The sequence below is a fragment of the Acinonyx jubatus genome, chromosome D1 (assembly GCF_027475565.1).
Source record: "Acinonyx jubatus isolate Ajub_Pintada_27869175 chromosome D1, VMU_Ajub_asm_v1.0, whole genome shotgun sequence".
Classification (NCBI taxonomy): Eukaryota; Metazoa; Chordata; class Mammalia; order Carnivora; family Felidae; genus Acinonyx; species Acinonyx jubatus.
The window spans coordinates 86,217,162-86,704,748 of record NC_069390.1 but is presented as its reverse complement, the minus strand read 5'-3'; the positions used below and the strand labels follow the sequence as shown (position 1 = coordinate 86,704,748).

At 42.0% G+C, this 487,587-nt stretch overlaps 5 protein-coding genes, 3 long non-coding RNA genes, 1 other non-coding gene and 1 pseudogene across 15 annotated transcripts; 4 read left to right on the top strand and 6 right to left on the bottom strand.

The window, feature by feature from the left end:
- Positions 1–2,441: 2,441 nt before the first annotated feature.
- Positions 2,442–44,598, top strand: ST14 (ST14 transmembrane serine protease matriptase). Its single transcript, XM_027036924.2, has 19 exons — positions 2,442–2,765; positions 26,028–26,187; positions 26,534–26,661; positions 26,868–26,938; positions 28,063–28,220; positions 28,438–28,473; positions 28,701–28,941; positions 31,002–31,141; positions 31,499–31,596; positions 32,595–32,704; positions 32,795–32,925; positions 34,161–34,265; positions 34,591–34,701; positions 34,819–34,932; positions 35,251–35,373; positions 36,184–36,370; positions 42,645–42,919; positions 43,700–43,836; positions 43,955–44,598. The coding sequence occupies exons 1-19, from the start codon at positions 2,685–2,687 to the stop codon at positions 44,114–44,116; spliced, it is 2,568 nt and encodes an 855-aa protein (XP_026892725.1). The 5' UTR covers positions 2,442–2,684; the 3' UTR covers positions 44,117–44,598.
- A 5,572-nt stretch (positions 44,599–50,170) lies between these two features.
- LOC113593252 (uncharacterized) lies at positions 50,171–54,116 on the bottom strand. 2 transcript variants are annotated; one of them, XM_053203860.1, is made up of 4 exons: positions 53,948–54,116; positions 53,566–53,709; positions 51,654–51,866; positions 50,171–51,245 (listed from the first exon to the last, which is right to left on the bottom strand). In XM_053203860.1, exons 1-4 carry the CDS (start codon positions 54,090–54,092, stop codon positions 51,166–51,168), a joined length of 582 nt encoding a protein of 193 aa, XP_053059835.1. In that variant the 5' UTR covers positions 54,093–54,116; the 3' UTR covers positions 50,171–51,165. The 2 variants fall into 2 exon arrangements, with proteins under 2 accessions (XP_053059835.1, XP_053059834.1); XM_053203859.1 differs by having other exon boundaries at positions 50,171–51,866.
- Positions 54,117–61,432: 7,316 nt separating this feature from the next.
- Positions 61,433–130,176, bottom strand: ZBTB44 (zinc finger and BTB domain containing 44). Of its 3 annotated transcripts, none has more exons than XM_027036925.2 (6): positions 130,036–130,176; positions 90,851–91,924; positions 74,288–74,372; positions 72,448–72,611; positions 70,840–71,140; positions 61,433–68,760 (listed from the first exon to the last, which is right to left on the bottom strand). In XM_027036925.2, exons 2-6 carry the CDS (start codon positions 91,866–91,868, stop codon positions 68,478–68,480), a joined length of 1,851 nt encoding a protein of 616 aa, XP_026892726.1. In that variant the 5' UTR covers positions 91,869–91,924; positions 130,036–130,176; the 3' UTR covers positions 61,433–68,477. The 3 variants fall into 3 exon arrangements, with proteins under 3 accessions (XP_026892726.1, XP_053059833.1, XP_026892727.1); XM_027036926.2 differs by having other exon boundaries at positions 68,615–68,760; positions 71,057–71,140; XM_053203858.1 differs by lacking the exon at positions 90,851–91,924 and having other exon boundaries at positions 130,036–130,168.
- Positions 130,177–130,696: 520 nt separating this feature from the next.
- On the top strand, positions 130,697–186,745 carry LOC113593254 (uncharacterized). Of its 3 annotated transcripts, none has more exons than XR_008290556.1 (5): positions 130,697–131,098; positions 142,320–142,391; positions 150,646–150,709; positions 165,182–170,589; positions 176,016–186,745. It is a non-coding gene; the product is annotated as an uncharacterized LOC113593254 (long non-coding RNA). The 3 variants fall into 3 exon arrangements; XR_008290557.1 differs by having other exon boundaries at positions 130,697–131,728; XR_008290558.1 differs by lacking the exons at positions 165,182–170,589; positions 176,016–186,745 and adding an exon at positions 151,541–154,730 and having other exon boundaries at positions 130,697–131,728.
- Positions 144,780–145,071, bottom strand: LOC113593253 (40S ribosomal protein S29-like; annotated as a pseudogene).
- On the bottom strand, positions 186,333–207,469 carry ADAMTS8 (ADAM metallopeptidase with thrombospondin type 1 motif 8). 2 transcript variants are annotated; one of them, XM_027036927.2, is made up of 9 exons: positions 206,273–207,469; positions 198,056–198,295; positions 197,114–197,249; positions 196,277–196,444; positions 194,999–195,300; positions 192,510–192,693; positions 189,928–190,100; positions 189,631–189,806; positions 186,333–187,533 (listed from the first exon to the last, which is right to left on the bottom strand). In XM_027036927.2, the coding sequence occupies exons 1-9, from the start codon at positions 207,452–207,454 to the stop codon at positions 186,963–186,965; spliced, it is 3,132 nt and encodes a 1,043-aa protein (XP_026892728.1). In that variant the 5' UTR covers positions 207,455–207,469; the 3' UTR covers positions 186,333–186,962. The 2 variants fall into 2 exon arrangements, with proteins under 2 accessions (XP_026892728.1, XP_053059832.1); XM_053203857.1 differs by lacking the exon at positions 196,277–196,444.
- Positions 207,470–224,451: 16,982 nt separating this feature from the next.
- Positions 224,452–252,084, top strand: ADAMTS15 (ADAM metallopeptidase with thrombospondin type 1 motif 15). The gene is made up of 8 exons (XM_015067253.3): positions 224,452–226,102; positions 237,994–238,126; positions 238,644–238,811; positions 239,045–239,328; positions 244,890–245,067; positions 246,108–246,289; positions 246,395–246,570; positions 248,538–252,084. Exons 1-8 carry the CDS (start codon positions 225,146–225,148, stop codon positions 249,310–249,312), a joined length of 2,853 nt encoding a protein of 950 aa, XP_014922739.3. The 5' UTR covers positions 224,452–225,145; the 3' UTR covers positions 249,313–252,084.
- Positions 252,085–259,159: 7,075 nt separating this feature from the next.
- LOC128311896 (uncharacterized) lies at positions 259,160–322,126 on the bottom strand. Its single transcript, XR_008290555.1, has 3 exons — positions 321,869–322,126; positions 267,388–267,521; positions 259,160–259,239 (listed from the first exon to the last, which is right to left on the bottom strand). It is a non-coding gene; the product is annotated as an uncharacterized LOC128311896 (long non-coding RNA).
- Positions 322,127–336,939: 14,813 nt separating this feature from the next.
- On the top strand, positions 336,940–337,045 carry LOC113593275 (U6 spliceosomal RNA). The gene has a single exon (XR_003413366.1). It is a non-coding gene; the product is annotated as a U6 spliceosomal RNA (small nuclear RNA).
- A 69,433-nt stretch (positions 337,046–406,478) lies between these two features.
- On the bottom strand, positions 406,479–413,528 carry LOC128311695 (uncharacterized). Its single transcript, XR_008290191.1, has 3 exons — positions 413,286–413,528; positions 411,274–411,366; positions 406,479–407,826 (listed from the first exon to the last, which is right to left on the bottom strand). It is a non-coding gene; the product is annotated as an uncharacterized LOC128311695 (long non-coding RNA).
- Positions 413,529–487,587: the final 74,059 nt, after the last annotated feature.

Below are 487,587 nucleotides of genomic sequence, written 5' to 3'. Positions count from 1 at the left end.
ATGGAGGAGGTAATATATCAGGATGGGCTAGGTTTGCCGCAATGTTGAATGACCGTGAACTCTCAGTGGCTTCACGTCCCGGAAGCTGACTTCTCACTCATGCTCCATAGCCAGTGCTCATCGCATCTGCAAGAGTCTCTGCCCACTGCAGCCCCTTAGGATCACAGGGTGATGGAGGTTTTGTCTGTACAAGTACCTCACTGGGGAAGAGGGCTTGGGAGTGTGTATTCCTTCCTTAGGCCCCTACCTGGAAGTGGTGTTTATTGTTTAACATTTCCTCGTCCACAGCTAGCCATGTGACCACACCTAACTTCAAAGTGGAAGGAGTGCAATCCTCGCCTGTGCCCAGAAGGCAGAACGCTAAAAGCCCTCAGTGAATAACGACAACACACTCATGATTACCGTGGGAGACTTTGTCCCAATGTGCAGAGATGAGTGTGAAGGAGAAGGGCTTGTCAGTGCACAAGGGCCTTTAGGAAAGGTGCACATGTCGGAAAGTCTGGTTTCAGGGACAGGGTCCAAACAGGAATGCTGGGAAGCAAGCTTGCAAAGGAAGACAGGTCACACTGTGAAAGCCATGCTAAGGAGGCTGGATTTGATCCAGGAGACACTGAACGTTCTACAGAAGCTGTGGCTTCGGAAGAGTAACTTGAGGGGCTCCTGGGTGGCTCAGCCAGTTAAGCGTCCAACTCTAGATTTTGGCTCAGGTCATGATCTCACGGTTCATGGGTTCAAGTGGTGCACTGGGCTCTGTGCTGGCAATGTGGAGCCTGCTTGGAACTCTCTCTTTCTCTCTCTCTCTCTCTCTCTCTCTCTTAAAATAAATAAATTAAACTTAAAAAAGGAAGAGTAACTTACAGGAGGGATCAGAGGATGGCAAACTGGAGACAGGAGATCCATTTGCTCTTATGTAAATCCAGGAAAAGGGTGATAAAGGTTTGCTTTCAAGGGGTCTTCTAAAGGAGGAGGAAAGAAAAGAGCTATACATATAAGCAACTTGAGAGAAAGACTTGACTGGATTTGGAACTAATTAGATACAAGGTATAAGAGGGTGGACAGTGAAAGATAAGTCCAAGATTTTGAGCCTAGGAGACCACTGTTACAGCTAGAGAAAGAGTGGAAGATGGTCAAGTCTGGAAAGGAAGTTTGGGGTTTGTTGTTTGCAAAGTGGGAATTTTTATTTTACTTTTGTTTCCCAGCACCTATAACAGTACTTAGCATATAATATGTGCTCAATAATATTTGTTGATTATGTAATACCAGTAGAGCACAAATGGAGAAGTTCCCAAGCAATTATTACTGTTTAAAGTCTTTTTTTTTAAGTTTATTCATTTATTATTCCAGAGAGAGAGAGAGAGAGAGAGAGAGAGAGAGAGAGAACAAGCAGGGGAGGGGCAAAGAGAGGGGGCGGGGGAGACACAGAATCCAAAGCAGGCTCCAGGCTCTGGGCTATCAGCACAGAGGTGGATGTAGGGCTCTGAACTCACTGTGAGATCATGACCTGAGCTGAAGTCAGATGCTTAACGGACTGAGGCGCCCAGGTGCCCACTCCCCCACCCCCCGCCCAGCAATTATTAATGCAGAATTGGGACTCCTTCGTGATGTCAGTAAGAGGAAGGCAGATTTACCTATTTGAAGCCATAAGATGAGATGAGTCGTCAAGAAAGTGTACAGAAAAAAGGGGGGAGGCTGAAGAGATTACTTTGGGAACCTTGACATTTAGAGGCCAGAAAGTAGAACCAGAGTCCAGGGAAGGTGAACATTTGAGGATGGAATCAATCAGTACTGGCTGCTGCAAACAGGTGCAGGATGCTGGGGACAGGTAAGATGGCGTTTGGTGGAGCAGCTAGACTCTTTGGTCACCCACCCAGGGAAAGGTGGACACGAACGACAGCAAGGGCCTCCTAGCAGTGGGGGACAGGTAGCAACAAGCCACGGGGCAGGAGGGCAGTGGCTGGAGGGGAGGCTGGGTCAAGGGGCGGTTCCGGTGTTTGTCTGGTTTGGAAGGGTTATAATTGAGACCTGGTCATTTAGCAAGGTGGAGAGGGATTGAAGACGCAAGAGGGAGGGAAAGAAACCATGGGTGGCATCCAGGAGGCGGATGGAAGGGTCATCCCCCAGCGCAAAGGGCCACCTCTAGGAGAGGGAGAGAGCGGGGTGGACTCAATTTTGTTGCTGTTAGGTACTCACCGAGGGCCCAGTAAGCGCGGGGCACAGTTAATGCTCATGGCCACCACCGCGCAGGTCTCCGGGTCTTACTTGTCCCTCACCTCCCCGCCCGTGGCCTTGTGTTTCCCTTCGCCCTGAGGGGAGGAGGCAGGCCCCGAGGGGAGGAGGCAGAGCGGGGCTCTGCGCGGGGCGGGAACCGGCGAGGGGGCGGCGGGGCCTGGGAAAGGTGAGCCGGCGAGGCGGACGGACGGCGGGGCGGGCCCCGGGAGGCCACACCCTGAAACTACCTGCCTGGGACAGGAAGAGTGAGGGCGAGAGCGACCGCCGGCGGCCAGCACGCGGGGTTGCTACCGGAACTCGGCACGCCCCGCGCCCCCCGTGTCCCCCGCGTTCCTAGCGCCCCGGTGCGCCCCTGTGCGCCCCGCGCCCTTCGCGCCCCTAGCGCCCCGACGGCGATGGGAGCCAGCAGCCCGCGGGGACCACGCCTCTGAGACCCGCGACCGACCGCTGGTACCATGAAGAGCAATCGGGCACGCAAGGGCGGAGGGGGTTCCAAGGACCTCGGCGCAGGACTCAAGTACAGCTCGCGGCCTCAGGTTGGCGAGGGGCGCGGCGGGCTTTGCGGGCATCGTCGGGGCCCGGGAAGCCACCGGTGTGGCCGGGAGCGGGGCGACGGGAGCGGGCGCCGAGGGCCCGGGCGCTTTGTCTTGGCAAAGGGAACCGCTCCATTGCCCATTTGTGGCCCGGGCGCTGGCCGGCCAGACAGGTGGAATTTCCTGTTCGGCGGGTGCCTGGCGGACCTTTGGTACCAGCCCTACCGCGCGCCAGCCGGCCCAGGTGGAGGCGGCAACCCTCGGGTCCTTGGAGACTCCGAGTCTCTCCTCCAGCCTTCCTGCCCACTCGGTCCTCTCCCTGACCCGAGAAAAGGGCTCCATCTCGGTCCCTCCATTAACTCCGCACCCTTAGTGCACATCTGGAAAGGACCATGGGCGGAGGCCCGGAGTGTGGTGATTTGGGCTGAGTAAGGATGGTTTCCAGGGGGCCCTGGGGTCATAGCCATCCTTGGTCGCTGCGGGAGTTCGTTGTTTTCCTTCCTGGTCAGAGGGCATTTTGCGACCTTTGCAGAGGGCTACTGGGAGACCAGAGCTCTGAGTGCCATAGAGCCTGGTGCTAAGGACCCCAGGGTTGGACTTGTCTGGCCTTCTCTAAGAGGGTATGAAGCCCTTTGGGAAGGTGATTTTGTGAGAAGGGATGTAAGAACATGTGTCTTGAGCCTTTTGGAAGATGCCCAAGCAGGAAGCTCTTGTTTGGCAGACAAAATCGCTGGAGACCTTAAACCTTGATGTAAGAGTTGGGGATGGGTTGGTGCTTTATTGATGGACACACCTAGTGGCAGTGCCCAGGCAGGACTAGCAACCAGACCTCTGCCTCTGTCCAGCTGGGACCCTGGGTTTCCCTGAAATGCCAGAGAAGCCCAGGTCATGGCTGGCGCTGGGTGGGTGCTGGGGGGGGGGGGTGCGTTTTGTGAGGGAGCTTTCTCTGCAGGTGAGGGGTGGCTCTGCATGGCCCGCACTCTTTCTACTCTCCTGGTCCTGTAACATCTGCTGCCCCAGGTTGCGCCATTGCTTCACATAGGCCAGATTTTGTAGCTCTCTGAAATCAGTTCCTTTTCTCCAAGCAGCATCTTGACTTACGACCAGATTCTGGGATTGCTGTGGCTAGCTGGACCACAGATAGCAGCTGGGCTTGGACACTCTTGTTTTCTCCATTTTTCACTTCCTATGTGGAAGGAAGCATGGATAGGGCAGCCAGCCTGGAGCCCCGGGCCTGTGTTCCTGCAGAGGCTCCTTGCTCGAGGCGGGTTCCCCAGATGTATGCCTTCTGTTTTCCTTTCTGTAACGGCCATGTTTACGAATCCTTGATAATTACGAATTGTTGATAATTGCCCGTTGGGGCTCTAGACTCCTGCCTCCTCAGCAGAGGGCCTGCTGTTTAGTATTTGTTATTTCAGGGCTGGCTTGTTTTTTTTTTCCCCCCTCAACTTCCCTTTGTGGGATTCTGCAGTCTTCCTCTGTGCTGCCTCTCTGCCCACACCCCCTCCCCTACCGGGGGCTGGGCCTGGGGCCCATCCCCACACTCCTGTCAGCCAGCTTTCTCTTGTCCCATGCAAGCCCTTGCTCATTTTCTCATCTTCTGTGAAGCTCACGCATTCTCTATTCCATTGGGTTCTTCCTTCCACCTCTGATTCTGTGACTTTTCTTCCTGCGGGTCACCCTCTCTGTCTTTTCTCCCGCTGAGCTCCATTGAACCACCTCTGTACCTAGTCCTGGGCTGGGCACTAGGAGGGATGGAAGGTTCTCAAAGACAAAATAAGATATGATTGTTCCCCTAAGGAAATTACAGTCTTGAAAGCCATGCTAAGAGAGTTGTGCAAAAGTTAGATGTGGTGCAGTGTGCCCTGAAGAAAGTAGCTTGCTGTGCCCAAAGCTCATTTTTGTTTCTCCAGGAAGTCATTGAATATTCCTTCCCATTCCATGCCTTAGCAGAATGCCACTCTCTGGATCACCCTGCAGTGTTTGCAGTCAGGGTCTGCAGACTCTGCCTTGACCTGTTCCCTGACCAGGAGGTGCAGCTTCTGCCCCAGGGTTTGCCTGGCTGGGTCATGCTGAGCCCCACCTGGGGACTATTGTTTCCGAGTTCCATGTTCTGGCATTCCCATTCCTGCACGGATGGAGAAGGGTCGGTCTTAAAATTCTTGTATGTGACTGCATCCTTCCCAAGGCTGATGACTCTGGCCCCTGCCCTACCCAACCCTGTTCCCAGTAAGTAGGAAGTGGCCACCTCAGTGTTCCCTACTGTCTCTGGGGCCCTGATGTGCACATGGTGTTTGGGGATCGTGTGAGCTCTCCCTCCATGAGAGCAGGTGTACAGATGCCAATTATTATGGCCACCAGTGAGAACTGGGAAGCCCACCTCACTGACTGTCTGGGCCCTTGTTGTGAGTATCTGGGCCCTTGAGTGTCTGGGCCCTATTTGATGGAGCTATAAAAGTGCTTTGAGCTCCATTGGTTCCTTCTCAAGTCAAGATTGCCCTGGGTAGGAGTCAGTATCCCCCAGGCATATGGAGACCAGGATTGGGAAATCAGGTGTGGGGGCTATTCAGAGTCATCTCTTTGGTAACTGGTCATTCACTCATCCATGTAACAAATATTTATTACATACCTACCTACTGAGCATGTGCCAGGTACTGGACAATGACACTTGAGAGAGATCCTAGTCCTATAGCCCCTGCCTTCAAGGAATACCCAGTATAGTGTGGAATATGGGCGGGAATAAGTTCTGTGGAATAAGTTCTGTGTGTATGATAAGTGCTAGATTCCAGAGAAACCCAGAGTGGGCACCTAGGAAACAGCTAATCCGGGCTTGAAGGGTCAGGGTAGGGGAATTGGGACCTGAGGCCATCTGTGAATTCTGGAGTGTCCACCATGGAGCTAAGACCTGGTGCCTCTGCTTTTCTAGTGGGTGATCTCAGATGTTACCTAATCTGAGCCTCAGTTTCTGTGGCTATAAAATGGGGATGACATATGTGTTACAGGTTTGTTGCAAGAATTAACAGGGATACTTTACATGAAAGCCCTTTGTAAGTTGCAGCCTGGTGTACAGATCACACAGTTTTGATTTCTTTTTTTTTATTTAGTATTTTATTTTATTTTTTAAATTTACATCCAAGTTAGTTAGCACATAGTGCAACAATGATTTCAGGAGTAGATTCCTTAATGCCCCTTACCCATTTAGCCCATCTCTCACAACCCCTCTGGTAACCCTCTGTTTGTTCTCCATATTTAAGAGTCTCTTATGTTTTGTCCCCCTCCCTGTTTTTATACTATTTTTGCTTCCCTTCCCTTGTGTTTATCTGTTCTGTGTCTTAAAGTGCTCATATGAGTGAAGTCGTATGATATTTGTCTTTCTCTGACTAATTTCACTTAGCATAATACCCTCCAGTTCCATCCACGTAGTTGCAAATGGCAAGATTTCATTCTTTTTGATTGCCGAGTAATACTCCATTGTGTGTATGTGTGTGTGTGTGTGTGTGTGTGTGTGTGTGTGTGTATACCTACCACATCTTCTTTATCCATTCATCTGTCGATGGACATTTGGGCTCTTTCCATACTTGGCTATTGTTGATAGTGCTGCTATAAACATTGGGGTGCATGTGTCCCTTCAAACCAGCACACCTGTATCCCGTGGATAAATGCCTAGTAGTGCAATTGCTGGGTCGTAGGGTAGTTCTATTTTTAGTTTTTTGAGGAACCTCCATACTGTTTTCCAGAGTGGCTGCACCAGCTTGCATTCCCACCAACAATGCAAAAGAGATCTCTTTCTCCGCATCCTCGCCAACATCTGTTGTTGCCTGAGTTGTTAATGTTAGCCATTCTGACAGGTGTGAGGTGGTATCTCATTGTGGTTTTCATTTGTATTTCCCTGATGATGAGTGATGTGGAGCATTTTCTCATGTGTTGGTTGGCCATCTGGATGTCTTCTTTGGAGAAGTGTCTATTCATGTCTTTTGCCCATTTCTTCACTGGATTATTTGTTTTTTGGGTGTTGAGTTTGATAAGTTCTTTGTAGATTTTGGATACTAACCCTTTATTTGATATGTGTTTGCAAATATCTTCCCCCTGGATTTCTGAGTTGGAAACAGCCTGGAGACAACAAGAAGGTGATGTAGTATTGGTAGGAGGAGTGTGCAGAGGCTGAGAACTAAGGTTGTCAGCAGGGCACTGGCCTCCCAGAAGTGCTGGCCTGTCCCGCTGAACACACGGAATCTCTTTGGGAGGAGCTGGGAAATGAGACCACCCTTTATGCAGCTTCTATGAGAAAAATCCTTTTACGGAAAAGAAATGTGTGCCTACGACCTATGACTGACTCCTCATCCCTGTCTTCCTCCCTCCCATACAGAACGAAACTTTAAAAAACTTACTTCTTCTAGGTTCTCTTGAGCAGGTACTGGGGCTGTCTGGGATGCCCATGTGCCATGACAGTGTGTGCAGTGGGTGAGGGCACAGCAGGGGAGGTGGGCAGTTCTTCAGGTGGGGACTCACCTCCCAGGCAACCTGCCTATCCCAGGGTGCTTCCTGGCACCTCAGTCCTGGGAAGACCTGGACCTTCATGGCCTCACTTAGGGGATGGGAAAACTGAGGCAGAGAAGACAATCCTAGCTCGGTAGCTGCCTGTGTCTGAAGCCTAAGTTGTGTAAACCTGTGAGGACCCTCCGCGGGTGGATCTGCCCAGAGCCGGCTTGTTGGTGGTGACGATGCCATGTCAACACAGCCTCCCTGACCTGGGCCTGTCACGCTGCACCCTGGGGGGTGTGGCTGCCTGCCCTGTGGCTGGTGGCCGGTGGCCACTGTGATGCTGGAGTTCCCCTGGTGTCACTTCCTTCTTGGGCTTCTGGTTCTGACCAGATGGTTGGCTCATGTCTCTCCTAAGAGAGAGAGTCTGTTCTTAGAAGAAGACAGTGTGACAGAGCCACTGGGCCCAGGGCCCAAAGATGTTGCTTCTGACATTGTGCATATGCTACTGGAGTGTTGAGATCATTGCTAGCATTTGTTGATCATATACCGTGTATTATACCTCTCAGTGTTATTATTACCCTTTTATAGGTGAGGAAAATGAAGCACAGAGAGGCTAAGCAACTTGCCTAAGGTCACAGAGTGAAACAGTAGTGGGACTGGAATTTGAAGCCAGGTAGTCTGGCTCTGCTCTATTCTCTTTGGGCCTCCAGAGTGTAGGACGGCTGTCAGTCCAGTGTGCTCAGGGTGGGATGGATTACTAAGGGTGAGAAGGAGTTTGGTTTGGATAAGAAACTGGGTTTTGCTTGTTAGGATGTTTCTGAGGTGCTGGGGACTTACCAAAATTATAACGGCTGATTAGTAGACAGGAATGGGAACTTCTGGGCTTCTCCAAGAACTCTCACTCTGGCTGGCAGTGGTGAGAAGGTACTTGGGGTTTGTTCAGAAACGTATTTGGGGTTTGTTCAGAGTTCATGGATAGTAATTGCCTCTTTTTCTTTGTAAGAAGTTTTCTAGACACAGGTGTCTACTAAAATTGCTCTCTTGGAATCCCATATTTTCTGAGTTTGCTTATTCTGTCCAGGCTTGGCAACAAAATCTTTAGAATTCTTGTGATAGGTGGCAAACTGGTCAAAATCTTGAATCCCTGGTGTGTCTGAGATAGTGAGGATCGTGAAAGGTAAAGAATATGATCACAACTGTTTCTACCCTCACTAAATATGTGTATTTGAATTCAGTATCTTTCTCTATCCACACAGCAACTCTGTGAATAAAACCACCCAGTTTAAAGCTGAGAATACTGAGGCTCAAAAGGTATGCATAATGACCCAAAGGCAATTAGAGATAGAACAAGGGTTCAAACCTAGATCTATGTGACTTCAAACCCTACATCTTAACCGCCAAGCCATTATACAGTTGTATTCCAAAGATGACGGTCATTGATGCATATCCCCAGCAAAGTACTGGAACACGTCATTAACCAGAGTGGTGAGCACCAGGCGCCGACACACATCCACGGAAACCTCTCACACCAAACTCGTCTGGTTTCCCCTTTTGATGAGGTTACTCATCTGGTAGACCAGGAGACTGGCTGGAGATGTGATTTCAACAAGGCTTTGAACAAAATGTAGCTTTATTTATTATACACATTATTAAAAATCATAAAGGCAATTTTAAAATGAAAAAAGGAAAGATTCACCTACCTAAGCCCACAAATAGGGTTGTTTACATTCTTCACGCTTCTTTCCACGCCTTACCTTACGCATATGTTTTATCTAGTTCCTTGTGCACACACAGTTTGTGTCCTGGGGAATTGCTGTATCAGCCTTTTATCTGCTTGGCGTGGCGGAGGCCTGGGGGCTGGTGGGCAGTGGGGTCCCAGTAGGTTGGTTGACTGTGCCTAAGAGGGTCCATGCATGGATCCATGTCACTGTGCAGGGGCCTGGGGTCTCTTCCTAACTCCCTCCTCAGTTCTGTGCCATTTCTTGTTTACTAACAACTCTGTTGAGGTCTTGGAGCATTTGCTTATCAGTTTTGTAAATGACACTCTTCTGGGAGGGGAAGGCCGATACCTCGAATGACTTAATTCTGAGTCAGAAGGAGCTGGACAGCCAACGTGATGGGGTGGCAGGAACAGAATTATGTTGATCTGTGTTAAGAGTTAAGTGCTGTGCTTAGTGACCACCCTAACAGTGGAAACAAAAACCACCTCCCTCCCGCAGCTGAGACGTGAGGAGAGTGAGAAGGAAGAAGCAGGGCACCAAAATAAATCCAATATTTTGAGTCAGTGGCAAGCTCAGTAAAACCCAGGCATGTTCTGTGGTTCCCTAAAATGTACAGTAAATTCCTCCTTCGTATTTTTGTTTGGTTATACCTTTTAAAATTATTATTTAAAAAGCTAATATATGCATATTTCAAGAATTTAAAAATGAGGGAAAGTACCCTAGAGAGGCATTTTAATAATTTGGTATTGCCTATGCATCTTTCTAAAAAAAAAAAAGTTGCTTTTTTTCTAAATACAAAAGTTGCTTTTTTTTCTAAGTTGCTTTTCTAAATACAAGGAAGGTGTTTTTTGTTTTTTGTTTTTTTTTTTTAAATCAAGCAATAGCAAAATATGCAAAGTAGAAAGTGAAATTCCTCTGAAATTCTTTCCTCTGGGTTTTATAACCCCTCTGAATAGTTTGGCTTATATTCTCTCACAGTCTTTAATGCATAGACTAATATTTATGTGGATGTTAATATATGTGACATGTATTTTCCCCAGAATAGAATCATAATGTAATTCCAATTCTGTAGCTAAAGCCATGGTTGTAATCAGTTAATGCATCAAAATTTATTAACCCATGCTGGGATTGTGGAACAAGACAGCCCCATTTCTCCATCCTTAAGGAGCAGTTGGTTGACCTTGGGACAAGGCTGGGACTGGGGGGTGCACAGGGTGCTGGGGAACCCTTGGGACTGAGTTTAGTCACCTGACTAAAACCCACGGGGAGAACCCCTCCTTGGGAATCTCTCAGGGAGACACCTGAGTTGAGTTTAGAGGGATGGAAAGTGCATATGAACTTTTTGACTTTTTTTTTTTCATTTAACATTGGATATTAGAGTTTTTTCATGATACTTCCTACTCTTTGAAAACCTGTTTTTGATTGCTGCATAAGCTTTCATCAAGTGGATGTATCATCATGTGTTTATTATTATTTGTATGTGCAAATTGAATGCATTAACGGAAATAGAGCTGTCAGGATAAGGTATGTCATTGACGAATAGCCCCTGTGGAGACCACACTGGTCTGCATTTGGAGTATGCTGTTGAATTCTGGGCACCGTGTCTTAATGGGGATATTGCTGTGAGGTTGAATGAGATAGCCAGAGGTTTAGAAAACACATTGTTTGAATAACTGAGTGGAGCACGTTTCCCCAGATTAGGAGCAGACTCTAAGAGCACCATTGCTGATTGCCGATTTGGATTATTTCTAGTATTTTCGAGTATTTGGGGAGTTGCCCCCAGCTGGAGAAATTAGGCCCGCTCTATTGCAATGCTAACGTGTAGGGGTTATTGTGATGCTGAGGTTGGCACTAAAGGAGAGTGCTATTCTGCCCCGGAAAGGATGGCCCTGCGAAGATGGGAGGCAGGATGACACCTACAATTTGGCCCAGCTCTAGGAATGTGATTCCAAGGACACCGTCTCCCAAGTTTTCACCTCTTTCCTGTTCTTCTGCTTATGCCACTGGGATTCTGGTTCCTGAATGTGGACTTGGGCCTCCAGGTGCCTTACCGTCAGGCTGTGCTTTCCCATTTGCTTATCCAGGCCTTTCATCCACACTGACCCTTAGGTTTATGGCTCTGTTACCATGCCTGAGCAGAGGCTTTGGGATCTAGTCAGCTCCAGGAAGCAGGTGGACTTGGGCTTTTCCACTCACTCCTGCAGGTCCTCGCAAGGTGAATGGAGAAGCAGTCAAACAGACTGTTGTGCCTGCGTGCCATGGAATACTACTCAGCAGTAATAAGCACACGCTCTCGGTGCATGCAGTGACTCAAATGATTCTCCAGGGAATCTTAATGAGTGAAAGAAGCCAGCAGTCTTAAAAGATTATGTCCTGGATGATTCATTTATATAACATTTTTGAAAGGACAATTTTAGAATGGGGATAGATCAGTTGGGGAGGGGGCAGGGAGGAGGTGGGCACGGTTACAAAAGGGCAGAAGGAGGGATCTTTGTGTGGGAAACAGAACCGGCCATTATGTTGACTGTGCAGGTGGATATAGGTCCCTATGCTGGTGATCAGTTATGTGGAACGTAATACGCACATGAACGAGTACAAGTGAAATGAGAAAGCTAGGTCAGTTGTGGTATTATACCGGAGTTTCACAAGATGTTACCGTTGGGGGACACCGAGCAAAGTGTACGTACAAGGGATCTCTCCATGTTACTTCTTACAACTGCACGTGAACATAGTTATCTCCATAAAAAAATGCGGTCAATGAAAAAGCACCAGCCTGTGAAATCAGCCTGTGAAATCGGCTTTTTCCTCTTGTTTAGTTTCGGGTGTAATCTCTGGTTGTGCTGCTGCTGGCAGATGTGTCTGCTCCCTGAATCCCGTGACAGTGGTGGGGGCCAGAAAAGGATCTCAGGAGAATAAGGATGGGGCCCAGGCAGATTCGGGAGGATCAAACAGCCAGGGGAGGGGTGGGGGCTGCTGTTGGTGTTCTCTCCCACGGTGTGATCTGGAAGCAGAGATGGAATTCTCAGGTTGGAATCACAAAGGTGTTGAGTCCTGGGGGGGAACATGTACTTGAAAACTAGGAGAGGAAGAGCCTGGGAGAGTCCAAACTTAGGTGGGGCTGCCTGTAGCAGGTGGCCAGGCCAGGGCTGACACCAGAGTGCTTGTTGAGGGAGGGGTGAGGAAGTGCGGGGGTGCTGTCAGCAAAATCCTGGGATGTGGACTGAGCGCATTCTTTCCCCTTCCAGGGGTGGATGGAGGTACCTTGGGATACAAATCTGGAAACTTTCCTGAGCCCTGGCACCTGGGAGATTAGCCCAGCTTGCCCTGGGTAGGCTACCCAAGTGTGGCTATGGAAAGAGAAGTCCCTCAATCGGCCAACCCACCAATCAAGTGCTACCTCTGGGCAGCGTCATAGAGGGGGCTGGGGAGAGAAGCAGTATGAAGAAGAAACTGGGCTACCCTGACTCCCTAAGACTGCCTGTTCTGCTTAGCGTGGCAGTGGGGTATCATTGATGCCAAGTGGGTGGTGCAGGTCATAAGGAGGTGCTGTGGATTAAGGTGGTTTATGAAAGTTTCCTGGAGGGGCATAGCCTTGAGCTGCATTTTCAAGGGCAGGTGAGTTTGGTAGGTGGTAAAGGAGAGCTGAGCCATTCTGAGTGGGCAGGATACGAGCAGCTTCCTGGCTCCTTACAGATTTGGAGGCTTCCTGGCTGGGGGCAAGGTCAAAGTGGGGGGAGTCAGCACCCCTAGACCAGCATTGTAGGGGTAGGAATCCATATGCAATGTTGGTCAAGACTTTTTGCCTCTCAGGCCCTAGACACACGTTGTGTCACAGGTAGAGTTTTGTAGAGTGTTCTTTAAGGCAGTTACTCTCTGAACTTCGGTGTGCACATCTGTACCTCTGTGGGAGAAGGGGTGATCGCTGACCCCCTGAGAAGCAGCAGAGGGTCCTGAGAACACTGGCTTTGGAGTCTGGAATTGTGCCTGCCACTTTATAGCTGTCTAGGTTTTTGGGTGGCCCTCCTTTATGCATTTCCTCATCTGGAAATGAAACTTAGTTGTAGGCATTAGAGATAACCTATATTAAAAATGCACAAAGATGCACAAAAATCATGAATATGTTTGTGGTGGCCTCCCTTGTCCCTCCCTGAGCTGTGAGGCACGGAGGCGATGGGGGTGAGAGCCCTGGGAACTGTCAGGGCATCCCCAGAGCCTCTGCGGGCTTTGGCCCCTGGCCGCCCAGGGAGACCCTGTGGTTTGGAAACCTGTCACAGTCCTTGAGGACAGTGTTTCAAGGAATAGTCTGGACACCCCCTGGGTCCTGAGGCTACTTCAGCCAGTCCATTTATTGTTTTATTATTTTGAGGCTCTGCAAAAAATTGCATTTGAAATGGATTTTAACATTTAAAAAAATGTTTTGGAAACGACCAGAAACATGGAATACAGATGAGGCCTAGAATGTAAGTAGATGGCAGACTCCATGGCTTTGGTAGGTGAGTTGCCTCTGGGCTGTGAGCAGGTGCAGAGGTTCCTGGGAGGGGTTTCTTCTGTCCCCCTGGTCAAGAGCAGGAGGCCTTCCTAGTGCTGTTAGAGGAGAGTGCCAAGAGGGCAGAGCACCTGGGTTACCTTTGAGGCTGCACGGTAGACTTGTACTGTCCAGGGTTTTTTGATTCATTTTTATGTTTGAACTTGAACTCAGCTGTTCCACCATCCCAGAGGGAGGAATGGGCCTTGGTCGCTTTAGGCAGGTGAATGGATGGTGGGTGGAGAAATGAAAATCGTAGGTAGGCCTCTGTCATTAGCAGGAACCAGCTAATTATGTTTTACGACACCTCTACTTAGAAGGCTGTAAGGGGTTATTAACCCACTTTCTAGAGGGGAAAACTGAGGCACAGTGAGAAATATTTGCTCCAGTGGTTCAGGGTTCTCAGACCTGATCACCAACCTAGGTGATACCCACCCCATGCCCTGAGAAAGGAAAGAAGGGATTTTTATCTGGTGGTCCTGCCCCCAGTCTGTTTTCTGGGCCCTCACGGGATCTTGTAGCAGATGTGTGTGCTCCCAGGCCCACAGCCGTTGGGGCAGGGCCCAGGCATTGCAGGGAGTCGGGAAGGGGACACAGCGTGAAACCTGCAGTAGCCAGATACTGGCTGTTACAGACCTACTGAGTTTCTGTGCTGACAGAGCGCCCACGGTGGCTGAGTCAGCCCCCTGGGGACTTTCCTTTCTGCTCTGACCAGGTGTGCCAAGTTGCGATTTACTTCCTCCAGTACAAATTGTTGGCTGTGGGTCAGCTTTCTGCTCCCCTAGATGGCTTGGGGGTCACAGATCCACAGGTAGCTCCGGACCCACTTTAGGGCTCCGAAGCCTCACCCATTTCCCAGCAGCTGCTTCTGGTGGGGCAGCTGAAGACAGGGACAGAGTCAAAGGGCAAGGGTGAGAGGGTTGGGCACCAAAAAGGAAGAAGGGTTTAGGGAGTCCACTGCCAGCTGACTAGGCCTTGGCTGGGAGTGTGTGTCCCCGAGGAGCTCTGGTGGCAGTCTCGGGGACTTTGGGGCGATGCTTATACCCTAATCGTGGGAGGGTCCCAGGGCAAGAAGCAAAGTGCAGCCCCATATGGCAGGTTCCTTGCATCCATGTGGTTGCTTAAAATAGGGCGGGTGGAACTCGAACCTAGCTAGTTCCTCTCACAGCAATGGGAAGTGGGTGAGCCAGGCAGGTGGCCTCTAGGAAATGGTAGGTGGTGGTTCTCCAACCGTCAGGTTCCTAAGAATAACCTGGGGGTCTTGTTAAACTTCCAGATCTCAGGGCCCTGCCCCTGATGTACACTATCAGAATCTCCAGGGGGAGAGGCTTGGGAATCTAGATGCTGAGCAAGCCCTGTGTTTGTTTTATTTTATTCTTTTATAATTTTTCGTGACCTGACAAGTCTGGGAAATATTGGGATGGTATGATCATGGGAACTGTAGCTCCTTGTGGGTTTCTTGAGACTCCCGCTTCTGCGAGATCAATTGCCCCAGGTTGGTGAGTGGGTGGAGGATTCCAATGTGGGCTTTCTTTCCCTTCTCATTGTCCCTTTAGTCATCTTGTGATGAACAAATCAGGTGTCCTCTCTGTGCTGGCCACTGTGAAGTCCTTGCCCCCGGAGCCTGTACATGGGCTGGCTGCTCTCTGTCCACAGCTGCTGAGTTTGGAGAGAGCCCATCTAAGTAGAGACCCTTCTCCAGTGTCACCTCTGGTATCTCAATTCTGTGCACATCTGTGCTCAGCATCACCCAGGATGACAAGTACAGTTCTAGTGTTTGGAAGTCATTCCTTGCTCTGTCGTCTGAAGTGGCTTTGAGCCATGCTGTATTCCTGGGGACCCTGGCCAGGATCTAACTCCAACTGGTATCAGGGGGTGGCCTTGAGAGTTATGCTGGCTTTGTCTTTGTCCTTGCAAAGGAGGGCATGTATGAGGGCTACAGCATCCCTCCTCACCTTGGAAAACCATTGCAGATGGCCAGACTGTCCTTTCTTGCTTGAATCATCTGAGGGGTGTGTTTTGGTTCTCATGACTGTGGTGGCAGTGATGACATCATGGAATTGGGATCCGTCTCAGCTGATGGTGGGTATACTGAGCCACCAAAGCTATAAGTGAAGGGCACCCTGCCACAAGTCAATGACAAAGCTGACAGTGGCACATGAAGCCAACCACCATTGTCCTTATCTCAGGTTTAAGCAAAACACCTGTGTCTCCAGCCACTGATGTTACCTCTGCCCCTTGATCTTGATCTTCAACAGCAGAAGCAGATTACCAGTTGTTGTGTGATGTCATCCCAGGACTCTGAGTGACTTCTTCAGTGTTCAGTTTCATCCCCTGCCTTCTCATCAGGTCACACCCCACCGTGGCCAAATGAGGAACAATTAAAAAAAAAATGTCTGGCATGAAGATTAACTTTTTCCTCATCTGCTCTGATTGAAATCTTGTGTAGATGTTTGGATAGTCAGTATTATTTTTGCTGTTTATAAATGTAAACATTTACCAGTTGCTTTTCTCTAGCGAAGACCATGTTCTGAGCTACCAATGACAAATTCTGGCTTTGGATTTGCTGGTCCTTGGAGCCCATGGAAGGGTGGCCCTGGAGAGTTGGAGCTGGTGACAGGGGACCCAGGAGAAGTTGCCTTCCAAATGGAAGGATTTTTTTGGTTGACTTGGACACCAAGTTTTGTCTGCTTAGCATTTCACTTCCAGTTCTGGTGAATTTTTTACTTGATGGTAGTCAGGTGACTGCAAAAATCTTTCCTATATCATCAGATACCTTCTAGAAGTCATTGTTTTTGGACAGTCAGTGGCCTTGGGGAGGATATGTATCATTTGGATTTGTGTGCTTAAAACAACAGAAAGTAGATATTCTCCAGGGCTTATAAATCTCCCCTCATGGATTTCTGGACTGTACTCTCTATCTCCCTCCAGGAAGTGGATGGGAATGGTGATAATCTGATCTTGTCCCTGTAGCCTATCACCTGGGTTCTCCCCCTTCAGCCCTCCAGGGTTTTCATTGTGTGTGTCTGTGTGCTCCAAGCCCTTTATGTGCATCTGTCCTTGGGGAAACCATTCCTTGCTCCCTTGTCTGAGCTGGCCTTGAGCCATGCTGTGTTTCTGGGGACTCTGGTCGTGGTCTAACTTGAGCTGGCTGGTGGGAATTGGCTTCAAGAGTTATGTGGCCTCTATCTCTGTTCATGATAATCAAGCACCTGGCTTCACAGCCCTGAGTTTTTATGTGCACCTGCTCATGTGTTTACTTTTATGAAAGAGAGAAAGGAGAGGCAGAAGCAGGCCCTGGCATATTTTGTCTTCCATTGGCTTTATGGTCCTGCAGAGAGATGGTTATGTGTAGAGAGATGGTTATGTAAGCAGTTAAGACCTGGGTGGGGGTGGAGGGAGCTCCCTGCCACCTCCTCCTGTGGAGGCTGATGGACCATATGCTTGCCTGAAACCCCAGGTAGGCTTGGAAGGGTGTGGCTCTCGTCTCAGCTTTGCTGCTTTATTGACTTCACTGCCTTTGTGACTTTGGACAGGTCACTCCCTCTCTGTCAGCCTCAGTTTCCTTATCAGTAAAGTGACTGGGTTAGGCAAGTATGATCTCTAATATGCCTAAAAATGGAGTTGAGGGTAGGGTTATAAAAGGAAGCAGTCTAGTTACTGATTAGACAACATTTCTGGGCTGAAGGGAGCCCCAGAATTCACATGCAGGGATAACCCAAACCCTGCCATTGAGCCAGTCCTCATGCTGACAGCCTTGCTCCATAGTAAGCCTGGGGGTGGCCCCTGGAGTCCGCTGTCCATGCTGTCAGCTACTTTCCCCTTCCCAAGGAACTTGCTTTCTATTTCCCTTAATACCTGCTTCCTGAGTTCCTGGAGCTGATCACATTGGGACGCAGAAAACCAGGATCTAATCTGGGTCTGCCACCAAGTAGCTATGTGACCTTGCAGTCATCATCTCTCCTTGCCTTATCTATAGAGCGGGAGTGATGGCACAAGCCATGAATGATTCCAAAATAGTTGTGAAATTACTCTGGAATTTAAAAATAAACTTTTTTTTTTTTTTTTTGAAAGAGAGAGAGAGCAAGCAGGGGAGAAGAGTGAAGGGAGAGAGACAGAGAGATAGAGAGACAGACCATCCCAAGCAGGTTCCATGCTTAGCAAGGAGCCTGACTTGGGGCTCAAGCCTATAACCCTGGGATCATGACCTGAGCCAAAATTGAGAGTTGGGCGCTCAACCAACTGAGCCACTCTGTGCCCTGAAAATAAACGAAATAAGCTATTATCTTGTTACATTTCATCTAACACATGTAAACGTACACACACTCTATTCTGAGAATCTAGCCAAAACTTTACTGTTTTTTTTTAAACATGATTATTAAACAGCCAAGGACCATTGGACATTTAATCTACATCTTGAAAGAGAAAGGCAAAGACAAAGTTCTGAATGTAAAAAAATCTAGTTTCCTAAGAAAAAGCAAGAAGGTAGTGAATTCATAAAATAAGAAAAGGTGGCTGTAAAAAGCAACCATCATGAGGCTCCTGAGCGGCTCAGTTGGCTGAATGTCTGACTCTTGATTTTGGCTCTGGTCATGATCCCAGGACTGTGGGATTGAGCACTGCGTGGGGTTCTTTGCTGGGTGTGGTGCCTGCTGGGGATTCTTTCTCTCTCTTTCTCTTTCTCTCTCTACCCCTCTCCCCTGCTTGCACTCTCTCTCTAAAAAAAAAAAAAAAGTAACCATCAAAGAATAAAACATCACTCTTGGAAATGAAATACTGTATATGATTTTTGAAATAAAAGATTCACTGCCTTTATAATAAGGCTTGAGATCCAGTGACATTGGCCCTCCGGTTTTGTTCTTTTTATTCAGAATCTTTTGCATTTCCACATGAATTTCAGAAACAGTTCATCAGTTTCTCCAAAAAGCCTGCTGAGATTTTGATCAAGATCATGCTGAATCTCTAGACAAATCTGAGGAGAATAGACAGGTATATTGAGTCTTCCAATCCATGAACATGGGATATTACTTGATTTAATTAAGTCTTTTAAAATTTTTCTCAGCAGTGTTTTGTATTTTTTACCATACAGGTCTTGTATATTTCTTGTCAGATTTGCCCCCTAAGTATTTCATATTGTTGATGTTATTGTAAATGCTATTTAAATTTTTTTTTAAATTTCCAATTGGTCATTGATAATACATAGAAATATAATTGATTTTTGTGTATTAATCTTGTATCCTGCAACCTGGCTAAACTCACTTAGTATTTCAATAGTTTTTTTGACTTACAAAGCTACAGTAATGAAGACAGTATGATATTTGCATAAAGATGGACAAAGAGACCAATGAAACAGAGTGGAGTCTGGAAAAAGACCCACAGATATATGGATAAATGATTGAAAAAAAATTTTTTTAAGTAAACTCCATCCCCAGCATGGGGCCTTAACTCACGACGCTGAGATTAAGAGTTGTATGTTCCACCAAATGAGCCAGCCAGGCACCTCTTGGACAACTGATTTTGATAAAGGTGAAAAGGCAATTCAGTAGAAAAAGGATGGTCTGTGCAACAAATATGGTCCCAATAGCGGAACAATTGGATATCCATATAAAAAAAAAGAAACAAAGAAAGGAAAAGAAAAAGAGAACTTTCATCTATACCTTGCATCATATAAAAGAATTTTTAAAAGTGTTTATTTATTTTTAAATTTTTTTTAACATTTATTCATTTTTGAGAGACAGAGTGTGAGTGGGGGAGAGGCAGAGACAGAGAGGGAGACACAGAAGCTGAAGCAGGCTCCAGGCTCCGAGCTGTCAGCACAGAGCCCGATGCGGGGCTTGAACTCACGAATTGTGAGATCATGATCTGAGCCGAAGTCAGTTGCCCAACCACTGAGCCACCCAGGTGCCCCAGTGTTTATTTATTTTTGAGAGAGAGAGAGAGAGAAAGGAGCAGAGAAACAGGGAGACAGAATCCTAAACAGTCTCTGCAGTGTCAACCTGAACAGGGCTTGAACTCACAAACCATGAGGTTATGACATGAGATGAAATCAAGAGTTGGATGCTTGGGGCGCCTGGGTGGCGCAGTCGGTTAAGCGTCCGACTTCAGCCAGGTCACGATCTCGCGGTCCGGGAGTTCGAGCCCCGCGTCAGGCTCTGGACTGATGGCTCAGAGCCTGGAGCCTGTTTCCGATTCTGTGTCTCCCCCTCTCTCTGCCCCTCCCCCGTTCATGCTCTGTCTCTCTCTGTCCCAAAAATAAATAAAAAACGTTGAAAAAAAAATTAAAAAAAAAAAAAGAGTTGGATGCTTAACTGACTGAGCCACCCAGGTGCCACCATATAAATTAAAAAAAAAAAATTAACTCAAAATGGATCATAGGCCCAAATAAAACCTAAAACTGTAAAGCTATTGGAAGAAAACATAGGAGAAAATCTTTGTTGTTTTGGATCAGGCAAAGATTTCTTCAATACAACACCAAAATCACAGTCCATAAAAGAAAAGCTTGACAAATTGAACTTCACCAAAATGAAAAATTTCTGTTCTTCAAAAGACCCTGTTAAGAGAGTGAAAATACAAGCCACAAATTAGGAGAAAATCTTTGCAAATTCTGTATTTGTTAAAAGACTTGTATCTAGAATATATAGAAAGAACTCTCAAAACTCAGTAATATGAAGATAAGCAAACCAATTTAAAAAACTAAGGAAAAAATTTGAAAAGACACTTCACCAAAGAAGATAAACAAATGGCAGTTAAGCACATGAAAAGATGTTAGACATCATTAGTCATTAGGGAAAAGCAACTTAAGACCATATGAAACCCCACTATACATCTGTTAGGATGGCTAAAATAAAAGAGATTGACCATACCAAATGTTGGATAGGATGTGGACAATGGAAGTCCTCATACACTGTTGATGGGAATGTAAAATGATACAGTCCCTTTGGGAAACAGTTTGGCAGCTTCTCAAAAAGTTAAAAATACACCTGTCATACAAACTTGCTGTTCCACTCATAGGTATCTATCCAAGGGAAGTGAAAGCATATGCCAATATAAGGATTTGTACAGGAATGTTTATAGCAGCTTTATTTGTAACAGTCTCAAATTGGAAATAACCCAAATGTTCATCAACAGGTGAGTAAGTAAGCAAATTGTTGTGTATCCATATAATGGAATACTACTCAAAAATAGAAAGGAATGCACTATTAACATTAAAAACTTGGTGTGCCTGGGTGGCTCAGTTGGTTATGTGTCCGACTTTTGCTCAGGTCATAATCTCACCGTTTGTGAGTTTGAGCCCCATGTCGGGCTCTGTGATTACAGCTCAGAGCCTGGATCCTGCTTCGGATTCTGTGTCTCCCTCTCTCTCTGCCCCTCCCCTGTTCACTCTGTCTCTCTTTCTCTCTCAAAAATAAATAAAACATTTTAAACATTAAAAAAAATACATTAAAAACTTAATATCATGGATGAGTCTCAAAATATTGTGCTAAGTAAAAGAAGCCAGACAATAAAGAGTACATGTTGTATAATTCTATTTATAAAAAGTTCTAGAAAAAGCATACTAGTCTTTACTGATAGGAAGCAGGTAAGTCGTTGCTTTGGGACTAGAAAGGCAATCAGGGAGGAATGGGAGGGAGGCTAGAGTCCGAGGAAACTTTTGAAGGTGACAGATATGTTCATTATCTTGATTGTGGTGATGGTTTCATGGGTGTATATATATGCCAAAAATTGTATACTTTAAATATGTAGTTTATTTCATGTCAATTTTATGTCAGTGAAATTATTTTAAGAATTCCATTAAAGGTTCACAAGAATAAGTTTAAAAAATCCCAGAATAGAACCAAATGACAAAGAAATGTAAAATATGAGAGAGGGGAAAAGATACCAGGTAAAGATGTAAAGGATCTACTTTATCTTGAATTTTATCGTGATATATTTAGTTGTGTTTTTTCATTTCTCTTTCTTACCATTCAGTGAACCCTTTGCATTTAAAGATATGTGCCTCTCTTTAGCTCTTGGAAATATTCTTACAGTCTTTGATAATGTCCTCTACCAGGTGTAAGAATTTGGCTCAGGCTATGAGATAGAGGAGAACTAGGGAGGGGCATTGTTAGAAATCCCTAGATCCCCACCTCAGTCGCAAACAAAGATACCCCTACCCCACCAGTCCTCCATAGGGATGGGAAATTGATTTCTCTAGACTTGAGGACACTACGTGCAGAGGAAGGCTGTAGTGAGGAATGAAAAATAGCCAAAGATCTATTCTTTCACATGTTCCAGAATGCTAGTGCCTGGGTTTAAATCAGTGTATCCGGGAAATTAGAAAATGATTCTCTGGAGCAACTAAACCGTCCCATAGAAAAGAAACATAGCCTGACAGTTGGGAGTGCCCAGTAAAAAAAATCTGGATACCCACTTAATTGTAGCCTACAGTGAATCCATTTGTGGTAAGTGATGCTTCCAAACCACCTTTAGGACCTCATTCTTAAATATAAACGAATAACCAATCATCTTGAAGCATTTGAGGAAAGCCTTCAACATGAAAGAGAAAGCCAAAAAACAGAGAAAAGGTACTCAATAGCAGTATAAAGATGGGAAGATTTTGCATCCAAAATTCAGAGATCAAGAAAGAACTCTTGGAAATTAGCTAACAGCAGAAATGAAAATTTCAGTTAGAGAAGTTGAAAAACAATGAGATGGGGGTATCTGGGTGGCTCAGTTAGTAGAGCATGTGACTCTCGATCTCAGGGTTATGAGTTTGAGCCAATGTTGGGCATAGAGATTACTTCAAACAAACAAATAAACAGGTGGATAATAGCAGGAAAACAATAAGTAGAGAATCAATGTAATAGGAATTGCAGAAAGATAGACCAGAGAAAATGAAGGAGGTACACTACTAAGTGTGCAATAGCATTATGTCTAAATAACAATGTAAAGGGTCACCTGGGTGGCTCAGTCAGTTAAGCTTCCAACTCTTGATCTTGGCTCAGATCATGATCTCATGGTTTCGTGGGTTTGAGCCCTACATAGGGCTCTGTGTTGACAAGTGTGGAGCCTATCTGAGATTCTCTCTCTCCTCTCTCTCTGTTCTTCCCCAACTCGTGCTGTGCCTTTCTCTCTCTCAAAAAATAAATAAACATTAAAAATTAAAAAAAAAAACCAATGTAAATACCTTAATTTAAAACTACTTTATTAGTGGGGCGATTAAGCATCTGACTCAGTTAAGCATTTGACTCTTGATTTCAGCTCAGTTCATGGTCCCACAATTCGTGGGTTCGAGCCTCATGTGAAGCTCTGTGCTGACAGTGCGGAGACTGATTGGAATTCTCTCTCTCTCCCTCTCTGCCCTTCCCCTGCTCGTGCATTCAGTGTCTTTCTCTCTCTCTCAAAATAAATAAATAAACTTAAAAAAAAAACTTTATTACTAAAAATTGTCAAACATCATCTGAGATTTCAGTCATAATCACTGATCACAGATCACCATAACAGATACAATAATAATGAAAAAGTTTGAAATATTTTGAGAATTAGCAAAATGTGATACAGAGACATGAAGTTAGCAAATGCTTTTGGAAAAATTGTGCAGATAAGACTTGCTCAACACAGGTTGCCACAAACCTTCAGTTTGTAAAAAATGCTTTGTCTGTGAAGTGCAATAAAGCAAAGGACAACAAGGTATGCCTGTACAAGAAAGTTTCCCAGACTGAAAGATAGGAATTTCCAAATTCAAAGAGCAGGTGGAAAGCTCAGCGTAATGAAATCTAAAGACCCAATTCACAGCAATCCTCAAAGCTTTCAGAGAAAGGTAACATTATGAATAAGAAATAATGGATTTGTGCTGTTATCTTATTTCTCAAAAGCAAAATTAAAAGCTAAAAAACAATGAGCTTTCAAAATTTTAAGTGAAAATTATTTGAAACATATAGTTCTATACCCAGCTAAACTATCAGCAGATGCGAGTACAGAGTGAAGATTCTTCCAGAAAAATGCAGTCTTAAAAAATTTCCCTCTTGGGAAGCTACTGAACTATGTGTTCTACTAAAATGAAGTAAGCCAAGAAAGATGAAGATATGGAATCCAGGAAATAGGGGTTTTAACACAAGAGGGAGAGGAAGGAAATTCCCAGGGTGATGTTGAAGGAAGTTCCAGACATTAGCTATGGAAAAGGACAGAGGGCTCTAGAAAGGAAGCTTCCAGGAAAAAAATGAAGTGAGAGGGTATTTGACAGACTTTATATGTAGAAGGTTGGAAGAGTATTATGTAGCTTTTAGATTGTATAGAAAGACTTCAGTATATGTTAAAAAGACACCCAGGTAAATGAAATTTGGCAGCAGGAGAAACAAATTATTGTACTGGGAGAGAAACAATAATGAACAATGTTTTCAAAGACTAATACAGTTGACCTCTGAACACCTCGGGTTTGAATTGTGTGGTTCCACTTATATGTGTGTTTTTTTAAAAAATAAATACAGTATAGTACTGTAAATGTATTTTATCTTGTGATTTTCTTAACATTTTCTTCTAGCTTACTTTTTGTAAGAATACAGTATATAATGCATATAACATGCAGAATATGTGCTGAACAGTAAGCCTTCTGGTCAGCAGTAGGCTGTGAGTAGTTTAGTTTTGGGGACCCAAAAATTACATGTGGACTTTTGACTATGTGTGGGGTGGGTACCCCTCATCTCCCATGTTGTTCAAGTGTCATGAAAATATAGTAATTTAGATATAGAATGTGGATATAATTAAAAAAAACACACACAACTTTAGCCCTATAGCTATTGGGAGGATGGGTGAGAAAAAGAGAAGGAAGTATATTAAAATTCACATTATCATAATAGGAAGTCAGATGATTATATTTTAAATAGATGAATCAAGAGATAGTGGTATTTGCATATTATTTAGAAATATGTAGATAAATCCCAGAATAAGCAGCTTGTGAAAGCATTTTAAGCAGTTGTCTCTGAAGTGTGTTTCTTTCCTTCTTAGAAATTTATTTTATTGAGATATAAGAACATTGTGTAAGTTTAAGGTATAGAACATGTTGATTTGATTCATTTATATATTGTAATATAATTACCAAGGCAGGGCTAGCTATGAGGTGTGTTTCTGTATGCAGTATTAAAGTCACAGAAGTAACCAGTTAAGGATCTAAAATAGAAATTTCAGTATCCAAACATGTCAGGAGTGGGGAGACTCTTTTATAATGGTGAAATTAACAGGTGATGTTCAAATGTAACAAATCAAGAAATGTTACTTCAAGCACATCAAGAGTGTGAGGTAAACACCAGCAGAACCACATCTGGAAACTGTTGAAATGGCCACATCTGTGGAATTTGGGGGCTATTGCGTTTATTACAAACCCTTTTTGGAGTGGGTCTGAGGTAGTTAAACCTGAAAGGGCAGAGCTCCTCTCCGGGATTTAGGGCAGACAGAGTGTATGTTATAGGGCAGAAGAGTTTGCCTCTCTGTCATCAGGCGCCCATAGACACCCTGCCTGTCATCGACGGACACCCCGCCTGTCGTCTTATTCATGTCCCCTCTCTTCCTGGATAGCCCCGACTGGGAGGAACCTGGGTAAGCTGCCATCCTGTTTGTTGGGTGTTTTGTTTGCTTTTCCGGCTCTGGGATGAGCTTGGGTGTGGATTCCCGTAGAACCTTGGCCTCATGTCACCTTGAGATTCTGGCGTGGGACACCAAGGCGAGAAACAGTGGCTTGTTCCACAGTGGCACGACAGGGCTGCCCCGGTTTACTGCCTTTTTACTTGGGGCTGGTTAAACATTGGCAGAGCAAGGGCACCGGGTAGGTTGGCTGTACAGTTTCCGTGCTGCCCATAGGCTCCTGCCCACCCCCTCCTGCCTCCCCGCTATCAGTGGGGACTGAATCTGGCAGGGTCTCCCTGCACCAAGGCTGCAGGGCTGCGTTAGTCGGAGGAGGGGCTGCCTCTAGAAGCTCACACAGAGACCCCATGGTGGCCAATCACGGCCCTGGGCTGGGCCTGCTCTCCCCACATGCGGGCATGTACCTGCGTCAGAGATGATTCATTTAAGTGGAGAGTCTCCATGACTGGGTTTAGACAGCCTGTTTGTTTCATTTTTATTTAAACTATCAATTCTTGGGGCGCCTGGGTGGCTTGGTCGGTTAAGCGTCCGACTTTGGCTTAGGTCATGATCTCGCGGTCCGTGAGTTCGAGCCCCGCTTCGGGCTCTGTGCTGACAGCTCAGAGCCTGGAGCCTGCTTCAGATTCTGTGTCTCCCTCTCTCTCTGCTTCTCCCCTGTTCATGCTCTGTCTCTGTCTGTCTCAAAAAAATAAATAAACGTTAAAAAAAATTTAATAAAAAAAAAACTATCAATTCTTAAGCAGTACACGTGTGGCGCTGCCTTGACACTGGGATGCGTGGATGGGAAGGCCACTTCTCATTTCTCCTCGCTTTTTGCTCCAAGCTGGACCTAACAAAGTGTAAACATTCTTCCTGGAGCAGGGCTGGGAGGCTGTTAAGGTGAGAGAAAGTTTCTGAGCTGTGTTTCATTTCTCTGTTCAGAGCATGAAGGGCATTGAGGAAGGCGTGGAGTTCTTGCCAGTCAACAACACCAAGAAGGTTGAGAAGCGGGGCCCGAAGCGCTGGGTGGTGCTGGTGGCCGTGCTGGTTGGCATCTTCTTGCTTTCTCTCATGACTTGTTTCATGGTGTGGCACTTCCAGTGTGAGTAGAGCCAGGGGTTGGCTCTGGGGAGAGTGATGGGGAGGGGGAGGATGGTGGCTGTATGTCCTCTCTCAGTGGACAGACATAGGGGCCACCGGTTGTGGGCATGAGGGAGAGACGGGAGGGTGCAGCTGGGGGTAGGCAAGGAAGGGTCCAGGGCCCTGGCTCCCCTGGCTCTTCCAAGCCATAAGGGAGGAGTGTTGGCCCACAGGCTCATGCATCCACTGGCCTCTCCTGGCATTCACTCCTCCAGGGTTGCTGAGGGCAGCTTGAGGACAGTGGGGGGACCAGGGTAGCATGACGGTGTCACTTCCTCTGACCACCCTCCTTCTCTGGTCTCCCATAGACCAGAATGCGCGGGTTCAGAAGGTCTTCAATGGCTACCTGAGGATCACAAATGAGAACTTTCTGGATGCCTATGAGAACTCCAACTCCACGGAGTTCGCAAACCTGGCCAGCAAGGTGAAGGAAGCGGTGAGTCCAGTCCCTGGGCAGGGAGCCCTGCCCCTGGGGTCTGCCCTGGCACTCCCAGCCTCACCCAGGCTGAAAGAACACTGCTCCCTTCACTGCCGGATCCCTGGGCTGGCCGGTGGGTCCCAGGAGGGAGGGAGAGGCACGGGCTTGGGCAGTGGGCTATTGCTGTTCTCTGGCATGCCGTGAGCATTCCCTCTCGCCCTCAGCTGAAGCTGTTGTACAGTGGGGTGCCGACCCTGGGCCCCTACTACAAGAAGTCGTCTGTGACTGCCTTCAGGTGGGTGCCGGGGAGAAGTCTGGGTGGGATCAGTGCTGTGTGGTAGGTGGGCAGAGAGCTCGCAGCCTGCAGGGTGATGCAGCTTCAAGGTCTGGCATGGGGAGGAAGGTGCCATCCTTGTTCTTCCCTAGATGTGTGTACTTTAGCCCACAAGTTCTGCTGTCTCCAGGGCAAGGGTAGCCATCCGTAGGAGTGTCCCCAGGTGCCACGGGTGAAGACAGGTGTGGTGTGTCCTCCGTGTAAACCACTAAGTAATGGTGATGATCATTTGTTATGTTTCTAAATTTGGGTTTGGAAGGCTTGGGTGAGTCTTCATATTTTCCTTGCTTAGGCAGCCTTCAACATACTTTTTTAAAAATAGACTTTATCTCAAAAGTACTTTTGATTTAGTTAGTTTAATCTTTACGTATTTATTTAAAAGCTTATTTATTTATTTAAGTAATCTTTATGCCCAATGTGGGGCTCAAACGCACGACCCCGAGATCAAGAGTCATGTGCGCTTAAAAAAAAATTTTTTTTTAATGTTTATTTTTTTGAGATAGAGAGAGTGAGTGGGCCGCGGGAGTGGGGAGGGGCAAAGACAGTTGAGGAAGAGAATCCCAAGCAGGCTGTGTGCCGTTAGCAGAGTCCAATGCTGATTCAGAGCTTGATTCCACAAACTATAAGATCACGACCTGAGCCGAAATGAAGACTTGAACTTTAACCAACTGAGCCACCCAGGTGCCCCAGTTTAATCTTTATGAGTGCTGGCTGGCAGGTGGCATTCTCGTCCTCTTTCAGAGATGAGGACACAGACTCGAGAGTTTGATATTCAATGTGCCCAAGCTAGTGGTAGCATTGACAGCTCACAATCCAGGCTGCTTTCCCACTCCCAAACCTGAGCTGGCCCCAGAACACGTCTGGTTGGCGAGAGACTGTGAGAGTAGAGGGTCCAGAGGCAAGATCTTTTGCTTAAAGGATCGAAAGGTGGGCAAGCATAAAAGAATCTGAGGTGGGCCCTGCCTGGAGGAAGGTCTCTTGGGGAGCCTGAGCCATCGCATCTATATCCAGCATCTGGGAGAGTGTGGGGACAGGTGGGGTGCCTGGCGCCCGCCTGTGCCTCAGGCTCACCCCTCTCCCCACAGCGAGGGCAGTGTCATTGCCTACTTCTGGTCCGAGTTCAGCATCCCCAAGTACCTGGTGGAGGAGGCCGAGAGCGCCATGGCAAAGGAGCGTGTGGTCACAATGCCACCCCGTGCCCGCGCCCTCAACTCCTTTGTGCTGACCTCGGTGGTGGCCTTCCGTGAGTACAGGGACACTGGGCATGGGCATTTGCTGGGCCAGGCTTCTCTGGAGCAGGGCCAGGCCCTGGACCATTGCAGGAGGGCAGCACTCCCGAGCCAGTGCATAGAAGGGAAGACGGTCTGCTGGCCGGGGACCTCCCTTTAGGGGAATAAGGAAGCAGGATGAAGGAAATTGACCACAGTGGTAAATACTGTGTTTTCTGTCTTGTTCTTCAGCCACTGACCCCAGAACAGTGCAGACCACCCAGGACAGTAAGTATGCCCTCCTCCCAGAGAAGATGGATGTGGCCAGACGCCCTTTCAGTCAAGGGGGTCCCCCGAAGTCATACACATCCCCCACCTGTCCCAGGCTGTGAGAAGCTCCCTCTTCTGTCTCTTCTGGGTCCAGGGCAGCTTGGCACATCTCCCTGGGTGCACCCCCCAGGGAGGCTCTGGGTTGCTCGCCCCTACCGGCTCTGCCCTCTCCATCTCCCACACAGACAGCTGCAGCTTTGCCCTGCACGCCCGCAGTGGGGAGGTGACCCGCTTCACCACGCCTGGCTTCCCTGACAGCCCATACCCGGCTCGGGCCCGCTGCCAGTGGACCCTGCGGGGGGACGCTGACTCCGTGCTGAGCCTCACCTTCCGAAGCTTTGATGTCGCTCCCTGTGACGATCGTGGCAGTGACCTGGTCATGGTGTATGACACCCTGAGCCCCGTGGAACCCCGTGCCGTGGTGCAGTGAGTGTCCCGGGGAAGCAGAGGCGGGCTGCGGGAGCTCTGCAGCTGCCTCCGGAGGGAAGTGTAGCGTGGGTTGGAGATACAGCCTATGACTTTCAGGCAGTCGAGAGCAGGTGTGTGATCCTCAGTGTGAGCTCCCAGAGCGTCTCAGGGGGTGACTTCAGCCCTGGCAAGGGTGAGGAAGGCTCACTGGTCCCTAGATGCCAGTGAGCACGGCGCACTTCCTTTCCTTGCCAGAGCGGAGGTGCAGACTGCTGTTGTAAAATGCCCACTTTATCATGACTCGCTTATATTGAGGCCAGCGGACCAGGAGGAGGCTGCCATTGAAAAGATAGTTTGTTACTTATAGTTCCCAGAGTAGGGGGCATACAAGGCCACATGGGGAAGCCCCAGGGTCAGTCAGGAGGCAGAGGGGGCCGGAGGAGAACACAGGCAGGAGCCTTTGTTGTGGTTTCTGCCGGAAGGGCCAGGCAGGGCAGTGTATGCAGGTTTAGGAGTGACTGGTTTGAGTAATTCCAGTGGGTTCTGGGGCACACGTCTATCTCTAGTTGTCAGGTATCTGGTCGTGGGGTGATTAGGACGGGCGGATGGTGGCCTGGAGAGAAGAGCCCCATGGAGGAGGTGGTTGGGGTGTGGGCTCTGGATTGATTGGTCTGTATGTGAAAGGCTTCCCTGAGGGTGAGTTGACTATCTCTAGGAATTGGCGAGTCCTGGGAAGGGCAGTCTTTCCAGAGGCGGCGAGCCCCCAGCTGCCCGAAGCATCAGGCTTACAGGAAATAAAAAGGCATCATACACCTGCTGAGGAACTGGGGGGTGCTGAGATGATTGCCCCCCCACCCCGCGCTGTGGGGCTCGAGCGTGCTTCTCAGAACGCCATGGGTGGGCATGAGCTGCCCTCTCCCGAGCTCTCCCTGACTCAGTGGGCCAGAGCCTTCTCTTGCTGTCTGTGGAAATGAGCTGGGCAGACGTTTTGTGATAAATAATGGGCTAGAATTCAGGCTCCAAAACAAGATAGAACCATCTGCTGCCGTAGCTCAGCAGCTAGGACTCCAGCCTGAACACCCTTTTTGTGCAAGGTTTCTTCCCTTCTCTGTAATTCATGAATTGTACAACGAAATAAACACATGGCTCCGAAAGGAGAAAGTGGGAAATACACATGCACAGAGAGCACAGACCTCCATCATGATCTGGAAGTAATCACTGTTAAATTTGTGAGGTGTGTTCTTCCACGCTTTCTGCTATGTGTGTGTATGTTTGTGTATAGATTTAAAAATAGGATTTTACGGCACGTTTGGTTTTGCTGTCTGGTTTGAAAACTGAAGTATATCATGATGATCCTTCCAAATCAGTAAGCTTGCTTCTGTGATTTTAATGGTTGCATAACGTGGCATTGTGTAATGTACAATGAGCACAAAGAGGCAACGTGACACAGTCATTAGCTGTGTGGGCTCCGGAGCCTGGATACCCAGCCACTTATTAACTGTGGAACCTTGGGCAAGTTATTTCAGTGCCTCAGTATCCTTATCTGTGAAATGGGGATAATAGTATTTACTTAGTGGAGTTGTTATGAAGACTCCTGAGTTCTTAACATGTTCTTAAGTGTTGTCGGTGCTGTTACTGTTACTAGTATTGTTATTATTTAGCCCACAGTTTAGTGAATCTTCTGTGGTCAAGCATTTGAGGCTTCTGAGTTTTTGCTGTTTTTTTTTTTTTAATGTTTATTTTTGAGAGAAAGAGAGAGAATGAGCCAGGGAGGGGAAGAGAGATGGGGGGACAGAGGATCCAAAACAGGTTCAGTGCTGTCAGCAGTAAGCTTGATGCGGGGCTCGAACTCACAAACCTTGAGATCATGACCTGAGCCAAAGTCAGATGCTTAACTAACTGAGCCACCCAGGCATCCCTGTTCTCTGCTGTTTTAAACAAAGATAAATCCTATCTCAGGTCATTTGTGCGGGGAGGAGCTTTTAAATGACCCTTGGCCTTTTATGAATGGGACCGGGGTTAGGGACGCCTGGTTTCTGTCTGCTCTCTGTAACACATGCAACTTCTGACCCCTACAGGCTGTGTGGCACCTACCCTCCCTCCTACAACCTGACCTTCCTCTCCTCCCAGAATGTCTTGCTCGTCACGCTGATAACCAACACTGAGCGGCGACACCCTGGCTTTGAGGCCACGTTCTTCCAGCTGCCTAAGCTGAGCAGTAAGGAAGGGCCTGGTGGGGCAGAGGAGGGACAGGTCTGAGGGGCTGGCCTGAGCCCACGAGGCGCAGGCCAATCCCTTGGGCTGGTGAACTGGCTCAGGTCGGTGTCAGAGGTTTGAAGCTTAAGCCACAGGGCCTTTTGTCTCTTGTGTGGGTCAGGAGCCCTCCCTAAAGTGGTCAGTCTCCTAGTGCTCAGACTTTCTGGCCACTGGCTGTGGAGTGTGCCGGGGCCCTGGCAGGCAGCTTGAGAGAGTCACCGGCTGGCTCTGCCAGGGCCCCTCGGCCTACCTGCCTGCCTGCCTGCCTGGCCAGGCAGGTCCTTGGTCCTCAGGCTCTTCCTCCTGCCTTTCCTCTCAGGCTGTGGAGGCTACTTACGTGGAACCCAAGGGACATTTAGCAGCCCCTACTATCCTGGCCACTACCCGCCCAACATGAACTGCACGTGGGACATTGAGGTAGGAGCTGTAGGGTGCCTGTGAGGGCAGAAAGGGGGAGAGAGGGAGAAGAGGGAGAGGGAACAGGGGAGCAGGAGAGGGAGGAGAAGGGAGAGAGGGAGAAGAGGGATGCTCCAGAATGGCAAGTGAGGAAGGTCAAGGAGAGGGAGATGGGCTCCCTTAGCAGCCCCCAAGTTGCCGAATATCTAAAGCCTTGCAGAGTAGAGCAGGGTGGAGTAGCCTTAACCTTGTAACCTCCAGCAGACCCATATTCAAATGGTCTCAAATTCTAGCTCTTTTTTAACAATGTTTATTTATTTATTTTTGAGAGAGGGCGCGCGTGCATGTGCATGTTCACACACGCACACACACGTGTAGGGGAGGGGCAGAGAGAGAGGGAGAGAGAGAGAATCCCAAGCAGGCTCCGCACCATCAGCACAGAGCGCGATGCGGGACTCAAACTCACGAACCGTGAGACCGTGACCTGAGCCAAAACCCAGAGTCGGACGCTCATTCGACTGAGCCACCAGGGCGTCCCTCACATTTTAGCTCTCGATCAATGGCCCCCTGAGGGACCTTGGGCCAGTCACTCTACACCAGAGCCTCAGCTTGCTCCTAGGAAAGAGGAGAAGGAGTGGTGTCTGCCTGTCAGAGGTAATGTTGCCGATTGTGTGTGCAGCTTGGAGAAAGCACTTGCTAAATGACAAGTCTTGCCTCCGGGGCTGCCCACAGGCCGTCCGAGTCAGGGACCCATCTCTCCTTTCTTTCTTCGATGGTGCCAGGAGGACCACCAGCTTTCTTTAGGAATAAGAGTGTCTCTTGCCTCTGAGTCTAGAGGTTCTTCCAGCCGTCCAACCTGAGTCCCTCTTGCTGTGTGTTCCATATCGCCCATACGGGTCAGGGAGATAAAAACACAGCAGCCACTGTCCCCCAGCCCCCGTGGCCAGCAGCACGTGGCATCCTTGGGTTTAGGAGGGGGGAAGGAAGCGGCAGAGGCCCAGCAGCATCGCTCTCCTTAGGTGCCCAACAACCAAAACGTGAAAGTGCTCTTCAAGCTCTTCTACCTGTTGGAGCCCAACGTGCCCCCGGGCAGCTGCCTCAAGGACTACGTGGAGGTCAACGGGGAGAAGTGAGTACCCTGGGGCACCCAGTGCTGGAGGGAAAGGGGGCGCCCCGAACACTTCTGGATCCTCTTCCTACCGGTGACCGCCCCCTCCAGGTACTGCGGGGAGAGGACCCAGTTTGTGGTGACCAGCAAAAGCAGCAAGATCACTGTTCGCTTCCATTCCGACCAGTCCTACACTGACACGGGTTTCTTGGCCGAGTACCTCTCCTATGATTCCAGTGACCGTGAGTACACGTCTCCAGAAGGGGGAGCCTGGCTAGAGGGACTGGCCCACGATGAGCTCTCTGCTCTGTATCTTCCCAGCATTGTGCTCTCCTAATTCTGAGGTACCAGAGAACGCAAGGGGCATGTCCGGTAGCTTTTTGAGACAAAATTGCAAGGCTGCCGGAAATGCACGTATTGAAAAAGGTGGGCAGTGAACCCTGGCACACACCGTGCCCGAGGCCTCCTGAGTTCCTTTGAGCCGTCTGTCCCTCCGGTTCAGCATTACCACGACTTGGCGCATCTGTGCTTGCCTGTGTGGCCTTATAACACCTTCGGGAATAGAGAGAGAGGAAGACCCGGGAGAGAATACTGGGGCACGACTCATCACGCCCCCTGCTCCTAGCTCGGACAGTTCCGTGTTCTACACCTAAGAGATCTGGCAGTTTCTGCTGCCTCGAGTCTCACTGTCTGCTGTGCGCATAGCAGTTCTAACCTAGTCACAGTGATTTTTCGTTTCAGCCCCTACATCACACAGTAACCTTCCGGCAGACATTTTAATTATATGCAAGAACCCAAATTTCAGTTAAAATGCAACTGCACGGCTCACCACCCAAAATGCGATTGGATGAACAAATCCCTCCGATGAGTGATTGGGCTGCCTGTGCAGCACAGAGAACGGTCTCCTCTCAGCTCTGTCTGCTTCCCGATGCCATCAGTTGTTGGACATTCCGGTCTCAGAAACACTGGAATATGGGACATGTCTTAGAATTAAGGAAGTCCAGAGATGCAACTGGACACTTGGATGGGGGTACACATCATCCATCTGCCGGGCTACTGTTGCTCCATGTTGGGCATGGGGAGCCTGGCACCTGGGCAGGAGTGGGCGGCCAAGGACATGGGGCAGTAGAACTGAGAGCACACCCAGCCAGTCTCTCTCCGCTTTGTCTGCAGCTTCCTGGGGCTTGATCATCGGCAGTCAAGGCCCCACTCCCACCCCCCGCCGCCCCGCTAGCGGTCTGTGGCTAGCCTCCCGTGCCGGCTGTAGGAAACGCGCTTGCCGCAGCGTGGTGGGGCTGGGGGACCACGGCCCTGGGGTGCCGGCTGCAGCCTGCTCCTCTCTCCGTGGAGGGCCAGACGGGGAAGAGTTTTCTCTTTGGTCCTCGGTGTGGCTGTGAGGCTGGCCCTGAGGGAGGGCAGCCGGTGTGGGAGGCGAGGCTGGTGGCCGTGGACTTGAGGCCTGCCCTCTCCCCTGCAGCGTGCCCGGGGATGTTCATGTGTAACACGGGCAGGTGTATCCGGAACGAGCTGCGCTGTGACGGCTGGGCTGACTGCACGGACTACAGCGATGAGCTCAACTGCCGTGAGTCCTCTGCCCTCGTGCGCCTGGCTGCTGGGGAGCCGTCCCCATCTTTTGCTCCCCGTGTAGACATCAAGCCCCTTCCCTCCCTGTGCTGTTTGGAAGCCCTGCCTTCTGTCCGAGCAGGCACTGGAGTGTTTCTGCGCTAGTGGGGTTCGCTTCCATAGCCAGGAACGCAGAGGCACTCTGGAGCTGCCCCCTCCAGCAGGGCAGGTGGTCCCCGGGTGGCTGTCTGGTCACCCTTCCTGCCCGGGGGAGCTGTGAGCAATGACCGATGTCAGAACGAGGGCTCAGAGCCCAGCTGACCGCTGCCCTGTGCCCCCTTCAGAATGCAATGCTACCTACCAGTTCACGTGCAAGAACAAGTTCTGCAAGCCCCTCTTCTGGGTGTGTGACAGTGTGAACGACTGCGGGGACAACAGTGATGAGCTGCAGTGCAGTGAGTGGTTGGTGCTTGGAAGGGTGGGGGAGGGGGGGTGTCAGTGCCTGTTGGGCCTCCCTGCAACCTCAGCAGGGGGGCGGCGAACTGGTGCTGAGCGTGAGGCCCTGTCCCCAGGCTGCCCGGCTCAGACCTTCCAGTGTGGCAATGGGAAGTGCATCCCACAGAACCAGCAGTGTGACGGGACAGACAACTGTGGAGATGGGTCCGATGAGGCCACGTGTGACAGAGGTGAGACCTGGCCCAACCCACCTTGCTTTAGGGGCTTTCCTCCTGGTGGGAGCTGCCATGAGCACACTCACATTCCAAGTTTCCAAAGTTTAATAAACACAAACCACCCTCTCTGTGAAGTGTGACGAGAAAGTATGTCAGCGGGGAGAGAATCTTCCAGAAGGTGGAGAACCTTTGGTGGGCCTGGAAGGATGTGGGCATGGGTGTGGATGGGTACCGCAGGCTTGATAAGGAGCATAAGGTGGATGGATCATCAGGCTTCTGGTTAGGTGCTGCCATGGAACTGATTCCCTTCCCCTTGTACTCCTCCTTGAGCAGTAACAACTGTTGCCTGCACCAAACACACCTATCGCTGCCGCAACGGTCTCTGTGTGAGCAAGAGCAACCCCGAGTGTGATGGGAAGAAGGACTGTAGTGATGGCTCAGATGAGAAGGATTGTGGTGAGCAGGGCCGCTGCATACAGTTGTGCAGGTTGTTCACTGTGCAAGGCACATACAGAGGTAGAAATCATGCCAGTGCCTCAGTCACCCATCTCTGCCTCTGTCTACCTGGGGGAAAGGATAACTTTGCTGACTGGCACAGAGGCACTGTCCCATGGGCCAGCTCTGATCCTGGAGACAGGGCCCAGGGCAGCCAGCACATCAGTGCCTCTGTGGCAGAACTCGCATCCTGGCTGAAGTGTTGGGCTGGCCCCTGCTCTGTAGACCTGGCCCACAGTGCAGTGGCAAGTCCTGGCTTCCCCATCTTGCCTGGAGGAGGGGGGCACAGCTTACCAGAGCAGTCGGCAGGGTTTAGTCCCCACCCCAACCATGCTTCAATTTATAGCCTCATGTGTATTTCAGAGTCACTGGCCATAGGTTAAATCTGAGCACAGCTATAGCTGTTCTGTGACTTTGCATCGCCGCCCCCCCCTCCACTCTTCCCTCTGAGAGCTGTGTCCTTCAGCATTCAATGAGGACATCTAGGCAAATGACACTCAAATTAAATCTAAGCAAACCAGCAGGTCTCTCTGAAGGCCTCTAAATGCATTTGGGCAGGACTAAGGAGGTAGGAGCGTGAGGGTTTTGAGTTTGGGAGTGGGGAGGGGGGCCGGGAGGAAGTCAGTGGGTCTCTGAGGCTGGAAGATATTTGTAGAGGGTCCCACCAAAAGGCCACCACCCCACATGACCTCCCGTTGAGCCTGGCGTGTGGCCCCAGGGGCTGGTGCCCCTCCGTGACTTTCTGACCTTTGGGTTTTCTGCCCCTCCCAGACTGTGGGCTGCGGTCGTTCACCAGGCAGTCTAGGGTCGTCGGGGGCAAGAATGCAGATGAAGGTGAGTGGCCCTGGCAGGTGAGCCTCCACGCCCTGGGCCAGGGCCACGTGTGCGGGGCTTCGATCATCTCTCCCAAATGGATGGTGTCAGCAGCTCACTGCTTCATTGACGACAAAGGATTCAAGTAAGCCCTGGGCGGGAGCCACTGAGCAGGAGCAGGGAGGCTTCCTCTTAGACCCTAAGAGGTTCTCCTCTGTTTTCTGGGCTTGGAAGCCCCCTGTGTGTGTAAGTCATGGCAGAGTGGATAGCACGGGGGCAGGGCCAGGACTGGGGGGGTGGGAGACATCCCGGGATGTCATAGTGGTAATAATAAAACTAACACTTGTTGGGTACTCCCTTTCCATCAAGCAGTATCTAAGTGCTTCTCCTACCAACCCAGTTGGGCAGGTCTGATTACGTCCCCATTTTACAGAAACAGAGGTTCAGAGAGGTAAGAACATTTGCTTGAGGTTGTGCAGTTATGAAGTGGCACAGTCAGACGAGAGCCCGAGTGTGTGGATTCCAAGGCTTGTGCGGTTAGTCCGCACACAGGGACTCCTTGGGACCGGCTAGGACAAGCCTCACATTCACATTCCAGCTTTGTTTGCCCAGTGACCTTGGGCAAGTTATCCATGCCTGCTGGGCCTCAGGTGCTTTGGCAGCTTTGGTGACAGCATGAGTTCTTATCCTTGGAGTTCTGAGAATAACATGCTCGTGTTCCTGAAACCTGGTACACACTGTGCTCCACACATTGGAGCCTCAGGTCCCTGGGCAGACTCCAGCCTGGCCCAGGAAAGCCTCTAAGGGAAGGGTCAGGCTGGCATCTCAGAACGGGGTAAGCAGAGCCACAGTCTGCAGACCAGAGGGTTGGCAGGAGCAGGTGGTCTGCCCCGGGCCTCTGGCCACTGGCCGTAGGGAGTCTAGTGGGATGGCTTCCTCCTGGAGAAGCAGGCACAGGGGAGCAGACCTTGCAGGGAATCCCCGCCCTCAGGGCCTTCCTGCTGGGTGCATGCCCTTTGGACAGAGGCAGCTGTGTGAGAGGGTGACAGGACTGCCCTAGTCACCCTTCTGCGGGGCGGAGAGAAGAACCACTGTGCACTTTCTGGAGAGACAGCGCTAGGGCACCAAGTAGGCCCAAGGCACGGACGTTGAGCAGTGTCAGGCAGGTGCACGTAGGCATGGGTGATGACATGGTCTGTAGGGGGCAGGGTCAGTGTGGCTGTCCCCAGGGCCTTGCTGAGCTGTCAGAGGGCAGCCTCGTCCCACCTGACTGTCCTCTTATTTTACCACACTTTCCTCCACCCTGGGCAGAAGAGATTTTGTTTCTTTTTGGAGTGATGGAAGCTTACTTACAAATATTGTAAAATAAGCTTTTTGTCTTGGGATACAGACAGGTTGCAAAGACAGAATGGAGTTCCCGCACACCCTAACGCAGTTGTCCTTGTTGTTAATGTGGTGCGTCTGTCCCACACTGGTCTCTTCCGCTAACACCAGTGTGGGCTTTCCTGGTATCCCAGGGGTTTTATATCCTTTCTGGGGCAGGAGGTAGTCCAGGCTCCCACTTTGCATTCCCCCAGTCTCCGATCTAGGACAGTGGCTCAGTCTGTCTTTGTTTTTGAGATCTTGACGATCTGGAGGCCAGGCATCCTATGGAATGCCCCCATCTGGGTTTGTCTGCTGTTGTCATGATTACACTGGGCTTCTGAGTGTTTGGAAAGGATATCGCATCTTGTCAGCAGGCACATGATATCAACATGACTTACCGATGGTAATGTTGATCTTTCTCATTTGATTGAGATAGCACTTGCCGGGGTTCCTCACCATAAAGTATTTCCACCTTTATTATTAGGAAGTGAGCCAATTTGGAAGTCTTCTGTAAGGAAGATTTGTCCCTTCTTTTTCATTTATTTCTTCATCTACTTATATTCGTATGGATGCATGTATATTTACATTTTGGGTTGTAATCCAATGATACTACTTTGTTGCTCAAATTGTTCCAAATGTGACCATTGCGCTTTCTTTGAGGTTGGCTCCTGTGTCCTTTTGATCTGCCCTCGTTCTTTTGTTCTTTTGAGACACTTCCTTGCTTTCTGGTCCTACCAGGTGCTTGTCCGGGTCCAGCCCCGGAATTAGCCATTCCCTCAAGAAATGTTAGCAGGGAATAGTATTTAAAAAGTGAGACCAGGGTGCTTGGTGTCCTTAGTGATACCACAGTCCCACTGTTTCTAGACCCTCAGCAGGGTGAGCTAAGATATTCATGTACGGTCTTCGCTGAAGAGCTCACCCTGTGCCCTCTGTTACTTCTCCCTCTTTCTCTTGCTTCCTCACTGAATTTCTCATTTCCTTGTCCTTCATCTCTTGATTATCAGTCTGCCAGTTAATAGTGCACTTAATGCATTCAACACCCATTGTTATTAGCACTAGGAGACAACGATGAATAAGGTTTCCTCCCTGCACTTCCCAGGCTTCCCAGGCGAGGGGGATGACATACGGTCCGCGTGCTTGTGCACACATGAATGTATATGCACGTGCACGCGGTAAGTGCTATGCAGCAACCAGGCACAGGTTACCTAGGCCATGCGGGTGGGAGTTGAGAATTCTGCCCCAGGGCTGGGGAGGGAGACTTAGGAGTGCCTTTATGAGCAGGAGCATCTGATGTGAGTGTTGAAACGTGAGGGTGTTTGCAACTGGACAAGGTGACGCAGACCTTCCAGACAAAGGACAGGCGTGAGCAGAGGCAGGTGGGTGTGAAGTGTGCAAGGATCTGGAGTGTGGAGTGCAGTCACTCTGGACGCATTTCTGAGTTGGCAAGTGCTTGCTGAGCCTTACCATGGTTGAGAGGAGGCTACCTGGTTCGGTCCGTTCCATGACTTCTTAGCTGTGTGATCTTGGGCAAGTTACTTAGTCTCTCTGTGCCCAAGTCCGAAGCTTAAAATAGGCAGCCCTACATTGAAGGGCTGACTGGGGGGACGAAATGACTTGATGCGTTGGCACCGAGAAGAGTACTTGGCTTGGCCACCACCAGTGCCCTCCCAACCACACGGCCGTCACTGGGGCAGCTCAGTGGCTGCCCTTCACACCTTGTCTCTCGATGGCTGGTACGTGTGTGGACCTTCAACAGCTGGCGACTGAGTCTGCTCGTATAATCGAAGGCTGTCCTAGATGGAGGAATGTGGACTGGAGAGAAAAGACCAGTGTGGCTTTAGTTGGGGCTTAGCATGGACACAGGGGTGACAAGGGATGTCTATCAGGTGAGATGGCACTAGAGGGGAGGAGGATGACCCTCCCACTCTGCCCCCTCCCCTTACACGTCCCATCCATTCAACCACTGGCCCTTGCCTGCTAGACATCCCAGGCCTTCTCTACTCTTTCCCCCTCACATGACTGCTCCCTTGGCTCCCCAGCCTCGGTGACTACAGCCCCCTCTACCTCATCACCTTCTTCCTTCTTGGCACGCCTTTCTGTCTCTGCAATGTGAAGGTGGTCTTTCCAAAGAGCTGATCTGATCACATCACCCCCTTGCTTACATGCTTGCGATAACTCGCGGGATAAAGTGGAAATGGCGTAGCATGATCACCATGGCCGCATTCTCTGGCCCTGCCATCTCTCCAACCTCAGTCTCTGTCCTGCCCTTACACCTTCCATATATTCGATTTGGGGGGCTCCTGAGCACTGCAAACATTGGCTCTTGGTGACTGTGCTGCTTTCTCCCCCGCCCGGAGGCCTTCACTAGCCAAGTCCTATATGATCTCCAAGGCCTTCTTCATGACCTGCTTCCTCTCCTGACTCACCTCTTCCCACCCCATGCTCTTCCACAGCCTGCTACCTGTTCCTCTGGAGGTCACCCATGCTGTGCTGTCATGGGTGGTTTTTGTGGCTCCCTCCCCAAGTACACAGTGGATACAAGAGATCCTCTTGAAGACTGGATCTCATGCAATCTGGAACACCACAGATGGTTGGGAGAAAAAGTTAGAAAGGCAGAATTAATTCCTGGTTGGGGAGGTGAGGGCTGATTCGGCAGGTCTTGGAATCATCTTTGGCTGTTGGAAAGGATCTCACAAAAGCAGTTTTCAGGAAGTTCTCATCTGGCAAATTAAAGAGAGACCAGGAGCAAAAAGACCGGTTTGGAGGCCAGTGCTTCCGTCCGGGTGTGAGGTTCTGTAGGGAGGTGGCGGCAGGAATGGAGAGAAGGGAAGGATGCCCAGGTCAGCAGAGAGCAGGGGAGCTGGGCTTCAGCCAGGGATGGGGGAGAGAGACGGTCAAGGAGGACTGTAACGTTCCATGCCGGCCGGAGAGAAGGTGCCTTGCCTGGACGTTTTAGGACTGACCGCTTCAGTAGCCTCTTGACTTTCCTGAGAGGTTAGAGAAGATGAGGCAGGTCTTCATGCTTTCCCCCCTCATGCAGATTTTCTATTTTAAAGATATATTTTTCTGGGGTGCCTGGGTGGCTCAGTTGGTGAAGCGTCGGACTCTTGATTTCAGCTCAGGTCATGATCTCACGGTTCGTGAGTTCAAGCCCTGTGTCGGGCTCTGCGCCGATGGTGTGGAGCCTGCTTGGGCTTCTTTCTCTCTCTCCCTCTCTCTCTGCCCCTCCCCCTTGTTCTCTTGCATGTTCTCTCTCTTTCTCAAAATAAATAAACTTTAAAAAAAGAGTTATTTCCCCAATTTTTTATTTTGAAAATTTCTCAGACCTACAAAAAAGTTGCAACTACAATGAAAGAAAAAAATGACAGTGAACACTCTCATACCCTTTATCTGCAATTGTTTTATTTCTCTGTCTTTACACGTGCACATGCTTTTCTGAACTCTCTCTGAGTTACATGCAGCCTAACCGTGATGACACCTCTCCCCTAAGTGCCTCAGCTCGTGTCTCCCAAGAACAGGCAGAGCCTCCCATATACCCACAATACAGGGATCACCTCCAGAAATGACAGTGTTGACATGGTACAAGTGGTGAGCACTTCCTCCATGTTCTAGGTGTCCCCCAGTGTCCCCCAATATTGTCTTTTGTGTTTTTTTTTTTTAATTTAAAATCTAGTCTAAGGTCATGCTTTGTATTAGTCCTTAGTTCTCTTTAGTCTCTCAATTCTAGAACAGTTTCCCCAAGCCTTTATTTTTTATTATTTTTTTATGGCATTTTATGTTTGAAAAGTCCAGGCCAGTTATTCTGTAGAATGTCTCTTAATTTGGATATTTTGATTATTTCTTCATGGTGAGAATTAGGTTAAGCTTCCCCCCCCCACCCCCCGCCCCGAAAGCATTACACAGGTGATGTTGTGTCCTAGCCCATTGACGGGAATGGCTGGGAGAACACTGATCAGCTGGTTAAGGTGGTGGTCATGGCTTTCTCCATTATAAATGTGCCTCCCCCACTTGGTTATGAGTGAGTAATCTTGGACGACACTTTGAATCCGTGTGAATGTCTTGTTCCCCAGCAATCTCCTACTCTCTGCCTTTATCATCCGTCGATGATTCTTGCTGGTGTTGGTTGTTGCTATGGTAGATGCAAAATGTGATTTCTTTATTGTATTGCTTCTTCTGTATTTGTTAGCTGGTGTCTTTCTGTAAAGAGTAGCTTTCCTCTGTCCTTATAAAATTTCAAAATTATTTTTTAGATTCAGGATGGACTCCTGGATTCCCCTCCCCCTTTTATATTATTCAGCACATACAGTACTTGAATCCTGTGGTTTACTTTGATGTTTGGATGATCCTAATACTGGCTCCATGATTGTGTAAACACTTACTTCTGGTGAAACAAAATGTTCCAAGGTCACTTGATGCCTTGCTTGCTTCAGACTTGAAATCGACCATTTCTCCAAGGAGACTTGGTTCCTTTTAATGGAGAAGGATATTTAGAAACCAAGTCCTGGGTGTGCTGGGAATGTCATTGCTTTGGAGCCTTTTTTAGGAAAAATTCTGAGCTCTTATTGCTACTTCTGATAGTGCTCCCTCCTCCCCGACTCCTTTTGTATCTCCCTTTTCCCACACTGGAAGTTGAGGCTCCCAGCAACATCAGTGTGTCTTCCTGAATTGTTCAGACGGCCAGTATGCATGATAGAGTTCAGAATTGCTACACCTGTCCCACGACCAACAGTAGACCTAGTAAATGAAGTTCAGTCTACTGAACAGTCTGCTGAACCACTGTGTTAAAAAAAGTATTTCTGTTGAGTTCTGTGTTATTCCTTCTGTGAAAGATCAGATTGATGAGAAATGCATTTTTGGTAATCAGATTAAAAATGTCTTAAAAGAGAGAAACAAGGGGGTTATGGGGGCTGAGTGCCATGGCAGGAGACACCAGCAGTTTCGGCTGAGGGCTGCAGCCATGCAGAAGCCACAGTCCCCTCAACATCTGGGTGGTGGCAGTGACTTTCCCTAGGTCAGTGCTCTGCTCAGGGTCGCTGTCCCCGCTCCTCTCCCAGGTACTCCGACCATACCCTGTGGACTGCCTTCCTGGGCCTGCATGACCAGAGCAAGCGCAGCGCCAGTGGGGTGCAGGAGCTCGGGCTCAAGCGCATCATCAGCCACCCTTACTTCAATGACTTCACCTTCGACTATGACATCGCACTGTTGGAGCTGGAACAGCCGGCCGAGTACAGCAGCACCGTGCGGCCCATCTGCCTGCCGGAAGCCTCACACACCTTCCCCACCGGCAAGGCCATCTGGGTCACCGGCTGGGGCCACACCCAGGAGGGAGGTGAGCTGGCTGGGCTGGCCACGGGTGGGCTGCCCACCTGCCTCTGTCTGGCAGTGGGAGGTTGTCCCAAGGTGAAGTGGAGACTCGGCTCTGGCTCAGAGGCCTGGAGGTGCCTCTAAACTATCTGAGTGACCTTGGCAGTTGCTTAAACTCTGAGCCTGTTTCTTCACCTGTAAAATGAAGATAAAACACCTTCCAAGATGGTGCTCAGTGAATGTAAGAGCACTGTGGTGGGAGTCCTGTGTGCTGTAGAGGCAAGCTAGCTGTGCCCGTGTCAGGTCCTGTTGCAGGAGCCTGGCCTCCTCTGTCCTTCTGCTTCCATCCGAAGGCCCTGAGTTGGTAATTGTTATATTGAAAAAAATCAGTTATAACAGTACTACAGCACATTGCTAACAACCTGTAGAATAAAGAGAGGAAAAAGTAAACCCGACACTTGGCTCTCCTGCTATGAGACACCCCGGGGCCCCTCTGGTGCTTTCCGTGGGTCTTCCTGTTTTTCATTTTGCACACCTGTTCCCACGGCGAATGTCCCATCTCCCGTCACCTGTTGCCTGGCGGGTTTTACGTGTGTCGCCGTTACCCACAGGGCTGCACGATGTCCCCTCGCGTTGGTGTGGCATCAGTTCCTTGAACATTTGTCAGCCACGGGTATGGGGGGCTGTGTCGGGAGATTTGCTACTGAGGTCTCTGGAATGGGGCCCTGCCCATGGCCCTGCAGGTGGGCGCAATGGCCCCCGGGTCAGCACTGCCCCCCCCCCCCCGCCTCCCCCTCCCCCCCAGGCTCCAGCGCGCTGATCCTGCAGAAGGGCGAGATCCGCGTCATCAACCAGACGACATGTGAGAGTCTGCTCCCGCAGCAGATCACCCCACGCATGATGTGTGTGGGCTACCTCAGCGGCGGCGTGGACGCCTGCCAGGTGCGTGAGGGGCGGGGGCGGGCCTGGGGACTGGGCCCGGGCAGGGGGCAGGGGGCAGGGGGCAGGGGGCGGGGCCCGGGGCGGGGCGGGCATTCATCCGGCCCTGGTCTCCCCTCAGGGCGATTCCGGGGGCCCTCTGTCCAGCGTGGAGGCCGACGGGCGGATCTTCCAGGCCGGCGTGGTGAGCTGGGGTGAAGGCTGCGCTCAGAGGGACAAGCCCGGCGTGTACACGAGGCTCCCTGTATTTCGGGACTGGATTAAAGAGCAGACTGGGGTGTAGACGCAGGGGCCATCCGTTGGCCACCCAACGTGCACACTTGCGGGCCAAGGACACGATCGCTAAATCCACCCCTGACTTGGGCCTCCCAGAAGCCAGACTGTGAACTGAATCCCCAGGACCTCTGGAGAGGGTGAATTGGCCTGGAGAGCCCCTCTCCTCCCTCAGCCTCCAAAGCAAGGATGCGAGGTGGGGAGGGAGGACACTGGTGGTGCCAAGGGGCGGAGACTTGAAGACACAGCCTCTCTCCTCCAGCCCCGAGCTGGGCTGAGGCTCTTTCCCAAAGATCCAAGTCCTCTGCCTCTCCTCCCCCTGCCTCTCTGATACAGGAGCAGTAGTGTTGCGCCAGGACTGCTAAGATGAGGCTGATAGGGCGCTGTGGACTCCTAGCTTCACACTCGAAGGAAACCCAGGCCAAAGGACCCTGGAAGACACACCTAAGATTTGAATGTTTTTTATCAGCTCCTGGGCGGGGGGGGGGGGAGCTCAGTGTGTGAATTTGTGTGTATGAGTAAACTTTGTTTTTAGGTAAATATTTTTCTTCCTGGAGTTGATGGGTTCTCCTTCCTCCTTCCTCCTAACCCCAGCTGCAAGAAACTGGGTTTAAATTCCATTCAGCACAGACCCTGAAATCAGACCAAGAGCAGAGGTCAGCAAGGGGCTATGTTCTGCTTCTGAGAGCAGGGCCTGGTGCCCTGAAAGGTGGTATATACGACAGAGAGGGGGCTAGGAGTGAGGTATGAGGTGGGAAGGGTTTGTGGCCCAACCTGGGCACCCTAGGAGAGGGAGGCGCTGTGTCCCCAGATGAAAAGAGGAAGTAGGGCTTTCCCTTAGGTGGGGAGGTGGTCAGATGAGGTGTGTGTATGCACGTGTGTGTGTGCGTGCTTGTACATGCAGACATGAGGGTGTGCATGAACTCGAGGCTGTCCAGTGTGGTCTGAGCGGGTGGTCCCTGAGCCTAGCAGAAGGGATGATGCCTTGCTTAAGGGTTCTCACATCTCCAGTGCACCTTCTTTGACTTTTACATACTTATTAATTTAAAATATTCTCTCTCTCCTTGCTTGGAGTGACACAGAGGGACAGCATCAGTGATCTAGGGAGGGCTTAGGGAGTTCCCGAAAGGACACTGGAGGACCTTCTGTATGCCAAGGCACTATACAAGCTGGGGCTGGGGGAAAGGAGGGTCCTAGGAAGAGAAATCAGATGGCCAGTGTCATGAACAAAGACAGGGCAGTGTTTGCTCATCACCGTATGCCTGGCTTAGGCCTGGCTCCTAGAAGATGCTAATACCTATTTGTTAACATTGTTAATACCTATTTGTCTTTGCCCTCCATGAGTTTTGGGAACCAAAGGGAGGAAGATACAGTCTGGAGCGATCTGGACAGACTTCATGGAGGAGACGAGCTGCCCCTTGGATTTTAGCCTGAGTGTTTTACCCTTTGGAAGGAGGAGAGGTTTTGTCTTGACACCTGTGCAGGCATGCCTGTTGGGTTTTCCTTCCAGGGAAGGGAAAGAGCATCCATTTTTACCAAGGTGCGACAGGTAGAGGAAAGAAGATGTTGTTGGAAGACCGCTGTGCAGGTGGTGCCAGGTTGTAAATAGCTGACATTCAGGGAGAGGCCTCACCTGTGCTCTGCTTCCCAAGTACGCACGCCCCTCAGGCCGCAGCCTTGGCTCAGCTGTAGAAGTGGTTCCCCGCACAGTGGGGTTCGGGGAGGCCAGCCTGGCCTGTGCCAGACCACAGCATCCTCATTCTCCCACCATGGCCTAACATGGTCTTGCACACTCCTTCCCAGGGTCAGAAATGCAGGTAGGGTCATCAGAAGACTTCACTCTGCAAGTGCCTTTGTCCCCTAAGGACCCAGTGTCTCTCTGTAACCCCCTGTTCCAGTTTACTGTGGTTCCTCAGCCCCACTGTTTTCCACCTGGGGAGTGGGTTAAAAATACTGGTAGGACTCCTCTCCAGGAGTCTCAGGGGCGGGAGGGTGGTACTGGGCACATCATCTATGAGTGTGTTCCCACAGTGTGGCCCCTTTGCCAGGAGCAGTCACACCACCCGGGAAGGCTCATGCTGCACCCAGACCTCCTGCATCTGAAACTTTGGGGCAGGGCCCTGGAGTCTGTGTATTAGCAAGTGTTCCAGATGATTCTATGACCCTGAAGTTTGAGGGCCACCATTTTAGCAGGGTGTCCACGGGTAACAGCATCAGCCTCACCGAGTGCCCCCTGCCCAATGCCCAGGGCAGTGGTGTACAGGTATGTCCTCCACTCCTGCTGGGGTCTTAGTAACCTCAAACATTTGATGCCTGGAAGCTCGATGAAGTTGTCAGTTCTTTTCAAAAGACCGTGGAAGCAAATCCATTTACTCCTGACTGGAGATAAGAATGGCCTAAGAATCCTTAAGTAACGGGAAGTCAAACTCATCACTCTGAGGCTCCTTAGTCCACAGATCCATCTCTTTGGTTTCCTGCCAACTACCCTGACTCTCTATTGTTTTAGCCACCAATCAAAAACATTTGAACTAAAGCTTAGTGAATGTTTAATTCAACTGCATGGGCCGGGAGTCTGATCCAGATGTAGATTCTGCAGAAATAACAGTACATTTGGATTACTTAGGATGGACTTTATTATAGACACGGAAAGGGCCCAGTTAGGAAGTTGGGGAAGACTCAGAGCCGCAGAACCCACAGGGCCAGGAGGGAAGTTGTGCAGCCATCAGGGGGCAGCACAGGATTTCCCTTCTGGGCTGCAGACCACCCAGAGGGGGCGGGGCATGTTACAGTCACAAGGGGCCTGCGTGCTGCCTTCTGGGATTGCCTGAGGTGGGATAGGAAAGGACCCCAGGTCCAATGTTCTCAGCAGGCGGTCTTCCTGCTTTTCAGTTGGTTTTTAGTGCAATATAATTGGTGTCCTTTTTTAGGGTGAGTATCAAGAGGCCCCAGCACCAAGCCTTTCCTGGTTAGTCCTTCTGCCCCTTTGGTACCCCCATCCCCCTAATCTGCAGTCAGGACCCTGGCTCTCAGACGTTGGGCCCAGGAGGACATACATTCCCAGGGAAGAGTCAAAAGACAGCTTTCGAGAACAGAGGTGACCTATGGGTAGGAGGTGGGTTATTACTGAGGGTAGCAAGCAAGTGTGAAATATCATCCAATTAAACACAGCTGGTAGATAGCTGCGACATATAGGAAAGTGTGTTCTTACACACACACACACACACACACACACACATTTAGGGGGAGGAGCAAGGTGTGTGTTTTAGGGAAGAAAGTCCCAAGTAGAGTATGTCACAGGAATGTTACCTGGCTGTTACCCCAGGACACTCTCCCTCCCCAGGGGCTCTGAGGTGCCTACAGGCATGAATTTAGGGGGCCTCAACCCTTTAGGGATGAAATGATGCTTTTCGCCTTTCCAGGCTTGGAGTCACAGGTCGGGGTGGAGGTGGGGGTGGGTGTGGGTGGGTGTTTTGTGCACCTGCGGCCACATGTAAAGGAAATTAAGTCAGTGGTTCTCAGACATTTGAATTTCTTGGAACTGTGAAGTTGTAAGAGTGCACGGGCCCAACACATCTCACATTTAATAAAAAGCGTCTTCTAAGTGTTCTTTGTGCTTTGTCTTATTTAATGTAAACTTCACAACCCTATGGTCATTCCCATTGTACAGACAGAAAACCAGGGCACCAATAGTTTGAATCACTGGCCCAGGTCCCATATTTAGGACCTACCTGTTGCATCTAGGATTTGAGTGCTGGCGATCCGGCTCCAGAGTCGGCACTGTTAGGCCCTGGCCCACCACGAACTGTATTATTCACACACCATCATTTCATAAGGAAAGGACATTTTAACACGCAGAATGAAGGTAGGCTGCATGAGTCCCATTTCTTTTGGGAATTCTGACAAACCTGGTCATGAGCCCTTCCTGCCACACGGCCTATTTCCAGGCAGGGGGTTTGCTCTGGGCTGGTAATGCAGCCCCATCTGCTTTGCCAGCCTGGGTGGAACGTCTCTGCCGATCAGGTCCCTGTGCTCCGCCTAGCCACAAGCCTATCTCAATTTGCCCAGTGAGGGCAGTTGGTTGAAAGAGGGAAGGGAGGAGAGTGTTTGTTGGAAGAAGGTGGGGGATAACCACTGTCTCAGGGCAGGTCCCTGGTCACCGGGCCGGGAACCCTCAGGGCGATCATCAGGAAGGATGCTTGGAAAGCCACCAAATACCGCTGTGAATGATGAGCCCAAACCCCAAAGCAGGAATGGGAATATTTGTCACCTGCTTTTACATCTTGGCATTTTACCTAGAAGATGGTTCAAACTCATCTTCCACAAGGTGACAGACACTGGCACTGACAACAGGGAGCAAGTGGCCATTGTTTTGGGCTTATGGGGTGGCACAGGTTCTTGCCACCCAGCTGGTGGCCTGGCTCCCCTGGGTAAGAGCACTTCTGAGCTGGTGGCAGAGACAGAAGATGAGAGGGAACCGCCATGGGCGCATCGGGAAAGGCAGGATTGAGCCCTGGGCACCAGCTGCACGTAAAGGGGGGGCCTCTGTCTAGATTTTAGTCCTGGTTGTTCCCTGCCACTTATCTGTCACGCTAACTGCTTTGGTGGTCAGAGAGGGCCTGCTTCCCTCCTTTTCTTCTCGAGAGGGGTGGTATAGTCCCAAGTTCAATCATCCTCTCTGTCTGCAGCTTCAGACTATTTATTCTATCCCTCACCTCCTATTGTTTCCTGAAAAGTACTATCCAGCGTTGTTTCCAGGCTTCAGCGGAATCCATTCCATGGTCTGTCTGTTCCATTGTCTCAGAATCTTCCAAAAGGAGGAGGCATGTGTGTAATTTCCAGGGATGTAAACCTAACTTTCCCTTCCCCTTGGCTCTCCTGCTTCCCTTCCGCCACACACGTCCTTCACCTTGGAGGTCATCACTCTTTCCCTGCCCCACACCCTTATGATCAAGAATAACTCAGTGTCTGTGCCAGACCTCTCCTCTGGAACTTCATATGGACTTGCTTAACTCAAAAAAGAAATTCTTCCATCCGTAGCCTGTGCTCTTTTTCCAGAGAGCTGCGAGAACACGGTGGTGTGTGTGTGGTGGGGGGCGGGGGGTACTGGGAGAGGGAGGCTGGGGGCAGGGGAGGACGAGCGAGGTCCAGCAGAGAACGGTAGAGACGCTCTCTCTCCACAAAGAAGTGTATTCAGAGAACAGCTCCCAAAATAAATGGCATTGGATACCTCTTTGAATTTCATGATATGAATTCTGTCCAAATGCCTATTAGGACTGGAGAAATGTACAGAAACAGACTAGAAAAAAATGAGATCTTTGAAGCCTGTGACTTGCACCAAAAATGGTAACAAGCTTATTTATGTAAGCCAGAGGAAAGGATGAAGAAGGAAGTCATTAATTCAACAAGCTTTCTCTGGGGGCCACTCTGTCATTTGTGACCAAGGAGAGGGCAGTTGATTGATGTAGGAGGGGGACATGTAGGAAGCCAGTCTTGAGGGTCCTGAGGCAAGTCCAGGGCCTGGGGCGGTTCACATTCCTAGTAGGTGTGAGGTCACAGGGTCTGGCTACCTGCCCGGGCAGGGGAAAGGAGCCTGTGCCTGGGGCCTTTCCAGTTTGAGCCAGGACTTTTCCATGATCCCTCAGTTGCTCAGTGGGAACTACTTCCTGGGCTAACGATGGCCTGCAGGGCATCCTGGAAGAATCCCACCCTTCAGCCTCACAGTTGGAAAGAACCTTAAAGGTCATCTGGGCCAACCTGCTGTTGCCCAGAGACAGGCTTCTGGTGCCGAGGAAGTTGCTGTTCCTCCACCTGTCTTTGTACACCTGCCTCGCCAAAGGGTGTTTGAAGTTATCGTGCTGTCTTTCCCCTGCTGGATGTTGGCTCTGTGTAGGATCTGGTGGATCTGCTCCAGTGACATAGAAGTGTCAGTGACAACCAGCAGCATGTGCCCAATGTCTCATCTATGTCACCTAACTGCACGCTCATCGCAGTCCTGTGATGTGTATTCTATCACTCCCGCTTGCAGGAGAGGAAACTGAGCCTGGGGTGCACTGTATCTTGCAACCCCAGTTGCTGGCCTTAAGCCTGTGCACTTAATCCCGTACTGCCTTCTGGAACCAAGGTACTCTCCACCTGAAGCTTTGAGATGCTGGGTCCAGGACCTCTCTTGCTAGGTAATAAACTCACTGGCTTAGGCACCACCGTGGAAAAGGCTAAAATGAACTTTCACTAGCTGGACTCTGGAATGGCTCCTTCAGCATTTCAAAATCCTTCCCATTCCTATTTCTTTGGCTACCCCCAATAGCCCCTGGGCATTTCCCTTTCTCAGGGGCCAAACCATCTGCTTTCTCTTATTCCTGAGCCTGAGGCCAATGTGGACTGGAGGGAGAACATGTTTCCTTGAGTCGTTGGCCATGGGCAGAACTATGAGTTTTGACCTGAGATTCAGAAAGATCCACCTTTGCCCCTCATCTTGCTTCCCTAAGCCATGCATTTCTGCTAAATGCTGGTTGCATTTGGCGGAAGCTTAAGCAAAGGGCAGCAGAAGCCCACAGTGATGCACGTACCTTAGCTTGGAGCAGTGAGTGGAAAGGAAGATGGATAGAAATTCTGTTGGGCTGTGGAACATGTACTGGGCCCTGCTGAGCCCAGGGAAATACCCCTTGCTCAGATTTTTCCATCTCAAAAAAAGATCCACAAATTGAGCTTCTGGCAGGGTGGAAGTATTTCTGGATCACTGATGGCAGATTTTCGCTGAGATCCGGAGGAATATAGCAACCAGAGCTGTAAAGATAATTGTGTTTTGTTCTAGTTCAAAGGCTTTTGAAAAATAAATGAGTGGCTAGCAGTTTGGACTGTTTCACTGGGTATTTTAGACAAAAGTCTTTTAATTTGGTTTAAAAGTATTTTGTTAAGTTTAGGTTAGGGTTAGATTGTTTTGAATCCTTGCTCTGGGTCTTATTCTAGGTAAGAGCAGTAGGGGGCGCTCACACACCGCTTTTCATTAGATCAGTTGCTGAAAGGTCAGGCGTAGAGGTCCAGAAGGAAGTTTTGGGTGGTTCACCTTTCTCCATGACGTTCCTCCGGTCCAGTTAATGGTGAGTCTTGGCGAAGCATGGATGTAGAACTCCTGCGTCCCTCTGTGTGGAAACGCTGGGTTTGGGTATCACTGTGAAGGCCCTTTCCTTTTCTCTTCCCGACCCGTCACCTCAAGGTGTGACCCATAGGCAAGGGCTGTTTGCCAGCTGTTTTCTGCACACCCTGGGAGAACGCACCACACTTTATAGAGGCTGGCAGGCACTTTCAAGACCCACAAGTATTTCCTGAGCTCCTGAACTGGATGGCCTATCTCTGCATGTGGAGCAAGCCTCATTTATATGATCTTGGAGTGTGTTAAGGGTTGGAAACAGGCGGGAGTCTTTGGCAGATTCCTAGGCTGGAGCAGGTTTATGGGAAACCAGAGAGATTTGGGATCATGGTCACTGCTAAGGGGAACTGAGCATTTTCTTTTCTCTCTTCTCGGGGCCCTAAGAAGCTCCCCAGATCACCTTTCCAGAGCACGGATTTCATCCCATTTAATGTATCTGGGAACATTTCACATCTTTGAAGCTTTTCTTCTCCAAGGTTAAATATTTTTAACCCCTTCTGGCTTTCTTTACTACATGCTAGCTTTTCGGTCATGTTCACATCAGGTGCTGGGGAAGCTGATGGAAGAGCTTGACATGTCCGTGAACAGCTCACGATGAGGAGTTCCTTCATTCCTGAGAGTGAAAATGACAGAGGTAGGAAGTATGCTGAGGTTCATATTATACTTGGTTTTTTTTATAATTAACTATAACTATAAAGAATGCTATTCTTTTGGACCCATTTTCATGGTATGTACATTTATACCTCATTTATTCATTCTGAGGATACTGACTTCTTGCTATGGGCCAGGCCTGTTTCTAGGCACTTGCCGTACAAGTGATGATTCCAAATACCTCAGGAGGAAAGTGAGGCTGAGGGAAAGTTGTGTCACTTGCCCATATGCTGTGCTCTGAATCTCCGGACTCTGCACACGGCACTGTCCTCTCTGGTTGTCTACCACAGGAGGGAAGAAAGAAACCTTGAGAAGGTAGAGGCAGAACTGAATGTTCCATGAAAAGTTTGTCAAAGCCCAGCTACTCAAAGATGAGTGTTTGGCTCTGGAAACGCAAGCATATTTGTTCACACATGTTCCTGTGACCCGAGACTAACATTTATCTGGGACGGAGTCTGAATTGGATTCAGCCTTGACCCCCCCTGCTCCCCCCCCCCCAGATACTTTTCATTCTCCTTGGGATCAGTAATCCTCTTCTGTTGTGTCTTTAATTCATGGGAAGCAAGGACCACACTTTCATGTCTACACTGAGAACAGGTTATACAACTTAGCACACTTAAAAGATGGCCTGTTGGCATGGTGCGTGGGGAGAACGAGGGAGGTGGCCAGTGTTCCAGGGTTTAGGAACTACATCGTTGAGTGTTTTGCTGCTGGCTGGGGCCAGATGAGGCATCTGGTTCCCACTGGAGGTTGGGGTTGCTGGAAAGAGCTGAGCCGCTGGGTTTTCCTTTGCTCCTGGCTCTGCTCATCTCCTCCAACCCTGCGCCCAACATGCACTTTATGGTGGGAGAGGAGCTGGAAAATCCACTGACACAAATTAAGAGCTGGGATAAACCTGTGACTGTGAGTGACAGGGCCCAGGTGGGACGGGAATCAACCAGTTGAGGAAAAACCTATACCTGGTGCCTGGAAACAGAGGCAAAGGAGGGGTAAACTTTGGCTCTGGGATGCTGGTTGTTACTGGCAGCAAGAGGTGGCGTGCGAAAAGGGGGATGTAGGGCTGAATTAGGAGCACACTCATTTTTACCAAACATGAAAGGGCTTTTGGTCCCAAGTGCTACAGGGGTGAGGCTCAGGGCCCCATGGCCCCTCCAGGCCGGGTCTGGTAGTGGTCCTGGGGAGGGGTGGGGAGCACTTGAGCAGGTAGGAGTAATGGTTAGAGGAGCACTCCAGTGACACAAGGTGGGGCTATGGAGGTTCCCTCTGCCTGGAGCATACGTCCTCCTTGCTAAACATCTCGCCTTGCAGTGAGTGAGGTTATACAGATGTACGTCTGGGGGCACTTACAATGTGCAAGGCAAAGTTAGGATGAACTCTTCCTCAAAGCTAACCTGGGCCAGTCTCTGTCTTCTGGGACTGAAGGGAATCCCTGCTATGGACGTGGGAGGCCTAGGACATGCCGTGGAACCCAGTTCTGGGTAGACATTATGCGCAAGTATCCCTGGCGTATCCGGGTACTGGTGGATGAAGCAGTGCTTAGATTTTCTAGTCATGTGCACATTTCCCTGTTTAAACCTCATCCTTTTCACAACCTTCCCTGGTGCATCTCTTTAAAAGGCACTTTATACAGTTTTCCAGGGCAGTGATGTGCATCCCCTCACCTGTCAGGCAGCTCTTGATGAACAGCCACTTCGTGTCGACAGGGCATGACTTGTGGAGCCCATGTAGCCAGTGCCCCTGTAGGAAAGGATGTGTCTGTGTAGTTGACACAGGTCTTGGCGTTTGTTCAGGAAGACAGATTATGCCTGGAAACAAACCTCCTTCAGGCTTCTGTTCCACTTTTTAATCTCTCTGGCATCGCCTCAAAACAGAATACATGTGGGTGGGGACCCTGGCCCCCTGCTGTCAACATGCCAGGCAGGGACACACCTGCTTGGCACCCTTGCAAAATTTGCTGTCCCCTCACCTCCTTTAGACCTTTCCTTCTCCAGCCATCCATTCCACCTCCCATTGCTCGCCTGCCCACCAGCACCCTCTGCTCACCCCTTTTACTGTTGGTCACACCCCCTTCCCTAGTCCTCTCCCCAGCAAGAATAGAAACTCCACGAAGGCAAGACTGCTGTTGTTCTGTTGGAGTCTGTTCCTGCAGTGCTTGGAACAGTGTCTGGTGTAGCAGAACATTTGACATTTATCAAAGGGAAGCACAAGGAGCATTTTTTTTTAATTTTTTTAACGTTTATTTATTTTTGAGACAGAGAGAGAGACAGAGCATGAACAGGGGAGGGGCAGAGAGAGAGGGAGACACAGAATCGGAAGCAGGCTCCAGGCTCTGAGCCATCAGCCCAGAGCCCGACGCAGGGCTCGAACTCACGGACCGCGAGACCGTGACATGAGCTGAAGTCGGATGCTTAACTGACTGAGCCACCCAGGTGCCCCACAAGGAGCAATTTTAAGAAGTGGAATCAGGATAGGAGAAATGTCTCTAGACTTGGCAGAAGCAGAGTGCTGCTACAATGGGTCACCCAGCTAAGTAACTACTTGCATGATTACTCCTAGGGGAGAAAAGTCTTTCCTCAGCCTCGATCTGAGCTCAACTCTGGAACCTGGCTGAGAACTTTTCCTAACTCACCCTATTTTCCCTAAGACACAGAGTTCCCCCTCAAAAACAAAGAGAGGTTGCCTAAGAATTTGATGGGGTCTGGGGCTCCTGGGTGGCTCAGTCGGTTAAGCGCCAATTTCGGCTTAGGTCATGATCTCACAGCTCGTGAGTTTGAGCCCCACGCCAGGCTCTGTGCTGACAGCTTGGAGCCTGGAGCCTGCTTTGGATTCTGTGTCTCCCTCTCTCTCTGCCCCTAACCCACTCGCATTCTGTCTCTGTCTCTCTCTCAAAAATAAACAAACATTAAAAAAAAAAAAAAAGAATTTGATGAGGTCAAATACATAATATGACAGGCCTTGGAATAGAGCAGACACCATCCACTATTCAAATGAGGCCCTGGTTTAAGATCACAGGCCCACCTCTCACCAAACCCTTATACATACCCCTCGTCTAACCCTACTTCCATTACCTTCTTCCGGGCTCTTCCCTAAACTACTGAAGTAATCCCTAAGTCATCTCAGTGAAGTCTGTATGACTTCCTTCTACCTTGGTCGTTCTTAATCTTTTTAGAGCAAGCCTTGTTTCTCTGTCTGAAAATGTGCAATAGTTCTCTGTTTCCCACCAAATTAATTCAAATTCTTAAGGCCTTCTCTGATCTGGTTCTAGTCTATGACATTTTCGTCCACTCTTCCCCCTCAGGGATCTTATAATGCTTGGCAAATTAAGCTACTTTCATTCCCTGGACGTTCTACCACAGGCTCAAATGTTTCCTGGAGCAGCCTCCTGCTCTCTCATTTCTCCCTGAACCAACCCTAGACCATCTCTTTCTCCTTCAAATTTCCAAAGCACACTATTTGGTGTTTCTCTCGTGGCAATCAGTTATTTTTTTGTTTTATTTCTACAATTCTTTACTTCACAAGCCATTATCTCCTAAAGTCAGACTTCATTTAACCAACCCTGGGCTAGGGATACCTTGTTAAAAGAGACCTAGATATGGTACCTGTCCTAACAGAACTTAATCTCGTGGAGTTTAGTCCAACTGATTTTAATCAATTATCATTATAATAAAAAGCATGTTACGTGAACAGAATAGGAAGTCCCAATCTAGTGCAGAACGCCCTGGAAAAGCTTCTTTAAGAAGTGATACATAGGGATGGACTTGGTGGATCAGTAAACCAGACGAAGGGAGGAAAATGGTGGCAGGACCAGTATTTTAGAGAACGATTTGGGGAAATTTTGGCCAGACTGATGGCAATTGTTCTCAGAATGAAAGTTAATATTCATTCATAACCATATACAGCCTTATATTTCACACCTCCATTTAAAAATGAGTAAGATAGGGGCGCCTGGGTGGTTCAGTCAGTTAAGCATCCAAATCCTAATGTTTTTTAAAAATGTTTATTTATATATTTTGAGAGGGAGAGGGAGAGCATGATTGGGGAGGGGCAGAGAGAGAGAGGGAGAGAGAAAATCCCAAGTAGGCTCCATGCCATCAGTACAGAGCCCAATGCAGGGCTCGAACTCACGACTCTTGATTTTGGCTCAGGTCATGATCTGAGTTTGTGAGTTCGAGCCCTGTGTCAGACTCTGTGCTGAGAGCGCAGAGCCTGCTTGGGATTCTCTCCCTTCTCTCTGCCCCTCCCCCACTCTCAAAGAAACGTTAAAAAAAAAAAAAGGAGTAAGATGGGACACCTGGCTGGCTCAGTTGATGGAACATGTGACTCTTGACCTTTGGGTCATGAGTTGAGCCCCATGTTGGGTGTAGAGATTACTTAAAAATAAAGTGAGGCAGGCGCCTGCTTGGGTGGCTCAGTCAGTTAAGTGTGCAACTCTTGATTTTAGCTCAGGTCACGATCTCAGTTCATGAGTTTAAGCCCTGCATGGGGCTCTGTGCTGACAGCATGGAGCCTGCTTGGGATTTTCTCTTTCCCACTTTCTCTGCCCCTCTCTGCACGCATACTCTCTCTCAAAAATAAATATTTAAAAAAAAAATTTTTTTTAACGTTTATTTATTTTTGGGACAGAGAGAGACAGAGCATGAATGGGGGAGGGGCAGAGAGAGAGGGAGACACAGAATCAGAAACAGTCTCCAGGCTTTGAGCCATCAGCCCAGAGCCCGATGCGGGGCTCGAACTCACGGACCACGAGATCGTGACCTGAGCTGAAGTCGGACGCCCAACCACTGAGCCACCCAGGCGCCCCAAAAATAAATATTTTAAAAAATGAGTAAGATTCTGATATACACGGTGAAGTGAGTTGAGTTTTTGAGTTCTATTATGTGTCAGGAACTACAGGGAATACACAACAAAGACAGTCCCTGAAGTCAAGAATAGTCAGGTGCGGGAGATACACTTGTAATAACAGATGAGACTTGCGAAGTGGTTGCTACATGCAAAGTGCCATTCTAAGCATTTTACATATAACTCATCTAATTCTCACCACTATGTCATGAGAAGATTTATAGGACAGTGTGACTGAGAAATGGTTTAGTAGAGCTAAGCAAAATCTTCTATGGAAATAGCCAGACAGGTCTCTAACCCCAAACTGAAGCTGGGTGGGATTTGATGTTTGGACTGAGGGGTGAGTTCCTAGAAGAGGTGAAGCCTGACCCATGTCTTAAAAGTCCAATGGTAATCAGCCAGGCAGAGCAGGCTGGGAGGGGGGTCTGAGGGAGAGGGAGGCAGGCTTGAAGTAGGGCAGTGGCCTGATTAGAAAGACCATCGTAGGGATTTGAGGGACGGACTGGATGTAGCCAGCCTGGAGAGAGGGAAGAACAGTTAGGAGGCTGTTTGTGTTACTAGACCAGAAACAACAAAGGCTTGAACTAAGCTAGTAGCAGTAGGGATGGGAAGAAAAATGTTACCAGCAGAGGTGGGAAATGTAACCCAGTGGAGGTTATTAACTAGGTAAGAGTACATAAAAGAAAAAATGGACCAGTCCACATCTTTACAACAAGGTCACATGCATTTTTTTCACATAAGAAAGAGTTCACCTCTCTTTGAGAGAACTAGGTCTTGGCATAAAATACACAAAACACCCATCTGCATAATTTCCTATTTCCCAGCAGCATTACCCTCCCTCGAGTGTCTCCCAAGATGCTAGTGCCCAAAAAGAATCTCAGTGCTAGAACAGGCAGAACAACTCTCGCTTCTCTTCCAATCACTGTCTGAGAGCCCCCCACAGGTAAAGGCTCTGGCAACTCAAGACCCCTGAGGCTCCAGCCCTTTCTAGTGGTCTGGAGATTTCTGAGTGCATCTAATGCTCTTCTGTAATGGGTAGGAAGGGCACTAACTACCTATGTGGACCACAGATTCATTATTATCCTGCTTATCTCACTGGGTTTTTGAACACCATGAAAGTGCTGGTATTTTACTATTTTTTTAGTAAACTATGCCCAACATGGGGCTTAAACTTACAACCCTGAGATCAAGAGTCACATGCTCTACTGACTGAACCAGCTAGGCACCCAAAGTGTTAGCATTTTATAAACTTTAAATATACTGAAAAGGAATTTTTATTAATCTTGTAAGGTAGACTCATTTGCATTCAATAAAGAAAGTCTGTTCCTGGACAAAAGTTATCACACACACAAGTCCTACTATATGTATTGTTGATGCTTGGATTGCCCCGGATTTAAAATAGTCTATGTGACAACAGATGGAGCTAGAGAGTATTATGCTAAGTGGAGTAAGTCCACTAGAGAACGATAAATACCATGATTTCACTCATATGCATAATTTAAGAAACAAAACAGATGAACATAGGCATGCAAAAAAAAAAAAAAAAAAAAAAAAGGCAAACCAGAAAAGACTCTTAACCATAGAAAACAAACTGAGATCAACAATAGCCAAAGTATGGAAAGAGCCCAAATGTCCATCGATGGATGAATGGATAAAGATGTGTTGTATATATACAATGGAGCAATCAAAAAGAATGAAATCTTGCCATTTGCAACTACGTCGATGGAACTGGAGGTTATTATGCTAAATGAAATGAGTCAGTCAGAGAAAGACAAAAATCCTATGACTTCACACATATGAGGACTTTAAGAGACAAAACAGATGAACATAAGGGAAGGAAGGGAAACAAAATATAAAAACAGGGAGGGGTACAGAAGAGACTCCTAAATATGGAGAACAAACTGAGGGTTGCTGGAGGGGTTGTGGGAGGGGGGAAGGAGCTAAATGGGTAAGGGGCATTAAGGAATCTACTCCTGAAATCATGTTGCACTATATGCTAATTTGGATGTAAATTAAAAAAAAAAATATATATATATATATAAAATAAATGACTATTAAAAAGAAAATGGTATGGCGATTCCTCAAAAACATTAAACACATCATTACCATGTGATCCATCAATTCCACTTCTAAGTATATACTCTAAAGAAGTGAGAGCAGGGATTGAAACAGACATTTGTACACCCATGTTCACTGCATTATTCACTGTAGCCCGAAGGCAGAAGAAAGCCAGCCGTCCACCAACAAATGAATGGAGAAAAAAAACGTGGTGCAGCTATATAATGGAATAGTCTTATTCAGCAATAAAAAGGAACAAACTCCTGTTACCTGAAACAATATGGGTGAAATCTCAAAAAAGGCTAAATTAAAGAAGCCGGGCATAAAAGAGTAAATAGTGTATGATCCCCAATGAGGGAAAATCTGTAGAAACAAAGTCAATCAGCAGTTGATGGGACTAGAAGTGGCAGTGGAGACTGACTTTAACTGGGCACCAGGAGACTTTGGGGGTGATGGATATGTTCTAAAATGGAGTATAGGGGTGTTTGTACAACTGTATAAGTGGACTGAACTCATTAAACTGTACACTGGAAATGGACACATTTTATGGTATATAAACTTTCAATAAATTAGTTAAAAAACAAACTGAGGGTTGCTGGAGGAAAGGCGGGTAGGGGGATAGGTTAAATGGGTGATAAGTACTAAGGAGGGGACTTGTGATGAGCACTGGGGGTGCTGTTTGTAAGTCATGAATCACTAAATTCTACTCCTGAAACCAGTATTAGACTGTATATTAACTGGAATTTAAATAAAAACTTGAGAAAAAAAGTAAAATGGTCTACAGAAATTTTATTTGGTTGTTATCTTATGATGTTCTAAAGCCACTTTCCCAACAGAGTATCTCTAGAAAGCAAAAATCACTGAGGAAATTCACCTGAGGCTGTCCTTTTACTGGAGTGTGTGCTGATGTGTTGCTAAGCCTAACTATTCAGGATCTCTGGTCAGTGAGACTGACTCATTCAGCTAACGGCAGTCAGAAATGTTAGCTGTGGAAAAAATTAGGCAGGGATATTAAGAAGGGTGTGGGATTACGTGTAGAAGCCCTACAAAATAATTCTAACGCCAGCTCTGCCTAGAGCTGCTGACTTATGTATAAAGTGAATTAGATATAGAAATTTCAGTATTTTTTTGTAGGAAAATTCAATTAATCAGTTTAAGAAAACAACTGGCTTTCCCTTTGTCCCCAAGGGTGTTCAAACCTCAATTCAAATCAGTTTGTCGATGAGCAATTTCTTTCTAGATTGAATATGCCTATTGTTATCAGTTTCATCATCTGTATAGAAGTTTACCCATATAAAAAATGAATTACACTAAACTTTAGGATTTGATGTTTACAAGCAAGTTTTCCCCAATTTAAACTCTTCATGCCTGTAGATTTTGTTAACTTAGTTGAGTACTTAGAACAAACATTCCTGCTCAAAAGAGAACACCCAAACTATTAATTACAACTCTCAGGTGAGGAGACAAACATCTTTGGTTATTATTACATTTAGTATCATTCTCTGATAGGATTTTTTTCTGGTATGTAATTCATATGCAAATCAAACTGTAGGATGTACAGATAACCCTGCAACAATATGGGGTTAAACTGCGCAGGTCCACTTACGTGAATTTTTTTTGATACAGTAATGTAAATGTATTTTTTCTGATCCTGTTAAATTTTCTGCTCTCTAGCTTACTTTATTGTAAGACTACAGTGTATAATGCATAGAACATAAAAAATGTGCTAAGTGACTATAAGACTTCCAGTCAACAGTAGGCTACTAGTAGTTCAGTTTTTGGGAATTCAAGTTACGTGTGAATCTTCCACAGTGTGGTGGTCAGCACCTCTAAGCCCTGCATTGCTCAAAGGTCAGCTTTGTAATTATTTTAATTTCTACGTTTTGCATTTATGTATATCTCCTGTGGCTGAGGCTACTAAGGACCCAAACAGTTTGCTCACTTTGAATGGTTTGGTAAACAATTATTAAAAACATAACACACTCACTGAATGAAAAGACAGTGCTTCTTAAAATTAACCTCTGCCCCTCTGAATTTAATTCTAAAGTGATCCTGGTAGCTTGGCATCGATGAAATAATTTTCTTTGCCTGTTACTCTTGTTCTATAGTCCAATTATTACTAAAAGTCACATCAAGATGAATCTAAACTTAGAAACCGCTTCCTTTAGGCTCTCATAGGCGTGTTACCTATGCAAGGGCTGTTCCCCTCCCCCTCCTCCAAGTACCTGTTTTCTACTTTTTGGTTGTAAGACATTACTCAAATGTTGCCAACAGGTATCTCATCAAAAGTACAAATTCAGAAAGATTCAGGGAAACTTCTAAAGATGCAACCCACCCCTCAGGAAGTAGCTTTGCACAAGAACCTGAACCTAGTTCAATAGCTCCAGGAATTGATGACTTTCTCTAGCCTCCTTTAGATCTCTTTCAATCTTAAGGGATGGTATTTGTGGAATCTGTGCCCCTTCAACTCTTCTTCCTCACCCGGGAAGCTGGTGTGTGCCTTCTAATGTAAGATTCTCTGGTCTGTGCATACTCAGCGGATGACTTTTCTCATCTAATGTTGCTCAACCAACACCACCAACTCTTCCTTCCAGCCAACAATAAATAACAACAGTAGGAAGTTTTACTCCATAAAGCATTAATAAGATATTTTAATGAGAAAAAAATCTTAGTCTTATGTTTCTATTCAAAGACACTCAAAACTAATTTTTCCCTGCCCATCCCTTCTAAACTGCAACTTTGTGACCATGTAATAAAGGCCAGTTTAAAGATTTTTTTTTTAAAAAGTTTAAACCTTTTTAAAAAAGATTAAACAACCAGGCTAGCAAAAAGGTACTCAATACATACTTTCCTTATATCAAACAAGCTAATATTTCAGTACAATGTAACTATACAGAATATATACAATACACATATGTTCACAAAGCAAACACTATAGGCTCAGAACAGATTTGAAAAAACATGATATTCACATTGATTACAATAACTCTAAAAATGATTGTAACGTTGAAACGGCACTTAGTTTACAAAAAAGTCACAAAAATATATATATATATATATATGTATATATGAAGTCACCAAGAACTATGGTTCCTGTAAAATACTAATAGCCAGATACTAGTATATAAAATGTGAAGTTCTGACATTGTATACATTTTTAGGAAATAAAACAAAATCCAAAACCATTTTTGTTATTGTTGAAAGTCAAACATGCCAAGAAGTTATTAGCTATGGCCACTGTCACCAAGTACAGCCATATTTAAATGAGATGACAAGTGGATACAAAGCTGGTGAACTGGGGACTGGCACAGTTAAGAGAGTTGTACTGGTTCTAGGAGAGGGCTGAAGACATAAAAACACCCATCTACATAATTCACATTTCTGCCCCAGCATTACCCTCCCCCAAGGGTTTCACAAAATGCCAGTGCCCAAAAGGAATCAATGCTGCAAGGTAAAAAAGTTTCCCCCAGGCTTCTTTGATGTTGGCCTATAGGAAAATATTAAGCATGCATCGGCTAAACAAAGCAGTCACCCAACTGGAAAACTGTGGTGCAGCTTCCTCCCAGGCTGGTTGTACTAGAAAGTACTCCAGTTTTTAAACAGAGCCAGATTTATATGTTAGCTCTGTAAAATACTGAGCAACTGTAGCAGCAAGTATGAAATTACAGAAACAAAACCACAATTTTATTTAAAAATTCATTTCTGTGACATCAAAACAATTTTTTCCTTCTTATCTGTCTCCTGTAACCAGACATCAATTTCTTCTATCACTGAAGTATGGTCAATTTCAATTTCAATCTGACTTTCTCATTATGCTGCTGTGGAAAAAGACAAGTCCTAATCTTGGAAAATTTTAATTTACTCTTAAAAATGAGAATACAGGAATTTCAAAGTAAAAAAAAAAAAGTCTGTTCTAAAAGTATCTCACAAATATATATATTTAAATATTAAAATAGGTTACCTAGGATTTTTATAAAATGGCTTTTGAAAAGATAGTAGAGGCACAAAGAAGCCACAAACTATCTTCCAATTGGACATAAGGTGCCACAAGGGTGCCATACAAAGAGGCAGGCAATCTCTATCTGATGCAACAGGAGGCACCAGGAACAACAGAAATATCAAACATATTATTGGGACTTGGATCAAAACCAAATTTTACTCTGTTGAGGGCTGTTTTTTTTTTTTTTTTTTGATTTTGAAATATATGCATTAGAAGCCATCACTTTGTATAAGGAAGAAAATGAACAAAGATTATGATCTTACACCTTCCAAATACCTGGTGGCATTCATTTTAGGCACCTGAAAGATGAAAAGCAGTGCAACTTTCAATAATTTAATGGACTACTCTCAGTATGAGAGACTTTACATAGCATCTATCAACTTGAAAATTAAATTGATAACTGAAACAAAGCTCTTAGAGAAAACACACTTACAAGGTAATCATAGAAAAGGTTCTCTCTAGAAAGCAGAGGTTTCTAGGAACTGCACAAAAGGTTTTACCACCTTTAAATGAACACAGCTTCCACTAATGCCAACGGAATCAATGTATGTTAAGGGGAGATGGCCAGCTCCTCTTCAAGTAAGGAAGATTTATCCTTCCTTAGAAGGTGATGTACTTTGGTAACCTGAACATTCAATTACAGGATGATTTTTTAGCTTAACTGGATTATGAAATCTGGATATAGTTAGACCAGCATTTGGGAAAACAAGGATAATTTCATAAAAGTCATGACACTAGCCCCTCAAACCATCAAGCAGCAATTTTATCAATAAATCATCACAATTGAGCCCAAGGCTTTAAGTTTAATCAGCAAACTTAGTCAATTTAAAGAGAAAGGCAATAATCAAAGAATTAGATTTTATAAACCAGGCACTTCAAACTGAAATTAAAAATTTTAAAGTTAAAACAATTTTTAAAAAAAAAAATTGTTTTCAATCAATGGTCTCCACTTTTAAATTCTTTGTAAACTATTATGTGCACAGGTACCCTGGTATTAGCTGTAGCTTGCCCGGGCCCTGCACAGAGGAGGCTCTCTTCAAGTAGCACAAGCACTTTGAGGTGATTCTGTATTTTGGATACTGCCAAACTGAGACTCCAATAACATTGCCTGACATTTCTGCAGAGACTATTTGTAAAGACACAGAATTGTTTTTTCCCGTCACAAAAATAGAATCACTACAATGTAGTGGAAATATCTAACTGTATTAGTTTAGTATGAAGTAAAAAAAAAAAAAAAAAGTACAACTGTGATGTCACTAAGAGTCTACATTCCATAATGATATAAGCTTACTTCCTCCCATTAATAAATTTCAACATATTTATAATCTAAAAATGAAATATCCACAGAGTGTCTGTTCCTTAGTTGAACCTGGAAATTGGTTCAATTCCACTTTACTGTTTAATCTGAACCATTATTGCTTTTGGCAAACTCATCTTGCTGAGGACTTCCTAGATAAAAAATACCCTATATCACCACATTCTGTCAAGCAAAATGACACTAAAAGATAAAAGTGGGCATAAGCAAAATAAAAAATAAATTTAAATTTTGACCATTTTAGCTTAAAGCTAAAGGAGTATGCTTAGCTATAAATATTCCTCATAGATGTGTATATACTATAATAGAACTCTCCTTAATTTTGTTCCACTGCTTCAGAAAACAAAATCTAGTTTCTAATACATTCTTCTCTGTTACTTTTAAAATCTGAATATATTATAAATAAAGTATCTTATGTCAATAACTTATAGTGAAAATCACATTTATTACCTTTTAACAACTTTGGGTCGCTTCCAAACACAAACTTTACTAGCACCCGCCCACACCCCCCAGTTAATATTATATCTAGACAACTATTCTCCCTCATTTGGATGTATATTTCAGAGTTATAACTTCACATTTTGCAGATGAGTGACAATAGAGTAAGTGCCACATGAAAGTTTCTTGTTCTCTTCTTCATCAATTCACCAAATCTCAAACTCCTTTCTGTTACGATATTACAATTTAGGACTGTTCATTCCTCAAGTAATAACAATGATTCCCTCCATGTGGTAAAGTACAGAATTGACATTACCTTACACAATAATGTATTTTTCACGGACTACAAAGTTGAGAGACTAAAATTGATCTGAGAATCTTCAAACTAAAAGCCACTAAATAAGATAACTGGCTTCTATTTAGATGGAGTACAAGAATAAAATGAGAGAGCAAACAAAAGACTGAAAGAGTTAATACAGCTTCCGAAGGCTCCCAGGGGAATCATTTATACACTAGGAGAGTCTGGCTCAGTAGTTAGAACGTAACAATGATACCACATTAGACATGCTGACTAGTCCATTCCGTTTGATAAACTATTTTAACAAAATGCAAGTTTTTCTGTTTGCTTTTGAAACCAAAGAGCATGTGTCATAACACGGAACCAAATTACTTAAGCCGGAATGGTTTATATGCTGAAATGTTAATACGTAAAACTGAATGAGGTTATTTAAACATTTTAGTACACTCTGTCTCACTGAAATCAAGAACTTAAAAAAAAAAACAAACCTGGCAATATAATTAAATATGCAACTAATTATGTGAAATAAAAATTAAGATTACTTGAAATTCAAATTAAGAAAAATTCATTTAAATATATTTATGGATGATAATCTCCATCTGTTTCTGTTTATAAAAACCTTTAAAAAACCCAATATTAATCTCTTTTTTGAGAATTATTACAAGCATTCTCGTGCTAGATGTTTCCATTGTTAGAACGCACCCCTGAAAATGGGAAGAATGACTGCAGGAGATTGAACACCCAGTTTCATAGAAAGCATCTTTGCTCATTTCTAAAGTGTATCATACCTATTTGGTAGCATAAAAATGGAAAATAAATGCTTTTCTTGTATAAAATTCTTGGTTTTAAAAAGGCAATTTATCCTGCATCCTAAAATTTAAGCCCTTTAAATATCACAAAGTTACCCTCTTGGGCCTTATGAAAGACAGCTATACTTAAGTATTCTAAACTGGAATTTTTGTTTAGTTATACTGGTAATTTCTAATGGATGGGATAATGGAACTGGCTTTCATCTCTTTGCAATGTTTTCCATATATTCTGGTAAAATTATCCATTCAATTATCCCTCTCTCAGATGAATTTTAAATAAACCTAAATAACACTATATACAATTACCCCTTGCAGCTTAGTTTAAGCTAAAAATCCTTAAATTGTGTATCAAGCAAAATGGAGAGCCTCAATGAAAGAGAAAAAAGGCCTTTGTTTATATCATTTTATGTTAAATACTAATTAATTAGTTACCTGTATTGTTAAGATTTGGGGTACAGACAATAAACCAAGTATACATTTTGATAGTATATTCAAGTTTTTCATAAAACTTGGAAATCTGTGCAATTTGTAATTACCAATGAAAATCTAGTTTCCATTTGGGAAAGAATAGCCAGTGGTGGTAATCCTACATTCTGAGAACACAGAATACTTCAGAGCTGCCAAAATTGTGGGCTTTCTTAACACAGAGTTCTCAGGATAGGTAGGGGATATGCTAAAACACTTTCAATCATACAAATCCCCAAACAATTCTTACATGTTTATTTTCTTTAACCCTTATTTCTTTTTTTTTTTTTTCCTTTACTTAGTTATAAAAAATAACTCTTAGAACTGAAGGCAACAATGATTCCTGGTCATTAATTTTACCTATTCTTTGTTTTGCCCATATAAAGATTCTAAAATTAACTCTGAGGTTTATCCATTGGCCGGCATAACATTTTTCAAGGGTATGTATGACGTTAAAAATAAAAATTCCTAATTTTTCCAGCTGAGACACAGCAGTACTGCTACTAGTAAGTATTACAGTCTGTTGCAAAAAGCAAATTCAATCCTGTTAGTAAAGAAGCATAAATGATGGAAGCCCAGTATAACCTGTGTATGTTGATCTTCCTGTAGGTAATATACCTATGTTTGGGAGCAAAGGGCGGGGAAACAGGTTCAAGACTGAGATAAGCAGTTGGAAACAAGTTAAAACTTGACAGCAGAATTTGGAAAAAGAATGTTACCTGAAAAAAATCTTCAATGAGTTTACTTTCCCTTCCTTTACATTTGTGGGAGGAAAATCAATCACAGAATTAGCCAATTAAAAAAAAAAGAAACAATAAAATCACTATAACTTAAAAAATTAATTTTATTATTAAGGTCTAGCACCCAAACAAAATTCAGATCTTGTGTTTTGAATAAGAAACTATTTAGTTTCTTTTTCTAATTTAATCAGGTGTTTTCATAATTATTAACCTGTGGGTATATACATAGAAAAAAGGTTATTCAAAAGTTCATTGTTCATGGACTCATGAATATTTAGGATCAAGGTCAGTGATGCTTTAATGGCACCAGATGCAAAGTATACTCCAGTCCAGAGTATGATATAAATTTCGACTATAAATCAGGAAGTTTCATTTTTTTTAGCAGCAAAAGAGGTGATATTAATTTAAGGTTTTTAAGTTTTCCTTTAGACTTAGTTTTTTCCCCTAGATTTATGAGTCCTAGTTGATCAATTTAAAGCCTTTTCTCATCTGTTACATTATTGCTTACATTGTGTAAAAACTACACTAATCCTTTTAATAAACTTGTCAAAGTCTAAAAATATTTTCAAACAAAAACAATGTATCAGTGACACAGGGAACTTTGTAAACAATCTTAGTTGGGTTAAGAACATAGCCTTAACAGAGAATTCTTTTATTTTGTCCAAATCAGCACAATAAAAACATCCTCAACAATACATAAACCTATATATAAAATATAGAATATCTCCAATATTTTTCCTTTATATAATATCATGCCAGTATATGCAAGAGGGAGTACTGTTCATGGGGCAAGAGGGGAAAATGATTTAGGCAATGACCTAATTAGCCAGGCATTAACATTCAAAGACCAGGTAAACAACAATTTTAGTCAGAAAAACAGTATTAAGAGTTCCTATGAAGTTGGGATTTATGTACTTCATTTTCCACTCCTGGTCACTTCATGCACAGCCGGCTATTCTCAATCATGGTTCTCTGCCTTCTTTCACAGAAGAAAGATTATTTGGAGTGGTACTAAAGAAGTTCAGGGAAGGCCTATCCCTACACCAAATTTCACCATGAAAAATAATAGAAATGACAAAGCTTAAAAAAAAAAAAAAAAAAAAAAAGAATACATTGGATTTCAGAAGTATTTACCCTAATAATTTTTAAGAAAGCTTACCGTAAATATTTCCTAAACCAACAGGCTTTACAAAATATTGTACAATGTCCTGTGTATAGGAGTAAACATCTATTCAGGCTGTCAAATTCTGTTCAGTAATTTGTTTCCGGTGTACCCTTTCATCTCAGAAGGTCAACAATGATCTGAATTCTTCTTTACCTAATGATCTCATTAGCCTGCTTTTAACAGTGGAAGAAACTGATACAGGCTTGAAGTCAACTGGTTCTCCTGAAGTCTCATAGTTTCAATTATGTTTCAACATCATGTTGTTGTGCACTTACAGAAGCAATCTCTCAGTCATGAAAAATAAAACATCAGTTGTGGGGCTTACAAAGTAAAAAGGGAAATTCTTTCCCAAACCCTTTTTTGTTTAAAAAATTAAATTAAATTTAAATGTACAAGACCAAGCACAGGCACTTTCCAAAAACCAAAAATGAAGCCAAACCATGAAATTACTCAATGGTTATAGAAGACAGCTCTGATTTGGGGGGGTCATCTCTGGTTGCCTCGGCACAAGCACTGGTCTTTGGCTGCTCTGGCATTTCTTCCTCTTTTTCTGCCAGCCCACCAAGAGACCCCAAGGGGAAAGTGCTTTCACAATTCTGGGTCGAGGAGACCTGTGAAATTACAGGCATTTGAACAGAGGAGTTGCTTTCAAAACTGTGTTCTCCAAGATCATACTGAACAAGGGTCTCTTCTTGCTCCTGGTTTAAGTAGTCCGGTACTAGGAAATCACTAGATAAGAGGCAAAGGATGAAAGAGGGAGTTAATTTTGAAACCAGTAATAAATTAGCCACAATAAAAAGACCTGATTTGTAAAACAAGATTGGGATTTTTCATTTCTCTAGTTCTTGACTAATTATAACTCAGGATATTCAAATTTCTAAGCTTTCCTAAATATGAACCCAAGCCATCCATCAGAGCCAAAGTATATGAACTCTACTATCAATAGGATTAATTATCACCTTCATTGTCACTTTAGACCCCTAAGCAGCCTTTCTTGTTCTATGTAGAAGAGTTTCTGTATACAATTAGCATGCTCACTTAAGCAAATATCATTTGAATAACTTATGCTTAACTTTTCTTGGATTATATGCTAATTAAGAGGTATATAAACCTAAGTTTTTATTACTTCCTGGATATAAGTTAGTTAAGAAACTAAGTCCTTATGCATAAATGACAGTATACATAATGTACTATATAGAGAAATATAAAGAATAATTTGTGTGTATCCTGCTATTAGATTTAGTATATGAAAACAATAAATTCCATTTGAAGTAGGATTTGAAAATGAATGCCATGAGATCAGTTATATATTAGTCCTAAGGAAGTATTTATTAATACTGAAAATATTTAATATTATATTGATAGAATTAAATATTTAATTATTAAATATGGAGAGTAAAATATACCAAAATTTTAACAACAGTGGATATTAATCCTGAGTGATGAGATCAGAAAGTATTTTAATTTCTTATATTTTATACTTTCCTACATTTACTAAGTTTTCTACTATAACATTTTTTGTAGTTAAAGCAAACATAAAATATCTCTTAGATGCTTTAATTAAATCTTTATTGCTGGACTTAAAAAGTTCGTTCTACTAGGAATGTTAATAACTGATACATTTAAGAAGGTGGTTTCATAATCTGTCCAGTATTAATAAAAAAATTAAAATATGTTCATTTGCAAAACAATTTAAAATGTCCTATGTTTTATTTCTTAAGAAGTCTTCAGTGTTAGACAGGAAGAACAGAGGACAGAAGGTTCTGTACAGGGAAAATACAGGCAACAGAAGTGGTTAACTATGACACTATCTTAGTTCTGGACAAACGATGTTTGATATGATATGTATAATTTAGGTTTCGTGAGATGACAACCAGACACTCAGACATGAGTAAACAACATGAATGTCAGGTCTGAAGAGGAAAAAAAATCTGCAGGAATAGTTTGGAATTTATTGAAAAGTAAGATTTAAGAACTAAAGATGGTTTAAAATTTAAGTTTAGGAAGATTTCATTTTATAAAAAATTAAGGATTCCTACAGATGTACATATTTGATAAAGTATTAAAAAAAGACAACAGAGTTTTATATTTAGAGACCTCTGAAATGACCTTTAAAGCTTACATTTTATTGGTCTTTATGCTTCAGGCTTCTTCATTTGTAAAGAGACATGTTCAGTCATAATACTAGTTAGTGGTAGAGTCAGAACTAAAACCTAACTTCCTTAGATACTCTATAAATCAGAAAGGAATTCTATCATAAATTATTAATGAAAAGCATGAGCTTTAAATTGAAAGAAAAAGGAAATTTAATTGAAAATAATCATATCCATTATAGTTGCTGTTGAAGTTCTTTTCTTTATTGGTAAATATATATCCCTTTATATAGAATTTAAAAAAAAGAGAAGTGGTCAAAAGTTTTGACATCCAAAGAGTCTGAATTAATCCAGTACCACTAAGAATCATCTAACACGGTAAATTTTCCAATAAGGTCTATATTACTTTAAGCTTAATTATTGAAAATACAAAAAACTAAAACCCAAGAAACAAAAAAGACAAAGCAAGAGGTAAGTAGTCTACTTCTGTAGGGAAAAATTTCCAATACCAACTAGAAAAATATTTATAATTGTATATACCTAGAAGATCCAGCAAAATTGTATCAGATCAGGAGATGAGAGTATGGACAGTGGAAATTTAAAAGGAACGTGACTGAGTAGCCAGCAACCTGATAAGCATAGCAGGCCGCCCTGACAGCAGGGAAAGAGAGTTTAGTAAGCGGTTTTCCTGGCTCGTTTTTGTTGTGCGCCTCACCTGCTCTGGAAGTAGTTTGCTAGCTCTGACGCTTCATGGTTCAGACTCCTCAGGTGCACGATTAAATTTCCAGAGTTGGTGAACATGGCGCCACATGTTTTGCACTCGTAAATCCGAGGCTTGCGGATAATGTGCCGGGAAACCCTCATGTGGTGTTTATATTCCCCGAAGGAAGTGAAAGTGGCACTACATATCTGGCACCGGAAACAGCGTTTACCTTCATGCTTTAGGCGATGCATCTTTAGCGAGTAAGCCCTGGTGAACTTTTTCCCACAGCGGTCACACTGAAATGGTTTAATTCCTACAAAATAAGGCAGAACAAAGTATTATCTAAAAACAAAATAAAGTGAAAGGTGACAAACCTCACAAATTTCTGAGCTACAATTTTGTAGCAACAGGCAATTTAAAAAGGCAAAAATCACCAGCAAAAATGGATTCCAATTCAACATCTCAGAAAAGGTACAGAACATTTGAAAAGTCACTAGGGCTTTAAAAAAAAAAAAAAAGGGCATTAGAAGGAGAGGTGAACTAGTTAATATATACTCAAGTTGATTTCCGAATATTCTTCTAAATCATCTATTTTACAGACTTCAAAACATAACCACAGTATTTAAACAGAATCAAATCCCCATAAAACACCATTTCATTAAAGTGGTAAAGTTTATATTGAAAAGATGTGAAAATGTACCCACTCTTCATTACCTGAGAAATGAGAAGAAAAATCTCTGAACATAATAATCATGTTAGAACTATCATTTGGTGAATTGGATTTATGGGCATATTATGTAAAGTGATAGAAAAAATATGTAGAAACTAATATGTGAATTATGAAGTATATTAATTATCTCTTCAATTATAGTTTTAGCAAAAAAAAAATTAAAAACCTTCAAAATACAATCTGTTGATTTAAGTCATAGGGAACTGATAATATTAGCTCAGGGACTATTAGACCTATCTACAGAAGAGGAAAGCAAGATGACAACACAGCTGAAAACAGGAGCAAAGATTTCCTATACTCATCAGAGGTGTACCCACAAGAATTTTGTTGCCTTTTTGTGATCACTGAACTTAAATTTCGAATGTTTTACATGTAATTTATTTAAAATCTTTTATCCTAAAAAATGCTGCAAAGCTGATTAATCAGGGCACAGAGAAATTTAGGATGGCAGAATTAAAATTAAATTTTAAATAATTAAATGTAAATTTCTAAAAACACTTCTTATTTGGAAATAATTCCATTCATAAAGAGTAGTTACAAGAATAGTACAAAGAACAGCAATAAATACCCTTTTAGTTCCATTTGCTCTACCATCTGTACCTGTGCTTCTCTATCACACATATATACACACACCTAATATACCCAGTGCCTTTCATTTATGTCTACACATACACCCCACCAAGTTTTAATCCGAATACTTATGCCTGTGGCAAATGTATTAAACAAATAGCTTTCTGACACTGTACCATTTTACCAACAGACTTAGGCTTATCTGATTCTCAGAGACATATTTTTTAAACTCAGAAACATCTGTTTTCTATTTTTAACTGAGATTCCAAATGTAATGTTTCAAGTACTCATTTATGCAACAGTAGGGAAGACAACATTACCTGAGTGGATGAGCATGTGCTGTTTTAGGTTCTGAATACGGGTGAATCGTACCCCGCAAGTTGGACACTGAAAAGGTCTATCTGGACCGTTTGGACTTGGTCGTTCCGTACTGCTGGTAGAAGGAGCTATGTACAGTTGGTAGGGATACTGAACATTTTCCAATCTAAAAAAAGACCAAAGGAGGGAGGAAGATTCTGATTTTTAAGCTGAATAAACATTTCTGCACAACTTTAATGAACAAAAGAAAAAAATGACTTTTTGAGAGTTTAACTGTTAAAAGTTCCATTTATAGCAATATGAAAAACAATGCTGAATTGTCCAGAATGTCCAACATCCTAAGGACATACTATCACAGAATGTATCATAAATGGTTTTACCTTAGAAATTCTTAATCTCTTTAATCCTTTCCTTCCTACTACTGCTTCTGCTTTAATTTAGGCCCTCATCAACACAAGGTTGAATTAATAACTCCCTCTCTTTAGCCCCCAACCCCTCCAATACATCCTTCTGTTTCACAGTGATCTCTCTGATTAAATCAACACCCATTTTAAAATCCTGCAATGGCTGTTACCTTCAGAATAAAGTCTGAACACCTTTGCAAGGCATACAAACCTCCTCATGTTCTGGGTTGTGTACTTTTCCAGCCTCATTTCTTCTCATATTCCCCAAACATAACAAATACCAAGCAGTTCCTTCCTAATAGTTCTCTCTCAATGTTGTCCTTTTGTTCATTTAACTGATGATGATGCTCTTTAGAGATGGGTATGACTGGATAAGCGAGGTTTAGAAGGGGAGTTAAGAGGTCTTGGCCATGTTAAGTCTGAAATGCCCTTATATATCTATGTGGAGATAGATACGAAGCAGGGAGGGACAACTCTAAGATAATGACCTGGGATTTATGGGCAAAGAGATGAGGATTTGGCAAACTTTTTCTGTAGTAGGGCAAACAGTAAATATTTTTCACTTTGCACACCACATGATCTCTGTTTCAACTACTCAACTCTGCTATCCAGACAATACGTAAACAAATGAGCACAGCTATATTGGAACACCTGATTTACAAATAAAGGTGGTAAATTGGAATTGGCCCACAGTTCACCAACATTTAGATACTATTTAAAATACTACTTGGGGCGCCTGGGTGACTCAGTCGGTTGGGTGTCCAACTTCGGCTCAGGTCATGATCTCATGGTTTGTGGGTTTGAGCCCCGTGTCAGGCTCTGTACTGACAACTCAAGAGCCTGGAGCTTGCTTTGGATTCTGTGTCTGATGCTCTGTCTGCCCCTCCCCCACTTGTGCTCTGTCTCTCAAAAAAAAATAAATAAATGTAAAAAAAAATTTAAAAAACTACTTAAAAGTGATCATTATTTAGATAGATACTAGATATAGATACTATTTAAAAATGATAGGCCTGAGCAGTTTTAAAATGCCGAATAAACCTTGTATAGGTGGTCTACTTTATGATGTAATAATGCTACCTCTTTACTTTGAGAGAGAAAATGAGGTACCCAATAAACTACTTATGTAATTCCAAGTTAAAATGTTTGAATTTACAGTTGCAAGTACATCCTCCCTCTTTTAAAGTTTATTTTATTTTTGAGAGACAGAGAGAGAAAGAGAGAGACCAAGAAAGAGCATGTGCAAGGGGGTGGGGGAGGTGGAGAGGGAGGGAGAGAATCCCAAGCAGGTTCCATGCTCAACATGGAGGCAGACTTGGAGCTTGATCCCATGACTGTGAGGTCATGACCTCAGCTTATATGACACTTAACCAACTGAGCCAACCAGGTGCCTCGCAAGTACACCCCTTTATAGAAAATGACAGACTATGTTGGTACTAACCGATCATCATCATCTGCATGAGCATTAGTGCTAGAAGTGTTTTGAAGCGTAGGTAACCCTTCAGTGACACCTTCATCTACCGAACCTGTGAATAAAAGGAAAAAAAAGAGGATAGCAGTCAATACTTTGGTATATATAAGCCAAGCTATTAACTGCAATCTGTATCTCCAAGCCCATAAAACAAAGAATATAAAGAAATCTTTAAAAATAAACTGTATGTAAGACAACAGTCTTATATTACTATTTAAATTCTTTTAGGAGTGTTTCTTTGATAGAAATTTCAGAAACAAGCAGATAAATTCAAATGTAAACAAAAATTCACATAAAATTAAATAATGTTATAACAATCATTTAAGGAAGTACTACCTTTATTTTTGAAAACTTTATTGTGACATAGGACTTACTATACATAGAATTTTTATGTAGAATTAAAAAGACAGCTATAAAGTGAATGCCTCCTTGCGCAACCTCCACACAAGTTCCACTAATACAATGCCAGCATCCTAGAAGTCCCCATTTACCCCTCCCTAATCACAAACCCTTCCTTCCAAGAGGTAACCACTCTGCTGTCTTTTTTTTTTTTTAATCATTATTTCATTCCCTTTTTTCTTGTCCCTCTTCCTTTTAAAAGTAATTTTATCTCCAACACATGTACCTATAAACTAGAGGTTGGTTCTTGCTGGAACACAGCCACAAACCATCTAGGGCTGCGTTTACACCACAGTGGCAGAGTGGAATAACTGCAGTTATGACAGAGGCCATGTGGCAGCTAAGTCTAAAATATTTACTACCATGCCCTTTAAGGGTAATTGGCAACCCTCACCATCAACATACAGTTTAGTGTTACTGCCTGCAAGCTTTATATAAATTGAGTTACACTATATGTATTCTTATCTCCTCTTTCCTTCAGTATTATGAAGTTTAAACAGTTTGTAATATTCATAATCTATCCATTTCACTCTTAATGATGGGCAGTGCCAGGCTATTATGAACAATGCTGCTGTGGGTATTCTTGTACAAGTAACTTAATACACAATACATACATGCATGCCTTTTCTAGGATACCTATACTTAGGAATGAAATTGCTAGATCATAGGCTACGTTTATCTGACTTCATTAGAAAGTGCTAAACTCTTCCAAAGTGATAGTACTAAATTTACATCACTATTTCCAGTGTATGAGAGTTAGGTCATTCTATACCTCATCAACACATGGTACTGTCAGATTTTTAAAATTTTGCTAATTTGGTGGGTGTGTAGCAATATTTCATTTGTGGTTTGTGTTTTATTTCCCTTACTACCAATGAGGTTGAGCACTTTTTCATATATATACTGAACCCCGTGGTGGGTGAAATGCCTGTTTGAGGCTTGTTATTCAGTTGTTTGCTTTTTACTATGAGTTTTTTTTTTCCTTCGTATTTCAGTAATACAGGTTACAAATATTTTTGCCTCTTCCATAGTTTATCTTTTTACTCTTTTGATGACCAAACATTTAAATTTTATTTTTATTATTTTTTAAAAATAGGATTACTATGTATGTCAAGAGTTTTAACATTAAAAATTTTTTTAATGTTTTATTTTTGAGAGAGAGAGCATGAGCAGGGGAGGGGCAGAGAGAAAGGGAGACACAGAATCCAAAGCAGGCTCCAGGCTCTGAGCTGTCAGCACAGAGCCTGATGTGTGGCTTGAACTCGTGAACCATGAGCTCATGACCTGAGCCAAAGTTGGATGCTTAACTGACTGAGTCACCCAGGTGCCCCTAAAAATAGTATTATCCTTTATGGCTGTGACTTTTTGGTCTTATTTTTAAAAGTCCTGGGGCCCCTGACTGGCTGGCTCAGTTGGTGGAGTGAGAAACTCTTCATCTCAGGGTTTTGAGTTTGAGTCCCATGTTGGGTATAGAGATTACTTAAAAATAAAACCTTAAAAGAATAAAAATAAAAATTCTTCCTTATTTCAAATTATCTTATGAAAAATTTTTGTTTTGCCTTTGACATTTAGGTCTTTTTATTTATTTTTTTAAGTTTATTTATTTTGAGAGAAAGCAAGTGTGAGTGTGTGTGTGTGTGGGGGGGGGGTGGGGGCAGAGAGCAAGAGAATCCAAAGCAGTTTCGGCACTGTCCATGTAGATCTCACAGACTCGATCTCACAAACTGTAAGATCGTAACCTGAGCCGAAATCAAGAGTTGGACACAACTGACTGAGTCACCCAGGTGCCCCTAGATCTTTTCTTTAATCCACTTGGAGCTGATTTCATAATCAACCACATTTATTGAAGTCTGTCTTTTCTTCTCCGCTCTGCAGTGCTCTAAGTGCTCTCATGCATGGGTCTGTTTCCAGGTTCTCTATTAGTCCCATCTGTTTGTCTCAACTTATATTAATGCTAATCTTTAGTTACTAGAGCTTTTTAAATCTTGGTATCAGGTAGACCAGCAAGTCTTCTCATCTTGTTCATTTGCTTCCTGAATAACTTGGCTATTCTTGGCCCTTTGCATTTCTCTATACATTTTAAAATGAGCTTGCTAAACATAAATGGTTAATAATCATTCTATTCCCCCCTCTCTATTAGTTTGGAAATTACATAATCCTTCCCCCTTTCTTACTGGTTACTTTAGAAATTAGACACATAATTATCAAAGTCTCAGTTAAACAAAACTTTTGAACATTAAGGATCTTAGGACAGTTTAAATCCAATTTCCACACAATCTTATTCTGCAACTTATGAATTATTGAGATTCAATAAGATTCAATAAATTATTGTTACTCTTTTATGCAAGCAGCATTTACCTACATTTGTCCATTCACTTCACTTCTTCCTTCACTCTTCATTCCTTCTTATATTAGACCTTCCATCTGTGTTCACTTTGTGTCTGCCTGAAGTCTGTCCTTAAGAATTTTCTTTTGTGAGGTTTTGCTGATGAATCCTGTTTGTTTCTTTGAAAATATCTATTATTTCAGTTTCATTGTCAAGAGCTATTTTTACTGTGTGTAGACATCTAGACTGGCCGTTATTTTCTTTTAGCACACTGAGGATATTATCTCACTGGTTTCTGATGCTATTAAAGCGTCATACTTCTGAAGATAATGTCTTGTTTTGTCTTATTATTTTCTAAATTTTGTCTGTAATATGTCTAGGTTTGTATTTTTATTGTTCCTATTTGAGATTTGCTGGCCTCGAATCTATGGATTGATGTCTTTCATCAATTTTAGAAAATTCTCATTCTCTCTTCTCTTCTTAGGATGTCATCAAACCTCTGTTTGCATTTGCATAACCCTTATCCTCTTCTCCACTGTAGTTTCTACCATTGTCACTGTGAAGGTTAATTTTGTGTATCAACTTTACTGGGCTACGGGATGCCTAGATAGCTGGTAAACCATTATTCCTGGGTGTGTCTGTTAAGAACATTTCTGGAAAGACTAGCATTTGAATTGGTAGACTAAGTAAAGAAGATACTCTACCACAGTGGGGTATCATCCAATCTGTTGAGGCCAGAATAGAACAAAAAGTTAGAAGAGTAAATTTGCTCTCTCTCCTTGAGCTGGGGTATCCATTTTCTCCTGTTCTTGGACACCAGCACTTCCAGTTCATGGGCCTTTGGACTTGGGACTTATACCATCAACCCTCCAGTTCTCAGACTTTCAAGATTTGTATCGGAATGACACCACCGCTTTTCCAGGTCTAGCTGGCAGATGGTGGACTGTGGGACTTAGCCACCATAAATACGTGACTGAGTCCCTCCTAAGATATCTCCTTCTATATACCTATATATACCTATTGGTTCTGTTTCTCTGGAGGACCCTAAAATACAATACAGTCTCTCTCTGGGTAGCATTCAGGTGATTTGTTTAAATTTATCTTCTGATTCATCAATTCTCTCTTCTGCAAAATCCAATATGCTGCTAAAAGGTTGACAGAATTATTTTGGTTACTTTTTTCTTTTCTAGAAGTTCTATTTTATCCCCTCAAATGTGCTACAAGTTTTTTTTTATAGTATACTGTTGTCTGTAATTATTGTTCAAGCTTGTTTATTTCATTAAACCTAGTAAGCATATTTATTTTATATCTGTGTGCGTGAAAACTACGCCAATTTATTTCTGCTGCCTGTTTTTGTTTTCCTGTTGGTCATCTTTCTGCCGTGTTTCCTTGTGTGCCCTGGTTGTTTTTCACAGTGGTTACGGCCCTTGAAAAGGACTTGTAGAGGAATGATTTGCTTAGGTGAAGATGCATATACCCTGTTCCAGGGAAGCTTTGTTTGCTTCTTCTGCTAGGTTCCTGGAGGGCACTACTTAAACAAATTCAATGAAATTCCCTGGCCTCCTGGTGCAAGGAATAATCGGGATCTAAATCTGCAAGAAGGCTGGTCACTGGCCACAACTTCTCAGGGATATGTTTTTTACCCTTTTCCTTTCCATCTTCTAGTTTGCTCACTGCCAAGGCAGCTGTTTCTACAGTCAGTCCCCTGGAGACTGGAGGAAGGGGAACAGGTTTAGTTGTAGTAGGAAAGTCCTTTGGGGTCCCTACTTAGTGTAGAGAAACTTCTCTAAGACTTCACAACTTTAACATGCTCTGGGCCTTAACTTCTGTTTGCCTTGCTCTTTTAGTTAATGAACCAAAGCCAATTTGTGTTCTGACAAATGTCTTAGTAAACAACCAGTTTTAGTGCTCTGACATCCACTTACCTCTCTGGGTTGTGCTCCCTCCATCCCAAATTTAACCTGGTAGGTCCCTAATTATCCTTTCAAATACTTTCAAGGTAACTTAAGAAAAAAAAACAAAACCCACATTGCTGTTTTTAGTGGGAGGGGAGATCAAACAACCTAGCCTGTTCAAATCAGAGACTGAATTTGTCAATGTATTTATTGTATGCTGTTTCACCAAATGAAAAACCTGAGCTTGCTGAAGTTTTAAGAGCAAGCATGCTTTTGCTTGCAATATTTTAGTGAAAGCTAAACTGAACTAATTTTAACAGTTTGCATAATACAATATACATGTGGATATTTAATAAATATCATCTGTTAATAGACAGAATGAAATTTCCTTCTGATGAAAACTTAGAATCCAGTACTTCAATTTTCCCCTTTGGAACACTTGAATTAGTTGACATTACTAGGAAATGAATACATTTTCCACTTAAATAAAATTTTCCAAAAAAAAAAAAATATAACCTAATCCCTTTTGAGGCATCCAAACTTACTTTAGTAAGGGATCTGTGCTAGAAAATTTGTGACAATTTGCCTTGACTTCTTAAAAAAAGAATACTAATATAATTTGTTTCTTGATGACTCATAGCAATCATCAAGAACACCAATTATTATACTATGTTCTAATACACTGATAAAATTTTTGAAAGGAGACAGGACTATGTGCATTTACATTCATCCCTAACTGTATCCATATTCTTCCTGCACACCTCCTCCTCACCCCTCAACCTTACCCTTACTGGTGTGTTTAGCATTTCTGCGCATGCCTTTTTCTTTCTTTCTTTTTTTTTTTTTGAGAGAGAGAGAGCGAGCGCGCACACACACAGGTGTGTGAGTGGTAAAGGGGCAGATAAGAGAGTCTCAAGCAGGTTTCATGCTCAGCCCTGACATGGGGCTCAATTCCACAACCCTGAGATAATGGCCTGAGCTGAAATCAAGAGTCAGAGGCTCAAATGACTGAACCACCCAGGCGCCCCAGTGCCTACCTTGTCTGTTTCTCTTTCCCTTACTATCAAAGACGTTTATGCTTTTCCTTATGCCTACTTATCCAACTTATTCCAAATCCTTCTGATTTTTTTTTTAAGATTTATTTTTGAGAGAGCATGCATGTATAAGTGGGGGAGGGGCAGAGAGAGAGGGAGACAGGGGATACAGAGCAACAGCACTGACAGCAGCAAGCCTGATGTGGGGCTCAAAACTCATGAACCCAGAGATCATGACCTGAGTGGAAGTCAACCACCCAGGTATCCCTTTTTGATTTGTTTTTAATACAGCTTAGGAGACCTGATATTGTTGATTCTGTTTAAGAAACGTTCACTTGTCAATATTTCCCCATTCTCACTTTTTCCTTAAAGAAAAGGGAACTAAACATTAACATTTCAATCTGTCCTAGGATAAAAACTGGAAAATTCCCAGTATTTGGACCTGATCACCATGGACACACACAGAAAAATCTACTTTATAGTAGTATTCTGCAGTTATTCAGAGTGCTGGCAATATTAAAGGTTACAGGCAAAGACCTGCAAAAAAAGACTGGAGGTTGTGACTAGGGCAAGTCAGGATGACTGATCTGACATTTGCTCCTCACAATCAGATTACACTACTTCTAGGAGATAGTGCAGTCTTGGTGAGGTGGAAATAAAACCCACTCTGCTCTGGACTGATTCTAGCATTGTCAAGAGTTTGCTTAAAATGCTGGTCAAAAAGAACTAAAATGCAGTATAAGATACATCTAGTAGATGTTTCCTCTTAAAACAGGTATCAGTAAGATACCTCTAAGAGGTATGACATAGATGAACCCTGAAAATATAGGGGTACCTGCCTGGATGGCTCAGTCTGACTTTGGCTCAGGTCATGCATGATCTAATGGTTCATGAGTTTGAGGCCCACATCGGGCTCTCTGCTGTCAGCAAGGAGCCTGCTTAGGATACTCTGTCCCCTCTCTCACTCATGCACTCACTTTCAAAAATAAACATAAAAAAAGACAAAAAAAAAACCCCCAAAACCCCAAAAATATTACAGAAAGTGACAGAAGCCAGTCAGAAAAGACCACATATTGCATGATCCCATTTATATGAAATACCTAGAATAGGCAAATCTACAGAAAGTGTATTTGCATTTGCCTAGGGCTAGGGTGAGACTAGGAGGGAGTCACGGCTAAGAGTTATATGGCTTAACAGGGTTTCTTTTTAGGGTGATGAAAATGTTATAAACTTGGGAGGGGGCGCCTGGGTGACTGTCATTAAGCATCTGACTTCAGCTCAGGTCATGATCTCATGGTTCATGGGTTTGAGCCCTGCTTCTGGTTCTGAGCTGACAGCTTGGAGCCTGGAGCCTGCTTCAGATTCTTTCGTGTTCTCTCTCTCTCTGTCCCCCTTCTGCTTGTGCTCTCTCTCAAAAATAAAATAAAATGATAAAATAAAGTAAAATAAAATAAAAGGTTATAAACTTAGAATGTGGGGGGTGGTTGCACAACTTTGTGAATATACTAACAGCCACTGAAGTATACACTTTCATGGGTGAATTTTATATGTAAGTTGTATTTCTTTTTCTCTTCTTTTGTTTTAAGTAGGCTTCACACCTAGCATGGAGCCTAATGCAGGGCTTGAACTCACGACCCTGAGATAGAGACCTGAGCTGAGATCAAGAGTTGGACACTTAGCTACTGTGTCACCCAGGTGCCCCTTTGTAAGTTTGTACTTCAGTGAAAAGAAAACTTTTTTCAATGAAGAGGTTTTAAAAAGGGAAAACCATATAAATATTTTTTCAATTTTGTCTTTGTTTCCCTGAACACTGCTCTGCTTACTTTCATATGCCCAGAATCAGGTTTTGTCTGGTTCCTGATCAATGACAACTGTCCTTTAGCCAAGCCCTGAAATAAAAAGTTACACAAGCATTATTCTTATGGACCATCATAATTCTCAACGGGTTGTCTCAATCCAAAACTGCCATCTCTTCTAGGTCAAACATCTGCTTCCTTTATGTTTCTTCTCTGTAACACCAACTAGTACACTTATCTTTCAGCTGACACAATTCTACCAATGACAATTTGGAGCTGCAAGTGGCCATTTTGGGGGGAGCTTCTGACATAAACAAGACTGTTCACTTGAGATGCATCAACACTATGCAACACTGGAGTGGGGATTTTAAAAGGTACTGCCGTGGATATTTCCAATGTGTGCCTTTGCTGTCACTGACACAACCCTGGTAAAACCTGGATATAGACCAGGGCACCTGGGTGGCTCAGTTGGTTAAGTGTCCAACTCTTGGTTTCAGCTCAGGTTATGATCGCACGGTCTGTGAGTTCGAGCCCTGAATCAGGCTGTGCCGACAGCACGGAGACTGCTGGGGATCCTCTGTCTTTCTTTCTCTCTGCACCTCTTCTGCTTGCTCACTCACTCTCTCAAAACAAACATTAAAAAAAAAAAAAATACAGATGTCCTGTTCCTTTAAAAAAAAAAAAAAAAAAAAAAAAGCATGGCTACAAACCAAACAATGAAGTACACTTTTAAATACCTCCAAATGAGCAATCAATTTGTTCTGGTTATTGTTTATTTTTAGGGCATACTGAGGCTTACAATGCTAAAGAGCTACGCTGTAACGGTGGGGAAAAATTACTAGATTTTGTATTCCTGAGTGGGGAAATCCCAATTTATTCTCTAGTAATGGGACCACACATTCACTGGTATTATTATTGAAGAATTCCATAAATTTTATATCTTACTCATACTCTCCACTGTCCTTATCATCCACAAACTTCAAGAAAAATGAGGAGAACAAATATTAAGCAGTCAAAAAAAAAAGAAATCTTGTCATTTGTGACAACATGGACTGACACAGCATTATGCTATGTGAAATCAGAGGAAGACAAATACTGTATGATCTCACTTATATTTTTTTAAAATGTTTTTATTGGGAGAGAAAGATAGAGAGAATGAGTAGGTAAAGAGTAGACAGGGAGAGAGAGGATCCCAAGCAGGCTCTGCGCTATCAGATCATGACCTGAGCTGTAATCAAGAGTTGGACAGTTAACCGACTGAGCCACCAGGCTCACTTATATGTGGAATTTAAACAAACTGAGCTCATAATTAACAGAGAAGAGAAAAGATGATGCTTGCCAGAAGCAGAGGATTGGCAGGGTGGGAGAAATAGGTAAAGGTGGTCAAAAGGTATACATTTCCAGTATAAAATAATTAAGTCATGGGGAGGTAACGTACAGCATGGTGAGTATAGTTAATACTACATTGTGCATCTGAAAATTGCTGAAGAGAGGTCTTAAAAGTTCTCATCACGAGAAAAAATTATGTAACTATGTGTGGTAACAGATGTTAACTAAACATACTGCAGTGATCACTTTGCAATACATGCAATATCACGATTATATAATGCTGTACATCAATTATACCTGAATATTAATAATAAAAGAAAATATCCCTGGTCTAAATTAAAAGTTTTAACAGACCAAAAAAAACGGGGCAAAGAACCCCACAAGTGGAATGCTAAAAAAATTGAATACCATGTTTACTGTTTTCTTACTTCAAAACAAAACAAAACAAAACAAGGGAGTAAATGGATTCTAAAACTATAATCATCAAAGCACTTAAAAACCCTCAAACTTCCACAGCCCTAAGTATGGTAATACTTGATAGCAGAAGAACCTTGATAGCAGTAAGAGAAATCCTCTTTTGGACCCATAAGTTATCTCCTTAGGAGTTAATAACAGACTACCTTTTACAAGTGGGAATTTCAGTTTAAATCTTAGGTTCTAACCTTTGCCCAGCTGATATGAATGAATACTTTAAGAGATTTGCAACTTTATCACAAACAAGTACGAGCTGCATTTTGAAAACATTCACCAAAGAAGCTTCTGAATGATTTAAAATCTGTGGAGTTTTGTTCTTCTGGAAAAGATGCCACCAGAGAAAATTTGTCACTGAGTATCATGTAGAAAGGAATTGATAAGGTATTAACAACTGATTTAGCAGTAAAATTTCAAGGTGTTGTTCAGTAGATTCACATTTCCTAACTTAGAACGACATACATCACATCCTTCAAACTACTATACATCCGTTCCTTCTGAGGGATTCTCCAGAAGATACAGACTTCAAAAATGAACAGCTTTTTCCAAGATTAATTTTCTGATTCTTCAGTAGTCTTCTCTATCTATCCCTTTATTACTAATCACCACCAGTCCTGTCTATTACAACTAATGTGATTTCTCATCTTTATCCTATTGTCTTTGACTCCCTAAGATCTCATTTTGTCACTTAAGGAAAAACAAAACTCATAGGTTTTTCCGGACCAGAGCTACTCTTTTTTTTAAGTTTATTTATTTTTTTGGGAGAGAAAAAGATCACGGGTGAGGGAGGTCCAGAGAGTTGGGTGGGGGGCGGGGGGGGAAAGAGGCTCTGAAGCAGGCTCTGCACTGACAGCAAGCACAGAGCCCAGTGCGGGGCTTGAATTCACAAACCATGAGATCATGACCTGAGCCAAAGTCGGACGCTTAACCAACTGAGCCACCCAGGTGCCCCTTTAGCTAGTATTTTAAATTTAACAGATCACTGAATCCATTATCCTCTGTCGGATCTGAAAAAATTTAATATTCCTTTAAATATGCCAGAAGGTAGCTTCTCTTTTAATGGCCCATTGTATCATATTATATCTCAGCTCTGAGCCTTGTGAAAAAAATGTTCCTTGATCTGTCATCATCAAAATGCTTCTGCTGATGTCATTACAATCCCATCATCAAGGCCTATTCAATCAGAAAGACACTAATACTGGGGCTATCCTGTTTCTGATAGTCAGAGCTTGTTCTCTTCGGAGACACTTCAGCCTAGTTTGCAGAAACTGTTTTAACTTTAGCCAAGGAATTTGTCCATTTTAAGGAACATAAAACTGACTCACTTCTGTCATAATGAATGATACTTATATTAGCCCAAACTCCCCACCAGGGAGGGGCAGAGAGAGTGAGACACAGAATCCAAAGCAGGCTCCATCCATGCTCTGAGCTGTCAGCACAGAGCCCGATGTGGGGCTCGAACTCATGAGCTGTGAGATCATGACCTGAGCTGATGTTGGACGCTTAACTGACTGAGCCACCCAGGAGCCCCAAGGAATTTGTCCATTTTAAGGGACATAAAACTGACTCACTTCTGTTGTAATGAATGATATTTATGTTCCCCAAACTCCCACCACTAGGATACTACTTCTTATGTGAACATAGGGTTTACAGGTGCCTGCTGCACACTAATTTACCTTGTGTATTTGGGGTAACTGTTAGGGATTTTCAGATTTTAAAACTACCACATCAAACTGTTCAACTACGGTATGTTCCTGGTGGTCTTTTGTTGGAAGGCACTGACATACTTAATAGACAGGTATTACTATCCTTACCTTATAGTTATGGAAACTCAGTGAGGTTAAATGACTTGCTCAAAGTCACACATCTACTAAGTGGCAGAAACCAGTAACAGAATCTAGATCTGTCTGACTCCAAATTCTAATTTTTAATCATTAGTTATACGACTTCTCTATATGTTCAGTGTTGTAATTCTACCTGTAATTCTAGCTGCCCACTTCAAACTAATTATTTATTCACTACTGCTGAGAAAAATGTCACATTACCTCTCAATATTCTGACCCCTGTAACAATCACTTAACTTTTAATGGCAGATTTTAAAATTTAGGAAAAACTGAATTCCTTTAGCATAGCAAACTGTGGACTTTCTAGTGCTATTTATTTTGTCTTTGATACATAAAGATGATACTTCAAGACAAATAATTAAAAAGCCATATTATGAATTCTTTCTCACTTATATTTTTTCTTAAACTCTACCAGATATTGATGACCACCTTTTTGAGTACCAGGACCCAACCTAAATTTAGTAGTCTTTTTTCTCTTTTATTGCTGTATTTATTGATTCTCTAAACTGGGGATGTCCAATTTTACAACCCTATGCTGTGCAACTGGCAATAAAAGGAACTTAAAAGAACAAGTAAAATCCTATATGGATTAATTTCATGGATAATCAAATTATTACTTCAGAATTTTGTAATAATGGATGTACTAAATATTATATTCTCAGTCCCTAGGAAAGACAAACTACTTTTAGATATCTTCTTTAAATAAATTAGTAAGTAAAAGTAAATACTCTTATGAAGTATTCTTACGGAATATGGGAAAAAAAAGTACTATAAACATTTTTCCTTACTCCTGCCTACATACTTTACTTTTTTTAAAATTTTTTAACTTACTTATTATTTGATTTAAATCCAAGTTAGTTAGCATACAGTGTAACAATGATTTCAGGAGTAGATTCCTTAATGCCCATTAGCCATTTAGCGCACCCCACCTCCCACAACCCCTCCAACAACCCTGTTTGTTCTCCATATTTAAGAGTCTCTTCTGTTTTGTCCCCCTCCCTGTTTTTATATTATTTTTGCTTCCCTTATGTTCATCTGTTTAGTATCTTAAATTCCTCATATGAGTGAAGTCATATGATATTTGTCTTTCTCTAATTTCACTTAGCATAATACCCTCCAGTTCCATCCACGTAGATGCAAGATTTCATTCTTTTTGACTGCCGAGTATATATATATATATACACCACATCTTCTTTATCCATTCATCCATCGATGGACATTTCTGCCCACATATTTTGACTGCCTACTATAGCAATTTAACTTTACTGTAAGGCTTTGTTTTATTGTATAGATTTGAAGTTAAGATAGGTTAATTGAGAGTGATTACTACATTTACTGTGAAGGCAAGGAAAACAGCTTTTAGATTTGACTACATGATATTCGGATCATAGTTACTCACATGTCAGCTTTAAAATAGAGTCTACATCTTTGAGAGTATATATTGGAAGTAAATTATATAACTGATAGGTATATTCTACTGAAGTTCCTAACTTCTCTTAATCATGTTAGTAAGATAGAAAGGCAAAATCTGAACTGATTAGATATACTTGAGAGTGATAAAATCAGACTATTTCACATGCCTAGTTAGCAAGATATTAAGATTAATATTTGGTTTCTAAGTTCTCAGATAAACAATTAAAACAGTAATATTCAGGTACACCTGGGTGGTTCAGTTGGTTGAATGTCTAATTCTTGATTTTGGCCCAGGCCATGATCTCCTGATTCATGGGATCAATCCCCGTGTCAGGCTCTGCGCTGACAGCATGGAACCTGCTTGGGATTCTCTGTACTATCCCCCTCTGCCCCTCCCCTGCTAAGTAAATAAATATACTTAAAAACAGTAACATTCATTAAATAGTTAATTATTCAGAAAATGTTGAGGATTAAAGACTAGTAATTTAACAAAAACTCATATGAACATATAGCTAACATCTCCTGCCATCAAATACATTACTGAATGTGTGTTCACTTGAACCCTTCAAAACTATCTTGACTCATGTCCATCAACAGATGAATGGATAAAGATGTAGTGTGTGTATATGTGTGTACACATATACATACACAAAGCAATCAATACTGCTCAGCCATTAAAAAAGAATGAAATCCCACCATCTGGAATAACATGGATGGACCTAGAGGGTAAAATGCTAAGTGAAATAAGTCAGAGAAAGAGAAATACCATATGATTTCACCCATATGTGGAATTTAAGAAACAAAACAAAGAAAAAAAAAGAAAACCGAAAACACTCTTAAATATAGAGAACTGATGTTACCACGGGTGGAGGGGTAGTTTGAGTGAAATAGGTAAAGGGAATTAAGAGTACATGTATCACCCGAGGCGCCTGGGTGGCTCAGTCGGTTGGGTGTCCGACTTCAGCTCAGGTCATGACCTCATCATTCTTGAGTTTGAGCCCCCCGTTGGGCTCTGTGCTGACAGCTCAGAGCCTGGAGTCTGTCTCAGATTCTGCGTCTTCCTCTCTCCCTCTGCCCCTTCCCTGCTTGTGCTCTCTCAAAAATAGGGTACACGTATCATGATGAGCACCATGTAATGTACGGATTGGTGAATCACTATATTGTACCCCTGAAACAATATAACACTATATGATAATTATACTGGATTTAAAATAAAAAAAAAAAAGAAAAGAAAAATATGACTTGATCCAAATTCAGGAATATGATCTTTAATTGGTGCTGTGGGTAGAACTGTGTCTCCCTAAAAAAGATATATTCAAGTCCTAACCCCCGATACCTAGGAATGTGACCTTATTTGGAAATAGGGTCTTTGCAGATGTAATCAAGTTAGACAAGGTCATCCTGAGTAGGGGGGCCCTGATACAAGAAATGGTGTCTTTGTAAGGTAAGGGAGATTTGGTGCCAAAAACACAAGGAAGGCACATGAAGACAGGTATAAATCAGGGGGATGCAACTACAAGTTGAAGAAAAGCAAGTACTAGTAACTGCCAGAAGTTGGAAAGAGGCAAGAAAAGAATCCTCTACAGCCTTCAAAGGAGCATGGCCTTACTGACACCTTGATTTCAGACTTCTGGCCTTCTGAACTATGAAAGAATAAACTTCTATTGTTTAAAATAATCCAGTTGTGGTACACTTTGTTGTGGCAACACTGGGAAATTCATAGAGTGGGTCAAAATTCAAGAAATCAACAAAGTTAATACAGCATTCCTGGTTCTCCAATCTTTTGGAGAAATCCTCTTTATTATTTTTTATTGGCTTTTCTTTTCTCCCTGAAGATAGCTATTTCTTAAGGATCAGTCCTTTGGTTTTAGCTCTTATATATATTTTTTCCTTGAGATTCATTCGGTCACTGCTAAAAGAAAAAGACTCAGGGGCGCTTGGGTGGCTCAGTTAGTTAAGTGTGACTTCAGCTAGGGTCATGATCTTGTGATTCATGGGTTTGAGCCCCACATCCAGCTCTGTGCTGACAGTTCGGAGCCTGGAGCCTGGAGCCCGCTTCGGATTCTGTGTCTCCCTCTCTCCCTGCCCCTCCCCTGCTCATACTCTGTATGTTTCTCTCTCTCGAAAATAAACATTAAAAACAAAAAGTTAAAAAAGAAAACAAAAACAAAAAACCGAAACTGGAAATCTTCAGTCTTGATTTCACCAATCTTCCTTTTTCAACTGCTTTGTAGCATAACATTACTTGGACCATCACCCAAGCATAATTAACCAAATTGACCTTGTTGACTTATTCTTAAAACTAGGTTCCCACCTTCTTCCAATGATTTTCAAGTTATAGTAACTGAATTTCACAGACTCCTACCCATTACATAATTACCAATATTTTTTGTACCGTTCACTAAGAAAAAGTAACTGTAAAAGATTAATTATAATAAGACATTTCTATTTAGATAATATGAAAAATTATGACAAAAATCAATGAACATAAAATGTTATCACTATTTTTCTAGTCACCTTGAGGTCTCTAACCTTTCCCATTCCCTCAATCCCTATATTCAACATCATCAGGTAGTAATGATTCTCCCTTTATGAAGTCTCTCAATCTCTTAATATCCATTATCTTTATAGTTTTACTCTAAGCATCTTCATTCATACAAATACAACTAGTGTAACTGGTTTCTGAGACTGTCTCTGTCTAGCCAACCTCCACTGCATACCAATACTAAATTAATTTTCCTAACTATCTGTAAATGTGTAAATTTTTATTCCCTTTAAGGTAGACTCCTTATTACCACTAGGATAAAATTCAAACTTAAATGGCCTAGCTGTGACAGACACTGCTAGTTGCACACAATATGCATTCTCCAATTTTGTTTGAGGCAGTTATATACCCACTGAATATACATCTTCTCAAATTCCCTTATAGCTAGGGAAGACCACATGACATAATCTGGCAGAAGCTTTTTAGGGATTTCTAGGAACATCTGTGCTTTTCTGACACAAGCACTGCCCCTTACTAGAATATGAGGCTAAAGATTAAGCAAACATCATGTAACCATGAAGCAATAAATTTATCGATGAAACTGACCAACTAAGGATGGTGGATTATAAATATACAAGAGATACAAATATACAAGGAACCTAGGCCAATGATTACACTGTAAAGCCACCATACCAGTCCTGGACTTCCTACTTCTGAACACTTTATGGGATAAAAATAAAATCCTGTTTGGTCTAAGCCACTTTGAAGGGATCTGTTATCTGCAGTTGAATGCAATCCTAACTGAAACTTGTGTTTAGACTCTTCACAATATGCTCAACTGCTCATTTTGTCTTCTCTCATTATTTCCAATACTTGAAGGCTTCCATACTTTATTCACATTATTTTGCACTGAATTTGCCACTCACCAAACATGCAAAGGTCTTCCACACCTCTGTGCTTTTATTCATTTTCAAAGAAATGTCATTCCCTTTCCTGGGCAAACTTGTACTTACTAACTAAAATACATCTCGAATATATTAGTGTTAACTTGCTCTTTTTGTGGTGAAGCCTTAACACTTTGTTCATATCTCCAGCCTACTGCTAGATTTACACATCTGCTTTCTCAATTAGACTATTAAATCCTCAGTTGCAGAGACTGTGTCTTTTTTATCATGTATCCCGAACGTTTGGCACATGGTAAGTTTTCAGTAAATATTTTGAGAAAGAATAAAACACTAACTGGATTTTTAAAAACTGGTATATTTTGCATTGAAAATAATTCACAATTCATATGTAACGTAATCTGCCTTTATCTCATCAGAAATCGTTTAACTATTCTCTCTCGTTCCCAATCCATAACTTGTAAAAAAAAAAAAAAAAGTACTAATAGCATCTAAAAAAATCCAGTTATCATGTTTTATTCTTTTTAATGTTTCCTATAGGATCCAGCACAAAACTTTGATACAAAAGATACTTAAAAATGCTCATATTGACTTGAAAAACACAGAAAAACATCATGAAACACACAGAAGACATTATACCTATAGAGGAAGACTGTGGACTAATCAGAAGGTCTTCTTGGACTTGTTCACTTCCCGGCACTGTCTGCTGATCACTCAGTGAACTCTGAGATGCACTGACAGGCTGAGACACTTCCTCATGGACTTCCTCATCACTTAACCTTTCTACTTTGACCCGGACATCTTCTTCGGTACCCAGTGGCAAGGCAGTTTTTGTGCTCTCACAAGTCACATAATCAGCCATTCTTCTACCTGTCTCAGATGGGCCGGGTAATTCTAAAGTCCGGGTATTTTCTACCTGTTTAGACTTATCAGGCTGAATCCTTCGATCAATTCCAAAAGGAAAAGTCCAGGGAAAAGCTAAAGAAGAGTCAACTGGTTGATTTCTATTTTCTGAGTAGGAAGCTGAAGAATTCAATACCTGGGGAGAACTTGTTTGCGTGCTACACTTCACAGGACTTTCAGGAGACATAACAATATAGCTTTTGCGCTTTCTCCGGGATTCTCGGCAGACAGGAATGGTTCTTTCTACCACACTGCACTCTGAAGACACAGGAGAAATACTTCCATCTCGGGAAGTAAAATTGCAGTTTGAGTTATTTTCTTGTCCAGCATCTAGACCCTTTTCTGATTGGCTGTTGGGTGTATTCCATAAAATGCTTGATTTCATGAACTCTGAGCAGGTGCTAGCAACACTGAACATTTGCATATAGCTGGCTGCAGCTAGAACATCAATGATATTTTCTGTGTTAATTGACAGAGTGGCTGTGTACGCATATTCTAAAAGGGGTATAAAGCCAGTTACTGTAACATGATGCAAATCCAACACATTCTTGTTCTCATCCTCTGCTTGGCCTACAAGTTTGGTGCGAAAGAAATCACTGCAAGCTGCTAGTACCACCTTATGTGCCCGGAAGATTTTGTCCTGGACACGAATAGTGATATCACAAAAATGTCCATCATTTCGCAGCATATTTAGCTTTCCAAGCATTTCCTGGCTGTGGGAAGAGGAGCTATGAGTAAATGTTTTCACACCCATCTTTTCCTTCCTCTTCTACAGATGCTCTTCAAGGATGCAAATGAATCAGAAATGTCCTAAAAAATATATAAAATAAGCATTAATTGATAGTTTAGTGGTTGAAATAGAAGGTGGCTTACTTTATTTTCATGTAGCCACTGTGTTAAATAAAAAAGCTGAAGGATGGTAGTGAGAAAGTTCAAGGTAGAGAATATATTATTTTCTCTAACATTCCCCCAAACTCTCCTATCAGAGGAGTCTGTGAGCTAATGTTTAAAGGAGCTGGATAGTTTTAAATAATAATAGTTTGTATATAAGACAATTAAAGAGTGCTTTCTATATGTCAGACACTGTTCTAAATGCTTCACATTTGATAATTTAGTTGATGGTCATCTCTCTGTCAAGAAGTACATCATTACCCCTGTTTAACAGAAAAAGGTTATCTTGCTAAAGTCAGAAAGTTATTAAGTGGCAGAGCCAGGATTCAAATCCAGACAGGCTGGTTCCACAGCTTACCCTCTTAACATCGATGCTACATATATACTGTCTCTCTTAGGCTATAAAGTGAATAAATATAGGTGGTTAAGACTTCAAGTTTTAGAATGTGATAGGTCTGGATTCTTTCCTCAACAATTCCTCCATGGTTATTACAGGATTAAATGAAACAATATATACTGTGGTTAGCACAGCATTTGGCACTTTGTGAATGCTCAACAAATGAAACCAGTTATTATTGTTGTATTATTTATATTACTAATACATTAATAATTTATTTATATTACCAATACAATGAAACAAACTTTCTGGAAGTAAATTTATTTTAAAAAATGGTTAGAAATCAATCAGTTGATTGGATTTTCCCTTAAAAAAAGAAGTTAGTTTTGCCTTGACAAGATTTCACATTTATTTACTAAAAATACAAAAAACTGATACTCTCAAATAGTTTTAAATTAGCACATCTAATAATGCTTCAGTTTTTACAGCACTTTCTCCCTAACCTCTTTTTACACCCTCTATGTGAAGTCAGGAAGGCTTATATTATCCCCTTAGTAAAGATAAGAAAGCTAATGCTCAGAAAAGTTATGTGACCAATGAATGACAACCAAAGCGACGATCTGGATCCTCTGACTCTTAGATCACAGTATTTCCCAGTGTAAAAAAATATCAACAATGTACATCAGTCATTTTATCTGTGATAAATAACTTTTTTTTTTTTTTACTGTTAGTACTGAAATAAATGCAAAACAAAGCCAATTTGGAGAAATACTTATTGTAAGTCGTCTCTAGGTAAAAGAAGATTTCAAATGCTTCAAAAATACAACCATCAATTTTAAAAGATGCTACAGATGATGAATCTTTAATGGACCTGGAAAAATGTTTGCTTCTGAGTATTAAATGAATGCACAATTACTGATATAGAGTGAACACTCAATAGTAGTTATTATTATATATTTAGTGAAAAACGTGATGAAAGAGTATTTGTATCTATGCCACACACACAACGCAAGAGAACATGAGGTCTTAACCTGAGATTCATGAGTTCCCTAAAGGAACTGTATATAGATCCTTCTGAAACTGTATACAGAATAATGTATCATATTCAAATGGAATGTTCATCATCTTCAAAGGAATCATTGGTAGGAGTATGGATATTTATTCCCTCTGGTTTTTTTTTTTTTTTTGCACATTAAAAAAATTTTTCTTAAAAAAAAAACCAAAAAAACAAAACTCCAGCATACTGCTACAAAACCAGGGTTTCAGGTACTCTTGGTTAAAACTACGAAGTCATACAGAGTAGGTCTACTTTTTCCTTCCCCTTGAAAAAGCCTTCAAAAATGAAGATGGCAATCACATTCCATTCTTTCCTATGATTTCTCTTCTTCAAAGATCCCTAGTCCCTTTAAATGCTCCTTAAAATTTGCTTGCTCTCCTTGCTGTCAACAGTCTTCACTTTTTAATGTTCCTTTAAGACTGGTTCCCAGGGGGGTGCCTGGGTGGCTCAGTCGGTTGAGCCTCCAACTCTTGATTTCAGCTCAAGTCATAACCCGAGGTTCATGGGATCAAGCCCTGCGTTGGGCTCTGTGCTGGGCATGAAGCCCGCTTAAGATTTTCTCTCCCTCTGTCCCTCCCCAGCTCTCTCTCTCTCTCTCTCAGGAAAAAAAAAAAAAAAAAAAAAAAGTGGTTTTCAGAACTGTACACAATATGGCAGGTATGGTAGGATTATAACTGAGCATAACTTTACTATTTTTACCTCCCTTGTTTTGGGCACAAGTATTAGTAAGACTGAATCAGGATTCTAATAGTCAAATTATAACCAATTTTATTCACATTATTGAATCCTTAATAGTGGATTCAAGAGATGTGAGACACTTTATTATGTGAAGGGAGGTACACAAGTACAAATAAAACACTGTCTTTGACCTCAGTAAGCTTACAGGCCTCATGAAAAAGACATGTTCCTAACCAAGGTACAAAAGGTGTGCAGCATACACGAGTGAAAGCAACAAATGAAATAATTCTGAATGTACAAGGGAGAAGAGGCATCACTGAGGATAGGGCCTAATGAAAGTAGAATTCTTCCAGGTGATAAAGCATTTGAAAGGAGTTCCAGGCTATCATGGGATCACACAGTGATCTCAATGACTGCTCACCATCATGATGTGCCTCCCTGTGCAATCTATGCATTGTATTGGCAAACTGTTAATGGGCACCGTATGACATTCTAAATGTGAGCATGCACCTGACACTAATACAACACTGTATGTCAACTATACTGGAGTTAAAATAAAAAGTTTTAAAAAAATGTGAGCATGCAGAAGGCAATGTCAGTTCAAACATCAAACAATCCCATAAACATCCCTTTGAATGTTCTATGCAGATAAATGTGTATGTGAAGGAGAAAAAAGAAAAGAAAAAACCTAAAGCTTTCCAGTTGAATAAATATAAGGCCACTGAATATTCTAACATGGGAAGACAAAAGGTTCAATCTGAGACTCTTTCTTGTCTGATAACAGAAAGGATAAAAGTCATAAAGCCCTTTGTCAAGATAGCCAGGCAAGGCCACTGAAGTAATTATCTGACCATTATCAAAGATGAGTTCAAATACAAATCTACTTTATACACCATTCCCAAAGTCAAATAACCACGACACAACTAAGCAGCTAAAACTGGTCTAAGCAAACCACCGTTTAACATACTTGCTGATTTCTCTCATAGGAATGAAATGGAGAGAAAGAAAATGGGAGGACTATATATAAAGTTTTCTTTGATTTGCTGAACTATAGTAAACTGGTTTCTTTAAAAGCCTGGCTTATAAAGAGTGCTTGGTTTGATTGGGATCATGTGGTTCAGGGAGGAAAGCACATGCCTTCAGATCAAGTGACATAGTCTTAATCCAGGGACTATCTGCATGAACAAAGATGTCGAAGGCAGGGAATTAAATGGCATTTGGAGAGCATGTGCATGGGGATCTTAAAATGAAACCATTTCAATATTGGTTTGGGTAGAGGCCTCAGATACTGCTGGCCAAAGTGAGATGCAAGTCCACCTATGCAATAAGGTAGTAGAAAACAGTCTTTCAACTTTGAGTTATATTCACCTACAATGTTCAAAGAGTTAAATGTTACAAAAGGATTTTTGCAGACAGTCATCAGTGTGCTTTGAGTTCCAAACCCCATCCTACTCCCTCCTACTCTTCTGCAAGGCAAATGGGTTGAGACATGTTTGCTCTTTGTCTTCGATCTATGGAAAATGTATGTCACACTTGAAAAAAATCTAAACGGTAGAAGTCTGATTTAAAGTCTGGCCAAGACTAGGAAGTATGCTTATCATCTCCCAACAGTATATAAAAACAATACAGTAGAGTGGTTGAGAAGGGACTATGGAGCCAGAGTGCTGGGTTTGCATCCTGGCACTGCCTTTATGTTCAGTAGGCTGCTGACCTTAGGCAAGTCACTAACCTGTGCTTTTAACTTCTTCAACAGTAAAAAAAGGGATAACAGAATACACCTCAGAGATTTCTGAGGATTAACTGGTTTAATATATGTACAGTACCTAGCAGAAAATAAATGTTGTATTAAATATTAGTTGCTGCTGCTGCTTTTATTACTATTAAAGATCTTTTATTCTTACTCAACCCTTGCCTCTCTCAACCTGAAGAGGCCAGAAACCACAGTTAGCAAATGAAGAGGAATAAAAGGACAAAGAGGAGAAAAACCGAAAGAAAAAGGAAGCCAAACAAACCTCACTTTTCACTATAGGCCTATGGTACAACTGAGGTGGGAAAGGAGGGAATCCTTTAACTCTGAGTTAAGTTTATTAGTTCTTGAAAATAGTCAATTCCTGAAAGTAACCAGAAAAGACTTGCCCTTCAAGGAGCCGAAGGAAGAACTTAACACCACAGAATACACTTAAATGGACAATGGAAGACAAAAATAAAATGGATTATGAGTAGCTTCCACAAGTTATGCTTGTTCAATGTAATGGTTACACATATAAACTACAAAGCCTGATATAGCTAGCTGTATGGGAAGAGAGGAAGATGAAGATTAGACTGGGAAATGCCTTGTATACCATGCATTTATGATATGCATCTCCCAATACAGGTCTGTGGAAACTGAGTCTCATGATAAATTCGATAATAAAAAAATGACATGGACTAACATATTTTGGAGATACTGCAATATCATATATTGTGACAAAACTTATGATGAAACTACACTATTTGAAAAAGTCATCCATAATATGGATACTTTGGAAGCCAGAGAGTATAACCTGAAATTTTTATCAATTACGTAATTCTTTTAAAGAAACTTCTCATTTTCCCGTGTGTATATGTATATGAATATGTATGTAGTTATAGATTAAGAGCTCATTCAAAATTCTTGAATAAAATATTACTTAATTCCAATTTATACTAATGTAGAATTCATGCAGCACTTAAAAGTAATAAAATCTATTTGTGTAATAGTTTGCAATTTGAACTAGTAATTCAGAAATAGTTTCCTTCCTGCCCACCCCTCCCTTTTATTCCAAATCCCTGATGAATAGCATACATGCTTATGAAAGCAGTAAGCAGTAGCTGCTAAATCCTATGTGGTCATTTTGCAGTTGGGTTGAAATGTTTTTGACAAATAAGGTATATAGCCTAGTTGTAGAAAAAAAAAAGGTTTAAGTTAGACAAATCTTAGGTTTTGAATGCTGACTCTTCCAATTATAAGAAATGAATTAAATCTCAGTCAAGTTACTTCATCTCTCTATTCTTGTTTGCTCCTATGTAAAAGGAATAATGGAAATCACACTTCCAAGACAGTCAAGAGGATTAAATTAGCACAATTTCTGGTATTAAGTAAGCATCCAATACATGTTAGTTACTATTATTACCTCCAGAAAAAGTCAGAATAGAAGTGAAATGGAGATCAAATTTCATGTCTACTCTATTTATGACACAGATCATATCTTGAATTATGTTTATTTTGATTTAGAGATTGGCTGATAAAAATTATCAGAGGATGTGAGATTAAAATGGAGTAGCTCTTAGCATATAAAGTGAGAGGGCTGCCTAAAATGATAAAAGAAAAAGTGATGAAGACTGCTAATCTTGAAACTAATTTGGGAAGATGGGAAAACTTAATATTTAATAAGAATTTGCATGTTTAAATATTGACACATTTAAAACTGGACACTACCTCTCCCAATGATACTAACAAGGTTTTCATTATGTGAAAACTGAACTGAGATAATTTCATTTCAATCCTATATCCTAATTAAAACCAATCAAAGAAAGAAGGTTACGGAAAGGGACACTGATTTTAAGATGCCTCTAAGAAAAGGAATATCCAGCTGGAAATATATGAAGTTGTCTATACCAGGTGACTATCTACTCTGTAGCAGATGTTAACAGTAGGAGCTTTAAACATGTTATCACATATGACATAAAATGATAATCCGATTTTACAGAGGAAATTGAGACTTGGGATATTGCTTTGCTCAAGGCACTTATGTTTGTTTATGCCACTGCTAAGGACCTAATGAGATCTTATTCAATAGGTATGAGTAGCCATTGGGCAGTAGTATAGTTATATCTACATTTTTTTTGGTTATTCTGATGGCAATTCAGAGGGTAGATTTGAGGGTAGCTATCGTTAACAGTATGAGTATATGATAAAATAAAGCACCGAGGATAGAGAAAATACATCTAAGAAATATTTGGGAGGCAAAACGACCTAGGCATGATTTCCTATCAGGGATCAGGTAGGGGAGTAGCTAGGAGAGAAGAATCTGACTCTAGGTCTCCGACATGGGGGTGACTGAGCGGATGGTGTTTTCACCAAACAAGATAGAGAATGAAAAAAGAATGGTTTTGGTAGGGATTAATGATGAACAGAAAGAATATTTTGGTTTTAGACATACTAAATTTGAAAAACTTTTGAGAGGAATATTTGTATAAATTTATATATGAAATTGCCCATTCTGATCTGGAGTTCAGGGAAGAGGTTAGGGCTGGACCTATGTAAGTCACTGATGAATCTCATTCTATTGATTTTGTTAGAACTAAAGACATCTAAAGAACATGTAGGAAAGAATGTGAAGACAAGCTGTGAGAAGCTTGGGGCAGGCAGAACAAAAGGATTTAGTGAAAACACTTTATGGTATCTAATTTATTTTTTGATCCTGTCTAGTATCTAGCATAACATACACAGAAGAGTCTTTGAAATATGTGAATGGATAGATTTTATTTCTATCTGGTCTGGCTATATAAAGTACTGTATCTATAGGTATTTATTATCAAGGGTTGAAGGTAAATAAAAAGTTGCAATTAGAATTTATAAAATCTTAAATTTGAATTAAAAGTATCAGTATGAACTCATAATGAATACCTCTAGCACCTAGACTGGCTTCCAAATTCCATTTCCCACTAAAAAGAATCATGGCTCTTTAGAGAAATGGCTGATTGCATTTCTGGGCCAGTAAATGTCTACCTGGAACATCTTAACAGACAGCAAAGAGGCTTTTAAAGATAGCTTCTTTAATAAACACATGAAACAGGTTTAGATTCATGAGCTCATCTAACACTAGAAACAAAAGCAAAGCTAATTTGTCACCTTTAAAAGATGCTATTGAAACAAATAATTATTTTGAAAACTGATTTTAAAAGACAGGAAAGAATAAGGCATTTATCCTGGCTTTTCAATACAAATGGTATTTTTGGATAATCAAACAATATGAAAGGAGGCTTCTCTTTAGAAATGTTCCAGCTAATAAATGAAGGAATATCAGAAGTATAAGATAATCATTTTGCAACCCCCACCCCCAAATGAAGAGGTATTGATCAATGGTTTACAACTTGACAAAGGCAGTAAAAAAGACTGAACAAAACTTTAAACCCAACTATCAATTCACAAGAAATACAGCGGTGACAGGAACATGTTAAACTATACCACTGCAATGCAAACAGCAAGATCTAGATTATGAGAAACTCCATAGGACAAAAAACTTGTTTTTTAAAACTAATAAATAGCAAGGCGAAAAAAAGACATAAAGAGGGAACTAAAATAGGGAACTTGTAGATTAAAAGAGACTTAAAAGATTTTATGACTCAATCACACTGTGCAGAAGTACCTTATTTGAAACAAATGAACAATAATAAATTTATGAGATAATTGGAAATTTGTTTTTACTATCTGATATCAAGAAATTATTAATATGTAACATGACTATATATTTTATAAAACAGCTTCAGACATAATTCACATCTCATACAATTCACCCTTTTAAAAGTGTTTAAATTCAAAGATTTTTTTAGTATGCTGACATTTTGAGTCTAGCCATCCTAGTGGGTGTGAAGTGGTATTTCATTGTGGTTTTGATTTGCATTTCCCAGATAACTAATGATGTCAGGCGTCTTTTCATGTGCTTATTGGCTATTTGTATAATCTCTGGAGGAATGTCTATTCAGATGCTTTGTCCATTTTTAACCTGGGTTATTCGTTGTCATCTTACTGAACTATAATGTAAAAGTTCTTATATACTCTACATACAAGTTGCTTATCAGACATAGGGTTTACATACATTTTCTCTCATTCCGTGGGTTGTCATTTCACTTTCTTGACAGTGTCCTTTGAAGCACAAAAGTTTTAAATTTTGATGAAGCAGAACATCTATTTTTTCCTTTTGTTGCTTGCGCTTTTGGTGTCATATTTGAGAATCCTTTGTCAAATCCAACATCATGAGTATTTACCCTTATGTCTTCTTATAGTTTTACTTCTTACAGTTAGGTCTTTGATTTTTGAGTGATTTTTTTTTAATATGTGGTATGAAGTTCAACCTCATTCTTTGTATGTGGCTCTCCAGCTGTCACAGCATAATTTCTTAAAAAGACTATTTTCCCCCATTGAATGGTCTTGGCACCCTTGTTGAAAATCAGTTAAGCACAGATGTATGGGTTTATACCTGGATTCTCCATTCTATTCCATTGTTTTGTTTTGAATTTTTTTAAATGTTTATTTATTTTTGAGAGAGACAGAGACAGAATGAGAGTAGGTTAGGGGCAGGGTGAGAGGCAGACACAGAATCTGAAAAGCATGCTCCAGGCTCTGAGCTATCAGCACAGAGCCTGGCGCGGGGCTCGAACTCATGAGCTGTGAGATCATGACCTGAGCTGAAGTCCGACGCTCAACCGCCTGAGCCACCCAGGTGCCCCTATTTTCCATTGTTCTATATGTCTATCTTTATACCAGTAAAATGCTTTGGTCACTGTTGCTTTGTAGTCCCTCTGAAATCAGGAAGGGTGAGTCCTCTGAATTTGTCCTTTTGCAGTATTGCTTTGCCTATTCTGGATTCCTTGCAACTACAAAATATGAATTTTAGAATCAGGTTGTCAATCTCTACAAAGAGGTGGGACTGTGCTCAATTTGTAGATCAGTTTGGGGAGTAATGTCATCTTTACAACATTGAGTCTTTCAATCCATGAACATGGGGTATTTTTCTATATATTTAGACTATCTTTAATTTCTTTCAAAAATATTTTGGGGTGCCTGGGTGGCTCAGCTGGTTAAGCATCTGACTTCGGCTCAGATCATGATCTCATGGTTTGTGAGTTTGAGCCCTGTGTCAAGCTCTGCGCTGACAGCTCAGAATCTGAAGCCTGCTTCAGTTTCTGTGTCTCCCTCTCTGCCCCTCCCCAGGTCATGCGGTCTCTTTCAAAAATGAATAAACATTTAAAAAAAAAGTTTTACATTTCCTTTGTTAAATTTATTCCAAGTATTCTTTTTGATGCTACTGTGAATGGAACGGTATTCTTGATTTCATTTTTGAGGGTTCATTGTTCATAGTATTACTTTATAATTGTTATTATTTTCTAGGTTTAGTTTGCTCTTTTTCCAGTGTCTTCAGGTGGAAGGTTGGTTTTTAACTTGAGATCTTCCTTCCCTCTTAATATAGGCATTTACAGTTATACGTGTGCATCTAAGCTCTGCTACTACTGCATATAAATTTCCACATGTTGTATCTTTATTTTCATTTACCTCAGAATGTTTTCTGATTTCCTGTTTGATTTCTTCTGCGACCCACTGGTTATTTAGGAGTGTGTTGTTTTATTTTCACATATGTTTGAGTTTCCGAAACATTTTCCTGCTATTATTGATTTCTAATTTCACGCCATTCGATTCTCAGAACATACTTTGCATTATCTCAACCTTTTAAAATTTACTGGTTTATGACCTAGCCTATGGTCTACAATTGGAGAATGTTCCATATGCTATATGAGAATGTGTGTTCTACTCTTGTTGCTGGGTAACTGTTCTATAGATGTCTTCTAGGTCTAGCTGGTTTATAGTGCTTATTTCCTGGTGATTCTGTCTAGCTATACACTACTGAAAGCAGTATATTGAAGTCTTCAACTACTAATGTTGAATTATCTGTTCCTCTCTTCATTTCTATCCATTTTTGTTATACTTATTTGGGTACTGTAATTTTTATTTTCCTGATAAAATGACCCTTTTATCATAAAATGTCTCTAGCAACTTTTTGTAGAAGTCTATTTGGTCTGTTGTTGGTACCACCAGGTCAGCTTTCTTGTAGTTGCTGTTTGCATGATATATCTTTTGCTATCCCCTTTTACTTTCAATTTATATCTATCTTTGAATCTAAAATGTATGTCCTGTAGACAGCATATAGCTAGCTCATGTTTTTTATTCCAGTTTGATATCTGCTTTTTGACTGTTTAATTCATTCATATTTAATATTATTGGCATACTGGGTTTATGTCTGCCATTCTACTTTGTTTCTGTATGTTTTGTCTTTTTTGTTCCATTATTCTTCCTGTAGTGCTTTCTTCTGCATTAAGTGAACATTTTCTAATGTAGAACTTTAATCTCTTCCACAATTTTCCACTATTTTTTTTGTTATATTTTCAGTAGTTGCTCAAAAATTTACCATAGAAACCTTAAACTTATCAGAATCAGCTTCAGATTTTTACTAGAATAATGCTAGTGACATATAAAACATTACTCATATATAATTCTATTCACTTCCCTCTTTTATAGTATTGTTTATATATATCTATAAATGTTACAAACACATGGTTATGATTATTACTTTACCATCTGTAGTCATTTGTATATCCCAATAAAGCTTTGTTCCCACCTACCATTTTTGTGCTGTTACTGGCAAATATATTCCATGTTATAGGCCCAACATTATACTATATACATATTTTATAACTTGCTTTTTAAATCAGTTATGAGGAGAAAAATATTAATTTCTACTGTTTTTTATAATTACATATCTACCTATATCAGTGCTTTTTTTTTTTTTTTTGCATGCATGCATGCATGCATGTGTTCAAATTACCATCTGGGGTCATTTGCTTTCAGCCTTAGGTTTTCTTTTAGTATTCCTTGTAAGGCAAGACTGCCAGTAAGAAATTCAGTTTTTATCTATTTGGTAAAATATTTTGCTTTTCATTTGAGAAAGACAATATAGAATTCTTGGTTGACAGTTTCCTTCTTTGAAGGACACATTGAGTGTATTTTCCTTCCAACTGTTTCCTGGCCTCCACTTTTTCCTAGGAAGTCATCTGTTAACCTGAGGGAGGGTTCCATTATAGAGCTGTTTTCTCTTGCTGCTTTCAAGATTTTCTCCTTTTCTTTGACTTTCAGCATTTTTACTATAATGTGTCAGTTTATAGGTCTTTTTGCATTTTTCTTACTTGGGAGTTCACAGAGCTTCCTGGATGTGTAGATTACATTCTTCAAGAAATTTGGGATGTTTTCTGCCATTATTTCTTTGAATTTTTTTTTTCTGTTCCTCACCCCTCTCTCTAGTTCTTCTAGTATTCCCATTTATACATATGTTGGTGTGCTAGATGGTGTCCCAGATTTTTCTGAGACTATTCACTTTTATCTTTTTTTCTCTCTGTTCTTTGGTTTGTATAATCTCTACTGAGCTATGTTCAAGTTTCCTAAATCTTTTTCCTGCCAGATAATAGCAAAAAAAAAATAAATAAATAATAATTTTTTTTAAACTTCAGTTACCGTACTTTTCAATTCTAAAATTTCCATTTCGCTCTTTTTCACAGTTTCTATTTAATATTGGTATTCTCTATTTAATGCAAAATTGTCACTATACATTCCTTTACGTCTTCAACCATTATCCTTTAGTTCTGTGAACACACTTATAAATGGCTACGTTGGAGTCTTTTTCTGTCATATCTGACATCTGGTCTATTATAGGCACAGGCAGTTTTTGTGTTGCCTGCTTTCCCCCCAGTGTTTGGGTCATAATTTATTTCTCTGCATGTTTTACAATTTTTTTGTTGGAAACAGGACAAATCCAACAATATGTTGTAAGCAACTCCAGTTACTGTTCCCTCACCCCACTTCCTGATATTTATTATTGATATCTGCTTTATTTTTTAGTGACTAGCTAGATTTTTTAAAGTGACCTCTATTCTGCCACCCCAATACCCAGTGTTAATCCTCTGAGGTCACTCCTCAGGGAGGTGCATCTTTGGATATGTCCACAGTTACCAGACTTACAGTGATATCAGTAGGGCTCTCTTTTCCCTTACCACACTCAGATGTTAAATTCCACTAATTGCTCTGTTGTTTTTCAACAGTGACCTGGGGCATAAATTGCTCTATAAATTAATCCAAACCAATTATGGCTCCTTTGAGGGAACAGCTTCTGAGATCCTTGATTTGATATTTGTTGTGACCATAGGTCGTCTTATTCTTTTGGTTCTCTCCTGCAGACCATCCAGCAGTCTAGGCTGTAGGTTGACTAAATACAGTCTTTTCCCAATTGCCTTTCAACACAACTACTGTTCTTGAGAGCACCTGTAATTTTGAAGTTCTACACACTGTGTTTCAAATGAAGTCAGTTGTTTTGAGAAGAGATGAGGAACTGTTTCATGGTCTGCTTCTCCTCCCAGGCAAAATCTCTGAGACGAGCTCTGGAGCAGAGGATGGAGATAATGGCAAGCTCCTCTCTCAGCAATACCCCTGCTCTAGGTGTTGAGTGCTTGGTGAAGGGGGAATAATAACTGGTGGTCTTCTAGTTTTACTTGTCTGTTAAGGAACCATCACTTCATGAGCTGAGACAAGGATGACTGGGGTCCCAGTATTCTCAGTTGTGCCAAAGGTTCCATAAGTGGGGCATGGGTGGAAAAAAAAGGAGGCCCAACACATCAAACTTCACTCATTGTTACATTCATTGTAAACAGCCTAAACATACCAATTAAAAGACAGAGGACTATCAGAATGGATTGAAAAAAGACAGAAAGATGGAAAATTATCCAAATACACTATTTCTACAAGTTTCTACAAGTTTCTACAAGAAACGCATTTCAAGTATATTTTAGGTGGTATGAGAAGTGAGATAATTCGTTTTCTGAAATACCAAATAAAAGCTGTGCTGTCTAGAAATATGTATGAGCCCCCCCGCCCCACCCTCTCTGCACAATGGAGTCCCAAACCCTAAGACACTTCACTTCCTGACACTTCACTTTTCCCTGTCTTCCATTTCACGGGCTTATTTTTTGCGGGTTTTGCAATGAGCCTGTGCCAAAGAACTGAAGTTTCTGCATCACCTTAAGGAATGTACATTTGTTCCAATCAGACTACTTTTTGGCCTTAAATGAGCATAGGTGACTTCTGGATAAGGCTGTAACCTTTGTGGTACTCAGCCAATGAGGAATCAGGGGAGGGACTTGATGCTAGGAGATAAACTGCCTGCTGTAACTGACCTGAGTGTGCCTGTCCATCAGACACCTGCTCTTGCAAGAACATTGATTAAAGCCTCACTTCACGCTGCTCCAAGTCTCCATTTCCCTCCTTGATTGGAACAGTGGACTTATGTCTCACAGTGGGTAAAAGGAAACATAAACCGATCAATAGAATACACTAATCAATACTGAAATACTACCATATACTAATAAAAAAAAAAAAAATACTACCATATACAAATCAATTGTCCAGACCATGCTAAGCCCCACATTAGCAAACTAGAACTTAGCTAAGTTTCTGTGCTTGGCTCTTCCAGAAAAGTAAAGCCTAGGCTAACCAATAGCACTTGCCTGCTCAGTACAACCTGCCTCCAAGACTTTCCTTTGCTCCATATAAGGAAAGTAACCCGCTTTAACCAATCAACAAATGCCTACCATAAATTCCTCGTTCCTACTCATGTAGCCTATAAAACCTTCCCACTTAGTACAATACTCTGGAGCTCCACTCTGTCTCTATAATAGATGCTGCCCAATTCATGAAACACTGAATAAAGCCAACCAGATCTTTTCACAAGTTATGATTGTTGGATTTTTTCTTTAACACACTACAGATATAAAAAAGAGAATACTATGAACAACTGTACACAGATAAATTCAAAAATAAAGACAGACCAATTCCTGAAATAACTACACATAAAATTCAACCAAGATGAAAGAGATAACCTAAACAGTCTTATAAATGTTAGAAACTGAACTGAGAATTAAAACCCTCCTAAAGAAGAAATCTTCAGGCCCAAATGGTTTTACTATAGAATTCCATAAAACATTTAAAGAAGTTAACACCAATCATACACTCTCTTCCAGAAAATGAAAGAGAACACCACTAATTTTTTAAGTCCAGCCTTACTCAGATACCAAAGCCAAAGTCTGTACAAAAAAGAAAACTACAGAACAATACCCTTTGTGAACCTAGATGTGAATCCTCAAACATATATTAGCAAATCAAATCTACCAATACAAAAATAAAAATAAAATACCACAATCAAGTGGGGTTTATCTTAGGATTACAAAGCTGGTTCAGTATTAAAAAAAAAAAAAAAATCAGTCAATTTAATCAGTCATATTCACAGTCTAAAGAAGAAATACTACATGATAATTTTAACTGATACAGAAAATGCATTTGAAAAAATTCAGAATCCCTTTATGATAAACTCTTAACAAACTAGGAATGTAAGGGAACTTCTTTAACTTGATAAAAAGCATTACAAAAAAACCTACAGGTAACAGCATACTTACCAGATAAAGATTGGATACTTTCCCCCAAAGATAAAAAAAAAAAAGCAAGAAAAAGAACCAGAAGGAGGAGTGTGTATGTGCGCGTGTGTGTATGGAAGGAAAAAAATAAAACTGTTTCTATGCTGATGTGATTATCTACACCTAAGGAATCTTAAAAGAAAAAAAAAAGCCTCCTAGAATTAGTAAATGACAGGATACAAGGTCAACAGGAAAAAGTCAATTGTATTTTGATACAGTACCAAGAAAATAGATTATGGTTGCTGAGGTCTGGAGGGTGGGGGAAATTTGAGGGTGATGGCTAAAGGGTTCAAGTTTTTTGGGGGTAATGAAAATATTCTAAAATTGATCGTGGTGACGGATGTACAAATAAGTGAATATGCTAAAAAGTCACTAAATTCTGACACTTTAAATGGTGACTAGCATGTGTGGTATGCTAATTTTAAAACCATTGTAAAATATAACTGAAAATAAAAAATTTGTCAAGAGAGAAGTTGAACAGGAGAATGAAGAAAACAGGGGAAAGAATCAGTAAACTTGAGGAAAGAATAAAAATTACTCAATTTGAACAGAAAGAAAAATAGACTTAAAAAATGAAGGGAAACCAGGGCCTAGGAACTATATAAAAAAAGATCATTCATATCCTTAGAGTCCTGAAAGAAGAGGAGAGAAGATGGGGCTGAAAAACTATTCCTCTCCCCACACAAAAGAGGTTGAAAACGTCCCAAATTTGGCAAAAACCCTAAACCTAGAGATTTGAAAATCCAAAGAAGATATATCCAAAGAAATCCATGCTTAGATTTATCATGATCAAACTGTTGGAAACTAAAAACAAAGGAAAAATCTTGAAAGCAGCAAGACAGGAATGAATGACTCTTATTAGGGGAAAACAATTCAAATAACCAGAAAAATTTTCATAAAAACTCATGAGCCCAGATGGAAGTGGCACAACACTTTGCAAGTATTCAAAGAATCTGTCACTCAAGAATTCTATATCCAGTGAAAATATCCCTCAGTAATGAAGGGGAAATCTAGACATTTTCAGATGAATGAAAAGTAGAGAATTTGCTGCCAGCGGATCTACCCAAAAAGAATGGGTACAGATCTTGAAATGGGAAGAATGATAGAAAAAAATACAGGCGATAATCCTTCTTCTCCTCTAACGTTTCTACATTATGTTTGACATAACTGAAGCAAAATTTATAACACTGTTTGATGTGGTTCTCCTAGTATGTAGAGAAAATACTTAAGACAATTATAAACTAGAGAAGGTAAAGGGCCTTTAAAAGGAGGTAAGCTTTCTATACTTCATTCCAACTAGTCAAATGTTGACGTCAGTACACTGTGAGATGTTATTCATATAGAATGCAATACCCACGGCTAATTCAAAATAATCTATACAAAGACATACACTAAAAATACTATGGATAAATCAAAATGGAATTCTCAAAAAGGTAAAAGCAATACACAGGAAGGGAGGAAAAAGAAAACAGGGAAACAAAGAACAGAGAGAACAAAAATAAAGAGGACAGACTTAAGCCTGAATGTATCAGTAATTTCACTGAATAGTCCAAACAAAACCAATTAAAAAATGAGCTGGGGCGCCTGGGTGGCTTTGTCAGTTAAGCGTCTGACTCTTGATTTTGGCTCATGTTGTGAGATTGAGCCCTGCACTGGGCTCTTTGCTAGGCATGGAGTCTGCCTGAGATTCTCTCTCTCTCCCTCTGCCACTCCCCTACTGGTGCATGCATGCACACATTCTCTCTCTCTCTCTCTCTCTCAAAAACAAGAAAATAAATAAATGAGCCAACTACGTGCTATCCATAAGAAATTCACTTCAAATATAATGATATAGGTGAGCTGAAAGTAAGAGGATGAGAAAATATAAAACTCTACTTCTATGAAGTAGCTACTAGCCACATGTGGTTATCTTAATTAAGATTAAATAAAATTAATTTAAGTAAAATTAAATACAAACTCATGTGCATGCCACAATTCAACTAGTATATGTATATAAAAAAGCAGTTTTATTATATTGGTAATGTGCCCACATTACTGTATTTAGAAAGTTTTCTAGAACTATTATAAACTAAAATGCCTACATCATCTACGTTATTTTAACAGCAGTTAATTAAGGTTTCTTTTTCACTGTGGCAAAATATACATAAAATTTACTATTTTAACCATTTTTAAGTATATAGCTCAGTGGCATTAGGTACATTCCTGTTGTTGTACAACTATCATCACTACCCATCTCGAACTTTTTCATCATCCTGTACTGTAAATCGCACTCATTAAACAGTAACTCCTTATTCTCCATCCCCTACTCCCAGCCCCTGGTAACCATACTTCTACTTTCTGTCTCCATGAATTTGACTAGTTTAGGTACCTCATATAAATGGAATCATCCAATATCTGTCCTTATGTGACTGGCTTATTTTGCTTAGCATAATGTCTTCAAGGTTCATCCATGCTGTAGCGGGTATCAATTTTCTTCTTTTTAAAAGGCTGTACGGGCGCGTGAGTGACTCAGTTAAGTGTCCGACTTCGGCTCGCGGTCCGTGGGTTCGAGCCCCGCGTCGGGCTCTGGGCTGACAGCTCGGAGCCTGGAGCCTGCTTCGGATTCTGTGTCTCCCTCTCTCTCTGCCCCTCACCTGTTTGCTCACTCGCTCTTTCTCTCTCCCTCTCTCAAAAATAAAAACATTAAAAAAAATTTTAAATGCTGCATAATATTCCATTGTATGTATATACCATATTTTCTTTATTCATTTGTTGATGGACAGTTAATTTGTTTCCAGGGGTTTTAAATCCCTACTTAACTAATGAAAGCAATGTTTACTCCAAATTCAAAGAATATTCAAGCAGAGAGGAATCCTGGAGGTCATCTAATTTCACAGCCTTCTAATGTTATCACAATCATGAAGTTCTGTTATTTCACTGTATCATCTTGAGTAAGGGTGGCTACTGCTTTAAACTGTTTACACTTCTCTTTTCCAAGTTAGCAATTATCATCAGTATTTTAATTAATTTATGTAATTGTGACACACATGACAGATGTTCATATGTGTGATACACCTCCATGGGCAAGCCCAGATTTTTAAAAAATATTGTGTATAATGTATATATAACAAAATTTGCCCTTCTAACCATATTTTTCCCATGTTTATTTGAGAGAGAAAGAGACAGCACAAGCAGGAAGGGGCAGAGAGCGAGGGAGAGAGAATCCCAAGCAGGTTGTGTGCTATCAGTGCAGAGTCTCACAAAGGGCTTGATCTCACAAACCACGAGATCATAACCTGTGCCAAAATTAAAAGCCGGACACTTAACTGACTGAGCCACCAAGGTGCCCAGCCCTTCCAACCATTTTTAAATGTACAGTTCAGTGTCATTAAGTACATTCACACTGCTGCGCAACGAGCACAATTACCTGTTTCCAAAACTTTTTCCAATGGCAAGGCCAGATTTTGATGACATACAAAAGGGTTGCAGGGAACAAAGGCCAGTAGCATCACAGACTTTATTTTGGGATGATATTCCCAAACAGATTTTACAAATTATGTAAGAAATAAGTTCATCTATTTAAATATATCAAAAACTTCATTTTTATATAAAGAAAATTGATGAGTATGTTCGATCTCACTTATAAAAATTAAGCTCTTACAATAAGAAATCTTGATTTTTTTTTTTTTCCTGACTCTCTTCACAGATAATATTTAAAAAGGCAAGCACAGAGGCACCTGGGAGGCTCAGTCAGTAAAGCTTCCGACTCTTGATTTCAGCTCAGGTCACGATCTCACAGTCCATGGGATCAAGACCCATGTTGGGTTCCATGCTAACAGCGTGGAGCCTGCTTGGGATTCTCTCTTTGCCCCTCCACCCCCACCCCACCCCTGGCTCATGTGCACTCTCCTCTCTCAAAATAAGTAAACATTAAAAAAAAGGGGGGCGGGGGAGGTGTTCCTGGGTGGTTCAGTCGGTTAAGCTTCGGACTTCGGCTCAGGTCAGATCTCACAGTTTGTGAGTTTGAGCCCTGTGTCAGGCTCTGCTGATAGCTCAGAGCCTGCAGCCTGCTTTGGATTCTGTGTCTCCCTCTCTCTTTGCCCCTCCCCCACGTGCTCTCTCTCCCTCTCTCTCAAAAATAAACGTTAAAAAAAAAAGGCAAGCACTTATGTAGGTAAAATTTACAGAATTACACTGTATATTATGTTACTGCAAATTTTTTCATTGCATCACCTCTTGCTTATAGGCAATATGGATGTATACACTTTTCTTACTCATCATTCTCATTAAAAATTTATTCATGGATTGGGGCACCTGGGTGGCTCAGTCGGTAAGCATCCCACTTTGGCTCAGGTCATGATCTTGAGGTTTGTGGGCTCAAGCCTGGCTCAGAGCCTAAAGCTTGCTTCAGATCTGTGTCTCCCTCTGTCTCTGCCTCTCCCCAACTTGTGCTCTCTCTCAAAAATAAATAAAACATTTAAAAGAATTTACTCATGGATAAAATGAAACTGAAGTAACTATAATAATCACACACAACTAATTCGTAATTGTCACAACCACCTTAGTAAAAGTTCTTTACACAGGATGGGGCAATAAAGCCACGGAAGCCCCATTTCTTAAGCTCTAGCTTTAACTCACAATGGATAAAAAATCTATCACAAGACCTCTGGTAAGATCTGCTACTCTGAGGACCCTGACTAAAGTTGGTCAAGAACAGAACCTGTATCAACTCTGGAGATTATCAGTCTTTGTAGACAGACTATGGAGAAACAATGTGTTTTGATACAGTCACTCCTATATTGTTTTCACTCTTCTATACCATAGATATTATTCGTGGCCTAAACATTATCTTAGAAGTTAAAGAGGTAGCTCAGTTGGGTAAGTGTCTGACTCTTGATTCTGGCTCTGGTCATGATCTCACAGTTGGTGGGACTAAGCCCTGTGTCGGGCTCTGAGCTGAGCGTGGAGCCTGCTTGGGATTCTCCCTCTCCCTCTGCTCGCATGCCGAGGCCCTCTCTCAAAATAAAAAAAAAATTTAAAAAATTGTTTAAGAAAGCCCAGAAGGGTTAACCAAGTCAATAACTTAATGGAAAATGGAAGTAGAACCTAGATTACTTGGTTCTTGGGAATCTACTGTTTTGTACAAAATCAGTTAAAAACAGAACTTGGAGCCAGTATTATTAAATTGTGACAAGAACTCTTTCCATTGCTTTGGTAATAGTGTAAGAATAATTGTTTCCACACAGGAACAATTGTTCTTATTAGAATAAAATTTTTATCTTACTACTTCTAGAACTCCTATTCAATCTGTTCAAATTAGTAATGAACTATCCTGAAAGTGACAAACTGCTCTTATACAACTAAAAAAGCCAGACTCAGGTGGGAAAAAGTTAAGAGTCATTGCAGTAAATATCTTTCTAAATCGTCAAACTGATACAATGTCAAATTCTATAACAAAACAATGTCTGAAAAAAAAAAACAAAAAACTGCTATTGAGCCAGAATTGTGAAAGCTGAATCTTAGTCGTAATATTTGTTGTAAAACACTATGGAGAGAAAAAAAGTGTGAAAATACCAAACATTAGCCTATTCTGATGATCTGAATGTCCAGGGAAAATACATCTATCTACAGTTACAACTTTTCAATGTATAGGGACACCTGGGTGGCTTAGTCGGTTGAGCATCCGACTTAGGCTCAGGTCATGATCTTGAGGTTTGTGAATTCAAGCCCTGCATCGGGTTTGCTGCTGTCAGCCTGTCGGCACAGAGACTGCTTCGGATCCTCCTCCTCCCCCACTTGGGCTCTCCCCAAAATAAATATTTAAAAAACAACTTTTTAATCCATAAATATAAAAATCGACAATAAAGTCTTTTAAAAACACCATTAGCTTTAATTTTTTAATGAACTTACCAGCTCAAATCTTCCTAATAAACCATATATATATATATATATATACATACCTCACATCATAACTCAATTTCTAGATATGCCCTGTCTCTTTTAACTACAAACAAAGTTATAAGGATGTATGTTCAATCTTTTGACACAGCACTATGTATTAATTAAAAGAATTATAGTTTTTCACATTGCCCAAACCCGGTAACAAATTCTCCACCTCAGATATAGTTAAGCTTTATTAATTTCACTATACTTGTTACCAATTAATATTCTAATGTTGCCTGGAGACAGCATGTATACTAAGAAGCTTTGTAGTTCAGACAGATCTAGATCTTAATCAGGATTAAATGAGCATATGGAAAGCACACAATGCCTAGCACACAGTATGTACACAATATGGAACAGAACTGAGTAATAGATGAACTATCCTTACTGATAGATCTTTGACTCTTGTCAACTCTGGCTGAATTCCTGAACTTCAATTCTGGGTCTCTAATGACCAGCTAAAGCACTAGACAATTACTTCTGAATGTGTTTGCCACGTTTCAAATTCACCATCCAAAACTGAACTTAAATTCTCAACTGATATTTCATGGAGAATTTCTAATTTTGTTAACGATGGGTACTTTGAATTGCCCAGTCACCCAGAGCTTAAAATCTAGTATTCATTTTTTTTAAAATTTTTTTTTAACGTTTATTTATTTTTGAGACAGAGAGACAGAGCATGAACGGAGGAAGGGCAGAGAGAGGGAGACACAGAATCTGAAGCAGGCTCCAGGCTCTGAGCTGTCAGCACAGAGCCCGATGCGGGGCTCGAACTCACAGACCGCGAGATCATGACCTGAGCCGAAGTCGGACGCTTAACCGACTGAGCCACCCAGGCGCCCCTAGTATTCATTTTTGAGTCACCCCCTCGCCTCCTGTTAAAACCTGGAAATCTTCTCTCAGCTACCATCCCTTCACAGGCAAATTCAGAAAAATTATAGATACTTCCCTACTAATCAACTTTTATTGATAAATCAAAGTCATACTCAGGAGCAAGACTGTTAAATATGCCTCCTTCCAAGAGATGATATAAAATGGTCCTGCATGGTCATTTAAGTCTTTGCTCTCTTGTTTGCTCTCTCCATGCTTCATTTTGAAGTGTTTATGGATATTGTTAAATCCAGCAAAGTCAATAAACACCAAAAACCAGAAGAACGTTGAAAGTGTTGACAAACAGGTAATGGGGGAGGTGTATGGGGGTGGGGTGGGAGGGGGGCACCTAGTTGGCTCAGTTGGTAGACCATGAGACACTTGATCCTGAAACTGTTAAGTCTGAGCTCCACATTGTGTGTAGAGATTACTTGGGGGGAAAAAAAAGCTAAACTAAAAAAATTATATCTTTATATAATTAATTTAATTATACCTTAATATCTTAATACTGTTATAAAACCGTTTTGATGTTGTAAACCCTCTGAAAGGTTCTGAGGATTCCCAGGAGAGTCCCCACACCACACTATCCACTACTTTAATGTTTAATGTTAAATCAAGAAATGGTTAGAAATCTGCAGACAAGAACTTAAAGGCTAAGCAAGGTGAATGGGCTGCTTAAATTCTGATCAAGCCCAGAAAAAGTTGGTTCCTTATCTTCAAAGCTGCACATCAGAAGGTACTAAAATCTTGGGGCCCCAGGGTGACTCATTTGGTTAAGCGTCTGATGTCGGCTCAGGTCAGGATTTTGAGTTCAAGCCCCGCATCAGGCTATCTGCTTTCAGTATGGAGCCCTCCTCGGATCCTCCCAACTACTCAAAATAAATAAAAACTTAAAAAAAAAAAAAAGGACTAAAATCCACTGTCACTTAAGACCATCATAGAGGAGTAGTGTGTGTGTGTGCGCGCGCGCGCACATGTGTATACACATGCTATCTGCTTCAACAAATTTGCAATGTAGATGTAATAGCTCTATTTAGGTCAAAGATAGTCAAGGAAAATGTTTACCTGGCTAAGAGGAATAGAACCTGCTGGAGTCCCAGGAGTTAGAGCTGCTTATTTGAACAGCAACAACAATAAACAAGCACACAAAACTAGCCAGCTAGGTGTTTTCATCCCTGAATTTAAAGCCTAGAATTATGGGGGCCATCTTGGAACCATAAGGAGAGATACAACCTAAGGATAGCAAAGCAAAAAGTTGAGAACTTGGGTTCTTAATGAGGTCATTGAATTGCTGAATAACCAACTCTGAAGCTATCTTACTCCAGGATTTGTTTTGTTTTTGTGTGAAATAATAAATGTCCTCAATGTTTAAGTCACTTGATTCAGGTTTTCTGACCCCAAAATGAATATTCATATACAGATGTACTTCAACAGGCCCAACTGAATTCATCATCGTTCCTCACGTATGTGAAGACTTCCTCTTGAAGTTCTCTGGCCAATGAGACCACCAAAACAAAAGCAAAAGACCTGGGAGTCATCTATGACTTAAAAAGGTCACTCTCCCCAATATGTCTGTGTCCTAATCCCTGAAGTTTGCAAAAGTTACTATTATGGCAAAGACTTTACAGGTATGGTTAAGTATCTTAAGGAGATTGCCTGGAATATCCAGGTAGGCCCTAAATACAAACAACAGCATTCTTATAAAAGAGAGATAAAAGGAAATCTGACACCCATCGGAGAAGGTGATGTGAAGATGGAGCAGAAATTAGAGTATTGTGGCCACAAGCCATAGAGTGCCTGCAGCCACCAGAAGCTGGAAGAGGCAAGGAATAGATTTGCCCCTAGAGCCATATGGAAGCCACTCAGTAGGAGTGGGTACCTGCCAATACCTTGATTTCATGGCAGTGATAGTGATTTTGAACTTCTGGGCTCCAAAACTGTGAGAGAGTACGTTTGTTACTTTGTTATTATTATTAAAAAAATTTTTTTTAATGTTTTTTTATTTGAGTGACAGACCGAATCCCAAGCAGGCTCCACGCCACCAGCACAGAGCCCAATGCAGGGCTCGATCCCACAAACTGCAAGATTATGACCTGAGCTGAAACCAAGAGTCTGATGCTTAACTGACTGAGCCACCCAGGGGCGGCTCATTATTTTTTAAAAATGTTTATTTTGACAGAGAAAGGGGGGGGGGGCAGAAAAAGAGGGAGAGAGAATCCCAAGCAGGCTTCACACTGTCAGTACAGAATCCAATGAGGGGCCTGAACCCAGGAACCGTGAGATCATGACCTGAGCTGAAATCAGGAGTCAGATACTCAACCAACTGAGCCATGTAGGGACCCTCCTTTGTTACTTTAAGCCTTCCACTTTGTGATATTTATTACAACAGACACAGGAAACAAATACAACTTTTATCTTTCCCTTTTCTTCCTAACATAGACTTGGTCTCTGAAACCGATCTCAAATCCATCCTTTCCTTTCTTCATTAGTCATTGCTTTGGACTACTCAAACATTCTGACTGGTCTCCTTGCCTTTAGCCTCACCAACCTCGAATTAGTCCTTGACCGTTATTCAAATATTCTCTAATATAATCATCATGGGGCACCTGGGTGGCTCAGTAGGTTAAGCACTGGACTTCGGCTCAGGTCATGACCGCACAGTTCATGGGTTCGAGCCCCGCATCGGGCTCTGTGCTGACAGCTCAGAGCCTGCTTTGGTTTCTGTGTCTCTCTCTCTGCCCCTCTTCCACTTACACACTCTCTCTCTCAAAAATAAACATTAAAAATTTTTTTTCTAAATATAATCATCTGAGTCCAGCACTTACTACCTCATGCCTTATCACACAAAACAACTCTTTTTTCTTAAATTCTCATTTCAGAACATTTTTTTTTAAGTTTATTTATTTTAAGAGAGACAATGAAAGAGAATGTGAGTGGAAGAGGAACGGGGGGGGGGGGGGGGGAAAGGATCCCAAGCAAGCTCCGTACTGTTGGCACAGAGCTTGATACGGGGCTCAATCCCACCAACTGTAAGATAATGACCTGAGCTGAAATTGAGAGTTGAATGTTTGACTGAGCAACCTCGGGGTCCCACCACACGAAACTAAACAGTACACTTTGTTCTTTTCAGCACTTTCATATACATTTGATATTGATTTCAATATACAAAACCCTTGAGATAAGGCAGATTATCCTCTTCCCATTAAATTGGTGAGGAAACTGAAGCTGAGAAGAACTGACTTATTCAAAATCATAGGGCTAATAAACAGAAAACCATATCCTGATGCTAATCTTTCTTACTGTTTCATATCTCTTCACTCTACATTTTTAGATGCTTTAGGCTGTTCTCTTTCCCTTTCTACTCTCCAATATTAACTATTTGCTCCAAACTGATTTTGACTCATTCTCAAATTATATATAATTTCCACTTCTGTAGGTTTCATCCCTTTTTGGAATTCCCTCCTCATTGCTCTCAACAGGTCAAATACTACTTTATTTCCTCTTCCTTCTACCCTAGATTATCAGCAATACCTCTCATTAGTATGTCACTTTTTATTTTCTATTTTAAAGTTTTTATTGATTGATTTAGAGAGACCAACCGTGAGCAGGGGCAGAGAGAAAGGAGGCAGAGAGAGAATTCCAAGCAGGCTCCACACTGTCGGCCCGACTTGGGGCTTGAACTCACTAAAACTGTGAGATCATAACCTGAGGCAAAAGCAAGAGCCAGACATTCAACTGACTGAGCCACCAAGGTGCCTCTGTATGTCACTTTTTAGATTACAATATGCTTTCAAATATATTTTCTTTGGATCTTAAAGACCTTCTGAAGTAGATAAGGAAAACTCTTTAAAGAAAAATAATATCAGAGAAAATAAGTGGCCTAACAGGGGCTTAAAATCAGAAACTCTGACTTTAATTACATCCTGTCCTTACTTTATTATTAAGCTATGCTGCTTTTCCCTCCATCTAACTCCTGCAGTATTTTCTGTCTTGACCACTAATTTGGCAGTTGATATAATATCAATTTAGGTTTACCAGGGATTATACTCTGTCTCCTCTCCAAGGACAATTCCAATATATTTATGAAATCAATCATACCCGTGTTCTTTAAAAATCATTTCATAAGTGCCTGAGCTAGAACTGCTGTACAATAAACTGTATAATACAGTGTATAATTTGATCAGTTTTAACATATATCATCACTACGATCAAGATACGGAAAATTTCCATGACCCCTAGACATTTGTGCCTCTTTGCAATTTCTCCCTCCTACTCCTCTCAGGAACTAACGATTTGCTTTTCATTTTAGATTAGCTACATTTCTAGAATTTTACATTAATAGAATTATATAATATAGACTTTCTTATTTATCTGGCTTCTTTCACGGGGTATAATTATTGAGATTCATCCATGTTGTTGGGCTCAAGAATCTGGCTTTTTATTATTGAGTGCTGTTCTATTTGTATAGATATACCAGAATCTGTTTATCATTTAACTGTTGACAGACGTTTGAGTTATTTCCAGTTTGAGACTATTACAAATAAAGCTGTTATGAATATTTGTGTAAAATCTTTATGTGGACATTACATGGAGGTTCTTAATAATTTCTTTTTCTATACCATTTACATATTATCTTCTTTCTAGTAACACTAATTATAGTGCAGTGATTCTCACTGGGCATCCCTTTATGGCCACAAAAGGATCATTGCTCTACCTCAGTAGCTTATGTATAATAGATGATCAACTGTTTACAGATCTTGCTGTCTTCTAGATCCACATGCTACTTAAGAGACTGAGGTTGTGTGCATTCTATAAATGCCTAACAGAAAGGGCAATTAAAGAATGTTGGAAGAAACGTTTGTGGTTTATGGTGCTTATTTCTGGAATAAACATATTCTTTTACATTGAATTACATTATTAATAAAAGTGTAACTGCAAACAACAACAAAATAAAACTTGAAAGAAAATACATGAAGTAAAGAGTTTAACATACACAACATGCAAATATTTTATAGAAAACCTGTTAAAACAGCTGGTTTAAGAACAGAAGAGCCATAACTCAAAGTAAAAACCTCATGCTAAAATTACACAGAATATGAAGGAACTAGTGAAAATTGCTACCCAATTACTTCTCTCTCTAAAAACTTATTAAGTTACAATAGTATGTTTTTCACTATTATTTTCCTTAGAATCAAGATTTTTTTTCCTTTACAAATATTATAGTACCACAATTTTAAATTTTGTTCTAAGAAAACTTGTTATTCTGTTGTCAGTCTAAGCAAAACCAAATATATGTATTTTTCTATGAAAGGAAGTACACTTTTTAGAATGGATTCACATGAGTACTCATATTTGAGAACACTTTTACTTTCTCTGAACACTTATAAAGTATATGTGATCTTTAATTTGATGATGGTTTATTTTCCAATAGTCTTCCTTAAGTGTTTATTAATGTTTTCAGGAAGAATTTCAAAGAGATTTCTGTACCTGAGCTATAAAGAAATCATTTAACTTTTATAACTAGCCATATTTTATAATCAAACAAAGATTTCAATCATTTTGCTACATGAGGAAGTCCTTCTTAGTTCAGAATTTAAGAGACTGAGATTTACCTGGACTAAAACAATAAATCAGTTAAACTTGTAACACTCAACTATTAGAATTTCCTCTCATTGCTGGTAGCCAGAGTCACGCTGATTGTTGATTTCTGTATCAAGAGAAGTTAATATAGATTGAACTCACCAAGTGTCTTTATCTCTTTCTTGGCTCAGAATTCAGACAAAGTAGTTTTTTAAATTGTTATAAATGAGGAAACTAAACGTTAAATTAACTTGCCTGCAGTCCTATAAATAAATAAGAACAGGATTTGAACAGAGGTCTGACTAAAAAATTCAAATTCCCAGTCCCTTCCCCTATCCCATCATGTTGCCATTCACAAGGATTCAATCATAATACACAAGGAGTATCAGCTTTAACATCAATTCATTATTACTAGAAAGAAAGCTTGAAGTCGGGTCTTATTCACAGATCCTTACAGGAGCAAGTTAAATTCAAGTCAGTTTTAGTTAATTAGCATTTAAAGAGTTCTTTTTTTTTTTCCCTAAAGAGTTTTTAAGTGCTCACATCAACTACTGGAGTTCCAATGTGTTTGTTTTAAGATATGTACACAAGTACAGTGGCTTCACCCAACAGGCCTTTGCACTGCTGCCAACTTTATTTTTATTTTGAGAGAGAGAAAGCACAAGCAGGGGAGGGGCAGAGAGAGAGGAAGAGAGAGAGAATCCCAAGCCAGCTCTGAAATGTCAGTGCAGAGCCTGACGTGGGACTTAAACTCACAAACCCAACCATGATATCATCACACAAGCAGAAATCAAGAGCCAGACGCTCAACCGACTGAGCCACCCAGGTGTCCCTACTGCTGAACTTTAAATGTGTCTTATTATGAATTCAATCTTGTCTCCTCCCTGTCCAATATGTTGAAGTCTTATGCCCCACAACTGAGAATGTTACCTTATTGGGAAACAGGCTCTCTACAAAGGTAATCAAGTTAAAATGATGTAATTAGGATGTCATTATATAAAGGGGATATGACACACAGGGAGAACAAGTGAGGACTGGAGGTATACTGCCAGAGGCAAGAAGAAAGGCATAGAAGGGATCGTGCCTGGGTGAGTGGCTTAGTCGGTCAAGTATCTGACTTCGGCTCACATGATCCCATGGCTCGGTGCTGACAGCTCAGAGCCTGGAGCCTGCTTCAGATTCTGTGTCTCCATCTCTCTCTCTCTCTGCCCCTCCCCCGCTCGCACTCTGTATCTCTCTCCCTTCCAAAAATAAACAAACATTAAAGAAAAATTACCGAAGAATAGATAGTTCCCTCATAGGTTCCCTCCCTCAGAAGGAACCAACCCTTCCAACAATTTGATTGTGGACTTGATTTAACTACACTAAATTTTAACGAACTCAATATTTCAATTAAAAGGCAGAATAGGGGGCGCCTGGGTGGCTCAGTCGGTTGAGCGTCCGACTTCAGCTCAGGTCACGATCTCACGGTCCGTGAGTTCGAGCCCCACGTCGGGCTCTGGGCTGATGGCTCCGCGCCTGGAGCCTGCTTCCGATTCTGTGTCTCCCTCTCTCTCTGCCCCTCCCCTGTTCATGCTCTGTCTCTGTCTCAAAAATAAAAATAAACATTAAAAAAAAATAAAAATAAAAAAAATAAAAGGCAGAATAGGATTAAAAATGCAAGCCCAACTATATGCTCTTTATAAGAAAGAAATAAAAGGACACAGGTATGTTAGAAGATATACCATGCAAACAATAAAGACTGGCTGGAGTGATATTTTTAATATCAGATAGACTTGAAGACAAAAATATTACCAGAGATACAGAGGTGTGTAACAATAAGAAATGTGTGTGCACCTAAAAATAACAATGCTTTAAAATACAAGCAGCAAACACTGACAGAATTAAGGAGAAAGACAACCCGTAAAAATACTTGGAAATTTTAATACCCCTCTCAGTAACTGGTAGAATTGGACCCCCTTCCAAAAAAAAGTCAGTGAAGACATAAAAAGATCTGACCAATACCACCAATCACCTTGACTTGATATTTATAGTGCAGAATACACATTCTTTTCAAGTGTAACACAGTATGCTTATCAAAACAGATATGCTGGGCCATAAGACAAATCTTAATAAATTTTACAGTAATGAATGCACACAAAAGTGTTCTCTCTACATATACACAGAATTAGAAATCAATGAGTTATCGAGAAAACCTCAAATATTTGGAAATAAAATGTTGAAATAATCCATAGGTTTATTGAAGGAATCAATGAGGGAAACAGAAAAGTATTTTTTATTGAGCAATAATTAAAATACATTATTAGCATTTGTGGGATGCTGCTAAAGCAGTGCTTAGGGTAAAAATTATAGCTTTCAATATACATATTAGAAAAGAATGTCTAAAAAAAAAAAAATCAATGGCCTATGACCATACACCCTGCCACCTCCCATTAGGATGACTCCGATTAAATAAAAAATCACAAATCACACAGAAAATAACAAGTGTTGGTGAGGATGTGGAGGAAAAAAATCCTTGTGCACCATTGGTAGGAATGTAAGTGTAGTCACTGTGTAAAACAGTATTGGGGTGCATAAAAACTTAAAAATAGAATTATCATATGATCCAGCAATTCTACTTCTGGTATATACCCAAAAGAATTGAAAGCAGAGACATGAACATCTATTTGTATGCAAATATCCATAGGAGTATTATTCACAATGGCCAAAAGGTAGAGATACTACAAGTGTCTGTCAACAGATGATGGATAAACAAGATGTGATATATACATACAATGGGATATCATTTAGTCTTAAAAATGAAGGGATTTTGATAGGCACTACAATACGGATAAGTCCTGAGGATATTATGCTAAATGAAATACGTCAGTCACCAAAGGACATTGTATGATGGTGATATGAGGTTTCCAGAGTAGTCAGAGTCATAGAAACAAAGTAGAAGGATGGCTGCCAGGGGCTTAGGGAGGGAGAAGAATGGAAAGTTATTATTTAATGGGTACAGAGTTACAGTTTTGCAAGATGAGAAGAGTTCTAGAGATGAATGGTGGTGATGGTTGCATAACAATGTGAATGTATTTTATGCTACTGAACTGTACACTTAAAAATAGTTAAGGAAATAAATATGTAAATGTATATTTCACGGCAATTAAAATGAATCAGGGCGCCTGAGTGGCTCAGTTGGTTGAGCATCTTGACTCTTGATTTCGGCTCAGGTCATGATCTCAGGGACCTGGGATGAAGCCCTGCATTCGGCTCTGTGCTGAGTATGGATCCTGCTTAAGATTCCTGCCCCCGCTCCCTGCCCCCCCCCCCCCCCACCGGCTCTTTCCCCTACTCACACAGGTGCTCTCTAAATTAAAAATAAATAAAAAAATTAAAACAAAATTTAAAAAATCAATGGCCTAGGTTTCTACCATTGAATAGGAAATAGAGCACAGAACAAATTAAAGCCAAAATGGTTCTTTAAAGAGAATCTTTAACTACAATGCAAAATTGATAAACCTTCAGCTAGAATGATGAGGAAAAACAGAGGAGGAAAAAGCGGGTGGGAGATAACAAAAAGAAAACCTGGAAAAGATATGCAGAATGACCAGGATGGTAGAATATTCCAAAAACCAAGGGTGCAGAATATCTCAAGGAGTGGTTTTCAGTGTCAAATGCTGCTGATAGGTCAAATAAGATATAAACCAGTCTATTCAATATAATCACAAGGAAATACTGATGACCTTATAATAGCACATAGTAGAGAGTTAGACTGCAATTGATAAAGAATGTACAGAAATGAGGAAGTAAAAACTGTGAGTATAGACAATCCAATCTGAAGAAGTCTGCTTCTAAAGATAGAGCAAGGGAGTTCACTGGAGGGAAATAAGGGCTCAAGGGAGGATGCTGGTATTTTTATAGAATGGGAGAAACTAGAGAATGCTTTTCCCCCAGATTTATTATTTTTATTGTGGTAAAATATAGACAGATTGTTTTGATAGTTGTTGGAAAAGACTCAGAGAAAAAGGAAAAGTTGAAGATACAGGAAACAGTGATAACAGACAACACAAGGTCCCTGGACAGGGAGAAACTGGATTCAATGCCTGAGTGAAAAAATTAGCCTTAAACAGGAGACCCAGTGACAGGAAAAAAGAGTTCAAGGAAGGGTGCAGTTACAGTTTATAGGTGGGTGGTGACAAGTAGTGAGAGTTCTTGTCTGACAGCTTTGGCTTTTATGTTATTTCTCTTTGAAACTATAGGTAGAGGTAGAATGCTGAGAAGAGAGGAGATAAAGTACAATTTTGAGGAAAATGAAACATGAGAAATGTATGGAGATAAAAAATCCAGAAGGACGGCTAGGAGGTACTGAAAGACCCAAATAAAACTGGGAGACCACAAATTTGTGGTGGCAATAATCTATGGTTTTTGAGTTTTATCTCAATAAACTGTAAAAAAAAAAATAATCAATGACTTTGAATTGTTCTTTAAAAAAGAACAATAATCACAAGTCAATATTAACACTTATATAGTAGTCAATATGTACCAGGCATTGTTCTAAGTACTTTTTGCATATTAAAAAAACTAATTCTCACACAATCTTGGAATAGGTATCCCGTGGCATCTTCATTTTACCAATAAGGAAAACAAAGCACAAAGTTAAGGGAACTGGCCCAAGACCACACAAGTAGTAAGTAAAAGAGTCAAGATTTGAACCCAGTCTGCTCTTAACACTATTCTGTACTGGCTCTCAAAGTAAACCTAGTTGAGCAAAGTAGAAAGAAATGAGGAAGACATAATACCAAGTTGGCCAAAAAAACAGAGGCAGTGACTCCTGTAATACAAACAATTCTCACAGAAGTATGGTTTGTATAGTTTTATACAGCACGCAAAAGGCACCAAATATAAAAGCAACTGTGCTCATACAGTAACAGAAAGTCACAAAAAAAAGTGAGCAGTGTTGGCAGATCCAAAGAAGGAGAAAAACAAAGAGCCAAAAAAAAAAAAAAAAAGTAAAATTCAGGTAGTCAAAACATAAAAAGGACAAAAAGATAAAGTGGAAGGAAGAAAACATACAACACACACACACCAGTAAATACCACCAGTAAAAGAAATACTAAATGGAAGCAAAGTAGGTATGTCTGAGTCCCTGAAAACTCATACATTTAATTTTTCTGTTTAGACCAAAGATGTCCCAATTTTATCAAAGAGCACAAATAAAATATTTAATAGAAACTAGTATTGAATATGCTTGCTTTTCCTGCTAATATTGAGGATCAGACACTTAGCAAGTTAAGATCTAAATTAAGAGGAAATCAGTTAAATCTAAAGTTGCTTCAGAGGCCAGAGGGGCAGTTCCACAAAATTCTGATTCCAGAGATTCAGTCTTGGTTATATGTTACCCCAACACGTCTGTAGTTGTGCTGAATACATCCAAAACAATCAAAGCCAAATGAATAGCCAATTCCTTCAACACATAGAAATACATACATTTTAATAGCTGTAGGATAGCAATACAGAATACAGAAACTATAAATTGAGTGGGTATAAACCAATTGTAAGTTTTAAAAGCTATACTAAAAATTATTAAAATAGGAGAACATTCAATGTGGAAACAAGGACAATGTTCTCCAAGAAGAGTGACACATTTTCGTCCACCGGTTTTCACTATTCTAAGAAGAAATTATCAATACGACATACCATGATGATACAAGTCAGTCATTTACTCCACAATGAGTTATGTAAAAATGTGCTAAGTTCACCTTTGGCACTAATAATGTTAGTAAAGAAATTAATGTAATAGTCAATGTACCTTCAAGCCGGAGTATAATATAAATCTAATGTATACAATCACTATTTTAGATCCTGTGACTAAGAATCTAGAGACTTCCAGCTCATTGCCTAAAATGGGGTGATGTATTTCTAACATAAAGAACAAAAAAACCAACGTGGCTTTCAGTTTAACAGGGGATAAATTTTGCCCAATCATTCTTAGGTATCTGGAGAATCATCTGTTGCGGTCATCAACGTGGGACATTTAAAGTAAAAACACCCCAGGGGTGCCTGGGGGGCTCAGTCAGTTAAGTGTCCAGTATCTGGTCATCAATGTGGGGCATTTAAAGTAAAAACACCCTAGGGGGGCCCTGGGGGGGGAGGGGGGAAGGGGGCTCAGTCGGTTGAGTGTCCGACTTCAGCTCAGGTCATGATCTTACAGTTTGTGGGTTCCAGCCTGCATGGGGTTGTGTTGATAGCTGGGAGTCTGAAGCCTGCTTCAGATTTTGTGTGTGTCTCTCTCTCTCTGCCCCTCCCCTACTTGTGCTGTCTCTCAAAAATAAAGGTTAAAAAAATTTTTTTAAAGTAAAAACTCCCCATAAAGTTTATATGAAAAGTATGCTCAATAGCAGTCTACAAAATATCAGAAAACTACAAGGGGAAAAATATATACATACATTTGATATATGTAATATTTTTAAAGATATTAAAAAAACTATAGCCGGAAGGAGCCTAATTAATTAGGGATCCCCTAACTAATGAAGAAAACCCCTTTAAAAGAGCCTTTGATGCTTGACCACTCTCAGTGACAAGTGTTTTATCCTTTATAGGCTAGGAAGACATACTAAAAGTTTAAGAGAACCATTCTAGGCATAGAGGATATCGCTCGTTACTGGTTTTTATACAGCCATCAAAATTGTCTTATAATTACAATATACTGTTAATCACTCCCTCCAACATTTTATTATGAAAAATTTCAGACAAAGCAGAAATTTAAAGAACTTTACAAATGAATGCTTGCATAACCATACCTAGATTCTACCATTAACATTATAATACTTGATTTATCACATATCTATTCATCTGCCAATCCATCTAGCTTTCTGATGTTGTACTATGTAAAGTTTATTTATTTTTGAGACAGAGAGGGAGAATCCCAAGCAGGTTCTGCACTGTCAGCACAGAGCCCATACTGCGATCGATCCCACAAACCCAGAGACCAGGAACTGAGCTGAAATCAAGAGTTGGACTGGACTTTCAAACAACTGAGCCACCAAGGCATCTCCTAAACTATGCAGTTTCTGAAGCAAAGTCTGATAGTAATACTAAGGATGTATAATAAACCTGACAAGCACTTGGGGCTCTTGGCATGTAATCTTCAGTGTTGCTACAGGACAAACATCAACCATATAATTCCTTTAATTCATGGTGAATGAAAATATATTTTATTACCCGTTACATTTAGCTATGAGGTGTACCAAAGTAGTAAAATGCTAATTCTGATGACAGACTTGAGTTTGAAACCTGGATATCAGTTTCCTTACTTGCTAAATAAGATATTAGGCAATATCAAGAGTTAATGTGAAATTTAAACGAGATGTTGTATGCAATGTTTAGTACAATGCTGGCTTTTTGAAAGGGCACAACAAACGTTAGCAATTATCATCATTAGCATATTCGTCCATTCAGTCTACCCACAATAGGTTCTACTTGTTATGTAGTTATACATACCTATGCAATTATTTGTGGCATTTCCCTCCTACTTTGTGTTCTAATAATATTGGGAAATCTATTTTACTGAGATCAAAGAGAGAATGAGGGGGAATAGGTCCAAAGCACATGAATTCTCCATTTTCCCACTCCACTCCCTTAAGGAAATCTATATTCACTCTGTTACCAAAAGCAGTAGTGGTATACACGAGGAAAACACACTGGACACATCTTTTGCTTTTTAGCACCTGGGTGACAGGTGATTGATAAACTGCCTAACTGTGCTCTGCCCACTTTAGAGAACCACTGCTCCCTCCTAATCCCTCATTTGAACACATAATTATAATTTCTATAAAATTTTGCCCAATCCAAATAAAATGTGCTGTCGTCACTGATCACATGTCCAAATGCCTTTTATATCTGCAGAAAGCATATGTATGTCAATTTTGTTGTGTGGCATGCAAGTGGATGAAAGACACAAAACTTCCACCACCTACATACCTCTTTAAAGACATGATTTTCAAGTAGAAGCTTGTAAAAACAAGCTTGAAATCTACTTTTCTGCTCACCTTGGAAGATTAGTCTTAATGTTTTCTCTTTGCCAGAGGAATCAGAATCTAATTGCAAAACTTAAAATTACTCCTATATCACTTCAAGCAAGTAACATACTCTGTCTACTGATAAACCTTCTGCCGTTAAGATATATATTAGATATTAAAAGGTATGGCAAAGATAAAGAATACTTCATCTTAAAAATTAATTTGGGTGAGACTTCTTTAGCCATACTTTCAAAAAATTATTTTGTCTTTTGAACCATGTATTTTACATATTCAAAAATAAATACAACTCTAAAATAATAAATAAAACCAATGAACCATATCACATTGGTAGCTAAACAAACAGAAAAATATTCCAAGGGACTTCTGAACACCCTAAGTATTCTCCCATTATACACCCTTCATAGAATATATTCTAAGGACAAAAATAAGGGCAAAGAACTCTTAAAATTTGGGGGAAGTTTAATGATAGTAGAATATTGTTACGGTTATTTTTAAAATGACTGCATGTATACACAGTAGGATAAAGTTAAGTATGTTAATTCTATTAGGCACCAAGATTTTCATTTGAGACAAATATAAAATCAAAGAAGTCTGCTATGTTAAATCTGAATTGGATATATCACTATGAACGTATGATTGAATAAGCAAAAAACATTTTTCAGTTCTCTCCTCTGAAAGGGCCTCGAAGCAATGATATTCCAGCAGCAACGAATATGCCAACATCCTGATCTTGGTTTCTACATACCATTTCTCACCAAAAAGAACCAAGACTCCTTAAACAACCCATTCCAGATCCAGAGCAAAGAAAGTAACAAGGCAAGCGTAGGGTACCTTGTGCCAGAAAGCACCCCAAGAGTGCTTCAATGGCAAGCAGGAGTTAAAAAAAAAAAAAAAAAAAAAAAAAGACACAGGAGCCAGGGTGAAAGGGTTCCTACTGTCCAAACGTGGGGCAATTTCATCGAAAAGAAAAATGACTGTAATGGTTTATTCAAAAAAATGCATGCATTAAAACCCAGGAGTCCATAGTGTGTCATGCAAAAAAGGAAGAAAAAAATCTCATTTGCCATCATTGGGGTAATTATTTCTCTAACCCTTTACTCTGAATATTGATCCCTGAAGGGAAGAAATTAAGCATTTAGTCCACATTTTTTAGGAAGAACTTTAGTTTGCCCCTAGTTAATGATGAAAATCTTTCTTACAGAAAATCTCCAGTAAAAGTGATTTACTCAAAAGTCACCAAGGAGTGCTGAAATCACTAAGTAAAAGGTAGGATATTTGCTTGGTGTCAAAGTATTACCCCAAGGCTGTGTACAAATCACAAACAGGCAAACCACACCCTTATAACAGATTTGGTAGTCACCACTTTAGTGGTCATCTGGCATCACTAACAATGTAGCAGTCTGACATTATCTCCCTATTTATGAAGCAATATGAAGTACATAGTATTACCTATTAAAAATATTCTTGCCAAAGAAGTTTAACTTCAAGCTAATCAGTTTTTCTTTAGACTTAACTTCCAGTAACAGAAAATTCAAGGGGATAGGCGAATAAATTAAAAGCCACTATGAGGAAATAGGTAAGTCTCGAATGTGGGAGTATTTATAAGACAACTGCTTTGGCCAACTAAGTGTCAGAAAAAAAAGGAGATGGGTACTAATCTTTTTAAAAGGGACTAAAGGCATAATCATCAAATGCAAAGTATTCACCTTGACCAAATACTGAAAGGGAAAAAATTTCTCAAGGAGGCTTTAGAATAAAGGGGAAATTTGCATATGGATTAGATAATGATATGGGGGTTAAGTAGAAGACTGTCCTTATTTTAAGGAAATACATGCTGAAATATTTGAAGGTCCTGATGTTTACAACTTACTTTCAAATGTTACGCACAGAAAGACAGGGAGAAGACAGGAAACAATGTTACTGACCCTAGGTTGTGGAGTATTCACTATTTTTTTCTCAACTTCATAAGGCAAATTTTTCATGATAAAGTTAAAAGTGCACCTGTACTGAAAAGCAAGGTAGAAAATATTCCTACACTGGAATTATATCTGGGTACAAATTTCACTTCTAGTTGTGGGGCGTGAGGCAATTATCATTAAATATGTCTCATCTATAAAATTCAAGGAATAGTATCTAAGTCATTAGGTTGTCCTGAGAGTTAAATAAGACCACATATGTAAAATGCCTAGCAGTGTTGCACAAAATAAATCTGGTTTCCAGAATTAATGAATGTTAGCCTAAAATACGAGACTACAGGAAAGCATGATTTTCACATTGCGTGATAAGGAAACTACATTAGCTACAATTAAATATTATTAACCACTGGCAGTCAATGTGAAGTAATGAGGGAAATGAAGATTTATATAATGCTTTTTTTTAATCCAATAATTCCAACTGAAAGCCTAGGCAAAAGGAAATCACAAAATTTTTACCTATCCAAACTATTTTCCATCTACCAAACTGTTCAGTTTGTTTATGGTATTAGCCTATATCCGAATAAAACTGTAAGAAAATAAGTGGAAGCGAATTTCTTCCTGACCTCAATAATCTACTTATGTGTTGAAAAACTTAAGTTTTTGTCTTCATTTCTGTAAGTTCCAATAAAGTATACAATTACTGGTCCTTATTTTAAATTCCGGTTAAGATTCATAGAACTCACAAGGATGCAATTTCCTTTGATCAGTTCTAATATACTTGTCATTTCACTTGCAGGTAACCTCTTTTCCTGGTTAGGCCACCAGAAAATGACTAGATGAAGAGTGATCCTCAGGTAGGGAAGAAAAAGAGGTGCTCGCTGTTATTATTTTTTAAGAGTGCCATCCTTTTCTTTCCAGCACCAGAGAAAAAGCAGCAGGGGAGAGGGGGAAAACAGTGAGGTCTCAGGCTCGACCAGGTGAGAGGAGGTAACACCTCTGCCTTCTTTGGGTTAGGGTGTCGGGGCAAACGGGCATGCAAATGATGGGGAACACCCTGAAAGATCGGGGTGATTTCTCTTGGCGGGGGGGGTGGGGGTGGGGGGTGGGCAAGGCTAGTCTCCTCCCTGAAGGATTAAATGCCACCGAGGGGACCCTGTGGGGTGTCTCCCGGAGCGGATGGGGTAACAAGACCAGGCTTTCCTTTCCGTCCAGCGCCCAGATGGGGGACGCGTGGTGTCAGCCCCTCGGCGGGCGCACCCCGAAGACGCAGGCGGCGAGAAGTGTCTGGCCCAGACCCCCGCTGAGACCGGGCGGCCCTCTCGCCCTCCCCTCCCCATTACCTGCGGGCGGCGGTGCCGGGGCCCGGAGGCCTGGTGCTCCTCCTCCTCCTCCCCGCCAGGCTGAGGCGGCGAGGTGGCGGCGGCGGCGGCGACAGCCCGGGGGGAGGGGGCGGAGCGCGCGGCTCGCTGCCTCTCTCCTCCCCCGGGAGGCTGAGGGGACCCTATCTCGGGCCGCCGCGCCTAGGCCCGTGGACAGCCTGTGGCTGGGGCATGGCGGTACAACCAGCAGCGTGCCTGCGAGGTGGGAGAGTGCGAAGCGGCTGGAGGGAAGCACCCGCGGCGCTCAGAGGGGCCTGAGGGGAGGAGCGAAGGGGGCCCGGGGCGCCGCGCGCGGGCGGCCGTTGGGGGCGGTTGGCCGAGGGCAGGCGGCGGTTTGGGGAGCGCGGCGACGGCTCGCGTTTTTCTCGGCGGGGTGGGGAAGGGGAAGGGGAGTCAGGGGAGGGGAGGGGGAGGTTGGGAGGGAGCCGCCGCCGCGCGCGTGCGGGCCGGCGCCGCGGCCGTTGCCGCTCCGCTCACTCCAGCCTGTTTGGGGGCACTTTGTTTGTGTCCCACAATGCTCTGCGCGGGCGGCCGGGCTGGGGAAGGGGAGGGGAAGGGGAGGGAAAGTGGGCGGGGCGGAACGAGCTCGGAGGCGGGGCGCCAGCGGGGTGGGGGTCGGGGAAAACGCGGTTAAAGCGCAAGCGCAGAAGAGGCCGCTCCCGGTCGTCTGGACTAGAGCTGTGGGTGCCTTGGTGTCCTTGCACACCAGTGGGTTTTGACACCGTCTGTGCGTGTTTATGTATACGTACACGTGCGGATTTACATTAATATGCGGCATAAGTACTGCCCAATTTGTCCTTCCTCTAGCCGTCCCCACTTAACGCTGAGAGAAGCATTTCTAGGCATGGTTCACGCTTCTTGCATTTTTTTTTTTCTTTGAACTGAAAACGAAAGAAACTCCTCGTTTCTTGAGTGGTTTCTGTAGCGGGGCTCAAACCGGAACGCCCAGCCTCTTTCTCTCGGTGAGGTGGGTGAGTCAGTAGTCCGCCCATTTTTCACCCTGGGAACCAAGGCCAGCGAAGAGGTAAGACCAAACAGGTGAGGGACGCGGTCCCTTACTTTGTAGACAACAAGCCCGCGGCCGGTCTGCCCGATCCCGAACCGCCTTTGCACCCACTGGCATTCTCTCGAGGTGCTCTAAGATTGTTCTAGCATTTCTCTGGGCGATCTGGCAGGAAGTGCGGTTCTGAAATGACTGGAGAAATCAACACTCAAATCTGTCTCATTGCCCCCAAACACGGGGGCACCTAGAGCTGTTCAAAAAATGTGCCAATTCCTTACACAACTTCGAGTCTCATTTTATTACACCATCACTTCCTCGGGGCCTTCCCGCGGGGGGAGTGTGCGCTGCACCCCAAAGTGACCGATACTGCCTGAGGGATTTTAAAGTTCTTGGTCTACTGCAGAGTCCCGTAAAGTGTTAAAATACCCAAGACCCTAAGTGCTCGCTTCCGCAGGCCGGGCGGGACTTGAGACCCGGCGGTAGGAGGGGCGCTCACTGCAGGCGGAAGCGCGCCCCAGGTGCGTGGAGGCTGACTGGGTTGCCGGCCTAGAGGCCCAGAGCGCCTCGGGCTTTTTGCTCTGAGTACTGTGTTTTCCCACGCCTCCAGCTTTGGAGCCGAAAGACTTCTCTCCAAAGGGCTTTTTGTGCAAGGTGAGTTGACGTCCTGCTTGACGTGGAGTGGATTTTTTCTCTGAAATACTTGGCGGCATCTAACATCAACCCCTTCTCTAATCCCTTTGAGAAAAAGCCAAGCATCTTGGCGCCCTGATTCTAACCATTGTACTCTACTTGAGAAATAAAGGCAATGAAAATAACGTCTAATTTTATAGTCTTTTGCAGTTACAACACATTCTCAAGTATGTAAAATGTTTAATCCCTCATGGCAATTATACTAGATAGGTTTCACAATTATGCCCACCATCATTTTTATTATTCCCATTTCACAGATGAGAAAAGTCAGAAGGATGCGAATTAGGCCCAGCAAGTTTTGTGCTGAGATTTGCAGAAGGAGAAGGCAGAGGCTTAACCTTAGGAGAGGGATGGCAGCAACAGCAAGGATCTGGAAGGGGCAGGAGCTTGAGGCCCTGGTGGGGTTTGTGTTAGAGTGTGAGCAGAAGGTAAAAACCGAGAAGAGTCAGGGTGGGAATAAAGGAGTGAAACAAATCCCATCTATCTACCTAGGGCATTTGATAAGTCAGTCAGTAAAACTCATTAGGTAAACCTTGACTGTGTCTTAAGGGACCCAGGTGGCAGCTCCTTCAAAGGCTAGAGGAGTGGTGTTGACACACACAAAAATCTTTCCTGAGGTTATTCTCACCTCTCCTTTTCTCTTCCTTTTGTGCTTTTGAATTCTATATTTAAAAACTCGATCATCTCTCGCCCCACCTTCACCCCAGGTGCGGAGGATCAGTTAACCAACAAAAGGCTGTTGGGCCCTAAGGGCACAGTGCTAGATACTTGGAGAGGGTGTGAGAAAAAATACCGAGATTAACTTTGTAGGAGCCCTCTCTATGTTTTGGCTTTGGGCAGGGTCAGTTTCTGTGGCTACTGCAGCCTCCCACCTTTTTCTTCCTGGGCGAGAAGAGACTTGCCTTTGGGTTGGTGGAATAAGTAGGCCTTTCTTTGACAGTAGGTTAAATAATACTGCTGCAGGATTTTATGAAACCAGAATCCTGCTCACAGGTGAAACAAACAAATGAAAACCCCATGAGGAACTTTAATTATTAACCTGGTATAGATGATTCTGAGGAAATCAAGTTCCAGGGAGACAGCTCATTTCAGCCATGAGATGTTTTGGGGACCAAATTTTGGCACAAATGGCAGTTTCTTGTAGTAGACCCTTAGAACTGAATGGGTATTTAGTTTTTTAGTCCCCAATTTATTTTAGAGCTAGAATGCTTTCAACTCAACAGGAAGATCTCTAGTCTGACTTGGATAATCCCAGTGGAGGAGAGCTTATTACTGCACAAATCATCCTTGTTCTCTTATTAGATCATCCCAACTGTATTAAAAATAACTTGCTCCCCACCCCAAACTTTGCACCTCTTGTATTTTCATTTCATCATCCACCTAATTGAACTGATAGGGAAAAATCTGTTATAAGATGGCCAACAGGACTGATAGGGAAATTCCAGTCCCAGAGGGAAGGCCCTTCTGGGTTCTTCTTCCTGCCCCACTTGCCATGCGTGCGCCAAATTGTCACTAATACAGAAGTAACAGACTATAAATTGTTCCTTCTGCTTATGCTCAGGACTCAGACCCCTGGAGAGTGATCTCCTCTGAGCCCCTGGTGTGAAATAAGCCTCCTGCCTTCCAAGATCTCCGAGTGCCACTTGGTTCCTTCCCCAGGTGATCCAGACCAGGTTCCGTAACAGAACAAGTCATGTCGGCTACCGCCACTACATCGTGATTCCAATCCATTAACAAGTCTTGAATTTGTCCATTCCTGTTGCCACCATCCTAATCTAAAATACCAGTAGTTTGGGGGCACCTGAGTGGCTCAGTTGGTTAAGCGTCCAACTTTGGCTCAGGTCATGATCTCGAGATTCTTGAGTTCAAGCCCCTGGGGCTCTGTGCTGACGGCTCTGAGCCTGAAGCCTGCTTCAGATTCTGTGTCTTCCTCTCTCTGCCCCTCCCCCCCTCTCTGCCCCTTTCCCGCTCATTTCTGTCTCTCAAAAATAACAAAAAAATAAAATAAAAAATAAAATACCAATAGTTTGTGCCTGGAGAATTATAATATCACTTATTTGGTTTTTCAAATACCCTCTTTCTTCCCTTCATTCTCTATATGGTTGGCAGTATAAGAATGCATAAGGATCATATTGCACAACAATTGGCTTCCTAGTGTTCTTAGGATAAAGTCCCCAAACCTTTAGGGTTTATGACACAGTTCAATCTGGGCTATGTCAATATCTTCAGCTTCATCTGTTGTTATACTCTGTCAAGGAACATGCCAGTCAGAATTTTTCCCCCACATCTTCTAAAATGCCACACTCTTTCCGCCAATGCACACATTATTCCCTCTGTGTAGAAATACTTTCATTCCTTAGCTAATTCCTCTCAATATTCAGATCTCATTTATATATGAACTTTATTGAGGTGTAATTCACATGCGGTGGAGTTTACCCACTTAAAGTGTATAATTCAGTGGATTTTAGTGTATTCACAGAATTGTGAAGCCATCACCACAATCAATTTTTGAACATTCTCCTTACCCCAAGAAGAAACTCGTACACTCATTAGCAGTGATTACCACTGGAATTCTAATGACTCGTCATTGAACACTGTAATCCCAGAACCTAGCACAGTGTCTAGCACATAATAGGTATTTGATAAACGTTTAATGGATGAACAAGTTGATGATGAAATACATGAATGTGGAAGCCAATTTTATCACCTGGTGGAATGGCAGCTTCCCAAGACCTACAATGTCAGGGAAAAAGCTTGTGTTTCAATAAATGTACCCATTCCTCCCTAAGATGCCAGAATACCCAAGATTAGATTTCATCCTTTTTATTTTTTGAAGATTCTTCTGGTCTTTAGGATACAACTATTGGAACACAACTCATCTTCAGAAAGGGAATTTATGGTTTAATTTTAATTTTTTAATTCAAGGAAGTGGGCAGTGATTTAATCTTAATGCTTACGTCTGTGGTTAGTCCCACCTCCCCACCGGACACAATACTATTTTTCTCTTTCACATGACTCTCAACCAAACTTCTCAAAAGAATTATCTATACTCACTGTTCTTCATTTTTGAACTTTCTTCATTACTTCTCAACCCCTCTAATTTTATTTTCCCTTCACTCCACTAAAATCTTCTTAAAATCACCAGTTATTTTGATGTTGCTAATCCAAAGGTCATTTTTCACTGTTATTTTACTGGACTTTGGAGCAGCATTTGGTCTTGTTGACCATTCTTTCCAACTTGAACACTCTCTTCCTTGTCTTTACTGATATTCCCACTGTGTATCCAAGGTTGAGAACCAGTGTTCATACTATATTCCTTGGCCAGTGATTCTTAAAATGAGGTACTCAGGCCTACATACAGCATCAGTGTCATCTGTCAAATTGTTAGAAATTTAAATTCTTTTTTTATTATTTTTTAAAACTACAATTTATTGTCAAATTGGCTTATATACAACACCCAGTGCTCATCCCAACAAGTGCCCTCCTCAATGCCCATCACCCCTTTGCCCTCTCCACCCTCAATTTGCCTTCTGTATTTAGAGTCTCTTGTGGTTTGCCTCCCTCCCTCTCTGTAACTATTTTTTTCACCTTCCCTTCCCCCCTGGTCTTCTGTTAAGTGTCTCAAGATCTACATATGAGTGAAAACATATATTTGTCCTTCTCTGAATGACTTATTTCACTCAGCATAATACCTTCCAGTTCCCATGTTGCTGCAAATGGCATGATTCATTCTTTCTCATTGAGAAATGTAAATTCTTAAATCATCCCTAGGCCTATGAATCAGAAGCTCTGGGGTTAGGGCCCAGTGATCTGTGTTTGTATGAACTCTCCCAAGTATTTCGGATCAATGCTCAAGTCTGGAAACCAATGCCCAGGCAACTATTGATTCTTAAATGTATACCACTAGCCCAGTTCTGCCTACCCAGTTCCCTGTCTGCCTATCTAACTGCCTATTAGTTCTACTTTGCTTGGTTGTCTCAGAGACACCTCAGACTCAACATGTCCAGTCCAAAATAGAGTAATGGCCTTCTGTAAACATAGTTCTCGCTCATTGTTTTCTAAGTCACTGAAGGGTACCACTTCAGATCTAGAAATAAAACTCAGAAACCCAGAATCATCCCTGACACCTCCGTCATACACATCCTTGCAGGATATCCAGTTGTTTATCCACTTATGTCAATTTTGCTTTCCAAATTAAAGAAAAATAACTTCTTTGCAGTGAAGAATTTTACACGTATAAAATATAGAAGAGTTAAAAAAACATAAAAAATATATAAGTGTGTACCTATCACCCAAGCCCCCAAATCCAACCAGTGGCCAATGTTGCTTCCTCCATACCCCCAGCTATTTTCCCCTTCCCATATTATTTTGAAGCAAATTGCAGATACCGTATGTAAATATTTGAGTCTATATCTCTACAAAAGATAGAAAAAAATGCCACAATGCCATTATAATTTAAAAATAGCAATTATTTTATAATATAAATTATTTACATTTCCAATAGACTCATAAATATTACTATATATGTATAATTTGTTTCAGAGAGGAACTGGCTGATTTTGGTTGGTGTATCTTTTTTTAATTTTTTAATATGTTTTTCTTTTATTTTTTTTTTGCTAATTTTTTTTATGTTTATTTATTTTTGAGAGAGAGGCAGAGTGTGATCAGGGGAGGGGCAGAGAGAAAGAGGGAGACAGACTCCAAAGCAAGCTCCAGGCTCTGAGCTGTCAGCACAAAGCCCGATGCAGGGCTCCAACTCACAAACCATTAGATCACGACCTGAGCTGAAGTTGGACACTTAACCGACTGAGCCACCCAGGCTCCCCCATTTATTTTGATTTTTTGAAAGAAAGAGACAGTATGAGTAGGGAAGGGGCAGAGAGAGAGGGAGACACAGAATCTGAAGCAGGCTCCAGGCTTCTAGCTGTCAGCACAGAGCCCCAGGGGCTTACACTCAAGAATCTCGAGATCATGACCTGAGCCAAAGTTGGACTTTTTTAAAAAAATTTTTTTATGTTTATTTTTGAGAGAGAGAGAGAGAGAGAGCAGGGGAGGGGCAGAGAGAGAGAGGGAGACACAGAATCCAAAGCAGGCTCCAGACTCCAAGTAGTCAGCATAGAGCTGGACACGGGGCTCGAACTCATGGGTTGTGAGATCAGGACCTAGCCGAAGTCGGACCTTAACCAACTGAGCCACCCAGGCGCCCCTGGAAGTCGGACTCTTAACCAAATGAGCCACCCAGGCACCCCTGTTGCTGTATCTTTTAAATCTTCTGTAATTAACAGAATTTTTTTTTTTTAACATTTATTTATTATTGACAGAGAGAGAGAGAGAGAGAGAGTGCAAGCAGGGGAGGAGCAGAGAGAAAGGAGACACAGAATCCGAAGCAAGTTCCAGGCTCTGAGCTGTCAGCACAGAGCCTGATATGGGGCTCAAACTCATGAACCCTGAGATCATGGCCTTAACTGAAGTCGGATGCTTAACCGACTGCACCACCAAGGCACCCCAATCCTCTATTTTTTAAAAAATAATCTCCTATATTTTTGTCTCTGTTTTCCTAGTAATATTTTATTTTTATTTAAGGAAGTAAGTTGTTTGCCCTGTAGTTTTGGTCACAATCTGAATTTTGTCAGTTGCATCCCCATGGTATACTTAACATGTTCCTTTGTCCTCTGTATTTTTTATAAATTGGTAGTAAGATCTAGATGTTTTATTAGATTCAGGTTTAATTTTTTAACAAGGTGTTTTCATAGGTGGTGGTGTGTTTTTCCATTAGAAGACATACAGTGTGTGCTTATCTTTCTTCTAATGTAATCTCCTTTGTAACTGCTGTTGAGTAATGCCTGGAGAAATTCATTCATTAGGAGTTTTAAATGGGGATATAATTCTATCATTCTTCACATATTAGCTGCAATGTTTCTACAGAGGGAAGTTACCCCTCTTCAATTATTGGATTACTTAGTGGTTTAATTTATATAAGACAGCAGGATAGATACTTGCTTCTTTCCCTTTTTACTAAATATCTCTTAACCCCATCTACTCTCATTTTCAACTACTACCATCCTGATAAAAAATTCTTAACCTAACTTCCAAGATCTTGAATCTTTGTTATCCTACTCCTCTTACAAGGTCCTGAATGATCTGCTCCCTGCCTATTTCTCCAACCTCATTTTATACCTCTTTCCTTTTTTTTTTTTAAATTTTTAAGGTTTTTTTACTTATTATTAAGAGACAGAGAGACACAGAGCATGAGCAGGGAAGGGGTAGAGAGAGGGGAGACACAGAATCTGAAGTAGGCTCCAGGCTCTGAACTGTCAGCACATAGCCTGACGCGGGGCTGGAACTCACAAACTATGAGATCATGACCTGTGCTGAAGTAGGTCACCTAACCAACTGAGCCACCAGGCACCCCATTTTATACCTCTTTCTAGCTCCTTTTCTTACTATATCTGAGCCACACTGACCATTTTTTAAATTTCCTAAATCTTCAAGGTCTTCCCCATTTCAGGGCCTTTGTGCATGACCCCTCTGTCTGGAAAACTGTCTCCAACTTCCTCTTTCCATACTAACTCTTAAATTGCTTTCGTAAGGAAGTTTAGACTGGTATTCCAATTATAACCTCTCATATCACCTTCTACTTATCCTTCATAGCACTTCTCGTAGTTGTATTTATGTGACTATTTCTTTAATATTTGCCCCTGCCACCGAACTATTAAGTTCCATGAAGGCAGGGACCATGTCTCTTTGGGCACAATATTTTTTCCCTAAACTTAACTTAATGCTTGGAATATAGTATGTGCACAAATAATAAATGCTGAATTGAACAACATTGAATTGAAGTCAGATTTGGGAAAAATAAAATACTTTGTCTCTATTTTTAAAGAGCAAATATATGTAACATTTTTTGAGTGCAAAGTACCATTCTAAGTTCTTCTAATATTCACTACAACCATATGAAGTAGATATTATAATTATCTCTACTTCAACAGTTAAGGAAGCTAAAGAGAGATTTAAGCCATTTGCCCAAGCTCATGTAGATAGTAAATGTCAGAGTCAGGATTCAAATCTAAACAATCTAGCTCTAGAACCCAAGGCATCAGGTTCAAATCCTAATGTACTGCAATTTGTAGGAATACACTACGCAAATGTCTGCATTGGAGAGGAACTGGCCTTAATTTTTTGAATCCTAAATTCAAAAATCCCAACCAAGGGGCTTATTGGTTTAGCTCAGGTCAGGTACTCATCCCTGAACCACTCACCTAATTCAAGACAATGGACATGATAAGAACATGAGGCTTTCATGCCAGATATGTGGATGCTGAGGAACAGTTTCCAGGAGAATGGGGCATGCCAGGCAGACAATCTCATAGTAGAGTACACACATATTTCTTCCCATATATCCAGTTTCATAAACTCCCTTGTCTGCTATAATGTAATTTCATCACACAGAATAACAGATAGCTTGACACCTCTTACTGAGAAACTATTCAAAGACATCCCAGCTGCTACATTTATCTGATTCCCAGAATGAACAGAATCAAGTCTGGATATGGTTGTACACAATTTTGCAATCTATGGGCTAAATGACAAATTTAATGATCCTCAAAACAGTAGAGTCACAACCTTCGCAAAGGGTCTAAAATCAGCTCCTGCCATGTGAGAAATTACCTTGGGGTACTGGTAGTGAGAAGTAAGGGGAAAGAGGTGAGGGAGATTAACATACTGTGGATAAGGTACAAGTGGGCTGAAAGACCCATACTACCCAAATATAGGCCATACAATGTTCCTAATCCTTTTTTTCCCTTCCTGTGTCAGCTTTCCTCACCTATGGTGAGGTAATGAGGATCAGAATTGAGTTTGAGCAGGGGTCCAACAGACTGAAGCTACATGGAGCCAACAGACATACTTGTCTATTAGAAAGATTGCAAAGGCAAGTATACCTAGTCAATAGCTGTATTTCACAAATTAGCCTGGTGAGTAGCTGTGGATTTATTCCACATTTCTTGGGCAGAGGACAAGTGAGGCCAGAATGGTATCATCTATGGATGGCTGATTTAAGACCTCATAAATGTTGAACACTTAAAGTACCTCATGCATCTTTAGTGAATTGTGAATATTTGGTACATCTTGGTTCTTCTTTCACTTTGTAGTTCAGAACATGTATGATCTATCTCTCCAATATACCCCTCATGCCATTTGCTTCTGTACTGTTTCATCTAGCCTCCTTATTTTTTATTTTTCTTATTTTCTATAACAGAATTAAAAAGTCTTTTTTAAAAGTTTTATTTATTTGTTTGTTTATTTGTTTATTTATTTAAAGTAATCTCTACACCCAACATGGAGTTTGAATTCACAATTCTGCGATCAAGAGCTGCATGCTCTTCTGACTGAGCCAGCCAGGTGCCCCCAAAATTCTTTTTTGTTTTTTAGTTTAAAAAAATGTTTATTTATTTTTGAGAGAGAGAGAGAGAGAGAGAGAGAGAGAGAGGACACAGAATCTGAAGCAGGCTCCAGGCTCTGAGCCGTCAGCACAGAGCCCAATGTGGGGCTTGAACTCATGAACCATGAGATCACAACCTGAACCAAAGTCGGATGCTTAACCAACTGAGCCACCCAGGTGCCCCGCCCTGAAAATTCTTAATACAACAAATGCATATTACAAATTTAAAAATCACGTATAGTTAAAATTACCTTTGAAAATCTCTTAAATCACCGTAAAGCAAAATGTGTAATGTTTACGAGCCATATTGGAGGCTGCCACGCTGCCTCTAAATAAAGTCCAACACAGTGGATTTTTCCTCCTGTGTTGGAACAGATTGCTCTTTCTTCAACTGAGCATCAGAGGAAGTTGTTGGTTTCTATTTAGGGACTCTAGATGTGCACTCAGATTGCTAGGTGTCCACACTGCACCAGGTAGGAAACTGAGACCAGCTGAGGAATTGACACATTTATGTCTTCTCTCTCATGCTTACCCTGAACAGTCACTTGCTGAGTGAAATGATCTGATGCCTCTTTCTCTCAGGCCCACTTGAATTCATATGAATTAAATGTGTGTATGTTGTTCTAGAATAAAAACGTAAAGTAATGAAAGACAAACAGGATATTTATAACTTAAAAACCTTTAGAAAGAAGAAAAGAGAAAGCGACATACACTGGTCACAGCTACAGATTTTATCTCCTATCTTGCTGAAGAGTTGAGTGAAGGAGATCATAGGACCAGCAGATCTCATAGACATTCATTTGTTAACTCACCCCCTTAGTAAGGAATAATTTCAGTATGTGTGCCCCAGGTTCTGTCTTCTGGGAGAATTTCCCATGTTTATATCTCACAGGGCCATCCCTGAGAAAGAGCTTAGGGAGATTCCTCTGAAGAGGGAGGACTCGACTATTTTAGGGTGTACTTTTTGTTGGCATATACATTTGGACTGTGGCTTGTCTTAAGGGTTAAGCAATAATCACAGCACCCTATGCAAGGATTGAGGGTTTTTGTTTTTGTTTTGTCAGTACTTCTTTAAGACTTTAGTTAGCTGCCTATTGTTTTCACTTTGGGGGACGGTGAGTTTGTTAATAACCCAATCTAGAAGGCATTTGTGGTAAGGAGTGTAAGATGGCGATTTACCAAAGCTGTGACAGATGGTCATCTTTAGATCAATGCAATGCTGTCCAGTGATAGGTATTACAAAAATAGAATTCCCATAGTAGCCATCTGGATGGGGGGAAAGGTGTTCCCAATTCCCTTAAGTGTTTTCCTAATGCAGGCTTGTACTCGTACTACATTTTGCTAGTCAGTTCGTTCTTTTATTTTCCTAGATGACTATTTCCTAACATCTCTTCTGTCAAACCCCCAATACCTCCTTTCCTACTCTCACTCATAACTGATGACCACCATAACAATAATTACCACACATTTAGTGGCATAACACAACACAATGTATTGCCTTCTAGTTCTGTGGGCCTTGACACAGGTCCTGCTGGGTTATAAGCAAGGTGTAGGCAGGGCTGTCCCTTTCTGGAAGCTCAAGGGGAGAATCCATCTTGTCTTTTCCACCTTCCAGAGGCCACCTGCATTCCTTGGCTCCTGGTCTCCTTTTTCCATCTGCAAAGTCAGCAACTTTCTGACCCTTTTCCCATCATCACATGTTACTCTGGCCCAATCTTGTGTTTCCCTCTTCCACTATTTTTTAGTAACAGTTTTATTGAAGATCTAATTCACATACCATACAATTCACCTGTTTTAAAGTGTACACTCCCATAGTTTTAGTGTATCCATGGAATTGTTCTTCACAACAACCAATATAGAACATTTTTCATCATCCCCAAAAGACACCCTGTACACCCTAGCGGTCACCTTTTTGTTCTCCCCACCCACAGAGCCTGGCAAGCAAAAATTTTTCTTTATCTATGGATTTGCCTGTTGTGGACATTTAATATAAATGGAATAATACAGTATGTACTCTTTTGTGCCTGACTTCTTTCACTTAGCCTGTTTTCACAGCTCAGTCATGTTGTTGCATGTGTCTGTATTTATTTCATCCCTTTCTTCTGCTTTTAGGACTCTTCTACAAATAAAATGCACTTGTTAGGAAGAAGAATTTCTGTTGGCAGTACAAGGAAGGAAGAACAGGTATGGGAAAAACTGATGAATATCCATAAAAAAATACAGCACACTAACACTTGTTTTATTTTTATTTTATTTTGTTTTTCTTTGTTAGTTATTCTTTTCTGGTTGTTGACAAAATTTCCAAAGGATTTATCTCAAATGTAAAAGGAGATTTAGGATTTGAATTGCCATAGGCAAGGTATATAGAAGAAGTCCCTCCTTGCTTCAAAATGAGAACCAATTTGGAAAGCTTCCAGGTTTACCAATAATTGGTTTATTATCATAAGTTTATTGCATTCAAAGTTGAGAGGGCAACTGCTCCTATGGTTCGATTTTGATGTCATGTGGAGGAGCTGCTCCATTCCTTAAATTACCCTGTGTTGGAAGGAGTATATTTGCTTCTACAATGGGATTTTATATTTAGATGTCAATTCCTTGAATTTAAGGCAAAGTCTCCTTTTTATTTAGTGGGCTCACCAATATATATCTGTACATCAAGCATTTTTCCTGAACTCCACAACAAATAGCCATCTGTTCCTGCCCCACGATCATTTCACATGCAACATTTCCAGAGAAAAATGATTTGTCTTGCCCTGGACCTATTTCTTCCTTTGAGTTTCTCATTTCAGTGAATTGTATTACCATTCACCAAATTTCCCAAGGTAGAAACCTTAGTCTTCCCATCACCCATACCCAACCAGTAACTAGTCTCCTGAGTTGTTATCATGAATATTTGTTAATTCTTTCTGCCGGTCTCCATGGCCATTACCAGCACCTTAGTTCAGGCCCTTCACCAGTTCTCATGTGTAAGACTGGTGAGATGAGCCCCTCTTCTGTCCATTCTCCACAGTGTAGCCAGGGATACAGAGCTGATCACATGATTTCTCTTTCTAAAAGCTTGTACAATGTTTTACTCATTGCCCTTAGGATACAGTTCAAACTCCCATATAATGTAAGATATCTATTTTCTGAGCCTTGTCTACTCTCCAATATTTATCTTCCTCTCATCACCTTACCATCACCAATTTCATGTTATCATATTTTCCCAATCTGCTTATATTCTGCTTATATTTCCCAATCTGCATATTTTCCCAATCTGTTTATATTCTCTTTACTGTCTGTGTCTTTTTATGTATCACGTCTCTTGCCTGAGAAACCCTTTTCCCCTTTCCTCTGGCTAACTCATATATGTTGAGACTCAGGTTAGTCACTAATATCCTTTAGAAAGGATGTTTCCAGATATTTCCTGCTTGAGCTAAATGCTCCTACCTACGTGCTTCATAACTTCTGTATACTTAACCAATACCATGATACTTATCACATGGTTTTATCTGTTAATTTTACTTTATGTTTTTCCAAGCACATTATAAAGTCCTTTATGACAAAGACTATTTTTTTGTGTATCTTTGAAAGCTGAGAACCTGCCAGAGAGCTGACAATTGGTTAGCTTTCAATAAATTTTGGTTAAATAAAGGGATAAAGATTAAATGACATTTAATGAGTGGTTTGGGAGGGCTATGAAAACACATTTCATCCCCAGTATAGTTAAGTTTTTTTATTGTGGTAAAATACACATAACAGAAAATTTACCATTTTCACCATTTAAAAAAAATATTTATTTGTTTTTGGGAGAGAGACAGACAATGCAAGTGGGGGAGGAACAGAGAAAGAGGGGGACACAGAATCCAAAGCAGGCTCCAGGCTCAGAGTTGTCAGCACAGAGCCCGACATGGGGCTCGAACCCACAAGCCATGAGATTGTGACCTGAGCTGAAGTCGAATGCATAACCAACTGAGCCCCCCAGGAGCCCCCCATTTTAACCATTTTTAAGTGTATAATTCAGGGACATTAAGTACATTCGAATTGTGGTGCAAACGTTACCACTAATCCTTTCCAGAACACTTTCGTTATCCCAAACAGAAACTCTGTGTACATTAAACGATAACTCCCATTCTACCCTTCCCACAGTCCTTAGAAACCTCTATTCTACTTTCTGTTTCTGTGAATTTGCCTATTCTCGGTAACTCATAAAGTGGAATCATGTAATATCTGTCCTTTTTTTATCTGGTTTATTTCACTTAGCATACTGTTTTCAAGGTTTGTTCATGTTGTAGCATGTACCAGAATTTGATTTGTTTTTAAGGCTAGAAAACATTCCATTGTATATGTATACTACATTCTGTTTGTCCATTATCTGTTGATGGACACTTGGAGTGTCTTGCTATGAATATTGGTATACAAGTATCTGTTTGAGTCCCTGGTTTAAATTCTTTTGAATATAAGCCTAGAAGTGGAAGTGCTGAATCCTATGGTAGTATAGTTTATGTTTACCCTTGTGAGGGACCACAACACCTGTTTTCCAAAGTGGCTGCATTTTACATTCCCACCAGCAGTGAACAAGAGTTCCAACTCTTTTTTTTTTTCATAATTGAAGTATTTTTATTTTATGTACAATGAGTTGACACTAGGTAGGTATCTTGGATATCCTCAGTTAAGGTAGGTATCTTGGTTGACCCATTCAAGGAAGTTCAGTTTATCCAACTTAATGAAGCCTATATCCTTCGTGTCCTGACAGAAACACCAGCAGCACATATTGAGGCTGTATTTCCAGTTCAGAGCGTGCTGGTTTGAGCAGATGCAGCAAGAAATGAGAATGCTGGCCACATTTCCTCGAATGGCTCCAGTAGAGCTGCTGGTGATCCATCTTGTTTGCTTGGATGCGATGAGGCAAATGGCTGAAAAAGGTTCCAGTTTCTCACATCTTCACCAACACTTCCTTTTTACTCCCTCCCTTCCTCCCTCTTCCTTCCTTCCTTCCTTCCTTCCTTCCTTCCTTCCTTCCTTCCTTCCTTCCTTCCTCCTTCCCTCCCTCCCTTCCTTTCTATGCTTTTGAGCATGAACTAGTATCTCCTTGTGGTTTCAATTTGCATCTCCCAAATGGCTAGTGATGTGGAGCACCTTTACATTTGCTTGTTCACCAATTGTATATCTTTTTTGGATAAATGCCTTTTCAAGTCTTTTTCCTCTTTTTATATTGGTTTGTTTTTTGTTGTTGTTGAGTTGTAGGAATTCTATATATTCTGGATATAAGATACATGATCAGCAAGTATTTTCTCTCTTTTGGTGTGTTATCGTTTCACTCTCTTGATAGTGTCCTTTGAGTAACAAAAGTTTTAATTTTAATTTGGTCCAATTTATCTACTTTTTATTGTTGTCATCTATTTGTTTTTAATGTCATATCCAAGAAATCATTGCCAAAATCCAATGTTAAGAGTTTTTTTCTATATTGCCTTCTAACAGTTTTATAGTTTCAGCTCTTATGTTTAGGTCTTTGATCCAGTCTGAGTTAATTTTTACATACGATGCTAAGGTAAGGGTCCGGTTTCATTCTTTTGCATATGGATATCCAACTTTCCCAACACCATTTGTTGAAAGACTACCCTTTCTCCATTAAATAGTCTTGGCACCCCTCTTGAAAATCATTTGACCACAAAATTAGACTTTATTTCTTGGGTCTCTATTCTATATGTTTATACTTATACCAGTACCATGCTGTTTTGATTACTGTGGCTTTATAGTAAGTTTTGTAATCAAGAAGTGTGAGTCCTTCAACTTTATTTTTCTTTTTAATATAGTTTTGGCTGTTTGGGGTCCCTTGAGATTCTGTGTGAATTTTAGAATGGATTTTTCTATTTCTGCAAAAGTCATTGGGATTCTGATAGAAATATCATTGAATCTGTAGATTGCTTTTTGATAGTATTGATATCTTAATATTATTAAGTCTCCAATCCATAAACGTGGGATGTCTTACCATTTATTTCTGTCTTTAATTTTTTTCAGCCACATTTTATAGTTGTAAGTGCACACTTATTTTGCCTCCTTGGTTAAGTTTGTTTCTAAACACTTTATTCTTTTTGGTGCTATGGTAAATGGAATTTTCATTTTAGATTCTTTATTGCTATTATATAGAAATAGCAATATAGAAATATGCACTCTTTTTGACTGTTGATTTTTGTATCCTGTAAGTTTTCTGAATTTTTTATTAGTTTTAACAGTGTTTGTGTGTATGTGTGGTGTGTGTGTGTGTGTGTGTGTGTGTGTAGAATCTTTAAGGTTTCTACATATAAGATCATGTTGACTGTGAACACAGGTAATTTTACCTTTTTATCCCCCCCCCCCATGTGGATACCTTTCCTTCCTTCCATATTTTTTCTTTTCCCTCCCTTCCTCCCTCCTCTACCTCCCCCTCCTCCTCTTCCTCTTTTCCTCCTTCTTTTTTCTTCCTCTTCCCTCCTTCTTCTTCCTTTTCTGCTTCTCCCTCTCCCTTCCTCTTTTTAATGTAAGTTTTTACCCTTGTAAATGTCCCTATTAGAACTACTTTTGCTACATTCCATAAATTTTGATATGTTTTATTTTCATTTTAATTTTTACCAATGTATTATCTAATTTCACTTGTGAGTTCTTCTCCAACTCATTGATTGTTTAAGACTATGTTCTTTAATTTCCACATATTTTTGATTTTTTAAACGTCCCTTCTATTTTTGATTTCTAGTTTCATTCTATTTTGCTAAGATGATGCATTGGAGGCACCTGGGTGGCTCAGTTGGTTAAGCATCTGACTCTTGGTTTCAGGTCAGGTCATGATCTCATGGTTTGTGAGTTTGAGCCCTGTATTGGGCTCTGCTCTGACAGTGATGACAGCATGAAGCCTGCTTGAGATTCTCTCTCTCTGCCACTCCCCTGCTTGTGCACTCTCTCTCTTTCTCAAATTAAATAAATAATCCTAAAGATGCATGATATCAATTTTTTAAAATTTATTCAGAATTGTTTTGAATATATGTATGAATGCATATATATATATATGCTGATTAATGCATACATGCTTATACTTAATCTTTTTGATGAATTGAATCTTCTGTCAATATATAATGTCCTTATTTATCTCCTTTTTTTTATTATGAAATTTATTGTCAAATTGGTTCCCATACAACACCCAGTGCTCATCCCAACAGGTGCCCTCCTCAATACTTATTTTTCTCTTGTAACAGACTTTAACTTTATTTCTACTTTGTCTGATATTAGTATAGTCATCCTAGTGCTCTTTTGATTATTGTTTGCATGGAATATCTTTTTCCACCCTTCCATTTTCAGTCCCTTTATGTGTCTTTGGATCTAAAGTGAGTCTCTGGTAGACAGTATATAGTTGGATCATATTTTTAAATCAGTTCTGCTAGTCTATGCCTTTTGATTGGAGAGTTTAATCCATTTACGTCTAAAGTAATTACTGATAAGTGATGAATTACTAAATCCTATACCTGAAACTAATATCACACTATATGTTAACTAACTGGAATTTAAATAAAAAACTTGGAAGAAAAAAATAAAATAATTACTGATAATAAAGAACTTACATTTATCATTTTGCTATTTCGTTTTTATATGTCCTATAGTTTTTTTGTTTTTCATTTACTCCATTACTGCTTTCTTTTGTGTTTTGTTGATTTTTTTGTAGTGACATATTGTGATTCTCTTATTTCCTTTTGTTTGTATTCAATAGTTATATTTTTGTGACTACAATGATAATTGCATAAAATATCCTAAAGTTATAGCAACCTAATTTGAATTGATAACTTAATTTCAATTGCATACAAAACCTCCACTTCTCTACAGCTGTATCCCCCTCCCCACCCAACTTTATGTTACTGATGTAACAAGTCACATTTTTATATATTATGTACCTATATTAGTTTCCTAGTGCTACTCTAACAAGTTACCACATATTGGGTGGTTTAAACAGTAGAAATTTGTTATCTTACAGTTCTGGCAGCTAGAAGTCCAAGATCAACATGTCAGCAGGACTGCTTCCTTCTGAGGCTGTGAGAGACAATCTGTTCCATGCCTCTTACCTACATTCTGGTGGTTTTCTAACAATCTTTGGTGTTCTTTCACTTACAGAAACATCATCCCAGTCTCTGCCTTCATGGTCATATGGCATTCTTTCTGTGGGCCTGTCTCTAAATTTCCCCTTTTTATAATTACATCAGTCATATTGGATTAGGGCCCACCATACTACATTGTGACCTCATCTTAACTAATTTTATCTGCAATGACCTTATACAAAAACAAAGTCATATTCTGAGGTACAGAAGGTTAAGACTTCAACATATTAATTTTGAGGGGGACATAATTTGACCCCAAACAGTGCCCAATAACAGATTTGTAATTATTTTATGCATTTTTTCTCTTAATTCCTTTATCAGAGATCTTTATGTCTTCATAGAGCTTCAAGTTACTGTCTAGCATCCTTTCATTTTAACTTGAAGCATTTCTTGTAAGGCATTACCAAATGATAGTGAATACCCTGAATTTCTGTTTACCTCGGAATGTCTTAATTTCTCCTTTATTTTTCCAGGAAAGTTTTGGTGGCTATTGAACTCTTGGTTGACAGTTTTTATTCTTCATCACTTTAAACATTTCATTCTACATTCCTCTGGCCTCCAAGGTTTCTTGTGAGAAATTGGTTGATATTCTTATTGAGGATCCCTAATACTTGGTGATGGTTCACTTTCCTCTTGCCACTTTCAAGATTCTTTCTTTAGCTTTGGACAGTTTGCTTATAATGTGTCTCAACTGGATCTTTTTGAGTTTACCCTACTTGGAATTCATTGGGCTTCTTGGAGTCATAAAATTTATGTATTCTTGGACTTGTAGATTCATGTACTTCATCAAATTTAGGATGTTTTACATTATTGCTTCGAATAGTCTTTTCCCCTTTCTCTTTTCTCTTCTAGGACTCACATAATGTGGTGTTGGCATGTTTCATAGTATCCCACAGGTCCCTTAGATTCTGTTCACTTTTCTTCATTCTTTTTGTTTCTGCTCCTCAGACTCCACAATTTCAATTGTCTGGTTCTCAGGTTTCCTAATTCTTTCTTCTGTTTGTTCAAGTTTGCTGTTGGATCTCTCTAGTGAATTTTTCATTTCAAATGTTGTAATTTTCAGCTCCAGAATTTCTGTTCACTTCTTTTTTAAAATTTATGTCTTTGTTGCTGTTATTATTTTGTTTGTACATCATTTCCCTGGTTTTCTTTAGTTCTTTATCCATGTTTTCCTTTAGGTCTCTGAGCATATTTAAGTTTCCTCTAGTAAGTCTGATGTCTGGGTCTTTCAGGAATGGTTTCTGTGAATTTATTTTGTTTCTTTGAATAAGATATATTTTTCTGTTTTTATCTATACCTAGTGATTTGTTGCTGAAAATTGGAATTTAGCTATTATAATATAGTAACCTCTGGAGATCACATTTCTCCCCCTTCCCCAGGGTTTGATTGTGTGTGTGTGTGTGTGTGTGTGTGTGTGTGTGTTGTTGAAGTCTGTAGTAGTCTGTAGTTTTTTAGTGTTTTCCCAACTATTTTTGCAGAGGCCAATCCTCTGCATATGATCACTGAAGTCTCTGTGCCTTTAGCTGACATTTGGCACTTGTTTTTATAGAGATTTCCTTAAATGCCCAGAGCTCTTCCAGTGTTTGTAGATTGATTTTATGCTAGGGCATTCCTTCAGCACTTAGGTAGACTTGTTCTGAGGCTAGCAGTCTGCTCAAGGTGAAAGCTTAAGATCTTCTCAGACTTTTTCTGAACATGCATCTTGCTTAGATATGCATGTGGCTTCCTAAATTCTCCCATATATTAATTTCCCCTTAATTTCCCAGTTGCATCCCAGGTTTTCCTCTGTGCCTTAAATAGTCTGTTGTGTTTCCACTTGTAATCTCTTGCCCCAGAAGTCTGTGGGTCTGTAGTCATCTTGCAAATTTATGAGTAGTGTCCACTGCTTTTCCTGTATGATTTCCGAGTTAGACATAACAGAGACAAGCTCCTTACCACAGTCCTTTAGGTATCCACCGGACAATTTCGAACAGATATACACACTAATTTGCAAATAAGGTCTTCCCTGCTCCTTCCAGTTTGAGTGATAGTACTGGGAACTAGGCTACCACCACTTCAAGACCAAAACCACTGCCATGCTGGGGAGGGGTAGACTAAGGGTGAGTAAAAATGCCACAAAACTTCCCTACTGTTTGAAGATCACTTTTTATTATTATTATTATTATTATTATTATTATTATTATTATTATGTGTTTGGTTGGTGGCTGTAAACCTTTGAGTGTTTCCAGAGATCCAGTAAGATTGGTTTAGTTTCTGCTTTTAGAAAATATTTCTGTGGGGAGATGAAAGCTTGGAGCTTTCTAGCTGCCATTTTGATGATGTCTTCTTTTTCAACATAGTTTTGCCTTCACTTGGACTTTGACCAAAGGACATTAGAAGCCTTGGCATGAGACCCAAATGAAGGTGGGTGCAGTCACAAAAAATGGGAACAAAGACACTCTTAGCCACTATAAGAAACTTGGAATAAGAACTTGTTTGGGTAGTTAAAGTTTTATAGAGAGGAATCCACTAGGATATTGGATGACAGTTGAGAACAGATAAGCTTCTGAAATGTTCTGTCCAGGTAGTAAATTGCTCAGGGAGCTGGTGCTTGCTGACAGTATGGGACAGCTGCAGTTACATGCTACAAATGGTAGGGTCTGTTTCTGGATGCAAATTGATTCCAGCTCATGAAGGGTTTTGAGCAATGCCAAAAATGATCTAGTGGAAGAAAATGTGAAAATAATGAGATGGCTGGTTCTGGTGCTAAATTAGAGCCTCCCCTCAGGGCTGAGAGAACCTGTCTAATCCAATTCATTCCCAATGGTAGCTGTCATATCAGTTTGTCCTAATCCTGACTGTGGTTCACAGCTGTATCTCAGAAATGACTTGGGAAGGTAAGCCTTTAGTAATTGTCTCCATCTTTCCATTTCCAGCCTCTTTCTCCTGCCAGTAGCACCCCTACCTCTCCTCTCAGTCTTCTTCTCTGACTACTTATCCTCTTTTGCCTCCTACTCCCTCAGTGAAAATAATACTCCAAGGAAATAATCTGCTAAATGAATTCACATTAAGGTGTACATACTGAATAAGACTTGAGTGTAAACATGTTCAGGGGCTGTTTGCATTTTAACAGCAATCTATACTTCAAGATAAAAGAAAAAATGTCTAATTGTGAAGCTCTAATTGTTACCTGTTCAATAGGAAAAAGAATTTTTAGAGGAGCTTGTTCCAACTCAGTATTATTCTGTTTCCTAGGTATTCACTACTCCAGAGCGCATGAAGAAATACAAATTATAAAAGAGCTTTAAAAAAACAAATTTGTTCTCCCAATGTGCAATGAAGCTCTGGGGCTGATTTGAGTATATCATTGCTGGATAACAAACTTTTACATTCGTCTAGCCAGAGACACCAGGGATAAAGCCAAGACCTTGATTATATTGAGAAGTTGAGTCAAGGAGATTTTCACCTTGCTATAGGAAAAGCTGATAAGAAATAATAGAACAATCTAATTTAGGATCTTGAATATTTTAAAGGATAATAAGCAGCCTCCATTCCTTTTCATGGCCTTTTTTCCTGTCATCATCAGAGAATTTTCTTTGGGATACGGTATACAAAGTGGTCATTGGGGGGAGTGGGTAGTGTCAGTGCTAGAAAAATGGGTACCAGGAAGTAAGAGCTAAGAGTGGGAAACACTCTTCATCATGATTGAATCTAAACTCTCCTAGCTTCTGTTTCTTCCTCTGTAATGTGGGAACAATAATATCTATTGAAGAGAATTAGAACTCTTTTGATTGTAAGCTATAAGAAGCCATGTTGAACTAGGTTAAGTTGGGGGGGGGGGGGGAGGAATTTATAGGCTTCATTCTGGATGTCCAAGGGGCATTGGCTGGATCCTGAGACCTAAAGAATCCCTTCAGAACTTTCTGGCTCTCCATTTCTTAGCTCTACTTGTTTTTATTTGGATTTATTCTCACACCATTGTAATTTTGTGTCAGCTAAGAAGATCTGAAAAAATGTATCTATCAGCTTAACAATTCTAACAGAAAATCTCATTCAGATATCAGTCCCAAGGAAGATTACATTGCCTTGCTCAGGTTAGATGTCTAAACCCTAGCCAATCACTGTGTGGTGGGATTTGTTGATTGGCCAGCCTAAATCATATGTGTAACCCAGTGACTTGGCCAGTATACCATAGATCCTTTCCAGGATCACCTTGCATGGAGGGAGAATTCCCTAAAGGATTCAGGAAGCAGAGGATGGGAAAGTATGCTGGGCATAAAAATATTATAGCTATTATAATCTATCCAACCTACCACTACAGGTTAAAGAATCAAATGAGCAGATACAGGGAAGCTGTTCATAAAATGCAATCATAATTAAAACTTTTTATTCCAATGATGGTAAATACCATGATCATTGAAATCAAGAAAGCTGCACTGTATAAAGATGGCTTTATTATTATTATTAAGGATGGGAAAAGATGAACCATTCAACATCTGGTGTGAAATAACTGGATAGGCCTCTGAAAAAAATGAAAGTAGAAGCCCTACCTCTCACACATAACACATGGATTAAAGATTTAAATGTAAAAATGAAACCATAAAAGTACTAGAAGAAAACATGAGAAAATTCTTTTATAATCTTGGAATGGGAATGGTCTTCGAATCATTATTCAAAATTCTGAACTCATAAAAATATGACTGATGAATAAAACTACATCAGGGGCGCCGGGGTGACTCAGTTTGTTAAACATATGACTCTTGATTTCAGCTCAGGTCATGATCTCACAGTCATGAGATGGAGCCCCGTGTTGAGCTCTGCGCTGAGCATAGAGCCTAAGATTCTCTTTCTCTCCCTCAGCCTCTCTCTCCTGCTAGTGCTGTCTCTCTTTTTAATTTTTTTTAATGTTTATTTTTTGAGAGAGAGAGAGAGACAGAGCACAAGTGGGGGAGAGGCAGAGTGAGAGAGAGAGAGGGATACCAGAATCCAAAGCAGGCTCTAGGGTCTGAGCTGTCAGAACAGAGCCTGATGTGGGGCTCAAACCCATGAACTGAGAGAGCATGACCTGAGCCGAGGTCGGATGCTTAACTGACTGAGCCACCAAGGTGCCTCTCTCTCTCTTAAAAAACAAAAACAAAAGAATGACATCAAAATCAAACATTTGTATGGTGAAAAACATCATTTGAGAAAAAGTCAAAAGGCAAAAAACAAATGGAATAAGAGGCAGTAATGCATTGGAGATGGCCTGCACTGGCTCACAGGAGCTGATTATTTAATTTTCAGGAACTTTGAAAGCTGATTATCAAACACAGCCATTATTTAAAATTAAGTCATACAGGCTTATAATTAAACACAGAATGTTACAAACAAAGGTAAAAAATACTCCAAATGCATCACTTTCTAATTGTTTAACTACATTTTACTGTCATCCATGCTCTTGAGGTTATTTATGCGTATTGTGTCTATACCGTGGAGATATTATATAATGGTCCGCTGCTGCACATCTCTTTCCAATTCCACATTTAGAGATGTCATATTGGTAGCTTGAAATTATCTGTGGTGGGAACATTTACATCATGGAAGTTGCCAAATGCTGTGAACCAGGGCATATTTTCCCCAGAGACCACTGTTAAACATTAACCAACACAGCAGTGGAAAACAGTTTTTGCAACTCACATTGCAGAGAAAGGGCAATCTCCCTATATAATGTGTTCCTGTAAGTGAAGTATAAAAATACTATTAACCTAATAGAAACATTAGAAAACTATGAAGTGTCCATTCTTAGAAATAAAGTGCTCTGTGTCATAAGAGAAATGCAAATCAAAACCATCCTGAGATACTATTTTTTTACCTATTAAATTAACAAAACTCCAAGTTAAATAAAACTCTGTTGGCAAGGCTGTGGGGAAACAGACTTCCTCTTACATTGCTGATGAGGATATAAGTTTGTATAACTACTTTGGAAGGCAATTTGGCAATATATATGTAAAATTACTAATATATCAACTATCTGACCCAGCAGCTCCATCTCTGGGAATTTACCCTATCATATAGTATAGAGCGATTTTGTTTTCTTTTTAATAGCAAAAGATTGGAAACAACACAAACGTCCATCCACATAGACTGGCTTAATAATCTGTGGAACAGTCAGACAATGGAATTAACTGGAGCTGTAAAAAACTTTAAGTCATTCTCCAATTTGAATATGTAAGAATCTCCAAGTTATATTTTCCCCCCATAGTTTTATTGAGATATAACCAACATATAACAATGTATTTGTTTAAATTATAGAACACAATGCTTTGATGTATGTATATCTTGCAAAATAATCACCACAGTAGATTTAGTTAACATCTATAACCTCATGTAGTTACATTTTTTCTCTTGTGATGGGAACTTTTAAGATCTTGTAAAATCTTAGCAACTTTCAAATATACAATACAGTATTTTTATCTATAGGCATCATGCTGTACATTATATCTCCAGAACTTGTTTATCTTATGACTGAAAGTTTGTACCTTTGGATCACCTTCACTCATTTTGTTCACCCCTACCCCTTGCCTCTGGCAGCCACCAACCTGTTCTCTCCTATGAGTTTCTTTGTTTTTTTAGACTCCATATATAAATGAGATCATACAATATTTGTGTTTCTCTGTCTGACTCATTTCACTTAGCATAATGCCCTGGGGATCCATCTATATTGTCAAAATGGTAGGATTTCCGTCTTTTTTTATGACTGTATACTACTCATATAGTATTCAAATATAATACTTTCTTTGTTCATCAGGTTACATTATTAAGTGAAAAAAGGCAAGGTTAATATCAGAGTGTATATCACATTATATTTTGCATAATTAAATAAAAATATAGTTGTATGTGATTTGCATAAACAAACTGGAAGGATAAATAAGAAACTAATGGAAATGATAATGGGGGAGGTTGCTATTAGGATGTGGGAACTGGGTGTGTGAAAAATGGGGTGAGATCAAGACTTGGCATTATCTTTTTACACTAAAATAAATGTTTAACTATTTCAATGTTCTTTTTAAAAAATTTTTTTTTAAATGTTTATTTATTTTTGAGAGACAGAGTACAAGTGGGGAAGGAGCAGAGAGAGGGAGACACAGAATCCAAAGCAGGTTCCAGGCTCTGAGCTGTCAGCACCAAGCCCAATGCAGGGCTCAAACTCAGAACCTTGAGATCATGATCTGAGCCAAAGTCAGCGCTTAACCGACTGAGCCACCCAGGCACCCCTCAATGTGCTACTTTTTTATAAAGCTAAGTGAAAAGAAAGAAAAGCTTCACTAAAGAACTTGGTTGTTTATTCCACTAGACATTCAATAAATAGTTATTGAGCAGCGACCATGTGACAGGCACTGTCCTAGGAACTGCTCCCAGAAGACAGCACCAGACCATGTAAGCTGTGAAGAGTTTAGTGGTTGTCTTTGACATATATCACTCTTGAAATGCCACATCTTCTATTACACCCATTCAACAGTTCTCTCATCCCATCTGGTCTCATATTCACTGCCTCAACATGGGGAAACAGCCCCCAGGCCCTTCAGGTCTAGTGACCATTTAATGTTTGTGTCTTCACTGTGGATGTTCTTTGTATATGATTTCACATCTCTGTTTGTCTTTCTTTTTGAGTGTGTTGTTTAATGTAATTGATGGAATTTGATATTTTAAAAGCTCAGGGCTTTCATTTTATGGACCGTGAACGAAATAGACAACAATTCCTGTGAATTTACATTCTAGCGCTGATCAGAGAAGGGTTTTGTGAAGAGGCGATATTGAACACAGACATGAAAGTTATAAGGGAAAGTGCTTGTCAGTATCTGGGATTATGCTTGTAGGTTCATAATAATTATTATTTTTGCTGCCCTCAGGGGAATTGCAAAACATTACACACACACACACACACACACATACACGCACACACACACTTACCCTTATTGACAAATATACACTGCTGCCAAACTATCTAATGCCTATTTCCAACTGATTGCTTACCTGGTAATGATCTTAGCTTTGAAAGGAGTAAACCACCTCTGGTCTCTTGCTCTGGCTCCCAGTAACCAAGGTCACAGCAGACATTTCGGTGGCCTCTGGCTTTGATTGACAGATATACCTCTGGTTGTGGGGGCTTTGTCCTCATTCCAAATGAAGCTAAATGGCCCATAAAATTAAACCCTGACCTTTTAAATATCATATTCTACCAACCAGAGTAAACAACACACTTGAAAAGAAAAAAAAAAAAAAACAAGATGTGAAAACGTATACAGAGAACACAGGGGAGAATAAAACATTCAATTTATTACTAGACCTTGACAGTCATGGTGGGATTTTTTTTTGCCATTTGGGGTCACCTATATGAGACTGGTTTGGAGGAAAGAACACTGTTGGGTAGGCATAATGTTGGGGGGCATGTGAAGAGCAGTTAATGTGTGTTTAAAGAAACTCACAAATTCTTTAGCTTTAAATCACAACTTACATGATCTGGTGCCTGTTTTCTGGGCTCCTGTAGTACCTATGCTCTCTTTTGTCCCAGCTCCTACTGCATTTTTTGTTGTTGTTGTTGTTGGTAATTGTTGATTAAGTGGTGAGCTCCTTAGAGGAAAGTACTGTACATATTTCCCCCATATCCCTAGAACCTAGCACAGCCCTGACATTTAGAAGCCTCCTTTGAAAGATTGGGGAAGACATGTCCTATGAAGCAAGAAACTGGATAACCTTGTAGACATCGCTTTGCTTTGCGAGAGTTAGAGTCCAAGAGGCATGCTTTGTTTTTCAGTTGGGTGAGTTGATGGACTGTGGGTGTTTTTGGTAACTGTTAAGATTTCCTCCTCCCAGTTACCCTGCACTCTACATGTACACATAATGCAGCTGGCTCAGCACAGCTGACTGTGACAGTTCTCAGCTCCGTGCCAGCTGGTTAGGCTCTCCCATGAATTTGTCCCAGAGTCTCCCACACCCTGTGATCTGACTGTAATCCAATCCCCTTCCTTAGACTTCTCTGATCACCCTCCCTGTGTTTTCCTCACCCCTGTCCCTTGCTCTATGAGCTGCTCAGACTTCAGCAGCTATGTGGGACTAAAGCATGCTCTGAGTTCATCCACAGAGCATGTGCCAGGACAGCCAAGTACTCCAGGTTTGAATAAAATGACCCAATCTATTTGGTATTCACTGGGCAGTCACATAGGGACATGTCCATTCTGGGATGTCCCTCAACAGGGCAGATGCTGCCTCAGCCAGATTTGCCAAAGGTCCTTAAGTCTGGCTCCTGGTGGGAGGCTGGGGAGATCAAAGTATACCTTCCACTGCTGCCCTGCCACGCTCCTTGTTCTACCACCATTTTGCCTTAATAATGAGTTCCCATAGGAATTCCTACCCCAAATTTCATTTGGATTCCTCCCAATTTGATATCCCTCACCTGGTCTGTAACTGCAAATTTAGAAGACTCAAAATAGCAGCTTTCATAGACAAGGGACTATTTCATTTCTGGGAGTAAGAATTGGCACTGGCTAATGAGTTATATTCCAATGTACAATGCCCTCTGATTGTGTATTATATATTAGCACTCTGGACTTGAAAGAGACAATTGTGTAATGTTTGCCCATTAATTGAGAATAATCATCTCAGCTGCACAGTGTTGCATACCAGCCAAGCTTGTCATTCTCTGATCCAACAGCTTTTAATTGTTGTGTTGCCCTTTAATGGCAACCATTCTCAGAGTTTAGAGAACAAAAACAGAGACTTACCTCAATATCAGCTCTTTCCCACCCTGAGAGAACAGAATCCATTTAGATGGAAAGGATTTGCGTTTTCTAATCCCTGGAGAGTGATCATGCCGTAGCAATTTCCATTATCCATCAAGTCTAAATGCTAAGGCCATGGGATTGCTTCTTCCTAATAAAGTTAGGAAATGTAGCAGACAAGGAAAAGGCTTGCATGATTACACAGTAAGCTGGAGACTAAAATAGAAGAGATGCCTTAAAATCATTGTCAAGACTCTTTTGAATGCAAGTAACAGAAAATCTAAATCAAATTGTCTTATGTCAAAATTTTTGTTGGTTCACATAACTGAAAAATCCTGGGGTGAAACTGCTTCAGCATGTCTAGATTCCAGGGCTCAAAAATATCTTCAAGCTTTGGTCCCATGCTCTCCATATCGTGAGTCTTCTCCTCTACTGCTGCATTCTTAGATGGGCACTCCCCTCCTCAGGCAAGATGGCAGGTGGCAGCTTAGTTCCAGGCTCACATCTCTGGTGAAAGTTCCAAGATGGAATTTCACTGGACCAGCTTGGGTTATGCTCTTTATTCTGAATCCATCGTGATGGCCAGGGAGAATGGAATATATTCACTGGCCACACCTTAATCACACTCACCCCTGTGGGTAAAAGGCAGGGTCAAATCCATCAACCTGAACCATGTGAACTAGCAATAGAAAGTGGTCGTGTGTCCCCAAGGGAAAAAAAAACAGGCACTGTTATCAGAAAAATGGGACTGGATACAGAACGAGCAAGAAAAACTGAGGTACTGTACTTTCATCTCAACTTCAGGAATGAATGTCTTTGTAGGTTGGTAATTTAAGCTTAATGTCTTTTCCCAGAACTCTCTGTATAATAAAGATGACCATTTACCAAGTATCTGACATTGTGTGGAGTGTTTACATATATCCTCTCATTTAATCCTTACAACTAAAGAATCAGGCAGGTATGATTAACCCCTCTTCTAAATGAAGGAATGGAGGCAGATGGAGATTGAGTAACATGCTCCAAGCCACACAACTATTAAAAGGTGAGTTATAACTCAACTGGAGCCTAACTCCAAAGTACTTGCCTTTTCTCCTTTTCTGTGTTTCCCAAACTTGCCCATTTGCAAGACTTTCTGGAGTGCTTATTGAACATAGAAGTTCTCAGGCACATTCTCTCCTCTACTCCCAGCTCTGCCCCAGAAATTATAATTCAATAAGTCTGGGCTAAAGTCTGGGAATCTCTTTTGTTAACAAGTGTGCTCTGTGATTCTTATGATCAGACTAGTTTTAAAATGCACAATATCATGCTGCCTCCCACAGGTTAAAAATACCTGCACATGGCCACTGCCCAATGCTGGCTCCCTTTTCCTGTCTGCTCCTTTTCTCCACAGAGCATGTAAGGGAATTGCTTTAGCTGCTGGCTATGCTCAGTTCACTCTCTAGAGCAGTGGTCTCGAAAGATGGGGACTAGGGGGCATACAGAGGTTCTGGTGGTGTCTGGGGAGGCAATATTTTTCCTGTTTTTTTTTTCCAATTTCTATCTGATTTTTATTTAAAAAGAGAAAAAATTCAACTTTACCAAACTTGATATCCAAATTGGCACTGGTATGCTCCTGAGGCACCTGTGAGGCATTTATGATACCTGAGGTGTCTTCAGAGGAGGGCAGGTGGTCCCACAATGCACAGAGATAATGGTGCTCCCATCCTTTGCTAGTTTCCAGGCCCCTGAAACCTTATCTGTACCTAAGGAGAATTACAGATTATATTATCCTGTCCCCCAAAGTCCCCAGGCTTAGAGGGTTTTGGAGGCCAGTTTTACAAAATCATCAATAAACATATAACCATTATGTTATGCCTGTTTCAGATGATGGAAAAGGGAGGAAGGCCACTCAGATCTTTTTATGAATTAGTATAACTTTGATACTGCTTACAAGGACAAAACAAGAAAAGAAAAATGTAGATGTAGGATTCCTAAACAAAGGACTAGTAAACTTAATTTGGAAGTGCAGTGAAAACAATAGATACCCATTTGCAATGACGTGGATGGAGCTGGAGAGTATAATGCTAAGTGAAATAAGTCAGAGAAAGACAAATACCATACGATTTCACTCATATGTAGAATTTAAGAAACAAAACAAATGAGCAAAGGGGAAAAGGAGAGAGAAAGACACAAATCAAAAAAGAGGCCCTTAATTACAGAGAACAAACTGATGGTTACCAGAAGGTAGAAGGGTGGGTGGGTGAAATAGGTGTGGGTTAGAGAGTCATGGAGGATTAAGGAGTGCACTTGTTGTGATGAACGCTGGGTGATGAATGGATTTGTTGAATTACTATATTGTATACCTGAAACTAATGTAACACTGTATGTTAACTAACTGGAATTAAAATAAAAACTAAAAAAATATAGATAGCTGATACTTCAAATAAGTAGGATCCATGGAACACAGCCATGCAGTGTCATTATTTTCTTCCTGCTATTGTCCTTAAAAGCTGATATATGGCACTGGTTCTTTCTTACCTATGAATAAATGAAAATCTATAGTCTTTTCTGGCCACTCCAAGTAAAAAGTCTTTTGATCATGAAAAACTGTCTCAGTTTATGAATTAAAACGTATAGTTCTAGGTAACAGTAGAACTTCTAGCACTACAAAGTTAAAGCTTATCCTCATCCTCAACCTGGGCCGGCAGCAGGTGGAAAGTTTGGAATAGACAACAGGGTATTATCTCATCTGTTTCCCTCAGTTGATTTCCTCTTCCATCTCATGCATTCATTAGTTAGTCTCTGACTCCTCTGGGGTTGAAGTAGTGGGAGGGAGGGGAGCAGTAGGAAAGCTCCTACTTGCCCAGCACTATTATGAACTGTTACCAGAACATCCTAGACTGGGCGGAAGTTTAAAGCTAACTTTTTTTTTTTTAATCATGGAACTCTCTATGGGCTTTCTTTGAGACCCCCTATTTCTGAGAATCTCTCACCTACAATTTAATTCGTGCAAAAGAATGCACCCTTTCTACTTAGTTTCCACCCATGACAGCACTACTTCTTTATAGAAGCTGATCCTCTCAAATGGAACTAAGATGATCCCACAAAGGCACATATTCGCTTATGCCCCACAACTGGCTCATAGTAAATATCTCCACACTTCGCTCAGATAAATTCTGGGAATGTAGGGTTTCTCCACTGCCTCTGTTTGCTCTGTGTTGGAGCGGCTAGCAGCCAGTCTCTCCCGGTTTAACTTTCTGAGATGTTAGACACAGTCTACACCGTTCTTCAAGTTCTAGGAGACTTCATGGAAGAGCAAGGGGCCTAGAACCCAGATTTCATTTTTAAAAAGATGGTGGAATTTGTTCTATTAGATATGCAGACTTATTTTTATTTTTTATTATTATTATTTTTATTAAAAAATTTTTTTTGATGTTTGTTTATTTTTGAGAGAGACAGAGACAGAATGCAAGTGGGTTAGGGGCAGAGAGAGAGGGAGGCACAGAATCCGAAGCAGGCTCCAGGCTCTGAGCTGTCAGCACAGAGCCTGACATGGGGCTCGAACTCACGAGCTGTGAGATCATGACCTGAGCTGAAGTTGGATGCCCAACCGACTGAGCCACCCAGGCTCCCCCAGGCTTATTTTTAAATAAGTCTTAAAAGTTAGGACATGGGATGATGCAAGAATTGGAAAATAAATTGCTGGAACAGGATAGGAAGCCCAGGAATACACTTACACATACGTACATCATATACTCAGTATAAAGGTAGAATTACAAATTGGTGGAAAAATAATGCTTGGGAAACTGATTATCTGTATGGAAAAATACAAAATTGGATCCCTCTCTTACATCGTAGGTGGGTTGAAATCCTACAAGTAAAAAAAAAAAATTTAAATCCTACAGGTAAGAAAATACTAGTCTTTATGACCTTGTGTATAGAAAGGTTTCTTAGGGGCATCTGGCTTGCTCAGTCAGAAGAGCATGTGACTCTTGATCTTGGGGTTGTAGGTTCAAGCCTCATGTTGTGGGTAGAGATTATAAATAAACTTTAAAAAAAGAAAAATATTTCTTAGAGTTTGCACCTATAGGAAAAAATAAGGATAATTTTTATCATATTATATTAACAGCAAATTTTCTGCAACAACAAAAGATACCATAAACAAAATAAAAAGACAAAAATGCAGACATTTGGGAAAAGATATTTAAAATGCAAAATTTAACAGAGAAAAGGTATCCAGAATATTGAAAAAGCCCCTACAAACCAATAATGATGATAATGGTAACAGGCAAGCACTGTCCTAAGCACTTGAGATATATTAACTCTTTTAATCTTTACTGTGTCCCTGTGAGATAGGTATTTATTGTCCCCACTTTATAGATGAAGAAACAGTCACCGAAAATGTTCAATAACTTACCTAAAGTCACTGGTGGACCCGAGTTTGAGCCTAGAAGTCTGGTTCCGGTTCCTGTGGTCTTAGCTACTATGTTTGCTCTCACACTCTATAAAAACATGAATCCAAGTAGCCAACATACATATAAGAAGAATCTCAACCCCACTAGCGATCAGAGAAGTGCAAATTACAATACCAAGGAGAAATCATCTCATACCCATGAGTTGGACAAAAAAAAAAAAAAAAAAAAATCTGACAATACCAAGTTTGAGTGAGGATGTAGGAAGAACATGAAACCTTTTATTTATTAAGAATTTTAAAATTTGAGGGGCACCTGGGTGGCTCAGCCGGTAGAGTGTCTGACTTCGGCTCAGGTCATAATCTCGTAACTTGTGAGTTTGAGCCCCCTTTTCGGGCTTTGTGCTGACAGCTCAGAGCCTGGAGGCTGCTTTGGATTCTGTGTCTCCCTCTCTCTCTGCCCCATTCTGTCTCTGTCTCTCTCAAAAATAAATAAACATTAAAAATTTTTTTTAAATAAAAAAATAAAAGAATTTTAAAATTTGAGTATAATTGACATACAAGTTATCTTACTTTTGGATGTACTTATTTATTAAAAATTTTTAAAAAGACTTTATTTTTTAAAGTAATCTCTACACTCAACGTGGGGCTCAAACAAAATCCCAAGGTCAAGAGTCGCATGCTCCACCAACTGAGCCAGCCAGGTGCCACTAAAATTGTTTCTTTTACTTGAGTATAGGGGGAAAATGAAGTCTTTTGTACGCTGCTGGTGGGAGTATAGATTTGCACAACCGTTTTGGGGAGCAATTTGGCTATAATTAGCAAATTTGAAGGTGCTTATATGCTATGACCCAATAGTTTTACATCTAGAAATATACGCTAAAGAAATTTTCATGCTGTGTGCACAGGGAGATGTATTGAAGGATATTCATTGCAGTATTGTTTATAATAGCAAAATTTGAAAACCTCAGAATTTATTAACAGAAAAAATTGTGATATATAAAATAAAATAACCTGCAGCAGTTAAAATGAACCAGCAATATATCTACCAATATAGATAATTATGAAAAAAATAGTATCGTATGGGAAAAACTGGTTGAAACAAAATACCTGTAGTATAATACAATTCTGTAATATTTAAACATCCATAAAACAATGCTATTAAATGTGTATGTATATAAAATATGTGGTAAAAGAAGGAAAAGTTGAACAAGAATGATAAGTAATGTTTCCATGATAGTATTTACCTCTGACAGAAAAAGAAGGGCAATGAGATAGGGGAGATGTCTGCCTAGTAAGTCTCCATCATATTTGTAATGCTTGATTAAAAAAAAATCCTAGGGCACCTGGGTAGCTCAGTCAGTTAAGCCTCTGGCTCTTGATTTTGGCTCAGGTCATGATCTCATGATTTGTGAGTTTGAGCCCCGCACTGGGCTCTGTTCTGACAGTGCAGAGCCTCTTAGGATCTTCTCTCTCCCTCTCTCTCTCTGCCTCACTCTCTCTCAAATAAATAAATAAGTAAATAAACTTAAAAAAATGAAAAAAAGTAAAAAACCCGTGAGTTCATAATGATACCTAAAACAACAAACACAAAATACAGCCTAATAGTTTCCATTGGAAGTTGCTAGATAATAATTATTCTGTAAATGAATAAATGATGAGAAAGCATTCATTTTATCTTTTGTACACCAACTATATTTCAGTTACTAGATATCTGATAAAGTGGGTTCTATATAGAAGAACTCCAAACAATAAATGCAAAATGAAAGTTAGAAGTTTTAAAAATTTGCCATTTTCAACCTCTAATGAAGTAATTGATCTAGGCAGCATTCACTAATGAGGCTAAAACTATTAGCTGAGATGTTGATGGGGAACATTATAATGGAAGGGTCAGGCTGACACCACATACAACCTGTGATCAATCTTAGTGTCTTGAAAAGTTGTACAGCCTAAATATTATATGCCTCATGAGATGATACAACAAGAAGTATCTCTTATGATGTTTCTTGCCTAAAAAATTGAACTTGATTCCAATCGAGTCTTTAGAACTGCTGCTAGTTTACAGGAAATGTGAGGGATAAAAGAATTGCTTAAATGACAAAGATACGATTGGTTAGATCCCAAAGATGGGACATTCTATAGGAAGTGTAACTCAGTTTCTCCAAATATGCTTTATGCTCCTACAAGAATGGCAGTAGAGAAAAAGCAGAGTGAGTTATTATAGGATAAAATACACTGAGGAGATAAAACAACCAAATGCATTGTGAGGTCTTTATTTAGATCCTGATTCAAATAAATCAGCAATAATGAGTTTTTCCTATTGGAGAAAAATCAAGGAAATGTGCATAAGGATTGATAGTAGAGGTCATTAAGTAGTTATTGTTATTTTTTCTTAATTTTTTTAAGTTTATTAATTTATTTTGACACAGAGAGAGGGAGTGAGAGTGTGTGGAGGAGGGTCAGAGAGAGGGGAGAGAGAATCTAAAACAGGCTCCACACCGTCAGCATGGAGCAAGACACGGCTCAAATTCACAGACCGTGAGGTCATGACCTGATCCAAAATCAAGAGTTGGACGCTTAACTGACTGAGCCACCCAGGTGTCCCAGGAGTTATTTATGTTAAGTATGATGAAGGTATAGTTATTATGTTTAAAACATGTCCTCAACATCAAGATGAGGACATGTTAGACAGACTGTAACACAGTGAAATAAATGTTTCTCCAATGGTCTTTTACCCCAACCCTTCAGGGAACCTTAATTACAGAAACCAGTCAAATACTTCACTCAAGGGTCTATATGCTCTGAGAGTCTGGGAAGAGAGTGCAGTGCAAATGAAGAGAACCAGATTTCCCACGCTTTGGTGAGGTGAGTGTTGGAGGAGAGCACTAGGGCACCACATAAATGTTTGTGGGGCTGGGACCATCCCTCAGCCCAGAGTAGGGGCGCAAGTGGGGTCAGTGCAGCTAAGAGAAGGGCACAGTGTTCTGGGGGCATTGGGTACATGGTAGGGACTGTCAGGAGGAAGTGGACCTTGCAGAGCACACATCAGGTACCCAGGGGCTGCTGGGCTAGAAAGGCAGGATAGGAGGAAGTCTCCTTCTAGGTGAGTATTGAGTATTGTTCTGTGACATTCCCACTCCAGGCTGACGCAGCTTGGAGACATCTGACCTGCAGTTGTAGAGCACAGATTTGATATTTTACAACAAGCACAACAGTCCTCACCCAGGATGAAACCCATTTTACTGTGAGGGAAACAAAGGCACAGGATCATATGGCTTTGTATCTTTTTAAAAAGCTGGGTGAGAACTACCCCTTAATGCTGGGCTGCTGCTCCATCTGCCACTTGCCTGTAAATTTTCTGCTCACCTTTGTCTAACATGCAGAAAGACCGTCAAAAGAGTTATGGGCTTCAGCCCAAGGGTGTTAATAGTTACTATCTTCTTTCTGGGCTTTTATCAGGAACTGCTGTTCTCACAAATCAAACTGTGAGAACATTTGCCAGAGATTTCCCAAGAGCAGACTTAACTCTTCCTGTTATATCAGAATTAGCCTCTTTAGTTGTCTTTATGCTTCTTGGGGTCTGGGGGGGCCACTATGAAGCCGGGTCCATTCTGTCCCTAGAAGCAGGTGCTCTGCTCTTTTGATTCGATGCCTGCTTCTCCAGTGGGTCCTGGCTGGGGTGGAATGTTTCTGTGGCAGTTTGCCAACAGCAAGAAGACTAAGCATGCCCTGAGAATTTCCAGTTGTAGGGCTCTGAACCAAGTCCAGGGAGACTTCTACCAAGGAGAACATTTTGATTATTTCTTTTGATCTAAGTTTCTTCCTCCCCATGTCCATAGATCTAATCTGGGAATTACTTTTGATCTTGAAAGGTTTTTGCTTTTTGGACTTATTTAGACCAGGTCTACCTTGTTTATAATGAGTAGGACAACATTTTATTGTAAGTAAGTGTTCATCTATACCCTATACCTTAGGCACGGGACTAAGAAGGGGTTAATGAGAAAAGGATGAAAAGAACCAGGTAGGGTCTCCAGGAAGATAATCCCATGATACATTGCCAAGTATTGAAAAGACAGAGACTAATACTGAGCAGAATAGTGAAGAATAAAGAGCTCTATATTGGCCAGTGTGACCTTTTACAAGGCGTTTAGTCTCTCTTGGCCTCAGTTGCATGGTCTGTAAAGTGACACTAATAATAACTAACTTAGGGGCACCTGGGTGGCTCAGTCGGTTAAGCATCCAACCCTTGATTTCGGCTCAGGTCATGATCTCATGGTTTGAGGGAGTGAAACCCCTCGTCTGGCTCCATGCTCAGCATGGAGATTCTCTTAAGATTTAGATTCTCTCCCTCCCCCTCTCTCAGCCCCTCCTCTGCTGGCACGTGCACTCATGAGCTCTCTGTCTCAAAAAACCCCAAAGAACAAAAAACAAAAAAACTAACCCAAGTAAAGGTAAGAGGTTCAACCTGATAAAAATCTGGAATGACTTTCCTTTTCCTTAAATACTTAATACTGACAATGCATCTCATTCATTCAATGATTTACTATTGCTTTATACTCTCATTCATTCATCCATTCCTTCACTCAACAAATACTCACTGAGCACATAGTGTATGAAATTAATGATGCATGATACTATGGGACATAAAAGTGTCTGCCCTCAGGAATTTCCATTTTAATTGTAGAGAGAAGACATACATGGGAAACTATAGTACACCAGGATGCTAAATGCCATCAGAAAGGTGCCAGATGCTGGGGTGCCTGGGTGGCTGAGTTGGTTGAGTGTCCAACTCTTGATTTCAACTCAGGTTACCATCCCAGGGTCGTGGGACTTAGACCGGCATTGGGCTCCTGGCTGACAGCTTGGAAACTGCTTGGGATTCTCCTTTCTCTCTCTCTCTCTCTCTCTCTCTCTCTCTCTCTCTCTCTCTCTCTCACCCTCTTCCTCTGGCCCCACTACTCGTGTTCTCTTTCACTCTCAAAATAAATAAATAATCTTAAAAAAACAAAACAAAACAAAAAGAAAGGTGCCAGATGCTATGAGAGTTCAGGAAAAGAGAAATGTTTCCAGGAGGGAATTTCAAGGAAGACTCCATGAAGGATAAAGTGGTTGGCCTGAAGAATAAATAAGATGTGGATAGGTAGATGTGGGGAAAAATATTCTGCAGGCACAGCAAAGGCCTGAGCAGAGATCTGGACAGGGGGATGTAGGGGATGTGCTTGGGAAACTAAATCATCAAGAAAATAATTGGCAACCGTTGAAGCTATTCAACTGGAAAACCAATTGGAAGCCAACTGCCACAGTGTGAGACTGTGAGCACTTGAAATCAAGGGGTGGGGGAGAAGAAGGTGTGGGTATTGGCCAAGAAAGTACGACCATGGCAGTGAAGAGGAAGGGATGGGAGTGAAGGAATCTGGGTGTCAGAATCCTGATATTTGCCATTTTTCTTCAAGGTTGGTGGTCACTTTCAAAGGCCTGCTGCCCCTCCATTTTTATATTTGAATAGCACTGGTTTCAATGCCCAGTCATCTGCTCAGAGGGAGTCAGAGTCTGGCCAGACAGCAATACTGTTTGCATCATGATCTTTATTTGGAGTGATATTTGTATTTTGCTTAAGCGTGCCATTTTGCTCTAAAAGTCGATGAGTGAATCAACAACATTTATTTAAAACCCATTGAGGTTTTATGGTTTCTATGTAGTATCAACAAGAGTTTATTGAGTATCTCTGATGTTTAAGGTGATGTGAAGGGAGGGAGGAAATGATAGCTTGCCTATAGGAGTTTACAAACTCATAGTGGGGGGTGTGGAAAGCTGTTTATGTAGATTAATTATATAAAATGAGATATGTAAAAAGTACCAGGAAATTAGAACAAGTTCAAATGAGGAAGCATCCGGGTCTTGCAATCCCTTCCTTAAGGGAAGTTTTAGGAAGGAAGTGGACTTCCTAAAATAAAATAAAATAAAATAAAATAAAATAAAATAAAATAAAATAAAATAATCTAACTGTAAATGCTCAAGGATGGGGAACCAGATTGTGATTTGGAACTAAAGATCTACGCGGCAATAGATTTCGTAAGGGTGAGCTGCTTTCCATTGTATCTCCCGGGCCTTCACACTCCGTTTAGCCAATTCCCACACCAGCTACATTAACTTCTGCAGTCTGTTCTCCTTTATCTGGGGAAGGACAGTTGTGGGATGTGCCCGATGAATCAAGGAATGAAGTTGGAGTAAACTATGTGGTCTCCCATTGGTAGGATTTTGACAAGACTGTAGTTTGACAATGAAACTGATATGAACGAAACAAATAGTGCTCTCAGGGCCCTTCTCTGGCCTTTCCATCCTTCAAAATCAGTGTGGTTTGTTCAAAATCCCACCTACTGCTTTTACCAAGACCAAATTTACACACTCTGAGAATGGATTTCTCTTTGTGGTTTGTTAGGCCACTGTGGTTTCCCCTGCTGGATTCCTTTTTGTGGTTGGAGGTCAAACCCTTTCTTGCCTGCTGCTTCCAGGAATGTGCAGTGTGTGTCCCAGAGTGCTACATGGGGAGGGTTTTATTCTATCTCTTGTGAATGGAATGGCAGTCATCCAGCAGGCCTGGGTGCATGTATAAATAGAGGGACACGTAAGCCTGCATTTAATATCCAGAACATGAACCAGCCTCCATGGTGTGTTACCCCATCATATTTTGATGAAAGGCTGCTGACAGCACCACAGACCATGCCATGGGGCCCAGCAAACCACCTAATCCCACTGCTTTATCCCAGGCATAGATGGGGGCAGATTTCCCTGCCAGGAACAATGTCTTTCCAGCTACCAGCAGCTCTGAGTTGCTTTGGCTCTTCCTACTTCTGTCACCCATTACTCATGACCCTTGGTCAGAGAGGCCAGGGTAAACATGGGAAGACCAAGATGTACAGCTAAACCCCAAATCTTTTATTTTATTTTTCTTGAGGTAGAAGATTTCAACTCAGTCACCTATGAATCCCTTGGACAATGGAGCTAATGTCAAAAGGGCCCATTGAGGGGCACCTGGGTGGCTCAGTTGGTTAAGCAACCGACTTCTGCTCAGGTCATGATCTCATGGTTTGTGAGTTTGAGCCCCATGTTGGGCTCTGTGCTGACTGCTCAGAGCCTGGAGCCTGCTTTGGATTCTGTTTCTTCCTCTCTCTCTCTGCCCCTCTCTTGCTGTGCACACGCTCTCTCACTCTCAAAATAAACAAACAAACAAACTTAAAAAAAATAAAAGGGCTCATTGAAAGTTCAGCATTTCAGATCTCCTGCCTGACTTCCTACAATGTGTCACAGCAGACCATCACTTCCTGATCTATGCAGCATGAAATATGAATTCCTGCCATTCAGATTCTTTACAGTCTGGTTCCAATACTGTTCCCATCTTAGAACTAGCCACATCCTTACTTTAGCTTCTGCTTAATTGGATTGCTTTACTTTCTATTTTCCTAGGCCACTTCTGTCACTATGCCACTACTGTACTGATCTCTCCTAAAATAGCTCCCCTTCTCTCTGACTGTTCAAAGGCTTTCTATCCATTAGGATGAATTTAATTCCAGGACCTCCATGGCCACTCTCATCCACAGGTATCTTTCTCTCTATAGCATGCCTTGTTTTGACTATTTACTTAATGCCTGATTGTATGTATATGTCATAACCTATAGGCTTATATGCTGATTAGAATTGGCAGATTTTAGATTGGAATTCTAGTGTCGCCTGGAATGGAAAGCCCAGGAAGTCAAGGGTCATGCATTATCTTCTTTGTGACTCCTATAGTATTAAGTAGTATGTCCTATATGTAAGAGGGGCCAGGAAGTACTTATTGATTGAAGGAATAATAATCCACTATTGAAAAAGCAGAGCCTTGGCAATATTTATTAGTGAATCCAGTGACCTTTCAAGGACATTCTCTGGCTAAGCAGTGCAATATGAGGTAATAATTAAAGTTATTCTCAGGTCCCAAAGGGAGCTCAGAGAATATCACTCCATTGAAGTTCCCTGGAGCCTTCTAGAATGTCAGCTTAACCCAGCTTCCATGTTGGGTTGCTTCCACAGTTTTAGATTTCTTGGGATTCTATGTTATGAACTCAGAAGACCTGATTTTTATGATTGTCATCCCAAAATAGCCTTCATATTCATACTCAGTAAGTACTTGATGATTTGATTAAGCCAGAACAGTGTGTCTAACCTTTTATTAGAGAATTTAGGTTTTGAACAATGCCTTTGAAACTCCATGAGTACCTGAAACATATAATCAGTGGTCACAAAACTTTTTCTTTAAATAGTGGCTTTGGCTTTTGTAAACCTCTAAATATAATTGTTATTTTTTAATTTTTTTCACTTTTATAAAACTTGATAAAAAATAGTATTTCAAACTGTACAGTCACCAGAAGTACACAGTTACCAAAAATGCACACATTTCACTTGGTATCTCCTAAATATAATTTTTAGATAAATATGATTAATAAAATGAAGACTCAAATATCATGATATTTTAGCACAAAAGGAGGAATACAAAAAATCAGGGGGAAAAATCAGTGAATTTTGCATGTAGCTTATAGAGGGGCTTTGAAGTTCTTTCAAAACAGAACTTTAAGAAATGTGTTAAATTATAGAATCATTACTGTAATAACAAAAGCTTCCACTTAGTGAGCATTTGTTGTGAGTCATTAAGTATTGGATACCCAAAATCTCACTTAATCCTAAAAGCAACTCTGTGAAGAGGGATTTTATTAGCTCCATCTTAGGGTCATGGAGGTTAGAGGCATGTACCTAGAGGTTACAATAGTTAGCCTGGATTTAAACACAGATTTGTTAGACTCCAAAGCCCATGTGTCACTATCATGACCACCTTGGTGGACAAACACTTGATTGGACATGTTCAATTGTGTATGTTTTTAAATTTTTTTTTTAAAAGTTTACTTATTTATTTTGAGAGAGACAGAGACAGCATGAGTGGTGGAAAGAGCAGAGAGAGAGGGAGACAGAATTCCAAGCAGGTTCTGCACTGCCAGCACAGAGCCCAATGTGGGGCTTGAACCTCTAAAACCACAAGATCATGACCTGAGCTAACACTAGAGTTGGATGCTTAAGTGACTGAGACACCCACGTACTGTGCCCTGCTCCGCCCTACCTTTTATGACAAGTTCCTAACAGATGGCTGTAAAGTGTCTGCTCCCCTCCCCCAATTCACAGTTGCTCAAAAATTGTTTGGGGTGCTTGGGTGGCTTAGTCGATTGGGTGTCAGACTTCTGCTCAGGTCATGATCTTGCGGTTCGTGGGTTTGAGCCCCACGTTGGGCTCTGTGCTGACCGCTCAGAGCCTGGCTCCTGCTTCAGATTCTGTGTCTCCCTCTCTCTGCCCCTCCCCTGCTCACACTCTTTCTTTCTCTCTCAAAAAATAAAAGCTTTTAAAAAAGTTCAAAAAGTAATTGTTCTCAGTGCTCTATTGTCACATGTAGAAGGCAGGGTCTTTAAGCTGAAGGAATTGAAAATCCTGAGCAGCTTCTAGATGAACCACCTTGAAAGTGACAAATGAGAGTTCTTATTAGTTAGGATCTGGAGGAATATGTCACTTGCCTGTCATCATGGTACTGCCTTTCTTCTGTCTTTGGAGTGACTGTATTTGCTCCTAATCCTCTTAGTTATGGATTTAATTTAACGGAACAATGTATTGAGAACCTCTCATGTGGAAGTTGCTAGGACAAACCCTTGGCAGGAGCAATGAGGGTCGGGGGTGGGGGGCATGGAGTGACATGGAGTGGGGGGCGTGGAGGTGGGAATTTGAGGGAGGATGCAAAAATGAATATGTGATCTTGATCTCAACTTATAAATTGTAGAGAAGACTGGACAGTGAGACTATATGTAAGTATGATAATGGTGGGGGTGGAGGGAGGTATAGACACAGTCCTTTGGGAACATAGGGGAGAGAGCAGGTTATTTTGTCTGGGAGAGCTGGAGAAGCTGGAGAAGCTTTCATGGAGGATGGGATATTTGAGCTCCCTCTTGGAGGATGGGCAGGTCCCTGACCAAGGAAGGACAGAATAGCAGCAGGAAAAACATGAAGTAAGAGTGGCTTAATAGCTAAGGTGAGAGTGAGGTGTGTGTACAGGTGTTGGGGCAGGCAGGAGCAGGGGTGGGGATTGTGGAAGGAGAGGTAAGGACACTTGAATATCCTCTTACAGAGTTTAGATTTTATATGGGCAATGGGAGTCACTGAAGCCTTTAAAATTTTTTTTAATGTTTTATTTATTTTTTCTTGAGAGAGACAGTAAGGAGGGGAGGGGTAGAGAGAGAGAAGGACAGGACCTGAAACGGGCTCTGTGCTGACAGGCCGACAGCAGCAAGTCCAATGTGGGGGCTTGAACTCATGAAATGCGAGATCATGACCTGAGCTGAAGTCAGACACTCAACCGACTGAGCCAGCCAGGTGCCCTAGTCACTGAAGACTTTCGAGTCGGGGTGTAGCATCTTTCCAAATTTCCATTTTCCAGAGATGGTTCTTTTTATATATACAGTTATTGGATGGTGTTGGCTCTACTATGTGGTTCGAGTTGTACTTTTTCCTTTTCAGGGGAGCCCTCTCAAGGAAAAGAAACTTACTGTGTTTTTATCCTCTTTTGCCAGGGTTTAGTTTATTTTCTATTTACCATTTCCCCTCTCTTTCTTCCAATGCTTTTGGCAAGGCAAGGGTTAGACCATTAGTTCTTCCTACTGGCATCTGAGTCAGGTATTTGACTCATATTTGCACATGACTATTCTTTTTGGTGAGTGAGATGGGTCATCACTGTCTATGGGTTGAAAGCTCAAGAAAGTTTAGGAATAAAAAACTTGTGGAAAAAGGCACGTAGTCAAAGAGGTGGGACATGCATCAAAGCACAGGACAGCACATTGTGGATTGAGAGAGATCTCAAAATAGAAGGTGCTTCTCTTGGGATTCACACCACAGGCCTTGGCAGGCAGCCCACCCTTATCACCATTAATTTTTAGAGTTTGGAATTGGGCACTACAGTCTGGTGTTAAGCTGTTAACCTCTAGCATCAAGGCCACAGTTGCTGGGAAGAATTCCTCTTTCAAGCTGTGGCCTCATCAGAGTTCTTCATCTGGACACACCACAAAGGGCGAATGTTCCTAAATCCATTCCCATGATTCTGGGATGCTATATATGCTCAGGCACCTTCCACTCTTTTACTCCAGACCTGCACACCCAGAGAAGAGCCTTCTTGCACTGGATCATGGTGCTGAAGTTGCAGTGTGTGTGAGTGTGTACGAGTGTGTGTGTGTGTGTGTGTGTGTGTGCACAGCAGTATGTAGCTCTCTGTATGCATAGGACGAGAACCATTTTCCAGGCCTTTTGTTTTCTATTTCCAGAGAGAATGAAACCTGAAACAATGTGCATAGTCTGAGGAAATTAGGGACATTTCTAGAACCTGGCTTTTTACAGAAGAAATCTGCTCCAGATCTAGAGACACGTTTTGGCTTTCAGATTCGAGAGTTGTTTAGATTTTGCCCAGTTTTCCTTGCTTTGTGCTGTGAAGTTACACCCAAGCCATCAGCAGAGGGCTCCCTCAACCTTAGGAGCTGGTATTGATGCTTGGAAGGCTAAGCAACGTAAATGAGAGAAGAAATGCAGATCTGACTGTGAGTTTAAAATCCAATGCCCCAAAGTGCTTTTGTAGAGAAGAAACCCTAACCCATCCTGAAAACAGACCACTTCAGCAAGAAAGTATTTGCTAGCGTTTACATGAAATGACACTGTTTAAATTCCTGGATCAAGGTCAGCATAATGTTTATGCTCAGAGTAACACGTAGCTAAGTTATCCTTCAGAGAACCTGAGAAGCAGAGCAACTCCCTGACCAATGGTTTAATTGTTTCTGGACTGGTGGCTCAACGGTTCCTAAATATTGAATCACAGCACCATCAATCACCATGGGTCCCTGGTCTGAACCAAAGCTCTGCAGATGCCAAATCCCTATGTGGCATTTGCCCAGATCCATGTTGGCTAGACATTAAGGGTGCCTGATTGATAAAGCACAATGTGAAGTTATAGTGGTCCCAATCTGTTGGGGCAGCTGGAACTGGCTAACTGCTCTAAATTAAAGTTGGGCAAGTTGCATGGTAAAAATGGGATCAGGAAAAGGAAACAGGACCCTGCTGAAACAACATCCATCTAAAGTTAGTATCTCTTGAGACTGTTCTGATTTTCCACCATGAAGACAGAGCAGCCTAGGATCCAATGCCAGGTATTAGAATCCTTGCTTGGAATTTGCTAGACAACCTCTGTCCTGGTTTTATTAACTGACTCTTTTCCCTCAGCTCTAGGGAAATAATCACATTCCTTTATCATAACTTCATCTGAGATGTGTTACAGTGAATGTTACTACATTCACTGTATTGTGTTGGACACTGAATGTGTTGGACATCAGGTATGCTTGGGAATTACAGTGGAACACCCTAGATTCCTTGACCACATTTGGGAGGTATCTTGGTCTTTTATTTGGGGGCAGTGGGGATATACGTGGTTAGTAGGTGAGGTTTTCTGCCTTTTCAAGTTCCAGGGAAGCGAAGGCAGTATACTGTGAGCAACATCGGCCTCCCACCTGCCTTACATAGAAACGTACTGACCACAGTGAGCGACAAGGGCAAATAGCCACCAGGCAGGCTACAGCACTGAGTGCTGAGTGGGCTTGAGGGAGAGTGAGGTTTGTGAGGTCACGGTTTAAACAGTCATGATCTGGAGACTTTTCCAAGAAGAAGCATGTGTCTTCCTTGTGATAGAAAAGCAAATGCATACGAGGAGAAACTGTTGGGAAGCCACTCCAGGCTACTGCAGTGGGAAACTCAAGAGTTTCTGTTTGTACTGGCTTCCTTCATTCAGATGGTTCCCATCAGCTACATTCAGATTGATTCCATTTGCAAAGCTCTCCTGGCAGTCTTGGTGGAGGAGGCTCGGTGGCAGCATCTCTGGCATTTTCTGAGCCTGCCCAGGCCCTGCTCCTCTTGTGTCGTTTCTTGGCTCTTGGGCTCCTAAGCAGAAACTGGCTAAGCAACCGCTGCTGCTGAACAAAATCAAATGTAAAACAGAACATTGGAACACCAAACGAAGAGACTTTTCTAAATGCGGGGGGCAGGAATGCAGTGAAGAACAGTGAGGGATCAGGAAAGGGAGGGGCTTCCTTAGAAGCAGACTGAATCATGCTCTGGTGAGGGTTTGTCATTGACCTATCTTGTCAGCATCCTTGATAACTGTGCCAGATCAAAGGTTACATCTTTTTTACTCTTCAGTCTCACTAATGGATGCAATATAAAAGATTTGGGTCCTATTCAGGACCATTCTCTCATTTTCTGGCCCTTACGAGAGTTTGTGACCCATGACACCCTGACACCACTTATTTTTTTCCCCTAATCCTTCAACTTAGCCTCATTGCCTCTTATCACCTTCCTTCTGGACATCCATTCTCCCAGCTCCACTGTTTTACATGTGACCCATCTATTATTCCTCCACTCGATGCTAACTGTTCTGGTACTGTGAGTGAGGATGCTTCTCATCCCATTCTTTACACCACCACAGCAGGGAGAAGACACCCAGTGGGAGACATTTCCAATCCTTCTCTTCCCACTGCTGAGACTGGGCAAAAGGGTGCTGCTGTCCATAGACCGTGTCTGTCCTGCCCGGAGACTGATGGCAAGTGTTCTGTTGTTTCTATCCTTCCCAGCACTGTCTGGATTTGATTCTCCCCCCTCCACCCCATGTAGGTCATGGAGTCTGAACTTAGGGTGGAGACCTAAGTATTAGAAAATGGGGAGCCCATTGACTCTTGGTCCAAGAGTTATCTAGTCCAGTAATGCTGATGTACACACACGCACTTGCACACACACATACATGCACACACAATGCAGGCTCATTGTCACACAGTTCAAAATTGAAAAGGCACAAAAGGGCAGAGAGTGAAGTCTTCCAGCATTCCTGTTCTCCCAGCTTCTTAGTCCCCCCTGTCGAGTTAACCAGTGTTTGCAGTGTCTTATATGTCCTTCCAGACATACTTTATAAGTACATTAGCAAATAATACATACAAACGTATGCACATACACCTTGTGGTTTTTTCATCTTTTTAAATGGCTGCAGAGTATTTCATTGAATGAATTTCCACAATTAATGAGTCCCATCTGGATGGGCATCTGGTAGTTTCCAGTCTTTTGCTACTATAAAAAAATAAAATTGACGTTTAGTCCTCAAATCTTATGTTTATTTCCCAAAAGCTCAGTACTCAGAGGGGAGAGGAGTGTGGTCTGCACTTTACATGGCACTGTATTTAAAGTCCTGGACCACTGAGTCAAACATGTCCAGGCTTGCACTTTTGTTTTAATTCTCTCCAATGTGCCATCATGCAGAGAATTATGCTGTGAGTTCTGGTGTTCAATAAATTAGGTAAGTTTATTCTTTTCTTTCTCCTCTCTGCCTACATCCTCCTCCAACCCAAGGGTTTGTTTGTAACCAGAGTGCCTTTCCAGCAAGTGGTGCCCCCAAGCTCCTAATACTTAAAGCACTGAATTCCCTCCATTTCTGTAGAATGTGATAATTGGCAAAACACCTTCATATAACATTCTTTCCTTTGATTCTTATGCAAATTTTCTAAGGACATTTTCTAGATGAAGAAACTGAGGCTCAGAAGGACTATGTGGCTTGCCCATGGTCACCTAATTGATGAGTGACAGGCACAAAACCTGAAGCCAGATCATCTAATATCAGCCTACTTCTTTCTAATACACACATGAACCCCTTTGCCATATATGTGACATCAGAATCAGTGGGCAGTTTGGAATATGGTGGGAGACTGGAGTTCTAGCAAATTCACCCCCAAATTTCATTTCCATCAGCAGATATATAGAGACTATTCAGACAAGAGGAATTATGGACTAATTTACCGGCATCGATAGAATATCCACTGAGGTAGTTCACAACATGATGAGGGCATTGCCAGTTGTCCAGGGAGTGGGAGGAAGTATGGTGGGAGAAGTACCAGGGCTGGAAACCTTTGATCTTGAAGTACAGGTTTAATGTGGAAGTCAGGGCATGGGCTTGCAAGACAGGGGACAGGAAGAGAGGCAAAGAATACATGCAGATCAAGTATCTGCTGTGCTATGCTCACCCATTGATCACTCACCAAACTTGGGAAGGATCCATGCAGAGGTATGACAAGGGTGCCCTCGTTTTCTCAGTGAGTGACAGTGTGGGGTGATGGTGGTGCTGGAGTGGTGGGACTATCTCTACTCCACCCAACAGGTAGGGGGAGTTCCCCAGGGTGGCAAGGGGCTGTGTAACTGGTGACACCTAGTGCGGAGTGGTAGACACCAAACTTGTCACAACATCCTCCCTCCAGGAAGGAAGGACTCAGGTCAAGCTCATATATGTGGCTCTTTCCTCTCTTGGATACATTTTTTTCCAGCTCCTAGGAGCTCAGGCTTCTGGCAGTTTTATGCATCTGGTCGCTAGGCATCTTCAGATGTGCCACCTCTGCTGCGGTGTCTGAACAAGGTCCAGTGCCACTGCCCCAAGGTGGCAGGGATGTGGAAGAAGACAGGAGCACTGGACACACTCCTGAAGGGGAAAGGGGAGCTTTCCAGGGGCCACCATTGAGAGAGACACAGGACACAGAGGTAGGGGCTGGGTTATTACAGGCTCAGATGCTATGCCAAGGGCTTAGGAAATTATTCTAGAGGCAGAGGGAATCATGAAAGAACTTTGGGGAAAGGAATAACAAGATTAAGTATGCATTTGAGAGACACCACTCCATCAGCAATTCACTCATTTGTTCCCTGAACACTGAGAGCACACACTATGGATCCCACCCCCGAATTCATATGTTGTAGCCCCAACCTCCAGTGTGATGGTATTTGGAGATGGGGCCTTTAGGAGGAAGTAGGTTTAGATGAAGTCACAAAGGTAGGGCCTTCATGATATTTCTGTCCATATGGGAAGAGACTCCAGAGAGCTTGTGTTCTCACTCTCTCCCCAGAATTGTGTACAAAGGTGGCCATCTACAAGCCAGATAGTAGGTCCCCACCAGGACTGATCAGGCTGGCACCCTGGTCTCTCCAGAAACATCTGTTGTTTAAGCCACCCTGTCCATGGTACTTCATTAGGGCAGCCCGAGCCAATGGAGACAGCACACAACCAGGTGGCTGGCACTATCTTAGCTCTGGATATCCAGCAGTGAACCAAGAGTCCTCATCCTCATGGAGGTTGCAGTCTAGTTGGGGAGGAGAGGGAGGCATGGCATGAACAATGCACATAAGACATTTGCAATTACTTTTATGAAAGAGAGTAATGGGGCCTTATTTAGACTGGGGAAAATGGGGGAGGACTTCCTGAGGACATGACTTTCAACCTGGGACCCTAAGGATGAGTCGAAGAGAGTCAGGAATGGGCAGAGGAAAGAACATCCCAGGCTTGGGAAGGGCATGTGTAAAGCCCTTGGATGAGAAAGGGCTTGGTGAGTAACTGACAAGACACAAATGTCACCAGAGGAGAAGAGTCACGTAAAATAAGACTGGGAGCTGTTATGGGATAGTACACTTAGGAACTTGGTGGTCTTGTTAAGAGTTTTAGATTTAGGGGCACCTGGGTGGCTCAGTTGGTTAAACATCAGACTCTGGCTCAGGTCATAATCTCACAGTTTATGAGTTTGAGCCCACTTCAGGTGAGCCCCACTTCTCTTTCTCTCCTTCTCTCTCTCTCCCTCTTTGACCCTCGTGGGATTCTCTCTCTCTCTCAAAAACCAAAAAGAGTTTTAGATTTATATTCTTCGTGCATTGATGAGCCATTATAAGGTTTAAATGAAATGAAGTGATCCAATTTTCATATTTAAAAGATGACTCTGAATAATATGAGCATCAGATTGGAGGGATGTCAAACAGAATGAGACAGGCCTATTCTGAGGGATGTAGCCATCCTAGGGGTATGATGACCCTGAGCAGCAGTGGGAGTAGAGGGGAGTGGTTGCATTTGGGGGCCAGTGGATAGGATGGGTGGGAAGAAGGAGAAACAGAGGATAGGTCATAGTCACAGCAGCTGGGAGGAAGAGGGTGAGTTTGAGGACACTGAGTCTGGTGGAAGTTGGAAACACATGGGCCTGTGTTTCAGGAGCCAGCTCCAGCCAGAAAGCAGTGACTACAGCAGGCCTGCCACTGCTGTCCTTAGAAAGACCTGATTGCACGGTGGGCCCTTGGCTGGTGTCTGAGAGCTTGGCTCTCAGAGTGTCCCAGTCAACAGTTGACTGATAAGGCCAGTTCCCTGTGGCTAGACTGTGAAGACAATATGATTTAGGCTGAACACCTACTTTCCTTCTGGAAGTCTGGAATTTTTGTACGTGCTAGGCATAGGTAGCTTAGTAGACTGGCCACCAATTAAAACATTGGGCACTGAGTCTCTCACGGACTTCCCCAAGCAGAAACATCACACACATGTTTTAGAGAAAGACTATGCTTTGTGTATCCCCTCATGGAGGAAGAGAGCACAAAGAAGCCTTATGTGGATTCTTCTAGACTCTGACTGTGTCTTTGTCCCTTATAATTCAGCAGTGTCTCTGCAAGAAACCTCAGCCATGAGAACAGCTACAAGCTAAGTCCTGTGAGTTCTTCAGTGTGTTTCCAAATGTGGGGTGGTCTTGGGGACCCCTGACACAGCCTCAGGATTTAAATTTGGAAGTGATCAGCATGTGGAAAAAACTGAAACAATGGGAGCATATGAGATCACCCAGGAAGACTGAAGACTGAGTAGAACCCTGAGGATCTCCACAACTATGAAGGAGGGCCAGAACTCAGGAAGTAGGAGAGAGGAATGTCTGCTGAATTTAGCACAAGGTCATTGACAACCTTGGCAAGTCAGTCCCTGTGGGCAGTTGTGGAGAGAGCTGGATTATTAGGGGATGAGGGGGAGAGCAATTCTCCCAAGCTTGACTATAGAAGGAGCAGAGAGGAACGTGGGGGGTGATGTAAATGTATTGAGGTAGGAAAAAACTTGATCATTTGTTTCTTCATTTATAAGGTGCTTGCTTTATGTAAGCCAACACAACACTGCTGTGGGTCCAGCAGAGAAAACAGGAAGGACTCCCAGTGTGCTGCATATTTGAAATGTGAACTGCACAATGCCATGAAGGTGTTTAACCCAGCGTGGGGGCTTCTTTGAGGAAGTGACCTTGACTCTGGAGCTTGAAGACTAAGTAGGAGTTTGTTGAAGTGAGGAGAAGAGAAAAGGGAAAAAGGACTTTTCAGGACAAGGGAATAATGCAGATGGATGTCCAGAGGGAATGAAGAGCGCACACTGAGCGAGGGGAGTGTGAAGAGATAGGGCTGCAACATGGCAGCAGCAAGATGAGGCAGTGCCTTCAGACTCTCATGGGAAGGAAGCAGCAGAGAGGTAGAAGCTATATCTACAGGAGAGGGCTTGAAAAGATGGAGAGCTGTGGTTTCCAGAAAGAATTAATTCTGATAGTAGGGAAATACCTTGTCATGTAACAGAAACAGGAAGAAAGGATGAGTTTTAAAAGAACAGGTATAGCCATAGGTAAGGCCTTAGGATTGGTGGCAAGAAATTGAGCATTCTTGTATGATGGCCTTCATTTTTTTGTAGGGTATGTTTTTCTCCCCTCCCACCCATCCCCTTTCTTGAGATCTAGCATATTTTGAGGCTGAGGAAACAGAAGGGGCCTTTGGTAAATAACTCCAGGTGGAGAAGAGGGGGACATTCTTTCAGCATTACAGCACATCAGAGATAGGCTAGCAGGAGGCCAAAGTTAGTGTGGTGGAGTCTATTGTCTTTAAGATATATTATCCTTGGACCTATCCCTGTGAGGGCTTTTTCCTTCTTCACCTCCTCCACCCTTGAGATCTGAAGCTCCATGTAGCGGTGACTCTACATGGAATGGAATGACTGATAAATCCCGCCAGGGGCCAAGCCCAAGAAAAGGCATTTCTCTGGATAGAAAAGGCACCAAGTGGAGAACAGAGGGGTCAACAAGGATGATGGGATGGGGAAATTGAGCCATATGTGAGTCCTGGATGTCTAGACTTGATATGCCATGACCTTTGGAAGAGTTGAGAGATTAATTTAATAAGGTAGAGAGATTATCTTCTGTATCTTCACCTTCCTGTAGACTTGACAGCAATTGGAATATAGCTTCTGAATCCAAAATAAGGTAGAATTCTAATGTTCCTTTAGATTCATGTCTGTACCTTGACCTGTTAATTGTGAGACTGTCCTCTCTCTCCCTTCTATCATGGGAGATGCAGTTTTGGGTACCACTTGGTAGTAGGAGGTAAGGTCATATACTCATAGTAAGGGGAAATGTGGTAGGATCATGAGTTTTAGGACAGTGGAGAGAGTGTACAAGAAGCCTGCTTAGGTTGCTGGTCAGAATTTCCACTGGGGCCCCAAACTCTTTAGTGGTACCTGTGTGATTTCCCTCAGTGTTGTGGAGCCTGGTTGTTAACATGATGATGATGGGCATGAAGCAGACAGTTGAGGGGTTCTGGAGTGAGGCTCTGCTTGTTGAGCTCCACGGAATGTCAATGGGACAAGGAAGTTGGGGCTGTTAGGCAAGACTGAAGTGGAGGTGAGGGAACATGGAATCTAAAGCAGCACAAGGAAAGACAAAGTGGAGACAGAGGAGAAATAAAGACACAGGAATGTGTATATAAGGAGGTAGTCAAAGATCTGGGGGTCCCTTGAATAAATTTAATGGGAGCTGGTGAGAGATCTGGAAGGATAGGAAATTGTGGTCGGTAGTAGGATATTTAAGTTTATGACTTCAGAGATGGAGAAGTTCTGAGTAATAAGCATGTTCAGGATGTGGCCTTGGGAGGGCCCACATTGACCCTTGTCATCACTGGACCCTCTCCCTGATCCCATGTTCACATGGCTTTTCTCCCTCCTTTCAGCCTCTGATGTGCCTCCTACCTCAGCCTACCCCTTTCCCACTTTCTGGTCCAGCAAGAGGAACTCACAGCATCTTTTCTTCCGGAGAAATTCATTCCACATGTGTCTGATTCATTTGCGTTTACTGAAACTCAAAATCTCCAGTGTCCAAAAACTCTTTCAACTGTTTTTTCCCCTGCCCTTTCTTAGAAACAGGAAGTTGTGTTTGGCTGAGGACAAAGTCTTCCAGTGCCCTTGGGACTTACAAGATGTTTGGGAATGAGGAACGGTGAGGTCTGGGGAAGGCTTCTTTATTCTCACCTTTCCTGGGGCAAGGGTGTATCTGTCTGTGGTAGCCTGGGCAGCTCATGGGGATGGAAGACTAGCCATAACTTTCCTGTCTCTTCCCACTGAGCCCAAGACCTGAGGGAAAGCATGTTCTAAAAGAGACAGGTGGCTTTGAATGCTCCTATATTTCTCTCTCCCTGCACTGGCATCTACTGTTCAGAATATACTTGGATGTTGGTTCTCACCTTTCTCTTCCCAACACTTGGACAGTGTCTTTGAGGAGCTTTTCAATCTAGTTTTTGAGGGGTGTGGGCTGGCTGGCACTCAATTTTAAGTGAGAAAGGCCAACTGTATCTTCAGTGGGATCTCAGAGAAACTCTCCATCTGAAGAAGAATGAACCAGACTGTGATTGTGATAAGTCTGCCCAGGTTGTTGGCAGGCGTTAGCCTAGAAAGCAGACAGGTGCCTGGGAAAGGCTGATGGAGTGCCAGTGAGGCAAGGAAAGCATGGAGGTCACAACACCAGCACTCTGCTCACTCAGCGCTCCAACATTTAGCTCCCCTGAAGCGTGTTATTTTGTGCCATCTAGAATTTTTTCAGATGTAAGGCAAATATGCCCACAATATATCACTTGAGTGATTATTGAGTGAACCAGCAAAAATGTCAGTTTAGGTGAGTGACTTCTGTCTCTCACAGTCCATAGGCAGCTTTCTTGAAGGACCACAGGAAAACACGCTGTGCCAGAAGGCAGCTTCTCATAGACATACCGTCCTGCAGCCAAGGGCCACTAAAAGAGAGCAAACCCATTTGTATTTCTCAAGGGCAGGAGTACAGCTGTGTCCCTCTCTTCCTCTGTCTCCTGACTGAACTGCACCCATGGGCAGTGCCTTGGGGTGCAGCATGCTGGATGGATACACTTCCCTTTTCTTAGGGCATCCCCTCCCACTCTACACAGAGCAGAATCAGGGCGGAGAAGGACAGGTGTCAGGGGCAGTAGCTTAATCTTGCCTAAGATGTTGCCTTCCTCGTCTTCCTTCCTCATGCTTATCCCACCTCATGTTTTGTTTTGGCTGCATGTTCAGTAATCTGGCTTCGATGGACTGAAGAGGCACAAGGAAGTGATAAGGCTGTGGTAGCTGAAATCTGGAAACCTGAGGGTGATACTACATTTGATTCTCTTTGGTAGATTCCGTATTTCTTTCACTCTTACAAACAACTCCTCATTTCCAACAGTGAAAGGGACACGGCTGCTTACTGGAGGGGCTTGGTGATCTGCAGCAGAGCATGTAGAGAGCAGAGATTGCTGTGGGCTCACAAGCCTCTTTTCCTACGACCAGGGGAGACTCAGACCCTGGGAGTCCTGGGCTATGTGTGAAAGCATATCGCCTTACCACTTTACAGTCTCAAGAATGCAGTGGTGACAAAGCCTCTCTAATTGCCCTGGACCAGAAGTTGAAAATATCAAGACCAAGCAAAAGCCAACATATGCTTAAAAATTTTCCTATTGTTCATGTCTTTTTTTTTTTTTTTTTTGGTTGTCGGTGGGGAGGCCTGGAAAAAATGAAGAAGGATCCAGAGGAAAGCAAGAAGAACTATATGTTTGGATGCGTGGAAAGAAGAACAGTCCTTATTATGAGGGCCCACTGGTTAAAAACCCCAAACACAAAGAACCTAGTGAACATATCAGAGGGACAAGATGTTGGGTTAGTGGGAAGATGGTCCCATTGTCCTTGGACAATGTTCCTGGGAGGGGGATGGTTTGCTAAAGTGGGCTGGGGAACAATAATGTTGCATAGTTTTATAAATTCACAAATCCCTCTGGTCAGCTACAGGGGAATAAAGGGCAGAGAATAAACCCCAGGCAAGGATTCACTTACATTAAAGATGAAAGAAATGAACTTTGATGCTAATGTACCACCTCTGAAATATTTCTGGCAGGTGTTCAGAGGATCCAGATGAATGACCAAGCTACCTGCCGCGTCAGGGCCTTAGGGACTTTAGCAAACACTAGTACCAGTTTCCATCAGGAGCACTAGCAGGAAAACGCAAACTCTCAGCAGAGGAAATGTAGTCTTCCCTTCTCGGGGCTCCAAGGGTGGTTGAGGTTGGCCAGGGGAAATAATGGTGTGGTCTCTCACTGCAGATCTATTTTCTGAGTCCCTGCACTGCAGCTGTTGAGTTTCCAGACACAAACAAGTATGTATTCTGTGAGCCTGGCCGAGCCCACACAGCAAGGAAGAGCCAAGCTGGATTCCATTCTGCTTTGCACATCGGCAGCTCTGCTGCCAGCTGAACTCCAGGGCAAACGCAGTCCCTGCTGCGTAGGGTTGGCACAGCTAGACTGCTCTGGGCAGCGCATGGGGGACACGCTTGGCTTTGCTTATTCTAGGGAGGGTGAGAAATGGAAGGAGATGAGGAGTTGCAGAAACATACATCAGTCTCAACAAAACTGGTGCATGGCAAGGAAGAATCTGGTTTTACTAGCCGTCATCGACATGCCTGTGTGTGTGCTTGTTTATGTTTAGGTAAGCCTGGCCTCCCCCTCACTAGAGTCAGCAGATAGGGAGAAAGTGGTTAACTCCATGTGGAGCTGTGCACCACACGGAGCTGACCAGCAGCGACCTGCTGAGGGCACTGTAGGGGCCAGAATCCAATTTATTTCGTTTCCTGCTCCCAGGGCGAGTCCTCCCAGAGGGCACCGTTTCCTCACTCACACCAGGGCTCCCTATAGCATCCTCTCTGCCCATGTCACTAGTTATTTGAGTGAGTCTTGAGAGAAAGCAAAAGGGAGGGACAAAGGGGTCAAAGTGATGAAAAATGGAAGATGTGAATTTATATGTGTTCCTTCTTTTCACTACAATGTCACTTCTTGATGTCGTCTGTTTCATTGTACCCATTAATGAGCAAGGACTGAGTTCCCTCTCCACTAGACCATATGGAAGACTGAACCAGGAAGAGGTGAGGAGATACAGAGTGGAAGGTGGGATTCTGGGGCTCTCAGGTAGGGTTTAGGTAGCAGGTGGGGGATGCAGTTCCATGTAGAAAGGGCTGATTGGGACCATTGCAAGTTGTTGGGGCCAGGAGAGTGGTGAGGTGGAGATAAAGTCTGATGTGGAGAGAAGGCACTGAGGTCGTTGGCATGACAGTGCTTAGATATGGGTTCAGCTTTCCTCAGGTCCGCAGAGAATCTGGTATCTCTGGCTGGTCAGTATATCAAAGGGAGGCTGTGTATGTTTGCAAAATGGAATGGGATAGTCTTTCTCAAGAATAATGAACCCAGAGGCATCTCACAGCCACTGTTACCTCAGAGTTGGATATTTCCACCAGAGCAGTGGTTCTCAAACCAGTAGTCTCCACATCACCTGGGAACTTGCTGGAAATGCAGATTCTCAGGTTCCCTCTCTAACCCACTGAATCAGTAACACTTGGGGTAGGGCCCAGAAATCTGTATTTTAAGAATCCCTCTGGATGCCTGCTCGAATTTGAGAATGACTGGTCTAGATTATGATGAAGAGTTGCCTGAATGAGCTGGATTCAGCAAGAGGAAGGCCTGAGAGACCCAGGCAAGGTGCCAGCTTCCCTGTGTGCGTTCAAGGTCAGCTGACCTAGTTTTAGCCTCCGTCCTTGGGCTCTGGGTCCTCTGCCTTTTCCAAAGAAATAGTGAACCAGATCAGACCACTGCATTGGCACAAGATCACACTTTAGTTCAGAGACACATTTGCATAAATACTTGAAATGGACTGCCCCTGCAGGTGCAGCCTGAGACCCTGCACGGCTCTCCACAGTCCTGCAACTCTGCAGCCCTTTAGGCAATGGATTTTAATACTGAAGACAGTTAAGGTCATTTCTGAAGGTGGCTCGGGGGTGCAGCTGTGGAGCTTTGACATTAGCCATCAACCCCATACTCCGAGTCTCTGTTTTACTAATTTTTTCCCCCTGAGGTAGATTATTTATCGGGGAAACCAAATAGGAAAAACTTTTTTTCATTTAACTCTACTAGTCCTTTGCAAACAGGCTGAGTCTCCTGTTTGGGTCAATAAGTGTTTTTTTTTTTTTTTTTTTTTTTACCTTTTAACCTATGTCCTCTACCTGAACCCATACTAGGTTCAACCCACCAGATAGTAGACTTTAGGATCTGTTGTCCCCGCTCTCTTCTCCGCATTGTGAATTCATGCCGAATTGGAGTGGCCATGGCAATGGCAGGCCTGGGTAGGCCACGCCACCTCCATAGGTAGGGTTGCCACAGTGGGTACCTTTGTCTGCACTCCAGTACCCCAAGTCCATGAACACGAGACTGGCCTCACCCCGCTGGATCACAGTGGGCACGGCTGGCTTCCACAGGGCTTGACATCCTCAGGTTTCAGGGCCTCGTTGCAGGTGGCGGAGGCCTGGCCGTGGGGGTCCCGACACTCCACAGTCCGCCGCTGCCGGCCAGCTCCACAGCTGCTGGAGCATTCAGACCAGTCCCCTAGCACCCACTGCGCGTTGAGCAGGGGCTGAATGATGTTGGTGGTTGCTCTCTCTTTACTGTTCTGTATGCTGAAGTTCACGTCATTAGGAACAAAGAAGGTATATTTGACTTTGGGGGGAAAGACCTCACCAGGGACAGTCAGGAGCTGCACGGTCAGAGGCTCAGGCAGGGGCCGGAAGCTCTGCAGCCGTTCCAGGGTGGCAATGGAACCACTATATTTAAGGATGGTCCCCTTCACCAAGATGTCCTGTTCTATGGCAGAGATGGCCAGGTTTCCATTGAGCAGGTACTGCCCATCGGCAGTCTTCAATGCCAGGTAGTTGCCATCGTTCTGGACCCCTGGATGGCTCCGTTGTTTCACATCAATGTTAGTGGCACCAGCTGGGATGGTGACAATGTCATTATAGCCGTAACTATGATAGGAACAGAAAGACACCCTTAGGATCAGTGGCTACCCAGCCCAGTGCCTCAGGAAGTTAGCACGCTGGTGACCAGGGTGGACAGACACAAACCACCAGCAAATCATCCAAGTAATTGCCCCAAAGTTCCTGATAAATTAGCTGCTGAGGCCAATAGGAATGTTCTGTGCATTGGGATATTCAAGCGTTTTTGCTTTGCCTGGTAACTCTGTTTCAAATGCTTGGAGTTTAGATGTGTGGATCTGGACATCAGCACAGAGGAAGATATCCCAGAAGGGTTTGCAAAGCTGCATCAGTGCTGCCAAACCTGGCCGCTCTTGGCTCAAGTGAGATCTCGAAACACTTTTAGCTCCTTGCATTGGTATATAACTTTGCTTGGCAACTTTCATACTCAAAGCTCAAACCCATGTGGAAAAATCTGTTCCACACACCCGTTCCAGAATCCAACCAGGGTGGACATCTCACTCTACCTCTTAGAGCCAATCAGTCCCTAGTATTTGGTTAAAAGGGCCCCAGGGCAGGAGCCAGAGTGATAAATGCTGCTTCTAGTTGCCTTCCTCCGGTGTGTCCAGACAGCATGAGCTGTGTGCTTCTGAGAAGATAGGGAATGTGTTTCTTTCTCTCTTTCTCTTTCTCTTTCTCTCTCTCTTCCTCTTTCTCTTTCTTTCTTTCTTTCTTTCTTTCTTTCTTTCTTTCTTTCTTTCTTCTTTCAAGTTTATTTTGAGAGAGAGAGAGAGAGAGAGCAAGCATGAGTGTGTGAGGGTAAGGGGCAGAAAGAGAGTGAGAGAAAGAGATTCCCAGGAAGGCTTTGCACTGGCAGCATGAAGCCTGACATGGGGCTCAAACTCACAAACCATGAGATCATGACCTGAGCCAAAATCAAGGGTTAGATGCTTAACCAACTGAGCCACCCAGGCACCCCGGGGAACATGTTTCAACTCTACTGTAGGTCTAGGGCTTTATGTGGGTTGGAAAAACCTTAGTTTTTAGTCTTCTCTTCTGGGGCAAAAGTGCTCGTGTTACATAGGCTGGGAAGAAAGCAAAGAAGGTTGAGGACAGGCGGTCAGTTCTGTGCTACTCTTGCCTTTCTATCCACTCAGGCTAGCCACTTAGTTTAGGGCAGCTCTGAAAGAATCCACAGCCCCATATGTCTAATGCCTAAGAGAAAACCAGCTAACGGACCCAGTATCTGAATATCTCACACCACATGCTTCTTTTTTCTATATCCTTTGAGTTTAAATTTGAAGACTGCCAAGTTGTCTGCTGTAGGCTGGTTTTGTTCTCTGAGCCCGATAAGGTGAGAGATAGTGAGAGACAGACAGGGGCACAGTGTGGCCGTGTAACATATGCCCTTGCTATTCCTCTCCAGGAATTGTATGCCACGGCAGGAAAAAAATAGCGCAGGATTAAGACACCTGGGTTCTCTTCCCAGCTGTCATTAACTATCAGTGTGACCTTAGGAGCATCGTGTGATCTTTTCATGCCTTAGTTTCTTTATCTGTAAATGGGGAATAATAGTATTGGCCATCTGATCTTATTTTAGGAATCAAATGAGGCTACAGGGATAAAAGCACTTAAATACTAGTTTTATGAACTTATGGCTTTAAGACGTGACAAAGCATCCAGAGTTGTCAGATTCATGAAAGCCCTAAGGCCACCAAGACCCGCCCCCTCTTTGTACTCCTTTCTGAAAGATCCACCTGAAGAAAGGGTGGGACTCACCAGGTGTAGGGTGAGATGTCCTTCCCAAAACAGGCCTGGGAGAGCTGCTTTCTGGCCAAGGCCCTGGTTAGTCAGCATAGCTGTATTGCTGGTTGACTCAGAGCTGATACACCCCTATCCTCGGGGCCTCTGGCTGCCCTGTGCACCGTCCTCTCTATGGGTCAGACACTATGCCAAGGGTTCCGCCCATCTCATGACTTGTTATAATGATTCTGAGATAGGGGGGCCTCCCAATGCTTTACAGAGAAACTACAGCTCAGTGCTGCGTGGGTATTAACTGGCCGCTACAGTCCACACTTAGGCCGATGTGATTCTAAAGCCTGTCCAGCTCTTCTAGAACCCAGGCACAGGACTGTGGGTGATACTCACCTGGAGGGGTTGAGGGAACCAGACACCTTCCTGCAGGAATTGCCTTTGCCCCCACACACACCACATTTGTCCAACTTCCTAGGTGAGTCCACTACATGGTCACAGCCAGCCTTGACGCACTGGCCACGGACACAGATGGCCAGAGTCTCAGGCCCACAAAGGGTGCCATCGATCACCTGCAGTGGGGAGAGGGAGGGCAACAGAGGGCATGGTGTGCACAGAAGGAGCCCACAGGTGGGGTCGAACCAGGTGGCCTTGCTCCCCACCCGTAGTTCTGAGCTCCAGCAGGATTCTCACCTTGGCCTCAAACACTTTGAACTCACTCCTTCCCCGGGCTCGGCAGAATAACTTGCAGCGGTCCCGGGGGGACACCCCTGCGTACTTGGGGACCCACTGTAGGAGGTTCCCATCCATGTCCGTGTAATTGTAGGCATTGTACTTCTCACACTGCTGCTCTCTGAAGCTTTTCCCTACAAAGAGTAAGAAATTACATGGAGGTAACATGGCTTGCTAGAGCAGGGACGACCCAGCACCAGAAATGCCAGGATTCAGAGCCCCTTTATTCCTCCTGGTTTTGACCCAATCCCAGGACACAGGTCCAGTGTCATCTGGGCTCAACATTCCTAGACTCCCCCAGTCTAGGTCCATGTGGCAAGGTAAGGATAAATGTCCTTTCCATTTGGGGAAGATACCAATTTTATCTTATAAATGAATAAACTTAGTAGTTACAGGGGACAACTCAGTAAGCTTGAATGCTCCATGGAGTATATTTTTGGGACCCTGCTTAATTGTGCTCTATTTTGACTTCCTTGGTGACATTGGACATGTATCCAAGAACTCTTAGATCTATCTCTGGTTCTGATCTTGCCCCTATTCCTCACCGGCTATAATTCTGGCTGTCTCTGGAGGGACCTCCATTTGTAGTAGTGAGATTACCTCCAGCTCAGCAAAAGCCCAACTCCATGTGGCTTCTCCATTACATGGTTTAGTTTGCACTTGGGGATACTGCCACATTCTGCTGTGACACTGGAGTCAGGTTTCTGCTGAACATTTGAGCGTCTACATCCACTATTTCCAACCTGTTGTTAAGTCCTACACTCTATTCAGGACAATCTGTGATTTTAAGTGTCTCCTTCCCACTCTCACCATCTGAGTCCACCTCCCACGAGCAGAGGCATTGCGGTTTCATGTGAGACCTAGTTCCCAGCCTCCTCTCCCATCCTGCTACATGCTGCTTCCAGAACAATCTGTCAGGAGTAACATATGTTGTTGTTGTTGTTGTTGTTGTTTTTACCCCACAATCCTGAAATTAAACCTGCTCTTAATACCGAGGTTCTCCACCCTAGTTGTACATCTGCATGGCCTGTGGACACTTTTCATAACACAGATGGCCATGCCCTACTCCTGAGATTCTGACTCAATGCACCTGAGCAGTCTAGGCCTCTGTGTTTCAAAAAGCTTCCCTGATGGACAGCCAGTGCAGAGAATCTCCAGATACCATTTTTAGCTTTCACAAACCTTTGTTGTGTAGCTTTGAAGGGCTACTATGCTGCTTGACTCCACCTGAGTGAATCCTAGCCCCTCTCAAACCTTTCCCATCTCCTCCCTGGCACACATCCTCCTACACCTCATTCCTATCTCCATTGTACAGGCCCTGCTCAGCCCTAACTCCCTGTGAAGGTTCACACTAGCTCAGGCTTTTCCTTGCTCCGAATTCTTCATAAGTCTAGGGGTCTAGGCCTCGTAGATTAGGCTTTAATTGCTTTGTAAAAGGCAGGTGGATCTCTAACTAGACCGCAAGTCCTTTGAGGACATGTCTTGTGCATTTTTACAAGGTCATTTATAACACCTATTATAGTTTGAGCCACACAAGAGGCACTAAAAACCACTTGATTGAGAGGATGGACCCTGGTGCAACCTGAGATCATACTATCACCATGTCTACCTTGTGCCTTATAGTCATCACTTCTCCTTTGTCTCTCCTTCTCTTTACCCCATATGCCAGGCAAATTCTCATGATTCCAGGGCAAAATTTCTAGAGCCTCATGCCATTGTTGATCCCTCATGCCATTGCAAAACTGCAAAGCCTACAGATTCCCTCATTAGACACCAACCCAATGTCAGTGTGTCTTTGCACTTGGATGAATCTCCCTTAAAACTCTGCTTGTCTTTTGCTGCCTGCCAAAATTTCCTGGAGCTGCACAAGGGGGAGTTGGATGGGATGGTGGGGAAAAATGTCTAATGACTCCCTCTCACCAGTTCTGCTGCTACCCCTGCTGCCTCTGAGTTAACATGTGTGCTTTCTAGCGGGAACTAGGGGGTAGGAATATATGCCAACTAGAGGTGGTGCTGCTCCCTGGTAAGGTTCCATTAGGCAGTTGCCATGGCCCCAAGGGAAGATGGGCAACTCTTCTCAGAAGGAATGTGCACTAGAATCAGATTCAGAAACCCTCCCTCCGCCCTAGGCTGAATGTTGGCTGGAAAGACAGTGGAGGTTTGGCTCTGACAGTTGCTTTGGAAAACACTTCTATTCTGCACACAGATGAGGGTTCAGATGCCTCCAGGAGGATTAGTATCCTAGACTCTCGCCTCTCTGCAGAGCTCCCCCCAACCCCCTGAATGAGTTTGGTTGGGAATGACATCCTCTATTTACACATCTTAGAAGACAAGGGAAATTTCTTTCCTTGACTTTGCTATGCTCTCCCAGCCCAAGTGAGAGCTGTCTAGGGGCCAGTAAGCTTTGCCCTAAAATTTGGTGTCTTGCAGAGTCCATTCATATCTGGATCTCAGGAAAGCTCTGCATCCCCAGGAGACCCACCCTACTTCTTGTCTGGGGATTTGCTGCAGTGACAACAGTCGTGGCCATCAGTGGTCATTACCATCAGGGGGGCATTCCTCTGTGTGGCAGGACTGATACTTAGCTCTCCGACCCAGGCAGTATCTTCCTCCATTCTGAGGCTCAGGGTCCTTGCATTCACGATGTGAAAACTGCACTCCTCCTCCACAGGTCCGGGAACATTCTCCCCAGGGTCCCCATGGGGCCCAGCCTCCATCCACTACAGCCTGAAACACACAAGGCCGCACTAAATCAGGAGAAGAGGTGAGGAGGCCTCAGCTGTCAGTGTAACAGGGGCCATGGCCCTGACCTCCTCACCTAGCTATGTTCATAATAATGGTGGGTGTTGTTCAGTAAGCTTCCCTAATCATTTGTTTAATGACTGTGTGATTTGCTTGGTTATCGTCTTCTTGAACATGGAGGCTGTGTGGGACTTGTTCACTGCTGACTCCCCTGTGTCTAAAACAGTGTCTTGCTGTTAGTAAGGTGCTTGGTATTAGTTGTTGAATGAAACAACATTTTATGGGAATAAGGTTGTGTCTAATGCAGCAGTTCTCCATCTGGGCCAATTTTATCCTCTGGAGACATTTGGCAATGTTTGAAGACATTTTAGTTGTCACAACTGGGGAGGGCATATGCTGCTGGCCTCTAGTGGATAGAGGATGGGGTGCTGCTAAATATCCAACAATGAACATCTAACAATGGCGAAGACATCCTCCCCTTCCACCCCCCAACCAAGACTTATGCAGCTCCAAATGTCTCTAGGGCCGAGGTTGAGAAGTCCTGGTTTAAAGTAATAATTGCTGGGAACTGTTGCTATCTGTCTACCAGCTACCAGTTCCAGTGGTAGGATAATGTCCGGGAAATAGAGTTGCTTCTATCTTTACAATCAACCTGGGAGAACAGAGCGTTGCCCTTGATAGGTTCATAGAGTTTTCAAAAGCAAAATAATTTTTTAAAATGACAAAAGTATTATTTACTTATGTAAAAAAAGAAAAACCCAGAAAAGTATAAAAGAGAAAATAACACTTAAAAAAAAAAAAAAAAACAAACACTACCCAGGGCGCCTGGGTGGCTTAGTTGGTTAAGTGTCCCACTTTGGGTCAGGTCATGATTTCTTGGTTCGTTCAGTTTGAGCCCTGCGTTGGGCTCTGTGCTGACAGCTCAGAGCCTGGAGCCTGCTTCGGATTCTGTGTCTCCTTCTCTCTCTGCCTCTCCCCTGCTCTCTCTCTCTTTAAAAAAATAAACATTAATTTAAAAAATTAAAAAAAAAAATACCACTGCCCAAATAAAACCACTGATGTAATTTTCATTGATAACTCCTTGTACTTTTGCTCTGGATAATAATAAAGATGCGATGTTTTTACTTTACATACTTTTGATTCTGTCATATAGTGTTTTATGAACTGTTTTCTGTCCTTAAAAATAGATGGTAAACATCATCCCATGATCATTCCTTGTCAAAGTCTCCCTGCATTGAGTTTGGCTCTGGTGCTGGGGAACGTTGGACAGACCCCCTCCCCTCTCCTCAGTAATTCGTGAAGCACATGCTATGGGGGATGGGGGTGGGGGTCAGTACCTAGAAGAGAAGCTTAGTGTTTGAATGGGGAGGACAAGTGGCTGAGGATGAATCCGTGAATCCTGCCCTGGTTCGAGCTTAGATAGAGTGTGGCTTACCTGGCCTGAGCCCACTCCTGAGCCTCAGTGCAAAGGACATGCCACTGAGGATAGTCCTCTGGACAGAGAGTGCTTAGGCCACCCCGGTGATTCAGTGCTGGACCGGGACCAGGCTGCAAAACTCAGCGGATGCTGTTTCATAGGCAGGCTCCGTGACTCGCAGTAAGAGAAATGTGATCAGCCTCACGGTTTGGAAGTATTAAAAGCAGGGCAAAGAAGTGAATCATTTAAAAACTCTTGCTGGCATAGCCTTGGTTTTTCTTGTAAGTTTACTCTGTCCCAGGCCAAGTTTTCTCTGCCTGGTCAGAAACAGCTTTGATTCCTTCTCCCCTCTTGATTATGGAATTCTCACAATTAATCTCATTCTCCTGACCTCTGATTATGAATGCAGCTCAGACACAGGAAGGATATGGATACCTTTCCCTCAGTTCTCGAATGTTCCTCTTCTGTTATCACTCTATCTGTTTGTAATGGAATTCATGATGGCCTCCCTCTATTGAATGGTGAAGTTCTGGCCTTTGTGCTGGAATGCTTCATACCTATCACCAATCCTCACAAGCCTTCAAGTCAACCCCAAAGCAATTACCAAGGGGGAGTTCCCAAAATGCCCTGAGCACTGGTGGTGTCATCCATCTGCCACCATCTGTCATTCGAGAGTACAGCCTCGAAGAGTTCCTCTTGAGTTTGGGTAAATATGCTTTGCTTTGTTTGCTAAAAGATGAGTGATTTTACTTAGAGGTCATGGTTGCAGCCTAGCCCAAAGTGTCTCAGTTCATGGCCCTCAAGTGTGGTTTCCTCCTTGAAAACAGCCTCCCCCTCCCTCTCCTTCCACACCCCCAAGTGGCTGTCCCTCACCTTGGGCCTGTCCACTTCCTCCTCAGGCAGACAGCTGCCATCCCAGCAGAGGTGCCCAGGCCCACAGGGCGTTCCATCAGCCCATGGCAGGCTGCCGTTCTTCGTGTGGCAAAGGGGCTCAGCACCATCCATGTGGCACCACAGCTGGGTGCAGATGTCCTGCGCAGAGGTGTTGGGGCAGTGGCGGAAACCCAGCCCAAAGATCTGCTTGCACTGTTGGTCCAGCTCATACAGGGCCCTGCGGCCTGGGAGGTCTGTCGGGAGGGGCAGGGCTGAGGTGGGAGCATCCAGGAGACAGTCTCCTGAGAAATGGAGGAAAGCAGAAGAACAAGAATGAGAAGCAGGAGTTTCCCGCTCTCAGCTCTCCGTAGCCTCCCACATTACACTCCCACATTATTGCTGGGGTTGAAGGCCCAGCCATCGTAGTTTATTTGACAAGCTAAAAACTGTCAACACTCAATCATCTATATGAGCCTATCCCATTTTTGACTATCAGTAGTAAACATTTTACTAGGATTGAATTTTTTTTGTTGTCATCCAGAACATGTTGAATACATTCAGTGTTCACCTAGGGAAGGCCAGCTAGCTGACATACTAATTTACATCACATATAATTGGGGATGTAAATGTGCTCTCAAAAACCATGGCATGCAAAATAAAGTCAAAGAATTGGTGTTTGGATAATCTACTATTTTTGTATCGTAGGTGTCCCTATCTTCTTCAATGAGAACAACCACAAATAAATTATGTTTTCAGTGCTTTGCCCAATAAGTCAAACTGTTTCGACCAGGCCACCCCTCTCCCCCATCCCCCTTGCCCTTGCTCTCACACCACTCATTCCCTGCCTCTTTGCCATTTCTAAGCTGCCGCATGATCTATGTCTCCAGTCCGGATGCTCTATTCTCTCCTCTGTACTACATTCTTCCATCCCTTCGAGCTCTGTTCAAGCCCACCTCTTCCAGGTAAACCTTCTCAGACTAATTCTACCTGCTCTGTGACTAATCATCTAAATTAGCCCAACACACTGGCCGCTAGAAGATAGGGCAAAGAAGAGCATGCCTTGTGAGGATGGTTAGCCTGCCATAGCACGGGAGGTTGGGTGAGGAACACATCTCTGGTGTCTTCTATCCTAAACGTCTCTGATGCTTTGTGAAGGAGCTCAGCCAGAAACAGCGCAGGTGCCAACGGCAATCTAGCAATCCAGGAGGTGGGCTGGGCAGACCTCAACCACCAGCAGCTGGCCAGAAAGAAGCAGGGAGAAGCTGGAGGGACACCTACCGTGCCCGCCGTCCAGGAGCTCCGTGAGGTACATGGCACTGCAGGGAGACCAGGGCAGCGTCTTGTTTAGGTGGACGAAGAGGGGTGCCATCATGTGGTGTTTGCCCATGGGCCCAAAGAGCCGTGCACAGGGCTTGGAGTCGTCGTGGGGCATGCTGAGGACGTGCCCTGGGGTAAAGAGAGACCTGAAGTCCACCCTAACTGGCCTCCACTGCCCTCCACTCCACCCTGCCCCTCCCTGAGGGCTCCTCACAAGGCCCAGCACCAACCCACCCCCCTCTTGTAAGACAGTTACCCTCTGCTGACAGAAGAAGGCATCTCAAGGGCTAACCAGTCACTGGCTCCTCATGGGAACAGCCATGCCCCTGTTCCTTAAAGATTTTTGTTTCAGCCTTCACTCTGGGCTTTTCTCTCTCGGGAAGCTTTCTCAGAATACTGAGGAACATTGATTTCCCTTTGTTTTCTGCCTCAGCCTGTCCTAAATTCACATGCACCTCAATGATTTGCTTGCTTATGCAGTGCCAATGGATCTTCCCAGAGTTCTTACCACTTAGCTCTGGCAAAGCATCGCAACTCGACCTGAGCATTTGTTTCATTTGGCATTTTGCTGGTGACCTCTGCTGATGGTCCAAGACCCTATTTTAATATTATGGCCTCATGCTCAGGGTGGCAATGGAGAAAGCACAGTACCTATTTGCATATAATCAGTCTGTCCTAATTCTGGGTAGAACCTGGCCGTGTGTGAGATCTGCACTCCTTAGACCCTGGGCTGGCCTGGATTTGGAAGAGGCAGATCCCTCTGACACAGTACAGTAGACGTGGCATGGCAAGTCTTACCTAGCTCGTGGGCCAGAGTGTAGGCTGCCTGGAGCCCCTCATCCTCGATCACGGAGCAGCTCTTGTTAGGGTCACAGATTGTGCCAATGTCCGCCACACCCAGGGTGTCACACATCCCCTCCTTCCCACAAAAGTTCTGCTTGGCAGAGAGAGAGAGGGCATGAGAACAGACATCGAACAGAACATCTTCCTGGTTCTGCTCTTCCTTAGTTGAAGGAAAATTTTTTAAGCCAAAGGCCCTGTTTCTTCACAAAGGCCACTCCTGTGAGGAAACCCATTTCTTTTTCTGTGTTGGTGTGTCCTGGGGCCAGCTTGTTTTGGAAGGCAGGGTAGCACAGGGGTTATGAGTACTGACCTGCAGCAAGACTGTGTAGGCTTGACTATGAGTGTTACCACTGTGTGGCCGATCTGTGCCTCAGTTTCCTCAGTTGTGAAACGGGGCTTTGTGGGGCTGCTGTGAGGACTGAAGACATCAAGAGCGCCTGATACATGTTATTAGAGTCTTCAGCCTTTGGGAAGCTCTGTTTCAATTTACCAGATAGGAGGGCAGGCCTGCCTCCTGGTTTGGAGGTTACCAAATCTCCGGTTAGCTGCCTCTGTGTTTAACAACCACTGCAGATGGCTCTCCTCTCTTCGTTCCAACTCCCGATCTCTTACTGGGCAGTGTGAGCACATTTCCTCTTGTTATGACCTCAGCAGACAGCTGGTCACAAACTTTTGGAAAAGGGCCCTTGCAAGATTCCTGTCCTTCCCCTGCAAATACCTCACACTTGTCCTCATGACCTCCCCCTCGTCGTTGTTCGGCACATGAGGCTCCTGGCGTCCAGCTGGGGCCAGCAGGGAGACATTTCCCATGTTTGGGCAGGCCTTAGTGGCCCTCCCTTTTGATCCGCCCATCCCGCCTCCCTTCCTCCCTGGGGTTTCTGGAGCCAGCCCACAAACCTGTCTGGTGAGCAGAATGGCTGTGTCAAAGTGTTCCGGGTGCCGGTCGCTGGGCTGGTTGAAACGTCGCTGCCAGTTGCAGAAGTTACGCAGGGTAAGGCCACCGTTATCAGACACTTCTGGGCCCCACTTTTCATCTTCCACGATCAGCACTTTTACCACCATCAGGTTGATGGAGTTTCTAATGCTGGGGTGCTTGTAGATTCGGGCTGCCACAGACATTAGTGTCAGGACATGGTTCTGTTGGGAAGAAGGGGGCAGGTCGAGGGGAGGGTTACATCTCCTGGCCTGTTGCCTGCCCACTGCCACCACCCCTTGATATGCGTCCTGTGTGCCAGGCTCTGTGCTGAGCGTTGGATTTGCGGCATGTTGCTGAAGACTCACAGAACCCCTGAGGCCCTGGCGTTATATTCCTTCATTTTACCTGTAAGAAAATTGAGGCTCAGTAACTGACCCCCAGAACACAAAGCTAATGAGTATACTGCCAGCATTTGAACCCAGATGGCCTGGTTCCAAAACTTGTGCATTTAACATCTTGACCAGCCGCAGGTGACTCCGTAAATCTAAAGTTTAAATGCAATAAAATTAAAGTAACAGTTCCTCTGTCACACTGGCTACAGTTCAAGCACATCAGTAGCCATCTATGGCTCAGGGCTTCTGTATTAAACTCAGCAGACAGAACATTTCCATCATCACAGAAAGTCCTATTGGACCGCACTGATTATTCTACCTTAACGTTGACATCAACCGCCTCTGTGCCAGCCACCCCCATCCCCTCTCTGTTCTCAGCCCAGAAGCAATTGTTTGAGTGTTCGAGGTTAGTAGAATGTGCCCCTTAGAATCTAGTTGAGCATTTTCCTGGTGCCTGTTGGGTAACTTCTACTCTTCAGGATGGGCACTGTTAGCCCGCAGATTGCTCCGATAATCACTACTAACAGTAGCCAGCCTGCACCAGTCACCAGACCCACACCTTACTCGATGCTCATGCTAACTCTGTGCGGTAGACGCTGTCACCCCCATTTTACGAATTAGGGAGTAGAGGTTCACACAAGTCAAACAAGCTGCCTAAGGTCACACAGCTCTTAAAGCTGGGACACCAGCCCAAGCACGTCTGTCTCTGAGGTCTACACCCTTTGCGTTAAGTTTCCCAGTGCTTGACTGCTGGTTTCTAGACAATCCCAGAAGGTCTATTCCCTTCTGCCAGGGCCTTGAGAGAAGTCAGTGGACCTAATGAAACCCAGGCGCTTAGGATCACACCTGCCTCCAGTTCTGCCCAGGCCAGCTGAAGGAGTCCACATCATTGCTTGGCCTCTGTCCTACCCCTGGGTTGTTCCCAAGGCTTTGGAAGCAGCCAGATGGAGCTCACTCTCCTGCTTCAGGGACCTCTAGAAGTGAGTCCTCTTGGACTATTGTGCAGAAGAAAAGGGGGAAAAGGCACGCGTGCTTTCAGCCAGGAGTGTGGCCAGCTGAGCCTGCCATTCATGTGCCCTGCTCCCTGTTTCCTAGGGCACTGTCTCCCATAAGCCTTTCTTTTTTTCTTTCCTGTGGTCTGGAAGGTAGGAGTGGAAGGAAGGGAGAGGAGGGTGAAAGGCTAAAGAGGGACAGAGGTGAAAGGCTCTGTCGGTTGAGGCCATGTGTGGGAGTTCCAGACGAATCCCATTATTTGTGAATGGGATCTGTCTGTTCACCTCGCAGGCAACGAGCCAGGTATTTTGTAAGCCCTACAAACAGGGGTTGGCAGGCTCCTTAGCGTGTCAAGCACTCCAGCTATGTTTAGGCTGATGTAAACATCTTATCAGCAAAGCTGAAACTTGGCACTTGCTCCTGGAGCTGGATTCCTGAGGGAAAAAAAGCAATCACATCATTATGCAACTGGGGGTGAGGGCTGAGGAATGGGAGCTCGCTGAGGCTGCTTCCTGGCCAGGCTTCCCTGTTTCCAGGGGGCAGAGTCTCCTGCGCTCTTGCCCTAGGAAGGGTCAAATCTGATGGGCCAGGGACCAAGCCCTAGGGTTTCTTCAGAGGCAACCTGCAACTCTCTTTACAAGATTTCTTCCTTTTGAGTCCCAATTTCACAATCTCAAAATTGGGGAGATGATGTCTTACAAAAAAGGCGTTAACACAAGATGCCAGCTGCTCAGCATTGGTCCCGGAAGGCTTGAGGTTTAAGAAGGATCTGTGTTCCCAAGCTGACCAGATCAGACTGGGGCTCTCGGGCAATGCAGCTGAGTGGGGACCATGCACCAGCCATGTCCCCAGGGAAAACCAAAGGCACAGGGGTGTACATTTGTGTACAAAGGAGGGGCTGAGGCATCAGCGGAGGCTTCCCGAAACTAAGATTTTCAGGGAGGCTCCTCCTTTGCAGTTCAGGGAGCTCACAGCATCTTCTCCAGATACTAAATAACTGTAGGGCTGAGCAGGCTTGAGAGCCATTTTTTTTTTTTTTTCAAGGCAGTGGATTAGACTTGAGAGCATTTGGATGTCCTTCTGGTTGCTATTTCAGAAGATAATTTCCATTGCTACAAATTCTTATAGAGAGCTACAAGAACTATGTGGTTCAGTGTGTCTGTTAAAATCCCAAATCCTGGTCCTCCCCTTCTCTCTTGTCTTGCTGAGCTTCTGGAGATGGGAGGCACTGCTATCCCCACTGCTAGCTCCTCTAAGAAACTATGGCAGGAAAGCCTGACGTTTGCAGTGCCTCTTGCAGTTACCTAGGGGCAAGGACCTGGGGAGGTGGGGTTGGCTGTCAGTCTGTGAGCCTCCGATTCTCAGTCGGTACCCTAGGCAAAAGGCTAGACCCGACTTACAGTCCCACAGAGGGAGGGCTCAGGAGCCAGTGAAGGAGAAGGTCAGATGGCTCACTCCACCACCTGGTGTCCATATATACCTCTCTGTGCACCACACAAGTGTGGGCTACTTGCTAAAGAATGTGAACAAGATGGTGCCCCTGGTGGTGTGGGGGCCCCAGCACAGCAGATGACCTCCAGCAACCATGTCAGGTAAGTGGGAGCCCATGACCAGCCTGGCCAGGGCTGGTCCAACATCCCTGCTCTTGAATGACCTGGGGACCTCATGCCCTTAATTCTCACTGGGAAAAGGCGGGGCATTTTCTAGGGAGTCTCCTCCACTAGTGCCCCTAGGACCTGAAAAAGAGAAAGAAATGCCCGAGCCAGCTAGGCTGAGACATAGCACTGATTCTTAGCACTACAAACAAGGAGATTCCTCCCCCAGAGCTCCCATGGCAGCCAAAGCCAAGTGCAGTGGGAGTCCAGGAGAAGGCTGGGCCTGGGCCAAATGCATTTCCAGCGGCTTCTTCTGCTCTGTCATTCTTAGGCTTGGCTCACTTGCTCTTCACACTGTGGGTCCCACCGCTTCCTTGCTGCACACCTGGGAGAGGCAAGGCAGGGGAGCACAGCAACATGGAAACACTCTGAGCTCAGCAACCAGTGCCATACTTTTCCTACTGGGGGTCTCCCTAGGGCCCCAGACTGCCGAGGAGGTGGGGGAGAGGCCAAAGAGAGTAAAGAAGCAATTGGAGAAGAGAGAGGGTCCTGCACTGATGTCCTTCATCGCTCCTCATTCTCAAAGCAGCAAGGGGCGGGGCACCTGGGTGGCTCAGTCAGTTAAGCTTCCCACTTCGGCTCAGGTCATGATTTGCAGTTTGTGAGTTAGAGCCCTGTGTTCGGCTCTGTGCTGACAGCTCAGAGCCTGGAACCTGTTTCCGATTCTGTGTCTCACTCTCTCTGCTCCCCTCCCCACTAGTGCTCTCTCTCTCTCTCTCTCTGTCTCTCGAAAATAAATAAAACATTAAAAAAACCAGCAAGGGGCAATGTCCCTCTCCAAAGGTATACGCACTTACTGGAACCACAGTGAGTCAAGCTTAAACACTCTGAGCTGAGCAAGCTGGAAAGGAAGGCCTCCCTGCTGCATGGGACAGCGGAGCCAACACAGCAGTGGGCTGGCTATGAAGGTGTATGACCACACTACCCTCCTCCTCTGACAAATGTCATCACCGAAGGCAACTCTGGTATTAATTCCTCTTTGTTGAGCACCTACTATGTGCTGGGCACTGGGTCAGGTGCTCTCTATATTGTCTTGTATCCTCAAGACAATGCTAGGACATTGGTATAACCGTTCCTATTTTGCTGGCGAAGAAATCGAGGCCCAGAGAAATTGGTAGCTTACTCAAGGACACTCATTTTGATTATCCTTCGAAGCATATGCTTTTACTCACCACACTGCTGCCTATCCTGGATGCTGCAAGGACAGCGACAGCATAGCCAAAACAAACCCAGATCAAGCCAGCAAGCAAGCTTACCCCTGGCATTGTCTACACCTGGGGAGGCAGAAGTGGCAAATCAAAGACCTTTGAATATCAAGGAATTTTCTTTGGGAAAAACTGTGTATTGTTGATCATTCTTGGAAGAGACTCCTCTTGGAAGGAGAACATAATTCACCTGGGACGTAACACTTGTCTTTCCCCCATCCTCATGGGGGATATAGAGCCAGTGGGGGTGTGTGTCTGCTTCTGTTTTTATCCAAACCAGGACACTTTTGAGAGTGAAGATGATGCTACTAATAATTATGCCAGAACAGGCCTAAGTGGGGATTGTGCTGGACACACTGGGATATGTGGGCTTGTGGGAGACATTTTCCCAGAGGATATGGGTAAAGGGGAGATGGAATCGCTAGGACTTAACCCTTTCCTGAAATCCCTTGCTGGTAGCCTGACATCTTGGGAGTCCTCTGGTCTTCTCTGGGGATGATGATTACCACTTCTAGGACTCTCCCTGCTAAGCAAAGAATTCAGAGCTCAGCTGGCAGCTGATCCACCGGCAGGATGGATTTCTCAGACTGAGTGTGGGGCACGGCTCAGCCTGCCCCTCACTGCGTTCCTGCTCCAGATTCATCCAGGGAACAATCAGCAGCAGCCGGATGCAGACAGAGTTAATGGCCTCTTCCGAGGTGGTCCCTGCTTTCAGAAAGCCCCCTTTGTCTGAGCTCATTAACTCTGAAACCAGATAAGAAGGTGGGAGGTGGAGGGGGGGCCCTTCTGTCAAGGGATTAAGTGAACTCAAGTGTACAGAGTTCTGGAAAACTTCATTGTCGCTTAACAGTGTGACCAGCTTCTAGCATGGCTAATTCTTTCCCTTGGCCTTGAGGTGGTTTCTTCCCAGGATAGGGCCTCCCACTTTGGCTGGGCATCTTTGGACTGCTGGATTCAATGACCTATTCCCACAATATGGACAAGTGTAGGGCCACAGAGCCACACACCCTTCTCATGCTAACGCAACCTCATGGCACAAGAGAAAAAGAGCACTGCACTCAGGTTCAGGACACTTGGATTGTGACCCAGACCTGCTGCTTACTAGTTGTGTGACCTTGAGAAAGTCACAGATTCCCTGTGAGCTGAACCTTTTTCCTCTGCCTCCCTCACAGGTATTTCCGCTGAGGTGATGCATACAAACCATTATGCAAATTGAACGCACTCAGAGCATGGTTTCCCCACATAGTGCTGAATTTTCTAGAAGACTCATCATGAAAAGTGGCCTCACTGATGCTTACATTAGCACTGATGACCTAGTCTAGGTGTCTGGCCTCACAGATGAGGAAATGCAAGTCCTCAAGGGGGTAAAATTCCTTCATCCTTACCTTACACCACTGCCTGCTAAGATACCCCAAAGTGCCTTCCATCTGTGCAAATGAAGTCTCTAGGAGATGCCTCGGAGAGTTACTTATAAAGAACTGGATTCTATTTTGGGGATATGGATCTGGGCAGGCAAGGTCTTGGGGAACTAGAACATGACATTCATTCTTGTCTTAGCTGAGCTCATGGACATGTTTAGGAAGTCCAGGGGATTGAGCTGAGAAGTTCAAGTCTATCCTGTGGCATCTCCACAGCTGGTAAGCAGTCAAAGCAGAGGGGTCAGTGGGAGGTCACAGAAGCAGCTGTGCCTCAGCCCCTGCCCCACCCCAGCGTGGTGACAGCAGGCAGGGGTGTAAGTGGGCTGTGACATAATGAGACCAAAGGGGAGGTGACGGAGTTGGTACAGCTGAGACAGGACTTTTCCTTCAGGTGTAAGACCTGGAAGCAGATCCCCTAGGGAGAGGCCCTCAGCCTATACAGGTGCCTGATGCCTATTCTGATATGCTTTTCTGACCCATGGAGGCTGGCTGGGTGCAAGGTGTGTGTCTGTGGGTGGTCCAGAAACAGCATATGGGGAGGGAGAGGGGATGGGACAAGCATGTACTGGGTCATCCGGTCAGAAATCTGTAAGGGTAGAAGTGTTCCTGGGTGCCTCTGTGAAGAGAACCCGAGGCAGACCCAGCCCAGCCCAGCCAAGTATATCCTTGAGGTAAATACTCAGTATCTTAAGTTACTAGGTGATGGGCTGAGTGAGATGGTAGGAAGACAGTAGGGAAAACATGTTGGCTCTGAAGCCTGAAAAGTAATTACTTTATCTGATGCTTCCTTGTGCTCTTGTCTTTCCTACCTCCTGGTTCTCAGACAGATGTCAGAAACTGGTCCATGCATGGGGAGTGGCTCAGCACCTCAGCTCAGGGTTTGCAATGATTGTACTTTCAGCCTTTCTCTGGTAGAGCTCCCTAATAGCCAGGTGTGGTGGCCCTAACCTGTGATGGGAGAAGCCCCATTAACCACCCTTTTGAGGACTTGCTTGAGGAAAGGAGTCAGGGGAGTTGGCTGGTGCCTCCTTTTGCTTTCAGGGTGGGCAGGGAAGCAGATATGCAGTCATCATAGACCTAAAGCCCATTGGAAAGACCACACCGATGGCTCAAAGCTGCCTTACCAGCACGTGGCAGAAGTGAATACTACAACAGTGTGCAAAGGAGCCTGCTTCTACAGTAACCAGAGAAGCAGCCACATGGGCCACTCACCCCTATCTCTTCCCATCCTTCCATCTAGATGCATTTCCCCGTGATTGCAGAGTGAGAAAGATGGGGTGCATCATCTAGACTGTTCGGCACAGGTGATGCTGAAGCACTCGGTGCCCCCAACAGTTGGGCATGGGCTGATCCTAGAATAGGATCACTGGCCAAGATTGCCATTACTGAAAAAGTATCAACTAAATTGCGGCAGTGGCCAGGATCCCTGCTGCAGGGATCTATGACCGCTGGGAGGGCAGGTCTTCTCTACCTAGCACGCCCCTGGTTTTGTGCTCCTCAGGGGAAGAGAAAGTACGGCCCTCTCCTGGAACCCTTGTACTTCACCTGGTGCTTGGGGGAGGTGTTGGGACACAGGGTGACACAGATACCTCTTGCTGAGTCTGCACCACCTCTGAATCTAGTTAGACGTGGTCTGGCTACAGGAGCTGTCCCCTGAACTCCATGTTCCTGCCCAGCCAAGCTCAGTAGAGAGCTGTGTCTGGGCTGGGAGCAGCTGGGGTGGACCAAGGAGAGTTCTGGCTCCACAAGGAGCATTCACTGAAAGAGTTCATATCCCCACTGCTTTCTCCCCTCCCTTTTCCACTGAAGCTTGTCTCCCAGGCTAACCCCCAGGCAGAAATTCTGTTCCCCTCCCTTCTTGTGCTGATGCTGGCACTGCGAAGTTCTGCCCGGGGCTGAGTGCCAGGTTGGCAAGGTAGTCCACGCCCCTTGATCAGAACCAGCTGGGTACACAGAAGTTGGGCAGCCCCCTTCCAGGTTCAACTCCCTCCAAACAATGTCTTTTACTTATGGCAACCTCAGTTCTGTACACGAAGGGAATGAAACAGCCACATCTTTCCAACCCAGCTGACTTTCCTTGGGAACCTGTCAGGTCTGGAGCCAGTAGAGGGCTGGGAAATGGAGGGTGGGGTGGATGCTCTTCCAAAATGTCCAATTTTCATCTCTGTTGGGAGAGGCAGGTGCCTGGGTTGGGGGGTGGGGGAGCTGTTGTGCTTGAAAACCCACTTTTAGTTCAGTTTGCCAAGTGCTGAAGGAGATTCAGGATGCGAGGGGTGAAGGTGAGTAGCAGAGGAGGAGGCGCCAGGACCTCCACTCTAAATTAGAAAGGACGGGGGATGGGGGAGGGCAACAGGTAGCCCAGGGGTCAGAGGCTAAGAAAAGAGTTCCTGCACCTACTCAGAAAGGAAAGAACCTTGTTTGGGGTCGGTCTTGGAAGGATGAGGGATGTGAAGGGTTTTCTCAGAGGAACTGGAAAGGGAAGATTTTGGAGGCTCTAGGAGGTGACTGGGGGCCTCCAGGCAAAGCGAATCCTACCTGCAGGTCGGCTCCATAGAAGGCAGCCATGGACGCATCGGCCACCAGCAGCGTTTCCACGAAGCGAGCCTCAGACACAAAACGCTTGGTCCGACTCGTGGCCCCCAGGGGTGGTGGCTGCTCGCTGGCGCCTTCTGCATCCTCTTTGCCCTCCTCCTCCTCCTCCTCCTCCTCCTCCGTTTCCTCCTCCTCCTCCTCCTCCTCTTCCTTCTCCTGCTCCTCGTCTCCTTTCTCCTGCCTCTGACCCTCTCCCTTCACCTCCCACTCGGGTCCTCCAGGGAGGGGGTGGGCTTCAGAGGCGGCGGCAGCGAGCCCGGGGGTCCCGCGGCGCGGCCCGGGCCCCCAGCGCTGCAGGCGGTGAGGCTGGTGCAGGGAGCCCCCCGCTCCCTGCGGCTGGATGGTGAACTCCTCGCCGTCCAGCAGGAAGGAGCCGCTCAGCCCGCGGCACAGGCTGACGGCCGCCAGCGACTCGGGCTCCCCATTCACCGTGCCGGAGAAGAAGCAGTCGCGCAGCTCCCGCTCGCCCCCGGCCGCCCCGCCGGAGCCCCCGAGGCGCTCGATCTTGAAATTGGGCGCTAGGAAGCTGGCGTCCGGCGCCAGGCGCAGCACGAAGCCCTTGCCGAAGGCGGACAGGTGGAACGTGAGCTCGCCCGCGCTGCCCGGCAACCGCGTGGGCTCCACCAGCTCCGAGGCCTGCCCCCGGGCGCCGGGCCGGGCCGGGGCGCCGCGGGCCAGCGGCGGCGGCGGCAGCAGCAGCAGCAGCAGCAGCAGGAGCGGCGGCCACCGGGGGGCGGCGCGGGGCATGGGGGCTCCGGCAGCGGCGCAGGAGAGGGAAGAAGGCGGCCCGACGCGGGCAGGTGCTGGCGGCGCGAGCGCAGCCCGGCCGCTCTCTCCAGGAAAAAGCAAATCAATCAGCTCGCTGGCCGACTGGGCCAGCGGGGGCCTGGCGGCGGCGACGGCAGTCCCCGAGCGGCCCCTCTGGCTGGCGCAAGCCGCTCCTCCCGCGCCCGCCCGCCGAGCAGAGCGCGAGCAAACTGGCGCCCCGGGCCGCGTGCGCCCGTCCTCCGCCCCTGCCCCGCACGTCGTCCCCGCGCAGCCGCCTCCTGCCTCCTCCCCACCCCGGGAAGCACCGAGTGGGCTGCCGAGCGCTTCGTATTTATACTTCCTTCCCGGCTTTGACATAAGAGGTTTATTTTTGATCTCTCACTATTCCCGTTTCCCCTCCCCTGGGATCAGAGAGAGAAACTGAAAAGAGGGAGCGAGAGAGGAGAGAGAAAAAAAAATTGGATGAAATGTAAAACCAATCAGGAGTCAGGGAGACGCGCTCCCCCCCCCCCCCCCCCCCAGTAAGTGTCAACTCCAACTTTTTTCCCCTTCCCTTTACGCGCGGTCCCACATTAACTCCTGCAATGCTGGACTAGCCCTTCAGACAGACTCCTTTGGGGAGGCCCCAGTTGCTACCTCCTTCAAGGCCAAGTGCCCAGGGCACAGCCTCCAAGAGGCTCCTGCACTGGCCCCAGCGACAGTGTTCCCATCCCTGTAGAATCACTCTGGGGATCCCGACTGTTGTATCCCGACTGCTGGGGATCCGATGTGTAGAAGAGAGGTCTCCAGAGAAGGTTCCAGAGCTTTTCAATTGTAAGGCCCAAAAAGGATGTAGGAAAGGTCATACTAAATCATGCTCCCCACTAAAAACCACATTTGCACCCCAAGCTGGGGATCAGGGACAAATACCACCTGGTTAACACAACCAAGGTCTCGGTTACTTGCCTTGTCCAGGGGCTGCAGCGCAGAGCCCAGCACAGCGGTAAATTACCAGCGGTAAGGTTGGCAGCAAAGTGGAATCAGAGGGAAGGTGAGGGAAGCAGAGGGAAGGTGAGCATTTCCCTAGGAAGGCTGCAGATCTTCAGGAACTGCAGTTTGGGCCCTGAAAACTTGATTTGAATACTGCTCAGTTTTTTTGGGTCCTTGATGAAACGTGGCAAGCCCCCTCACATGGCACTACCCACAGCTGTGGGTACGGATGTGTGTGAGAGTTGATTCCTTCCCACACTGCCATCTCCCCCAGGGATGAGACAGGACTGCAGCCCAGAGAGAGAGAGAGGAGTGGCATGATCTACAGTCTTCACTGAGGGCCACAAAACGAAGCACTTAATGTCACCCCAGTCTTAATGGCACAGCTCTGGATTGGATTCAGGGTCCTGTTCTCTAAGTACAGGCTCTAGAGTCACTCCTCTCTGTGCTTGCTCCGAGTTGTCAGTGTGGGAGATTCACTGGCATCAGGACCTTTAAAATCCTCTGCCAGCTCACCTATACCCAGCTACCCAGTTCTCTGCCTGTGTTGGGGGTACTGGCAGTTGAGGTCCTCCCTGCTTTTTAGCCCAATTGAACTGGTAGCTATGGACATTCAGCATGCATATGAGACCCTCCGGGCTTGTTACCTCCAAAGAGGAGGTTGTCACAAATACAAAAGTACTTTTGTGACTACAGAACCTCTGGTAAACCCTGGTGTCCCCCAAATTCTTTCCAAGTGTCTCCTCTGTCTATTTTCCTTGAAACACGGAAGGATGGCTTTGAATGAGAAAAAAGGATGCATTAGCAAGCTGTAGGATTGTCTTTCCAGATCATTTACAAGCTAGGAATAGCTCGCGTCTCATATGTTTTGGGAAACACTTCTGGAGAAAGGGGTATGGAAAGAACGGCCTCTTCAATCCTTTTCCAAAAATGAGGAAAACTGCATCCCAGCATAATGGCATAATGGCCCTGGCAGAGTCTGACCTGGACAGGTGATGAATAATCCTATTTACTTCAAGCCTGTTGTAACATTTTTGATCATTGGTCTTTGCTTCTTTAAGTCCCAGAGTCAAAGTGCTGATTTTCAATAGCACTTATGTCCCTATACGTTTTCCTTCTTTTTCCTTTGTAAGTCTCTGAAAGGAGAAGGATGGGGCCATTGGGCTCCATTCCCCATTCTCTCCTCTGGAATGTATTAATAGCTGCAGGCAGGAGATTTAACCAGCCCAGGGAAAGTCTTGAATGTCCTTGGAGCCCTCTGGTCTCATTTGGGAAGGCTCTGGAAGTTATTTTTTTTTTAAATAGAATGAAATGCCCCTAAAGACAGCCCTTTGGAGAGAGAAGTCAGACAGTGATCTGCGGACTTTATCCTGCCCCATTTCAACAATAACAACAGCTGCTGGCTGGCTCACTGCTGGGTTGAGTCTGCATGGCTGCCCCCTCCTGGATTCACACTTACTGGGAGATGTGCCTTGCTAGTTAATTTCCAGGGTAGCACCTGCCACTTGCCGAGCGACCTCAAGGTGTCAGGCTTGTCTTAGTTATGCTTAAACCCAGTGTGTGCCCTTGTCCCTGGGACTAAGGGTCCCTGGTGTGTGGTGAAAGCCTTTAGGAGAATGGTAGATGAAAACAGTCCAAACAAAACAAACACAAACCAACCAGCAAAAATCCCAGAGGGGTATTTTGCCAATTCTGGATTCCCTACATTATCACGTTCTTTCCCAAAATATGTAATTACAACAGGATGGCAAACTCCAGCCCATTGGCTAAATCCTGCGCTGCTGTTTTCACATAGTCCACAAGCTAAGCATGATTTTAATGTTTTTTAAATGATAGAAAAAAAATGAAAAAAAATTCATGACACTTGAAAACAGTTTGAAATTCAAATTTCAGTGTCCACAAATACTGGTTTATTGGAATGCAGTCATAGCCATTCATTTACACGATGGCCGTTCTTGTGCTATAAGGGCAGGGTTGAGTGAGCCTAAAATGTATTTACTATCTAGTCCTTTGCAGGCAACATTTGCTGACTCCTGAATTACAGTAAAGCAGCATTAGTTTGGAGTCTTCAAAATTTGGAATATGGGATTATTTAAACTCACTTGTGATTTTTACAAAATGAGAGGCTCAAAATAATTTCTTGGTGTGACTATAAAGGAAACTATATAAAACTTAAAATTCAAATATCTATGTTTGTCCTTAATTCTTTATCTAGCACTTACTCATTATTTAATCAGTCCTTATGAAATTAAAGGACTTTTGTGTTTATGGTATTTTATATTGTAGGTCTATTGTGAATTTTAAGTTTTTAATTAACTTCAACTATTGGTCACTGATTATATCTTAGTTCATAACTGGAATTTTATAGAGTGTATATTATCAATTTATTATCTATACTAAGCTCTGGTATTCTCTAGGGCCTCCTTCTAGAACCAGATTGGAAGAGACATAAGTGGTCATCTAATCTACTTACATTCCCATTTTGCAGAGAAGAAACAGAAATGCAGAGGTTTTAGTGATTTGCCCAAAGACACATAATTAGTGGTTAAATTTTTCCTAAAATACTATGATACCCCCCTGTATGAAGATAAAAAAGTTGTATTACTTTCAAATTTCACTGGCAATTCATACCTTTTCATTAAAATTGAGTGCTTGTTCTGGGTCAGGCAGTGTTCTAGAGGCTCATTTTAGTTTAATTTTCATTCACTCCTCAGTAAATGATAGTCTCCATCTTTTGAGAGTGCTTGCTATGGGCTAAGCACTCTGCTGAACAGCTCACAAACATGATTCCACTTTATCCTCATGACAGCCCTCTGAAAAAGTCACCCTACAGATAAAGAAATAGGATGAGAGAGGTGAGTTAGCTTGCTTCCGGTCGTTGGGTTAGTAAGTAGTGGATACAGTGTTGGGGCACCTGGGAGGCTCAGTCAGTTGAGCACCGACTTCAGCTCAGGTCATGATTTCATAGTTTGTGATCTTGAGCCCCATGCTGGGCTCTGCACTAACAGTGTGGAGACTGCTTGGGATTCTCTCTCTCCTTTCTCCCTCAAATAAATAACCCCCCCCCCCAAAATAAATAAATAAACCTAAAAAGTATTAAGTAGTGGAGACAGTTTTTTTAACCAAGGTCACATTCATAAGCTACCAATTAAATATATTATTTTCTGGTGATAATGTCCTGCGCTGAATTAATGTTCCTTTGTTTAGAACCAAGGATTAAATCATGGCATTACAGAGCTGGAAGGGATTCTAGGATTCATCTTTAAAGATCCCACAGAAGGGAATAAACAGCTTTCCCCAAAAGCCTGTTTGTAGCACTTAAACATAAACAGAGTTCTTTCTCTCTAAACAAAATAATACTCCTTTTGCCACAATTTATGTTCGTTTTCTATAATTTTGGCTATTTTGTAATAGCCACGACCCTGTATTGCCCTATAACAGAGAGAGAGTTTCCTGGTCTTTATCTGTCACACTACTGAGCATCCATCCCAGGAAGATTATGTTTGACTTTTGACATCACTTATGTGCTGACATTCCCCTAATATTCTCTTTGACATGCAAGTTTTTGTGTCTGCCACCTGTATGTACACAAGTATCCCTATGTATTTTTATTTGTCTAATTCTTTCTTAGTCCTAAATGTTCTTTCATAACCTTTGGAAATTCACCCACTATTTGGGAAACCACTAACTCATATTTTTGAAGCCCCTTTAAGTGCAATTTCCTTACTTCTGTGAAGTGCTAGCTACTTTGAATGCTTAACCTACCTTCATTTGGTTGTTCTGGTGTTTACAGTCACAGGTTCAATGGATGAGCTCTCAATCCTGTTATCTCTATCTCTGAGAACCAGATCTAGCACAAACTTTTGTGTGATGTTGACACTGACTTGCTTGCTGGCCAGATTTTAATGGATTTTAATATACCAAGAAGCAAACAAATAAAGCTTTTTTGTTTCTGCTGTTTGTATTTTCAGTGACTTAACTGCCGTGTTATTGGGTTCAATGTTGGGCACCCAAAATATAAGGTTGCCCAAGGTTTCATGTGCAGTGCGTCTGTGATTACAATCTGTGATTACTAGTGTAACTTGTGCGTTCTGAGTTTTCTATGCCATAACAATGGACACCCTGTTGATAACAGAGGCTTAGATCATGCTCGCTTTACCACCTTATGGCCAGCAGGTGGCATTGTTGGAACTTCATATTTATCCTCTTTTACAACTTTCGGAGCAACTTCTTCAAACGTTAGAAATCTCTATCATGTCATAAAAGTTTGAGTCGGGAATTCTTCAAAATCGTACAAATAAGAATCTGAGTGTTTATTACATTTCTTACAACCAGCCACTAGAGAAGGTTGGAGGAGGTGTTGTGTGGTTGTCTTTAACATAACGCATGCTTCTCTCCTTCCTTCTGCTCTTTCCTCACCTTGATTCCCGGTCATCAGTCCAGTGTCTCTCAACTCAAATCATCAGGCAGTCTGGGAGAGCTGGCTGAGCTGAGATGTCTCCAGGGCTTGGGACCACCTTAATTGTGAGGTTGGTTGGGTTTCTGAACATCTGGTTAATTATTAATGCAAATGGTAGGTTTCCCCCAAATATTCATTATTGATTCTAACCACTAGATGGTAGTCTTGTCACATGTACCTTTTATAGCTGCTCCTAGAGGGTCTAAAATCTCTGTAAACAATGGGTCTAATTAACCACATCTGATCACACACACACACACACTCACACACACACACGTGTGTGTGTGTGAGTGTGTGTATAGTATTAACTTGCAATACTGTACCCTTTCTCCCTGTTTTAGAGGGAAAGAAAGAGAGATGAAGGAAAGAAACCAGGATCTTCCGATGCAGGGTAATTTCGCAGGGCAGATAAGATGCTTATTCAAGTTCTCTATTTCAAGGGACTTGATGTAAAAACTATCCACTGTGTAGAAATATGTTCACAATGAGTTGGAATTTGAAGCGCTAAGAACGGTAAGCATACATCAGTGTCTGTTTCTATCACCATCATCATCATTGTCATCATCATCATCACCATCATGTATTCCCATCTGGCCTGGCAGAATAAATGTAGGAGTGGGAGTGGGAGTGGGAGTGGGAAAGAAGGTTCTTGAATTGGGTGGGAGAGGAGATCTTTAAGGCCTCATCCATTCTAGTTTTGAAGTATTCTCAGAGGAAATGAGCATTCTTTTGATTCTGGATTTTAAAAAAAATCCAGTTTTTTTTTCTTTTAGACATCTAGGCCTAGAGCAAATTGTGCAGGTGTCCACTGATGATGCTTCCTGAGGTTATAGGACTTGTTTCTTTCTCTTTTTTTTTAATAAAAACTTTATTTTTTAAAAATTTATTTATTTTAAGAGAGAAAGAGAGAGAGAGAGAGAAATGGAAAGAGAGGCAGAGAGAGACGGAGAGAGAGAATCCCAGGCAGGCTCCAAGCTGTCAGCACAGAGCCTGATGTGGGGCTTGAACTCACCAACCGTGAGGTCATGACCTGAGCTGAAATCAAGAGTCAGATACTTAACCGACTGAGCCACCCAGGCACCCCTCTTTCTTTCTTTTTTTTTTTTTTTAAAGAACATTCTTTTTTGTAGTCTGCTCTGTCTGGAGTCTCATCAAATTCATTGGCACGACAGAATTTTGAAGAGGGACACAGACATTAGAGGAGGAGATCCTTTTTCTAACTTCTCACTTTACAGATAGGGAAATTGAGATCTGCAAGGAGGTCATTTTCCCGGAGTCACACCCCGGTTGACAGGAGATTCAGGGCTAGAATGTGGATCCCAGCCCTGCATTCATTCCATGTCACATCTAATCCCACTGTCCCCCCTGCTGCTCTATAGCAAAACCCAGGTTTGTGTGACATGTGTAACCTGCTCACACCCATGCTCTCTCTCTTTTTAAAGTTCTTAGTTTATTAATCCTCTTACGAAGAAGTCTGCACAATCACCACAGATAAAGTCACTGCAGAATCTTTACTCCTTCTGCTGTCCAATCTCCAGTTCACTTTTTGCCAGTGCCAGCACTGACTTTTGCAGGCCCCTGACTTTCATCATTCTGTTCTTGCATTCCTTTTGCTGTTTTCTCGCGTCTTTTTTATTTTTTAATTTTTTTAATGTTTATTTATTTTTGAGACAGAGAGGGAGCATGAACAGGGGAGGGGCAGAGAGAGAGGGAGACACAGAATCCGAAGCAGCCTCCAGGCTCTGAGCTGTCAGCACAGAGCCCGACGCGGGGCTCGAACTCACGGACTGCGAGATCATGACCTGAGCCGAAGTCGGACGCTTAACCGACTGAGCCACCCAGGCGCCCCTCTTGCGTCTTTTTAAAAAATTCTTTTAACATTTATTTATTTTTGAGAGATAGAGTGTGAGCGGGGGAGGGGCAGAGAGAGAGGGAGCCACAGAATCTGAAGCAGGCCCCAGGCTCCGAGCTGTCAGCACAGAGCCCGACGAGGCACTCGAACTCACAAACCGTGAGATCATGACCTGACCTGAAGTCAGGTGCTTAGCCGACTGAGCCACCCAGGAGCCCCAAGTCTTTTTCTTCTCATACAGGCCATGTCCTGCAAGTCTGTGTTTGGGTTCATTTTTCTTTGCATACTCCAAGGAATCCTAAATCATGCCAAAGCCCATTGTCTTGCCACCACCAAAATGGGTTCTGAATTCAAATACAAAGGTGACACCTGGTGTGGTCTTGTACATTTTGGCTTGTTTTTCCTGAATTTCTATCTTAGGTACTAATACCTTTCTGGGGTGACAGACATCAAAGACCATTTGTTTCTGTTGTGAAGTAGTCAGTTGGCCGTGAATTCCTGGTCTGGATAGTTACTGTTTGGTTTATGATGGTGCCCAAGCTTCAAGCCATGCTGTCTCTCTCCTAGACACACAGACACACAGACACATACAAGAACCTTTGCATTTGGGAAAGTGAATCTTGCAGGTTTGGAGTGTAAGGTCTTGCCCAGGTGTGGCAGGTGATGAAGCTGGGACAGTTAGCTGGGCCAGTAAGCTGGGCCAGTATGTGAGGGCATGTATTTGTTACCCTGGGTGCTGAGGAGCTTTCTTCCAGAGGCAATGAAGACTCATTAAAGACTTAAGCAGGGAAGTAACTGACGGCGTTTGTCTTTTAGAAGGACAGCTCTAGCAATTATATAGACTGAGGACCACATGAAGGGAGGGGCTGGAAAAAGGGAGACCTGTTAGAACAAGCTTTCCAGAGATGGTGAGGGCCCTGGACTAAGGATGTGGTGGTGGTGATGGAGAGGAGTACTCAGGGTCCATGGGGTGATGGGTGCAGAGGCTCAGCGGGGCGAAGGTAGTAAGGCTGACTAGTTGAGGGCTGAGGTGAACAGAGATGCCACTGGCCAAGTTGGGGAAAACAGGAAGAAGAAGGTGTGCGCATGTGTGTATGTTGTGGAGGGTATGTTCAGAAGAGGGACTAATGAGTTTGTTTTTAGGCCTGTTTAGGACCCTCTGGTATGTCACTGGAAGCTCAGCAGTCACGGGGACTACGAATGCAGAATTCAGAGCCAAATGCTAAGATGTGTAGTTAGAGCTGTAAGAATGCAGTCTGCTGGATGAATATATGTAAAATTTGGGGTTTTCCTTTAAATTTCTAATCATCTTTCCAGTTTCCCCATTCCCCCACTTTTCTCTTTTCACACTTTTGAGAGCACAGGTGAGATTTGTCGGTCCAGTCACTGCTCCTGTTGTCTCTTCTCTTCCCACCTCTGGGACCTTTCCAGAAGCAATAGGCACCCTTTATGTGCCTTTATGAAATGCAGTGATTTCCACCCAGTGGAGCTCTGTGGTCTACAAGTGTCTTCCAGTTGGTCTATTGGCTGATTCACCCTGTCAGGGTGGGATGTCCTGATGGGAAGGAGGAGATTCCCGGGTGAGAGAAAGAGAGGAGAAAGGGAGAAATCTTTACTGGGGGTAACTTGATGTTTAGAGTCTCATCAACCACAGCTTGAAAGTATTGGACAAGTTGCAGGGCTGCTCCAGCCAGTTTGGCTAAGAAGTGACATTACTGGTTACTGTATCCCATCAGCTCTCAGCTCTCAATGGTGACAAAGGAGGCTGCACCGAGCTGTAGGAAGCAGGAACAAGGGCAGGGAAAACACAGCAAGACTTTATGAAGGAGATAACATCTATCTTCTCAGCAGAGCATTGGAACCCAAGGTGGGAGACAATTGGGGTCTGCTGGGTGCCTTGGGTTCTGCTCTGGGATCCACACTCAAGTGGGAGGTGGGTCTGGGCCAGGATAGCCAGAAGCAGCTTTTCTTCTACCACTGATCTGGGTCAAAGTCTAGTTTGATGTTATTCTGTAGTTAAATACCAGAGTTTTCTGCCCTTTAATTTCTGATGTTCCTGAGGATCAGAGAAAGCTCATGCCTATAAGCCTCATGCGTATTCGGTTGTGGACACTCTATTGAAAATCTTTTCTGCCACTCTGGGCTCACTGCTCTCACCTTGTCCATGATGATATCTGTTGCTCATCTCCCATTGCCCACCCACTTCACTTCCAGAGTGAAACAGAGGCATGAAATCTCACATGAGGCAATGCACATCGACTAAGTTAGTAAGAGATAGGGAAAGACGAGGTAGGCATTCCACATGATTTTGTAAATGAGAAACCAGGTAAAAATTTGTGGACAGTAGCTTATGAGGTGGAAATCCTTCCATCCTGGGAGATTTAGTAAGAACCCTCCCAACCTATTGGGTCCAGTAAGAGGCGTGATGGATGACAGACAGGTGGAGAGATGGAATCTGTTGCTGTGCAGGTGGTTTGTTCAACCTTAGTGGTGACCTTGCCTAGGAAGGTCTTTTTGAGAACTCTTGTTCCCTCTTCAACCTCCCTTGTTGGTCCTGTCTGAAATTCCACCATCACAACTGCATTTTGAACAAGACTTTGATACTTTAAAGGTGTAAATATATGTGAATGGGAAGCATTTTGAAACTGTTATCAGTTGTTTTCACCTGAGTGTAAATTAAGATGCAGGCAGCAGCAAATTTTGAGGAAAGGAATTGAAGATGTATGAGAAGAATTAGAGAGAGGGCAGAAAGCAGAGCAGGGGCTGGGTGGGGTGGGGAAGACAGGGAGTGTAGCAGGTGGAGGGGAGGGGGCTAGAATGCTTGGAGGAGACAAGAGTGGAGGAGCACAGCGCAGATGGGAAGGGTTGGCTGTCCTGGGTTTCCAAAAGCTATGTACCTACCCCCTAATTTTACCTACATGAAGAGAGAAAGAGAGAGAAAGAGCTTACAGCTCACTTCATGTTGTTGTTTTTGTTTTGTTTTGTTTTGTTTTTTGCAGAACAAATCAGAGAAATTGCAAACTCCAGAAGTGAGACCTATATCATACTTTCTAATTACAAGAGTCCCACGTAATGCTATTTACTCTGTGGGGTCATTGTGTTCTTACTGATGATAATAAGAATATTACTCCATTTTCATGAGTAAGGAATTCAAAGTTCCTGGAGACTGGGCCATTTAACTAGCATCCCCAAATAACCCAACATCAAACAGAGCTGGGGCTAAGCCCTGGCTTGAAGATCTGCAATTTTGTGCAGTCAGCTTGACTGTTCCATGCTCCTGATTTCTCAGTCATATAAGGGCTGGTGTTTTAGGCTCAGGTCCTGGAGCAACCATATCTGATTTTCAAGTATTTTAACAACATGTGTGAGGAGAAGAGGCTTCTTCCTGTTCGGGCATGGGCAGGGCTTGCTTGGTATAGTTCAGGAGCTAGGGAATGGGCTTCTGAGAGGACAAATCTGCCAAAGTTATGGGCCAAGTTTCAAGTGTGTGTACATTCCTGGTACTTTTCTAGGGATGAGGTTTCACAGTGTTTATAACATCTCCATAGCCTCCAAATGGTGAAGAATCACTACATTAGAGCAAACTGTGATCTCTACTGACTTGCAGTGAGTCGAATCCCCTTAGTGCCATAGCCTGGAGGGAAGGAAGTGAAAATGAATACAACAGAAAAAAATGCTCTCTTAATACAAATTAAATAGTACTCCTCTGTGATGAGTGTTCTCTGTGGCTTTTTGTAAAGGCTCCAAAGACAGTAGACCAGTCACACTGAGGCCATCAAGTTAGGTGTTGATCTAGAGTTGGACTTGGCTTCCAGGCAAGTCATGGTGTTCTTATAAATCCTACTTAAACTAGCTTGTGAGCAAGCATTCAAAGAGTGTGAGGGGTGTGGGTATGGAAGGAAGATGAGGAAAGAACTGCGTGCTGGGAGTATACGACAGGCCAGAAGGGGTGTGCCCACGTTGGGAGTGAGGAAAATGGCACGGTCTTGCCAGAAGAGAGGCAGCTGAGTGAGGTAGAGAGGAAACATGCTGGGCTGGGACTTAACACCAGGTGAGTGTTCCAGTCTTCCTCTTGCTACTTACTAATCAGATGACCTTTGTCTATCCTCCTAACCTCTTTAAGTCTTAGTTTTAATTGCCCAAAGTGGAGATGCCAGTAATTCCTGTCCTACCATTTTCCCTCCCCAAGTGTTTCTGTGAAGATGAAGTCCGATCATATGTAGGAACTCGTTTTACAAATCACACACTCTTTTGTGTATGTCAAGTAAATTTTTTAAGAAGGAAAATGTGCTGAGGGAAGAAAACATAGTCACCTGGGAGGAATGATGCATTTTGTTTTGGATCCTTGTCTAACGTACTAAACTTCAAGGGTGGTGCTCTCCTGCTGATGGTGGCTGGTGGCCTGAGGCTCAAGTTCAAGTGCCCAGTTTGAAGCTACTATTCTGGGTGCTGATGGTGACAGGAAAAGAGTATACTGGGAGGAGCAGAGGGGATAGACGATAGTTTGGCAGAAAAAACTTCTTTCTAAATCCCCAGACAGGAGTGGAGGATTTAGTATTCATTTCTTCTCCCTTCTAGTTTTTTCTCCTCCACCAGCCTGAGCACTAGTTATCTCTTGAACAGCCAAGTGCTCCAAAGTAATTTAGGTGTGTGTGTGTGTGTGTGTGTGTGTGTGTAAATCTATAAAATGAATGATTAAATTGGGAAGCCTGAGATCCAAGGGTAGCAGCTGTTTTTCAAACTGTGTAAGGGGGAGATTCAGGGTATAAGCAGGAGGCAGCAGGGAATCATGGTTTGATGAGTTTCCTCAAGCCAAGTCAGGACCCTTTGTTCTCACCTCCTAGCATCCAAGAGAACAAATACAGGACTTAAGTGCCAGAGGGATTTCTATGAAATACTTTGCCCCAGAGAACCAAACAGAGTGGGTGGCTGAGAGGGAAAAAAATAGAGTTAAGTATTTCCTCTGAGCAAAGAAGAATGGACCCAGGCCCAGGGTTATAATTCATGGGGTCTCAGATGAATCTCCAGCTGCTTCAGCTGTCTCCACATCTGGGAGAAGAGTGGCCAAGGAATCCAGCACTGGTGGAAGCCAGTGGATGATGCAGCTCAGTGGCTTAACACTCCTTGAATCTTCCAAGAAGCTTCCTCAAACCCGCGCCTTTTCTAGATGTCGTGTGCTTTGCCCATTTCTGCGGTGCAGTTTCTATGAAGAGCACATTGAATACATCTGGGGCTTTTAGAGATCTTTGACAAAGAATGATGAATCTAATTTAAGCCTAAGTTAAGTTCTAACATGGTAGACCAATGAGTCCTAACATGGGTAGACCCCATTTGAACGATGGGGAGACCTCTGTCAGTCACTTCCCTCCTCATTAAAATATTGCCTAGACCATAGAGATCATTTCTTATTTTTTCACCTACCCATTCTCTTTTTTCCTTAATCTTTTTTTTCCTGTTTGGGGAGATCCTCCAGGATGCTTGATTTTCCAGGTAGGCGGAAGTCATTCTTGGTTCTCATGTTGAAAAAAGTCACAATCTGAGAGAAATGAAGTCTAAGTCTCCAAACTGAATCATTGTGGCTGCCTCCTTTTGTCCTCTGTGCATCCTCCTTTAGGGATGATTTCCTACCTGGAGCCTCCTGCATCCACCTGGCTCAGCCTAGCAGTCAACACCTGCTTTGGGTGTTGTCATGGAAGAGGACATGAAAGAAAAGGAAGCCCTAGTTTTGGTGAGTTTCTGGTCTAGTCTGTTGTCGCCATAGCCCAGTTCAGGAAAAGGGTTGAACATTTAATCAGAAAAGGCAAGTTCAAACAGAATATTATTTAAAAAATTTTTTTTAAATGTTTATTTATTTTTGAGAGAGAGAGAGAGAGAGAGAAAGAGAGAGAGAGAGAGAGAGAGAGAGAGAGAGAGAGAGAGAGAGAATGAGTGGGAGAGGGGCAGAGAGAGACAAAGACACAGAATCTGAAGCAAGCTCCAGGCTCTGAGCTGTCAGCACACAGCCCGATGTGGGGCTTGAACTCACAGGCTGTGAGACCATGGCCTGAGCCAAAGTCAGATGCTTAACTGACTGAGCCACCCAGGTACCCCCAAACGGAATATTCTTATGTTAGAAATGGAATAAGCATACACTGAAGGAATTGAGAAACAAGGAACAAAGCTGTGCTGTGTGAGTTAAGTGAAGTGCTTTCACATAGGAGGTGAAAGTTAAATCCATAGGCATAGAGGAGGCTGAGAGGGCATCCTATATGGAAGAAATGGTTTACACAAAGCTATGCATGTTGTAAGAACAGCTTCTGGGCAGAAGAAGCCAAGTTAGAGCCAGGTTTTCATGTAAAGCATAGGGAGAAACAAGTTTATGACATGAGCAAAGCAGCTGGCTGGGAGCCTTAGATAAGTAACCATCCCTCTGGACTTCAGCTGCCTCAACTAGGAAATGAGTGGGCTAGGTGACTAGGCTACTGGGCTGAGCTTTCCATCAGAGAGTTGAAGAGAGTTAATAATCATGGGAGCAGTGTGTCAGGCACTCCAAACTCTCCTAAAAGCTAGTCTTATCCCCATTTTAGAGATGAAGTATCTTTTTTTAAGTTTATTTATTTATTTTGAGAGAGAGAGAGAGAGAGAGAGAGAGAGAAGGGGAGGGGCAGACAGAGAATGAGAGAAAGACAATCTCAAGCAGGATCTGCATTGCCTGATGTGTGGTTTGAACCCACAAACCATGAGACATGACCTGAGCTGCAATCAAGAGTCAGAGGCTCAACTGAGTCACCCAGGTGCCCTCAGAGATGAAGTACCTTGTCCAGAGTTTCATAGACTATGAGTGACCAAGCTGGGATTAGAAGTGAGTCGATTTATCCACTCACTATGAATGGAGAGCTCCTATTTGCCATGCACTGTGCCAGGCCTTGGGGGATATAATAGGGAATGAAACAGACAAGGTCCCACTTTCGTTCTAGTTGGGGTGAGAAAGTTAAGATCCAAGTGAATAAAACAGGTTTAAATAGAATTAAATTCCATGGAAAAAATAAAACATGGAATCATGGTCATGATTTGGGGCTTCTTAGATCAGGTGGCCTAAGAAGTCCCCTCTCAGGAGGCAGCACCTGGCTGGAGACCTGAAGGGCAGGGAGAGGTCGGCCTAGTTGGCAAAAGGCATAACTGGCCAAGTTGAAGTATTTAGATTTGACACCATGGACTACACTCCCAGTCTTTCTTTGGGGGGAAGGAGTAGTTTTTTGCTTTTTATTTCTCAAAGATCTTAAGATGGTGGAGGGGGACTCCTGGGTGGCTCAGCTGGCTAAGTGTCCGACTTTTGGTTTCACCTCAGGTCATAATCTCACGGTTTGTGGGTTCGAGCCCTGCATCAGCCTCCACACTGACAGCTTGGGACCTGCTTGAGATCCTCTCTCTCCCTCTCTCTCTGCCCCTCCCCCACTAGCTCGCTCTCTATGTCTCTCAAAAATAAATAAAGATTAAATAAAAAAGAAGATGGTGGAGGACAGGCAGAAGCCAGAGGGAGGCAACAGCAGTGTCCTAATGTGAGGTGGGGTGGTCGAAGTGACATTGGAGGTTTCTGGGCAGAGCTAGGAGAGGTTGTTCCCATTAACTTCCATCCCTTCCCTGTTAGGAATATCAGAAGACTTCAAAAGGTGATGATGGCAGTTATCTTGGAGGGCCAAGGAAGGCTTGATAATAATAATAATGGCTAATGAGAATATTAGTTATTAAATAACATTTAAGAATCATTTTTTTATGTACCAAGCACGTCTGAGCACTTTTTAAGCATTAACTTATTTAATCTTCATAGTAACGATTGAGATGGGTAGTATTATTATCCTAACTTTAATAATGAAGAAGCTGAGGCTTCAGGAGGTCCAGTCACATAGTCATGTACCTGAGATTGCACAACTGAGGTTGGTGGAGCAAGGTTGCACGTCTGGGTCCTCTGAGCCTAGACTTTCAATCATCATGCAATGTTGCCTTCCACAGGTGTCAAACTGTCATGTAATATTAGATCTGGAAGTGATCTTAGATATCGTATAGACCAGAGATTTCTAATGCGGTCCTCTAAGAGAAGACCTCTGGTCTAGGGTAATCCCTCCTCTTTTGACAGATGGGAAAATTAAGAGTCAGAGTATCAGATTAGTGATGGAAGTGGAGGGTTGATGCTGAATTCTGCCTTCTACTCGAATGCTGTTTGTAATCCATTTCAGCATATCCCTAGATACCCGAACCTGGCGGAAGTGACTGGACAGAACTGTAGCCTCCAAGAGGGGACAGATAAGCATTAAGGAAGATAACGCACATGAGATTCTTGGTGTGGTGCTCAGCACAGAGTGAGTGCTCAATGCATGCCAGTGACTTTGAGAAAGTCCACATGGCTGGTTTCTGTGCCCAGTGGTGAGAACAGTTGGACCATGGTTGGGGAAGAGGAAGCAAGACACACAGGTGGAGAAGGGCTTCCTCTCCTTGAGCCTGCCATCTTGATTGACATGGCACAGCCCTTACCGAACCCCATCCACCACAGTGAAAGTAAATGTCTTTGGAAACCTTGTAACCCATCATTAAAACTGCTGGGCATAGGAAAACAATTGCTTGCTCTAAATAAGTGACTTATGATTGCTCTTGGTCTGTCTGAGTTTTCCTTTAATTATAGGCCCTCTTGAAACACTCAAACACACAAGGGCTTTGTAAATTTGAATCTCCTTGCTCTCACATACATTCCTGCCATATGCACATGCTCCCTTGCATTTACAGAGCATAAACACCCATCTCTTACTCATTCACATAATGAATTTCAGCCCCGTGCATCTCAATTGAGGAGGGGCCCAGGAGAAATATGGGTATCTGAGCAGGATTCCTGTTCCAAGGTGCCAGGGGGCTCTTGGAAGACTGAGTCCTTTGTGGGGAGAAGGTAATGGGCAAAGTGTACTCTTAACTGATGGACCAGTCCCAGCATTCTCTTTCCTTCAGCAGTAGAGTTGTTCACTTGAGCAGCCATGTCCCTAAGAAAATTCCAAAATTCTTCTGCACCACCCCACTTCATGCTTCAAATCACTGCATCCTCCCCTGTCCTGTCCTCTCCTCTTGGAAACTCACTTGGAGCCTTTTGATTCTGACAAGATGTTCTAGATACTAGGAGAAACTACAAAGACCTTCTTTCCTCTACTTGCATTTTTTCCTTGTCAGAAGAAAGAAGGGGATTTTTTGGAGAGGTACAGAGCATCTTGGGGACCAGTGCCTGAAACAGGGCTCCCCAGACTATGTTGGAACTAGATGGGAACTCATGGCTTGATGGTCTTGTCCCCACTGACCCGCACTCAGCCTTCCCTTCAAGTGCCCTACGTGGTACCTGGTCAAGGATCTAACGAGAGAAACTCGAAGCAAGTACTGGCAGATTTTCCTATTGCCCACCAGTCCCTCAGCCCCTCTCTGGCAGGAAAACCACCCCTTTCTGCACATCCCTTCCAGGCATTGGTACTGGCCCACTGGTTCTCTTCCCTTCCCCAAGCCCTAGGTGATAGCAGTTGCCCATTTGGTGGTGTAGGTACTCCCCCTGGGACCTGTTTCCAGCTCTTATTGTGATGTCCTTGAATGAGGTAGCATTTAATATTTCCATCATACTTTCACCTCCTTTGCTGTCTTTTCTGGGAGCTGTGGGCTGTCCTGGAGGGTTGGTGGTTCTGGAGGTTCAAGGGCATAGATTATAGTTAAATAATTAGGAAGTGATGGGGTTTGTTATTAAACAATTTATAATTGTAAGTTATATAGTGTAATTTTTAGTAACAGTGGTGTTTAACAGCCACCTGGCAAAATCCCTGAAAATTTAACCTCTGAACCAGCCCACCCAGCACACCACTGCCTCAGGGCAGACTGTAGGCCTACACGGGTTCGAGAAGGGTTCTCCGTGTTCCTGGGAATTCGTCCTTCTGACGATATGACATTTACAGGGACAATTCTTGGTTCTGGGTCTTTTAGGGGACTCTGTGATGAAGAAACAGGAGGGACGTTGCAACGGGAGGGGTGAGGCGGGCCTAGGATGGGGAGGGGAGGGGAGGGGTCAACGGTGAGTCTTCATTCCCAGCTCCCGACCCTAACTGCCTTGAGATAAAGGCCTTGACCCAGGGAGCAGACAGATGTCGATCGGGACGGAAGTAACTGGTGTGTGGGGGCACTGGGGCATAACGCGAGGGCAAAATGCGAACCGAGACTGTAAGCGTTGGTTTCTCTAGCCAGCCCACGCCTCCTGCCTCAGCTCAACGCCACTCCCTCCCCGCCAAGTGGCTCTTCGCTCTGGAGGCGGGACCGAGTTCTCCGGTGGCCCCTGGAGGGAGGTTCGGGCTGCAAGCTTTGGGAGGCTGGGAGGGGAGAGAGGGAGGGGCGCTGACTGGGCAGTCCAAAGAGGAGGGGGCCTTTAATAGGCTCGCCCAGCTCCTGGCTCTCAGCGCAGCGAGTGGCTGCGGTTCGAAGTGGCCCGGCACCTCCCTCTAGTTCTCGGCTGCAAATCTCTGTCCTTGCACTTGACAGCGATTGTACTTAAGCTCCCAGGGCGCGCTTTGCTTGGAAAGGCACAGGTAGGAGGCGCGGGCTGTTCGGTGCACGCTCACTGCTCTGGGAGGAGTCTCTCTCCCTTTGCTCTGCTTTCTGGGAGCTGCGGACTGCCCCGGAGGGTTGGTGGTTCCCGTGTGCCTGCTGCAAGGAGACTCGCCGGCGGCCGGGGAGCCGCGCCGAGCCCTTCTGAGAGTGCGGCAGTGCGCTGCCCGGCGCCATGCTTCTGCTGGGCATCTTAACCCTGGCTCTCGCCGGGGGACCCGCTGGCGGGGCAGAACCAGAGCAGGAGGTGGTGGTTCCCATTCGACTGGACCCGGACATCAATGGCCGCCACTACTACCGGAGGGGTCCCGAGGACTCCGGGCACCAGGGACTCATTTTTCAGATCACAGCATTTCAGGAGGACTTTTACCTACACTTAACTCCAGATGCTCAGTTCCTGGCGCCCGCCTTCGCCACTGAGCATCTGGGCGTCCCCCTCGCGGGACTCACCGGGAGCTCTGCAGACTTGCGACGTTGCTTCTACTCTGGGGACGTGAACGCCGAACCAGACTCCTTCGCTGCTGTGAGCCTGTGCGGGGGTCTACGAGGAGCTTTTGGTTACGGAGGCGCCGAGTATGTCATTAGCCCACTCCCCAACGCCAGCGCGCAGGCAGTGCAGCGCAACAGCCAGGGCGCACACCTCCTCCAGCGCCGGGGCGCCCCTGGCGGGCCACCCGGAGATCCCACCTCTCGCTGCGGGGTGGCCTCAGGCTGGAACCCCGCCATCCTGCGGGCGCTGGACCCTTATAAGCCGCGAGGGACCGGCTTAGGAAAGAGTCGCAGCCGGCGCAGGTCCGGGCGCGCCAAACGCTTCGTGTCTATCCCGCGGTTCGTGGAGACACTGGTGGTGGCAGACGAGTCAATGGTGAAGTTCCACGGCGCGGACTTGGAACATTACTTGCTGACGCTGCTGGCCACAGCGGCGCGACTCTACCGCCATCCCAGCATCCTCAACCCCATCACCATCGTTGTGGTCAAGGTGCTACTTCTCGGAGACCGCGACGCCGGGCCCAAGGTCACGGGCAACGCGGCCTTGACGCTGCGCAACTTCTGCGCCTGGCAGAAGAAGCTGAATAAAGTGAGTGACAAACACCCAGAGTACTGGGATACAGCCATCCTCTTCACCAGGCAGGTGAGTTAGATGATCTGTCACCTCTTTGGACCCAGATAACCCCATTTTCTTAGGGTCACCGTCCTTAGCTCTCCAAATGCCCTTTGTGCCAATCAAGTGACCCCGGGTTAAAATTTTGTTGATCTCCCCCGTCTCCCACTTTGGTTCTAACAGGGACAGTCCGCTCCTGGGCTCCGTGGAGCTTCGGCTCACGTGCATCTGGATGCACGTGGGCTGTCGGAGGAGCGCCCGCTACTTCAGAAGGTGTTGGCCTGGCGTGGCCAATCAGCGCCTCCTAGATCAGGCGCGGAGGGGCCGGAACCCAGGAAGTTGCCGCCCCGGAGCCGCAGTGTGCCTCCAAGGCAGATAGGAGGCGCTCTGAGGATGGTGTTGGAGGGGTCGGGAAAGGTCCGCCCCTATTCAACCAGGGCGTCTAAATCCTTCCAGACAGCTCTTCTGAGGCTTCTTTTCTCTTCTTGTGAAACTGGAAGGTGATGCAAGCGTTCCAGTTCGGAGCCTGGCTACATTTCTTCTGGGTAACATGTTCAGTTATCCTCTGTCCTGGGCCTGGAAAACCTGGATTGGGACGAAGGGAATCAATTGGGATATTTTGTGGGTTGAAATGAAAAAGACAGACTCAAGTACTGGGAGCATTCCGTCCTTCTTTGCTGCTTCTCCTGTACCCTTGTGTGCTGGGCCTGCCTTCTATTTGAGGGGATTCCAGTCCATACAGAGCAGGCCATCTAGTTCAAGCACCTGTTTGGAGGTTGGAGTTTCAAGTGGAGTTGCACTTGGAGCCGAGTTGGGTAAAATCTCTCAATTTTCCCATTTCCTTGTTGGCCGAGGGTGACCCATTTGCCCTGATGTGTGTTATGGAGCAGAGCAGCAGAGGTTACTTATGACACCGATTCACTGAAACTTCTGATGACCACACTTGACTGTAGGGCTCCAGTTTCTGCCCCTGGCAGTGTGCAGGTGGTGTGAGCTTAGTAAAGAGCATCTGGAGACCCCAGGTGCAGGACTGGAAAGGTACTGAGTGTTGGGAATGGAAAGATGGTCAGATCACAGAAGCACCTCTGCTCTTTGCTATGGCTTTATGAAAATTTACATTCACAGGTATTGTGGTGACTGGGTACGTTGAAGATTTTGGATTCTTGAAATTTCTCAGATTCATGGGACTGGGAGGAAGAGGGGCATCCAAGTGACCCGCTTCCTCTGATTTTGGGGGTTGCAACTTGAATTGGTGCCATGCTCTTGTTTTGTTATTGTCATAACCACGTCATTCTGGGAATGGCACAGAATCCTTGGTTACCCATGGGGCTCTCACTCTCCACTGTTTCCAAAGGCCACTCAGAGCTGCACTGGCACACACTGGGCTGGAGCTAAAGTCTTCCACACTAACCCATTTGGCACCGCCTGTCCCCTCCTGGAATTGAACTTCCTCTTTTCCCAGCCTTCTCCTCCCACCACCTGGTTCCTCTAGGGAGGTCTTTGGCCTGAGTCTGTTTCCTTGCACTCATTCTTCCAATTGAGGTCTGTAGAGCTGCCACTGCCCAGCCCCTGCACACACTGTCTGAGTCATGGGGAAACTGCAGAGGAGGTGGCTTCGACCTCTGCACACAGACCAACTCAGCAGTCAGATTGCTGGGGGGAGAAAGCAAAGGCCAAGAACAGGATATCTTAATGGGCAAAGCAGCTGTTGGCCCATCTGCTACCTGGGATGCCCCTGTGGAGGTCACTCAGTGCTTCTAACGTAACAGACCTCAGTCTCCACCGCTTTGCGGTTAGGTTGACTTTTGGAGCCAGCCCTAGAAAGAGGACTCCTGCTGGGAGTATGGGCCACATCATCAGAAGGATTCGCGTTTTAAAGAAGAAGCAATCAAGCAGCATGACAGCTTCTGTTTGTCAGTGGTGTCTAGACCCAGGGGCTATGCTAACCATGCATAATGGGTACAAGATGCATGGCCACTTGGGTCAGAAGCAGTGATGTGCAAGATGTGAATTTTGGAAGCTGTCCTTCTCTTAGGCTTCTAGAGGGCGAAGCCAGAAAGTGGGGAAGCTGTGTTGGCAGGACCAACATCCAGGTATGTGCTTAATGCTTTCGAGTAAACATCTCTGCCTCGCCTCCTTGCCAGCACAGACTTCAGGGCCTGCAGCATTCTCAGGGTCTTAGGAACTGCTCATTCCTGAATTCCCCTGGGGAAGGTACAGTATGTGGTGAGAACACGAGCCTGCAGCTGCTCTTTGTAGACAAGGCAGATGTGGTCTCTGGGAACCTGGAGGAGTCTCCTGCTGCACTCCAACGCAAGAGAAACTTGTGTTTTACTTTGTAAGGTTTAGTATTAATCCTTTAAGTCGGGTATGAACTTCCCTGATTATTGTAATGTTGGTGTAAGCAATGCTTTTTCAAACTAAAATGAGGATATATATATATATATATATATATATATATATGATATGCAGTAGGATTGCATATCTATATATCTATATCTATATCTATCTATCTATCTATCTATCTATCTATATGTATTTACAGTTGACCCTTGAACATGGGTTTGAACTGCATGGGTCCACTTACAGGTGGACTTTTTCCAATACAGTATAGGACTCTAAACGGATTTTCTTTTATGATTTTCTTAATAACAATTTCTTTTCTCTAGCTTACTCTACTGTAAGAGTACAGCGTATAATACATATAGCATACAAAACGTGTGTTAATTGACTGTTACTGGTATGTTTTGGTCAACGCTAGGGTATTTGTAGTTAAGTTTTTAGGGAGCCAAAAGTTATGTGTGGATTTTCGACTGCAATGGGGGTCAGTGCCTCTAACCTTCATATTGTGCAAGGGTCAATTGTATATGGTTTGTTTGGATAACAAGTTTTTAGAAATATGCTTATTTTGTTAATCACCTTTGGTCTATAATGGATCTTGAACTGTCAGACATCTTTAAAGTCACCTATTTCTTGGTCCCCCCAGAAAATTCTGAAAAATGGCTAGTGACTCTGATAGCACACAGGAAGGAAGCAGGGAAGGGTCAGTCTCCATCAGACTGTACTTCCTCCTATGAGGAAGAGGCAAGAACAGCACCTGTAGAGCTCCAGGTGCCAGGTACCTGAAGGGGGAACAGTGGGAGCATTGGGACTGATGGGCACTGGAGCACCCCCGTTGACCCACTGTCAGAGTTGCTGTGCATGAAAACAAGTCTGGGCCCAGGCTATGGGGAGACGCTGCTGTCCTCTTGGCGGGCAGAGGGAGGGGTGTGGGGTGTTGAAATCAAAACACTGGAAAGACATGACCCAGGGAGGAGACTTTGCTGTGCGCAAAGGAGAAAAAAAGAATTGATCATACAACAAATATTTTGGCAATTTGAGGAGTTTTCTTAAAGATTCGGAGTCAGTTCATGGTCTTGGAGAAGGAGCGCACATTTGATTCTGCAAAGCAATCAGTCTCCAGACTCATAACAGCAGGGTGAGGTCAGCACGGGATTGGAACCAGGATCTGTGGAGAATTACAGCCAGTCTTTCTGGGTGGACATTCATTTCCATGAGAAGACAAGTTTCAGTGGCTTCTTGTTGCCTTGGGCAGCAGGAATGAGGTATCTGGTGCTGGGGCTCAGTAGGACTGCATTTCTCTCGGTCTGCTCTCCCTTAACCTCCGATGCCTCTGCAATTTGGGTAACTTTGTGGCAGACTAGCTTTCGTGAATTTATTCTACATTTCAAAAGTGCTTACTGAGCAGCTGTTATTTCCAGGTACTGTCCTGGGCTGTGGGGGTACAGATATTACGATGTGGCCTCTGGCTCTCAGGAATTCACTGGATATCTGGGAGCCTGACAAAGAAATAGCTCATTACACAAGGGTGTGTTAAGTGCCATGGGGGAGGCATGAGCCCTCTGTTGGAAGTCTGGTGAGGGATTGTTCTTCTTGTGGCTAGAGCCAGGAAGGCTCTCTGAGGGAAGGGGACAAGGGACAGGTGGCAAGAAGGTATTGGGCTTGGGAGCTGGTGGTGATGGGAAAGGAAACTTGTTTCCTGTGTTGCAGGGGTCCCTCTTCTCCATTCCACCATCTGTTTTGCTATTTGTAACATTTTCTCCTTTGAACAGACTTTGTTTTTTAGGATTTGCAATTTGTGGTTTTTCTGCATGAGTATTCCTTCATTTACTTTATTTATTCTGTTGCACTTATTTTATTTTTATTATTATTTTTCAAATTTATTTATTTTGAGAGTAAGAGTGCACGAGTGGGGGAGGGGCAGAGAGAGAGAGAGACTCCCAAGCAGACTCCACACTGTCAACTCAGAGCCCCATGTGGGGCTCGAACTCATGAACCATGAGATAATGACCTGGGTGGAAGCTGTATGTTCAACCAACTGAGCTACCTGGGCGCCCCTATTCTGTTGCACTTAGTAGGACTGTATGCCGTTCCCTCCCCCTCTCCCCTCACCATTTTTTCTATGCTCTTGTTTCTCCTCTTTTGAGATTCTCCAGGGCAGGCTGCTTGCCATTGTTCTCTTCTCTTCTGTTTCCTTCATTCATGTCCTCACCTTTCTGCCTCTTAGTCCCCAGCTTGGTGCTTACCTTGTTTTGGCCTTGAGTAGTACTATGTTTTATGGGGGCACATGCATGTATTCTATACTGTGTAGAGAGGAACAGCACTCTGGAGGCTCAGTTGAGATAGAGGCTAGTTCTTTCTATAATAAATGACTTGCCATATGGCAGTGAAATTTAGCATTCAATTAAAAAAAGGTAATAAGGGGCGCCTGGGTGGCTCAGTCGGTTAAGCGTCCGACTTCGGCTCAGGTCATGATCTCGCGGTTCGTGAGTTCAAGCCCTGCGTCAGGCTCTGTGCTGACGGCTCAGAGCCTGGAGCCTGTTTCAGATTCTGTGTCTCCCTCTCTCTCTGACCCTCCCCCGTTCATGCTCTGTCTCTCTCTGTCTCAAAAATAAATAAACGTTAAAAAAAATTAAAAAAAAAAGTAATAAAATGATAACATGTGTTTTACACATATCTCCTAATACAATAAAGAGAGTTATAGTTTTGTCAGAATCTTTTGGAAGCTGGACCTTGGAAGATATTAGCAAAGAGGGGTACCTGTAGCTTTGGTATGTAAGAGTTTGTAAATCTTTATCACTGAATGGAAACTGAACACTACTTCTGGGAGGGAGGAGGGAGGAGGGAGGAAGGAGAATAGGAGAGGAAGGAGTGGAATATGGTTGCTCCCAGACTTGGAAGGTGATTGTTCTTCTCCCTCCTTCTTTTATTTATACCAAATAAGGAAGCCTATATTAATAATGGAGGATGGGGGAGGAAGTTTGGAGGAAGGAGTGTGCACCAGAATCTTTTTTTTTTTAATTTAAATTCCAGTTTGTTCACATAGAGTGTAATATTAATTTCATGTATATGAGTTAGTGATTCAGCACTTCATACAACCCCTGGTGCTCATCATGAGTGCACTCATTAATCACCATCACCTATTTAACCCATCCCCCCACACATCTCCCCTCTGGTAACCATCCATTTGTTCTCTATAGTTAAGAGTCTGTTTCTTGGTTTGTGTCTCTCTTTTTGATTGTTTGTTTTATTTCTTAAATTCTACATATGAGTGAAATGATACGGTATTTGTCTTTTTCTGACTTATTTCACTTAGCATAATATTCTCTAGCTCCAACCATGTCATAAATGGCAAGATTTCATTCCTTTTGATGGCTGAGTAGTATTCCATTGTATGTATATACCACATCCTCTTTATCCATTCATCAGCTGATGGGCACTTGGGCTGTTTCCATAATCTGGCTTTTGCAGATAATGCTGCTATAAACGTCAGGAGGAATGTGCACCAGAATCTTCTTCTTTCTTTTTCTTGAACGCTGGTTTAGACAGGAAGGCAAATGAGGTTTTCTCCCTCCTTTGGTCTTGCTGTCATCCTGTCTTTGAACTTCTTGGTAGATGTTTCTGCCACTCATGGTGCTTCCCCACACCTTGCCTTGATGCCTGGTCTTGGCTGTGTGGCACAATGGAAAGAACATGGACTTGGAGTCAGGCAGAGTTGAGTTTCAGTCCTGCCACTTGACTTTTAGCAATGGTCATTGAACGAATCAGCCACCTGGACTCCACTTTCCTTATCCATAGAAGGATAATGATGATGACAATGGTACTGAACTTAAAGGCATTATCAAGGATAAGTTACTGGGTATTCCAGAATAGGCACCTGTTGTCATCACTACCTTTGTGGTCTGTCAGTATGTTTGTTGTTGTTGAATAATTATCTACAGATCCTTTGCCAGAACTTACACTTGGGATGGCCCTGTTTTAAAGCATTCTGTCTCATTGTACTTGTAAGTACACTTAATACATGTCTGTTTTTGTGTGAAAACTATGGACTCAGCACATTCCACTGACTTGTAAACTCCTTTAAGCAAGGAGTGCTGATTTGTAGGGGCACATGAACCCCAATGTTTATAGCAGCACTATCAACAATAGCCAAATTATGAAGAGCCCAAATGTCCATCAACTGATGAATGGATAAAGAAGATGTGGTATATATACACAATGGAATACTACTCAGTGATGACAAAGAATGAAATGTCACCATTTGCAACAGACATGGATAGAACTGGAGGGTATTCTGCTAAGTGAAATAAGTCAGTCAGAAAAAGACAGATATTGGGGGTGCCTGGGTGGCTCAGTCGGTTAAGCAGCTGACTTCAGCTCAAGCCATGATCTTCAGTTTGTGAGTTCAAGCCTGCATTGGGCTCTGTGCTGACAGCTTGGAGCCTGGGGCCTGCTTCAGATTCTGTATATCCCTCTCTGTGTCCTCCTCATTCTCTGTCTCTGTCTCTCTCTCTCAAAAATAAATAAACATTAAAAAATTAAAAAAAGAAAAAGATATCTTATGTTTTCATTCGTATGTGGAATTTGAGAAACTTAACGGACCCCAGGGGAAGGGATGGAGAATTATTTTAAAAAATAAATGAATCTAAAAAATAAATAAATGAATCTAAAAAAAAAAAGACTTTTGTGTCTTTGTATCCCCTCCAGTGGGCCGTGCATGCTGCCGTTGTTCAGTATGTATTCATGGGAGGAAGACACTGATACTAGTGAAAGGAGTGTGTGTAGCTCTGGGTGCTTAGGTAGCTCACCTCCCTTCCTGGGGATCATTAACTCAGCATTTTCAGCTGTCAGGCTGCAGGGTTGGGAGGGGTCAGGTTCTTCTGGCATTTCGTGTTGGCTCTTTGCCATCAGCTTTTGCCCTGGAGAAAGGAGAGGCCCCAGCAGGGAGCCAGCAGACAGGGTGCACAGGAGGGACGGGGTCAGTGTGTCAGTGCAGGTGTGGGGCAAGGAGCCAGGAGCTTGCTCAACCAGGAAAGGGGTGCAGGCGCTGCTCTAATAGCACTCTTGGCAGTCAATCCTGTCATTCCCCTCTCCCCAGGCCTCTCCCTCTTCAGTGGCCAACCTGTGCCTTGGGGGCTGAGGGTATGGGCTGGAAAGTCTTGCCATCTTGAGATTCCCCAGCCCCTTCATCTCTGGAAGCAGTACTGATGTGAGGGAAGCATTCAGCTCTCAGGCGGCACTTCTGGATTTCAGTGTTCACTCTGCCCCTCCCTTCCTGTCTGACCTTGGGCTCACTGATCCTGGGCTAGTAACTTACCTTCTCTGAGCCTCATATGTAAAATGGGGCCTGACAATGGCATCTCCCTCATAAAGCTATTGTACAGATTTAAGAACTAATACAGGAAAGCTCTTAGAACAGTGTCTGGCACCTGGTAGCAGCTCAGTGTCAGCTATTAACATTGTATTCGATATGTATCCTCTCTTGAACTGATGATTTCCAGAAAAAGCTTGGTCTTCCTGCATGCTTTGGATTTCTCTTATTCTTGTCTTAGTTACCTTGGTCTCCCACTGTAACACCATTTTGTACATCTTGAGGAATTAATATTCTAGCGAAACCCACTCTGCTGATAGATGTTTCCAGAGTGGGTTCTCTTCTTCACCAGGCATCCCTAGTCCCATTGCCCAGACACCCAGAATTGCTATTTTTTCCCCTTCTTCTAGCAAAGCAAGGCCCTCCCATGCTTAGGGATTACAAACAGAGGTAGATTTGGGGTTGGATGAGGAAATACAGAGATGCACGCCAGAGATTCAGATGGGAAACAAGTTAAAGGCACAATATTAATCCAAGCACTGGGTGGTTTTCAACAGTACTTATGCTATCCTAACTAGAGTGCTGTGGTTCAGACCAAAGACCCCTGCTGGCCTTGGTATCAAAAGAGTTCAGTAGCTCATTCTTTAGTTAATAGCTGTATGGCTTTGGGTGAGTTCATGGAGCTTCAGTTTCCTCATCTACAGAGTGAGAGGTTGACTCCCAAGTTGTGTGAGTACAATACTTGGAAGCTGCGGTGTGGCCATGAATATAAGCACTGGCCCACATGCTTACAAGTTCATAATGAGTAGGAAGTTGGCTGCATGAGAACACATATCTTCTGCTGCATTAAAAAAAAAGTTAATGTGCTTGATTTTTGTGCGTCCTCCACCCCGTACTGCTGGAAAATATGAGCATCTCAGTATGTGGCTGGGGAAATGAGAGGAGGTGGGAAGGAAGGCCACGAGGAGTTGTGGTGAGGCGTGGAGGGAGTGGGCATGGTAAATGTGGATTGGGCAGTGGATTGGGCCACTGCAAGGTGCTTGCTTTCAAGTCATGGCTCTCCAATCCTAAATTATTTTATGAAAAGGTACAGTGAGAAAACAATAACCTGGGAAGACCAGGGTCTTGGCCAAGATGATTCTTGGGTCATCTGGAACAGCAGCTGTAGCTTCAAGGAGAAATGGCAAATTACCAGAAATAGTGAGGCAGGTAGGGGCTGGGTGGGAAGTGCCTCCACCCTCCAGGCAGAAGAAACCAGAACAGTTTCTATTTCTGGAGACAAGGGCCTGAGCTGAAGAGGTTAAGGCAATTTGAGTGCATCTGAGTTCATTCCAGAAGGGTGGAGACATTCAGTGCCACAAATGAGGCACTACTGAGCCCTGCACACCCGCCTGTAGGCGTTCAAAGAACTAAGATCCAGCAATTCTTCATTTGAGTCCCTGGCTGGGGGAAGAGGGCCAGGCAGAGCCCCTGACCCCAAACAGCTGCATCTTCCCACAATGAAGACACTGGTTACTGCAAGCCTGCTGCTCTCAGCTACACCCTGACCCTCAGGAAATCTGCCGGCTCCTTCCTTGTTCCTCTTGTTTGATCCAGGGAAACCGGGATTTCTTGATGGAAAGAACAGGTTGCTCCTGGCCAGGAAGGGTCTGCAGCTGCATGTCTATGCTCCAGAGAGAATCCACCCTCCCGGAGAAGAATGGAGGCCTTTTTTTTGGCTTTAAGGACCTTCCAGCGGCAGAGGCGGGCTGCTGGCCAGTGGAGCTCCAGTGGCTGCTTAGACCCCAGTCTGAGCTGTCAGTCTGGTCTCACCATTTCTGCTGAGCAGAGCAGCAGATGGGATTCTGAATGTCCACATGGGTGACCTTCACTTTTCTGGGAGTTCCTTTCATGGATTAGTAGACAAGATCATCTTTAGGGTTCTTTCCATTCTAGAAGTTTATCATTGTGTGTGTTCCTTTCATAACCTACAGGGCCAGAAGGGGCTGAGCACCCTGGGATCAGGGAAGGAGCAGAGGAGACTGAGGCCTGAGGAGAGAAGTGACCCGCCCCAAAACACACATCTACTTAGTGGTGGGGCCAGGGCCAGAGTCTAGGCTTTTCCATTCTTGTTCCCATGCCTTTTCTCTTACACAAAGCCCGCAGTGAGTGTGCATGGTGGCCCCAGGATGGTGTCATGTTTGTCCTACAGGCTCTCCCTATGGGCTGTGGCCACTAGACGAGAATTTTCAGAGACCCCTGCCTTAGTGGGGAGGCTGTACTATAGTGTCTAGGGATGAATGGGCCCAGCCCCCTCCCCCTTCCATGCCTCTGTGCAAACCTCTGTTCTTTCCTTCTTTGTCCCCTGCCTTCTTCTCCCTCCGTTCGCAAGCTGATCCGTGTGACCCTGCCCTGTTCCTCAGCAGTTGTGTTCCTTAAACTGCTTGTCAGGTGAACTTCCCCTCCCAGGTTTTGATAGCAGTTCTCTTCTAGGTCTCAGAACTCTGAAGGAAGGAGAACTTTCTGGAAGAGTGAGCCTTTGGAAAGGGAAGAGTACTTGGAAGAGAGGGAGTTTGAGGTTCACCCTGAAGGGTTCCAAGAAATGGCAGACATGCCACATGTGAGCCCAGGACAGCCGATCAAGGCCAGGCGTCCACCGCTCATGGTTGACCTGTGTATTCTGGAGTCTGATTACCCTCCCAGTTCTTCGGCCAGAGTTAATGCTCATTAGGAGGTGTGACTATCACCTGACCATGGGAAGCCAAGTTTGACTGCTCAGGTGGTAAACTTTGGAAGGCTCTGGATTAAATTTTGCTGATTTTCTGTACTATGACCACTTTTCCTCCTATGCCTCCTGGCCCCACTAACTCTGCTGCCCAGCTGTTCCCCACCATCAGCATGTGCATGCACACGCACGTGCACAGAGCCCTAAAGAGAAATAAGATTGAGAACAGCTCTGGGTGTGTTTATGTGAATGCCTTGGCTACCACGGAGAACACACACCACTCTTTCTCCTGGGAATTCACTTAGGAGTCAGCTGTGACATGGTGCAAAGAATGCTGGTAACCAGTCGTACAGACCCCAGTGCACATCTCCGCTCTGTGACCTGGGCCTCTCTGAGCGTCAGCTTCCTTGTCTGTGGAAGGTGATAATAGCAGTCATTCTTCCAGTGGGATGTTGTGAGGATTAAGTAAGGTCATGCACGTTAAGTACACACACGATGTCAGCATTTAATAAATCATTGCCATGATTAACTGTGAGCATGGGCCTCAGTTTTCACCTTTGACAAATAGGTATAATGATGTATCTGCCTCCTAACACTCTCTGGGGGATTAAAATGAGATGATACATATAATAGTTTCTTGTAAACTGTGAATGAAGACAAGGATGTAATGGAAAGAATACCGGTATCACTGATTCAACAGTGTCTTCTCTATTGTGATTAAGTATCTTGTCCTGTTTCCAACTCCTGGGCTCTTAAGATATGTAGGTGCATTGATGGCTCAATAAGTTTATTAAGATATCCATCCCCAGAAGTGCTTCCCATCAGGGTTGTTGCAGGAAGTCCTAGTTTCTGATGCAGGTTTCAGTACAAAAAAGAGGGAATGTCTTCGGTGGCAGTTCATTTATTTTTTGTTCCTAGCAGTCGCTGAGCCAGTGGTCCCTTTGAACTTCTGTAGCCAGTTGAGCTATGTCTGGATAGGAGACTGTATCTGCCTCATTCTGCCTCCTCCCAATTCAAGGAAGCCAAATCTCTGGCTTGGGCGGGTCCTTGGCCCATGACACTTTGGCTGAGAATCTGAGCTTAATTCACGGTTGTCCAGTCACTCCGCAAGGACTGAGATTGCTCAGAGCTGACTCTGGATGAGGAACACACTTGCCTTCCACTCCCACCTGCCTCAGTTATCCATGACTGGAACCTCACCCAGCTGTAGGAGTCGCCATTTTCTGGTTCGGAAGTCTGTCTCTATATAAAGCAATGACCTTGTAGTTTAATTTTGTACCTCCTAATTTCCTCCCACAGGATCTCTATGAATAGGATTTGGGCACAATCTTCTCAGTGAGCCATAGGGCTTTCTTCCTGATGCTTCCTCCCTCAGTCTGGGTTGATTCTATGTGTAGCCTTGCAACCCTCTGAGAGAAAGGACCTGTCTAGGAAGGTGCTGGACTTCGCTAGACTGGGAGTTGGGATGAGCTGAGCATCCCATAGGATACCTTTCTTTCCTCCAGGCTCCTTCTGTACCCCATCCTAATTTCTGCCTGGCTTCTTGCTTCTCCCCCACCCTGGCAGGACCTGTGTGGGGCCACCACCTGTGACACGCTGGGCATGGCTGATGTGGGCACTATGTGCGACCCCAAGAGAAGTTGTTCTGTGATCGAGGATGATGGGCTTCCATCAGCCTTCACCACTGCCCATGAGCTGGGTAAGGTTGGAAGGTACTCTTGGGTACGGGGAGGAGAGCTCCCCTCTGGGGTCCTTTTGGGTTTGCCCTGGGTGCTTTGGTCAGGGGGTAGACATCTGTCTTTGCTTCCTCATGTCCTGAAGCTTTAGGGATCCTTTCTTAGGGTCAGAGTCTGCCTTAGCAATCGCTTGGTTTTATTTTTTCTGATTGCCCCAGCCCAGTAGGCCAGCAATATTGTCTGACACAGCAGTCAGAGTATCTCATCAATTAAGCATGAAGGGGAGAATATATTAGATAACACTGCTGCTCTCATTGAGCCCACAGCCTGATGGACAGGACAGAGAACACAAGAACACTATCTTAACATTTGCAAAGTAGTCAGTCCATCACTAGGTAGAAATGACCAGCCTGAAAATTGCTGACATGGGCTCTCTAGCTTCCTCAGCTGAACCGCCCTCCCCTCCCCTCCACCCTGCTGCTTTAAAACTGCATAGCCCACATCCTTCTGCCCTCTGAGTCCTCTTGCCTCACCCCACAGGCCACGTGTTCAACATGCCCCATGACAATGTGAAAGTGTGTGAGGAGGTATTTGGGAAACTCCGAGCCAACCACATGATGTCCCCAACACTCATCCAGATTGACCGTGCCAATCCCTGGTCAGCCTGCAGTGCTGCCATCATCACCGACTTCCTGGACAGTGGGCATGGTAAGCCAGGGTGACAGAGGAGGGACTTCGGGGTTGTCACTGGAGTGACTGCTCACTACCTCTCTGCACCTGTCCTCTGTTACCTAAGGTGTGCATGAGCCCAAAGAGTTGGGTTCTCAAGGGAGTCCATTCCACTGGCTCTTGCTTCAATGTCTCCCTATCATTCAGACTCACGGCTAGCTGAGCTCACCTTTCTCAACTCATCTTTGATGAATGTCCTTGGCTCCCTGTAGGTGACTGCCTCCTGGATCAACCCAGCAAGCCCATCTCCCTGCCTGAGGACCTACCGGGTGCCAGCTACAGCCTGAGCCAGCAGTGTGAGCTTGCCTTTGGTGTGGGCTCGAAGCCCTGTCCCTACATGCAGTACTGCACCAAACTGTGGTGCACTGGCAAGGCGAAGGGGCAGATGGTGTGCCAGACCCGCCACTTCCCCTGGGCAGATGGCACCAGCTGTGGCGAGGGCAAGTTCTGCCTCAAGGGGACCTGTGTGGAGAGACACAACCTCCATAAGTATAGGGTGAGTGTGCTGGAGCTGAGCGGGAGGCAGGGGGTGGACTCGGAGGCCTCCAGCGGGAACAGGTTTGCTGTGTAGCCATAATTGTGTCACATTGCTGCACTGTGCCTCCATTTACCTGTCTGTGGTCCTATCCCCTTCTTGACTCTAAGCCTGGAGGCAAGAGATATGGTAGGTCAGAGAACTTGGTGAGGCCTTAGACATGTGAGGAAAGTCTTTCATGTGGAATAAGGGGGCCCAGCCCTGAGTTCTGTGCCTCATCCTACCTGGGGAGGAGTGAGCACTGAACCCAAAGCCAATCACTAGATATTTGGCATTCCTCACTTGTTGGCTCCTTCCAGCCTCCCCTTATCAGCTATTTCTTTTTCTTATGATAATGATGACTAAATTTATTGAGCACTCACTCTAAATTCTTTATTTAAACTTTTAAATGTTTATTTTATTTTTGAGAGAGAGAGAGGGAGAGGTAGAGAGACAGACAGACAGACTGTGGGTGGGGGAGGGGCAGAAAGAGAGGGAAACACAGAATCTGAAGCAGGCTCCAGGCTCTGGGCTGTCAGCACAGAGCCCAACACAGGGCTTGAACCTGTGAACTGCAAGATCATGACCTGAGCTGAAGTCAGACACTCAACTGACTGAGCCACCCAGGTGCCCCTATCATCTATTTCTGAGTGTGTTCTGTTTCCAGGGAGCTCTGGGCCAGAGGTGAACCAGGCTCAGAACTGAAAGGAAACAGACCTTTGGGCAAGCTTCAGTAATTTGCTACATTCCAAACCAAGTTTCTGTCGTGATTGTTTTTTGAAGCTAAGACATAACTGAGCAAAAGTTATTTTTTTCATGGTGAAAAGAATAATAGTTGATTAAGAACAAGTTTTAAACCCCACATATTCTCTGAATATAATAAAAACTTTATATTCTTCTGGTCTGGGGGTGGGGTCACAAAGGGATTGGGACTTTGTCGGACAGGAATAAGCAGTCCATCCTCTTTCTGGATCCTGGAGATGATGGTCCCTTCCCCATCCTTGTCTTGGATGCAGAGGGCCTTGCCTTGGGGTTTTATGTACAGGGGGGCAATATAATACAAAAGCATTTGCCAGCACTTTATCAGTTGCCCTGAGCTGGGTTTGGTACACAATTATGTAAAATCTTGTTCTATGTTTTGGGAACATATATTTAATTAAGCCTTTGACCATTTATTAGGCATCATCCCACTGTATTCAGAGAACTATGTGAGGTACTGTGTGGTGGTCAGTGAAAGAAATAAAACATGGGTTGTGTCTCAGTGGGCTCACAGTCTAGTGGCGAAGCTAGAAATGTCACTGTAATCCAAGACCCAGAGAGGCATGTATTCAGTGTTAAGATAGAAGTGTGAAAACGTGTCATGGGGGAATAAGGAATGAGAGATTAATGATGACTGGGGGGGGGGGGTCTGAAAAAACTTTGGCAAGGAGGTTGGATTTGGAGAGGGACTTGAGGAATGAGTAGGGTCTCAACAGGCAGAGATGGAGCAAAGTCAGGGAGGTGGGGCAAGCTGGAGGGGTGGACAGGCCAGAGCTATATGGGAAACATCTTTGGGGGTGAGGTTTGGGGCTAGTCTGGGGTTGCCTTGACCACCAGAAGGTCCCGAGGACAGGCCAGCCATGGCCAGCTCCTTCTCTTGGGAAGAGGAGTCTGGAGGATAAAGATGTTGCCCAAGAGGATACTGGATATAGGAAATGTGATCTGAGAAGACAGTATTTCCACATGCTTTCTGGAATTCTCAGTCCATCAACAGCAACATCCACCATATCCTCAGTCTCTTTTCTGGACATTCCCTTCACCACCCTGGCCCTTCACAAAGGACACTGCCCTAATCAGCCGAGGTCAAAGCACAAAGCTTATCTTACTGATCACACAGCCCCAGTGCTGCCCTGGGATCTCATTTGCAAGAATCACACTCTGACTACCAAGGCCCTGTTGTCCAGCCCTCTAGTTTTGGACTCCAGCAATTCTTCAGTCCCACCTGCTCTTCCTGTGCCCTCACCAACCTCCTTCTTGAGCTGCAATTCCGTGGTCCATTGTTAAAATCACTCCTTCATGTACATTCGTGGCTCCCATGCCCCTGCCTCTCTCTGTCGTACTCGCTAGGATAAACCACTGTCCTGGTGGAATCCAACTGTCACTCAACTGTGCAGGTGGAGGTGAGTGTGGCTGGAGAAAGACATGGAACCATGCTCAGTGGGTTCAGCTTAAACTAATGGCCTGACAACTTAGGGGGGCCTGCAATGCTGCTCAGGAGTCATATGGTATTTTATTTCCTTTACTGCATTCGTCCTCCCAACATCCTAAACGATTATGTCACACCTTCGCCTCTCTCTGCCATTTCCAACCCTTTCTCTTCATTTCCACTTTTGCCAGTAGCCTTTCTTCCCATCTCATTAATAAAAAAACAAGCAATCAAGTAATCAGAAGAGAACTTCCACCAACTCCCACCACCACATCCACTGTCTGTCCTGCTTCTGTGCTTGTAATCTCTACCTTTCCTCCTTTGCTATGGATAAGCTGCCCACATTCTCATATGGGGCCTGGCGGTGCAGTGCTTTGTGCTTAGGATAGTATCCCCTCTATTCAAGGAAAATGCTCCATAAATTCTTCTGTCTCTCTCCTGCAGTGTCAGATTTCCCCTCTCTTGAGTTGAATCATTTCTATCAGGATACAAACTTGCTATAATTCCTCCCATCTTAAATAAAACTTCTCCTGATCCTACTTCCTCTCCATAAATCAAAATCTATCTCTCTGACTCCCTTTACCACAAAGTTCCTGGAAAGAGTGGTATGAAATTTCTCTCTCCAGTTCCTGTCTTGCCATTTTTCTCTGGAGTCCATTCCAATCTGGCTTTCAGTCCCACTATTCCTCTAAAAATAACTCTAACTAAGGTCGCCAAATGGCCTCTACACTGCTTAAGGCAGTGATTGATTACCATCCTCATATTGTCTGACCTGTTAGCAACATTTGACACAGCTGATCACTCTCTCCCCTGGGAACACAGGCTCGGGTCTTGGTTTCCCTTCTCCCTACTGGCTGCCCCTTCTGGTCCCCTTCACTGGCTCTTCCTCATATTCTTGTTTTTCCATGTTGGGCATTCCAGCTTTCAGTCCTTAGCTCTCCTCACTATCCACACTGACTTCTTAGGTGATTCATTTAGGCCAATGGCTTTAAGAACCATTTACACTGATACATTGAAGACTCCCAGATGTGTATCTCCAGCTCAGACCTCTGTCCTGAACTACAGACTCACATGCCTCACTGAATCTTGATTTCTCCATTCAGATAAGCATCCTAAACATAACATCTGTAAAACCAAGCTCCTGATCATCTGTCCTGAACTTGCTTTGGCAACTCCATCTTCCCGTTGCTCATGCCAACCCTCTGTTCTCTCACACCCGCCCATCTACTATTTCAGCAATTCCTGTTGATTCTATCTTCAAAATAGGTGCAGAATTGAACTATTTTTCCCACCTTATCTGCTTCCACCCTGTGCCAAGCTACTGTCAACTCCCCCTTGGATTCTTGCTCTTGGCACCCTAGCTGATCTCCTTGCTGCTGGTCTTACACCTCACAGACTGTTCCCAACATAGAGGCCAGAGGGATCCTTTAAAATGTAAGTCAGGTCATGCCACATGCTCAGAACCCTTCAGGGACTTTACTCTGTGTGCTCTGGACAAGTGAGTCCTCTATCTGCCTTCATCTCCTGTTTCTCTTGCTCATGTGATGCTGGAGCACTCCAGGCCCGTCCCTCCTTAGGGTCTTTGCGTTGCTCCCTCTGCCTAGAATGCTCTTTCCCTCCTATCTGCACAACTCCCTCCTGTACTTCCTTCAGGCATCTGCACCACCGTCACCTCTGCAGTGACGTCTCCATGACCCCCTGTAATGGAGAGCAGCCCACCTCACCAAGGCCTTCTCCACCGCTCTCTCCCCAGTGCCTGCATTTAACCGCTTCTGACACTATATGCCCAGGCCTATTTTTATTGTCTATCTTCCCCTGCTGAGATGCAGTCATTTTCAGGGCACGGATTTGATGCACACAGCGTTGACATGGAGTAAGAACTCAATAGGTATTTGGTGAATGAATGGCACATGGCAGGAGTGTTTCCTGTGAGATGAATGTTTTCTGTAGGAACAGGGTGGAAAAAGTGATGCAAGTTTAAAAACAACAACGACACAACAGCATCATCTCAGAAGCTGCAGAGACAGTGTTAAGTACTGAAGGAAAACTGGAGAAAATGAGGTGTATACACAGACTCTTCAGTTTATTAGTGGTCATGTCAGGCCTTTGAGAGAGCAGCTTCCCAGGTGTGATGGGGACAAAACCCATATTACAAGGCACCGAGGAGGGAGGAGGTGGAAGGAGCGAATGTAGAGACTCTTAGCAAGTGAAAGGCCAGGAGGAGGTGGGGTGTTAGTTGCAGGAGGAGGTGGGGCTAACAGCAAGTAATTCTTTCACTGGATGAGAGACATGTTGACTCAGTGAAGCAAAAGCTATCGGACAGAAGGGCAGATAGAATAACTATGCTGCATGTATGCCTAAGTTAAAGTATTTAGATTACATGCAGCCAGTTCCTGATTAGCTCCATGCGGGTTAGTCACTTTGGATGATGTATGAGAGCATTTTAATCCCAGGCTTGTACAACTAGGCCGCTTCCTTTGTTGCCCAACTGATGTGTGTTCAGGGGATGAAAACTCGCTTTACTGGCATCCTAAGAAAAACAATAATGAAGACTATACCGTTTCTCTCCCCTCTCCACCCTCTTGAAAAATGAAACAACACTGCATGGTTCACCCTGAAGCCAAACAAAGTTTTGGGATTGCTTTGTAGTCTCCTATCTTCATTTCCTCTGAGCACAAATGTTAGAACCTCTTGCAGTGAAACTTTCTCAATTTCAGCCCGATTGAGCTTAAGATCTGCTTAAGTCTGGTTTGGAGAGGAGTCTGGATTATGGATCATTTATAAATAAAAATATTCAAGTATCTATGGCAACAAGGTTTTCTGGCAAGACTGGGGGCCCGCCCCTGCCTTAGATTTAGAGACTTTTGTCAATACGCTAAGAGTAGGTAAGAAGAAATCCATCTTGCTCGGTGGCAAACACAGTGCTAGGAATTTTCACACACAATGTATCATTTAAATCTGTCTGATCTCACACCTGAGTATTACTGGTCCCATTTTTGCTAATGAAGCACCTTAAATTTAAGGAGGTTTCACCCCTTGCTCAAGACCACCCACGTGGTGAGGGCAGAGATGATGACAGAACTTGGCTATCTGACCCCATAGCCCAAAGGGGCTTGTCTTCTGAGTGGCCTCATTTATAACTGGGTGCAGTTGGCATTTGCTACTGACCAGGTTGAAGTGTTCTGTGGGCGCTGTGTGGACCCTGACCATTTGCTTGTCATTTTCCCCTTATGATCCACAGTGGACTTCATTCCAGTGGGACGGGATGGAATGGTGGGGGCTGTACCCGTGTAGCTGTTCTGCAGGCTCCCGGTGTGCGTCCGGCCGCTGCAGGAGTATGACGGACTCTTTCTCATAGGTGGACGGTTCCTGGGCCAAATGGGAGCCCTACGGCCCCTGCTCACGCACCTGCGGGGGGGGCGTGCAGCTGGCCCGGAGGCAGTGCAGCAACCCCACCCCTGCCAATGGGGGCAAATACTGCGAGGGGGTGAGGGTGAAATACCGATCCTGCAACCTGGAGCCCTGCCCCAGCTCAGGTGAGGAGGGGAGGGCAGTGTTGGCCTGTGCCCGGGGACATCGAGGCTGGAGGGCACCCCTCCCTCATCCTCCACACTCTGGATACTTCATGGCTGCAGATTGACAGCAGTCAAGATTCTATCCCCTAGGACAAAGTCTGGAAGTGCAGAGGAGCAGATTCCTCTTGGGATCATTTCTTCCCCACTCCCCTTGGGCAGGGGTGTTTTCTTCCCCCTACTTAGGCTGGGGGGCTAAGTGGCCCAAGAGAGTGACACACTAGATGTCCTCTTAGTTAATTAAGTCTCGCAAGCCCATCACTCTTAAGCAGGGACTCTTTATCCAGGGTCCATGAGCTTGGAGGGGAGAAAGTTACATCTCTATTTTTACTAGCCTTTTTAAATTTAAAATTTATCATTCCCTTCAGGAGTAGTTTAGTATAGTTTTTACTAATCTTTCTATCTAAAATTATTATTTCTTTTAATTAGCAAACTGCAATGCTAGTGGCACTACCTGCGACTTTGTCCGCAGTAGAGATCTTGGATATGTTCATAAGACATTTCAGTTATTGCCATTTCTCAGAATGCCATTTCTTCTCATCACTACTTGAAAATGACGGTGGTTATTAGACTCATTATTGAATCTTGTTATGTATTGGGCTAACAAGGAGCACACATATCACAAATATGTTTTGAAATATATTGATAGTTGTATATCAGTATAATTAGTATTATTTGTCATTGATGTAATTTATTTTATTCATGTCATAACATTCTGAAAATAGTTTCAGAAGACTCTTGAAGGATTGTGTAGCCCCAAACTGTTTAGGGTGTCTGTTATGGAGGGAATTGAAGGCGGCCCATTGCTTGGGGGTTGTGTGATTGGCTGTGACCTGCATCCTTTGGTCCTAGCCTGCTTTAGTTCTTTGAGAAGGGATGAGGATAACTCAGATGAGGGTAAGAGGTGTTGAAGGCCACAGGCGCTGAGCGCCCTGGGGAGGAGGGCTCTCTCTCCCCCATCACTCCTCCCTTTAGCTTCCTGCCTGTGCTTCCTCCCTCCTCAGCTTCCGGCAAGAGCTTCCGGGAGGAGCAGTGTGAGGCTTTCAATGGCTACAACCATAGCACCAACCGGCTCACTCTTGCCGTGGCATGGGTGCCCAAGTACTCAGGTGTTTCTCCCCGGGACAAGTGCAAGCTCATCTGCCGAGCCAATGGCACCGGCTACTTCTATGTGTTGGCACCCAAGGTGAGTGAGCATGGGGCAGGAGACCAAAGCAGAGACAAAGTCTTTGGGATGCATCTGGCTGAACTGCCCTTCTTTCCTTTTCTCCTTTTCCTGGGGGCACTGCAGGTGGTGGATGGTACACCATGTACTCCTGACTCCACCTCGGTCTGTGTCCAAGGCAAGTGCATCAAGGCTGGCTGTGATGGGAACCTGGGCTCCAAGAAGAAATTCGACAAGTGTGGGGTGTGTGGGGGCGACAATAAGAGCTGTAAGAAGGTGACAGGCCTCTTCACCAAGCCCATGTGAGTTCTGGGTCCTGGAGCAGGGGGAGGAGGGCTGAGTGGAGCTGCCCCCAGGTGGTGGAAACTTGGGTTAGACTGGGGTAAATGGGCTGTGCCCTTGGTGTAGGGGCCACTCAGACTCTTCTGGGAGTATGATATTCAGCCAGCCAGCCAGGCAATTGACAGAGATGAATGCTTGAGGAGTCCACCACTGAAAAGGAGATGATATTTAGGGAGATGGCAGAGAAACATTAGAGTCTATCTAGGGAGGTCTAGAGTAAGACTGGCCAGTGTTCAGATCTCAGTTACCCATTTTCTGGATGATCTTGAACATGTGACAACATCTCTGGAATTCTGGATTTCCTCACTTGTATAGTGGGCCTGACATGAATATATTTCCTATTGTGCTATTGTGAAGATTAAGGGTGTTACTCTAAGTAAAATGCTCAGTGTAGTACTTGGTGCATAATAAATGCTCACCAAATGTTCATGATGATGATCACAAAACACAAAACATGCCTGGGGACAAAATGTGACAGCCTGCCCATCTCCCGGAGCCTGAGGCCCTGGCCTCAGGGATAAGATTGAGGTGAGAATGGCAATAAATGGCAAAGTGAGTGGCTAGGACTGATCGATTCCCTCTTCCTGGGAGATGTGTACAGGGTCAGCTGAAGAAATGTCTCTAAGCCTCTTCTATTCCCACCTCCAGAGCCCGGCTTTCTGAAGTCCAGCAGGTTCCCTTTTATTTTCAGGGGGAATGTGCTCCTTTGGAAAGTCCTGCCTCAGGTTCTGGAAGGAGCTGGAGCAAGCAGAGTCCCTGAGGTCTCAGTTGAGCAAGGCTATGGTTGGCTCTGAAAACTTGGGGGGCCAGGTGCTAGAAAGGCCTAGATGGCTGTCCAGGAGCCTCAGCTGCCTCTTCTGGACACAGTGCCCTCTGCTGGGCCTGTAGGTGGGCAAGTTTTCTGGGAACAGGTGGCACTGCAGGTGGGTGGTGTTCACAGGGATCTGCAGGGGGTGACCAAGTGGAGAATTAAAGGTAAACACCCCCCAGACTTGCTTCACTGGCTAAATGGCAGGCACTCCTTTCATGGACTAGTGGAGCTGGAAGGAGACTTAGATATCATCTAGTTTGACCCCCTCACTGTATGGGTGAGGACCCTGGAACCCAGAGAGACTGATTTGTCTGAGCCACCAAGGAGGTGGTGTCCAAGCCAGGGCTTCATCTGGGTGCCCGACTCCAGGGCCAGTGTGTCTCATTACGTCTAGCCCCAGCCTTGGGCTCAGGGACTGAAGCCTTGTCTTCTGTTCCTCCTCTACCTCCTCCTCCTTCTCACAGTTAGTATATATTGAGTGCACTGTGCCATAGGCTCTAGGTGCTTTAATGAGGTATGTGTGATTATGATCTCCATTTCACAGATGAGGCAACTGACAAGCTAAGTGACTTATCCCAGGCCAACAGCTAAGCCAGTGATAGGGATGGGTCTGGCTCCAAAACCTGTGCTTTACTCCTGCCCTAGAATTCATCACCATGTAGGGGTGTCTGGGTGGCTCAGTCGGGGAAGCATCCGACTCTTGATCTCAGCTCAGGTCATGATCTCTCATGGTTTGTGAGATTGAGCCCCACGTTGGGCTTTGTGCTGACAGTTTGGAGCCTGCTTGGGATTCTCTCTCTTTTTGCCCCCAAAATAAAGACATATGAAAAAAATTTAAAATAAAAGAATTCACCACAGTATAAATATCCTGAATAAAAAAGGCCACAGGGTGGTACAGCCAGTGTATGTAGCTTCAGATGATGTGGTGACAATCTGAGGTACTGCCTTCCAGTTTGTGTGCCCCCCCTGACCTTCCGTGCTGTGGTTGAGCAGTCTCTGCCATCTTGGTGACCTCCTGCAGGGGTTGTGAAAGGGGCACCAGCTATGACTTTAGAGGGGGATGAGGGCATTATGTCCAGGCAGGTGTCTAATGTATGATCCCCTTTCTCACCACAGGCATGGCTACAATTTTGTGGTGGCCATCCCTGCGGGTGCCTCGAGTATCGACATCCGCCAGCGTGGCTACAAGGGGCTGATTGGAGATGACAACTACCTGGCCCTGAAGAATAGCCAGGGAAAGTACCTGCTCAATGGGCACTTCGTGGTGTCGGCCGTGGAGCGGGACCTGGTGGTGAAGGGCAGCCTACTGCGCTATAGTGGCACGGGGACCGCGGTGGAGAGCCTGCAGGCCTCCCGGCCCATCCTGGAGCCCCTGACCGTGGAGGTCCTCTCTGTGGGCAAGATGACGCCACCCCGGGTCCGCTACTCCTTCTATCTGCCCAAGGAGCCTCGGGAAGACAAGGCCTCTCACCCCAAGGACCCCCGGGGCCCCTCTGTGCTCCACAACAGTGTCCTCAGCCTCTCCAATCAGGTGGAGCAGCAGGGCGACAGGCCCCCTGCACGCTGGGTGGCAGGCAGCTGGGGGCCTTGCTCTGCAAGCTGTGGCAGTGGCCTGCAGAAGCGGGCGGTCGACTGTCGTGGTCCCCCAGGGCTGCATGTGGCGTCTGCCTGTGATGCAGCCTATCGGCCGGTGGAAACAAGAGTCTGTGGGGAGCCCTGCCCGACCTGGGAGCTGGGTGCCTGGTCGCCTTGCTCGAAGAGCTGCGGCCGGGGATTTAAGAGGCGTCCACTCAAGTGTTTGGGCCCTGGAGGGCGGCTGCTGGCTCGGGACCAGTGCAACCTGCGCCGGAAGCCCCAGGAGCTGGACTTCTGTATCTTGAGGCCATGCTGAATAGGACTCTCCTTTTCTCCTTCTTACTCTCTGCCCAATTGGTGCTGCCAGTGTTCTGACCAGCTGGAGCCATGGGCAGAGGGCAGTGGCTGGGGGTCCATGCCATGACGTCACCCACTTCCAGGGACAAGGACCAGGGACAGGGGTGAGAGGTCCCCTCCTCTTCCCTGGCCTCGGTGGGGGAAGCCAAGGGACTAATGCACAGTCTACCTCACGCCGGGCTCCTCCAGGGCCCAGTCTCTGGGAGAGGCTGAGAGGTGCGGGCACTGGGTAGAGGCGCCGGGGCCCGGTTTCCAAGGGACCTGGAGGATGGGCACCTCCCAGGAAGAACTTCAGGGACCTTGGCCCCCATCAGGGAGGCCACAGGCTGCTGGAAGAGCCATGGCCCAGCAGCTTGGCACCCTCAGGTGGCCCCGGGGGGCTCTAAGCCGTTTCTGAACAGGCAGGTTTTTATGGTGCTGTCAGCCCACCTTTTCTTTCTGACTGACAAGGACTGAATAATGAAAAATGGCTGCGGTGGGCAAAAACTGGTGGGAGAGTGGGATGAGGTATAACTGGAGCCTGGACCACCCCGTTTGGGAAGAGGTATATGTGTAGGGGGAGTCTGGAGGTTTCTCATCGGTTTTCTACTCCTGGCCCTCCCTCAAGAGCCACCCACCTCTTCTCACTGTGTTGTCTATGACATCAGGCTGGTGGGAGGGCTTCCAAGTACATGCCCTCTGACACATTGCATATAGATATAGGAAGCCAATAGGGAGCCTACTGCCTTCTTCAAGAGGGATCTGACCATTAAAATAAGATACAAGGGATGATGGATTCTGTGGTAAAGCACAGAGTTTGAAGAGTGACGTAGGGGGTTCTGTATCACTGGTGGCTGGGCTTGAACTTATGGCGCACAACACCCTGGGATGGGGAGGAGGAGGCCCCAGTTCAGATGGCTTCTTCCTCCAGAGAGGCAGGTATAAATAGGGCTGCTACCTTAGCTCTGTGTTGCCTCAGAGAACCTTCAGAGTGGCCATGGTCTTGTCCCCACTAAGAAGGGCATGGGAAATGCACAGAGGGCTAGGTGCTGAACATCCACATGCCTGCAGGTTGGTTTTCATCTGGCCAGCTACATATGGTCTGGCTTTGGGCACATCACATGACATTGCCGTTGGATAGTGGGGTTCACTGTTTGCTACCTCAGGCTATGCTCTCTGGGAACCAACATTTGTCCCTCCCCAGGGACAGTGGTGACCCTGGTGCTTCCAGCAGACCTGGCTGTTGTCCTCCATAGACTGAGCTGCCCAGACACAAAGATGATTGTGTGGTGCATTGTGTCCTGCTCCTCATAGCCCAGCCAACCACCCACTGGTGTTCCAAATATGAAGACAGGATCTCTCTCCTCAAGTGCCTTGGGGACAGGTTTCAGGTGACACCAAGAATCAATAATCTGACCCAGAAGCCCTTGGCAGCCACAATGGGAACTCTTGTCTATCCTGGAAACATGTTGGGGATATAGATACCAGGGTGTTTCCTATAGCTCCACATGGGAAGATGTTTTGGAGTTAGCAGTCTTTGGTTAAGCAGGGTATTTCTTGAAGGTGCAGCTGCTCCAGCATGTACATGGGAGATTCTGCTTCTGAGTCAGGTAATATATACTGGACTTTAGCAAGGTGACATCAGAGCAAGTATCTTCCCCGGGAAAGGGGTTCATTCCTTTTGTTTGGCATCCCCTAATAGCCAGAACCCACAAACCAGCCATCCAGGCAAGCCTCTGGGATGGTTTTCCAAATTCCAGCCTAACCCCAGGCTGAGCTCTCGAACAGCGCTCCCCCAGAGGGGCTGAGGGCATGTGGATTTCTGAGGCAGGGCTGCAGTCACTTCCGAAGACTGAAGTGAGGAGGAATCTTCCCCCCTGCATGGGTGAACACTGTGGGGCTGCAGCATCAAAGGGAACCCAGGGCTCTAGGGCAGATGTGGACCCCCACTAGCCGACGATAGCACTGCACCCTGTGCTTGGTGCACCCATCCTTGGTGAGGAGGTGGTGGCACAGGGGCTGTGCAGAATGGGCAGGGGAATGGGGTGGGAGGGAAGGGAGCTGCCATCAGTGGGGGTGACTGGCCCCCTAGCAGAGCAGCTTTACAAATTATTTCAAGGAGGGACAACCTATCTTGTTCCTGACACAAGCTGGGTCTCAGTGCTTTTTTCTGTTGTGATGTCTTTCTTCTTCCTTTTTTTTTTCTTTTTAAAATAAGTATGACCAAGACAACTTGGGAGGTTTGTCTGATCCTTGACCATTTTGCTAATCCAACCATGCTCTCCAAGGCTGAGCAGAGACAAGCCTCAAGGTATAGGTTTCTGGTGATGGGATAAAAAAAAAATTAAGGTGGTATCTCATGTCTGTGGAAGAGGAGGGAGATTCTGTGGGCTCCAGAAACTTCTTCCATGGGGTGTGGACCTGTAAGGATCTGGGCTCTGGAGCCCCCTGCCTCCTCTGCCCTTTGTGTGCACTGACTAGAGGAGTCCAACCTTGTGAACCTTGCTGTGCTGGAGTAGAGGGCTGGGTGAGCTGGGGGGCTTGGTTGTTCCCAGCCCGGGAGTTGGCTCCCAAAGGCACTAGACACTGTCACTTACAGAGCCCCCTTTGTGTTTGGTTCTTTTGCATTCCACGTGCTGCAGAAGGATGGAAGGACCTGGGTACTGGCTAGGCTGTGTATACTGTGTATACATGGGAACTGGCTGCTGCAGGGACAACAGCCTGCTCCTAATAAAGTTGTAAGTATTTAAAATCTGTGTCCTGCTTCTGTGATTTCATCTTATCCATGCATAGATCCCCCTGTATCTGCTGTGAACACACACGATGCACCAGCCATGGGAATAGGGGCTATGATAGTCACAACAGTGACTAGGACAGGCACAGTCTCTGTCCTGTGCAGCCCCCAGGCTAGCTGGGGAGGCAGAGTGAACAGTTGGGAAGCAAAGATCCAGAATAATGACAGATGCGGTAGGTGCAAAGAAGAGATGAACTGATGCTAAGAAAGAGAACTTGCATCTGGGTGTGTGTGGTGTGTGGGGTAGAGTGCCCAGGGAAAGCCTGGCAGAGGATGGGGTTTAGGGGCATTCTGTGATTAGCATCTAAGTGTCAGACAGCATTCAGAGTCTGTCTCTACTAAATAGACCCTCACTTAGTATACATGCCAAACTTGGGTCCTCAAATATTAATAATATTAATAATATTGCAATATTGCAATAATATTGCATATTATATTATGCAATTATATTATTGCATATATATGCATATATATGCAATTATATTATATATATGCAAATATATTATATTATTGCAATAATATTGCAATAATAATGCAAATATTGAAATGCACAACCCTTTTGAGAAGGGGATGGGAGCCTTTCAGCAGACGAGCAGCATGCTGGGACTTGGTGACTGGAAGGACCAGGTATGCAGGAGGGTCTGAGAGAAGGCTTGTGAGGCAGGACTGTGGTGAGGGGAGCAAGGCACAAAGGAAGGCCGGAGGGTCCCTCATGTGGGGTTTCCCAGACCCCTGAGGGCCCTACTAAGTCTCCTGAGGGAACGTTCCATTGTGTTTGAAGACTATTTCCCTCTTCCTTATTTGGTTTTGGTCTGACAATGTTAACAAATATACAGGCGGGGGACTGGTGTGACCCATTTTAATGAACATCCAACTAGGAGTCCAGAAACTTGCGTTGGTCTTAGATCTAAAATCCTCTTCTGGGACCCCATTTTCTATCTGCAAAGTGGGAAAGGTAGATTTAAATCCTTAAGGTGCTTCCAGCTTTAGCGGTCTGGGTTTCTAGACACAGTTACGTTTTACACTTTGGCAGATGATTATTTGGTTTCAGTCTGGTGTTCAGAGATGAATGGGGTTCCTTTCATGCCTTTCCTGCAGGGCAAGGCCATGGGATGAATGACTGATTGGAAAACTAGAGGCCCAGGGCGAGGGGTGTGGAGTGGGAGCTTGGATGAAGCTTCAGCACTTGATAGAAGGTTCTGGTGGAAGAAGGAGTTAGCCAGAAGAACCCACTTTGACACCATGGGCTAGTTGGAGGCCTGGAAGGGACAAGGAAGGGTTTGGGTTGATTGATGTCTAAGCTAGAATTCAGCAACTTTAAGGTTTTTATAAAATTTCTCAAAGCATTGTCATAATCCTGGGGTTGTTATTTCTGTTACCCCTTCTGTTTTCCATTGTAGCAATTGCCAATAAAACCTTTCTGAGGAAAAGTTCCCACGGGTTGGTCTCTGGGTAAAAAAATGGTTTCTCTGCTTACAATGCTTCTGACACCAAATGTGTGGGGTTTTTTTTTTTTCCCCACGCTAACCAATTTTCCAATTCTGCAGACAGCAACTGCGTGTCCTAGAATTTAATTCATTTCTGACACTAGGGAATTAGCATCAGACTCCACAGGTTTAGGGTTCAGTCTCAAGAGACTGCCCTCACTTCAGACACCAGTCACAAGCAGTGGGTCTCCAGGGTATCCACACTTCTGACGAACTTAGCTACAAAGTTGAGTGTTCCCACAGTCTCTGGGGACATTTGATAATTTGCTGGGTTGGCTCACAAAACTCGGGGAAACATTTACTTAATTTTACAGGTTTATTATACAGGATATGATGAAAGATATAGATGAAGAAGTACATAGGGCAAGGTCTGGAAGGGTCCCAGAGTGAAGGAGTTTCTGTCTCTGAGAGTGGGGAGTGTCACCCTCCCAGTGTGTTCACCAATGAAAAACTGTCATTTAAGGATTTTTGTGGAGGCTTTCTCATGTAGGCATGATCGATTATTAACTCAATATCTCCAGCTCTTTTCCTGTCCCTGGAGGATGGGGGGTTGGGCTGAAAGTTCTCAGCTTCTGATCATGGCTTGATCTTTCTGGTGTTAAGTCACCACCCTGAAGCTATCCAGATGCCTACCCAGAGTCGCCTTGTTGGAATAAGAAATGCTCCTGTCACCCAGGAAGCCAAGAGATTTAGGAGCTTTGTGTTAGAAACAAGGGTCAAAGACCAAACAGAATAAAAAATGCTGCTAGTACCCTTATTACTCAGGAAATTAAAAGGGCTTTACAAGTCCAGTGTCAGGAACTTGGCATGGAGACAAAAGTATATTTCTCATGTTGCAGGAGGTCAGCAAATAAAAGAGGAAGGAGAGAAGTCTGGGTCCCACCCTGCAGCTAGTTAGGCTGTTCAAAAGAGCCAGGTAGGGTAAGGAGGTAGAATATCACACTGAAGCCATCTGGGGCAGACAAATATGCCTGAGTTTTCAGGCTTTCTGGAGAAGGAAGGAGTGGTTTCCTAACCTCCTTGGCCTTTGAAGAGAGGCGGGAACAATTTACTTTGTAATCCATTCTCATGAGAGGAATGCTTTCTTGCCCCAGTGGAGAAATAGCCTCAATAATTGCAAAAAGGTCTTGACTCTCTGGGCCTCACTCCCCTTGCCCGGCGAGCCCTGGCTGGTCCCCAGCAGCCTGAGCTGGCACGCGGAGGGCAGCGTGTGTGACCCCGAGAGTCTTTCCGTGCCTCCTTGGCTTGCACCCAGCACTGTTGAGTGAGTCAGCTCCGAAGCCTGCAGTCTTAGCAACAAATCCCAAAAGAGCAGAACATCTCTCTTCAAGCTCTCTGGATGCCACTACATCACCCCAGCCCACAAGAGAATTGCAATGACACGTTCACTGCTCCCAATTGTGTGTGGAAGGACGGGGCAGCGGTCAGACCCCACGCTACTCCAGAAACTCTGCCCTCCCCCTTTCGCTCCCACCCCGTACTCTCCACCCTGCCCCCTTCATGCTCTACTGGGAAGCCCTTCCTTTTTTTTGTTCTCCTGTACTCTGGTCAGTAATGTAAATCACATTCCTAGCATGGGCCAGAATGTTGTTGAGGGAGATAAGAGTTCCTGGCTTCCAGAGGCATTCCAAAGGAGAAACAGAACTATTTGTTCCCAAAGGAGAGCTATTTTGGCAGAAAGGGTAAGATAGAGAGGAAGACAGAGGGATCTCCTCATGAAGAATTAGAATCGGGAAAATGGCGAAAATATCATCATGGTGAATGGTTGGAGGTTAAGATTTCAGCTGCATCCCTAAGTTGTTACCAACAGTCCCCTTCTACCCACCCCCTTCTCATGCCCCATCTGGGCCACAATCTTAGACTGTATACACAGCAGCTTAGGCCACTGTGTCTGGGGCTTCTGACCAACTGCCAGATAACCTTGTGGGACTGGGATCCTAGTGTCTCTGCAGAAAGAGGACCCATCACCTCCACCACGGGTGATCCAGCAGGTACTCATGTCATGGTGTTGGTGTTGAGGATTTTGAGGAAAGAGACTTTGAGAAGCCTAAGGAAGGGTATTCAGGAGGATGACATGACCTTTTCAAGACCCCTTTTTGCACTGGGTCTGCACTGCCTCGGGAATCTGGCCCCAAGATAATGACAGAACCATCTTCTCTGGAACTATGAGGATACTTCTCCGTGCAGGCACTGTTCTAATCTACAAAATAGTTTCAATTTGGCCTTCATAACCACCCTCTGAGGGTTGACCAATCCAGCCTTACAGATGCTGAAGCCTGGCTTTCAAAATGTGAAGTAACTTGTACAAAGCCAGCCTAGTGAGTGGGAGCCAGGATGCAAGCTTGAGTTTGTTTCCTTCCAGAACTAGGCTCTTCAAAACTCTGCTGTATTCTAGGATGCCTTCCAGCCGCTCTTGAGGCAGAGAGACAATTAACTGTTTCTTTTGTCCTGAAAGATTTTTTGAAATGACCTGGGAGCATGTTCTTGAGGCAAGGTTTTATGGTTTCTAAAAGATCTCTTAACCCAAACTTGCCCTGATCCCCATAATCTCTTAATAGGAAACCAATTCACTTGATTGCTTATTTGGTATGTTTCCCAGTGGAGCTTCTTCTGAGGTTTTTAGGACCTGCGTCTGGCTCTTGGAAGCACACTGCCATCAAATGAACCTAGAGTTCAGATAAGCCCCAGAAACTTCGAATGGTTTGAATTATTTTGAGTGTCAAAGGAGCAGAAAAGAATGGCGAGGAGTAAAACTGGCAATGGAGTCCAGCAATCCACGTCGCTCTTCATTTTCCCTGGAGACCTCCAGAAGTTTTTCTTTTTCTCCCTTCACTTCCTTAAAATAGTAATTAAATACTTAAAACACACAGAAGGAACAAAGAACGAGAGAATAAAGCCTAGATGCCAATCACCCAGTGTAAGAGCTGAAACATCTCCAGTAGAGTTGAAGTTCCCAGAGGATACCTCCCCTCTTCATGGCCCTCCCTTCTCTGCCAGAGTTAATTAACCATTATCTTGAATTTGGTGTTTATTATCCCCAGCCATATTGTCATTCTTTCACTACATATATCTGGTTCCCCAAACAATGTAGTTTGCTTTGCATGCTTTTCAACTGGGTAAAGTCAGATAGGGTAGCATCTGCGTATACCTGTGTATACCTGCACCTCAACTGTGTTCTTCTGCAATTTACTTTCTCTGCTTAACATTAAGCCTGTGGGAGCCTTCATATGGATACATGTAGCTCTACTTCACTTGTTTTTCAGTCTGGTATGTTACTTCATTATGTGGATATGCATGATAGACATTTAGGTTGTTTCTAGAATTTTGCTATTACAAAACTTTTGCTGTGAAAATTCTTGCAAATGTTTCCCAGTGCATGTATTATATGAGAGATTTTAGGGGTGGAATTTCTGGGCCATACGGTATATCCATCTTCAACTTTTTGTAAAGTATTTGCAAAGTATTCTCCCAAGTGGTTTTACCATGCCCAGAGTTTTGCCAATTTGCCTTTCTTTTTTTCAGGGGCTACTTGTCCACCAAGGGGGGTTGCTTCCTGATCCACCTTACTATTGGGTAAGATTCACAGTTCTCTAGTTTTTTTCCCCCTCTGTTTCTCTTTCTTACTATCAGCTGAGATCCCAGAAAGAAATAGATGACACACTCAAATTGAGATAATCTGAGGAAAGAGTGGAATAAAGAAGAGTTTACAAAGGTGTGGGTGGTGGGGTAGGGAAATCCCAAGAGCTGGTGTAGCACCCCAGGCTAGTAACTGTGGGGTTCAGTTTCCACACTGGCCTTGAAGGGTGAAGGGAGAAATGGTTTGGAGGACCAAAGTTAGAGAAGTTTAAGTAGATGGGGCTGCCTGACAGGAGCTGAGACTTTTGGTTGGGAGACACAGCTTTAATCTATAAAAGGGGAAATAATAGTGCCTACCTCTTATAGCTATTGTGTGAATTCAGTGGGCTAATGTGTTTAGCACAGTGCTGTTATGTAGTAAGTGCTCAAACAATGCCAGCTCATTATACTCTAAACCAGGAGTAATTACATTGGCTTAATAATTCTCAAAGAGTGGCGCCTGGGTGGCTCAGTCGGTTAAGTGTCTGACTTCAGCTCAGGTCATGATCTCACAGTCTGTGAGTTCAAGCCCCGCGTCAGGCTCTGTGCTGACAGCTCAGAGCCTGGAGCCTGCATCGGATTCTGTGTCTCCCTCTCTCTCTACCCCTCCCCTGCTCATGCTCTTTCTCTGTCTCAAAAATAAATAAAAACATTAAAAAAATAATTCTCAAAGAGTTTTCATGGTTATTTCCCAATCTGTGTTGAAATATAAGTAGGTTAAAGTTATTCTTCTCATAGTTGTTTCCTTAATGTCTTAAAAAATAGGACATGTGATATCTCTATTTGTTTGTACTTTGTTTTTTTTTAAAGTTTGTTTATCTGTTTTGAGAGAGAGAGAGAGTACAAGAGAGCGAGGGAGGGGCAGAGATAGAATCCCAAGCAGGCTCCATTCTGTCGGCACAGAGTGTGATGCGGAGCTCAATCCCATGAACCATTAGATCATGACCTGGGCTGAAATTGAGTTGGACAGTTATCCAACTGAGCCACCCAGGTGTCCCCTTTTGTACTTTTCTTATGCTGCCTTTTATCTAGCTCCTCAGGAGTCAATGTGGTTCCTGCTTCCTGGATATTGCAGAACAGTTTTTGGGACATGATTCTCCAAGTTTCTGGAGACTAAATTTTCAGGTGCATCTGACCCTTCACTCCTAAATATTTTAGCATACATTTCCTAAGAATAAAGGCAGTCTTTTACACAGCCTGATATCATTATCATACCTAATTAACAATTCCATGATAGCACCAGATATCAGTTCATATTCAAATTTCTCCAGTTGTTCTAAGAATGTCTTTTATAGGATCCAATCAAGGTTCTCACATTGAATTTAATTCTCTGTTTCCTCATGGTGCCTTTTGACTTGTTCCATTCCCGCCCCCCACCCCCCTCCTGTGTTTCCTGTGTGGCTCTCTGTTGCAGCAAGTTGGAAGTCTCATCATGCCAGCTGTTCCACTAGTAGTGAAACTGTTGGATTAGTTGGTTTCTCTGACTCTTTTCTGGATGGTCTTGAGGAAACTTGTGCTTTCTTTCTGTCATTCTTTCATTTATGGGATGGATTTCAGCCAGCTGTTGGATTCCCCACTCTTTTACTGAATGCTGAGGTCCCTCTGTCCATGATCTTGAGTGCCTTGAAGACTATGGGTAAAATAATAGATGTATCCCTGTTCCTATGAGAGGACTTCCATATGTCTTCAGTTTTAAGTGGGTCATTTAAATTCAGCTATTCATTCATTTATTCTGCAAGTATCTGTATATCTACCAAGTATCAGGCACTAAGAATAACAAGAACATTCTTCTCTCTGCTTCCTTGGTTGCTTCTGTGCTTCTGTCTTCCTTTTCTCTCTCTGCTTGTTCCCGGTCAGTCTCCCTTCTAGCAACTTTTCTTCCTTTAGCTTTAAACACTGGTGTTCCTTGCAGACCTTTATTTGGCTCATTTCACACACACGCACACTTTCCCTGGGGAATCACATGCTCTCACATTGCTTCTGTTAAAAAAAAAAAGCATAATGATGACTCCTGAAAAAAAAAATTGGACCTGTGTACATTCAGACTTTCTGGCAGGGACCCCCACATCTTATCATTCATTGATTCACATGACTTGATTCCACTTCCTAAGTGTCTTTCTTCCTAAATGTTCCTTTCTACTGTTGCTAGCTTATTGTAGGCCAGCATCATGTCTCACCTGGAGGATATCAATAGCCTATCCTTGTTGTCTCTGGTTCCAGATTCAACCCTTTTCAATCCTTCCTTCTAGAATGACTTTCAGCCATAACAGTAGATGACCCATTTCATACTCTCCTGGTATCCTCTGTGTCCTTCTGATATTGCACAGTGTTATCTTTCTCTTGGCTTATACTCTAAGGACTTTGAGAGTAGGCCTTAAATGACTTTGCACTTCATAAGTGTTGGGCATATATATAACAGCCATCACTTAGCATTAACTATATAGAAGTATTATGTTAGGGTCTTTACTTGTGTCATTGTATTTATTGTTCACAACAGCATTATGAATTATATTAAATTATGGCACCCTTTTGTGTATGAGGAAGCTGAGGGCCAAAGATGTTAAAGATCTAGCATGTGTTCTCTCAACTTGTAAGTGACAGAGTCAGGACTCTAAATTCCATGTTTATCAAAAGAGTTATAGAATGAAACACTTAGCTCACATTTTTATTGGGGATGGGGCAGGCATAAGCAAATGATTCTGATGCAGTGTGGGGAAGGCTATATTGGAGGCAGACATATTAATCTATGGGATTATAGAAGAAGCAATCACAGCAATAACTTTCAGTGGATCTGGGAAGACCTCACAGAGGAAATAATGTTGGAGTTGGGTCTTGAATAATGAATTGAATTTGTTAGTAGACAGGAGGGAAGGCATTCCTCACAATGGGGTCAGCATGTATGGATGGAGCTTTAGGAATGGGCATAGTATGGTATGATATGGCTGAACTACATACAGAATGCAAGGGCAGGGTGGTGGTGATGAGTCTTCAAAGCTTGGCTGGGGTGTCATCATGAAGGGCCTTCTATGCCACAGTAAAGAGTTTGTGCTTTGTTTGGTGGGAAATGGAAAGCCATTGAAGGATTTTAAAAAATATTTTAAAATCAGATCATATTTTAAGAGCTCACAACTCTTGTGAGTTTGTAGTGAGCATGGACTGGGATAGGAAAAGACTGTTATTAGAAAAACCAAGTAAGAGGTCCCTGCAATAATACAGATTTAAGACCTTGATAGTCTGGACTAATGTCAAAATGAATTGGAGAGAATGACATAAATTCCAGAAATATGTAGGGTCAAGTGTGAGCCAGTCTTGATAACTAACTGTGTACAGGGCCTGACAGTGAATGAATTGTCAAAGGAAACTGCAGATTAATGTTTTTCCTTTCAATGATTTCCTCACTTTAAAGGAAAGTATAAAATTAGGCCATTTTGACACATGGATATGACCACAGAACAGAGGGAGAGGAAATTATATATTCTTGATCTCCTCTCTGGATTATGTTTCTAAAATTTGGTACTGCCTAGATTTGAGGGGATGGGAGGACTGATACTTCTTTTTCCTATTGCTCCTCACTTCCTACCACACTTCCATACTGACTGCCTTACTTTCTGGCATCACATCCCCCTACCTCTAATCTTACTCTTTTGTGGTTAGCTTGGTACCAAGAAAACATACAAGGAGACATAGGAGATTGAAAGGAAAAGGACAGAATGATCAGAGGAAAAGACAGAGAGTCCACATACATTAGTGTGAAAGCAACAGTATGGTATTTCAAATGTATTGCAGCATAGGTCATATAAACAGATTTATTTTTTTAATATACCCCCTGTATCTTTCAATTAACCATACATTGTGCATAATATATTTTAATACATGTATCTCAGGATGGGAATAGCAGAAACATATGTTAACAGAGTTATATTAACTCTAGGGACAATTCCACTGGGTTACAAGATATTATGGCTCCATATGTTGCCCATAAAGAATCCTGTGGTTTAATGTGTAACACACTCTGTTTTGGATTGGCAAATGGATTGGAGTCAGGCTGAGAAAAATGTGGCTTTTTCTGAATGAGAAGGTTTATGTACTGTATCTGGGTAAGAAAACATTCTTAAAGAAACCTGGGTAAATCTCCTTGCCACCCAATCTCTATCTGAAATGGAGATTCTATTGGGTTAGGCCACTGCTATTTTCTCCTCACCATCCTGGGAAAATTTGACACCTATAAATTGCCTTTGAGACAATTAGATAGATACCTAATTGCTTAACGGGGAAGTCTGTCCTATTCCATGAGTCCAGGGCACTATGTCTTGGTAAGTCACTCTGTTCTTATTTCTTCAAAAGGTACCTCTTTATACATGGAGAATCATGGCTCTGGGAGTTACAAACTTCTGTCTTGGCTCTTCTATCACTGGGCTCAGTGACCTTTTGCAAGTGACTTGTCTTCTCTTGGTGTCCCATTTTTTCACTTGTTAGATGAGGTGTTGGACTTGACATGGTTCTTTTCATGCTCAAAGACTCATCAATTCCATACATAGAAAAACCAAGCTCCAGGGGAATTTTCAAATGCTTTTGTCTGTTATTTCTTCTGAAATGAAAGGAAGTGTATCTTCTGGCTTTATACTTTGGAAAACTCCACGATTCTTCACTCCTTTTGGACTTTGCCCACCCAAAACATACCTACCTGCTCTTCTATCTGTAGGCAGCCCTTAAAAGGACACAATACATATTTGAGAAATTTCAGTATAAAGGCTTGCTATTGCCTGTGTGGTTTCCTTAGTCCTTCTTGACTTTTAAAGTAGTTTTGGATGTCAGAGGGCAGGAAAGTGATACTGAAATACTTCTATCTTCTCTCTGCATTTCTCATGCCATGCCTAGACACCAAAATACGTTTTGAATTCCGCACTGCCGCCCAATGGGTAGTTCTCATCACTACATTCTCTTTGTACTGGGCCTTGGGCAAAGAAATCTGAATACCTTTTGGAAGGTGGGGTAATAATGAGGCTGCTGCAGCTAATAATGGATGGTTTCCTACATCCAGCTCTAGTACTGTTAAATCCTTATATGTTGTGTATGTTATATGTGTTTATAGGTTATGAGTATTTATGTGTTACATGTTGTCTATTTTCAGAGCTGCTTGATGAAATAGGTTCCATTATTATTCCCATTTTGCAGATTGGTTTTGCAGAAACCAACATTGATAAGTGACAACTAGCTTGGTAGGTTTTAGGGTTAGAAACAGTGAGAACAGTTCTCTCTGGGCCTCTGATCACACAGAAATTCCCAAAAACTATGTTCCTGTCTCAGCTGCTCTCCCAAGCATACAAAGAAAATGGACTAATTGTTGGATAGTGTTTTCAGTTCAGTCCAATAACTTTCTATTGCAGTGTGTGCTTGGAGCTGTGGAGCATAAGAAAGAAGCCTGAGGAATGGTCCTTATCCTTAACAGGCCTGTCATCCAGTTCAGGGGGGTTATGCATATATTTAGGAAATAAATAAATAGTGCAGGGCAGTCCAGAAAGTTTTGTGGAAGATGAGGGGATGAGACGGATGAGGAAGGCACAGGTCAAATGTGGAGGCTGCAGACAGATGGGAGATGGTGAGTGTGGGTGGATTGGGAGGGGGTCTCCTTGAGGCAGACACTGTATCCTTTGTATTCTTTTTCCCCTCTTCCCCTCTTTTCAATATGTATCATTTTCTCAGTTGAATCCGGGCATACTGAATGTGGAATATCCATATGGAATATGGAATATGAAGTGGAATATGGAATATGAGACAGGATCTGCACTCAGAGGGCTCACAGACTAATGGAGAAACTGTAAAATTAACTTGAGTGTAGGCACCAGGCAGTGATAACTCTGGCCCCTGCGGAGTGGTGAAGAAGCTGACCTGAAGCAGAGGCACTGTGCCAGAAAGGTGTGGTAGGTAAAAGCAGATAAGAGTAGACTATGGAGAATTGAATTCCTGCCCAGAAAACTTGGGGCTTTAGGCTAAGCCATAACAATGGTGGACCTGGTTTCTAAACAGGGGAAGAGCATTCTGAAATCATATGGCATTGACATTCTTTTAAGTGAGAGAAATGAAGAGAGGATTGATGTCTCACATCCTTTGTACCAGAAATGAGTCTCTGTGTTAATGTGTTGAACTCTTTTGAATCCAACTGTGGAGAATTCTCCAACACCACTGCTGCTTTTCTCCTCCCGTGACTATTCTTGGAGAGATTTAGCAAGGACAACCATATTGGCTGTTATGGTCATGTGGCTTCACAGATGATTTAATGTGGTCTCAGTAAGTTTAAGGCATTGCTTAGGGAACTCAAGAGATGAAGAGCCCCAAATAGAAGCTAGAGACAGAACACGCTGTTTGACTTCTATAAGACTGAGGGGTTTGGTTATTTTTTGAAGCTAAACATGTAACTGTTTTTTCTTTTTCTTTTTTAGCTCCCTCTCTATGATAAGGTCAAAAACTCAAAAAATGAAACAGGCAGCATAGAAGGGAGAGCAGGAAGACAGTTTAGTACAGAAAAAGAACTATGATGAATTATTTAACAAACTGTATGCATGCAAAACTCAAAAGCCTCCAGGCAATATGGACTGACTTATAAAATATGCTTCTTATTTGATATGGGAACTCTTTGATGAATCTAGCTTATAGAAACACATACTTATAAATGTGCAGGAGTATGCATAGGAGTGTTAGTCACAGCACTATTTATAATTTAAAAGGAAAGAAGAAAAGAAGAATGGAGGGAGGGGGGAGGAAGGAAGGAAACAAGGAAGGAAGGAAAGAAAGAAGGAAGGAAGGAAGGCTGGCCTTAGATTCCTATCAAAAAAGGAACAATTTAAATCGGTTATGGTACATTTATAAAATTGTATGTGAATTGTATGTGGCAGTTTTTAATGGTGGTGAAGCTATGTATTAGTTTACTAGGCTGCCATAACTAGGTGTCTTCATTACTTTTCTCACAATTCTGGAAGCTAGAAGTTCAACATCAAGGAGTCATCAGGTCTGATTTCTTCCAAGACTTCTCTCCATGGCTTGTGTCTACTCAGGGTCTTTCCTCTGTACATGTATGTGTCCTATTCTCTTCTTTTCATAAGGACAGCTGCCATATTGGATTAGGGACCCTAACGACCACATTTTAACGTAATCACTCCTGTCTCTAAATGCAGTCACATTTCAAAGTCCTGGGGGTTACGGCTTCAACATATGAATTTTGGGGGAAAACACAATTTAGCCTATAACAAATTATGTATACTCAAATTAAAAAGAGCCTAGTATTGTTAAAAGTAATAAATTGAAAATTAGTATGAGTATGATTCCATTTTGAAAACAAAGTATGTATGTAACGTATATGTGCACATGTGTACCAAAAACCATTAGGAAGGATATACATCAAACATTTAACAGTGGAAATTTGTGAGCGAATAGGTAGACATTGTGGTGAAGGGGATGTGGCTGTGTAGGAATGGGTTATGGGAAAATTTTTTCCCATTTGTTTATTGCTTGGATTTCATTTTTAATATTTAAAAAAAATTTATATTAGTTTAGCAATAAAGAACACACACTCTAGAGTTACATTGTTTGATTCATGATTTGAGAGTATAGGCTCAAATTCTGGTTTTACCCCTTTGTGATGGCTTCTCTACATCTCTGGAGGTTCATTTGTAATGGGGAAAATAATAATAAGATTTTTTATGACAGTCACATTAGGTAATGAATGTAAAACATTAGGCAAGTGCCTGGCATCTACTAAGGCCAATAAATATTGGCTATTTTTATTACTATGGTAAAAAAAAAGAGTTCCCCCTTCAACTTGGAGTGAAGAGGTGTGTTCTTGATTCCAGAGTGTTGTTAATTGAATACGGTTCATTTGAACAAATAATTGAGAGTCTACTGTGCATGCAAGGTGCCATGCTAAAATCTGCAGAGGAACAATGGTAGTTAGGTCAATGCCTGCCTGTAAGTAATCTAATAATAGGCAAACATGGCCTTGCCTACAAAACAACCCTAAATCACAGGAGTCTTGTGACTGTCTAAGGAGGAAATACCTATAAGGCACTTAGTAAGAATTCAGTATGTGACAACAATTGTTGATATTACTTACCTCTCTTTTGTAGCAAAATCTACTTGGAAAACTAAATTTAGAATGCAGCTCAGGAAGATTAGATTCAGGGAAAATTACTTAAGGGAAGTGTCACTAAGTCATCCATATTCCAGCTCATTTAGACATCTCTAGAAGTAGATAGAAACACTTATGATGGCTGGATGTCATCTCCCTAACATTGAGGGTGGGGTCCGGGTAGGAAGGATCTGACAAATTCATTTTCAATATTCCTTTTTGGTTGTCAAGAGCTTCTTTGAATATAGCCATATCACAGAGAGAAGTTATAACTTCTTAGATCATTGTCCCAACCTAAGAGACTGGCTTTTGGCACTTCCTTCTTGTAGAATGAATTACTTCTGAAAGGTTCCTGTAGATTCTTGTCCCTTGCCCCTGTGCCTTGAACACAGTTTTGTTGGTCCCCTGTTAAGACAAGCTGTGGTCAAGTCTGCATCGGTCAGTGGTGATGGTGATGTTCTGGCACTGGGGCTTTGCTCTCCTGGTCTTATTAAGATGCTCCAGGTTCTTCACCTTTGTACTCAGAGTATATGTTTATCCTGACCCCATCTGTTCACTATGTGCAAACCAGAGCCTGTTGCCAGCAGGGCCCTTCATTTAATCATAAGAGATTGGCTTATCAAGGCCAACTTGAATATTTGGCCTTATCAAGGCCAAAAGAATATTTGAGCTAGAAAGAGGGAACAGTTCATTTCTTCTTTTTCCCCCATTCTTTCTTTGGGGGAAGTCATGTGGAATTGACTTTTTTAGTCAGAGAAGAATATATACTGGAGTTGGGGGGAGTATGGCCAGAGGGTTACAGGAAGAGGCCTAAAATGTGAGCTGGGTGGGCTGAGGGACAGGGTCATGTGAGCATCACCTGCTAGTGAGCAACACTAGCCATCAATGGAAACAAGCAACCAGGAAGTTCAGGAGAGTGGCTTGAGGGGGGAAATCACATGTGGGGGTGAGATGCAAGAGAGCCTGTGGGAAGCCCTGCAAGCCACAGTGAGAGAGAGCTGAAGCATGATGATTCAGCTCAGGCTCCAGAGCCAAGGATCCAGGTTCAAACCCCAGTCTATTCCTTATGAACTATGTGTGACCTTGGCAATTTTTTCTCCTCCCTGTGCTTTGGTGTGCTTATCTGTAAATGGAGACGATAATAGTACCTGCCTGGTAGGTTTGTTGAGGAGACTAAGCGAGATAACATGTGAACGGCACTTAGAACGCTGAGTGCCTGGCTGTTCTTATGATCACCCCAAGAATGCACAGAGATGTCAATGCAGAGAGCAGTTATGAGCACTTGCACATGGGAGGAGGGGGAGTCCTCCTGCTGCCCTCAAGCCTCACACGTTGATTCCTGCCTTTCCTGTCCAGTGTTATTCAGGCAAATTCTCTGCAGAAAATGTCCCTCTGCCGACAAGGTCACTTTTCCAACTCCCCAGGGTTGGGAGGTGGGACCTCCTTGACTGTCAGCCACCAAGGACCCTTTTGTGCAGATCTGGCTCTTTCCTTGTTGGATTTTATTGGCTCTGGATATTCAGTTCCTGCTGCCAGAGAAATGTGCCCTCAGTTACCACCATTGCAGGATCACAGCAGACCCCCCCCCCCCCCTCAGCTTGATAGGCCTCTCTGTGAAGAAGAAAATTGTGGCAAACAGCCTCTCCAGCCTTCGGCCTGCACACAGCTCAACCTTCTTCGGCTTTCATGTTGGAAATATGAAGTGTGACTTCCCTTGCACAGGGGAGCCTGAGCCAACCCAAGGCTTGGCTTATCTCTCTACTCAGCATAGTGTTTGTTTTAGGAAAATCAAAGCACTTTCTTTTTCTGCTTTCTTCAAAGAGAGGAAGAGCAAAGCTGGCTGCTGCTCAGGAGCAGGGGTTGCCAAGTTCAGAAGGGTCAGATGAGAGTTTCCCCTTCCCCCTTAGCCGCTTGCCTTCTGGTCATAGGCCTACCCCCTCCACGGGCTAATCTGCAGGCATCAGCTTGTATCAGGGTACCCAGACTCAGGGTTCTGCATCAGGCCCTGCGAGAGGAGGCTGCCCTGAGTTCACCCACCTCTATGGATCTTCTCACTCCAGGTCATAACCATTCACCACCAGCACTGCTGAAGCCTCTCCTCCATACAGGGTTCTGTTGCTCTGGGCTCCTTCCTTCTGGGCCATTCCTGTAGTATTGCAGCTTCAGTACGCCTGCAGGTGGAGAGGTCTTGACAAGAAAGTTACCCCTCTCCCCCCTCATGTTTGTTCTCTTTCTTTTCCTTCTTCCTACCCCACATCCACCAGTCCCTAGGGCCAGTACCACATTCTCCCTCCCCCACTCCAGGGAAGGCCAGAGCCCCTCTTCCCCCTCAGCCTTCACAGAGGTCAGAGTTTCTCATTGCAGGCATTGAGGGAGCTGAGACTGGCTGTCCAAGGCCCAGCCACTGATGGGAACAAACAGCTCATTGTTTGAGATGCTTCTAGAAGTACTCAAAGCCCACTGGGTCCCTGGAGTGCCCTCAGCCAGGACTGGGACAAGGCCAGTGTGTGAACTCAGGAAAGCTGTTGGGGGCCTCCTGGAGCTGTTGAATCATGGCAGTGGCAATGAATAGTTGGTAACCCCTGGGTCCTGCTTTATTATTCGGTTCAAATCACTTTTCATAGCCAGAGTCTTGTAGTATAAATTACAATGCTCTTTGGCTTAATTTTTTTTTAAAGAAAAAAAAATGGGTTTTTTCAAACACACAAAAGCAGAGAGAACAGAACAAAGAAAGCCCAGGTACCCCATCACCCGGATTCAAAAAGCCCAGACTTTGCGTAGCTATGTCCTCAACCTCTTGCTTCACTATCTCTCTCTCTTGAAACATACTTCTCTTTAACTTGCAAACAATTGATGACTTCTTAGGTGAATTTGGCACATGCCTTTCTGCCACACTAAACAGGAAACCAATGCTGTTATCACGGTTTATTATCATGGCTTATGCTTTACACTCAGGAGACACAATCTGTTTTACTAGAGAGCTAATCCAATGGCAAAAGACTGTCAGAGAGAACAACCCAACCTTATGCCAAATGGAAAATAGTTGTTTTAGGCAGGCATTTTCTTACACCCAATCAGACAGCTTTAAATAATGATGTGACTGGCCAATTTACACAGCTGCCTTGGGCTGAGGGGTCAGTTGGGGACTGGCTCTTTACTTGAGCCCTTTCTGATCCTCTCCCAGATTCAGGGCCTCTCTGGATTAGTGGCTCTCTTTGTAGCCTTGTGGTTCAGGGAGGAGGCAGCTGAGGATGTTACCCACAAAGTTATTCATCAGACTTTTTAAAGGAATTACACCATAATTCTTGCAAAAGGCAGCTCCGGGAAAGGGTTTGCCATTCCTAATATTTGGTATGATTTTTTTCCCCTGACAGTACAAAGAAAAAAAAAAAAGAACACTTTTGTGTTCTGCTTTTTGCCTTGGCTACCAGGAAGCTTAGCACTAAATGTAGAGCCTAATTACAGTGACCTGTGGTCTCCTGTCATTCCAGTTAACTTATCTCTCCCCCCCATTTCCTCTATATGATTTCCAATTTCACCCTTTTATCTTTATATGCCTAGAACACAGAGGTTTTATTGTATCCAAATTTCATTTTTGTTACTTTGAAATTAGGAGTGGTAGAAATTAAAACAAAAGCAAACAGAATGCAACTGCACCTTCCCCATTGAGCCTTGTCTGTAGAGCCCTTTTTTGCAAGAAGCACAAGAAGGTTAAGGTACTAGGTCCAGACCACACAATCAGTAAGTGGCAGGGAGGCATAACCAGACCATATATATATATGCAGTGCATTTACACTTTGTAATTTATGGTTTATACTTTTAAAAGGGCTTACTCATATCTTGAGCAAATTGTCTCAATTTGTCCTTGATTTATTCTTTCAACAAGTACTCACTGCTCATTTTATCTATAATGGGCACCATAGACAGACAAATAAAGATAACACAAACATTGTCCTTAGGGAATTTACAATGTAATGGGGGAATATCACAATGTTCATGTAATTAAAACCCAAAATGAAAAGTGTGGGAGTGTTTTAGATAAATTTTATAGGAGTTGAGAGGAGGGAGAAGCTGCATGAAGTGAATGAGAAGAGACTTTATGTAGTTGGCATTCGAGTTGATTCTTGAAGGAGAGGGAAGTAATGGACACTGATTGCTGCTATCCCTATTTTACAGAGATTGAAATCAATTCAGAAAGAGGAAGGCAATTTCCTGGCATCACACAGAAGTTACTACTGTCACAATCATCCCACTGCTTCCTTTTGTTGAAGCTGGTCCTGTGGCTTGAGGGTAACTGAAGGCTGGATTAAATTTTTCTTAGGTGACAACCATTGAATTAATGGTATTTACAAGCCAGAGCCCGAGCCTTGGTATTTGGGGCAGTAGTTTTTTTATTTGTAAAAGACAAAACATCATTTTGAGCTAGGTTAGGGTAAAAAGTGGGAATTCAGGGAAGCCATTGAAGTATCACAGACAATTTAAAGATGGGTTCAAGAAGCAACTGGGGCTCAGAGACAGCAGGCATGGGGCTGGCATGCCACAAGAAGCTGCACTTTGTGTCTGTGGCCTGTGGTTCTACCAGAGTATCAACTTCATTTGCTACCCCCTTCACCCCCGTAGCCCATTTTTCAAGACTGACTTCGAAATGAGAAACTTTGGCATGTGGGTGCCTGTAGCCCACATATGTCTGCCCTCCCTCGGAACTGACATAGACATTACTCTTTGCCTCCTTCGAAAGCAATTGTATGAACATCCCACCCCTCACCCTCCTGCTCCTACCCCAAAGCTTCCTACAGCCTTGAGAGGGAACTGGCTTCACATGGTTCTTTGGAAAGGGGAAGGGAAGGTGGCCTTGTCAGGAGGTGGTTTATAACACCTCGGCATGGCATCTTGCACTTCCCTGCCACCATGACTTTAGGATGCTGTATGTTTTTTTCCGTTTCTGGATATCTCCAGCTCTCCTTTCGTTATTGTTTTAAATTAAAGTTTGGATATTGAAATAACTATGGATTTACATGTAATTATGAGAAACCATTCAGAGAGAGCCCACATAGTCTTCACTCAGGTCCCCCAAAGGTAACATCTTGCAAAACTATAGAATAATGTCACAACCAAGATACTGATGGTATCACAGAACATTTCTGTCATCATACCTTCATGTTGCCCTTTTTGAGCTATGTTGCACCCCCCCCCCTTTATTTTAAAGAGAGAGAAGGCACAAGTGAGGGAGAGGGAGAGAGAGAGGGAGAGAAGCAGGGCTTGAGCTCACCCAGAGTGGGGCTCCAGCTCATGAACCATGAGATGGTGACAGGAGAGGGTCAGATGCTTAACTGACTGAGCCACCCAGGCACCCTGCCATGTTACCATTTTTTAGTGACTTCCCTTTCCCTGCCACTGCCTCCTTTACCACTGGCAACCACTAATCTCTTTCCCATTTCTATATATAAATGGAATCACACACTGTGTAACCTTTTGGGTTTCTTTGCTGCATATATTTACTGCCTGTGTCAATAGCTTGTTACTTTTCTTTTCTGAGTAGCAGTCCACAGCATGGCTGTGGTGCAGTTTTACCTTCATCCACTAAAGGGCATCTGGGCTGTTTGAAGTTGTTGGCTAAAATGAAAAACACTGCTATAAACATTTGTGTGCAGATTTTTGTGTGACATGTTTTATTTCTCTGGGATAAATGCTAAGGAGGGATAAATGCTAAGCTGTCTGGTAGTTGCATTTAAAACAAATTGATACATTTTAAAAAATGGACTTTTTGTGTGTCAACTATACTTCAATTAAAAAAACAAAAAGAAAATCAGGGGTGCCTGGGTGGCTTATTCTGTTAAGCATCTGACTCTTGGTTTCGGCTCAGGTCATGATCTCATGGTTTGTGAGATTGAGCCCTGAACTGGGCTCTGTGCTGACAGTGCGGAGCCTGCTTGAGATCTTCTCTCTTCCCTCTCTCTTTCTCTCAAAATAAATAAATAAACTTAAAAAAAGGAAAAAAAAGAAAATCAAACCAACAAAATTTTTTGCCATTAATATTTTTGCAACACGTTAGAGCTGTATTTATAATAAATTGGAGAATGTGATTTAAAAAAAAAAGACTTTTTAAGAGCAGTATTAGGCTTACAGCAAAATTGAGCAGAAGGTGCAGAGATTTCCCATAAACCCCCTGCCTCCACCAGCCTCCTCCATTATCAAAACTCCACACCAGAGTGGTACATTTGTTACAATCTATGAATCTACATTGATGCATCGTTCTTACCTAAAGTCTATGGTTTACATCAGGGTGTTATGTATTCTATGGGTTTTGACAAACATATAATGACACGGATGCATCACTATAACAGTATCATACAGGATAGTTTGCTCTAAAAAATCCTCTGGGCTCCACCTAGTAATCTGTCCCTCCCTTCCTCTTAGTTCCTGACAACAACTGATCTTTTTATAGTCTCTATGGTTCTGCCTTTTCCATGATCATACAATATGTAGCATTTTCAGATTGGCTCTTTTCACTTAGCAATATGCATTTAAGTTTCCTTTATATGTTTTCATGGCTTGATAGCTCATTGTTTCCAGTGCTGAATAATACCCAGTGTCTGGATGTACCACAGTTTCGGTATCCATTCACCTACTGAAGGACTTCCTAGTTGCCCCCAAGCTTTAGCAATTATGGTTAAAGCTGCTAAAACATCCATGTGCAGGTTTTGTGCGGGTCTAGTGTTCAACTTATTTGGTAAATACCAAGGAGTATAATGCTGGTTCGAATGGTAAAGCATATTCAGTTTTGTAAGAAACTGCCAAACTGTCTTCCAAAGTGGCTGCACATTTTACGTTCCCACCAGCAGTGAAGGAGAGTTCTTGTTGCTCCACATTTTCACTTGCATTTAATGTTGTCAGTGTTTTGCATGTTTGTCATTCAACCAGATGTGTGGTGGTATGCCATTTTTTTTTTTTTACTGTTTATTTATTTTGAGAGCACACTCATGTGCATAAGCAGTGGAGGGGCAGAGAGAGAGAGAGAGAAGAGAGAATCTCAAGCAGGCTCTGTGTTGTCAGTGAGAAACAGGAGATCATGACCTGAGCCGAAGTCAAGAGTCAGGAGCTTAACCGACTGAGTCACCCAAGTGCCCTGGTATGTCATAGTTCTAATTTACATTTCCCTAATGATATATGATGTGGAGCATCTTTTCACATATTTATTTTCCACCTGTGTATCTTCTTTGGTGAGGTGTCTATTCAGGTCTTTTGTCTATTTTTAAACCAGGTTGTTCAATTTATTTTTGTTAAGTTTTAAGTGTTCTTTGCATATTTAGGATAGTAGTCCTTTATCAGATACGTCTGTTGATGTGATAGATTATTTTAATTGATTTTCAAGTGTTGAACCAGCCTTGCATATCTGGGGTAAATTCCACTTAATTGTGGTTTCTAAGTCTTCTTATACATTACTGGATTATATTTGCTAATATTTTTTGAGGATTTTTACATCTAAGTTAATGAGAGATATTGATTTGTAGTTTTCTTATATGCCTGTCTGGTTTTGGTGTTAGGGTATGGCTAGTATCATAGAATGAGTTAAGATATATTACCCCTTGTTCTGTCTTTTGGAAGAGATTGCAGAGGATTTATATAATTTTTTCCTTTGGTAGAATTAACCAGTAAACACATCTGGGTTTCATGCTTTCTGTTTTGGAGGACTATTAATTTTTGATACAATTTCTTTAATAGATATAAATCTATTCAGATTGTTCCTTTCTTGTGTGAATTGTAGCAAAGTTTGTCTTTTAAGGAATTGGTCCATTTCATTTAGGTTATCAGAGTTGTGAACATAGAGTTATATTCCTTTATTGTCCGTTTAATGACTATTGGATCTGTAGTGATGGCCTTTTATAATTTGTGTTTCCTCCACTTTTTTCTTAGCCTGGTTACATGCCTATCAATTTTACTGCTCTTTTCACAGAACAAGTTTTTTTGGTTTTGTTGAATTTCTCTATTAATTTCCTCTTTCTAATTTAATTGATTTCTGCTTTTCATCTGCTTATTTTAGTTTTTTTTTTCTTTTTCTATTTTCCTAAAGTGGTAGCTTTGATTATTGATTTTAAATCTTTCTTTTTTCCTAATATATATACATTCAGTTCTGTGAATTTCTCTCAGAAATTGATGTTTCATTGTCATCTAATTCATGATGTTTAAAAACTTATCTTGAGATTAAGTGTGTTGTTTAATCTCCAAATATTTTGGGGTTTTCTAGATATCTTTTTATTACTCATTTCCAGTTTAATTCTCTTATGATCTGAGAACAGATAGTATTTTATTTCTATTCTTTTAATTTTTTTAAGGTTTATTTTAGGGCCCAGACTGTGATCTATCTTGATGACTGTTCCACATGAGCTGGGTAAGAATGTGTATTCTTGAGAAGAATCTGTATTCTGTTGTTGGGTGCAATAGTCTATAGATGTCAATTGTATCCAATTTATTGAGGATATTGTTGAGTTCAACTATGCGACTATGTCCTTACTGATTTTCTGTCTTCTGGGTCTGTCCATTTCTGAAACAGGGATATTAAAATTTCCAACACTAACAGTGGATTCATCTGTTTCTCCTTGCAGTTCTATGAGTTCTTGCCTCACATAGTTTGACCATCTTTTGGGAGGTACACAGACATTATAGATCGTTATGTCTTATGTCACTGGAGGCAAGGGCAAAAAAAAAAAAACAAACCCAAAAATGAACTATTGGGACTTCATCAAAATAAAAAGCTTCTGCACAGAGAAGGAAATCATCAACAAAACTAAAAGGCAGACATGGATTGGGAGAAGATATTTGCCAATGACATATCTGATAAAGGATTAGTATCCAAAATCTATAAAAAAACTTATCAAACTCAACACCCAAACCCAAATAATCCCGTGAATAAATGGGCAGAAGACATGAATAGACACTTTTCCAAAGAAGACATCCAGATGGCTAACAGACACGTGAAAAGATGCTCAACATCACTCATTATTGAGGGAATACCTATCAAAATCACAATGAGATACCACCTCACACCTGTCAGAATAGTTAAAATTAACAATACAAGAGACAATAGGTTTGGCAAGGATGTTGAGAAAGATGAGCACTTTTGCACTGATGTGGGAAATGCAAACTGGTGCAGCCACTCTGGAGAACTGTATGGATGTTCCTCAAAAAGTTAAAAATAGAACTACCCTATGACCCAGCACTATTAGGTATTTACCCAAAGGATACAAATGTACAGATTCAAAAGGATACATGCACCCTGATGTTTATAGCAGCATTATTGACAGTAACCAAAATATGGAAAGAGCCCTAATGTCCATCAACTGATAAATGGACAAAGAAGATGTGGTATATATATATATATATATATATATATATATATATATATATATAGTGGGATATTACTCAGCCATCAAGAAAAAAAGAAATCTTGCCATTTTTAATGACATAGATGGAGCTAGAGTGTATTATGGTAAGTGAAAAAAGTCAGAGAAAAACAAATACCATATGGTCTTACTCATATGTGGAATTTAAAAAAGAAACAGATGAGTATATGGGAAGGGGGAGAAAACATGAGAGAGGGAAACAAGCCATAAGAGACTCTTTATGATAGAGAACACACCGAGGGTTGATGGAGGGAGGTGGGTGGGGGATAGGCTAGATGGGTGATGGGTATTAAAGAGGACACTTGTGGGGCGCCTGGGTGGCTGGGTCGGTTAAGCGTCTGACTTCGGCTCAGGTCATGATCTCACGGTCCGTGAGTTCGAGCCCCGCGTCGGGCTCTGTGCTGACAGCTCAGAGCCTGGAGCCTGTTTCAGATTCTGTGTCTCTCTCTCTCTGACCCTCCCCCGTTCATGCTCTGTCTCTCTCTGTCTCAAAAATAAATAAACGTTAAAAAAAATAAACAAATAAAAAAATAAAGAGGACACTTGTGATGAGCACTGGGTGCTGTATGTAAGTGATGAATCACTGAATTCTGCTCCAGAAACCAATATTTCATGGTATGTTAGTTAACTAATAATAAATAAATAAATGAATAAATGAATAAATAAATAAATAAAATATTGTTATGTCTTCTTGGAGAATTGAGCCCTACATATTAACCCTTGATAACTTTTCTTGTTTGAAATTAATATAGCTACTTCCACTTTCTTTTGATTAGTTGGCATGATATTTTTATTTGCTAACTTTAAATTTATATGTCTTTATATTTAAAGTGGGTTTCTTGCAAACAATAGGAGGATTTTGTTTTTTTGATTCACTGTGACAATCTTTTAATTGATATATTTAGACCATTAACATTTAAAGTGATTATCGATATAGTTGGATTAATAACTACAATATTTGTTACATTTTCTATATGTTGATCTTGACTTTGTTCCTATTTTTGTCTACCATTCCTTTCCTGTCACAATATTATTTTATGATTCCATTTTCCCTCCTTTCTTACCATATCAGTTATAATTTTTTTTTTACTTCTTTTAGTAGTTAACTTATGGTTTGCAATATACATTTACAACTATTTCAAGTCCACTTTCAAATAACACTATATTACTCGTGGATACTCCAAGTACTTTATATTAACAAAAGAACCCTAATTATTCTCTTGTCCCTTATATTATTACTGCTATTCATTTTACTTATAGATTAGCATACAAAATACATATATATATACATATATTGTACATATATATATACACACACCAGTATATGTAATTGAATACATGGTTGCTATTATTATTTTGAACAAACTGTTATCTCTGAGGTCAAGTAACTATAAGAAAAATAAAAGTTTTAATTTTACTTTCACTAATTTCTTTTTTTTTAACATGAAATTTATTGTCAAACTGGTTTCCATACAACACTCAGTGCTCATCCCAGCAGGTGCCCTCCTCAATGCCCATCACCCACTTTCCCCTCCTTCCCGCCCCCCATCAACCCTCAGTTTATTCTCAGTTTTTAAGAGTCTCTTATGGTTTGCTTCCTTCCCTCTCCAACTTTTTTTTCCCCTTCCCCTCCCCCATGGTCTTCTGTTAAGTTTCTCAGGATCCACATAAGAGTGAAAACATATGGCATGTGTCTTTCTCTGTATGACTTATTTCACTTAGCATAACACTCTCCAGTTCCATCCACGTTGCTACAAAAGGCCATATTTCATTCTTTCTCATTGCCAAGTAATATTCCATTGTATATATAAACCACAACTTCTTTATCCATTCATCAATTGATGGACATTTAGGCTCTTTCCATAATTTGGCTATTGTTGAAAGACTTTTATTAATTTCTTCTTCAGTGCTCTTCCTTTCTTGTGGATCCAAGTTTCTGACCTATATCATTTTCCTTCTCTTTGAAGAGGTTATTTTAACATACCTTTTAAGGCAGCTCTAAGCAACAAATTACTTCAATTTTTGTTTGCCTGAGGAAGTCTTTCCTCCTCACTTGTGAAGGATAACTTCAAAGGGTACAGAATTCTGGGTTGATTTTTTTTTCTTTCCTTTCAACACTTTAAATATGTCACTCCATTCTCTTCCTGCCTGCATCTGCATGGTTTCTGAAGAGAAGTCAAATATAATTCTTATCTCTGTTCCCCTAAGATAAGGTGTTTTTAAACTCAGTTTCTTTCAACATTTCAATCTTTATTTTATTTTAATTTTGTTTATTTTTATTATTTATTTATTTTAATTTTCTGCACTTTTTTTTCTTTAAAGTTTATTTATTTTGAGAGGGAGAATAAGAGAGCAAGAGAGAGAACACAAGCAGGAGAGGGGCAGAAAGAGAGGGAAAGAGAATCCCAGGCAGGCTCCATACCATCAGCACAGAGCCTGACATGGGGCTCAGTCCCACAGAACCATAAGATAGTGACCTGAATTGAAATCAAGATCAGACACTTAACTGATTGAGCTACCCAGGTGCTTCTGCACTTTGATTATGATGTGCCTAGGTGTCTTTTTGATTGTTTTTGCATTTATCCTGGTTGGTGTTCTATGAGCTTTATGGTTCTATGGTTTAGTGTCATTAATTTGGGGGGGGAAATTCTGAGTTATTGTTGCTTTAAATATGTCTTCTGTTCCTTTCTTTCTTTTCCTTTTGGTATTTCCATTACATGTATTTTACACCTTTTGTGGTTGTCCTATATTTCTTCTTGGATATTCTGTTCTGGTTTTTTTTTTTTTCCAGTCTTTTTTCTTTTTTGTTTTCAGTTTGGGAAATTTCTATTGAGATATCCTCAAGTTCAGATATTTTTTTCCCTTAGCCATATCCAGCCTACTACTGAGTTCACGGAAGATATTGTTTATTTCTGTTACAGTGTTTTCTTATTTTTAGCATAACTTTTTGGTTCTTCCTCAGAATTTCCATCTCTCTGTTTACATTGCTCATCTGTTCATGCATGCTGTCTACTTTATCCACTAACAGTCTTAGCATATTAATCATACAGTAGTCCCCTATCCCAACCTTATCCATGGTTTTGCTTTCTGTGGTTTTAGTTACCTGTGTTCAACTGTGGTCTGTAGACAGAGGCCTCTCCTTCTGATGCATTGTCAGAAGGTCAACAGTAGCCTAACACTACTATGTCACAATTCCAGTGTCATTGATCTCACCTCATGTCATTTTGTGGACATTTTACCATCTCACATCATCATCATCATAAGAAAGATGAGTTACAGTACAATAAGATATTTTGAGAGAGAGAGAAAGCACATTCACATAACTTTTATTACAGTATATTTTATAATTGTTCTATTTTATTATTAGTTATTGTTAATCTCTTACTGTACCTAACTCATAAATTAAACTTTATCATAAGTATGTATGTATAAGAAGAATATACTGTATATAGCATTTAATACTATCTATTATTTCAGGAATCCACTGGGGGTTTTGGAATGTATCCCCCATGGATAAGGGGGACCACTCGAGTTGTTTTAAATTCCTGATAATTCCAGTATCCTTGCTATGTTTGAGTCTGGTTCTGATACTTGCTTTGTTTCTTCACACTGTGTTTTTTGACATTTGGTATGCCTTATAATTTTTTCTTGATAGCTGAACATGATGTACTAGGTAAAAGGAACTGTAGTAAATAGGCCTTTACTAATGTGGTAAAGTGTGGGTAGAAGGAACTTTTCTATAGTCACATGATTAGATCTTAAGCCTTCTAGTGAGTCTATGCTTCTGGAATGTGAACTTTACACATACTTCTCAGTTTTGTTTTTTCACTCCCTTAGGTGGTAAGATAGCTAGAAGGGACTGGGGTTGGGTATTTTCCTTCTCCCACAGGGAAGGCTAGAGTGATCTGGAGTTGACTATTTTCTTTTCTCCAGGTGGATTAGGCTCAGAAAAAACCATCAGTAGTTTAGGCTCTAGTAAAATTGTTTCCCTTGAGGACAGGCCTCTGGTGAATTTCAAAATGGTTCATTTTCTCCTCCTCCTGCTGGAAGCACAAAGGGATTTTCCTATAGCATTCACTGTGAGAACCTGGGGGTAAAACTCACAAGAGTGTGAGAGTTGTCTTGCAGTTGTTGGCTTTTGTTCACACAGAATTTCTAGAAATTTGCAATTGCAGTTTAGATTTTCCTGCCTCAGCACTGGTTTCCAAAGAGGTTTTTCTCATGGGTTTCTGCTCTGGTAGGTTGTAATTCTCTGCATTGTCTGTCGGTTCCTCCAATTTTGGACACAGAAGTGTATGCTGTGACCTCATTTCTCTGATAAATCTAAGAAGAGTTGTTGATTTTTACTTGTTGTTAGGACAGAGTGATGACTTCTAAGCTCCTTACATGCCAGGCCGGAAACCAGAAGTCAGGCGTGGCTTTTTTCAGGCTGTATAATTCTCTGAGGATTCATCCAGGGTGTTGTGTGTGTCCATAGTTTGTTATTCTTCATTTCTGAGTATTCCATGGTGTGGATATGCCACATTTGTTTAACCATTCATCTATTGAAAGATATCTGGGCTGTTTCAAGTTTTGGGCTATAATGAAAAAAGCTACTAGAAACATTTATGTTTAGGTTTTTGTGTGAAAATATCTTAATTTCTCTGGGATAAATGCCCAAGAGTACAATTGCTGGATCATATGGTAGTTGTGTGGTTAGTTTTTTATGAAATGATCAAGCTGTTTTCCAGAGTAGCTGTACCATTTTATATTCTCACCAGGAAGGTGTGAGTGCTTTTGTTTCTCCTTATCACTTTTTAAAATTTTAGCCATTTTGATAGGTATGTAGTGATATCTCATATGGTTTTAATTTGCATTTCCATAATGATTAATGATGTTGAACATTTTTTCATGTGCTCACTTGTCATTCTTATGTCCTCTTTGTATATGTCTCTTTATGTCTTTTGCCCATTTTTAAATTGGATTGTTTATATTTTGACTGAGTTTTGAATGTTCTTTTTATATTTTAGTTACTAGTCCTTTGCCAGATATGTGGTTTAAAAGTATTTTCTCCCAGTCTGTAGACCTCTTGATAAGGTCTTTTGCAGAGCAAATGTTTTTAATTTTGATAAAATCCAATTTATTATTTTTCCTTTTGTGGATTGTAATTTTGGTGTCAAGCTTGGGAATTCTTTGTCTAGCTTTAGATCCCAAAGATTTCTCTCCTATGTTAAAAAAAAAAAGACTCATAGTTTTTTTTTAACATTTAAATCCATGATCCATTCTGAGTGAATTGGCAAATTCAATTTAACAAAGGTCCTTATATTTATTTGTTTATTTATTCATTCATTTGTTTATTTTTGAATTGATGTTTAACTGGAATTAAATATTATATTAGTTTCAGGTATACGACATATTGATCCAACAATTTTATACATTATGCAGTGCTCACCACTATAAATGTAGTTACCACTTGTCACCATGCAACATTTGGCTGTTTATAGTTTTATATTTTAAGTCCATGATCCATTCTGAGTGAATTTTTATAAGGCATGAGGCTTGGATTGAAGTCATTTTGTTGCCTTTGGGTGTCTAGTTATTCCAGGGCCATTTTTTTTTGAAAACGTTATCTTTTTCTCCATGAATTGCTTTTGCAGTTTTGTCAATAATTAGTTGGACATACTTACGTGGGTCTGGGTTCTCTATTCTGTTCCACTCATCTATATATTTTTCCCTCTGCCAATATACACAATCTTTATTGCCGTATCTATAATGTCATCCTCTTATTGATTCTTCTTTTGCAAAAATTTCTTCTAAGTATTCTAGTTCTTTTGCCTTTCCATATAAATTTTAGAAATAATTTTGTCTATAGTTACAAAAATCCTTGATGGCATTTTGATAAGAATTATGTCAAATCTATGTATAAGTTTGAGGAGAATTGACATGTTCACTATGTTGAGTCTTCTAATCATGAGCACGGTCTATCTCTCCACTTCAGAAGGATATTTTTGCTAGATACAGAATTCTGGATCGACAATTCTTTTCTTTCAACACTTGAAATATATTGTATCACTTCCTCATGGCATTTTTCATCTCTGGTGAGAAATCCACTCTCATTTTAATCCTGCTCCCTGTCCCTCAGCCCTTGTAAAGTTTCACTTCTCTTCTGTGGAACTTTTCTTTGGTTTTAGTTTTCAGAGTTTTTCTATGATGTATCTTGGTATAGGTTTCTTTGGGTTTATCCTATTAGCCTTTGTTCAGGTTCTTGAGTCTCTATGTTTTTGATTTTTACTAAATTTGGGAAGTTTTCAGACATTATTTCTTCAAGTACTTTTTCAGTCCTGCCTCTTTTTTATCTCTTTTCAGGATTCGGATGACTTGAATGTTAGATTTTTGATGTTGTTCTTATAATCCCATATGTCCCTGAAGCTCTGTTAATGTTTTTTTTCAGTATAATTTCTCTCTGTTGTTAATATTGGGTTTTAAAAATTTTTTTAATATTTATTTTTGAGAGAGAGAGAGAGAGAGAGAGTGAGAGAGAGCGTGTGAGTGAGCAGGGGAGGGACAGAGAGAAGGAGACACAGAATCTGAAGTAGGCTCCAGGCTGTGAGCTGTCAGCACAGAGCCTGATGTGGGCCTTGAACCCATGATCCATGAAATCCTGACCTGAGCCAAAGTTGGATGCTTTACTGACTGAGCCACCCAGGTGCCAATATTGGGTATTTTTTATTGCCTTTATTTTCAGGTGTATGGATTCTTTTCTTTGTCCTCTGTTTTCTGCTGTTGTGTCCACCAATTGAGTTTCTATTATATTTTTCAGTTCCAAAATTTCCATTTAACTCTTTTTAATATCTTCCTTTTTTTTTTTGCTGTGACTTTTTATTTTTTAATTTGTCTTTAAGCATTGTATAAATTGAAGCATTTTTATGATGACTGTTTTAAAATCTCTGTCAGATAATACTACAATTGCTATTATACTGGTATATGTATTTATTGATGGTCTTTTTTTCATTCAAATTGTTTTCTTAGTTCTTGGCATGTGAGATTTCCAGCTAAAACTTGGACATTTTGGGTATTATGTTTGGGACTCTGATTCTTATTTAAGCCTTCTATTTTAGCTTTTATTTATTTATTTTTTAAAGTCACTGTTGTAGGAGAAGAATGGCATGTGGTTACTGCTAGGTGAGAATAGATATCTGGGTCCCTCATTTGACCTCTAATAACACCTGAAGGGGACTCCTCATTACTGTTGGACAAGGGTGGGGTTTCTGGCTCCTCACTAGGCCTCCACTGAAATCTCCTGGCTGACAGAGGTAGGAGTATCTTGTTCCTGCTTCCCATGTAGTCTCCACTGACACTAGGGAAGGTAGGTGTGGTGGTTTCATTACAGCTGGGTGGCAGTGAGTCCTGATTTTCCACTAAGTTTTCTCTGACACAAGCTCTGCAGGCTGAGGGGACACTTCATTATTTCCATGTGGACTTGAAGTCCAGTTCCCCATTTGTCTCCACCTACACCTCAGTGGAAGATGATTTGTCACTGCCCAGTGGGGGGTAAATCTCCTGGCTCTCTTCTTGGCCTTTGTGATAGTGACACTATAGGTGTTTTTTACAGCCTGATGAGGTGATGAAAAGTAACTCCCCATTCAGACTCTGCTGGCAGAGATAGGGTGGGGCCACAGCTTTTTTCTATGGCATCTGGCTGGAGTAGAGCTGTGATGGTCTGCAAGTTTTGTGTTTTGCTTGGCTTCCTTTTCCTGGTTCTTTGGCCAAAGAGAGAAGGCTTTTGTTCAGAGTTTGTCTGTGTTTCGGTCTGTTTGCCACTATCTTCAGCTCCAAATCTGGTATAGATAAGGTGAAAAATAAGCCAAGGGAACTCACCACTCTCTTGTCCTTGGTTCCCTAGGTCCCTGTCTCATCTGCCTTCTTCTACCTGCCAGAGTGTATTTATGTTATTTTATATATTCTGTCCAAGGCTTTTAGTTGTACATGGTGGAAGGCATGCGGAAACTATATTTACTCCTCTTTACACAAATGGAGAGTCAGCCCTCCTTTTGAGCTTCACAAAAGTTATCACAATTATCTAAACTGGGGACTGGGATCCTGGGCAAAGGTAGTTTTTATAATTGTTTAATTTATGCTTTTATATTTTATTGGTGAAAATATATTTAACATTTAATATTAAGATTTAATAGCCATGAACTATGAAAGCTGTTCTACAAATATCTCATTTAACCCTCACGGTGACCCTTTGTAAGGGCATTGCTATAACCCTGAATTTACAGATCAGAAAACTGGGGCTTGGCAAGCAGTTTACCAGGGGTCACACAGATGGTGAGTGCAGGGCTGGGTTCTGAACCTGCACCTGATTTCAAAGGTTCTACTGAGATGCCAACTGCCAAATTCTTCTGTCTGGGAGGCCTGGCAGACTATTGACTTATTGATGGGTTGTTGACTGTAGGAGTTATGTGGTTTGGCCAGAATCTTACTTGCTGTGGTGGATGGTGACTTTAAGGACTTCCATTGACCCAGGAGGGTACTGGGGGACAATTCTTAGAGAGTCAAGAGTTAAGCCCAGGTGCTCGAGGCCACCTCTTTCTTTTTTTTAGTTTCTAAACCAAAACAAGTCCTTTCCTTTAAAAGGGGCTCATCCTATCTGCCTGCTTCATAGGAACCTGGATTTGTTTAAAAGTTTGATCAGGTCATTTGGACCAGTATCTGACTTTGTTTGCACCCTTGAGTCTTTAGACTAGAGAAGAAAATCTTAGTCTGAGGAGTCCTGTCATTGTGCCCGTGAATGCCCATAAAAGGAGGTTTTTCCCTGTCATAAGCTTGCTGGGTTTTTTTAGCTCAGGAGGCCTGGTTTAAAAACAAACATCTAACATTTATGTTGGATCTTAACCAACTCCACCAATCTGACATTCTCTTTAAAGTGCAGTTGTAACTCCAAAGTATGTAGTGAAGAAAAAAAAAAGGAACACCTTCATACGTCACATCTCTGTTCCTGGCTGGAACTGAAACCTCACTTTTAATGCTGTTGCTTGTGTGGGGCCTGCTTCTACTGGGGAAGCAGTTTGGACTAGAGGGAAGGTAAGGGCTGAATATCAAAGAGATAGAGTTCAGACTTTAGCTGTGTAAGAAATTTAGTGATATGCAAACAAACACGTGGATGCTCCCTGATTCCCACACCCACATTTTAGAAACTGCGATGAACCCACAAGCAGAAAGAATGTGTCTAACTTGAGGTGATCAAAAGCAAGAACTTTGGAATCAGAGACATGTTAGGTCAGTCTCAGCTTCTCTACTTGTACTTGGGTGTCATTGGAAAGATTTCTTAACCTCTTTGCGCTTCAACTTCCTCAGCTGTGAAGTGAGGATAATGACACTCAGATACTCAGGGTTGCTGTTGCAAGGATTATATTAGATATTGCAAGGAAAATGGCCAGAACATACTCAGCACTCTATAAACATTCACAACTCATGACATGATCAGAATATAACTTATTATTGTCCCTTTAAAATTATTCAGTTGGCAAAATCTTCCTTTGCCTTAGAAGGAAATGCCTAGCAGGCACATCTTACCAATACATGATGGCCATAATGGCCTCAATTCAGAAACTGCAATATCCAGGCAAAGATAATAATCATTCTGAACTGGATTTAATTTTAAATCTCCTACCTATTTTGGCTTAAGTGAGCCTCAGGTAGGATCCTCCTGGAGCTAACAGTGGGAGAGAAGTGGGGGATGTGCTTGGTTCTCTATTTTCCAGCACTTTCTTTTCTTTTCTTTTTTTAAATATAATTTATTGTCAAATTGGCTAACATACAGTGTGTAGAGTGTGCTCTTTGTTTTGGGGGGTAGATTCCCGTGGTTCATTGCTTGCACACAACACCCAGTGCCCATCCCAACAAGTGCTCTCCTTAATGCCCATAACTCACTTCTCCTCTCCCCCCCATCCACCCTCAGTTTGTTCTCTGTATTTAAGAATGTCTTATGGGTTGCCTCCCTCCTCTCTGTGACTATTTTTTCCCCTTCCCTTCCCCCATGGTCTTCTGTTAAGTTTCTCAAGATCCACATATGAGTGAAAACATATGATATCTGTCCTCTGATTGACTTATTTCACTCAGCATAATACCTTCCACTTCCATCCATATTGCTGCAAATGGCATGATTTCATTCTCTCATTGCCAAGTAGTATTCCATTCTATATATAAACCACATCTTCTTTATCCATTCGTCAGTTGGTGTCCAGCCCTTTGTTTTCATCTTTCTCCCTCAACTCTTGGTTGGTTTCTGTTCCTGCCATGGATGGGAAGGTGGGTGATAGTGGTGAGAATAAGCAGGGAGAAGACATAGGAAAGGTCCTTGTTGACTGGAAATGTCCCAAAGTGGCTTTGTGCTTGGCGTGTTTAGAGAACTCTCTACTGGTGGGCACTTTGGTGGGTTCTTCCACATTCTCAATACCACTCACTTCTGCAGACCCCTTGACTCAGTGGTTGTATTTTAAATCTACCAGGACATTGAAAAAGAAACCTAGACAATATTATTTCCTTTTAAAAAAACAGCATTGAATCTTTCCAATTGCTTCTTTGGGGGTATGCTAAAAGCACAGGCTTATTCAGTGAAAATCAAAACCTCATATAATTTGAGGCAAAACATCAGCATAAAGTAATAGGTGAACATGGAAAATGCAATGTTAAAACAATTATACCCACTGAAATTTTGCACAGTGCACTGTAAATGAGGGCTAACACACTGAAAGTATTGTGTCATGTCACCGAACATGCCATGTACTGTAAGGTAATATTTGTTATGTCTATTTGCCTATGTGTTCAGACTTATGGTCCCATGTGTGTGATTGCTTTCAACTCCTACAGCCCTCAGCAGTCCTAAATTTATCTCTATCATTTTGAGGTTGGGGCCGCTCTGCTACTTAGGCAAAACCTTTTGACAGAATTTACAAGACAGCCCCAATCTTCCTCTTTTTCTCCTGGGCTAAAATCTCAATACTTGAGAGACATGATGCACACTTGCCCTGATAAACTGAGGGAAAGTGGTTTGATTTCCATGCAACCACCTCTGATGTCACCAAGATGGACACATAGGAGGCTCCTGACTTTCCTTTCTCCCATGGAAGTACTGAACAGCCAATTATACATGGATCAATTCCCTCTGAGAGAAATCCAGAAACACATGAGATGCCTGAAAAAATACAGACATAAATGGGTAAGAAAGGCTGAGACACTCTTTCACCATAAACTTCACTCCCAGTACATCACAGCATTTATAATCAGTAAGCATCCCCCAAATCCCAGTTTTTCCCTTAGAAGTGAGGGCTTTGTATTGCACATATAGCACCCCAACTTTTGAAGCTGCCACCCAAGGTAAGAGCCTCAAATCACTTCCAAACGCTAGTGGGTCTTGCATTCGGAAGTCCTGTAGGACTATAGTAAACAAAGAGACAATTGCAAATAGGTACACAAGTGCTCTCTGTGGCTATTCCTTTGGACGCAGTGCAGTCAGAGAAGGCAAAAATGCGTATCTCCCAGATTTTTCCTGAAAAACATTTGCATATTTTCTGAGCTGCTGCCTAAGGGCCCAGCTTCTAATCAACCTGCATCTGAGTGCTGACTGAGACCCTTTCAGGAGTTTGAAAGAGCTAGTGGGCACATCCCTTGCTGTCTCCTTCTGGCCCACTCCAACAATAAAACCAAACCTCTGGCTTCTCCCTGGAAGGAGCTTGTCTACACATCTAGTATCCCATTATTTAAGGCTGTCACCTGAGGAATGAACCTTCATCCTTAGTCACCTACCTGTGATAGCCAATGAAGCTCAACATTCATGAATCCCATAAACACTATTAAACAACAACAGAAACAACAACAAAAACAACAACAAAGCAATTTTCAAATGGGTGTGCAAGCACTTCCTGCAGCTACCCACCTCTTATCCCCTGGCTCAGAACAGATGAAGCAGACAAAAATGCCCATCTCATATTTCTCCATGGAAGGAGTATGACTGCATACTTTCCCAGCTGCATACTGTGGTTCTGGCTTCTAATCAGCCTGCACCTGAGAGCTGACTAGGATCCTCCTGGGAGCTTGAATGTGTGCACTCTTCCTCCACAGTCCCCCAGCTCATTCCAACAATAAGAACACATCTCCAGATTGTCTCTGGAGGGAGCTTTAGCACCCCAACTATTATATCTGCCATCCAAAAGACTGGATCCCAAATCACCTAGCTCTGAGAATTGATGGGATTTAGCATTTAAAGAAAGTCTCCTGGGACCATGCAAAACCAAAAGGTGGTTCTATTTGGGTAAATAGTCATTCCCAGTGACTATTCTCTCTGGTTCAGCACATAGTGTGTAGGCAAAAACACCCAGCTCCCAATTTCTCCCTGATAGAGGCTAGACTGTATATTTAATATCCTGATTATCCCCCCAGCTGCTGCCTGAATATTGGGCTTCCAATTAGCCTATATTGAGGATCTGAAGGGGCAGGTGGTTTGTAGTCCTCTGGAAGTCTGAAGAGGTGTGTGGGCTTTTCCCACGCCTTTGAGACATGCACATCTACTGGGACTAAGAACAAAAGTAATGAGTTGGACACTCACAAAGATTTGGGAAGCAACCAGGAGCTCAGACATGGCTGATTGATGAGGTTCATCTCCTAGAAGGGAGACTAATCTGTCAAGACTGAGAAAGGTGGCTGTTTTATCTAATGCACAAAAACTAACACAGAGAGTCAGGGAAAATGAAGAAACAGGAGAATATGTTTCAAACAAAAGAACAAGATCAATCTCCAGAAACTGATCTTAATGAAATTGAGATAAGAGATTTGCTCAATGTAAAGTTCAAATTAATGTAATAAATACAGTCACCAAAGTCAGGAGAGTTATGCATTAACAACATGAGAATTTCAACAGAGATAGAAAATATTGAAATGTATCAAACAGAAATAGAGATGAAGAACACAATAATTGCCCTGAAAAATTCAATAGAAGGGTTCACAGAACCCTAGATTAAGTGGAAGAAAGGACTAATGAACTAGAATATGGTGCAAAGGATATCATCCAATCATAGGAGTAAAAGGAAAAAAGAACAAAAAAGAGAGACGATAGCTTAAGAAACTTAAGTACACCATCAAGCAAATGAATATACATATTAAAGATGTTGTAGGAGAAGAGAGAAAGAGAGAGAAAGAAGCAGAAATCTTATTTAAAGAAATAATGACTGAAAACTTCCCTAAGCTGGGGAAAGAAAATATACGTCCAGATCCAGGAAGCCTAAAAGTGGAGGAACTAAAGAGATCCTCACTAAGACACGTTATAATTAAATTGTTAAAAGTTAAAGACAAGGAGAGAATATTAAAAGCAAGAGAGAAGTGACTTGGTACACAAAGGAATCCGCGTAAGACACCGGCAGATTTTTTGGTAGAAACCTTGCAGGCCATAAAGAAGTGGTACGATATATTTAGAGTTCTGACAGAAAAAAAAAATTCCAATCAAGGATACTTTACCTGGCAAAGTTGTCCTTCAGTATTGAAAGAAAGATAAAGACTTTCCCAGACAAACAAAAGCTGAAGGAGTTTATTGCCACTAGATTGACCTTACAATAAATGTTGAAGGGAGTTTTTTAAGTTGAAATAAAAGGATGCTAATTAGCAACATGAAAATATGTGAAAAAATAAGAATTAAGGTAAATATATAAATTTAGAATACCCTAATTTTGTAATGTGGCAGGTACATCACTTATAACTTTAGTATATAGGTTAGAAGACAAAAGTATTAAAGATAAATATGACTACAATAATTTGTTAATGAACATACAATAGAAAAAGTTACAAATTATGACATCAAAAACATAAAATGGGTGAATGTAAAAATGTAGAGCTTTTGTGTGTATTTAAAGTTAAGTTTTTATGGGTTTAAAATAGACTGCAAAACATCTGTAAGATGTTTTATGTAAGCCTCATGATAACTACAAAACAAAAATCTATAGTAGATACACAAAAGGGAAAGAGAAAGGAACCAAAGGACATCATCACAGAAAATCATTAAACAAAGGAAGACGGCAAGAGAGGGCGATGGAACAAAGAGACTACAAAACATCTAGAAACAATGAATAACATGGCACTAGTAAGTCCATACCAGTCAATAATTACTTTAAATGTAAATGGATTAATTATCCAATAAAAAGACATAGAGTAGCTGAATGGATAAAAAAACATGACAATCTGTATTCTGCCTACAAGAGACTCACTTCAGCTTTAAGGTCACATATAGACTGAAAATGAAGGGATGTTAAAAAGGTATTCCATGCAAATGGAAACCACAAGAAAGTTGGGGTAGCTATACTTATACAAATAGACCTTAAATAAAAAACTGTCAAAAGAGTAAAATAAAGTTATTATATAATGATAGAGGGGTCAATTCATCAAGTGAATATGAAAATTGTAAATATTTATGCACCCAACATTGGAGCCCCTAAATAAACAGAGCAAATATTAATAGATCTGAAAGGAGAAACATAGCAACACAATTATAGGAGGGGCTTTAATATCCCACTTTCAACAATGAATAGATCATCCACACAAAGAAATGGAAAGATATTCCATGCTTTTACAGTATTAAAAAGTCTATACTACCCAAAGCAATCCATACATTTGATAAAATCCCTACCAAAATAGCAACAACATTTTTTACAGAGCTATAACAAAGAATCCTAAAATTGGTATAGGATCACAAAACAACCCGAATAGCTAAAACAACCTTGAAAAAGCAAAGCAAAGCAGGAGACATCACATTTCTGGATTTCAAGTTATATTACAAAGCGGTAGTGATCAAAATAGTATGGCACAAAAATAGACACACAGATCAATAGAACAAAATAGAAAACCCAGAAATAAACCTACAACTATATGATCAATTAATCTTTGACAAAACAGGAAAGAATATCCAATGGGAAAAAGACAATATTTTCAACAAATTGTTTTGGGAAAACTGGACAGCAGCATGTAAAGGAATAAAACTGGACCCCTTTATTGCATCATAAACAAAAATAAATGAAAAATGGAGTAAAGATCTAAATGTGAGACCTGAAATAAAAATCCAGGAGGAGAACACAGGCAATAACCACTTTGATATTGGCTGTAGCAACTTCTTTCTAGATATGTCTCCTGTGGCAAGGTAAACAAAAATAAAAATCAACTATTGAGGGTTAACCAAAATAAAAAGCTTCTGCACAGCAAAGAGAACAATCAACAAGACTGAAAGTCAACATATGGAATGGGAGAAGATATTTGCAAGTGCATATCTGATGAAGGGTTAATATCCAAAATATGTAAAGAACTTATAAAACTTAATAACCCCAAAATGAATAATCTGATTAAAAAATGGGTAGAAGATATGAATAGACATTTTTCCAAAGAAGACACACAGAGACCCAACAGATATATGAAAAAATGCTCACTATTACTGATCACAGGGAAATACAAATCAAAACTACAATGAGATATCACCTCACATCTGTGAAAATGGCTAAAGTCAACAACACAAGAAATAACAGGTGTTGCTGAGGATGTGGAAAAAGGGGGACCTTCTTGCACTGTTGGTGGGAATGCAAACTGGTGCAACTACTCTGGAGAACAGTATGGAAGTTCCTCAAAAGGTTGAAAATAGAACTACTCTATGATCCAGCAATTGTTCTACTAGGGTATTTACCTAAAGAGTCTAAAAATACTAATTCAAAGGGAAACACCCATCCCAATGTTCATAGCAGCATTATCTACAATAGCCAAATTATGGAAGCAGTCCAAGTGTCCATCGATTTATTAGTGGATAAAGAAATTATATATATATATATATATATATATATATATATATATATATATGGAATATTATTCAGCCATAAAAAGAATGCAATCTTGCCATTTGTAATGACATAGATGGAGTTAGAGAGCATTATGTTAAGTGAAATAAATGAGTTACAGAAAGACAGATACCATATGATTTCACTCATATGTGGAATTTATGAAACAAATGATTTATAGCAGCACCATCAGCAATAACCAAATTATGGAAAGAGCCCAAATGTCCATCTACTGATGAATGGATAAAGAAGATGTGGTATATATATACAATGGGATATTAATCAGCGATCAGAAAGAATGAAATCTTGCCATTTGTAACAGTGTGGAAGGAACTAGAATGTATTATGATAAGCAAAATAACTTAGAGAAAGAAAAATATATGATTTCACTCATATGTAGAATTTAATAAACAAAACAGATGAACATAGGGGAAGGGAAGGAAAAATAAGATAAAAACAGGGAGGCAAACCATGAAAGACTCTTAAATACAGAGAACCAATTGAGGGTTGCTGGAGGGGAGGTGGGTGGGGGGATGGTCTTAATGGGTGATGGGCATTAAGGAGAGCACTTGTTGTGGTGAGCACTGGGTTATATGTAAGTAATATATCACTGGGTTTTACTTCTGAAACCAATACCACCCTGTATGTTAACTAACTTAGATTTAAATAAATAAATTAAAAAAAAAGTAACACACAAATGAGCAAAGGGGAAAAGAAGAGAGAGGTAAACCAAGAAACTGACTCATCACTATAGAGAATAAACCGATGGTTATGGGGGGGGTGGGGGGAGGAGCGGTGAAATAGGTGATGGGGATTAAAGAGGGCACTTGTGATGAGCACCGGGTGTTGTATGGAAGTGTTGAGTCACTATATTGTACACCTGAAACTAATATTACACTGTGTGTTAACTAACTGGAATTTAATAAAACTTAAAACTAATGGGTAGACATAAAATCAACAAGGAAACATTGAGTTTAAACTACATGTTAGAGCAGGGGCACCTGGCTGGCTCAGTCGGTTAAGTGTCCAACTTCAGCGCAGGTCATGATCTCACGGTTTGTGAGTTTGAGGCCTGCGTAGGGCTCTGTGCTGACAGCTCGGAGCCTGGAGCCTGCTTCAGATTCTGTGTCTCCCTCTCTCTCTGCCCCTCCCCTGCTCACACTCTGTCTCTCTGTCTCTCAATAATAATAACTGTTAAGAAAAACTGATTTAAAACTACATGTTAGAGCAGATGGACCTAACATACAGAACATTCCATCCAAAACAGCAGAACACACATTCTTCTCAAGCACACATGGAACATTCTGCAGGATAGATCATGTAGGTACAACTACCTGAGCCACATGCATCTTTACTTTCTTAGGAATGACTCACACACCAGGTCTCTATTTTATTTTAATATCAGGAAACACTGAACATTTTCTGAGGAATCCCCTAGAAATCCCATCTCATTATCCTTGGAGTTGGAAGGTAAGCCCAAGTGGGAGAGGTGTGGGACTCACAGCTCAGACTCAGCTCTCTGCATAGAACTTTATTCTTGCACTGTTTCTCACAATTCTCTGCTCCCTTCTTATAGCATTCATCTGCCCAAGGGTCCCAGGGTGGTGCAATTTGTTCTGGAACATTAACTGTATGAAGTCCACTCATCAGGATTGGTCTAACATTCATGGTGATATTACTCTTTATTATATGGATTCTTTTGTCAAAACTTTAATTTTAGCATTCTTTATACATTAAATAGGCCCAGAATTTAAGTTCTTTTACTTTTAATTCTTTTAACATTTATTTATTTATTTTAGAGAGAGAGAGAAAGAGACAGACACACAGAGAGAGAACCAAGCAGGTTCTGTGCTGTGAGCATGGACCCTGATGTGGGGCTCAACCTCACAAACCATGAAATCATGACTTGAGCTGAAATCAAGAGCAACTGTGCCACCCAGGCCCCCCCCCCACCCCAATCCTTTTAATTAGTTATACTTCCCTCCCTGCCAAATCCTAGATGATTTCTTCCCTCTTTGTCTTTTGACAAGTAGCTGGGTATCATTGCCCCACATACTCCTCTTGGAAGTTTACATTGTTCCTTCCCAATTTTAGATAACTGGTCCAAAATGAATAGTACTGGTCTCCACCATTGAACTCCAGATTCAGTAGGGGCTTCTCACAGATGGAGACTCAGATCTAAGTGGCCATCCACCATGGACATGAGTGGGAATGGAAGGAAGGATATGGACATGGAGAAAGGAGAGTGTGAGGTCTGGTGTGTTGGAGTGGCTCATACCCTTCAGCATGATTGGTAGATAATGACCAGGGCTCAGCACTGGTGTCTGTGCCTTGGGAGAGCCTCAGCACACAGGACAGTGAAGTGTCCAGTATCAGGCTCAGTTCAGAACTGAGGGGGAGATTACAATTGGGAAGACCGAATGGTAATTTTAGAGAAGGCTACCCTCCAGGCTGCTGGCTCCCTTGGCTTCCCCCAGCATACTGGAAATTTTCAGTCTCATTTTTTTTTGTCTAGACTCCCTTCCTTTCCCACCTCTCTTCTTAGCTCATGCCCTCTTGGTGAAGAACATTGGTGAGGACCATGTGGAAAGAGGAAGGAATGGAGGCAAAAGGAGTGGGCATGGTGCCTTTTTCAGACTGCCCACTGAAGCAGTTGGATATGACCCTGGCCTGTTGGGATCCCTTCCCTCCTAGCTCAGGATCTATCCAGTAGTGAGAGTCAGCTGCAGTCTGAGCTCTGAGCTGGCACAGGGAGGAGCCCTGCCTGACCTTCCCATTTGGCTGATGCCCTGTATATTGGCTCAAATGAAGCACACACCTAGTTCTCATGCTGGGGCTCAAGCCAAGTGGCCTCATCTCCCCTGCAGCCTCCCCTTGGCTCCAGCTGATGATTTGTGGCTGCCTATTAACTCTATTCAAACAGCTAAGCTCTTAGAAACATCTGCTCTGTGGTAGAGTAAGCTGTGATGTTTGCAGTGACATATGGTCAGAATCTAATGGGGACAGATTAGGCTTACAGAGGCACAGAGTCCTGGACTTCTGCTGCCTAGGGAAGGCCAGGCTCCCTATTAGCTCATCAGAGAGCAAATGGACCTTCTCCTTACTTCCAGTCATTGTTCCCAATTGTGGCAGGGTCCTGGGGCTCCGCCTGGCTCTCTTGCCTCTAGAACTTTCTCTTCTATTCTGGCACTGACAAAGGGAAAGATCATGAGTCTAGACCAGTGGTTCTTAAACCTGGAAGGCTTTGAAAACACAGATTGCTGGGCTTGCTGCCAGATTTTCTGAGTAAGTAGGTCAGGAGTGGGGGCCAATAACTTGAATTTCTAACAGGTTCCCAGGTGATGCTGATGCTGTTGATTTGAGATCCTCACTTTGAGAACCACTAGTCTTAACCAGTCCTGGAGTGGGGCACCTTTCTGGGAAGGTTAGAGGGATACCAGGATTGAAGTGGAAGGTTGATTGGCTTTAGGCTGGGCCAATGAATGACTAGATGAGAAAACTTTGAGATGCTGAGTTCTAAGCAGATTGCGGGGACTCAGATTGCCAAATATCAAGTTGTCATGGAGTGTAGATCTCTCAAAGTTCAAAGAGGGCTTGAGGTAAAATCTCTTGTTGTTTTAGTTATCCCCAGATCAGTCTCAGAACTCAAATGCCAGAATCTGGTAGAGAGCCTATTGAGCATGGTTTGTGGACACATGTGTGGCCACAACTACTATTGCTCTGTGGGCATCTGTTGATGAGTGTGGTCTGCCTACTAAGTGTTGTGGGAAGAGTCTTGCATTGCATAGGTTGAACCATCTGATGAAAGGACTGTCTTCTTGGGAGGCCAAGGGACCCCAGCACTGACTTCACAACTCTCATTGAGGACTTTACCTTTGGAAACCTTCTCCCTATCTCTTGCCCACTCACATCCAGAATGAATGGAGGCACTGCTTCTTCATTGCCACACCAGAACACCTGCTCAGGATCCCACCTGCTAAGCTCCTGAACAGGCCTCAGGGCTTGATGAAGGTGCAGAGGCTCTGCTGCATGTGTGAATGTTCAGATCACTAGCTCTTAGGAGGCCCACGTTGTCTGTGTTCCTGTTTAGCAACATGCAGGGGGCAGTTCAGGCTGAGATCTGAAAAAAGAGGCAGTGATCTGAAGTGTCAGTGCTCGTGTGGAGGGGAAGAGATGACATCTGGGCAGCCTGGCCACTCATCTTTCAGCAGTGCCGGAGGAGCAGGGGCCAGTGAGGGTGAGGGGAGCGGACGGTGAGTCAGCTCACCAAAACCACAATGGCACACAGACGCTGGCCCTGTATGAGATGTACATCTTGAAAAGTGACACTCTGCTCTGAAATCCATCCATTGAAATCTTCCCAGCCAGGCAGCTTAGGGGAAGGCCACGTGAGGACACCTCTCCCTTCACAGATACTCCCTCTGCCTCCTCCTTGCCTGTTCTTCCCAATGTTTCCTCTCCCTACCCAGTCTAGTTTGGCTTTGCTAATTCTTCCTTTCCTGCTGTTGCCCCTTGGATGTGGGGTTTGTGGCCAGCGTGAAGAGTCATGGGGGTGGTGTGTGGGTAGAAGGGGGGGCAGTAATGTCCAGTTCTGTGTGTCTACCTTTTGGTGTAGCAAAGCAAGAGAAACTACAGAGGAGAAAATAGAGACGTAGGAGTGAGCCACTTGTCCAAAGTAGCTATTTGTTGGGAGAACTGGAATTTGATTCCAGGAGCCCATGGTCCCCAAGCCTGGACTCCATTTCCTCTACCTCCTGGTTCTCCTCATCAGACCCCTCCTCTGAGACTTTCCCTGGAGTCACCAGTGTGTGTGGGGATAAGAGGAGACCAGGATGCCTTTGCATATTATTTGCCTGCACCTGCCAGATATTTAAAGACATTTCTCTCTATATATGTATCAGGTAGGGTTTAATCAGGGAAGCAGATCCACTATAAGTTAGGAGAGAAGAGATTTCTTTTTCTTTTTTCTCCAATTTTTAAAACAATTTCAGTCAGCTAATAAACAGTGTAGTATTAGTTTCAGGTGTAGAATTTAGTGATTCATCACAAACATATCATACACTGTGCTCATCACAAGTGCCCTCCTTAATCCCCATTACCCATTTAACCCATTCCCCACCCCACACCCCCCCCCCCGCCCACCTCCCCTTCAATAACCATCAATTTGTTCTCTGTAGTTAAGAGTCTGTGTCTTGGTTTGCTGGGAGAAGAGATTTCTTAAAGGAATGAGTCTTCATATGATGTGGGAGGTGCTGGGCAGAGTGGGGGGGTGTTCTCAATCAATTGAGAAGCTGAGTTGCCTAAAGGCCCCATGAATCTGGAGCTGGTGGGAAAGTCCATTGGAAGCCAAGCATCTGGTGATGGCAGGGCCAGCATTCAGGGAAACAACTGATGACGAGTAGAGGAGGAGCTGGGATCCCAGGACACCTCTGAGACAACCCTGATGAGTGGTGGCCTCTGCTCCACGTCTGCCTCTAAACTAAATTATTGCAATTTCTACCTTTGACCAACTCTAACTCAGAACCATGTAGGGAAGGGGATTCTGAGTAATGGCTCCAGTGTAACCAAGTTGTCAGTAATGGGACCATTGCCACCATCTATTTTTTAGTTTATAGTCAGTGTCTTTCATTCCTTCCCACCTGCTTTCACTGACTACAGAGCCTTACACGAGAGACAAGAAGGAGATGAAACCCTTAAGGGCTCTAGAATAATCTTTGGGAGAAGTTCTCTGTAACTGAAATGAAGTGGTTTGCCTTAAAAGGCAAAGTCCCAGTGGCTGGGCCTGCATGGACTTTGCCCTGAGCCGTATAACCAGGGGAACAAATGCCCCAGTTTGCACCTGTTCCAATTTACATCTGTTGTCCCAGCATAATTATTAATGATGCCTCCTTGTGTTCTAAAGAGTACGTTGGTCTGAATGACAAATTTTACACAGTTCCTTGGCCTTTAGCTCAACCCTGAGTTTGTGGTTGCAGATGAGGAGGTGGTGAGCTGAGGGCAGAGGAAGTTTGATCTCTGAGGGTCCCTTTAGTCCCTCACCTCCTGCCCTTGCCTCCCAGTCCTGCCAAGGCTGCCTTGGAGGGTCATATGACTGGGCTGCCACATCACAAGCCCTGTAGCCAGAACTGGGGAGAAAAACAGACTAAATTTCCCTGTTTCCAGTGCTTCCCAGGAATTTCAGGAAAATACCTGCCATGTGTTCCTGTCCTTCCTGTGCCTCCCCAGGCCCCCACACCCAGGTCTGGGGTTTGATCAGCTGAAGGAAACATGGCCAAGGCCCATGTGGCTTAGTGCCTGCCAGCAACTTCAGCTTTTCCTATGCTTACCGACTGTCTGCCCAAGGTCTGAAGCTGTACTTCCATCCCTGGCCATTTTTTTAGCATGTCGCTGTGGGTGAGGGAAATGCCAAGGTGGGTGGGTACTGTGGATACTTGAGGTGTCTCAAGAGCTCCTCTGAACTGCAGGGGATGAGGCTTTTTCCAGGAAGGGTCACATTTTCCCTGGCTGTCTGTGGTGCCTAAGCCCTTGGAGCACAGATGTTTTGGGAAGGTTGCCCCACGGAGGCAGAGTATGGCCAGTAGCTTCTCTGAAGGGGAATGAACTGAGAGTGGCTTCTCTCTCTGGACAGTACCTCCCCCTCCACCCCTCACTCCACTTTGGCAACTCAGGCACATAGGCCTTAAGCAAAGTATAACCACACAAAATCTCAGGTTTGTGTCAGAGCTCCATCCTAGCTGTGTGATTTAATATCAGTTATTTAACCTCTCTGAGCCAGGGGAGGGGCTCTTCTTCACATAGTGAACTACCTAACTACCCTGTCAGTTAGCATTCAGGTTAGTTAAAGGAAGGCCCTGCAGAGCGCCTCTTATATGATTGGTTACCATCTCCTCCTTGCAGCTCAAGGCCATTTACTTAATTCAGTTTCAGTTCACAGAATGAATGAAGAAATCACTAGCTTTGTTAAAGGTGATAGGTGCCGTGGGGAAACAATTAAGATGAACTTTAGCATCAAACCTCATAAGCTTTCCATATCAAGTAGGAGAAGACATTCCTCTAGCTGTTGTAGAAACTATGAAGATTGGGCCCAAATAACATGTTGATTCAAGAGAAAGCTCAGGCTTTGTTTGAGGGAAGGAGGAGGGGATGGGGCCTTGGGCAAGTGACTTAAGTTCTCTGAGCTCACCCTCCTTCTTTAGAAAACTGGGACCACACTACTTACCTCCCAGGATGATTAGGAATAGCGAGACATTATTTATATAAATCAATCAGCCAGATGCCTGACATAAATAATCACACAGTAGCCACTCTTGACGCTGGCGTTTCTTCTCAGCTTACTCCAAATGTAGCTCTGCTGTTCTACTCAGCATCCACTAAGCGCTTCCTGCTCATTTCCACTCTGGTGTTCCCTAGGTTACTCTTTATCCTCTGAAAAGCTTTCCATCCACCCTTTTCCCTGACCAGAGTGCTTAAGACCCTAATGGGGTCCCATCTCTCTATGGAGACTTCCTGAGTTCTCTGCCTATCCTCTTGAGTTCCTTCTTCCCCTTGGCATTGATTACACACAGCTTTGGGGTGATGTTTGCCTTCCTAAGTGCAGACATGGTCTTATGCCTCTAGTGAGATGGTTGGGTCCTTGTAGACAGAAGTCTTTCTTTTTTTATCCCCTCCTAGTACAAATGCTGGGTCATGCATGCAGTGGTATCTGATGACAACTTACAGAAAGTCAGATGCATCCTCCTCCCTAGTACTGAGCCTTTGTGGGAACACAAACTTGAGAACAGTGGAGTGTTTACTTCACAGATTCTTCTATTTCCCAACAATATCCTCAAGATTGCATCTGTTCTACCCTCCAACCTCATTTCCCAACCTGGAGCTCTAGGCTTGCAGAAATTCAAAAAAAGAAGTGACCTCAGGGTGGGAGGAGGCTGCAGAAGGCTGCATTGCAGCTGAGTTAGGAGCCTGATGCTGGAAATATAAGCATGCTTCCCAGAGGAAGTATTGGTCCCAGAGCAAAGATTCATGGCCACCCTGACCTTCTTTGCCATTTAAGCCTGGTATCTACAAGTAGTTCTTTCTTAGCCAAAAACAAATAAGCATTGGCTTGGGAGGGGTGGCATTTGTGTGTGTGTGTGTGTGTGTGTGTGTGTGTGCACAGAGAAGACTGAAGAGGAGGGGAAGAGGTGTGGCTAACACTTCATCCAGGTTGAACCCCTACATTTGGATATGCAACAGAAGCAGAGATATGGGAATTGCAGAAACGTGAGTTTTTTTGCTATAACATTCTGTCTTCAAACTAAAAGTTCACTTAGAAGTTCGTATATAAAACAAACCAAGGTGGAGCTTTTCTGGCAGAACCCAAGGGTGGGAGGAGAGACCACAGAAGCTTCACCGAGTACACTGTCAAATTACTGGTATCGTGAGCCTCATTCTTCTTACCGAAAAAACAAGGGACACTAGTGTCTTTTTCACTCCTAGCACATGCCTAACATGGGTAGGATGTGACATTCAGTGTCCATTTAAGTTTCATGCCTTTCTATGAGGTTATGCAACAGAAGAAGGTGATAGTTTTGCTTAAGGTTCTGCTCCCTTTTCTGTTCTACCACAAGGCATTTGATCATGATGTCAGATGGACAGAAGGTTCTGAAGACTCAGGAAGTGACAGTGTTAAGTGAGCTGTGTATTCAATAGTGTTGTTTTCATCCAGGGGTGGAGGCTGCAGGATACCCCCGGGAGGGGCTTTTGTGTGTAGCACAGTGTGTGAGGTGGGTGTCTGTGTGAGGCCTGGGTGGGGAGTGAGGCTCCAGGGTGGGGGTGTGCACATCTTGCTGTGTGTGGTCTTTCTAGCTTCGCAGGCCACGGGAGACTCTGGTTTGGATGTCACTCTCAGTGTTGGAGGCATTTGGGCTGCTTCCAGCAGAGATGGTTGGTGTTGAAGGCTATGGATGATGGCTGCGGGAATGGTACCAGCCTGCCTAGCCTCTGAGGTAGCTGGTTTCCTCCGTATCCCTGGGGGCGGGCAGTGGTGTCACAGACTGTGTGAGAAAGGAAGGCTGCCTAGGGGTGGAGGACAGGACAGCACAGGGTGTAGCCTGGGAGGGGTTGAGGAGGGCAGGCAGGAGTGGGAGTCTTGGGGGATTAAGGAAAGAAGGGCTTGAAAACTGGGATAACGCATTTCTCCAGCACTTGGCTCTCTTTATCTCTTAAAATTAAAGCCAGGCCTCCACTGGAACGTTCCACTTGAGACTCTGCTGGGAAATTAAAAAGATGCTGGAGGGGTGGGTGGTGAGTTGGACTTTTCTGCCTCAGCTGATAGTATGTATGTTGGGATGGGTGACAGAGTATTTTTTTTTTTATTCATTCATCAGTTGGTTTTGAGTACCTACTCTGTTCCAAACCCTGGCTTAAGGGATGGGTAAAAGAGAAGTCATGATCCCTGCTCTTAAAGAGAGCACAGTCTAGTGAAGGATTCAGACAGATAAACAGATGATGCTATTATTTATCTGGAAAAATATAAATAGTATATTGTATACGTATTGATGCATTATATAGTACTAATAACATACATGCTATTATGTGCGTGTATATATCCATACATATTGTATAGTATACCATGTAGTATATATATACACTATTGATATAGTGTATTTGGATATAGATGTACATAGTATAGATACACATACAGGTACTTTGCCTTTGCCCTTCACCCCTACTAACTCAGTAATCCCTGCAACAACTCCATGTTGTCAGTGACATAGCTGGACTTGAACCCAGGCAGTCTTCCCTTAAGGTCTATCTCTTAATTACCCCACCATTCAGCTTTTCAGTACAGGTCCATATAGGGTGCAACAGGAGAATAGAAATGAGAATATTTAACTCTGCCCCAGGGAGTCAGAGAGGCTTCCCAGAGAACAAGTTGTCTTGGCAAGAGTACTGTTCTGAGATTGTGTCTGCGTCTGTGTTGGGGGTGGAGAGTGCAGAGTGGAAGGTATTCCAAGTGAGGAATCCAAACTTCCCAGGGTGTTGAAGTGAGTGAGAGCAAGGCACCTCATTTCAGGCCCATCCAGGCCAGGTACAGGAGGCCAGAGCACATCTGAACTACCTAGCCTAAGCCCTCTTACTCCACATGATAGATGGCAGTGTCACGGCCCCCCAAACACATGCAGGGTTCCTATTGGCTGACTGTAGTCTAGGCTCCAGGCACTTCTGATGACAACAGTGCTGAATCTAGCCAGTGTGAGAAGGGGAGGGTGGGGGGGATTGGAAGTGGTTTATTTCCCAGCTGTCATGCCCATCCCAGCCATCAGCTCTTTGCCAGAGGGGTCAGCACAGTGATGGTGAGGGGGTGTTGAAGGAGCTGTCTATGACATTGCTCAACCCCCGGCACGTGGAGCTGCCTGCCTGGGTCAGCTGGCCATCTGTGTCTTGTTTAGCATCCCCACTCCTGTGAGCCCTGCTCTCTGGCCCATCTGTCCAACTAAAGGGGAGGTTTGCAGGCAGAGGGATGTCAATCTCCTGGTTTTTGCTGTGTTTCTCTAACCAAACAGATGCTTAGGACAAATAAACAGAGTAGGAAGTCTTGGAGAGGTTGTGTCAGGCTTAGCTGAGATGTGCTGCCCTTTTTGAAGGCTCTTTGTGTGTTTGAAGGGACCAGCATCCAGGCTCCAATTGTATCTGATTGTACATTAAGGCCAAGATTCTCAGGGCATCCATAATGACAGTATCTAATATTTGTTTAATGCTTTACAGTATCAAAGTCCCCACATCACCAGCCAACAAAGAGTTCATGGGAACTTGGCATCCACATTCTTAGATTCTAAATGTAAGTTTTTTTCTTTGCATGATAATCTACCTTGGTACTTTAGCCTAGATAACATTAGAAGTCTCCTTGGAAACTGCCAGCTGTGCCGTGACTGGTTGTGTGATTTTAATTGCTTCCTTTAGGAGAATATTCTGGAAGGAAACTCTAGAACAGAGCTTTGAGGGTTTGCTCTGGGGACCATTCCCTACAGTCAGACCTTTACCATCCTGGGACAGAGAATGAGCCTGGCTTGGCAATCAAACAGACTTGGGTTTTGGAGTCTGCTTGTGTTTTACAGGACCCTGATGTATTCTTTCACTTCTCTGGGCCTTAGTTTTCCTCTCAGTGGAGAGTAACAATGCCTTACTCATGGGGTTTCATGAGGATTCACAGGGGAGCATTCAACAACTGTGACCTCCCTTCCCATTTCTCTCCTGGCTTATTGTCTAAGTCTCTTCTGGCGGGAAAACCACATCCAGTTGTTTGGCCCCAGTCTTTTCCCTTTACTTGGCTGTCTCCTTTTCAACTTGATCCATATGTGCATCCAGACCTCACTTAGTCACCTACAATGCTGGGCACTTCATTACTGTACAGCCCCCCCCCCCCAAACATGCCAAGAAGCATTGGCTAGGTTTGAATGAGATAACCCTATGTAGTGCTGGGAAGGGTGGCTGCCTTGCTGACCTATGCAGTAAATATTAGCTATGACTATTACTGTTGTTCCATGGGATTCATGAGGGACAACTTAAATGGCTCCCAAGAGCTTAGGGCTAGAAGTGAACTTTGTGAACATTCTCCATTTCCTCTTTTGACAGATGAGCCATCAGGGGCAGAGTAAGTTCAGATCTGGGTCTGGATCCCAGTATTCACTCACTCTCTCACTCACTCACTCACTCACTCACTTGTTCAACAAACATTTATTGAACACTTACTATGTGCCAAGTACTATAGCAAGTATTGGTATAAGGAGATAAGTAAGACAAAGTGCCAGCTGCCAAAGAGCTCATGATCTGCCTGGGGAGACACACATAAATAGGGTACAACACATGCAGTAAAAGTGCAATAATGGAAGTATGCATGGGGTATTTGGAGAGTGAAGAAAAGCCTCTAATAGACACTGCAGGGGTCAGCAAATACTTCTTGGAGTTGGTGGTACCTGAGCTAAATTTTAAAGAAGTAGAAACTAATCAGGATAAGTGGAGATTTTTGGGTATGGGGCCATGGAGAGCATGTTAGGAATTCCTGGTGAAGGAGAGTAAGAATGCACCATGATGCATTCAGAGAACTATGCATTGAGAGAATCAACAGCTGTTGATTTCTGGAGCCATATCCCATGGAGGAGGGAGATCTTGAACAGGACTTTAGAGAAAAAGAGAAAATTCTATTGGCAGAGTGAAATTTCTCTCTTGAACAGGGCTTTGAGGGCAGAAGCAACAGATTTATGCATGGGGCACAGAAAATGGATTGGAGTGGAGAGGTCTTGGCCAGATGACCATGGTGGAAACTGGTAGGAAGTCTTTGAGACCTACTCCCTTTCTCAGATACTTCCCTGTGGGTTATAGAACACTTACATCTCCCAAGTATATATTTGTTGGAAACAGCATTGGAATAAAGGGAGTAAGAAAGGAGAACACTACATGAAACAAGATTACCCATGAGTATGCAGTGAGCGTGGGCTGAGTGGCAGCATGTCCTCTACCAGAGGGCAGAATGTTGTGTGTTAGGAGCAGAGTCCCACGTTATGTGTGAGACCAATACAAACGTAACAGTTTTCTCAGTTACCTGCTCACTGCCCCAGAGAGGAGATGGTGTACATCACCAGAGAAAAGGACACTTGACACTTCAGGGGTTAGATGGGTACCTCAAAACCAATAAGGGAGTAGTTTCTGATACATTTTCTGTTATAATTCAGTATTAGTGAGGGTTCTTGGTTGTAAATAAAAGAAGTCAATTTGATTAACTTAGGCATAAAATAAATTTATTTTAAGTATACTTGGTAGCTATTTTTTTTTTTTAGTTTGAGTATATGACACATGATGTGACATTAGTTTCAGGTGTCCAACATAGTGATTCAAGTCTATGGGTTATGTTGTGCTCACTACAAGTATAGCTACCATCTGTCACCATTGACTATATTCCTAATGCTGTGTCTTTAATTCCTATGACTTATTCATTCCATAACTGAAAGTCTCTATCTCCCACTCCCCTTTATCACCCATTTGGTCCATCTTCACACACCCCTCCCTTGTACAAGCTGGTGACCACCAGCTTGTTCTCTGTATTTATAGGTCTGATTCTGCTTTTTGTTTGTTTGTTCATTCATTTGTTTTGTTTTGTTTTTTTAGATTCCACATATAAGTGAAATCATATAGTATTTGTCTTTCCCTTTCTGACTTATTTCACTTAGCATAGCACCCTCTAGGTCCACCCATGTTGTTGCCAATGACAATATCTCATCCTTCTTTATGGCTAAGTAATATGGTAGCTCTTGAAATCTTTGGGAAGACTAGTGAACCAGTTTGGGGCACATATCAAGAAAGGCAAGACTCTGCCAACTCCTATGGGAGCAATGGGCTTAGGTGGCTGCTTCTGATGTCATACTTTTGGACACTACTGCCCCTAGAAACTTGCCATCATGAGAATGGCCTCCCAGTAATCTCTAACTGATTCTTGGCTTTTAACTCAGAGTTAACTTCTGTGTGGAAGCTTCTGATTGCCTACACTTAGATCACATACCCTTTCTCTAGCTGCCAGGGAAGGGGGAATTCCCTTTGGCTACCATAAAAAGGAGGCCTATCTTCCACCTAACTCAGCATTTCTTCCCCTAGTTTGGGAGTGTTTGGATTCTGAGTGGCCCCACAAAACAAGTATCTACCATGTTCTTTAGCCTTCCAGGTCTGGTTCTCAAAGGCATTTGCTCTCCAAGGCTGTTCTCCTCTGGCTTCACAGTAATTCTGAGGCCTGAGGAACTAAGGAGCTTTCTTGGTCATACTTGGAGGCATCATCTGTTGAATTCTTGATTGGTCTCTCCCAATTCCTTCCCTGAAAATCAGATATCATTTTTCTTTGAGTTTTTGAAAAGGGATGCAATGGCTTAACGATAAATAGGATTCCTTCTTCCTCTGAGGGATTTCTGCCAACAACCTCTTCTTGTCTTATAGTGAGCTCATCAGAGGTAAGCAAGAGGTACAGGACCATGTAGTCTCTCTGATTTTTTCAGCTTTTTTCTCCTTTGATAAGTGGCACAAATCATACTCTCATTGGTTAGACCCAAGTTAAAAAACTAAGAGCCATTGTTTCTTCCTTTTCCCCCCTTTCTTCCCTCCTTTTCTCCCTCCCTCCCTCCTCTCTTTTACCCTTTTTCTCCTTTCCTTATTTTTTCTTCTTCCTCCCCTCCTTCTGTTCTCCCTTTCTCCTCCCTCTCTCCTTCCTTCTTTCCTTCCTTCCTCCCTTCCTTCCTTCCTTCCTTCCTCTTCTTTCTTTCTTTCTTTCTTTCTTTCTTTCTTTCTTTCTTTCTTTCCTTCCTTCTCTTTTTTTCTTCCTTCTCCCTGATTATCTAATTTGGGTTTTCTTGGAACCTATCTGTCTATGGATTTACCTACTAGAATCAGAGGGGATGGTTGAGGAATCTGCATGGAGATGTGAGTTTTGAGCCTCTTTGAAATTCCAATGACATTTGTCCTGATTTATTATAATGAGAAAATTTGGCTCTAGCCATAATATGGGCTGGGAAAGTTCATCTTGTTTGAAAGGGCCAGCTTGTGATTTGTTAGAGTACTGGGATGATACAGGAAGGGGTCAGTACAGAACTTTTGCTTTGCTTCCTTCTCTTTCTTGCTCCCTGACTTTGTTTGTTACTTCCTAGTCCTGACACTGGAGAATGAAAGAAGAAGGAAAAAGAGGTGTATAACTCTTTCCCTAAGGAGTTACATCTTATGAGCTCTCCAGAAAAAGTTTTCATGTGGATGGCTAAAGATGTGGTATGTTAGAATGAAGCCAACACATAGTTTATTATCCATGTCTTTCTGCTGCCCACCAAATATTCTTCCTGTTCATGTTATTTCTTCATTAGGTCTAGGCACCTTGCTGAAGTCTGCATGACCATGGAGGTCTTAAGAAAACCCAGTGGACTTTTCACCAGCAGAAACTATGGCTGTTCCAAATGCAAGGAAATAATTTCTTGAGTGTCCCAAATTTCTCCAGAGGTCAGAGTTAAGACTCTTACTTCCAGGACTTTATGGAATCAAACTTGCCTGATAGGGATTAAGAGAGGAAGGGTAACCCCTTCCTTTCCATTTTAACAGATCACACTCTCAAGGTGAATCCAACTGGAGGAGTAGAATTTGGGGAGGCTATGGTTGTTGAATCACTAGGGTATTGGCATTATGGGAGAATTTTCTGGTCACTTGAAGACCAGAACTATAATTTAAGTTTCAGCCCAAGACTTGGTAGGTTACACAGTGCCCAGAGTTTAAAGCCCTATTACCATGTGTAACTTTGTAACTTCAATGTCACAGGCAGATGGCATTATTAACTAGTAATTCTTCATGACCTTTAACTCTGCTTTTCCTCCTTTCTCTTCCTCTCTCCCCTTCCCTGGGGGACAGTGACTCAAAGCCACATTCCTTCATTATCACACTTCCTTCTGTAGACTGAACAGGCCCATTCCAGGACACTGATCTGTGTGAAAGCTCTCCAGGGCTGGTGGGAATGCTGCTTTCAGAATCTGACTTGTTTCAGAAGCTTATCTTCTGGCACTTGCTCTTCCAGAGAAAAAGGCTTAGGCAGGAGGATAAAGGAGACTATAGAAGTGTATGTGAATGGAGCATTATATGCAGACTCATAGTTCATTCCAGGGTTAAGAGAGAATGAAACGGATGTCACCTAAACCCTTTAGAGGATTTGTAAGAGATAAATGAATATGTGCAGTTTACCTTTTACCTACACACTCAGGGTCATTTGTCATAGCTCTTTGATTACCTACTTTGGGTCTAATTAGCTCTAATTTGGTTCTTTACCAGGCACAATAACTATCTGCTGCAGCTACCCTCTAAATGGGAGCTGTGTGTTGAGTATTTTCACTGGAGAAGGATGGGGGGCAAGCTAAGTATCATGGCTGATATCTTTGTTTGATGTTAAAGACTTAGTGAGGGATAGAGGTAGCTGTATTTGTGAGTATATACACATGTGAATATGTGTGAGAGGCAGTGTTTGTTGGGTCCTCACATTTGCTTCAGATGGATGCCTGGGTTTCAGGCTGGGGGATGGTGAATGCAGGGGTGGAGGAAAGGGAGAGGGAGGGTGGGTGAGATAAGCTAAGGGAGTGGAATAGCTGTAATAAGAATTGGGGAGGCATGTGAAATGTGGGTGGCATGAGAATTGATTTTATGGCTGGATAGAGTTTGAAAATTCTTTGTCTGGCTAAATTAAAGGGATAATTTTTTATGCTAAAGAGATGACTTTATTTTTTTTCTCTTCTTTGGTTCTTTTTATGTAATAATTTGCCAACCCCCCCTCAAAAAAAATTCCTCAAATGGGTTCAAGGTGAAGAAAGCACAACTGAGCTCCGTGGGAAGGAGCTGCCACAGGAGGAGAGGGGGTTCAGCTGGTTAGAAAACATGCCTTTGGGCTGTTGTCCTCCTCCCCTGCCAGGGGACCAGATACTTGCCCACCCATTTGGAAAAGCTGTTCTTTATCTTTATCTTTTTGTTTGTTTGGGTTTTTTTTTTTTTTGCATTTTCTTTCCCCCTTTTTAACTGTGTCCAATCAAATTGGCACAGATGAGGCTTGGGAAAACCAGTTGGAGCCATCCCATTACTCCTGCCTATCAAATTCTGTGATTTCTGCTTCCTGTCCCATCCTGTCTTTTGACCCCAACTCACCCTGCCTCTACTGACGTCTGCTTTACCCTCCTCTTATGGTGTGTCTAACTCTGCCCATATGTTTTGGTATTAGGGGTGGGGGTGGTAACTTTGTGAGAGGTGTAACAAAACCATTAAGAGAAAGGAACACATTTTGCCAACATCATTAGCCATTTGGATCCTCACTTTCTCCATTTTGCAGATACAGAATACTGATATATGGGGAGAAAAAATAAATTGCATGGTTGCTTTAACAAATGAGTTAAAGTGATGAGTATGGCTTTTTGATTCCTTGTTTGATTCTTTGAACACTTCTTTTTCTTACCCATTAAAATTTTTTTTTAATGTTTATTTATTTTTGAGACAGAGACAGAACTTGATCAGGGGAGGGGCAGAGAAAGAGGGAGACACAGAATCTGAAGCAGGCTCCAGGCTCCGAGCTGTCAGCACAGAGCCCGATGTGGGGCTCGAACCCACGGACCGTGAGATCATGACCTGAGCTGAAGTCGGACACTCAACCACTGAGCCACCTAGGTGCTCCCATCCCCCCATTTTTTTTAATGATTATTTTTGAGAGAGAGAGTGAGAGACAGAGAACATGAATCAGGGAGGGGCAGAGAGAAGGAGACACAGAATCCAAAGCAGGCTCCAGGCTCTTAGCTGTCAGCACAGAGCCTGACCTGGGGCTTGAACTCGTGAACCACAAGATCCTGACCTGAGCTGAAGTCAGATGCTCAACTGACTGAGCCACCCAGGCGCCCCTCTTACCCAGTTTTTAAATCCTGAGTTGGATCATAGAGTTCTATAATTGAAGGAATCCTTAAAGAACATTGACATTGGGTGAGGTCCTCAAATAGTGCTCTTGGAAGCCCCTTTTACCCAGTCTGTTTCATTTAGAACAGTTCTATGCCTACTGATTTTGTATCTTGAGCTTTGGCAAATTGGAAACTCCTTGGATATATTCCATGTACCTTCCTCTATTTTTTATTTTTATTTTTCTATGTTTATTTATTTTTAAGAGGGGGAGAGAGACAGAGTGCAAGCAGGGGAGGGGCAGAGAGAGAGGAAGACACAGAATCTGAAGCAGGCTCCAGGCTCTGAGCTGTCAGCACAGAGCCAGATGCAGGGCTCAAACTCAGGAATCACGAGATCATGATCTGAGCCAAAGTCGGACGCTCAACCGACTGAGCCATCCAGGTGCACCAACCTTCCTCTATTTAAGAAATGAATAAAATGAGCCAGACAATAAAGAAAAAAGGAAGAAAATGTCTTCAATGAAGAGCTCTACTTACTTGCAATGTGCCCATTACTTAAATGAAAACACACACACACACACACACATGCAAAACAAAGCCCAAATATTTCAATATTTATCAAGACAAGTGGAAATGCTTTACATAATCCTTAGTGGGGGAGGGAACGATGTGAAGTATTTATTAAAAGCGCTTTTTTTTTTTTTTTTGGCAGGGTGGGAGAATAGTGTTGTCATTGTAAATGACCATGGCATGGAACCATCTTCATTTTTTAAAAAAGGTTATTTATTGTGGGAGAGAGCGTGAGAGGGGGGGGAGAGAGAGAATCCCAAGTATGCTCTGCACTGTCAGTGCAGAGCCGGACCCAGGGCTAGAACTCATGAACCATGTGATCATGACCTGAGCTGAAATCAAGCTTAACAGTCAGCCACCCAGGTGCCCCTGGATAATCTTTATTTTTATGTCTTAAAAGTGTAGATGGTGGTGACATAGTGTCAAGAGAAAAGGTTCAAATGTTGAATAACAATGCTAAAGCTGCTGATAAAATTTCTTCTTGGTTGGGGACAAGTGATTTTCCTTGGGTATTGAAAGTAACAGAGTTTGGAATGACAAACTGGTGAAGGAAGAGCTTAAAGATAACTGTGGTGGTCTATTTTCATCATCATTACTCCTCTGCTACAATACCTGGCATGTTGCAATCCTAAACTGAAAGATCTTGCTTGACCTCTGAGGAGCTGGGTGGCCACAAGGAAAACAAAACCAGAAAGTCAGAAAACCCAACTTAGAGCTCATCTATGCAATTATGCAATTAAATCTGATTTTAAGGTATCCTAATATCTCGCTTGCCTAAATATTCCTTTCTTGGGTGATGGTTTGAAATATAATCAAGAATCTTTTAGACTCTAGATCTCCAGACACAAAACCATCATTCTTTTCATCCATTCCACCTAAATTTATTGGAATATAGGAATCTTTTGATCAATGAATGGAGGAGTCACACAGATCATCTAGTTCAATAATTTCAAAACTATTCTCCAAGGAAAAAGAAAAGAGAGAGAGAGAGAGAATGAGAATTGAATAAGGAGTGGGGGGTATGATCCTAAGTGGGAGTCTTTGGCCTGCTTCAATCAGAGAATCTCCTATGTGTTTGGCTATTCACATCAAAAAAGGCTGATAGAGCTTTAGAAACTGTAGTCACTGATAAAGGAGATTTTATTTTGCTTAAATCATGCTTTTCAAGCTTTTTATTCAGCGATGGATTTTTCTACATAAAATCTTCTGATTATATATACAGATGTATATATTATCATTTACAATATTTATGTTATATATTATAAAATATATGTTATAGAAATAAAATAGACAAAATATATAAAACCAGAAAGAATCGTATTGAATAATAAGTGGAGGGCCCAGCCCTACCAGCTTGGCCTTCTTGGTCTTCTGAGATATTTTCATGCAATTTAGGATTTCAGGGGCCCAGAATGGAAACTACTACCCTAGACAACAGATATGCACCTAAAAGTTATGTGTAAGTGGAAACTTTGTAGATGAGATAACATCTCATTTGCCCACAAGTATCTTCTATGCATTTAGCTAAGGCAGAACAACTGTAAGGAGACCACATACATCAAGTATGTTAGAGAGACTGCAGAATTACATCTCTAATGAAGCAGCATAACTTTAGCCCCTTGACAAGCACATGTGGCAAGTAGGCCAGGCCAATTATGATTATCAGACGGCTGGGAATGGTCCATGATGAAGCTCATTGTGAAAAGGGTGAGAGTCCCAAATGAAAGACAAAGAAGCCAAGCTGAACATAACTCCAGGTACCCAACTAGTGGTAGCTCCAACAAATCCCAAGGAAACTTGTCTTGGTTTATACATAACATGGAAAGACTTCAGGTAACCATGCTGTCCAAGTTCATTTTCTAACAAGGGGTCCAGTGATCTGCTGTCTTAGTACTGACTCCTGCTCTGGCTCCTCCACTGACCCCAACACAGTACACTACCTACATGGCAGGTAGGCAATGGCATCATTCCACCCCATGAATTGCTGGGGCCACCCGGGTTAGCTGGCCTCCTTTGTCCTATTTGTATGTGGAAATTGGGATTTGCTGAATGACCTGGGATAAGGCATGGGGCGGAAAGTCACAAGAAAATGGTAAGATTATATAAGGCAGAGGTTGAAGAAAGCATTTAGTTCAGGGTGGGGACGAGTAATGAAATTAAAAATTTTTAAATCTAACTATAAGATTTTCTTAATGAAAACCACCTAAAGAGACTTTATGGCTAATCTAATTGTTGATTTTTGCTCTAGGGGAGTCTTTGAACACCTCAGGTTGTCAGCAGTCACACCTGTACAAGAGGCTACTGGAAATGTGTCACCTTTCAGAAGATGCTGTTTCAAACCCCACCTCCATGTTTGGGTGGTTGGGTCTTTTGCCCTGAATCATCTGCTTTTTGGCATAGCCATCTAACAACTTATATATGACTTATTCAGTGTTTGGTTGACAGTGGGGGTAAAGACTGTGATTTAAGAAAAAACTTTTTCTCTGTAGGAAGCTAAAAGACTGGTGGCATAATGATCCTGGCCCAGGGCCTCTTCAGCTTAATTAATTCTAATGACAAATATTTACTGTGCATTGAACATATCAGGCAATGCTCTGATTGAGATGATCTAATATGGTAATGGTGAGCAGTTTTGAAAAATTAATGATTTAAAAATGTAGTTACCAGTCTAAGGTTCTGGAGGCACAGTGCCAGGCATTATTCCTGCACAAAAACCATTCTTGGCTGTGGGGAGACTTGTCGGCAATGGTGGATTGGCCATTTCCCTTCTTTTCCATAGTTGGGGGGAGGGAGACAGTTCTTGGCCCTGTGCCAGTATATAATGCTAATGGCAGGCTCCCATATCTCCTGGGTGGGCCTGCTTCTTTTGTTACAAGTCTGTCCCCAAACCCAGACTACTCCTGAACTCAGATTGGAGAATACTCCCAAGGGCTGTGCGGTGGGGTAGGCAAGCTGGTGGAAGTCCTCTGGTCTTATTTGTTCCGCTTCCCTTCAGCCCCTCAGCACTAATTCGTTTGTTTGTATTTGGGGAAAAAAAATCTCTCATAATTGTCTATCTTTTATTTCCTGGAATTTGACATGAAAGCTGTCATTGTTTTGGTTAGTGACCTCCAAAGGAATAAACCATCTGAGCAATAAGGACAGCAACAATTCTCCATGGTATGGGTTTCAAACAGTTTGACTTTTAAGTCTGGGTGTCCATTCTGTTAGAATTGAATGTGTAGTGAATTGGGGGTGGGCATAAGACGGGGGGATGTATTTATTTTTAAACTCCTTTGGCTGTAATGAAAACCAGCTGCTTCTCCAACAAGTGCATTACTTTTCCCAAAGAGAGCCTCATAGACAAGCTAAAGCTATGGGGGTTTCATGTGTTTTGACTTTTCCTAATTTAATCAGCTTGAATTTTACCCTTTATCTTCTGTCCTATATGGTGGATTGATTGATGCCTTCTTTTCTGACTCCTTCTGTACTAGTGGCACCCATTGGCACATTTAGTTTGTTGAGGACAGATGTGAGACCTCCCCATCACTGACTCATGGGGGCAGAAATGGTCGATCCCCTCCTGAGGAGGTAGATCCCCCTCCATTCAGTTTGAGTATGGGTGAGATGCATTGTCTGCCTGCTGCATGTAACTCCAGCTCCAGGTCCATACAATGTTTGGGTGTCAGGAGAACATTCCCTTCACATGTGCCATTCCATTAGGCATCTCCAGTCACCTTTTCCCCAGAAAAGTAGCACCAAATTAAAAATCTCACTTCAGTTTATAGGCTGATGAGTAGGAGGGCTTGGAGAACAGGAAATGCAGTGGGGCAGAGAGCAAGACAGCAGATAGTGTTGAGCTGGCCACCTCTATTCGTTTGGCCACGTGAGAATGTGGAAGAATGATTTAGTAGGTGCTTCCTTCACCTTGTGTGGATGATGCAGGCAGATGATGGAATGTACCTTTTTTTTTTTTTTCCTGTAACAAAGAGCTTTTGGCGGGGACGCTTCCCAGTTATTAAAAATGGGGCAATGAGGTGAGCTATAAATACAAGACTCTGTGTAGGAAAATCCAGAAGTAAGGAAGGGAAAATAAGATGGAGTGAACACTGCTGGAGATAAAGAAAAGATTAAAACTAAGTGAATAGATGAGTAAAGAAGGGTTGTTGAGATTGAGTGGGAGAGACAGTTCAAAAAGACAAGTAAAATATCAGTAATGGAGTCAAAGAAACACAAGAGTGACTTTGTGCCCTTCCTCTCCCTGCTCTAGAAAGAGAGAGGGTTGGGGGAAGGGAAACTGGGGAGATTGGATTTATAGGTCAATGGAAGAAATGGCAATAATGAAAATAAGGAGCTCAGGGATTTTTAGGTCATTGGACACCCCTGAAACTATGGGTAATGTGCGTTTCAGAAAGATTTGGGCAAATTTCCGCAGAGCCAATTCAGAGAACATGATATAGTGTGTCTTGACTCTTTATGGAGGGACATGCTCTGTAGGACCAGAGAAATACACACAGCTGGGTCTTTACAGCTATATCTAGTTTCCATGTAGTTCTCTTTCTTTTCTGGTTCCCATAACACTTGTCTGTGTTCAAATATATTTAGCTTTTGATTCTATTCAGCACAGCGAATTGCTTCTATTATTCACTCAGTTTGTTTTAGTATATTTTGTCATTTCTCACAAGACTGTGAGATTCTTAGGGAAAAGGAGAGTGCTTTATTTTTCTTTTATATTATTCATAGCCTTGTAGAGTGGTGAGCAAATGGTAGGTCTTTCATTCCTTTGTTTGTTCATTCATTCCTTCCCTCCTCCTTCCCTTTCTCTCTCCCTCTCTTCCTTCCTTCTAATGTTTATCAAAAACTTACTATGTGACATGCCCTATTCTAGGCCCTTAGTATGAGACATTAGAGCAGAGGTCTGTGCAATGTCAGGGATCTCTGGGGGAGGAGTGTTCCAGGTATAGGGAACAGTAAGGTCCTGAGGAGAAAGTTGTCTAGTGTACGTGTGTGTGGGATAGCAAGGAGGCTGGAGGGCTGGAGTAGATTCTGGAGAGGCATATGGGGTCAGAGAGGAAACCAGAGCCTGGCCCAAATAGGATCCTACATCCAGAGTAAATAAGTATACATGTTGGCTTCTATTCTGGGCAAGATGGAGAGCTCTTGTGTGGAGAGTAGACTGAGTGGCAAGGGTGGAAGTTGTGAGGCCATAGGGGCCATTACAATAGTTGAGGTAGGAATGGTGGTGGCTGGGATCAGGGTGGCAGTGGCTGACATGAGAGAAATGATTGGATTCTGGATCTTTTGGAAGATGGAGTTGACAACATTTGCTAATGGGTTTGATGTGGGGAATGACAGAAATAGAAGGAGTAAAGATCACTCAAGGTTTTAGTCCTTGTCAGATGTGTGCATAGTTTGAGTTGAGTGGCTCTGGACAAGTTGTTGAACAATGGAAGCCTGAAAATGAGCCTGGGCCTCAGTTTCCTCAGTGTCTCATCTTGAATGATGAATGATGGTTGCCAACCATACCTTAGGTCCAGATAAGGGTGACATAAGTGAGGTTCAGGATAAGTTATTCATTCAGTCTACAAATAGTTACAGAGTATCTATTATGGCATGGCTTTAGCTGGTGTTTTAGGTTATCCAGCCTGAATCTATCATTGTTTTGGGACCTCAACTCATTCTGAATTCAAAAAAATCCAATCCAGTTTTACTTCAGTGTTATTGTAAGCTTGTCTATGCCCTGTAAACAGACTTTATTTTTCAGAGCTGTGTGAGGTTCACAGCACAATTGAAAAGAATGTACAGAGATTTCCCTATATACCCCTTGCTCCCACCTGCACCCAGCCTCCACTATTATCAATATCTTGCACCAGAGTTGTGCATGTGTTACAATCAATGAGCTTATACTGACACATCATTATCATCCAAAATCCATAGTTTACATTAGGGTTTATTCTTGGTGTTGTACATTCTATGAATTTTGACAAATGATGTGGATTCACCATCATACTACCATACAGAATAGTTTCATTACCTTAAAAATCCTTTGAATGATTTCATCCCTCCTTCCCTCCCTCATACTCTCCTACCCCCTAGAAACCACTGATCTCTTTATTGTCCCCGTAGTTTTGCCTTTTTCCAGAATGCCAGATAGTTGGAATCATAATATGTAGCCTTTTCAGATTAGCCTTTTTGCTTAGTAATATGAATTTGTTTCCTTCGTGTGTTTTCATGGCTTTATGCTTCATTTCTTTTTAGTGCTGAATAATATTCCTTTGTTTGGAGGTACCGTGGTTTATTTACCCACTCACCTACTAAACGACATTTCAATTGCTTCCAAGTTTTGGCAATTATGAATAAATTGTCTATAAATATCAGTGTGCATGTTTTGTGTGGACATAAGTTTTCAACTCCTTTAGGTAAGTACCAAAAAGCATAATTGCTGGACCATAGGTATATTAAGAGTATGTTTAGTTTTGTAAGAAACTGCCAGGGGTGGGAGTGGGAAAATTGGATGAAGTTGGAAAAATATACAAACATCCAGTTATAAGATAAGCAAATACTGGGAATATAATACACAGCATAAAATTATAGTTAACATTGCTATATCGTGTATTTGAAAGTTGCTAAGAGAGTAGATTCTCATCATAAGGATGTATCTGTATGTGATGATTAATGTTAACTACCTTTATTGTGGCAATCATTTTACAATATATGTAAGTCATGTTATGCTGTACATCTAATCTTATACAGTGTTGTATAAGCCAATTATATCTCAGTATAACTGAAAGAAAAAAAAGAAGAAATTGCCAAACTATCTTCCAAAGCAGCTGTACCATTTTGCATTCTCACCAGCAATGAGTGAGAGTTCCTGTTGTTCCACATCCTTCCCAGCATTGGGTATTGTCTGTATTTTGGATTTTGGTCATTTTAATGGATATGTAGTGGTGTCTCGTTGTAAATTTTGGTTCCCTGATGCTATACTTATTTTCCATTTGCATACCTTCCTTGATTAGGTGTCTGTTCAGGTCTTTTGCCCATTTTTAAATCAGGTTGTTCATTTTCTTACTGTTAAATTTTAAGAGTTAATTTTATATTTTGGATAACAGCCGTTTATCAGACATGTCTTTTGCAAAGATTTTTTCCTAGTCTGTGTCTTGTTTTCCCATTCTCTTGACAGTGTCTTTCATAAGGAGAAGTTTTTAATTGTAATGATGTTCAACTTATCAATTATTTTTTCATTGATTATGCCTTTGATGCTGTATCTAAAATTCTAAATCCAAGCTCCCTAGATATTTTCCTATGTTATCTTCTGGGAGTGTTGTTGTTTTGCATTTGTTCAGTGCTTTAAAAACTTTATATTTCTTCTGAAACTTTCCACTCATTTTCCCCAATACCCCCCACCTCTTTACCTCTTCTTTAATACCCTCTAACTCAAGTAAAAAACAGATTATATCACAACTCCCAACACACTGACATTCTTTTTTTATTAAAAATTGTTTTTAACATTTATTTATTTTTGAGAGACAGAGAGACAGAGCATGAGCAGGGGAGGGGGAAAGACAGAGGGAGATACAGAATCTGAAGGGGACTCCAGGCTCTGAGCTGTTGTTAGCACAGAGCCTGACATGGGGCTCGAACTCAGGAACTGCGAGACCATGACCTGAGCTCAAGTTGGACGCTTAACTGACTGAGCCATCCAGGTGCCCCCACACTGAAATTATTATACACAAAAGAGGTAAAGGGAGATTGTTTAACTTCTAGTTAAGTCTTCTGGAAGATCCTGGGAGACCCAGGTCAATAGCCCAGTCCTTATGTTCTAGATTATTTTATTCAGAGATGCATATCTTCTCTCAAATGTGCTTGGCTATTTTATATGTGCCCGCTGTCCATGCTGTCTTCCACAAACCCCCACCCAATATTTTACCCTTGGCTTCTTTCCCATTCTGTCTGAGTCAAGAATAGGTTAAGATAGAATTGGCTTTTGGACTCTTTTGATGAAGGCTTCTTTCTGTTGACAAAGTTCTGGGAATAAAGACTATTGAGTTGACTGGTATATTATGTTCCAGTGAAAAATTCTAATACTGACAGCAGTAGTTCCACAAAAATCCCCAACCCACTTGCACCTATACTAAGATTATGGGTTGTACCCAGGTGATCTCAGAATCATTTTGATCCAGTTTGTATCTAGTACTGATTGCCAATTGTTTCAAAATCCTGTGCTGACTTCATAACCACCCCACACCCCCCAAATTTGGCTTTCATTCCTGGTTGCCTTTATTTTTGGCTTTGCTTTTGCTAATGCTGTGCACAAACCCTTTTCTAGGATTCCACAGGTTGAACTTTGGCTCTTGTAGTTAAGTTGCCTGTTACGCACCATGAACCCAAGGAACCAGAAACCGAGAAGTGTAATCATGGAAAACTTCTGAAGAACTAGATATTCATCCTCCTAAAGCAAAGTTTAAGGCTGGTTTAGAGATCTGATAACTGCTTTACCATTCAGCCCAAAGGTGGCCATGGCTGGGGCAGAAGCTGGTCCACGCTTAGCTGAAAAGATTGGGTTGGGGAGGAATTATGGCATCAGCCAAGTTGGGGTGAAGGCAGCACTTTGGAGGAACACTGTCCTGCCAGCAAGTTTCTTAGAGAAAGGGCTATAAATAACATTGTGAAGTATTATTAGAAAGGATTGTTAAAACAGTAAGGTGCACATGATTAATTTATGAGCAGATAGGAATAGGAGAGATGGAGGATAGAGCGTGATGGATGTTGCTCAACAATAACATTAGAGCAGGTAAAAGAAACATCCATGGAGAATGGAGAAGGAACAGAGGGTAGAGAGGAACAAATGTGTGTCAGAGAAGGTTTTCCAGACTGGTTCCATCATAATCACCAGAGAGCTTAAGAATTTACCTCAAAGATTCTGACAGAGTGGGTTTGGGTTAGGACCCAGGAATCTGTTTTCAAAAACAGAGTCCCACACCCCAATTCCCAGGTGAGGCTGATTAATGTTTAGATTTATGTAGTCATTGGTTTAGACAAGCAGTAGGCAAACTATAGCACCTGGGTCAAACCCAACTTGCAGCAACCCTGTTTAACAGCCCAGAGCTAAGAATGTTTTTTACCTTTTTAAAGCATTATTTAAAAAAAGCAAAAAGAAGATAGGACAAAGTTATAAGTGGCGTGTAAAGCCTAAAATATTTTCTTGCCCTTTACAGAAAATGTTTGCCTACCTCTGGTTTAGTAGGGAATAAATAAATAGGATGTTACAGCTGGTGAAGAAGTAATGAGATCTGCAAGACTTCTACAATGAGTCACTCTCCCTACAGGCAAGGGGACATTTGCTTTCAGTGTGGTTCTTATTGGAATTGATGCACTATCATTTTTTCAACTCCTACTTGGTGTCAGGTGCTATCAGGTGTGTTATATTTGCACAAATATATTAAGGTTATTGATAAGGAAGGGACCACATTGGGTGGCCCATTAAGGGGGTACTTAAAACTATTTCAGCTCCTCCTTTGTTTAGCTAGGGGAGGAGCAGAGCAGAACTTGGAAGCTCAGGGAACACACTCCCAGTTATACAAATATAAGGCACTTACGTAAGCATGTATTATAATGAGATAAGGATGTGACTACAGTTTTTTTCCTTTATAATTACTTCTTACTTTTATTTATTTAAATTTTTTTTTGATTTTTTTAATTTAATTTTTTATTTTTAAAAATTTATATCCAAATTAGTTAGCATATAGTTGACTGCAGTTTTTGAAAAATGGCTTTGCAAATGCTGTCTTACCTCTTGATATATGAATTGGCCCAGTAGGGAGAAGGAATACAGGGAGACGGGGCAAGGATATAAAGAAAGTGGATCACTTTGGGAAAAGATCTAATCCCAGGGATTTCTTGGAAAGGAAGGGCCCAAACTCAAGACCAGTCACCCAAACTCAAGACAAAGGCTCAGGCTTGTGGGCAAGGACTGTTTTTTATATGGTATGTGCCCCTTGTACCTCGTACTCCTGCCTAAGGATCACCAAAAGGAGAGCAACAGCTGAGGATGGAGTGTGACTGAAGATCTATAGCATTGGTGTCTGTGTGGTGTTCCCTAGGTAATGCTATTGAGAAATCCATCCTGGGTCTAGGGACAAGCACAGACTTTTCAGAGCAATACCCTGGGAAAGAGATGGGCCATTTGGTTGAGGACAGAGCACTTTGGATTGAGTGAAACTTGGGAGTTTCTGGAAAACTCGTGGACAAAATAACTGTGTGAGAGAGAGATGCTAGGCTTGAACAACTTGCCAAAAAACCCATAAAGCAAGATATCTTTTTTACCTTCAGTTTATATAGATGAGTTGCACACATTATTTCATTTATTCCCGTATTAATGTGGGAAGGGAGCCATAGAGAAGTGAAGCAACTGACCCAAAGTGAGCACTGAGTGGGGGGTCAGAATCCCAACCCAGTCCCGTGTGATTCCAAAGCTACTTTCTTTCCACATGACCCCATTGCCTCTGGCAGAGTCATGCATTATTAACGAGGTCCTACAGGTAAGAAATCACTTTCAAACAAGAAAACTGAGACACAGTGAAGTGAAGCCACTTGTTCAAGGTTGTTCAACTAATTACTAGGATTTCAATAGACCTGCTTCCAAAATAGGGAGATCTGAGTTTCCATAAACCTCTAAGAACTTCTTATCAAAGGAATTGAGAATGTCAAATGGAGTATGTTGAAGCCTGTAGGTACAAAGGAGCATTGAGGGAAAGGGGAGCTTTGCAGAATGAGCACATTTCACTTTCCTTAATGACCTGCCAGCTGATGCCCACTTTGAAAGGGCTTTTAGAAAGCAGGAAGGTCTGAGTGGCTTTTGGCAGTTTTCCTCTGGAGAGTACCTATTTATTTATTTATGAGCTCTTTAAACATTAACTTGGCTAGTCTAAAGCAATCACTCCAAAATTTGGAGCTCATGGACTTAGGTCAGATATAGGAAAAGTCCTCTCCACCCAATCAGTACCCCAAGAGGGCATGAATCTAGGTTGATGCCCATTGTGGGCACCTGTGACCTGGCTACCCTGACTTCTCAAATAGCTCAGCTACTCATGGCAGTGGAAGAGATGCCAAAGAAGGGGCTTGAAATCAACCAAATTGTCAAGTTCATGTCCCACTGCTCCATCTGAGAAGATGCCGTGCCCCAAGAGCAGAGCCCAAAGCCTAAGATGTCTGCAAACCAGGGAGATTTCAGAGCACTGTGGGTATAGCCCAGGCTTTCTCACCTGAGCAGCTTCCTGATGTGTTTCATGGAGAATTCCTGTTAAACTTCAATTTCTGAAGATGGTATGAAGTCGTGCCTGGCCCAAAGATGGTGGAATGCCTGGAGAAATTTATGAAATGTTCCTTGATGATGGTTAAGCACAGAATCTAATCATTTCTCAGGGGTAGTTTAGGCAACACCCTTCATGGAGGTGGAAAAAGGAATGGGGGACCTCTTGAATCTCTTGTCTCTGAGAGATCAAAATTTTGCCTGTAAGAGCTAACTGAGCAGAATGTCATTTAAATGTGACAGGAATTGAGTTGGGGCAACCAGCCCAGATGGGGACAATCAGGCTGTGATCTGGTCCTCAAATTATTCAGAGTTGGCTTTGTTTTCAGTTTCACCTTCCTGGCCTAGTTAGTATGAACATGAGTAAGAGGTACAGATGGACAGACAGGATACTTTTTGCCTTCTCTTCTAGTGTGGCCCATATCTGTAGTCAGAAAAGACAAATATTGTGGGCCTAGCCTATTCATCCACAAAGGGATGGTTATTTCTCTGCAGGTTAGAAGGTTAGAACTATGGAGAGACTTTAAAAATTTTCTTGCTTGAAGTCCTTGTTTTTAGGGGAAGAAAATAAAGCACAGAGAGGAGATATGATTAACTCAAAGCCAATGCAGAACAGAAGGAGCAAGGTTGAACCAGACCCCTGGCCTTCAGAGTCTCAGAAAAGAATCAGAAAAGAGAAGAAAGCCAATGTTCTCTCTTCTCAGTTTTCTTAACTGTGATGTCAGAGAGTCAGAAAGAAAGTTGACGTCTTAAGTCCCAGCCATTTCTAATATTCTCTGCTAAATGGTTTCACTATAGGAAAATATTGACTGAAGCTGGGTCCCTGAGAGGCAGTTGCAGATAGTTTGATATTTTACACAGTAATGCCTTTATTTAGAAAGTGTATCATTGATTGCCAGTAGTTTTATGATCTTCTGTACTATCTCCCACTGCCTTTCTGAAATAGGGATATCATATTTAAATCCACAGTCTATAGCAAAAGGAGGGAGGAGCCTCAGTAACCCATTCATTCAAAAAACTTTATAGAGCTTCCATTGGGGTATAACGAAGAACACAGCCATTAAGTCCTCATGGTGTTTATAGAACCAGATATTTGTGGAGAACATATACGGACTTAATTTTCTTGCTCTTTCTCTCACTTTTCAGTTGGTGAGAAACAGAAACACAGAAAAGGCATTCTCAGAGAGGTGGGGAGAGAGGGAGGGGAAGCAGAGGAGAGAGAGAATGAGGCATATAAGAAGGAGAAAGGGAGAGAATATCTCCCAAAGGATGTTTGCAGAGAGGGAAATATTCGGCGGCTGCTTCTTCTTTTTAAAAATTAATTGTGGTTAGCTGAACTGTATCAAACTCCTTTAACTCTCTCAACTGCAGACTTTTCCACTTTCCGGTAAACTTGAGTTGCTATGGTGAGAGAGTGGCCTGGGACAAGTCAAACGTAAAACATTGGAAACAACACCCCAACGCCGTGCAACATATTGAATAATTAGAATGACCTGCCATGTGTTTCCCATTCCTTGCTACAAGTCAATTGCCTTATGATTTATCACCTGTTTTTCTAAGCAAAGCTTGAGCCCTCGTTCTCAGTTCCTCTTTCTTGAATGTGTTAAGAATGGTTGGGGGCACAGAAGGTAAGGAGAGTAGACAAATGTGTAAATGCACTGTTTTTCCTTCAGAAAGTTTTCTTAGACCCTCTGGCCATGTGGTATCTGTCCCCTCATATCACTCTCCCCTTTTGTACCACTAATGTAACACTTTTCACTTCTAGTACCTCTCAGGGATTAGTAGAACTAACTTGTAAAATGTTGCTCTGAAGTCCACATCCAAACCACTCACTCTGCTTACATGGCACCCAGGCTTCACAAAGCACCTTCGCATTTCATTTCATCCCATCTTCCCAATAACCTTGAGCAGCAGAAACAGCCAGCATTACCCTGTTTTCTACCTGCAGGAATGGAAATGGGCCCTGAGAGAGAGGTTAATGGCCCACCCATAGTCACTCACATAGAAGTGGGTTCAAGCTTGAGTGTTCTGAATTCATGTCCATGGCTCAGCAGTTTTCTTCACAGTTCTGCTGTGTTGTCAATGATTTGTGAACTTGGAGGGCACTGGGCAATAAGCATTTGACATGAGCCAGAAAAGAGAAGAAAGCCTATTTTCTCTCATCTCCATTTTCTCAACTGTAAAATAAGAGAGTTAGAGGGTTTACCTCTCAGGTCCCAACCATTTCTAATTTGGGAAAACATTGACTGGGTCTAGGTCTCTGGGAGGCAATTGAGGATAGTTCTATAACATTAAATATTTTATACAGTAATTTATTTATTTTAAAAAGTATTACTTATTCCTGTGTATATAAGACATTAATGTTAGCAATGTTAGCATTGTTGCTAACAGTTATAAAGAGGTATCTTCTTAAGGGCACTCAAGATTCAGGAGCTTGAGTAAGTTTTCAGATTGAAAATGTGATTTCATAAAAAAGCTTCTGCATAGTGAGGGAAACAACCAACAAACTAAGAGGCAACCTACAGAATGGGAGAAGATATTTGCAAATGATATATCTGGTAAAGAATTGGTATCCAAAATATATAAGGAGCTTATGAAACTTGATACCCCCAAGATGAATAATCCAATTTAAAAAAATGGACAGAAGACATAAATAGATATATTTCCAAAGAAGACATACAGATGGCTAATAGACACATGAAAAGACACTCAACATCACTCATCATCAGGGAAATACAAATCAAAACTACAATGATATATCATCTCATACCTGTCAGAATGTCTAAAATCAACAACATAAGAAACAACAGGTGTTGGTGAAGATGTGGGGAAAGGGAAACCACCTTACACTGTAGGTGGGAATGCAAACTGGTGCAGCCACTCTGGAAAACAGTATGGAGCTTCCCCAAAAAGTTAAAAATACAACTACCCTACAATCCAGTAATTGCACTACTAGGTATTTACTCAAAGGAAAAAAAATACTAATTCAAAGGGTTACATGCATCCCAATGTTTATAGCGACATTATCTACAATAGACAAATTATGGAAGCAGCCCAAGTGTCCATTGCCTGATGAATGGGTAAGGAAGATCAATAGAATATTACTCAGTGATAAAAAAGAATGAAATTCTTAGAATTATTCTAAGTGAACTAAGTCAGAGAAAGACAAATACCATATGATTTCACTCATCTGTGGAATTTAAGAAACAAGACAAATGAATAAAGGAGGAAAAAAAGAGAGAGGCAAACCAAGATACAGACTCTTAACTATAGAGAACAAACTGATGGTCATCAGAGGGGAGGTAGGTGGGAGGATGGATGGAGATTAAAGAGTGCACTTGTCATGTTGGGCACTGGGTGATGTATGGAAATGTTGGATCAGTATATTGTACACCTGAAACTAATACTACCTAAGTGGAATTTAAATTTAAAAAAATAAAGAAAAAAGAAAAATATTTGATTTCTTTGGTTTACCCAGAGGTGTTCAACCATAATGATGATCAGTCAGGATTTAATAAGACCAACAATACAATAACCAATAATAAAAATTGCTAGCATTTATTGGGCACAAAATAGAAAGCATGTTTTCTGGATTATTCTATTTTGATCTCTCCTAACAGCTCATGAGGTAGGTACTGTTGTCAGAAAGAAATGCTAAATGTCTTCCAACCATTAAAGGGTAGACCTAGGATTCAAACCCAGGAAGTCTGTCTGCAGAATTGGCTCTTTTGCCAATTAATTTTTTAAATTTACAGCAGGTGAAGTTCTGGTTAGGGAGCCAAGAGAGGGCACTTATCTTTGTAGGCCAACCACTGAGGACACTGAGGGTTAGTTTCCATTTTCTTTGGAGATCTTAATTAGTCCACAGGTTACTGGTTGTCTTTGAGGGTTGCTTCAATCCTATAGGACTGATGATCTAGAAACAGAGCCCTGGGCAGTGGTGAAGACACTCAGAGTTTCACCACTTGGCTTTCAGTTTCTTGACTCCTTTGGACCCCCACCCTCTATTATGACAACACAACATTACCTCAGATTCATTGTAATTCAACTGAATAGGTTACCATAAACCACATTCTAACGTGTTTTCCTGGGGAGGCACCCTGGGGTCACTCTGATTGGACTTGGGGGAGACTGGTATCCTTAATTAAATTTGTGAGGCATCCTGTTCTCCTTGACGGAAAATGGGGAGAAGCCCTACTCCCATCAACAGCACATTTACAACCAACTCCTGAGTGGTTTATTTCTGCAGATGGAGAATCTCAGTCATTTTATGTTCTTATTGTTTTCAATTTACTGACCAAATTCTGGGACTGGACCCAATTTGAGGTTTGTAACCTCTTGTGTGTTATTATAGAGACAAGTAGGGCACAATTAATGAATTTCTCATTTTTGCCTCTGATTCAGACTCTGGTTTTTAAGTAGGACAGTTAGCTCTATATGGATGCATGTAGATGTATGTAGATATATGTACATATGCACACAACACACTTATTCAGGAATATGCATATTTGGTCTAATATACTTTATCTCTAGAGGGAATCTCATTCTAACCTTTTTATACAGTTTATGTGCTGTGCTGTGACAGATTCATTTCCTACCCTTTCCTTTTCATTTTATTTACTTTTTTTGCTTTTGACATAGTTCTCCCCATCAAGTATTTTCATAACAAAAATTAGATAGAGTATGATTTATCTATCTAGTAATTAATTTAATATTAATTAAATATATTTATTTAATATTAATTAAATATATTTATTTAATTAGAGTATACACTGTGCTGGACACTGTTCTGAGCACATTACAAATATTAACTGATGCAACACTGTTTATAACTCTTTGAAGAGGGTCCTATTAATGGTCCTCACTTTACAGACCAGGAAACTGAGGCAAGTTTTTCTTTTCTGCTGGGGAACTGGGTTTGTATGGGGGGAGCTGATATGCTTTGTTTGAGAGGTTTGTGTTTTGTTTTCTGTACAAAAAAATGATAAAAGGCTATGATGTGATAGAAAAAAGAACAGCTATTCCTCTTGAACAAGAAAAGCCAGAATCATCAAAGACTTGGATTTACTTAATGATGTACTGGTTTTATGGCTAAACACTTAAAGCTATTAAAAACACTTTTATTATTAAAATTCCTACAGGAAACATAACTTTGTTATTGTGATACTTAAATCTCTGGCTTCTCCTTTGAAACAATTATGTGCCTAATGTGATTTTTAATAATCTGCGGTTTCTTTGGAATGCAAATATCATGTTCAAGCATTGAAAGATGTCCTTCTTAAGGCTCTGGGCCTCCTTGCCTTTGCAAACAAGGTGCGGTTGCCCAGGAGACTTGGTCTCATTCCTCCAGGCGGCAGGGCTCCGAGGAGGGGTGGCTAACCACAGCTGAGCCCTCCGCTGACTCACAGGGTTTCTGCTTGGGTGATGGAGTCAGTCAAACCTGAGTTCATGAGCTGTGGCTTCAACCAGGATGTTAGTAAAGAGGGGCTGAGACATGAATATTTTCAGGATATTCTCTGGAGGTAAAATAGATTGCAGTTGGTGACTGACTTGTCGTGGGGGTGAGGAAGAGGAATCTGTTATAGAATTGGAATTGTCTGGATATTTGCCTCTAACTTCCTTGGGTTCAGGGACATGTGTATTCCTAGTGCCTACTATTGGCACATGGTGAGCAACCAAGAAATATTTATTGGATATATGAATGAATGAGTGATGAGTGAAGACAATGTGATCCAATGAAGTTCTGTGATTTATCCAGGGTCACATAACTATTTAATGGCAGAACTAACCTTGGAATCCAGGTAACCAGATAGTGTGTGAGAAAACCTTTGGCTTTATGTCCTTTTTTGTGGTCTCTCTCACCTCCCCTTCCAATTTTTAACTCTTTGAAGGTAGGGATTTCGTGAAAATCAATGTAACTAATGTTTTACTTGGCAGTGGAAGACTCAATCAAAGATGGATGTCTCTGTGCACACATTTGTTAGCCAGGATGTGCTTTTCTTTTGGGGATGAAGGAGAAGATACTTGGAGAAAGGCTGGGAATTAACAGATGCTATAAGATTCTCAGGCTTTTCCACTGTGTCAAAAATGTCAACTTTAACTTTTTCATTATTTCCTTTCTTCTCCATTCCATTCTAGCAATGGCCCTATCTACCCTTTGCCTGGATTAATGCAATAGCCCCTTAACCTTCTACCTTTTCTCTTGTTATTCATGTGCTATTGACCTCCTGAAATAGAGTCATTTTAGCTTTGTCACTTATTAACAGGGCGAAGTTGGCCAAGGCATTTATTTTTTCAGAGCCTGAGATTACTAGTTTGTCAAAAGTAGATAATGACAAAAAATGCCCTACTAATACTGTGAAAATTTGTTGAAAATAACTGTGAGAACCAGGCCAGACCACAAAGCCTGGGCCAGGCTAGAGGAGTGCAGAGACCAACCAGGCAGTCTTGGCAAAGGCAACTTCCTCTTTAGTTCACTATTGCCTCAGCTAGCAAACAATGCAAGGAGGTGGACGGTGTATAGTGGTACAGGTGGTGGCATTTCCTCAGTGTATGCTCATAATTCAGTGACTTGGGCAGCTTCTGGAGGTTTCAGTGATACAACTGAGGACGAGACCTGTTTCTGGGTAATGCTGCTGTGTAGAAGCTAAGAGAGTTTCTTACTATTAATGCTATTACAACTTCTAGTGCAAGAATGTACACTCTGCTAGATATTTTTATACATCATGGTATTTGACCAACACGACAAAAATATCCCTATTTCACAAGTGTGGTACTGATAGAAATGTTAAGTAACTTACCCAAGACCACAAAATCAGGGTTCTTTCATTCCATAACCTTTCAGTTTAAAGTTAAGTTGTTATCAAACTACACACTCCTTAAGATAGCATCTGTGTCATATAAAGTGTTTTGTGCATAAGAAGTTCTTATTAGCCATTCTTTGATGCATGGATGGTAGACAACAACTTGTTTTATAGGTTATGGTTTAAAAATTAAGGGGCTTGGTAAGACTCTTAAAAAGTAATTAAGATGTCTGAGAAGACCTTCCTCTTGGAGATTTAGGCTGAAATTAAACTTCAAAGTTTGGGTACAGAAGTAAGGAGGATATTTGGGAATACTCAGTGATTTACACTTACATAAGAAGCTTTGTAAAGAGAATGAGTACATAATGATCTCTGTGTGAGGTCTATGTGAAGCCAGGAAAAAGCGGTATGAATCAAAAGCCAAAAAGAAATCAGAATGATACTGAACCAGTGTTTCCCAAAGTGTGTTCCAGGGAACCATATATACAAGAAATACTATCTTGCAAAATCCTCCTTCAAAATAAGGTCATGATTAAATTTAGTCAACTCTTGAACAATGCAGGGTTAGAGGTGCTGGCCTGTGTGGTCAAAAATCTAAGTATAACTTTTGACTCCCTAAAAACTTAACTACCAATACCCTACTGTTGACTGGAAGCCTTACTGATAAAATAAAGAGTCGATTAACACATATTTTCTTTTCTTTAATTTTATTTTTGAGACAGAGTGAGAGAGCATGAGCAGTAGAAAAGAGAGAGAGAGAAAATCTTAAGCAGGCTTCATGCCCAGTGTGGAGCTTGATGTGGGGCTCAATCTCACAGTCATGAGATCATGACCTGAGCCCAATCAAGAGGTAGACACTTACCTCATGCCAGTCAGAGTGGCTAAAATGAACAAATCAGGAAATTATAGAGGCTGGAGAGGATGTGGAGAAACAGGAACCCTCTTGCACTGTTGGTGGGAATGCAAACTGGTGCAACCACTCTGGAAAACAGTATGTAGGTTCCTCAAAAAATTAAAAATAGATCTACCCTATGACCCAGCAATAGCACTGCTAGGAATTTACCCAAGGGATACAGGAGTGCTGATGCATAAGGACACTTGTACCCCCATGTTTATAGCAGCACTTTCAACAATAGCCAAATCATGGAAAGAGTCTAAATGTCCATCAACTGATGAATGGATAAAGAAATTGTGGTTTATATACACAATGAAATACTACATGGCAATGAGAAAGAAAGACATCTGGCCTTTTGTAGCAACGTGGATGGAACTGGAGAGTGTTATGCTAAGGGAAATAAGTCATACAGAGAAAGACACATACCGTATGTTTTCACTCTTATGTGTGGGTCCTGAGAAACTTAACAGAGGACCATGGGGGAGGGGAAGGAAAAAAAAGGGCTAGAGAGGGAGGGAGGCAAACCATAAGAGACTCTTAAAAACTGAGAATAAACTGAGGGTTGATGGGGGGTGGGAAGGAGGGTAGGGTGGGTGCTGGGTATTGAGGAGGGCACCTGTTGGGATGAGCCCTGGGTGTTGTATGGAAATCAATTTGACAATAAATTTCATATTAAAAAGAAAAAGAGGTGGACACTTAACCAACTGAACCACCCAGGCACCCCTCGATTAACATGTATTTTATATGTTATATATATTATATACTGTATTCTTATAATGAAGTAGGCTAGAGAAAAGAAAAAGTTATCAAGAAAATCACAAGGAAGAGAAAATATATTTATAGTGCTGTACTGTATGCATTGAAAAAATCTGCGAGTAAGTGGACCCATGCTATTTAAACCCATGTTGTTCAAGGGTCAACAGTACATATAGAAACAGAGCATAATATATACTATTGTAGTATAATTAGTGTTTTAAAAGCTATACTATACTTCCTATACTTAAAAAAGCCCTATCAATAACAAAGTCCTTTTTACTTTATTTAACCAGTATTCCCAAACATATTTAACACATATGTTCTCCCTTCACACCCTACCATTTATTTACATACCAAGGAACTAATAATTATCAGAGCCCACTTAGAAATATAGAAAGGAAATGGAGTAGTAGTTGAAAAAAAAAACTCCTTCTTTCTCTTTTTTATGCCTTCTTGCTCAATATTCAGATAATTTTGTATTTGTTGATAGAGTTTGGTCTATTTCATCCATTCACTCAATAAATATTTACCAAATACCTGTAGATCTGAAGACATGATAAAACATGCTTTATGTTACTAGATCCTTGATTTCTCTTGTCCTCATGAGGAAGGTAAAAGAAAAGCGTGCAGGAGTGCTGGGGATCATGGGTAATCAAGATGTTTCTCTCTTCGCACATTTAGAAGGTATTAATGCCAAAATAATAAGAATCTAAATCTCTATTCTACTGCCATCAATAAGTTAAGTATTTTATTAGGGTTTCCTCCTCAAGCAATTTTTTTGGAAACTTAAGGAAGCTATTCCCCAAACCCTCCCATCCCAGCCAGGCAATTTGATAGTCTCTGGCTCTGGGACAGCGCTCCACTTCTGCTGGTCACTTCCTGCCATCCTGTTGCTTCTTTAGGCTGTTGTCTTTTTGTGTCTTCCCAAGGGCAAATATAAAAGTTTACTTATAAGACAGTTTAAATCTAGATTTAAGAAAAAAAATCTAATGCTGCGGGTCAATAATTTTGCTAGATGTACTCAATTTATATGCCTAGACAGAATTTTTTATATCTCAGTCTGAAGCATTTGCAGATACATATATATGTGTGTGTGTGTGTGTGTGTGTGTGTGTGTGTGTATACACATATTAGATCCCTTGGCATTAGCATTATAGAAGATTCATCTTTGGTTCATCAAAATGTTGCTTCCAGAATTAAGGAATAGTCTGCACTCTAAAATACAGTTGCAACCCTCCAAATAAGTTTTCCAACTTGAAAAAACTTAAGATCTTGTCTTCTATAGTGGATGCAATGTAAACATTTTGCACCAAAGAGAATTTCTGTAACAAGTGATGTGATTATGGGATTTCTCTTACATATATAAAACAGTAATGATCAGCTTGGCCAGGCTGGAGCCAAAAATACACTGAAAAAGCAATTTAAAAAATCCTTGGGAGATAAACTGTGCATTAATCTGACAATGGAGACTTCCTATCTTGAAGAAGCTATGAAGAGAAGAGATCATAGGTAATTTCATACCACACAATTTATATCTAATATGTATAATATTAGAAGTAAAATCTGAAAGGAAAAACCACTGCATCGATAGTATGACTGTCTTAGTTCTTCCTGGTATGAAGGCCTTGTAAAGATAATTATTTTGGGAAGTGATTTCAATGAACAGGAGTTGGGTTGGGACCATGAGACTGAACAGGGAAAGAGGGAAAGACAGGGTATATTATTGAACTGGTCACTGCTTTGGGTGACTGAGGCTTCGTCCTTCTGGGGAAGCCTCTGAGAAACTATAGAATAAGTTTCAGACTCTTTTGTCTTAATTCCAGAAGCAGGGTAGTTTAGCTATTGGTTCCTGTTCCCATTGATCAAAGTTGCCCTATGGGGTATTAGCTCTTTCACTTCCAGGTTTGCCCATATGTCAGATGAATAGTAAGTTCCTGTGGGTGAAGAGAAGCCCCAGGAAGAAAAATGAGACACACCAGCTACTGTAAAGTTCAGCCTGCATTCCCCTCTAAACCGTGCCATTTATTTATCATGTCACATTCAGCTAAGGTCTTCATCTGAAGCAGCTTCTCAGTTCAAGGGTCAATTGCTCAGAAAGCTATGGGCTGCCTGAAGAAAGCACAAATAATATGGAGAAGAAGCTAAAATTAGCACAAATGAGATGGTCTTTGCCAAAGGTGGCTCTGCTCCTTCCCATTTTTTTTCTGGCTGCTCTTTATTTAGTATGCTTTGTGTACCAGACACTACATTAAGCACTTTACAAGGATTACCTACTTTGTTCAATCCTTATAAAGTGGACATTATTACTCTTCCTATTTGAGGGTTGGTTGACAGAAACAGATGTTGTGGATCAGCTATCTCAGTGCATCCGTGCCTGTTGCCAAATGGGTGAGAGGCTTACACATTTGATAAATATGAGGACAAGTGACTATTTTTACTGAGGCTTGGAAAAGACCTAGCCAACCTCCATTATGCTGTTTCTTGACTCTCCTTTATTTTTCTTCTGAACATATTATTTATTGGTTTATCGATTTGCTTATCATTGGTCTCCTGCTACTAGAATGTAAGCTCCTTTGGATTTGGGATTTCATCTGTTTTGTTAGAATGATGCCTGGACCAGGGTGAGTAGTCAGTAATTATTCACCATTGAATGATAAGAGGAAAATGAGCTTTCATTGGTATGAGTTCAATGAAGTTTGTCTTGTTAAGAAATAAAAGAGGTGATAGACCCTGGGACAGGTAAGTGGCAAGTTGCTAAGTCTCAGGGAACAGGTATAGGTCTCTATTGGAAGCTCCAGAGAATCAGTGATAAAGACAAACAGAGAAAAAGAATGAAATAGGAAAAGATGGGAAGGGATTCTTCATTCAGTGACTCCATCTATCAGTGTTTATCAGGCATTATCTGTTCCAATACACAGTAGAGGACACACTGGTTGGATACAATGTGATAAAATGTAGAGGAAAGAGCAAAGAGGGATCAGATACTGAAGAAATTTAGAGGAAGAAACAGGCTTGAAGAAGGCTCTCAGTAGGATATTTGTAAGGGCCTGGCCTTCTCTCCAAAGCATCTGTGTGAGTGATTTGTGGTATGTGTTAGGGAAAAGGATTACAGGAAGTTTCACACTAGAGAGACCTGGAGAGAATTTGACTCTGTTGCCAAGTTTTCAGAGTCAAAGAGGGCAAAGCTAATGTTTTCTACTGATGTGGGTCATCACATGTCATCCAAATGGAGAGCAGCTTTGATTAAAAAGAAAAAAGGAAAGAAAGAAAGAGAAAGAAAGAAAGAAGGAAATAAGAAAGAAATAGAAACTAACGATTATGTAAAAATTAGCTTCCTGAGGGTGAATTTCTGGAAAGTGGCAAGGTTTAGAAAACCTGATAGAGAAAATAAACAAAACAAGTTATCTTGGGCTTGGGGGATGTGGATGGTAGAGTTGGATACTGTGTATTCAGCCAACAGTTGAACAAGAACTCTTTGTCCAGTGAATCACTGTTTTCTCCATCAAAGATGAACTGTCAGCTAGACCTGCAAAGGGTTCAAGGATCTCAGTGGTCCCAAGAAGAAATGTGCCCGCTCTTCCTTCTTTGTCCCTCTTCCACTGTTGTCTGCCATATTGCATTCCTTGTCTGTGGGGCAGGGTGTGCCTCGGGTCTGGAGGCTGGAATCAGAAGAAACATTCCAGACTCCCATGCAGCCATATTCCTTCCCTTTCTTTTGGTGCCAGAACTCTAGGGGACCAAATCCTGGGCTGGTATTTCTGGCCTTTTCTGAAACTTTATGTACTGTTCTAAAAAATTATATCACTGTTACGTAAGTGATATAAGTCAAGCCAGGAACATGCAGCCCAAGGAAGAAGTACATCTTATGTTTTGATTTCTTCTTTTCTTTTGGCAAAAACTTGTTGTTCCCATTCCTGCTAAGACAGAACTGAAGTCCACTTGATGTGGAGCGGGGAGGGGACCATTCTGCTTAATTGCACTTTAGCTTGGAGTCTGTTCCAGATGCTCTGTTGGTTGCAGAGAAGCCACTGTGGGAAAACACAGTGTGGGTAGGCCTGGGCATGCACAAATGAGGTGCTCTGGCCCACATGCTGCCTCCCACAAGATTTTCAGCCAGAGCCAATTCTCCTTAGTGACCTGGATTACAGAGTTGATGAGACCTCACTGGTACATGGTGCCTAGAGCTCTGTCTGAGTTAGGGGTGAGTCTGAATCGAGGAAATATTTCTGCCTAGTGGAGGTTACATGTATTATTGAGCAGGTTATGAAATTGGTATAATTTATGTGATCAGCCTTCTTCCAGCTACCCAGGCTGCAAAAATTAGCATCATTTAAAAATTCCTCCCCTTCCTTTATGCCCTATATGGAAGCAGTCACTAAGTCCTGCATTAAGATAAATCCCTCCCAGTGATTCCTTCCTTTCTCTTCCATGCCCTGCCATCTCTGTGGTGCAGCTCTGGGCTGGGAGATGGCTGGAGGAAGCTGAGAGTGGACTCTGGAGAAAGACATTCAGGATGTGCCTTTGGGCTCTGTCACATGACTTGGACAAGCTTAAAGTCCCTGTCTTTCAAGCTATTCTTAAAAAATGGGATTGTAACACTTCTCACTTTGCAGGGCTATTGTGAAGATCAAGTGAAATGTCATTTATAAGAATGCAGGGACTAAACAGTGTAGTCCAGATTGTTCTTTTAGAAGCGACGATTAGTAGAAAAACGTTTATAAGGACATGCACCAAAAGGTTGTTAGTACTTTTACATTGAAGTGGTGGGATTTATGGCTTCCCCCCACCCCCAACTTGCATGTTTGTGCTTTTCTATATTTTTTAAATCTCCGTGATGAAAATGTACTACTTTTGTACCAAGAATTGTAAATATGAATTAAAACTCTACCAAACCTTTAATAACCAGCTGAGATGAGACTTCTTTCATTAAAACTTTCCAGGTGCTTCCAAGGCACCTGGATGGCTCAGTCAGTTAAGTGTCTGACTTCTGCTCAGGTCATGATCTCACGGTTCGTGGGTTTGAACTCTGTGTCGGGCTCTGTGCTGACAGCTCAGAGCCTGGAGCCTGGTTTGGATTCTGTGTCTCCCTCTCTCTCTCTGCTCCTCCCTTGCTCATGTTCTCTCTCTCTCTCACAATAAATAAACATTTAAAAAATTAAAAAAAAAAACCTTTCCAGATGTTCCCGTTGACAAAGATCCCTTTCCAAGCAAGTTACTGAGTCATTTTGAGATGGAGATGCTCACCTATAAAATTGGGGGGGGGGGGAGGTAATAAATTTCAAATGGAAAAAATATATACACTATTATGTATTTATAATATGGATATTATAAATACCCTTACACACACACACACACATACACAACAACAACAATAAACACACTCTTCTCTGTCCCCCTCTCTCTGGGATGTAGAGATCATGCCTGGGCAAGAGAAAGTGCTTAATAAACACACTCTTCTTTTTCTGAATACCAGAAATACTTTGTATCTCTCTTGTAGCACTTACTGTATTTTACTTTGTATTATGGTTATTTGTGAACTTCCTATATCTGCTCTAGATTATAAGCCCTGTGAAGGCAACAGCTGCTGTATTCTATTCATCTTTTACCACAGAGGGCTTAATGTCTCCTTCCTAGTAGCTGCCAAATATACTCATTGAATGATTGAATGCCTAGGTAAAGGAAGAGGCCTCAGAGTATAATGACATGCCCTCTAAGGCAAAGACATGCACCCTCAGGGATTCAGATACTCACTGTCTGACACTGGGCCCACCGGTGTAGTTGCTCAACAAATGTTTGTTGATTGGGTGAGTATGTGTGGCAGCAGGGACCCAGGTTCCTGTGGGGGAAGCTGGAGACCAGGTGAACACACCTGGCCCACTGACAGTGACACAGGTGTCTGTGAAAAGGTTTCTTCTTTGAATTGGAGTTTGAAACTCAGACAGCTATCCAGGGCCAGTCCCTATGACTGTAGGACATGACCCTGAGTGCTAAGGAGAGGAGAGAGGGGAGAGGGGACTGCAAATGAAAGAGGAAATGAAATGGAAAGAGGGCTGGGAAGAAAGTCTTGAAAAACTGAGGAGGAACAGACAGTTCTGCTGGTTTGGAAGAGGGATTCTTCTCAGGTTGGAATTCAGTGTCACTGACATATACCTCCTATTGATGACATCGGGCCAGAAGGACTTTGCTGGACATCTACAGGCAGAGCCAAGGCACGTTCATGGAGTTTTACAAACTTAGAGCAGGAGAGAAAGAAAATGATGGTGCCCCACAGAAATTGAGAGGGCTGGGAAATATGGTACTGTACAAGCACTTTCTAAGAACTCTCATAACCAGTTGTGTGGAACTTTTCATGAAAAATGGAGATTTTGACAGATTAAATAGAAGTGGGCAGAACCTGAGTAATGCTAGTTATCTTATTACTATGGTGCTCTTTTCCCCTTTGCTAATGCAGCCCAAGAAACAAGTGATATATATTATTACGATATACATTATTATGTGTATTCATGGAGTGAAGAGGTAGTTTGAAAGAAAGAAAGAAGAAATGCAGAAAAGATAATGACTCATTGACAGAACAGGTGTGCCAACAGAGACACAAGACAGAATGAAGGTAATCCCTGGATCTTATTGTAGTATACATGGCCATTTATAGCTCAGTAGAACATCGTGGGACAAAACCTCAGTGTTCTGGGCCATTCAGTGGGCTCCCATCACCTCATGTGATGTCAGTGGGGCCAGGACTGTGAAGAGGTGGGACTTTGAATGTTCACGGATATTTTCTCCAACATTCTTTGTCAAAAGTTTCGACTATCAATGCCTATCTATTCTCTAGGATATTTGTCTTGGGAAGGAAATATCATATGGGGCTGGCATTTGTATGTATATATATGTGTGTGTGAATGTATATTTATTTATGCATGTGTATGTAGGTAGATCAAGAAAAAATAAAAAAAATATTTGTAAATACCTATTCTGCATATGACAAAGTATTGATGATATGCTTGGTAAGACCAGACAAAAAGAAGAACTAAATCAATTAAATCTTTGAATAGAACTTCAAGATAGCATTGAAGGAGGTGTTACAGAAGACAGAGGAAAAAGTATTTTTTGATCACGTTTCAGATTTCATCACTGTTTCACATATAGCATTTCTTCTGATTCTGTGACAACACTGTGAGGTGGGTAGAGTATCACAGTCCAATCTTATAGATGAGCATACATGTCAGAAGGGCAAAGGGGTTTGCGCATAGTGAGTGGCAGGTGGGGAACTGAGCCTAGGTTTGTAGACTCAAAATCTCTTGTTCTTGTGCTATTGCACTAATAAGTAGTAACATTTTGTACCTTATCTCTCATTGTATCTCTTTTATGTAAAACATTTTATATCTTATATATGTTATTTATCTTAGATCTTACCATTCTGTCAGCAACTCTGGATGCTATTCTGATAGAAATAGAAAGTCTATTTCTCCCGAGAATGGCATTTATATATTTATAGACTGTTTCTCTATTTATGATTTCCAATAAAACTTTTGGACATAAAGTTTTTCAAGAACATTATTAGGGACAAATTTAAGGTGATATTTTAGTTATTATTCTGGAAATCTTGTGATCACTTTGACTTTGTATCTCACTGATGACACCCCCATATCCATAGATGGTTCTTCACTGTATTGTTTGTTTTGGGGTGTTGAGTTTGATAAGTTCTTTATAGATTTTGGATACTAACTCTTTTTCTGATATGTCATTTGCAAATATCCTCTTCCATTCTGTCAGTTGCCTTCTAGTTTTGCTGATTGTTTGCTGTGTAGAAGCTTTTTATCTTGATGAGGTTGCAATAGTTCATTTTTGCTTTTGTTTCCCATGCCTGCAGAGACATGTCTAGTAAGAAGTTGCTGTGGCTGAGGTCAAAAAGACTTCTGCCTCTTTTTTCCTGTTGGATTTTAATGGTTTCCTGCTTCACATTCAGGTTCTTCATCCATTTTAAATTTATGTTTGTGTACGGTGTAAGAAAGTGGTCTAGTCTAATTCTTCTGCATGTAGCTGTCCAGTTTTCCCAGCACCATTTGCTGAAGAGATGTTTTTTTTTTCCATTCAATGTTCTTTCCTGCTTTGTTGAAGATTAGCTGGCCATACATTTGTGGGTCCATTTCTGGGTTCTCTATTCTATTCCATTGATCTGTGTGTGTGTGTGTTTGTGCACACACACTCTCTTGATGATTACAGCTTTGTAATACAGCTTAAAGTCTGGAATTGTGATGCCTCCAGCTTTGGTTTTCTTTTTCAGCATTACTTTGGCTATTTGGGGTCTTTTCTGGTTCCATACAAATTTTAGAATGGTTTATTCTAGCTCTGTGAAGACAGGTGATGTTATTTTGATATGGATTGCTTTGAATTTGTAGATTGCTTTTGGGTAGTATCGATGTTTTAACAATATTTGTTCTTCCAATCCATGAGCATGGAATGTTTTTCCATTTCTTTGTGTCCTCATCAATTTCTTTCATAACTTTTCTATAGTTTTAAACACACAGATCTTTTACCTCTTTGGTTAGGGTTATTCCTGGGTATCTTACAGTTTTTGGTACAATTGTAAATGGGAGGAAAACTTAAAAAAAACTTGGGTGGTTCTCGCTTCAACAGCACATTTACTAACATTGGAACAATACAGAGAATATTAGCATGGCCTTGCACAAGGATGAGATGTAAATCTGTGAAGTGTTCCATATTAGAAAAAAGAAAAATCTTGGGTGGCTGTGCTGGGCATGAAGATATGCCCCTAAGGTTCCCTTGGGGGGAGGATTTGTTACCCTTGGTTCTAGGACTGATGTCAGTAGACAACCTTGAGCAGTCAGCCCCTTTGACAGCTGCCTCACCCAAAGGCACATCATTCCTGGGGATAGCCCACTTCCAATGACCAATTAAGGCAGAGGGTAAAAGTGCAGCTGCTTGGGCCCATTCAGGCCAACTCTGAAGGGTTATTTGCTCCTGTGTTCCTTCTGGAGTCAGCTGAGGCTGCTGGACCCTCATTGCAGTCGGATTTCTCTCTGTGCCCACTTCTGCTATTTTTCTCTCTGCTCCAGATGTGTGGATCCCAGAGGCATCCCCTACTTAACATCCTGAACCCTGAACTCTTTCTCACAGTCTACTTCTTGGAGAGCTTGAACTGCAACAGTTCAATTTATCTATGCTTCTTTTGGAGCAGGGGTTGGTAGTTTTCCATAAATGGCTAGATGGTAAATATTTCAGTCCTTGCATTCCAACCCTGCCTTTGTAGTGTGAAAGCCGCCATAGATAACATGTGGATAAATGAGCATGGCTGTGTTCCAATAAAACTTTATTTATAAAAATAGGCATGTGGCTGGATTTGGCATATGGATGTAGTTTGCCAGAGAATTACTAATTGCTGAGAATTACAGATTCATTTCAGATGATTGGAGAATTCTGGAGAAGTCCTGATTAATTTCTTCATGTCCAATATTGCATAAGTTACAAAGCAGCTCTTTATTGTGCATACTGAGTGCTGAATGCTGGATAAAGCCAGTAAGATACACTCCTAACAGAGCTAACAGCCCATGAATACAGTTTCAACACAAGACAGATTTATGATCTAATGCTAGAAGGTACTTTTAGAGGTTGTCTTCTGCTTTAGGCAGAGTTGTTCCCCTTTAGCCTGGTTCATTAGCAGCTTGGCATCCCCTTCTCAGGATCCATGGAGATGGAGGAAGAAGACTCCCAAAGGGAAGAATGAGGGAAGGAAATGACCAAGACCTCTGCCAGCACTTTTGCATGTTATTTCACTTCCTTCACACAAACTGTGGGTATTAGCATCCCCATTTTGCATAGGAAGAGATTGCCTTGGAGAAAGTAAGGGGGTCTTGTAAATAGTGGAACTGTTACACCTTGTAAACTGATTTTAAACCCAGGCATGTGGGACTTCAGAGACAATGCCCTTTCCACTCCCCCAGGCTGACCTGCCAGCTTGGCCTTGGACTGGAGATAGTTCTTTAAACCTGATCATTTCTGCCTAAGAGCGCTTGGCACAAAGAGCTGAATCCTGGACCAACTCTCATGGCTCTGTTCCTGGTGTTCATTGGAGGCTGAGTTTCCACATTGTTGCCATTAGCAGCCAGCTCTGAACTGTGGCATCTGATGAGTTGAAGCTTTTGGATGCCTGGGCCTGGCTGGGTGGTGCTGGCTTTGAAGTTCACTTTCGATCCTTGCAGGTATGAGCATAGTGCCCCCCCCCCCACCCCCCTGCACCAAGCCCTATCACCTTCGTTCTGTCAGGCAGCTGTCATCACCCCATAGGGCTTTTCTTCACAGCCTGTTGTCAGGAAGCTGGCCAACTCCTTGGGAAGGTGAGAGAGGAAATTAGGAGGCTGGGGGCTGGAGGGAATCATGCCATCGCTATGCTCTTACCCTAGGGCTGATGGAAATAACACTGCTTGGGCAGCTGGGGAGATCTGGCTGAAGCCCAGGCTCTGCTGCTCATCAGCAGTGTGGTCCTGGGTAAGTCCCGTAATGTCTTTGAACTGCTTCTCACCCGTATAAAGAGGGTAAATGTTCTGGCTTGCCTACTTACTGCATGGTGAGGTTGTAAGGATCCATCTGAGTGACACGTGAGAGAAAGCAGCTGGAGAAGAAACAGGGCATAGTTCAGTGGTTCTCACACGTCAGTAAGAACCACCTGGAGGCTTGTCAAAACGAGAATCCTGGGGCTACTTTCAGAGTTTCTAATTCAGTCGACCTGGGGTGGGACCTGTTCTTCAAGACCCCTTTCTTTTCTTTTCTTTTCTTTTCTTTTTTTTTAATATGAAATTTATTGTCAAATTGGTTTCCATACAACACGTTCTTCAAGACCCCTTTATTTTCTTTTTTTTAAATATGAAATTTATTGTCAAATTGGTTTCCATACAACACCCAGTGCTCATCCCAACAGGTGCCCTCCTCAATGCCCATCACCCATTTTCTCCTCTCCGCCATCCCCCATCAACCCTCAGTTTATTCTCAGTTTTTAAGAGTCTCTTATGGTTTGCTTCCCTCCCTCTCTAACTTTTTTTCCCCTTCCCCTCCCCCATGGTGTTCTTTTAAGTTTCTCAGGATCCACATAAGAGTGAAACCATATGGTATCTGTCTTTCTCTGTATGGCTTATTTCACTTAGCATAACACTCTCCAGTTCCATCCATGATGCTGCAAATGGCATGATTTCATTCTTTCTCATTGCCAAGTAGTATTCCATTGTATATATAAACCACAATTTCTTTATCCATTCATCAGTTGATGGACATTTAGACTCTTTCCATAATTTGGCTATTGTTGAGAGTGCTGCTATAAAGATTGGGGTACAAGTGTCCCTATGCATCAGCACTCCTGTATCCCTTGGGTAAATTCCTAGCAGTGCTATTGCTGGGTCATAGGGTAGATCTATTTTTAATTTTTTGAGAAACCTCCACACTGTTTTCCAGAGTGGCTGTACCCATTTGCATTCCCACCAACAGTGCAAGAGGGTTCCTGTTTCTCCACATCCTCTCCAGTCTCTATAGTCTCCTGATTTGTTCATTTTAGCCACTCTGACTGGCATGAGGTGATATCTCAGTGTGGTTTTGATTTGTATTTCCCTGATGAGGAGTGACATTGAGCATCTTTTCATGTGCCTGTTGGCCATCTGGATGTCTTCTTTAGAGAAGTGTCTATTCATGTTCAAGACTCTTTTCAAATTTCTTTTTCATGAAGCCTTTCTTAGGTACTATAGTTCCAGCTGGTCTCTACTCTAAATTTGTAAACTGGGATGTCCCATGGTTTGTACTCCTGTGGAATGGCACCCATGGTGAGTCCAGCATTGGCTGCCTGGAGTGCTGTCTTGGGCAGGATGCTGGAGCCACATCCTGGCTCAAGGCAGAGTGCCAGCACTTATTCACATAGGTGTAGACAGGGAGGTGGAAGCATGCATAATAGATATTTGTCATCCCTGACTTAGAGACTCTTGTGTATTTTCTGTGTGCTGGGCTTGTCTTTACAATTAAATTATACACTCCTTGATGACAGATGCAATGTCTTTTACTGCTGTCTCTTCTGTGATACTTGGCTTCGAACAAATCACCCTGAGCTCTGAACTCCCTGAGCACAGGGCTGTCTGTGTCCTGCTCATTTTGACTTCCGAGGACTAGCACAGTGGTGCCAGGTCATGTTAGTGGCTGCAAATATTATTTGCTCAATCAAATAATAATTTTAAAATACTGGAATAATGTTCCCCAAGTTTTTGTTCTGGCTACAATTTAACGACTTTCAATCTAATCTACATTATTGACACGCTCTCCACTATTTTCTTAAGTCCAGGCAATCAACAAACCAATAAATCAGGCCATGATTTGCAGTGTTTGCCAATTTTTGTGGTGAAAATACTTCTGCCTTGTTGATTTCGAGCTCCCAGAGTGACACCATTGAATACAGAGTTGGGAAGAGGGGCGCAGCAGCACACCCCTCTACAGGTTTTCCACTACACACACACACATAGATGGAAATAACCTCCAAGCACAAGTAAATGTAAACCTATTAGGAAGTGATGGTTTTTGAATATTTATTACCTTTTAACAATATTACTGATTTGTTCATAAGTTTGCATGATTTAATGATTAATAATGGCCGTGCTTGACACCTGGTCTGCATGATTCCTAAAACTTTAACAACTGGTTCTCGTGAGTTCTCTTGAGCACACCACTGGATGAATTGGTATAGGTCTGCAGAAGTTAGGACTTTTTTGGTTGCAAGTAATAACAGTTTACCAAATAAATTGCCTAAGCTGAGAGGAATTATTTTGCCTGACAAAATTTATTTTTAATTTTTTAAATGTTCATTTATTTTTGAGACAGAGAGAGACAGAGCATGAGTGGGGGAAGGTCAGAGAGAGAGGGAGACACAGAATCTGCAACAGGCTCCAGGCTCTGAGCTGTCAGCACAGAGCCAGACGCGGGGCTCGAACTCACAGACCATGAGATCTTGACCTGAGCCAAAGTCGGAAGCTCAACTGACTGAGCCACCCAGGTGCACCAATGCCTTACAAAATTTAAAGCATACAGAAGGGTAAGGTATGTCTGGCTTCAGGCCAGGTGTCTTTAGGACCTGTTCTTTTTTTCTGTCAGCTTTTCTGTCCTCTACGTGATGTCAAGTTGCCCACCTACAGCTCAGGCTTCCTTGTCTGAGGTTTCAGTCATCCAGAAAGAAGCAAGGCCTTGGCCTCACTGCTTCTGTTTATGTTCTCTGTTTGTCCCTGAGCCAGGGTCCATGGCTGGGAAATGTGAAGCTCTCTGCTGGGGACTCAGTTGTTTCTTCTCATCATCAATGCATATGTTGACACTCCACCCTCCAGTGTGATGTATGAGGATAGGGTTCTCATGATGAGATTAGTGCCTTTATAAGAGAGCTTTCTCTTTCTGTCAAATAAGGATGTAGTGAGAAGGCAGCCATCTATCTGCAAGCCAAGAAGAGAGGCCTCATGGGGAACCAAGTTGGTTGACACCTTCATCTTGGGCTTCCCAGCCTCTAGATGGTAAGAAATAATTTCTTGTTGCTTAAGCCCCCCAATCTATGGTATTTTGTTATGGAACCCCACACTGACTAAGGCTCTTCTCCAGGCTGAACCTGACAGATCCAAGCATCTGGACTGAGAAAGAAAAGGGGTTTCCTCAGAGGAAATTCCAGGTATCATTACTGGAAGGGTGATTGGAAGCAGACAGCAAAACAAACATCCATCATAAGTTTTCCCTCTCTCTGGGCAGAAGAAATATTTTCCTGGCTCAGAGGGTTCAGGTGTCAGGACAGCCTTTCTGGATATATGATTGGATCACTCTTTTTGTGTATAAGGGGGGAAAATAGGAGAGGAAAAGAATAGAAACCTGATAGGGTAGCCACAGTCTATTCCATGATTTGAGGGCTTGATTTTTTCTTTTTAAGATTTTTAAAAGATATCTTTAAAAGATAATTAAACAGTTAAAAAATGTTTATTTATTTTTAAGAGAGAGAGAGAGAGAGAGGCAGGAGAGAGGGAGACACAGAACTCAAAGCACACTCCAGGCTCTGAGCTGTCAGCACAGAGCCTGATGTGGAGCTCAAACTTACAAATCATGAGATGGTGATCTGAGCTGAAGTTGGATGCTTAACTGACTGATCCACCCAGGCACCTCTGGGGTTTGCTTTTGACAGGGGGTTCAAGGCAATCCACCTGAGAATGTGCCACTTTGGCATGTGGATTATTTCAAGCTTATGACAACCAAGGCCCAAAGGACTCAGGAAGAGCTTTAGACCTCTCCCTTAACTGCCTAAAAGAATTTAGTTAGGGGATCTGGTCCCAAAGAGGGCTATCACTAGAGAACCTCAAGGTTGGGCTAGGTGTGGTAGACTGGGGTAGGGGGAAGGGGACTGTTTGGTTAGATTCCTCTCTGTGTTCTATTGTCTGTGCATGGCACAATAAACTTTTTTTTCCCACCAAACATTTGCTCTTCCCACCTTCCTGTGAATTGTCTTCTTTCCCTTTGAAGCTCAAGATCCCTTCCCCCTTCTCCTTAGCTTAGGATGGCATATAAACCTCAGTTGCTTCACTTTCTTTGAGCCTCATAGCTTCAGGGTTTCTGGATGTAGAAAATTAAATTTGTTTTTCTCCTATTAATCTGTGTTATGCTAATTTAATTATTAGACCAGCCAAAGAACCTACAAGGGAAGAAAGGGAAAGTTTTCCTCCCCTATACCTCCCACCAGGGGAACACAGCAATATGTTTCTGGCACAAAGGACTGTTGAGAATGTTGCTCTAAGAATCCCAGGGCTCAAACTTTAGCTACTTGGGTGAGAAGCTTGTGCTTTTACAAGTTGAGAGCTTGTGGAAGCTCTAAAAAGAATTATCTTTACTGGGGAGTATCTTGCTGATATTAGGAGCATCTTGCTAGGGGTTTGGTGTGAATTCTAGACTGACCAGCCACTCTTTTTTTTTAAGACACCACTCTTAAAGACCCATCACTATTAGGCCACTAGAAGTCTCTTGAATTTGGTGTGTGAAGTTACATAGGTGCCTAGAAAAATGAGTGCAATGTGAGGTCACAGACAATATCTCCACCAGGAAATTTTGGAAGAAAAAGAGCTGGGGTTAGCAGTGGGCAGGTAAGATGTAGCATTTTATACGAACTTGTAAAGAGGTGAAATGAAGAGAAACTTTGACTGGAACCAGATGTTGGTCTAACTGTTCCAGCCTAATGACTTGGCTCTTCAGGTTCTATTTGGGGCCATGGGTACAGGAGAGAATGCCAGGCTTCCTGGACAACATCAATTCCAAAATTCTCTCTATCCCTGGAGGTCAACAAGACATTGACCTGAGGTTCGCCCTGTACTTGGGGTTTTTGTGCAGTACAGTGGGGTAGGAGAAACCTGCCACCTGCCATACACCTGTATGATATGCAATACAGTGAGAATTTCCTATATACATTGGGCACTGTGCCAGATGTTATTACAAACACACCATCTCATTTGATTCCCTAAACTACTCTGTATTGCAGTCAATTGTTCTTATTTGCAGAAGAGGAAACTGAGGCTCAGAGGCCACAGTTCCATGACTAATAAGTAGCATTCCTGAGCTGTAACCTAGATCTTTCTGACTTCAATGGCAGTGTTGATTTCCTCCATGTGATGATGAGCTGCAGGTGTAGCAGCCATTGACTGAGCACTAATCATAACCACAATCATCATTTTATCTATTTGTGTCTTGTTCACAACCATACTCCCAGTGGCTAGTGGTGGAAGTTAAGAAAATACAGGATATAGTTTTCTTAATGTTTTTAAATGTTTATTTATTTTGGAGAGAGAGACAGCATGAGTAAGGAATGGGAAGAGAGGAAGGGAGACATAGAACGTGAAGCAGGCTCCAGGCTCTGAGCTGTAAGCACAAAGCCTGATGCGGGGCTCGATCCCACAAACTCTGAGATAATGACCTGAGCTGAAGTCAGATGCTCAACTGACTGAGCCACCCAGGCACCCCAGGATATACTTTTCTTAATAACCCTTGGCATAGGCATTTAAAAAATTCCACTTTAGAAAAGAAGAAACTACCTCAGAGAACTTATATACTTTTTCTAAGTTCTCAGAGATTATTATACAACCTCAGAATTCTATATGAATTCAAAATTGATGATTGTTACATTACTCGGTGTGTCCCCCCCCCCCCTTGACCTGCCCTGTGATACACACCTTCTCTCCCCATTGGGTAGATGTAAGCCAAATATAAGTGGGGAGAGGGTGGCAGTGGTGTTGGGTTGTGCATCAGCTTGACATTGAGAGCAGCCACGAGGTAGATCAGCAAGCTGGATTCAGGCCCTCTTCTCTTTCAGTTCAGTATGTGCTTTATTCTGATTTCTTTCTTAAGATTTCATTTTTTTCCCCAAATGGGAGATTTTTTTTTTTTTTTGCCCTCAGGAACAGAAAGTATTTCATGTACAGAAATTATTATTCAGAGGTATCAGCTCAGAGGTATTAATAAAAAAAATTGTTTTTTTTAATTAATTTTTTATGTTTATTTATTTTGAGAGGGAGGGAGAGAATGCATGTGTCTGTGCACTCACACGGAAGCAGGGGAGGGGCAGAGAGAGAGGGAGAGAGAGAATCCCAAACAGGTTCTGCCCTGATAGTGACTTGGGGCTCTATTCCATGAACCATGAGATCATGACCTGAGCCAAAATCAGGAGATGGATGCTTAACCAACTGAGCCACTCAGGTGCCCCAATGTAGGTATATTTTATAATAGGCCAAACAACTTCTCTTGAATATTACAAATACTTATACTACCAAATAGGCACAGGTTTACTCTTAATGCGTAAATATTAATGTTCTGAGTCTGATTCTTTTAAATATTTCTATTCTTAATTCTCAGTTTTCCCAGAGTTGAAAGATAATATCCACTAAGGAAATAATAGTGCCATCCCAAGCAGTTTAGGGAAAATTCAGAGATTTTAGCTAGGAGTGTAGCCTGGATTCTTGCCTGCCCTATTTGTAGCCCACACCAGGACTTCATCATGTTATAAGTGGTCGAGCTTGTATACAGGGCTGCACAAGGCGGTATGACCACATGGGTACTGACTAGGGTATTACTCTTGCTTACACTCATTTTATTTCTCTAAGCCCTGTCCCAGACTGTTATGGAACCAGGCTGGAATGCTGGCAAAAAAAACCAAGTGGCACGCGGAGATCTTGGTGGATCAGAGATTTATTTAACACCGGTGGGCTCAGAAGAGACCATTTCTCCAAAGATCTGAGCACCGAATACAAGTGGGGAGGGTAATTTATGGTCGTCAGCTTCCATATCTGTGGGGGTTTTTGTGCGCACAGCAAACAAAGGAAGAACCCAGAGGAGGGGTCTCTAAGCTAGAGACCAGAGTTTATTTTAGCCCCATTGGCCATCTTTGGTGCAGTACTGTATTCACTACTTCAACATTCTGCCCCCCCCCCACCTTTGATGCCTTTAAAAAAAAAACTTTTAGTAGGCATCACCTTTTAGTTTTACAGGTTGGTACCCTTGGAAGGCTAAGATACATGCGGTAGTTTGGCGAGCAACAGTGTTTTTAATAAAACATACCACGGCATTCAGTATACAGGGGCCGATGGATACAAGTAAAATTATGGAGAGGGCAGGAAGCCAGGATGCCCAATATGTGAGATCCCACCCTTACTATTGATTGATACTTTCCTGTTGTCTACGTTGAATTCATTCCTTGAGTTCCTTAACCTTAGTTGTAACTATTCCTGACTGGTTTATGAAATACCAACATTCCTCCCCAGGAAGATGCAAGTCCCTCCTTTTTCTGAAGTGAGGAGGCCAAGGGCTCACCTATTTTGGAGGGTCACTGCCACCAGAGAATTTATTTGGCTTTGTAAGGTTACCAGAGGATCTGCCACCCATTCCATATCTTCATTTAGCTCTTGAGATAGTCTATGGTATAGTCCTACAGATGAACCCTATGCCCCCTATTCTGGTTCCTATTCCTGTCACAATTCCTGCTCCTATCAGAATGGGTAGCAGGATTGCCTGTTTAGCCCAAACTTGGGGCTAAAAGCTGCTAGGAACTGATCTTCAGTGTACACAGATATCTCTGGGGTTAGGAAGGCAGAATAACATGTCTGAGTCCAGTTGACCTCTAAGCATCAGTAGGCCAAATTAGAAAACAGAACACACCAGGGGTTGAACATAGGGTTATATTCCTCTCTAAGGTTCTATTTCTTCCACATAGAGAGGTACTGTTCATACCTTCAGGGACTGTACAGATTGTTGGCATTTGTGAGATGGATCCCAGGGGCCAGGGGTCCAATTAAGACAGAGGTGTTGGTTTTGAGATTTTCAGGAGCTTCCCAGGTCAAAGGGATAGGAGTGGCTAAGTAAGCCCTCCAGCTGAGGGGCAAGCACATCCAGCAGGTTTGGGTGTGTTATCTATTTTATGGAGGAGTTGTAGAGTAGTGTTGGCCCAATGCTGGAGTGGGAAATTGGTAAGCATCTGATTGAGGGCTGAAAGTTTCAAACCTTGGTAGGCTGCCAGGGGAGTGGTCACCTTTATGGCTTATATTACCCTGTCCCAAATATCCTTTATAACCTTTTGAAGGGCCCTGTCTTGCATCCCTCCCCTGTCCGAGATCCCCCATTGAGGAATGTAAGTGTAGCAAATTTGCTGCCCTCTCTGGAGGCCCTTATTGTGACATGGGTTCCTGACATTTTGGGTTATCTCTATGGTCTAATACTTAGTCCTTGGGGTACAGGGTGACTGACAGAGAGTGGGTGTTTTTCCCTTGTAGCAATCTTTGTGGAGGGAGGTGAAGGCACTGAACACCCTTGACCCCCCTTATTGTCATATAACAATCCTGGGGGCAAAGTGGCTAAGTGGCAGTTGTGAGGGTGAGAGAGGTTATCGTAATATACAGGCAATACTGAATGATCCTCCCATCCAGAGGAGGTATGTGAGACCCAGCATGCATCTTTTGTCCCATGTCCAGCTTGTTGGAGCAGTCTCTATCAGGCCAACAGTAAGAAGTAAGATCAGGATTATGACACCAGTAAGGGTCAAGGGCTGGCAGAGTTGCATCTTAACCCCTGGGCTCAGTCCACATATTGATTCCTCAAGCTTCTGCTGTGCACAGGCCAGCCAGCTTCTGGCATGTGGCTGGAGCAGGGCTGAAGATCTCAGAGGCCAGTGTCTTTTTAAGGGTCCATTTAAGTGGGTTGACTGGATCTGGATCACTTCACCAGGTTGAGGGTTCCTCTGAGTTGGTCTTCTTAGCTCTGGAGTCATGGACCCATGGGGTGATAACTGAAACCGAATCCTTTATTTGGTTGTATATCTGTAAAGTCCACCTCCAAGTCTTTGAAAGGGGTGGGTTTCTGGTAACTGTCAGATCAGGTTTAGGGAAGATATGGTTTGCATATTTAGAGATCCATCCTGTTTTCCAGTTGTTTAAATAATCATATGCCCATGGGGTCTTATTATTATCCCCATAGAATAACAAGAACAAAAGATTGCCTATACATCAAATACTGTGACAATTTTCTGAAGTTTACCTCAGGTTGTCTAGTTTAGGCAAACAACAAACATTTAAAGGCAATCATAACTAGAATTTAACATCCATAACGGTGCATTGTTGAAACATAGTTGTTCTCTCTACCCCCCCCCCCCTTTCCAGAGATAGCCAAATTGAGACCAATGCATTTGTAGAATAAATCCAGTCTTAACAAATCTGGCCTAATTATTTACATAAGCTCAGCAAGAATAGCTATTGATCATGAGGATCTTTTAAAGTTTGCTTTGCTGGAACCTTTTATAAGGAATCTCAGTGTTGAAATTTTAGTAGCCTCTCTAGGCCAGAAGCCAAGCCAAATACTTGCCATAGACAGGCCTGCAATACCTGTAGAATTGGGCGAATTCCTCTTCATGAGGTCCCCAAGATATCCTGAGGTTCCTGTACCTGCCAGGAAGCGACCTTAAGGCACCAGGGACTTTATGGCTCCATGTTTTATAAAGCCAACTCTAATTCCTTAAAGCTGTCTGGTCATATCTGAGTCTATGAATGTCATCCTCAAATATGACATTCTAGTCAAAGCCTTGGTAAAATAACCAGTATTTCCAATGGTGACCTGTTACAAGATGAACAGATTCTTATTGAACTTATGCAAACAATTGTAATTTCCATGAAAGAAAGAATACTCATTGAGAGTTTTGAATTTCAGGGGAATTATGTAGAGAGAAAAGATAAATGCTTCAGTTTACAAATGCATACTTTATGACATTTTTTGTATATCAAAGATATCTTAAGAGAAATTTTCCTTAATCTGGAAGAGGAAACATTAGAGAACCAGCAAGATTTTCAACAAGAATCACAAAACTATAATCTTCCTCAGTTCATTTAATCCCATGTTCCTAATTCTTGTTCAAATTGAATGAAGCTTTTTAGTTCTGGAAATTCTTACCCATTTTAATATTAATCTTAAAGATGTCGAATACTTGTATTTGTCCCCAAAGTCCTTTTTATAAATCTCCTTGAAGAAACATGTTTTGTGAGAGAATAAGAACAATTATAAATGACAACATCTCAGAAATAGACATCGTTAAAGATCTGATGAGAGTTCATTATGATGCAATTGACAAGGAATTTCTGTTATTTCTGTGACACATAACATTTCAGGTAATCAGAATATTAAGAGATGACCTTATATCAAAACATTAAAATTTTAGGAATTGCATATATTTTGGCAGTTACAGCATTTACCTGTGCAATACAACCCAAGGTTTACCATTGTATGACAGTGCTTTTCCAAGTAATTTAGCGTCCCAAATAAAAGGGCCTAATTGGTCAAGAAGACTTCATTTACCATGTAAATCCTGAGAAGTTTGTTAAAACCCCAGAAGGCATAAGTGCATCCTAAATAGGATTACAGAGCCTTATAAATCTTACAATTTTATTTATTCAACCAAAGTGGCAATAAAAGGTCCCAAAGGTGAATGTATAGCATTATACAGTTGTTATCAAAACCTAGCTTCTTTAACATTGAGAAGTTTTAAGTAAGTAATCAAAGACCTGATAGAGATGAGACCTAAAACTTTGATTCTCCCGGAGGATAAACCTTTGTTTGCATTGTCTTATCAAGAGCAGATCAACAGTTCAAGAAAACTGTGTCATTTGAGCAGAGAGAAGAGCAGGATTTCAACCTTATACTAGTGTACTTTTAAAATTCCATTCATCTCAACCTTCTGTAACTTTCTTTTGCTTCTAAATTTTGTCCCAAAGCCATTTCTTTCCAAATAACCAGTCTCATTTAGGACAAAATTACTTTCTCCTACCCTCAACGAAACTGTATTTCCATTCCTTATATCTTTCTTATATACCTCCTACTTTCCTACATACAGGGTTGCTTTCTTTATTTTCATCAGTCTTAAGTACATTTAGCAGAATTTTAACTCTTAGGAAACATTAGTCTCCAACTGAGGACTTAGTAACGAGTTGAGAGGTGTTTACATCAGAATTTTTTTAGATGGTAAATTCATGAACCAATTAAGTACAAAGCATGTTTTCCAATAGGTCTGAATAGCCTTAATTTCTCAGCAATAAGAAGTTAAAAACACACACCTATGTTCAATAATCAAAGCTTAAGCATTCCAGCCTATTTGGAAAGTTTCAGGTTACCAAGGACCTTGAAAGTTACCTTAACAATTACCCATGAAAACTTTGAGACAGACAAAATTAATTATCATTAACAAATTGCAACAGAGATAACATGAGCTTATTTGACCTTTGCTGATAACTTTAAAGACAGGGCCAATAAACTTAAGTTAGTTTAAACATTGAATATGTTTCACCTGCATCCACCTAAAAGTCAATCAGTTTTTCCCCATTGTCAATTTTCATTTGGGCAGCAGTGGAGATATCGGAAATGGGTGGTCCCAGGGGGGTGCACTTTGCACCTTTGACTTGGAGGGTGGGAGGAGGAACCAATGGTGCCTGAGACACTGAGGATGGTATAGGGCCACACCCAAGTTGGAGCAGAAACCTGAGGGGGAGGGGAAGCCAGAAGCAGCAACTGCTTGGGAATATTCCTTAAAGTCCCTGTCCTGAGGTAGACTAACCACAGTTGGGTCCAATTATAGCCATTAACCTGGGAATGAGGGAAAATCCCTAACATCTATTAAGCAGAGGAACAGGGAGACAGAGTCAGTGTCCCTTTTCAGTCGGGTTCTATCTTGGCTAGACCAATAAGGTCCCCTTCTTGAGGTTCCTCCTGATTTCAGCTGGGTTTTTGGGATTTTCACTGGTTGGGACACTTACTCTTTTTAATGTCCTTTCCCTTTGCAGTAGGTTCATTGACCCCTTGCTAAGGAGGTTCTGGGTCTCCCCCCTTGCTGTTGTGCATATTTATGGCCTTCTCAGCCCTCTGCTCTGATCCCCCTGGAGGAAAGCCTCTTGGTACTGGTGGATGCTGGCATCTGGAGGGTGCCTGCACCTGGCCGAGGGCACAATCTGGTTGCAGGTCCTTGTGGGGGAGGGTTCTTTCTCTTCCCTGGAAAGGGAGGAGAAATGGGCCGCTGTGGTGGCAGCCAGACAAATGGGGGGAGGAGTTTCAAGCTCAGGGGAGAGGGGAGGGAGCCTAATGAGTCATGAAGAGGTGGAACATTAGGGGAGTGGTGGGTCGCTTCTTTGGCTCCCTGGGTGAGTCTTCAGATAAAGCAGCTAAAACCTTTGCCTGGCTCTCCTTGCTCTGTCCCAACCCCACAATGCTCCCATGAGGCAGAGTCACAAAGACAGAGGGACAGGGCACCCCTCCAATGAGGAGACCAGCCAGATGTCTGCCTGGCCATGTCCCAAAGGAACCCAGGCAACGCTCATCCCCACAGGTCCTAGCCCTGTGACCCACAATCAGAAACCACTCTGACATCATCACAGACAGTGCCATCCATCATGGCATCACAGAGAGGCCCACTCAGACTCCGTGGGCCCCTGGGGACCCCAAGGGCACCTGCCCATGGAGCCACAAAATAGAACTCAGCAGGCAAGCTAGACCAAGTTGCATATTCACACTCACTTATACACCATTGGTTATTACATTCCCTCCCACAGAATCCTTACCTGTGAGACTTCTGAGGTCTCAGGGAGTGATCAGGTCCCCCTTCCACTCTTGCGAGTGGGCCTGACTAGATTGGGCTCCAGCCTTACCAGTTCTGACATCTGGTCCAGGTCCTCACCTGCCAAGTCTCCTCAAGCCCAGCGGGAATGGCGGAGGGGGGGCGGTCTGAGGCAACCGAGCAGGAGACTGCTGAAATTCAGGCAGGGTGCGCCCCCTACCTTGCGATCCCTTATTCTGTCACTGCCTCGCCATTCTCCCAAACTGGTGGCAACAAATAGCCAGTGCGGTTGGGTTTCTTGGTCAGGGAACCAAATTTGTTACAGAGCCAGGCTGGAATGCTGGCAGAAAAACCAAGTGGCACTTGGAGATCTTGGTGGATCAGAGATTCATTTAACACTGGCAGGCTCAGAGGAGACCGTTTCTCCAAAGATCTGAGCATCAAATGCAAGTGGGGAGGGTGATTTATAGTCATCAGTTTCCATATCTGTGAGGGTTTTTGCATGCACAGCAAAGGAAGAAAAACCGGGAGGAGGGGTCTCTAAGCTAGAGACCAGAGCTTGTTTTAGCCCCATTGGCCATCTTTGGTGCAGCATTTTATTCACTTCTCCAACGAGACTAGTCATGGAAGCCTGCAACCAACTCAGGCTGCTACATGACTTGATTTTGCTTTCCCTTGTCTAGGATATATTAATTTCTTTTCCATCTAGCTCCAATGACTTTTGACATTGATGTAATTCTATCTTTTTTCCATATTCTTCCTGACCAGTAGGACCACACAATTCATATAGTTATTAAAACGATATCCGATTACATCCTGCAAATCTCACAGCTTCTAAGGCAGAATGCTTGACAATTTTACAAAGGGTTCCATTGTTTAAAAGGATGTTTTAAAACATAACACTGCTGGAATCCTAAGGTTTAGAAGAAAGAACAAATATTTTGGGAGCACCTGCTATGAGCCAAGCACTTTACATACATTATTTCATTTGTCCTCCAACACCCCTTCAAGTGTTTATTTTTATCCTTATATTCAAATGAGGAAGCTGAGTTCAAGGTGTTTGAAATTTCTCAAGGCCAAATGGCTAATAAATGGTGGAGCTAGGACTAGATTTTTAGTACTGTTTGCAAAGTTCAGGATCCTTCCAGTATGCTACTTTCCAGGGTTTTGAAGGTTTTATTACTTGGCTCTCTGAACAATGGACCAGTTTCCTCATGTCTGTACCTTGATGACCAAACTTTCTAGTGTAAACCTAGTCTTTCCAGACAACCGCAAGGCTCAAAAGCCATATCTGTTCCCTTTCCCCTCATATTCCTTAAGCCACCAAGATTAAGATTAAGATTTAAGATTTCCAAGGAATTTCATGACAGCAGCAAATCAAGGACAAGCTGTAAGATATGTTACAGCCACAGCCTTGGGCCAATGTTCCAAGATCCTGAGGGGTTTGCACAATTCAAACCCTGACCTCAGCTGAAGTTGATGGAGTTCAGGGCAGGTGGCCCCAGAATGTGTCACTTTGGCATGCAGATTATTTTGAGCTGAAGACAACCAAAGCCCAGCAGACTCAAGAGCTTTTTTACCTCCCCTTTAATTGTCTAAATTAATTTAAATAGGAAGGGAGCTATTACCAAAGATAACTATATATACATTTTTTTTACATATGAAAGACTTCTCCATATGGCATTGCAAACATTTGTTTACCAAACATTTGCTCTTCCCATTTTCCTGTGAATTGTCTTCTTCCCCTTTTTGGTTCCAGACCCCTATTCCCTTCTCCTAAACTCAGGATGGCTTGTAATCCTTGGTTACTTGACTGTCAGGGAGAGACCCTCGTCTTTGTGGGCCTCCTATTGGTACATAATTAAATTTCTTTTTCTCTTTTAATCTGTTTTATGTCAAGCTAATTATTAGATCAGCCAAAGAACTTAGAAAGGAAGAAAGAAAAGTTTTTCTCCCCTGCAGTTTTGGTGCCCAACATCGGGCTGTGCAGTGGCTGGCCACTGCTCACTTCAGGGCTGCTGAAGGTAAGAGATCCTGGGACCTCTCACGGGAGCTGGCAGAAGGTAAGAATTCTTACCACATCAGTCTCCTAGATCTCTGTCTGTGGGGTCCGTTGGAAGCAAAAAATGTGTGAATCTTTTTCTTTTTCTAAATTTAGATTAGCAGAAAATATTTGTGAGCTAGTTCCTTGGGCATAACAACTTTGGTAAAGATTTGTTATGAATACTCTTGATTTCCGTTCATCCTGTTCCTCTCAGAAATGATCATTGTTTTCTTTTGTCTTAGTCTATTGTGTCATGTAGGAAAAAATCACAGGGTAGAACGCAAGTGCCATAAGTCCTACAAGTCCATTGTTTGAGCCAGCTTCACAGACTGGTGAGTTTTGGTTCTCAACAGAACAGCATCTATTTAGATGAATGTTGCTGTGGGTCCCCTGTGTAAAAACCAGTTGAATATTTCCTTTTGTCTTGTTCGATGTCCTGAGAGATTGGCTTTGTGACCAGTGAGAATATTCTCTGGTCTCTGCCATCTGGAACCGCATATATTTGTAGGCATCTGGTGGCCAGTTGAGTAGACTGGGATTCTGAGACATGAAGCCACAAGCAGCACTTTTTGTTGTTCAGCCATGTCAGCTCTCAGGGGAGTTTGTCATGAGGGGTCCTAGTCTATAATGGCCTTTGTTGTCTCAACCTTTGTTGTCTTGTTAGTAGTGTCCTATCCTCAAAGTGTCTGTCTGGTGTCACAGATTAGTGAGTCTGTGACTGAAGGTGTTGTTGAAAATGAACCTTCATGCTTTGGAGCCAAAATGTAATAGGAAGACAGTTTGGGATAAAGAGGAAGAATAGCTTTATTGCTTTGCTGAGCAAAGGAGGCTGCAGCAGGCTGTGGCCTTCAAAAACTGTAAGCCCTCCCAGAGGAAGGGGCTGGGGGACCTTATAGGGAAATATAGGATCTAGCTAGTTTTCACAGGAATTGTGTCCTTGCTACCTACCTCCTTTGTCATGGCTTTAGAGTGGTGCCACTTCCTGAAACAAAGGGCTGAGAAAGGAGGAGAGGAGGTTTGTGGAAGAGAAGGAAATGGTTACTCTAAAATTGAATTTAGGGGCACCTGGACAGCTCAGTTGGTTAAGCATCCGATTCTTAGTTTCAGCTCGGTCCTGATCTCCTGGTTGGTGAGTTCCAGCCCTGCATGGGGGCGGGGGTGGGAAGGTCTCTGAGCTGACAGCATGGAGCCTGCTATGGATTTCTCTCACCCTCTCTCTCTCTGTCCCTCCCTGGCTTGCTGTCTCTCTCTCCCTTAAAAAATAAATAGACATAAAAAATTTTTAAATCGAGCTTAGCTGAATGAAGCATTTGTGCAGCCATTTTGATTTTTGTTCAACTTTATGCTTTTAAGCAGTTTTTAAAGAACTCTCACATTCCTGTGAGAGACCAGAGACACTGTTTTCACTACAGAGTTCTTACCACCGGTGACAACAAAGGCCTTCACTCTCTTAGGCTAACTTTGAGAGTGAACTTGCTGGATCTCATGAGGGCTACATGTCTTGCACTTTTGGGGGACACCTCTTTCATCCTGGTCAAGCTGCAAAAAACTTGTTGGTTTGAGTCGCTATTGAGATTAATAAACTCCACTTTCCAATGACCAGAGAATGGATCTTTTTGAATTGAGGAAGCTTGTATATTTGAAAAAAAAATTTTTTTTTAGAGAGCTCTCATTTTAAACAATCATTTTATTGGTATCTATGGAAAGAGCAAATTAAAGAGTGGATACAAACAAGTATAGTGGCTGGCCTTGGGGGCTCCCTTAACAAGGTGAAAAGCAGAAATTAAACTTGAACAAAATTGAAGTCCACATCCAATGTAAATTCCCCTTCTTAAAGTCTGGCTCCATCTCCTCAGCAAATTCCCTTAACTTCCAAAATTCCTCCACCTTCCCCAGAAAATTCCTTACACACCCTGCTGCCTGTTTTAGCTTCCCTTTTGCTACAAGATTTACACCCAGCACTCCAACCTAATCTCTAGGCCCAAGGTATGCATTCTTTCTGTTTCTTAAAGATGTAAATCTTACCTTGTCTTTGAAATGTAAACACTGTAGGAGGTAATTAAAACTCCACCCAGACTGAAAAAAAAAAAGTTTTGGGGGTGGGGGTGGGGAAGAAGAGGTCTTCAAAAAATACAAACTGCTAAAAAGTCTCTCTTGCCCAGATTCTATACTACAGTCTCCTTAAGATCACCTGTCAAAAACAAATACAAATCTTAAAGTCTTCTCTGATGGGATTTTGGATAAATGGGGGTCCAGAGCAGATGGCCAAGAAAGAATTCTTGAGACATTTTTGGTGTAAAAAGGTGACCTGTGGGCAGAAAGAGCTACAGTGGGATTGTGAAGAGTGACTGGTTATATACTATAGAGCTGGGGGAGATAAAGAGGAAGTTTCTTAAAGGGATTTCCATATGCTAAAGAAGACTCACAGATTACTGGAGGCCTAGCTATTATCAAACTAAGGTTGTTTTTCCCTCTAGCAAAGCATTATCATTAAGAACAGTAGGGAGTTCCTGGAGATTAGGCTATTGATAAGATTGCTTTTTTCTTATAATTTACTAAGATATTTGTAAACTGGTGGAGACTCAGGTCCTGTGATCTCTAGGTTAACCATTTGTTTTCCCCTTTCCTTTGTTCTTGGGCAGCAAGGAGTACCTGAGGAATATCACACATACCCACCAGGGGTGGGATAGGTTTGTTAGCTATGCTTTGTCCTCAGCTTGCCTTATGCTCCCTCATCATTCTCCACATGTAGTAAAAAGTTTTAGCCATCTGAGTGGATAAACTTAACTTACTCCAACTAGTATTTCTGAACTAGTAAGTTTTATATTGTTATACGTGATTCATGGCTGAAAATTTTAAAGGAAAGCTATAAGATTTCCATGTTTATCAGTATGTTTATGTATATCTTTTGTATGTATGTTATAGATATGGTATTTTTCTACCTCCAGATGGTGTTGCCAAAATTAATTTGTAAAGAGACCCACTTAACAGGCTTAAAAAAAAAAAGCACTTATAAATTAAGTACAGTAAAACCTTGGTTTGAGAGCATAATTCATTTTGTGAACATTCTTGTAATTCAAAGCACTTGTATATCAAAGTGGATTTCCTCATAAGAAATAATGGAAACTCAGATGATTCATTCCACAACCCAAAAATATCCATATAAAAATGATTACAATACTGTAATATAATACAAAATAACAAAGAAAATACAAAATGTAAGGAAAAAGAAACAAATTAACCTGTACTTACCTTTGAAAACTTTTGCAGCTGGTATAAGGGAGACAAGAGAGGAGGGTTATTGTGTAGTATGACTTTCACTATCACCAATGGATATTGACTACAGCACAGTATTAATAAACTCTTGTCACATACTGCATATAAAGTAACTGGCAATAAGGCAGCAGAGGAAAGGGTCTATATCTACAGGAAGCCTGACCTAGAATGAAGCAAAGCATTCCTAAGCTTACTCTTGTGTGGAAAAGCAAAGGACTCTCCTTAGGTGCTTTAAAGTGACAAATACACTAGTGCCAGTTGTGGGCACCTTCCAATGTTCTGAAAAATCGCTAATTTCTGCCAACACTATGGTGTGAGACTGAGCATCTGAGCACAGGAGATCACCACAATCCTGCAGTGAGAGAGAGACAGAGAGAGAGAGGGAGAGAGAAAGCGAGAGAGAGGACAACCATTGGCTCAGTTGCGACGTGATGTGATATTGATGTCAGGTACTACTTGTATTGCAAAAAATTGCTTGTTTATTAAGTTAACATTTATTACAAATGTTTGCCTGTCTTGTGGAACACTTATAGAACAGGTTACTTGCAACCAAGTTTTACTGTATTTCTAAATCTCAAAACCATAATAGAAACTAACCCAAATATTTTTCAAGTCACGTGATTTAGAATAATTTTTGGTCAATAAAAACTAGTTTAAGTTGCCAGTTTAATTAATACAGACATGTCTTTAGAGTTATCAGAATTAAGTATAATACTTTTATTCTACCTAGGTTTACTAAAAGTCAAATAAGTTCATGTTCTCTCTGTTACAAAATGTCTCAGCAAGAAAAATAACTTAAGATGATAGCCAACTCTTCGATGTTTCCTGAAATTTTCATGATTAATCTAAGTATGATTGTTAAGAACAAATAAATTAAATAGATGTAAATGAAATAAGAAATTTTAGGTGAACTTTTCAGTAATTGTTGTTTTATGATAAGTGTACTCAAAAATAGTTATGCAAGGGTGCCTGGGTGACTCATTCAGTTTGGTGTCCAACTTCAGCTCAGGTCATGATCTTGCAGTTTGCGAGTTTGAGCTCCGCGTTGGGCTCTGTGCTGACAGCTCAGAGCCTGGAGCCTGCTTCAGATTCTGTGTCTCCCTCTCTCTGCCCCTTCCCCGCTCATGCTCTGTCTCTCAAAAATGAATAAATTAAAAAATAAAATAAAATAAAATAGTTACCCAAATCTCTTTGGTGACTTCCTGATAAGAGTTTTCCTAAGTTAAATTCAATGATAGAATTTCATTGACTATCTAGATCATTTCAAATAAGATAAAGCTAAAACATTAATTACTAAATGTAAGCTTTCTTTTATATTTAGCTTTCTCTACATGGTAACTGAAAATATTTGGGTCTATTAGTAGACATAGGCTGTGCCATACTAAAAATTTACTATGGGAAAACATGTTTTCAGAAATTATAAAAAGTATTTGTAAATTACCAGGCCACAGAATGCTAAAGTAAAAGACAGTTCATAATTGTTTGTTTTTTAATTTTCACTAACAATTAAGGTTCTTAAGGGTTAAATTCTAATATACGTAATTAGAAATAGGGGACGCTTCTTCAAATTCAAGGAAAGAAGAATGTGTGTTTTCAGTAACAGAAGGTATGGGAAATGGAAACTCACTTTTTGTTGAGGGAAAAGAAAGTAACCTTGTCCTTAAGAATGAGAAAGAGGAAAAACAGAACAAAATCTGAATATAATAAAGTTGTAGAAGGTTGTGGAAAATGAATCTTGGGAAATAATTTTAATGTGTGGTCAGGCTGGCAAGATTAGAATAAATCTAATTAATTTAAATAAGTTTTAATGTTAAGAATACGTTTGTGCAAAAATTAGAATTTAGTTTTCTGTATGTTGAAAGGATAAAGTTTCTTGAATTATTAGTGTGCTTTTGATAAGAGTTTATAACATTTTTCTTTACCTTTTAATATAATATACCTAGGAAACAAAGATTTTGTGTCTTGTCAAAATAATTTTCTCTGTCTTTGCCAAATCTTTGATTCCTTAAGAAAGTTGAGTCTTCTCTATTAATATAACTAAAGTTTTTTTTTTTTTTTTTTTAACAACAATTAAACTTTCCATACTTGCCTGTGAGGTCTTTAATTGTTACTATGTTTAAATGGATAACTAAGTATTGTTTCACAGTGACCGATGATCCTACTTGACTAAGAGTTTAAGAATATCTGATATTTTTGACAAATTTCTCTCAAATCAAATTCCAATCAAGTCTTTTGACCTCAAATTAACTTTGGAATTTTATACTGGATTCCTGTATAATCGCAAAATATTTGTTCCCTCTCCTTATTTTTTTTTTAAAGGAGGATGTTAAACTAATTACCCTATTTGTCAGTGTTAAAGTGCATGAGATGTATTGTCAAGCAAGAATACTAAGCCTTCTTCATGTTGTACTGTGTAGATATATGTGTTCCACAGATTGTAGGAAATTCCTAGAAATCTACTATGTTCTAATATAATGTTATCAGTTAAAATTCTAGTTATTATCTTAAAATGCTATGTGCCATGGAAATAAACAAATTTCCTTGTCAGTTGCATTGTAATAAACTCTCATCAGATCTTTAATCATGGCCATTTTTAAGTCTTGTCATTTACAGATGGTTAGTCTTTCACTCTGATGCTTTTGTAAAAGTGTTTGCAAAAGTGCTTCATCTCCAAGGAGACTCATGGAAAGTACTCTAAAAGACAGGTTTCTGGTAACTTTATGATAAGAAAAACAACTGGGTGAGAATTTCTAGAACTAATGGAAAAGAATGATTTCAAGTAGAACAAATATTAATAACATGGGACTGAATATTTGAATTGAGGAGGATGATTATAATATTTTATGACTTTCTTGAAACATTTCCGATTTTTAAATATGTTTTGGGGTACCTGGGTGGCTCAGTTGGTTAAGTGGCTGACTTCAGCTCAGGTCTTGATCTCACAGCTTGTGGGTTCGAGCCCTGCATCAGGCTCGGTGCTGACAGCTCAGAGCCTGGATCCTGCTTCGGATTCTGTGTCTCCCTGTCTCTGCCCCTCCGCAACCCCCCCGCACCTCTCAAAAATAAATAAACATTAAAAAAATATTTTGTTTTTCCAGATTTAAGGAAACCTTTAAAGGCTGCTTTTAGGCAACAGGCTTGAGCAATGAAAACCTGTCAGGTAAAGGGCTCACAGTAACCACAGGGCTGAGTACAAACAGGTTCATTAGGCAACCCATCTCCAAATGTCCATAGGCCCTAGCTGACCAATGGGCTACTTACAACCAGGCACAGATACCAAAAAAGGAAAATTCCACACATTCTCATACCTCCTCACTACCCACCCTTAGCTATAGCTCCCCACCACAGCTTTGTGGCAGATAGTCTGTCCTTTGCTGTCCTGCCTGGTGCTCCTTTGCAGTGTATTCAATAAACTTCTATCTCCTTTGTTCTGCCTTGGCAAATTCTTTCACTTCCTGTGCTGTCTGGTTCCATCCAATCCCCATAATGTTTTTTCTTTTTTTTCCTTAGGCTACCTATGACCTAGAACAATTTGATAAAATATACCTTTGTGAACAAAGATGAAACATCTATCTTTTTCTGTCTGCTTAATCTTTCTAGAATGCAGGAACTCTCAGTGATATGGTAATATAGTTATTTACATATGTTCAGTAAGAACTTGTCCTTGTAACAGGACACACTTGGAAACATTGGTTATATCACCAAGGATTTGACTGGGATATCGTATTTAAGAGAGAAACACACAAACTCACAAATGACCAGACAGCTTTAACGAACTAGGGTTGACTTTATTACTTTATTGAGCCAGTAACGCCCCTTAAAAAACCAGTCTGGTACCTTACCTCTGGAACTCTGTAGAGTTCCCAGCAGCCACTAGGGGAATAAGGAAGGATACTTCCTGGCAGGCCCAGGAAACTCAAGATACTTTGAGGACCTCAAGAAGAGAGAAATTTACCCAAATCTATAGGTATTGCAGATGAAATTTGATGGCAAGTCTTCAGTATACCTGCTTAACCCTGAGAAGCTGTTAAAAGTCCAATTTGAGATTCCTTATAAAAAGGTCCAGCAAAACGGATTAAAAGATTCTATATAGTTAGTTGTTATTCTTGCTGTGCTTATATAAATAATCAAGCCAAGTTTATTGAAATGGACAATTTGTAAACAAAGTAGTTTACTATGGTTCTCCTTAATAAAAATGGAGGTGAACTGTAAAGAGAAAAATTATGTTTCTGTAGAAACTGTAATACACACTCATGGAGATTAGATTCTAGTCTGTTAATTGTCTTTGGGGTTTCATTTTCCACCTGTAAACTGTCCTAGATCCTGAATTCTTTTACTTTCCTTAAATATTTGGCTACAATTCTCCAAACTAATATTCCTAATTGTTCTCCACCCTTCTGACTTGGAATCAGTAAGAACTAAAACTTCCCTATTTCCAAAGCCATGCAAGCTATAGCTGGACAAGCTAATATAAACCACAGAGAAATTACCACAACCGCTCGTATAATCTTCATACCTGTGGCTGTGTGGCCACCACTTATCCTCACTCCATCTGAAAATGCTTTGACCTTGACATCTAGGCTAACCTCAGAACTCAGAAAGTGGTTTGTAATTTGCTCCAATAATTGACTATTGTTTTTCCTCTGTTTCCATGGAAATGTCTTCTTGTTAAGTACCTGATTTCTTGCACAATATAGGCCCAACTTTGGGATCCCAGCTGCATCATCACCTCCTAAAATGAGACATCACTGTTTAAGTAAACTGACCTATTTTCAAGACTATGAAATTAGTTAAATGGCATAATGGAGAAATCTACCAGCTCAGCTTTTAATACATGAAACTCCCTTGGAAGTTTCAGAGGAGGGAACTGATGAAGTTCAGGACAAGCCTTCCTAGAATGTTTTGCCTTGGCATGTGGACTATTTTGAGCTGAAGAAAACCAAGGCTCAATAGACTCAAAAAGGGCTTTTTACCCTCCCTATTAACTGCTGAAAAGAATTTAAATAGGAAGCCTATACCAGGAAGAAAGCTATTACCAAAGATAACGTTTTGGTGTTTGTTTTTACATAAAACAGACTTCTCTATAGAGTTTGGCAAACATTTGTTTACCAAACATTTGCTCTTTTTCTTCTTCCTGTGAATTGTCTTCCTTTCATTTGAAGTCCCAGACCCCTACGCCTATGTCTTTAGCTCAGGATGACATATAAATCTCAACTACCTGACTATTAGAGAAAGCCTCTCATGTCTGTGGGTCTCCCATAAGAATGTTATTAAATTTGTTTCTCTTGTTAATCTGTCTTATGTCAATTTACTTATTAGACCAGCTAAAGAACCTAGAAGGGAAGAAAGGATAAGTTTCCACCCCTTGCAAAGTCCTAACACTCCTTCCATCTTGTCCTAGAAATCTTTGGGCCTTCTACCATCTCTAGGAGTCAAATAGTTCTAGACACCAGCACTTCCTGCCTCCTACTTTTCTTTGTCTTCTTTTCTGATTGCCCAGGTGAGATCTGCTCCCCCACCAAGTCCCAGTGGGGGACTCATGACACAACTTCCTAGGGAAGAAGGTGGGAACTGAGACCCACAGGCTCTAATGGTTCCTCTGTGGTGCACAGGCCAGCTGAATGACATCTTTTAAGTCACCTTGAATGATTGCCTGAGAGGGAAGAAGGATAATTCTTGACCCTGGAAGTAGGATGCATTTGTAGAAATTCACTGTCCTCTTTGCTGAGGGTTGGAACGAGCAGGATAGGTAGGCTTCCAGCAGAGCTTCAAGCAAACGGCTGCACTTGAGTGACACCTGATGTGGAGATCCGGTGTCAGCCCCCAGTGGACTGAATCCACAATAAAAAGATCTTGGGACTGAGGAAGAGGGTCTTTGATTCTTGTCTTGGCTTTCTCATTGATTAGCTGTCTGATTTAGGACTAAACTGTGAATGAAACTCCTTCTCTTCCCCATTACTTAAAATTTGTATTTTATTCCATTAAAAATGCTCTTTTAGATTTATCTAGATGTAGGCTTTAAAAAATCATAAATTACTTTTGTACATACATTTGGAAAAGGAAAATATGAGTCAAGTAAGCTGATTAAGGTATTCCTAAAATTTCTTCACTTTTCTGAAAATTGTTTTGGCTTAGGCATCTAAAAACCACATTTTTCTACACAATTGTTTTGGATGCTGGGGTAAGGGTGTAATGACATGTCGATAGTATGGTAGCAAAGAAGGTACCTACCCAGAATGCCTAAATCCTGCCTAACTAATCACATTCCCAGCAAGCCTTCTGACATTCGTATGGCCCTACACACCCAAGAAACAGTAGCCAAATAAGAATAAAATTGTCATTTGTCTGTTAGCACTGGTAACTCTCATCAAACTAAGAGCCATGATCAAAAATCTTTAGAGCATATGTTATGGAAGGCCTAAATGAAGACTTCTGCTTTGGTCTTAAATCTCAATTTGGGACCACTTTGGTCAGGTGGGGATTTATGTGGGAACTTGGGACATCTAAAAGGTAGAACTGTCCATTTTGCACCAATAGATTTTTCCTGAAACTTTTCTGGTGTTCTGGTTTCTTCATCAAAGGATTACCTCAGAGCACTGTATATAGCCACAGGCTATGGGACCAGTTCCATTCTCTCAACTGGCGTGGGTAGCAGTTACTGGGCCAGGGACAACAGCTTGAGTCTCAACTATGGGGTTGGTCAGACAGCCAAAAGGAGATGCCTGAAAGGGAGTCAGTGATTCAGTGGAGGTCCATTGTTTTCTGGAAGAGGAAGGCTGTTCAACATTAATAGCCACATTCATCCTGCAGACAAAAGAACATTTGGTCAGATGACTCACCTTCCCCCTCCTAGCCATGCCTTCCCTTATCAGACAGAAGGTATTTAACCTGCTGGCTTGGGTCCAGTTTCTCATCCCACTGTAGATAACTAGCACTCTGTTGCCTTTTCATTATGGAGACCAGACTGGGAAGTGGGAATAGGCAGGTATTAGTGATGGAAAATGATCCTTTCTTCCAAATCAAGAAAAAAAAAATTGAACTTTATGTTCCTAAGTGGCCTTGAGAAACCTTGGCTGAAGTTTCTTGCTAAGTTCCCAGGAATAGCTAAGAAACTACTTATGGCAAACTTTGGGTGATCCTAGCCATCTGTACTTATCCAAGAAAGTGAAATGGATTGGGACACCCTGTGAGGCCAAAAAGATATGAGTATGGCTATGTTTCAAAGTGGTTACAACCATGAGTTTGGAGCCACAGAAAGCTGGATTTGACTCTTGGCCCTGTTACTTATTCTGTGAGATTGGGCTCTCAGTTCTCTCTAAACCTCAGTTCCCATCTCCAGAAATAAATAATAATAATCCCCACCTCAAGTGTGCTGGCTTTTCTTAAACAGTCAATAAATGATAGCTGTTATAATTGTCTAGGGAGGGAAGACTAGGGGCAGATGAGTCAGCATAGAACTGGGCACTTAGCATAGAAATTCCTTGTACATTCCATTGCATTTCCCTCCACTGCACATTTTACTAATGTCTATGAAATCTTGACAAAGTGCAGTGTCTTGCCTAAAATGATATGACGAAGAGCCATTAATGGGTTATGGTGAGGTGTGGTATGTGTATGAATATGTGGTATCAAGTCAGGGAATGAGAATAAGTCTATAATTCTTTGATTATTAGAATACTGTGACAGTGTCATTAGCAGGTGAAAATGATCATTGTGATAGTTGAGTTTTCTTCCATTTTCTGAATAAAGATATAAGTCTTTGGTCTTGAAAGCTCCCCAGCACTTTTCTAGCTCTAATTAAAACCAATAACTATGGAAATAATTGTGTTTCTATAAATACCAGCAGGAACTGAATACTGGTTACTGTGTAAGAGCCCATCTATAAAGGGGGATATTCTGGGACTTTATTCAACCCTTCTCATTAGGATACTGGCATTAAAGTTATGGGTGGCTGTAAGCAGCTTTAAGAGTAAGGAATACACTGAAAATACTTTCAATGTCAAATAGCCAGTCTTTCCTGGGGAAACCAAGTCTGCTTCTGAAGAATAATTTAGCTATCTGAGAGAATCTGGAGATCCATCTTGTGGCCATTCATTATAGTTGAATTCCAATTTATTCTAGAGATGGCTCAGGGTAGGTGAGAGACTGAGGTACTTTATTTGAAACCTCCTACTTCTATTGCTCAGCCTAAGAGCCAGAAAAAGGGCTTTGGTAAGATCTAAGGAAAAGTCACACTCCAAGAAGGATTGGAGAGTATTAAAAAAAATCACAGAATGTCATATCTCAGATGGAATCTCAGAGATGAGTTAGTATCCTGATCCAAAGCGCTCATTTTACAGATGTGAAAACTAAGGTCTACATAGATGCAGTGCCTAAGATCATTGGAAATTAGAGCCCAATTTTTCTGATTCCTGGTCCAATGCTCTTCCCACCAGAGATTGCCACCTATTTGTAAGGTGCCTTCTGGGTATAAGACATCCTACTTTACAACATGGCACTTACTGTGTAGTCAGACAAACAAAGTATATATGCACTGAGTGCTAACAATATTTCCAGGCATGTGTGGTAGGCATTATCTGTGTGATGGGAGGTGAAGCAGAAAAATTAGAGCTCTTTTCATTATTGATGGGCCAGGGAAGTTTCCAGAGATGGTGGTACTATAGGAGGGCCATGAAGGATATATGTGGTTTGGATGGGAGGAGAGGAAGGCCATTCTAAGAAGGAGAAAGACAAGTTCAGTAAAGCCAAGTTAGAACAGTAAGAGGAATATTTGTGAGTCAGCAACAATTTGGCAGAAGTGGTAAGTTTCCTGGGATCATAGAATGTTAGAACTGGGAGATACTTCAAAGATCATCAAACTCAATCTTCCTCATTTTACAGTTGAGAATACTAGGTCCAGAAGGTTAACATGGCTTGCCCACGTTTCTATGGCTATGAAAAGCAGACGGGGGATTAGGACCCTGGCCCATGACATCTTATCCAACACAATTTTTATTATACCCTGCTGACTCTAAGCAAGTGATAATAGACAGAATGATCACAGAAGACCTTGCATGAGACACAAGATGTTCGTACATCAAGCATGGGAAACCTTTGAACAGGGAGGTAACATGTAGTCAGAAAGCTACTTCACACAGATTGAACTGGTGGTGATATGCAAGATGGATGGAAGGGATTGAAAGGAGAAGCAGAGACCATTTAAAGAGGCCCCAGATATACACCAGCTGTGAGATAATCTGAACTGAGGTGGTAGGAGAGAAGATGAAGAGGAAAAGATAAATGTGAGAGAGAAAGGCTATGGGAGAGCCAGGCAATGAGAAAGGATGAAGAAAAAGACTACTTTGGAAGTCCAGAGTTGACCGTTGTCCATGGAAGAAACCACCTTATACATTTCTCCTGGTTTTTGGTGTCACTTCCCCTTAGCACTTCATTTATGTATTCATTTCTCCTTTCAACAAACATTTTTGAGCCTGTGGAAGGTGTTCCACATTTACCCCAGCCCTGACCAACTGAATGTGATGCTTCTGTTGTTTTGTTGGGATCTGCCCTCTTGAACTCTTCTTGATCAGAATTGTTAGAGGAGAAATAAGGAGAACAGCTTGGTTATTGAAAAGAAGAAAAAAAAACCACCCTGATTGTCTGGGAGAGTGTTGAAAAGTCAGCAAGATTTCAAATGGGAGAAGGATCAAAGTGTCTTGAGAAGGGAGGAGGCGGGCCCTGTGCACACAGAAGCTCCTGGGTCTTAGGGAGAATAAAAGATCCCAGTGTGATGGCAACAAAGGGACTCTTGTGCATTCACAGCTAGGGGCCTGCAGGGGTGATGAAGAGCATTGGTCCTGAGGCCTGGCTGGGGTGGCTCTAGGCTCAGACTCCTGCCCAACCCAGGACAGTGGAGGGGCCCTTGTGTCAACTATCAAAATTAAGGCAGGTGCTGAGGACTCCTTAAGGCTGAGGGCTGCTGAAGGGCAGAGTCTATGCTTTCCTTTCCCTTCATTCCATCTTTCATCGATTCCTATCCCATTCTGATATTTCGATACCGTTAATAGTTATGGTTTGTCCTTCTCCTCTTGTCTATTGTGATGAATTCCAAAGGTTTAGTCTTAACAACTGGACCTGAACAAATACAACAGATAAGTCAGAACACACAGACCAACTGACAGATTGGTTCTAGCCATACTGAGAAGTATTCTGTCATGTATCTAGGCCAAGCAGTACGGTCCCAAGCACAAAGGAGACTTCAAAACTGTTCAACTGTTTAAACTTTGTTCTTCATCTATAACATAGGTACATTATTTACTTTGCATAGTTTTAGCAGGACTATTTAGCAAGTCTCTGGCAAAGAGTAGGTATGGATTAGGATTAGTTCTGGGTGAGACCAATTCAGATTTAGGACTTGGTATATAATTCATGCTGTTTTCTCAGTTGTTTCCTTCTGGCATCAAGGAAAATTAATCTGAAAGAAATGTGATCATCAGGAAAGAGAAGACCATGTGGTGAGAATTGCTATTCTTGAGTTCATCCTGGAGGTCACCTCCTTCATCATGTTGCCTTGTGTCAGTACACCATGGATAGATGCCCATTTAGACTTCATTATAGGAAGCCTGAGTGCTGGGTAGTGTGTGATTAGGAAAGTCATGTCCCAACAGGAAAGAGTCAATGACTTGTGCAAATTGTAAGCTGAGCCAAGAATGCAACACAGACATTGTGACTCTGCCCTATGCCTAATGGTAAGGTCCATTCCTGTGTCCGGTATTTGGGTTTGGACATCTCTGGAGCCAAAAAGGTGACATCAGGGCATCTGGTGAGCTCAATCTGCTGCTCTGGTTTGGATGTAGAGAAGTAGTATCAGAGTTCCAAGGGAAAGGCTTTGCAGCCTGTGTTTCTCAGAAGCCAGTGGTGGGAACAGGTCCTTCCCTGGAGACTAGAGGGAGGCAGCAAACTTTCAGAAGCCTCCACAGGCATGGGCGGGAAGAACCACTGAAACATTGAAGGGGAAGGGAGAGAATGATTTATGGGTAAAACCTAAATGAGCAGAACTTGCTTGCTTGACCTCAGCACCAACTGAGGGGCGTGGGAGAGCATTCTGCAAATATTTGAGAAGCATTGGTGCCAGAGAACTCCATGACTGGACCTGGATAGAAGGGAAGGGAAGGAGCACAGAGCTAAGTCTGTCAAGGAAATCTTTCCCAGAGCTTCCTCCCTCAGGGACTCCTGTCTGTTTGGGCATCTCCCCATGGTAAAGGGCTTAAGGGATGACAAATTTCAGGGTGAAGACAACATGGGCCAAAGAAAGAGTCTCAGATCACTTCTCCTGTAGAGAAATTGGGCAGAATGCATGAAGAAACACAGGCAGTGAGAACAAGATGAATAGGATAGTCCTGTCCTTTCTTCTTATGTCCAGTTCTAATCCATTTTCTGAGGATCCCTGTTATCTGTGTTAGTCCTGCCTTGTTCCATCTTCCCCCGGTCCTTTCCCTATAATATCTTTGTGTGTGTGTGTGTGTGTGTGTGTGTGTGTGTGTGTGTGTAACAAGTCTCTACTGCTTTCACAGTACGCAGTTCATCCTCCTTCAGGAAGCCTGCCCCAAACTCAAGTGGCACATACTGGTGGTCATTACAGTGCTCCCCATTGTCCTCCCACCCCTCCCTGGCCTGAAAAACCAGTACACTTCAGTGTACCAAAGGTTCTGAGCTGTGCTTGGTAAAGAAATACTTTGAATTTTGTTTACCCTAATATTTCCCAAATATGTTTGATTATGAAATTCTACTTTTAGTTGCTGGCTTAGAGGCTTCCTTGCTTGATAATTCACATATGTATGACTGTCACCCCCAATTACAATTCTAATGCCTCAGTGGCAAAGATTGTACATTTTCTTCCTTTGTACCTCCCATAGCACAAACCAAACCTTAGGTGCTCACAACATTTGGGCTTAATTAAAAGATAAGAGGAACACAAGAAATAGAATGAAAGGCAAATGACAAAATTGGGAAATTTTTTTTTAAACTGGGAGAATTTTGCAATATTCTTACAAAGGAACGATATCTTGCACATAGAGAAATTTCTGTATATTAGTAAGAAAAGCAATGACTGCTGCAACAAAGATGGGGAAAGTCATGAATACTCAGTGCACAAAAGAAGAAATATACAAAGTCTACGTAGATTTGGATAAGTCTTAACCTCACAGCTATAAAAAATGTAAAGTGAAAAATGAAGTATCATTTTATCAGTGAAACTGACAAAAAAGAAAGAACTCAGTGAGGCTATAGGGGAAATAAGCACTCATTTATATTGTTGACTTTTTTTGTTAATATTATTGACTTTTTAAAAAGTTTCTATATAGCTCTATCCTCAAAGATGTGCTGAAAATATGAATTTTCCCATCATGAACCATTTATCAAAAATGTCATTATTGATTTACAATATTCCATGATGTGGAGCATCAGAATTCATTTAGCTGCCATTTTGACTGGACATTTAGGTTATTTCCAAGGTTTTGTCTGATCTTAGATTATTTATTTAATAATGTATTAGTTACATGGTGCGATGCAACAACCTAAAGCTATTCAAATACAACAATCGTAATTAAATCTGGTTTATATGGGTCCACAATTTGGATAGGGCATGGCAGAGCAAGTTGTCTCTACTCCATGTCTCTATTCCCCTGGAGGCCTGGGTCTCAGATCACCTGAAGTCTAACTTTCTCACATGTCTGCCATTGATGCTTAGTGGCGCTGTCAGGTGGAACCCCTTCATGTAGCCTCTCTGCATGGCCTGGGCTTCCGCACAACATGGCTGTTGGGATCCAAGGACAAGGGAGAAGGGTATTGAATTAGTTTCCTCTTGATGTTGTAACAAATTACCACAAGTTTCGTGGCTTAAACCAACATGAATTATTCTCTTATTGTTCTGGCAGTCAGAAGTCTGCGATGAGGCTTACCAGGCTAAAATCAAGGTACTGGCAGTGATGTGTTTCTTTTGGAGGCTCCAGGGGAGAATTTGTTTCCTGGCCTTTTCCAGCTTCTAAAGTTGCATTCCTTGGCCTGTAGTCCTTTCCTCCATCTTCAAAGCCAGCAGCAAAGCATCTTGGCTCAGTGGTCACATTGCTTTCTTCATCTGCTTCCCTTTTATAAGGACAGTTGTGATTGCATTTAATGCCCACCTGATACTAGGATCCTTAACTTCATCATCTTTGCAATATATTTTTTTCCCTATAAGGTAACTTTCACAGAATGGTGATTACCAGAGGATAGGACATGAGAGAACTGGGGAGAGGTTGGTGAAAGGGCATAAACTTTCAGCTGTGACTAAGTTCTGGGGATCTAAAGTATAAAATGATGACTATAGTTAATAATACTGTACTATATACACGTGAAATTTGCTAAGGGAGTAGATCTTAAGTGCTCTTACCAAAAAAAAAAAAAAAAGGGTAATCATGTGTGGTGATAGACATGTTTATTAACTTAATCCAGGGAATCAATTTTTAATATATTTTTGTATCAAACCATCACATTGTGCACTTTAAATATATTACAATTTTATCTGTCAACTATGCTTCAATAAAACTGGAGAAAAAAAGGTAGCAGTTACAGATTCCAAGGATTAGGATCTACATATATTTGAGAATCTGTTTTTCAGCCTATTGCAATAACTGAGGGTATTTCTCTCTTTTAGCTGGATTTATGGGAAGTCATATAGTCGTGCGGTGATTGCTACAGGTGGAGGTGGAGTATTGGTGGGTGACATGGAATTACCTGCTCATGCAGCATACTTATGATTTCTGGTCCTGCTCAAGCCCAGTCTCAGAAATATCCTTTCCCTTTTGGATGGACTGTTGCTGGGCACATCAGCTTTATGACTTGGTGAGTCTGATGGAGCACAACCTATAACGAACAGCTCCGAGTGTGTGGTCACTTGGTGTTCCAAGGTCAAGCATTCTGTCTTTACCAGGACTGCTAAGAACTGGGCTCAAATAATTTATAAATTCCTACTGCATATGGTATAGCCTTGCTTTGGAAACCCAAAGGCCTGCATTGTAATTTTCCCACTGGGGCTCACCATAATATCTATTATGCTTCATCTTTTCCCAACCCTGACACTGCCAACACCAAAGGGTGTGCCAGATCATGTGGCTCGAATGTCAAGGCTTTTGGCACCATGGCTTCGATGTACTATAGAGGCCTTTCCTGCTCCAGACCCCCTCAAAACTGGCAGCCTCCAATGTCACCCAGCATAAGGAGAAGGGTAATATTCTAGGGGTGGAATGTGTTGCGTCCAGAACCCAAAAAAGCCTACCAGGCACTTTGGCTGCTAGAAATGTAAGATGCGGCAATTTGTCTTTTATTTTAGAAGAATATACTGGTATGCCTCTTACTATTGGACCCTAAAAACTTAATTGAGGTGACGGATCCCTGAATCTTCACAGGTTTTATAACCCTCTTCTGGAGCACACGTGTCTTCCCAATGCCTCTTTCTTGTCCTTCCCAGTCAGCATGAGGTGCTGATGTAGTAGATCAGTGTGATATTTTGTGGGCTAAGGCAGTCAGATCTCTTTGGGTTATATTGTGACACAGGGTGGTAGAGGCAAATCTGTGAAGGAATATTGTCTTCTGCCCCATACAAATGCAAACTTTCTGATTTTCTTTCTTGATTGAAATGTAAAAAAGAATTGATTTGCAAAATCAATGGTCATATAGCTTGAGGCCTTATTAATGTACTCTAGCAATAGGTTATTTTGGACACAGCAGCTACAGTTGGGGTTCTTAGGCATTTAGGTCTATGGTGGTATATAGTCATTCTTCAGGGTCTGTTGGTTTCTTCAAGGGTCATACTACTGAACTAAATGGAGACATTATAGACCCAGCATCTGGTAGGTCATTAATGATGACACTTATCCTGCCATTCCCCCAGGGATATGACACTTTGCCTGGGGGTTAGGGAGTAAAAATTATGAGGTTTCCAATTATCCCTTCCTATTATTGTAGCTCTTATGCCATAAGCCAGGGATCCAGTGTGGAGGTTACTCCAACTGTGATGTGTATCAGTTCCAATTATATCCTTGGGGATTGTGTGAATTGAGTCTGTGCATCCCATGGGCCCTTTGTGAGCTGAACTTTAGCCAGGACTACATTTATTACCTGACTCCAGAGGCCTTAGTTCTAACAGAGAAGCCATAATGATGCTTTGGGTCTTTGGATATTGATGTCAGTTTAGACCCTATATTCATTTGTCCGGGGAAATTCTGGTTATTTCCCTTTCCCTGATATACAGTCACCTGAGTAAATGGCTGTAAGGACACTCTGGAGAATCATGTCTTATATATTTGCCATGGTGTTGCAAGGTCTTTTCTCCTGGGAATCCAGTCATCTGTCCAGTCAATGGTTCTTATGAGCTCTGGAAACTGAGCAAGTGAACAGATTTTTTATTTGACCTGACTGTTTGCTTTTAGCCTCCTGATCCTTTAATGGTGCTTTTTTTGGGTTATAGATACTAAGCAGCACCCTTATTGATTCTTTCTTCAGTGCTCTCTTATTCCTATGAATTAATAAACACAGCTTTGTGACTGCCTTTTCTACCATCTAATTTAACTGGGAATCCTATAGTTCATTTGCTAAATCTAGCAACCCTGGCCCCTGCCAATCTTCTCAGTGATTGATGGAAGAGGGGTCCTCTTATGGAAGGTCTTCTGGCCTCACCCACTCTGTCTACTTCAGCTAACCCACATTCCTCAGACTCCTCATGCCTTTCTCTGCTGTATTCCAGGGGAACTCAAGCATTTCCAATTCCCTGAGTGGCCACTGCCTTTCCAGGTCTTAAGAGCCATCTCAGCAGCTGTTTGTCCAATTCCCTGGGGTCCTTCCTAGGATGCTAAGTCCATTAATGAGAGAAAGTGCCCTAAAGTCAATTAATGTTTGCTCATCCAGTCTTATATTCTGGCTACTTTGATCAAGTGTCTTCAGACTCAATCCCAAGAGTGTTCCTCTGGTTTCTGCTGGTATATGAATACTAATTTTTGCAATTCTTTCAGTGTATGGTCTCTTCACTCCCCTATCAGGCACAGCATGTCCCTAGTTGGGTTGTTCAGGAATTTAGTTATTGGCCTAGAAACCAGGAGAAGGAGAAGGCATGGGGTCAGCTTCTAAGGGGGCACCTATTGCTCTGTGGAGAGAGGGCCTTGCAGCATCATCCATCACTGAAGTGTTCACTTTTAATTGGGAAGGTTAGGCCACCTCTGCAAGCCTACAAGCTCTGGGGAAGGGGGGATGTCTGAAGGGTCAATATTTTTCATTAAGAAGTCCCTTACCATATCTTGGGGTCCCAGATTTTGCCCACCAGAGCCCTCCTTTATGCATAAGAGATTTTCATTGGCTGAATATTCAAATGTTTCTGGAGCTCTGTGACTCTAACAGTTAGACTTTGAGACTGACACTTAGTTGTATCTGATCATCCATTGCAGGGGAGGAGGGCCTCATTTGGACTGCCCTGGAGACCATCTTGCTCTCACTCTTAGCCATTGTTAGTGCCCCTCAGTCTCTGTCCCTTTTCAGGGCATCTCTATAACTTAGCAACAATTAGCCAACTCTGTGTCTTTGTAGACATTGTTCTTCCCATATTTTAAAAAATGTCACTCCTTTTCACTGGGATGTTCCCAAGGGTACCACTGATGAATCTTTAGCAATTTGAGCCACTGTCTCACGACCAGACGATATCTGCTTCATCTACCAACAGGGATGATGGGGTAGGGATACAGTCCCAAATATTCATCCTTTTCTTCTTAGACCATTCCTGTGGCCACTTGTATTAGAAGAGTCTTGTTGAAAAGCAGATGCCAAGATAGGATGAAAGAAAATGGAGAGGGAGCTGTGGGAGGCTGGGAAAGAAGCTGGCCTGTAATATAGTTCTGTCCCCTGTTGAGGTAGCAGGGAAAAGAAGAAAGGCTGGGTGGAAGCATCTTAGTCTGTAGTAGGGTTCTAAGAGAGTTGGGCAAGGTTGCAAGTTCAGCTGAAGTAGCTTGTCAGAGGTATCATGTCTTCTAGGTGCAAGCCTGCTTAGAATCTCCACCATGTTCCATCACTGGGAACAGCCCATCAGAAGTGTGGCCTTAGAGTGGAAGCAGGGATGGAGTTCAGAACATAGTAACTGGATTTTTCAATTATGCTCCTACAGTGGAAGACACGGGAGGTGCATTTCCATGGTTTCCACAGAGATCATGTCTTTAAGATCCCTAGGACCTCTAGAATCTCTTTTGTCCAGGTTAGGGGCTCTACTAGCTTATCTTAATTCTTATAGAGGTCCTAAGAGAAGGTGTTACACCCTTGAGGTGGTCTTTATCTTGAGCCCACCATGCTATATTGGTAGCTTCCTATATTTGGTCTATGCTTTCATTTAGTTTGGTCTAGGCTATATTTTAATTTGAGAGCTTTCAGTGGATAGAGAGACTAGACATATATTCTTTCTAAATTCCAAGTGCAAATTGATCAGCTCTTTTCTAAGTTTGTCTTTTTTTCTAACAGTATCATATACAACATAAAAAGTCAACTCATGTTTTCCACATTCTGGCCAGTTCACAAGTTCAATTTGTACACTTGCTGTCTTCCAAGCTATGACTGGATGTAGTTTTGCCAAACCTTCTGCCACTGTATAATACAAGTTGCCATTTTTCTAGTTATTCACTTATTATCTAGTTTCTTTCTCTCTTTCTTTATTTTTTTTTTCTGAGACAGAGAGAGCACCTGAGTGGGAGAGAGGGCCAGAGAGAGAGAGAGTAAGAGAGAGAGAATCTTAAGCAGGCTCCACTTCAGCACAGAGCCTGGTATGGGGTTCAATCCCACAACCCTGGCATCATGACCTGAGCTGAAATACAGAGTCTGATGCCCAACCAACTGAGCCATCCAGGCTCCCCCTACTATCCAGTTTCAATGCCATATATTTTAGCTTTTTGTTATAGCAGATCTCCATTTTTATGCTAGTCGTAACAATTTCTATGCCAATTGAATTATTGCTTCAGTAATAATGCAAATGAAAAACCACAAAAATCTCATACAACAATGTGCATTTGTTTAGCTCATGCCTCTCTAGGTTAGTTGGTACAGGCTGGACCCAATTAGGGCAGCTCTGCTCCATGTGTCTCTCATCCCTCTCATGGGATCAGCAGGCTAGCTTGGCAGGTTCTTTTCAAGATAATGGCAGAAACACAGAAGAACATGTTCAACTGCATAAGTCTTCTTAACCTTTTGGGTTACTGAACTTGCTAACTTTCCTTTGGTAAAAACAAGACACACACAGCCATGCCTAAACCCAGGGGCAAGGATGCATACTCTGCTCATGGAGATGGAGAGAGGAGACAATAAGTATTTCCAAACAATAATCTTTTTGAACCCCAGGCATTAACTCTTACTATCTTTGTTGCAAAATATGTTTCCATTTTATTGTTTAGAGAAGGTCAATTTGCTTTCAAATATTTTTGAAGTAAAAGAAATTAAAAATGTTTTTGGACTAGAAGGATAATTTTTTGTAAACACTTGTGAGACTACATTCAGCAACTTTTTGAGTCTTTATGAATAGTCTAAGATTGTAGGTAAAGAGAGGGTTTGTATCTTACATGCCCTGAGAAGAATGGATTCCTGCTTGAAATTCTACCAATATTTCTTTTGTTTCTTAGGATTCTAAGAGAGGCCCTCAAAAACTCTAGAAGCCTACACAGCCACTGACCTGTGGAACTGACAAGGGCTTTCTTTCTGGGACAATACTACTTTATCGTTTTTCAGGTTCTCATTTGTTGACTACTGACTCTGTGTCAAGTGGTGTGTTAAGTGCTTCAAACGTGGTATCTCATGGAATCATCATCACCATGCTATGAGGTTGTCATTACTATTACTCTTCCCATAATCTCTTCTGGATATATAAGCAATATGCCCCAACACTCAGAGCAAAGTAAAAGAGACTTGAATTTGAGCCTCTCTGACTCCAAAGCCAGTGCTTCAACCCTTATCAATACTGCCTTTTGTTTGACTCTTGCCTCTGTCTCTTCCTCCATCAAAACAGACATCTTTACTGTCTCAGAGGTCCTTAAGATCCCAATAAAATCAAAAGAAGCTGCTAAGGCAAAGGACTTTGACTATAGACCCCTGGAGAAGAGTAAATGGTGTTGGGATGTTTTGCTTCAGTCTAACATTGTGTCGCCATAAGGAAGTACAGCTGGCTGAGGATTGGTTACTGAGCTTGCCAAGAGTAAGCACCCCCATGACTCTGGTCTGTGTTGAGGAAGCACTGGTGGCAATGGAAAGGAAGGGAGTCACTCCCTGCCAGATGCTCCTTTCCTCTTCCTGACAAATGCTGCTTCAGGAGGTTCTGCATTGCAGAGCAAGGGGTCACAAGAGGAGGGGGAGTGAAAGATTTATTTCCTAGTTAATGAAGGGCAAGGGATTCCTTTGGAAGTTTTGTTTGGGGTCTCAGGCCATCTATATGCAGCAACCCAAGCAGAACCCCCTGACCACCCTGCTCCTGCAATTTGCTCTGAGCTGTCTTTCCCTTTGCTTCATAATCCCTGCCTCATTCGCTCTGTGCCAGCTGCCCAGCTCAGCATCTCTGGCTGGCCTCTTTGTCTTGGCAATAAAATTTCTAGCTCCATCTCTGAGGGATTTGTCCTCATTTCAGGGTTGGAAGCTCCTCACCTTCAAATTACACAGTTTCTTGAGAAGAATGAGATAATAGATCTGAAAGTGCTGTAACAGGAAAAAGAAAAAGAATGAAAAAAAAAAAAGACCAAAAGCATTGTCCCTTCACTGCCACCCCCAAACTCCATGGGCATTTCATAGAAATAAAGAGAGCCAGATTGGCCATAAAAGCAAGTGGCGTTTGGGAGAAAGGGGCAGGGAGGGAAATTTCTAATTTAGACATGGCTCCTCCTCTAGGGACCATGAGGATCTAACTTCAGCTCTCTGCAAGATGGTAGCAACACCAAGATGAGCACCTTGCAACTTTTAAACATGGAAACTCAGAAGGGTCTTAAAGGTTAAAAGTTCCCCTAGGCCAACCCTCCCCTGCTCCCTACTTCTCTTTCCATCTGATGCTTGTTCTTTATGAAAACTTGTCTTCTGCCCTCTGGTTGAATACATCCTATCATGGTAAACTCACTCCAATCTGGCACAGAGCTTTCTCTTCTTGGGCAGGTCTCCTTGAGTTACTATGTTCCAGAATAGGAGTTAAAGAATTGTAAATAGGGTTCAGAGGTAAAGGATGTGCTGAGTGTCTGCGAAATAAGGAAGAAAGGATTTATAGCATTTCCCTGTGCAGAAGAAAGTAGGAGGCAGAGCGGGTGGAAAGCTACTGAGCAGGGGACGCTCAGAAGCCTGTAGTCATTTGGCTGTGCGTTCTGAGTCCCCTGGACTGATAAATGAGACACGTTCACCCCAACTACCCTTTTAATAAATGGCGACCCCCCAGCAGGAAGCTGAATTTTCCCATATGAGGGTTTCAGAAAGTCTGAAAATGATGGACATGGGGGAGGGGAGAGGCATTGGGGAAGTGAGGGTTGGTGGGATGGAGGAGTTGGGGGGGCGTTGGGAAGGTTGCACAGTGGGGAGAAAGAGATGGAGATGAGGTGGGAGGAGAGGGAGAGAAAGAGATAACAAGGTGGGACAGAGGGAAAGCAGGGGAGGGGAGGGAGAAAGAGAGAAAAACACAAAGACAAGGAGACACCGAGAGACTGAGTGTATTAAATAAAGGGAATGGCAGTGAATTTGGCCTGGGAGAAAATTCTCAAGAGTTAAAGGAGGGTAGGGGACAAAGGAAATGAAGGGAAATGACCTGAAAGCCTATCTAGTGCAGCAGTGTCTGTAATGGTACCACCGTGGCTACGTTGCTCCTTCTCTTGGGCAACCCACCTACACCCAGAACAGTGGCTTCCAGGTTGGGGAACTTTGGGTGGAGTACAGAGGGAGGTGGGACTGTGTTAGGAGGACTGTGAAAGTTTCCCATCTGTACTGACTCGAGACACAGGCTGGAATGTTCTGGTGCCCTGACTACTCCAGGAAAACAAGCACAGGGTAGGTGGGGTTGGGCAGAACTTCCAAGCATTCTTGTTTGGCAGTCACCCTGGCTTTGGTGACCATCACCATCCTGGTCTCTCCTTGCTGTTGGAGGGGCTGATGGAGGTGAAAAGTGGGCCCTCTCTTCCCTAGCTAGCCTGGTAGGTGCCATCCTTCCAATTCCGAGGCTAGGCAGTGGGTTGGCCCCACTGGGGACCTGGATGGCATGGGAAGAGCACAGGGAACACATGTGCTTGCCACCTCTGAATCTATTTATGAAATAAGAGGAGAGAAACTCCACACTAGCTTCCCCTTCCCAGATTCAGGAATATGGATTTGTGTTGCGGTGTGTGGGTCAAGTCAGCTGGAAGGTGGGCACAGTGTCTTTATTTTTAATTTTCATCAGTGAAACTTGTTTCTGAAAACCTTTTTTAAGCTCTGAAAAGCTATTTATTGTTACCTCTATCCTCACCACAAGCCAATGAGGAATGTGGTCCCCACTTTAAAGAAGAGACAAGCACAGGAATGCTCAAAGAGTTGTGTGGTGAGACTCTAAATCTAGTATTCCTGCTGTGGTATACTAGAAGCTCCTCTCTTGAAGGCATAGCACAAGTTAGTACTGGGCTTTGGTAGCTGGGGGAGTGGGCAGGACTTGGCTTTTCACTCCCTTTAGAGGTCTGCCCACATTGTCTGTGGAACAGCATGGAGTAAAGGAAGAAAAGCATTCACTCTCTTTGTTTTTCCTTCCCCCAAATAAAGCCACCTGCTGCTAAACACATGACCACAATAAAATGTCTTACTCCTGCTGGGGCTCACATACCGAGGGAAGCATATTATGAATCCAGTTAAAAATCAGAATAGTCTTCCTCTCATGAAAAACCCTGGGGCAAGAGAAGAAATAGTTGGACACCAATAGCATTCTACAGGATGCTATGGAGGGAACCTTGAGGTTACCCAATAATCTCAGACCCTCCCCTCCCCGCAATGGCCAGGCTGTCAGAACCCAAGAAACTTGGGTTGGTAGGATCTAAATTTGACTCTGCAAGCCTTGTGCAAGGGCTATAAAGTTTGCTGCAGGAGGTAGAAACTGGGCAAACTAGTTGAGTCTCATGGTCTGATAGATGATAGAAGACCAATATGTATAGACTGCAGTACACAGCAGTACAAATGAACTGCAAGAAAGGAGAGAACAAAGTGCTATAGGGGATCAAAGGAGGCAAACAATCACATTGGGCTGGAGAATGAGAAATCATGAAAAGTTTCATGGAAGAGGGTGGCAATGAGGGTGCCATTTTGGATATAATACATGGAGTTTCATGGTGTATAAGACTTTTGTATACATTAGTTTGATATACACTATTATGGTAGAAAATGTTGGTGAGGTGGAGAAACAAGCACCAGTCACCTCTGAGAGTGTAAATGAATGTAATTTATTGGAAAAGCAATTTGACACTCGGAATTCAAAATTCTAGGAATGGATGCTACAAATGCCTGACACATATGAACAGATGTCCATGAAGAAGAGACCTACTATAACCACTCAAGTATTCATCACTAGAGATCAGGCTATGAATTCCAGGGCATTTAAGCAATGGAACCCCATGCAGCCATTAAAAAGAGTAAGGTAGCTCTATATGTGTTGCTATTAAAACAATGTCCAAAATATAATGTTAAGCAAAACATAAAAGCAAAGAATGGTGTGTACAGAATACTCTCTTTTGTGTAATAATTGAGTATGAGTGTTTATATATGAACAGAAAGTTTCCAGAGGATACACAAAAATCTTTTAACAGTGGTCGCTTCTGGGAAATTAGATCGAGGGTCTGGAGTACAGGACTGTTAAAAACATTTTCGGTAATTGTGAAATGTACCATATATCTAGAAGAGTATGTAAAACATATGTACTATCTGAAAAGCAATTACAAAGCACAGCAGACTTACTGCCTATTGTACAATAAATTCTTGTACTCTGAATTTTATATTATTTGCATATGGTAATATGTTACTTTTCCAACGTAAAATAATCTCTGTGAAGCCGACAAGAGGATTCCTTCCCATCACTTTTTCTAAGGGACCAGCAGGATGCTTAGGTGGAGGGCCTGCATGTTCTCAGGGAAGGCAAGCAGATTAGTTGTGCTGAGGGCAGAGTGAGGGTTGGGAGGAGGAGGGACATCATATGGGAAGCCAGGCTCCTTGCTGAGTTGGGGGTCACCAGGCCAGTTTGGAGTGTGTTGGCTTCAGAGGACTTGTTAAATATTTGAGGGAGAGACACCATTAAAGTCTTACAAAGAGAAACTTAAAACCAAAGACTCTAATGGTCAGCAAGTCTACCAAGCACGCAGACTGGCATGGGCCAGGGGTGGGAAGGAACTTGTTTCCCCCTTTGCTCAGCTGTGAGAAAGGACTTGCCGATGGTCTGAGTGTGCTAGGCACTGCACTGACAATGCTAGTTGCATTGTCAACCTCATAACATGACCAGGTAGGTTGTTTCCATTCTCCATATGAGGAGACTGACTCTTAAGAGGGAGCAAGTAACTTGCTGAAGGCCACACAACTGGCAATTGGCAGAGGTGGGATTTGACTCCACCAGAGCATGCACGACTCTGTGTTCCCCCACCCTGCTTACTCCCGCTTTGTTTGACAACTGCTCATTGTCAGGCGGGCTTTCCTGCATCTTACCCTGGGGGGTGGTATTGCTCTCATCTTGTGATGTCAGCCATGCCAGTAAGATGAATGTGGAGTGGATGCCAAGGTAAATGTGCATGACCTGGGAGGTACCCAGACTTCTTGTGGTGACTTCACCTGCTCTGCATCAATCATGGAGGCCTGCTCCCTGTATGAGAAAAGTGCAGGCTGGTAGAGTAGTGTCTGACAGCACAGCCTTTAGGGGTGTATGGGCTTGGGAATCAGACTCCTGAGCCCTTGCTTTGCTTCTCTCCAACACTGGGGTCCTCAGAGTGGTGCTAGACAGGCTTCTGTGCTCCTGCCCAAGCTTTGCTAGTAGTAGTAGCTCACAACATCTGAGGGGAGGAAGGCGTTAATGGCCTTGTTCCCATTCCTGCCCCCACAAAACACTCCAGTTTTATTTTTCAGTCTTGCACATCCCACTGACAAGCACCATTTCCTGGTGTCTCACACAGACTCCATAGTAAAACTTGGCCAGGATCCTGCAAAAGGAAAGAAATGGCAGATGCTGTGGGATGGCCTGGGCTCTGGACCATGACCCTTGGGCCTGCCCTGTTTGTACAAAGGCATGGGGGGTGCCAGCCTTGTCCCAGATTCTTTACAGAAGTGGTGAGGAGCATGGCCTTTTTACAGTCTGTATTGGGTCATGTGCTGCCTGGGATGATGGTTGGGTTTGGTCAAAGGGCCTTATTTGTTATGGTGAACCTACAGGTTACAATGGAGTCCTTGCAGTACTGCCTCCCCTTTCTGGGAGTTTGGTGGAAGCACCAATGTAATAATCCTGATTTATATCTGTAGCCAACCCCCAAACTCAGCTCTAGTCCCTGACAAAAGTAATTCTCCCTTGGACAGTAACGTGTGGAAATATGCCAGTGTGAGCCTGTACTGTACATTCTTCTCCTTGACAGGACAGAGCTCAATGAATATTTCACCTTCATAATCTTGGCCACAGTCGGGGGTTTGCGAAGCTGTCTAAATCCAGTTTATCAGCGGGAATAAATGCCCTCAGACTTAAAAAGTGGGAAGCAGAACTTGGCTCAGTTGGGCTGCTGATTTATGAAGGAACACCGAGCTGGGAATGGATGAGGCGAGAGGGGGAGGGAAGGAAGACAAGAGTCTGTGGGATTCCACTCACAACCTATAAAAGCAGCAACATGTACTCTAACGAGAGATCATATTCCAAGATACATTTCCTCCTGTGAAGGATATGGCGTCTGGCATCCATCACTTGTAGGGACAGAAGAACTCTGTAGAGACCAAACTGCCTTTGGGGTGCTTGAGAAGTTGCAGAATGAGGCTGGATCTGCAAGAGCCATGGCTTGGAGGTTGCACATTCTTTCCCTTGGCTGCCCATGCCTGTATTCCCCTTTTGGGCTTCTTTCCACCATCCAGCAACTCCTGAACTGCTCCCTCCAAACATTGACTCAGGCTGAAGCCTACTTGGAGCATCCTTTCCCTCAACAATGACCACTTCAGGACCTTAGATGGTCCAGTCAGATCAGTACTTTCCTACTTGTAAAGTCTGCCTTTGGTTTTGTCTTCATGACATCTGCAAGGTCACCCCCCATTCCCTGCAGATGGAATCTCAAAGAATAAGCAATATATTTGAGATGACAGGGTGGGAGCCAGACTGCTTGAGCTGGCATCTAGCTGTTGCTCAGTAGTTTTGTGATTTGGTGGGTTTTCTTTTGTGCCTCAGTTTTCTCATCTGTAATATGGGGACAGTAATAGTATGATTAAACTCTCTGGGTTGTTGGGAGAATTAAATGGAACTCTACCTTAGCTTAGTCCCTAACAGATGGTTATTGTTCATTACATGGAGTCTCATCACAGTGCTGCTGCTGCTGATGGTGATGGTGATGATAAGAAAAGCAGGGCTTTATGGACCCTAGAAATGCTGTGAACAAACAACTGTTTTAAACAACAAAACTTATGCAGACTCTGCAACTTGGCTGTCCTTTGCTTTTTTGTACAGTTTTGCCATAATCAGCACCAGAACCTCCTTTCAGCTCTTCTCCCAGGCACAGTGCAGTGGAAAGAGCACGATGGGGCTCCTGGATGGCTTAGTCCGAGCCTTGAGCGTCTGACTCTTGATTTTGGCTCAGGTCATTATCTCACAGTGCATGAGTTCGAGCCCTGTGTTTGCTCTGTGCTGACAGTGTGGAGTCTGCTTGGGATTTTCTCTCTCCCTTTGTCTCTGCCCCTCTCCTGCCTATATTCTCTCCTTCTCTCTCTGTCTCTCAATAAATAAATAAATAAATAAATAAATAGACATTTAAAGAAGAGCATGAGCTCTGGAGTCACACAGGCCTGGAACTGAACTATGATCACAGATAGATAGATCACTTAGTTTCTCTGAGCCTCAGTTTCCTCATCTATAGAATGGGAATCTATATAATAGCTACTTTGTATGACTGTGGGTGGATTTAAGGAGATAGCTTGTGCAACTTTCTGAATACAAAAGAAACAAAGTGAGCACTCACTCACACACTAGTTTCCTTCCCCTAGTCCTGCCCCAGGAGGGCTCCATCTATCTAAATCTTTCTTTCTTGAGATCTGTTTGGGACCTGTCTTCTCCATAAATTCTTCCCTCTGAGTGGGCATATTCCCTGTCCTTAATAAATTTATAGTCTTAGATCACTGAGGTGGCAATTCCAGGTCTCACTGACCTGTCAGGCTGGAATGCCATCCCTTTGGGTTTCAGAACTCTGAAGTCAATTCCCTTAGACTCTGGAGTTTGCCCAGAAGATGTAGATGTTATTTGCTTGGCAGCTAGAAAGAAAGACGACTAGAAGGTGGTTTTCTGCCTTATCCACATGTGTTGCTTCTAGTGTAAGTCCTGACAAATAGAGGGCCCAATGTATGATCATCACTGAATGAAGGAAGGAAGGAATGATTGAAGCTCCAGAGAGGTAGAAGAGACCTTGACCATTTAGAGAGAACTCCTTGTTTGTAGGCAGCCTCTCACTGCTTTGGGAAGAAGCTCTTCCCTGGAACCAGACCTGGAGTTATGTCAGATGGGCTCAGTCCTCCAGAGTGTGGCTCTGTAAACAAGTGGAAAACAACAAAAGCTTTCTGATTAGCCTGCTCTGTTTGGATTGGCAGGAGGTTTCCAATTGGAATTAGTGCCTCAGACGTGAATATTGGAGTCATTCCATGTGAGAGGAAGGCTTGCTGGCTCAGTCTCCAACGTTGATGTGGAGCACATGGGCCTGGGGGTACGACTTCAAGAGAGGAGGGGAAAAGAATGCAGAGGGTCTGGCTGCATTTGGAACTTGCCAGTTCCCTCCCAGGTTATTCTCATTGGCCAGGCATTCTAAGTGCTCCAGTGTCACTAGAGGGCAGGAATAGCAGGTTCTAACCTGGGCTCTGCTACTAGCTAGCTGTGTGACCATGGGTAAGTTACTTCACTTCTCTGGGCTTCAGTTTCCCCATTTGTAAAATGACAAGGGGGAAACCCAGTGCCCGCGGCACTGGAGCCTCCACTGAACCCAGTGCTGGATTCACTGGGTTCAGTGGAGGCTCCAGTGCCGTGGGCACTGGGTTCACTGGAGGCTCCAGTGCCGTGGGCACTGGGTTCAATGGAGGCTCCAGTGCCGCGGGCACTGGGTTCAATGGAGGAGAACCATCCAATTGATGGTTCAATCCAATTGATGGATGATCCTTATGGTCCCTTCTCACTATTTATGAAATTTTGTTAGTCTGTAGCTGCATATCCTGACCAGCGAGCACTGACATTTTTGATGTATGTTGAGGATTGGGGGAAGAGGGAGGGGATATTGAGAAACAGGGATATAAAATGCACCTTGAACTGGGACCCAAGACTCCTTCCCCCTGGTCCTTTGCACTTGTCACACTTCCTTCTCTGTTTTTGTCTGCCCTCAACCTACCCCCAAAGATGATCCCTATGGGAGATAAGCACATGCTCTGGTAGAAGCCCAGGACATCTCTTAATCTGTTGGTATTGGTTTTCTCATCTGCATGGGGAGGTTGATGTGGTTGATGCCACTTCTCTTACTCAAAGGCTGTGAGGATTGGGTGTAGTCAAAAACGTGCTGTGCCTTGGAAACTGTCAAACACCACATAAATGTAAGGAATTGCTATTATGGCATAAAGCTGGTTCCTATGGGGAAACTATCAGCAACCAGCACTCTATCAGATGGCCCCTTTCTTTCTGGAAGATGTTTCAGTGCAAGGGATGCTTCTACTGCTGTCAGTGGCCTGCCTGTTGGTTTTCCCAGCCCCTTTGAAACAGAAACACTGCTGTCTGAGTCTTCATTTCCTTGCATGCTTTTCCACTAGAGCAGAAAAAGCATTTTCCATATGATTTGGCTTATCCCAGTTAGCATGTGTGGCAGCATCTCTGGGTCTTAGAATGAGAAGAATTTTCTCTTAGTCCCTGGAGCAGGGAAGTCTAGGAGGCTGTGTTGGGAACAGATGCCCAGAACTGGTGGCCAGGATGATGTTCTCTTTCATGACTGGGCCAGAGTTGGAGGTTCAGAGTGTGCAGAGACCTCAGATAACATGCACTCCAGCCTCTCTTTTAGACCTGAGAGTCAGAGGATTGTCTGAAGTCAGCCAGCTAGTTCAGAAAGGAGCAGGGACTGGAACTCATCTCCGAACTTAACTCCAGCACTTTTTCTCACCTACCACATGGTCCCTTTTTCTTTCTTCTTCCACTCACTCCCCCTCACTCCCCATTTATTCCTTCATCTCTGTCCTTTTACTTCCCTTTCCTGAGAACACTTGATGCAACTTTTAGAATGGAGAAATTTTCTGACTTCCTGGGTCAGGTGGGTTGTTTGGTCTGGTTGGGTGATGTCCTTAAAGCAGTGCGGGTGTGTTCCCAGGATGTCAGATCACTGGGGAGCATCCAGGACACCAGCTCACTGCACCAAGCTCTTCTCAGAGAGCCCACCTACAGCCCCATGGCTAAGGGGTCAAGGACACCTCCTGTGAACTGGGCTTCTATGGTGGCAGGTACCCACTCCCTCTCTCCCTCCCTCACTGACATGGAAGGAGGGCCAGTGTGTGCTAAATACTCACAAGTGTGGCCCACGATCTCCCTTCTTGCACCCAACCACCCCCATCCCTGCCATCTTACTCCCCTCAGGGGCATTCCAAAGCCACATGGATGAATCATGTGGCATCTAACAGTCATCTCCAGAATCACCCAGATCGCATTGGCCTGAGTTCAAGTGCCCATGCAGCCCAACACTGTTGGCTTATCTAGGGGAACTCACCATGGGTAGATTTCACCCTCTGGCAACAGCTGACTCTATTTATTCAGATGAAAATAATTTTCTCTCTCTTGCACTTTCAACAAGTTCGACCTCAAAGCCCCTCCTGCTTTGCTGCCAAAAACAATAAAAGGGCAGAAGCAGGAGGTAGAGGGTGGGGGAGAGTATCCACTCTAATTGAGCTGTCAGCTGAGCCCTGGGTTTCCTGGATCTGGGGTGTCTCAGGGCCCAAATGGGCCAGTTTGCAGCTAATGGGGAAGGGAGCTGTTTTACATTCTAATCACTCTTAGAGATAACTGTGCTCAGTGCACGTGGGAGAGGCCCCTGTGGAAGTAGCTTCTGACCAGTTGTCCCATGGCTGCTCCTCCTCAGGGGCTGGGCTGGAGCTGCCTTAGTTGGAAACTGATCTATAACTTGGGGTTGGGGGTGGGAGCATCAAGAAGGTCTCAGTGCTGTGTCTGTGATCTGCCAAAATGAACAAGTCAGGAGCCAGCAGCCAGCACACCCCGAATCTCAGGCCAAGAAAGTGGCTCTGCCCTCACCTGAGTAACCCCCCTCCCACTCCATTGGTTTTGTTAGCTTTTCACTCTTACACGGTGACTACCCTTGAGTGGGATTATTGAGCTTAAGGTCCCCATTGGAGATTGTGTTCTGGAGTGTCATTTTCTTTGGCTTTCCATGGTCTTGGAGTTTCATGTGAAAAGAGAAGTGTGTGTTGGGTGATGCTCTGATTGAGGCTCATTCCATCCCAGGGTATGGATGGTTTGGAATCCTATCAGGTTGGGGACGCAGAAGGGAAGGGTAGTGAGCAGATTCCTTCAAATGTGGAGGTAGCATAGAAGCCAACATCACTAACATTTAAAAGAATTAATTCTTCCCCACTTGGTATTCAAGGCCTTCCATTCTCAGCTCTGCTTTCCCTCTCAACCTCATATCATTCTCCTGATCTTGCTCCCAATCCTCATCCAGATTCATGCTTTCATGAACAGTCTTGCCACTTGAGGATGCCTTTGTTCTCACTGCCCCTTCTGTCCCCACTGTCTTCTCATGTCCAAACAACACCCATAAATTGAGAATGCGATTGTGCCCTAGTTCTTTCCTAACTCATTTGCCTGTCCTAAGGCCTCTCCTGTTGTTTTCTCTGGCCTTCTTGATCCCTCCCTTATAGCAACAAGAATAGTTTGTCTTATGTCAGTTGCTCATGAATAGTCCTGTCTCTCTCATGGGATTGAACTCCCCAAAAGAGAGATTTCCTATTTTCTTATTGCCTGTCTCCATAATGGCCTAGCACCAGGCCCTGTGAATAGGCATGAGATAATTGCCTATAGGGATGAATCATCCTGAAGTATGTATTAATATATATTTGCATATAGCATATAGCACATTTGTATAGAGCCCTATAAAGGTAGAGTTCCTGCTCTTGGTAGATATTAGTCTTGAACTCTGATAGGGACAAATAAAGAAATGAAAAGACTCCAGGACCTCAAGTTAGGGCTAGAAATAACAAATTTCAGAGCTGGAAGAGGTGTTAGGGTAATCTAGTCCAATCTCTTATTTGGAGAAACTTATTTGGAGAATATTTGCCATATTCTAGTTTTAGAATCCTGGGAAGCTTGCTCAAGACTTTTCTATGCTAAATTCTGGAGGGGAATGAACTTAAATCCAAATACCACTTGCTCTGGAACCCCAAGTCTTAATGCACCCTTCTATCAGCACTCCTGGATTCCTAATTCTGCCTCCTGGGGGATGACCTTGCAATGAATTTCAGACTGTTGTTGATGGAAAAAAAAGAAAATTGAGATTAAATTAAAAATAAATGAGAATAGCATACAGAGCATGGGGAGGGCAGATCTGGAAGCCCTGGCCCTGGGTTCTAAAAGGAGAAAGATGTTCTTCCCGTGAGAAAATTGTCTGTAGGCTTCAACTGAGCCTCTTTGAGGGACAGGGACTCTTATGTCCCCAGATTCCCTCCCCTAAGAAAAGGAAAAGTTTATGGACTGGAGCTTCCTCCAGATGTTGGACTGATAGAATTGGGCTTAGGCTCTGGGCTGGTGAATGCAGCATCTCAGAACATTCGGGATGTACTCTTAGAACATCTTTTGCAACTGGATTTAGAAGCCAATTGGGGTGAAGGGGAGAGATGCAAATACACCCCTGCTTTTCCTCACTTCCTTAATTTTATCAGCTCTCAAGCTCAGAAAAGAAGTGATTTCTAACTATCTCTTCTTTGTCCAGGGCTCTTTGGAGAAAATAAGACAAACAGGGTCAGAAGGAGGGCAGCCCAGCCAGGCGGGTGTCCCAACTGGGGATATTCCAGCAGAGCCTGGGCATGAGCTTGACAAGCACCCTCCATCCAAGTCAGCCTGAGCTAGCCCAACTTTTCCACTCATCCATGCAAGGTGACAGGGAAGCAGGAGGTCTGGTGGTGGTGTCCTTAAATGCTGTCCCAGCCTCAGCATTTCGCCTTTCCTTGAAAAAAGTTTGTTTTATTATTTGACCTGAGAGAACATCATTTCAAGACACTACAAAACCCAATGAAAGTCCTTTATCTGCAAACCAAGGACATTCTTTGAGCACCTCCCAGCAACAGAGATCAGAGCTGGCCAGAGGGAGGATGGCCAGAGGTCTAATGGCAATCTTCCTTGAGTCCCAGATGTGAGCTGTGGCTTCCAGGTAGGGGCTGAGAGTTTTGGATTTGCCATGTCCCCACATGGCTTTTGGCTGCAGAGCTCAGGGACTGTGCAGCCTGCAAACCTACTGCCAGAAGGAACTTGCTCCCATAGCCCGACTGGCTCAGGGCCTGATGGCCTTGTCCAAGAAACCATGGCCTTTGGACCAGGAATGGTTGGATGTTGTGTGGGCACAATTTAATCAGAAGCATTGCTGGCATGAAGAGTTTTCAAAACTTCTCCACTACACACGTCTACCTTGAATTTTCTCCTGACCCTGCCCACCTTTTCTCAGACTCACGAGCATTTATTTCCCATCTCTCCATGTGCAGAAAAGAAACTCTCTTAGGCTTAGCAGGTGTTTGAAGTAGGATAGGATTTCCAGCATAGCTGAAATTCAGAGGTCAGTAGAAGGAATGGAAAAAGAGGTCCTAAGCCTTATGCTACCTTGTGCAGTCAGATAGACATTGAAGAGGCTGTTTTATGTCCTGATTTTTTCAATTCCTATGGCACACACAAACTCTCTTCCTAATAATTTTTTTTATTGTGTGTTTACTTTAGGCCCTGGATACTTTGCCTGGATTTCTTTAGATTGGCCGTGGAAACCAAAGCACAGGGAAGTTAGTGCTGTTATTTTCCAAAGACTGCAATGGATAAGGGCATGTTTTCTGACCTCAGAGAAAGTTGAGAGATCCTCCCTCACTTCTTGAATTCTCTTCTCTTACTCAAGGGGAACAAGATTAGATGCTCTCTCCAAGATCTCTACACAACCAGGAAGAGAAGCAAGTGGAAGGATTGGCCAAATTGGGAATAAAGAAAACTTATCTGGACCTAGAGCTGGCCAAAGTGACAGATTGTTAACTATCTTTGGAATCAGGCTAGTTGGAGTCCCTTGAGATTTTCCTGAGGGCATTGTGTCCCCAGATTCCACATTTGTCTCATCTCAGAGGGCAATTAAGAACAATTTACTAGCAGTGAAATTTTTGTTCTCCCCTCAACTTCAAATCTTGTCTCTACTCTAGTGACTTCTTCAGGAAAACAAGAACCTATTAAAAATAAGAAAGTAAGGCCTCTGCTGGCTGTCCATGTGTCTTTCCAGAAATAGTGCTCAACTACTATTTAAGACCTTGAAGTCAGAATTTCCAAGGAAGCATCTGGGGTGGGCTCCAGGGGGTGGGGTGACTTGAAGTGGCCTGGATGACTTACAGTCTGCCCCACATATGGGACCACATGTTCCTTGGGCAGTTGGGCTGTCTCTTCCTGGGGTCCCATCTGGCTAGTCTACAGCTTAGCAGCCCCTGGAGGATGCAGAGAAAGATTTGGCTCTCAGCTGAGCCAAAGATTAGCCACCACTACTAGCTTCTAAGAGATTTAGAGGTCGGGTGTAGCCCAGAGTTTAAGAGCAAGTGCTGTGCAGCCAGACCCACCTCTCGGCTTCCTACCCATGTGACCTTGGGGAAGTTTTTAATGCCTTCAAGCCTTGATGTCCTCATACATAAGTGAAGGATAATAATATATGTCTTAGGGAAACAAAAGCAAAAATGAACTGTTGGGACTTAATCAAGATAAAAAAAAAAACTTCTTCACAGTGAAGGAAGCCATCAATGATATAAAAGGCAGCCTATGGACTAGGAAAAGATAATTGCATACAACACATGGGTAAAGGATTAGTATCCAAAATCCATAAAAAACTTACTAAACTCAACACCCCGAAACCAAATAATCTAGTTAAGAAATGTCCAGAAGACATGAATAGACACTTTTTCAAAGAAGATGTTCAGGTGGCTAATAGACACATGAAGATGCTCAACATCATTCATCATGAGGGAAATACAAATCAAAACCATGATGAGATACCACTTTACACCTGTAAGAAGGGCTAAAATTAAGAACACAAGAGACAAAGGTATTGGTGAGTATGCAAAGAAAAGGGAACACTCAGGTACTGTTGGTGGGAATGAAAACTAGTGCAGCCACTCTGGAAAACTGGATGTAGTTTTCTAAAAAAACTTAAAAATAGTACTATCTTAGAGGAGCCTGGGTGGCTCAGTTGGTTAAGCATCCGACTGGCTCAGGTCATGATCTCAGTTTGTGGGTTCGAGCCCCACATTGGGTTATGTGTCTCCTTTCTCTCTTTGCCCCTCCTCTGCTCATGCTCATGCTCTGTCTCTCAAAAATAAATAAAAAATGTTAAAAAAATAAAACTACCCTATGAGCCAGCAATTGCACTACTAGATATTTATCCAAAGGATATAAAAATACAGATTCTAAGAGGTACATGCACCCCAATGTTTATAGCAGCATTATCAACCATAGCCAAACTATGGAGAGACCCCAAATGTCCATCAACTGCTGAATGGATAAGGAAGATGTGATATATATGTGTATATATATATATATATATATATGTGTGTGTGTGTGTGTGTGTGTGTGTGTGTGTGTATGGTGGAATATTACTCAGCGATCAAAAAGAATGAAATCTTGCCATTTGCAATGACATGGATGGAACTAGAGTGTATTATGATAAGTGAAATAAATCAGTCTTAAAGACAAATACCATATGATTTCATGCGTATGTGGAACTTAAGAAACAAAACAAAGGAGGAAAAGAGAGAAGGGAAAACAAACCATGGAATTCTTTTAAAAAATTTTTTTAATTTAAATCCAAGTTAGTTAACATATAGTGTAACAATGGTTTCAGGAGTAGAATTTAGTGATTTATCACTTACATATAACATGCAGTGCTCATTCCAACAAATGCCCTCCTTAATGCTCCTTGCCCATTTAGCCCATCCCTCCACCCACCTCCCCTCCAGGAATCCTCTGTTCTGTGTATTTAAGGGTTTCTTATGGTTGCCTCCCTTTCTGTTTCTATCTTATTTTTGCTTTCCTTCCCCTATGTTCATCTGTTTTGTTTCTTAAATTCCACATATGACTGAAATCTTATGATATTTATCTTTCTCTGATTGACTTATTTTGCTTAGCATAATACATTCTGGTTCCATCCACTTTGTTGTAAATGGCCAGATTTCATTCTTTTTGATCACTGAGTAATATTCCATCACACCCGCCCCCCCCCGCCCCCCAACACCACATCTTTATCCATTTGGGGTCTTTCCATAATTTGGCTATTATTGATAGTGCTGCTATAAACATTAGAGTGGCTGTGCCCCTTTGAATCAGCATTTTTGTATCCTTTGGATAAATAGTGCAATTGCTGGGTAATAGGGTAACTCTATTTTTAATTTTTTGAGGAACTTCCAAACTGGTTTCCAGAATGGCTGCACCAGTTTGCCTTCCCACCAGCAGTGCAAAAGCATTTCCCTTTCTCTGCATCCTTGCCAATATCTGTGGTTTCCTGAGTTGTTAATTTTAGCTATTCCAACAGGTGTGAGGTTGTATGTCATTGTGGTTTTAATTTGAATTTCCCCAATGATGAGTAATGTTGAGCATCTTTTCATGTATCTGTTAATCATCTGTATGTCTTCTTTGGAAAAGTGTCTGTTTATGTCTTTTGCCCATTTCTTCACTGGATTATTTGTTTTTTGGGTGTTGAGTTTGATAAGTTTTTTTTATAGATTTTGAATACTAACCCTTTATATGCTATGTCATTTGAAAATATTTTCTTCCATTCTGTTGGTTGCTTTTTAGTTTTGCCGTTTCCTTCGTTGTGCAGAAGGTTTTAATTTTAATGAGGTCTCAATAGCTCATTTTTGCTTTTGTTTCCCTTGCCTCTACAGACATGTCTAGTAAGAAGCTGTTGAGATCAAGGTCAAAGAGGTTGCTGCCTGTTTTCTCCTCTAGGATTTTGATGGTTTCCTGGACTACACTTAGGTCTGTCATCCATTTGAAGTTTATTTTTCTGTATGGTGTAAGAACGTGGCCCAGGTTTACTTCTTCTGCAATCATAAGAGATTCTTAAAGAACAAACTGTGGGTTGATGGAGTGAGGTGGGTGGGGGATGGGCTAAATAGGTGATGAGTATTAAGGAGGGCACTTATCATGATGAGCACTTGGTATTGTACATAAGTGATGAATCACTGAATTTTACTCTGAAACCAATATTGCACTGTATGTTAACTAGAATTTAAAATAAAAAATATATATTTTTAAGAGAGAGTGAGACAGAATGTGAGCAGGGGATAGGCAGAGAAGGAGGGAGACACAGAATCTGAAGCAAGTTCCAGGCTCTGAGTTGTCAGCACAGAGCCCTGTGCTGAGCTCCACCTCATGAACCATGAAATCATGACCTGAACTGAACTGAAATCAGATGCTTAACTGACTGAGCCACCCAGGTGTCCCTTAACTAACTAGAATTTAAATACAATTTGAAAAAGAAAGAAAATAATAATATCTGCCTTATAAAGTTGCTGTAATGATTAACAATGAGAAAATGCTCAGGAAAGGCATGGGCCACAGCAAGCACTCAATACATGTTAGCTATTAACAAATATAAATTCACCAATAGCGATGCTTCTTTTTTGGTGTGCACTTATCTTTGTAAATGCTACAGGCAATTGCTGACATGCTTGGTTGTGCCACTTTCTAGATTGTGAATTTCTTGTTGTGTTCAATGCATTTCCAGTGTTTATCCTAATGCCTGAAAACTAGGAGATTCTCTCTGAATGTTTGTTGAATGAATTAATAATGAACTGATTCAATTAGGCGGGGGAGAGAGGCAACTCACAAGGTGAATTGACTCTTTGGAGAACAGAGTAAAATTACGACTTGTTGAGGCCATCAGGCAGGTACCCCATATTCAATCATTTTTCTTGGGGAATGCTTCAAGTTCTCAGCTGCTGGAGACATTGCTGAGGTTGTGAATTTGCTTGGGAATGGGGGTATTAGGAAGCCTTGCCTTTCTGTTCTGCCCCTAACCCAGGAGAGGCTTATGACTCCAGAGAAGACATGTCCAGGCTGCTTATTTTGCACACATTTCCAGGCCATCACTTACATTAAAATGGTTGTGAGTGGTGCCTGGCAGAGCTGTGAACTGCATGGCCTGAAAGGCACATGTGGCAGCCCCGGATACTCCTGGCATTGAGAACAACCTAGAGTCCTTGACACTAGGACTCACCTCCCAAAGGAGGATTCATTTCCAAATGGCCTGGAAGAAATTAAGTTGGTAGGAAGATTAAGGGCAATTATAATGTCTTCTCTGGAGGCAGGCCAGCAGGGGTAGAGGGAGATTGTGCGAGTGCTAGCTCACGCTAGACCACGAGACCCAATTGGGTGGATTTTTCTCAACTCCATGGCGAGAGTATTCACACCATGGAAAATGGCTTGTGCTACCATAAACCCAGGCTCCCTCCCTCCTCTCTTAGAGAGTTGCTTGTTAAACATTCACAGTGCACCACTGATTTTGACTGAAGGGAGATGTCCACAAGAAACAAGAGAGGATGATGAGCAAGAGGGTAAAAAGAAGTCCTGGGGTTGTGTCAGGGGTCCGTGCAAACGCCACTGGGGAAATGGAATTTTGCTTGCTGAATGCAGTTGGAAAAGTGTTCACAGGCCCAAGCAGCTGAGAATTGTTCTATTTTCAGTTTTGAGTGCTATAGGACAGGAATTTGGCAACAACTCCTTCTGGGGCCAACCCTGCTTCGAAAGATAGAGCTTGCCTTGGGACCAAGCCATTCAGAGTTTCCAAGGAAGCAAAGTAGGTAAGGAAAGGAGCAGGAGCAGCCTGTGCTAAGGTAGCCCCCAGGCCGTGGTCAGTTTGCAGTATTGTGCCCAACCCTTCCATGTTAGTCCTGCTTGTGCCACAGCCTTCCACCCTTTCCCCTTTATGTACCTGGAACAAATTTGAAGAAGTAAGGCCCATATGGTAATTTAAATTTCACTCAGCAGTGTATGGCACAGAGTGGACACATTAACAAGATTTTTACTGTAGTATAATTTGAGGGTTTAGGTATGGTCTGTACAATTTGCTTTGCATATATTATCTCATTTAAGGCCAAGAGCCCTGTGAATCAAGTAGTATTATTCTATCCCCATTGTACCCTGAGACACAGAGACACAGCCCCTGGAAATGACAGACCTGTGATGCCAACACAAGACTAATGTCTTTCTTAGTCTGCAGTTCCCATTTTTAACTGCTATGCTAACCATTTGGTTGAGATTTGAACACATATCAAGAAGAGAAAGCAGGAAGACAAACTGTGATTTGTTTAAGCTGTACTGTCTCTGCATGGGCCTGCGTGGGAGGCTTCCTTTTATTCTGGGGGCTTTGACACGGTCTGGCATGGTTGGGTCACACTGTATAACACCTCATACTGCTCTTTTGGGTTTTAAAGAGAATCCACTGATTCTGCACTCCAAACTCAACTTTCAGCTTCCATTTGTTCATCCAGCCACTCATTAAAGCCCTCTTATTCCTGGGAAAGTTGTACTCTCTATTACTCTGTGTGTGTGTGTGTGTGTGTGTGTGTGTGTAATAATAACAATAAGAAACCCTACTCCTAAGCCACATGTTTCACTTTGCTGCTTGTTAATTTTAACAAGGCAGCTGGTGGTTTGGGTTGGGAGCTTGCTTTTCTATTAACCACAGCTTTTCCTCCCTGTGGATTTCCTGTTTGTACTTTTGGAGGTAGAGCCGTGGTAGAGGCAAGTCTGAATCATTCCAATCTAATAGGAGCAGCTCTCAAGAATCTAGGCAAAGTAAGCCTCATACCAGGCCAACCTTGGTTTTTCAAAACAACATTTTGTAGCACATTGGTTATGGGCCATGCCCTCTGCTCAGCATGAGAGACACAGCAGAGAGGAAGATGACCAGGACCTCCAAGGAGCATACAGTCTGGTGGTGGGGATTAGACATGCCCAAGGAGTTACTATAAAAACCGTGCTAGGTACTCTAAGAGAGGCACAGGGCTGTAGCTGGAACACAGAAGAAACAGCAGATTCTGGATCTGCAGTCTTCATGAAGGAATTCAGATTTGAATTGGCCTTTGAAGGGCAGCAGATTTTTTATTTATTTATTTATTTATTTTTATAAGCAGGGGTGAAGGGAAGAGAGCACTCCAAGCAGGGAATAACTCCATAAGCAAAGGCCCAGAGGTGAGCAGTTGTGGAAATAGTTATTCTCCGGATTAACCAGATAAGAATGAATGTGAGGGTGAATGTAAGACAACAAAGGAGCTAGGGAGCAAGTGAGAGCCAGGTTGTGGGGCTCATGTAATGTCATTTAAGGAGTTTTGATTGTTTTTAGGCAAATGATGGTCACTATGGATTATCGTGTGCTAGAGGGAACTGTGTTCTAGAAAGATACCTGGTAAGTGGTCATTAGGGTCTGGAGATGGGGGTCATGTAGGAGGCTGTCTAGGAGTTACATGAGAAGGATTGGGTGCAGGAGACAATTTAGGGACAGATGGGGAGCAGCTGACGGTGACTCTGAGGTTTTGGACCTGGGTGGTTTTGGTGAAGTTAAATGAAAGAGAGATGAAGAACCAAGGAGGAAAGGAGAGGACACTTTTTGACAAGTTGAATTTGAGATGCAGGTGAGTCATTGAAGTGAAAAGATCCAACTGTCAGCTAGAAAAGCAGGTCGGGTTAAAAAGAGAGCTCAGGACAGGCTATAGGTTTTGATTTCTCTGGATGCAAGTGAAGCAGAAATTCTAAAAGGAAGACAGTCTCAGAATGCAACACAAAAGGGGTAATTGGAAAGCAAGGGAAGGAACTAGAGAGTTCAGTAGAGACACTTTCTACTTCCTTTCATAGAGTTTGTAACTCCATAGAGGAAATAAATATTAAACCCATAAATATTAAGAGATTATTTTATTAGATGGTGATATCCTGGCTTGGAGATCAGGAAGTGCCATTGAAACTAAGACCAAGTAGGAGTTAATCAAGTGAAGAGGGGTGAGAGAGTTTGGGGAACAGGGAGAAGGGGCAGAGGAGAAGGCCCTGAGAGGAGAGGAGCTCTCCCACAGGAGGGAACTATAGGGAGATGTTTGGGGCTTCTTGAATTGGAAGAAGTGGCTGCGTTTGAAGCTAAGACAGAGATCCAAGAAGCTTGAGGTAGTAAAGGTTCTAAGTGAAGTTGTGGTTATGATAAAGGAGGCAAAATGTGGGATGCCAGCTAGAGTGGGTGACCCTGCTGGGGTCTGAAAGAGGCCAACACAGATTGCCTCTGGAGGGTGCCTTTCTGTGGGAACTGCTGGTGGCCCCCAGAGTCTAGAGGCAGCCTCTGGGTGACAGCTGGTGAGAAGTAGAGGTCCTGTCTTGTGTCTTTGAGGAAGCAATCTCTGCCAATGACCTAAATGACCTTGAAATTAGATTCTTCCCTATGTGAGCCCCCAGATGATTATGCAGCCCATATGATGCCTTGATTATAGCCTGGTGAGACCTTAGTTGTGCTCCAACACATGCAGACTATGAAATAATGGAAGTGTATTGTGTTAAATGGCTAAGTTTGTGCTAATTATCTTACACACCGAGAGAAAACAAATATGCTCAATATATTTTTTGGCTAATGTGTTGGAGGCTGTGAAGATGGAGTAATAATTGTTAATTATTAAATAATTGTTAAATTTTATACAACATGCTTCAAAATCATCTTTACATAAATAAGTTCTTTTCTTATTTTGAGAAAAAATTTTAAGATAAATTCTTACAAGTGGGGTTGCTGAGTAACATGTAAAAATATCTTTATGGCACTAGATGTGTATACCCATACCCATCAAAAATAAACAACTAAAGGTAATTGAAGTACTACTCTTCCTTGTATCACAGAATAAGCAGTTATTTGAAATAATTCCTTTAACATTTATCCCTATGACCAGTAGTCTGGGCAATGATTTAGGAAGGTGACCCGTGTCTTAAAGACATAGAGGTATAATTCCCAGAAATTGTCCACCCATAAACCTATCCATTCCTCATCCATCCATCCATCCATCCATCCATCTATCCATCTACCTGTCCACCCACCCACCCTCCACTCATTTACCCACCCATGGATTCATCCATCCATGCACCTACCCACCCATCTATCCATCCACTCATTCACCTATCCATCCATCCACTTAACCACCCACAATTCCTGTCTACCTGTCCATCCATTCATCTATTTCATCCATCCATGCATACAACAAATACACAATAAACATCCATTCTTAGGCATAGTGCTTCCATCATTACTGAAGCAAAGTGATTAGGGGTACTCCCTTCCTTCTTCCATATATAACTGAACTTTTTCTGACTTCCTTCCCCTTCTCTGCCTTTGATGTTCACTTTAATCAATATTTCTGAGTTTAAAAGTTTTGGCAGAAAGAAAACCTTGGCTTCTGTTATTTGCCTCCCTTCTCATCCTTATAAGGACACCTCTGCTCATGTCCCAGACAAGTAGTAAAGATAGAATAGTATTGTTTTCCATCTAAAGAAAAACATCTCAAATGTTTCACAGGAGACCATTAATCCATGCTGGTGATATGGTGCTTTCCCTAATGCCAGGCCTGTCAAGACATATGACAAGGTAATCTCATTGAAAAAAAGCATATTGTTTTCCACAGTGTGAAGAAAATTGGAGAAAGACCATTAACTCAATGTTCTTAAGATCCTAAGATTCTTCCTTTAGGTTTTATACTCTACATAATCATGTTTTTCATAAATTTCCATGTGGCGTGTTGGGTAGTATTTTTGCTGAGTGCCTATTAAGAGCAGAGCTTTGGAAAGGAAGTGAGGAGAAACAGAAGACACGACCACCACTGGATCTTATAGCAAAACTAGAAGATAGACCTTATTTTCCTCCCTCTTCTTTTTCTCCTTTTGTCCCTTGTTCCTTTCTTTCCTCCTTTTCAACATTTCTGGAACAAGCAATAGGAACTAAATTATGTTTTTCATTTAGTCTTCTTCTCAAACATCTCTGGATATAATGATTAGGTTCCTTTCCTCTGAAGGCTTCTCTTTCTTCTAGTGACCAAATGAATATTTTCTGACAAAACTTGCTTTGGTTCCCATTACAGTCTTCCACACATAGAAAAATGACTTTGTCTGAAATGGAATGCATTATGTGTCTAGTAATATGTGACCTGACACCATTGACACTAATTGTTTTCATTCTTAACTAGGTCCCAGAGTTTATCTGAAACTATTATTCATCCTCCCCCACTTCATTTTCCTATTTGCTCTTTGGAGCCACACTCTTTGCCTCTTTCCTTTCCGTTTCTTTCTTTCATTATTTTCCTTGTAGTCTCACATTTGAGTCATAACCAAGCTCCAAATCATCCTAGTTCAGGTAAATCCTCTTCTAAGACACAATCTTATCTATTCACTTTTCCTGCAGTTTTTCTCTTTTAAGTGATCCTAATTTTATACACAAAATCAACTGATAAATATGTACTTTGTGTTTATGTGCAAGACATTGTGGTGGGTGTCTTGGCAGAAAGGAGAAACTTCACTTCTGTCCACAAGAGCTTTCAGAGTATTCATGGAGAGAACATAGGTGCATAGGAAAGCTTTATCCCAAAATCCCAAAACAAAACAAAACTAAAAAATCAACAACACTATGGTTTGGTATATTCCTGTGAATGCTTTTCTTAGCAGCTCAAACTGTTATAGGGTTTTAGAAAAGGAGGAAAGTGATCACTTTGGGTTAAGTGGTTAAGGAGTGGACAACAGGGTGGTCACTAAGAATGTGTAGCATTTGGACATATAGACAGAGAGGAGCCACAGAGACTTTCTAAGCAAGAGGAGTAGAACAAATAGGAGCATGAACACTGGGTTCTGGGGAGAGAGAGTAGAATAGTTTGGCTGAAGTGGAAGTTTTATGTTTGTGTTGGGATGTCCTGGAAAATAAGGTGGGAAAGGAAGGCTTTTGTATTGGAGAAACTCCATGGTTGCTCACCCACACTTGCTGCCTTGCTTACCTTCCCACCTGCTTTTAGGCAGTTTCTATTTCTTCCTGGCCCCTTCCATCCTTTTTCCTCTGAAGGATTGGAGCTGGATTTATGCAGCCATATCAGATTGCAAGTTATAATATAATGTTTGGATACTGTACATTGCTGTGCTCTTAATTAAAACATCTGGCTTACCTCTGCATAAACCTGTCTGCTCTCGAGTGCCCCTGTGCCTCTGTGTTTACAGAAGGCTCTTGACTGCTTTATGTATTTACAACTCTCTGCTTCAGTTCTCACACAGAAAAATCCAGTTATCCAGTATCTCTCAGCTAAAACTCATAAAATCATATAATGTGAGGGCTAGAAGGGATTTTTACAGCTTATTCACTCAACCTCATCACTGTGCAGATGATGAAACTGAGACCCACAGAGGGTAGTCGTTTACCCAAGTCTACATTGCTGACTTGCTTATTCCTCATTAATTTTCCCTTTTGTTCATTTGGTAAAAATGCTCAGAAAGGCCACATGCTGAAGCAAGTATGAATTAAACATGATGAACAGACTTCAGAAAGTCACATTCTAGTGGGGGGAAAAATTAGAAATAGAGAATTACCGGGGTGCCTGGGTGGCTCAGTTGGTTAAACATCTGACTCTTGATTTCAGCTCAGGTCATGATCATGTGGGATGGAGCCCCATGTTGGGCTTTACACTGACAGTATGGAGCCTGCTTGGGATTCTCTGTCTCCCTCTCTCTCTGTCTCTCCACCACTCACTCACTCTGTCTCAAAAATAAATAAACATTAAAAACATTAATAAATAAAAATGGGGAGGAAGGGGTTAACTTTGTTTTGGTGAGCAAGGGAAGACTTCATGGCAGAGGTGTCTTTAGAACTAGGTCCTGAAAGATGTGCAAGGGGTCACTGGGCAGAGGTGAAGCAAGGACATTCCAGGCAGGGGGAAAAAAAAGCAAGCCAAGAACCATGGAAAGGGATGCTTGGCAATGAAAGAGTGTTCCAAGTTGCAGCTTGTGGGTCCTTGGCAAAAACAGGTGGGAGTTATGGCCACAGGGGAAGATAGAGGTCATATTGCAAAGGGCCAGAGGTACCCTGTTAATGTGGCATTGAGCCAGTGAAGGTCTTTTATCAGGAAATGACCTTATTTGATGTTTTTCTTTTCTCTTCTTTTTTCTTTTCTTTTCTTTGCTTTGCTTTTCTTTGCTTTCTTTTCTTTTCTTTCTTTCTTTTTTTTCTTTCTGTCTTTCTTTCTTTTTCAGGACAATAGCATATACGATATTGTGGCAGATGACATGGAGGATGAAAGCTGGATAGTAGAAACATTAACAAGAGGATGATACTTAAAATAAATCCTGATGTAGCCCTGGATTAATCTGGTGGTAACTTACTTGCAGAAGGTGGATATGTTTTGGAAGACATGTCTAAGTAAAATGGACAGGAGTTGGCAGTCAAATGCATCTGGAGGATGAGAAAGAAGGAAGAGAGGAGGAAGTCAGACACTTTTAGCTTTATGAGTTGGCCACTGATGGTGGAGGATGCCATTAGATTAAGAAATGCAGATGGACTAATAGGTATGGGTGGAGAGTGAGGGAACAGATACCATATTTGAGTGGGCTACAGTTTTTTCAAGAGGAGAGGGCCAGCAGGGTGCTTGACATTGAGGCCTCGGTGTTACCACATTAGAAGTATATGTGTCAGGGCCAAGCAAAATGTACTGGGTCCCACTTCCATGCTCTCATTGGTACCAAAATTCTGCTCAGCTCCCCCCTTTCTCTATCTGGATTCCAGTTCTGATGTGAATTTGTCTGGAGTAAAGGAAATGAGCTAAATGGCCCCTCTCACTACAGTGGAGACCAAGGAGTCTTTGGTGTGTGTGTGTGTGTGTGTGTGTGTTTATCAAGTCATTTCCCAGGACTGATGGCACCCCAGGACTCCAGGGGAGGGCCTGTCAGATGGAGTTTATTTGTTTAATGAAAAGAACTTAATAATTTGGTTTTGTTTTCCCCTGTTCTTTATTTTTCTTTCTACCTCCCTCCCCTTCCCTGGGCTTTGCAGGGCGGGAAATGGGTCAGCAGTTTGGCCAAAACTTTCTCGAGTATTTAATTCTTTAGCTGTTTTACAAGCCTGCCTGGTTTATGTAGCTAATCTCTTCTCTGTTTGTCCCTAGAGGAATGTATGTGTATGTTGGGAGGTAAGGGAGGGGTGGGATGGCCATGGGCAGGGGCCCTATTCAGTCAAGAGAACTAAAAGCATAATAAAGTCTGGAGTGCTGCTTGTGCTTTGGCGTTTATTCCTCATCACACTGCCCTTTTGCTGGGTCTGTGTTAATGTGCATATACTCTCTGTGTCTTCTTGCTCAGTCTGGGGAACTTGGTGAGGTGGTTTGTCTCAAGTTTGCTGTGAAGTTTGAAGACTCTGGAAAGGTGTAGAGAGACCAGAGGTGTTGGAAATGATGCAATGTCAGGGGAATGGGCTTTGAGTCTCAGGAAAACTTTGTTGGTGGTGTCTTTACCATAGCACACCTATTTCTCTCTGTTGGAATATGGGTTGACTCTGTGATTCTGAAGTTTCTCAGGTATTTCATCTCAGGGAAGTGTGTACATTCCTGATGGATAGACAGTGGAAAAGGAATAGTTTTTTTGGTGCTTAGTATGTGCTAGGTCTTCTACAAAGGCTCAAATATATCATCTTACTAAACTTGACAAATGCTTGAAAAATAGGAATAACTGCTATTCTTCTACTACTAGCACTATTACTATTACCGTTACTATTTGAGCTTATATTGTACAATTGAAGAAAGTGAAAGTCAGCCGGTTAGATGATGTGTCCAAGGTGGTTCTGCTAATAAGTGGAAGCTGAGCCTGGATTCTCTAGACCCCACACTTGTAGGAATATTTTATAGCATTTTTTTCATACACGCACATATCAGATTCCCCACCACAAAAATGTGTGGCCAGACTAGGTGTGATTATCCCCTTTTGACAAATGAGGAAGCTGTGACTAAGAAAGGTTAAGTGACTTGGCTAGAGCCACAGAGCTAATTAGTAGTAGAAACAGACTTAGATCTTGATTTCCTGATTCTCAGTCCAGACTTCTCCTGACTACTCTGAGCTGCCTACTCTTTCTTGTCACTGCTGTACTCAATCTTATTCCTGAGTCTTGATTTTTGAAAGGTGGAAAATTTGCCTGTTTTAATCTCCAAACTTAAAGTGTAACTTAAAGAACCCCAGGGAAAACAAATCAACTGCAGCACTTTCCATCAAGGCTACAGAATCCACCCCCGAATTAATAGGATAGTTATTGTATATAAAATGTTAGCCTGATTAAAAACATATTTATTGAGGATTAGCAAGTCTGTAATAGCTATAAATCTCTTTCATGGTCATTAAAATCTTAAAATATGTTTCCAATAACAATGCAATTGTTTATATAATAATTGCCTGAGTAAAAGAGAATTAAATGCATATTTGGTGAGTATAGATTTCAATCTGTAATACATAGAGAGCCTGGGATTTTGGGGTGGGACATTAGGAACAATGAAGATCTCATTAAAAGAAGAGAAAGTAAGTAGGAGCATAAGGCAAAACACCAGCCCCCCAACCCTCCCACCCACTGTGTCCCTCACCCACCTGGGCCTCATTGACATTTCACATGGTGTCTATGCCAAGTATTTTCATTGTGTTTCCAGATGTACCTAAAGTATTTCCTAGGCAAGAGTCAAAGTGGAAGAAGCAAGACAGTAAGGCCAGCATATTGGGGCACTTGTGGACAGCCTAGATGCCTTGCCATCCCTTGCCTTGCCCAAGCCAACTCTTTGAATTGCTGTTGAAATGATATAAATGAAAGGAATTATATAACAGCATCATTTTGTGGGCACAAGTAAACCACTGTAGAATTATTGGAATTTCAGTGACAGAGTTTTACTGTCACTGTGATCTTAGGGACATTATTTGCCATACACTAAAATGAAATTGATGGCATAATAAACTATTCTGCAGATGGTGTTTCCTATACCAGGTGTTACCATGTGGTCTTACACACTCCCATATGTCAGGCCATACATTATTTATTTAATTATTTGCCCATTAAACAAATAACTTTTGAGTGTTAATTAATCACCAGACATTGGGTAGGCATTATAACTGAATATGTGTATATAAATAAGAGATAGAATAAGCCACACTCTGCTGGTGTGATTTCAGGGTTTGGGGAAAAGCCCTGGACTAAAGTATCCAATCTACTTCTTGTTTCATTTATTCAACACATATTAGTGAATACTTCTTAAGTACTAGGACTTAGTTTAGGTGCTATGTCTATAGCAGGGAACAACAAAATTCTTGCCCTAATGAAGCATACATTCTTGATGCCTGAACTCAGTTTATAGATGGATAAAATGCTCCGCTGCACAAAAAGAAATAAGATTTGAAAAGGTATCCATAATGGAAAGAAAAAAAGCAAGACTATCTCTATTTGCAGATGACATGATCTTGTATATAGATAATCCTAAAGTATGCACAAAAAAAATGTTAGAGCTTATAAATGAATTCAGCAAGATTGTATGATATAAAAATCTATTATATCTTTATACACTAGCAATTAGCGATCCAAAGGTAAAGTTAAGAAAACAATTACATTTATAGAAGCATCAAAAAGAATAAAATACTTAGGAATAAATTTAACAAAAGAAGTGAAAGACTTGTACATTGAAAAGTATAAAATGTTATTGAAAAAAAATTAAATAATACCTAAATAAATGGAAAGACATCTAGCATTTGTGAATTGGAAGACTTAATATTGCTAAGAGGAGAATACTTCCCAAAGTGGTCTACAGATTCAATCAAAATTTCAGCTGCCTTTTTTTTTGGTAAAAATTGACAAGTTGTTCCTAAACTTTATATGTAAATGCAAGGGACCCAGAATTGCCCAGACAATCTTGAAAAAGAAGAATAAAAGTAGAGTATTCACACTTTTCAATTTCAAAACTTACTACAAAATTATGGTAATGAAGACTGTGCAAAAGAAAAGATATATAGATCAAAGGAATAGAGTTGAGAATCCAGAAACAAAAATTTACATTACAGGTTGTTTGATTTTCAACAAGATTGCCAAGACAATTGAATGGGGAATGAGTAGTCTTTTTAACAAATGGTGCTGAGGCAACTGGATATCCACATACAAAAGAATGAATTTGGATTCTTACTTTATGTCATATACAAAAATGAAGTGAAATTGGATCTTGGACCTAAATGTAAGTGCTAAAACCATAAGAATCCTAGAGAAAACATAGACATAAATCCCCATGACTATGGATTAGATAATGATTCCTTACATATGAAACAAAAACACACACAAAAAAAAAAAAACAAAGAAAAAATTGGACTTCATAAAAATCATGAAATTTTGTGCTTCAAAAGTCACAATGAAGAAAGTGAAAAAGAAAACCTCCAGAACGGGAGAATATATTTGTAAATTGTATATATGATAAGGATCTACTATCCTGAATTAAAAAAAAAAACTTACAACTCAATAATAAAAAAGATAATTACCCCAATTAAAAAATGGGCAAAGGATTGAATAGATACTTCTCTAAAAAAGATGTATAAATGGTTAACAAGCACAGGAAAAGATGTTCAACATTATTAGTTATTAGGGAATAGAAATCAAAACCACAATGAGACATCACTTACAACCCACTGGCTGGCTAGTCATAATAAAAATAATGGGCAATCACAAGTGTTGGTGAAGATTTAGAGAACTTGGAACTTTCATATCTATTTGGTGGAAATGTAAACTGGTACAATGACTATGGAAAACAGATTGTCATTTCCTCAAAAAGTGAAACACAGAGTTGCCATATAATCCAGCAAATTCCAATTCTAATTATATGGCCAAGAGACTTGAAAACATATGTTCACACAGAAACGTGTACACAAATGTTCATACTAGTATTACTCCTAATAGCAAAAAATGGGAACAACCCAAATGCTGAAAAATTGATGAATAGATAATCAAAATATGATAGATATATCCATATAATTCAGCCATAAAGAATGAAGAAAAGATCATATAGTCTATGATTCCATTCAGTGAGATGTCCAGAATAGGCAAATCCACAGAGAAAAAAAATTATTTAGTGGATGTCAGGGGGTGTGGGAAGGAAAGATTGGGGAATGACTGCTAGTGGGTATTGGATTTTTTTCTGGAGTGATGAAAATATTCTGGAATTAGATAATGGTCATGGTTGCACAATTTTGTGAAATACAAGCAACTACTGAATTGTATACATTGAAGGGATGATTTTTATGGTATACAAATTATAGCTCAGCAAACAAAGCATAAAAAAAATTTTGAAGACTTGAAATGCAAACACTCCTACGAGAAGTGTTTTACCTACTGCAGTACCCAGTAAGTGCTAATAGGTGTTCAACATATATTTGTTGAATAAATAAATGAAAAATCAAATTATTTTCCCAGGAATCACGTTTTGATGAAGGAAGAAACAAAAGGCCAAGGGAAGCTTGAGGAAGCTCTTTACAATAAAAAGGAGACAAGGGTGATAGGGAGTTAGTGGGGAGATCAGGCTTAAGCCTGGAAAACAATTACTAACACGTTTCCTCTTTTCACATTTTTGCCTGGATTGTCTCCTGATTCTCCTATTGTCTCCCTACTCTGGTCTGGTTTGGTTTTGCTCCCCAGTGTATTCCTAGTACCTGGTACCTAGTGAGTTCTCAATGGAGTCTTGTTTAATAAATGAATGATTAAAACTTCAGGAGCTTGTCTGAGACTTCTTGGTAATTTTGGGGAGAAGTGGGGTTTGAGAAAAATTGCAGATCTTAGGTAAGAAAGCTAGATTTATCTTTTGAAGCAAGATCCTCGTATTGGACCAAAAAGTTGAGCCCTGGCCCTCATCCCTCTGCATAGCTCTGCATAAGACTAGAAATCTCCTTTGCCTCACCTCCTACAGTGTGGCCTGGAGACTAAGCCAGACAATAGGAGGGAAACAGCAGATCTTGCAGTTATTGGTGGACTTTTGACCTAATGGTAGAAAAGGCATGGATTCAGTTCCGTCTCTAAGCCAAGCAGTTGAGAGGGTTGGCCAGGAATTGCTGTGAGGGGTTTTATGGAAATGTTCATGGTAAGGATTATATTCAGTCAATAATACACACATGTATATGCATGATTTTGTATATCTGTGGTTTTTTTTTTGTTTTTTTTTGACAAGGGGAGTGGGAGGGACAAAGCGAGGGAGAGAGAGAATCTTAAGCAGACTCCACACCCAGCATAGAGCCTGATGTGGGGCTTGATCTCATGACAGTGAGATCATGACCTGAGTGCAATCAAGAGTCAGATGCTTAACCAACTGGGCCACACAGGTGCCCCGTGTATATCTGTGTTATTAAAGACTGTATCAAATGTGTATTTGTATGTAAAGATGTATTTATGTGTATGAGAAATGTGTCACTTAACAAATAATTCCTTATATACTTCTAAGAGTACCTTTAATTAACAAATTTATTAAAATAATGTAAGAACAGGATCAATTTCTTGTCTTGCTCTGTCACTAAGTATGGGTATTTGGACATGTGGCCTTACCTGTCTTGGCTCTCAGGTCCTCATCTGAAGAAGCCCAAGTTTCATTTCTAGCTTTTGAGTCTGCCTTTTCCCACTTACATGAAAGAGGTGATAAGGGGCAAGGAACATTAAAACTAAAGCCTTTTAAAATAATTATTATCAAATAAAATCAACATGAAATGAAGATGAAGCTCTCTTACAAAGTCAGGAAGCAACAACAAAAACAATAATAACAGATTTTACTCTCCTGTAAAGTATGCTTGGGGTCAAAAAAAGGGAGACCCAAGATAGCCTTTAACTCAACTAGGGGAACAGATGAGCCACCCACCTCTGTAGTCAAGCACGGTCAGCAGGGTAGGTTTATGTGATTATTATCTCTCAAGTTCTAAAATAATGTGATAGTAGCTAACATATTTTTAGTACTTCCTGAGTGTCAGACATTATGCTGAATAAGGTACTGGTATTATGTTATTTAAGCTTTACAACTGTCTTATGAAGAACATACAATTGTTTTCTTTTTACAGATGAAGATACTGAGGCACAGAAATTTAAGTATCTTGCTCAAAGTCAACAGTGAGCAAATGACAGAGATAGATTTCAAACCCAGGCAGCATACCTCCAGACCCAGCACTTTTAAACTACTAGACAACACTGCCTCTTGTTTATTCTAAGATAGGAAATCATGAATTGAGCATACTGTGAGCATCCTTTCCTAAACTATAATGTAAGATATAGGCTAAGAGTAGGATTGGTGGCTTATCATCATGGAGGAAGGATCAATTCTTAAACCATATTATAATTTTGTCAATTCTCAAACCATATTATAATTTTGCAAGAGGATTCCTTTTGTGAGTAACATGGGTTAGTCAGAGTTGGCCCAGCCTTTGGGGCAGATTGTGCAAAGCCCAGGCATGGGACCTAGACTCCATCGTCTATGTCCTTCTTAGGCAAGCTGCAGTGGCAGTCTTCAGAGTCTTGGTTTTCTGTGGTGGTCTGCTCCTCAGTTCTCATTTGGTTTCTGGGCCTACAGAAAATAAACAGAAGGGAAGGGAAGGGGGGAGTCCCTTTAGAAGTGGAACTGAAGGATATTTCAGGGGAGTCTACCAGTCACTCTGACTCAGGGGCAAAAATATCCAGCGAGTGCCCAATGACATGGGATAGCAAGCCAGATGGAGATTTAGCTCTCCATGGTAAGAGTCTCAGGATTTGGTTTATGAGCAGAAAATTCCTCCATGGGGTTTGTCTTTTCATTTTATTGGAGAAAGTTCCCTCATAAAGTTCTTCTCCAGACCATCAAAACTCACTCAAACTCTTGGGAACTTACATTCCATCCGCATGCCTTGTGATTTCCTCCCCTGTAATGTATCTTCTTCCCTCTTCTGTTAGTAAACCCACCTCAATCTTTCTTCATCTCCCTCCATCCCATCTCAATTACTAATCCCAAAAAACTTTGTTTTCCTAGAGCTGCCATTTTGTAAATATTACTTTCTACTCTAGGAATGGCTTTATGAGTAAGACAGGACAACCATCCATTTATCCATAAGATGGGGGTGGAGGGAAGCCTATGAGTTAGTGTAAAGCTTAGATCTCATTTAGTTAGGCCTATCTCCCAACATGAAAATCGTCTTTATGTCAAGTGGTCTCTAGTGGCTGTTTAAACATCTTAAGAGAAAAGGAACAACCAGCTCAATCTTCAGACAATTCTGTTAGAAACTTTTTTTGTTATAGGTCAGGAAGGTGGTATCTACCCACAGGTCTCAGTTCTGCTCTCATTCATCAGACAAGTCTTTAAGATTTCCTTCATGCCTTTTGCCCCATTAGCCATCCCAAGACATTATCTACCTTCTTTATTAAGGCTACATGTCTTGGTTTTTCAGCGAGTCCTATGTATTATCAGCAACTCTCTTAAAGGGTGATATCTGAAAGTGAATCAAGGTATTTTCTGGGTGTAGTCCAGCAATGCTAAGTAAGAGACAGTGGCACAGATGATATGGCTTCTATGTTCTGTATTTCATATCCTAAGAATCTTTTAGTTTTTTTCTTTTGTAGCCTCACTTCTGTGTTAACCTTTCAGGAAATTAAATCCTTAAGTTTTTCTTACTATTGCTGCTATTCAGGCATATTGAATCCTCTATGATCCAATAATAAGACAGTAAATGGACCAAGCAGACTGGTCTTCTTTAGTACTGAGAGACATTCTCTGAGTTGTGACTACCTGTGCAGATGACAGATTAGAAGTATGAAGGTTTAGGTCTCTGTGCTTTCATGAGGTTGACTTAATTACTTGGTGAATGAACTTGAGTGGACCCTTGAACAAGGCAAAGGGACTGAGGTAATAGAAAAAATGGCTACTGTTTCATTAGATATTTAAAAGCATGAGACTTGGGTACTTGAATTGGGTATGAAGATCAGTGTAGAATTTGACAAGGAAGCCAGAGAATGAATATCCATGGTCAGGAATGAATGGAATGCAGTGGCTGTATTTCCATTAGCTGATATGATGGGATAAAATTAGACATGATGCCTCTTTTCTGAGCTGATGTTATATAATCCATGAGCATTTAGTGTACAATTTATAGACCTTGATAAATTCTCATCCCTGAACTGAAAGCATTTGTTGCAATCAGAAAAAAAATGTCTTACATGTTCTTAGCTAACATCCCAGCTCACCACTGAGAAATTAAAAGGAAAAGAACCATAGAATATATTTCTAAAGCCCCCTTCTTAAAGTTTCCTAAAGGTGGGGAGACTCTTATTTCTCCTGATAATCCTCCAGGTGTTCCATGGTCAGAGATTTAGGAGACTTTTTGGTTAACAAACTCAAAAAAGGGGCTGGGAACCCCCTCCTAATCGCAGGGTAGGAGGCAGCCCAACACAAGTGAGGGTAGAATAGAGCCACTGGGGTTGGTGGGAAAGCACTGGGGTGAGAGGGGTGAAGGGTGACATCTCCTCAGAGTGGCTCCCTCCCTGTCCCCCTCTTTTTGGTATCTCCATTTTGCTTACTGCTGTTGGAGTGGACAGGTTGGGGAGCATATACCATTAGGGGAAGAGGACATAGAAGGGATGGCCCAGCATTTTCTCTGGACCTCAGCCTTAAGTAAGAGTGACAAAAGGACTTGGGAACTTCACATGCAGGCTAGTCCAGCTTTCGAGGCTAAAGTCTTAGGCAATATTAAGGGATATATTTGTCCTGAGAGCATCCCTATTTAATGGGCCCCTGAGGAACTTAGCAGTCATGGTGCTTGGAAAGAGTCCAAGAGGCCTCACCATCTCTCATCTTTCTTGATAAAGCCTGGCCCTAGAACCATCTTTTGGGTCATCCAGGGACCTCCATTCCTAGCACAGTGGCTGGCACCTACCAGGCACTAAATCCACATGAACACTATCATAATTAAAAATCAGCTCAGTTTTCTAAAATAAGGTTAACCATTCTCAAACATTTTGAATCTGGAGGACCTGAAAGTATTTTGGGTTGCATGAATCACCACAGAGGAACTATACAGAAAATGATTTTGTTATTCTTATTCCTGACAGATAGCTAAGCACAAAGTGACTTCCTGAAAAACCCCACAGAGCGTTAGCAAAAGCCTTGGGAAAAAACTAGGAGCCCTGCCTTGTCTCTTGCTATGTTAGGCAGCAAACCCTGCTTTCCTTCGCCAGGAACAGCAACCCAACAATGCTCCCTCTGCCAGATACTAGCTTCCCTGTTGAGTTAGGCAGGATTGGAAAGGCAGATGTTAGCCAAGTGGAGCTTGATTTGAGTCATATCCTGGTAAATGTGTGTCAGAAGCAGGTGAAAGATGTTAAATTTCACAGACTGTGCACCAGATGAAAGGTGAGGAGCATAGCAGTCCCAGCTTTACCTTTGTGCCCAAACCAATTTCTGTTATGCAGACAGAAACACACCACAAAGTTTCAGAACAGAATGTAGAGTCATCCTTGGGGCTAGGAGTTAGGTTGCAGGGAAGGGCAGCAAGAGTGCTGACACTGGGGTCCAGCTTCCACCAGTCATGGGACATTGAGTCTCAAAAGAGGCAATAATTGCATGGCAATGTGAATGTACTTAATATCACTAAACTGCACATTTAAAAATGGTTCAGATGGTATATTTTATGTATATTTCACAACAATTAAAAAGACAAACCGGCAACATGAACAGCAAAGTACTAAGCAACAACAGCAGCAAGAACAAAAGTAGTAATTCTTATGTGCAAGCAGTATCATCGGGGATAAAAGATCTCCCTCTCAAGTTGAGCTGCAGGATCAAGTGAAACTTCTGTGGGCAAGTCCTCTGTTGAAGGCTATCATGGTGTGTCTGTGCCTGTGACCACTTGTTCTGTCCAGCATTGTTCCTGGGGCTTGTGAGGAGTCCTCTCCTCCTCAAAATACAACCTCCTCCAAGGCTGAAATTTTCCTCCAGAGTTTTGCCTAGCACCTCACTGTCAGCACATGCTAACTCTTAGACACTTACCCTCATGGCTCCCTGCACCCCTGAAGCTTGGGCAAATGTCCATGCCTTCCCCTTCCTCAGCTGAGACAGGCTGATATTTTCAAAGGAACATTTCTAAAAAGTAAAAGAAATAAATGAGGAAATAATGACCAAAAATACAAGTTTCATAAGTAAAAAAAGTAGCTTTACTTTATTGAACTCATACTATATATTAGCCATAAAACTAAGTGCTTGACATGTCATTTTTAACTCTTGCTATAGTCTGGAAAGAAATTATTGCTGTACTTTGTTAAAATCAAGGGAACTGCTGCTCAGAGACCTTAGGCACACAGCTAGCCTAAACCAAGACTCAAATCTAGTTCTACTGGCTCTAAAGTCTTTCTTTACTTTTCCTTTCATACTGCTCCAGGATTTCCCATTCAAAGAACTCCACTGAAAGAGCAGAGAGCGTTTATAGGTTCCTGCATGTCCCATGATAACTACACTTTACCCCTGGTTGCAGGCACATTTTTAGGTCTTTGCCTGCCTCCCTCAGCTCCTGCCTCTTTCTCAGTGAGTTCTTGGGGATAAGGGCTTTGTTTGCTTATTCAGCACTGTAGCTGTATGGCCAAGAATAGAGCTTGGTGCTTGGAGCCGAGAGTAGGTGCTCATAAATATTTATTGGATGAAAGAATGATTGAGTGATCTCTTAGTGACATCACATTCTCCTCAGCACTCAAGAGCTGGTCTGTCAGTCCATTTGCCCTGCTATCCAAGGACAGATACAACTTTCATCTGAAACTCATTATTCAGACCCCAGAATCCTTCTTCTTAATACTGGTTTCTAGGTAACTTATTAGCTCTTGATAAACTTACCAAGTTTCATCAAATGAACAAATCTGTTCACAGCTTGCATTACCTTCTTTACCCCCAGAACACTACAGATTATATTGTTGACCCTGGTGAATAACGATGGTGATTATGATCCTTGGGATGATGGATAACTAACATTTATAGACCAATTAGTATCTTCTAGGCATCATGCTAAGAACTTTACATGCATCATCCCATTTAATCCTCACAATGTCCTTGGACATTGATCCTATAATTATCCCCATTTCACAGAGGAGAGAATCTGAGACTTGAGTGACTCCGTGAAATGGCCAAAGTCATACATAATTCTTTCTGCCTTCAAACTTTAAACCACTTTGTATTTTGCAACCCTAAATTGTTCTCTCTCTCATCTCACAAAATACACTGTCTTGAAAAAAAAAAAAAAAACATCTACCCATTACAGCAGACCTATGATATCATGGTCCTCTACAATGAATACACCATCTGAACCATAAGAATTAGCATCCACTCTGTAACAGAAGGATACCCTTTTACAGGTAGATTTGAAATATTCCACTTGGTTGATGAAATTGCATCCCCTGCTCCTCTAGGGTCCTTCACCAGCACTGTATTTCCTAACCCACTTCCTTTCAAAGTACACAGCTCTTCCAGAAAGCCCTCAAGCTGTATAACTTTTGGCTGGACCCCATTCAAAATCAGTATTTTACACTTAATCTGTTTCTAGATGGAGCAATCCAGATCGAGAGGATTTATGAGGAGTGCTTTCCTGGAGCCTGGCCTTTCATGTTTTATCATTTATTTGTAGTCTAGTGTCTTCAGCGAACTTCAGCCCCATCTCAGGCCTCCAGTTGTGCCATACTATCATATAGCCCCTCACTGCTGGAGTTGATGGTCTTGGCAATGAAAAGAAGAAGTGGGGGCAAAGGTGATATATGGGGCCTGGCAGCTGAGGGGTGACTTCTCAAGAACTTGTTGTAAGATGCCTCCTGCCTTGATTCAATTCTAGCTCTTTGTGGTCAGTTTTCTCATGATCTCTGGAGTGCTAGCTCTACTTTCCTTTGCACCTGGCTAACTCACCTTTTGCAGTGAGTTCAGCATTGGAAATAGAGACAGAGCAGAGGAAGAGAGAAGTTTCAGTCTTATATGAATTCGTTTGGAAAAGTAAGTATGTAGGGTGTAAACAAATCTCCATACTGTACCTGGAATGGTTTGAGGTCTTTACAAAACCCAAGCAGCATAACTGATGCCTCTTCTCATCAAGGTCAAGAATTCCACGATTCTAGAGTGAGCAAATCTATATCCTCAGATTTCTTCAGAGATCCTTTCTCCTTCCTCACCTCAACTGGAATCTGGGTAGTCCTGATTCAGGGTTTCCTCGGCAGGATTCCTCAAGTCTTACATTCAGATAAGTGGAGCTGCTGTGTTTCTTTCCTCCTGGTGTTATTTTGAGGTTACTGCTCAAAGGGACTGATTCTTTTCTCAAGAGACTGTTTTCTCTGAAAACTCACAGTGTTCACCTTTTGTTTTTCTTTCTGTTTGTTGTAAAGAGAGCTCAATTCTAATTGAAATCCTGCAACTTAGTAGGTAGCTTTCCAGTCTTCCTGAAAATTTTGCAAGGTCATTTTACGTTTTAGGAACATTGGATACCAGAATTTTTAGATCCCTGGCTGGCCAAGGGATATGGGCTGTAAGTAATCTGGTCTTCCAGGATCCCTAAGATAGACCCATATGATAGTTCTTGGGAACTCTCCCCCTTGTAAATGTTTGTGTTTATTTTATTTTTTAAGTTTATTTATTTATTTTGACAGAGAGAGACAGAGGGGGTGTAAGTGGGCGAGAAGCAGAGAGAGAGGGAGATACAGAAAATCCCAGGTAGGCTCCACACTATCAGCGCAGAGCCCACTGTGGGGCTTGAGTTCATGAACCATGAAGTCGTGACCTGAGCTGAAGTCAGATGCTTAAGCAACTGAGCCATCCAAACACCCCTGTGTTTATTTCATTTATTTTATTTTTTTATTAGAGATAGAGAAAGAGAGAGAGAGAGGGAGAGTGCAAACGGGAGAGAGGCAGAGGGAGAGAGAAAATTTTAAGTAGGCTCCATGCTCAGTGTGGCTCTCATGACCCTGGGTTCATGACCTGAATCAAAATCAAGAGTTAGATGGTCAACCAACTGAGCCTCACAGGTGCCCCATTAAATGTTTGTGTTTATTTATTAAAAAAATTTTTTTAAACATTTTTATTTATTTTTGAGACAGGGAGAGACAGAGCATGAATAGGGGAGGGTCAGAGAGAGGGAGACACAGAATCTGAAACAGGTTCCAGGCTCTGAGCTGTCAGCACAGAGCCCAATGCGGGGCTCGAACTCACGGACCGTGAGATCATGACCTGAGCCGAAGTCGGCCGCTCAACCAACTGAGCCACCCAGGCGCCCCTGTGTTTATTTTTTAATAAATATTTCATACATACAAAAATAAAATATAATGTTTGTAAGGTATACAAGATAATAAATACTCCTGGATTCATTTGCCCAACTTAGGAAGTAGAATGTTGCTAAAATGATGAAACACCCCTGTGCCATCCCTGACGGTTGACTCCTTCCTGCAGGGACTTTATGTTTTTGTTCTATTGCTTTTCATTATAATTTGAAAGCATATTTATAAATATATTTTATAATTTTGTGTGCATGAACTTTGTATGAATAGTATCACACAGGGTAATTGTTTGTGCCTTACGTTCTTTATATTCATCTGAATTGATGCATTTATCCATAATTAATTCATATTTGCTGCTCAATAGTATTCCATTATATGACGATGTCACACTCTGTTATTGTCCCCTTGCCAGTGCACATTGGTTGTTTCCCACTATGCTATTAAAAGCAATGCTGCTATAAATATTGTTGGCCATGTTTCCTGGCCACATGGGCAAAATTTTCTCTTGGGTCACAGTATTTCCTTTGACCACTGTCTCTATATTCTCATCTTCTCTGGTAGGATTCTCTTCTTCAGTGACCTCATTTCTGGTAATTATCCTTGGAGACTATGTTGCACACTCTGGTGGTGGAAATACAAACAAGGCACAGGGCCTTTCCTTGGCCTACTCCCAGGTTAGTGGGATCATTAATCACAGCATTCATTTTGATCATCCAACTGAAACCCTGACACTGAATTCTCAGAGGGCAGTTGGCCTGTGGCGCCTAGTCTTCCACTCTCTCTACTGGTCACCACACCTCTTTCTGGACTCAAAACCACTATCTTTACTTATTCTTCCCTACTTCCCCACCCCTTTTGTGTCCCAGACAGTCTCTTTGTAAGTACTCTTGATTCTATTCCATGACCAAATTCCCCAACCACTGTTTCACATACTTTATTTTCAGTCCATAGTTTTTTGGTAAGCCTACCTAACATGGTAGGGGGTCCTTATATCTCTCAAATCCTCAAATCTCTGATTTTTTTTGTCTTAAACAACTCTCTCACCTCTACCATTCTTTGAAAAATTTATTTGCTGCCTTTATATCTGCTATCCAACATCTGTCTTTGTTTGACTTCTGCCCCAGACTCTACAGAAGATGCCTGCTCAGAGCTCACCAGTTACTTTTCAGAATCAAGTCTAAAGATGGTTTCTTTGTACTTCCTTAACTTTCTGAACCCCAGTCTTCTCTGGAACTCCTTTGTTTTGCCCAGCATGCTACTGCCCAATCATTCCTCTCAATACTTTCCTTGTTCATCCTCTTCTTCCTCCATGTACATTCCCTAAGCTCTACTTCAGGGGTATCAACAATTTCTTTCATTTCAGCCTGGGAAAGGGGGCTTCTGGGAAGGTTGCTAGCAGCTCAGCAAAGGATGGGCTAAAAACTTTGGCATACTCAAGCTTTTTCTGGACCTACAGAGATATTCAAGGGGAGATATGGTGCGTGGGGTAGGGTAGCTAGTATTTTCAGGTGGTTAAGATACTTAGAGTTAGGTGGCTGCTAATTTTGTGGTTCAGGGTGTCCACTTTTGCCAGTGGATGGAAATTCTGGAGATCAGGGTGTGGGTCATTTGGCAGGGGGTGGGGTGGTCTGGAACAAGACCCCACTGTAGAATTAGGCTCTTAGTGTCTACATCCTAGTATTAATTAGGATTAGCTTAGAGACTGGGCAGGATGATCCAGGCAGTTTCTGGACTCAACAGCACGGGTTATACCAGGATCATCAGTGCTATTAACTTTATATGGGTGATCTGCCTTGGTCTGCCTTCCTATCTCTCTGTCTCTTTCTCTTACTCTCTTCCTCCAACTCTCTTCCTCAAACTTGCAGAAAAGTTGCAAGAACATTAAAAAGAACCTTTTTCCCCTTGACTCTATGAGAGTAAGTTGAGGACATCATGCACAATCAGCTCTGAATATTTTAATGTGTATTTTCTACAAATAAGGACACTCTTGTTTATAATTAAAATACAATAACCAAAACCAGGATGTCAACAGTGATACATTATTACCATTTAACTCTCAGACTCCATTTGAGTTTTGTTTATTGTCCCAATAAATTCTTTTATAGCAACAGGATCCAGTATAGAATCAGTCATGATTCTTAAATCTCCTTCAGTCTGGGGTAGTTTCTCAGTCTTTCCTTGACTTCATGATCTGGACAACAAGTCCAATTATTTTGTATAATGCCCCTCACTTTTGGTTTACTAATGTTTCCTCAAGATTAGATGTAAGTCACACATCTTTGCTGGATATTCCAGAAGTGATTTGCATTCCTCTTATTGAACTGCTGAAAGGCATATGATTTAAATTTGTCCCATTCATTACTGATGATGTTGACTTATCACTAGATTCACCTTGTATCTTTTAGACTTCTCCATTGTAAAGTTACTTCTCTCCTTTTTGTAATTAATACATATTTTATGGGAGGTTGCTTTGAAACTCTGTAAATTTCCTTTTAATCATCAAACTTTCAATTTATTCATTAATTTATATCAGTATGAACTTACAGCTTCCTATTTTATTCAACATATTTTAACATATTATTATTTATTATCAGTATTTATTTTGGTACTAAATTATCAACCTGGCTTTTGTGTCCTTTTGACATGTACCATCATTCTTTGAAAACTGCCTTATTTTCTGGCACAAAAAGCTCTTTCAGGCTCATCTTTTACTTTTTGTATTCATTCTTTGAGATAGCCATTCTTCTAAGGAAACCTGAATCCTTTTAGTGAAAACTGATATTTAGAAACCGCAATTTGGGTGCTAGATGAGTTTACTGCTATTGGGGTGTTACTGCTTCCAGCCTGCTTTTAGAGAAAGAGCTATGAAGAAATGGTGCTGAAGAGAAAGAATAGGAACAGGAAGAAGGATTTTTCTTTTATAAGTTCTGTCCCAACTATTTATTTGCCATTGCCACTGATGCATCCTATGGGCACTTTAATATCTGTGTATCTGAAACTGCTCACATTTCCTTTATAGTAAAAGCCTTCTCTCTTCAATCTCCTATACTGCTGGTGAGAATATAGGCAGTTTGTTCTTTCTGGAGGATGATTTGCCAATATGGGTCAAAAGCCTTAAAAAAATCCTACATTTCCTTTGACCTCAAATTACACTTTTAGGAATTTATACTGGAGAAATAATTAAATTTGTACAGAGATATTCAGCATTAAGGATGGTAATTATAATAAAGTTGGAATCATGCAGAATTTTTTGTTTTTTTAAAAGTTTTAATTATTTCTGAGAGAACGAAAGCAGGTGAGGGGCAGGGGGGTGGGGAGACAGAGGATAAGAAGCAGGCTTTGCTTTTACGGCTATGACCCCAATGTGGGGCTTGAACTAATGAAACGTGAGATAATGACCTGAGTCAAAGTGGGACACTCAACAGACTGAGCCCCTCAGGTGCTCTTGGAATCATGCAGAATTTTAGTATCAGGGAGCAGATGGGGTAAATTGTAATGAACCATAAGATAGAATTCTATCAACTTTATATGGGTGATCTGCCTTGGTCTGCCTTCCTATCTCTCTGTCTCTTTCTCTTACTCTCTTCCTCCAACTCTCTTCCTCAAACTTGCAGAAAAGTTGCAAGAACATTAAAAAGAACCTTTTTCCCCTTGGCTCTATGAGAGTTAGTTGAGGACATGATGCACAATCAGCTCTGAATATTTTAATGTGTATTTTCTACAAATAATGACACTCTTATTTATAACAAAAATACAATAATCAAAACCAGGATGTCAACAGTGATACATTATTACCATTTAACTCTCAGACTCCATTTGAGTTTTCTTTATTGTCCCAATAAATTCTTTTATAGCAACAGGATCATTCATTCTATGTAATCAGCACAACAATGCTGAACTACAATTACTGATGTGGAAGGATGTTCACTATACGTTATTAAGGAGAAAAGAAAACATAAAATGGAATGACCCCAATTTATGATTAAAATATTAGAAATATATATGTGTAGGGAAGGAAAAACTTACAGAGCATATATCAAAAGGGAATTATGGACTTTTCAATTCTTTTCCCTTAACTGTTTTCAGGGTTTTATTCACCAGATACCTTTACTTATACAATTATCAAAAGCTATGAAAAGAAAACTATGCACATCCTTTTCCTGACTTGGATATTTCCTGTTAATGCTACAGCAATCCTTGAAGTCTTTGAACCCTTTGAATTATCATTGATGTTTCCATCTCTTCAGTCACAGAGTCCTGTTGATTTTCCTTTCACAATATTTATTGGGGTGTCCCTTTCACTTTGTTTGCCTGCTACCTTCCAGCTCAGACCTTGTACCAGTGCCTGGGCTATTGCTCTGGTTGCATTAACAAAGCTCTCTATACTCCCAGACCCAGACATCCAGATGAGTTGCCCTGGGACAGTTCTTTGGTCATATTGCTCCCTGTACAGAAATCTCCAGTGGTTCTCCTCTGTGTCCTTAATAAAATATGGATGCCTTATCTCAGCCTTCCATAACCTGGTCCCCATCAGTGTTGCCTTGAACTAATTTCATACTTGAACTCTATGCTCAGGCAAACGTGATCTAGCTTCACTCCTTTGAATATATATTGTGTTTTCCTGCTTCTGTGGTTTGTTCAACTCCTGGCTATTCTGGGATTACCATTTTCTTCTGCCCTTATATTTGCTCTTTCTTCAGTGCCTCACTCAAAAGTCAGCTCTTCTATGGTGTAGGAGAGCTGTAATTCTCCATTGGCTGTAATTCCCCATCTCTGAAAAGTGTAACATTTTGTGTCACTTCCATTTTATACACCACAGTCAGCATTCTCTTCTTTCCTCAGCCAGGCAAATTTTCTTCCCCTGGCATACAGTCAATCCATTCCAGAATCCTAACCTTCTTTCTTGAAATTCTTATGTTTGACTCAACCTTCTGACCATTTAATTCTCTACTCTATGTTGGAGAAAACTGGAAATTGAGATCATAAGACTTGGGCTTGATCTTCTTAAAGTTCTTCCTTGAAATTGTTTCTCAACCACTAACATGTAGTTTCTGCCTTTATAAATGCTATGAAAGGTGACCTGACAAAAGTCATCATGATCTCCATTTGCTAGACCCAATAAGCTTATGGATGCTCAGGATTTCAGCATTAGAGAGCTCACTTAGCAGTTGGACAGGGTTTGAGTCCCAGCTTCCCCTTTTACTGTCTCAATTTTGTATAGGTTACCCAAGTTCTTCAAGGACCATTTTCCTTATTTATAAGTGCAGAGAAATAATAATATCTTCTTAATAGAATTGCTGTAAAAGTTAAATGAGATGATGTTTTTAGAGTGTTTGCACAGTTTTGGATACCTCAAAGTGCTCTGTAAATATTAGCCACTGTTGTTATTACATCTAAGTCTAAGATTGTTGCATTGGCTTCTGCCTATTCTTCACCCCACTTACTATTACACTTACTATTACATGCTTTCCCTCCTGTTCATCTCATACACTTTATGCTTCAATTATGGTAGAATGCATCTAGTTTTCCAAGCACACTCATTCTGTCCAATTTCTGAATTTTTGTGCTTGCTCTTTCATTAACCAAGAATATCCTCTACCCATTCCTCATTTACTTGTTTGGACACATCCATCTTTTGAAACTTAATTCATATGTCACCTCCTAGTGAAAGCATACCCTCCTTTTCCTCAACAGAGGGATGTACTTTCTCCTTTGCGCAATCTTGGTACATTGCATGTATTTCCATTGTTGTGCTTATCCACACTGCACTATACTTTATTGTTTACACTGTTCCCCCCCTCCCAACTCTTTGACTCTGCTTCTATTTCTTTATTCAGTTCCTACCACAGTGTGTGGCACATATTAAATACTCAACAATATTTTCTAAATGAAAAAAATGAGAGGAGACAAAACTCAGAGATAGCAAAGCTAGGACCTGAAATCAGGACTTTTTTACTCCCAGTCCCATGTTCTTTCACTCACATCACCTCAAAATCAAAAGTATATAGAGTCAGTTTTGCAGGTTGTCATTTAATGTCTCATGTCCTTGGACTGACCCTGACAGTGAGATTTACTGCTTAGTATTATAAGAGTTTTAGATTCCAGTTCATCTCAAAGGAGTTGTGCAAAGACAGGAGCAAAGGACATCAGAAAACAGTGGGGATGTGGTAGGTTTTGAGGCTGAAGGCAAGAACTTTCAAAGATCCCATCAAAAACAAAATAAAAAGTCTTTTTTAAAAGCTCAGTAAAAAGGGAGACACTTAAAAAAAATTGATATTAACATGATCTCCAGGCTGTGTTTATTGAAACAATCTTAGGTCCATAATCAAAACAATGTTTTATAATTTCCCCTCCAGGCTGGTCACAAGCTACAAACTGGATCATTTGACACATCTTTCGTGCACTTGAAACCCAAATTGAAACTCTGACATTTTAACTGTACAAAGAAAAATAACTTTCAAAGCCCTACATATATATTTTTCTGATTCATCCTTTTGATATTTTACTTGGACCAAACCCCAAATTCACTCGGTTTTCTCCAAGCACATATTTGAGCTACTTCCATCATTGTTCTTGGAAATGATTTTTTCTTTTGACATACTGTACATTCAATATACAACCTGGTCAACACCATCACAGGCCACAGCATTGACTCCCTGTGGGCTGTCAGGAGCATCCCTAAAATATTATGTCTCCACTTTTGTCGATCAGCTGCTTAGTTTTGCAATGTTCAGGAAAACGTGTGTGTATGTGTGTGTGTGTGTGTGTGTGTGTGTGTGTTTAAGTCAGCATGAGTGAGTTTTGTATCTGCTGGGGAAATGCTAGGTTAGCATGTTTTTCAGAGGATTTGGAGAATTTCTATTGCTTGTTTGCTGATATGAATAAATGTCAGAACATGTTTTGGGAAGATCTGTGTATATGTTTTCATTTATTTGAGGGAGTATTCTAAGTACGGGAGACTTAACATAGGGACACATTGTGTCTCCTGGGTGAGGTAGGCAGGAGATACCTGTTAGGAGAAAATGGAAAGTTCATCAAAACTTGGCAAATTTTTACTTTATTGTCTGAAAGGAAGAAGACTGAACTCCACTGCTATGGGATAAAATCATGGTAGATTTTAGAAACTGGGTCAGTCTGTCTGGGGTGTGAACAGAGAGCTGTAGTTTTGCTATAGTTTTGCCCATGGTCAAGATGCCAACTTCTTTGTTTTGTCAGGTTATCCAACGAGTCCACTGCCATTACCAAATAGAACTCAGTTCTTTTGCATAACCCATTTTCAGCCTAAAGTCTGCTACATCAGGTCCATTATTCTGCCTCCTAACTGGTTGTTGCCCCATCCCCTTTATTCTTGAGACTCATCTTCTCTCTCTCTTCTTTTAAAATTTTATCTCTCTTTGTTATTTGGTCCTGGATATCTTCTCTTTTCAAAGTCTGTGCCACCTTAATTCACCCTGTCCAGTTTTATTTTTGCCCTTATCTTCTTTATTGTTTCTTGGCTCTGCCTTGACTTTAGGCTCTGCCTTTCTTATTCTTGACCATTCATATTTTCTGGTCTTTTTTTTTTTTTTTCCCTCACCCAAGCTTTGGGTCTGTACTATTAAATGGGAACCCAGGAAAATCTCTGACAGATAAGGAAGAACACAAGAGAAACCTGAAGAAAAATAAATGCCATGACAAACAAGAGCAATTCAAATTCTTGGAAGAATTCAAATTCCTCTATCTTGAGCTGTTCTCAGTACACATTGAGAAAATCAGAGCCAATCAAGTAACGATGCTGCCTCTGGCCTATTGCAGTTTATTTGTAATAAATGTTACTCTGGATACAATGACAAGATGAACTTTAAGGTCCTCCCCATGCCAAAATTTTATGGTTGGTAGAGTATTACGGTGTAATATTTTAAAATCTAGAATTGTCTACAATTGTCTATGCTAATTGTGAGTATAAGCCATACTTTTATATCCTAACTAAAAGGAAGATGTTCCAGCCATGTTCTAAGCTCTGTACACTTGTTTGACAGATATTGCTTTCCTTTCCTCTTGTCACGGCTGCAGCCAGAGCCAGGGAACTCTAGCACACCCAGAACTTTTAGAGAGGCCAGAGTTTCTGCTTTCCAATATCCTCCCACAGCTTAGGGAGGAGATGAGATATCAGTGCTCTCATTCCAGTGTTGCTGTGGCTTCAAAACACCATAAAGCAAACTGAGAATGGGTCTGGCCAAGACTTGAGTCCCAGCCTTGGTATTCTCCCAATCTTGAAGAAGTGCTGTCAGAACCTTCCAGTTCCCCATCCAGAGTAGGTAGTGTGCACATTGATTTAACATGCTCTAGGAAGTCCTCTAGTTGTTGGAGGACATTTTTCCTAGGATTTTCTACCAGAAACCAAGTCACTAGCCAGTATGGGACTCTGTCTTGACTTGACTGGCATCTGATTGGTATGAAGGTGAATTTTGCATGTCAACTTCGTTGGGTCAAACACCAACCAGTCTGGATATTGCTGTGAAGTACTTTTTTTTTTTTTTTTTTTTAGATGAGATTAACATTTAAATCAGTAGATTCTGAGTAAAGCAAACTAACTTTTATAATGTGGGTGGACATCATGTAAGCAGTTGAAGCAGTTGAAAGCCTTAAGAGAAAACAAACTGAGGTATCCCAAATAAGAAGGAATTCTGCCTCGCAGTGGCTTTCAGACTCAAGACTGCAACATCACTCTTCCTTCGGTCTCCCTACTGCTGATTTATCTCACAGATTTTGGACTTGCTAGTCTCCACAATCATGTGAGCCAATTAAATCTCTCTCTCTCTCTCTCTCTCTCTCTCTCTCTCTCATCTACACACATTATATTAGTTCTTTCTCCGAAGAATCCAGACTAAATCACCAGGTAAGGACTAATCTGGACACAGCAGAAGGTACCCTTTATTTTATTCGTTAATTTATCCCTGCAAGAGATCCTTATAACAACTCATTGAATGTCCAAGTTTAAATTTGATCTTGGATGGGTGACCATGTTGGTGACTATAAGATACCCCAACTTTAGGGTGACAAACCATCCTGAGACTGAAGGATTTCCTGTGATATGGAATGTTTAGAGCTAAAACTGGGAAACCTAGGAATCCAGCTTTAACAATTTGGGCTACTGTTTTTTTTTTTTTTTTCTATGTAAACTTCCAACATTTTTGAGAACATTATAGAGAACACCTATGGTTGGTTTACTGAGAAACTGTTGTGCCTGATATCCCCCCTAGATCTTGGGTATTGATACAATAAGCACACAATCCATGTCACAAACGTCTTTTGAAAGCCCTGGTATTGCACTCAAGAACCATTCAGAGTATTACATAAACGTCTCCAAACCACTTTAGTTAGGATTGTGCCTCTTGCCAGCAAGTGCCCTTATACAACACTGGTTGCCATAAGCCACAGCAGACCATGCCCAGGTCCAGTTCTTGGGAAACCACAGTTGCATATCCATAAGGACAGGTCCTTAAAACCTGCCTTCTCAAATTCTGATGCTTTGTGACTTCCAATTTTCTGGCAAATTCATCTTTGATAGTCATAGCCCTCTAAGTACTCCTATACTAAGTGTTTCACACCATAGGCCCTTCTTGTGACTGACTCTTGAGTGGAATGTCTGTGCTCAAATCCCTCAGTAGAATCTATACAAAACAGAAGCCCTCCCTTTGACAAACTCCTTTCCCTTTGGTCATGGTTTCTTGGCCACCCAATTTGTAAGACTGGATGCAATGCAGAAAGTCAGGGTGTGATGGGGTTAATGCCCCCTTGCCTGGTTACCCTGTTCCCCTCCTTCCTGGGGCTGTGTGAGTCATAGCCTTTTGGAGAGATTGAGGTCTGGAGGGCCCCCAAACCTCCAGGTCCTCACAGCCCAAACATTTCCATGTGGCATGTGGTTTTGATGTGAGAAGCTATATTTTGGGGATTATTGTGTTGTTATTTGCCAGACACTAAACTTCAGTGCTCAGAAAAGCCAAAGGCTCATGCACTGTCATCCAATTATAGTTGCTGGCCATGAAACACATTCATTCACACAGGCACAGATATCTGCAGACAGAAACTAAATCTCTCAAAGGCCTATATGCCAGGTACTGTCTAAGCATCTCACTCTGTGCAACAGATAACATTTTCTCCATTTTATAGATGAGGAAATGGGCTCAGAGAGATTAAATAATATGTCCAGTGTCACACAGTAAGTAATCAATGAAATTAGGCTTTGATCCCAAGTTTTTCTTTTTTACTCCAAATACCGGTTTCCTTTTTCTGATACCTTACAGCTTAACAAATCACAAGTACATGATATATTCCAATCTCGAGTTCTTCCTCTCTGAACTCAAAATTAGGACTGTGGGATACATTGTAAAAAATGGCCACAAACTCTCCCATCTTTGTGTGCACTGTGAGTTTTCTGTTCCATCATGAGGCAGAAGCTTGGTCTTTACTTCCTGAATCTGGACTTGGCCAAGCAACTTGCCATGGCTAATGTGACTTTAGCAAATGTGATGCTGAGGCTTAAAGAGTGCTTGTGTATGGGGCTTGCCTTCTCTGTCTGCTGGAAACCTTCCCTCCACTATGTAGCATGCTGAGACATGTAGTTTAGACAATAGCTAGCACAAAGCACCAGAAAGGAGGAGTGATGCCATCTTAGACCAGCTCACATCTGACCCTCCAACTGATTATATTTACATGACTGCAGGAGAGACAGGGAGAACTGCTCAGCTGAGCCTAACTTAATTATACATAGATCTATAAGCTAATAAATAGTTGGGAGAGCTTATTATATAGCAACAGACAGCTGATGTGGAAGGCAACACTATCCCCTGGGCATAGAAACAGCAAATGCACACCTGTACACACATTCACATAGAAGATAATCACATGCTGATTTAGCTATTTTTGTTATTTTGTCCTGGGAAAAGGGGAGAAGGCTCACTGCTAGGCCCTCAGAGAGTGTCCACCTGGTTGACCGTACCTTAATTCCTATCTTTCTCCCTCTTCCTGTTACTTCCCAGTATCTTCTTGTTTTAGGTTCTTTGTGTTGGGTGGGTGTAGGGAGTTCAGTATTCCTGTGCTGGGGTGGGGGTGGAGAGTGTAGCATTTCCCAGAGACTTATCACTCATAAAGTCCTAGTTCTCTAGTTCATTCCTGTGCTTTGCAAATTCACTGTTTTCCCCCTTTCCTTCTTTCTGTTCGGCTCTGAGTTCAGTCTCTTGATTTTGCTGGGCTTGGAGTGGAAACTAGGGGGTGTGGGAGAAAAATGTTCTCTGATCCCTTTATGAGTGGAGGTAAGATTGACTAGAAAATGTTGAAAAGTTTTCACTCCAACATTTGTATTTGAGTATGAGGATTAATTTTCTTCCAAATATGAATTCTGCTCTCTTTTCATCTAGTTTACAAGAGAAATTACAAGAGAAATTTGTATTTGTCTTGTGAATGTACCATAGGTCTCATTTTTTTTTGTTACCTAAACCCTGTTTACTTAAGCTTTCTGTCCAGTGAAAACAATACCAAGGTGTAAATGTACTTTCTCTCCCCAGATCGAGTAGGATTATCATTGATATTATATTATGTTATGTTTAACCACCTGAGGAGTCTATTATAACTTAAAATAAATGCATAAACATCTCAGATTATCAATCATTTTTTCATATTATGTCTTTGAAAAAAAGAATGTTAGCAAGCCTTGGTTTAATATTTTTGTTGAAACCATACAGCAATAACCCAGAACAGGGAATGGCAAACTTTCTGTGAAGGACAAGATAGCAAATACTTTAGGCTTTGCTTTTATAAAGTTTCTGTCAAAGCTACTCAATTCTGCTCTCGTAGCATGGAACAGTTATAGTCAATAAATAAATGAGTGAGCATGGCTGTGCTCTAATAAAGCTTTATTAAAAAAAAAACAGTGTCAGTCTGGATATGGCCTGGAAGGTCATAGTTACCAACCACTGATCAAGAACACAGAGATTCTGAGCAGGGCACATAGTCCTTGGGGTTATAAGTCAGTCTTCTTAAGATGACTTACTTACTCACATCAGGATGCTTGTGTTGAAAATGACCTTTATAGCATTCAGTATCACCCTTTTATTTTACAAGATGAAGCAACAGGGGCTCATATAAGTGAAGCAAAATTGCCCAGAATTAGGAAGCAGAACCCATTCTCCAGACTCTTTGCCAAGAATACATCAATTGTTAGATATCTTTCTTTGAAAACTTCCAACAACAAGTTTCCAATAGCCTTTAATAATAATAACATCTAATATCTGTGTGTCAATTTATAATTGAGAAAGGTAGGAAATGGTATCCCATCTTATACATGAACAGTTGACTGCTCATTTTTGCAGAGTCACCAAGTGATAGATCTGGGCAAACCTATGCCTTTGGACTCTAAGACTGGCATTCTTTTTAGCTATATCAAGTACCATCACTCTGTAGGCACAAGTTCTGCAGATAATGTTGTACCTCCATACATTTAGCGACATGCAGAATCAATAAAGTAGGGAGAAGGTAGTACTCTTCATTTGATTGGTAGCTCGTTCTGAATGTATTCCTGGGTAGTGAAATGCAGGTGATCATTTTCGTTCCTGTTTTTGGAGGTTTGATCCTGGAAGTCTGGGCCTGGTGTGGTATGAGGCCTTAAAATGATCCCAGCACTTGAATTAAGGATCTCTAGTGCTTCCTGGCACTGCCCCATTAAATGTAAGAATCTGGCATCCACATGCTTTTGTTGCATATGTTCTCAGAGATTGGTGTGTGCAACAAATTTGCTGAATGGTGGTCATTAAATACAGAAAAATTCAGCAGACAAGCTTGGCCCTAGAAATGCTTTCTGCAGCCTGTCTTCTTTCTCTTGGTGGGGAGGAAGTGGTGAGTAAATGCATCCTGGGGGCCAGGTACACCTGGGGCTGTACAGGGTGCCCAGAGAGCAAAGCACTGCCTGATATCTATCAGTCCCACCCCTTCTAGCCTTTCTGTGACAACCTGCCAGGGCAGTGGTGCCTGGCAATCTCTTCCCACTCACATTCCTGAGCACTACTGAACCTAGCCCAGCTAGGCTCAGCCTGCCAAGCAACCCAGCACACAAAGTGCGGTGAACCGCCTAGAAGAATGCAGGGGCTGAGGCCAAAGTCTGCTTCAGTTTATTATCATTTATTGTGGTGTATTTATTTAATTGTATTTGCGATTTCTTCTTTATTTTCCTTACGTGCTCTTGGATGGCTTGTGACAAGACTTTCTGGAATTACATCTAATTATACTATTTTAAAATTCTCCCTTCACTTCTGATCCACTGGCAAATATTTTTCAACAAACTTGATGGGATTAAAACTAAATTGACCAGATGGCTTCTTTGCACCTAATTTAGCACAATCCTGTGGTGCCAGATTTCTAGGGCACAGGGACCCATTATTCCCTCACTCGCTTCCTTGAGCTGCTCAACTCTGTTCTGCCTTTTATATTTATCAAATCTGGAAATGGATTTAAGAAAATGCACAGATGTTACTGAGCTAAGAGGAGCCTTGAGGCTTTAGAGTTTGGCAGAGAAATGCAGCAATGTGCTGGGAAGGGGCCCTAAGTTGTGTGAAGGGCCATCTCTTCATCTTCCAGTTCTGATTCTTAAAGCCCAACTAACAAAGGGGGTTAATGGACTAGAACTATAAGGCTGGGCCTGAGTTTCATATTTTGTCTCTGCTATTTTCATTGTCTGAATTTTTTAGAGGGTATGAGAATTTTCTGGTTAATACTTAGATTTGTCCATCCATCCAATATTTTCTAAGTTTCTCCAAATATGTCACACATTGAAATAGAAACTGAGGATATCATTGTGAAGAAGACAGATAGTTCTTGCCCTATCAGAATCTATGGTTTATTTAAGGGAAATATATTAAATAAAGGTGGCTCAGGTGTTGTTAGAACCTCTCCTTTTTTCATAAAAGGGTAATATTCCATAACCTACAAGGAAATTAGGAGATTTGGATTTACCATATTCTAGGTGAACTTCTAGGTTCCTCTTTGAATCCTCAATCTCAAGTAGTATTAACTAGCTAAGCATAAATGTTCACTGATTCCAAGGGTCTCAGGGGCACCTGCGTGGCTTAGTCAGTTAAGCGCCAACTTCTGCTCAGGTCATGATCTTGGGGTTCATGTGTTCAAACCCCGCAATGGGCTCTGTGCTGACAGCTCAGAGCAGAGCCTGGAGGCTGCTTTGGGATTCTGTGTCTCTCTCTCTGTCTGCCCCTTCCCCCACACTCACTCTGTCTTTCTCAAAAATTAGTAAACATTAAAAAAAATTTTAAGTGTCTCAGGCTCCAGGCTATAAATAAGGGTAAAAATGGAGTCTATACTGGCCAGTAAAACTTGCTAACCTGCTGGTTCCCTCTTTAACTGACATGTTAGCTAAAGTTATTTTAAGGAAAACATAAGCTTTGGACATCAGGTAATAGAGGACAGTGATCAGTAAGACATAAGAAACAAATGAATGGAGTCCTACAATTGTTTCAGCTTACTATCTAGGAAAAGTTTCCAGATGACAATGCAGGGAAGAATAACCCAGGCAGAACCTAGTTGTTTCCCTGAATTGGGACGATGAAGCTGGGAATCTGAGGAAGCCAAGACAGAATCACATGGAAGATCACCGTAGATGAGAGACCTACACACAGAGAGAATTCTAGAGAGTACTCTTCATTCAGTTGAGTAGTGATCAAGTATGCATATGAGGAAATTATCTAAGGTTGGAGAAAGAAACACCTTGAAAGGATTAGAGAAAATTATAACTAAATGTTACATAGGGTCAATGTATATTGCTTGCTCCCCAAAACCACAGTGGAAAATCTCATAAGTTAAGAGGCATCACTTAGAGTTCTAAGTGTCTTGCCTTGACAGTGAGGAAAATTATACCTATACTAAATGCAGCTCTGGTTTCCACCTAATAAAGTTGGAAGCAAGTTCTGAAAGGATCAAACTATCTTCAAGTAATAACCACATTTTGGAATCAAACTTAAAAATGTTTAGAAGAACAAAAAAAATGTCCAGTCCATAACAAGATAAAAATAAAAATGTGTGGCATCCTTTCAAAAATTACTAAATGTGCAAAGAAAAAGGAAAATGGAACCCATAATGAGAAAAAATCAATCAAAAGTGACACAAATGACATAGATGATGTACTTAATAGAAAAGGACATCAAAATAGTAATTGTGGCTGTATCCATATGCTCAAAAAAGTAGAGGAAAGATAGAATACGTCAAGTAGACACAGGAAAAATACAAAAAAAAAAAAACAACAAATCAAACCACTTCTGCATGTGAATATTGCAGTGTCTGAAATTTAAAAATAAGGGCACCTGGGTGACTCAGTCAGTTGGGCAAGTAACTTGATATCAGCTCAGGTTGTGATCCTAGGGTTGTGGGATTGAGCTTGTATCAGCATCCACTCTGAGTGTGAAATCTGCTTAATATTCTCTCTCTCTCTCTCTCTCTCTCTCTCTCTCTCTCTCTCTCTCCTTCTCTGCCCTTATGCCCCACTGTCTCTCTATAATGAATAAAATGAAAAAAAAGTAAAAATATACTAGATAGGATTAAAGATTCTATTCTGCAGAAGAAAATATTAGAAATATAAGGACATAATAATAGGAACTATAAAAAATGAAATGCAGAAAGAAAAAATGCTGGAAAAAAAATAGACCTCAATGAGCTGTGGGACAAATCAAGTGACCAAATAGCTTCATAATGGAGCCCCTCAAAAAGAATACAGGGAGCATACATTAAAAAATTGGCTAATTTAGGCAAGCATCCAACTCTTAATTTCAGCTCAGGTCATGATTTCACTGTTCTTGAGACTGAGTCTTGCATTGGGCTCTGTGCTGACAGCACAGAACCTCCTTGGGATTCTCTGTCCCTCTCTCTGCCCCTCCCCCACTTGTGTTCTCTCTCAAAATAAACTTAAAATTTTTGAATAAATAATTCCAAAATTTTGTTCAAATTTGATGAAAATAATAAATCCATGGATCTAAGTTAACAAACCCTAAGCACAGATAACATGAATAAAATGACATAAAAACACATAATCACATTGCTTAAGCCACCAGAGGAAAAGACACATTAGAATGTGGAACAAGTGGAAAACAAATACATTTAAGTACAATAATATAAATAATCACATTAAATGTAAATGGTCTAAACGCCTTAACTAAAAGGCAGAAAATATCTGATTGCATAAAAAATAAGACACAACTTTATGTCTCCTAGAAGAAACCCAAGTTACATGTAAAAACACAAACACTACAAGTGAAGAATGGAAAAAGATATACCATGCTAACACTTATCAAAAGAAACCTGTAGTGCTATATTATTATCAGATTAGTAAAGGTTTAAAAATAAAGAATATTACTAGGGATAAATTGGGTCATTTCATAACAATAGAAGTGTCATTTCAAGAGGACGTCACAAATCTAAATGTTTAAGCACCTAATAATAGAGCTTCAAAATTCACAAACAAAAACTGATAGAACTGCTAGAAGAAATTTACAAACTTTATAGTTTGAGATTTCAATATCCTTCTGTCAATAATTGACAGAGCAAGTGGACAGAAAATGATTAATAATTAAGAGGACTTGAAAAAAGTAGCAACCAACTTGACCTTAAAATTTATAATTATAAAATACTTCATAAAACAGCAGAATACATTCTATTTCAAATGGACATAGAATATTGACCAAGATATAACCTATTCTGGGCCACAAAACAGCATCAATAAATTAAAAAGGATTCCATTCATATGAAGTATTTTCTGTGGCTAAAACTTAATTAAATTGGAAATGAATAACAGAAAGATGTCTGGAAAATACCAAGATATTTGGAAACAAAATAACATACCTCTAAGTAAGAAATGGGTCAAAAAGAAAATAAAAATGAAGATTAAAATGTGATTAAAATGGCACAAATATAAAATGCAAAATACTAAAGCTTGTGGGATGCAGCAATGGCAATACTTTTGAGGGGTAGTTATAGTAATAAACCCCTATATCAGAAAAGGAAGATTTCAAATCAATGACATCAGCTTACACCCTGAGAAACTAAGAACAGAAGAGCAAATTAAGCCAAAAGAAAGGAAATAATAAAGATCTGAGTGGAAATCAATGAAATAAACCCCAGAAAACTATAGAAAAAAAATCAATAAAACCAAATGTTTCTTTGAAATGATCAATTTTATTGAAAAAATTATTGTCAGGCTTATTAGGAAATTAAAAAAAATAATATGTAAATTATCAATATCAGGAATGAGAGAGATGACATCACACACACTCTTATTATCCTACAGATAATAAAAGAATAATAGAGCAATATTATGAACAACTTTATGTCAACAAATTGGATAACTCAGATGAAAAAGACAAATAAATTCCTTGAAAAATATAAATTACCAAGGCTCACTCAAGAAAAATAACTTGAATGGCCCTATATCTATTTTAAAAATTGAACTTGTAGCTAAAAATCTTCCACAAAGAAAGAACAATGTAGGTCCAGATGGTTTCTTGGATAACTTCTAATCAAACGTTTAAAGGAAAATCTCAATTATAGACAAACTCAGAAAACTGAAGAGGAGAGAATACTTGGCAACTACTATTATGAGGTCACTATTAGTCTGATAACAAAACTAAGTACAGACATAATAAGAAAAAAATTATGGACGGATATACATCATGAACATAAAAACAAAGATGCTTGACAAAATTTTAGGAAATTTAATCTAATAATGTGTAGGAAGAATAACATCTCATGACCACATAGAGTTCATCCCGGAAATGAAAGCTTGGTTTAAAGTTAGAAAATCCATGCTTTTAACACACACACAAAAGCTAAAATATATGATTTTTTCAATAGATGCAGAAAAACTTTGACAAAATTTAACATATATTCATGAAAAAAACTCAGCAAAGTAGGATTAAAAGAGAACATCCTCAATCTGATAAAGGTAATCTGCAAAACACCCTATAGTTAACTTTATACTTAATGGTGAAAGGTGGAATGTTTTCCTTCGAGATAAGGAACAAGGCAAAGATGTCCTTCTAATCACATCTGTTCAACATTATATGATAGGTTATAGCCAGTACAGTTAGGCAAACAAACAAACAAAAAAATAAAAGTTATTCGGTTTGGAAAGGAAAAAGTAAACTGTCTTTAGTCACAGAGGACATGATAATCAATGTAGAAAAATTCCATGTCATCTATAGAAACTAGAACTGATAAGGAATTTCATAGGGTTTCCAGATATAAGATCAATGTTTAAAAATCAGTTTTAGGGGTGCTTGGGTGGCTCAGTTGGTTGAGCATCTGACTTCAGCTCAGGTCATGATCTCATGGTCTGTGAGTTCGAGCCCCATGTCGCGCTCTGTGCTGACAGCTCAGAGCCTGGAGCCTGCTTTGGATTCTGTGTCTCCCTCTCTCTCTGGCCCTCCCCCACTCACACTGTCTCTTTCTCTCAAAAATAAATAAAAGTTGGGGCGCCTGGGTGGCGCAGTGGGTTAAGCGTCCGACTTCAGCCAGGTCACGATCTCGTGGTCCGTGAGTTCGAGCCCCGCGTCGGGCTCTGGGCTGATGGCTCAGATCCTGGAGCCTGTTTCCGATTCTGTGTCTCCCTCTCTCTTTGCCTCTCGCCTGTTCATGCTCTGTCTCTCTCTGTCCCAAAAATAAATAAACGTTGAAAAAAAAACTTTTTTTAAAAAATAAATAAAAGTTAAAAAATTAACATAAAAATAAAAATCAGCTTTATGTCTATATGCTAGCAATGTGCAATCAAAATTAAAATGAAAACACACTTAAAGTCACAAAATAGAAATACTTAGGGACAAATCTGACCAAAGACGTTCAAGACATGTATACTGAAATTACAAAGCAATACGAAGAGAAAATTAAAGTAGACTTAAGTGAAAGATATATCTTGTTTATGGATTGGAAGACTAAGCATTGTTAAAATGTTAATTCTCCCCAAATTGGTATGTAGTTTGATGAAATCTGCATCAAAATCCCAGCAGCCTGTTTTCTTTTTGTAGTAAATTTTCAGCTGATTTTAAAATTCATTTGAAGATGTAAAGGACCTAGAATAGTACAAATAAATTTGAAAAAGAGTAAAGTTGATATAAACCTTGACTACCCTTCAAGGCTTATTGTAAGGTTACAATGTGACATTGAACTCAAGGTAGGCAAATAGATCATGGAATGTAACTGTCCATTGGGTCCAAAAATAGACCCACATAAATATGACATATATAGTCAGTTGATTTTTAAAACTTATTTATTAATAGAGTTTACAGAAAAATTCAGCAGAAAGCACAGAGAGTTCTCACATATCCTCACACTACCTCTCCCACCCCCAAGTATTAACATCTTGCATCAGTGTGGTTAATTTGTCATAATTTATAAATCAATATTGGTACATTATTATTACTATTAATTTATTTTTAAAGTTTATTTATTTATTTTGAGAGAGAGCGCAGAGGAATGGGGCAGAGAGGGAGGGACAGGGAATCCCAAGCATGCTCCATGATTAACTAAAGCCCATAGTTTACATTAGAGTTCACTCTTTTTGTTGTATATTCTATGGATTTTGACAAAGGCAAATGTTATATATCCATAATTACGGTGTCATACAGAGTAGTTTAACTGCTCTAAGCATCCCTTGTGCCCCACTTAATCATCTCTCCCCACCTCCTCCTGAACCTCCAGCAACCACTGATCTCTACTATCTTCTTAATTTTTCCATTTCCAGAATGTCCTATAATTAGAATAGGAATAGCGAATTTGTAGTTCACTGACATATTATGTTGAACATTTTTTCATATACTTTTTTGCCCTCTGTATATCTTTTTTGGTGGGGTATCTGTTCAGATCTTTCCCCCATTTTTAATTTGGGTTTTCTTATTGCTAAATTTGAAAGTTGGGTTTTGAGAGTTCTTTGTATATTTTGAATACAGGTCATTTATCAGATGCGTGTTTTGCCAACCTTTTCTCCAAGTTTGTTTTATCTTTTCATTTTCCTAACAGTCTTTTGCAGAGCTGAAGTTTTAAATTTTGACGAAACCCACATTTCTTTTAGTTGTAATCCCCAGTTGCACAGGAGCCCTACTGATATGGTGGTAATGTGGGAGGGGAGGGGACAGGGAAGCATTCTATAATCCCATGGTTCTGTCTCAGTCTTTTAGTGAGCCTCTATCTCTGGGCTGTGACCTTCACAACTGCTTCTCAATGTTCCCTTTTTCCCTGAGGTGCCACAAGAAGGTGACAGAGGCTGGAGGTGAGCATTTCCCTTCACCGACATTGATAGCTCGATGGGCTGGTGTTGGGTACATCACTTTCCCAGGTCAGTCAGGTTCTGGTAAAACCCCAATTGTTTAGGCTCTGGTAGAATATTTTCTCTCGAGAGATTTGCTAGAGAGATAATTCTGGGCATATTTCAAAATGATTTCTCCTCTCCTGCTGAAAGCATGAGGAGATTTTTCTCTGATCTTCACTGTGAACACCTGGTGGGGCTCTCAGAGGTAAAACCTATGAAAATGTGGGAACTCTCCTAAGACTAGACCCCAGGAGTTTTTATCTCTCAAGCTAGTCCACACTTGAGTCTTAGACAATTAGGTAATTATCCTTTAAGTGCTCCTACCAGGCTCCAGCTGGGCCTTTTGCACTTTAAGCTCGCTCTGTTTCTCTGAATCCACCTGTCACTCCAATTTTCAGGACAGTAATTTGCCTTTTGACCTCAATTCTCTGATCAAAAAGGAGTTGATTTTCAGTTCAGCTATTTTTTTCTTGTTGAGTAGATGGGAGTGATGATTTCAAAACTCCTTATATGTGGGATTGGAAACCAGAAGTTGCCCATTGATATTTGGCAAAGGTGCAAAGGCAATTCAATGAAGAAAGGATTGTCTTTTAACAAATGGTGATGGGATGAAGGGATATTCATATTCAAAAAAAAAAAAAAGAAAAAAATTTTGATCTATAGTTTGCACTATTTGCAAAAATTAACTGAAAATGTATCCTAGAACTGAATGTAAAACCTAAAATTATGAAACACCTAGAAAAAAAAACCTAGGAGAAAAATCTTTATAAACTTCAGTTAGGCAAAGATTTCTTATCTACAACACCAAAAGCATGATCCATGAAAGAATTATTGTTAAAGTAGATTCTGCCAAAGTTAAGAATCCTTGATTTTCTAAAGAGAATGAAAAGACAGGCCATCCACAGAAAAAATATATTTGCAGATTAAGTATCTGATAAAGGATTTAGACTCAGAATATATAATATGTATGTATTATGTGTTATGTATAATTATATATTTACATTTATATATTTACATAAATATAAAATATAGATAGATATCTATTTATATTAATACAGTAAATAAATAGCATTTATTTATATTTATATTTTATATTTATGTTTTATTTTATAAATAAATTTACACATAAGTATATATTATTTATGTGTAATTATATATATTTGTGTCTATTTATATGTATGTATATCTATTTATATCTATCTATCTATCTATCACCTCTATATTAAGACAGCAAACAACCTAATTAAAAAATGAGCCGGGGCACCTGGGTGGCTCACTTGGTTACATGTCTGACTCTTGATCTCAGCTCAGGTCTTGGTCTTAGGGTCGTGAATGTAAGCCCCACATTGGGCTCTGCGCTGGGTGTGAAACCTACTTAAAAAATGAGCAAAAGATTTGAATAGATGCTTCACAAGGAAGATACACAGATAGCAAAAACACATGTGATAAGATGTTCAACATTACTTATTATTAAGGAAATGAAAATACAAATTAAAACCACAGTGAGGTACAACTACAGTTCTATTAGAATGTCTAAAATTAAAAATTCTGACCACATAGCACATGCAGGCAAGGATAAAGAGGATCTGTATCTTTCATGCACTGTTGGCAGAAATGTAAAACATGCATTCCCTTTTGAAAGTTTGGAAGTTTCTTAAAAAGTGAAACATACAAGTACTATGTGACTTAGCCATTATTATCCTAGTATCCACCAAAGAGAAATGAAGGCATATGTCTATACAAGGGTTTTTACTTGAATGTTCATAGCAACTTTGTAATAGCCTAAAGTTGGAAACAACTCAAATGTCTATTGACAGGTGAATAGATAAGTTGTGGTATATTCATAGGATGGAAAAATAGTCATTAGTAAGGAAGTAATGAACTACTGATACACAGAGCAGCATGGATGAACCTCAAAATAGTTACAATGAGCAGAAGTTGGACATAAAAGAGTATATACTATAGGATGCCATTTATATAAAGTTTTGAAAAATATAATTTATAGTGACAGAAGGCACATCAGCGGTTGGTTGCCTGATGGAATCCTGGGGTGGGGTTCAGGAAACTTTTGGAGTGATTATATATGTATATTCATTTTATCTATCTATCTATCATCTTCACATAGTATATATAAGCAAATGTCTATATAATATATAATACATATTATATTTATTTATATATACACAGACATATGTATCCTCAGCTTGATTATGTAGAAATCATGACATTTTTACATTTTAAATCAGTGCAGTCTGTTAGATGTCAATTAGACCCAAATAAAGCTTTGAAAAAAACAAAAGTAGCTAAGTGTTGGTGGGAAACTATTCCATTATGGAAGAGTATTATGAAGTCTCTGATACTGGAAACAACTGGGAACAAAGAAGATCACTGACCCTTTTAGTGAAAGGGACCCAATGAGGTCATCTAATTCATCTCCCTGTCTCCCTGAAGATACCAAGTTAAAGCTTTCCAAAGCAAGGATTCTGTACTACTTTTGAGACGTTTTATTTTAGAAATTGAGTTTTGATCATGTTTGTGTCATGCCACTTGGTACGCAAAATCTTTCTCTAATACAGCTCACTTTGCATGGGGGCACAGATAAGATAATGGGTGCATTGAGGCAGAAAGGAGGTGGGCTAGTAGTCTGTGGAAGGGTTCACAGAAAAAAAAACCTCCTGTGTAAATTTGTGCCCCATTTTAGAGAGTGCAAAGCCTCCAGTCAGTAACATCACTATGTAAAATCTCTTTCTAGGGACATCTGGGTGGCTTAGTCAGTTAAGCATCCAACTCTTGATTTTGGCTCAGGTCAGGATCTCATGGTTCATGAGCTAGAGCTCCATGTCAGGCTCTGCACTGACAGCACAGAGCCCGCTTGGGATTTTTTTCTCTTCCTCTCTCTTTGCCCCACCCTTACTTGCACTCTTTTTCTCAAAATAAATAAGTAAATTTGGAATAAAATCTCTTTCTAAATTGGGAGAGGTTTTCCTGTCTAACATGAATCTCTTCATTATTATTAATATTACTTATTTCCAGAGGATTCAGAATAGTATATGTTATGAAGTATCACCTTGCCTACATTGGAAACACAAAACATTCATACACTTAAACTTCCACATAGTCTCTACTTTCAAGTTGAGGTAATTGTAGATTCACATGCAGTTGTAAGAAGCAACACAGAAAGATCCCATGTATTCTTTACCCATTTTCTTCAGTGGTAATATTTTGCAAAGCTATAGTATAATATCACCATCAGGAAATCGACACTGATAAAATCCACCAATTCAGATTCTCCCAGTTGTACATGTACTCATGTCTGTGTGTGTATGTGTGGGGGTGGGGTAGGTGTGTGTGCATTTAGTTCTATGCTATTTTATCACACATGTAGGTTCTTGTGCCCACCATCACAGTCCAAATCCATAATAGTTCCTAACCACAAGGATCCCTTGTTTTCCCCTTTTATATCCATACTACATTCTTCCCACATTCCCACACTGTCCCTAACCTATGGTTATCACTAATGTCTTGTCTATCTCTATAATTTTGTCATTTCAATAATGTTATGTAAGTGGATAATACCACATGTAATTTAGGGAGAATGGCTTTTCTCATTCATCATAATTCTCTTGAGATTCATCCAAGTTGTTGCATATAAAAATAGCTCATTCCTTTTTACTACTGAATAGTACTCCTCAAGTATGGGTGTGCCATAGCATGTTTAACCATTTACCTACTGAAGAACATCTGGGCCATGTCCAGTTGTGGACTATTGCAAATCAGGCTGCTATAAACATTCATGTAAAGGTTTTTATATGAACATAAGTTTTCACTTTTCTGGGATAAATGCCCAAGAGTGAAATTGCTGGGTTGTATGGTATTGCATATTTAGTTTTACAAGAAACTGCCAAACTCTTCTCCTGAGTGGCTGCACCATTTTACATTTCACCAGCAGTATATGTATGAGTAATTCTGTCTCTCTTCCTTCTCACAAGTATTTGATATTGCCACATATTTTGTTTTGGCCATTTTGACAAATATCTAATGATCTCACTGGTTTTATTTTGTATCAGTGTATGGTTGTGAAAAAATTCAACCAATAAAAGGAAAAAAAAAGAAATACTTTGACCACTCTCCAAAATTAACAACTCAAGAAACAACAGATGTTGGTGAGAATGTGGAGAAAGGGGGACCCTCTTGCACTGTTGGTGGGAATGCAAACCAGTGCAGCCACTCTGGAAAACAGTGTGGAGGTTCCTCAGAAAATTAAAAAAAAAAAAAAAAAGAATTACCTTATGACCCAGAAATGGCACTACTAGGAATTTATCCAAAGGATATAGGAATGCTGCTTCGTAGGGGCACATGTACCCCAATGTTTGTAACAGCACTATCAACAATAGCTAAATTATGGAAAGAGCTAAAATGTTCATTAACTGATGAATGGATAAAGATGTGCTATATATATATATGTATATATATATGTATATATACATAATTGTATATATGTATATATATATAATTGTGTGTGTGTGTGTATATATTTATGTATGTGTATATATATGTGTGTGTGTATACACACACACACACAATGGAATACTACTTGGTGATGAAAAAGAATGAATACCTGTCATTTGCAACAACATGGATGGGCCTGGAGGGTATTATGCTAAGTGAAATAAGTCAGAGAAAGACATATATCATATAATTTCACTCATATGTGGAATTTGAGACAGTTGACAGCAGACCATAGGGAAAGGGAAGGAAAAATAAGATACAAACAAAGAGGGAGGCAAATCATAAAAGACTCTTAAATACAGAGAACAAATTGAGGGTTGATGGGGGTGAGGAGTTGTGGGGGGCTGGTTGGGGAAAATGGGTGATGGGCACTGAGGAGGGCACCTTTTGGGATGAGCACTGGGTGTTGTATGTAAATGATAAATCACAGAAGTATACTCCTGAAGCCAAGACTACACTGTATATTAGCTAACTTGATGATAGATAAATAAATAAATAAATAAATATAAATAAATAAATAAAATAAGGTAAGCAAAAAAAAAAAATCCTTTGTCTACTCTGTTCACTCAAGTGAACCTCATAAAGGTTCCTTATAAAGTCCTCCTAAGATATAGATTAAAACAATGTTTTATGGCATACAGCATAAAGAATGTTTACCCATCAGGTAGAGTTCTAACAATATGCTTATAACTTATACAGAAACCTTAAAGAGTAAAGCTTACTTTTAAAGATGTTGAAACCATGCAAGTTATCATGTTTATGCACCATAATAATTTTCTAAAATAAAGAACATTTGAATTTTCCTATCTTGCAATCTTAATTCAAAGATAAGCTTAAGACAGCATTCTCTGAAATGAATTCTCCAGAACTCTTGCTCTTAGAGATGTTCATGGATGTTATGCAGAATAGGTGAAACCCAGTAAAAATGGCTTTATGGGAAGTTAGAATATGAATAATCATGTGAAACTGTGGGAGGGGCACAGACAGTGGGAGACAGAATCTGAAGCAGACTCCAGGCTCTGAGCTGTCAGCACAGAGCCTGTTGCTGGGCTCCAACTCACCAGCCATGAGATCATGACCTGAGCTGGAAGTCAGACACTTAACCTACTGAGCCACCCAGGTGCCCCTAGAATCTCTCTCTCTCTCTCTCTCCTTTTTTAAAAAAATAACATTTTATTTATTTTTTAGAGAGAGAGAGAGAAAGAGAGAGAGAAAATGAGTGGGAGAAGGGCAGAGAGAGAAGGGGACAGAGGATCTGAAGCAGGCTCTGCACTAAGAATAGTGAACCTGATGAGGGGCTTGAACTCATAAACTGAAATCATGAGCTGAGCTGAAGTCGGAAGCTCAACTGCTCAACTGACTGAGCCACCCAGACACCCTAGAATCCCTCTTTTTTTATGAGCGTTTTGTGAGGCTAGTAGTGTCCCATGAAATACACTTTGGTGATGCTGAACTAAAGAAAAGCTTTTATTCTGCAAATGTAATATAAAATTGAAACCAGAAATCAATCAGCTGTCAGGAAATATTTAAGCAGGTTTCTCTATGCAGGATAATAAGGAAAAAAAAATTTTACCTTTATCATTTCTTAACTTTATTAAACAGTTCCAAGAGCAGGGGTCTGGGCTTTGGTGTGCCAACAGCCAGGGTCAGGCATGGAAACCCCTCCATGTAACCTGGGAGGGGGTATCTTGGCTGGAAGCCAAGTGAGAAAGCCAGGCAGTCTGCCTATGAGAAAGCTTCGGGCAGAGAGGAAGAAACTGGGTTTATGGCAGTGGGAAGAAACTGAAATTTTCAATAAAATTTGTCACAGATGCTATTAACTTTCTACTATTTGATTTAGCAACTGCAATTGTTTTACATCAGTAACAGCAAAGGTGGGAGGAAGATCCTTGAGGAACTCCCTTGGCCAATGAATGCAGGGATCACAACTATTTATGGAGCAGAGAGCCAGGGTCTTAGGCAGGGAGAGAGACACTAAAGGTGGCCCTGTATGAACATGGTCTCTCCTTCACAATGGACCCCTTTTCCTGGATGGAAGAGACTGCATGTTGCTGGGCTTATCTAGACTTAAGTGCCTAACTGGCTCTGAGACATTTCTCAAGTGGGAAACATTTCTTTGGTTTCTACTGTCTTGGTACAACAGATGCTATGGTTTGATTGGATGCTGCACAGGTTTACCATTTCTTTTGCTATAGATTTGAAATATGCCATTGCATAATGTCTAAGCTATCAGACAGATATGGCAAGTCCCAATAACTCTACTTCATGGCTTCTGAGCAGGCTGACTATGGATTTGGCTCAGAGGGTATGCTGTTATTGATTGTTGAGTTCTTCCTAAAACACATTTTAAAAAATACTATCAGGTGAGGATATCATCTACAAGATTTTACAATAGGGGCTCTTCAAGCTGCCATTCAGTAAGTTCTGGAAAATTGTTGAAGTATTACATAGGCCAAATGGGTTCCTTGTGTGTTCAAAATGAGTTGAGCACATTTAGAAAGCCATTCTCTACTTGCTGTTTCTCTGGAGACAAAGTCCTAGGTGCCTCCAAGCACAGATTTCATAAAGGTTCATCCTGAATAGAACTCGTTCAAGAACTAAGGGATCATGGGAAGAGGGAGTGGTAAAGAATGTTTACAGTATTGAGATCTTAATAAGCCTGGAGGAGGCAAACTTCTCTCCCTTATTCTTCATTACAAAAAGTTATGGGGCTTATACAGGGAGAATGAAGGTCCAAACAAGCCCCCATTCCAATATGATTTTGATATATTGGCATAAGCACAGGTCCTGTGGAACAGATTGATTCCACAGTCATACTCGTCATGTAAGGATGCATAGTCCCTCCTTTTCCTTCCTCTCCTCCTTTCTTCTTCTTTCTCCTCCTCCCCTTCCTCCTCCTCCTCCCCTTCCTCCTCCTATTCCTTCTTCTTATGGCTCTTAATATAGTGTCACACATCATAAGGGAAACAGTGGATGAGGGTTATTAAGGAGATGTATGGTCACAGCCACCTATGGAGCACGGGGAAACCTAGGCGGGGGAAACTTCTCCCAGTCCTCTTCTTACAGCTTGAAGCAGACTCTGTTGCCACATCACTGGGTTTATTTTCTTGAGTCCCCCCTGGACTGGGTGGAGATCCAGGATTACTGAATCTGGGCTTGGTCTATCACTTCTGTAAGTTTCATTACCTTAATGTAGAGTCACGACCAGTGACTTTGACCATCTCTGGGATGCAGAAAATCCTTTCTGTGGCCAACAAAAGGTGTACAATGCAGGCAGGACCCAACAGTTTTCTGGCAGCTGGATTGTATCTCACGGATATGACATCTTTGGATGAGTAGTCTGACCTGCTGTGGAACAGGCACAAATACCCAGCCTAGACACATTTTGCTTTTCTGGGTATCAGTGGGCCATAGGTGAGGGTGCTACCATATAGGGCCCATTTTCTCCCTGGTCTGGAGGAATGGGGACCATGCAGGTGGTGAACAGAAGGTTGATGGAGTAGTTTGCATAGGGGCTCAGGCCGACTCATGGTGCAGGGTCTCTGGCAAACTCAGAACTGTATCTGATTTTGCTCAAGACCCAGATGAGAAGCCAGAGCTGTAGGGTTCAGTGGGCCACCAATTCTGTTTCTGAAACAGCCTATAAATGGCTTTTCTGGCTACCTCCTAGCTTTCAGGAGCCTTGGTAGAATTTTTGCAGCAGCCTGACCATCAGAGGAAAGTACCCACTTTTCTACATTTTCTGCCATAAATGGAAAAAATATGACAAGATCTGAGTTATTTTTCTCCCCTGTGGGATGGAGTATTTTAGTTTTAATTATTTGTACCTTGCCTCATCCCACAAAGAACATGAGGTGGCTTACACAAATGCATGTAATATAAAGGAATGAAAACAATTGAAAAGTCAGGGTGATGGGAAAATAGTAGTAGAATGAAGACTTGAGTAATTTTATTACCCCAAAATGCATACCCCATGGTATGTGTCCTAGGGTTGGACCACAAATATGTACCTGTGGTGAAGGAAGTTAAATTCCTAAAACACAATTCAATAAAAGCAATTCTAACAAGGGGGGAAAAATCAATGCTGTCTTTGAAATTAGAACTCTGCTTCAGTTGGGACATAAACTGTTTTTCTAAGAGCAACTTTTCCACTTTTTTTAATGTGCTATTATGTGCTTTATGTGCTTTGATGTGCTATTTGATTAATACAAAAGAATATTCATAACCTATATGAAGTTATAAGTTACAGTAATAGAGTAAATACCCAGGAACAGGCACTCAACCAGAGAATGGTACATTTTATAATTTGTATCTGCCTGTGAGTTCCTTCCTCATTCCCCTGTCCTGCTTCTCTCTCACCAGAGAAAAATCACTATCCTGAACTCTATCATTCTTTGGATTTTTTGTTTTGTTTTATCCCAAATGCATAAATACATAAATGATATTTTGTTCATTTTTGCTTTTTTAAAGTTTTATTAAAATAATATACAGATTCAAGTCTTCTGGGATTCTTTCTTTTCCATTCAACATTGTTTCCAAGATTCCTTCATGTTGTTGCATGTACTCTAGTTCATTCATTTTAACTGCTGTGTAACCATCTGTTAATGAATATGCCACCCTTAATCTATTCTCTGTTGTTGGCTCTTTAGGCTGCTTCTAGTATTATGCTATTATGAACAATGGTGCTGAAATCATTTTTGAATATTTCCCCTAGTACACATATTCAAGAGTTTCTCTAGGGTTTGCATGTAGGAGTAGAATTATCGGGTATACATTATAAGATGATACCAAAATGCCTTCCAAAGCACTTGTGCCAATGTATAATCCTGCTAGTAGAGTATGACTTTCCTCAAATCTTTATCCTTTCCAACATTTGATAGTCAGACATTAGCTTTTGCCCGATAGTGGCATAAAAACTATCATGTGGCATTAATTGCATTTCTTTGATTAATAAAGCAGTTGAATTTTATGTATTTATTTGTTTTATATTTTTTCTTTGCTGTGAAGTATTTTTTCTTATTTTGCACATTCTTCCACTGGATCTTCTACTTATTGATTCATAAGAATATTTTATATTTCTCCTCCTAGGCCAACTGTTCTTTTCTTAGCCAGGCAATTCCTTTTACTCTTATGACTTCAATTTGTTTTCTATATGCTGATTACTCACAAATCTAAGTATTCAGTTTAATACTTTCTTGTGAACGTCACACCCATGAATCCAATTGCATACTCAACATCTTTACTTAGATGTCCCATAGGATTATGTGGTTTCAACGTGTCCAAAATTGAGCTCATCATTCTCCCACCCTGGCTGAATTATTTTATTTTATTTTTTTTTCTCTGGGATGTCACTATCAACAACTCAGGTGTCCAAGCACCAAACTTAAGTGTAGTTTTTGACACTAGGCTCTCTCTTACATGCTATGTCCAATTAATTAAGTTACTAATTCCTAAATATCCCTAGAATTAATTCCTGTCTTTTCATCCCCAATGCTAGTCCTTTCTCCAATAATCACAGGAAACCTTAATCGCTACAGAGCCCTCCTGACTGAACTTCTGGCTTGCAGTGTTGCCTCCCTGCAGTCTATGCTCCAGCCTGGAGCCAGCGTGATATCTTTCTAAAGCACTTCATGTGGTCAAGTTACTCCCTTGTTAAAAAGTTTTTATGGCTTCTATTTCTTACAAAGGTCCAAACACATCATGACTCCAAAGACTCTTCATCTGACCCCAGTTTACCTCTCGTTCCTTATCTATTGCCACGTCCTCACTTATTCTGTGCTCCTGTCATACCCAGATATGGTGGAAGGTGTCTTACCTGATAAGATTAATTTAAAAAAGTTGGATAAAACAGAGAATCATAAAAAATGATGTGGGATGTGTATTTTATTTAACTCAAACACATACATGTGCATTTGTTCAGTAATGTTTTGAAATAAGGCCAAGAACTTTTCTTGGAGTGTGAGTAAGTTGATTGGTGTTGAGAGTCATCTTTCTTGCATAAACCACACCAATAATGGATTATTTATGATTTCCAGTTACAGTTTTGTAAAAAGTGGATCATAGACTTGACACTTGCAAAACAATCTGAGTACATAACTCTTTTACATTTTAAAGGCTTTTTTCCTCCCCTAAATGATTAAAGTTGTTTCATCCACATCAAATTTGATAGTATTTTCTTTTTAAGACTCATCTGTATGAAATCTTTTCAAAGTATTCTACTAAGAATAAAAACAGCAAGTTTCTTTTTGCAATTGTTTTCATGAAGTTACATGATATCTAATTAAATTATATAATTAAAATAACATTAAAACTGGCATAAACAGCTTTGGTAACAAATACAACTGACCCTTGATAAACACGTAACTCATCTGGTGGGGCAGAAGTACACAGGTTCGCTAGTTACGCATGTTCTGTATGCTGTGAGAAGCACTTCAATTTGTTTTGCAAATAAGTTAGTATAAGGGAAGGTTGGTTAAGAAAATATCTACTCTACTTGCAGTTCTTTAAATGTTCATCTCCAGACTTTTGCCTAAGCACTTTCTTCTGCTTGGGATCTTGTTTCCTAATTAAGTTCACTGCTAATTCTTCTTCAATGTACCTGTCACTTCATCTGATAAGCCTTCTCTATCTCCCCAGAACTTTGATAGAAACCTCACTATGTGCTACTATAGGTTTCAGTCTTCCTTTCTTAGGTTTCTCAATATTTTTGGGACAGATGGTTATTTCTTGTTGAGACCTGTTCTGTGTATTATAAAATGTTTAGTAGCATCCCTGGCTTCCCCTAGATTCCAATAGCACTCTTCCCCAAGTCACAACAATCCAAGATGTCTTTAGATATTATCCATGTGTCTGGAGTACCACCCTGAGAGAACCAGTGCTCTAGTTTATAAGTGTGCATTGAATGATTGAATAACCTTATTACTTGGATTGATACAGAATCAAACAGCAACAAAGCAGGATATAAATTCAGAAAAGCATTTAGGTGCTAGTTCAGATAATATTTCCATGCTGTAAAATTCATTCCAGTGCAGAGCTGTTGAGTTAGGGAGTTGTTTTACTGTCTATAGGATAAGCCTGCTAGTGATGTTTTGTCTATTTTAAATTGTTTTTTAGCTTGCTACAAGTCTGTCTGTCCTTCATTCTACTTTGCCATCTGTCTAAATCTTAGGCCTTCACAGTGGGACAGATATACTTTACTGGTCAACTGAGATCCACCAATACATTTCGAAGTAAATTTTGAACTTCATGGTACTTGAGTTTGTGAAGGAATGAATATATGTAAGGAAGAAAGGCTAGGTTAGAAGTATATTTAGTTTAGCACCCCAACCTGTTCAACAGTCTCTCTGTACCTCATGAAAACAAGCTCATCAAAAGTGGGAATCACTTTCCATATATCCTTGGCACTATCCCACCTATTTATAGAACATTTAATCATTTGTTTGACAAATATTTCTGAGTACACAATATGTGCCAAACACTGCATTAAATGGTGGCCATTAAAAATATGCTATATAATCTAGCTAAAAATAAATTCAGGCTATAGGGACATTAGTTTACTATTGGGTTAAATGCTAGTCTGTGTCCTCCATGTTATGTACCTATGCCCTTCTTGATTTAAGGAACCCTTGAAAGATGATTCAGAAGACAAAGCAATGGCCAAAGTGTAAGGAATTGCTAAGAGCTCTGAGGTTCTCTTCTGTGGGAGAATCAGTGCTGAGTGACAAGACTCATCTAGAAAAAGGGATCTCTCACAGATATACAAGTTCATTCTGCACAGATATCACAGAGATCTTTCTGACTTGCATGCTGTCACCCACTACAGGTGACCAGCATTTCCACCCACTCAACCTGAGGCTTGGAGCCTACATCTTTCCATATTTCTGTGCTGGCACCTTGGCCTTCAGGGCCTCAGGAATTCTCACTATGAAATCCCTACTTGCTAAATCTCTGCTTGGGGAAGATGGGTTTCCACGAACATTCACAGGAATAACTATTTGGTTTGTGATTATTTTCCCTTAAACTGATGGAAATAGAAGGTTCGATGACAAACCTCAGAAGGGCATGTTGGCTTTCTGTTAACTTATCGCCTGCAGCGCATGAGAGGGAAATTCCTGCTGGGCTCCCTGCTCTGGTACACCCTGGCTTCATTTTCCATATCTGGATGCTTCCAGCCATGCAAACATACACTGCATCACCATGGTGACCCTGGGACAGATACATGCATATGAAAAGAACATGAGGCAAAATCTCCCCTCTGATTCTTTGTTAGGAGGGGGAAGAAGCTTTAAAAGCTTTCAAAACCATACTGTTTCATCTCCCGATTTTCACATAAGTGCAGCCACCTAAGTCATCAGCATATTGTCTTTTCCTTTGCTCATAAAAGTGAACTAAGGCTATGGAAGATCTGAAGATGGAACTCCAAAATGAACAGAACCTCATACCCCTAAACCTACCCCTAAAATAGTTTGCCAGTTGTTTGATGGAGAAGTGTCACTGACAAATGACTAGGGCTCCCCACACTGGACTGTCAGGCTCCCTGTTGTCTCACCAAATACTCTCACTTTACCTTGTGAGTTTCTAATATTGGACCTCCCATCTCCATTCCCACCCTAGTTCAGGCTGCCACCTGCTTATGTCTGTGTCACTGTGGCAGAATCCCAACAGCTCCCCTTGCTTCTGATCCAGAGGGATCACTGGATCCACTCTCCTCCCCAGTCACTGGCCTTCCTGTGTACTGAGGAAGAGTAATCTTTCCAGGGTCATTCTTGCAGGATCTGGCCATGGCCATGTCACACTGGGTTCTGGTTCACATGTAACATTGTTTTCCATGGGAAATCAGGTTTACACAAATATCAAACAGTGATATGAAAGACAGCTGCAGCCTGAAGAATGAACATAGCAGCAGAAAATGATGTTGAAAATGGTGGTCGTGGTAGAGGGTCAGAGGGACACACTACAGGCAGAGGTGGTGGGGTGGGAGAGGAAGGGGGCAAAGGGCCAGTTTGTCAGCTCCACCATATGGAGTATGTCCAGAATACCAACTCAGATTACTTGGTGATACTTTTTTTGGATGTTGTGCTGAGGAAGACTCTGAAACTGCACTCTGGTTCTATGCTAAGGAGTGATGGTGGTCAATTGCCAATGCCTGTGGTTGGTGTAGCAAGAGGGATTTTCCTCCCCTGAAATAAATAAGTGTATATCCCCTAAAGGTGGGTATAGAGAAAGTTAATAACCAGGGGTCTGTTCGGAGAAGGAGCAGCAGATCTGAATAAATCAACTTGCATTGTCACCCCTTGGTTCTAGAATAAGGGTCCACTCATGTTGTCATCAAGCCCAGAGTTCTCTGGATTTCAAGATTTACCTCAGCTTGGCTCAGAACAATTTTAACTCCAACTTCTCAACATAGCCCTCTTGCTGAGGTCAGGTATTTTACCTTGTTAGTCCTTGAAGCCAGCCCTGACTGCTTGCCTGAGTCCAAGGCCTATCCCTTCCCCTGTTTCTTGAAATTACTTGCTGTCAAAGGCAAGTTCAGTTGAGAACTGCTTCTTCCACAAGCTGTGAAGACAACTCCACCCCCAGGGATCTATTCTTCTTTTGTGCAGCCCATCCCCCACAGTCCACACAAGCCAGGTTAGCACTGAATCTTCCCTCATTGCTTCTTCTGTGTTAGGCCTAGGTTATAGACCAAGCTCCAGGCCAGAGACTGTTCTGCTTTACTAAGCCCTGAGGGAAGGACAACTTGTGGGAAGTGCTGGTTACCACCATTGAGATTCTATTCTCATTCAAATTTTGCATTGTAGGTGTGGCATACTCCTGGTTGCCGACCCAAAGTGCACTCCCCACTTCTGCCTCAGTCACAGAACCCAGGGTTATTTCAGTAGTGTTATAACCAGCTAATCAGTTAGAGTGTTATAACCAGTCTAAGCTACAGCTAAGGACTAACAATGAAAGGCAAACAAACACTGTTGGCCCAAGACTTCTAGGCAAGGTTAAGATGAGAACAGAGACAGGTGTTTTAAAAATATTTTCTTCTGGTTTGTAGCTTGTCTTTTTTGTTGTTGTTGTTTGTCTGTTTGTTTGTTTAAATTTTCTTAACAATATCTTCCAAAGAGTAAAAATTTTTAGTTTTGATGAAGTCCAGTTTGTCACTTTTTAATTTTATAATTCATGCTTTCTGTGTCACATCTAAGAAGTCTTTGCCTCACCCATTGTTACAAAGATTTTTTCCTATATTTTCTTCTGAAAAATTTCGAGTTTTAGCACTTTTGTGCCTATGAGCCATTTTGAGTTAATACTTATATAAGGTGTTAGGGAGAGGGTCAAGGTTAATGTTTTCTTTTTTTTTGCAAGGAGATGTTCCATTGTTCTCAGGACCATGTGTTGAAATAATCCAAGTTCTAAACTAACATTAGAGACCTCTATTGAGGGGCTTCAGGGGATCCTAGAACCACTTGAAATGGAATGCAACATTTTGTGTACACATATTATTTGGGAATAAGAGGGTAAAAGTGGACATGATCCACATGATTCACCAGATTCTGAAAAGGGCTCATGACCCCCAAAAGGTGAGAGTCACTGCTTTAATGTCACTCAGCTGTCATCTTTCTCACTAAACAAAAGCAGTCAAAAACAGAATGAAAGATGTCAAAGACTGTGAGCTGCTTTGGAGTTCCTGGGAAGAAAATGACATGATCTGTTGGAAGTAAGCCTGTACAAACATACACAAATTATTCTTAATAGTATTAAAGTCGAAGCTATAAAATTTTGTTAAATCTGATACTAGACATCTTTAACATAACACATAATTCAAAGCAACTGTGTGGTTGTTTCAAAGTTCATTCTTCTCTGGGCCACTGTGTTTTAAATGGATGAAACTTACTGAGCAAGAGTATTTAAAACCTAAGTTGAAAATGAAACTTTAATTAAAAGGATTTTGTGAATGTGTCCAAAATTAGTATTTTGAATTCAGAATTTTGTAATCCCCAAACATCAACTAGTTGTAATCATCAGAGATCATCCTTTGCCTCACTGGACTTGTCACAAGGTTTTGCCCACTGTGAGCTGCTTAATGTCTACTGCCCTGGTTTGGAGCCACAGCAGCCATTCCCCCCATGGGGGTGAGGAAATTAAATACCTTCCTGATGGGAGAGTGAGCTAGACTCCCAATGACCTTCCACTGGCTGTGGAGCCCCACATTTTCCAAGTTTTTGGTCAGGCTACTTATCAACTGACATTCCATGTCCCTGCTTCTTGAGGAGCACTCCACTGTGACTCATACTAAGTGCACAAAGCTCTCTTGATCCATAGAAGTTACAGAACCAGAGGGCTGGAAGGAATCTTGGACATTAGCTGGACATTAGCTGCTCTGTCCACTCCCTTTAATCTGCAGTGGATAAAATTGAAGCCCAGATAAATGAAGTCATTTGCCCAAGGTCATACAATTAGAGGTAAAACTGGCACTAGAAGCTGGGCATCCTGACTGCCAAACCAGCATTCTTTCCACTATACACAGAACAGAAAAATGGAAAAGCAAGGAGACCTAGGAGTCAGCCAGACCTGGGTTTGGATCCTGACTTTTTGCTTGTAACCTATATAACTTTGGGAAAGTTAGTTAACCTTTCTAATTTTCAGTGTCCTCATTTGAAAACAGAGATAAATATTCAGCAAATATTGATTAAACACTTCTTATGGTGTGGCACATGCTGGTTTTGGTCCTGGACACATAGTAGGGAATCATACAGGCCAAATCCCTTGGCTCAAGACATAAAGCTTACATCTTAGTGTGTGTGAAGAATAATAGAAGTGCCTCATTAAATGGGGTGGTATATATGAATGTCTTAGCATGCTTCTTGGAAGAGGCAGCATCTAATAAAGGGTAACTGAAATTACAATTATTATCACTATATATTCCAAATATATATAAATTCATAGTCATCCCAAACAAAGCAACTCCTGGGGTGGCAGGGCCTTGTCTTGTTTTCCTATCCAGTACCAGAATACCTAGGGTTTTCCAGACAGCCCCTGCTAATCTATTTGTTGACCAGAGTACTGCACTAACCTACCTTCAAACTCCCAAGTAGGATCCTCACTTCTAAATGTATGTGACAGCCTATTAGCCAGATGCTATCCTTTGTTTCTCAGCTGGGACCTCTTCTGAAAGATTGCATAAGCTGGTGACCCTCTGCCAGACCCTGTGCCCTGTAGCTGACAGTTCCCCAGTGGACCACTCAGCTCCTTCACACTCCTCTGGCTTCTGAGCTATGGTCACCAGGCCCTGCTTTGGCTCTGGCTCTGGCCTGCCATTTGGCCCCTTGATCTCTCATGTGGGAGTGTTTGCTCCCTCTTACCCAGCCATGATGTCTTCCCTGGCCTCCTCACAGTGCCCATGACACACTTTCTGCCAACACTCCAGCATAAGCCCTCAGGGCAGGAACTTCTGTCTCTGATTCAGTGTCATCTCATCCCCAGGCCCTCAGTACATTCTGAGTTAATGGGACTTCTGGTGGGGAGAAAAGCCCTTGGCTTTAGAAGCTTGTAAGCTCTACTCTATCCACCGTCCCCTCACATATGGGGCAGGGTGAGTCATGGCCTGGGTTCCTGGGTGTGGAGAAGCTGTTTAGAAAAGAAAGTGAGAATTAGAATGGTCCATGCACATATAGCAGAGGCTGTCAAAATCATATGTCTCTCCCTCCACTCTCAAATCTCAGTGGTATTATTGTGAGTTTTCCCTAGTATATTGGAGTCTACTACCCCAGTTCAACCCCCAGGCTCTCCAGAGGAGGTGAGGGTTGTAAATGAGGAATATAAGTTTAAGTGGGTGTGTTTCTGTATAACAGACCCATTTCCGAGTTGTCCAGGTCTTGTTAGTTTCTCCTTGGTGAATATAATTGAAAACTAGGTAATAACAATAGGTAACAGTTATGGAGTACTTGGAGATACTGTTCTAAATGGTTTAGATATATTAACTTATTTAAGTTTCAAAACAACGCTGTAATAGGCACTATTATAATTCACTTTATTATAGCTGAAGAAACTAAGATACCAAGAGTTTTAAGTTATTGGCTCAAGGGCACACAGCTGAGATACACCTCTGGCAATTTACTTCCTGAGCCATCATACAGTACTATCTATGATCCATTTAGTTTTCAGTAACTCACACAAGAGAGATGCCTTTTATACCAGGCAAGAGCAGTGACTTAACATGAGTGCACACACTATCCACATTTTGTTGTCAGAAACGGTTACTAGGGCAGCAGTGGAACAGGAGGAGCTGTGATATGTGCCAAGCTGAAGTTTTCTTCCTTGCTGCTTTCAGGCAAGAAGGGCAGTTACTTCTTTTTCTTTTAGGAAGTTAGGCTGCAGCATTTCATATCTCCATAGTGACAGCCTCTGGTCCCTTCCACTGTGAAGGTCTCTGTTCAAAAAACTTGTTTAAAAATCCCAGAAGATTTGTAAATTAAGGTGTTTTTGAATGCGAAGTGAGGATCAGAGCTGAGCATGTGTAGCTCAGCCTCTTCTCTGTCTTCTCCTTGTATCTGCCAAAGCACTCCTATTATGGTCTGCTTCTGGGGCATAGATTTTAGAGGGTAAGCACTGACCTTGCAAGTGAGGCATCCCTTGTCTAGAATTTCCATGACTGGGTGGTTAAGTCTGTTGAATTTCAGAGCTTGGTTTTAGGATGCTCATTGTTGTGCTACAACATCTAAGCCATGTTTTCTGACAGCTATTTCAGTAATGAAGTTGGTATTTTTATCTTCCTTTTTCAGTTGGTTACAAACATACACAGGAATAAGGGGAGCTATTTCCTTTTTTATCACTAGAGTTTGTCAAGCCAATAATGAGTCATGGTTAAAAAATACATAGGTACATATGCACATATATAAAGAGCTACAAATGAAGAATTACAAGCATTTCAAGGAAGGTGGCATGTGTTGGTTTTACTTTCCTCCCCTAGGCTGAATCTACTGTGCTTGGGAGCTGAACTATTAGAGAATGGAGGAAGTCTGAGTGTTCTAAAGTAAATGATCTATTGTCTGTGGAGCTGAGGTTTCCCTAATTTGTCTTTCCAGTTAGTCAAGAATGCAGAAGTAGGCCCAAAGCAGGGCAACTTGAAGATATCAGTGGTAGTGCCCAAACAATGCTGGGCTGGGGCCAAAAACAATTAAGAGTTTTGGTTGCCTGGGTTTGGTGATCTGAAACCTTGGCACATAGGAAATACTTCACTAGAAAGATGATATGTATGTACCACTTAGAAAACAATGTATTCACTATCACAGATTACATACAATAAATGTTTGGGCATTATATAGAACACCAGTTTATTTTCATTATATGATGCTAAGGACATAGAATTCTATTAAGTATGGATATACTATATATTCACTATTTTAAGGAGCTTACAGCTGAACTGAAAAGATAAATATGCACCTTTGATAAAAAGATTGACTATCATATATACTCAAAGAGCCAAAGAACTAAAGAGCTAAAACATGAACACTAAGGATATCAGAAAAATCATGCAAAAAAACACAATAAGAATATTAAAAAATAGGTATAAAGGGCTCCAGGAAGGCTTAGTCTGACTCTTGATTTCAACTCATGTCATGATCTCATGGTTTGTGAGTTCGAGCCCCACATTGAGCTCTGAGCTGGCTGTGCAGAGTCTGCTTAATATTCTCTCTCTCTCTCTCTCTCTCTCTCTCTCTCTCTCTCCCTCTCTGCCCCCTCCCTCACTCGCTCTTGCTTTCTCTCTAAAATAAATAAATAGACTTAAAAAAACAGATATAAAAATTATACAGAGGAACCAAACAAATTCTGTAGCTGTAAAGTACCATAGCTGGGAAAAAAAAAAAAAAAAGCAAAAAACACTAGAGGTAGCAACAGCCGATTTGAGCATACCGAGGAAACAATAAAGAAGATGGGATAATTAAAATTATTATCAGCAGAAAGAAAAAGGAATGAAGAAAAATGAACATAGCCTAAGGGATAGTGGACACCATTAAACAAACCAACATATGTGTCAAAGGGATTCCAGAAGGAGAAAAGTGAGAAGGGAGCAAAAGATAATTTGAAGAAGTAATGGCCAAAGACTTCTCAAATTTGATGTAATACATAAATCTACAAATCCAAGAAGTTTGACGAATTCAGTTAGGATAAACTCAGATGCACACTCAGACACATTATAATCAAATTGTTGAAATTATATGACAAAGAGACAATCTTAGAAGCAGCAAGAGATAAACAAATCATCATGTGCAAGGGATTCTCAATTAGATTATTGTCTAAATTCCCATCAGAAACTTTGGAGGCCAGAAGACAGCAGGATTATTTATTTAAAGTGCTGAAAGTAAAAAGTACTATCAATTAAGAATTCTGTATCTTGCAAAACTATACTTCAAAAATGCAGGACAAATTAAGACATTCCTAGATAAACAGAAGCCAAGAGAATTTATTATGGCTAGATTTGGCTGACCAAGAAATGCTAAAGAGAGTTCCTTAGGTTGAAATGAAAGGATGCTGGGTCACAATTTGAAGCTGTATAAAGAAATAAAATTTCCTGTAAAGTTAAATACATGGACAAGCGTAAAAGCCGATATTATTATAATTTTGGTTTGTAACCACTTCTGTTTTCTACAACATTTGAAAGACAACTGTATAGAAAGGAATTATAAATTTATGTTACTGAACAATTTTAAAGATGTAATTTGTGGCGTTAATAACATAAAGTGAGGAACAGAGCTGTATAGGATTAGAGATTTAGTAAGTGATTAAAGTTAAGCTGGTATCAGTTCAAATTAGATTGTTATAACTTTAGGGGTGCATGGGTGGATCAGTCAGTTGAGCATTGAACTCTTGATTTTGGCTCAGATCATGATCCCAGGGTCATGGGATCGAGTCCCATGAACATGGAGCCTGCTTGAGGTATTCTCTCTCTCTCTCTCTCTCTCTTTCTCTTTCTGCCTCTCTCACCTACTTGTGCTCTCTCTCTTAAAAAAAAGATTGTTGCAACTTTAAGATATTGTATATAATAGTAGTAATCACAAAGAAAATCTCTACAGAATATACACAAAAGGAAATGAGAATGAAATCAAAATGTGTCACCACAAAAAATCAACTAAACACAATAGAAAGCAATGATGAAGCAAATGAGAAACAGAAAACAAATGGCAAAATATCAGAAATAAGACCTCTCTTATCAGTAATTACTTTAAATATCAATGGATTAACCCCATCCTAATCAAAAGACATAGGTCAGCACAATTTTTTCACAATTATTTTATTACAAAACTAATATAATTATATGTTGTCTACAAGAAATACAGCTTAGATCTAAAGATACAAATAGCTTGAAAGTGAAAGAATGGAAAATAAAAGGATATTCTATGTAAAGAATCACCAACAAAGAGCTAGTGTGGCTATACCAATATCAGACAAAATAGACTTTAAATAAAAAACTATTAGAGGTGACAAATAAGGGCATTACATAGTAATAAAAGCATTAATTTATCAAGAGAATCTAACAATTATAAACACATATTCACCAAAGATCAGAGCCCCAAAATATATGAAGCAAACTATGACAAATTGAAGGAAGAAATAGATAGTTCTACAATAATAGTTAGAGACTCCAATACCTCACTTTTAATAATGGGTAGATCCAGCTATACAGGATATCAATAAAAAATAAAGTGTTTTAATAATGCTACAAACCAATTAGACCTTACAAACATAAACAGAACACATGACCCAATAATAGCAGAATATTCATTTTTCTCAAGTATACATGGAACATTCTCCAGGATAGATCATATGTTGGGTAGCAAAACAAGTCTTAATTAATTGAAAAACGTTAAATAATATGAAGTGTCTTTGATTGTTAGAATACAGATAAATAAAATAGGACTAGTGGGGAAGAGTTAAGATGGCAGAGAAGTAGGGGGACCCTAAGCTCACCTTGTCTCTAGAACACAGCTAGATAAGTATCAAATCATTCTGAACACCCAAGAAATCAATCTGAGGACTGAGAGAACAAAACCACAAGTCTACAAGTAGAAAAACAACTACCTTGTGAAAGGTAGGAACCATAGAGAGTTAATTTGGGGGAGATAAGAACTGACGGTGTTACGGAGGAGGGTAGGAAGGATCCCTGCTTATGGAGGCTACCATAGGTATTATAAGCAGTGGAGCCCCAAATTCAAAGTTTTAGAAGTCTGTCACCACCGGGGTCATGCCTGGCTTAGTGGTGTTCCTGTAGGGGAGGAAGACAGAGACCCAGGAGTAGACAGCATGGTCTGAGGATCCCCTGGATAGCATGGGGATAAATGGTTCCCCTGTTTGGAGTGCATTTGGGAGAAGGGACACAGCCTCACTGGGGACAGAACAGCTGAGGGCAGTGAGTTGGTGTTGGCTTTCTGCTGTGCTTTGCCATAAACTCTGAACTGCTGAACGGTTGTGTGACTGGTTTCTGGGGATGGGCTGGCAAACAGCAAAAGCATGGCAAGATCTTCCCCCAGAGGATCAGTGCAGGGCTGCATTGTGTGAGTCTTTAAAATCTGAAGTTTAGAAACCCAGCCTGAGATAAAACACAGGAGTACTGTGCCACCTGGCAGGCAGACAGCTTGGACACAGACAAGGTGAAAGCAGGTATCTGACTGAAGCCAGTGACAGTTTGCTCTTCTGTGAGGGTTTCCTGAAGAGTAGTGTGTGTGAGCTCTCCACTCTGGGATGAGAGAGTGGGGCAACGCCATTTTGCCTTTTGCCCATCAGCACTGACTAATCTCAGTGATCTAAACAGCACCACCAAGTGGATACCAGAATGGCTTACATCAACCCCCCCCCCTTTCCTACACCCTGCAGGTGCATCTTTACTAGCTCAAGTCAGCTTGAGAATCAGTCCAACATGTCCTTCTCCCAGAAGGCCAGCACAAACCCCTCACATGCACCAAGTCTACCGATCATAGAGTGCTGCAAAGCTTCAACTCTAGAGAAAGTAGGTTCTACCTTCCTTTTCATTTTTGTTTTTCAACTAACATTTTTTTAATTTTAAATTTTTAAAAATTTTTAATTATTTTAATTATTTATTTATTTATTTAATTTTTTAAAATGTTTATTCATTTTTGAGAGACAGAGAGAGACAGAGTATGAGCGGGGAAGGGGCAGAGAGAGAGGGAGACACAGAATCTGAAGCAGACTCCAGGCTCTGAGCTGTCAGCACAGAGCCCGATGCGGGCTCAAACTCATGAACTGCGAGATCATGACCTGAGCTGAAGTTGGACACTTAACTGACTGAGCCAGCCAGGTGCCCCTTATTCATTTATTTTTTAAATGTTTTTTAAAAAGTGTTTACTTATTTTGCGCAAGAGAGAGAGAAAGAGAGTGAGCAAGCCTGAACAGGGGAGAGACAAAGAGAGAGGGAGAGAGAAAATCCCAAGAAAGCTCTATGCTCTCAATACAGAACCTGATGTGGAGCTCCATCCCATGAGCTGTGAGATTATGACCTGAGCCAAAATCAAGTCTGATGCCTAACCAACTGAGACACCCAGCTGACCCTATTTTTATGTTTTTACTTTTATTTTTTGGATTTAGCGGCTTTTAACAACTAGACCAAAACCACCTAGGTTCTAGCTTTTTTTTTTTCTGAACAAAATAACAAGACAAGAATTCACCCCAAAAGAAAGGATAGAAAGTGGAAGCAGTGGCCAGTGATTTAATCAATACAGATATAAGTAAGATGGCTGAACTAGACTTTAAAACAAAAATTAATTTTAAAAAATTTTTATGTTTTTTTTTTGAAAGAGAGAGAGATAGAGTGTGAGCAGGGGAGGGGCACAGAGAGAGGGAGACACAGGATCTGAAGCAGGCTCCAGGCTCTGAACTGTCAGCACAGAGCCCAATGTGGGGCTCAAACTCAAGAACCATGAGAGCATAACCAGAGCAAAAGTTGGCACTCAACTGACTGAGCCACCCAGGTTCCCCTAAAAACAACAATTATAATTGTTATATATAGTGTATAATAATATACTAGCTGGGCCTGAAAACAGCATGGAAGACACTAGAAAATCCCTTGCTGCAGAGATAAAAGAACAAAAATTTAGTCAGGCCAAAATAAAAAAATGCTATAACTGAAATGCAAACCCAAACAGAAGCCATAAAAATGATGATGGATCAAACAGAGAAGCAGGTTAGTGATACAGAAGATGAAATTATGGAAAATAATGAAGCTGAAAAGAGGGAAAGAAAGGTATTGGATCATAAAGGTAGACTTGGGGAGCTCAGCAACTTCTTAAAATGTAATAACATTCATATCATAAGAGTCCCAGAAGATGAAAAGAGAGAAAAAGGGGCAGAAGGTTTATTTGAGCAAATTATAGCTGAAAGCTTCCCTAATCTGGGGAAAGACACAGATATAGAAATCCAAGAAGCACAGAGAACCCCCATTAAATTTAACCAAAGCCAGCTATCACCAAGACATATCGTATTGAAATTCACAAAATACATGGGCAAGGAAAGAATCCTGAAAGCAGAAAGGGGAAAAAAGCCCTTAACCTACAAGGGAAGACAGATCAGGTTTGAAGCAGATCTGTCCACAGAAATTTGGCAAGCAAGAAAGGGGTGGCAAGATATATTCAAAATGCTGAATGGGAAAGATATACAGCCAAGAATACTTTATCCAGAAGGCTGTCATTCAGGATAGAAGGGGAGATAGAGTTTCCCAGACAAGCAAACACTAAAGGTGTTTGTGACCACTAAACAAGCTCTGCAAAAAGTATTAAAGGGGACTCTGAGTGGGGCAAAAAGACCAAAATCCACAAAGACTAGAAAGGAACAGAAAACATCACCAGAAACACCAACTTTAGGTAATACAATGGCACTAAATTCATATCTTTTAATTGTCACTCTGAATGTAAATGGACTAATTTTTTCAACCAAAAGTCATAGGGTATAAGAATGGATAAAAAAACAAGACCCATCTATATGCTGCCTACAGGAGACTTCTTTGAGACCTAAAGACACCTGCAGGTTGAAAGTGAGGGGATGGAGAACCATCTATCATGCTGATGGATGTCAAAAGAAAGCTGGAGTAGCCACACTTATATCAGACAAGCTATGTTTTAAAAAAATAACAAGAGATGAATAACAGCATTATATCATAATTAAAGAGTCTATCCATTAAGAAGACCTAACAATTGTAAATATTTATACCCCAAATATAGAAATCAATTAATATAAATATAAAGGAACACATTGACAATAATGCACTAATAGTAGGGAACTTTAACACCCCACTTACAGTAATGGAAAGTTCATCTAAGAAAAAATCAATGAAAACACAATGGATTTGAATGACACACTGTGCCAGATGGACTTAACAGATATATTTAGGGCCTTTTATCCCAAAGCAGCAGAATACACATTCTTCTTGAGTGCACATGGAACATTCTCTGGAATAGATCACATACTGAGTCACATATTAGCCCCCAACAAATACAAAGAGATCAAGATCATCCATACATATTTTCAGACCACAATGCTATGAAACTTGAAGTCAACCACAAGAAAAAATTTGGAAAGACCACAAATACATGGAAGTTAAAGAACATCCTGGTAATGAATGGGTTACCCAGAAAAAGAAAGAAGAAATAAAAAAAGTACATGGAGGCCAATGAAAATAAAAACACAACAGTCCAAAACCTTTGTGAGGCAGCAAAGGCAGTCCTAAGATGGAAGTACATTGCAATACAGGCCTATATCAAGAAGCAAAAAAATCTTAAGTGTACAACCTAACCTTACACCTAAAGGAGCTAGGAAAGGAACAGCAAATAAAGCCTAAAGCCAGAAAGTAAGAGAGATAATAAAGATTAGAGCAGAAATAATTGATATAGAAAAAGCCAGTAGAATAGATCAATGAAAGTAAATTTGGTTCTTTAAAAGAATTAATAAAATTGATAACCCCCTAGCCAGACCTATCAAAAAGAAAAGAGAAAGGACCCAAATAAATAGAATCACAAAAGAAAGAGGAAAGATCACAACTAACACCACAGAAATATAAACAATCATAAAAGAATATTATGAAAAATTATATGCCAACAAGCTGGGCAGTCTGGAAGAAATGGACAAATTACTAGAAACTCACAAACTGCCAAAAGTGAAACAGAACCATAACCAGCAAAGAAATTGAATCAGTAATCAAAAATTTCCCAACAAATAAGAGTCCTGAGCCAGATGGCTTCCGAGGGGAATTCTACCAGACATTTAAAGAAGAGTTAATACCTATTCTTCTCAGACTTTTCCAAAAAATAGAAATGGAAGGAAAAATTCCAAACTCTTTCTACAAGGCTAGCATTACCTTGATTCCAAAACCAGACTAAGACCTCACTGAAAAGGAGAATTACAGGCCAATATCCCTGAAGAACATGAATGCAAAAATACTCAAACTAGATGCTAGCAAATTGAATCCAAGAGTAAATCAAAAGTATTATTCACCATGATCAAGTGAGATTTATTTCTAGGCTTCAGGGATAGTTCAATATTTGCAAATCAATCAACATGATACACCACAGTAATAAAAGAAAAGATAAGGACCATATGATCCTCTTAATAGATGCAGAAAAAGCATTCGACAAAATATAGCATCCATTCTTGATAAAAATCCTCAATGAATTAGGAATAGATTGAACATACTTCAACATCATAAAGGTCATATAGGAAAGACCCACAACTAATATCATCCTCAGTGGGGAAAAACTGAGAGGTTTTCCTCTGTGGTCAGGAACAAGACAGGGATGTCCATTCTCACCATTGCTATTTAACATAGTACTGGAAGTGTTAGCCACAGCAATCAGACAACAAAAAGAAATAAAAGGCATTCAAATAGGCAAGGAAGAAGTCAAACTTTTACCATTTGTGGATAACATGATACTCCATGTAAAAAACTTGAAAAACTTCACCAAAAAATTGCTAGAACCAATACATGAATTCAGCAAAGTCACAGGATATAAAATCAATGTACAGAAATGTGTTGCATTTCTATAAATCAATAATGGAGCAGAATAAATAGAAATCAAGGAATTGACCCCATTTACAATTGCACCAAAAGCCATAAGATACTGAGGTAGGATAAACCTAACCAAGGAGGTAAAAGATCTGTACTCTGAAAACTATAGAACACTTATGAAGGAAATGGAAGAGGACATGAAAAAATGGAAAAACATTTTATGCTCATGTATTGGAAAACTAACATTGTTAAAAGGTCTGTACTACCCAAGCAATCTACATATTTAATACACTCTCTATCATAATATGACCAGTATTTTTCACAGAGGTAGAAAAAATAATCCTAAAATTTGTATGAACCCATAAAAGACTTTGAATAGTCAAAGCAATCCTGAAAAAGCAAAGCAAAGCTGTAGGCAGCATGATTCTAGACTTCAAACCATATTACAAAGCTGTAGTAATCAAGACAGTATGGTACTGGCACAAAAACAGATACATAGATCAATGGAACAGAATACAAAACCCAAAAATGGATCCACAACTATATGGCCAACTAATCTTCAACAAAGCAGGAAAGGATATTCAACGGAAAAATGACAGTGTCTTCAACAAATGGTGTTGGGAAAACTGACAACAACATGCAGAAGAATGAAACTGGACCACTGTCTTACATTATACACAAAAATAAATTCAAAATGGATCAAAGACCTAAATGTGAGATAGGAAATCATCAAAATCGTAGAGGAGAACACAGGCAGCAACCTGTTTGACCTCAGCTGGAGCAACTTCTTACTAGATGTGTCTGTGGAGTCAAGGGAAACAAAAGCAAAAATGAACTATTGGGTTAAAAACTTGCACAGTGGAGGAAACAATCAACAAAACTAAAAGGCAACCAATGGAATGGGAGAAAATATTTGCAAATGACATATCAGATAAAGGATTAGTATCCAAAATCTATAAAGAACTTATAAAATTCAACTCCTCCCAAATAAATAATCCAGTTAAGAAATGGGCAGAAGACATGAAGAGACATGGTTAACAATACATGAAAGTATCCTCAAATCAGTCATCATCAAAGATGTACAAATCAAAGCTGCAATGAGATACCATCTCACACCTGTCAGAATGGCTAAAATTAACAACACAAGAACAACAAGTGTTGATGAGGATATGGAGAAAGGGAACTTTCTTGCACTGTTGGGAATGAAAACTGTTTTCCAGAGTGGCTGCACCACTCTGGAAACCAGTATGTAGGTTACTCAAAAAACTAAAACTAAAATCATCTTATAATCCAGCAATTGCAGTACTAGGTATTTACCCAAAGGATACAAAAGTACAGATTGGAAGAGGTACATGCACACTGATGTTTATAGCAGCATTATCAACAATAACCAAATTATGGAGAGAGCCCAAATATCCATTGACTGATGGATGGATAAGGAAGATGTGGAATATATATATATATATATATATATATATATATATATATATATACTGGAATATTACTGAGTCATTGAAAAGAATGAAATCTTGCCATTTGCAATGACATGAATGGAGCTCGACTGTATTATGCTAAGTGAAATAAGTCAGTTAGAGAAAGACGAATACTGTATGATTTCATTCATATGTGGAGTTTAAGAAACAAAACAGATGAATATAGGGAAGGAGAAAAAAGGAAGAAAAAGTGAATCAAATCATAAGAGACTCAATGATAGAGAATAAACTGACAGCTGATGGAGGGAAGGGGATGGGCTAGATGGGTGATGGGTATTAAGGTGGGCACTTGTTATGATGACAACTGGATGTTGTATGTAAGTGATGAATAACTGAATTCTACTCCTGAAATAATATTGCACTGTTTGTTAACTAACTAGAACTTAAATGAAAGTTTAAAAATAAAAATAAAATAAAATAGGACTAGTAAAACAATAAAGAAATTTAATGAAACTAAAGATCAACAATATTGACAAACCTTTAGTTAGATTGACTAAGGAAAAAAGAGAAAAGACTAAAATAAGAAATCAATCTTGGGATATTACTACTAATTTTATATAAATAAAAAAGATTATGAGAGAATACTATGAACATGTACATCAACAAATTAAATAATGTAGATGAAATGGACAAATTTCTAGAGACACACAATCTATTAAAATTGATTCACGAAGAAATATAAAATATGACTACTAAAAAGGCTGCTACCAAGGAGATTGAATTAGTAATCTAAAACCCGGAACAAAGAAAATCCCAGGACCAGATGGCTGCACTGGTCAATTCCACCAAACATTTATTTATTTTCTAGTTATTATTATTATTATTATTATTATTATTTGAATTACTGTTTATTTTTGAGAGAGAGAGAGAGAGAGAGGGGTAGGCGGGGCAGAGAGAGAGGGAGACACAGAATCTGAAGCAGGCTACAGGCTCTGAGCTATCAGCACAGAGCCTGACACAGGGCATGAACTCACAAACCACGAGATCATGACCTGGGCTGAAGTCGGATGCTTACCCACCTGAGCCACCCAGGTGCCCCAATTTCACCAAACATTTAAAGAAGAATGACCACCAATCCTCCTCAAGCTCTCCCAAAAAACTGAAGAGAGAACACTTCCTAACTCATTCTATGAGGCCAGCATTACTCTGATATCAAAGCCAGACAAAGACAAAACAATAAAAGAAAACTATAGACCAAAACCTCTCATAAATATTACTGTAAAAATCCTCAACAAAATATTAGAAACCAAATTCAAAAGCAACACTCTAAAAGGATTATATAAAGTGGTGGGGTAAGTTTTATTCCTGGAATGTGAGGCTGTTTCAACATATGAGAATTAATCAATGTAATATGTCACATTAATAGAATGAAGAAAAACATAATCACCTCAATTGATGTAGAAAGAGCACTTGATAATATTCAATACCCTTTCATGATAAAAAAAATATTCAGGGGCGACTAGGTGGCTCAGTTGGTTGAGTGTCTTACTCTTGATTTCGGCTCAGGTCATGACCCCAGGGTCATGGGATCGAGCCCAGAGTGGAGTCTGCTTAAGATTTTCTCTCTCTTCTTCTTCTCTCTCCTCTAAATTAAATAAACTAAAAATTAAATAAACTAAAAGTATAAGAAAACTTCCTTGAAATGAAAAAGGCCATATATGAGAAACCAATAGCTAACATAGGACAAAATATATTATTTCACTTATATGAGTATCTAGAGTGGGCAAATTCATAGAGACAAAGTGGAATAGTAGTAGTTTTTGTCTGGGATAATGAACTTCAGGAAATGGATAGTAGTGATGTTGGGAATGTACTTAATGCCACTAAATTGTACATTTGGAAATGGTTTAAATGGCAAATTTTAGGTTATGTTTATTTTGCCACACACACACAAAAACTCAAAAAAGATTTACTACCGCTTAAAAGAGAGTTATAATGTTATATTATGTGTAGACACATTTAAATTTGTATTTTCCAAGAAACGATGCATTTACTTGGGACTCCTTTATGATCAATGACATCCAAGGTCTCTGCAAGATGGCCAGCTGTGCTTATATGAGAGAGTTCTGTTATCCCTACCACCTCTCACTTGTCATATATGAGAGTGTGAAATGTTAATATTCACTTAACTATTTAATATTGGGATGTAATTAACAAACAACATTATAGTTTCAGGTGTACAACATAATGATTTGCTATTTGTAGATATTGTGCAATGACCACTATGATAAGTCTAGTTAACATTCATCACCATACATAGCTATAATTTTTTCCTTGTGATGAGAACTTTTTAAAATCTTTTTTAAAATATAATTTATTGACAAATTGGTTTTCGTTCAACACCCAGTGCTCATCCCAACCAGTGCCCTCCTCAATGCCAAACTTCTAATATCTACTCTCTTAGCAACTTTTAAATACATAATACAGTACTATTAACTATAGTCACTTTAAAACATGTGTATATTTAGGTTTTGAAAATTGGATGTGGACAAAGAGTGCAGATATTTATTGTGATAGTGAGCCCTTTATTTTTCTCTTTGAAAAACTACTTAAATTGATGATGTGTTTTATAATTAATGGTATGCTTAAGTAGATTAAATACAGTAGTGACCCTAAGATTCAAATGGTATGTTGAAGATCATAAAGGACTAATCTGTCAGGAGGGAATTAAGGAAGGAAGACTTTTGGGTGCTGACTTCTGGGGCTGGCTAGAAAGTGGCAACATGAATTAGAAGAAAGGAAGTAGGTTTACATTTTAGGTAAAGAGAATAGACTAAGTATAACGTGTCAATAAATAAATGTGCCAGTCACTCTTCCAAGATCTTTATGTGTGTTCATCCCCAAGCCTCATGACAAGCCTATTATTATTTTACAGATGAAGAAATCCAGACACAGTAAAAAACAATCTCTGCAAGGTCACACAGCTAGTTAGTTGCAGAGCTGTGATTCGAACCCATGTAGTCTGGAGAGCCCACCCTCTAACCACTACTAGTTTTGCCTGTTCCTGCTCCTTATAGAAGAGCCCTTAAAAAAAAAAAAGAAAGAAAGAGAAAAAGGAAATAAGTGTTTACTAAACACATAAAACTACCAGCAAATTTATGAATTTATGATGGCTAAGTATGATTACATGGTTGAACATTAGCCAAAGAGTACACGAGATAGGAACTTCCTGTTACCATGAGTAAGCTAATTCTTATGGGTATATTTCAATCACTGTGTGGCAGAAACACTAGTAGACTTCAGATCTGTAACAGGTGAAGGTGCCTTTCTGTTTGGGAAAGGGTCTCCCCAGATTGAGCGAATCACAGTGTGTTTTGGGTGTGTGGCTATGAGGATGTCTTGGATAGACAATGGTTATTAGGTAGCCACAGGTAAATTACTAGGTGCTTGCTTTTATGGCTTCTATTTTTAAATAAGAAAATTGAGGCTAGAAAAACAGAGTAATTATCCCACAGCTGGGATCCCAGTGCAGGTCTGTGACCCTCTGTGCTCTGAAGAGTTAGGGAAGTGGGCACCCTTAGCCAGACACATTTCTGGAGCTTTTCTTTAGCAAGCTTGGCAAATTTTATGTTATGCTTTAGTAAGGGAGGTATTCTCTTGTTCTTTTATGTGTTGATTAATGCTTTAGAGCCATTCCAAAGGGAGGCCTCCCGGAATATAGCACTTCCTGTGTTACCCACAAGCTTGATATGTGTATCTTTTATGTCTTCATATAATTGGCTGATAAAAACGTTGAATATGAGATGTCCAGAACTGGGAGGCGTTTCAAAATAATATCAAAAGACTCGAGTTACGGGCCAAAATCAATAAGATGAAATTCAACTGGGTAAAATGTCAAGTCCTGACTTGAGGTTAAAAAATTATATATAAATACAAGGTGGTAAAGAGCTGGTTTGAAAATGGTTTGCAATTTGGTTGGCTGCACTTAAAATAAGGCGACATTGTAAATAATGAATAAAATAGAGGGTGGATTCCTAGGTTGAATTAAAAGCAGGATTAGTGTCCAGAACTGGGGAAATGGTACACTATTGTCCAATGATACTGGCCATACCCCGCCTAAAACATCATATCAATTCTACCTGAAAATGGACGTTGACGACCAGGGGACTACCATTAAAGGGAGTGGGATGGTAATGTTGAGAAAACCATGACAAATATGAAATAATTCAGGAAACTTGAAGGAGAGAAGGACCTGGATCAGAAAAGTCTTTGAGAATAGCTAAGGTACACATTCCCACTGGGGGCTCACTAAAACTCAGAATAGCATGCGCTATTCATTGTCTTCCTTTAGCACTCAGTTGAGGTTTGAATATTTACTGCCCTGACTGAATTCTCTCATATAGTCATGAAAAGCTCTAGCATGTTTCAGGAACTACATGATCCTTTTGCACTGGCTTAATGCCATGCTCAGTGTCTCCTATTCACAGAAAGTTGTACAGAGCTCTTGATGTATGAACCCCACCCTTCCAAATCTTTCCCCTCAGCATAATGCCTGGAAGATATTGGTGGTTATAATATGCATGACCAGTTGCAATACAGATAAATCTTACACACTGAGGACTGTGTGATGGTGCGTCAGTGCAGGGCACAGAGATGAGGCACTCCTTGCTTGCCATAGGCTAGCCCATGTATTGTGTCCTTGTCCCTTGCCCTCCTGACTCCTTTGGGACTTCATTCTCAATCATTGCTCTTTTTTCTTTTATTTTCAACACTCTCCACTCCTCAGCTTTGACTTGAGACCCCCCCCAACCCCCGCCACTTCATTCTGTCCTCTCCCAGTCCAGCTCCTGACAAATTTCTCCTCCCCTTTCATTAACTTTTTGGAAAAGTGGTCTGCATACAAAGACTCACACTGAACAAGCCTTTTGTCCTTTAAACCCCGGCAGCCTGGCTTCTATGTATATTCTTGCTGGAATTGCTCTCTTTCTGGCAACTACTCACCTTCCCAAATGCAACTCTGAAGGACTTCTGGCACTAATTTTACCAGAACTCCACTGCATGTGCTCATCAGCATTAGTCTTTCTTTTACAAAATCCCTATTCCCTTGACTTTTGCTCCGTATATCTGATCATGCCTTCTCTTTTCCCCACAGAGTTCCTTTTCTTCTGCCTCCCCCTTGACTATTGGTGCTTTATAGGTTCTCATGCTTGATAAGCTTCCCTTCTTACCCTAACACTCTTTGGGCATGATTTTAACCACCAGCAAAGTTTTAATCATCACTTATGTGTAGAAGACTCTAAAGTCTAAAATTCCAGCCCAGACTTTTCTTCTAAGCTTCAAATTCAACATGTCTGAAAGAGGATCTCCACTTCCTCTTCTAAAATATACCTGGAATCCTCATTTGTTGGCACAGCCATATAGTCACCCAGACAGAATTCTGATGTTATCTTTCATGCTTTTTCTCTCTGATTCAGTTATCAATCCTTCCTGTTTTTCTTTTCTCAATAGTTTTTCAACATTCCTTTCTAGTTTATCCCTAGAGCCACAGCTTTATTTTAGATCCTCATCTCTTCTGCCCAGATGAGAGAAACAGCCTCAACACTGACCCTGCCTTTCCAGTCCTCTCCCTCTCCTGTTTACTCTCCACAGAGCCATCAGAGTGATCTCTTTAGACCTAAACCTAGCACATGAACCCCATTTTCATGATTTCTCCTTCGACTACAGGCTCCATATTGGTGTACGAGCCTCTCCATTACCTTCCTCTCTATCCCACCTCCCACCTCTCCTGGCCTTATTCCTTTCCCTCAGCAACAAGGAATGGCAAAGTGTGTTGTGTCCTCTTTCTGCCCCTGGGTCCCCCAACCTTTGTCTTCTCTATTTCAGTTGTGAGAATTCCCTTGTTTCTCCTCTACAATCCTTTTCCTGCTAGATACTATTAAGAAAATTCCTGCCCCTTGCCCCACCCTTGCTTGCTTGTGTCCAGTGAAGCATATATGTCTCAGGGTTCAAGGAATATCAAATGTCACTCAACACACTGATTTTGCAAACTTATTTTTCTATAATATTAATTACTTGTTAAATGGCTCAAGTACTCACACAAATTGGAAGACTTGCAAGAAAATGCTTCCAATCCCACTACTCCTAGAACTTCCATTATCAAAATATTAATAGTGGAAATACTATTCCAGTCTTCCTTCTAGGTATGTATATACATATATACATATATACAAGTTTGTATATAATAATGGTATCATGCATCATTCTTTCAAAATATATTGAGCATTTTCATATGTGCCAGGCACAGTCTCTACTCTCATTCAGCTGCTGTCTAATTGGACAGTCAGACATTAACTAAAGAGTCAAACAAATAAATGCTAGATACAGATTTACTTATATAGCTGACGCTATGAAGGAGAGGCACATGGAGCTGTGAGTACATAAGACAAAGAAAACAGACTTGCTCAGGGAATTAAGATGAATGAGTTAAGAGCCAAAAGAAACTAGGAGTTAACTAGCCCAGAAATTTTGTATACTGTTGAGTATGGTCTGCTTCGATTTTTTTTTTATCCTTTTGTTTTTGCACTTATGAATAAACTGCAGACACTTTCCTGGTTAAAATTCACATATGACAGACATATTCTAGGCATAGTGTTCAATCATATGGATATACTGCAGTTTAATAAATCTCCCAACATTAGATATTTAAGTTTCCTACTTTTTATTATGAGTTATGCTACAATGAGTATTTTTGCACATATATCTTTGTGTATGTCCCGGATAATTTCCTGAGGATATATTTTCTACAAGTGGAGCCCCACGTCAAAGGATGTACACCTTGAAGTTTTTGCAATTGACTGCCAAATTGCTTTCTGGAAAGGCTCACTGATCTACTTTTCGTTCCACCAGCAGTGTGTGGGGGAATGCCTGATCCACCATGCTCATTTGATCTTGGGCTTCTCTTTAGTTTTAAATCTTTGTAGATTTTAACATTTAAAAAAGTGGCATCTCACTGAAGTTTTAGTTTTAATGTCTTTACTTGTCATTGTGGCCGAAGTTTTAAATACATTTTTGTTCATACAATTTTTTCTGCCAGTTGTTTATTTGTGTCACTCTGCCATTTTCTGATTGTCTCAGTGTTTGTTTCTCATTACCTTATTGACAGCAGAACCTTTTTTTGGCCAATACATTATGTAAAACATGGTAGGTACTATAAGAGGATGTTTTTAAGTGACTGGCTTCTATGGCTTCACTGGTTGCCTGCCCAGAAGGAGGATGGAAGCAGTCAAGCTTGTTCCAGTCTTATTATCTTGGGTGCCCACCAGGATTAGGGAATCAAGATCTTCCTTCTGCATCATATGCTTTGGTCTCCTGGGCAATTTCATTCCTATTTCTACACAGCTCCATGTACCTACTCTTAAAGGTACTTTAAATGTAAAGAAGAATCGAGCTCATTGGTATAAAATGTCTCTTCAATATTATCTTCTCCTTTAAACTTCCAACTCCCAAAGGGTCATAATGAAGCCTCCAACTCCAGAGCTGCTGACTCTCCCCAAGGAGAAGGGCATTGGGCAAACACTGGATAGCTAGCAAGGACCTAAATTAAGGACACTGACATCTCTAGGGTCAGGAGTAATCAGTCTTCAATGTACAAAAGGAAGAATGAGGATGGTTGGAAGGGTATAAAAACATATATAATATATAACCTGTCCTTATTGCCCTTTAATTATTAAAGTTATAAAAACACAAATTTTTATAATGCAAATTGGATATGACATAATGGATTAATAAACATAATTTACTTTGCACAAGCTACTTTGCTTATAACTTCATTCGTAGTTCATTCATTCATTCATTCTTCATTGAACAAATATCTTTTAAGTTTCTGACAGGAGTCAGATACTGTAGTAGGTGTGGGGAACTCAAAGGAGGACATTGTCCTGCCATTATCCCTGCTCTCACGGACATTAGAGAATCAGGAATATCAGTACATCAGGATCAGAACTGATTCTGCTCTGGAAGGACATACGCTGTTGTGTGTTAACATGCTGAGCTTGCTTGAGAGATTTTCTTTATCATAACAGTGGGAGATGAGGGGTTAGAAGGGTTTGTAAGAAAGACTGTATTAATTACAGTGTTAGTAGTGGTGATAGGAAACATAGGGAAAGATCTTTTGTGTAAAAGGTAAGTGTAGCCAGATACTAGATGTGCTCAGTGATGTTTGAGTTTTAAAACTATCCATGTAAGCCTATAAAGAAACTTTATAGTCAAAAATAACTTCATGAAACAAATAAAACATTCTATTTTGTTATCCTGAGTCTAAAGTTCTCTAGCTTTAATATTCTTTCTCATTGAATGGTTGTTACTATAATGCATTATTTTAGAATGCAGGTTTTCCTGGAATGCTACTATTGAATGGTGGACAGACTGCATTTGAGCTCTTTCTCTTGTTCTGCATGACTAAATGTCAAGGAAAACCAGTGATCAGAAGCTGCAGAGAAGTATATTTTGGTTGAACATAAGGAAGAAGAATTTTGTTAAGGAAAAAAAAAAACGCAGAAAAGATTACCATTTTTTTTCCAGAAGAGTAATGAGTTGTCTCTATAATAATAATGATAAAGATGATGATAATAGCAATAGCAGTGACCTTTTTTTTTAATTTTGTTTTTTTATGTTTATTCATTTTTGAAAGACACAGAAAGACAGAGCACAAGCAGGGGTGGGGCGGAGAGAGAGGGGGAACACAGAATCCGAAGCAGGCTCCAGGCTCCAAGCTGTCAGCCCAGAGCCCGACACGGGGCTCGAACTCACGAACTGCGAGAGCATGACCTGAGCTGAAGTCGGACGCTCAGCCGACTGAGCCACCCAGGCGCCCCAGCAGTGATATTTCTTGTACACATACAATGTTCCCATGTGTTAGGCTAAAAGTTGCACAAATATTACTTCATTTAATCTCAAAAATACCTAAGATAATACATAAGCCATATATATATATATATATATATATATATGATGAAAATGAGGACAAACTAGGCTAAACTACTAGCCCCAAGTCGCACTTAGAAAGTAGCAACACCAGGCATTGAACACCTGCTTTGGAGGACCAGCTCCCATGCCTCTGTTCTCAATTATTAGGCTCTTCTGTCAGGTTTTCATCACTGGAGGTGTTCAAGCATAAATTGGATTAGTGCTTGAATGAAACAATAAGTGGAGGATTCAGATCTCAGATGAGAATGGGGGTCACTGGGCTGGTTAACAGCTAAGCTACTATTTCTAAACATTTTTGGTAATGGATTATGTTGAGAATCTGACAACAATATGTGGACTTTCTCCCTTGAAACATCCATGTGTGCACACAGATGCAAACCATCACAATGCAACATTTTGGGGAGTGAGGGTGCTCAGGTATCCCTCGACACCATCTGCAAGCCCTAGGTTGAAAACCCTTGCTCAAAAGACACTTCTGCTCTTGTACATGCTTTTGGAGGTGAATTTCCCTCCAAGTTCTGACTATTATAAATGTTGAGATGGTGCCACCACCATATGGCACTAGTGGAAAAAACAAAACCAAACACTGAAATAAGAAGAAAGAGAAGTTCTCTTTACACATTTCTCAAAGCAGGCTTTATATGCCATTGGAAATCTCTCCCTTGGCTGTTGCAATTTCAGGTGCATTCAGAATGACTCAGAAATAGAGACACAAACCATATGTAAAGCTTCCACTCATATTATTATTTATGGGGCACTAGAGCCTGTCCCTCCCCAGCAAGCCCCATTGCCAATAAAGAAGTGAAGGGAGATTGGGGAGGAGGGGCAAGAGCTTGGAGGGAAAAGTGTCTGTGGAAGGAAATATTTTTATATGTTGTTGATTTCTGGTTCCTGCCTTGCCCGATAGCGCATGTGTTTCCAATCTGGAATGAACCCGTGAGCTCAGTATCTAGAGAGAGGCCATCAGGCATAGGGCCCCTCCTTTGCTGCTCCACATCCCACTCCCTGCCTGCACTCCAGCGGATGAGAGCTCTGGTACCGGGGATCTGGAAAACATTCCTCAGCTGGCCTGGGCTCCTTTAGTCTGGCACCCATCTCAAAAACATATATGTGTGTCTGTGAGCACGTGTGCATTGTATGGGCTTTCATTCTCATTTAAACCTTCTCATTTGGACATTTGGATTGCAGAAGTTTCCGGGGGATTATGGATGCATGTTAGGGCCTTCTGGGTCCCCTGAGGAAGGTTACAGTGTTTTTCCTTTTCTCCGACCAGCCCTTCTATTTTAATGCATTGTTACATGCTTAATTGCTTTGGCACCAGTCCTCAGAGCAGGGCTCTCTGCACAGGTGCCTGATGATTTCTGTGGGAGGCTCTGCAGGGAGGCAGGATTGCAGAGCAGTGGACAGAATGCCAAAGGATGTGCAGAAAATATGTTTCTGCTTCTCCAGACTTCATGTCTGCTCTACTTTGACTTGGGCCCTCTGTCTCTCATCCGGCCATTGGAAATAGGCTCCCAACTCTTTTCTCTGCCTCTATCTTGTTCCCATTCAATCTACCCACTATGTTTCTGCTGGAACAACCTTTGTCAACCACAAAAATGTTATTATTTGGCTTAAAAGCCCCCAATAGCTCCTTGATAACTTGTTATAAACAATAATCTCAATAGCTTTTACTAGTCATGAAGCTCATAATCTGTGCCAGGCACTTTGCAAAGTGTTTTTCATGCAACACTTCTGATAAGATTAGTCTTGAATAAGATTGGATAAGATTATCCAAACAACCTTACCAGGCAAGGTTTACTGTTCTCCGCCACTTAACTGAAGAGAAAGCTGGCATTGAGAGTATGTAACCAAGGTCACATAACTGGTAAGCACTGACATTGCATAAAGTTGTGCAGTTTATATCCTGCACAAGGGCACCAAGCAGTAGACAAGCCCTAAATCTAGCCAGACCTTTGCTTGCCAAACCATTTGTATACACAAGAGGCCTCCTCTTCTGATTTACTCTATATTTAGGGAGCAGTACTCATTCTTCAGGTCTTAACTGGCCACCACCAATGACTGCTGCTTTCTACACTGGTCCATTTGGTGCTGGTGCTTGTAGAACCCAGAGATAATAAAATACGGCTACACACCTCAGAAATTTACAGTCCTATGGAGAGACAGATGACACAGAGGATCTTCCCGTCCACTGGAGGAGATGGATGGCCATGGAAAAATTCTATTTCAATGGGCTAAATTTAAAGTAACGCAATGCACAGCACTTTCTGGGAACACAGAGGAATGTCATCTTAACCACTTTGGATGGATAGCAGAATACCAGGAAGAGGCCCAGGAAGACTTCCTGCAGGAAAAGGATGCCTGAGAAATGCGTTTTTTTTCCAGTTTATTTATTTATTTTGAGAGAGAGAGAGAGAGAAAGAGAGAAAGAAAGAGGGGCAGAGACAGAATTCCAAGCAGGCTCTGTGCTGTCAGCACAGAGCTGGACATGGGGCTCAAACTTACTAACTGTGAGACCATAATCTGAGCCCACATCAAGAGTGGGATGCTTAACCGACTGAGCCACCCAGGTACCCCTGCCTGAGAAGTCTTAATAAGAAGTCCAGATGAAAGTGGCAGTAGGAGAGAAGAAGCAATCTAGACTTTAGGAACAACACAGAGGTGTGAATAACAGTGGGTGTCTGTGGTCTTGCTTTGGAAAACTCCTTTGTGAGTGAATTTCAGTGGACAAAGAAAATCTTAAGGAGAAATTTGGCTGGAAACTTTGGTCAGAGTAAACCTATAAAAGTTCTTTACAAAAATTTTTCACATTCACTAAATTAAGGACAGTCTGCTGACAGGCAATGACCTTCAATATGGCTGAAATTATCCCCAGTAGCCACTGAGCTGTAAAGTGTGAGAATCTCCCTCCACTGTGGGTTTAATGGGATATTGTGAATAGATTTTGCTGAGTAGAAGATGATGGGCATAGTCAGAGGCCTTTGTCTGTGTTTGCTCCTCCACTCTAATGTCCTACCTTTCTGATTTTATGACATATACTTTCCCCTGTCCAGGTAGAAAAAGCTTTGAGTCACCTGTGTTGAGTGGCACATCCTTTCTGGGCAGGTATTTCTTAAACATGCTCCTAAGTATGTGGGACTTTATTGTCTTTGCTGTGGTCACTATTTGGTAGATGTCAAGGCCCACTTGGTCCATCACACCCATCTCTGCTCCCTTTTCACATGAAGCTCTACTGACTAATGAATTCTAAGGTTCCTCTACTTCTTTATCCCTAAGGTTTCATGGCATGAAAATCTATTCTCTATGACATTTATTTTCTCTCTTGTTCTTGCTCCATTATTATTATTATTGCATCCAAGTAATACATCAATATAACAGAGGCAAGTAGTGTGATAGGGCTGATAACAGAAAGCAGCTCCAAGTCTCACCTCCCCTGATCCCTAAGTCCTACTCCTGACAGTGTGTGTCATTTGCAACTCTTGGCTTTTTCACTGTGCCTTTACTTTTATGTATCCAAATAATTTGCTTATTACTTATTGTTGGATTTTTTTCATGTAAGACATCATGTATTAGCCTTCTACATGGGAGAGGAAAATTTTAGGTCTCGCAATAGTTATGTACAATAGTTAGCATGGTTTAATTGTCTGCCCCTACAATATACACATAGTTTCCCTTTCTACATTCCACAGTTATGTCACAATTTTGCTGAAGCCAATACTACGGTTTTACATGATTATGATTATATAAACATTACTAATAGTTGACCCACAAAATATAATTACATCTCTTTGTTTTGAACATCTTTTTCATGGAGTGATATTACATTAAGTTTTCGATGAATCTGTCAAAAGTTTTCCTGAAACTCTTACAGAATCATAAGACTACTCTCAGCAGGGTTAGAAAGATCAAGCTGATTACTGGTTCTCTCTTGACCCCTCTGTCAGGCCCCTACCAAGGGTTGCCCTTCCCCATCTTGCTCTGACTGCACAGGTTACTCTCTAGGCCTGTTACACAGCTCTCCCGGGGATTCCCTCCACTATCATACCCTGGCATCATGCTCTCCTCTGATTTAAATCCCTAATTTTCTGAATACTGTACCTTCCACTTTCTTGCTTTATTTTCTCCGTCCTCCACCCTTTATTGGTGGAGCAGTAGCTTCTTGAGAAGGGTACATGGCAGATAAAGGGCATGAGGGAGATAAATTTATGAAAATGTCTTTATTCTTCTCTTACACTTGACTTAAAATTTGGCTGGCTCTTGCATTGTATTTGGAAAAGATTTCCACACATAATTTTGAAGGCATTATTCCACTGTATTTTAGCTTCTATTATTGTTCTTGGAAAGTCTAATGCAATACTGATTCCTAATTCTTCATGGTTTTTTTTTTCTCTTTCTCTGAAAGCTTTTAGGATGATCTCATTAACTTGCCCATTCTGAAATTTTACAGCAATATATTTTTATGTAGATCTTATTTTTCTGTAACTTGGTGAGCTCCTTCAGTCTAGGAACTCACTTTAGTTTGGGGGAAATTTCTTGAATTATTTCTTTACTTACTTCCTCCTTTTGATTTTTTATGTTCTCTGGAGTGGAAATTCTATATAGGTCTATCTGAATTCATCCTCTAACTTCTTACCTTTCCTCTCCTAGTTTCTACTCTTTAACTTTGGTTCTGGGAAATTTCCTGAACTTTAATTTCTTGTCCTTTCAGTTGCTTTGGCTTGAACTAGGACTTGAGAATTGGCAGAAATTTGGTGACGGTGAGGCATAGGGGCATACAGTGGCAGAAAGTGTGGTAAGCAAAGATACAGAGGTAGAAATGTGAGGGTATGCTTGAAGGAAACTAGCCAGGCTAGACTGGAAAGTATGGGCCAGGGAGTACTTTGGAGGCCCTTGACAACTGATATAAGGAGTTTGCACTTTGTGTTCTTGGCAGGAAGAAGCCATTGAAGTATACTGATGTATACCACAAAGACAAATAACCTGTTCAAATAAGATCTGAATTGTGTGAATATTTGCCTCAGTTTTTGAAAATGACACTAGAGACTGATATTACTTGCGTGTTCACTACAAGTTACTTTGCAGTAGTGAAATTGGATTGAGTAAACTCATCTTCTACCCACTCTGGAGCTCTTTGCATATATTCCACCCCTTGACTGGTTGGACTTAGTTGTATATGGTCTATGAGCAGATGAGAGCTTGTCTGTGGGCCACCTGACTTGATTTACATGGGGATCAGACCAAATTAAAGGAATGAGTAGTGTTTTCAGGGGTAAAGGAAGGATACCCAAAGGAGATCTGGCAGATTATATTAATCAGGGAATGGGGAGCTCTGAGAGAGGAGCAGATGGCTCAATGAATGAAGATGTGGTAGAAAACACAAAAAGAAGTCTCAGGAAGCTCAAGTTTTATAGGTTGCCACAGCTCACTGCCCACGTTGTTCATCCTTGGCCCATTAGGATCTCAACTTTAGGTCATAAAAGAACCAAAACATCATGGAAAAGTAAAATTGTACTCAGCCAATCAATTTTTCGGTCTATATGTTGCCAACTAATTTCAAGGGAAACTACTGTTTAATCTTAGTTGTTGGTTGCTGTGGCAACAAATCAGCACAGTCCTAGTGCCTTACACATCTGACACATCACTCAGTGCAACAGCAACATCTGGCACCACGCTATTCTTGTGGACAACCCAGCAGTCACTACAGGCTATGTAGGTTCAGTAATTAACTTGTCAACACTCCCCACCAGTGGCCAGAAATTTCCATTGGTCCTGGAGGGCTTAGCTCAGAGTGTGAGCTGTTGTGTGGGAAGGTTTTCCTGCTTTGACTCTTGGAACCAAGCCTGGCCTTTCTGGTGGGTGAGTTTGCTGAGACCAAGTCTTGTCCTTTGCTTGTGTTGTATATTTTCAATTCTGCAGAATTCTGTTTAGAAGGACTTCATTATTGGTTCTTTAGGGGCTAGCACTACGGTCCTATTACAGATAACCCAAACTGAAAGTAAATGCAAGCTGAAAATACCTTTCAATGTGTGAATACTTAAATTTTGTATATAATTACCATGTTACTCACTGCATGTTAAATGCACTGGGTTCTCTCTACCTAGATTTCTTTCCCTAAGGTCTTCCACTCACTTGAGAATTAGATACCAAACTTTTTTCCTTTCTACAAAGATGCTTGACCTGTATCATCCCTTATCATTGTCTTAAGACAATGCATGTAAAACATATTTAATGCTTATCATTTGACATATAGCAGGCTCTAAATAAGTGGTATTTATTTAATTACAATCTCCTCCACAACACGACAATTGTAACATCAACATAGTCTCTCTTAGTTTAGAAATCACCTTCTGTTCAGGTTTCTTATGAACAGTCATATCCAAACAGTAGCACTAACTGGAATTATCAGGGAAGGAAGAGGTGTTGGTTTCTCTGGTGTGGCTTTCAGTCAGGGTATCAGCTTTAAGTGGTGATCCAGGAAGGGAGTGTGTGCCTTCCATATGTGATGGGGATTGGTGGGTCCTCTTATTTTCTAGGTCAGCTCCAAGTCATCAGTAGAAAAATCCAAAGCTAGAAGAAAATTTGGGGGTGTTAGTTAATTGTTCCTAGATTTTCATGTTAAAAAATCTAATTAGAAAAATAATCATTCATCTTTTTGTCTATAGCTTAGTGTCTTCAGTATTGTTCTTGACACAATGAGAGATAGAAAAGAGAGAAAACATAGTTCTTTGATCATAAATCTATCATTTTGTTGGCTAAAGAAGACCTTCATACACAAAACCATTAAATGACCTCAAGAAAATATTTTTAAAACTTCCCAGGTACTACCCAAAGTGATCTACAAATTAAATGCAATTCCTATCAAAATACCAATTTTTATTTTCCAGAAATAGGAAAAAAAATGCCTCCCAGAATTTATATAGAATCTCAAGGGAGCACAAATGGACAAAAAAAGAAAATCTTGAAAAAAACAAAAAAACAAAAAACGAAGTTGAATGTCTCACCCTTCCTGATTTCAAAACTACAGTAATTAAAACAATATGGCCTGGGCATAAAAACAGACTGATAAGCCAGTGTAATAGAATAGAGAGCCCAGATATAAACCCTTGCATGTATAGTCAATTGATTCTAAACAGTAGTACCAAGACCATCCAAAGAGGAAAGCATGGTCTTTTCAACAAATGATGTTGGGGAAACTGGCTATCCATTGCAAAAGAATGAAATTAGAGCTTTACCTAATGCCATATACAAAAAATTAATTGAAAATGCATTTAAAAAATCTAAATGTAAAAGCTGAAACTATGAAACTCTTAGAAGAAAATATAAGAAAAAAGCTTCATGACATTAGATTTGGCAATGATTTTTTTGATGACACCAAAGGCATAGGCAACAAAAGAAAAAATAGATAAATTGCACACCATCAAAATTTAAAACTTTTGTGCATCAGAGGACACTGTCAACAGAGTGTAAAAGCAAGCCATAGAATGAAAGAAAATATTTGCAAACCATATATCTGAAAGTAGATTAGTATCCAGAATAAAGAATTCTTACAACACAACACAACAACAACAACAACCAAAAAAATGGTTAAAGGTTTTGCGTAGCTATTTCTTCAAAGAAGATATAGGTGATAAGCACATGAAAAGACCTCATCATAACTAGCCACAGGAAAATGCAAATTAAAACCACAATGATCCATTGTGGTTCATTCACTTCGTACCCATTAGATTAGTTATTATAAAAACAAAACAAAAACAGAAAAGAACAAGTCTAGTAAGGATGTAGAGAAATTGGCACACTTGTGTTTTACTGATAAGAATGTAAAATGGTCCAGCCTTGTGGAAAACACTATGATAGATCCTCAAATAATTAAACATTGAATTACTGTATGATCCAGCAACTTCACTCTTGGGTATATACCCCCAAGAATTGAAAACAAGAACTCAAACAGATATTTGTACACCAATGTTTATAGTAGCATTATTTGCAGTAGCCAAAAGGTGGAAGCAATCCAAATGTCTGTCAGCAGATGAATACATAAACAAAATATAATGGATATTATTTGACCTTTAAAAGGCCAAATGTGATGAAATGTGATACCACATGAACAAACTTTAAAGGTATTATGGTGAGTGAAATAAGACAGACACAAAAGGACAAATATTGCATGAGTCTACCTATATGAGATATTTAGAGTAGTCAAATTTATAGTCAGAAACGGTAGTTGTCAGGGCTGGGGGGTGGGGGAAATGGGGAATTATTTTTTAATGAGTGTGGAGTTTCAGTTTTAGGAAGATGAAAGAGTTCTGGAACATGAATATATTCATGATGTTAAACTTAAGTTGTACACTTAAAATGGTTAAAATGATAAATTTTATGTTGTTTACTTTACCACATTTAAAAAAAACATCCCTGGAAATCCAAATGAAAATAAGATGACAAGCCTGGGAGAAAATCGAGGATGGCTTCTTGGAGGAGGAAGTCTTCCACAGAAGTAATGACTGCAGTTTGGCAAAAAGAAGACTGAAGGGCATTTGTCAAATGTTCAAAGTTGGGTCTGGTTAAGATGTGTGTATGGGTGCAAAGAGGCCTGGTCTGTAAGAGCAGCAGGCAGGGTTGGGGCTCTGTGAGAGATGAGACTGGATGAACAGCTGGTGGGGATGACTCTGCAGGAGGAGGAGGGCTGCTTGGTGGGGGCTAGGAGAGACCAGGCAGGCTCTTGGGAAGGAACTAATTGTCAGGAAGAGAAACCATGGCTGCTGTGTTATCAGAATGGCCTGGAAGAGAAACAGCAGAAAAAAGGAGGCTGGGGAAGTGGCTAGGATCCTGTTGAAGCAGTCCATGCCTGAGGTCTCAGGGTTGGGCTGGGGGTTGGTAGTAGTGGGAACAAAGGGCCAAGGCAAATCTTTGCAATTAGGCATGATTCTCACCTTCTTTTCTTGTTTGCCAGTGGTTGTTTGGGTCCTCTGCAATGGGAAGCGGAAGGCGGAAGCCTCCTCTGTTTGCAACTTTGTTGTGTGAGCCTTCTAAATGTAAGTCAGATGTGTATGGGGGATAGACAGAGGGTGTTTATCTGGGGAGGATTTTCTCCAAAAGATTATCTCGTATAGTAGATGACAGACTTGGGTTAGATGGTGGCTCTTTTCTACTCTTAAATACTCTGACTCACTTATTTGAATAATAATTTCTCAGTTCATTCCATGTACCAGGCACCATGTAAGGCAAATAAAACAGTGAATGGCAGGCATCTGTTCTCACGGGGCCGCCTCCCCTGTTTGTGTCTTCCCTATTTCAGTGAACTCATGTGCCTAGTTTAATACCTGGCATAGAGTAGATCTTTAAAATGGCACTTCTTGTTTTTACTGCTCCTCATAGCTCCCATCAGAGACATCCTTCATCACTTTGTCACTGCTCATGTGTGCTGTTTGCACACACACTCTCCCCCCTCTCCCTGCCTTTTTCTGGTTGTTGTAAAGCTAATCCCAGATCACCCACAGTCACTGCCACAGTACAGGCATGAGCTCACTGGGCATGAAGTGGGACTGACATTGCTTAGCAACTGGGAAAATAGCTCTAGCAGGTCCCACAGGGGCTCAAGAACTTCATCGCTGGGGCATGTGGGAACGGAAGAGCTTCAGTTCAAATAAAGATACAAACTGAATTAGTCCCCAAATGTCATGTTTCATGTTGCCTGACACTCATGGGAATGATCTTATTTGATCTTATTTGCTTCTCTCTCAAGCTCCAACATGTGCTTAAAAGGGTCAGATAAGAAACACGAAGCAATCAGGGTTGGAACATCTATAAGTCCTCCCTTAGATGCACACAAAGATTCAAACACACACACCGATGTACACATTCAGATGCACATGCACACACAGTTTGAGCTAACTTCCTGTTTTGTCTATCTGTGCTGAGTCACTTGTTTGTAGTCAGAGGCCAGGAGCCATCCTGTGTGTCTGGGACAGTGAATGAAGACAAAAGTTGTTCAGTCAGCAATGTTATGCAACTGTTTGTGACGGATACCCACTGTCCTTCCTAGGTCCTCTGCATGGCACAAACTATGTGGTCCTCAGCTACACAAAGTGGGGAGGTGGGGTGGATTTTCAGAATCTAATTTCAGGGTCTAATCAACTGGTAGCCCTGGTTTGCTTATGGAGATGCTTCAGGTGTTCAGTTTCAATAGAGGGATGATTTTAAGATAATGGAGAGAGAATTTTCACCAGAGCAGCTCAACTGAAGAATTTTCTGCTGGCTTGCTAGATCAGAAGCAGGAGTGGGGCTGAGTGAGTTTTGCAGTAACCTTGTGAACATTGCTTTGGCCCCCTGACTCCTAACTATGGAAAGTAGTATGATTAAGAAACTAGAATAGAAGGCCTGGAGAAATTAAGCCTCCAGCCTGTAAGTGACAGTACATAACACCAGGAGGAGAGGGAGGTTGGCTGGGCTCATGTATTGCAGAATAGTGAAGTGGGCCCTGGGTCAGGTTGCCTGGGGCAGAGTCCTGGGTCTGCCACTCACTGGCTGTGTGACCCAAAGCAAGTCATCTGATGTGAAAAGAGACTAATGATACTCCATAAGGTGGGTGGAAGAAATATTGAGGCTGCATTCATATGGTTAAAAGCCCAGATCCCACAGCCAGTGGTAACTTCTCCCACTCTAACCACCTAACATTTATGTGAGTTTTTCACACCCTTGAATCCCACGGCCCTGGACTCCACCTTGGGTGCCTTTATTGGTCAAGTGTCATCAGCTGTCCTGATTCTTTGTCTCTACCCTTGACTGTTTTACTCTTACTTGATCACTTCTTGTCTTTGGCAGGCCCTTCCATTCACCCTTTTGGCTCCCACCTAGTCACACCTTGACTTCCTTCACACCTCCCTGCTCTCCTAGCATCCAGTAATGTCTATTGTTCTGACCCTGCAATCAACTCCTAGCTTGTTAGAAAATTACCATTCCCCAAGCCTACATATAACATTTATAAGATGATTTAATATTGCAAGGTTTTAAAAAATATTGACCCAGTTCATATAAACTTAGACTTAGTGCTTTTTACTTCTTCAATCATTTTCTTGGTCTCAGGGCTGGACCAGAGCCAGGGTGTTTTGGTTCCAATCTTCTAACATCTTCCTCCTATGGGACAGAGGTGAGAATTAGGGTGACCCTGAATGGGTTGTGAGCCAGGGCCAATCCAGGGTAAGTCTAAAATGAAAAAGGGTCTGTAGAAATGGTCATCTCCACACCCTTCCCTCTGATTCACTATGGATTTCATTCTAACTTGGCTTTGATCCTCATCACTCTATTGAAATGGATTTTGCTAAAGTCAGTAATATATGCTCTACCCAGTGGGCATTATTCATTTTTTTGGGGGGGGACTAGTCAAGGTCTCTGTGGCTGATACTATCACAAACATTGGAAACAGAACACATACTTAGTAACAAACAGTGAATTTGGATACCATTTCTCATACATAGATCCTTTTGCCCTCAGGAAATCAAGAATTTCTAGAAATTATTAAAAATTATAAAGAGGTTAATATTTATAAGCTTTTTTCCTCAAACTTTGCTAAATGTAACCAAATTAAAATACTGCCTTTGTCTTTGATCATGAAGCAGCAATGTATAATAGTGGATTTATTTTAATAGTTACTCAAGAGTGACATTTAAGCAAGCCCTCATTCAGTAAGTTATATATTCAGATATGTCAAGAGAATAACATTCTAAATTTTATAATACATTTCAGTTAATGTTAGCCATATTAAAAAATAAGAACCAATGCTGTTATATATGTCTTTGAGCTGGAAAGTTTCTCTAGTAATGAAGTCATGATAAAAAACTAATATGCAAAAATATAAATTCTTATATAATACTTTCACTAAGTCTCTTTCAGTTACAGATTTACCCTTCAGTTAACAGAAATACTTAAAAATATTTTAAATATAAACTCTAAGCTTACAATATTTTTGTTTTGAATCTTGAAAATTTCTAAATATATTATCTTATGTTTCTTTTTAAAGAAATAATGTTCATAAAATTATCATTATTATCATCATCCTCCAATTCAATGTTGACCCCTTTAGCTATTTGTCTCTGGGACATGAGTTAGCTGGATGATTTACTAAACCATCTTTGCAGGAAAAAGGTCTTCTGCATCTGATTTATCCCCCATAATCATCCCTGAATAACTCTTAGTAGCAACATTTTGGGAGTACTGCTGTCATGGATTTAAAAGCATCTATAATAGAGAGATTTCTAGATGGTGTTGACATATTGGCCTTTGAACTTCTGCTTTGAGTAGAAATCTCTAGACCAGTGCCTGGCTTACTGGATTATTAGAAAGGATCGGGCAACAGCCAAATGAATTGGAAGAGATGCATAGGGCAAGGTGGGGAGCAGCTTCCATGCTGTCTCCTGTCATGCCATCCTCCCAGCACTCCATGTATTCACCAACCTGAAAGTTTCACTCATTTTTCTTTTGGTCCATTATGGCATGTTCACACCACTGACCATTTGCTCCTTCTTGGAACACTGTGTTGTCTTCTGTGACACCACGCACTCCTGGTTAGCTCCCTGATTCTCTGGCCATTTATTCTCTCCGTCTCTCCTGATGGATCTTCTCCTTCTGCCTGTTTTTAGTTGTAGAATTTCTCAGGTTTCTTTTCTTCTCATGTCTTTTCTTGTCACGTTACTTCACTGAGGGAGATCTCGCACATTTTCATGGCTTCAAATACCATCTAGAGGGTGACAGCTCCCAAACCAAAGTCTCTAGATAAGGCTGCTCTTCTGAGCTCTTCACTCCCGTGTGCAGGATGTCTACCACCCCAAATGCATCTACTTGTCTCTCTTCTCTGCCCTTCCTTTGTCCAAACTCACTGCCCCTCACTTGAATGACTGTGACAACTTGGGAGGCCTTTCTGTCTCCATTCTCATCGGTGTCTTCTACACGTAGCAGCTAAAGTGATTATTTTTATGAGCAAATCAGACTCCATCCTTTGCCTGTGTAAAACTCTCCAGTGGCTCATTCTTACTCCTGGGATCAAGTCCCATAGTCTAACATGGCCTCTTAGGTCATAAGTGATCTGATTCCTAGTCATGTCTTCAGCACCCTGGCTTCTTTCACGTTCTTGAATTTATCAAGTTTCTATTCATCTCAGAGCCTTCTTACATCCCACTCCCTTGCCAGGTGTGTTGCTTTTATCCAATGATGTGGACTTTTCCTTTGTGGCACTTAAAACAATTGCCACGACATGTTCATGAAATTATTCATTTATTGTCCATCTCTCCCACTGAAATGTGCCTTAAAGTCAGGTACCATATCTCTTTTGTTAAATTTTTTAACCCTAATGCTGAACATAGTTTTATTTGACTGACTAAATACTTCTTGAAGAACTGAATAAACGAGTCAGAGGGTGAAAGGATGGGGAGATCCTGGCATCAGGCTTTTGCCTGAACCTTGAAAGTGGTTGCTTAGGTTGGTGCCTGTGGATAGAAGTAAAGCCCAACCTTCCTGAAGATGTGGATTTTAGACTCCCACAGAGGGGTTATCTGTGTCAATGTCTTTGAGTGTCTGCAAGGACAGCACTGTGTGTGAATAAGCTTGATGACAACAACTCTGTGACAACAAGCTTGAATGAATTGGTAGCATGATGCTGTAAAAAGAGCAAAGTTCAGGCTCTAGCAACTAATACACTTGGGTTTGAATCCTAACTCAAAACCCTATCATCTTGTAAAATCAGGCAAGTTATTTAATTTCTCTGAGACTCTAGATTGGGTACCTATCTCATTGGGTTGTTGTGAGAATTAAATCATATAGTCAATGTTCAGTGCTTAGCAAAGGGTTTGGCACATAGCAAGAGTGATTAAATGTTTCTCTTGTTGTTGTTGTTAATGGCCTCAATTTTCTAATAACAAACTATTTGGCCTCAACTAGGTTGCTTCCTCCGTCACCTTTTTGTTTTTTGTTTTTGTTTTTGTTTTTGTTTTTTTTGGACAAAATGACCTCTGTAGTTTCTCCAGCATTAAGATTCAATGATTCAGGGAACTTTTAGGTCTCATCCACCCTGGAACTCTTTGAACCACTCCCATGGGGGGTGTAAGAAACATTTCTCTTTGTAGCCATACTCAGATGGACTTGTCCTGGAAGATAAACAGGATGACACACGCAGGAGGGGAAAGTCCAGTCTAGTCTGGCTTGGTCGTGCCTGGAACCTGGCATTTTTGGGTGAGGTTAGAGACAGATGTTTCATGACAGCCACATCATGTGCATCTTTCTGGGAATAATGGCAGGAGAGAAATTATAAAAGCAGGATGATTGGAATTTATTTTCTTGGAAAGATTTTGTTGGCAAGACTCATGCTTTGCCTCATAAGGGCAGGGAGGCTAACTGAGCAGGAAGAGCTGGGTTTGAACTACTCCCTCCCTGCTGACCAAGCCCAAGAACACTGCCTCTAAGAGCCTGGTTCTTGGCTCCAACTCATACCTACTTTCTCCAGAGACCCCAGGCTGTCCTTATGCCCCTTTGGTGATCTGTTTAATATGATACATGTGTAATTTGAACCCATTTGGGTGAAATGTATGAGAGGAAAAGGAGATAATTCACAGAAGAACAATGAATTTAAGTAGGAAGAGACGGGGAAAGAATGGAGGTATCCTGGTGCAATAGATAGGATTCTATCCAGCTGAGTCACTGAAAACCCAAAATAAGTAGATAAAGGTTTATTCATCCCACACATTAAATGATAGAGAGCCAGAGCAGCATTGTTACTGTGGGACCACAATTGTCAGTGACCAGAATCCTTCTATGCCACTCCTCTGCCATCTTCAATAAGCAGTTTCCATCTTGTGGCCCAAGATAATGGCTCCAACTTTTGTCATCACATCTGCATTCTAGACAGCTGGAAAAGAAGACAGAGCAAAGGGGAGGGGAAGGGCACATCCCTTCTCTTTAAGGACACTTCCCAGAAATTGGACACATTGCTTCAAACTTCTATCCTGCTGCCCAGTACTTAGTTACATGGCTCCATGTAGCTGCAGAAAGACTGGGAAATGTGTCTTTACTCCGAGTAGCCACATGTTCAACTAACTTTTGTGGGCTCTTCTGTTACTGAGGAAGAAGTTGAGAACAGGTTTCAGAAGCCATACCCTGAAAATAGGAATGGACACTATATAGTGATATTATAGGAATAGCCACAGTCAGCCTTGCGTGTCAGCTCTGGAGCCAGACAGCCAGAACTGCTTGGAATCCTCATTCTACCACATGCTAGCTCTGCATGTTGGGTACATTTCTGAATCTCTCTGAGCATCAGTCTTCTTTAAGTGATACTAATAATAACTACCTCAGACAATTGTCACCAGAATCTCTAAACAAGGTGATGTTTGTAAATTGCATAGAATTATTCTGGCAAACAGTTGGAAGCTTACACTAGATGTTAATGATTACTATGTTTGGTTAGGATGCAGAACCTCCCTAGGATGTCCTTTTCCTTTAGCCCAACTGGAAATGAGATTTCTAGCTGGCTATCATCATTCTTGTGCTGATTACCCATACCCTTCAGAAAGGCTATCATTTTCTCTTTAGATAGATTAATCTCTTGCTTGGATTTTGAGTTCCTCTAAAGCCAAGATCTCCTGGACAGAATGAAGCCCTGGCATTTCAAAAGTAATAGCTTACAACAAGAAAATATCAGTGAATTCCCTCTTCAATAGCTTCATTCTATCAAACATGCATTTAATGTAGTCTTAATAAAGCAGTTATTGTCCAGTTATTAATAATTGCTTATTAAAAACATATTGCGGCCTGTGGTGTGGTCATAGGACTCCA

Excerpts from the sequence above, each read along its gene's own strand:
- ST14 (XM_027036924.2), top strand. The coding sequence starts at position 2,685 with ATGAAGAGCAATCGGGCACGCAAGGGCGGAGGGGGTTCCAAGGACCTC. Across the intron at positions 2,766-26,027 it reads AGTACAGCTCGCGGCCTCAG|AGCATGAAGGGCATTGAGGA; the intron begins GTTGGCGAGGGG and ends TTCTCTGTTCAG. Across the intron at positions 34,933-35,250 it reads TGAGGCCACGTGTGACAGAG|TAACAACTGTTGCCTGCACC; the intron begins GTGAGACCTGGC and ends CTCCTTGAGCAG.
- LOC113593252 (XM_053203859.1), bottom strand. The coding sequence starts at position 54,092 with ATGTCAAATGTTCTGCTACACCAGACACTGTTCCAAGCACTGCAGGAA. Across the intron at positions 53,710-53,947 it reads TGTGACCAACAGTAAAAGGG|GCATAATCTGTCTTCCTGAA; the intron begins GTGAGCAGAGGG and ends GTTTGTTTCCAG. Across the intron at positions 51,867-53,565 it reads CATCAAGAGCTGCCTGACAG|GAATGAAGGAACTCCTCATC; the intron begins GTGAGGGGATGC and ends TTTCACTCTCAG.
- ZBTB44 (XM_027036925.2), bottom strand. The coding sequence starts at position 91,868 with ATGGGTGTGAAAACATTTACTCATAGCTCCTCTTCCCACAGCCAGGAA. Across the intron at positions 72,612-74,287 it reads CATGCAGATGATGATGATCG|ATTGGAAAATGTTCAGTATC; the intron begins GTTAGTACCAAC and ends GTCTTTTTTTAG. Across the intron at positions 68,761-70,839 it reads GCAAACTACTTCCAGAGCAG|TGATTTCCTAGTACCGGACT; the intron begins GTGAGGCGCACA and ends CCTCTTATCTAG.
- ADAMTS8 (XM_027036927.2), bottom strand. The coding sequence starts at position 207,454 with ATGTCAAAGCCGGGAAGGAAGTATAAATACGAAGCGCTCGGCAGCCCA. Across the intron at positions 197,250-198,055 it reads CCATTCTGCTCACCAGACAG|AACTTTTGTGGGAAGGAGGG; the intron begins GTTTGTGGGCTG and ends TCTGCCAAGCAG. Across the intron at positions 196,445-197,113 it reads CACTCTGGCCCACGAGCTAG|GGCACGTCCTCAGCATGCCC; the intron begins GTAAGACTTGCC and ends TCTTTACCCCAG.
- ADAMTS15 (XM_015067253.3), top strand. The coding sequence starts at position 225,146 with ATGCTTCTGCTGGGCATCTTAACCCTGGCTCTCGCCGGGGGACCCGCT. Across the intron at positions 238,812-239,044 it reads CTTCCTGGACAGTGGGCATG|GTGACTGCCTCCTGGATCAA; the intron begins GTAAGCCAGGGT and ends GGCTCCCTGTAG. Across the intron at positions 245,068-246,107 it reads GGAGCCCTGCCCCAGCTCAG|CTTCCGGCAAGAGCTTCCGG; the intron begins GTGAGGAGGGGA and ends CTCCCTCCTCAG.